Below are 576,716 nucleotides of genomic sequence, written 5' to 3'. Positions count from 1 at the left end.
GATCCTCGTGGCTCTGCATTCGACAGGGGAATCACTAATGGGCCTCACCACAGCCTGTTTCAGACCTCTCCCCATCCAATTAACTTTCAACTGGAATCTGCCAGGGGCTGGGTCCAGCCATAGCACGTCCACACGTGTCGACAGCCCCCTTCCTCTGCACAAAATCAACCGATTCACCAAATCCTTACAATCCAAAATGCCATCAGCTGCGCTCTTTAGATTCTTCACTTTTTTACTAATTATCTCCAGGCTGTATTCAAGTCACCCTGTTTTAAGGTGGAGGTGAGTGTTACGTCTCCCCAGTTTGTCAGAGCTGCAAAGTGGTCATATTGAAAATGTAGAATCAAATGTTGAAATGAACATAGATTGGAAATAGTCTATAATATAGATACTTTTTATGAGATTTCAGCATCTATCCCATTAAACTATTCCATTTGATTGGGTGTCATTACTCTGCAGTTTGTAGCACACGCAGACTGTCACTCCAGCGGTACTCAAGTCGTCAGTTGACTGGTTGCCGGTGTCCATGCTTCATAATAATACAGTAAAGTGGGATGCACCAGGGATCCAAAGACCTAGGCCCTTGTTCTCCTGCAAAGGTGCGAACATAATGGTTGGCTACAGGAAGCCAGTACCCGACTAGCTAGCTGCTTTTGTTCCAGTCAACTGGTCGGGTAATTCAAATTTTAGGAGTGGCTTGGTTTCTTGGCTTCAAAAACCTGAAAAGCAGACCTCAGGTTTTTAGAGCCTTTAGGCTAAGAGCTGAAATTTGAATATGTTGAAGTATGAAGGGGGGGCATTGTATGCCAAGGTCAGATCTTCAGATATGCAGTTTGAATTCAACATCACATTTTTTTCTGGCATGACCTGCTCCTCTGTGATGGTTGCCTTTGCAGTATGTGTTCTTTGCTTTTTGGACAAGTAGCGGAACAAGTATGATAACAGGGTTCAAATGTGACCTTTAAATTTTGTTCAAAAAAGAAAAAAAAAAAATGTTATACTTGGTCAATGAGACTATTCAGGGGAAGCTAATTCATCCACTGATTTTCAGCTAGCTGGAAAGCTAATCAGTGAATGAAAAAGTTAGCTTTGCTAATTAGCTGAAGTGTGCTTGCTACTGATGCGATTTAATGACATAATCCAAGTCACACGTGTGGTCAGTCACCATGTAAACAAAAACAGACAATCATGAGTTTGTTTGTTTTTAATAGCAACCATCTACTCAATGTATATATCAGGCCATCCCATGATTACACTTTAAATATGACAGTTAACAGGGTTTCTCAAGAAGAATGTTAAATAGGTATGGCAGTTTAATTGCACTGTGCCAGTGTTGCCGACTGAATGGTCCCCCCTAAAAATTGGTCCACCCTGCCTTCACTACGCATGCGACATTTCTGAGCGTCACCAGCAATTCACTGATTATCACCTCGTTTCTAATGCACTCCAGTCATCATCATCTATCTCAATGACAGATATCTGAAGCTTTTGTACAGCAATCATTTCCACATAAAGTCAGCATGATTTTTTTTAAAATAACGCTACAGCTGCACCTACGTCATTTCAGAGCGTCGGTAACGACTACCGATTATTGCCTTGTTTCTGCTTAAAATGGGCTAGTTTATGCTTAAAGCTTCCTTCACAATGATTTAAGGGGTTTTACTTGATCATTTGATGGTTAATAATCGCATTATTCCCTTTGATCGCTTTGGGTGTAGCAAGTCCGTCTCAGACATGCTTCTGTGGGCCAAAATGACGCATGCACAGTGAAGGCAGGGTGGACCAATTTTTAGGGGGGTACGTTCGGTCTGCGACACCGGTAATGTATTGTTGGAACATTTAGTTTATGATCTTACATTGTATACACATCCACTCCATCAATAATGCACTTTGTTTCATCACACGTTAAATGTGAGGTGTATTATCCATGCATTATCTTTGTCTGCTGTATATCCTGGGCCTTATTTAAGTGAGGAATCGGATGCATCCTGGACATGTCATCTGTCCATCACAGAGGTAATGCACACAGACAAACATATACAGCTACGGGCAAATTTAGAGTCACGTGGTTTTTGGACAGAAAGAACCCAGCACACACACACACAGGGAGGACAGCGGAAAACATCAAATCGTCTGTGGGCTTTATATTTTGCATTCCTGTGCCGTGGAAAGGAGGGTCGAACATCTGTTCAGATGGCATTATTTTAACTGTTACAGTCACAGTACAGGGTCAGTCGGTCTTCACAAGCTTAATCCATCCCAGTAGGTAGAAGTAGAAGAGTTATTTGACTAAAGATACCTAAAGCATTTGTTCAGAGGTCACTGGAATGGAGAGTGCAGTCAAGCCCATAAGTATTTGGACAGCACTCGTTTTTGAAATTTTCTCTCTGCACCACCACAGTGGAATGAGAACCATTTAGGCATTACAGCTACTTGTGAACACATTCACTCCATTTTTAGTCCATAGGTAATTGGACAAAGAATTTGAGGATGGATACGTGAATATTTCCAAGTTACTAATTAAGTCTTGAACTTCATTTCCATCAATCATCAAGATATTTAAAAAAATGTGTGTTGATCTTTGGAGTAGGAAGCTCTCAAAAACTACAAGAGGGTAGTGAGGCAAGCCACCAAGATACTCATGACAACTGAAGGAGTTCTAGGCATCTGTGAATATGACTTGAGAAACTGAGCATAGGTTTGTTACTTCAGCATTTATACATTTATTCTGACAAGAAAACATTAAATGTAGGCGCTAGTCTCCTGTGTGCCTTCCGGCAAACTTAAGCTGAAATTTCACATCATCTTGTTAAGGAAGACGTTCTCTTTCACTACACCCTGAAGTGAAATGGTAATGCAACAGACAAAGGTTGCACTATGCATGGTGTCTTCAATCACAGCCACAGAAGCCTATATCTGTCTCATTAGTATCTTGGTGGCTTCCTTCCCTCTTCTGACAGTCACTGAATATCAATCAATCAATTTTATTTATATAACGCCAAATTACAACAACCAGTTGCCCCAAGGCGCTTTATATTGTAAGACAAGGCCATACATTAATTACGTAAAAACCCCAACGGTCAAAACGACCCCCTGTGAGCAAGCACTTGGTGACAGCGGGAAGGAAAAACTCCCTTTTAACAGGAAGAAACCTCCAGCAGAACCAGGCTCAGGGAGGGGCAGTCTTCTGCTGGGACTGATTGGGGCTGAGGGAGAGAACCAGGAAAAAGACATGCTGTGGAGGGGAGCAGAGATCAATCACTAATGACTAAATGCAGAGTGGTGCATACAGAGCAAAAAGAGAAAGAAACACTCAGTGCATCATGGGAACCCCCCAGCAGTCTAAGTCTATAGCAGCATAACTAAGGGATGGTTCAGGGTCACCTGATCCAGCCCTAACTATAAGCTTTAGCAAAAAGGAAAGTTTTAAGCCTAATCTTAAAAGTAGAGAGGGTGTCTGTTTCCCTGATCTGAATTGGGAGCTGGTTCCACAGGAGAGGAGCCTGAAAGCTGAAGGCTCTGCCTCCCATTCTACTCTTACAAACCCTAGGAACTACAAGTAAGCCTGCAGTCTGAGAGCGAAGCGCTCTATTGGGGTGATATGGTACTATGAGGTCCCTAAGATAAGATGGGACCTGATTATTCAAAACCTTATAAGTAAGAAGAATAATTTTAAATTCTATTCTAGAATTAACAGGAAGCCAATGAAGAGAGGCCAATATGGGTGAGATATGCTCTCTCCTTCTAGTCCCCGTTAGTACTCTAGCTGCAGCATTTTGAATTAACTGAAGGCTTTTCAGGGAACTTTTAGGACAACCTGATAATAATGAATTACAATAGTCCAGCCTAGAGGAAATAAATGCATGAATTAGTTTTTCAGCATCACTCTGAGAAAAGACCTTTCTACTTTTAGAGATATTGCGCAAATGCAAAAAAAGCAGTCCTACATATTTGTTTAATATGCGCACTGAATGACATATCCTGATCAAAAATGACTCCAAGATTTCTCACAGTATTACTAGAGGTCAGGGTAATGCCATCCAGAGTAAGGATCTGGTTAGACACCATGTTTCTAAGATTTGTGGGGCCAAGTACAATAACTTCAATTTTATCTGAGTTTAAAAGCAGGAAATTAGAGGTCATCCATGTCTTTATGTCTGTAAGACAATCCTGCAGTTTAGCTAATTGGTGTGTGTCCTCTGGCTTCATGGATAGATAAAGCTGGGTATCATCTGCGTAATTTAAGCAATGGCGTCTAATAATACTGCCTAAGGGAAGCATGTATAAAGTGAATAAAATTGGTCCTAGCACAGAACCTTGTGGAACTCCATAATTAACCTTAGTCTGTGAAGAAGATTCCCCATTTACATGAACAAATTGTAATCTATTAGATAAATATGATTCAAACCACCGCAGCGCAGTGCCTTTAATACCTATGGCATGCTCTAATCTCTGCAATAAAATTTTATGGTCAACAGTATCAAAAGCAGCACTGAGGTCTAACAGAACAAGCATAGAGATGAGTCCACTGTCTGAGGCCATAAGAAGATCATTTGTAACCTTCACTAATGCTGTTTCTGTACTATGATGAATTCTAAAACCTGACTGAAACTCTTCAAATAGACCATTCCTCTGCAGATGATCAGTTAGCTGTTTTACAACTACCCTTTCAAGAATTTTTGAGAGAAAAGGAAGGTTGGAGATTGGCCTATAATTAGCTAAGATAGCTGGGTCAAGTGATGGCTTTTTAAGTAATGGTTTAATTACTGCCACCTTAAAAGCCTGTGGTACATAGCCAACTAATAAAGATAGATTGATCATATTTAAGATCGAAGCATTAAATAATGGTAGGGCTTCCTTCAGCAGCCTGGTAGGAATGGGGTCTAATAGACATGTTGATGGTTTGGATGAAGTAGCTAATGAAAATAACTCAGACAGAACAATCTGAGAGAGTCTAACCAAATACCGGCATCACTGAAAGCAGCCAAAGATAACGATACGTCTTTGGGATGGTTATGAGTAATTTTTTCTCTAATAGTTAAAATTTTATTAGCAAAAAAAGTCATGAAGTCATTACTAGTTAAAGTTAAAGGAATACTCGGCTCAATAGAGCTCTGACTCTTTGTCAGCCTGGCTACAGTGCTGAAAAGAAACCTGGGGTTGTTCTTATTTTCTTCAATTAGTGATGAGTAGTAAGATGTCCTAGCTTTACGGAGGGCTTTTTTTATAGAGCAACAGACTCTTTTTCCAGGCTAAGTGAAGATCTTCTAAATTAGTGAGACGCCATTTCCTCTCCAACTTACGGGTTGTGAGTTATACCACGGAGTCAGGCACTTCTGATTTAAAGCTCTCTTTTTCAGAGGAGCTACAGCATCCAAAGTTGTCTTCAATGAGGATGTAAAACTACTGACGAGATACTCTATCTCACTTACAGAGTTTAGGTAGCTACTCTGCACTGTGTTGGTATATGGCATTAGAGAACATAAAGAAGGAATCATATCCTTAAACTTAGTTACAGCGCTTTCTGAAAGAATATGCTCAGACTTATCATACAGTAACAGTGCCATACGGTATTTCTTAATTAATGGAACTGAAGTCCAGACATATTCAGTAGCATAGAAGTGTTGATGTTTTCAGCCCCTGATTTAACTTTTTTTTTTAAAAAAACCTGGCTGAAAATGTGATGGTTTGTATCAACAATAATCCTAATATTTGCTTTGTCCAATTACTTGTTCTTAACGTTGTCAAAAGTGGAGTGAGCATGCTAGGAGGAGCCAAGTGAGGGAAGCCACCAAGATACCCATAAGCACTCTATAGGTTTGTGTGGCTTGTTTCAGGTCAGTCATGATGGCGTACAGAGGCAACATGACAAAAGTTGTGATTGTCACAAATACTTCTGTATCTGACTGTAGGTGTGCCGTTTTACTTTGTGTGAATAATGGCACCCTCACACCGTAATAGCATCAAAAACAGACTGAGGGTGTTGGTTATGTTCTATCACATTTAATATGGAACACATATTAAGATATTTCAGAACCACAAATAGTACATATTCTGAAGTTCGTATTTCCACAGCAACGGCTCAGATAAATGCAGTTACTCATGATATTTGGCTCAGTATCACAGAATTCCACCTAATTCCTGTTATCTCTGATTTTCACTGGATCCAAATGTTTGCAGTCTGCTATAATCCCAGGATGTCTGAGCTTTGTGCGTGTGCTTGTGTGTTTTGCATACACGTGTGTGTGTGTGTGTGTGTTTTCCTTAATTTGCTTCGTCCTTCTGCGAGTAGAATTCGATTCAGTCTGGGTAGATGAGGAAGCCAGAGAAGGTGCTGTACTTGTTTGTGTTTCCTCCGTGAACCTTCCCTCCGTCCAGCTGCACACACACCTCATCACCAACGTCCAAATGCAGAATCACACTGTTGGAGGCGTAGTCGTAATTCTGATCAGCGTCCTGAGCGATGGCGCTGGCTCTCACCTGTCACCCACAGAGGACACACACACACTAACATTAGAATGTGCATGAAAACTGAACAGACATTTGCAAATGTCACCACCAGTTTGTAATCAGCTCCTGATACTTCAGTCTGTAAAGGATTCATCTTGTGCAAATTTTGTTTTTGTTTATATTCCTTTTACAGTTATGTATGGTTTCATGTTAAACATCTTCGGTGTGAAATTCTTATATTCCTCAGTCTTTCCAAACCCTAGACATGAACTCTGTAAAATGCACTGATTATGTCAACACAATATTGTAAAGGTATATTTTAAGTTGTTTTAGTAATGTATGTGGAACAGAGACAATGCCCTTTAGGAATCTTGATCACATCTTTCTGTTACTCGTATTACTTTGGTGTCCACAATGACAGTCAGCTACATTTGGCAGTTACATGATGTTTTGAGCAGGTCTCTGTGTGAAGAACCAGCCTCTTTCCAATTAAAGAGACATGCACAAGAACAGTCTCTTCCTTACTTGATGTTTTTATTTATTTATTTTTAAATGAGGCACCTCCTCAGTGTCTCTGTGATATTTTTGGTCACACCTTATGGTTTATTGTGCAAGATGACCTTAAATCTAAAAATCAGCATTCTCATGATGCACCTTTGTCAGCTTTAAAGCTGTCCAGCTTTTGTTTTTTTAAGATTTAAGCCACAAAAAGACTTTTCTTTGGCACCACTATACATTTATTCCTGAGCATTTAAATAAGAGTAATCAAGAGCAAATCAGAGTAAAGAAAGTCAGTGTGATGTCAGCTGGTTGCTCACTCAAACTAAATAAACCAAGATAGTGGAAAAGGCTCTGAAACAGCTTATTTCTCTATAAATCTAATATATATTTTGTAAAACGTAGCGAGAAAAAAGCTTCTAAATCTACAAGACAAACGGATGTTAGTTTGCACACCCTGGAAATGCGCATCAAGCAAGTGGGTAAGGTCATGACTCACGAATAATCTCAAAACCTTACGCATGCACACGCATGCTTCCTCCTGTAGTCCGATGACAACAAAGGACAATAAAATATTAACTATGGAATTCTTCATTAAAATGAGCTGTAAATTTTGCAATGTCTTACAAAAATTAAACTGACATTATAATGGGTATCGGTATAAACTAAATTTAGTCAGTTTTGTGAAATTTGAAAGGCCATATGGCTTCAATTTTTAGACCACAATTATTAACAGCCTTCAAGCTTCAGATGTGACATCACCACCCCGTGGAATCAAAATTCCTGCTAAATGAAAGGGTGGTGTGTGTGTGTGTGTGGGGGGGGGGGGGGGTTCTGGGACCTGTGACATCAGATGGGAACTTAAAACAGCTGTTCTGTGCCTCTCAGGGCAAAGGATGGGAATCTGATTGGCTTGTGTGGATAAGTGGACTGACTGGGAACTGTCGGGGGGAGGAACTAGTTCGACTGAGAAACAGCAACACGATTCCCACTGATTATTGACCTGTTGCTTATGATCTCTGGCCGGATCAATATGTGTGATATTGAGTGGCTCTGCCTCAGACAGACAGCTTCACATTTGGATGCTTTGTGTGAGTTTGGTCTTATTGACCTGGCAGCAGCAGATCTTTACTTGTTTGTTAACATGTTTAATTGGGTTTACTCCTTGGACACCTTTAAAAACATGCCTGAATTGAGTTACAAATCTAGAGAGTGCGAGTGTACAACTATATGAGGTGTAGCTGGAACAGAGTAAGCCACCCGTAAACCGTCCAAGAATAACCAAATTAAATGAGAGAGAGAGAAAAAACACTAAATGAAACAACTCATTAAAAAAAAACTCATTGTTTGAACATGTTCAAAATAATACATGAAGCAGTTTCTTCAGAAAACAAGTCAAAATGACTCAAAATGCCCAAAAACAGTTAATGAAACAACTGTTCCAGAAAACAATTTACAGGCTTATAACACTCAAAGCATTAACTGAAGCAATTGCATTAAAAAATGACTCACTGATTCAAAATGCTCCAATGATACAAATACTATTGAAAATGATTCAGAGTTTAGTGACACTCAATGCATTAATGGAGCAATTCATTCAGAACTCACCAATTCAAAATGCTTCAAATGATGATACACTTGTATCTGAAAATGATTCACAGTTTTATGACATTAAAAGCATTTACCGAAGAAATTCCATTTAAAAAGTGATTCAGAATGTTCCAAGCATTAACTGAAGCAATTGCATAAAAAGTCACTGTTTCAAAATGCTACAGAAAATGATTCATAGTTTCATAGCAATTTCTTTTGAAAACTCACCAATTCAAAATACTTCAAATGAGATACAACTGCTCACTCACAGTTTTGATACTCAAAGCATTTACTAAAGAAATTTTATTTAAAAAATTGCTCACTGATTTAAAATGTTCCAAATACTAAATGAAACATGTGCTTCAGAAAATGATTTACTGTTTTATAACTCATAAAGACATAAACGAAGGTATTTGGGAAATGAGTCACTGATTCAGAATGCTCTAAACAATGAAACAACTATTCCAAAAAATGATTTACTGTTTTTTAATGCACAACACATTAAATGAACCAATTGGTTCAGAAAATGATTCCATATTTCCAACACGTTCTTATTTCATGTCCAGCCTTCACACTGTGCATGTATTTTCAATGGGCTTGAAACACTGAGTAATTTTTAACAATGACCTCAGAAAAATGATTTCCTGTTTTTAACATTTATTTAATTTTGTATTTTGAATGTGCCGAATTCAAAACACTAAATGAGATAATTGGTGCAGAAAGTGATTTGATTTTTCTCAATTCTTAGAACACTGCCATGGTGACAAGTAGTGAACAGTGGGTATCAATCCAAAAAGGATTCCAGACTTCACCTCTGTAAATATTTAATGCAGAGGATGGTTTCATATGAATAATATTAAATATTATTGATATGGCAAAATAGTTTTCTGGTGTGAACAGCCTTGTTAACTAGAGTGTATCAATAAATCTGGTTTTGCGGGTGCAATCATTCGACATATGTCAGCCGTCAGCTTTGTGTCTGGCTCAGTGGAGCACTCAATCTATGTCAGCAGCCACGCACATCTCCATGACAGCCACAGAATATGATCTGCAACTCAACCACCATCATGTCATCCCCATCACTCTGGCCCTTTCTCCCCAACGAGCATGCATCAATTTGAAAACAGTCAATCTCTGAGTAACACAGCCTGATTCACTGTTACTTAAGAAAAAAAAATTCTGTCTGTACTGATACATTTTGCTTGCCTCTATACAGATTGCTGACCATCTGTCAAAGCTGATGTTTTGTTCTATTGGCAGGGTGTTGTCTGTGTGTCCCTTTAAATGAGATGCAGACCGTGGATGCTGCATCCACCCACAACAGGCTGTTGACCAGTGGTTAAACATGTCCCTGTACACACTAACACAGATTGATTAAGGGAGCAGGGAAATCAATCTCCTGGGGATTCACAGCTCAGCAACCACATGATTAAAAAAAAAAACAACTATTGTTGCAGAACAAGTCTTGTTTCATTAGATTTAAGATTGTGCAGATGATGTATTGCTTTGTCGTGTGGTTAGAGTCGTGACACACAAGTTAATTGCATGTCCTGTAGACTGACAAAAGAAACTGAATTTTGAATTTTTAAAAAAAGGATGAATTTAAAATGTGTATATATATATATATATATATATATATATATATATATATATATATATATATATACACACACAGTGAGGAAAATAAGTATTTGAAGACCCTGCAGTTTTGCAAGTTCTCCCACGTAGAAATCATGGAGGGGTCTGAAATTTTCATCTTAGGTGCATGTCCACTGTGAGAGACATAATCTAAAAAAAAAAAAAAATCCAGAAATCACAATGTATAATTTTTTTAATAATTTATTTGTATGTTACTGCTGCAAATAAGTATTTGAACGCCTACCAAACAGCACGAATTCTGGCTCACACAGACCTGTTAATTTTTCTTTAAGAAGCCCTCTTATTCTGCACTCTTTACCTGTATTAATTGCATCTGTTTGAACTTGTTACCTGTATAAAAGACACCTGTTCACACACTCAATCAATCACACTCCAACCTGTCCACCATAGCCAAGACCAAAGAGCTGTCTAAGGACACCAGGGACAAAACTGTAGACCTGCACAAGGCCGGAATGGACTACAGAACAACAGGCAAGCAGCTTGGTAGATGACAACTGTTCTGATTGTTTATTAGCAAGTGGAAGAAACACAAGATGACTGTCAGTCTCCCTCAGTCTGGGATTCCATGCAAGATCTCACTTTGTGGGGTAAGGATGATTCTGAGAAAGCTCAGAACTATACAGAGGACCTGGTCAATGACCTGAAGAGAGCTGGGACCACAGTCACAAACATTACATTATTAACAGATGATGCTGTCATGGTTTAAAATCCTGCAGGGCAGCAAGGTCCCCCTGCTCAAGCCAGCACATGTCCAGGCCCGTTTGAAGTTCACCATTGACCATCTGGATGATCCAGAGGAGGCATGGGAGAAGGTCATGTGGTCAGATGAGACCAAAATAGAGCTTTTTGGAATCAACTCCACTTACCATGTTTAGAGAATGAGGACAACCCCAAGAAAACCATCCCAACCGTGAAGCATGGGGGTGGAAACATCATACTTTGGGAGTGCTCTTCTGCAAAGGGGACAGGACGACTGCACTGTATTGAAGGGAGGATGGATGAGGTCATTTATTGTGAGATTTTGGCAAACAACCTCTTTCCCTCAGTAAGAGCATTGAAGATGGGTCATGGCTGGGTCTTCCAGCATGACAATGACCCCAAACACACAGCCAGGGCAACTAAGGAGGAGCTCCGTAAGAAGCATTTCAAGGTCCTGGAGTGGCTTGGCCAGTCTCCAAATCTGAACTCAACAGAAAATCTTTGGAGGGAGCTGAAACTCCAAACCTGAAAGATTTGGAGAAGATCTGTATGGAGGAGTGGACCAAAATCCCTGCTGCAGTGTGTGCAAACCTGGTGAAAAACTACAGGAAATGTTTGACCTCTTTAATTGCAAACAAAGGCTACTGTACCAAATATTAATATTGATTTTCACAGGTGTTCAAATACTTATTTGCAGCAGTAACATACAAATAAATGATTAAAAAATCATACATTGTGATTTCCGGATTTTTTTTTTTTTTTAAGATTATGTCTCTCACAGTGGACATGTACATAAGATGGAAATTTCAGACCCCTATACTGAACAAAAATATAAATACAACTTTTGTTTTTGCTCCCATTTTTCATGAGCTGAACTCAAAAGATCTAAAACATTTTCTATATACAGAAAAGGTCCATTTCTCTAAAATATTGTACACAAATCTGTCTAAATCTGTGTTAATGAGCACTTCTGCTTTGCTGAGATAATCCATCCCACCTCACAGGTGTGGCATATCAAGATGCTGATTAGACAGTATGATTACTGCACAGGTGTGCCTTAGGCTGGCCATAATAAAAGGCCACTCTGAAATGTGTAGTTTTGCTTCATTGGGGGGTCAGAAAACCAGTCAGTATCTGGTGTGACCACCATTTACCTCACGCAGTGCAACACATCTCCTCCGAGTTGATCAGCAGCCAGGTGCCATCGAATGTGAGCATTTGCCCAATGCAGTCAGGTCATGACCCAGATGAGGACATTAAGCATGCAGATGAGCTTCCCTGAGATGGTTTCTGACAGTTTGTGCAGAAATTCTTTGGTTCTGCAAATTGTTGCAGCAGCTGTCTGGGTGGCTGGTCTCAGATGATTTTGGAGGTGAAAATGCTGGATGTGGAGGTCCTGGGCTGGTGTGGTTACATGCAGTCTGCGGTGGTGAGTTGGGTGTACTTGCAAATTCTCTGAAGCGACTTTGGAGACGGCTTATGGTAGAGAAATGAACATTCAATTCATGAGCAACAGCTCTGGACATTCCTGCAGTCAGCATGCCAATTGCACACTCCCTCAAAACTTGTGACATCTGTGGTTTCATGCTCAGATTTGTCAGATTTTCTGCTTTTAGTTTTGGTGTCAGTAAACAATTTGGCTTTTGTAGTAGCAGGTCATGCATTACAGCTAAAATCTGCCAAATTTATTCAGTTATTTCCATGCTTGCTAAATGTGGGAAGCCCAGACATATGAAAAAGTAATGCAGAAAAATCTGAACATAGTCTGTTGGATTTTTCAGCTAAATTCATACAAATTCAACATTTTCCTCAGTCAGGCAGGTTGGGATGACATCACATCTGGGCAGGGAAAAAGTGGAATTTTGTTTAATATCTATTATTCTAATCCTAAACCTAACCCTCATTTCTGAATGCTAAATGCAAACATATGGTAAATGCACTGTATTTATATCGTGCTTTTTCATCTGAAGTAGTTGCTCAAAGCACTTTACAGTGATGCCTGACATTTACACACCGATGTCAGCGTACGTCCATGTAAGGTGCTCAACTTTGGGGTTAGGGTCCTTGCCCAAGCTTATTTAGTGGTTTTCCGGTCTTCTGGGGATTTGAACCAAAGATCCTCTGGTCTCATACCCACCACTAACTTCAAGATCATCACCTATCAAGATAGGAATAAACATAAAATATCATGCTTAGCTTTTAGTATGATACCATGTAAAATGTGTGTGAGAATGGTGAAGCCTGTACCAAGATTATTTCATATATTTGATATTTCTCTGCAAACACAGACTGTGCTGCCTGCTATGAACACTGACAGCATTGACTAAATGCATATTTTTATCATTAAAAACAATACAGTGACTCTTGTTGGGCTTTTGTGTTCTTCAACACATCCAATTAGAATAATTAAACAGCAATAATCCAGCATTTTAAACCCTCATAAGACCATTTGTCAAACAGCAGAACCAATCTATTGTCAACTGTAAAGGTTATATTGTTGCTCTGCTTGACACATGCAGTGACAGCCGATATCACATTTGCATGTGCGGCTGCTTCTGATGCCGTTATTGTGACTTGCTATTGACACCAAGCATATGTCATCCTGCTCATTATTTTGGCCAAACATTGGTAGTGAAGGACAGCATTCTTCCCCTCAGGCCTTCTCAGATTCGTACAAGAACCTTTGTAGTGCAGAATGATATTTGTGACACACAGCAGAGATAATTTTGTCGATATCTTATATATGAATTGTTGTTTTGGTTGGTGTATGGCTCCTGTGTGTGTGTGTGACAGAATAATGCGAGTCATCCATTAATGCCGAGAGCAGACAGAGGCATGAGCAAGGCGAGGTGGGATTACAGAAACCCGACAGGGGATATGGATACAGTCGGAGGACACAAAATGATCCATGTGAACCAGGCGGCACACTGAGATCATCCTGGAGAGGGAGAAGGGTTGTGAACCAGGAGGCGGTGGCCCCCTGGGGTTTGCCTGTAGCTGTCTCTGTGTCCGCCTAGCCGTTTCATTACAGGGCCTTCAATAAACACACCTGGGAGGATGGGGGTCCACAGGCGAGGGGGAAGGAGCAGGGAGGGAGGCGGTGGTGGTGGCGGAGGAGGTTGTGTTGATTTCTATGTAAGTTGGTCGACTGCATAACAGAGAAAGATAGACAAAAAGAAGCAAGTGGGAAGAGGACGCGGGGGTGGGGGGCAGTAACAAAAACAAAGGGCCAGAGGGTTGGAGAAGGAAGAGGGAGGAGGGCTATAGAGTAAGAGGCGATCAAGCGAAGCTATTTTGTTAGACCGAGGCGATGTGGGGGCATATGAAGTCGTTTTTATCCGTGGCGCTCTGCTCCACCGGTAATAAAACTGACAGGATTCATTCACTGTGATATACTGACCTCTTAGAGCGGAGACAATAGAAAAGTAGCTGTTAAACTTACCTAAGGGACCTGAGCACATGGCCGGAGGGACGGCAAGGCAGAGCTCTTGTGGAAATAGAATATTTACTGAATAGGTTTTCATCTCCTCTGGGAGTTTGCAGATTACAGCATTGTTCTATGTTATGCCCTATGACCTGTGACATCACTGCCCATGGTCACACGCCAGCTCAGATGACTTATTTTAAATAATGTGTTTTTGAAAAGCTGTCCATTGGACTTTGCAGAGAAAATTCTCCTGTGTGTCTAACGTTTTCTCAGCCATTGCTCTGAGTCTAATTATATTTCACCTGTGGCATGTCTGTGTACTGGGAAAGTTAATACAGGTAGTGGTCATTACAGCGAGTGATGACATTTTAACACCACTGTGTAAAATAACTCGACCTTTAACTGAGCTATTAAAAGAGTTGATGACAGGTGAAAAAACACAGGAGAGATTAAACGGGAGCCGAGTGGGGATTTTTGCCTTGTGTGTTAAGAATACCTGGTATAGATATACGGCGGTGCACCGTGAAAACAGGAAAAAGGATAAATACAAGAACGGCACACATACTGTCATCGTCCAATTAATGAGAAGGAGGGGAGAAGTTGTGCAGAGAAGGTTGACATATTACCAGCCTTCACAGTACAAAGCATGCCTCCTTCAACACAGTCTTAATAACAGCTGGTGTCATGCAGGAATATTAAGCAGCATATAACACATACATCCCTGACAGTGGATTGGGGAATAGAAGAGAATATTAAACAGGTTTACAACAGTAGTGAGCCAAGTTTAATCAATATTAAATTAAAAAGGCACTCGGAGTGTGAATACCTCGGCCAAAGCAGAATCATCCTGGATCTGGACTCCCTATCACTTCAGAATCGAATCGGAATCAGAATTGGAATCAGAATCTAATGCCAACTAAGTCTTCACAAGGAATTTGATCTGGTGTTGTTGGTGTCACACAATCATCTCACTCATCTTCAACTGCTTTTCCAGGTTCGGGTCACGGGGGCAACAGCTCCAGCAGGGCACCCCAGACTTCCCTTTCCTGTTTCACATTGACCACCTCTGACGGGGGGGATCCTGAGGTGTTTCCAGGCCAGTGAGGAGATATAATCTCTCCTCCTAGTTCTGGGTCTTCCCCGGGGTCTCCTCCCAGATGGACGTGCCTGGAACACCTCCCTTGGGAAGCGCCCAGGGGGCATCCTTACCAGATGCCTGAACCACCTCAGCTGGCTTCTTTCAATGTGAAGGAGCAGCGACTCTACTCCAAGCTCCCCACGGATGACCGAACTTCTCACACTGTCTATAAGGGAGACACCAGCCCTCCTCCTAAGGAAACCCATTTCGGCCGCTTGTGCCCACGATCTAGTTCTTTCGGTCATGACCCAACACTAGGTGAGAGTAGGAAAGAAGACTGACCAGTAGATTGAGAGCTTCACCTTTTGGGTCAGTTCCCTTTTCATCACAGCAGTACGGGAAAGCAAATGCAATACCGCCCCTGCTGCGCCGATTCTCCAGCCAATCTCATGCTCCATCATCCCCTCACTCGTGAACAAGACCCCGAGGCACTTGAACTCCTTCACTTGCGGCAAGGCCGTATTCCCTATCCGGAGTAGGCAATCCATCGGTTTCCTGCTGAGAACCATGGTCTCAGATTTAGAGGTGCTGATCCTCATCACAGCCGCTTCACACTCGGCTGTAAACCAATCCAGTGAGTGGTGGAGGTCACCAGCCGATGAAGCCAACAGGACATCATCTGCAAAAAGCAGTGATGAGACCCTGAGCCCACCATACTGGAATCCCTCCTCCCCCCGACTACGCCTCATTAGCCTGTCCACGAATATCACAAAAAGGATTGGTGACAAGGCGCAGCCCTGGCAGAGGCCAACCTCCACCGGAAACGAGTCCAACTTATTGCCGAGCACCAGAACACAGGGCTTGCCTTGCGAGTACAGAGATTGGATGGCCCTGAGAAGGGACCCCCTCACTTCATACTTCCTCAGCACCTCCCACAGTATCTCCCGGGGTACCTGATCATACGCCTTCTCCAAGTCCACGAAACACATGTAGACTTGGTGGGCATCCTCCCAGGCACCCTCCAGGATCCTTGTGAGAGCTGGTCAGTTGTTCCACAACCAGGACGGAACCCACATTGTTCCTCCTCAATCAGAGGTTCAACTATCGGCCGAACCCTCCTCTCCAACACCCTGGAGTAGACTTTACCAGGGAGGCTGAGTAGTGTGATGCCCTTGTAGTTGGCACACACTCTGGTCCCCCTTCTTAAATATGGGGACCACCACCCCAGTTTGCCACTCCTTAAGCACTGTCCCAGACCTCAACGCAGTGTTGAAGAGATGTCTCATCCAAGACAACCCCTCCACACACAGAGCCTTCAGCATTTCTGGATGGATCTCATGAACCCCCGGTGCCTTGCCACTGCGGAGTTGTTTAACTACCTCAGTGACTTCCACCAGGGAAATTGATTCCAGCTCTGCCTCTAATATAGAGGGGGCTCCGGTCTGATGCAGGAGGTCCTCAAAGTGTTCCTTCCAACACCAGATTACATCCTCAGTTGAGGTCAACAGAGTCCCATCCTTACTGTAGACAGCTTGGATGGTTCCCCGTTTTCCCCTCCTGAGGTGCCTCATAGTCCGCCAGAAGCATTTTGGTGCCGACCGAAAGTCCTTCTCCATGGTTGCTCCGAACTCCTCCCATACCCGCTGCTTTGCCTCCCCCACAGCAGAGGCTGCTGCCCTTCTGGCCTGTTGGTACCTTGCAACTGCCTCTGGAGTCCTCCGAGATAACATATCCCGGAAGGACTCCTTCTTCAGTCGGACGGCTTCCCTGACCACCGGTGTCCACCACAGTGCCTGAGGGTTGCCACCCCTTGAGGCACCTAAGACCTTCAGGCCACAGCTCCCTGCTGCAGCATCAGCAATGGAAGCTTTGAACATTGCCCATTCTGGTTCAGTGCCCCCAACCTCCACAGGGATGCTAGAGAAGCTCTGCCAGAGGTGTGAGTTGAAGATCTGTTGGACAGTGGGCTCCTCCAGCTATTCCCAGTTCACCCGCACTATCCGTTTGGGCTTACCAGGTCTGTCCAAAGTCCTCCCCACCCTCTGATCCAACTCACTACCAGATGGTGATCAGTTGACAGCTCTACCCCTCTCCTCACCCGAATGTCCAGAACATGTGGCCTCAAATCAGATAATATGATCACAAAATCGATCATCAATCTTTGGCCTAGGGTGCTCTGGTACCATATACAAGGTCTGTGCGCATGCGTGAGTTTTTTCACGCCTGTCGGTTGCGTCATTCGCCTGTGAGCAGGCTTTATGTGAGCAGTGGTCCACCCCCCTCGTCGGATTGCTATTGCGAGTAAAATGTCTGAACGATTTGGAGCTTTGCTGCATCAAATTTTTCCAGAAACTGTGAGAGACAGCCAGGTGGACACCATTCGGAAAATTCAGATGGCTTTCAGGGACGATTTTATGGGGATCACACAGATTAAGGAGTGTTACAGCCAGTTTAAAGACCACCCACAGCGGCTGAGAGCGCGCCGCACTCCAAATGGTGATCGAAAGGCTGAAACGACCAGATCATTTCCAAAGTGAAGGTTGTGTTGATCCGGGACGTCATCTGACTACCACAGAAATGGCAGAAGACATGGACATTAGCACTTTTTCGGCACATTCCACTGTTACAGGAGTTTTTGTCATGGAAAGAGGAGTTGCTTTGCGGCCTTGCTTTGCGCCATGCGGCTCCGTCCCGACTCGCGAATTCCTCCGCTCCTCTTTCCATGACAAAAACTCCTGTAACAGTGGAATGTGCCGTTCATTTCCAAACTGAACGCTGTGTTGATCCGTGACGTCGTCTGACTACCAGAGAAATTGCAGAAGACGTGATCAGCACTTTATCGGCACATTGAGACAGACGTGCGGAGGAATTCGCGCGTCGGGACGGAGCTGCATGGCGCAAAGCAACGCCGTGATGAAGCCTCACAGGACATGTTCTAGCATGTCCAGCTCATCCACAATTTCTCGGATAGTCACACGACTGAAAAGCCACCGAAAGCCGTCTGAAAGCCATCTGAAAGCCGTCCTGTGAGACCAACACGGAGGTGCTTTTGTCCCACGCCATTCACGGCTCTGTGGCGCATTCCACTGTTACAGGAGTTTTTGTCATGGAAAGAGGAGCGGAGGAATTCGCGAGTCGGGACGGAGCCGCATGGCGCAAAGCAACGCCGCAAAGAAACTCCTCTTTCCATGACAAAAACTCCTGTAACAGTGGAATGTGCCGAAAAAGTGCTGATGTCCACGTCTTCTGCCATTTCTGTGGTAGTCAGACGACGTCCCGGATCAACACAGCCTTCACTTTGGAAATGATCTGGTCGTTTCAGCCTGCCGATTGCCGCTCGGAGTGCGGCGCACTCTCAGATGCTGTGGGCGGTCTTTAAACCGGCTGTAACACTCCTTAATCTGTGTGATCCCCATAAAATCGTCCCTGAAAGCCATCTGAATTTTCCGAATGGTGTCCACCTGGCTGTCTCTCACAGTTTCTGGAAAAATTTGATACAGCAAAGCTCCAAATCATTCAGACATTTTACTCGCAATAAAAATCAGACGAGAGGGGTGGACCACTGCTCACACAAAGCCTGCTCACAGGCGAATGACGCAACCGACAGGTGTGAAAAAACTCACGCATGCGCATGAAGGTTCAAGCTTGGCTGATGCAATCACATGTAATGTTGTGTGGGCCGCTGAAGAGGAGGTACTGCTGGCCCACCACCACCAGATGGCGCCTGCTTGAAGTGCGGGCTTCAAGCACGAGAGGGCGTCGGAGCAACGGACAGTGACGGCTGTCACTCATCATCTGCACCAGCTGTCACTCATCTTCCACATCACCATAAAAGCCAGACTACAACTCCACCTCCCCGCCGAGAAATCAGCAACCAAGAGGTAACCGTCTCTATTGAGATTTCTCTGCTAAACTGAACTCTTCTTTGCAGCCGTTTGCCCTGTGGTGTCCTTATCAGAGCTGGAGTAAGGGCGTGACCGCGACGACTTCGCCTCACGCTCCATATCAGATAAGTGGTTACACAGGAGCTGCACGAGTGTGTGATTGGAGGTGGAGGTGCTCCCTCCTTAAAGAACATTATCTGTGAGTGGACTACTGAGTGTGCGGACTCACACTCACCTGGATTTTCTCTGTTCTCTGCCAGCAGTACCAGGGTTGACAGCCGAAGGCAGAGGCCACCTGGGGACTCGGGACTTGGCGGCTCCGGTGTTCTTCAGGCCCGTTGGTGGTGGAAGCTGTGTGGGAATCAGCTCTTCTTTCGCCAGAGGTCTTCTATCTTCGAGCCTGCCCACACGTCACCTGGTGTATAATTGGCAATCCATATTTCTGTCTGTATTCCGTTGTGTGTTTCCACAACATTAAATTGTTACTCGTTGGCTTATCCATTGTCCGTTCCTTAGCACCCCCTGTTGTGGGTCCGTGTCACGACACCTTCCCAACATGTAATTCAAATCCATATGGTTTTTGCAAAAAATAAAAAGGTCGGATAGTTTTCTAACAGACCTCGTACACTTATGAGCATCCTTATATTCGAACATGGTGTTCGTTATGGACAGTCCATGGCTAGCACAGAAGTCCAATAACAAACGACCATTCGGGTTTAGATCAGGGAGGCCATTCCTCCCAATCACACCTCTTCAGGTGTCTCTGTCATTGCCCACGTGTGCGTTGAAGTCTCCTAGCAGAACAATGGAGTCCCCCACCTGAGCCCCATACAGGACTCCATTCAGGGACTCCAAGAAGGCTGAATACTCCAAAATGCTGTTCGGTGCATACGCACAGACAACAGTCAGTGTTCCCCCGCCACCTGAAGACACAGGGAAGCGACTCTCTCGTCTACTGGAGTAAACTCCAATGTAGCGGCGCTCAGCCAGGAACTTGCGAGTATCCCCACACCCGCCTGGTGCCTCACGCCCTGGGCAACTCCAGAGAAGAATAAGGTCCCACCCTATCAAGGAGAGTGGTTCAGGAGCCGAGGCTGTGCGTGGAGGCGAGGCCCACCAGATCTAACTGATATCGCTCCATCTCCATCTCCCGCTCAAGCTCCAGCTCCTTCCCCCACAGCAAGGTGACGTTCCACACCCCCAGATCTAGCCCCTGCCGCCTGGGTCTGGTCTGTCGAGGCCTTCAACTTTCACTGCCATCCAAAGGACAGCGCACCCGACACCAGCGGTTCCCCCTGCGGGTGGTGAGCCCACAGAGTGGAGATGGAAGGTCCACATTGCTTTATTGGGCTGTGGCAAGCCCAGCCACCAGGCGCTCGCTGACGGGCCCTGCATCCAGGCCTGGCTCTAGATGAGGGCCCCGGACTTCCTGCGGGTCGGGTCACGTTTCCTCTACCTCGTTCTATCATGGTGTCTTGTGAACCATTCTTAGTCTGGCCTCTCGCCTGAGACCAATTTGCCATGGGAGACCCTACTAAGAGCACAAAGGCTCCAGACAACACAGCTCTCAGGTTCATAGCAGCACACAAACCTCTCCACCACGATAAGGTGATGGTTCCCGGAGAGGTGTTGTGTTGTTGGTGTATAAACAACAATTAAAAAAGAAAAGGAAAAAATGCTTCTCTAAGAAGTAAAAGAGTCAAATAGACAAAACTATCTTCGCTGTTAAATAACTATAACATAGTGGAATGGAGCTGTGCAAAGGCATGTGATTGGTGTGCAGATGTACAATACCTGTGAATGCAGGGATGACAAATCTGTGCCTTATGGTAGTGGGGGGGGGGAGTAAGGCAGCGTAAATGGGGGTGTCTGGCATTATCTATAAGTCTAGCTGAGGACAGAAAGAAGCAGTTTTTGTGTATTGAGGTTTTAGTCCTGATGGACCTCAGCTGTCTGCCAGAGTGGAGGGTGACAAAAAGTTTGTGTCCTGGGTGAGAGGGATCGGCCACTATCTTCCTTGCTCACCTCAGGGCCCTGGAGGTGTACACTTATAGGTAAACTCAACCCAGAATGCATTGCTTTGTCAACATGGTGTGTGTTTTGTTATTGTTGTTTTATTTGCTTGTTTTTTTCCCACCAGACAGGTGAACATCCAGTCACATTCGCACAGTGAGTAGTTTTGCTTTGCAGCACCTAAGAATTATGTTTTATTTCTACGCTTATCTACGAGAAAGCCGCAAAACTTAGTGTGACCATGCAGGTTAGAAGAAGAAACAGCATCAGGATGGTGTCTGCAGCAGATAGTTCTGGAAGTGATCTGAACAGCAACTAATGAAAGAATGAAGAAACACAAATGTGATGCTGGTATATGAAGCCGTGTGAAACCTGAAGCAGCATTGAACAGCAGGATGATATTCTATGTGGCTGGTGTGTGTGACTCTAGAAGTAAAATCAACAGGATGCAGTTGTCCTGCAATGTCTGTATTTATCATTACCTCTGCCAACGAAGTTGGAGGTGGTTATGTTTTTGCCCCTGTTTGTTTGTGAACAGCCTGGGGCCCACAATTTTTCATATATAGTTATGAATTTTTTTTTACTGAAGATTCATATCCTGATAGGCAAGAACTGTTTCAATTCAAGTCATAGGTCAAAGTCAGGAAATATCTAGGAAAATTGGAAAATCCCTATCTTTAACACTGAAAATTTAAAAAAAATCACAACTCTGTCAAAAAAGCTGAAATTTATTTTGTATTTGAGAGCGTTATGTAGGATGGCATCCTTTATCGACTGACAAAGTTTGATCTGGATCTGATCCAGATTACAGATTATCTATATATATATTTATATCTCAACCAAAAGTGCCTCAACCACTCTTTTTTTTTTTTTTGTTATGGATTTACCTACACCACCAAAATTGGATGGAGGTTCCAATTTTATGCCAGTTTGTCTATCTTCCAGGGATGGCAAATTAATAATCATCTTTATAATGTACAGCAATAAAACATACTTATCCCCCAGTCAGAACCAAGCATCTGTCCAATATGCTGTCACAGAGGAGTTTTTCTGTATCTATTGTGATAGACTTTGAGTGACAAATCAACAAATATCTCCTACTGGTTACCTGAAAAGGTGCTGCAGTGACATTACAGCATCTTAATAAAACGTTTAGGGATTTTCAACTTAAAAGCACTCAAAGTGGCCACATTAAAAAAGTTTCTCTCTGAAAAAAGATGCTCAGCGGCATACACTCCATACTTATTTAGACACATTGAAAAAAGTTGCAGGTGTACAGAAAAAAAATATTGTCACAGAGCCTTAATTAAAATCAATGTTTTTATTTATGAGAAACTGATGCCCCATCCATTTAAAAGAAGGAGGAGGGAAATGATGCAAATTCCACATCTAGATTCTGATTAGTGCAGAAATCTATCCATTCAATCTACAGCGTGACACCCTCCCCCCCCAAAAAAAACAGAACCCATAAAAATAGTAATAAATCCTACAAATTCTTGAACTTCAGTCTGTGTACAATCATTCCCCAAAGTTTCAGTTATCTCAGTCGCTTTGCATAAAAGTCATGTTCTTTCAAAATTATGCTCCAAATGGTATGATTTGTGGCAAAACAGGCCTCCAGGCAAACTATCTTGGTTGACCAAAACCTGCTGGGGAGGGTGATTGGAACAATAGTCAAATTTCTTGATATTTGCTGGACCTTTGTATAGGATTTATTACAATTTTTATGGGTTCTGTTTTTTTGGGTCACCCTGTGCTACGTTTTATGGGGAGTGAAGAAAAATTTTTGAAAATTTGATTATATTGTGAAGGATATATTGTTTTATTTGAATGTTTTAACATTAACCAATTGTGCTTCTTTCTCTATTCAGAATCAGTTTACTGTTTATTCTTTATTGAGCTAAGAATATATTGTGTTGTTTGAGTGTGTTCAAATGTTTTGAAGTGATCATTTACATTTTAATAGAGCTTGTTGCTGTAGAAAGATAATTAATCATATGCGCATAATGATTAACAAATATTAATGCTTATTAAACATGTAAACAATAGCTGTTAATCACGTGATAGCCAAATGTTTCAATATATTTTGAGTTATATGTTTGAATGCTGTTTGCTGACAGTTTTTCAGTTAGTGATTGTCGGCTAAAAACCTTATCAGAAGACTTCACAGCGCATGTGGGCAGGACCTTCAGTTGACAGTTGGTGCCTAAAACCTTATCAAAAGACTACAGAGTGCATGTGGACAGAACCATGCCACGACATGGAGGGATCAAGACCACCCAGATGAACGACACCGCCCAAGATTAGCAGAAAAACGTTGTAGTAGCTTAGGGTATAAATTTAAATGCCAGCCCACTGTTCGGGGTTCCTCTCTACTGTCAGCTTGCTGGGACACCAGATTGCTGGTTGGAAGCTCACAGCTCCTGGGACCCTCAGAACTTCTGGGTATGTTTTTGTTTATTTCACTCATTCTGTAAAACTTAAATTTTGTCAAAATTTGTGACAGTTAAATCCTGTTCAATAAATCTCTGAGTGGTGGACTACCCTCAGAGTAATTGTGTTTGAATTTAAATGACTGGTTAATACCTTCTTTCAAATCAACAGACGCGCGGGGATGAGAGGCAGGGGGAGGCGAGGTCACAGGAGACCCCTGTAATATCCCAATAATTGTCCATAAAGTGTCTAAACTCATAACGCCATGAACGTCAGTTCAGGTAAATGGACTGCATTCATATAATGCTTTTCCATCTGAATCAGACAGAAAAAAAAGCGCTTTACAAATAATGCCTCACTTTCACCCTGATCTGAGGGTGCTGCCATACAAGGTACTCACTACACATCGGGAGCAACTTGGGGATTAAGGACCTTGCCCAGGGGCCCTTAGTGATTTTCCAGTCAAGCTGGGATTTGAACCAAAGATCCTCTGGTCTCAAGCCCAACGCCTAAACACTAGACCATCACCTCCCCTGGGAGGTCTGGGAGTATGTGCTGCTGCCACACGTTGCCATATCTACCACCACAAATGCCTTCACTCCTGGATGGCAACCACCCAGACAGATGGTCGATCGATCCCCACCTCCCAGAAGTAGCCATCTATCTACCACAGCCAGGTGAAAAGCTGTTGTTTCTTTGGCCTTCTCCATGTGATGCAGTCTTCAACACTGAGGCGCCTGCATCCTGGATCATGCACAGGGAAACACCCTACATGGACAAAATATTGTAACTGACATTCCCTTATGATGTAATGATACTCCGTAAGTAATCTTTCAACTGACAGTCATTACAGCAGTACCCAAGGATCTTCAGAAAAGACCTAGTACCAAGCACATCCAGTCATTGCCTGGTTAGCATCCAAGTCTCACAAGCATACAGTAAGACAAGAAGCACCAGGACTGACTTGGACTTACGTTCTCCTGCAAAGATATCAGCATGTCCAAGGACATCTGTCTAGCGATTTCATGACCCCATAAACTCTTCCCAGATCTCATAACCTGAAACCCAGAAACATGAATTTCACTGCTGGGATAAGCAAATTTCTCTACAAGTTTGACACTTTCACCGTGTGCAGGCTGGGTTCAGGAAGATGTTAAAAGCCTGGGCCGGTATTCACAAAAAAAGTAGGTCTCAGTGTTGTCAATCTAAGAAAGACATTTCTTAGAATTTTCCCTTGGTAAGATAAAAGTTATTCACAAAGCATCTTAGGCCTTAAGAGAGCTCCTAAGGTGAATAACTGTTAAGAGGAGGGATGAGGACTGTTATGGGCCTTTCGCACTGAACACGTCGGAAGCGTCAAATGCGTCAAAAATCGGTACAAAAAGCATTATTTTCAATGAGACGCGTTGGAAACGCATCCAACGGACTGGGAAGCATTGACGGATTGGCCTGAAGTATTCCGTGTGAAAGGCCCATAAGAGTGTCTTAAACAGACAAGACGGTGGAAAGACAGAGAGGAAGGAGTGATATTCTCCGTATGTTGAATTGCAGTGATTCAGTAACACGCTACCGGCTTGATGGTTCAGGGATAATGTTTGTGGTTGACCTCAACATGAATGAGCTTACTTTTTTCCATCCAGTGTAGTAATGCAATAACGCCTGAGATGAAGGTCTTCACAACATTGTGAAACTTGGCTAAGGGAAAAATATAAATTTCATGTAAATTCTATAGCATTCATACATTTAATAATATCAAAGGAAGAGATGTCAGTAGCCATAACCTAAACACACTTGTTTGTTTATTTTAAGATTAGGCTTAAAACTTTCCTTTTTGCTAAAGCTTATAGTTAGGGCTGGATCAGATGACCCTGAACCATCCCTTAGTTATGCTGCTATAGACTTAGACTGCTGGGGGGTTCCCATGATGCACTGAGTGTTTCTTTCACTTTTTGCTCTGTATGCACCACTCTGCATTTAATCATTAGTGATTGATCTCTGCTCTCTTCCACAGCATGTTTTTTTCCTGATTCTCTCCCCTCAGCCCCAACCAGTCCCAGCAGAAGACTGCCCCTCCCTGAGCCTGGTTCTGCTGGAGGTTTCTTCCTGTTAAAAGGGAGTTTTTCCTTCCCACTGTCGCCAAGTGCTTGCTCACAGGGGGTCGTTTTGACCGTTGGGGTTTTTCCGTAATTATTGTATGGCTTTGCCTTACAATATAAAGCGCCTTGGGGCAACTGGCGCTATATAAATAAAATTGATTTGATTTGATTTGAGAAGAACTTCACTTGTGTCCTGCAATCTCCGCTCTCGCTTTGGAGTGCAGCACATACTTATCACATATTACAAAAAAAAAAAAAAAATTGCCCTATACTCATAAACCAGCCCTCATGAGATACCAGAAAAAATAGGGCTGATAAATCATGCACTTGTCCTATCAATTTTACTGCCCTGGAAACTGGGGCAGTAAAATCAGGGTGATACACAAAAAGACACTGAAAATACCAGGCTTTGTATCTCCCTGCTTTTCATCCAATGAGGAGCCCCCATTTCTCAACCCCACCAATGACACACCCCAATTTTTTGTTACCCTGGTGACAAGTGCAGGATCCTGATACAGGATCCAGATCAGTTAATTCAACCAAGATGTCTGATCAAGGTGAGAGAGTTTTAGCCTTCCTAGCACAGAGAATTCTACAGCTTGTGTCTTATACTGAAGTTGTGAGACACCAGTGAAGAGGACACTCATGACTTTATAGAGAGACATAAGAACATTCCATAATTTACATATTTACATGATTTACCTGCATTATTCGTTCTATATGGTTCATGTGTATGATTATTGTTCTTTATTTTTGTTGTAATATGTGATAAATACCTTATCACATATCTGTTTATGTATCATGCCCTGTCTCATGCCCCCTGTATGTGTATGAGCAGATCCACTGGGGCACGATACACACACGCCACTAGCGCAGAATTACCAGTATGGAGAGTAAACATATCAATAAGCTAATCAATATAATAATCGGCATGTGAATGAGGTATGTTCAAACATTTTGAAGATATGTAACAATTCATTTAATTTTGTAGAGTTTCATCATCATGACATAAAATTATTTTCACTATTACACATTTCTTAATACAGTTCAGGGTATATGATCGGTTCATTTTATTGTACATTCATAACTAGGAGTGTGGAGCACATTTGTTTTTTTTTCTCTTTCCCTTTTTGTCACAACCAATCACAACTCTTAGAGGACTGTGTCATACCTAGCAATGGGGTCAACCCCAGCTCCTGTCCACTTCTTGCTCAGAGTTGCTCTTAGACACTAATCTTTAGGATAAGTTGGGAGCTCTCTGAGAATCTTTGTGAATATGGGCCCTGGCTCTTAGTCTTGATCCAAAACTATCACAAATCCAAACACTCCAATTCCTCACTCAGCTTCCCAATAGCTGCAATTAGATTATCCATTAATTGCACAAAGATCACAATATCATACACAAATTCATTGTCTGCAAATCTTTCATCGCCAACAAAGGCACCTAAGCTACTGTTCTCCCCAACCCTACCCAACATCCAGTCCATCAAGCCATTGAACAGAGGACCCTGTGAAAACCAGCAACTTGTTTTGGGTCGCAGGATGGCCCAAAGAGTAACCAACCCAATAGAGACTTAAATGAAAATTATCCAGAATCTACATTTTGATCCAGATCTTCAGCAAATGATAATGCGTTCTCTCCCTTTAAGAAGACAGGGTGTTATAGAATGTGGTGCAAATTTTTTTGTATTTATTGCGTATTTACACAAACAGCTCAGTGGGATAAGGAACTGGGCTGCCAATATGGACTTGGGTTTCATTCCCGGTCACGCTACCTATCTGTGTCCTTCCACGAGACACTCCATCTGCACTGTCCCAGTCTATGGAGCTACATAAGGGTACTGGCCTTGGCTGAGCAAGTAACCTGTGATAGAATGGTGTCACGTCTAGGTGGAGACCTAGACTCTCATCTGTTTCACAAAACAGAAGGCGCCAAACACCAGTGAACCTCAGAGCCTACATAGGACTATTTGTAATGCATACAAACAAAACACACACAGGGATAATGCAACTGGAAATGTCTTGGAATGGGAACTAAAACTATGTCACATTTTGCTAAATTTGACTGTTTATATGAATTTTCCTCAATATTACATTGTTTCTATGAATTTTTGAATAAACTGGCAAACACACTAGCAAACAAACAATAGTGAGCAAAAGTAAAACCTCAAGAGATGATGGCGTATGATAAAGAATTTTATGTGGAGCAGTCATCTGGCCATCATGTTTCACATTTAATGCTGTGTGTTTCATAACTGTGCGAACAACAAACCTGAGTTTGTTGCTGTCTGACTTTGAGATGAGAATGGTGTGTAACCGTTCTGAAAAAAATATTCACATCACATATTGGAATTGCGCTGTGTGGGAGTCCCTTCAATCCCAAATCTTGTTCCTGTAAAGCCCTACCATCTTGCTAAGATTTGTGAAAGTTAGATTGAAGTGTGAGATGGTCGGCTTTGTGGAGTAGGGATCCAGTGAAGGTAATAGCTGTAGGATATAGGGGAATCACGTCACATGACCACACACTCTCATGTCAACATGACACAGGTCGCCTGCCCTGTTTTTCCTCAGATAAGCCCCACGACCACTACGGCATTCCAACATCAACATTGTTTCAAAAGGATGAAAAATATGAAAAACTCCCAGAAGCCTTTTAGTAGTTCCTGATTTGCACAAACTGTCAACCAGCAAATTCAATAACTGAAGAAAAATATGAAACACAAATTCAAAAACTGAGGGGAAAAGAATACATCGTGTATGGACTGCATTATGTCTGTGCACACTTACATGGACATTATACAATATCTCACGAGTTTTAATTACGCCTACTTGCGGTGGTAATGCAGGCGTGCGTGTGTGTGAGTGAGTGAGTGAGTGAGAGAGACAGAGAGAGAGAGAGAAAATGGTTATTGTGAGGAACTGGTTACAGATGTACCTGTGCTTAAAAAGTAATGAAGTCATATCACTTTTCGATTTGTCACGTTACCTTTGACCTTAGGAAACCTTGAAAGGTCAGTTTCATTTAGGATGCTTATTTTGAGGAATAGGTAAAGACACATCCACGATTACTATTAAGGCAAAGGCTATACACCCAACCGTTGGGCAGATAAATATAATGTCTTATCTTATTCGCCCAACTGTGATTGTGTATTTGACACGTTTTGTGCATCTAAACTACATTTTTTACACCACTTTTTAAGGCTCTACTGTGTCATATGTTTGACACATTTAAGAGCGCTGTCTTTAATTACTGCGAAAACACCGCAATGGATCAAAACAGACAAACTTCATAAGCATTTTGAACAGAAGCCTGTTAACGATGACGAAACAGTTTTTGAACAAAATGCTGCTTGTTGGCTGTAAGATGCTGTTAGTTTGACACAGTTCCCTGGGTGTGATGAGCCAAACAGAACCACTTTAGATCACAGCTCCTCCGCGGGCTGCAAACCCTCCCGCAGCCGGCGAAAAAATAGCCGCCTTTTTTCCCTCCTGCGTTGAAACCGGAAGTGAGATTACAAGCGCGCTCACTGGTCGGTTGTGGTTGGGCGTATATGCTCGCGTATTTACTTTATTGAACCAACGGTTGGGCGTATAGCCACTCTGTACTATTAAATACTCATGAAGTCATGCATCATTTTTTAAATTACTACCTAAAGAGACCCTTGTTATTTAATTGGTGAATTATATGTCGCATGACATTCATTAATTATTTGAGCCCACTGTATGACTGATGTCATGTATTGTGTATTTTGCTTTAATTAACCATGCATTTTTGTCCCATACCATGAAACAAGGGAGTGAAATCCTACACAGTGCTCACAGGGACAATCTTTTGCAGACATTTGCTAGATTGAAAAAGCAGGACGTGTGTCCTCACACACTACAGCTCCCGCTTTGCCCAGCAGTGTGTCGGCAGCTAGGCTGCAGGGCAGTCAGCCGCTGGGCAGGCATAGATGGCCCTGTGTACCACTGCTCTCTGCTTCCTGCTCCAAGGAAGAAATACACATCTAATTTTCAGTAAAATATCAAATGATGTGGCTCGTTAGGTGTCATATAAAAACAAACAATGAATGATTTCCAATCATGCAATGCAAAGAATATTTCCACTTGTTGAAAGATAGAACTTTGATGCACTGATAAACATTCATTTTTGTATACTATTTGTCACGTGACCTTTGGCCTTGGGCGACCTCGAAAGGTTATTTTGACAAATTGGTTGGAGATACACCTGTGGTTCCTATTAAACACTCATGAAGTCATACATCACCCTTATGTTGGTCACATGACCTTTGACCTTGGTGACCTCAAAAGGTCACATTCATTTAGAATGATTATTTTCAGTAATTAATTTCTCCAGGTAAAACTAGAGTTGCGTGAGGAAGGACATTCGGTGTAAAACCTGTGCCAAATCCCAATGTGGATCTGTACTGGATCCATTGTGGCAACCCCGCCCACAACAGCAACATCATTTTGAGGAATTGGTTACAGATACACCTGTGGTTACTATTAAATACTCGTGAAGTCATATATCACTTTTCTATTTGTCACATGGCCTTTAACTTTGAGTGACCTTGAAAGGTCAGTTTCATTTAGAATGGTTATTTTGAGGAATTAGTTACAGATATGCACCTATGGTTACTGTTAAACAATAATATGAACATATATAAACTATTAACTTTCTAGTAGCCGGTCTGCTCTGTGTCAACCTGATCCTGTCAGATCTCAGTAGCTAAGCAGGGCAGGATCTGGTTAGTACTTGGATGGGAGACCTCTTTGGAACACCAGCGGCTGTGTGTGTTTCTCCAGGTAAAACTGGAGTTGCGTCAGGAAGGGCATCCGGCGTAAAACTTGTACCAATTACCAATGCGGATCTGGCTGTATCTGCTGTGGCAACCCTGAACAAAACCAAGAGCAGCCGAATGAACAACATAAACTATTAACTTTCTATTTGTCACATGACCTTTGAACTTGGGTGACCATGAAAGGACAATCTTGTGTGCATTGCCATGTATGTTAAGCATTTAATTCCAGATACAACTATGGTTACTGTGAAGCACTAATACAAATTATTGTATGTCATTGTATCTCTTTCTCTCTGAGTGACTGTTTTAGTTTTGTATCAAATTATTTGCAAGATACAGTTTTCTATAGGCTGTGATAGATTACCATGTTAACAATCAAAATCAACTAATCCCACCCTCTGCTCAACTGCCAATAACTACTATGGCTCAAAGGAGATCTCAGTCTTAAATTACTCAGACCTAAAGTTTGTATTTGATCCAGTTAAGTATTTTTCCTGAAAATGGCCAGAAATTCCAGTTTGGAACATTGACCCCAGTTTTGGGTTACAGTTGCTCAGAGGCTCTGACTCTGACAGGCAAATTACAATGAAGTGGTTTATGCAATATTACATAAAAGAAAAAGGAAAAACAGCTACTTATTTTCATCCAGGATCTACTCATGTAAAACCTATGCATAAACAGTTTTTTATCATTCTCTGACCGTCCTTGATCACTTGTCAGGCAGAGACATGTTGAGTGGGTGTCCATTGGTCATCATGCCCAATCTCCTCCCGGCCTTCATCACTAGCCTCCCTGATGCCTCGTCTACTGGCCCACTCTCTCCATACCTCCATTAAGTCATCTGTCTTCTGCTTTATCTTCCCATCAGCTCACTTATCTTCTTTTGCTCTGTCTTTCACTGCTGTGAAGTGAATATTGCAGCATGTTCCTGTTATGTCAAATCTCTTGTATTTTATTCATTCTCAGTCCTGAATGTTTTGACAGATGCCCAAATAAAAGGGTTTTTTTTTCTCTACAGTTGTCACTTAAATATGGTATTATATGTTAAACATACACAAAATCCAAGAAATATGAAACATATATACGTAAGTTTGAGACAGTCCATTTCTACCACAAGGGGGAAGGTACAACTAACAGCACTGAAAACTGAAATTATGAAGCAAAGTCAAAATCTTTGACTTTCTAAATCAGAATTATGAGATATTAAGTTGAAAGTGGAAAGGTAGCTGGCCTAGATGACATACCAGTGGAGGAAGTGATATGTTTAGGAGAAATAGCATCAGGGTTTTTAATCATTTTGTTTATTAAAATCTCAGAAAGTGAGAAGATGCATAACATTGATCAACCACAGCATGAAGTTATGGGAAAGAGTAGTGGAAGCTAGGCTGAGCAGAGGGGAGATGCAATATGCAGAGAAAGAGCATGACAGATGCAATTTTTGGTTTGCGAGTGTTTATGGACAAGTATATTGAAGATCAGAAGGAGTTGCATTGTGTGTCTGTGAATTTAGAGAAAGCCAAGAGGTGGGGTATTGTATGAAGAAACTGAGTATGGGAGAATGGTACAGGATATGTATGGGTTTGACAGTGGTGAGATGTGTAGTAAGAAATACATGGTTCGACTAATGTTGGTGGCCATTCCCCTGCTGGTCCACACCACCAAATACTGCTCAAATTTTCATGAGAGATTTTATCTTAACCCCTTAACGCCTGAATTTATATAGCTGTATATAAAAAAATGTTTTGTGTGTGTTCTTGCCTTTAAGTAGATGGTAAATAATGTTGACATTGTTAATTTCACTTTTGCACAAAAAAATAAATAGTAATTTTGGTATTTTGGTAATAATTTATGTTATAATAATAGTAATGGTATGTTGCAAATTTGCGACAACAGGCATACTGGTCAATTTGGTATGTTGCATATTTTGTAGCATATATGCGACAATAGGCGTTAAGGGGTAAATAAAGAGAGCAGTTTGGTGACGTGAGCGCAAAGGATTCTGGGACAACTATAATACTTATTCTGTTATCAGGAAAGTTTAATGCTGGTTCTTGAGGTGAACTTCTTAAAAGCTTGTTAAAGTTATGTCAGTAAGTGATTGTGATGCCAAAATGAAGACAAGACACCATGTTCAGAACTACTTATGGACTTGTCATCACCATCTAGTGTCCTCACTGCTACATTTGCTCTTTTTATTTTATTTTACCATATTTAAGTGACATCTGTTCTCTTTTTTCATCTTACTGGTGTGATCACACACAAGCACCTCGATTTCTGTTTTCAGGAAAGTTCCTATTGCCGCTCTTCCTTTCGGTTGCAATGATACAGTGCATCCGGAAAGCATTCACAGGGTTTCACTTTTTCCACATTTTGTTATGTTGCAGCCTTATTCCAAAATGGTTGAAATTCATCTTTTTCCTCAAAATTCAACACACAATACCCCATAATGACAGAAGTATCCCTCGATGTATTCACAGCCTATGCCATGAAACTCAGAATTGAGCTCAAGTGTGTCCTGTTTGATGATCAGTGGAGTCGAGTCCTTTCTGTGTGGAGTTTGCATGTTCATCCTGTGTTTGTGTGGTTTCCTCACTGGCCCACCAAGTTTCAAGAAAAATTGTTTTAATAGTTTTGCATAATCCTGTTAACAGTCAAACATGTAAACAGCTCTGAAAATGTAACCTTCTTGGCAGATATGTTGCACAACAACATGAGCTTCACTTTGAATATTTTACAACAGTATTGTAATGCTTATCATAGCTAACATTTTACACATACAATTCAAAAAAAATATCAGCATATTAGGAAGTTATGGGATTCATTCATTCATTTTCTATACCTGTGTACTCCAATCAAGGGTCAAGGCAGAAGTTATGGAATGAAATGAAAATGCCTAATGAGTAATTATAACTTACATTGCAAATTGCACTCAGACAGCAACGTCTTCAACTTCTACAAGTTTTAGCGTTTAAGTTTGTGGATGATGTGTCACAGCAATGAATTATGGGGCTTCATTATTTCATTTCTTAAAGCATGATAAGGTGTACCCTATGCTAAAGGAGGCATTGACTTTCTAGAGCATTTAGGGGAATTGTAACAGTTCTTTCGACATTTTGGCCATGTGGTGCATTTTGTTGTAAATGATCCAGTCATCAGGTGCCTCAGTGTTGAGGGCCCCAGTGCCTGGAGAAGGCCAAAAACACACCCACATTTCACCTGGCTGTAGCAGGTAGATGGTTACTTTCAAGAGTTGGTCAACTTTAATCATAATTGCCACTGATGTACTTCATTTTATTCTATTAAGAGTCTTCTGAAGAAAAACGTTCATCCAAATCTAGTCCTAAAGTCCTGCATAACTGTTACACAATTAGTCACAATAGTTGACTACAACTAGCTAGTACCCGACTAGTCAGGAAATTTAGATAGCATGATTTTCCTGCAATTTGAAGGTAAATCATTAACAAAAGAAACTATCTGTTTTGACAGAACTGCTAAATGCATTTTTATGGCTTAAATGTTCAATTTGCATAGATAACTTAAGGTATCCATTTGTACTGTGGTTGATGCCCCCTAACTTGAACTTCACTTAAGGGCTTTAAATAAATATTAGTACCACAGACACTGTTTCCATGTACACTAGTTGACGGCTAATGGTACCTGATCAGTAGAGTATTGATTTTCATTGGTTGTCTAAACCTAGTTACATGACCACTGCATGGGTCTGTGCACTGTGTGGCACACTGACACACCCACACAGGCTGTGTAGGAGAGATAAAGAGAAGAATCCCAACTGAAGGTAGAGGGAACGTGGCAAGAAGCAGCTCCTTTTCTTTTAAAGTAACAACCGTGGAAACGGGCCATTTCTTAGAAACCTGAAAACAACGTAACTAAATAAATATGTTTTTAGGAAACCTGTGCAAGCTTGTTATCTTGCTGACAAGTGTATAATGTGGCGTCTTTAATGTTTACAAGTCCCACATGGTGTGAATAGAGTGTTGAGTGGGGAGGGGCAAATTGCAGCAATCTTCTTTTCTCACTGTCTTTCCTCTTTTTACTTGTTTACTCATAAAAAAGCCTAAAGGGCAGACACAACATTGAACACCTACGGCAATGATAAAACAGGCCATTGGATTATACAGCAACCTGTCAGACATGGTGCTGTAGTCAGTGACTGGCCTCAGGCAGAGTATCTGCCTGCCTCAGGGCTTTAGTAACTCAAACATGATCAGGCATTCTGCAGCATTTTATTTACATTTCCAACTACCTGTGTGTCTCTGTTCAGGTTGGATCCCATTAGATGTTCTGTTCAACAGAACTGTTTAGGGGGTCCACTTGACATGTCACATCGACCGAGTGGTGAAAGGAGTCCTATTGTGAATTTTATTTATTTTCTTTTTCCTTTTTGTTCTACATTTCACAGTAAAGTGTAGTTGGAGTTTCATATTTTATGGAGAGGAATGGTATACTGACCTCAACTCTGTGGATGATGCTGTGATCTTTGCGAAATCAATGGATACCCTGATTGTAGCATTTAAGCAGCTGAGTGAGGAATCGGAGTGTCTGGTTTTGCGATTGTTCAGATCAAGGCTGACACACACTTGCACTGACTTCTTGGACTCAGCCATCAGAAGTGTGTCTGTGAGTGCTGAAAGTGTCAGTCTGGAGACATTGACTTTATCAAAGCAGTGAAGTTCGTGTCTCTGGGTTCTCGGCCTTTGAGATCAAGAGATGCCAGGAAAGAGCTTATGGAGTCATGCGGTTAATGGACAGAGGCAATGTTGATACCTTTTCAGGAGAACAAAGGTCCAAGTCTTTAGGGTCCTGGTGGTTCCTGTCTTACTGTATGGTTGTGAGACTTGGACACTAACCAGGTACTAGGTCACTTCAGAGGATCCTTGGTACCACTGGAATGATTTTATGTCAATTGAACCATTACTTGGAAAAAACTAACATGAGGAATATCACTTGCATCATGAGGGAATGTCAGCTAAGACATTTTGGCCATGTGTTTCTCTGTGCATGATCCAGCACACAGGTACATCAGTGTTGAGGAACCCCAACAGCTGGTGAAGGCCAAGGAGATATTCCCATTTCACCTGTTTGTGGTAGGTAGGTGGTCACTTTTGGGAGGTGGGGATGGACCAGTTGTCTGCCTGAGTTGTTGCCATCTGGGACCCAGGGTTGTTCCATAGTGTGGTGGATGCAGCGATGCGTGGCTCCAGTACATGCTCCCAGACCTGTCCTGACTGGAGCTCCATAGTCAACATCTTCAGAGTCCTTCAATACTTTGTTTGATGCAGAAACTACCCCACCATACGCAAACTTTAGGTTTGAAATGACATTTTAGACTCTTCTGGTGTTTGTGTGGAATAATTCCTGCATAGTCTATGAGATGGATCCACTTCACTGGTGTCCGCGCCGAGACACGTCTGCATGGTCTGAGGGAAAGGGATGGGGAGATGGCCATTTCTGAAGGGAGACGGGCTGGAATAAAAACAGGGTGTGTGTTACAGACCTGAACATGGCAGAGGGAGGGGTGAGGGTGCCCCAGTGTCTGTGCTAGAGTCTTGTTCCAAATTTAATATTTGTTTTTAAAACACCTGATGATCAGTATACAACCTTACTGAACAGGTGTATAAAATGACCCTTTCGAATAAGTTGAGTGAAAAGCTAATTAATGAAGAATTAATACGCATACGGTCTTTGGAGAGGTTTGGAGAGGCCAGTATAGCTGATGTTCTGTTCTAATCTGAGATTTATAAATTATGTAGCAGCCTTAGATGACTTGAATGCCAATATAAGAAATTGGGCGGCGGCTTTAAGCACAGTCACCTCATGCATGGTCTCATGCATATACAATCAAATAATGATTAAAAATGAAGCTTTTTTTTTTTTTAAATGTTTTTTTGGTTGTTTTTTTACAACCCACCAAATGTGCTCTAGCACTTTGGTATCCTGCACGAGTCAAGAGTGAGGTCTCGAATTTGCATTTAAAAAGTCGTTGATAAATGAATAAATGCAACAAGCATCTTGAAAAATGTTTCCTGGATTTGGAGTCCTCTGATGAAATCCTTGTGATTTATCCCACCTCGTCTCTGCTCTTCCCCCCCATCAGCCCCTCTGTCTTTAATTAGTGTCTGGGGAATGAGGGAGTGGATGAGTGGACTGTCAATTTTACTTTCATTATTTATTTAGCTGAGGTGTAAACTGACTGGTCTGCCTACTGACAGCCATTTCTCCTGTGCTCTTTTGCACTCCTGTTTAGGCGATAATCAAGCTCTGTGTATGATACTTACTAATTAGACTCTTCCTTTTGGCGGCAACGTCCGCTTCCTGCCACTTGTCATTTAGCCACACTACATGTGGGAATGCAAATATATGTAGCTTCCATTTTACACTGTATAGCATGAATTCTCCTTAATGAGGGGAAAGATTGCTGTTCCCTTCCCCGGCTCTCATGTTACTGCCTCCTCAGTGGAATGTGGTCAGAATTTGAAGATCTGGACATTGAAGGTGAATATGGGTCAGTGGTAACAGAGGATGGTTAGCAGTGGGAGAATGCTCATGCGTGTGTGCATACCGGCTCATTTTCCATACTAACCTGTCCATTCTTCTTTAAGTCTGCCCACATGCTGGTCCCATCGCCACCTCTCATTAGGACATGGTAGGTGAAGAAGTAGATGCCAGGAAGAGGGCACGTGAACTTGCCTGTGGTTGGCTCATAGTAGTTACCGACATTTGTCACCACGTCGTCAAACTTGAGTATTTCACTTCCTTCGTGCTGCTTCCGCAGGCCTGCATAAAAGGCGATTTTTGGAGTATAGAGTGATGGAGTATACCCACCAGGACCCGGACCCGGGGGTCCCTGCGGTCCTGGTTTTCCTGGCTCTCCAGGGGGTCCTCGTGCCCCTGGTGGACCAGGGATTCCAGGAGGTCCACGAAGACCACTTTTACTCTTCCTCCCAGGGTTATCCGGTGGTGGTGGAGACACAGCCGTCAGCTCCTGCCCCGACTGTGAGGTGGTGTAGGGGTCACACACCATCCTGCAGCTCCCAAGCATTTCGTAATGGCTCCCTGCAGTCGTAGTAGCCCCTTTGGTGGTGTGGACCAGCAGGGGAATGGCCACCAACAATATCAGAACCATGGCCACACCTACTGCAGCACCAATGACACGTTTCCTGTGGCTGAGCCGCGAGGCGGCCAGCGTTAGGAAGTCCTCTTCCCCCTTGGCTGGAATAGTGCCGGCCAGGATGGAGGCTGTCAGAGAACCAGTGTGGTTTGAAAAGGTGAAGAAGAGCTTGACAAGTACGGAGGGTGAAGGGGCTGATCACCGTGTCAGATATGTGATGGAAGTCAAAAAGGCAGGCAGCCAGAGGTGGTGAAGGGAGGAGGCAAACAGGACGCAGCTCCAAGAGGAATGATGGCAATGTCCACGAACAAGGGCTGTTACAACCTACAATAATGAAGGCCTTCACTACTGTGATCACGGTAATCCAGGAAACAATGAAAGTGTCTCGGGTTTGAGTTGACAAATTAGAGAAAACATTATTTAACTGATGAATTAACTTTTTGCATCAAATTAATTCTCAGCACAAACAGAAACTCTGATGACAATGAGATCATTAATATTCTGTAATTGTGTCTTCTGCCAGATTCATCTCACTGAGAAAACAGTAAAATTTTGGCCCCTTTGGGGGTTTTGTTTGGAGGGGGGGGTTCAAACCACTTTACAGGTATTCAGCCAACGTATATGAAGGCTAAAAGTTAATTTCCTGTCATTTTTTGAGCCGCACTTTTATTTGGTATTTGGTTTGTAGCCTTGTCTCTTCGGCAAACCGCAAACAGCTGATCAGCTTGATTTTGGTGGATTCCTCTTCTCTCTATATCTAAATATGAGAGAGAGAGAGAGAGAGAAAAAAGAAGACAGAAAGAACTTTTATCCGAACTATTTCATCTTGAATAAAAGTCACGAAATTACAGCAATGCGAGGTTTAAATTAAGGATATAATTTGAAACTGTTGCAGTGATCAAAAGTCATCTAAATCCAATGCGCACGCGGGAGATAATGTCATGTTGATTCTGAAAGAGAAATAAGACAAAAATAAAATAAAATAAACTCACCATGCGCCCTTTATATTCCAAAAAGTATTGGCGAGATTAAAAATTCTGTCCTGATGTCTCCAGTTGTGGTCTCCTCACAGTGAACGCGCACATCGGACAGCTGAATGAGAGCTGACGGCGCGCACAGGATGCCAGCAGCAAAGTGCTGAGAGTTTCTTCATCAGCGCGTAATCCTCTCTTAGGAACAACAAAAACAACTACAACAAAACAACTTATTTAATTTGTGAAGTAATGAAGCACTTTTTGACCCAATTCCAAAGGAACAAATGAGTCACGCGCGATCATCTGTCGCTCCTGTGCGCGCACAAGCCTGTTCTCCACACCTGTTACAGCTCTCTCTCTCTCTCTCTCTCGCTCCCCCCCCCTCTCTCTCTCTCTCACACACACACACACACACACACACACACACAAATCAGCATCTCTATTGTGCTTTTCACTAATGGAAAACACTAACACGCATTATTATTAATACGTATATGTTACAGACATGAATGAGTGAAGCTCTTCAGCATATCACCATGTCACTTAGGTCCTTCAGACTATTTTTGGAGCAAATGGTTTAGGGGAGCATTAGCATGACTAAAACCTTTCAGCTTCTGCCTTTTGAAACGTTTTTGGAGTGGCTGTACGCTCAAACGTTGGTTCAGTAAAGTAAATACGCAAGCATATACACCCAACAACAACTGACCAATGAGCGTGCTTGTAAGTTCACTTCCGCTATCAACGCAGGGAAAGGGGCTGAGGGTTCGTAGCCTGCAGAGGGGCTCTGATCTAAAGCAGTTCTGTTTGGTTCATCACACCCAGGGAACTGTGTCAAACTAACATCATCTTACAGGCAACAAGCAGCAGTTTTGTCGTCGTTAACAGGCTTCCGTTCAAAATGCTTATGAAGTTTGACGTTTTTCGCAATAATTAAAGACGGCGCTGTTAAATGTGTCAAACATACACCGCTTTTCACGCTGCAATAGAGCTCTTAAAAAAGTGTAATTTTGATGCACAAAATGTGTCTAATACACGATCACGGTTGGGTGAATAAGGTAAGACATGATATTTATCTGTCCAGTGGTTGGGCGAATAGCCTTTGCGTTTTCTTTTTTTGCCTTTCAGCTTCAGGGGGGCTCACCCCACAGACCTCCCCCCAATTACAGCCCTCTTAACTCCCTGCCACTTTAAGCATTTTTTTTTTTATGTAGATGTAAATTACAGTTTTTCTCAATTGCTAATACACTAAACCCTATATTGTCTGAACCAAATGCTCAGTTGCCTGAATTCACTGATTGAATCCACTCTTTTGGCAAAACCATAAGCACTTTTCACCTGTCACATTTTCATTGGGATACACCTGTATTGCATAATGGTGAGCACAGGTGGCAAAAGTCAAACACAGTTAATGCACTGGTGTCACTGGTTGAACACAACAACTCAAAATTGATCACACTTGTGGCCAATGATGTCAGGGAACCAGGGGTGTGGCACCAAATTCTGGGCCCTAGGTACTACCCATATTGAAGACCCCCCCCCACACACACACACACTGTTATGTTCTTTTTTGTTAATGCAAACACCAAATTTCTAATGCGTAGTCAAACCAGGTCTAAATCATGTACAAGTATACCTTAGATCACATCTGGGAGTCAGAACCCTTTTTAAAGTTGGGGGAGCAATATTGAGTTGGGGGGTCTCGGGGACCAAATTGCATTCCCATCTGTTAAAATGCACAGGAATGCACCAAATTGCACCATTTTTCTAGAAAATGGTGCAATTTGGTCCCCCAGACCCCCCAACTCAATATAGCTAGCTTTCAAGCTCACCTCTCTTTTCAAAGAATTTGGTTAGCAGCTGCTTTCCCTCATTTAGTTTTCTTTCCATGTCCTTTTTTCTCTTCTTTTTTGAAATCCGGACTTTGATTTTTTAGGAAAGACATTTTATTTCAGCTTAAACATTAGGGCTGCAACTAACGATTATTGTACTAATCAGTTCATCGGTCGATTATTTTTTGATTAATCGTTTATTTATTTAACTTACATGTGAGTTTTGCCATTATTTCTTTAAGTGAGTTATTATTAAAAGGCCTTTATCACACAACATCAACGTTTGACCATGTAACAAAGTTATGATGTTATAGTCTCGTCAAAAACATACCTGGAGTAGTGTTTTGTTTTATTTTGCACATACATACATCACCGACGCACCACAAAGAGATTTCCATCAGGTTTAGATGCCTACAGAAACTATCTCAACCACTGACAACATATTACAGCAAGAGTCCACGAAAGTATTTTAAAGGCCTGACGAACGTGTAATATGTTATATTTAATAAGATATTTTCATGAAAAAAGACACAAATGTGCAGTTTACTGCATTTAATTTTTTTCTTGTGTAAAAACACAGCTTAGATGTGGTTTGACCAAAGCAAATTGTCATTAAACTTCATAAAACAGGGATGAAGTGGAGGTTTAAGATTCACTAGCTGTTCACAGGAAACAGTTATTTCTGTATTTATTTATGTTCATTGTTAGTTGGTTTAAAGTTTGTTTTCTTTTATCTGATTATTTTTGTCCATTTCTCTAAAACTGTATTGTGGCATTATTAGTTATTATTACTATTATTGTTGTTTCTATTATTATTATTGATATATAAATACAAATAAATGAATAAAATTAGAATTTGTAATACATTTGACTCTTTTACGACAACAAACGCTGAGCCATGAATTATTATACAGAAAACAAATGTGCTGACAGCTGCAACAGCTTAATGCTAACTTCAACATTGAAAACGCCATAGACATGCTAATGTGTTAGCATCGGTCTAATACATCTATCAACTGTTTCAGAAGACCATAACAGGTCAGATTAACATAAAAAGGTAAAGGTTACTCACAGACATGTACTCTTTGGGGTTTTAGTGGAGAAAAAAATAAGATTAAGCGAAATAAAACACTGACTCAACAAAGCACCAGATCGAAGCAGTGATTCGCAGATCGAAGCACTGCTTTGATCTGCAAATCACTGCTTCGATTGGTTCAAGGTTCAAAGCAAAGCCGCGCTGCAGGAACAGTTGATTTATATGGAAGAAACGAAACATTTGCGGTAAAACAAAGTTATTTAACAACTAACTGATGACTAAATTAGTTGACAACTATTTTAATAATCCGTGGACCTTCAGCGTGCACTGGGGCGGTTTGCAGCCGAGTGTGAAGCGTCTGGGATGAGAATCAGCGCCTCCAAATCCGAGGCCATGGTTCTCGACCGGAAAAAGGTGCTTTGCCCTCTTCAGGTTGGTGGAGTGTCCTTGCCTCAAGTGGAGGAGTTTAAGTATCTCGGGGTCTTGTTCACGAGTGAGGGACGGATGGAGCGTGAGATTGATAGACGAATCGGTGCAGCATCTGCAGTGATGCGGTCGCTGTATCGGACCGTCGTGGTGAAGAGAGAGCTGAGTAGGGGGGCAAAGCTCTCCATTTACCGATCGATCTACGTCCCGATCCTCACCTATGGTCATGAGATTTGGCTCATGACCAAAAGAACGAGATCGCGAGTACAAGCGGCTGAGATGAGTTTCCTCCGCAGGGTGGCTGGGCGCTCCCTTAGAGATAGGGTGAGGAACTCGGTCACTCGGGAGGAGCTCGGAGTCGAGCCGCTGCTCCTCCACATCGAAAGGAGTCAGTTGAGGTGGCTCGGGCATCTTTACCGGATGCCCCCTGGATGCCTTGCTGGAGAGGTGTTCCGGGCACGTCCCATTGGGAGGAGGCCCCGGGGAAGACCCAGGACACGCTGGAGGGACTATGTCTCTTGGCTGGCTTGGGAACGCCTTGGGGTTCCCCCGGAGGAGCTGGGGGAGGTGTGTGTGGATGTGTATGGGGGTGGGGGTGGGGGGTGGAAGGGCCCTCAGAGATCTTTCAATATTATTGTTAGAGCAGAATTATGTTTTGCAACATGTATACATTTATTCTAATTATATTCTTTTACAACATGAATTGTATGGACATTAATAACATGCAGCACAAAAATGTATTTAACGCGTTTTTTGTGCCCCCCCCCATGCTCTGTGTCCTGGGTACATAGTACCCTTTACTCCCCAGTCCGACGCCCCTGGAGGGAACATATACAGTATATATGCCAGTTCAGAGAGCACTGGTTTGTGATGCACTACAATGGATAGAAATCTGAGAGGAGGAGTTTGTGTGAGAAGTGGTCGAAGTGGTCAGCAAAGACAAAGAACAATCATATCTCACATTTTTTGTGCTCCCGTCACGAAATGAGTCAAATTTTTGTGACTGTTTTTTTTTTTAACTCACTATTACTAACCCTACTCCTACCCCCAACCCTAACCATAACCACCCGACCCCCCCACTTCACTTTTAATTTCGTGCAGCCATCACGGAATGAATAAGAATAAATTTGTGCTGCCGTGACGAAAATGTGGCGCTTTTCATGACAATATCACGAACCAATAGATTAATGTATATTTCGTGCTGCTGAATCACAACATGCCGTGAGACTGGGTTGCGTTCTTGTCCATGGTATGAGCATGATGGAGGCCAGACAAAGGATCCAACCAAGCATCAGTCGATTCACTGTGTCCACCAGAATTTAGAGAAGAGAACAGGTAATTTCCTTTTCTGACATTATAGTATGTACATGTTGACAGGAATTACTGTATGACTGTACCACAGTACACTGTTAAGTAAATACTTGTTTCAGTATGTCACTGTGTCAATGTACTGTAGTATGGTAATGGAGGGTTACTCTAACTGTTTGTAGGCCGAGTATTCATGTATATTTTTGTACTTTAATTTTACGTAGGCTTACTGTATACAAGTGCTAAATGCACAGGTTTTCTGTTTGTTTTTGTACTGTACAAGTGCTACGTGTAAATGCACAGGATTTCTGTTTTTTTGTAATTTTTTTTACTATGTACAAGTGCTAAATGCACAGGTTTTTTGTTTTACAACATGCATTTAGCCAACAATGAACAGTAAACATTTATTTCTACAGCTTCATGTCCTGAGTATTGTATTTTCTATTTTTCTATGTAGTATTTACAGACTGCTCAGTAGGATTTTTACTTTTGATGGACGATTTGACAACATAGTTTAGTTTTGAGCACAGATTGAACTGTTTTGAGGTGAAAGTTTGGTTTTGCCAGAAGATTCTAGGGTTTTGTGAATGTAGCTTGAAAACTGGGTTTTGTGTTCACAGTTTAGAGAAAAGGAGAGCAGCTTTTGAAAAATGTGTCTTAGCAAGTGAGGAAAAACTGTAATATTCAAAGTTTTCAGCTAGTTGACAGTAGGGCTGTACAATATGGACAAATTATCATATCTCAATATTGTCATATCAATATGATATATGATATGACTATGATTTCACACAAAGTGCAGCAACAGAGAAAATGAAACATTCTTAAACAAAACAGTAATATTGTAATACCACACTCATTTTGCACTCATCATAAGGTTAGGATACTGTGCCCTCCAAAAGTATTGGAACACTTGACATTTCACACATTTTAATTTGTTTATGCCATTTCAAATACAAGAAATACAAAAATATAAAGAATATAAATTTCTAAAATTATTTTGCTCAAACTCAAAGCAAATCTTTAAAACTCGATACCTTGAACTTGAATACCTGTAAATAATAATCACTTTTATTGCCAGTTTTCTTCAGACAAGTCCGGGGATGGAAACATGAACATTATTGTTTCTTTCACCAAAACATCAAATCTAGGTTTGCATCTCAGATGTACTTTCTGGCAAATTGTAGCTGAACTATCAGGTCTTCTTTTTAAGAAAATCCTCCTCCACACCACTTCATCAGGAAGGTGGATTTTATATTTTTAATTAATTTATATCAAGTTGTAGAGAATTGCTTTTAGCTTTAGTTTAAGGAAGACAACTTTAGATTTATTTATCTAAACTTGTGTCACTGGTGTGTCACTCAGACAGCAAAATTAAGACGCTAATCAACAACTGCCTGCTCGTTTAAAAATCACTAGAAAAATATATATATATCAGGCAACCCGAATTAAAAGAGAAATGCTGCTTTTAACAACCTGAACCTCATTTCTCGCATAAAATATGGTCGTCTTATATTGGTTACTCACCAATATAAGTTTGGTGTCATTATTAGTCTATGTTTCAAACAAAAAGGAGATTTTTTTAATGAAAGACGTGCAGGCGGATTGCAGCGTCGGCTCGCAGCCGCCGCGACGCTCCGTCACAGGAAAAACACCTCTGTTGGAAGCCTTGAGGACAAGTTGGAACATCTCCAGCTGATAAACAATTTCTCATATACTCACTCCACTGAAAGCCATCAAAAGCCAACTGGATTTTAACAAATGGTTATCAACACGGAGGTGTTTTTCCTGTGCCGCCGCGCCGCGTCGGCTGCGTCCCGTCCGCGCGGACCCGTCCGCACGGACCCGTCCGCACGTCTTTCATTAAAAAAATATCCTTTAACAGTGGAATATCCGGATAAAATGCTGAAACCGAATTCTTCTGAAACTTCTCTGTTCTCTCACGACGTCCTGGATTAATAGAGCCTGAAATGTGGAGGTTTTAAGCTTGAAACAGGCTGATGACGCTGCCTGAGAGCGCTGAGCGACGTCTCGCACCGTGAAAAGTCCTTAAAGCGACAGAATCACCTCAAAATCTCTCATCAGCTGTTAAAATTTTCACTGAAAACCAGCTTAATTTTTCGAACCATGTCCACTTCGATGTGTCTCACAGGTTTAGAAAAAATTTTGATCAAACAAAGCGCCAGTCTCTCAGCAACTTCTCAGACAAAGGAATTCCGACGAGGGGCTGGACGACTCCTCCCACAAGGAGTGCTCACAGGCGAATGACGTCACCGACAGGCATGGAAAAACTCACGCATGCGCACGAGGGTTCAAGCATGTCTGACGTAAAAACATATGAATGAAATCCATATAGTTTTTGAAAAAAATAAAAAGGACCTATACTTTACGGACAGCCCTCGTATATATATATATATATATATATATAGATAGATAGATAGATAGATAGATAGATAGATAGATAGATAGATAGATAGATAGATAGATAGATAGATAGATTTACTGTTCCTACATGTCTAATACTTCTGCTACTCTTTCAGTGTAACTGCCGTGAATTTTAATTCATTTATTTGCGTCTGTGTGAGCCTTAGGAGTGGTTAGCTTATCCATTATTGGTTAGTTTGTGCTTGCTTGGCTATACTCTTGAATTTCCTATTGCACAAAGTACACTACCTACTTTACACCCTCCGTAAATCCTAAGTGATGTTGGAGGATAGGGTGGCTATCTTGGAGAGCCGTGTCCGTAAGTTACAGCAGCTTCTTAGCGCAGTGGAGTTAGATGTTACGGGCACTCCAGATGAGGTTAGTGCTGGGCTGGCTAGCGAGCCCATTAGCATCAGCCTTGAAACACTGGCTGTGGAGGACAGTTTTCAGACTGTGGCTAGGCGGAGGAAGCCCTGTGGGGCTTGGTGCCCGGTTGAGGCACCAAGCCACTGCGAACTGTGAATCGGTTCTCCCCCTTGGATTTACCTGATGTGAATTCTCCGACCCCACAAGTGACTTCCACTAATATCTCCAGGCCGAAACACCGGACTTTAGTGATAGGGGATTCTATCACCCGCAATGTCAGGTTACAAGCTCTGGCTGATGTTAAATGTATTCCTGGGGCCAGAGCTCCTGACATTACATCCAATCTTAGGGTGCTGACGCTGCAGAAGGGAAGACAGATGAAGGAACATGACATGAGATATAGTCACATAGTTATTCACGTCGGCACCAATGATATCAGGATGAAGCACTCAGAGGTCACAAAAATGGACATAGAGAGGACCTGTGACCTTGCCAGAAAGATGTGTCGGCATCGATTAATAGTCATTGGTCCCCTCCCCTCCCGGGGTACTGATGAGACGTTTAGCAGGCTGACATCATTAAATAGGTGGCTGGCACAGTTTTGTTGACAGCAAGGCTTTAGCTTTATTGATAACTGGCCTTCGTTCTGGGGCCGCCGTGGCCTGCTGATGCCGGATGGCCTCCACCCTACTGGGGAAGGTGCTGCCATCTTGTCTGCAAACATAGATAGAGCGCTACAGGGAGGGTAACATTAGGAATCTACAGCAGGCCACAGAGCAGGTGATTAGAGACCCTGCAAGGCTTATGATAAATGTGGGTGTGGAATCCATTAGCTTAGCGGGGAAATTAGTGCAGAAAATCCACTATGGTGAGAGTGCAGTTCAGGGCCAGCCCTGGGTGATTTGGAGCGCTGGGCGAAAATGTAGAATGGCGCCCCCCCCCCCCTCCCCTCCCCAACACATAAACACAAACCCACAAATGTATATTTTTTCCTTATTTTGTATTGATAATAACCACACGTCACACAAAATATAAAAACTTGAATGATAAATACAGAAATAAAGTAAATAAACTAACAGTGCAAAGTAGAGTGTAGCACAATTGTTTTGGTCAAACTTAAAATGTCATGACAGATATTAAAAATTTAACAAAATAATCTAGATTTGACGTAAACTCTGGTAACAATATTCACACATAACACAAACAGTGTGCAAAAAAAGCCTCTTAACAAAATAACTTATCAACACAATGTAAACAAATACTTAAAACTGTACACGCCTGGACTTCCTTGCTGCAAAGGCATCAATAGTTGCATCAAAAGATAGCTGCCTGGACACTTCTTGATTAATACTTATAAGTTCAAGTCCATTTAGTCGCTCTTGTGACATTGTGGACCTTAAGTAGTTTTTTATAAGCTTAAGCTTAGAAAAGCTTCTCTCAGCTGATGCTACAGTGACTGCAATGGTTGCAGCTATTCTGAGTGCTACCCAGATGTTGGGATAGATCTCCTTGAGTTGTTTGTCCTCAAGGAAAACTAAAAGTTCCATGACAGTCATTTTGGGTTTTGGCCAGGTGGGAAAGGACTGCAACTCCATCACCAGTTGTTGCTCCTCTATGTCTGTCTGGTCTCCACAGGTCAGTGTATTGCACAATTCTTTGGTTTGCTTTTTTACTTCTTCTGGAGGCAGATTGGGGAAGTTGATGAGCACATGAAAGATATTGGAAACATCACTTATCATCTCTGTTCTCTCCTTCAGTGATGCAATGGTCATATCTACAAATGCATTGAAAAATGTCACTTCCATTTTTTTCATGGCATCTGTTTGGGATTCATCTGGAGCTTTGTAAGAGAATTGCCTCTTGGTAACTCAGTCTCTTTTCTTTCAATGCACCAATAACATTCATCTCACACAAATCTCTGGCACATGCTTCAGGGTGCCAGGTCATGAGCTCTTGCTCTCACAGATTCAGATGAGGAGTCAAAATAATTTGTATATTATTATATGTAACACATTGAAATGTATTTTATACATAAAAACATGGCGCAATATTATCTTTATTTTATGATTATGATTTTTTTTTTTTTTTTTTGGAAAAGGGTTGTAGTTTGGCGCCCTGCCCACTAGATGGCGCCCCGGGCGACCGCCCGGTTCACCCGTACCCTGGGCTGGGCCTGGTGCAGTTTATCTGCCAGGGACGGAAATTCAACAAGTTGAGACTGTGGCCTGCTTCCGTAGACGTGTCCATAAAAATCATAGTGGGATATGCTTTGCAAACTTAATACCCATTACTATTTTGGATGATGTTGAAATTGTGGATGGCCCAATGGTTGTTTCAGCAATAGCAAAGATTTCGTGTCTGCTACTTACAACATGCGTGGAATGTCTCAAACCTAAACCTACTTCTAGGCATCTTATATATGCTACTCTGGAACCACCCCTAAACCCAAACAGTTCAACTGTCAACCCCACTGAGGTCCTGAGACTGGGTCTCATTAACATAAGATCACTGTCCACAAAATCATTGTTGATTAATGATTTAATTATTGATCATCACTTAGATATGATTGGGTTATGTGAAACCTGGCTTAAACCTACAGCTGTCCTCCCCTTAAACAAAGCCGGCTCACCAGCATATACATTTAGTCAAGTCCCTCGTGATGCGAAACAAGGCGGGGGTGTTGCTCTTATTTATAAATCTAGGCTTAGCTTATTAGCTGTTGGGGGTCACAAGTATAACTCGTTTGAGCATCTGTTTCTCTGCTCTGCTCAGGATATTACGCATTGCCAAGGTCAGAAGAATAAAAATCAGCCATATTACTTTGTCACTGTATATAGGCCTCCTGGCCCATATTCTGAATTCTTAGATGACTTTGGTGCATTCATCTCTAACTTGTCAACTAGTGCAGATAACATTCTGATCATTGGTGACTTTAACGGTCATATAAATAAGCCTTCTGATCCCCTCTGCAAATCATTTATGAAAATTGTGGATGCATTAGGATTTCGGCAATGCATTCGGGATTTGATGCACATTAGTGGAAATACCCTGGATCTGGTTCTCGCATGTGGTATTGCTGTCACGAATATTGACATCATGCCTCTTACATCAGTGGTCTCTGATCACTCACTTATTAAGTTTACAGTTTCGCTGCCGTGTTTAGTGGACCAACAACCTTATTTATCACTGCACCGATGCATCAACTCCTCAACTAAGACTGAACTAGAAGCTGGACTGCCTGATGTCTTAGCCTCACTTCTGACAAATACCCAGTCAGTAGACAGACTTGTGGATAGTTTAAACCCAGTGCTCAAAACTACACTCGACATGATTGCACCACCTGTGTTGAAACCGCGCTCCCCAAATCACAGTCACCTTGGTTCAATGATTACCTGCGTGACCTCAAGCATAAAGCAAGAGGTCTAGAACGGAAATGGTGTCGTTCAAAATTAGAAGTATTCCACCTTGCATGGCATGATGCTATCTTAGACTATAAGCATGCATTATTGGCTACAAAGCGGACCTATTACTCTGATTTGATCAACAAAAACAAGTATAACTCAAAGTTCTTGTTCGACACGGTGGCAACACTTATTCATGGACAACCACCTGTAGCTTGCTCTCCTTTTACAGCACAAGATTTCCTGGATTACTCTGAGAAGAAAATAGATGACATTAGGTTGAACATATCCCAGCATGCCTTAACCCAGCCACTACACCCTGCTATTGAGGTGGGAGCCACTACTGAGGTATTACCTAGATTTACAGAATTTGATAGTATCTCTCTGGGCATGCTGACGAAACTCGTAATGTCAAGAAAAAGCACAACCTGTTTATTTGATCCTATACCAACAAAACTGTTTAAGGACCTGTGGCCCACTCTTGGGCCGATTGTGCTGGAAATGATTAATCTTTCTTTAACTTCTGGATCTGTTCCTAAATGTTTCAAATCTGCAGTGATTAAACCATTACTTAAGAAACCTAATCTTGGCCTTAGTTTATTGAAAAACTATTGGCCGATATCAAATCTATCATTTTGCTCTAAAATTCTGGAAAAAGTGGTGTCACGGCAGCTCGTAGACTATGTTACTGAGAGTAATCACTTTGAGCCACTGCAGTCTGCTTTTAGAAAATATCATTCCACAGAGACGGCTCTCACTAAAGTGATGAATGATCTTCTGCTTACAATGGATTCGGACACCACTACGGTTCTGTTGCTGTTAGATCTCAGTGCTGCATTTGATACAGTGGATCATCATATTCTACTTGATAGGCTGGAAAATCATTTTGGGATTACTGGGAGTGCCCTTGCATGGCTGATGTCATACTTGACCAGTCGTTCTCACCGTGTTTTGTACAGTAACACTACCTCTAACCTTAGTGACATGAAATTTGGGGTTCCACAGGGGTCTGTCTTAGGCCCCCTGCTTTTCTCCTTTTATATAGCGCCCCTTGGGCACATATTGTGGCATTTTGGGATTACCTTTCACTGCTACGCAGATGATACTCAGTTATATATGCCGATAACTGCTGGTAATCTCGTTCACATAAAATCCTTAGAAGATTGCCTTGCAGCAGTGAGAAGTTGGATGTCTAGAAACTTCCTTCTTTTAAACTCTGATAAGACTGAAATGATGGCTCTTGGTCCAGTGAGACATTGGCATCAATTTGACCAGTTAACACTCAGCCTAGGCTCGTGTGTCATACATCACACTGACAAAGTGAGGAACCTTGGGGTAATTTTTAATCCTTCGTTGTCCTTTGGCCTCCATATTAGAAACATTACTAGGACTGCTTTCTTCCACCTGCGAAATATAGCGAATATTCATCCCATCCTGTCTATGGCTGATGCTGAGACCCTGATCCATGCATTCATCTCTTCTTGATTGGACTACTGCAATGTTCTATTTTCTGGTTTACCGCAGTCTAGCATTAGGGCTCTCCAATTGGTTTAAAATGCTGCAGCCAGACTTTTGACACGAAGCAGAAAGTTTGACCACATTACACCCATTTTGGCGTCTCTTCACTGGCTTCCTGTCCCAGTGAGATCAGATTTAAGGTTCTGCTACTAACCTATAAAATTATTCATGGACTGGCACCTCCCTACCTAGCTGACCTAATTAAACCTTACGTACCGGCCTGGGCTTTACGTTCTCAGGGTGCAGGACTACTTTGTGTCCCTAGGGTGAATAAGAAGTCTGCAGGTCACAGAGCTTTCTCTTATCGTGCCCCTGTTCTGTGGAATGATCTCCCTGTGTCAATAAAACAATCAGATTCTGTGGAGACTTTCAAGTCCAGACTTAAGATGCACTTCTTTTCCCTTTCATATGGCTAGCATACTGGTACAGTTTTGTTTTACCCTTTTTACTCTTTTAATTCATGTTATTAGTAATTGGAGCGGGCCGCAGCCTCAACTTTACCTAAATTCTGGGTCTTTTAGTGAATCTTAGGGCTAGCGGCCGGCAATCACCTTAGTATTTCTTCTGTTTTTCTTGTTGATTAATGCTGGCAAATTATACAGGTTTTTTTTTTTGTCTTTCTGATGCCTGATTCTGCTTTTTCTCTGTTTAAGGTGCAGCTCCATCCAGAGATGGGAGTTGTATTTGTGTTGGCGACCCTCCTGTCCTGTGCACCAACAGCAATTCTTGTATATTCTTCCGTGAATTGTTCTGTGAATTGTTTCTGTAATTTATGTCTGTAGCATGGCCCAAGCAGAGGGTCACCCCTTTTAGTCTGGTCTGCTTGAGGTTTCTTCCTCAGAGGGAGTTTTTCCTTACCACTGTTGCTCTGGGGGTTGGTAAGGTTAGACCTTACCTGTGTGAAACGCCTTGAGGCAACTCTGTTGTGATTTGGCGCTATATAAAGGAAAATAAATTGAAATTGAAATTGACTCAAAATTTGGCACTTCATGTTTGGGACTCACTGTACCATGAGCAAACTTTGCACCGCTGCGCCAGGCTTCGCTCATATTATTATCATTATTATTGTTATTGTTATTATTATTATTATTACGACAGCATGATGACTTAGTGGTTAGCACTGTTGCCACACAGCAAGAAGGTCATGGGATTGATTCCCACCTGGGGCCATTCTGTGTGGAGTTTGCATGTTCTCCCCATGTTTGCATGGGTTCCCTCCAGGTGCTCCGGATTCCTCCCACATTTAAAGACATGCAGATTAGGTGAATTAGAAACTTTAAATAGTAAGTAAGTAAGTAAGTAAGTAAGGTTTATTTATAAAGCGCCTTTCACAGACCAGGGTCACAAAGTGCTGCACATGGCATACAAAAATAATCTAAAAATAACATACGAAAACAATAAAATACAATATTAGGCTAAAAAGCGTCTTCAGTTGCCTTCTAAAAGTATCTATACAATCCAGAGAACGAAGGGCACAGGGAAGCTCATTCCAGAGGCTAGCCGCCACCACTTTAAAAGATCTGTCCCTGCGAGTTTTAAAACGGGTCCGAGGAACCATCAACAGGTTCTGATTGGATGACCTGAGGCTCCTGGAGGAAGCATAAGGCTGGATCAGGTCCCTGATGTACTCCGGTGCCTGTCCATGCAGAGCTTTAAAAGTCAATACCAGGATTTTGTAATGAATCCTGTAGGAGACAGGCAGCCAATGCAAAGTATTAAGAATAGGAGTAATATGGTCCCTCCTGCGGGTGCGGGTAAGCAGGCGCGCAGCAGAATTTTGCACAACCTGCAGGCGGGCCAACTCCTTCTTATTCAGACAGGTGAAGAGACTGTTACAATAATCCAAATGCGATGAGATGAACACATGAACAATCATCTCAAGCTCTTTTAAAGTCACCATCTTACGGAGCTTAGAGATGTTCCGAATTTGGAAAAAACAGTTCTTAACCAGGTAATTTGTGTGCTGCTCCACAGACATCCCTCCATCCAAAATGACACCCAGATTACGCAGGCTGCTTTTGACCGTGCAGCTTAGGCTACCGAGATGCTGCTTAATTCCAGGTACAGCACTATCTGGTGCTACAATCAGAGTCTCAGTCTTATTGGAATTTAACTGCAGACTGTTCTCAGTGAGCCATTCCGTAATTTTGGCCAAACAATTTGTGAGAGAGCAGAGTTTCTGTGGCTCAGTTGTCTTAAAAGAGCAGTACAGCTGCAGATCATCGGCATACAAATGATAGGACACATCACTGAACTGCTGGATCAGCTTGCTGAGAGGAAGGAGATACAACAAGAACAAAACAGGTCCCAAGACCGATCCCTGCGGCACACCCCACAGAAGATCTGCAGATTCCGACACTGCATTGCCTACCGTCACACTAAAAGTTCTACCAGTCAGGTAAGAGGTAAACCACTCTAAAACACAACCTGACATTCCAACCAAATCCCGCAATCTGTTTATCAGAATGCCATGGTCAACGGTATCAAACGCCGAAGACAGATCAAGCAGAATCAGCACAGAACATTTGCCAGTGTCAGCTGCCATCATCATGTCACTAGACACCTTCAACAGGGCTGTTTCAGTAGAATGAAACTCACGGTACCCAGATTGAAAAGTGTCATGGATGTCGTTAGCCTGCAAAAACGATCTCAATTGAGCACAGACTACCTTTTCCAAGACTTTGGCCAAGAAAGGGGTTTTAGATATTGGCCTAAAGTTCTTGAGCTCTGTAGAATCCAATCCAGCTTTCTTTAACTGTGGTTCCACAATGGCATGTTTAAAATAACAGGGAAACACACCACTCGACAAAGATATATTAAACATTTCAGCAACGTAGGGCCCGATGGAGTCAAATACATTCACAAACAGTTTAAACGGAAGAACATCCAAAATACCAGAGGATGGCTTCACTTTATTCATGATGGTTGAGATGTACTCTACAGTAACAGGCTCAAATGAGGCCCAGCACTGAGTGGGAGGTTCCCAGTGCTGGGGACCATGGCATGGAGGCAGGTTGTCCTTTATAACTCTAACCTTATCAATAAAGAAATCCAGGAACTCCTCACAACTAGTTTTAGAGATAACAGGAGTGACGGCAGCAGGTGACACAAGAGAGCTGATTGTGTCTAAATTGTCCATAGGCATGTGTGTGTGTCCTGTACCTTGTCTCGTGCCCAGTGGCTGCTGGGATAGGCTCCAGCCCCCTTGTAACCCTCAGTTGGAGTAAGCAGGTATAGAAAATGAATGTTTACACAACAAAACAATGTACAAAAATCAAAACAAGGCAGCACAGGAAGGAACAAGACAAAAATCAGCATCCCTATTAAGCATAATCACAGTAAATGAAATAAATTCAAACCATCTGCTTATTGTAATTGCTCAAAAAAAGATGAGTTTCATCCCGGACTTAGACCCTTCAACCGGATGTCTAATTTTCAGCAGACTATTCCATAATACACTACAAGCAAATGGTCTACCATGTGACGACTTTTTCTTTACTCTAGGGACACACATCAAGCCAACACCCTAAGAACGAAGGACGTGTCGGCACATAAGGCAAAGAGGTACACAACCATTCAGTGCCTTAAATGTCAGCTCTTAAACCTTGAAATCTGTTCTTGTATGAACAAGGAGTCAGTGAAGGGAGACCAGTAACCCCCCCCCCCCCCCCCCCCCCTTACACACACACACCCACCCCAAAGGACCAGTTGCTCAGAGTCACCAGCGAATCTGGTAGAAATCCATATTATAATATGGCCCATGTTTTACACTGCCTGCCCTTCCTGACACAAATCCAGTTGCACATGGATAAATGTGTGCAGGTCCTGGTGTTCCTATAGCACTCTCCCAACCAAGTACTAACCAGAATCTACTCTGTTTAACTTCCAAGCTCTCATAGGATCAGGTGTGCACAGAGCAACAGAGGCCAACAACAGTATAATATGATGAAATTTTCTATATCTGGTCAAAATTCTAACAGCCAAATTCTAAATATTAGGAGGTAACACAGAGAACTGCACATTGCATTATTATCCTTCATCCATCCATCCATTTTCTGACCCTGCGTATTCCAGTTAAATGTCACGGGGGCCTGGAGCTTATCCCAGTGGTCACTGGGTGAGATGCTTGCCAGTGTATCACAGGGCTAACACACACACACACCTACAGTCAATTTAGAGTCACCAATTAACCTAATCTGCATGTCTTTGGATGTGGGAGGAAGCCAGAGCACCCAGAGGGAATGAGACAAACATGAGGAGAACATGCAAACTCCACACAGAAAGTACCAGGTGGGAAACAAACCTGGGATCTTCTCACTGTGAGGCGCCAGTTCCTCGTAGTCCGAGGGGGTTTCTTCTCCTTCTTCATCTTCATTTTCCTTTATGCATTTTTGAATGCTATCCAGTTGTTAAGTGTGATGTAACACATCATATGATTTTCAACTTCCGGCTCCAAACAAAAAAAGGCACGCCGTCATTAACACTGAGAACTGCACTGAGACACTCTGATCAGGCTGCACTTAAACCGTTGCACACAGACAACAGCATTAACATCGCAACATAAAACTCTTTCTATATTGTGCCTAAAACTCTCCTGGATATATTAACTGGGTTTTTAGATGTTGTTATTGTGTTTGTTTTATGTCGTTTCTCCGTTATTTTCAGTGGGAGTTGCTGTGAGCTGTGATCGCTTCCTGTTCATGTCGTTCGGGGGAAAGTGAAGTTTGCACTTTAACGTCCTGTTTGTTGTAATAAATAATTTTTTTATTAACAAACAGACAGCCCAGTCTCACTTTTTTTTTCATGCCCCCGTGACGAAATGAGTCAAATTTTCGTGACGGTGCTTTTTTTAAACTCACTGTTACTAACCCTACTCCTACCCCCAACCCTAACCTTAACCATAACCTAATCTTACGCCTTCCCCCCACCCTAACCATAACCACCTCCGACCCCCCCGCTTCACTTTTAATTTCGTGCAGCTATCACGGAATGAATTAGAATGAATTTGTGCTGCCGTGACGAAAATGAGGTGCTTTTCGTCACAATATCACGAACGAATAGAGGGTTTTCAGGACAGGATTTGCTGCAGGACAGGTGCCGTCTCCATTCTGGATTACAAGGAGGCTGGCGCGTGATAGAAAAATGGAGAGAATGTACGGTTATTACGATGCTTTAAACCCTCGAGATAAAGCTGTTTACCGTGATAGGTGTGTAGCAGTTGGTTCAGTGGATCCATAAATTATACCAGAGTGAATTTAGTGGTGATGTAACAAACTGGCCGACAGTGTCACACTGCGATATTGTGAACTTTTTGGTGTTTTCCACTTCGCCATTGTACACCATGGAGGAAACTGACCAGGTCAGCCTCACCGGCCTCCTGCAGAGCATCACAGCGGAGCTCTGAAAGTGGAGGTCAGTCTTGAAGTCCTGAGCGATTTCTTTCACCAGGCGCTGGAAGGGCAGCTTGTGGATCAGCAGCTCAGTGGATTTCTGGTAGCGGCGGAACTCTCAATGCCACGGTGCCGGGCCTGTAATGGTGAGGCTTCTTCACACCAACAGTAGCTGGAGCGCTCTGCTTGGTTCTGGCCATATTAAAGGTTTCTTCAGATCTACTGAGCCAGGTCTCTGTGTGTCGCTTAGAAAGCTCATAACACTCCGCTGCTTAATGCACAATAACTGCTGGTAGCCTGTAAAATGCGCAGCCTGCCTCATTTTTATCACCTCTGTTTGAACAACTGATGAGAGCACAAAAGTTAACCATTGTTGAAGCTTCTGCAATTATTCACCAAATTCACGTAGCGTATCACAGCAGCCACCGTGTTGTAATCCAGAATGGCCGCGGGACACAAAATGACGTGACTGATACGTCACATGAAAACCCTCTATAGATTAATGTATATTTCGTGCTGCTGAATCATGGCTTGCCACGAGACCACATTGCAAACGCACTTGTATATTTTACTTGTGCATAATAAAATATATAAAGTAAAAGAAAAAAGTTTTATTAAGTGTTCTTACCTTAGAAACAGACAAATGTGGTTAACGGAGGTGGAAGCGGAGAATGGAGGGAGGGAGGTTTGCGCACACTGTAAACATAAACTAAACTTAAACTGTAGATCCTTAAAAGGATCATACAGACGTAACTTTAATTGTAAAGTTTGGACCCAGAAACAGATTTATCACGTGATGCGTTACATCAGAGCTTAAAAACCGGATATGAGGCCAACAGGAGCATAGAATTTTCGCCCACAGTCAGGACAAGGAATGGTTGTGGGGGTCTCAGTAATAGTTTTGCTTTTCTTCTTTCCCGCTTTTCCGTTTTTGCAGCGGGCCATCCTTGACCCAAATAAATAACCATACCAAACGCCAAATGTCAGCTCTTTCCAGTTTTTGCATGATTGAAGCCATGCACACACACACGCATGCATGCATGCTCGCACACTGAGGCCACTTGACTATTATACTATAGACAGTAATAATAATAATAATAATAATAACTTATGGAACAAATATTACAATTAATTGACATCAACCTGTCCATTGAAATCTAGGCTGGGTATACTGCAGCGATGCTCCGTGTGTCTTCTTTTGCAACATTCACCTGTTGTAGAGTTCAACTCTTTGCAAACAAATGTTCAATAAAAAGCTGGCAAGCGAAAGTAAATGTTTTCATCTTTTGTGTTTCCACAGGAAGGGAGGACAGGGCAGAGTGACTAAGTAAAAAGCTGCCTTAGTGTGAAGTGTAAGCAATGGAGAGGAATGATCATTGTGTGTGTGTGTGTGTGTGTGTGTGTGTGTGTGTGTGTGTGTGTGTGTGTGTGTGTGTGAGAGAGAGAGAGAGAGAGAGAGAGAGAGAGAGAGAGAGAGAGAGAGACTTCCCACAGCTATAAAGCCTCATTAGTGAGCAACCCTGCCTCACACATTGTGCTGCTCTTTTTCCTTTCACCTAAGACCATGCACACGCACACATGCACACACAGGCATGCACAGAGATACGGTGCATTCGTAGGGTATTCACAGCGCTTCACTTTTTCTACATTTTGTTATGTTACAGCCTTATCCCAAAATGAATTTAATTTTTTTCTTCAAATTTCTACACACAACACCCCATAATAACAATGGGAAAAAGGTTTTGGGGGACTTTTGCAAAATTATTAAAAATAAACAAGTAAGAAATCAGATGTACATAAGTGTTCATCATTTCCACTGATCATCCTTGAGATGTTTCTACACCTTAATTGGAGTCCACCTGGGGTAAATTCAGGTGATTGGACATGATTTGGAAAGGCACACACCTGTATACATACAAGGTCCCACAGCTGACAGTGCATGTCAGAGCACAAACGAAGCATGAAGTCAAAGGAATTGTCTGTAGACCTCTGAGACAGGATTGTTTCGAGGCACAAATCTGAGGAAGGGTACAGAAACATTTCTGCTGCTTTGAAGGTCACAATGAGCACAGGGGCATCCATCATCTGTAAATGGAAGACGTTTGGATCCACCAGGACTCTTCCAAGAGCTGGCCACCCGTCTAAACTGAGCGATCGGGGGAGAAGGGGCTTAGTCAGGGAGGTGACCAAGAACCCGATGGTCACTCTGTCAGAGCTCCAGCATTCCTCCTGTGGAGAGAGAAGAACCTTCCAGAAGGACAACCATCTCTGCAGCCATCGACCAATCAGGCCTGTATGGTAGAGTGGCCAGATGGAAGCCACTCCTAAGTAAAAGGCACATGGCAGCCCACCTGGAAATTACCAAAAGCCACCTGAAGGAGTCTCAGATCATGAGAAACAAAATTCTCTGGTCTAATGAGAAAAACGGGCACCATCCATACAGTGGAGCATGGTGGTGGCAGCATCATGCTGTGTGTATGTTTTTCAGTGGGAGGAACTGGAAGACTAGTCAGGATTGAAGGAAAGATGAATGCAACAATGTATAAAGACATCCTGGATAGAAACCTGCTCCAGAGTGCTCTTGACCTCAGACTGGGCCGACAGTTCATCTTTCAGCAGGACAATGACCCTAGGCACACAGCCAAGATACAAAGGAGTGGCTTCAGGACAACTCTGAATGTCCTTGAGTGGCCCAACCAGAGCCCAGACCTGAATCCTATTGAACATCTCTGGAGGGTTCTGAAAATGGCTGTGCACCGATGCTCCTCATCCAACCTGATGGAGCTTGAGAGGTGCTGCAAACAGCAATGGACAAAACTGCCAAAAGATAGGTGCAAAAAGTTAGTGGCATCATAATCAAGAAGACTTGAGGCTGTAATTGCTGCCAAAGGTGTAACAACAAAGTACTGAGCAAAGGGTGTGAATACTTACGTTTTTTCAAAAAAAAAATTTCACATTGTCATTATGGGGTGTTGTGAGTAGAATTTTGAGGGGAAAAAATTAATTTATCCCATTTTGGAATAAGGCTGTAACATAAAATGTGGAAAAAGTGAAGTACTGTATCAGGATTTAGACTTTTGTATTATGTTTGTTCTGTTTTGTTCTGTTTAGTTAGGTTTGGTTGTTTTTTCTGTGTCTGATTTCTCTTGCTGGGTTTTTCCTGCTTGGGCTTTGTCTTTCCCTATCTCTCTTGTCTGCCTCCCTTGGTGCTTGGTGGTGGGCGGTGCAGACTGTTTGGGCCACACGCTGTTCTGGAGCTTTTCACACACCTGTTTCTAATCTGTAGCTCATCACCAGGGTGTATATAAGCTTCACTGGTTGCACTAGTTCCCCGCCAGATCATTGTGCCTTGTCTCTTTGCTTCCAGCTCCGTTTTTTGCTCTGTTCTCGACCCGTTTGTGTCTTGCTGTGTTTTTGACTACCTGCTCATTTTGGACCACGCCTTAGCCTTATGTTTCTGTTACTGTTGCTGATTTTAGACTCCCTAACCATGTACCTTTTTTTGCCTGTTTACACAGTAATGCCTTTTAACCGTATTCCTCTGGTGTCTGAGCTGTGCACCTGCATCCAGCCTTTCCTGACCATCGAGCCTGATATACTGTGAATACCTTCCGGATGCACATGCCAGCATGCTCAGAGAATGCTTTCATCAGTCTGTGTTTTGTTTCATTTCTGCAAAAAAATGCCAGTTTACGTGGGATGCAATATGTGTTGTACAGTTTTGGCGAGCAGCATTATGTCTCTACAACCACCTTTCATTAGTGATACATTCTGAAACATATCATATAATTATTTCCTCGGGGTGTTGTGTCATCTGGGTGACAGTCATAATGGCATATCTGCCAGTTTAAACATTAATAGCTGAAGCAGAGGAAGAGGTTACCATACACTATTGATGATTCCCTTTTTATCAGCCACCTCCTCCTCCTCCTTCTCTTCCTCCTCAGATATGATGACCACTGTCTGGCAGCGTGGGGATCGTCTGACCTGAGACCACCACTGGGGCAGACAGGGACAGTGGAGTTTTAACATGGTTTTCCAAGGACGCGTTGGATTTAGGAGGAAATTGCTGTGGAATGTTTAGGGAGCAGAGGGATGATGGCCTGCAGTCCCGCTGGGAAATGGTGGTATCAGCTGAACACCACTGAATGGCACATGAGTTAAAGGCAGCGTCAAGCTCACGAGTGCTCAGAGGACCTAAGCGCCACAGGGCAGATAATCATCGCCAATAGACACAGGCAATATGCTCTGGATTGGATTTTTAAAGCCTGTTAAAATATTACTGAGGTGATTAATATTGAAATATGTGCGTGTCTTTCAGCCATCTGTCTCACTCTCTCCCCGTTGGCTCCCTGAGTTGTTCCTTTTCGTATTCTCAACTCAAATTTCAGCTTGCTGTTGATGAAATGTGTCTTTTCTAATTTGCTCCGTCATGCTCAAACTTCTCTGTGACTCACATCCTCCGCCGTCACACAGATAGCAAAAAAGAGCCATAGGAGAATCAGCACTGGCCCGTCTTGAGTTATTAGTTTGTTTAATAATTAATTTCATACATTATGATACTCCGAGCATAAATCTTTGTCTTTTGTGCGCACGCCTGCACAATTGGAGTTGGAGCTTTTCTGTGCCTCTCTGTGTAAACAAGTGAGGAGCAGGAACTTATTTATGGCCACATTACTCATGTTGTGCTGCTTCTCTGCTGGGGCTAATTTGTCTGCATGGTTTCTTATAGACATATTAATTCTTCAATTCAGCCATCCACAGCAGCATTTAAATAACTCCACTAATTTATGAAATGGGGAGTGTAAAACAAACACTAAACCACAGATTCTTGCAGAGTATCAGCATCAAGAGATGTAGCCATATATATATACACACCCACACTCATCTTCAACTGCTTAGTCCAATCAAGGGTTGCGGGGGGCTGGAGCCTATCTCAGCAGTCACAGAGCATGAGGTGGGGTACACCCAGGGCAGGACGCCAGTCTGTCGCAGGGCCACAAACAGACAAGCAAACACATTCACACCCACTCCTATGGACAATTTAAAGATTCCAATCCACCTAACCTGCATGTCTTTGGATGTTGGAGGAAACCAGAGCACCTGGAGGAAACCCACGCAAACACAGAGAGAACATGCAAACTCCACACAGAAAAGCCATAGGCGGGAATTGAACCCATGACCTTCTCACTGTATATATATATATATATATATATATATATATATATATATATATATATATATATATATATAGTAGCTGGGGTACCCGGCATTGCCCAGGTTAACCTGTTTAAGATATAATCTACAAAATATTCCAAAGTTTATATGTTTATATTTTGTCATAATTGTAGATATCTTATAAGTATATATGTAGTCCGAATAGGCAAAGGTTTGAACTAAAAACCCAAAATAGGTGGAATCCCCAAACCAACAGCGAAAACTGAATTTTGCTGCATGCAAGAAACAACAATGAAGTTCTTCAGACTTTATATTGCAGATCAAGTATGCTCATAATCATTAATCAGAAGTGATGTTATGACCTTTATAATTGTTGATACATTGCAAATGTAGTTTATAAGAATGCTACAAAAATAAAATGGCTTTTAAGCAAATGTTAATTTTGGATTTGAGATGTTGAATATATATTTAAATGTAGCTTTTACTGACCAATAGTTCTGAAGAGCCTCTTGGTAGACAATGTTCCTTGTCCTTCTGTCAGGAAAGTGGATATACAGCTGATTGGGGTTACCAACTCTGGAGCATCTGACTACGCATCGGCACGAAGTAGCTCAGGACGCGCAGCAAAAAAAAAACACCTCCGTGTTGGAAACCATTCAGAAGATTCAGACGGCTTTCAATGGCTTTCAGTCAAGTGAGTATCCAAGAAATTGTGTAACAGCTGGACATGCCCCAACATGTCCTGTGAGACTTCCAAGATGGAGGTGTTTTCGTTCGGAGTGTTACTGTAGTAACACTCCTTATTCTCTGTAAAGCCCGTAAAATTTTCACCGAAAGCCAGATAAATTTTTCGAATGGTTTCCAGCTGCCTGTCTCTAACAGTTTCTGAAAAAAGTCTGATGGAAAAAAGCCCAAATCATTCCGCCATTTCCTCGCAATGAAACGACGACGAGAGGGGTGGAGCAGTGCTCACTCAAAGCCTACCCACAGGCGAATGACGCAACCGACAGGCGTGGAAAAACTCACGCATGCGCACAAAGGTTCAAGCTTGGCTGACATAAAAACATATGAATCAAATCCATATAGTTTTTGAAAAAATAAAAAGGTCTGTTACTTTTCTCACAGACCTCATATATATATATATATATATATATATATATATATATATATATATATATGTGTGTGTGTGTGTGTGTGTGTGTGTACTGAACAAAACAAAAAGATAAACACACTTTTATTTTTGATCCCATTTTTCATAATTTTTCTATCTACACAAAGGACCTATTTCTCTCAAATATTGTTCACAGATCTGTCTAAATCTGCACTCATCCTTTGCCAAGATCATCCATCCCACCTCACGTGTGGCATATTAAGATGCTGATTAGACAGCATGATTTTTGCACAGGTGTGCCGCTGGCCATAATAAAAGTCCACTCTGAAATGGTCATTTTTATCACACAGCACAATGTCACAGGTGTCGCAGGTTTTGAGGGAGCGTGCAATTGACAAATCATTATATTAACAATTTTTCAGCCATTTGCAATAGTACTACACATTCTGTGCAATAATACTTGTACACTTGTGTACAATATCACTTGAACACTCATGTGCAATATTTTGCAACATTCTTTCTGCTTGTATATAGTGTAATCTATTCTACTGTATATTGTTATTCCACACAGAACTTGACTTGCGTATTTTGGTAATTATTTTTCTTCTACCTTCTCTTTCTTCAGGGGAGGAGATGGTCTAGTGGTTAAGGCGATGGGCTTGAGACCAGAAGATCCTCGGTTCAAATCCCAACCTGACTGGAAAATCACTAAGGGCCCTTGGCGATAAGCCCCTATTGCTCCCGGTGTGTAGTGAGCACCTTGTATGGCAGCACCCTGACATCGGGGTGAATGTGAGGCATTATTGTAAAGTGCTTTGAATGTCTGATGTAGATGGAAAAGCACTATATAAATGCAGTCCATTTACCATTTCTACCTTATTTTTTCATACTTGCACTGTTGTTCTCTGACTGTCCCTGTGCTACTGTAACATCATAAATTTCCCCGTTGTGGGGAATTAAAGGATTATCTTATTGTATCTTATCTTATATATGTGTCTGCTGCTCATCTTTTTTGGTTGTTCCATATCTCCTCCATCAGTTTTACAAATACAGTCAGCATTTGTGGTGAGACCCGTTGCAGGTTTCAGTCATTGGGACATTTTGGTGGTGTGCCTGAAGGGACTATACTGTACACACAAGCTCAGAAGGGAGCTCCCTTGTAGTGCAACAACCTCAGCTAATTCTGCAATAAATCCTATGTGAACCCAATGTTTACATAGGATTACCCTATAGGCAAGCAGCTCAGTGAGAAGGCAACAACTGTTGGCATAGTTATTAGAAAATGGAACAAAGACAAGATGACTGTTGATCTTCCTCGGTCTGGGGCTCCATGCAAGATCTCATCTCATGAGGTATGGATGATTCTGATAAAGCCCAGAACTACACGGGAAGACCTGGTCAATAGCCTGAAACACACAGCCAGGGCAACTAAGGAGTGACTCTGTAAGAAGCAAGTTTGACCACATAACCCCTGTCCTCAGATCCCTCCACTGGCTGCCCATCAAATACAGAATAGAGTACAAACTCTGCCTCCTGACTTATCAGTGCATGCACGGAACCGCCCCTGCCTACCTCAGTGAACTCCTCATCCCACACACCACCTCAAGATCTCTCCGCTCCACCACCTCCTCACACTGCCTTCACCAACCCAGGACCAGACTCTCCACCATGGGAGACAGGGCCTTCCAGGCAGTGGCCCCTCGGCTCTGGAACTCCCTCCCAGAGACCCTGAGGGCCCCACAAAGTGTGCAGGCCTTTAAAAAAGGCCTAAAGACATTGTTATTTCAAAAGGCCTTTTAGATATCTTATCGTTTGAAATGGTTTCTACAAAATCTGTTTCTAAAATCTGTTTTAAAATCCTTGTTGTAGCACTTTGAGATTTCTTTGAGATGTAAGGTGCAATACAAATAAAATGTATTATTATTATTATTATTAAGCATTTCAAGGTCCTGGAGTGGTCTAGCCAGTCTCCAGACCTGAACCCAATAAAAAAAAATCTTTGGAGGGAGCTAAAACTCGACACTTGAAAGATCTGGAGAAGATCTGTATGGAGGAGTGGACCAAAATCCCTGCTGCAGTGTGCAAACTGGGTCAAGAACTACAGGAAACATCTGACTTCTGTAATTGCAAACAAAGGTTACCAAATATTAAGGTCTGTTTTTAATTGTATCAAATGCTTATTTCATGCAATGAAATGCAAATTAATTCTTCAAAAATCATCCAATGTGATTTTCTGAATTTTTTTTTATTATGTCTCTCACAGTTGAAGTGTATCTACAATAAAAAATACAGACCTCTCCATTCTTTGTAGGTGGGAAAACCTGCAAAATTGACAGTGGATCAAATACTTATTTGCCTCACTGTATAGGGCCACTAAGCTTTAAAGAAAAGGCATAAGTGTCTCTCCCTTGTTCACTTGCTGGTTCTTTCAAGTTGGTGTCGCTTAGGTTTTGTAAGTAACTTGAGTAGGGATGCACAGATCCTGATACCGGTACTGGGTATCAGTCCGATCCCATATTCATTTAATTGTACTTGCAATCATAAAACGTCTCCGATACTGCGACACCTGATTTCACGCACATGCTCCGTAATTTCTGGACTATAAGCCGGTACTTCTTTCATATGTTTTGAACACTGCGGCTTAAACAATGATGTGGCTAATTTATGGATTTTTACAGGCTTTCATGTAATTTACTCATAAGTCGAAATACAGCCATCAATGCTGTCCATTGATTGGCTGAAAGCCGCAGTCCATTATGTGGAGCAAATTCACACACAGAATAAATAAAAAGTCTTACCTGTTCCTGGAATTCATCATCACATGACCCGGAAGAAAAATTATCCACATACAGCCTCCTGAGTTTGGAAAACAACATCTGAAAATACTTTAATTCCTTGTTGTGGCTGAAAAAAGATCTTCTGTGACTTCGGGACTTTGCACCACAGTTCTGTCTGTCAGATCGCGGTTTCAGCAGCAGAGGTTGTCCATCAGGTTGATGAGTTTCAGCCCCTGGTGTGGCTTTGCAGGCCGATGTGAGACCGGCTTGGTCTGCTACAAGATTCAAGATTCAAACAACTTTATTGATCCCTAAAGGGCAATTCATATTCACACTCAATTACCTCAAACAAAAATACACCAATTAATCCACAATTATTACTAGTTGAACATAATAATGGCAGACATCAGAATTAAAACAACCGCACATATACATTTGATTTGTTTATGTACACTAAGCTTTGAAACAGTCTGTCATCCGAATTGAAGCAATGAGTGTGTCGGGGCTGCAGCAGCATTTCCGCCCTGTGGCCGATCTTGGGGGGAGTGGCAGAAGGGAGGCCGGGATGGGGGGTGGGTGGGAACAGAAACACAAAGGAAGGGTAGGGGTGGGGGAGCATGCGCCATGTGTGCAGATGAGTTCATATCAGTCTCTGTCTGTGTATGCATAGAGTCTGGAGAGCCTTGACGACCGCAAGGGAAGGCAAATGAAAAGGAGCCAGATGCTTCACCAAGGCCGTTGAAAATTCTTTTGGAGGAAAACAAACAGGGCATTTTAACCTTCAGTAGCTGATAAGGCTGCCATGTTTGGGTTAAGCAGTGAAGCACAGTATTCCAATATGGCCTCTCTTTAACTGTCCAAATCCAGTTGTGAATATTCACTGGTCTTCAACATCAATTCCTTTGCAAGGCAGACATTTGCTCCAATTTGCGTTTAAGTTCAAGAGTTAACGCAGTCTGAGATTGTACCGGTGCGTCTTGCCAATTTTCCGGTAGGTCAGCGCAGCACCTAATCAGCAAAAGCCCTCCTGCCATAAAAGCAATTAAGAATAAATCCTCAATGTCTTCCAAGGAGAGTGGTGCTAAGCACATGATGCGCCACTATTCCCAGGCGTCGAGAACATAGCCCGCAGGATAGGTTCCATCTGGGCACGCAGGGTCCCCCAGCCCCGATTTCCTTGTTGAGAAGATGGTGTCAATAGCGTTGAGAGACCAGCTGATCAATTCCATGGTTATGTAGCGGGATGAAAGTCCCGGGTCCCAATTGAAAAGACGTTCCCGCTAGCTTGGCTAACGGGGAGTTCCCCTTTGGATGACCTGGTAGAGGAACGGTCTTTTGGTGCGAGCCGCGTGGGTTCGATCCCCCACCGTCGTCCCGGCCACGAAGGTCCTGCTGCTTCAATCTGGCATCACGAAAAGGATGTGGATCACAGAGTATGCTAACATGCACCTGTGACTTCGGGCGAAGTCAAAAATGGTGGGGAGATGTGTAGCGGGATGAAAGTCCCGGGTCCCAATTGAAAAGACGTTCCCGCTAGCTTGGCTAACGGAGAGTTCCCCTTTGGCTGACCTGGTAGAGGAATGGTCTTTTGGTGCGAGCCGCATGGGTTCGATCCCCCACCGTCGTCCCGGCCACGAAGGTCCTGCTGCTTCACTTATTCCAAATATAGTTTGAAGAATTCACAGTCTGGTGAAGTTGGGACTATTGAAGGTTGGGGCAGAGCTAGAGAAACACAGAAAGAGAGGAGAGAGGAGGAGAGGTGACTGCCCTTGCCGGAGTCCCAAACAACATCAGGTTGAAAGTCTGTGGTGCTGCATTTGGAGCTTAATTCCTCTCCTTTACACGGGCCGCACTTTTTGCGACAGAACTTGAAAGAGTCACTGCGCGCCTCATTCATTAATGTCTCAATTACCACAGGCATCAGGCAGTTCTGTGTGCATGCGATGAAATTATTCCATGATCCACAAAGAAAAAAAAAATGTTAAAATTACTCTGTTTTGCCTCCGTGTGGTGCGGAGATGCTGCATGTGCGTGCGATGCTGTGCTCTTCCAATATTTAAATGTTCCACCTTTGGTGAAAAAAACATTTACAGTATGTGTTTGTGTATGTTACCGGTACGTATTTAATTAAAAGTAAAAAAAAATAAATAAATAAATAGTGTGGAGAGTGAAAAGCTGTTTAGCTCAGTGTCACACATTGTAGATCAAAACAGAAACAGGCTCACAGCTGATAACGCAGAGACGCTTCTTTTCATCAAAAAGAATCTGCCCCTCACATTTTCAAAAAAGGCTTTTAGTCCTCACAGACATAAGTAAAGATAGTGATGGACAATTTCAGTTCTGTTCCTGGTGTTGTATATTTTGTAGTGCTGAAGTCCACAGGTTACACTAAAGTGAGATGTCTGGCAGTGTCATGTTTGTTAAGAAACACACAATCTTAAAGGACAATTTGTTGTAGTCAAATAGTGAATTTTTATTATTTTTATTATTTTATTTTATTTAAATGAAATGTTTGTAAATAAAAACAAAGCTAATGATATTGGTAGCAGTTACAAAAAGTAAGGAACAAGTGATGAATAAAACATGTTTTCAAAGTCATCATAAAACTGTAATATCATTCGTATTGGTACTCGATATAGGCGAGTACCCAAATGTAGGTACTCGTACTTGTACTCACTCTGGAAAAAAGTGGTATCGGTGTATCCCTAGACCTTGAGTATTCATTGTCACCTCCTGTAAGCCACTGTACTTAGTTTTTGTTTATGCTTCGTGATTAGATTTCTTTGTCATGCTTGGTTTGGACTCTGTTACCCACTTTCTTTCATGTCACTTGTTTGGACTGTTTGTCATAACTGAAACGTTAAATCACCTTTGTTTTTGCAACTTACTTCCCGTTTCATCGCTGCCTGCAAATTGGGTTCATTCAGACATTGTTAAAAACACAACATGCAGGCCTGAAATGCAGAAATAAAATGAAATTGATAAACATAATCTACATGCTTATATGATGCTAGTCTGAAGAGAAACTCTGTTATGTTCAACCTACAATGCTACAAAAATTATGTGACAGAGGAAACAGCAAGTCGCTGTGTGGCATAGGAGTCTGCCTTCATGACTTCATCTGCATTGTCCCAGCCCACCCAACTGTAAATGGGTACCAGCCTTGGCTGGGAACGTAACCTGTAATGGACTGGCGTCCCATCCAGACAGAATTGTAGACTGTGATCTGCTTCATAATACAGTGAAACATAATGAGAAGCCTGAAGTGGTGTAATGCCCCAGTTAAGAATAACCCCAAATTAAATTACATTATTCAAAATCAGTGTTTCTTTCATCCTCAGACTTTTATTATCTGAGAATGTTGTCAAACAACCTTTTTTCAGAACCTGGAGACAATGAGAAAATGGAGGACAGTGTAACCTAAAGGAGTGTGGCTTCTGCCATGACTGTGTTGCTTATTGTTAGCTGTGAAGTTTGTTTTATTACGCTGCCCTGTGCATGTTCCACATATTCCACAGTTGTACTCCTGTTTTGAGCCCCATCCTGTAGGGGCACAGGGGGCCCTGTATACACCCCATCCCCCCACCACCACCATAACCATGACCACAGTGACCCACTGGCATAGCAGCCAAAAGGGATTAATCCTTGTCTTCAAACAAATCCTTCATTTTCAAAATATAGTGCAAATGCTGCAAACATACAGTATGTATAACACAAAGTCAGCCTAACACCTCCTCCTCTTGCTTTCACTTTCATTTTTGACTACCTGAAGGACAAGTGCACTACACAGTGCTTTATTCACTGTTTTGCAGTTGTGAATCTTGCGATCCATGACTCACGCGAGAGGTCATCATCATAATCGCCCATGAACTCGCTGCATCAACGACATCCACATCCTCACTAGCCATTGTTTACATGCGCCAGAACTCTTCTGGCACCGCAGTGCATTCTGGGAAGTGCAGGGAGCCATCAGGAGGATTATGGGAAACGTTAAAGTACTGAATAGGTTGTTGGTCTGAACTTACATGGGCCTCATTGGGGGGGTCATGTTGTTGCAGTCTCCACATGGTAGATGATGGAATTTAATGGCCCGGTCATACGGCACATAGTGTTAGCTGAACAAAGGAAAAAGTTGTCTTGACAACGTGTGCACACACGCACATTGCAGCCAGAGATGTTGAGAGGTTGGAGAGAGAGGGGGGGGGGGGGGGGGGGGGCTGGACAAACTTGGATGGCAATCAAACGGAATGCTGACAGTACGGGAACTACACAAACGATGAGGAACCATCAAGGCAGAAAGCAAAACAAACGAATGTCGTCGGGATTTGTTCACATTTTTCAACAGTTTGAAAAATTCTGACAAAGCAGCAGCTACAGGAACGAAGCTGGAGGACAGTTACACGATGTCTCAAAGTCAACGTAAGTCCAGATTTCTTGTTTCGTTTTGGCTTCGGTGCCCTCCGTGTGACCGGGGCTGAAGGGGGTTCATATGGAACTTGCATTGATGTGGACTATGCAGTCTAATGTAATCAACCATTCTTGGTCTCTTTGCAGCTTGAGGTCCTAGCCAATTGCCTAGTTTGCTTTACCTGTTGCAACGGCCCTGGGTTTTGCCAAAAGTCTGATTCCTTTTGCAAGTTCTGTCTAATGCTTATTTATTCATTCATTTACCCGCTTTTTCCAGTTCAATTCAATTCAATTTTATTTATATAGCGCCAAATCACAACAAACAGTTGCCCCAAGGCGCTTTATATTGTAAGGCAAGGCCATACAATAATTACGTAAAAACCCCAAAGGTCAAAACGACCCCCTGTGAGCAAGCACTTGGCGACAGTGGGAAGGAAAAACTCCCTTTTAACAGGAAGAAACCTCCAGCAGAACCAGGCTCAGGGAGGGGCAGTCTTCTGCTGGGACTGGTTGGGGCTGAGGGAGAGAACCAGGAAAAAGACATGCTGTGGAGGGGAGCAGAGATCAATCACTAATGATTAAATGCAGAGTGGTGCATACAGAGCAAAAAGAGAAAGAAACACTTCTCTGCTGGGAACCCCCCAGCAGTCTAAGTCTATAGCAGCATAACTAAGGGATGGTTCAGGGTCACCTGATCCAGCCCTAACTATAAGCTTTAGCAAAAAGGAAAGTTTTAAGCCTAATCTTAAAAGTAGAGAGGGTGTCTGTCTCCCTGATCTGAATTGGGAGCTGGTTCCACAGGAGAGGAGCCTGAAAGCTGAAGGCTCTGCCTCCTATTCTACTCTTACAAACCCTAGGAACTACAAGTAAGCCTGCAGTCTGAGAGCGAAGCGCTCTATTGGGGTGATATGGTACTATGAGGTCCCTAAGATAAGAAGGGACCTGATTATTCAAAACCTTATAAGTAAGAAGAAGAATTTTAAATTCTATTCTAGAATTAACAGGAAGCCAATGAAGAGAGGCCAATATGGGTGAGATATGCTCTCTCCTTCTAGTCCCCGTCAGTACTCTAGCTGCAGCATTTTGAATTAACTGAAGGCTTTTCAGGGAACTTTTAGGACAACCTGATAATAATGAATTACAATAGTCCAGCCTAGAGGAAATAAATGCATGAATTAGTTTTTCAGCATCACTCTGAGACAACACCTTTCTAATTTTAGAGATATTGCGTAAATGCAAAAAAGCAGTCTTACATATTTGTTTAATATGCGCTTTGAATCACATATCCTGATCAAAAATGACTCCAAGATTTCTCACAGTATTACTAGAGGTCAGGGTAATGCCATCCAGAGTAAGGATCTGGTTAGACACCATGTTTCTAAGATTTGTGGGGCCAAGTACAATAACTTCAGTTTTATCTGAGTTTAAAAGCAGGAAATTAGAGGTCATCCATGTCCTTATGTCTGTAAGACAATCCTGCAGTTTAGCTAATTGGTGTGTGTCCTCTGGCTTCATGGATAGATAAAGCTGGGTATCATCTGCGTAACAATGAAAATTTAAGCAATGCCGTCTAATAATACTGCCTAAGGGAAGCATGTATAAAGTGAATAAAATTGGTCCTAGCACAGAACCTTGTGGAACTCCATAATTAACCTTAGTCTATGAAGAAGATTCCCCATTTACATGAACAAATTGTAATCTATTAGATAAATATGATTCAAACCACCGCAGCGCAGCGCCTTTAATACCTATGGCATGCTCTAATCTCTGTAATAAAATTTTATGGTCAACAGTATCAAAAGCAGCACTGAGGTCTAACAGAACAAGCACAGAGATGAGTCCACTGTCTGAGGCCATAAGAAGATCATTTGTAACCTTCACTAATGCTGTTTCTGTACTATGATGAATTCTAAAACCTGACTGAAACTCTTCAAATAGACCATTCCTCTGCAGATGATCAGTTAGCTGTTTTACAACTACCCTTTCAAGAATTTTTGAGAGAAAAGGAAGGTTGGAGATTGGCCTATAATTAGCTAAGATAGCTGGGTCAAGTGATGGCTTTTTAAGTAATGGTTTAATTACTGCCACCTTAAAAGCCTGTGGTACATAGCCAACTAATAAAGATAGATTGATCATATTTAAGATCAAAGCATTAAATAATGGTAGGGCTTCCTTGAGCAGCCTGGTAGGAATGGGGTCCAATAGACATGTTGATGGTTTGGATGAAGTAACTAATGAAAATAACTCAGACAGAACAATCTGAGAGAAAGAGTCTAACCAAATACCGGCATCACTGAAAGCAGCCAAAGATAACGATACGTCTTTGGGATGGTTATGAGTAATTTTTTCTCTAATAGTTAAAATTTTATTAGCAAAGAAAGTCATGAAGTCATTACTAGTTAAAGTTAAAGGAATACTCGGCTCAATAGAGCTCTGACTCTTTGTCAGCCTGGCTACAGTGCTGAAAAGAAACCTGGGGTTGTTCTTATTTTCTTCAATTAGTGATGAGTAGTAAGATGTCCTAGCTTTATGGAGGGCTTTTTTTTGATAGAGCAACAGACTCTTTTTCCAGGCTAAGTGAAGATCTTCTAAATTAGTGAGACGCCATTTCCTCTCCAACCTACGGGTTATCTGCTTTAAGCTGCGAGTTTGTGAGTTATACCACGGAGTCAGGCACTTCTGATTTAATGCTCGCTTTTTCAGAGGAGCTACAGCATCCAAAGTTGTCTTCAATGAGGATGTAAAACTACTGATGAGATACTCTATCTCACTTACAGAGTTTAGGTAGCTACTCTGCACTGTGTTGGTATATGGCATTAGGGAACATAAAGAAGGAAACATATCCTTAAACCTAGTTACAGTGCTTTCTGAAAGACTTCTAGTGTAATGAAACTTATTCCCCACTGCTGGGTAGTCCATCAGAGTAAATGTAAATGTTATTAAGAAATGATCAGACAGAAGGGAGTTTTCAGGGAATACTGTTAAGTCTTCAATTTCCATACCATAAGTCAGAACAAGATCTAAGATATGATTAAAGTGGTGGGTGGACTCATTTACATTTTTAGCAAAGCCAATTGAGTCTAATAATAGATTAAATGCAGTGTTGAGGCTGTCATTCTCAGCATCTGTGTGGATGTTAAAATCGCCCACTATAATTATCTTATCTGAGCTAAGCACTAAGTCAGACAAAAGTTCTGAAAATTCACAGAGAAACTCACAGTAACGACCAGGAGGACGATAAATAACAACAAATAAAACTGGTTTTTGGTCACTTCCAATTTGGATGGACAAGACTAAGAGTCAAGCTTTCAAATGAATTAAAGCTCTGTCTGGGTTTTTGATTAATTAATAAGCTGGAATGGAAGATTGCTGCTAATCCTCCGCCTCGGCCCGTGCTACGAGCGTTCTGGCAGTTAGTGTGACTCGGGGGTGTTGACTCATTTAAACTAACATATTCATCCTGCTGTAACCAGGTTTCTGTTAGGCAGAATAAATCAATATGTTGATCAATTATTATATCATTTACTAACAGGGACTTAGAAGAGAGAGACCTAATGTTTAATAGACCACATTTAACTGTTTTAGTCTGTGGTGCAGTTGAAGGTGCTATATTATTTTTTCTTTTTGAATTTTTATGCTTAAATAGATTTTTGCTGGTTATTGGTGGTCTGGGAGCAGGCACCGTCTCTATGGGGATGGGGTAATGAGGGGATGGCAGGGGGAGAGAAGCTGCAGAAAGGTGTGTAAGACTACAACTCTGCTTCCTGGTCCCAACCCTGGATATTCACGGTTTGGAGGATTTAAGAAAATTGGCCAGATTTCTAGAAATGAGAGCTGCTCCATCCAAAGTGGGATGGATGCTGTCTCTCCTAACAAGACCAGGTTTTCCCCAGAAGCTTTGCCAATTATCTATGAAGCCCACCTCATTTTTTGGACACCACTCAGACAGCCAGCAATTCAAGGAGAACATGCGGCTAAACATGTCACTCCCGGTCCGATTGGGGAGGGGCCCAGAGAAAACTACAGAGTCCGACATTGTTTTTGCAAAGTTACACACCGATTCAATGTTAATTTTAGTGACCTCCGATTGGCGTAACCGGGTGTCATTACTGCCGACGTGAATTACAATCTTACCAAATTTACGCTTAGCCTTAGCCAGCAGTTTCAAATTTCCTTCAATGTCGCCTGCTCTGGCCCCCGGAAGACAATTGACTATGGTTGCTGGTGTCGCTAACTTCACATTTCTCAAAACAGAGTCGCCAATAACCAGAATTTGTTCCTCGGTGGGTGTGTCGCCGAGTGGGGAAAAACGGTTAGAAATGTGAAAGGGTTGGCGGTGTACACAGGGCTTCTGTTTAGGGCTACGCTTCCTCCTCACAGTCACCCAGTCGGCCTGCTTTCCCGGCTGCTCGGGATCTGCCAGAGGGAAACTAACGGCGGCTAAGCTACCTTGGTCCGCACCGACTACAGGGGCCTGGCTAGCTGTAGAATTTTCCACGGTGCGGAGCCGAGTCTCCAATTCGCCCAGCCTGGCCTCCAAAGCTACGAATAAGCTACACTTATTACAAGTACCATTACTACTAAAGGAGGCCGAGGAATAACTAAACATTTCACACCCAGAGTAGAAAAGTGCGGGAGAGACAGGAGAAGCCGCCATGCTAAACCGGCTAAGAGCTAGTAGCTGCGCTAAGCTAGCGGATTCCTAAAAACACGCAAAGTGAATAACGTGTAAATAATTTAGAGGTGATTCAGCAGAGGGAGTGCTTTAGTTAAGGCACGTGAAGATAACACTGTGAAACAAATCGTTATCTAGGTAACTAGATCAATCTAACTGCGCAGATTAAACAGCTAACAGATACAGCAAAACACTGCTGTGCTCCGGAACAGGAAGTGATACAATACCGCAGTGAGAGCCAACCACCAGTAGAGGCAAGCAAGAGCCCAGTAGAGGCCCAGTTAAAGGTCACAGGGAAGCTGGAGTCTATTCCAGTGGTCACTGGTTGAGAGGTGGGGTACACCCTGAACAGGACACCAGTCTATCACAGGGCCACATATAGACAAACACAGTCCCACCTATGTTCAATTTACAGTTTCCAATTCATCCTACATGTGTTTGGAAGTGGGAAGAAAACGGAGCATCTGGAGGGAACTCACGCAAATGCGAGGGGAACAAGCAAATTCTACACAAAAAGGACCAATAATAGTGTTTGCACACCCCAGTTTTACTTAAAAATTAATATTTCCACTTTTGCGATTAATTGTACTGCCCCACAAGTAAATATTAATGCCCCCACCGAGAAAAAAAAATCTGTGGTGCTGCCAGTGATGTGCACTTACTGTAACCATAGATTTGTAAGCAGCGTGTGCAGGTATGGATGTGTCTACATCCTGGTGTTGTGCTGTTTCATTAAGCTCTGATTATGGGGCCTGATGCAGAGTGACAGTGTGCAGAATGAGTTGCACAGCCACTTTAATTCTCTCTATTAATAATAGCCCCCTACACTGCTGTCCTGAACCGCGTTTATTAATTACAATTTGGCATCTGTCCGATACTCCACGCTCTCCTTCTCGCTTTCTTTCACCCTCCCTCCCTTTAGCTGTGCTATCCCCCTGCTGCTTCCTCTCTGCAGGGCCAGTTATCCCCCCTGCACTCCTCCCACCCCTCACCCTCAACGCCACTCGCCTTCAGCTCAGAGACATGGTCCAGCATACATAGGGACATTCTCACTCTCCTGCTCCAGCACTTCATCTGCACTCTGGGAAGATTCTGAGATGAACTAAATCTCCTCCGGCATTTTATTGGCAAAATACCATTAACAATTTAGACTGTTTTGGTAAAAAATACAATCTGAAAACAGATTTTAACAATTAATTCAATTCTATTTATTTTGTTTTATTTATATAGTACCAAATCACAGCAAGGCTGCCTCAAGGCACTTCACACGAGTAAGGTCGAACCTTACCAACCCCCATGAGCAAGCACACAGGTGACAGTGGTAAGGAAAAACTCCCTCTGGTGATAAAGAGGAAGAAACCTCAAGCAGATCAGACCCAGAGGGGTGACCCACTGCTTAGGCCATATTCTTACAGCTATAAGGGTTTTTACAGATTGTACAAGGACTTCTGTACAAACAGAAGAAACAGAAGAGCAACAAAAATAGAGTCCTTAATTGAAAATACAGTATAGTCCAACTTGGGTCTCTAATATATAGGCATCTATGTCCAACACCGGTATGGTGCAGGGCAGGACCTCCGGTCAGTGGTGCAACAGGCATGAAACCAGAGAGAAAAAGAGCAAAATTATTCGGTTGGAAATAACTGCACTTAAGGCATTAATTCACCAGCAGTAAATTGTAGGAAAATGTACATTTGGACCCCCCCCCCCAAAAAAAGAAAAACAATTTGTTTATATTTAATTGTTCACTAATGTTAATTTACTTTAAATATACATACTGTAAGTAAATTGGCAAGCTATTAGTAAAAGCATTACTGCTTTTGTGCCACAAGGGGATGCTCGGTCATAATGGGAAAAGTTAAGTTGCAGAAGGCTCGCAAGCAAAACAATGAAAAAGGATGCGCAATGTGAACGTGACCAAAAAAGATGCTTGCTTTTGTCAGTAGTCAATAAACCTGCTGAAAGACAACAAACTGCCTCTTCTTTCAAGACAAGTGTAATAAAATCAACAGGGTAGCAAAGCAGTTGCTAAGGTGGTTGCCAGCAGCTACCCTGTGCTTCACTAACAGACCCAGAATTTAGATGTATTGAGGCCGAGACCTGTTCCATTGCTAATAATATGAATTAAAAGGATAGGAATCATAGTTCCATACTGCACCGGTATACTACCCATACGAGAGGGAAAATAGATGCATCTTTAATCTGGACTTGAATGTCTCTATGGAATCTGCCTGTTTTATCTCTGCAGGGAGATCATTCCACAAGGCAGGTGCATGATAGAGAAGGCCTGCTGACCTATTTTTTAACCTGCACCCTGGGAACACAGAGCACGGGTCAGTACGTAGGGTGTAATTAAGTAAGTAGGTAGGGAGGTGCTAATCCATGAATAATTTTATAAGTTAATAGCAGAACCTTAAAATCAGATGTCACAGCTATATAGTTATGATACAATTCCCTGACATCCATGTACACTGCTTTAAAACGTTATACACATATTTTATTCATTGAAACAGCATGCAATGGACTTTTGAACACATCCTTTCTTTCCATTAATTCCCACCAATCCAGAATTTCCACGTAAACAAAATCCTGGCATTTAATCAATAAGTTAGCTGGGATATATGGAGTGTGTTATTTTATTATTAGTGGGAAAATATTCCCATAACTAAAAATCACTTTTCTCCTCATGTTGCAGTCAAATGGCCCTTGACCCCACTCAGAAAGATGATTTATGAGTCAGCTCGTCTCTCAGGTCCTGCTCTGCCTCTTCAATTTTCTTCTTACATTTATGCTCATTACACTGACAGTTTGAGAATTTTCATTTACCCTGAACTCTATATTCATCACACACCAGAGGCCAATTATCCTATGTGCTTTCTATGTTTTCTAAGTTGCACGGAAACATGTTGTGGGGTTGTGCATGGAGTAGAATTGTTTGTGTTTGCGTTGAAAGCAGGTGGAAGTACTCATTGCTGATATGAGCAGTATAAATTTCATTCCTATTTATTTCCTGTGTGAATGTTCTGTTTTAAGTTTGTCATTTAATGTCGCTTTTAGGAATATCTTCCCAAAGGGTATCAATTTAAATTTATTTTTCTGGCTAACACTGGGACATTTGCAGAAATGTTAATGCTCTTGTAAATAAATGAAATTCCAATGGAATGGAAAACATTAATCCCAAATATTGATAATTAAAATGGACTAATAATTGTTTAACTTAAAAACTTTACTGCACATTGTGTCACAAGTGTAGAATTTCAACTATCAAATGGTTAAAGTGGTGGGCTTGAGATGTCACTGGACAGAGGTGTTTAGCGAACTTGACATATCTGTAGAGTTTCCTCTTTTACTGAATGGTTGTGGCTTGGGTCATTTCAAAGGATCCTTTGGTTTCGCTGGAATGACGTGTGAAAACAAACAATTACTTTGAGAGACTCAACTTAGGTGTAACATTTTGCATTGTGAATGAATGTCAATTACATCATTTTGTACAAGTCATGCATTTTTCTGGGCAAGATCCACCACACAGGTCTCTCACTGTTAAGGACCTCGGTACCTGGAAAAGGCCAAGAAACCCACATTTCATCTGGCTGTGGCAGACAGATGGCCATGATTAAGAAATGGAGATGCCTGGATGGTTGCCTTCCAGGACTTAAGGTGGTTCCATGTTCTAGTGGATGCAGTGATGCATGAATGAGAAGTCACTATCCACACACACACACACACACACACACACACACACACACACACACACACACACACACACACACACACACACACACACACACACACACACAGAGACAGATCTGTGTGTGTGTGTGTGTGTGTGTGTGTGTGTGCCAGTGGTGACTGAATTAATCTTAAAGAAATTTGATTAAATTAACAAAAAGATTGTATTTCAACTGCATTGCTAAATCAAACAATCCATTCAATTCTCTTTTTATTCCAGAGTCATTGTTACTCTCTATGGAGGTATTGAATAACAGTGAACTCAATCAGGCAGCCTGGTGGTTAGTGATTAACACTCTTGCCTCACAGTGAATCTTGCATGCCAATGAGTAAACCCGTCGTAAACTGTGTGCACAATGACGTGCATTGACACACAGTGTTTGTGGATAGGTTGCGCAATGTTCACGGCTAGTTCATGCAAGTGGCACGAAATTTATGCGTGCCAGAAATTTTGAACATTTCAAAATCTTCTTTGCGAACTGCAACACAGCCACGCACAGTTCCCGGACAGTTTATGACAAGTTTACTCACTGGCACACTAAATTATGTGCAGGTGCAGGGATCAAATTCATGCAAGTGTCAAGGCACCTTTAGCCTTCAGTCTTTCCCTTTTTCTGAATCAAGGCTAGAGGTTGTGCTGCCTGGTGTTTGAGAGGTTTAAGGTTGATGGTTACTCTCTTGTACTCCAGTTCAGCTGCCAAGTGCCTTATCACATGATTGCGTATCCACCACTAAAACAAATAGAACAGTATGCCTCAAACATGTTGCCATACCAATGCAAAAGGACACCTGTATGTAGTATTACTGTACTGAAGACAGGTTTTGATAAAGTGTGACTATTTAACTGTGCTGAATGGGGAATATTTTGCAGCGTTCCCTTTTAAAATAAAACATTTTTTCCGCTTAAGGTTACTTTGCCTTTATCAACCTTCTTTGGCTTTCTTATTTCCTGCCGGAATCATTTGGAAACCTCTCCACAGATCTTGTGTTCATGTGTCTTTCTTAGGCTAAATTGACACTTTGGAAGTGAATCAAATTGAGTAAAATATGTGATTGTATGATGTATCAAACATAAAAGGTTGTTGTTGAATTGAATCAACTTGAATCCTCATAGCCCCGTTGTTGACTTGTGGCAGCAGTGTTCTTTTAATTACACTGACCCTCCTGCAGCAGCCCCACCCCACCCCAGACCTACTCACTGCCACTCAGAGCCTCCTCACACAGAATCAGAGTCCCTGCACTGTTTTCTTTACTCAGAACGGGTGTTTAGGGGAAACAGAGGCCATTTTCATGTGCAAATGTCAGTCAGTCCGCTCCCAGCAATCACAGGCCCGTCTTCTCCAGAGATCTGGGCTTAAGACACAGTCTGAATAATTTAGCAGCTCTGTGCCACTGTTCTTTAGGGTCGCAACTTTCTAAAGGAATGACACAAAGACGCAGGCAGACGCAGACTTCCCCTTCCGTTCACTCCCATTACCACTTATTTACAGTTCCTGAGTCTGAGCAGACAAAGCAGACGGCGCTGTATCAACTGTGTCGTAAAGCACAACACAACTAAACAGTGACATTCTCAGAGCACCCCCGAGTCAACAGTTCCATCCCCCTGTGCCTTACTGTGAAATAAACACTGGCCGGCCACACACAGGAGGTCCAGGAGTAACACACAGCAGGGAGACGTGTCACAGCAAATTTGTACCCATGTATGAAAAGTGTGGTTTCAGATCCAAAACCGGGCCAAAGCATCAATGTCAGGGGAGATTATAGTGATTCTCCAGCATGACGACGGGAAGGTACAGACATGTAGAGGACAGGGTGAAAGAAATTGATCCATCCTTCTGTACAGGCACTACATTTCTATCATTCAGAGATAGACAGCGCCTGGTTTGACAACAGCGGTCATCACTCGTCTGCAGCGAGCCTCTGACAGCAACATGACGGGGATGAATGGACGACTGTCCGTCGCCCAGCGCTACTGCTGCCAGAAAGAACACACGTCTTGTAATTTCTTTTAAACAAATCATGTCTTCTGTGTTGCCTGCTCAGTTCATGATGACTTTTTTATTGAGTAATCTAAAACTGTTGTATTTCTCAGTCTAGCTATGTTAACAGCTAATCAGTGAAGGTTAGCGGTTTAGCTTTTTAGCTAGCTTTGAAAACCATTAGAGGACCAATTAGGCTCCACAAAGTTTAGTTCTGTTAACGTGAAGTCAGCTAACATTTTTTTTTAATAAAGTTTAACTGTCAGAAACATTTGTAATCCATAAAATCATACGTTTGTTCTTGTTGGAGTGTTTCCACTTTTCCAATTAGCAAAAATTGACACTTCGCCTAAAGGCAACAGGCATCACCTTGAGGAGATATCAGTTTAACGTTATGGTAGTTCACTCCTTCCATTACTGGATTAGTGGTTGTTGAAGATAACTCTTAGATTAGCTTGTCCCACCACTGATTAGACATTCCTTTTTAAACTCTGTCATATCAACCCTGCAGAAGAACTCCAGGATTGGAATCAAAGATACAGAAACAAAGAAACCCTTTGTGCAGTACAGAAGGATATTAATGGAATTTGAAGAAACAGCAGCAAATTGTACATTAGTGATGCAGTAGAATGTTCCCATGGAGATGTCACTGGTGATATCCTATTAGTCCAGCCAGGGCGATGCAGGATTGCTAAGAAACACTTGGTGGAATGAGTGGCTTTGTGTGCTTTTTTTCTGGTCCTCACCTCTCCACAGTTTTCATGCACATCTGCAGTACAAATCCATCCAGCATTTCTGAGGAGCTAAGAGTGTCAGCGGCCATCAATTTGACCTGGGAATGTGTTACAGGGGCAGCGTGAGGGAAAGGAGCACATGAGATATCCCTCTGAATTATTGAGAGTGATTATTTGGTGACTTATGGTTGGTGGCTGTCGGAGACGATATGAGAAATTGTTCCAAGCAAGAATTACACTTTCTCATTTCTCTGCTGTCTATTTATCTACTGTCATCAATGTGACCACCTCTTTGCTAACCTACCCTCATCCCTCCACCATCTCAAAATGACTTTATTGGGGGTAGTGCAGCAGATAACAGAATATTTGCAGAGGAATCCTTCAAATCTGTTACAAGCACCAAAGTTTGACTGTGTAATACCTTTTGGTACATATTTTAGAAAAATAACGTTAGCCATTTGAATTTTCAATAGGGAGCCAATTGAAGAACTACACAGGGGTAAAAACATGTTCCAATCATATTGAAAGCTATACCATATTATGTGTCTGATCACAAAGATTCCAAAAAAGGTATAGTTTGAACTATCTGTGACTGAATGTTCTGGAGTTATGGGGTAAAAACAGCAAGCATGGCGACAAAGGTCACTTTCAGATTGTACAGGGGTCAAAAGTTAAAGTTGCTCCAATTATGGTAAAACATGATGCAAATTATTGGTTGAGTTAGTGGGATTTTGAAAAGGATAAGTTTGCACCATGTGTCATGCTTTATTGTGTTACGGGGTTACATATGTCACATGTCATAGAATCAAATGGATGTCGACATTGTTTGACCTTTACTTTGGAGACCAAACATTCAACACAGTCAGAACTATTCCATTTGTTAATCCTATTAGTTCAACCAATAATTTGCACCACATTTTACCAAAACTGGAGCAACTTTAACTTTTGACCCCTGTACAAACTGAAACTGACTTTTGTCACCATTCTTGCTGTTTTTACCCCATAACTCCAGAACATTCAGTTATAGATAGTCCAAACTATACCTTTTTGGAATCATTGTCATCGGATACATAATGTGGTATCACTTTCAATATGATTGGAGCATTTTTTAATTTTGACCCTGTGCAATTCTTCAATTGACCCCTACTTGGCCCCTATTAAAAATTCAAATAGTTTGTAACCGGATTTGAATGATTCTTACAGTTATCTGCTGTACTACATCTGCAAATGCAGCACCAGTGCTGCTCGACTTTGCGTGTGTGCCGCAAAAGTTGTGTGTCAGTGGCTCTCACACAGTAGACTTGTGGACTGCTTGAGATTTGTGGCCATATTTTCACTGCCACTCCGGATGGCATTCAGCGGACAGTCGGCTGCCATGCACTCACGTGTTGGGAGGACAAATTCAGTGACATTCCACATGAAAAGGTTGTCACTGTTTTGCATGTTTTGGGGTGATTTTGTGTCTCCTCCTACTCTCCACCAGTTGCAGCCCAGTGGGATACTACTTTTATTGTTTGTACCACTGTGCTGTCACACAGTAGGAACTACTCTGAAAATATAATGAACTGTACATCATATTGCCATATTGTCATAATTTTGATGTACAGTAGTGTTCAAAATAATAGTAGTGCTATGTGACTAAAAACATTAATCCAGGTTTTGAGTATATTTCTTATTGTTACATGGGAAACAAGGTACCAGTAGATTCAGTAGATTCTCACAAATCCAACAAGACCAAGCATTCATGATATGCACACTCTTAAGGCTATGAAATTGGGCTATTAGTAAAAAAAAAAAAAAGTAGAAAAGGGGGTGTTCACAATAATAGTAGCATCAGCTGTTGATGCTACAAACTCAAAACTATTATGTTCAAACTGCTTTTTTTTAGCAATTCTGTGACTCACTAAACTGGCATTTAGTTGTATAACCACAGTTTTTCATTTCTTCACATCTGCGAGACAATTTTGTTGGTTTGGAACCAAGATTTTGCTCAATTACTAGTGTGCTTGGGGTCATTGTCTTGTTGAAACACCCATTTCAAGGGCAGGTCCTCTTCAGCATAAGGCAACATGACCTCTTCAAGTATTTTGACATATCCAAACTGATCCATGATACCTGGTATGCGATATATAGGCACAACACCATAGTACAGGGGTAGGCAACCTGTTCCAGAAAGAGCCATGAGGGTGCAGGTTTTCTTTGCAGCCACTGACTCCACCAGGTGAGTTTACTGATTAATATCACTTTGAGCAGATGGAATCAGTTAATCAGTGAAATCACCTGGTGGAGTCAGTGGCTGCAAATAAAACCTGCACCCTCATGGCTCTTTCTGGAACAGGTTGCCTACCCCTGCCATAGTAGGAGAAACATGCCCATATCATGATGCTTGCACCACCATGCTTCACTGTCTTCACTGTGAACTGTGGCTTGAATTCAGAGTTTGGCGGTCGTCTCACAAACTGTCTGCAGCCCTTGGACCCAAAAAGAACAATTTTACTCTCATCATTCCACAAAATATTCCTCCATTTCTCTTTAGGCCAGTTGATGTGTTATTTGGCAAATTGTAACCTCTTCTGCACGTCTTTTATTTAACAGAGGGGCTTTGCGGGGGATTCTTGCAAATAAATTAGCTTCACACAGGCATCTTCTAACTATCACAGCACTTACAGTTAACTCCAGACTGTCTTTGATCATCCTGGAGCTGATCAGTGGGTGAGCCTTTGCCATTCTGGTTATTCTTCTATCCATTTTGATGGTTGTTTTCTGTTTTCTTCCACGCATCTCTGGTTTTTTGTCCATTTTAAAGCATTGGACATCATTGTAGATGAGCAGCTTATAATTTTTTGCACCTGCGTATACGTTTCCCCTCTCCAATCAACTTTTTATATGCTGTTCTTCTGAACAGTGTCTTGAACGTCCCATTTTCCTCAGGCTTTCAAAGAGAAAAGTGTGTTCAACAGGTGCTGGCTTCATCCTTAAATAGGGGACACCTGATTCACACCTGTTTGTTCCACAAAATTGACGAACTCACTGACTGAATGCCACACTACTATTATTGTGAACACCCCCTTTTCTACTTTTTTTACTAATAGCCCACTAAGAGTGTGCATATCATGAATGCTTGGTCTTGTTCGATTTGTGAGAATCTACTGAATCTACTGGTACCTTGTTTCCCATGTAACAATAAGAAATATACTCAAAACCTGGATTAATCTTTTTAGTCACATAGCACTACTATTATTCTGAACACTACTGTATTCATACAAAGTATGTTAATATGAGGAGTTCTAAAAAAAATCCTGTCTGGATAGAATTGAGCAAACTAAATATCAATAGGATAAAACAGATTCCAGTGTGATTTACAGTGTGATTGCACAGTCACTAATATTAGGACACTCCTCAGTTTTAAACTTAACCTAAACACTTCTCCATATTTCCATAATACTTAAACAGAAATTGAGGAGATCCAAAACCTCGCTATTAAATCTGTCTCTGGATGTTTATTTGCTCCAAAGTGTAATAGACTATTTATTTCTTGACCAGTTACCACAATTTTATTTTATTTTTAGAAAATGTGCTTATTACTTTTGGAGTCACCTTACGAACAAACCAACCAACACACAAACAGATGTGGGCGATAAATGACTTCTTCCAGGCTGAGCTGTCTTATTTATCACAGCTCTCACGTGCAGCGGCTTTGCTCTGTGGGTGGAGTTCATTTAACAAATGGACAAACTGATGGATGATGAGTGGACACGCTTCACTTTGAGGCTGCTGGAGCTACCAGCCTCTCTTTGAATGTCTAATCTCCTCTAAAGACTGTGAAGTTTAAGGTTCTTCCTGACTTTTCCCAGTGTGTTATCCCTTCACTTTTTGTCAGTAGCTTTGTTTTCCTTTTTATTATGCACATATCGGGAGGCCCGTTTCCTCATTTCTAATTGACATTCCCCGTTGCATAATGTTTCGAACTGACTGATCAGGTATCAGAGATGCAGTTCTTTGTGTAAATGCTGGCTGAATAATTCATACAGGACTGTCAGAGAGAGAGCGAGAGAAAGACAGAGAACGGGGCATTTTAGAAATCAGCTAAGCCCCTGACCATGAATAATTGATCTGAACTGATTAAAGTTTGCAGTGATTACCCCTCACCTTCCCAGAAGATAAAATGCCACATCTGTTTGCTGTCTCCTTACCTATTCTCCTCCTCATCTCACTCCAACATATTTCATTTAACTACATGGGATCACACACAGAGTGGTGGAATTGAAGATACTTTGCCCTTCTATTTCCTCTTTCCAACATCGGGGACATTAAAGCAGAATTTACTCCTCTTGACAAGCATTATTTACTGTACTGTGAGCAATGGGGCAGAAACTCCTTTGAAACCTGGAGTTCATCAGGGATGTGTTCTGGGCTCCTACACTGGACTGGGTGTTGAGTAGGGTTATAGTATCCAGCAGCTTTGGGGCCTTTGTTGGTGAGGAAAGGCTTACTGACCTTCACTTCACAGGTGATGCTGTGATCCTTACATAAAGATCGCAGCACTTGAGAAGCTGAGTGAGGAACCAGAACGTCTGGGTTTGTGATTGTCCTGGATCAAGACAAAGATCCAGGATTTCAATGACTTCCTGGAGTCAGCCATCAGAAGTGTATCTATACGCATGAAAATGTTGAACTTGTGGAGACATTCACTTATCTCACCAGTGACATTCATGTCTCTGGGTTCTCAGCCTTTGAGAATGACCTGGGAAGAGCTTATATGGAGTCATGAGGTCACTGGACAGAGGTTTTTGGCTATGTTCATATCTGTGCAGGAGAACCATGTTTTTAGGATCATGGTGCTTCCAGTCTTACTGTATGGTTGTGAGACTTGGATGGTAGCCAGTGACTTAAGACTTTAGTACAAGGTCCCTTCAGAGGATCCTTGGGTACTGCTGGAATGACATGTCAAATGAACAGTTTCTCAGGAAGACTCAGAGGAGGAATTTCACTTTCTTTGTGAGGGACTTCAACTACAACATTTTGCACATATGGCACATTTCTCTGTGTATGATCCAGCACACAGGTGCCTCAGCCTTGAGGATCTCAAAGGTTGGTGAATACCAAGGAGATGCCCATGTTGGACCTAGCTATGGCAGATAAATGGGAATGGTTCACTTGTGTGCTTGTGTGGTTGCCATCCAGGACTTGGTGCTGTTGTGTGGTGTGCTGGATGCAGCAACGCACGGCACAAGTGCATGCTCCCAGGCTTGACTCGATGTGCATTTTTTGACACTTGCAAAAATCAGTGAAATAAGTGTATTTTTTCAGAATGTTGATGTTCTGCAGTCAAGTATGCAAGTAGTTGAACAGCAACACTGTCAGAATCAGAATCAAATTTATTGCCAAGTAAGTTCTCACATACAAGGAATTTGATCTATTCTGGTGTCATTGGTGCATAAACAACAATAACAGAAAATACTTCTTTAAGAAGTAATAAGTGCATAAATAACAATAAAAAGAAAAGGAAAAAATACTTCTGTAAGAAGTAAAGGAGTCAAATAGACAAATGGGCAAAGCTAAGTTTGCTGTCAAATAGATATAGTGAAATGGTGGAATTGGGCTGTGCAGGCAGGCAGATGAACAGTGCAGGGATGACCAGTCTGTACTTTGTGGGAGTGGGGGGGGCATGGTAAATGGGGATGTTTGGCATTATGTATACATCTACCTGCAGACTGAAAGAAGCTATTTTTGTGTCTTGAGATTTTAGTCCTGATGGACCTCAGCCGTCTGCCACAGGGGAGGGTAACAAAAAGTTTGTGTCCTGGACGAGAGGGATCAGCCACTATCTTCCTTACTCACCTCAGGACTCTGGAGGTGTACAGGTCCTGTAGGGATGGCAGATTGCAGTCATTGCACTTGTTATCTTGATTCATTGGAGGTGATAGGGTTTGGGATAAAAATGACTAAAACATGACCACAACACATTTCTTGAAGGTATCACGAAAAAAAAGGGTGAGACTGGGCTGTGTGAACAACATGCAAACTGCACACAGAAAGGACCAGATGGGAAGCAATTCCAGGACCTACTCACTGTGAGGCAATGGTGCTAACTGTGAAACCACTGAGCTGCCACATCTAGACAAATTTAAAACTAAATGAACTCAAGTGTTATAGGTACTACTGTAGTCCACTTTTAGGTTAATGAAAGTAAAGTATTCACACAGGACATTAAATGTCTGAGCAGGATTTGAACCACAGACCCTCTGGTCATGAGCCCATTTCCCTAAGCCATAGACCATGAAGTCTAGGATTATGGCATCTGATTTATGTGTTACCTGAAGATACATGCTTTTTATAATTACAAGTATACTTGTCACTATACGCCAAGTATATTTAGATGATTCTGTATATTTGTCAGTATACAGCAAGTACACTACAATACACTAGACACATGGATGAACTTGTCTTCATCTACAAATCAGACGACAGTCGTGGAATCTTCCTTCTAAACTCTTAACCTTCAAAGTCCAACTCAGGATGGCACTTTGATCTGTGATACAGAGCTGAGGAAAGAAATGCATGACAGAGAGCGACTTGAAGGAGGAGTGAGGCAGGGAGCAGGAGGGAGAGTGACAGCTAATAGCTACAAGCCGTGACCTTTAGAACGAGCACAAGAGCATGACAGACCTGGCTCAAGGTGGCAGAGAAACCACTCCTCTGGAGGACGAAACTAAGGAAACAAAGTTTTATGTGTCTGCAGTTTAGCAGACTGGAGATTCTAATGGTGCTCAGATGATTGTTGCCACTGTCATTTTTTGTTTCTGAAGAAATGGTTAACTGTGTCCAAATGTGCTAAATAATCAACAGATCAACTTCAAAGAAGAGCAACAACCTTTTTAAACATTTAATGATATTAAGAAGGTTAATTTTCAAGTAGGGTTACGATGACTAATTAAACGCAACTCTTGTTGATAATTAATGAATAAGCTCAGATCTCCGTAAGTGGTCAAAGTGTTCACTGACTAAAAAAAAAAAAAAAACCCTGTATAACTACAAGATGAAAACACACCATTAACATGGTGAGTTTCATATCTGTGGTACGATGGATGGATACAAATGGATACATTCAATGTTCTCTGTAAGATTCTGTAGAGATTCTGTTGAGAATTGAAGCCATAAAAATACATCAGTCAACAGTTTTGTTAATGATTTACCCTTAAATTTGAGTAAAATGTTATCTATATTACCCAACCAGATACTAACTAGCAAGTCATATTCAGCTATTACAACCAGTCATCCCAACCCTACTTTAAAGCAGCTGGAGAATTGTGTACAGGCACATAGGCTATGTTTCTCAGTTGTGTTTTGAAATTTGAGAATTCAATTTTTAGCAATGCTGTAAAAAAAAAAGCCATATATAGGTGGCATTGCACATCTTATCTTTGGCTGCTTTCAGTGATGCCGGTATTTGGTTAGACTCTTTCTCTCAGATTGTTCTGTCTGAGTTATTTTCATTAGTTACTTCATCCAAACCATCAACATGTCTATTAGACCCCATTCCTACCAGGCTGCTCAAGGAAGCCCTACCATTATTTAATGCTTCAATCTTAAATATGATCAGTCTATCTTTATTAGTTGACTATGTACCACAGGCTTTTAAGGTGGCAGTAATTAAACCATTACTTAAAAAGCCATCACTTGACCCAGCTATCTTAGCTAATTATAGGCCAATCTCCAACCTTCCTTTTCTCTCAAAAATTCTTGAAAGGGCAGTTGTAAAATAGCTAACTGATCATCTGCAGAGGAATGGTCTATTTGAAGAGTTTCAGTCAGGTTTTAGAATTCATCATAGTACAGAAACAGCATTAGTGAAGGTTACAAATGATCTTCTTATGGCCTCAGACAGTGGACTCATCTCTGTGCTTGTTCTGTTAGACCTCAGTGCTGCTTTTGATACTGTTGACCATAAAATTTTATTACAGAGATTAGAGCATGCCATAGGTATTAAAAGGCACTGCGCTGCGGTGGTTTGAATCATATTTATCTAATAGATTACAATTTGTTCATGTAAATGGGGAATCGTCTTCACAGACTAAGGTTAATTATGGAGTGTGCTAGGACCAATTTTATTCACTTTATACATGCTTCCCTTAGGCAGTATTATTAGACGGCATTGCTTAAATTTTCATTGTTACGCAGATGATACCCAGCTTTATCTATCCATGAAGCCAGAGGACACACACCAATTAGCTAAACTGCAGGATTGTCTTACAGACATAAAGACATGGATGACCTCTAATTTCCTGCTTTTAAACTCAGATAAAACTGAAGTTATTGTACTTGGCCCCACAAATCTTAGAAACATGGTGTCTAACCAGATCCTTACTCTGGATGGCATTACCCTGACCTCTAGTAATACTGTGAGAAATCTTGGAGTCATTTTTGATCAGGATATGTTATTCAAAGCGCATATTAAACAAATATGTAGGACTGCTTTTTTGCATTTACGCAATATCTCTAAAATCAGAAAGGTCTTGTCTCAGAGTGATGCTGAAAAACTAATTCATGCATTTATTTCCTCTAGGCTGGACTATTGTAATTCATTATTATCAGGTTGTCCTAAAAGTTCCCTGAAAAGCCTTCAGTTAATTCAAAATGCTGCAGCTAGAGTACTAACGGGGACTAGAAGGACAGAGCATATCTCACCCATATTGGCCTCTCTTCATTGGCTTCCTGTTAATTCTAGAATAGAATTTAAAATTCTTCTTCTTACTTATAAGGTTTTGAATAATCAGGTCCCTTCTTATCTTAGGGACCTCATAGTACTATATCACCCCAATAGAGCGCTTCGCTCTCAGACTGCAGGCTTACTTGTAGTTCCTAGGGTTTGTAAGAGTAGAATGGGAGGAAGAGCCTTCAGCTTTCAGTGTCCTCTCCTGTGGAACCAGCTCCCAATTTGGATCAGGGAGACAGACACCCTCTCTACTTTTAAGATTAGGCTTAAAACTTTCCTTTTTGCTAAAGCTTATAGTTAGGGCTGGATCAGGTGACCCTGAGCCATCCCTTAGTTATGCTGCTATAGACTTAGACTGCTGGGGGGTTCCCATGATGCACTGAGTGTTTCTTTCTCTTTTTGCTCTGTATGCACCACTCTGCATTTAATCATTAGTGATTGATCTCTGCTCCCCTCCACAGCATGTCTTTTTCCTGGTTCTCTCCCTCAGCCCCAACCAGTCCCAGCAGAAGACTGCCCCTCCCTGAGCCTGGTTCTGCTGGAGGTTTCTTCCTGTTAAAAGGGAGTTTTTCCTTCCCACTGTCGCCAAGTGCTTGCTCACGGGGGGTCGTTTTGACCGTTGGGGTTTTTACGTAATTATTGTATGGCCTTGCCTTACAATATAAAGCGCCTTGGGGCAACTGTTTGTTGTGATTTGGCGCTATATAAATAAAAATTGATTGATTGATTGATCTTGAGATTGAGTTGTTTTTTTTAAATAATTTTAACTAATTGTTGGCTTGTATTTTACTATCTGTTTTGTTTTTACTGCCTGTACAGCACTTTGATTGAAAGTGCTTTATAAATAAAATTATTATTGTTATTATTATTATCTTAGGGCAAGGTTGTGTCTATAGCTTAGGCACAACCGCTATAAGTAGGGGTTGCCGGGGGCACAGTGGATCAGAAATGTTGTTTTGTGGCAGTATAAACACATTCAGCATATGTTTAGGTAATTCAATTGTGGATCATTTAATACAGCAGGTTATTGTTTATAAGGCTGTGTTATTTTTGTCTCCCCAAGTTAATGAAAAAACACGATTATAAAGATTTCTTCAAAATTATTAAATATATGCTGATGCATATGCAAACTATAATCCAGGAAACCAGCTATGTAATGTGTGAGTGACTTATATAGTGATATAAATCCTTTAGAAACTATTATAAATACTACTGTCATAATTTCTGTTCAAATGTGAAAACAGTTGTTTCTATACACAAATGATCAATTATTTCATGGAAAAATAAATGTATAAGCTTCAACAAGTAATATTTGTCATCAACATGATACTGGGGCTTAGTAAATCACTTTCTAGACTGATTCACTGTGCCCTGATTCACTGTGTCCTGGGTGAATGTGACACACGAGTCATGTTATCAAATAGCTGATAGTCTGGAGAAGACATAACACATGCTCTAGTCTTCTAACTAATAATTTTTTGGTCCACCTTTCCTCTGTTGTGAGAAATGAATACAAAGACGCTGACATCCACAAAATTGACTTTTGATAGGAAAAAACTGACTTCACTTGCCACTTAATTTTACCCTTAATGTATCCCAAAACAAAACACTAATTTATAAGGGCTATGTCTTTATGCATAAAAATATGGCATAACTGCTGCAAATATATACAGTATGTAATTTTGCAGATATAGTTACTGATTCACTGTGCCCCGTGATTCACAGTGTCCCGGTTTCCCCTACTAGTGATAAATATATTATTTCTGTGCTCAGTGGTAGAATTTCCAATTTCCAGGTGGGAGATCTGGGTTCAATTCCCAGTCAGTGCACTGACAGGTTGCTAATTTGTAGCTGTGGCCTGCCAATATGTAGACCTGGGTTTGAGCTTGTTCATGCTACATGCCCGTGTCCTTGAAGACACTTAATCTGCATCATATTAGTCCACTCACCTGTAAATGAGTACCTTGTTGGGGAAGCAACCTGCATCAGACTGGTGTCCTGTCCAGGGGGTAATTGTAGACTCTTATCCGTTTCACATTACAGAAATGGGAGGTGAGGACCAGCTTCAGGGCTTACTTCTCTTGTATTTGGTCAGGTTGAATTTTGTAAAGTCGCCACTATCCTAAGGTGTAAAGCATGTACGACAGTGAAACTTAAATGTATGAAAAAAAGACACAGCTAACATCATACAACAAATGGTTAATTCCTTCTTTTCTGTGACTATGAGGTAGGAAATATGTTCAATTCAATTTATTTATACAGCACCACATGACAACATATGTAACCCCAAGGAGCTGCATGAGTAAAGTGCAAATCCGAACCTAATAATGCAGTCTACATTAAAAAACATCTGCAAATATTTATCTAAAATGTGTGTGATGTGCATAGAGGCTATTTCAAAGAATCACATTGTTAGATTTGAGCCGTGGCAGAACAAGAGGTTTTTTGTTTGTTGCTTTTTCTTGATGGGTCTAAGTGGAGCTGTGGTTATTAAGTGATTTGTGCTAAATGCAAGTACGAAAATGTAAAGTAATTGTAAATTTTAAGTGAATACTGTGTGCTTGACTACACACACACAGTGCAACAGACACGTCAAATTTATGACATTTTCTTCTTTAAAAACCATCGTAACAATCTCTCTCTCTCTCTCTCTTTCTTCCAACAGGATAAAATAAGAGAAAAACTATCCAGAAGAAAACTCATGTTCCAGTCAGGTTGCTTTTCATTAGGTGCCATGTTTGTCTCTCCTCTTTTAATATACTCCACTTTCTCGTTTTCACCAGGTTCTGATTCCTAGATGAAGCTGTTTGACAGGGATTTCATTTCTAATCTCACTACCATACCAAAGCCGACTGAATAAGGAGCGTAATAAAAATAAATTTACCTTGAGTTATGTGAGCAGTGTGAATTCACTTAGTCGATTTATGTGCAGCACATAGACAATGTCTCCTGGGTGCTATGGAAACTGAAGGTGCTATGGGGCCGGATCAGTGACAGACTGTGACAAAGGGAGGCTGAAAACAGGATTTTGATTTCGAGCCTTTGTCTTTGTTTCGTCAAACAGCTCAAAGTTGATACATACTGTACAGCCACACAGTTAAAGACATCCTAATCAGACTGGCCACTTCCAAACACTCGTGCACTCAGAGATGCACTATGGACCCTCTGAGCTGCAGGTTTAACAGAGAGGAAGAGGAGAGGGAAAGAAGGTGGAAGACAAGGAGACTGTGTCCAGCTTAGGTCCCTGGTGGAGGTTTTCGAGTGCCTGGGTGCGCTGTCTGTCCTGTCAGCCCCGTGCAAACAGCCCATCCTAAAAAGGAAGGAGGGGAAAAAAACCCTCCCAGCTGGCATGCACGGCTGGGCCGGGCCTCACTAGCAGTCCACTTGTCTGTTCTCCCCTCCGCAGAGCCTTCACAAGAGATGGGAGGAATACTGAAGAGACCAGGCATAGATTTTCTGCTGGGGTGGACGAAGAGAGGAAAGGCTGTTTGAGGGTGGTGGGCTTGACTGCCCACATCAAACTCCCCTCCTTTTATCTCAGCCTTCTCCTGTTCTCCTCCTCTCCTTCTCATCTGCCTGGCTCTGGAGGGACCCTCTGTTTGTCAGCCAGCCAGTGGAGCGTCTCCCTGTAACCCCACCTCCTCCTGGATCTCTGTCTTTCTCCCTTTTCTTCTTTGGTCTCTCTCTGTTTATAAAATGTCTCCTCACCCTTGTTCCCTTGTCTGTTCACATTCCCTCTCTTTCTTTTTCTTTCTTTCATCAAGACTGTTGGCTGACCTTCTTGTTCCTCCTCTCGATCAGCTGAATGACGGTGTCACTTCTGTTCTGTTTGGGAAGCTAATGTTAATACACACTTTTGTTTACATTTGTTGTTATATGTACTTGTTAATACCGTTATTGTAGGTTTAACTACGCTATTGTACTTTATGCACTAGTTACCGGCTTTGTTTAACCTTGTTGTGTTATGTGCAGACGCAAGTTGAGGAGCGCGACCAGCGTCTGACTGAACCCAGCGCTAAAATAACCAGAAAGCGGTTCCAAAAACAAAACATTTATTTCCCTTCTGTGCAATAACTTGTGTACAACATAAATGTGCGGTTGTCTGGCGAGGTGAAGGACGGCGCGCTCTCCAGCGCCCAAATGGATCGAAGCCCAACGCTTCTGGACCCAGACTCACCGCCGAACACCCCCCAGGTGGACACGACAAACTGACTCTGAAGGATGGAAAAGGTGAGGTAAGTCAACAGCTACAACAAATATCCTTCAAAGGCACACACTATCAGCAACACATTCAGGTCTGAATTTAAGCTTTATGTAAATGAGCAGCTTCTCACAACAGGTGGAGGATCATCATTCCGTACGCCACGGCAGTGAGAAGCAAACTGCACAATTCTCATCAATGTTCAAATATACTGCGTAACAAAGCACCAAATTACTGTTAACACTTATTCAGACAATCATCACCTCTGATGTGTGCTGACAGCATGTGTCCCTCACCCGTCCTCCTTCACAGGCACGATGTGTCAAACCCAGGCGCGGTCCTCAGCGTCTCACAAATGAACGTCACAAGGTCGAGTTCCCGGCAATTCTGCTTGAACCACTCATGGCTTAAATGCAGAACGCCATCTCATTATGTGCTTCAGCTGAAAGTCTTTAAGTTTACACATGAGCATCATCCACAGGTGCAGCTAATAATGCTGATGAGGGTGAAGGACTCTTCTGCCAGCACCATCTCCACAGACAAAAATCAGTTTGCATACCACCTGGAGAGCAAAGAAAAGAAAACACCAAAATGTCCAGCCAAACCCCCCAACACACAACATGTTGGCTAGCAAGGTACATGAAATTAACGGTAAATTAACGGTAGCTCATCTAGCTATAGTTAGCTTACTTTTGTGATTTACATTTTTATTTTACATGGTGTAGATTTTTAATGGTTCTTCAGTTTATGGGTTCTTTAATACAACCCCAATTCCAATGAAGTTGGGACATTGTGTGAAATGTAAATAAAAACAGAATACAATGATTTGAAAATCCTCTTCAACCTATATTCAATTGAATACACCACAAAGACAAGATCTGTTCAAACTGATAAACAAGTTTATCAGTTTGTTTTTGTGCAACTATTTGCTCATTTTGAAATGGATGCCTGCAACACGTTTCAAAAAGGCTGGGGCAGTAGTATGTTTACCACTGTGTTACATCACCTTTCCTTCTAACAACACTCACTAAGGGTTTGGGAACTGAGGACACTAATTGCTGAAGCTTTGTAGGTGGAATTCTTTCCCATTCTTGCTTGATGTATGACTTGAGTTGATTTGTTCAACAGTCCAGGGGTTTCCTGTTGTGTGTTGGGGGGTTTGGCTGGACATTTTGGTGGTGTTTTCTTTTCTTTGCTCTCCAGGTGGTATGCAAACTGTTTTTTTCTGTGGAGAAGGTGCTGGCGGAAGAATCCTTCACCTTCATCAGAACTATTGGCTGCACCTGCGGAGGATGTTCACGTGCAGGCCTAATGACTTGCAGCACCTGTGGATGATGCTCACGTGCAAACTTAAAGACTTTCAGCTGAAGCAGATAATGAGATGGCGTTCTGCATTTAAGCCAAGAGTGATTCGAGCAGAATTGCCGGGAACTCGACCTTGTGACATTCGTTTGTGAGACGCTGAGGACCGCGCCAGGGTTTGACACATCGTGCCTGTGAAGGAGGACGGGTGAGGGACACATGCTGTCAGCACACATCAGAGGTGATGATCGTCTGAATAAGTGTTAACAGTAATTTGGTATTTTGTTACGCAGTATATTTGAACATTGATGAGAATTGTGAAGTTTGCTCCTCACTGTCGTGGCGTACGGATTGATGATCCTCCACCTGTTGTGAGAAGCTGCTCATTTACATAAAGTTTAAATTCAGACCTGAATGTGTTGCTGATAGTGTGTGCCTTTGAAGGATATTTATTGTAGCTCTGTTGACTTACCTCACCTTTTCCGTCCTTCACAGAGTCAGTTTGTCGTATCCACCTGGGGGGTGTTCGGCGGTGAATCTGAGTTCAGAAGCGCCGGACTTGATCCATTTGGGCGCTGGAGAGCGCGCCGTCCTTCACCTCGCCAGACAACCGAACATTTATGTTGTACACAAATTATTGCACAGGAGGGAAATAAATTTGTTTTGTTTTTGGAACCGCTTTCTGGTTATTTAGCGCTGGGCCCTTGTCAGATGCTGGTTCGGTTCTCTGACCCGCGTCAGCACATAACAGTTTCCATTGTCATATTTTGCACTTTATAATGTGGCACACATTTTCAATGGGCGACAGGTCTGGACTGCAGGCAGGCCAGTCTAGTACCCGTACTCTTTTACTACAAAGCCACGCTGTTGTAACACGTGCAGAATGTGGCTTGGGATTGTCTTGCTAAAATAAGCAGAAATGTCCCTGAAAAAGACGTTGCTTGGATGGCAGCATGTGTTGCTCCAAAACCTGGATGTACCTTTCAGTATTGATGGTGCCATTACAGATGTGTAAGTTACCCATGCCATGGGCACTAACACACCCCCATACCATCACAGATGCTGGCTTTTGAACTTTGCGCTGGTAACAATCTGGATAGTCTTTTTCCTCTTTTGTCCGGAGGACACGACGTACATGATTTCCAAAAACAGTTTGAAATGTGGACTCAACAGACCACAGCACACTTCCACTTTGTGTCTGTCCATTTCAAATGAGCATGGGCTCAGAGAAGGCGGCGGTGTTTCTGGATGTTGTTGATGTCTGGCTTTCGCTTTGCATGGTAGAGTTTTAACTTGCACTTGTAGATGTAGCGACAAACTGTGTTAACTGGCAATGGTTTTCTGAAGTGTTCCTGAGCCCATGCGGTAAGATCCTTTACACAATGATATCTGTTTTTAATGCAGTGCCGCCTGAGGGATCGACAGGTTGAAATGACCAGATCATTTCCAAACTGAACGCTGTGTTGATCCGGGGCGTCATCTGACTACTACAGAAATGGCAGAAGAGGTGGACCTACCACTTTTTCGGCACATTCCACTGTTACAGGAGTTTTTGTCATGGAAAGAGGAGCGGAGGAATTCGCCACGGAGCCGCTAATGGTGCGGGACAAAAGCACCTCCGTGTTTGTCTCACAGGACATGCCCTGACATGACCAGCTCTTGCACCATTTGGAAGATTCAGACGGCTTTCGGTGGCATTTCAGTCGTGTGACTATCCGAGAAATTGTGGACGAGTTGGACATGCCACAACATGTCCTGTGAGGCTTCATCACGGCGTTGCTTTTTGTCCCGCGCCATTAGCGGCTCCATCCCGACGCGCGAATTCCTCCACATGTCTTTTCATGACAAAAACTCCTGTAACAGTGGAATGTGCCGAAAAAGTGGTATGTCCACCTCTTCTGCCATTTCTGTAGTAGTCAGACGACGTCCCGGATCAACACAGCGTTCAGTTTGGAAATGATCTGGTCGTTTCAGCCTGTCGATCGCCGCTCGGACCTCGGCGTGCCCTCCGCCATTGTGCGCCGTCTTTAAATTGGTTGTAACACTCCTTAATCTGTGTGATCCCCATAGAATTGTCCCTGAAAGCTGTCTGAATCTTCCGAATGGTTTCCACCTGGCTGTCTCTCACAGTTTCTGGAAAAATGTGATGCAGCAAAGCTCCAAATCGTTCAGACATTTTCCTCACAATAAAAATCCGACGAGGGGGGTGGACTGCTCACTCAAAGCATGCTCACAGGCGAATGTCGCAACCGACAGGCCTGAAAAACTCACGCATGTGCACGAAGGTTCAAGCTTGGCTGATGCAAGCGCACATGATTCAAATCCATATAGTTTTTGCAAAAAATAAAAAGGTCGGATAGTTTTCTAACAAACCTCATACACAGAAGATATCAACAGATAGCATCTAAGTTTGGGGTTTCCATTAGATAGCACAGAGTATGGATTTTGTCTTCCTGGGGGTGAACTTTAGATGGATACCTAAAACATATTACATCATAGCTTCTGTTTCTAAAATAACATATCCATATTTATTGCTTAGCCCACTAGATATAATTTAATTTTCCAACAAGTCTCCAGACTAGGTATACTTATACTACAATCTTCTCCTGTATGAATATTTAGGTTTTATAAGCTAACTCCTATAATATTATGTAGTAACTATATTTCTTGTTGTTGTTTGTTACCCTGATTGTGTAAATATCACTTATATACATGATGTCCATTTTCTTGAGACGCTTAGGTTGGTAGGGAGAGTTTTTAGATATTTAGATATACTTCAGTATACACTAGTTATACCTTAGAATTGGAATGTATTATAGAAGACATACCTTACTGAATTTTTATGATCCCAGATTGCAGACTGTCACCCTGTTTCTCCATCACATGCATGACTCATTCAGTCCTGATTAGTAGTGGATTCCCCCTCTCTCGCTCTTTTTTCCTCTACGATTAGGGGCACACAGAGACAGACTCAGTCAGTCCCTGCATCCAAATACTACGAATACTCATAAGTATGTACTTAACGTTAGTTAGTACTTGCTACCAAACCGTTACTGTGTCATGCGTATGAAAAGTAAGCAAGCAAGTAGCAGGGACACAGTGAGGACATGCCACTGTTATCTCACCTGCCCTTTGACTCGGATGTTAACACATAATGCATATGAGCATACCCAAGTAAACTGCAAAAATGTCTATTTTCCACTGACAGACTTCTTTAAATGGCTCCTGATGTATTTATCAACCCTATCTCACGCCATTTCATGACGGCAATCCATCCATCCATTTCCTGAATTCACTTATTCCAGTTAAGGGTCAAGGTGGGCTGAACCTTAGCCCAGCAGTCACTGGGTGAGAGGTGGGGTACACCCTGGACATTGAATGGCCAAAGCATATAGACTGACAAACACATTCACATTCTTGCTCAAAAGTCAATTTAGTCACCAGTTCACCCATCTCACGTCTTTCGAAGTGAGGGAAAGCTGGAGTATCAATCAATCAATCAACTTTTTTCTTGTATAGCGCCAAATCACAACAAACAGTTGCCCCAAGGCGCTCCACATTGCAAGGCAAGGCCATACAATAATTATGAAACACAGTCTACGTCTAAAGCAACATAACCAAGGGATGGTCCAGGGTCACCCGATCCAGCCCTAACTATAAGCCTTAGCGAAAAGGAAAGTTTTAAGCCTAATCTTAAAAGTAGAGAGGGTATCTGTCTCCCTGATCTGAATTGGGAGCTGGTTCCACAGGAGAGGAGCCTGAAAGCTGAAGGCTCTGCCTCCCATTCTACTCTTACAAACCCTAGGAACTACAAGTAAGCCCGCAGTCTGAGAGCGAAGCGCTCTAATGGGGTAATATGGTACTATGAGGTCCCTAAGATAAGATGGGACCTGATTATTCAAAACCTTATAAGTAAGAAGAAGAATTTTAAATTCTATTCTAGCATTAACAGGAAGCCAATGAAGGGAGGCCAACACGGGTGAGATATGCTCTCTCCTGCTAGTCCCCGTCAGTACTCTAGCTGCAGCATTCTGAACCAACTGAAGGCTTTTTAGGGAACTTTTAGGACAACCTGATAATAATGAATTACAATAGTCCAGCCTAGAGGAAACAAATGCATGAATTAGTTTTTCAGCATCACTCTGAGACAAGACCTTTCTGATTTTAGAGATATTGCGTAAATGCAAAAAGGCAGTCCTACATATTTGTTTAATATGCGCTTTGAATGACATATCCTGATCAAAAATAACTCCAAGATTTCTCACAGTATTACCAGAGATCAGGGAAATGCCATCCAGAGTAACGATCTGGTTAGACACCATGCTTCTAAGATTTGTGGGGCCAAGTACAATAACTTCAGTTTTATCTGAGTTTAAAAGCAGGAAATTAGAGGTCATCCATGTCTTTATGTCTGTAAGACAATCCTGCAGTTTAGCTAGTTGGTGAGTATCCTCTGGCTTCATGGATAGATAAAGCTGGGTATCATCTGCGTAACAATGAAAATTTAAGCAATACCGTCTAATAATACTGCCCAAGGGAAGCATGTATAAAGTGAATAAAATTGGTCCTAGCACAGAACCTTGTGGAACTCCATAATTAACTTTAGTCTGTGAAGAAGATTCCCCATTTACATGAACAAACTGTAATCTATTAGACAAATATGATTCAAACCACCGCAGCGCAATGCCTTTAATACCTATGACATGCTCTAATCTCTGTAATAAAATTTTATGGTCAACAGTATCAAAAGCAGCACTGAGGTCCAACAGAACAAGCACAGAGATAAGTCCACTGTCCGAAGCCATAAGAAGATCATTTGTAACCTTCACTAATGCTGTTTCTGTACTATGATGAATTCTAAAACCTGACTGAAACTCTTCAAATAGACCATTCCTCTGCAGGTGATCAGTTAGCTGTTTTACAACTACCCTCTCAAGAATCTTTGAGAGAAAAGGAAGGTTGGAGATTGGCCTATAATTAGCTAAGATAGCTGGGTCAAGTGATGGCTTTTTAAGTAATGGTTTAATTACTGCCACCTTAAAGGCCTGTGGTACATAACCAACTAACAAAGATAGATTGATCATATTTAAGATTGAAGCATTAAATAATGGTAGGACTTCCTTGAGTAGCCTGGCAGGAATGGGGTCTAATAAGCATGTTGATGGTTTGGATGAAGTAACTAATGAAAATAACTCAGACAGAACAATCGGAGAGAAAGAGTCTAACCAAATACCGGCATCACTGAAAGCTCATGGGAGGGAGGGAACTCATGCAAACACGCGGCGAACATGCAAACTCCACACAGAATGGACCAGGGTGGAAGTGACTCTAGGATCTTCTCACTGAGGCATCAGTACCAACCAATTATCTACTGTGCTTCCTTCTATTGCACAATTGTAGTAGTATTTTTTTCTAGTTTAGTTTAGTTTCATTTAGGTTTGTTTTAATCATGGTTATCTGATTTTGGATCTTCATTGGGATGACCTATGAGAAGGACCAAGTCATACGGTGTAAAATTATTAACAGTTTATTTTTACAGAACAATTTATAGTTTTTTGTTGTTGTTGTTCAACTCGAAGCACACAGACACATGGACATGGGACTGTTCTCAGTGTACAGTGTTGTGTGTTGGGGGGTTTGGCTGGACATTGTTTGCTGTTTTTGTGTTTGTTTTCCTTCCTAGGTGGTTTGGGGCTGATCTCTGGGGAGAGTGTGCTGCAGAAGAGTCTCTCACCTCTGTCACGGTGATCTGCTGCACCTGTTGCATTCACGTGCGGCTCTCCATCAGGACGATCTACGACACCTGTGGCACTCACGTGCGGACCTAAGGACTCTCAGCTGGTGCCAATGAAGAAATGAAGAACTGCATTTAAGCCAGCAGTGATCAGGGCTGAATTGCCGGAGAATACGACCGTGTGACGACCGTTTGTGGGACGCTGAGGGCCGCTCCAGATTCTGACATCGTGCCTGTGAAGGAGGACGAGGTTGAGAGGCAAACGCTGTCAGGACACGTCAGAGGTGATTATTCTTAAGAGATCATCTGTGATTGTAATTTGGCATTTTTGCGCAGCTATATTCAAATATTGGTGAAAATTGTCTGGTTTGCTCCTCATGGCTGTGGCACGCGGATTGATGATCCTCCACTGGCTGTGAGCAGCTGCCCTTTTAAATTAAGTCCGAAGTCAGACCTGAACGTGTTGCTGATAAGTGTGCCTCTAAATAGTATTTCTTGGTAACAGTGTTGAATAACCTCACCTCTGTTCCTCCTTCGCAGAGTACAGTCCTGGGAAAAGCCACCTGGGGGGTGTCGGCGGGATTCCTGAGTCCAGAACGTTCGGGCTCTGATCCGTTGTGACGCTGAGAGAGCGCGCCGCCTCTTCACCTCACCAGATTTCTTTATTTAGTATTTTGTGTACAGCACAGGGGGAAAGAAAATAAACTTTTTTTTTTTTTTGAACTGCTTCTGGTTATTTAACGCTGGGTTCAGTCAGACGCTGGATCGGTTCTCACCAGCGTCCAAATCCATAACAGTACAGAACATAATTTCCACAACAACGCAAGATAAGATAGAGGTCCCCCTTGGCCTTCTGTGCACATTTGATCCCATCCATTCTCAGAAGTGAAACAGTTTAAGTCCTGATTAGTACTTGGCTAAGAGACCACTTGGGAACACCATCAGCTGTCAGCATGTTTCTCTAAATAGAACAGTTTCTCTACATAGAAATGCTTCCGGGATAAAAACCTATGCCAAATCCCAATACAGTGCATCTGGAAAGTATTCACAGTGCATGCTTTTTCTGCATTTTGTTATGTTACAGTCTTATTCCAAAATGGAGTAAATAAATCTTTTCCCTAAAAATTCTTCTTGCATCACCCCACAATGACAACGTGGACAAAAGTTTTTTGAAATTTTTGCAAATTTATTAAAAATTAAAAAAAAAGAAATCACATGTACATAAGTATTCACATCCTTTGCTCAATACTTTGTTGATGCACCTTTGGCAGCAATTACAACCTTGAGTCTTCTTGAATATGATGCTACAAGCTTGGTCACCTCCTTGACTAAGACCCTTCTCCCCCACTCGCTCAGTTTACACAGGTGACCAGCTCTATGAAGCATTCTGGTGGATCCAAACTTTTAATTTAAATGTGTGGATAATGAGACTTTCAAAGCAGCAGAAATGTTTCTGTACCCTTCTCCAGATTTGTGCCATGAGACAATCCTGTCTCAGAGTTCTACAGACAATTTCTTTGACTCGATGCTTGGTTTGTGCTTTGACATGGACTGTCAACTGTGGGACCTTATATGTATGTAGACAGGTGTGTACACAGTAAATTTTGCAGAGTAAAATATTCGCTGCCAGGATAACATTTGATCCCAGTCCAAATACAGCTAAATATACTCTATTATAGTGCTAAATCAATTTTACCACAGTGTAAAATCAATTCTATCATGCTGTGAATGACTCTTATTGGAGTTGAAAATGTGATTTGACAAGATGGTAGAGCTGATTTCACTCTATAATAGAATGTATTTAACTCTATTTGGACTGGGCCCAAATGTTATCCTGGCAGAGTATATTTTACTCAGCAAAATTTACTGTGTGCCTTTCCAAATCATGTCCAGTCAACTGAATTTACCCCAGGTGGACTCCAATTAAGTTGTAGAAACATCACAAGGATGAACAGTGGAAACAGAATGCACCTGAGCTCAATTTTGAGCTTCATGGCAAAGGCTGTGAATACTTATGTTCATGTGATTTCTTAGTTTTTATTATTATTATTATTATTGTTGTTATCATTATCATTATTATTAGTAGTAATAATAATAGTAGCAGCAGCAGCAGCAGCAGTAGTAGTATCATCATTTTTAATACATTTTCAAAAATCCAAAAAAATGCTCTTTGTCATTATGGGGTATTGTGTGCAGAATTTTGAGTAAAAAATGAATTTCATCCATCAGATGCACTGTATGTAATGGATTTCCTGTGGCCAACCCCAGCAATTGGGGCAGCCAGAAAAAAAGAAGATATGATGGAATTTATTAAGCCTGTGGATGTTATGCCATATATAAAATCTGCTTGGGGATCACCTTGAGGTGGAAAGAGATGCATAGCATAAGAAACATTTACCTGGTTTTACAGTCTGAATTTTATTCCTGTGATCTCCTCTAAACATGTTAAAACCTCTGTTTCCTGTTGTTTCAGCCTGTCAGTCCTCTCTGTCATCCTCCTTTTACTTCTGTTTCCCTGCGTCCGGGCTCACTTTATACGTGTGCTGGGATTATCAGGGAGAGTGTAGGGTTCTATCGATTTCTGAAGCTGTGACATGACACATTTGGTCTCAGATCACACTGTTTCCACTGGATTTAATGCAAGCAGGCTCACTCTCAAACAAAATCCCGAAGATGGGAATGAATGAGAGAAAGCACTGTTTGGTCATGAATGCAGAGGTGACTTTTCTTAGGGATATATTTATGAAAGTAGCTGCTGGACTCCAACTGAATCCTTAATGAAGCTACAAGTGTGAGTTAACAAACTGGGCATTTCTGTGTGATAAACCCTGTAATTCTGCAGGAATCTACAGCATCTTCCCACAAGAACATAATCAATCACATTAGCAACACCACTGGAATCGGTGACCACGGTGCTGCTCTGAAGAAGAGGACCAGAATCCAGCATCTTGTAGTCCCCAGTTTTTGGAAACTCAAGGAGCACCGAGCTATTTGTACCATTGTTTCCAGATCTTTATTGACCGATGCAGTCCTCATAATCAGCTGCAATAACTTCTGTGGGTGCACTGAAATTAGCCCTGACAAGAGCAGTGTCACCCCTGGGGCAGTCGCCAATCACGATGTTGCAAGAATGAATTAAAAAATAATAAGCTCTTGTCTTTAGAGGTTGAAACACTAGTTTCTATGGATGAAGAATTGTGTATACCACTGAGTGGGGACAACTGAAGTAACCATCTTACCACTCTCCTTGCACATGCATGCTGATGCAGTCAATTTGTACATGCAGGTTGTGCGGTCTGTGCACATAAATGATGTGAAAATGTTATATTTATTTTGGAGTAAGTAAGTTGCCCATAAGGCCAAGGGACACAACTCTAAGTACATTTTTTGGCTTTCAGCAAATATTATTTTCAATTAAATTTAACTTCTCAAATTAATAAACAGTCAAGACTTTGCTGCACATTTGAGTAGATTTTGTCACCATCTAGCGGGCAATGTGAGCATTTCAGGGCTTCTGATACATTTCTTACTTTAAACCCAAAATTCAGTCTAAAAATTTACAGTTGTGAAAAATGTCCACTGTTCAACCTTCTTTGAACAGTCGACTTCCTTCTTCAAAAATGTGAACTTTCTAAACTTTATAAAGAGCAGGTTCGGGTATTATAGCGTGCTTAACAGTGCGTGTCGGTGCGTGATATTTGTGATATTCGTGAAGCATGTTTTTGACTGTCAAAAAATGTTTTTCACATATGTCACGCACAGTGATGCCGGTAATGTGTTACTTAGTAATGCGTTACTGTAATCTAACCACTTTTTTTTTTAGTAACGAGTAATCTAACGCATTAATCTTTCCAAATCAGTAATCAGATTAAAGTTACTTCTCCAAGTCACTGTGCGTTACTGTTATTTTTGCATTGTGGGGCGATAGCAGCATTAAACTTGGTCCATGGGCAGGAGGTCGGGGTTCAACTTCACTGCCCACTTTAAGCGAGCTGTGAGCTTTTCATCCGTTTTCTGCAGCAGCTACGACTTGTCCTCACCTCTTAAAGCGCGGTGACAACAGCACACTTGCACTGAGCTTAAAGACATTTTTATGCTTTTTTCTGAGCTGAGCCGCTCCATATCTGCTCGCTAAAAACAGCTGATCCTCCGCGACAGGTCAACAACTAATACTATTTTCCACTCAAATGCACCTAAACTCTCTTTCTGAGGACCACATGATGTGTGGTCCTCAGAATGCAATAAAACTTTCTTACCTGTAAATCTGGTCATGTTTTCTGCATTAACAAATGCAACCATTCTTTGTGCTCAAACGCCATAGCAGGGGTGAATCCAGATGGAATGGGGGCGTGGGGCAGGGATGTGCCCCCCCCCAGCAACCCTAGATTAAAGATCCAGGTTTGAAGCCTTTTTTTACTACAACTACTAATACTACTTATAATAATAATAATTTCGACAAGTAAAATGTTTAGAGAAATTAAATGTTAGAAAAATGTCATAAAGAATTTAATAGTTACATTTATAAACAATGTAGGTTAGAAATTGCAAGTTTTACTGTTACAGTGCTGTCAACAGTTAAATATCAGGTCAAGAAGAGGTTAACAGGTAGCAGAGGGTTGTTGTCGGCAGCTGGGGAAAGTAACTAAAAAAGTAACTAGTAATCTAATTTAGTTACTTTTACAATTTTTTCAAAGTAACTGTGGCAACACTGCACCGCATTCAATGTCATTGCTGCAGTCTGCTAAAGGAGGACAGTGACGCCAAGTCGGCTGCGTCTCCTTCCAATGCTCCTCAGCGCTCTCCTGCAGGTGTTCCACCTGCTGTTGTGCTTGATGTTCGGGAGAACGAGTCTGATACAGAGGAGCGCTGCATGCAGCCAGACATCTGGCTCTCTCTGTCTCCTCCGCCTCATTTCTGTGCAACTCCATGGCACAGAGGCCAATGTTGAGGAGCAATCTGGAGCGATGTGAACTGTTCAGCAGCTGACAGTAGCATGAATATGGGGGAGGTGTATTTAGACAATTCGCCTGATTCACAATGTGACAGAACACAGCACAGGACATTATTATTGACCGTGTGTAATGGTTTGTGATAATTTGCCAGGAATAAATGCCATTAATCGTAACGCATGGTGACAGGTTGCTGCAGTTGAGGACACCTGATGCCTCTGCCCTGAATCATCACATTCATGATCAGCGGCCAAGAATGTATACTTCGTGGCATTCATGACTTGTCGTCTTTATGTGTAAACGCACCTTACCTTTCAAAACCAGGAACATAACCCTAAATATACATCTTATTATTCTGTTTCCATAAGCAGACAGACTTTATCACAACCATTGTTTGTTTGTAAAAGTGTTTCCAGAGTGGAGGGTTCCGTGTTCAAGGCACACAAAATACTATCCATTCTTCAGGTTATGTGGAGTTGTGTCAGGAAGGGCATTTGCTGTAAAACGTGTGATAAATCAACAAGCAGATACATTTCAGATCGAAAAAGAGAGAAGCCAAAGGAATGTTCTTTGCTTTTTCAACTGTTCATCATAGCAAAAACTGTACTATATATGTATGCTTGCTTAGCTGCATCATATCTGTCTTTGTATGTTCTAACAATTCTGTGTTCTGCTTGTTTTCATTTGGTAGTATGGCCAATACACATGTTCACCCCAGTAAGTCTGGTCTGCTTGATGGTGCTTCCTGTAATCAAAAGACGACTAAGGGAATTTTTCCTCAGTTTTTGCTCAGTATGAGTAAGATCTAGACCTTGTTTGTGTGTATTGCTTTGAGATGACTTTGTTGTGATTTGGCAGTGTAGAATTAAAATGAATTGAACTGTTTAAAATGTGGCAGAATTTTTAAGATATTTGAAAGTTTCTTTTCCTGTCATAAATGTTTACATACTTCGGTAATCCCTTCTATTTCCATGGAGCCCGTAATGTTGACATACTTTGCCATGACGTCACTGGGAGGCTTTCTGGAAGCACCAAAGTTGAGCTAAAGTTATATTCTAGAGGTGCTGTGGTTGTTTTTGTTTTTTGCTGGAACCCGTCATGGTTCAAGTCTCCGGTGTTTAATTTTTGTTCGCTGGGGTTCCCTTCTCTAGCATTATCTCGTCTATTATATTTTTGTGTTGGTTTGTTATTCTCTGGAGTTTCTCCTCTTTAATTATTCATCATGTTTTTTCTTTCTTTTTTTGACATCTACTCCATGTTCACTTCATGTCACTTGGACATCTGGGTTCACACACGCCATCATTTTCTCAGTGATTGTTTCACGTGCTTTATTATTTATTAATTTATTCACACAGTGGTGGTGCATATGAATGCGGCAGCTTTGCTCTCCCTGAAGTGTTTTTTGCATGGTTCATGGTTGACCAGCAACAGAGCATATAACTGGTGAGATTTGTTAAGGATTGGGAGTTCATGTGGTGAACTAGACTTCAAAATAATCAAATCATTATAGTTGAATATTTTGTTTACTTTGATGAGGGTTTTTTTTTTTTAATTGTGTCATTATTTAATATATTATGCTGTGGTCCTGCTGCAAAACAAATTTCTCCTTGTTGGACAATAAAGGTTTGAAGTTGAAGTCGAGTTACCACAGCTGCTGACTAGAGACTCACTGACAGCTCACATAACACAGACACAGTGACACGTTGGTGTGTGCGCTGAACTGACAGGGGGTGTGTCTACTGACAAGAGAGGCTGTGGAGATCTGTGGTTCTGGACGTCCCAGCTGGAGAACACGTGCAGTGTTTGGACGGACATAGACAAACTGTCCACTGTGACGTGTGTGTGTCTGCTTGCTGTCCTCACGTGGACATACATAAAAACATATACCGCTGTTGCGATGGGCTGCAGCAAGCGAGCATACGCCATGCATATAGACAGGCTACCCTAGGTGAAACAGGCCATCAGATCATAACGTAGCGAGTGATCTGAATGTCACGTCAACCACATGAGCGCTGTTCCACATGACGCGGTGTCCGTCCTACGGCGTGCTGTCCACAAGACACGTGTGTCACGCTGGACACGCCACCAGCAAATGTGGACATGATAAGAGCTCCCTGCTTCATTCATGTCATTCCATGACTGCACGTCTGTGACCATGGGTCATCTACAGAGGAACAGACAGATCATACTTGTATTGCCTGCTTGATGAGAGGGATTCAATAAAATGCTGTGTTTTTATATGGTGTGTGGGTTTATTTTTTTTTAAATACATCAATGTCCTTCTTGATTTCAGGCATTTTCCCGCACCTTTTACAGGACAGCAATGGTAGCTCAGTGGTAAAGTTTCTTGCTGGCAGTCAGAGCTTTTGTAAATTGCAGGTTCGAATCCCGTGGGTGGCATGTATTTTTTTTTTTAATCACAGCAGCTGCGTGATGTGGTTACACATACTCCAGCTGCTCGCACTGTGTTCCCGCTGTGATGGTTTTGTGCACACTCATGCATGACACCGTCGCGTGCATGGACCCAACGCAGCAGCACCTTTCATGCCTGCACATTGGCTTGATGTTTTCGTGGTTCGCTCATATGAGCTGTTCTGCCGTGATTCTCCCTGATTTGTACTTATTCGTACTATGTGTGATGGGGCCCTAACAGTCATTGAAAGACTGTTCAATAGAATTAGATCTTATTTTCCAAAGATGCTGGCCCCTTTACCTGCTGCCACAGGAGTTTGCAGTTGGTACTGTCATGGCTGTGTACTAACACCAAGATAGCACTGAACATTTTGTTGACAGCCATCAGTAAACTGCAGATGGTAGACCCTGATGCGATTTTCATTGTACCCTCCCTAAATTCTATCAGCATGTTACATGTATGACAGGTCCAAATACACTGGACTGTGTATACAGCAACATCAGGGATGGATACAAGGTCTCCATCCATCCTCACTTTGGCCAATCTAACCACCTATCCCTTTTTCTCATCACATACAAACCTCCCAGTAGGGAAGCTAAGCCTAGTGAAAGATACACAAAAATTTAGCCTGAGGACACTTCCACTCAGCTCCAGGACTGCTTCCAGCGAACTAACTGGAATCTGTTTGCTCAACAGGATGTAGCTGACTACTTATTCACTGTCCTGTTCAACATCCAGAACTGTAGTGATAATGTCACTGTTAAAGAGATCAGATGGTATCAGAAAAACAATCCATGGAAAAAGCAGCCTATGGGAGGAGGATTGAAGGATAAGAGTGGTACCCGCAATGTGTCGGGCAGGGTATTCAGCATCTCACCAACTACAAGAGCAGTAAGGAGCAAATTATCAGCACTTGTAAAGGCATGCTTGCTGACGACCTCAACCATTTCTTTGTCTGTCTTGAGGTGACTGGGGCAGAGACTAGTTCTGCACCACTCACATCCAGTAACAACCTGGCACTTACTGAGATCCCCATTTACCCCCCACCACCATAAAGTACAGATTGGTCATCCCTGCACTGAAAGGTACTGTACAATCACCTGTTTTTGCACAGCTATATTTATTTAACAGTGAATATACGAGTATAGCATATTTGACTCTTACTTCTTACAGAAGTGTTTTTTCTTCTCTTTTTCTTATTGTTTATGCACCAATAACACTAGATCAAATTCCTTGTATGTGCAAACTTCCTTGGCAATAAATGTTGGGTATTTTCTCCTCCAAACATTCTTAAAACCTTGATAAGACAAACAGAGTCAAGAAACACCAGTGAGACAGAAAGTCAAATTTATCTCGCGCGGAGTGCAGTCAGGCTGTACACCAAAGCTACACTAAAGTCTGGCCTGCGCTCCTGCTCTTTTATTTAGGACTTCCCTACATACATGGGCGGTACAGCTCCTAAGGGGAGGAGTGATAGCGCGTGAGCTGTTGCCGCAGAACCGCTGATTGCACAATACATTCAGGACTTTCAGAACCTTTTTAATCTTGGGCTCGATTAAGATGTGTTTAAGACATCTAACGATTAATCACACTTCTTCCGACACAAGGACTAATGTATCATAATCACACTGTGGTTGGAACATTCAATTCTATATTCTTTATCTCACTGCTCCGCTTATGGCTGCATTCTGCCTGGGTCATCTTCACATGTCCTGAAAAAGAGCTTAGCGTGCACACAGAGATACCACAACTTGCAGAAGCACGTCATGTCACATATCTTAAGTAACCTTCACCCATCACATCAGTACAGTACACTTTATCAGAGCAGAGAGAACTACATTCTACCAGAGCAGAGAACACAAAACATGCATGATAAAATAAAACAGTGTATCTACAGAATAACTCCAACAATAAATTCGATTCTGATTTTGTGCACACAGGAGATGTCAGGAGAGGGTTGTATGGTGTGAACCCATGGAAGCCTGCTGGCCCTGAGAGCATTCCAAGGAGGAATGTGTAGACCAGCTGGCAGAGGTATTTAGTAACATCTTTAAACTGTCTCTGTCATAATGCACTGTCCCTAAATGTTTAGAATCTGCCACTACTGTGCTTGTACTAAAGAAACCATCTATCAGCAGCCTAAACGACTATAGACATGAGGCCTTAACCTCTACTGTGATGAAGTGTTTTGAGATACATGTTCTAAAACTAATAATATCTTCTCCCCCTCCCACTTTGGACCAACAAAGAACTTGCACACAGAGACAGCATGTCAACAGAGGAACCCATCAGCGTACTGCTCCACACAGCACTGACATGGGACATCCTGGCTCATATGTGAGGATGTTGTTTGTTGATTTTAGTTGTGCATTTAACGTCACCAGCAAAATAGTGTCCAAACATCATGAACTGGGTGTCGGTCAGCTCACATACAGATGGATCGAAGAGTTTTTAACAGACTGTCCACAGTCAGTCAGGATGGGGTCCCATTACTCTCTAATATTGATCATCAGCACCGGAGCCCCACAGGGTTCTGTGCTGAGTCCTCTGCTCTAAACACTGTTGACTGTACACCAACCAACATTAGAAATGCAACATCCAGTCTGCGGATGATACATGTGTTAGGAGAGATACAAAACAATGATGAGTTGGCCTACATGGATAAAGCCCCAAAACTGACTGCATGCTGCCAGGTTAACAATTTGGTACTTGACCACTCTGAAACAAAAGAACTGAAAATCAACTTTAAGAGGTTTATAGATGAGCCTACTCCTCTGTACATCAAAGGAGACTCAACTCAACCCAAACTTTTTTCTAAAGCATGTTTAAAATGACAGCAGTCAACCAAAGTGCTGTACAAAATAGAAAAACGGGCACCACGTTACCCCAATCATAAATAAATAAATTAAAAATAACAGTAAAATTGGAACAGGCAATAAAATGAAAAAAACACAAAATAAAATAAAGAATAAAAAATAGTACAAAATAAAGAAGCAATTGCTTATTTAGAAAAGAAGTAGGTTTTTAAAGATGTTTTAAAAGTTTCACAGGTCAGGGATGATCTAATATTGTAGGAGAGACTATTCCAAAGTCTAGGGGGCAGCTGCTTCAAAGGCCCTGTCACCTCTGGTCTTTAATCTGATTTTAGGCACCTCCAACAACAGTTGGTCAGAAGACCTTAAGTCTCTGGTTGGGGTGTAATGTCAAAGAAGCTCGGAAAGGTACACGGGTCAGGACATTAAGGGCTTTAAAAACAATTTAAAGAAGTTTAAAATCAACATGGTACTGGACCAGAAGCCAGTGAAGAGAGGCCAAACCCAGCGCAATGTGGTCGTGCTTTTTCTTTCCAGAAAGAAGATGAGCAGCAGCGTTCTGAATAAGCTGAAGGTGGTTTGGAGAGGCCTAATCCAAGCTAACGTACAGAGAGTTACAATAATCTAACCTACTTGTAAGGAAAGCATGGATAACCTTCTCAAGGTCAATCCTAGAAAAATAGGGCTTGGACTTGGCTAAGAGAGAGTTGGAAGAAACTTGTTTTAACAACATCACTGATCTGCTTATCAAATTTAAAATGGCTGTCAAAAATCACTCCGAGGTTCCTCACACAGGACTGAATGTTGGATCTCAGTGGGCCAGGACATCAGCAGAGCAGGCTGTGGGAGTGTTTCCCCCAAACAGGATAATCTCCGTTTTGGATTCATTAAGATGTAATAGATTAGCACTCATCCATGATTCAACTTCGCTCAAACAATCCAATAATGGCTGCACTGGGTCACTGCCTAACAACCTTAGTGGCAGGTTGTTAGGCAGTGGTGGACATGGTCATCAACTTCATATACGTGGACACATACATCTCTCAGGACGTCTGATGGTCTATGCACACCACCTCTGTTATGGAAAAAGGCGCAGCGGTGGCTTGAATTTTGAGCGCACTGAAGACGGTGAGCCTGTCCCAGTAGCTGTTCTTGTCCTTTTACAGATGTTCTGGCAAAAGTATAAGCTGCAGTCTGTGGCTAACAAAAAAAAAAAAAAACAATGTGGAGAGTTAATAACTCTGCACAGGACTTTACTTTAAATTTGTACCTACCCACTCTCACTGATATATACAGAGCACGATACCTCTGTCATACCACAAAACAAATTCAGGACTCATCACACCTAGATAACCATCTGTTCACTCTGCTGCCCTCAGGAAAGTGCTGCAGGTCTATTATCCATGCACCATAAGAGAACTGAAGTCTCAGTAAAAAAAAAACAACACTATGACAACTGAGTGCAATCATATCATGCTGAAACCTCTGCAAAAGTTTAATACTGCAGCTAGTGTTATATATTGTACTTGATAAGCCTTTGATAAGATTTCTGGAAAAGTCTGTTTCAGAGTCGTTTTGAGAAATAAGTGATGTAAGGTCAGTATTTTTCTTTTATGACAATTACTGTCTTCTTTTTTGGTGAAAACACAAATTTCCATTTAAACTGAAATTGTTCATGTACATGACACCAAACAACTTTCACGAGGTTTCTCCAAGTGGTGTTGCTGTAGCTAGTTTTTCAAGACGGTAGACTAGCTCACGCATGCACAGCCTAGGTCCAGCACTAATCGGGTAGCTCTGCCAATCGTGTAATGGTACGAACCATTGCCTGTTTCGTTAATCTTACACATCATTTGTTCCCACATAGATAATCTTGTTGTGTGGGCTGTATTCTCTGAGTGCAGTAACTGTTCTTGATGTATCAGTGGTCAATAAAACCACCTTCTATTGCAAGCTGGTGTTGTAATCTGCTCAGGGGTCATCAATTGTGTCCTATTAGTATTAAGGGATTGGTAACAGGCTGGATGTGGCATTATTTTGCTCAAGCAATGGGTGATCCAGAGAATTTACATAGATTTCAGTGATATAAAACATTGAGGCAAAAATAGTCTTGTGTGGTCTGTTTTTTAAGGATGCACTATCTTTATGCCTGTGTTTGTGCAAATATTATCTATTTTTTTAATGCAGGTCATAAATCTGTCTCAGCTTGCTGAATCCATGTGTGATATGACCGCGTTCCTGTCTAAACCGGTGTTGCACTCAGTGCAGGCGTCACAAACATGGACGTTAATGGCTGACAGTCTATTGACTGGCCTGTCAAGCCCTGCCAAACAGACATCTTTTCCAAGACCAAAGCCTCCATCTCATCCTTTTAAACCAGTGGCAAATTTCGCTGCAGCTATTTATCCACCTCTCAATTTATGCCAGCTTTCATTTCTTGCTATTGTAGTCAGCTGTCTTTGTGCCCAGATTCTGGTCCTTTTTGCGAGATTCATGTGGATTTCTGTGACTTTATTTGAAGTTGTCCTTGAATAGCCTCTTTTTTGGATCTAAATATCTTTGGCAACACAACTAATTACAATAGGCAAAGGTTAACTGGAGATAACTGTGATTCCAGCACTCTTCCATTTCCCCCTCTACTTCAGGGGTCTTGCTTCTCTTCTGAAAGAAAATAGTTAAGCAGGAAAATGGGTGGAGGAGGAGGCAGGCTCTCTTCCAACTTTTGTGTCCATCATGTGTCGTGGCTGCTCTTGGCTTTCATGTTCTGTCTGGCTGAGTATCCTGCTCCACCAATCTCTGTTTCCTCACTTTAAATCTTTGTCCCTCAGAGGCAGGAGACGCTCTCTCCTCTGCATCATTTCAGCTCAGCTCTGCGCTCACCTTACTGACACCCGCATCTCAGCAGACACCTCGCCACTGTGCGGGCTCAGCTGGCTGATGGGCAGCTGTCCGGATGGATAACGTTGTAGAGGACATGCACTGTACTCTCTGAGTCACCATCATGGCCTGTGTTTCTAACACCGCTCGCGTCGCCACCTCCTTCATTTGCATGTTTGACCTGAAAGAATCTCACTCCTTTCTATAAGCTATCAGAGTTTTTTAAAAACCTGTCATTGCTCGTTTCCAATTGATGCAGTTGCCATTTACACACACACACACACACACACACACACACACACACACACACACACACACACACACACACACACACACACACACACACACACACACACACACACACACACACACACACACACACACACAGTAATTAAACAGCAACACTGCTTTACCCCAGGGAGCTGTGGTAGATGCTGCTCATTGACAATGTGTATGCAGAGCCATTCCCTCACCAGAAAACCTCTCACTTCTTTCACCTACTGAGTCAGCCATGTAAATAGCAATGTGTCATGTTCCAGTGCACGTGACTCTTAGTTTACATCATGCTATGCCAAAAGTACACTCATGAGTCACTGATCCTTTTGTGCCATACACATTACTTTGCTGTCAGATTACATGCCATGCAAGTAACAAAGAGTTGGACATGAAAATTCAGTAAGGTACATCTTATACGAGGTCTATTAGAAAAGTATCCTACCTTTTTATTTTTTAAAAAACTATATGGATTTGATTCATATGTTTTTACGTCAGCCAAGCTTGAACCCTCGTGTGCATGCGTGAGTTTTTTCACGCCTGTCGGTGACGTCATTCGCCTGTGAGCACGCCTTGTGGGAGGAGTGGTCCAGCCCCCTCGTCGGATTTTCATTGTCTGAGAAGTTGCTGAGAGACTGGCGCTGTGCTTCATCAAAAATTTTTCCAAAACTGTGAGGCACATCCGAGTGGATACCATTCGACAAATTAAGCTGGTTTTCTGTGAAAATTTTAACGGTTGATGAGAGATTTTGGATTGTTTCTATCACTGTAAGGACTTCCCAGGGAGCGGGACGTTGCGCAGCGCTCCGAGGCGACGTCGTCATCCTGTTTCAAGCTGAAAACCTCCAAATTTAAGCCTCTGTTGACCCAGGACGTCGTGAGAGAACAGAGAACTTTCAGAAGAGGTCGGGATCAGCAGTTTATCTGGACATTCCACTGTTAAAGGAGATTTTTTTAATGAAAGACGTGCAGACGGATTGGTGCGTCGGCTCGCAGCCGGCGCAGCGCGCCCGCCACAGGAAACACACCTCCGTGTTGATAACCATTTGTAAAATCCAGGCGGCTTTTGGTGGCTTTCAGTTGAGTGAGTATCTGAGAAATTGTTTAACAGCAGGGCATGTTCCAACTTGTCCTTAAGGCTTCCAACGGAGGTGTTTTTCCTGTGGCGGGCGCGCTGCGCCGGCTGCGAGCCGACGCACCAATCCGTCTGCACGTCTTTCATTAAAAAAATCTCCTTTAACAGTGGAATGTCCGGATAAACTGCTGATCCCAACCTCTTCTGAAAATTCTCTGTTCTCTCACGATGTCCTGGGTCAACAGAGGCTTAAATTTGGAGGTTTTCAGCTTGAAACAGGATGACGACGTCGCCTCGGAGCGCTGTGCAAAGTCCCGCTCCATGGGCAGTCCTTACAACGATAGAAACAATCCAAAATCTCTCATCAGCCGTTAAAATTTTCACCGAAAACCAGCTTAATTTGTCGAATGGTGTCCACTCGGATGTGCCTCACAGTTTTGGAAAAACTTTTGATGAAGCACAGTGCCAGTCTCTCAGCAACTTCTCAGACAAAGGAATTCCGACGAGGGGGCTGGACCACTCCTCCCACAAGGCATGCTCACAGGCGAATGATGTCACCGACAGGCGTGAAAAAACTCTCGCACGCCCACGAGGGTTCAAGCTTGGCTGATGTAATCACACATGATTCAAATCCATATGGTTTTTAAAAAAAATAATAAGGTCGGATACTTTTCTAATAGACCTCGTATATTATATTCCAATTCTAAGGTGGAACTATGCCAGTATACAAAGGTATATCTACTGTAAATATCTAAAAAGGAAGAGTAAAATAGAGTAGAAAAGAGTAGAGTAGAGCCACTTAGGTGCCTGGTCTTGAGAACCAGGGCTGGTAGGTTAAAAAGGTTTTTTATCCCATGGGAACTCTCCCTACCCACCCAAGCAGCTCAAGAAAAAGGTATATATAATATAATAAGTAATAAGACATAAGAAGGATAAGACATCACAGGAGAAGATTGTTATCAAACACAAAGGAACCAACTATTTTGTAAGCTACGATGAACGTTGCTAAGGCCGGCTAGATAAGCTAACATTAGCTGCTAGGTTTAACTAATTGTACCCCACTCCTCCAATATTTAGTTACATATAATAATATTGAAAGGGGGGGGGGACAAGAAAAAGTAAAGCATGTAGAAATGTATATGGAGACTTAAGTACATATATTTGCAGAAAAGAGAAAAACGGCGGGCGTTTTAATCACCAAATCTGCAGCTGCCGGCGTTACACGTCTTGCTGTTTCTTCTTCTGCTTATATTTCTGACACCGTGTTCAGTAGTTTCGCCCTCATGTGGGAATACATGTAATTACAGCTGATCGTCCCAGTAACCACTTAAAGTGGTAAACATTAAACTGACACACACACACACACACACACACACACATATATATATAAGGTGAATGAGGTTGAGGCAGCCTATTAGATAATTAATAGCTAAAAGGCTAAGCTATAATTGTAGCAGTATAACTGTATAAACAAAGGCTCAGATATAATATGTTATAGGTTTTATCTAAAGTTTACCCTATTTGTTAGGTTATGGTTAGCTAATCTAGGTAGAAGAAATTCCATCTTCTACATGTTTTTTGATGGAAACCCCAAACTTAGATATTATTTCTTGATGTCTATTAGAAAATCTTTTTAACTGAAGAACCAATTTTTTATACAGAAACCTTTGTTTAACTAATCTACTAGTAAGTTTATGGTGTCTAGTGGAAAAACTTTGGTAATTATCACAGATGTGACCAATTATGACTAATTGAGAGGTGTAAACACCGTATGTACATTTACTCGGTATGTTACTACTCATACAAGGAAATTTTACAATATGAAAGTTAAAATCATCCCGTTTGTGGAAAACGGCTGTTCTAAACTGTCTATCTATAATGCTCAGCTCTATATCTAAGTATGAGAGTTTTTTTTAATTGTTTTCTGTAGTCTTTTTTAGTTCTAATTCTGATGGATAAATATTTTTAATTTCATTCTCAAAATTAGGGTTATTTAAAGTAAGTAGGTCATCAGTGTAACGGAAGGTATTGTTAAAGGTTTTTGCTGACTTGCTATTAGTTTTAAGTTTATTTCATAAATTTGCATTCATAATAAAAAAGGAAAAGGTTAGCTAAAAGTGTCAATGAGCAGCATCTACCACATGCACCAGCTGTACTTGCACAATGTGCTTTTGACTGTGCATGAGAGATTATCAAGATAGGGTACAAAATCCTTTATTTTTGTTAATAAAATAATACAAAATGTCTTCTTTTTTTCAGTTGCACTTTTCTTTCAAGCTTGCTTCTTTGTAAAAAGCTGAGTCTCTCCAAAATATTTTATACAATATATGATAAAAATGGTTCATGGTCTGGTGGTCAAGGAGTTAGTGCACGTTTCCAGAGTGGAAGGTTCCTGGTTCTCAAGACCACCCCTGCCCATTCTCCATGTAATGTGGAGTTGCATAAGGAAGGACATCTGGTGTAAAACTTGTGCCAGATCACATGCAGATCCGTCTCTGATCTGACAACTCCGCGTGAAACAGGGAGAAACTGAAAGAACTTTGTACATAATAAATAGTTCAATTAACAGTCCAGAAAATTCACCAATATCATCACTATTTAACTTAAAGGGGTCATATTGGGCAAAACTACTTTTATCTACCTAATTGTAGGTGAGACGCCAGCCTACAATTTAAGGACACTGCATGTGGAAACTCTACGCTTACACTTAATCTGAGTACTTTATAGGGATGAGGAAAGACTGGTTGTCTGCCTGGATGGTTGTCATCCAGTATGCACAATGGTTCCGTGCTGTGGTGGATGCTGGTATGTCCACCATCAACACATGCTCCCAGATCTGACCTGACCTCAATGCCTATGTGATGTTTTTTAGTACAAAATAGTAGTATCAATTATTCTTATTTTGTCAGGAAATTACTATATTTTGAATGAATAAAATTATCCCCTAAGAGCAACCTGGTTAATTCCTTCTGGGTAAAGGCTGACAATGCTTGAAATGTTTTTGATGCATCAATCTGAAGGTTTATCATTGAGACTGCCTGTTTTAACTCATTATCAATCAATCAACCAATCAACTTTTTTCTTATATAGCACCAAATCACAACAAACAGTTGCCCCAAGGCGCTCCATATTGTAAGGCAAGGCCATACAATAATTATGAAAAACCCCAACGGTCAAAACGACCCCCTATGAGCAAGCACTTGGCCACAGTGGGAAGGAAAAACTCCCTTTTAACAGGAAGAAACCTCCAGCAGAACCAGGCTCAGGGAGGGGCAGTCTTCTGCTGAGACTGGTTGGGGCTGAGGGAAAGAACCAGGAAAAAGACAGGCCGAGAAGGGGGGCAGAGATCGATCACTAATGATTAAATGCAGAGTGATGCATATGGAGCAAAAAGAGAAAGAAACAGTGCATCATGGGAACCCCCCCACAGTCTACGTCTAAAGCAACATAACCAAGGGATGGTCCAGGGTTACCCGATCCAGCCCTAACTATAAGCCTTAGCGAAAAGGAAAGTTTTAAGCCTAATCTTAAAAGTAGAGAGGGTATCTGTCTCCCTGATCTGAATTGGGAGCTGGTTCCACAGGAGAGGAGCCTGAAAGCTGAAGGCTCTGCCTCCCATTCTACTCTTACAAACCCTAGGAACTACAAGTAAGCCCGCAGTCTGAGAGCGAAGCGTTCTAATGGGGTAATATGGTACTACGAGGTCCCTAAGATAAGATGGGACCTGATTATTCAAAACCTTATAAGTAAGAAGAAGAATTTTAAATTCTATTCTAGAATTAACAGGAAGCCAATGAAGAGAGGCCAACACGGGTGAGATATGCTCTCTCCTGCTAGTCCCCGTCAGTACTCTAGCTGCAGCATTCTGAACCAACTGAAGGCTTTTTAGGGAACTTTTAGGACAACCTGATAATAATGAATTACAATAGTCCAGCCTAGAGGAAATAAATGCATGAATTACTTTTTCAGCATCACTCTGAGAAAAGACCTTTCGGATTTTAGAGATATTGCGTAAATGCAAAAAGGCAGTCCTACATATTTGTTTAATATGCGCTTTGAATGACATATCCTGATCAAAAATGACTCCAAGATTTCTCACAGTATTACTAGAGATCAGGGAAATGCCATCCAGAGTAACAATCTGGTTAGACACCATGCTTCTAAGATTTGTGGGGCCAAGTACAATAACTTCAGTTTTATCTGAGTTTAAAAGCAGGAAATTAGAGGTCATCCATGTCTTTATGTCTGTAAGACAATCCTGCAGTTTAGCTAATTGGTGTGTATCCTCTGGCTTCATGGATAGATAAAGCTGGGTATCATCTGCGTAACAATGAAAATTTATGCAATACCGTCTAATAATACTGCCTAAGGGAAGCATGTATAAAGTGAATAAAATTGGTCCTAGCACAGAACCTTGTGGAACTCCATAATTAACTTTAGTCTGTGAAGAAGATTCCCCATTTACATGAACAAACTGTAATCTATTAGACAAATATGATTCAAACCACCGCAGCGCAGTGCCTTTAATACCTATGACATGCTCTAATCTCTGTAATAAAATTTTATGGTCAACAGTATCAAAAGCAGCACTGAGGTCCAACAGAACAAGCACAGAGATAAGTCCACTGTCCGAAGCCATAAGAAGATCATTTGTAACCTTCACTAATGCTGTTTCTGTACTATGATGAATTCTAAAACCTGACTGAAACTCTTCAAATAGACCATTCCTCTGCAGGTGATCAGTTAGCTGTTTTACAACTACCCTCTCAAGAATCTTTGAGAGAAAAGGAAGGTTGGAGATTGGCCTATAATTAGCTAAGATAGCTGGGTCAAGTGATGGCTTTTTAAGTAATGGTTTAATTACTGCCACCTTAAAGGCCTGTGGTACATAACCAACTAACAAAGATAGATTGATCATATTTAAGATTGAAGCATTAAATAATGGTAGGACTTCCTTGAGCAGCCTGGCAGGAATGGGGTCTAATAGACATGTTGATGGTTTGGATGAAGTAACTAATGAAAATAACTCAGACAGAACAATCGGAGAGAAAGAGTCTAACCAAATACCGGCATCACTGAAAGCAGCCAAAGATAACGATACATCTTTGGGATGGTTATGAGTAATTTTTTCTCTAATAGTCAAAATTTTGTTAGCAAAGAAAGTCATGAAGTCATTACTAGTTAAAGTTAATGGAATACTCAGCTCAATAGAGCTCTGACTCTTTGTCAGCCTGGCTACAGTGCTGAAAAGAAACCTGGGGTTGTTCTTATTTTCTTCAATTAGTGATGAGTAGAAAGATGTCCTAGCTTTACGGAGGGCTTTTTTATAGAGCAACAAACTCTTTTTCCAGGCTAAGTGAAGATCTTCTAAATTAGTGAGACGCCATTTCCTCTCCAACTTACGGGTTATCTGCTTTAAGCTACGAGTTTGTGAGTTATACCACGGAGTCAGACACTTCTGATTTAAAGCTCTCTTTTTCAGAGGAGCTACAGCATCCAAAGTTGTCTTCAATGAGGATGTAAAACTATTGACGAGATACTCTAACTCCCTTACAGAGTTTAGGTAGCTACTCTGCTCTGTGTTGGTATATGACATTAGAGAACATAAAGAAGGAATCATATCCTTAAACCTAGTTACAGCGCTTTCTGAAAGACTTCTAGTGTAATGAAACTTATTCCCCACTGCAGGGTAGTCCATCAGGGTAAATGTAAATGTTATTAAAAAATGATCAGACAGAAGGGAGTTTTCAGGGAATACTGTTAAGTCTTCTATTTCCATACCATAAGTCAGAACAAGATCTAAAATATGATTAAAGTGGTGGGTGGACTCATTTACTTTTTGAGCAAAGCCGATAGAGTCTAATAATAGATTAAATGCAGTGTTGAGGCTGTCATTCTCAGCATCTGTGTGGATGTTAAAATCGGCCACTATAATTATCTTATCTGAGCTAAGCACTAAGTCAGACAAAAGGTCTGAAAATTCACAGAGAAACTCACAGTAACGACCAGGTGGACGATAGATAATAACAAATAAAACTGGTTTTTGGGACTTCCAATTTGGATGGACAAGACTAAGAGACAAGCTTTCAAATGAATTAAAGCTCTGTCTAGGTTTTTGATTAATTAATAAGCTGGAATGGAAGATTGCTGCTAATCCTCCGCCCCGGCCCGTGCTACGAGCATTCTGACAGTTAGTGTGACTCGGGGGTGTTGACTCATTTAAACTAACATATTCATCCTGCTGTAACCAGGTTTCTGTTAGGCAGAATAAATCAATACGTTGATCAATTATTATATCATTTACCAACAGGGACTTAGAAGAGAGAGACCTAATGTTTAATAGACCACATTTAACTGTTTTAGTCTGTGGTGCAATTGAAGGTGCTATATTATTTTTTCTTTTTGAATTTTTATGCTTAAATAGATTTTTGCTGGTTATTGGTGGTCTGGGAGCAGGCACCGTCTCTACGGGGATGGAGTAATGAGGGGATGGCAGGGGGAGAGAAGCTGCAGAGAGGTGTATAAGACCACAACTCTGCCTCCTGGTCCCAACGCTGGACAGTCACAGTTTGGAGGATCCAAAAAAATTGGCCAGATTTCTAGAAATGAGAGCTGCTCCCTCTAAAGTGGGATGGATGCCGTCTCTCCTAACAAGACCAGGTTTTCCCCAGAAGCTTTGCCAATTATCAATGAAGCCCACCTCATTTTTTGGACACCACTCAGACAGCCAGCAATTCAAGGAGAACATGCGGCTAAACATGTCACTCCCGGTCTGATTGGGGAGGGGCCCAGAGAAAACAACAGAGTCCGACATTGTTTTTGCAAAGTTACACACCGATTTAATGTTAATTTTAGTGACCTCCGATTGGCGTAACCGAGTGTCATTACTGCCGACGTGAATTACAATCTTACCAAATTTACGCTTAGCCTTAGCCAGCAGTTTCAAATGTCCTTCGATGTCGCCTGCTCTGGCCCCCGGAAGACAATTGACAATGGTTGCTGGTGTCGCTAACTTCACATTTCTCAAAACAGAGTCGCCAATAACCAGAGTTTGATCCTCGGCGAGTGTATCATCGAGTGGGGAAAAACGGTTAGAGATGTGAACGGGTTGACGGTGTACACGGGGCTTCTGTTTAGGGCTACGCTTCCTCCTCACAGTCACCCAGTCAGCCTGCTTTCCCGACTGCACGGGATCTGCCAGGGGGGAACTAACGGCGGCTAAGCTACCTTGGTCCGCACCGACTACAGGGGCCTGGCTAGCTGTAGAATTTTCCACGGTGCGGAGCCGAGTCTCCAATTCGCCCAGCCTGGCCTCCAAAGCTACGAATAAGCTGCACTTATTACAAGTACCGTTACTGCTAAAGGAGGCCGAGGAATAACTAAACATTTCACACCCAGAGCAGAAAAGTACGGGAGAGACAGGAGAAGCCGCCATGCTAAACCGGCTAAGAGCTAGTAGCTGCGCTAAGCCAACGGATTCCCAAAAACACACAAAGTGAATAATGTGCAAATAATCCAGAGGTGATTCAGCAGAAGGAGTGCCCCAATCAAGGCACCAAACAGGCCATGAAGCAGCACAGGCAACGCACGACAACAGCAAACGCACGACAACGGTGCTAAAATAAAATAAAAATAAAAAAAAAATAAAAACGAAAGCGTTAGCAAGCTAGTTAGCTTGCCAACGCTAATGAAAGTTAGCTGATAAAAGTGCTCCGTCGCGATGTTTCGACCGTTAGAGGTCTTCCTTAGGCGTTGGAGCACAGTAAAAAGTTAAAAAAAAGTAAAAAGGTAAAAAAGTAAAAAAGTCTTGAAAAAGACTGTTAGTTCAAGTCCAAAGCTGCAGGTAGCAGTCTCTGTGTAAACAGTCCCAACAGAGAGCCAAAATTCTGATGCAATCTCACTCCGAAGACCAAGTCTGTATTGGAAGGGCACCAATCTACTGGAGGAATTGGCACGATCACCAATGATGATGTCTTCAACATTAGATAGCATTATCAATTGAATTTACAAAGAATACATCAGTAGAATTTTTCATTGTCTGGTGATTATTTTTCATGGTTTTTGCCAACATTTCATCGATATTTTGTTCTTTAAATCTAACTTGATATTTTTCTTCAGTAAGTCAAACTCATTGAAATAATGTTCTGGATAAACAAATCGTCTCCTCACAAGATGGATGACCCCAATTCAGACTGTTTTACTGGATATATTGATATAGTTTAAAATATTTCCAATAATAATAAAAAAAAAACACCTACCTTTGCCTTTGCCTTTGTGTCCTACCTTTGCTACCAGAAGATGAATATTACAGTACTGTGTTTTTGTGTGTTATAAAATAAATTAATTAAGCTACAAACTTTACATTTTAATTTAAAAAAAGGTATACTGAACAATAAATGGCAACACAAAGACAGCAGCCAACTTTTTTTCTTCTTCCTTCAGCTACTCCCATTAGGGGTCGGCACAGCAGATCAATCATTTCCATTTCTCCCTGTCCTCTGTATCTTCCTCTGCCACACCAACCACCTGCATGTCCTCCCTCAGCACATCCATAAACCTCCTCTTCGGCCTCTCTCTTCTCCTCCTGCCTGGTGGCTCCATCCTCAGTATCCTTCTCTCTCTATACCCTGGGTCCCTCCTCTGCACATGTGCAAACCATCTCAATCTCGCCTCTCTGACTTTGTTTCTAAAACATCCCACCTGAGTTGTCCCTCTGATATGTTCAGTCCTAATCCTGTTGATCCTCGTCACTTCCAAAGAAAATCACATCTTCATCTCTGCCACCTCCAGCTCTGCCTCCTGTCTTTTTGTTAGTGGCACCGTCTCTAAGCCTACTTGTAAGCAGCTAATATAACCTGATTTGAATGACATGTAACAAAAAAATTTAGTTTTGCAAATCGTGCCTTATGCAAAGGTGAAAAGTGGTCTTGTGTTTTACTTATTTGTGTTTATTTATAACTGTGAGCTATTTACCAGTATCTCATCATTCCTAAATGTTTGTAGGTATTCCACTGTGATTGTTTACATTCTAAAGCCCCCATCACACATAGCAAGAATGTGCCGGAGCCATGCCCGACACAGCAAATATTGCCATAATCCGACGCAGTCGGGAGGTAAAGAGGTGTGGCCGGCTCTGTCAGACTGGTGTCAGATGGCCATAAAAGGCGCTGCAGACTGCCCGATCTCCAAATTTCTGGATGGCAAACACAGACCGGAGCACTGTGTTCCTTCCTTGCACAGGACCTGTACTGGACATCAAAGAACAACCAATGTATGGAACAGGCTCACACCATATGTGTCCATCCATGCAGTCACTCACTCCCATTCAATCACTCCTTCGCTCATCCTCTTTTCCCCAGGCTCACTGACCTCACGTGCATGTTTGTCTGTAAAAGTGCTGACATGAGGAAATGACCACTCAATGTGTGTGTTTTCATATTAAGCTGCTATGTGTGCACACACACACACACGTGCGCGGCGCATGTGTGCACATGTGCTCAGCCGTCAGTGGACAGTTTTACTGACAGCTAAACTTAGCTACGTGTGCGTGCACATACACGTGCACGCACATGCAGCGAACCTTTGCTGACAGGCAAAAGGCACCTTTGCTTAAAACGTTTGCAGTGAGCTTTCCCGCTATATTCGTCGCAACAAACTTTATCCCCCCCCCAACACAACACAACTCTACATCGTAATTTCTGGTTGGATTATCCCATGGGATTTATGTTTGCCGTTGTTGTTTCCAGCATTCCACCAGAAGCTGTCAATAAAACCACCTTCTACTGCAAGCTGGTGTTGTTCTCTGCTCAGGGGTCATCAGTTGTGTCCTATCACTATTACTATGGTCCCATTCCTGGACCTGCAACATTTGCAATTAGGATCATTGAGTACAGAAAAGACAAAGTAAAGTATTGGAAAAGTAAAAGTATTGAGTATGTTGTCAGGATGTGAGTTTCTGCCTGGTTTTGTTTTCATGCTTTTGCCACGTTTGTTTCTTTTTAGGCTTATTCTCTTATTGGGGTTTTTCCTGCTTGTGTTTTACTGTCCCTGTCTCTCTTGTTTGTCCTGTTTCTTGGTGGTGGGCGTTTCCCTCTCTCTGGCCACACCCTCATTCTGGTGCATTCCACACACACCTGCTCCCAATCTGCACCTCCTCACCTGGCTGTACTTAAGATCCTCATTTTGCCCTGTTTCCTTGCCAGATTGATGTGCTCTATGCCTTCTCTCCAGCTCTGTATCTTTTGTTCTCGACCTGCTTGCCACCCGTGTTCTTCGACCCCCTGCTTGTACTGACGACCACGCACCAGCCTGTTCTTGCTTTTGTTTACCTTATTGGACTGCCTACCTGTGTACCAGACCCCGTTTTCCGCCCAAGTAAACTGCTTTTACGTACAGATCCTTGAGTTCGAGTCCTGCATTTGCATCCTGCCACAACCGTTTACCAGTCATGATAGACTCAGTACAACGAGAGTCTAATTTATTATGGTTGAAGCACAAAACAGCTGTTTTGAGCCATTTTCAGGGAAAAAGATGTTTCATTTGGGGCAAAGTGAAACTTTGGAGTCAGTGAGTAATTCAAGAACAAAACCTTAACTTCTACAACCCCTGGCAAAAATTATGGAATCACCGGCCTCGGAGGATGTTCATTCAGTTGTTTAATTCTGTAGAAAAAAAGCAGATCACAGACATGACACAAAACTAAAGTCAAATATGGAATCACTCAATTCTGAGGAAAAAATTATGGAATCACCCTGTACATTTTCATCCTCAAAACTAACACCTGCATCAAATCAGATCTGCTCGTTGACATTGACCCTATGCTATGACATTGACCCTACATGTCTTTTTGCAAGGAATGTTTTCGCAGTTTTTGCTCTATGGCAAGATGCATTATCATCTTGAAAAATGATTTCATCATCCCCAAACATCCTTTCAATTGTCCAAAATATCAATATAAACTTGTGCATTTATTGATGATGTAATGACAGCCATCTCCCCAGTGCCTTTACCTGACATGCAGCCCCATATCATCAATGACTGTGGAAATTTACATGTTCTCTTCAGGCAGTCATCTTTATAAATCTCATTGGAACGGCACCAAACAAAAGTTCCAGCATCATCACCTTGCCCAATGCAGATTTGAGATTCATCACTGAATATGACTTTCATCGAGTCATCCACAGTCCACGATTGCTTTTCCTTAGTCCATTGTAACCTTGTTTTTTTTCTGTTTAGGTGTTAATGATGGCTTTCGTTTAGCTTTTCTGTATGTAAATCCCATTTCCATTAGGCGGTTTCTTACAGTTCGGTCACAGACGCTGACTCCAGTTTCCTCCCATTCGTTCCTCATTTGTTTTGTTGTGCATTTTTCGATTTTTGAGACATATTGCTTTAAGTTTTCTGTCTTGACGCTTTGATGTCTTCCTTGGTCTACCAGTATGTTTGCCTTTAACAACCTTCTCATGTTGTTTGTATTTGGTCCAGAGTTTAGACACAGCTGACTGTGAACAACCAACATCTTTTGCAACATTGCATGATGATTTACTCTCTTTTAAGAGTTTGATAATCCTCTCCTTTGTTTCAATTGACATATCTCGTGTTGGAGCCATGATTCATGTCAGTCCACTTGGTGCAACAGCTCTCCAAGGTGTGATCACTCCTTTTTAGATACAGACTAACGAGCAGATCTGATATGATGCAGGTGTTAGTTTTGGGGATGAAAATTTACAGGGTGATTCCATAATTTTTTCCTCAGAATTGAGTGATTCCATATTTTTTTCCTCTACTTGGTCGAAAAAAGTAACCATTACTGACTGCCACAATCTTTTTTCTTGATTTCTTATAGTGTTTCTTAAAGCCAGAAAGTTGCCATTTGAAATGACTTTAGTTTTGTGTCATGTCTGTGATCTGCTTTTTTTCTACAAAATTAAACTGAATGAACATCCTCCGAGGCCAATGATTCCATAATTTTTGCCAGGGGTTGTAGATTCTTTCTGAGTGCAGCAGGGCTTGATTTCATTGAGGTCAAAGGTCAAATCTGCAGTCATTTTTTGGGGGGAGGGGGAGTTGTAGTCTCATTCAGGCAAAGAGAAACCTGGGATGACTGAGTAATTTGAGCCCGACATCTGCTCCCCAGCTCCAGTGTTTATTGAGATGTGAGCAGTGGGTGAAATTTATTGTTTTTGGTTGTTGCCATGGTAATGGTTCAGTTCCTAACAACACATTCCATTTAAACCTATATAAAAACTGCTATATTGTAAATAATGTCATGTCAAAATGAAGCCCGTATGAGCAGCAGTTGCTGAGATAAACATAACGTCCACTTACACGTGCACGCGTGAAGGGACAGACAGAATGTAGTGTGATGTAATTTTTTTGTTGTTGCTGGTCCACGGGTTGCTCAATTAATTTGCAGCAACTCAAGTGAGGCTAATTGTTAAGCCTAATATGTCACACTCAAACACTTGAGAAGTAGTGTGTGCTCGATTACCGAGGGAAAGGAAAATTCACTTGCAGGGACCCAAAAACAAGCCAGCGGCTGATGAAGACAAATGTGCAAACACATGTTGGCAGAATTGCTTTTTGGTTGAGCGTGATCTGCCGCGCTCGGGAGGGTGAAACCAAGAGTTGTGATTTATAGTTTTATGTTGGCCCTGGACCACCACTGTCTGCTGCCTCCCACTACTGTAATTACCATGTGTGTCTATTAGAACAGCCGTGCTGCCCACAGCGCATCACCCCGGGCGAGAGGAGCACACAGATCATTTTGTAGCCATAGTCTTGTTATTCAAACGGCGTTTACTGCAAAAACATGAAACCAGGAGACGCTGAATTGCAAAAAGACACTGCAGATGGGGTTTTGTGACTCAGAAGGACCTTTTTAAAAATACAAACAGAAACAAGCAAAATAATCTACAAGAATTTGTAGAATCATAAAGAATATCCCCGTGAGCCACCAGCCCTTAGTATTGATGATTCAGGGACATAGTAATTTTTACTTTTGTGTATGGATTTGATGAACTCTTGTTTTAATTATCATATTTGAAATGCACCTGATTCCAAAAGCTGAGTTTTACTGTTGTGGATTCTGTTTTGCCTTGGGCCTTATAGCATCTCCTAGTGGGCAAAGCGCTCACTTTCAGGCCCATGAAAATAAAGGCTTTGAATTATTCAGTCAATACCTTCAGGTTCATTGACAGATATTTGAGCCTGATATCTTCCCAGCCTGTTTATCATGTAGATTTCTCTGCAGCGTTGCCATTATCAATACATTTCATTAGCTGGTTCATAGAGGGAATGTGTTGGCTGCCTACAGGTTCTCTGCTCTACATTAGTATCTGTGCACACCAATTAGTTTTGTTTAGCACTAATAAGCACACTCACACAAACTAACTGGATTCAATTCCTTTCTAAAGCAAATAATTGTTGCTGCATCTATCCATCTAAAATCGAAAGGAATCACCTTTTTCTTCTGCAGGAGAGGGTTGAACAGATAATTAGACTCGGAGCTGAGCTCTGGTCAGTGTCATTTATGCTGTAATTGGCCTGAGGGTGTAAAGGGCAGCCATGCGTCACAGCACAAAGAGAACTAAGTGGCTTACAATGACAGGAGCGAGAGACTGAAATACAGACTCACACGTGTCACAACCCGAGGAGGACGTACGTGCTGTGTGCTGAAGGCTCCCACTGTTCATTTTCTGATGCTTATCCTGCAAGAGGCCAGACACTTGCACCACTGAAGCCCCCCACGGTGTAAGATGCAGCACGGCGGCTGATCAATGAATTTTGCACTTTCCTGCCAATTGAGTGATTTTCCACAAGGAGCACACAATCAACACAGCTTCCAGGATTTGTGTAAAAAAGAATGAAATTGACAAACCAACAAATTAGTCAACTTAGAGGATCAAATTTTTGTAGTTTATATAATGTCCATGCCTACTCATTTTCAGTGGTGGCGCCAGGAAATTTTTGTTGGGGGGGCTGAGGGGGAGCTGGGGTAAAAGTTGGAGGGGCTCCACAAAATGTCATCAAAATGAACCATATATAGTAAATTGCTTCATAAATACTAAGGTATATGTTTTAGTCACCCGTGCTCCTCTAAAATGTTGTATCAATGCACACACACATCACTTAGAATGACTGCAAGTTCAGTAAACTTGCACATAGGTATAAATAAAGATAAGTGAAGTTTTAAGAGTGGCCGTAATAAATATTTAGGAAACCTAAATTTTTGGAGTATGGAGTTAAATTTGTCTCATTAATACTTGCAAATGCACAGAGGGTGATTTACAAATATCCTTTGATTTGTACATGTGCTTTGTGATCCACAAACACAAATTTCTAATTTGTAACTTGTGTGTGGGTTTTTGCAAATAAATATTTATTTACAAAACTGAAAATTCTGTTTGTGAAGGGTGATTCAGCATTTGTGGATCACCAAACACACACATTCATCACTTTGCTCAGTTACGCAATATTGAGACATTCAAAGCGCAAAATTGCAGTTGAGAGCCACAATTATGTCAGTCGCTATTCACATTATTGGCAGAATTATTGGGGAGACTGAGGGGGGCTTGGCTTATTATTGGGTGAGCTTAAGCCCCCCCAAGCCCCCCCTTGGTGCCGCCACCGCTCATTTTACAAAGGTCCAAATACATAGTTGGAAAAGTGATAGTTCAAGATTTTTTTTTTTAAGAAAGAAAATATCTTTCTTATATCATTTCATGGACATGAAATGGACATGAAATGGTATAAGGAAGATATCATGGATATCATGGATCTGGGGATCATGGCTCTGCTCCACCGCAATGACAGAACCATGATACAATGGATCTGCAGCGTAAAACCACAGGATGATGTCTCCCCTTCTGTGCACCATGCAAAGCTGGGGGTCGAGGAGATTTCTGCAGCGCTACGTACCCAGCGGCTAAGATGGTATGGGCATGTGAAACGGGCGTCATCGTGCATCAACTCTGTCATGGATATGGAGATTCCGGCGTTGCCAAGAGCGTGGCAGACCTCGGAAGACATGGGCCGATTGTGTGATTGTGTCTGACATAAAAGACTGCAACCTAGCCAGCACTGACCCGCTGGACAGAGATGCCTGGAGAGCTGGTGTGAGACATAGCCACCTGCTGCCTACCCCAGAACCTGGGACACCCGCAGCAGATGACAAATAAAAATTGGATGTTATAAGAACCATCAACAAAATCTGTCAAATTATCATCAAACATCACATTTTCTTAATATTCCTGAGCTTAACAATAGAAATATACTAAAGGTTTTTTTTTTGCAAAAGCATCAATTAAACTATCTGCAATCTTTTTTAGTTGAACTTATTAAACATCACAAAAATGTGACTCTTGTTTTTTAAATGTTTTAATAATCAGTACATATTAATGTCATAGCTCAAACTATTCATATTAAATCTATTATTATCTACTCTTATACATATTATTACATTTAAATTTATATGTTTATATTTCTTAAAATCTTAATCATAAGAGTAACATCTCTTGGACAGATTCAATTATTATTTTATTCAAATTTTTTACAATTGCATACCACAAAAAACATCATGTAGCACTATTATTTGCATTGTTTTAGTTAACTCAACATCACTTACCCATTTTAAGTTAAAGGGATGAAAACTAGTATTGCCTTTATAAATAAGAGTGACTTATTTCAAACTGTATATTTCATCACATTGTTTTATGAAATAAGACATCTAATCAGTATTCATATTTATTCTACAAAACAGCCCACATCACAAAAATTCCCAATCACTCTCATTTGTGACAATGGGGTGCAAACTGGCATTTCTCAAAGAATAGACTAAAGTTTGATCCGCATCTGATCTGTATTGTGGATTTAGTGGATATTTGATTCTTTTTAACATTGAAAAGCCCTTTTGATCTATATTTTGTCCAGATATTTTCTTCTAACGGGACATTGACCTTGAAAATTTTTTCCAAGGTAAAAATTTGCAGAATTGGAAACTAGTGTTGTCTGAGGTTTAGACTGTACAAGTGCGGTGCTCTAGTTATTATTATTATAAAATATTTAAGAATCGAGTGAATGTCTGCTTTAATTCTCAAGGTAATGAAGTATATAATAAAGTAACAATATATGAATTGCTTGTCCTATGTCCTGGATGTTGAAATATTGCTAAATTTAACATATTAATGCCCACAAATTTGACTATCCTAATGGGTATGTAAGCCTATTTTTTAAAACAAGTGTGCACACTTTTATGCTTTTTTCACATTTGAACAATTTTGACCTCATTTCTATTGTAGTAAAGCCTACGCTGTGTGGTGTAAGAGTTGGTCTGCAGTTTGATTGCAGGTTTGTGGTTCAGGCTAAGCGTCTATATCCTTGGACACAACACTTCATCTACATTTTCTGAGTCCAACCAGCTGTAAATAGGTATCAGCCTTGAGTGGTTAAGTAACCTGTGATGGACTGGTGTCCCATCCAGGAGGAGTTTTGGATTCTCATCCACGTTGTGATGTGCTGGGGATAAGCAGCAGCCCTGTGAGCCTCAGGACCTGTGTAGGCCTTACTGTCTCTATACTTAACCCTCTGGAGTCCAGGGTATAATTGGACGTTTTTGACTACTTTTGGTTTTACCTTCATAATTTACTTTTGTTTTTCAGCACAACCTCACCTATGTGACTATGTGAACCTAAATTCCCATAAAAACATAATATCCAAATAGGAAAAATATTACTTTTTTACAGTGAAGATCACAAACATGTTTAACAAACCATTTTTCTAACTTAGAATGCAAATATAAATTGTACATTTCAAAAACATATGTACAAATTTGTATATAAACAAAGTTATATGCAACTATTTACATTAAAATGTAGGAAATGCTTCAGGCGTTTTTTTGTACAACTATTTATGTAACAATCCGATGCCACACAAATTATATTTGTGCCTCTCAGAAAAACAATTACAGTCCATCAAAAGGTCCTGTGTTAAATGTAACAGGCCTGGCACTTCCTCCTGTTGTACACTCGAGGCAGCACTGGGCTGTTGGAGGCTTTTTTCTTCTTCTTCTCTGAGTAACATCTGCATCCACAAGGGGTCGATGGTTTTTATCGGTGATGTCATGTGTTTCCACCAATGAAAATGTGGAAGACTTTCTCTTTTTTTGCACCACCCAAAGGTGTCAAAAGAGGCAGACAGTCGTTCACGCTTGCATAGAAGGCATCCAAATATGTGGGTCTGTGAACAGCTCCCCCCGTGACCCTTAATTAGAGTAAGCAGGTGTAGAAAATGGATGGATGGATGGAAGTTAGTTAGAATGTCAACTTTATTTCCATAAATATAGTTACATGACAATTTATATCAGTTTTCCTTCACTATGTTTGCTTCGATTCACCAACAAGGCTGCCTATTTAATCAGCCAGGAAGATTCCAGAAGATTAAAAAAAATTATGTAATTAATTGTACAGGTTTCTCAATTAATGGTTCAAGAATCACTGGAGGAGTAGAATCTTTCCTAGTGGCCTATATGCATCGTAGATTAGTCTCCCTATATCCAGGACCTTGTGAAGTGCAATATAAGAAAAATGATGAATTAATTAATGTGAATAATGAGGAGTTGAAGGTGGACAGAGTAGCTGCGGTCTCTTGCCTGCACAACTGCCACAACTGGTTTGAGCACCGGGTCATAAACAAACCACAACACATGTCCGCTTCCCAACGCATCGTCACTTTTTCTTTGCATTTTCACTTTGTTTTCTGTGTAATTTGCCCAAAAACTCAGATGAAGTGGCATGTTTCTGATAAGGACAGACGAGTGAATTGGAGATAATGAGGCTGTCTCCGAAAGTATATTTCTTTGTGTCATATGCTCTTTTATTTAACCCCTTTATTGTCCACCCTCAAACGAGACTACAGTGCCCAATTCCATTTACCGTAATTTATGGACTATAGAGTGCACCTGAATATAAGCCCCACCCACCAATTTTAAAAAGAAAAAAGAAATTGTACATAAATAGGCTGCACTTGTCTATAAACCACATGTCTCCATGTTGTAACATGAGATAGTTACACAGAAAGATATTATACAGAAAGATTTTTAAGCTTTTAATTAAATACGTACCGTAAATGCTTTTTCTGATGAGCACGTCATCCAGTGCACGCATGGTGTCGCGCGGCATCCCCACTCCACACGGAGAACTAAGTATTTTTAAGTTTTTTCTTTGTGGGAGATAATTCCATCGCATGCAGCCAGAATTGCCTGGTGTCTGTGGTAAATGAGACGTTAATGAAGTGCTGTGACTTTTTCAACTTGTGGCACAAAGACAGAAACCCTGTGGGGGGGGTGAGAAGGCTCCACTGATTGATCTGACAGAGGCGCAACTGTGGCACAAAGTGCCTGGGACATTTCTTCAGCCACGACAAGGATTTAAAGTATTTTCAGACGTTGTTTTCTGCAGGATGTGTTGATGAATCCACTAAAACTAACAGCCAAGACTTTATATTTAATGTGTGTGTCAATTTACGCCGTACGAGAATTGCAGCTTTCAGCCAATTAATGGACAGCATCAACTGACATATTTCGACTTATGAGAAATCCTATAAAAATCCATAAATTAGCTGAATCATTGTTTAAGCTGCAGTGCTGTGAAAAAAGTAGCGACTTATAGTCAGGAAATTACGGTATTTATATAGTGCCAAATCACAAAATAAGTCACCCCAAGGTGCTTCGCAATGGTAATTTTACCAACCCCCTTGAACAAGCACATAGGCAACAGTTGTTAGGAAAAACTCCCTTGAACGTCTTTGAGGAAAAAACCTCAAGCAGACCAGACTCAGAGGGGTGACCAACTGGTTTGGTCATAGTAACAGGTGAATGAAATACATCAAAGAATAGTCAAACATGCAAGCAAAATAAATGTTCCCTTAAAAAGTCTCCAAGATAGAGTCCAGTGGGTAGCGTGACTCACAGTTCATCATGAGTGCAACCGACGGCATCCTGTGACCTCAGTCCAAATACAACGTGCTAAGGCAGGGGACCATCAGGTGACAGACCAGACATCATTCAGCCGGAACAAACAACTCACAGACACCAATTCACAACAGCAAAGTAACAGAGTGACAGACAGGATGCTAATGTGATCGCTGGTATCTAATCCTTTGCTTGACTAACAGTCCCAGAATTTAGATATGTTGAGACTGAATCCTGCTCCATTATTAGTAACATTATTTAAAATGAAGGGAAATGTAGTTTGGTACAACACTAATATATTAGTTATATGAAAGGGACAACAAAAAATATCTTTAGATTTGAATGAATAGACAAAATCAATCTGTCTTATCTCAGGAGGCAGACTGTTCCAAGTGCACAATAAGAAAAAGCTCTGTGCCTTGCTGACTTCTTTTCAACCTTTGAAACACACAGTAATCCTGCATCCTGAGAATGCAGAGCACGGGCCAGTACAAAGATTGAATTAAATAAGCAAGATAGAGAGGTGCTAGTCCATTGTACATTAATAACAAAACTTTAAAGTTTGACCACATGCTGATATGAAGTCAGTGGAGCGATGCCAAAATGGGGGTAATAAGGTCAAACTTTCTTCTCCTAGTCAGAATTTTAGCAGCATCATTTAAAACCACCTGGACACCTCTGATACTGGACTGAGGTAGGCCAGAAAATAGGATGTTACAGTAATCCAATCTAGATGAGACAAAGACATTAATGTCTCTGCATCTGGTGTAGACAGAATAGGTCGAATCCTTGCAATATTACAGAGGTGATAGAACACATTCTGAGTGACTTCTTCAATGTGTAGGTCAAAGGACAGTGCAGGTTCAAAGGTCACACCATGATATGAGTCCAAAGTTAACTTTAGATGATCAAATTGATATCTGTTTCTCACAGCACTAATGCAGGAGGGACAGAGCACAATTTTATATGTCCACAAATCAGGTTCCCTCTTAGGAGACACCTCAAAAACATTCATGGCACCATAAGCAACTGTATATGTTTATATTGACTGCAAAAAATATATATAATAAGGTTGGACCTACACAGAGTTTACATCACTGAGAATCAGAATCAGAAGAAGTTTATTGCCATTGCCAGTGAACAGGATTCACAGACTAGGAATTCAGTACAATGGTGCAACATTAAGAAGAGATAAAATGCTAAGATAAAATATAACATATGTGTCAAAATAAGATAAAAGAAAAAAAGAAATATGACATATGAAAGGCTGTGTGCAACAGAAAAACAGAGAAACAGAAAAACCAGTGCAGTGGGAGGAGTGCAATTAAAAACCAAAGTACACTGTCTAAAGTGACCTGTGATAAAATGATAAAGTGACAGAGTTAAGCTTAAGGTGACTGAGTTATGAGGAGTTCATGAGTCTAACGGCAGAGGGGAAGAAACTGTTCTTATGGTGGGAAGTTCTGGTCCGGATGGACCGTAGCCTCCTGCCCGGGGGGAGTGGTTTGAACAGACCGTGTGCAGGGTGAGAAGGGTCAGCTGTGATCCGACCTGCTCGGCCCAGAGTCCTGGAGACGTGTAGGTCGTGGAGAGATGGAAGGCTACAGCCGATCACCTTCTCAGCAGAGGCCACAATGCGCTGCAGTCTGTGTCTGTCCCTGGCTGTGGCCCCGGCGTACCACACCGTGATGGAGGAGCAGAGGATGGACTCGATGATGGCCGTGTAGAACTGCACCATCAGCTGGACAGGCAGCTTGGCCTTCTTCAGCTGCTGCAGGAAGTACATCCTCTGCTGGGCCTTCTTGATGAGGGAGCTGATGGTTGACTCCCACTTGAGGTCCTGGGTGATGGTGGTACCGAGGAAGCGGTGACAGACCACAGTGGTGATGGGGCTGTTGGTGAGGGCGAGGGAGGATGGGGGGGCTGTGGCTTTCCTGAAGTCCACGATCATCTCCACTGTTTTCTGGGCGTTGAGCTGCAAGTTGTTGCTGCTGCACCAGGTCACCAGCCAGTCCACCTCCCTCCTGTAGGCAGTCTCATCCCCATCCGAAATGAGTCCGATGAGGGTGGTGTCGTCCGCAAACTTGATGAGCTTTACAGAGTCGTGGCTGGAGGTGCAGCAGTTAGTGTACAGGGAGAAGAGCAGAGGGGAAAGGACACAGCCCTGTGGAGATCCTGTGCTGAGAACCCGAGTGTTCGAGACATTTTTTCCCAGCCTCACACACTGACTCCGGTCCGTCAGGAAGTCTGTGATCCACCTGCAGGTAGAGTTGGGCATGTGGAGCAGAGAAAGCTTGTCCTGGAGCAAAGCTGGAAGGATGGTGTTGAATGCAGAGCTGAAGTCCACAAACAGGTGCTGCAGGATGGAGTGCAGGGCCAGGTTTATGGCGTCATCTACAGACCTGTTGGCTCTGTAGGCAAACTGCAGGGGGTCCAGGAGGGGGTCGGTGATGGACGTCAGGTGGGATAAAACCAGGCGTTCGAAGGTCTTCATGACTACAGATGTGAGAGCCACAGGCCTGTAGTCATTAAGTCCAGTGATGCGTGGTTTCTTGGGGACTGGAACTATGATTGAGGAAGGAGGCCTTCATTAAAACCACAAATAATTGCCACAAAGATCCACCAGAACCTTGGGATTACAATTACGGAACTGATGGAGGAGTTGGAGCCGTCAGATGGAAGCGTGACATCATTGACATTTAAGAGAGCACTGGCCATCACCATGACCTGAAATGCTGTCACCAAGGAGGAAGAAATTAATTCTAAATTTACTCCTCTCCAACTCCTTCATCAATTCTTTAGTTGTGTTCCTGATTTTCTGGTGGACCACCAGAGCAAAAGTTCATTCACTCCGGGGTAAAATAACAGAAACATTCATCAGACTTAAGGGTAACAGAATTACAATCAGAGAAATTTTTTAATTGCAAACTAAAATTTTTGGAGGTTGTCTTGCATATGACAACTTGATATTAATCAAAGCAACATAACCAGAAGTTGTCTTTGGCCTTTTTGACAGTCAGTTGTATGCCAACTTGCCATTACAAAAACAGAAAGACACTTAATGACAGCAGTCATAAACATTATGACATTGACATAATATTTATGACACATTCATGACTGTGTCATGTAACAGCTATGTCAGTGTTATGTCACTATTATGATGATACCTTCAAGTGTAGCTTATTCGTAGCTTTGGAGGCCAGGCTGGGCGAATTGGAGACTCGGCTCCGCACCGTGGAAAATTCTACAGCTAGCCAGGCCCCTGTAGTCGGTGCGGACCAAGGTAGCTTAGCCGCCATTAGTTTCCCTCTGGCAGATCCCGAGCAGCCGGGAAAGCAGGCCGACTGGGTGACTGTGAGGAGGAAACGTAGTTCTAAACAGAAGCCCCATGTACACCGCCAACCCGTTCACATTTCTAACCGTTTTTCCCCACTCGACGACACACCCGCCGAGGATCAAACTCTGGTTATTGGCGACTCTGTTTTGAGAAATGTGAAGTTAGCGACACCAGCAACCATAGTCAATTGTCTTCCGGGGGCCAGAGCAGGCGACATTGAAGGAAATTTGAAACTGCTGGCTAAGGCTAAGCGTAAATTTGGTAAGATTGTAATTCACGTCGGCAGTAACGACACCCGGTTACGCCAATTGGAGGTCACTAAAATTAACATTGAATCGGTGTGTAACTTTGCAAAAACAGTGTCGGAATCTGTCGTTTTCTCTGGGCCCCTCCCCAATCGGACCGGGAGTGACACGTTTAGCCGCATGTTCTCCTTGAATTGCTGGCTGTCTGAGTGGTGTCCAAAAAATGAGGTGGGCTTCATAGATAATTGGCAAAGCTTCTGGGGAAAACCTGGTCTTGTTAGGAGAGACGGCATCCATCCCACTTTGGATGGAGCAGCTCTCATTTCTAGAAATCTGGCCAATTTTCTTAAATCCTCCAAACCGTGACTATCCAGGGTTGGGACCAGGAAGCAGAGTTGTGGTCTTACACACCTCTCTGCAGCTTCTCTCCCCCTGCCATCCCCTCATTACCCCATCCCCGTAGAGACGGTGCCTGCGCCCAGACCACCAATAACCAGCAAAAATCTATTTAAGCATAAAAATTCAAAAAGAAAAAATAATATAGCACCTTCAACTGCACCACAGACTAAAACAGTTAAATGTGGTCTATTAAACATTAGGTCTCTCTCTTCTAAGTCCCTGTTAGTAAATGATATAATAATTGATCAACATATTGATTTATTCTGCCTTACAGAAACCTGGTTACAGCAGGATGAATATGTTAGTTTAACTGAGTCAACACCCCCGAGTCACACTAACTGCCAGAATGCTCGTAGCACGGGCCGAGGCGGAGGATTAGCAGCAATCTTCCATTCCATCTTATTAATTAATCAAAAACCCAGACAGAGCTTTAATTCATTTGAAAGCTTGACTCTTAGTCTTGTCCATCCAAATTGGAAGTCCCAAAAACCAGTTTTATTTGTTATTATCTATCGTCCACCTGGTCGTTACTGTGAGTTTCTCTATGAATTTTCAGACCTTTTGTCTGACTTAGTGCTTAGCTCAGATAAGATAATTATAGTGGGCGATTTTAACATCCACACAGATGCTGAGAATGACAGCCTCAACACTGCATTTAATCTATTATTAGACTCAATTGGCTTTGCTCAAAATGTAAATGAGTCCACCCACCACTTTAATCATATCTTAGATCTTGTTCTGACTTATGATATGGAAATTGAAGACTTAACAGTATTCCCTGAAAACTCCCTTTTGTCTGATCATTTCTTAATAACATTTACATTTACTCTGATGGACTACCCAGCAGTGGGGAATAAGTTTCATTACACTAGAAGTCTTTCAGAAAGCGCTGTAACTAGGTTTAAGGATATGATTCCTTCTTTATGTTCTCTAATGCCATATACCAACACAGTGCAGAGTAACTACCTAAACTCTGTAAGTGAGATAGAGTATCTCGTCAATAGTTTTACATCCTCATTGAAGACAACTTTGGATGCTGTAGCTCCTCTGAAAAAGCGAGCTTTAAATCAGAAGTGCCTGACTCCGTGGTATAACTCACAAACTCGCAGCTTAAAGCAGATAACCCGTAAGTTGGAGAGGAAATGGCGTCTCACTAATTTAGAAGATCTTCACTTAGCTTGGAAAAAGAGTCTGTTGCTCTATAAAAAAAAGCCCTCCGTAAAGCTAGGACATCTTTCTACTCATCACTAATTGAAGAAAATAAGAACAACCCCAGGTTTCTTTTCAGCACTGTAGCCAGGCTGACAAAGAGTCAGAGCTCTATTGAGCCGAGTATTCCTTTAACTTTAACTAGTAATGACTTCATGACTTTCTTTGCTAATAAAATTTTAACTATTAGAGAAAAAATTACTCATAACCATCCCAAAGACGTATCGTTATCTTTGGCTGCTTTCAGTGATGCCGGTATTTGGTTAGACTCTTTCTCTCCGATTGTTCTGTCTGAGTTATTTTCATTAGTTACTTCATCCAAACCATCAACATGTCTATTAGACCCCATTCCTACCAGGCTGCTCAAGGAAGCCCTACCATTATTTAATGCTTTGATCTTAAATATGATCAAGCTATCTTTATTAGTTGACTATGTACCACCGGCTTTTAAGGTGGCAGTAATTAAACCATTACTTAAAAAGCCATCACTTGACCCAGCTATCTTAGCTAATTATAGGCCAATCTCCAACCTTCCTTTTCTCTCAAAAATTCTTGAAAGGGTAGTTGTAAAACAGCTAACTGATCATCTGCAGAGGAATGGTCTATTTGAAGAGTTTCAGTCAGGTTTTAGAATTCATCATAGTACAGAAACAGCATTAGTGAAGGTTACAAATTATCTTCTTATGGCCTCAGACAGTGGACTCATCTCTGTGCTTGTTCTGTTAGACCTCAGTGCTGCTTTTGATACTGTTGACCATAAACTTTTATTACAGAGATTAGAGCATGCCATAGGTATTAAAGGCACTGCGCTGCGGTGGTTTGAATCATATTTATCTCATAGATTACAATTTGTTCATGTAAATGGGGAATCTTCTTCACAGACTAAGGTTAATTATGGAGTTCCACAAGGTTCTGTGCTAGGACCAATTTTATTCACTTTATACATGCTTCCATTAGGCAGTATTATTAGACAGCATTGCTTAAATTTTCATTGTTACGCAGATGATACCCAGCTTTATCTATCCATGAAGCCAGAGGACACACAACAGTTAGCTAAACTGCAGGATTGTCTTACAGACATAAAGACATGGATGACCTCTAATTTCCTGCTTTTAAACTCAGATAAAACTGAAGTTATTGTACTTGGCCCCACAAATCTTAGAAACATGGTGTCTAACCAGATCCTTACTCTGGATGGCATTACCCTGACCTCTAGTAATACTGTGAGAAATCTTGGAGTCATTTTTGATCAGGATATGTCATTCAAAGCGCATATTAAACAAATATGTAGGACTGCTTTTTTGCATTTACGCAATATCTCTAAAATTAGAAAGGTCTTGTCTCAGAGTGATGCTGAAAAACTAATTCATGCATTTATTTCCTCTAGGCTGGACTATTGTAATTCATTATTATCAGGTTGTCCTAAAAGTTCCCTGAAAAGCCTTCAGTTAATTCAAAATGCTGCAGCTAGAGTACTAACGGGGACTAGAAGGAGAGAGCATATCTCACCCATATTGGCCTCTCTTCATTGGCTTCCTGTTAATTCTAGAATAGAATTTAAAATTATTCTTCTTACTTATAAGGTTTTGAATAATCAGGTCCCATCTTATCTTAGGGACCTCATAGTACCATATCACCCCAATAGAGCGCTTCGCTCTCAGACTGCAGGCTTACTTGTAGTTCCTAGGGTTTGTAAGAGTAGAATGGGAGGCAGAGCCTTCAGCTTTCAGGCTCCTCTCCTGTGGAACCAGCTCCCAATTCAGATCAGGGAGACAGACACCCTCTCTACTTTTAAGATTAGGCTTAAAACTTTCCTTTTTGCTAAAGCTTATAGTTAGGGCTGGATCAGGTGACCCTGAACCATCCCTTAGTTATGCTGCTATAGACTTAGACTGCTGGGGGGTTCCCATGATGCACTGAGTGTTTCTTTCTCTTTTTGCTCTGTATGCACCACTCTGCATTTAATCATTAGTGATTGATCTCTGCTCCCCTCCACAGCATGTCTTTTTCCTGGTTCTCTCCCTCAGCCCCAACCAGTCCCAGCAGAAGACTGCCCCTCCCTGAGCCTGGTTCTGCTGGAGGTTTCTTCCTGTTAAAAGGGAGTTTTTCCTTCCCACTGTCGCCAAGTGCTTGCTCACAGGGGGTCGTTTTGACCGTTGGGGTTTTTACGTAATTATTGTATGGCCTTGCCTTACAATATAAAGCGCCTTGGGGCAACTGTTTGTTGTGATTTGGCGCTATATAAATAAAATTGATTGATTGATTGAAGGAAAGTGTTACTGAATTCTCCTTAAGACACATATGGTTTGAAAAAAATTGAATATTTGCATTTAGAGAAAATTGCATTTGAAAGGTTTTAGCCGGGGTGTATGTAAACTTAAATATGCAACTGTATGTAGGTTTTACGAAAAGGAACCAACTGACAGCCCTGCTTTTTTTTTTTTTTTGCTTTGCTTTTTTTTCAAAATTGGTGTTTAAAGGGTCACAGGAATGATTGGACTTACACCGAGGAGGTGGCTGAGCTGTTCATACTGACATCACAGCCCATTAGAGAAATAACCAATTGATCTCTGTGACCATCAGCTCAAGTGGTTCAGGTTGTATTTGTGAGCCATTGATTTTTATGGCTTATTAAAGGCATGAGTATGTTACTATACAGAAAGGTGTTCACACAGAATTACCAGCAAATAGGGATATTGATTGTGTCAAGAAGCTGGGGCTTATGTTTTAAATTCCACCAAACAGATCTGATGAGCCACATTTCCTTCATGTCATGCTCTCTTCTTTTTTAAATACAGAATAAAAAAATAAATAAATAAATTGTTGATGAATGTTGTTCAAGTGGTTGCAAGAATCTAACAAAACAACATTTATTCAGCCTGCATGTGTTTAAAAAGCTATTCTAAAATAAAATATATTCAAGTTAGCTTCTTTTTATTTATTTATTTATTTATTGGGGGAATTCCATTGTCGATACTTTAAAGGAGTCATAATGTGTAAAATCAGTTGTTATGTAGTTATACAGTTTAACATGGATGAATTTCATGCAAAACGTTCCAAAAGCCCCACAGTTCAGTATGTTTGCAGGAACTCACCTGGTGTTAGCAAAATTTTGGCCTGAAACTGCTCCTTTTCTACAGCTGTGACATACGCCACAGAAGTCAGACTCTTGCATGCTCTGTGAGACACACCCACTCAGCCACCCAAAAGAGAAACACGCTACTTGAATAAAAAATAAATAAATAAATAAAAACATACACAGTAAAATTATCAGTGTTAAATTAACACTGACAGTGAACATATGGTCCCACTCTGACCAGAGTAGGACCATCCTCAGATACTGTTAGATTTAATAATATCCTTGAGTTTTCAAAACTTTATATATATATATATATATATATATATATATATATATATATATATATATATATATATATATATATATGTATATATATATATATATATATATAGAGAGAGAGAGAGAGAGAGAGAGAGAGATTAATTAATTAATTAATTTATTTATTTAAAAGCCAAGTGGCGTGTGTGTGTGTATGTGTGTGTGTGTGGCTTCGATCAAGGAGAAACTGGGGAGAGCTGACATTTGCTGTTTGATATGTTTATGTATTTTGGGTCAAGGATGGTTGCTGTGAAAATGGAAAGTTGATAGGACAAATATTTTTGGAGAAATTACTGATTTTAGCTAAGCAGTAAACAATGAATATTGTGCTGCAATGCACCATGGGAGTTCGGGGTTTTGGGGTTTTAAATGTTGTTATTGTGGTTCATGTTACTTTGGCAGTGTTGTTAGTGTTATTGATTTATTGTGTTTTTGTAGTTCAACTGGTTTCGTCAGTTAAGTGTCATGTTGCCTTTACCACAAGTGAGTTAAGTGTCATGTTGCCGTTACCATGACTGAAAAGTGTATTGCTTTTGATGTGTTCCGTCACCGTCTCTGTGCATGTCTAAAAATAGAAGCACCTGCCTGTGGAGAATGCAGAAATTATAAAAAGCTCTCTGTGCGTGTGTGTATGTGTATAACTTCGATCATGACCAAAGTGAGGAGAGCTGACATTTGCTGTTTGGTATGTTTATGTATTTTGGGTCAAGTATGAATGCTGAGAAAACGGAACGTTAATAGAACTAATATTTTTGGAGAACTACAGATATTAGCTAACCTTGCTAATTGTATTCTGGACTAACACCCCATTCCAGCAGGGGGCGGTAAATCATCTTTATATTAAAAGCGTGTGTGCCTGTGTGATTTTATTTAGTATGTTCAATGTAAGTACACAATATAATGCCCCGGGGCTCAGTCCTTGGGCCTTTCCTGTTCTTTTATATATTAATGACATATGTTTAGTTTCCAAATTTGTGCGTTGTATTTTATTTGCTAATGACACAACTGTGTTTTGTATTGGGAATCATTTGGGACAGGTTCTGGACACGATGGAGAGGGAACTACAGAAGTTCAAGGAATGGTTTGATTCTAACAAATTGTCACTTCACTTTGGTAAAACAAAGTGTATCGTATTTGGTAATGAGCCCAGGAATTTATGGAGAAATTTATGAGTACATGATGTTGAAATTGATCTCTTCAATGAAATTAAGTTTCTTGGGGTCTTTATCGATGATAACCCAAGTTGGAAAACACATATAAATTATGATAAATGTAAAATGTCAAAGATCACTGCTATTTTGTATAAAGCACAAGACGTCCTCCCCCAACATTCATTAGTTACCTTATATCATTCATTACTTGTTCCATATCTGACCTACTGTATTGAAGTTTGGGGAACCACCAACAAAACTAATACAAATCCTATATTTCTACTTCAAAAGAATGCTATAAGAATTATTAGTAAGAAACCATATCGTGAGCCAACAAATTCATTGTTTGACCGTTTGCATATTTTGAAATTTGGGGATTTGATTGATTATATCATAATACGAATTATGTTCAAGTACAAAATAAACTTCCACCACAACATGTCCAGGACCTGTTTAAAATGAGAGACTTCAGTTATAATCTACGAGGAACATTGTCATTTCAGAAATCAAAGATTCAAACTACCGTAAAAAGTCATTGTGTTTGTGTTAAAGGTGTTAACACTTGGAATAATTGCCCGGATAACAAAAAATCGCTTGGTACTTTGGTAGGCTTTAAAAGGCTCTACAGAAACTATTTGATTGCTCGCTATAGAATGTTAAATTAGGTTTATTGATTTTGTCTTGTTTTTGGTGTACTGCTGCTTGGACGTTTGTGTTTTTGAAATTGTAGTTCAGGGATCAATTTATACTTGTGTTAGGTATATATATAATTTTATATACATGTGTACAATTTTTATTTTTGGTTAAAGGGGTAGGCGTTTATAAGCTTTTGCTTCTGCCTACACCCTTTCGGTGCATGGGTGCATTGCTGGATTATTTTTTCTCTTTCTTTGTATGTTTGGTTGTTTTGGATCTGTGTGTGTCGAATAAATTCGCTCATTCATTCATTCATAATTGTAAATATATTAAAAATACATGGATGACACAATAAAGTAAAAACACTTATTTGTAGTCCATTTAAAAATCAAATGACAAAATAGAAGTAATAATGAAATGAAATAATCATAATGATCATAATAATAATAATGATGATAATAAAAATAGTCTGTATATTATGCAAGAACCTAAACAATTTATCAGTACATTAAACAAACAAATTAACATTAAATTAAATGATATAATTAACAAGAACTAAAAGGATTGCATTCTTCTTCTAAAAACTGTTGCCATCAAAGGTTCTAAGAACATTCTGGACTCACAAACCATTCCAACTCATTATAGAAACTTTGCACAGGTATATTATATTACCAACCTTGAATATATGTGTGTGTGTGTGTGTGTGTGTGTGTGTGTGTGTGTGTGTGTGTGTGTGTGTGTGTGTGTGTGTGTGTGTGTGTGTGTGTGTGTGTGTGTGTGTGTGTGTGTGTGTGTGTGTGTGTACACTTAGGAGTTGATGTTAGCACAAATACTTTGAAATGCCACCTTTAAAATATGGAGACAGTTATGAACAAGACAATGAATCCCCACAAATCATACATTTTTCACTTCAAAATACTGCCTGGCAATGACAAACAGCCTGTAATCCAATAAAGAAAGCTATTTTAGTAGCATTTTCTTTTATCCCACACAAAAATAATATGACAGGAACATTGCAGATATTGCTTTAGGGGATGGTAAGGTTAGACCTTACTTATGTGAAGCACCTTGAGGCAGCTTTGTTGTGATTTGGCGCTATATAAACTAAATAAATTGAAATTGAGAGGTTTGAATAATGTGAGCATTTATGTCTATTATGGTCCATTTCTGAACATGTGGGTCATAGTCCATGGAAAGAGAAGCCCCTCAGCCCACAGCGAGTGTTGGTCAGCCAGAACTGTATCCATGGCTTGACTAAGTCATACAAAGTGACCTCTGCGTTTGAGGTAATGTTGTTGAGGTAGAGCTTGGGATTCACTGCATCCATGTCCACGGGGAGCTCCTTGTTGTCCTTCACAAGGTGAAAGCGGTCACTCTGTTGCGAAAGTGTAGGAACACGGACCCACAACAGGGGGCGCAAATGAACGGACAATGGAGGAAGTCAAATAACACTTTTACTGTTGTGAAATAAGCACAACAAACACAACCGATTTCAATAACAGACAATAAAGCTGAATCACAAAGGTGTCATGTGGGCAGGCTCGAAGATAGGAGACGTCTGTCCAAAGCAGAACCGGAACCACACGATTTCCTCCACCACCGAACCCCGGGAATACTGGAGCCGCCAAGTCCCGAACTCCCAGGTGGCCACTGCCTCCGCTTGTCGGATCCGGTACTGCTGGCGAGGAACAGAAACAGTCAGATGTAGGTGCGCCTGCACCCAGCAACACGTATGGTGGAAAAACCACCTCCAGCTCTCGTCAGGAAAACACTGTAGTTCAGGAATGTGAGTACTTATCCAAAATACAGTCTCCTGCTGTTCTTTTCTCTTTCTGTATGAAGGCAAAAAAGTATTTTATGGTCAAAAGATAATCTGTTTGGCTGGATACGTTACCTCCTTGGTAGAGCGATATCTCGGCAGAGAAGTGGAGATGATGTCTTGCAGATATACCGCTGCGGATCAGATGATTGGTAACAGCTGTCGTAGGTGACAGCTGTCACCCCGGCTGCTCCTCTGAGATGGCAGCGCCCTCTGGTGCCTGGAGCCCGCACTCCAGGCAGGGTGCCCTCTGGTGGTGGTGGGCCAGCAGTACCTCCTCTTCAGCAACCCACACAACAGGACCCCCCCCCTCAACGGGCGCCTCCTGGCGCCCGACCAGGCTTGTCCGGGTGGTGGCGGTAGAAATCGGCCAGGAGGGCCGGGTCCAGGATGAAACTCCTCTTCACCCAGGAGCGTTCTTCGGGGCCGTACCCCTCCCAGTCCACCAAATACTGGAAGCCCCGGCCCATCCTTCGGACATCCAAAAGCCGGCGCACAGTCCAAGCCGGCTCGCCATCGATGATCCGGGCAGGAGGTGGTGCCGGACCCAGAGTACAGAGGGGTGAGGTGTGATGAGGCTTAATCCGGGACACATGGAAAACGGGATGGATCCGCAGTGAGGCCGGAAGCTGAAGCCTCACTGCAGCTGGACTGATGACCTTGAGGATCTTAAACGGACCGATATACCGTTCCTGCAATTTAGGGGAGACCACTTGGAGGGGAATGTCCTTAGTTGACAACCACACTTCCTGCCCTGGCCGATACGTAGGGGCCGGGGTCCGCCGACGGTCTGCATGGGCCTTTGTCCTCATCTGGGCCCTCAGCAAAGCAGAACGGGCGGCACGCCACACCCGACGGCACTTCCACAGGTGGGCCTGGACCGAGGGCACACCGACCTCTCCCTCAACCACCGGAAACAAAGGAGGCTGGTACCCCAGACACACCTCGAAAGGGGAGAGGCCGGTGGCTGATGACACCTGGCTGTTATGGGCATACTCGATCCAGGCCAAATGGGTACTCCAGGCTGCCGGGTGCGCGGCCGTCATGCAACGCAGGGCCTGTTCCACCTCCTGATTGGCCCGTTCTGCTTGCCCGTTGGTCTGGGGATGATACCCGGATGAGAGACTCACCGTGGCCCCCAGTTCCCGGCAGAAGCTCCTCCAGACTTGCAAGGAGAACTGGGGACCGCGATCGGAGACAATGTCTGTGGGAATCCCATGCAGCCGGACGACGTGGTGGACCAGGAGGTCCGCTGTCTCCTGGGCCGTCGGGAGCTTCGGGAGGGCCACGAAGTGGGCCGCCTTGGAGAATCAGTCCACTATCGTGAGGATGGTGGTGTTGCCCTGGGACGGCGGGAGGCCCGTGACAAAATCCAGGCCGATGTGGGACCAGGGGCGATGAGGCACGGGCAGCGGCTGGAGCAGTCCCGAAGCCCTGCGATGATCAGCCTTGCCCCTGGCGCAGGTGGTGCAGGCCTGGATATAATCCCGGACGTCGGCCTCTAGGGACGCCCACCAGAAGCGCTGCCGGACAACTGCCACGGTTCTTCGCACCCCTGGATGACAGGAGAGCTTGGAGCCGTGACAGAAGTCCAGGACTGCAGCCCTAGCCTCTGGTGGGACGTAGAGTCTGTTCTTCGGCCAAGTTCCGGGGTCCGGGCTTCGTGCCAGGGCCTCCCGGACGGTTCTCTCTACGTCCCAGGTGAGGGTGGCCACGATAGTGGACTCCGGGATGATGGGTTCCGGTGGATCCGACAACTCCGCTTTGACTTCATCTTCATGTACCCGGGACAAGGCATCCGATCTCTGGTTTTTGGTCCCGGGACGGTAGGTGATCCGGAAGTCAAAACGGCCGAAGAACAGTGACCAGCGGGCTTGCCTGGGGTTCAGCCGCTTGGCGGTCCTGATATACTCCAGGTTCCGGTGGTCAGTGAAAACCGTGAATGGCACGGACGTTCCCTCCAACAGATGTCTCCACTCTTCAAGAGCCTCTTTCACCGCAAGGAGTTCTCGATTGCCGACGTCATAGTTCCGTTCGGCCGGGGTCAACCTGCGGGAAAAATAGGCACACGGGTGAAGGACCTTATCGGTCTTCCCGCTCTGGGAAAGCACAGCTCCTATCCCTGAGTCCGAGGCGTCCACTTCAACCACTAACTGGCGACTAGGATTGGGCTGCACCAGAACGGGTGCAGACGAGAAGCGCCGTTTCAACTCCTTGAACGCGGCATCGCAACGATCCGACCAGGTGAAGGGGACTTTTGGTGAGGTCAGGGTTGTCAGGGGGCTAACTACCTGACTGTAGCCCTTAATGAACCTCCTGTAGAAATTAGCAAAGCCGAGGAACTGTTGCAGCTTCCTACGGCTGGTGGGTTGGGGCCAGTCTCTCACCGCCGCGACCTTGGCCGGATCAGGAGCGACGGAGTTAGGGGAGATGATAAACCCCAGGAAGGACAAAGAACTGCGGTGGAACTCGCACTTCTCGCCCTTCACAAACAGCCGGTTCTCCAACAACCGCTGCAGGACCTGACGTACATGCCGGACATGGGTCTCAGGATCCGGAGAAAAGATGAGTATGTCGTCCAGATATACGAAGACGAATCAGTGCAGGAAATCCCGCAAGACATCATTAACCAATGCTTGGAACATCGCGGGGGCATTTGTAAGACCGAACGGCATGACCAGGTACTCAAAGTGACCTAAGGGGGTGTTAAATGCCGTCTTCCACTCGTCTCCCTTCCGGATCCGAACCAGGTGATACGCATTCCTAAGATCTAGCTTAGTGAACATTTGGGCTCCATGCAGGGGCGTGAACACTGAATCCAACAAGGGCAATGGGTATCGGTTACGAACCGTGATTTCGTTCAGCCCCCTGTAATCAATGCATGGACGTAGTCCGCCATCCTTTTTTCCCACAAAAAAGAAACCTGCACCCATCGGGGAAGTGGAATTCCAGATCAACCCGGCAGCTAAAGAGTCCCGGATGTAGGTCTCCATTGATTCGCGCTCAGGTCGTGAGAGGTTGTACAGCCTGCTGGACGGAAACTCAACGCCTGGAACCAAATCAATGGCACAATTGTACGGGCGGTGCGGGGGAAGGGTGAGCGCCAGATCCTTGCTGAACACGTCCACAAGGTCATGGTACTCCACCGGCACCGTCCCGAGATTGGGCGGGACTCTGACCTCCTCCTTAGCCTGGGAACCGGGAGGAACCGAGGAACCTAAGCATACCCGATGGCAGGTCTCGCTCCACTGAACCACTACCCCGGACGGCCAATCGATCCGGGGATTGTGTTTTAACATCCAGGGGAACCCGAGAATCATGCGGGAGGTGGCAGGAGTCACAAAAAACTCGATCTCTTCCCGGTGGTTCCCTGACACCACCAGAGTTACTGGAGGTGTCTTATGTGTGATTAAAGGGAGTAGGGAGCCATCTAGTGCCCGTACTTGCACAGGTGAAGTAAGTGCCACCAGAGGGAGCCCTGCCTCCCTGGCCCATTTGCTGTCTAGCAAATTCCCCTCAGAGCCCGTGTCCACCAGTGCTGGGGCCTGAAGGGTTAAATCCTCATAAAGGATTGTAACTGGGAGTCGTGTGGCAATATGGGTGTGTCCCACGTGAATGTCTCGGCCCACCCCTAGCCCAGTTTCTAGGGGCGGGTGTTGGTGTTTAACCGCTCGGGGCAGTCCCTCACCTGATGCTCTATCGAGCCACAAACAAAGCACGCTCCGCGGACCAGCCTCCTCTGTCTATCCGGGGGTCTAAATGTGGCCCTGCTCGTGTCCATAGCTTCATCAGCAGGGGGAGCTGTAACCACACGGAGCGTAGGGGCCGTGGAGCGTGGGGAGGGCAGAGCTTGGTCGGAGCTGGAAGGGAGAGGGACGGCGCGTGCCCGGCCACGCCCTTCGTCTCGTTCCCGACGGCGTTCTTCTAACCGATTGTCTAATCGTATAACGAGATCAATAAGCCCATCTAAATCCCGCGGTTCGTCCTTAGCCACCAGGTGCTCCTTTAGGACCAACAACAGTCCGTTTACGAAGGCGGCGCGGAGGGCAGTGCTATTCCAGCCGGACCTCGCAGCCGCGATGCGGAAGTCGACTGCATAAGCAGCTGCGCTCCGGCGCCCCTGTCTCATTGACAGCAGCACGGCTGAAGCGGTCTCTCCTCTATTTGGGTGATCGAACACTGTTCTGAACTCCCTCCCAAACCCATCATATGTCTGAAGGAGCCGTGAATTCTGCTCCCAGAGCGCTGTAGCCCAAGCGCGTGCCTCACCGCGAAACAGATTTATCACATAAGCTATCTTGCTGGCATCAGTCGCGTACATGACAGGACGTTGTGCGAAGACGAGCAAACACTGCATAAGGAAGTCCGCGCACGTCTCCACACAACCTCCGTACGGCTCTGGAGGGCTTATGTATGCTTCCGGGGAAGGTGGGAGGGGTCGTTGAACGACCTGTGGAACGTCACTGTTACGCACAGGGTTGACAGGAGGGAGAGCCGCAGCAGCGCCCTGAGGGCGCGCTTCCACCTGCGCGGCGAGAGCCTCCACCCTGCGGTTAAGGAGGACATTCTGCTCGGTCATTAGATCCAACCGAGCCGTGAAAGCGGTGAGGATTCGCTGCAACTCACCGATCATTCCTCCTGTGGACGCCTGTGCGCCCTGTTCTTCCATTGGCCATTCAACAGCCAGTTGACGCCCCTCGGGATCCATGACGTTGGCCGAGATATCCTGTTGGGAAAGTGTAGGAACACGGACCCACAACAGGGGGCGCAAATGAACGGACAATGGAGGAAGTCAAATAACACTTTTACTGTTGTGAAATAAGCACAACAAACACAACCGATTTCAATAACAGACAATAAAGCTAAATCACAAAGGTGTCATGTGGGCAGGCTCGAAGATAGGAGACGTCTGTCCAAAGCAGAACCGGAACCACACGATTTCCTCCGCCACCGAACCCCGGGAATACTGGAGCCGCCAAGTCCCGAACTCCCAGGTGGCCACTGCCTCCGCTTGTCGGATCCGGTACTGCTGGCGAGGAACAGAAACAGTCAGATGTAGGTGCGCCTGCACCCAGCAACACGTATGGTGGAAAAACCACCTCCACCTCTCGTCAGGAAAACACTGTAGTTCAGGAATGTGAGTACTTATCCAAAATACAGTCTCCTGCTGTTCTTTTCTCTTTCTGTATGAAGGCAAAAAAGTATTTTATGGTCAAAAGATAATCTGTTTGGCTGGATACGTTACCTCCTTGGTAGAGCGATATCTCGGCAGAGAAGTGGAGATGACGTCTTGCAGATATACCGCTGCGGATCAGATGATTGGTAACAGCTGTCGTAGGTGACAGCTGTCAGCCCGGCTGCTCCTGTGAGATGGCAGCGCCCTCTGGTGCCTGGAGCCCGCACTCCAGGCAGGGTGCCCTCTGGTGGTGGTGGGCCAGCAGTACCTCCTCTTCAGCGGCCCACACAACACACTCGATATTGGCAGGGAAAGCGAGGTATCTCGAGCTTAGCGATCCTCCAGGTAGAGACATCCTACCTTGGTGTGTTCATGCACATCAGTGGCTGCTACATATTCTTCAACTGCAGCAGTATCCCACTTGGAAATCTAGCCTCCTCTGTGTAGTCTACACCACAGAGTGTGTTTTGGGCTGGGATATTGTAAAGGATTTATTAGCAACTATTTTTCACCTACAACAAGAATACAAATGGCCAATATCTGAAATATAGCAATGATATATTTCATTATTTATGCCCTTTATTCAATTCTTTAGCTTTTGCTGAAAATGAAAATGAGTCTGTGGTGACATATGGCAGACATAACCATCATATTAAATTGTCTCCTGTGCTGAAAATATCTGCAAAAGATTTTTTAAAAAGTCCTATTTTAAGCATTATATGCAGCATTTTTGTCATTTTTCAACCGTACATGCTTTCAGAGGGTATGTACATGGGGCTTGGGTTGAGTCAATTTGTTAAGACTGTTCAAAAGGTCTGTACCCATGTAGCAGCTGCACTCTGCGTTGTGTTGTTATGACCCGCCCATTCGCTCCCCTCGAGACGCGAACTCACGAGCTCTGGCATGGGAGTCGGACTCTCTAACCAGAAGGGTAAAACCCAGGGCTCTGGCCTTGTGACCAGAGAATCCTTTTGAGCTGTTGGGAGTGAGGTTTACTAACTACATCTGCACAGCGACAGCGTGGAATGCGAGTCGCCTAGTGGGCCACTTTTGGTAAGCAGAACTGGCGCTGCGGGATGAACCGAACGCCTAACCCTAACCCTAACCCTAACTCACCCGCTGGCCTCCGTTACACTCATATTTTTAAGTGTTTGATTTTGAAAAATAGTGCCACCCCATCGTTTTACAGTGTGTTTAAGCTACAGTCTGGTGGGATCTGCTTTAATTGCCTTTACGACTTTCTGAAGACTACAGGATTACTGCACAGGTTATAAATCTATTGTTTTTTGTGTTGTTGTTTGTTTTGTTTGTTTGTTTTGTTTTATACATATATAATTTTATTTGGGGGATGTTAGCCTCTTGACCAACACTCCAGTCCAGTTGGTGGCGGTAATGCTCCATTTAAACTGGTTGCCAACCGCCATTAAACACGAAGAAGAAGAAGAAGAAGAAGAAGAAGAAGTTGCTTTAGCGCTGTTTTACTGTGTGTGTGTGTGTGTATATATATATATATATGTATATATATATATGTATATATATGTATATATATATATGTATATATGTATATATATATATGTATATATATATATGTATATATATGTATATATATATATATATATATATGTATATATATATATATATATGTATATATATATATATATATATGTATATATATATATATATATATATATATATGTATATATATATATATATATATGTATATATATATATATGTATATATATATATATATATATATATATATATATATATATATATATATATATATATATATATATGGCCTGTTGGTGGCACTATCGCTTCATGTTGTCTGTGGCTGATGCGTGACGCAAACGCGGAAGGAGGAAGCATACAAACATTAGCTCAGCTAAATACCTCTCATTGTAATTTTAATGTAGTAACAATGTGAGTTTAAAGTGAGTTTTATTTGACAGCTTTAGTATAAGGCTGTCTTTGGCCTCCGTAGTGTGTTTTGGCTGAGGTGCGCTGCAGTGAGATGATGTTTTGTCGCGGAGGAGGACGTTTGTTTGTCGCTGTGGCCGCAGTGCTTCTGTTCGATGTTATTCTGTTCGCACAGGCGAAGGTAAACTTACTCTTTCACACAGCTGCCATTAACTGGTTCCCAATCAGAGGTGATTTTTCATTTAGTGCTTTTAAGGGCTGTTTCAGACATTTTTTTCCCCCAATTATTTGTTTTATAACGAATAGCGCTAAGTCAACATACCACCTCTAATCACGAATGATGATGATGCCTCCAGATACAGAGCTGACGAAGCACTTGATGTCAGCGACGTAAACAAATCGGCGCGTATGGGGAAAACAAACTGATTTGCTGTACAGTCACTTTTTCACTAATATTTCAGCCTGTTTGGGGAAGAATCAGTGGGGATTTGGCATGTAAAGTTTTCATTAATTGATATACATATATATCGATGTACTAGAGACTCATGCTCATTCTTGGTTGCTGTGATCAGAATTTGCACTACAATCCACAAAGTATTTATTCTTCAGTGTTTTATTTATCCTCTTTGACAAATCTGTTACTTTATTCATTTCCCTTTTCATCAGATATAGTGCCACAACACAAAGTCATATTAGTCAAAGCACAACATACGTCACAATTTTATCAATATTCCATACTGAAGACTCCTTAGTTTCATTTTGCAAACTCTTCAGTATGGTGTCATGATTTCGAACATTTTCCAAATTGTCCAATTTACTCTATGAACTGAGCTCACTTTCTGCCTACCACCATGTGGTACCCAGCGTGTAAGTATGTGTGTCTGTATATATATATATAATATAGCTGATGATTGGTTTGGTCAATATGAGGTCCAGTCAGGTGCTTAGGCAAGTCAACGAAGTCATAATTTAGCTGGGCTTTTTTTTTCTTTTTTTTTTTTTTAATAATAACAAAATAAACCAACCAATCAGACAGATGGCATAAACTAAAGTGTGATGGCAAAATTGTTTTCTTGGTGACAACAGTGAGTGACAGTAGTTCACTGAATATCTGGGCTCACATTTTAAGTCTGGTTGCTTAAAAATTTCAGAGTTTTGAAGATGTTCGCTGCAAATGTATCTGCCCACCATACAGAAACATCACTGGCCACATCTATAACAGAAATGTCTCCCAGAAGGATTGGTAAGACAAACTCTTTCAGCATTTCACAAAATGTTTTTGCTCATGACTTCTTCATATAAAGCCGTGGTTATTTGTGATCTCTCATCATAGGTTGAAGGAGCTCATGGCTCAACAAAAAAGTGATTTTCTGTACAGATTGCTTAAAGGTATAGAGGGTTTTCATGTGATGTATCGGTCACGTGATTTTGCGCCCCGTGGCCATTCTGGATTACAATGCGGTGGCTGTTGTGATACGCTACGTGCATTTGGCGAACAATTGCAGAAGCTTCAACAATGGTCAACTTTTGTGCTGTCTTCGGTTGTTCAGAGGTGATTAAAAATGAGGCAGGTGCTCATTTTACAGGCTACCAGCAGTTATTGTGCATCAAGCAGTGGAGTGTTACGAGCTTTCTAAGAAACGCAGAGAGACCTGGCTCAGCAGAAGAGGCAGAGCAGGTCTGAAGGAGGCTTTAATATGGTCAGAACCAAGCAGACCGCCCGTAAAGCCAAATCCAAAGCTGCCCAGAAGGGTGCTCCGGCTACCGGCGGTGTGAAGAAGCCTCACCGTTACAGGCCCAGCACCGTGGTGCTGAGAGAGATCCGCTGCTACCAGAAATCCACAGAGTTGCTGATCTGCAAGCTGCCCTTCCAGTGCTTGGTGAGAGAAATCGCTCAGGATTTCAAGACCGACCTCCGCTTTCAGAGCTTCGCTGTGATGCTCTGCAGGAGGCCAGCGAGGCTTACCTGGTCGGCAGCTTGCTGATCAGCAGCTCGGTGGATTTCTGGTAGCGGTGTATCTCTGTCAGCGCCACGGTGCTGGGCCTGTAACGTTGAGGTTTCTAAACACTCTTGGTAGCCGGAGCGCTCTTCCAGGCAGCTGTGGTAGTGAGCTGCTTCCTCTGAGCTTTTCGTCCGGTGGATTTATGGGTGGTCTGCTTGGTTCTGGCCATATTAAGCTTACGCTGTGAAACTGTCGGACACTTCATTACATTGTCATTAAATTCACTATCCGGTACAACATACGGATCCACTGAACCAACTGCTACACATCGATCACAATAAACAGCTTTATCTTTAGGCTTTAAAGCCTTGTAATAAGCTTTCATTCTCTCCATTTCCTTTCACGCGTCAGCCGCGCAGTAATCCACGATGGAGACAGGAGCAAATCGGTCGCGTGATTGAAAACCCTCTATAGTCTCCTTTGATCTCTGTCCCCCACCCCCAATGCACTTTATTTAATGCATTGAAAGCATTTAAATTAACACAAAAATTTAAGTGAAATAATCATGTTCTTCTGACCCCATACTTTTACAACATTCAGGTACAGGCCTTGTTCCTCAGTTTGGGAAGCACTGCTTGCTTTATTTATTCATTCATTTATCCATGCATATTTTTAAAGGCTCTTTTCATGACCATATAATTCTTTTTTCATTGTAAGAAAACTATGTGTTAGGTATAACTTTATTCATGGCTTTGCTCAATTTAACTACAGGTGCATTTTAAAAACAATGTTCTGGAAAGGTGTATGATATTTTTGTTGGATATTTCAGAAAGTGAAAATATATATTTTAGACTCATTACATATAAACTATAATGTTTTAAGCTTTTTGGGGGGAGAGACAGTTACAGCCTACAGCTCAAAAAGTAAAAAGGAAAAAACCCCTAAGCCAGCATGCTGCCCATCATTGTACATTCATACAACGAAATTTGTCCTCTGCATTTAACCCATCGTAATTATACAGTAGTTAGACACAATCCAAGCATACAGAGCAGTGGGAGCCACAGTCTAGTGCCCGGAGATGAACTCCAGATGTAGAGTCACTGCCTTGGTCAGGAGCAGAGAATGGAGCAGACCCTAAATCACAATGTTGTTGATTGTGAGAGAAAACCCACACAGAGATGGGGAGAATATGCAAAGTCCACACAGAAAAGACCAAGCAGGAAGCGATCTCAGGACCTTCTTGCTTTGAGGCAACAGTGCTAACCACTAAGCTGCCATGCTTTTGCAACAAGCACAGACATGTTGTACAAGTGTCACATTCTTTATGTCAAGCCACTCCCGAACCAGAGACAATAGGCCCTTTTCCATTACACAGTTCTACCACTGCTAGTTGCAACAGTGTTACAGCGACCTTGCTTTTCGTTTGTTTCACGCAAGTTTTTTTTTACTCGCGCAAAATCACACCATGGGCCATCGATGAGTTGCAGACATTTCTTTTTGGTGGCAGAGGAGAGAATCCAGAGGGAGCTGGATGAAGCAACCTGAAATGAGAAAATATTTCAGGAGATCTCCCAGTGTTTGGCCACTCACTGCCACCACTGGACATTCCAGCAATGCAGAGAAAAGCTGAAAAAGCATAAAAGTTAGATGTGTCTTACTTGGGCTGAAGAGAAAATGAACTGGACCAGTGCTCTGTGGTCCAAAGTCCTCTTTTCAGATGAATGAAAACTTTGCATTTCATTTGGAAATCAAGGTTCCATACCCTGGAGCAGGGGTGGGCAACTTGTTCCAGAAAGGGCCAAGAGGGTGCAGGTTTTCTTTGCAGCCACTGACTCCACCAGGTGATTTCACTGGTTAATATCACTTTGAGCAGATGGAATCAGTTAATCAGTGAAATCACCTGGTGGAGTTAGTGGCTGCAAAGAAAACCTGCACCCTCTTGGCCCTTTCTGGAACAAGTTGCCCACTCCTGCCTTGGAGGAAGAATGGAGTGGCAGAGTATCCTAGTTGCTTGAAAACCGGTGTGAAGTTTCCATAGTCAGTGATGATTTGTGGTGCCTTGTCATCTGCTGGTATTGGTCCACTGTGTTTTATCAAGTCCAAAGTCATCCCATTGATCCTCCAGGAGATTTTAAAGGTTTGGAGGTTTTATTCTGGCAGGAATTGACACCTGCTCACAGTACAAAAATACTAACCGCTTTGCTGGTCATGGTATTATTGTGCTTGATTGGCCCCATAGTCAGTACTCCATGGATTCTGTATGGGGTATTGTCGAGAGGGTGATGAGAGACACCAGACTCAACAATACAGACAAGAGTGCTATTAAAGCAACCTGGGCTTCCATAACACCTCAGCAGGGGTCCATTTTTTTAATTGGTCTTAAGAAATATTCTTATATTTTGAGAAATGTGTGTATGTTTTTTGGAGCTAAAGGCCATGGTTATCAAAATAAATTAAACAAAATTGAATTAAATGAAATGCTTGAAATATTTTGTACATAAAGAGTCTATAATATGTAAAAATTTCACTGCTTTTTATTTAGACACACCTGTATATCTTTAAAGAATGATAATGAGTCACCTTGCTCATGCAGCCAGTTCTTAATGGTATTAATTAGTTACTGATAATCCTGTACTTTTCCTCACATATGTCAGCCATATCTGCTGTGAAATCGGTAAATCATTGTGTTTAGAGCAACAGCTTGCCAGTTCAATTTTCTTTTCCTTGAGTTTTTATAGTGTTACTGTGTAGAAAATAAAGCTAGAATCAGCAAAGACTCTGTGTTTTTCAGTAACTGCCTCCATGTGGTTGAGCCTATGCCGGTGCCAGGAAATGATGTGGAAGCTTACTGCCTGTTGTGTGAGTGCAAGTATGAAGAACGAAGCAGCAACACCATCAAGGTATGGCTATTTTAATACTTTTAGTCACAGATTACCTGTTCAAGGAGAAAAATTGTGTTTAGAATGTTTTATTACTACAGTAACTCCCTTCGGCTGCTCCCTTGTTTGCACTTGGGGTCGCCACAGCAAATCCAAGGTGGATGTGCATGTTGAATTGGCACAGGTTTTACGCCAGATGCCCTTCCTGACGCAGCTCCACTTCACATGGAGAAATGTGGCAGGGGTGGGATTTGAACCGGGAACCTTCTGCACTGAAACCAAGCATATCCCAAAATAGTGGAATTGCAGAGTAGTTGAAAACCACACAGCAGGTTTGTCTTAGATCAGTTGTTTGGGTGATAGGAAAAATAATTTCCAGTCACTGATAAATTTCAGTAATAATTTAACACAGATGTTCCCTGGGGGGCTTGGTGCCATTGCAGGAGGGGAACAAAATTAAATTTGTAACCCGAATGTTTAATTTTCAACAGTAACTAATACATAGGCTCAAGTAATATGCTTGCCATTGCTACTACAGTAAAATTTGTTTTGTTGCTCTTTGTCAAGTCACATCTGGGTGCATGCGCTAGTGGCATGCTTCACTACACACTTCATGGAACTGCCTTGAGTCTTGGATGGCAACCACCCACATAGATAACCGGCCCATTGTCACATCTCTAAAATAACTATCGAACTACTGAAGCTACGTGAACCGTAGGCATCCCGTTGCTGTTAATGACTGATTAAAAATTGTTCTGGTTTAATGGACAAAAGTTACCGGGATTTCAGAATTTTGGGAGTTCCATCGGGTCACACAGCAAAAAATGTTTGGGACTCACAGGTTTAATATCAGCTTAAAGGGATCATATCTTACAATTTTTAAAACAAGTTTAACATTGTTCAGAAGTTATGACAACACAGATATTAAAATTTGGAGCCAACAATACCCAATAGGTGCTGAGGTGAAGAATCTTAAAGGAAGCAAGGAACCCCATTTTCAGCTTTCAAGAAGCAATTTGTTTCTGTGCCAGTTGCTTTCAGTAGAAAGCTGCTGCTGGTCACCATGCTGCCTTTCCACAGTGAGGGAAAACATAATGGGTAAACAGTTGATCTCTGTCCCACCGATCCTTAGAGTACAAACCAGATCAGTAGGTGTCTTTTGCCAGAAGGACTGTAAATATGGACTTCTGGTACACGTCACAGACATTGTTTTACTTATTTTAATGGAGTTCCTTCTTGGTTCCACTCAGCCATTCAGTGAACAAGTTCACATCACTCTCTGTTTTCCTGGTGGTGTTCTTGTTCTTTCTATGTGCACGGCCATAGAATACTTTGAGGATGTTTAACATGAAACCTCAACCTTGTTTAAAGCTGGATGAAGCCAGTTTTGGAAAATAAGACCCCTTTAAAATGCCATTGTAGTGTTGTTTGTAACATTAAATGTTTTGTGTTCCAGGTAACGATCATCATTTACCTGTCTGTTGTGGGTGCCCTGCTGCTCTACATGTTGTTCCTGCTCCTGGTCGATCCTCTTATCCGTAAACATGATCCGTACACCCAGCCACTGCACAACGAAGAAAATTCTGAGGTAGCCATTGGCACAATCAGTGCTCAGCTCAAACTTGTATTTGTATTCACAGTCATGCCATGAAGATAAAATGTAATTGGTTTGTTTGGTCAGGAGATGCGTCCACCAGTGCACAGTAGCCAGGCCAGAGGAAACACTGTGCTGGAGCGAGTTGAAGGGGCGCAACAACGTTGGAAGAAGCAGGTTCAGGAACAACGCAAGACTGTGTTTGACCGCCATAAGATGCTTAGTTAAAGCCTACGGCTGGTCTGAAACAAAGGTTCCAGTAGTGGTGCAGCTTAGCTAAAATTTCCATAAAATGTTTCTTTTTGTGATAAAAGTATAGAATTTGGCACACATATTCTAAATGAACTAATGTTTATTTCCAGATATGGAGCAATCCTGGAGCTGGCCTCTAATGAGCTACAGGGGTCAATACACAGGGAAATACACAGGGGTCAAAATTTTAAAATGCTAATAGCATAGTTAATAGCATTTTAAAAAGGAATAGTTTGCACCATCACCACCATGCTTCGTTATCATGTTACAGGGTAACATTTGTCATACGTCATAGAATCCAATGGATGTTGACCTTGGTTGACCTTCACATTGGAGACCAAGCATTCAACACAGTCAGAACTTTTCCATTTATTAATCCTTTTATTTCAAACAATAATTTGCATCACTTTTTACCAAAATTGGAGCAACTTTAACTGTTGACCCCTGTACAAACTGAAACTGATCTTTGTCACTATTTTTGTTGTTTTTACCCCATAACTCCAGAACATTCAGTCATAGATAGTCCAAACTATACCTTTTTGGAATCATTATGTTCAGACAAACAATGTGGTATAGTTTTCAACATGATTGGAGCATTTTAAAATTTTGACCCTTGTGTAATTCTTTGACTCCTGTAGCTCATTAGAGGTCAGCTCCAGGATGGCTCCATATCTCAAAATAAACAATAGTTAATTTAGAATATGTGTGCCAAATTCCATGCTTTTATCACAAAATGAACAAATGTTTTGCTATGCCACCCCACTACAGTAGATAAGTTCACTGGGCTTCGCGCTATTACAGTGTCACCAGCTGCATGGCCACAAAACCCTTCCGTCATTGCACACTGAATATGTATTTCCTGATGTAGAAACATTTCAAGATGCCGTCTTTTAATTTACTGTAGCTAAAGGTTTGTGTAATAATAAGTGCATCCTCATAACACATGGAAACTTGCTTACTGATCATTTCATAAGGTAGCAATGTGATAGGTATGGAATGCAGCATCTAAAGGATTTCTTTTTGTTTGTATATTTAATGTAAACTATTTAATTTTAATTGAGATTTAATTATTAGCTGTCTGCTAATTTAGTAAATTCTTAAGCTTTTTGTGTAATTTAAGCTGTAACATAGGCTCAGAACGAGTAAAGCTTTCTACTTGTGAATGATCAGCAAGCTAAAAGGATTATAAGACTACTTGTGCTATTGCACATTTGCGGATTTCATACTGTACATGAAATTGTTTATATAATTAGTTTGCCTTGCATTTGTGTGCATAATCATCAAATTTAGCATGATGTGAGAAATGAAGGGATCACAAAGTTTGGATTGTTCTTTAAAATGTCCTTTTTATTGTTTTGTTTAACTGCAGTAATGGATTTTTGCTTTACTCTCCTTGTGTGAGGAAATGTGCTGCTGTGATTAAATATTGTCAAGTCAGATTTTCCAAGTGCCTGTTTCAAAAAGGAGGTTCAACAAACTGAGTCTATCTCTGAGTTGATTTACCCTGAGATGGGAAACACTTGAGTTTTCTGTTCCAGGACAGCTAATTTGAGTTAGTTTAATCAGTGTGAAGGTTCACGCTCAAGCTAACCACTGAGGCCTGATACCGCAGCATTCACTAAAAAGAAAAAAATTGTTCGCCTCACTTTCACACCACTGGCTTGCAAATCCTCATGTGAGCGTACATAGGAGCGTGTGTGTGTGTATGTGTTTTTGGGGGGGGTGCGCACGGGTGCGCACGGCTTGCAGTTGCAAAAATTTGAGAAACTACATGAAACAAAATTACTGCTTGAGTCGGTGCCTAAAAAAGTTTTATCACAGCTATAACATTATAGTTCAAAACTGTTAGAATGAACTTTATTGAAAGAAACCTGTTTCCAACCAGGTTAGGTTCACAGAATAAATTACCGTAGTAATTGACTCTGAGCTTAACGTTCCTCTCTTTCTGCAACTGACTCGTGTTGCCCCTTTCATGGGCTTAATTAACCTTTTCTGAAACAGGTCCCAGTTGGCATGTGACGTTGTCCACTAACCAGAGCATCTTTGGGTTCAATCCCTGACTGCACAGTTTCTGTACATGAGATCCACAAGAATGCAGCACAGAGGTGTGAGACAGAGGCACCTGCATGCTTTCTTGTAAAGTATCAGATTTTGTTTGTTTTTCTCATTGGAATGTGAACATTCTCTCATTCAAAGGGCCAGGTTGTGGTCTGGATATTTAATTACCTCCTCTGAGCAGATAATGTTTTCACTGGTGTTTGTTTATTTGTCTTTTCACAGGATAACTCAAAAATTGATTGTATTTTATTTAGCATATAGCAACATTTTGTTGCTATGTACCAAACATTCTTGTAAATCTCAGTTCCAGAATATATTCCGGATCACCACCAGAATTGAAATACATTATACAGTAGTGTTCAGAATAATAGTAGTGCTATGTGACTAAAAAGATTAATCCAGGTTTTGAGTATATTTCTTATTGTTACATGGGAAACAAGGTACCAGTAGATTCAGTAGATTCTCACAAATCCAACAAGACCAAGCATTCATGATATGCACACTGGTAAAGCTATGAAATTGGGCTATTAGTAAAAAAAAGTAGAGAAGGGGGTGTTCACAACAATACAACCCCTGGCAAAAATTATGGAATCACCGGCCTCGGAGGATGTTCATTCAGTTGTTTAATTTTGTAGAAAAAAAGCAGATCACAGACATGACACAAAACTAAAGTCATTTCAAATGGCGACTTTCTGGCTTTAAGAAACACTATAAGAAATCAAGAAAAAAAGATTGTGGCAGTCAGTAACGGTTACTTTTTTAGACCAAGCAGAGGAAAAAAATATGGAATCACTCAATTCTGAGGAAACAATTATGGAATCACGCTGTAAATTTTCATCCCCAAAACTAACACCTGCATCATATCAGATCTGCTCATTAGTCTGCATCTAAAAAGGAGTGAACACAGCTTGGAGAGCTGTTGCACCAAGTGGACTGACATGAATCATGGCTGCAACACGAGAGATGTCAATTGAAACAAAGGAGAGGATTATCAAACTCTTAAAAGAGAGTAAATCATGCAATGTTGCAAAAGATGTTGGTTGTTCACAGTCAGCTGTGTCTAAACTCTGGACCAAATAGAAACATGATGGGAAGGTTGTTAAAGGCAAACATACTGGTAGACCAAGGAAGACATCAAAGCGTCAAGACAGAAAACTTAAAGCAATATGTCTCAAAAATCGAAAAATGTACAACAAAACAAATGAGGAACGAATGGGAGGAAACTGGAGTCAACGTCTGTGACCAAACCGTAAGAAACCGCCTAAAGGAAATGGGATTTACATACAGAAAAGCTAAACGAAAGGCATCATTAACACCTAAACAGAAAAAAAACAAGGTTACAATGGGCTAAGGAAAAGCAATTGTGGACTGTGGATGACTGGATGAAAGTCATATTCAGTGATGAATCTCGAATCTGCATTGGGCAAGGTGATGATGCTGGAACTTTTGTTTGGTGCCTTTCCAATGAGATTTATAAAGATGACTGCCTGAAGAGAACATGTAAATTTCCACAGTCATTGATGATATGGGGCTGCATGTCAGGTAAAGGCACTGGGGAGATGGCTGTCATTACATCATCAATAAATGCACAAGATTATGTTGATATTTTGGACAATTGAAAGGATGTTTGGGGATGATGAAATCATTTTTCAAGATGATAATGCATCTTGCCATAGAGCAAAAACTGCAAACATTCCTTGCAAAAAAACACATAGGGTCAATGTCAATGAGCAGATCTGATTTGATGCAGGTGTTAATTTGGGGGATGAAAATTTACAGGGTGATTCCATAATTTTTTCCTCAGAATTGAGTGAGTCCATATTTTTTTCCTCTGCTTGGTCTAAAAAAGTAACCCTTACTGACTGCCACAATCTTTTTTTCTTGATTTCTTATAGTGTTTCTTAAAGCCAGAAAGTTGCCATTTGAAATGACTTTAGTTTTGTGTCATGTCTGTGATCTGCTTTTTTTCTACAAAATTAAACAACTGAATGAACATCCTCCGAGGCCGGTGATTCCATAATTTTTGCCAGGGGTTGTAGTAGCATCTGCTATTGACGCTACAAACTCAAAACTATTATCTTCAAACTGCTTTTTTAGCAATCCTGTGAATCACTAAACTAGTATTTAGTTGTATAACCACAGTTTTTCATGATTTCTTCACATCTGCGAGGCATTAATTTTGTTATTTTGGAACCACAATTTTGCTCGTTTACTAGTGTGCTTGGGGTCATTGTCTTGTTGAAACACCCATTTCAAGGGCATGTCCTCTTCAGCATAAGGCAACATGACCTCTTCAAATATTGTGACATATCCAAACTGATCCATGATACCTGGTATGCGATATATAGGCCCAACACCATAGTAGGAGAAACATGCCCATATCATGTTGCTTGCACCACCATGCTTCAATGTCTTCACTGTGAACTGTGACTTGAATTCAGAGTTTGGGGGTCGTCTCACAAACTGTCTGCGGCCCTTGGACAAAAAAGAACAATTTTACTCTGTCCACAAAATATTCCTCCATTTCTCTTTAGGCCAATTGTGTTCTTTGGCAAATTGTAACCTCTTCTACACGTCTTTTATTTAACAGAGGGACTTTGCGGGGGATTCTTACAAATAAATTAGCTTCACACAGGTGTCTTCTAACTGTCACAGCACTTACAGGTAACTCCAGACTGTCTTTGATCATCCTGGAGCTGATCAATGGGTGAGCCTTTGCCATTCTGGTTATTATTCTATCCATTTTGATGGTTGTTTTCCATTTTTTTTCCACGCGTCTCTGTTTTTTTTGTCCATTTTAAAGCATTGGAGGTCATTGTAGATGAACAGCCTATAATTTTTTGCACCTGCGTAAGTTTTCCCCTCTCCAAGCAACTTTTTAATCAAACTATGCTGTTCTTCTGAACAATGTCTTGAATATGCCATTTTCCTCAGGCTTTCAAAGAGAAAAGCATGTTCAACAGGTGCTGGCTTCATCTTTAAATAGGGGACACCTGATTCACACCTGTTTGTTCCACAAAATTGACAAACTCACTGACTGAATGCCACACTACTATTATTGTGAACACCCCCTTTTCTACTTTTTTTACCAATAGCCCAATTTCATAACCTTAAGAGTGTGCATATCATGAATGCTTGGTCTTGTTGGATTTGTGAGAATCTACTGAATCTACTGGTACCTTGTTTCCCATGTAACAATAAGAAATGTATTCAAAACCTGGATTCATCTTTTTAGTCACATAGCACTACTATTATTCTGAACACTACTGTATATCTGCTCACCACTTTTCTTTGAAATCCATTCATCATTACTTATTGCTTATCATGAGACAAGCAAACACCGGTTAAAATCATTACCTCCTTGGTGGCGGTAAGAACAAACCTTGAGTTATTTCCGTCTTGTGTTTGACTGCTGCTTCTGCCTGTGGGGAGGTTTTAAGTGTGACCACAGGCTCACTGTAGCTCACACATCAGCTGCTGATCTTTTTTGTCTGTATGTTTTGTCAGTGGAGTGTGTTTGTAGGTTGATTTATGTCACAGGAATCAATGTGTTTTACTGATATTTATCTCCAGCCTTAAGTGGTCTGTCCATTCAGCTTTATGTAAAATAAAAACTCTGGTTGGGTACAAACTTTGTGTTTGAGGCTGTTATTGTTTCCTGTCTGTTGTGGATACTCACTGATACCACTAGAGGATGGCAGCATATATTATGTGCTCCACTTGCTGTTACAACTGAAACTAGTACTAAACGTATGTTAGTCAGATTGGAAAGTTGTGGTAATTTTATTCCATAGAAACACATAGCTCCCCCCTTCAGATGCATGAGATGTTGAAAGTCCTCAAAAATAAGGTGTAAAGGTTTGTGCTTCTCTGGATTTCTCATATTTACTGCCATTGATCAGCTGCTGTCATCGAAACACTGTCCTCTACCTGCATAGTGTCCCACTAGGGGCAGTTATGCTTTTGTGTCTCTTTTTCACCGTTAATGCTCCTAACATGACCAGCCATCTGTAGAACGATTTCTGAAAGCTGGGTATGTTGATGAGACTCGTAGAGCTGCTTTTCTGCCACTGCATGTCCCCTCGTACAGTAGTTTTTGGGTTACCGACCGATTGTCCACTAACCCTATGTGGTGGTGTGGTGGTGTTGGTTTATTGTGATATCTTAAAAACTCAAACTTTTTTCTAATTTGTAAAGGGCATAATACCACTTGAAGGCAATTTTCTCAAATACTGTCTGATAACCTTTTCTAATCTGTCAAGGGCATAAAATGGGCCAATGATATTGTTTCCGTCTAAAAATTGTATTTGTAGATTTGTTCATTTGGAAATGGTGGCCATTTTTATGCAGAAAATAGCCATTTTGGGCAATTTTCTCAAATACTGTCTGATGTCCATTCGGCTGCTCCCGTTTTGTGTTCGGGGTCGCCACAGCGGATACAACCAGATCCGCGTTGATATTTGGCACAAGTTTTACGCCGGATGCCCTTCCTGACGCAACTCCAGTGTTCCCTGGACAAATGCACACAGCCGATGGTGTTCCAAAGAGGTCTCCCATCCAAATACTAACCAGGTCCCGCACTGCTTAGCTTCTGAGATCTGACAGGATCAGGCTCACACAGAGCAGATCCACTACCCTGATAACTTTTTCTAATTTGTTAACGGCATAATATGGGTCACTGACATATTTCATGTCAAAAAAAAATATAGTCATAGATTTGTTTGTTTGGAAATGGCAGCCATGTTTATATAAAAAACAGCCCATTTGGGTATTTGGACCCAATTTTCTCAAAAACTGTCTGATAATTTTCTTTTAATTTAACAAGTGCACAGTATTGGTCATTGGCATTGTTCCTGTTCCACAATTGTTTGTGTAGATTCGTTCATTTGGAAATTGCGGTCTTTTTATGTCAAAAATGACCATTTTGCCTTGGGCTTTAATTGAGCCGGTAACCCGCAGGGCCCTTGGCACTCTAGTTTTTTTTTTTGTTTTTTTGTGCTCTAGTCTGCACCTGCTGTCCAGCTATAGCACCCCCTTTATGCCATCTACTCCCTTCTTTGACCCCCTCAGTCCCACTCATGTTAATGACCCCAAGCATGGCATGTCTGTGCTTCACAGTCTATATTTAAACTACAGCACGGCCAACTGCGCCTCCTGCCACTCTCAGCTCCTGTTATCCTTTACTGCTTGGTGATCTCTTTCTGTCAGAGGCCCTCAGGCAGGAGGAGAGGCCTTCGGCTGTGTGTGAGGAGAGAAGAGGAGCAGGAACAGGATCAATAACGGGCCGTTTGCAACTGGAAGTTATTTTATGGCTCTGTCCGGGAACATACATTCAGAAGACACATTTTTCCAAGACTGATCTCATCTAAAGGAGACATCGAGATGGCAGCCAATGCAGATGCGGCCAAGCCGGTCATCATGAACGAAGAGGAGCTGAAGAGGAAGCAGAGGGAGAAGCTGAAGAAGCTCCAGGCCACGGGGGGTAACCCTCGACCCGCTCGCTCTCTGTTCTTCTTCACCCTCAAAAATCCCTTCAGAAAGGCCTGCATTAAGATCGTAGAGTGGAAGTATCCTTTTCGTCCTACACAAGTGTGTCACATTGAGCTTCAAATCCACAGTTTGTATTCAAGCACCTCGTGGTATTTTAAAACATGCTGAGACATCATATGGAATGTGTTTTTATTCACAGCACATAGAAACTTGACCGATCTCAGACACTGCAAATGTGTTATGTACTGTAAACACGCCGCCCTCCTACAGTCACACCACACAACATGAGTACAGTAATTCATCATATAACTGCACTGTTCATAAAAATAATCCTACCGTTGATTAAATTCTTATGGTAAAAATACAAATTGACATGAATAATACATTTGTAGCTGATGATGAATTCAGTTGAACTGACCAGGAATGAAAGTTGTTCTAATTTTTTGAACTTGCAGTACTTTAATACTCTTGGCTAAAGGATTTTGAGGTGGTAATGTTGAGACGGTGACAGTGTTCCATATTAATAAAAACCATGCAAATGTATTTTCTCTCCCAATCTTGATTAAAGTGATCTCTAAAACAAAATGTTTATGACCACGTGTTAAAGTTAAGTTTCTAATCATTTGTGTTAGACTTTTCTTAACTATTTCCATCTGTCAGATGTTCTTTAAGTTTCCTGGCTCACAGTGATTCTGTTTTTAATGTGTTAAAAGTAGGTCTAAATGCTAGCACCCAATCTGGCATCAACACCAGGCAGCTGCTGAGTGATATTATGGCTCCTAAAGAGGGATTCTGATGTCATTTTCCACTTGATACAGAAGTTATTGATCATATGTATCCATTGCTGCCAGCCCCGTCTTGATAAATGTTTGAAAAACATGTGTTAGATTGAAATCTTGTATATTATTTTACTATCAGAGCCTAGAACTTAATGTTATTTCAAAGGCACAGAAAGCCTGAACATTTATTCTGCTGTCATGTGTTTTGACCCTGTTCCTTTGCTGTGCTGCATTTAGAGATAGAGAAAAATAAGCTTTTTATCAATCCTGATAGTAGATCTAAAGTGTTTCTCTTCCTGACTAGCAGTGGCTTGTGTTTAAATACTTTGGTCATATTCTTGGACTGTGCAGCTGTCCCATTGCATCAAGGAGACATGATGCTGACCTGGCAGGGGAACTCCCCCTATGGGTGAGAATGAGCGTGCACAGCAAAAAAGACTTCTGTGCACACTCCCTTACTGGCTGTGATGTTTCAGAGAGCATTTATTAGCTCTTTGACTTACACTGTTATAACAATGAGTAACATTAAAACCTGCAGAACCTAATGGATGTAATCAAAGAGTTTCTATTTTCAAACATCCTCCACCCACAATCCTCTCTAGATGACCCTAGGAGAAGGAGGAATAAATGCATTTTTAAAATTTAAAAGGAACATGTTTTTCAAATATTAATCCATACTGGGCATGCTCATTATGAACTCATACCATGTTATGCTATGTTTTATTTACTGTTTGTACATTTATCAGCATCTCTCAAAAGGACATGAAAAGATTATGATGAAATTTGTTTGACATAGGCCTTGGGTCAAGGGGTGAATGTGGATCAACAGCTGCATCTTTCCTTTAATCTTTGAGTTTTGATGGTTGATGATGCTCTAACATCAAACCAGCAACCAAATCAGTCTTGACAGCAAGATAACTATGTATGTTTTCAGCCAACAGGATCTCAGTTCAGCAATTGAGATCAAAGTTTAAAAAATGTCATCAAAACTGAGTGATGGTGATCAAAGAAGTTATCAGGATTTAAAGTCAACAACTGTGATCAAAAGTCAGTGATCAGGATTTTTAAAAAGGAAAATGTCAACAGAGACCATGTGAACAGAGGACTGTTAGACTGTGTCAGGGTGCTGTCTGAGTGCCCTGCTCGTGTTAAATATGTTGCGATTGTTGACATTTAGGATACTTTGAGCCTTCTCTCTATGTTGTTTTTATCCTGACCTTTCTCATCCAGAACCTTTGAAATCATCATTTTACTCACCATCTTTGCAAACTGTATAGCTTTGGCCATTTTCCTGCCCATGCCTGAAGAAGACACCAACAACACCAACTTAAGTTTGGTGAGTACCAGCAAACAGTATGTAGTTCAGTGATTCTGAAAACAGGCCGATCTCCATTCCAAATGCTGCTGTGAAAAAAAAAGAAAAATCTATGGCTTAGCAGTGACTGTTATTATGTTTTTCCACTGAACCAAAATATTCTGATAATGTCATCCAAAGTGATCTGACACTGATTGTTGAGATAGACAACAGCTAAAAAAAAAAAAAAGGTATTTGAAAATTAACTAACAATAATCTGGTTATGATGATGGTCAGTGCACTCATGTCTCTTATTACATGTGCTCATGCACTGTTTATGACACCTGAGCTTACAGTGCCTCTGGAAAGTAGTCACAGTGCTTCAGATTTTCTATATTTTATTACAGTCTCATTCCAAAATGGATACAAATCTTTTTTTCCTCAAAGTTCTACACACAATATCCCATAATGACAAAAAGGTGTTTTGTTTTGTTTTTTGTTTGTTTTGTTGTTGCTGTAGTTGCTTTTGTTTGTTTGTTTAGATTTTTGCAAATTTATTAAAAATAAAAACTAAGAAATGACATATAATTGTACTTTATACTTCTATCATATCTCTATATACATTTCAGCACGCTTTAATTTTTTCTTGTTTTTTTAATATTATTACATTTATGATAAATATTGGAGGAGTGGGGTACAATTAGTTATACCTAACAGCTAACGTTAGCTTATCTAGCCGGCTGTAGCACTGTTTATCGTAGCTAACAATATAGTGAGTTAATTTCTGTTTTAATACCTATGTTAATAGACATTTTTGTCTACATTTCTTGTTATATGTATTTATTAATACTGTTATTGTAGGGTTTAACTACACTATTATACTTTATATGCAGTTACCAGTTTTGTTTATCTTGTTAGCTAGCTAAATACGGTTGGCTTATTAACGGTTAACGTTAGCTCCTCTAACTATAGTTAGCTTATTTTCGTTATTTACATAATTTTTTTACATGGTGTAGATTTTTTTTTTTTTTTTCAGTTTATGGGTTCTTCAACAGATATCAACATATAGTACTTAGTTTTAGGTTTCCATTTTATAGCATATAGATTATGTATTTGTCTTCCTATAGTAAGCTAACAGGTTTTACTTTAGACAGATACCTAACATCATAGCTTGTTTCTATAAAAATAAAATATAACCATATTTAAAGCTTAGCCTACTAGCTATAATTCAATTTTACTACTAGTCTAAGTATACGTATACTACAATCTTCTCCTGTATTAATATTTTAGTATTAATATTTAGGTTTTAGAAGCTTATTCCTAGAATATTATATAATAACCATATTTCTTGTATATGTTGTTTATTACTCTTATTATATAAATATCACATATACATGAATTCTATTTTCTTATTATATGTCTTATGATATATAATATACTATTGCAATGCACTTTATGTTGGTATCACTCAAGGCTCTCTAAACCGACTCCAACTGGTCCAGAATGCTGCTGCTCGCCTGTTGACCAATACCAGGAAGCACAGCCACATCATTCCTGTACTTTACTCCCTGCACTGGCTTCCAGTCCGTTTTAGAGTTGATTTTAAACTGTTAATGTTTGTTTTTAAAGCTGTAAATGGCATTGCACCTTCTTATTTATGTGACCTGTTAAAAACACACAACCCTGTCAGAGCACTTCGGTCTGCTGACCAAAACTTTCTTGAGGTTCCCAGGTCCAGGTCCAAACAATGGGGTGACCGTTCTTTTGCAGTAGCAGGTCCTAAGTGGTGGAATGCATTACCTCCTGAACTGAGGTCCATTAATAGCTTGCCTCTGTTTAAAGCTAAGTTAAAAACATACTTGTTCAGGGCAGCTTTTTGCACATAATTGCTTTGACACTTTTTTGTCTATTTTTAATCTATTTTGGATGCTCTTATTGTGTTTTATTGTGTTTTTCATACTTTTCTTCTTATTTTATCTCTAGCTGGTGCTATTGGAAAGCAGTTTGGTTCAGTGAAAACTGTTGTAAGGTGCTATAGAAATAAAACTTGATTGATTGATTGATTGATTGATTGATTGATTGATTGATTGATTGATTGATTGATATTATTATATGTCCATTTTCTTGAGCCACTTGGGCGAGTAGGGAGAGTTCCCATGGGATAAAAAAGCTTTTCAACCTACCATCTCTGGTTCTCAAGACCAGGCACCTAAGTGGCTCTACTTTACTCTATTCCACTCTTCCTTTTTTGCATGATTTGGAAAGGCACACACCTGTCTACATATAAGGTCCCACAGTTGACAGTGCATGCCAGAGCACGAACCAAGCATGAAGTCAAAGGAATTGTCAGTAGACCTCCAAGACAGGATTGTCTTGGGCCACAAATCCGGGTAAGAGTACAGAAACATTTCTGCTGCTTTGAAGGTCTCATTGAGCACAGTGGCCTCCATCATCTGTAAATGGAAGAAGTTTGGATTCACCAGGACTCTCCATAGAGCTGGCCATCCGTCTAAACTGAGCGATCAGGGTTCTCCCCTGATCGCTCGGGCCTTAGTCAGGGAAGTGACAAAAACCCAATGGTCACTCTGTCAGAGCTCCAGCATTCCTCTGTGGAGGAAGAAGAACCTTCCAGAAGGACAACCATCTCTGCAGTAATCCACCAATCAGGCCTATATGGTAGAGTGGCCAGACGGAAGCCACTCCTTAGTAAAAGGCACATGGCAGCCCATCTGGAGTTTGACAAAAGGTACCTGAAGGACTCTCAGACCATGAGAAAAAGTTATCTGGTCTGATGAGACAAAGATTGAACTCTGGTGTGAATACATGTTTGGAGGAAACCAGGCATCATCTCTACAGTGAAGCATGGTGGTGGCAGCATCATGCTGTGGAAATGTTTTTCAGTAGCAGGAACTGGGAGATTTGTCAGGATTGAGGGAAAGATAAATGTGGCAATGTACAGAGACACCCTGGATGAAAATCTGCTCCAGAGCGCTCTGGACCTTAGAATGGGATGACAGTTCATCTTTCAGCAGGACAATGACCCGAAGCACACAGCCAAGATATTAAAGGAGTGGTTTCAGGACAACTCTGTGAATGTCCTTGAGTGGTCCAGCCAGAGCTCAGACCTGAATCTGATTGAACATCTCTGGAGAGATCTGAAAGTTGCTGTGCACCAACACTCCCCATCCAACTTGATGGAGCTTGAGAGGTGCTGCAAAGAGGAATGAACAAAACTGCCCAAAGATAGGTGCACCAAGCTTGTGGCATCATATTCAAGAAGACTTGAGGCTGTAATTGCTGCCAAAAGTACATCAATAAAGTATTGAGCAAAGGGTGTGGATACTTATGTACATGTGATTTCTTAGTTTTTTTAATTATTTTTAATAAATTTGCCAAAGGTTAAAAAAAAAAACCTTTTTTCATGTTGTCATTATGGGGTGTTGTGAGTAGAATTTTGGGGAGAAAATGAATTTAGTCCATTTTTGGAGCAAACCTGTAACATAACAAAATGTGGAAAAAGTGAAGTGCTGTGAATAGACAAAACTGCCCAAAGATAGATGCACCAAGCTTGTGGCATCATATTCAAGAAGACATGAGGCTGCAATTGCTGTCAAAGTTACATCAACAAAGTATTGAGCAAAGGGTGTGAATACTTACGTACAAGTGATTTCAATCACTCAGTCAAAATGGAAAACTTTCACAACAAAAAAACAATAAAAAAAACAAACATTTTTTCACATTGTCATTATGAGTTGTGAGTAGAATTTTGAGGGGAAAAAATAATTTACTCCATTTTAGAATAAGGCTGTGTGAAGTCCTGTGAATACTTTCTGGATACATTGTCTCAGGGACAAGTCTGGGAATTGGTTTAATCTCTGTAAAATAAGGTTAAAAAAGTTAACGGGTAGGATCAAAATAAAGTAAGACACACTGAGACATCAATATGGCCATAATGTCTCTTCTTGTATCATATTTATTGCCCAAACAAATAACTACCATGTCTCACCTCAGTCCCTTACTCTGGCAATAAATGAACAAAGCTGAAGGGTATAAATGCAGAGCCTTGATTAGCTGATGCAGGGCAGATTTCTGATAGAATAGTGTATATATTTATTTGAAGAGTTTTGTAGAAACTGAAAGTGTGTAAATTTAAAAGACAGATTAACTTGTGGTACTGTGTCTATAGTCTAAATAAACACAATCATTAATTAAATGTGGTTAATCAATTGACTAGATAAAGAGACAGTTACTTTTTCCACACAGGGGTAGTTGGTGTTACAGGCCTTTTTACCCCTTTAATAATATGGTCATTTAAAGAAAGGAAGGGGTGGACAGACTCCTGTTTGAGTACAGATTGTCCCACATCCTTTATTTCAATCATATATCAATTACAGTGGTTGTTTCATAATGCAGTTACAGTTGTATCGGCTTCACAGGTGATGCAAGTGCTTTCAGAACCACCCATCCAATTCCTGTCTTCTTTCTATGGTGCACATTGTCTACCTCAGTATTACTGTGTGAATACAGCACTGTACACATCACAAAGAGGCAAGTGACAAACTCCCTATCCCTCAACTCTCCCCTCGCACTTAGGGATTATTGTTTACTATTTCCTTTTGAGTTCTGAAGAAGCTTCTCTCAACAACCCAATTAATTTTTTTTAAATATTTTTTTTTTTAAATCATTGCCTATAAAAGGAGGAAATACAGCAATGGAAAAAGCAAAGACAAGTTTCTACTTGTACAACATTCTTTCCTCAGTTTTCTATAGTTTTGTGGCGTGAGAGAGAAGAAAGTAAGTAAATGTCAGTCATTTGAGTGTGTCATAAACAAACACGGGGTTTGGGGTCAAAGGACATAATTGTTGTGTCAGTCAGACATTGTCCACATCTTTGGTTAACAGAGTCCAGTCAATCAGATCATTGCCAGGGCATCTGATGATTGTAATTTGTATCTTACTTGTCAAACTACAGATTAGCAGGTCTGTGTGTGTGCATTCTGCTTGCCCTGTCTGTCTTTTTTGTTTGGATTCATGTCCAGTCCTTGTCTACATATGTTTGGTCTGTTCCCCACACCCCCTTTTGCTTCTGTGTGTGTGTGTGTGTGTGTGTGTGTGTGTGTGTGTGTGTGTGTGTGTGTGTGTGTGTGTGTGTGTGTGTGTGTGTGTGTGTGTGTGTGTGTGTGTGTGTGTGTGCGCGCGCGCGCTCCGGGCCGTGTCTGTTTAGTGTGTCAATCAATCAATCAATCAATCAATTTTTTTTATATATATGTGTGAGCGGATGTCTGTTTTCCTGGTTCGTGTCCCGTGTGTGTGGTTTCTCCAGTGTCTGTCATGTGTGTCGCATTTCAGTGCGTATGTGGGCGTGTGTCCCGCTGTCAGTCTCCTTCGTGTTCCGCCTGCTGTCTGTGCGTCCTTATCACTCATCGGTTCCTGGTCCATCATGTCTCAGTGTTTTGCTTCTGTCGTGTCTCCTTTTCCCAGGACTGTCTGAGTTTTGTTCTTCAGTGTTGTTTTGTTATTCTCCACGATCGTTCACCTTCCTCAGTTCTTTATTTTGCCTCTTGCATTTGTCGCTTAGTTTGCCGTCTGCTCAGTGTTTGAGGGTTTAACATTGATCATACTGTGGTTCTGTTCCATTTTGTTTTTGCATTTTATGTTCCTTTAGTTCCTGTGGTTTTCACGTGTCCTTGTCATGTCTGGTCCATTGTAATTTTGCACCTGTTATTAATTTGTTTTACTGCTTTTAAGCCACTCCCGTTTGTCTTTATAATGCCAGTCAATTAACGTTACTTTTTGCTTGTGTCGTGGTGTTTCATCTCATGGTCTCTTTTGTATTCACTCTGTGTTGTAAGTACTCCTTTTGGTTAATCAAACACCGTGTTGTCAGCTGTCTTTCGTTTTATCTTACACATCGCACATCTCAGTTATTCTCTGCCCCGTGTTCTTGTGTTGGACTTTTTGTTGTTTGACTTTTGTTCTCACTCCCGGATTATTAAAGCACCTTGGTTTTGTATTCTTAGTTTGATGTCCTGGCTGTCTGCTTATTTGGAGTTCTAGTTGACTCAGATTCAATCTAATCATAGCATGGTCAGAGGGGAACAGAAGCGTATGGACATGTATGTGTTGACATACAGTGCATCTGCAAAGTATCCACAGCACTTCACTTTTTCCAGATTTTGTTATGATGCAGCCTTATTCCAGAATGGATGAAATAAATTTTTTTTCCTCAAAATTCTACACACAATACCCCATAATGACAATATGAAAACAGTTTATTTATTTATTTTAGCTTTTTGCTAATTTATTTAAAAATATATATTGAGTGGAATTTGGAGGGAAAAAAGAACTTACTCCATTTTGGAATAAGGATGTAACATCAAAAAGTATGGAAAATCTGAAACATTGTGAATACTTTCCGGTTGCACTGTATTTTGGTCTGATGGCCCCCGTAAGAAATATGGGGGTGTGGGTAATTCAGGATAGCAACTTAATTGGGCATCAGTATTGGGCAATTGCAATGTTAGCTAATAGCCGTAGTTTCTCTAAAGATATTAATCCGATCAATGTTCTGTTTTGCCAGTGTTCATACTTGAGCTAAAATACTGTACATAAGCATACCAAACGGCAAATGTCAGCAATCCTCAGTTTGTCCGTGATTGTAGTTATACACACATGGGCACACACATGCACTCGCACGCATGTGCACACTCACTGAGAGGTTCTTGTCTTTTCTGCATTCTGCCACAAGCAGGTGCTTCCATTTTTAGACAAAGAGATGTTGGCGGAAGACATCAAAAGCAATACACATTTCACTCATGGTACCAGCAACATGACACTTAACTAAACTGACTAAACCAATTGAACTACAAAAACACCTAAATCAAAACTATCATGATATAATATATAAGATATACCTTACTGAAATTTACACAAACCACAATAACAACATTTAAAACCCCAAAACCCCGAACTCCCATAGTGCATTGCAGCACAATGTCCAATGTTTACCGGTTAGCTAAAATTTGCTAATTTCTCAATAATTATTTGTCTTATCAACTCCATTTTCACAGCATTCATCCTTGACCCAAAAGTCATAAGCATACCAAACAGCAAATGTCAGCTCTCCCCTTTTTCTGTGTGAGCAAAGCCATACACACGCACATGCGCACACAGAGGTCACTTGGCTATTATTATATAGATACAGTGATTTTTTTTTTCCTGTCAAAGTGACTGGGATTTCAATGACTTGTTTATTTTCCAATTACTAATGACTTCCTGAACCCAGCAATTAGAAAAGTATCTGAATGTATCCAAAGTGTTGTATTACAGAGACATTCTTTTTCTTGGCACTGGTAAGTGCCATATATGTATTTGGGTCCTTGACCTTTGAGATCAGGAGATGCCTGGGAAGAGCTTAAGGAGTCATAAGGTCACCAAACACAGACGTTTGGTGATACCGATATATTTGCAGGAAAATAAAGATCCTGGCAATTCCCTTCATGGGTCTGACAATCAGTGATCAGGGGTCATGTGGATGACCTTGCAATCACAACATCGACCCATGTACAGGCAAGGTGTGTCCTGATGAAGCTTGATGAGATGGCAACATGGGCTATAATGACATTCAAACCAAGAAAATCAAGGAGCATGGTTAGTAGGAAGTGCAACATCACCGACAATTGTAATCTGCTCATACAAGGTGAGATCATCCCCTCCGTCAAGGACAATCCCATCAAGTATCTTGGAAAGTGGTGCGATGATTTACTAAAAGGGACCGCAAAAATATCCGCAACACTGGGAAGCAAGTAAACTGTTGGCTGAAGAACATCAAGAAATCTGGATTTCAGATAAAGTTTAAAGCATGGCTGTACCAACATGGCCTGCTCCCCAGACTGATGTGGATGATGACAGTGTATGAAGTCTTACTTCCAGCAGTGAAAGGAGTGGCACGTAAAATCAACACATACCTCAGAAGGTGGCTGGAAAACCCTCTGAGCTTCACATCAGTTGGGTTGTACTTCAGATCTCGGCAACAACTACCCCTCTCATCCCTGGTTGAAGAGATCTAAGTAGCAAAGTGCAGGTTGCTAAGACCTTCAAGGATTCAAGAGACAATAAGGTCAGAGAAGCTGGAATAAAATCCAGGTCAGGACAAAAGTGGGAGACCTCAGCATCATTGGCCCAGGCAGAAGGGAACCTCAAACTCAAGGTCATCATTGGAGTACCATGTATGGGAAGCCAAGGACTAGGAATGTTATGCTTCCAAAGGTCAGCCCATGTCAGCTTCCTCCTGTGGAGACCCCACTTTGTCCTGGCTCCCTGGGATCCCAGCTCAACAACTCTTGCCTTCCTCTGCTCTTCTTCTAGGTCCATTATTTCTGCTTGGACCATGGTTCTTCTATCCAAAGGGTTAGCTTTTCCCCACCTGTGGAACCAGAACATTCCCAGTCCTTTACTTCCCATGCATTGGAGTACCATGCATGGGAAGTAAAGGACTTATTAGAAAATGGAAAAGAACACAACATGACTGTCAGTCTTCCTCAGTCTGAGGCTCCACGCAGGCTCTCGCCTCGTGGGGTAAGGATGACTTTGAGAAAGGTCAACAATCAACCCACGAGGTGAGATCTTGCATGGAGCCCCAGACCGAGGAAGACTGACAGTCATCTTGTGTTCGTTTTTGTGTTCAACCTGAAGAGAGCTGGGACCACAGTCGCAAAGATTACCATTAATAATGCACTACTTCGTCATGGTAAAAAATCCTGCAGGGCACGCAACGTCACCCTGCTCATGCCAGCACATGTCTAGGCCAGTTTGAAGTTTGCCAATGACCATCTGGATGATCCAGAGGAGGCATGGGAGAAGGTCATGTGGTCAGATTATACCAAAATAGAGCTTTTTTTTTTGTATCAACTCCCCTCACCTTGTTTGGAGGAAGAAGAAGGATGAGAACAACCCCAAGAACACCGTCCCAACTGTGAAGCATGGGGGTGGAAACATCATTTTTGGGGGTGCTTTCTGCAAAGGGGACAGGACGACTGCACTGTATTGAAGGGAGGATGGATGGGGTCATGTATCGCAATATTTTGGCAAACAACCTCCTTCCCTCAGACTGAAGATGGGTTGTGGCTGGGTGTTTCAGCATGACAATGATCCGAAACACACAGCCAGGGCAACTAATGAGTGGCTCCGTAAGAAGCATTTCAAGGTCCTGGAGTGACCTAGCCAGTCTCCAGACCTGAACCCAATAGAAAATCTTTGGAGGGAGCTAAAACTCATTGTTGCCCAGTGACAGCCCCGAAACCTTAAAGATCTGGAGAAGATCTGTATGGAGGAGTGGACAAAAATTCCTGCTGCAGTGTGTACAGACTTGGTCAAAAACTACAGGAAACTTCTGACCTCTGTAATTGCATACAAAGTTTTCTGTACTAAATATTAGGCTCTGTTTTTCTATTGTATCAAATATGTATTTCATGCAATAAAATGCAAATTATTAATTTAAAAATCATACAATGTGTTTTTCTGGATTTTTTTTTTCTGTCTCTCACAGTTGAAGTATACCTGTGATAAAAATAAATAAAATAAAATACAGACCTCTCCATTCTTTGTAGGTGGGAAAAGTTTCAAAATCGACTCTATCATTACTTACAAACTCTTCACACATCAGTCAGTTAAAATGTCACTGGAACAGAATCAGATTAGAGGGGCCTCAATCAAATTCACCAATATCTGAATTTAATTCTGACCCCATTTCTTAAATATTGCTGCTTTTGGCTGACTTACCACCCGGCAAATGTTTTTGGCTTTGGCATGTCATTCCAAAGAAGTGAGGGGTGTAAAAGAATCTGAGCGGAGAGTTTCAGCTTAACCTCCGTGTTGCTGTTAGAAGTAGGTCGGCTCACACAATGGATACAGCAGAGCGCTCAGATATTACTCATGTAACTGTATTCAGCTAGTCGTACTCATGAAATATGATAGGCTGTAACTTTCATCCACTACAGACATCAACTCTGTGATGCATCTGCTGTGGAGCCCCAAGTAGAAACTTCATATTATCATTTTCCTCATTTGTAGAATAAGTAAATATGCATTTATGCACAGTGGGGAAAATAAGTATTTGATCCCTTGTCAGTTTTGCAGGTATTCCCACCTACAAAGAATGGAGAGGTCTGTAATTTTATCATCGGTACACTTCAATTGTGAGAGACTGAATCTAAAAAAAAAAAAAAAAAAATCCAGAAAATCACATTGTATGATTTTTAAATAATTGATTTGCATTTTATTGCATAAAATAAGTATTTCACCTACCAACCAGCAAGAATTCTGGCTCACACAGACCTGTTAATTTTTCTTTAAGAAGCCCTCTTATTCTGCACTCTTTACCTGTATTCATTGCACCTGTTTGAACTTGTTACCTGTATAAAAGACACCTGTTCACACAATCAATCAATCACACTCCAACCTGTCCACCATAGCCAAGACCAAAGAGCTGTCTAAGGACACCAGGGACAGAACTGTAGACCTGCACAAGGCTGGGATGGACTACAGGACAACAGGCAAGCAGCTTGGTAGAAGACAACTGTTATGATTATTTATTAGAAAGTGGAAGAAACACAAGATGACTGTCAGTCTCCCTCGGTCTGGGATTCCATGCAAGATTTCACTTTGTGGGGTAAGGATGATTCTGAGAAAGCTCAGAACTACACAATGACCTGAAGAGAGCTGGGACCACAGTCACAAAGATTACATTAGTAACACATGATGCTGTCATGGTTTAAAATCCTGCAGGGCAGCAAGGTCCCCCTGCTCAAGCCAGCACATGTCCAGGCCCGTTTGAAGTTCACCAGTGACAATGTGGATGATCCAGAGGAGGCATGGGAAAAGATCATGTGGTCAGATGAAACCAGAATAGAGCTTTTTAGAATCAACTCCACTTACCATGTTAAGAGGATGAGAACAACCCCAAGAAAACCATCCCAACCATGAAGCATGGGGGTGGAAACATCATACTCTGGGGGTGCTCTTCTGCAAAGGGGACAGGACGACTGCACCGTATTGAAGGGAGGATGGATGGGGTCATGTATTGCGAGATTTTGGCAAACAACCTCCTTCCCTCAGTAAGATGTAAGATGTTACATGACAATGACCCCAAACACACAGCCAGGGCAACTAAGGAGGGGCTCCGTAAGAAGCATTTCAAGGTCCTGGAGTGGCCTGGCCAGTCTCCAGACCTGAACTCAATAGAAAATCTTTGGAGGGAGCTGGGAACTCCAAACCTGAAAGATTTGGAGAAGATCTGTATGGAGGAGAGGACCAAAATCCCTGCTGCAGTGTGTGAAAACTTGGTCAAGAACTACAGGAAATGTTTGACCTCTGTAATGGCAGACAAATGTTTCTGTATCAGTTGTTAACCTCTGTTTTTCTAGGAGGTCAAATACTTATTTTATGCAATAAAATGCAAATTAATTATTTAAAAATCATACAATGCGATTTACTGGATTTTTTTTAGATTCTGTCTCTCACATTTGAAGTGTACCTACGATAGAAATTACAGACCTCTCCATTCTTTGTAGGTGGGAAAACCTGCAAAACTGACAGGGGGTCAAATACTTATTTTCCCCACTGTATATGTATGTTCATATTAGTTTTTCACTGTACTGATAAGTACAAATTGCAAACATTCAGAGGAGATCTATATGTGACTGTATTTACACAAATAAAAAATTTACAGACATATTCCTACGTTGTAATTTTTTAATGTAGTCATCTTTCTATATGTATAATACATACAGTGCATCCAGAATGTATTCACAGCACTTCACTTTTTCTACATTTTGTTATGTTACAGGCTTACTCCAAAAATGGAGTAAATTCATTTTTCCCCAAAAATTCTACTCACAACACCCCATAATCACAACATGAAAAAAAGTTTTTTTTTTTTGTTTTTTTTTTTACCTTTGGCAAATTTATTAAAAATAATAATAATAAAAAACTAAGAAATCATATGTACATAAGTATTCACACCCTTTGCTCAATACTTTATTAATGCACCTTTGGCAGCAATTACAATTACCTCAAGTCTTCTTGAATATGATGCCACAAGCTTGGTGCATCTATCTTTGGGCAGTTTTGTCTATTCCCCTTTGCAGAACCTCTCAAGCTCCATCAGATTCAATGGGGAGTGTTGGTGCACAGCCATTTTCAGATCTCTCCAAAGATGTTCAATTGGATTCAGGTCTGGGATCTGGCTGGGCCACTCAAGGACCATCACAGAGTTGTCCTGAAGCTACTCCTTTGATATCTTGGCTGTGTGCTTAGGGTCATTGTCCTGCTGAACGATGAACCTTCACACCAGTCTGAGGTCAAGAGCACTCTGGAGCAGGTTTTCATCCAGGATGTCTCTGCACATTGCTGTATTCATCTTTCCCTCAATCCTGACTAGTCTCTCAGATTCTGCCACTGAAAAACATCCCCATAGCATGATGCTGCCACCACCATGCTTCACTGTAGGGATTGTACCTGGCTTCCTCCAAGCATGACGCCTGGTATTCACACTAAAGAGTTCAATCTTTGTCTCATCAGACCAGAGAATTTTGTTTTCTTTCAGATCTTCTATTTAACAAAAACCTCCTTTACACCACTCCATCAGGAAGCTGTATTTTAATTAAATTTATACCAAGTTGTAGAGATTTGCTGTCAGTTTGAGTTTAAGGAAGATCATTTTAGGCATTAGAAAATGGCTGTTTTACTCACCAATATAACTAGGAGTCTGTGGTTCAGATGATGTGTTCAAATTCAAAACTGGCTCAAACATTTTTCTTCTTCTACTAAGGTGGATTAGACCTTTTTTGTGGAACACAGCACCAATTACTATGCAAGATGGACCTAGCAGTCAATATGTGTCACTGATTTCAAAATGGCTCTTTTCAACCAGACGTGTAGTGCAGTGACATGTCAATCATCCGGGTGGCACTTGGGGTGTCTAATCAGATTTCAGGAAAGTACAGTGCAACCCAGCTACACCCATACCAGGAAGTGTTCAACATTTGACATTTCCTGTTTCACTGTGGAATCAAAATTTGGCACTTCTTGTTTCAGTGTGAACTTGCCACTGAGTTCCCGCGAGATTCCACAAGATCTCGTCTGTAAACCAGGAAGTGTTTGACATTTCCTGTTTCATTGTGGACTCAAAATTTGGCACTTCCTGTTTCAGTGTGAAACACTGTTACATGAAACAGTCATGAAAGTGTCATAAACATTATGTCAGTGTCATAAACATTCATGACTTCTGTCATTCAGTTTTTATAATGAGAAGTTGACATTTTTGGGTTGTCTTGATTATAACAACTTGACTTTAAACAAAGTGACATGACCAGACGTTGTCTTTGGCCTTTTTGGTCTTCGGTTGTATCCCAACTTGTCAACTTGTCATTACAAAAACCGAATGACACTTAATGACAGCAGTCATAAACATTTATGACACTGACTTAATGTTTATGACACCTTCATACTATGTCACGTAACAGTTAAAAAAAAGTATGATGTCACTATTATGACGGTGCCTTCAAGTAAAGTGTTACCTCAAAAACATATATTGATCAGTATAATATTTGTGATTGATTAATACGAATGACTTCATAATGAAGTCACACAGAAGTCATGTGATGAAGTCATTCACAGTCAGAAACACCATTACAGACATACAGTATGTTTACTCTGTTTACTTGTACATTTATATTGTGGTGTGTAGACCACACATCAACTTTCTAATACCTTTAATTAATGTTCTCTGCAGCACATGCTTAAAACTGTCAAAGTTGCTCAGATCCATGTGTTTGACAAGAACACTCTATCGGGGAGGAGGCTGCCATAAAATTGAATTTCCTGGTTTGTGTTTTCCTGTTTTCAGGAGAGCCTAGAATACATCTTCCTGATCATCTTTACTGTAGAGTGCTTTTTGAAGATAGTGGCATATGGGTTTGTATTCCACGAAGGGGCCTATTTACGGAACTGTTGGAACATATTGGACTTTGTTATCGTCTTCATGGGGTAAGATGAGATCTGTGCTGCAGCTGAATGTTTCTACCAACCAAAGACATCGCTATGTTCAGCTTTAAGACTTGAAAATGTCCACTTTTAAATGCACATATTTTGATATAAAAAGGATAAGAGCCTACTGAGGCATTCTTGTGATTTTGACTATTTTTATGATGTATGATATATGTTGTGGGGTAATGTGCTACTTACTGCTCTACCAATTTTGCCATCAGTCTGTTCACCTTTGCCTTGGATACCGTCAATAAGATAGCAGGTGTACCAATGGAGAAAGGTGGAGGGTTTGACATGAAGGCCCTGAGAGCGTTCAGAGTTCTGCGGCCCTTACGCCTCGTGTCTGGAGTTCCTAGTAAGAACCTGAGCTTTAAACCACTAATAATGCAGACAGAATAGTTTATGCACAAAGTGTTTTAATTGTTTGGATATACTGCATATGTGGAGAAGACTTACCACCAGGAATGGGGTTATTATCATTTGATTTTACTGTTCCTGTTCAGGCTTGCAGGTGGTGATGAACTCCATCCTCAAAGCAATGCTACCCCTGCTGCACATCGCCCTGCTTGTTTTTTTACTAGTCACCATCTATGCCATCATGGGACTGGAACTCTTCAAGTGCAAAATGCATAAGACCTGCTATTATACTGGCACAAGTGTGTTTCAAAGAACCAAAAACAACTGTGCTTGAAATTGTAATTTTCATTGTTAGTTTTCTGAAGCTGCACATGAAGTTCCTTTATCTTCACCTCTTCTTCTTCTTCGTCAGATATCTTTGCCACAGCAGAAGGTGAATTGCCAGCTCCCTGTGCTCAGGCTGGTAACGGCCGCCGCTGCATCATTAACGGCTCTGAATGCCGGCCGGGCTGGGAAGGTCCAAACAATGGCATCACGCACTTTGATAACATTGGCTTTGCTATGCTCACTGTCTACCAGTGTATCACCATGGAGGGATGGACCAAAGTGCTCTATTGGGTCAGTGACTACATGCATGTCATCTTAGTTCTGTTTCAATTTCTTTATAAATTGCATGCAAGCAAAAGACCTTCTTCACATGTGCCTGCTTGAATAAGCCCAGATATGTCATGCTATGTCAATGTTCCTAATTAAATTAATATACGGTATAGAAGAATAACTGCATATTGTTATGTTAAAAGACGGCAACCTGGTCCAAGATAGGAGGTTCACTGGTCCTCACCTCTGTCATAACATAAAATTTCAGAGCTGAATATGCAGGTGTTTTTACAGAATCATTGCCTCTCGTCAAGTGCTGTTGTGTTGTGTTCTGTATTGTAAACCTGTTTGGTAGAGCAGAGGGTCACCCCTTTGAGTCTGGTCTGCTTGAGATTTCTTCCTTAATATCATCAGAGGGAGTTTTTCCTTACCACTGTCACCTGTGTGCTTGCTTTAGGGGTTGGTAAGGTTAGACCTTACTTGTGTGAAGCACCTTGAGGTGGCTTTGTTGTGATTTGGTGCTGTATAAACTAAATAAATTAAATTAAATTAATTACTGACGAAATCCTTTCCGACCCAATCACCCACTCAATCTCTCCATTATTACTGTGCATGCTCTGCTAATCATAGGGAATATGTTGTGATTTCCAGTCCCAGACCAAAAAGTGATGTTTGTGAACAGCTTTTCACAACAAACACTGTGACCTTGACAAATACAGGACAGTAATGTAGAATTTACTCACAGTTTGCATCTTACATGTAATTTCATAAATGTAACTGTGGAAAAAATTGTCTATGTATTACTTTTGTGAAAAAGGCACATTTTGATATGATGCTATGAGCAGACTTCCTGGTTTGCAAAACATTGCAGAAATCTCTGTAATTTTTTTGTTCATTGGACAATGTCAATAGAACTAATACAATCAAGATTTGTGCAGTGTGTCATCATATTGTTTTCTGGAAAAATGTTAATACAATGGTTCGAAAATTTGGTACCAATTATCCTTGGGGGACTGTGTGGACTTTCTGACTGAATCCCTATGAGCCCCCAAGAGAGGCCAAAAAAAAAGAAATGTCTTTTTTCACATTGTTGAATTTATTGAAGAAAATTTGTTGAAGAACTTTTGCACTAAACTTGCAGAAATATTTTTGGGAAGCTGCATACAGACAAGAAAAATGTAATTGTCCTTGAAGCATTCTAAGGGCCCTCAGAAGGTCTAAAATGATGATATTTTGCACATTTATGAATTTACTGTTGGGAAAACTGCCCAATAACGTCTTCTATAGTTCTGCATAGTTGGTTTTAAATCAATTTCAACTTACACAAATATTTTCATAGACCATGAATAATTCTAAAGGCCCTCCATAACTCCCCAGAGGGGTTTAAAAAAAAAAACACCATCTGCTGACTTTCTCAAAAACTATTCAAAGCCCCCCCTCACCAAAGGTTTGTACAGAGATTCCTTGGGTGACTATCTCACCATGGTAAGTTAGACTTTCCAGCTAAATCCCCATGTGTTAGCTATTTCAGGTAGATATATATAAATGACTTAAATAATGGCACTTGTTTGGTCAAAATTATTCTTTCCTTGTCCAAAGGACTTTAGGGTCTCTTATCCTTATTTTTCATTTTGTTGTCAATACCTCAACCTCTTTGAGACTCAGTAATTAATTACTTAACAGGGCCAATGTCGAGATGACCTTCACATGCGTATGACTCAGTTTTGTGTTTCAGATTAATGATGCCATCGGGAATGAATGGCCCTGGATCTACTTTGTACCACTTATTCTGGTGGGTTCCTTTTTCGTGCTCAATCTGGTTCTGGGTGTGCTCAGTGGGTAAGATGATCACATAGCTCACATCTGACATCTTCACATTAGCAAACAACGAGAAAATAACATGTTCCATGTTTCAGAGAGTTTACTAAAGAGCGAGAGAAGGCCAGGTCACGGGGAGAGTTCCAAAAGCTGCGAGAGCGTCAACAGCTGGATGAGGACCTCCATGGCTACATGGAGTGGATCACTCATGCTGAAGTGCTGGATGCTGACCGAGAGGGCAAAGGTCAGCACCCACAAAGCACCTGAACACCTATCACATGTAGATCTCTGAACTACACCTGTTATTCTTTTGTCAGGACTCCTGCCTTTGACCAGTGGAGATTCTGACACAGACAGCCTGTATGATTTGGAAGGCAAAAGTCGAATCATTTATTACTAGTGAGTCTTCAGACATTTAATTACTATTAAGAAAGTTTCTGGAAGTTATCACATATTACATCCCCAAGATGTGCTGCACAGTAAGGCAGGGCCATTTTTGTGTTTAGCCGCTTGGCCAGGCGTTGGAATCGTTTCTTCCGGATGAAGTGCCTGATTTATGTGAAAACTAATACCTTCTACTGGGTTGTCATGTTCCTCGTCTTCCTAAACACTCTGACCATAGCCACAGAGCATCACCACCAGCCTGAGCGGCTCACTTCCCTACAAGGTAAGTGATGAATAAACTTAGACAGTTTGACATTTGCCTGTCCCAGCATATGTCTGATGTCTCTCCTCTCTTGTTCCACCAGATGTTGCCAGTCGTGTGCTGCTGGTGCTGTTTGTCATAGAAATGTTTGTGAAGATGTATGCTCTGGGTCCCCGAGCATATTTTATGTCTCTGTTTAACCGTTTTGACTTCTTTGTGGTGCTCTGTGGCATCCTGGAGATGATCATGTTGTCTGCGGGAGCCGTAACTCCCCTGGGTTTCTCTGTACTCAGGTGTATTCGGCTGCTAAGGATCCTCAAAGTCACAAAGTAAGTCTACAGGCCTCTGAAGACTGCAACATACATGACCTCTGAACCAGAAATAAACAGCTGTGCTAAAAACTGCAGAGAATTTGTTATAATTTAACTCTTTTTGTCTGTTGACTGCCCCCAGATACTGGACCTCTCTCAGTAATCTCGTAGCCTCTCTCCTCAACTCTGTGCGCTCCATTGCCTCCTTGCTCCTCCTTCTCTTCCTCTTCATTGTTATCTTCTCCCTCCTGGGTATGCAAGTGTTTGGGGGGAAATTCAACTTTCCTGACCACAGACCCAGACGCAGTAACTTTGATAACTTCCCTCAGGCCCTCATCAGTGTGTTTCAAGTGAGTTACCATACTGTCCAGAGTATATGTCACAGGTTGTTGTATTTTTTTTGACAAGTTTGGGAGGTCTTGCAACTTCTACAATTCAGTTTATACTGCGGCGCACTTATATACCCAAACAATCGTGCATTTGATACACTGTAAAACTCAATAAGTTTGATGAACTCAAACTATTTGAGGAAACTGATTGCCTTAAACCATTTGAGTTTTCCAACTTAAATAAAATAATTTTCAAAAATGTAATTGTTAAAGTTTTAGGAACTTAATTTATAGTTAATTAAACTGATGTAAATACTCATATAGTTTATGTTTTTCAATAAAAAAGTGACATAAATTTCTGCCTAAAAAAAATTGCATTACATTTTGGATTACATTTTTTTGATGCATTCTTTGGTTTACTTATTGACTCTGTGTTGTGTTGTTATGAGTCTGTCCATTCGCTCCCCTCGGGATGCGAACTCATGATCTCCAGCATGGAAGTCATACTCAATAATCAGAAAGCTAAAACCCAGGACTCTGGACTTGTGACCAGAGAATTCTTTTGAGCTGTTGGGAGTGAGGTTTACTAACTACATATTCACAGTGACACCTGCTGGCCTCCATTACATAAACTCAATTAAAATGAGCAAATGGAATGCACTGGAAATTCATCACCAACACTTAAATGCCACTTAAAAGGAACTGAGTTGTTATGATAACAATTCATGTTTTAGTTTATTTAATTGAAATGAGTGACTATAACTTTTTTCAAAGTTTGAGCTACATTAACTTAATTATTGTATTAAAATGGAGTGTTCGGTTTAACAGTGTAATAATAATGATAACTTTTTTATATAGGGCTTATTATAAGAAACCCCATTAATAAAAATGCACTACAAAAGCCACAAAAAATAGAGTGGAGGCCAAGCTGTTTCTGGTCTGGAAGGTTCCCGTTCAAGGTCACCCCTGCCCATTTTCTATGTAATAAGGGGTTGCGTCAGGAAGATCATCCGGTGTAAAATTTGTGCACAATTAAACATGCAGATCCACCTTAGATCTGCTATGGCAACCCTGATTTAAACAAGGGAGAAACCACAGGGACTTACTTACTTTCAACAATGCACAAAAATCCCAGAATAAAACATGATTAAAAATAATGAAATGGATTCAAATTTTTATTGTAGTGTTTCCAAAGCTATGGGTGAGGAATTCATGTCCATCTACATCAAATAACTTCCAGTCTGTTGGCCATACACCTGTAACTTCTTCTGGGTTGTCTGAGTGTCTTGGTGGCTTTCCTCAGTCTTCAGTCTACTCCATGCAGATTTACCATAGAGTGCCATACTGTTTGTATTTCTTCATAATTGATGTAAATAAAGTCCAAGACATGTTCAGTGGCAGCTTTACCATCAGAGAGCTTCGTCCACAACAACCACAAAATACTCTAAGCTGTCATTGATGTTAAAGGGAGCAATACACACTATCAAAAACAGGGGTATGTAAAGTTTTGATCAGGGTCATTTGGGTAGTTTCTGTTGTCACTATGATTTAAAAAGGGTAAACACAATTGTTTGACAATAAATCGCTTCACCCAACCACTAACCATGAGTGAAAAAAAGGTTTGTGTTACCATTCATGTTCTCTTAAAAAGTGACCAAAAAATTAAAACTTCTGCCAGGGTATGCAAACTTTTTGAGCACACACACACACACACACACACACACACACACACACACACACACACACACACACACACACACACACACACACACACACACACACACACACACACACACACACACACACACACACACATATATATATATATATATACACACACACACAGTAGTGTTCAGAATAATAGTACTGCTATGTGACTAAAAAGATTAATCCAGGTTTTGAGTAGATTTCTTATTGTTACATGGGAAACAAGGTACCAGTAGATTCAGTAGATTCTCACAAATCCAACAAGACCAAGCATTCATGATATGCACACTCTTAAGGCTATGAAATTGGGCTGTTAGTAAAAAAAAAGTAGAAAAGGGGGTGTTCACAATAATAGTAGCATCTGCTGTTGACGCTACAAACTCAAAACTCAACTAAATGCCTCGCAGATGTGAAGAAATCATGAAAAACTGTGGTTATACAACTAAATACTAGTTTAGTGATTCACAGGATTGCTAAAAAAGCAGTTTGAACATAGTTTTGAGTTTGTAGCGTCAACAGCAGATGCTACTATTATTGTGAACACCCCCTTTTCTACTTTTTTTTTACTAACAGCCCAATTTCATAGCCTTAAGAGTGTGCATATCATGAATGCTTGGTCTTGTTGGATTTGTGAGAATCTACTGAATCTACTGGTACCTTGTTTCCCATGTAACAATAAGAAATATACTCAAAACCTGGATTAATCTTTTTAGTCACATAGCACTACTATTATTCTGAACACTACTGTATTAGCATCTCCTAGCAAATACATGGTGGTAAAATGACATCAGGTTTTGGTCAGGATTTTGTGATGTCAGTGATGATCTCACCTAAGTGTCACAAAGTGATGTAAAATCATGACATCTTAGTGGCATTATGATATGATGTCATTTGGGTGTCATTATGTAGCTCATGCTGCAACGTCTCGATGTTGCACATCCAGGATTGGTTGCCCTGTATTCTTTCAACAAATTAAATGATAGGGTATAGGGTACAGTTTGGGGAGGTGATGGTCTAGTGGTTAAGGTGTTGGGCTTGAGTCCATAAGATCATGGGTTCAAATGCCCGCCTGACTGGAAAATCACTAAGGGCCCTTGGGCAAGGCCTTTAATCCCCTATTGCTCCCAGTGTGTAGTGAGCGCCTTGTATGGCAGCACCCTGACACCGGGGTGAATGTGAGGCCTAATTGTAAAGCGATTGAGTGTCTGATGCAGATGGAAAAGTGCTATATAAATGCAGTCCATTTACCATTTATTTACAGTGCACCGTTCCTGTAGGAGAAAAAGGGGGAAAATCAATTTGCAGGAATACTGCAAATAGGTAGGCAGGTGTCTGTTATTGTAAGCCCTGCAAACACGCATTCGTATTGGTTGAGATTTAATGTTGCCACAACATCATTCTGTGGACTGCCAGCAACATTATTATTATATTGAACATCACCAAAAGTATTCATGTTAAATGTAGTTCTGAACTATTTCTACTTATTGAGAGCCAATGTGGAGCAATAGAAAACAATGGTGAATTAATGTTAACACTCTGCTTAGACTCACTGGGATTGACTCTGTATATTAGAAGGAACCTTATGTACCTTATGTTTGCACATTTGTGGCACATTAAATAGTGCCATCCAAGACCTTGTCTGGTTTTTACCATTTTTGTCATAAAAAGGTCCGTTACTTTTCTAACAGACCTCGTATGGTTTTGAGAACTACTGCTTAGGGTGGCACAGTGCATAGTTTGATAGCCATGGACACTCCAAGTGGGCCCTATGCTGCTGGCATAATGCTGGACCAATGTTCAAATGTTGCATATCAAACCCGGTGTTGCAGACCGAATGATCCCCATTAAAAATTGGTCCACGCTGCCTCCACTGCGCATGCGTCTGTTAGATAATATGTGCTAATTCTTTGTTTTATGTTAGCTATTAAGTTTTACTCTATCATCTGTCCAAGTTTCAGATACAGGGAGAGCTCCCCCTGTTGGTGAGAGCCAGTAACATTAGTAATGTGAGACTAAACCACACCGATGTTAACACCCTCAAGGTATAAAAAGTGTTGTATGACTCATTTTAGGGGCCTTTCACAAGATGGACACTGCCTGTGAGGGTCCCGGCCTGGTTTCTGACGTAACCTTGAATAAACTCAAAATGAGGAATACAATGTTTTGGTTTTTGGTAAGGGGCAGAATTTTACATAAAAAGAACCTGGTAGAAATAACATGTCATTTTGGAGCTCAGCTGCTCTTCACCCAAAGCGATCAAATGGATCAATGGGATTATTAACCATGACATGTCAAGGTAAAACCTCTTAAACCATTCTAAAGTCAGTTTTAAGCAGAAACAAGGCCATTTTAAGAAGTAACGAGGTGATACTCTGTGATGCTTTGAAATGACCAACGCACAGTGAACACATCAGCTATCAGCTCATTTAGCCACAGCGCTCTGATCGCTTCCTCTGTCTTTTATGATGAAACAATGCTGAATCTATATAGAAATGATTGTTGTACACAACCTAGAGATATCTGTCACTGAGATAGATGATGACTGGAGTGAAGTTTTACAGTTTTTTTTAAATTGCGAAAACACATTTCACAAAACTCTCCCCCATGTTCTCAAAATGCTAAACACAACACACGTTTCTAAAGCTACATACACAAAACCATATCTTCTGTTTTCTAAACACAAACTGTCACACCAAAACAGCTGCTCAAACCCTGCAAAAATGTAAACACTATATGCATCATTACACACTACACCAAAACAAAGAGAAAAGTGTGTTCAACAGGTGCTGGCTTCATCCTTAAATTGGGGACACCTGATTCACACCTGTTTGTTCCACAAAACTGACGAACTCACTGACTGAATGCCACACTACTATTATTGTGAAGAGCCCCTTTTCCACTTTTTTTTTTTTTTTTTTACTAATAGCCTAATTTCATAGCTTTAAGAGTGTGCATATCATTAATGCTTGGTCTTGTTGGATTTGTGAGAATCTACTGGTACCTTGTTTCCCATGTAACAATAAGAAATATACTCAAAACCTGGATTAATCTTTTTAGTCACATAGCACTACTATTATTCTGAACACTACTCTCTCTCTCTCTCGCTCTCTCTCTCTCTCTCTCTCTCTCTCTCTCTCTCTCTATATATATATATATATATATATATATATATGTAGTTAGTAAACCTCACTCCCAACAGCTCAAAAGGATTCTGTGGTCACACGGCCAGAGCCCTGGGTTTTAGCCTTCTGGTTAGAGAGTCCGACTCCCATGCTGGAGCTCATGAGTTCGCGTCCCGAGGGGAGCGAATGGGCGGAGTCATAACAACACAACGCACAGTGCAGCCGCTACATATATATATATATATATACACACACACACGTAGTTGTTGAATGTTGTTGCTGTTGTTGTTGTAGACAATGTTGCCACAGTTACTTTGAAAAGTTACTTTTTTAGTTACTTTATACAGTTACTTCATTAGCAGCTTTATGCAATTACTTTTTTAACAGCTGCCAACAACTTACAACTAATAAGCAATGTACAACCCCAATTCCAATGAAGTTGGGACATTGTGTAAAATGTAAATAACAGAATACAATGATTTGCAAATCCTCTTCAACCTTTATTGAATTGAATTCACCACAAAGACAAAATACTTAATGTTCAAACTGATAAACTTTATTGGTTTTTTGCAAATATTAGCTCGTTTTGAAATGCATGCCTGCAACACGTTTCAAAAAAGCTGGTACAGTGGTATGTTTACCACTGTGTTACATCACCTTTCCTTCTAACAACACTCAATAAGTGTTTGGGAACTGAGGACACTCATGATTTGGTATAAAAGGAGCATCCTGAAAAGGCTCAGCCATTCACAAGCAAAGATGGGGCGAGGATCACCACTTTGTGAACAACTGCATGAAAAAATAGTCCAACAGTTTAAGAACAATGTTTCTCAATGTTCAATTGCAAGGAAATTAGGGATTCCATCATCTACAGTCCACAATCAGAAAATTCAGAGAATCTGGAGAACTTTCTACATGTAAGCTGCAAGGTCGAACACCAACACTGAATGCCTGTGACCTTCGACCCCTCAGGTGGCACTGCATTAAAAACCAACATCATTGTGTAAAGGATCTTACCGCATGGGATCTGGAACACTTCAGAAAACCATTGTCAGTTAACACAGTTCGTCGGTACATCTACAAGTGCAAGTTAAAACTCTACCATGCAAAGCGAAAGTCATACATCAACAACATCCAGAAATGCTGCCGCCTTCTCTGGGCCCGAGCTCATTTGAAATGGACAGACACAAAGTGGAAAAGTGTGCTGTGGTCTGATGAGTCCACATTTCATATTGTTTTTGGAAATCATGGACCTCGTGTCCTCGGGACAAAAGAGGAAAAAGACCATCCAGATTGTAACGAGCACAAATTTCAATAGCCAGTATCTGTAATGGTATGGGGGGGGGTGTTAGTGCCCATAGCATGGGCAACTTACACATCTGTGATGGCACCATCAATGCTGAAAGGTACATCCAGGTTTTTGAGCAACACATGCTGCCATCCAAGCATGTCTTTTTCAGGGACGTTCCTGCTTATTTCAGCAAGACAATGCCAAGCCACATTCTGCACGTGTTACAACAGCGTGGCTTTGTAGTAAAAGAGTGCAGGTACTAGACGGGCCTGCCTGCAGTCCAGACCTGTCGCCCACTGAAAATGTGTGGTCACATTATGAAGCTCAAAATACAATAGCTGAGATCCCGGACTGTTGAACAACTGAAGTCATACATCAAGCAAGAATGGGAAAGAATTCCACCTACAAAGCTTCAACAATTAATGTCCTCAGTTCCCAAATGCTTATTGAGTGTTAGGAGGAAAGGTGATGTAACACAGTGGTAAACATTCAATAGCTGCCAACAAATTGTCTGCAGTTGCTAATGAAGTAACTGTAAAAAGCAACTAATAAAGTAACTTTTCAAAGTAACTGTGGCAACACTGGTTTTAGACATACGCTGTTACCAATGCATGAAAAAAATAAGTATTTTTTCAGCATCCATTCATGCCTGACTATTGTCTTTCATGGTCGTCTTTGTAACTGTCAGCTGTCTCTCAGGTCCTAACAGGTGAAGAATGGACTGCCATCATGAACAATGGAATCATGGCTTATGGAGGGCCTGTCATTCCTGGCATCCTGGTCAGCATTTATTTCATCGTTCTCTTCGTCTGTGGAAACTGTATCCTTTTGCCTGCACTCGCTATGCCATCCAAAGTTTAAAAAATTTTATACTTGGCATTAATACACCCGACGTTTGATGATGATGAGTGAGTTTGATGTGTGTTTGTTTTCCTGAGCTGAGTGTAACCAGATATCCTCCTCAATGTCTTCTTGGCAATCGCTGTTGACAACCTGGCCGAGGCAGAGAGTCTTACTTCAGCTCAGAAAGAAAAGGCTGAGGAGAAGTTGAGACGGAAGCTTCTGAGGTGATTAATTCTCTGTGGAATGAATGAGTGGCTTACAGCCTGCCTATCAAAGTTAATTTTCGGTACTTTTCTGCCCTTTAGATCCAAAATGCCTGACAAGACCGATGAGGAGAGGGAAAGGATCGCTAAGAAACTGGCAGAACAGAGAGCAAAAATAGAGGGCATGCCCACAACAGCTAAGGTTAGAGTTCTTTCAGATGTCACATCTGCAATCATGAATACAGTATGCATTACTTTTTTCCTTCTGTGTTTCTCAGCTCAAAATTGATGAATTTGAGTCAAACGTCAATGAAGTGAAAGACCCGTTTCCACCTGCCGATTTTCCAGGTAAACAAAAAAGAGGCTGTGCTAATTTTTTTTGTCTTCTGAACATTCGTCATCTCTCTGCATTATATTTGTGGCAAATGGCAGAAATTCATACATCATAGCAACTGTTTATCCAACCTGGTGCGGTGAGTAAGTCCTGGTTAGTACTTGTTTGGGGGCCCACCTGGGATTACCAGTAGCTGTGAGCATTTTTTTTTTTTCATATAGAACAGGAATTGCATAAGGAAAGGGCATCTAGTGCACATTTTGTGCCAGATTCTGTTGTGGATCAGCACTGGAGCCGCTGTGATGACACCAAGGGAACAGGGCCAGCTTAAAGAACAAAAACTAAATAATTATATTAATGCAAAGCCTTTCCTTTCAACTGTGATGATTACATTATACAACCCCAATTACAATGAAGTTAGGATGTTCAGTGAAATGTAAATAAAAACAGAACGCGATGATTGGCAAATCCTCTTCAACCTATATTTGTCATGCTCGGCCCCGGCTCGGGTTTTAGGTCTTAGCCCTTGGCATATTTCTTTTGTGATTTTCTGGTTTTACTTTTCATTAGTTCATACTTTATCATGTTAGTCTCAGTTTGGTTCTGTTTATTGTTTTACTTTGTTTATTATTTAGTCACTGTTTTCATTCAGCACCTCATCATTTAGTTTGCAGTCATTCAGTTATTTGTTGCTTTTCCTTGTGTTACACTTTCGTCAATGGTTCATTCTTTGCTTATCATTTATTGTGCAGTTTGTATTTGGTTCACTCTGGGTCTTTTAAGTTACTTTAGTCTTAGTTTAGTTCTGTTTATCACATTTGTTGTATAATGCTTAGTCACAGGTTTTTGTTATTTTTAATCTTCAGTATTGCTCACTGGATTATGCTCCCTTTGTCATTTTTTCCATTCTCGGTTTATCAGCTATCTTGTTTTATTAATTTCACGATTCGTAGTCACCAGTTTTGTTTTGTCTCCGTTTGCATATACTTTGTTGTGCCAGGTTGTGTTTTCATTATTTCTCATTTAGTTATCATCTGTTTATTTTTGCAGTTCTCGTGGTCACGCTCTGTCTGGTCTTGTTAATATATTATTCGGTCCTTAGATTCCATTTTAGCTCTGCTCATAGTTCTCTGTTTCCCTCACGCACGTCTGAGTATGTTCCCACTCCTTATCACTGCACCTGCCATTGTGTCTTTGTCTCACACTTTGATTCTGTCTGGTTTGTGTTTTCATTCACTCCCGCTCTTGCACCTGCTCACATGTCTTTGTCTCTTTCATCACTCCACTCTGTGCTTTCCTTCACTATCTTGCACTGTGCTCAATCTTTGTCTTCCCCGGTCACGCCCTGTTCCAGAGACTTCCACACACCTGCTTCGCACCACCCTGATTAGTTTGCTCCTTATTTAAGCCCTCACAGTTCCACAGCTCACTGCCCAATTGTTGACTTTGTTCACTTTCTCACCTTTAGTTCATGTCTTGTTTGCTTCTTAGTGTTTTGACCTTGCTTGTTTGCTCTGACCTCCGCCTTGCCTTAATCCTGAACTCAGCTTGTATTTTGACTCTGCCTCTGTTTTTGCCTGTGAAACTCCTCACGCCGTTGGTATAACCTCAGCTTGTATTTTTGATCACGTCCCAGCCTGTATACCTCTGGATACCTCTGCCTCATTATCTGATTACCCGTGTACCGACTCTACTGCCTGGTTACCAGATAAAGCCTTTTATTCATCACAACCAGCCATGTCTGAGAGTCTGCATTGGTCTCCACCTGTTTCCTGTGTCAATCCATCATGAGCCCTGACAGTATTCAATTGAATACACCACAAAGACAAGATATTTAATGTTCAAACTGATAGACTTTTTTTGTTTTTGTGCAAATATTTGCTCATTTTGAAATGATGCCTGCAACACATTTCAAAAAAGAAACAGGGGCAACAAAAGACTGGGAAAGTTGACGAATGCTCAAAGAACACTTGTTTGGAACATTCCACAGGTGAACAGGTTAATTGGAAACAGGTGAGTGTCATGATTGGGTATAAATGGAGCATCCCCAAAAGGCTTAGCTGTTCACAAGCAAAGATGTGGTGAGGATCACCACTTTGTGAACAACTGCGTGAAAAATAGTAAAACAGTTTAAGAACAATGTTTCTCAACGTTCAATTGCAAGGAAATTAGGGATTCCATCATCTACAGTCCATAATATAATCAGAAGATTCAGAGAATCTGGAGAATTTTCTACACATAAGCGACAAGGCCGAAAACCAACATTGGATGCCTGTGACCTTTGATTCCCCCAAGTGGCACTACATTAAAAAATGACATAATTGTGTAAAGGATCTTACCATGTGGGCTCAGGAACACTTCAGAAAACCATTGTCAGTTAACACAGTTTGTCGCTACATCTACAAGTGCAAGTTAAAACACTACCATGCAAAGCGAAAGCCATACATCAACAACATCCAGAAATGCCGCAGCCTTCTCTGGGCCCAAGCTCATTTGAAATGGACAGACGCAAAGTGGAAAACTGTGCTGTGGTCTGATGAGTCAACATTTCAAATTGTTTTTGGAAATCATGGACGTTGTGTCCTCCGCACAAAAGAGGGAAAGGACCATCCAGATTGTTACTAGCGCAAAGTTCAAAAGCCAGCATCTGTGATGGTATGGGGGTGTGGTAGTGTCCATGGCATGGACAATGCCAAGCCACATTCTGCATGTCTTACAACAGCGTGGCTTCGTAGTAAAAGAGTGCAGGTACTAGACTGGCCTGCCTGCAGTCCAGACCTGTCGCCCATTGAAAATGTGTGGTGCATTATGAAGCGCAAAATACGACAACGGAGACCCCAGATTGTTGAACAACTGCAGTCATACATCAAGCAAGAATGGGAAAGAATTCCACCTACAAAGCTTCAAGAATTAATGTCCTCAGTTCCCAAACACTTATTGAGTGTTGTTAGAAGGAAAGGTGATGTAACACAGTGGTAAATATACCACTGTCCCAGCTTTTTTGAAACGTGTTGCAGGCATCCATTTCAAAATGAGCAAATACGTATTTGCACAAAAACAAAAAAAAAGTCTGTGTTGTTTGAGCATTAACTATCTTGTCTATGTGGTACATTTAACTGAATATAGGTTGAAGAGGATTTGCAAATCATTGTATTCTGTTTTTATTTAGATTTTACACAACGTCCCAACTTCATTGGAACTGGGGTTGTATTTTAGTATGTATGTTTTCTTTGTTTTCTTGTTTAATTGGCTTCCTCTGGGATCCAATAATGCAATGTTTATATTTCTTTACAATTACCTGCATGATTTTGACTTTGCCAACTTGTCTTTTACTTTCATATTACAGGTGACGATGAGGAAGTGGAGCCTGAAATCCCAATCAGTCCTCGGCCTCGACCGATGGCCGATCTTCAGTTGAAGGAAGAGGCAGTTCCTCTGCCTGAGGCCAGCTCCTTTTTCATCTTTGGCCCTCAGAATAAGTAGGGACCACACATTTTTCCTGTACAACACCAGACAGGAAAATCACAGCAGTTCTGCTTCAGCATTGACTTTTATTTAATAAAAACAAACTCATTTGTGTGTGTGTGTGTGTGTGTGTGTGTGTGTGTGTGTGTGTGTGTGTGTGTGTGTGTGTGTGTGTGTGTGTGTGTGTGTGTGTGTGTGTGTGTGTCAGGTTCCGTAAGCTGTGTTACAAGATTGTGAACGCCTCATCCTTCACCAACTTAATCCTCCTGTTCATCCTGCTCTCATCCATCTCTCTGGCTGCTGAGGACCCCATTGACCCCAAGTCCTACAGAAACCAGGTGACAAAACACCACAGTGCATGTAACCCATAAATAAAGACAAGTACATCAACAACTCAACTGTTTGTTGCTTTTCTGCAGATCTTGGCCTACTCTGACATTGTCTTTACAACGGTGTTCACCATTGAGATTGTACTAAAGGTAATTATGATGACATATGAAAAGCTGAGGATTTATATTCTGATTTATAATGTGGTTCTTTCCAGGTAATAGCTACTGACATTCATGCACTGAAGTAAACAGCAAGGTGGCTTTGTCTGTATTCCTTATAGAAATTTAGGGAATAATCCTGTTGTGTCTGATGATTTGCGGATGTTTATGGTGGATTACAGTCACAATTGAGTAAAACAGATATTTGCGACCGTAATCCAGCATTAACGTCCGCAAATCATCAGATACAAGGGGGTTATTCCCATTCTAATCCAATTCCATTGTTTGCATGTTTTTTTTTTTCTGTAAGTTGCTACAGTGGGCAAAGCTGACCATAGCAACAGCGTCTTCATGCCAAACTAGAAATTCTGTGAGCAGATCCACAGAGTTCTCCATCTCATCAACTGCATTGAGTAATTCCATATCAGAATCCATATCAATACTTTTGTATGGTATCTTAAATCCACACATTTCGGTATCGTTGTTGCTCCGCCAGTTTCTCTCGCTCTCAGCTGACAGCGCCATTATTGACAGGCTTGGGGAGTAACGGAATACATGTAACGGCGTTACATAATTAGGATACAAAAAAAGGTAACTGTATTCCGCTACAGTTACAGAAAAAAAGACGTATTCAGATTACAGGTATATTTAGTAAAAATGGAGATTAGTTCACAGGATTACAATTTTAATGCATTTTATGATATTATCTGTATATAATATTTTTTTTTCTCTTTGAAACGAAAACGTCCCTTCATGGAGAGCGACATGACGTCTCCTAACCGGGCATAATATTGGTGAAGTACCCGGATGTTAATGCATTTTCAATGGAGATCCGCGACTGAACACACTCAGAAAAATGCTCACAAAATACGTGTTAAAATGCCATTTTGACCAGGATATTGAGCCAGTAAGATTAAATGACATTAAATTATGTCAGGAAAGTATTAAACATACTCTGACACACACATTCCCAAATATTAGTGTTGAAAGTTACACGGATCTGCGCTGTTCAAGCTGCTGAGTTGAGGCGTCCTGTATCAGCTGCTGTGTTCAACACAGCGCAGCTCCTAAAACTATTACAATACATTTATATACATATTATATTTTTAAACAATTATCCTTTATTGACCGAGTTTCATTCATGAAGTCAGTGGTGTGTGTACACATCTCTATGTGTGGGTGTGACTGTGAGCGGCACAGCGCGGGTCATTATAATCTCATTATTTTAAGGTGCAAATTTAAAAAAAAATCCCCAGTCTTGTCGAACAATTTTAATCACTAACGACCAGGGTTGGGAGGGTTACTTTAAAAATGTATTCTGATACAGTTACTAGTTACCTGTTGAAAAATGTAATCAGTAACGTAATCCAAGTACCATAATATTAAAGTAATGTAATTTGATTACTTTCAATTACTTCTGGATTACTCCAATATCAAATATGCTAATACAGACAAAAGAAACTAAATAGAAATAGTCTTGACTAAGCACTTTATTATTAAGCAAAAATAAAACTGTTTCTTTTACATGGCATGCTCTGTTTTACTTCACATTATGAATTAAGAGAGCCACAATATTGTTTTAAACACACCCAGTGTTCACCTGCTAAATTTTCAACAAAAAATGCCAAACAAATGAAGGATAATGAAAACTCAGGCATGTGCAGATGAATTTGTAATTAAAAGTGGCTTGCAGAACAATATACAAAACAAAAAAAGTCTGCTACTTGTTCAGTAAATTCGCACCATGTTTAACATATCAGTCCACTTATTGAACTTTCAAAATAAGAACAACAGCATAATGAAAACCATTAAGTAAATCCTGTCAGTAAGGAGGCGTGGTCGCCATTTTAATTCCGGGGAAGTTAGTGATTTGCGTGTATAGAAGTTCAAGAAACAGGTGGAATAACAGGTGTGTAACTTTGCAAAAACAATGTCGGACTCTGTAGTTTTCTCTGGGCCCCTCCCCAATCAGACCGGGAGTGACATGTTTAGCCGCATGTTCTCCTTGAATTGCTGGCTGTCTGAGTGGTGTCCAAAAAATGAGGTGGGCTTCATAGATAATTGGCAAAGCTTCTGGGGAAAACCTGGTCTTGTTAGGAGAGACGGCATCCATCCCACTTTGGATGGAGCAGCTCTCATTTCTAGAAATCTGGCTAATTTTCTTAAATCCTCCAAACCGTGACTATCCAGGGTTGGGACCAGGAAGCAGAGTTGTAGTCTTACACACCTCTCTGCAGCTTCTCTCCCCCTGTCATCCCCTCATTACCCCATCCCCGTAGAGACGGTGCCTGCTCCCAGACTACCAATAACCAGCAAAAATCTGTTTAAGCATAAAAATTCAAAAAGAAAAAATAATATAGCACCTTCTACTGCACCACAGACTAAAACAGTTAAATGTGGTCTATTAAACATTAGGTCTCTCTCTTCTAAGTCCCTGTTGGTAAATGATATAATAATTGATCAACATATTGATTTATTCTGCCTAACAGAAACCTGGTTACAGCAGGATGAATATGTTAGTTTAAATGAGTCAACACCCCCGAGTCACACTAACTGTCAGAATGCTCGTAGCACGGGCCGGGGTGGAGGATTAGCAGCAATCTTCCATTCCAGCTTATTAATTAATCAAAACCCAGACAGAGCTTTAATTCATTTGAAAGCTTGTCTCTTAGTCTTGTCCATCCAAATTGGAAGTCCCAAAAACCAGTTTTATTTGTTATTATCTATCGTCCACCTGGTCGTTACTGTGAGTTTCTCTGTGAATTTTCAGACCTTTTGTCTGACTTAGTGCTTAGCTCAGATAAGATAATTATAGTGGGCGATTTTAACATCCACACAGATGCTGAGAATGACAGCCTCAACACTGCATTTAATCTATTATTAGACTCTATTGGCTTTGCTCAAAAAGTAAATGAGTCCACCCACCACTTTAATCATATCTTAGATCTTGTTCTGACTTATGGTATGGAAATAGAAGACTTAACAGTATTCCCTGAAAACTCCCTTCTGTCTGATCATTTTTTAATAACATTTACATTTACTCTGATGGACTACCCAGCAGTAGGGAATAAGTTTCATTACACTAGAAGTCTTTCAGAAAGCGCTGTAACTAGGTTTAAGGATATGATTCCTTCTTTATGTTCTCTAATGCCATATAACAACACAGTGCAGAGTAGCTACCTAAACTCTGTAAGGGAGATAGAGTATCTCGTCAATAGTTTTACATCCTCATTGAAGACAACTTTGGATGCTGTAGCTCCTCTGAAAAAGAGAGCTTTAAATCAGAAGTGTCTGACTCCATGGTATAACTCTCAAACTCGTAGCTTAAAGCAGATAACCCGTAAGTTGGAGAGGAAATGGCGTCTCACTAATTTAGAAGATCTTCACTTAGCCTGGAAAAAGAGTCTGTTGCTCTATAAAAAAGCCCTCCGTAAAGCTAGGACATCTTTCTACTCATCACTAATTGAAGAAAATAAGAACAACCCCAGGTTTCTTTTCAGCACTGTAGCCAGGCTGACAAAGAGTCAGAGCTCTATTGAGCTGAGTATTCCATTATCTTTAACTAGTAATGAGTTCATGACTTTCTTTGCTAACAAAATTTTAACTATTAGAGAAAAAATTACTCATAACCATCCCAAAGACGTATCGTTATCTTTGGCTGCTTTCAGTGATGCCGGTATTTGGTTAGACTCTTTCTCTCCGATTGTTCTGTCTGAGTTATTTTCATTAGTTACTTCATCCAAACCATCAACATGTTTATTAGACCCCATTCCTACCAGGCTGCTCAAGGAAGCCCTACCATTATTTAATGCTTCGATCTTAAATATGATCAATCTATCTTTGTTAGTTGGCTATGTACCACAGGCTTTTAAGGTGGCAGTAATTAAACCATTACTTAAAAAGCCATCACTTGACCCAGCTATCTTAGCTAATTATAGGCCAATCTCCAACCTTCCTTTTCTCTCAAAAATTCTTGAAAGGGTAGTTGTAAAACAGCTAACTGATCATCTGCAGAGGAATGGTCTATTTGAAGAGTTTCAGTCAGGTTTTAGAATTCATCATAGTACAGAAACAGCATTAGTGAAGGTTACAAATGATCTTCTTATGGCCTCGGACAGTGGACTCATCTCTGTGCTTGTTCTGTTAGACCTCAGTGCTGCTTTTGATACTGTTGACCATAAAATTTTATTACAGAGATTAGAGCATGCCATAGGTATTAAAGGCACTGCGCTGCGGTGGTTTGAATCATATTTGTCTAATAGATTACAATTTGTTCATGTAAATGGGGAATCTTCTTCACAGACTAAAGTTAATTATGGAGTTCCACAAGGTTCTGTGCTAGGACCAATTTTATTCACTTTATATATGCTTCCCTTAGGCAGTATTATTAGACGGTATTGCTTAAATTTTCATTGTTACGCAGATGATACCCAGCTTTATCTATCCATGAAGCCAGAGGACACACACCAATTAGCTAAACTGCAGGATTGTCTTACAGACATAAAGACATGGATGACCTCTAATTTCCTGCTTTTAAACTCAGATAAAACTGAAGTTATTGTTCTTGGCCCCACAAATCTTAGAAACATGGTGTCTAACCAGATCCTTACTCTGGATGGCATTACCCTGACCTCTAGTAATACTGTGAGAAATCTTGGAGTCATTTTTGATCAGGATATGTCATTCAAAGCGCATATTAAACAAATATGTAGGACTGCTTTTTTGCATTTACGCAATATCTCTAAAATCAGAAAGGTCTTGTCTCAGAGTGATGCTGAAAAACTAATTCATGCATTTATTTCCTCTAGGCTGGACTATTGTAATTCATTATTATCAGGTTGTCCTAAAAGTTCCCTAAAAAGCCTTCAGTTAATTCAAAATGCTGCAGCTAGAGTGCTGACGGGGACTAGAAGGAGAGAGCATATCTCACCCATATTGGCCTCTCTTCATTGGCTTCCTGTTAATTCTAGAATAGAATTTAAAATTCTTCTTCTTACTTATAAGGTTTTGAATAATCAGGTCCCATCTTATCTTAGGGACCTCATAGTACCATATCACCCCAATAGAGCGCTTCGCTCTCAGACTGCAGGCTTACTTGTAGTTCCTAGGGTTTGTAAGAGTAGAATGGGAGGCAGAGCCTTCAGCTTTCAGGCTCCTCTCCTGTGGAACCAGCTCCCAATTCAGATCAGGGAGACAGACACCCTCTCTACTTTTAAGATTAGGCTTAAAACTTTCCTTTTTGCTAAAGCTTATAGTTAGGGCTGGATCAGGTGACCCTGAACCATCCCTTAGTTATGCTGCTATAGACGTAGACTGCTGGGGGGTTCCCATGATGCACTGTTTCTTTCTCTTTTTGCTCTGTATGCACCACTCTGCATTTAATCATTAGTGATCGATCTCTGCTCCCCTCCACAGCATGTCTTTTTCCTGGTTCTCTCCCTCAGCCCCAACCAGTCCCAGCAGAAGACTGCCCCTCCCTGAGCCTGGTTCTGCTGGAGGTTTCTTCCTGTTAAAAGGGAGTTTTTCCTTCCCACTGTAGCCAAGTGCTTGCTCACAGGGGGTCGTTTTGACCGTTGGGGTTTTACATCATTATTGTATGGCCTTGCCTTACAATATAAAGCGCCTTGGGGCAACTGTTTGTTGTGATTTGGCGCTATATAAAAAAAAAATTGATTGATTGATTGAATATGCCGGAAAGCTGCGCATGTTGACAAAACCACAAATGGAGGAACAAGGGAGACAATATTTCCTTCCATAAGTAAGTGGTTTTGGTTCTTCTTGTCACTTTGTCCGTGATATTTGGATGATAAACAGCTGTATGTTTCCTGCCGTACCTGTGTCGCCCGATGACACGGACCATTAACTCTTCACTTATGTCTAGTTGATATTTTCCACTGCTAGGCCAATGTCTAGTTAAAATACTTGTCGTTAGTGATTAAAATTGTTCAAGACTGGTGATTTTTTTTTATTTGCACCTTAAAATAATGAGATTATAATGACCCGCGCTGTGCCGCTCACAGTCACACCCACACATAGAGATGTGTACACACACCACTGACTTCATGAATGAAACTCAGTCAATAAAGGATAATTGTGTAAAAATATAATATGTATATAAATGTATTGTAATGGTTTTAGGAGCAGCGCTGTGTTGAACAGCAGCTGCAGCAGGACGCCTCAGATCAGCAGCTTGAACAGCGCAGATCCGTGTAACTTTCAACACTAATATTTGGGAATGTGTGTGTGTGTGTGTCAGAGTAAGTTTAATACTTTCCTGACATAATTAAATGTAATTTAATCTTACTGGCTCAATATCAGGTCAAAATGGCATTTTTTAACACGTATTTTGCGAGCATTTTTCTGAGTGTGTTCAGTCGCGGATCTCCATTGAAAATGCATTAACATCCGGGTACTTCATCAATATTTTGCCCGGTTAGGAGACGTCATGTCACTGTTCATGAAGGGATGTTTTCGAAAAAAAAAAAAAAAAAAAAATTATATACAGATAACAGGGTTCTAGCTAGGATCAAATTTTAGCGTAGTGGTAATGTCGAGGGAGTGAAGCGACGGGGGGGTGCGGAAGGAGGGCAGCTTTTGAGAAGTTAAGCTAAAAATTGGCCATTCTAGGGGTACCCAAAGGGGAAAAGCCAGGTACAACAGCCCAAGTTCCTTCATCGTGTCCATAAGGCTGGGGAAGTTTGTTGAGTGGGCAATCTCATCCTGGGTTTACCAGTACATGGCCCTCAGTGAGGCAGTTGGAGTCCGTGGACATTAAGTCAAGACTTAAAATCTATTTTTATTCTCTTTCTTATGAGTAGTTTTATTTTGTTATGTTTTATTCTTTTACTTCTGTTTTTAATTAGGTATTTGAATTTTTTTTTTTTTTTTTTAATTTTTTTTATGTTGAACTGTTCTGTGTGAGGCACCTTGAGCAGGCTTTTGTTGTAATTTGGTGCTTTATAAGCTGATTAAATTGAAATTGAACAACATTTTATTGAGTCTTAAAGTAAATAAATATGAAATTGGTTAATGGTTCCTTAAACTCTGGACATAATAAACTCTACATGGTGGATCCTTGATCTCTGGACATAAACAAATAAAATCTGTTAGTTTTCGTCAAAAGCATTTCCTTTCAGACATTATTATTGGCATGAATGTATTTCCATACATATGAGCTGAGCTCTTGCAGATGTGCTGCAGTCAGGTTTATAAAGAATGCAGGACGTCTCATTTTGGGAGGAAAAACGTTTTAGTCGATTGTAGTTTGTCTGTATTGCAACGTTTGTAACAGGTGTCATTTTATTTAAAGCGGCGATTCGTTTTGAAGTTATTAATTCCGAGCAGACTCTGTCTCAACAGAGAGCCGCGTAACGTTTAAAGCTGTTACAAAACGGAGGCCGATTCTCGTTTCTCGACTGCAACAAGACCAGAGTCCCAGTTAGTGACTTTAATCCACACAAAAGTGACTCGTGATATTTTAATGGCTTTCAGAGGGGTTAAGAAGTGGACTTACCACTTCTGAAGAGCAGCGAATCAAAGAGCCACGAGCCATTGAACCCCAAGGTGTTCCCAAGCCAGCCGAGAGCTGTAGTCCTTCCAGCGTGTCCTGGGTCTTCCCCGGGGCCTCCTCCCAATGGGACGTGCCCGGAACACCTCTCCAGCGAGGTGTCCAGGGGGCATCCGGAAAAGATGCCCAAGCCACCTCAACTGACTCCTTTCGATGTGGAGGAGCAGCGGCTCGACTCCGAGCTCCTCCCGAGTGACTGAGCTCCTCACCCTATCTCTAAGGGAGCGCCCAGCCACCCTGCGGAGGAAACTCATCTCGGCCGCTTGTACTCGCGATCTCATTCTTTCGGTCATGAGCCAAATCTCATGACCATAGGTTAGGATCGGAACGGATCTAGCAGTGGTCTAGCAGTGGAAAATATCAACTAGACATAAGTGAAGAGTTAATGGTCCGTGTCATCCGGCGACACAGGTACGGCAGGAAACATACAGCTGTTTATCATCCAAATATCACGGACAAAGTGACAAGAATAACCAAAACCACTTACTTATGGAAGGAAATATTGTCTACCTTGTTCCTCCGTTTGTGGTTTTGTCAACATGCGCAGCTTTCCGGCATATTCCACCTGTTTCTTGAACTTCTATACACGCAAATCACTAACTTGAGTTGCCCGGAATTAAAATGGCGACCACGCCTCCTTACTGACAGTATTTACTTAATGGTTTTCATTATGCATTTGTTCTTATTTTGAAAGTTCAATAAGTGGACTGATATGTTAAACATGGTGCGAATGTTATGTGAAAGACTAAGTAAGATAATTTTATGTTTACTGAACAAGTAGCAGACTTTTTTTTTTGTTTTGTATATTGTTCTGTAAGCCACTTTTAATTACAAATTCATCCGCACACACCTGAGTTTTCATTATCCTTCATTTGTTTGGCATTTGTTGTTGAAAATTTAGCAGGTGAACACTGGGTATGTTTAAAACAATATTGTGGGTGCTCTTAATTCATAATATGAAGTAAAACAGAGCATGCCATGTAAAAGAAACAGTTTTATTTTTGCTTAATAAACTGTACTGTGTGGTCAAGACTATTTCTATTTAGTTTCTTTTGTCTGTATTAGCATATTTGATATTGGAGTAATCCAGAAGTAATTTAAAGTAATCAAATTACATTAATTTTATGGTACTTGGATTACGTTACTGACTACATTTTTCAACAGGTAACTAGTAACTGTATCGGAATACATTTTTAAAGTAACCCACCCAACCCTGATTATTGACACTTGCGCAGCAATGCGGTCAGGGCGCAGAGTTATAAATGTGAAACGGTCAAATATTTTACCACCGTCGACTCGATATTTTTGAGATTTGGAGAACAAATGTAATTGGATTAGAATTGAACTTTCATGGGAAAAATAAATCAATCAATTCCTGTTATTGGCACACAGTCAGCTTTCTTCCCCATGTGATTTTATTTATTTAGAGAAAATGAAAAACTTTTGAAACAGTTATGGCTCGCATTATTCACAAATGTTTTCCCACAATATGACAATCATGTTTGTCCAAAGGACTTCACTGTGATACCACATTCAAAAGCACAAACAGTCACTGTGGTATTTATAATGATGAGACCACCACAGTTACTGCCAGTTTCATATTTGAACAGCGGCACAATATTTGTAATTTTAATTCTGTATACCACTATAATGGAGATGAATTGAAATCACCAAGATGTGCTTGCAGTGTTTTAAACTGGCTGGAGAAGTAGTGATTTGTGTTAATGTCCTTATACTTATTTTGTCCAGTTGCATATATACTCTGAAAACGGAGGATCTGTGTACAAATGGCCGTACTTCCTCAATGGATGATCCGATACTTTTGTTAAACCCCTTGAATTAAAGTAAAAAGCTGCACTACAAGAACATGTTGATGGTTTAATTTCTGCTCCACTGTGGTGGTGTACAGGAACAAACACACACACACACACACACACAAGTCACTGTCTAAATACTTATGGACCCAACTACTGACTACAGTGAAGGCTGCTGCCGCTTTCAAATTCAATGCATTGCATCCTTTCTTTTTTTTTAATTTAAGCACTCAACATTGGTTTTGTCATCTTGCTATAATTCTGACACGGTGTTTCTGACCACCAGATGACCGTGTATGGCGCATTCATGCACAAAGGCTCCTTCTGCCGTAACTCCTTTAACATCCTCGATCTGCTTGTCGTCGGTGTGTCCCTGCTTTCTATGGGAATGGAGTGAGTTAGATTTTGTGTTTTCAGTAAATTCCTGTCAATTTTGTTTTGTCCTGAAGGACAGATATGCTCATATTGTTGACATCTGTCATGTGCAGATCCAGCGCCATCTCTGTGGTGAAGATTCTCAGGGTGCTGAGGGTGCTGAGGCCTCTCAGAGCCATCAACAGAGCCAAGGGGTTAAAGGTACAGCACACACATACGTCTATGCATTAAACTATAGTATTAATCTCCCTGAGGAAATCTCCCCATTTCCACAAATCTGTTTAGAGGTGTGCTCAGTGTTGATGTCTTTATTGGCAGCATGTGGTCCAGTGTGTGTTTGTGGCCATCAAAACCATTGGAAACATTGTGTTAGTCACCATGCTGCTCACCTTCCTCTTTGCCTGCATCGGAGTCCAGCTCTTTAAGGTGGGCCTTTGAAATTTAAGCTGACGCCACGCATGGTGAAACACAGAAAATAAGTGTAGAGAGCTGACTGTGTGTTAAATGCTGCACTGATCACCCACAGGGTAAATTTTACAGCTGTACTGATCCCTCCAAAATGACTGCGGAGGAATGCCAGTAAGTCAAACGTCTTTTTACAGCTTAGATTGTTACTGATCCAAAGCTCCGTTTGAGAAATGATGATTGTCTCCCTCTGTTCTCAGGGGATTCTTCTTGAAGCACGTGGAGAATTCCCTACAGGACACCGTGGTGGCTAAGAGAGAATGGCTCAACAGTGACTTCAACTTTGACAATGTGCTCCACGGCATGCTGGCACTCTTTACTGTTTCTACTTTTGAGGGCTGGCCAAAGTAAGTACTCCATAAAATTACATAATTGATTAGAATTTTCTAAATCCTATAAACTTGATCTAGTTAGAAGATACTATGTCATATTGTGTGGATATTAGATAGCAAGTAATTTTATTGTCTGGGAGGAGAGACGGAGGCAATATATACGAGGTCTGTTAGAAAAGTATCGGACCTTTTTATTTTTTTCAAAAACTATATGGATTTGAATCACGTGCGCTTACATCAGACAAGCTTGAACCCTCGTGGGCATGCAAGAGTTTTTTCACGCCTGTCGGTTACGTCATTCGCCTGTGGGCTGGCTTTGAGTGAGGAGTGGTCCACCCCTCCCGTTGGAATCTCTTTGTCTGAGAACTTCCTGAGAGACTGATGCTTTGCTTGATCAAAATTTTTTCAAAAACTGTGAGGCACATCGAAGTGGACACCATTCGAGAAATTCAGCTGGTTTTCTGTGAAAATTTTAACGGCTGATGAGAGATTATGGACTGTTGCTGTCACTTTAAGGACTGCCCACAGAGCGGGACATCGCGACGCGCCCTGAGCCGCCGCTGTCTGCCTGTTTCGAGCTGAAAGCTTCCAAATTTAAGCCTCTGTTGACCCAGGACGTCGTGACAGAACAGAGAACTTTCAGAAGAGGTCGGGATCAGCAGTTTATCCGGACATTCCACTGTTAAAGGAGATTTTGTAATGAAAGAAAGTGCAGACGGGTCCACGCGTCGGGCCGCAGCCGGCGCCGCGCGCCGCCACAGGAAAAGCACCTCCGTTGGAAGCCTTAAGGACAAGTTGGAACATGTGCAGCTGTTAAACAATTTCTCAGATACTTACTCAGCTGAAAGCCATCAAAAGCCGCCTGGTTTTTACAAATGGTTATCAACACGGAGGTGTTTTTCCTGTGCCGCCACACCACGCCGGCTGCGTCCCGACGCGCGGACCCGTCCGCACGTTTTTCATTAATAAAATCTCCTTTAACAGTGGAATGTCCGGATAAACTGCTGATCCCGACCTCTTCTGAATTCTCTGTTCTCTCACGACGTCCTGGGTCAACAGAGGCTTAAATTTGTAAGTTTTCAGCTCGAAACAGGCTGACGATGGCACCTCAGAGCGCGTCGCGACGTCCCGCTCCGTGGGCAGTCCTTAAAGCGACAGCAACAGTCCATAATCTCTCATCAGCCGTTAAAATTTTTACAGAAAACCAGCTGAATTTCTCGAATGGTGTCCACTTCGACGTGCCTCACAGTTTTTGAAAATATTTTGATCAAGCAAAGTGCCAGTCTCTCAGGAAGTTGTTAGACAAAGGAATTCCAACGGGAGGGGTGGACCACTCCTCACTCAAAGCCAGTCCACAGGCGAATGACGTAACCGACAGGCGTGAAAAAACTCACGCATGCGCACGAGGGTTCAAGGTTGTCTGATGTAATCGCACGTGATTCAAATCCATATACTTTTTGAAAAAAAATAAAAAGGTACGTTAGTTTTATCACAGACCTCGTATAATACAAACCCAATTCCATTGAAGTTGGGACGTTGTGTAAAATGTAAATAAAAACAGAATACAATGATTTGAAAATCCTCTTCAACCTATATTCAACTGAATACACCACAAAGACAAGATATTTAATGTTCAAAGTGATAGACTTTGTTGTTTTTGTGCAAATATTTGCTCATTTTGAAATGGATACCTGCAACACATTTCAAAAAAGTTGGGACGGGGTAACAAAAGACTGGGAAAGTTGATGAACGCTCAAAGAACACCTAATTGGAAACAGGTGAGTGTCATGATTGGGTATAAAAGGAGCATCCCTAAAAGGCTCAGCCATTCACAAGCAAAGATGGGGCGAGGCTCACCACTTTGTGAACAATTGCGTGAAAAAATAGTCCAACAGTTTAAGAACAATGTTTCTCAATGTTCAATTGCAAGGAATTTAGGGATTCCATCATCTACAGTCCATAATATAATCAGAAGATTCAGAGAATCGCAAAATATGACAATGGAGACCCCAGACTGTTGAACAACTGAAGTCGTACATCAAGCAAGAATGGGAAAGAATTCCACCTACAAAGCTTCAACAATTAGTGTCCTAAGTTCTCAAATGCTTATTGAGTGTTGTTAGAAGGAAAGGTGATGTAACAGGTTGAACATTAAATATCTTGTCTTTGTGGTGTATTCAATTGAATACAGGTTGAAGAGGCTTTGCAAATCATTGTATTCTGTTTTTATTTACATTTTACACAATGTCCCAACTTAAATGGAATTGGGGTTGTAATGTAAGCTAAATTCTATTTTGCAAATGTACAGAATTCCTAATCGTATCTGTGTGAGTCTCCTTCTGTCAGTTCCTCCTCTCTCGTGTTCCCAGTCTGTTATACAGAGCCATCGATTCAGACAAAGAGGACATGGGTCCCGTTTTCAACAACCGAGTGGACGTGTCCATCTTTTTCATCATCTACATCATCCTCATCGCTTTCTTCATGATGAACATCTTTGTAGGTTTTGTCATTGTCACGTTCCAGGAGCAGGGAGAGGAGGAGTACAAGAACTGTGAGCTGGACAAGAACCAGGTACAGCGGCACTTGCAGAGGTCAGACTGGGCCCCCAGTCATTAAGAGTTTAATCAGACACATTTTCCTTCTGTATGCATGAGAGAAAAACAAATCTCAGTCCTCGTCTGCCACTTGGTGATATTGATAGTGATACTGCATTAGCCTTCTTTCTTAGTATTTTAACAGCTTCACTTCTTCTTTGCTCCACCTCAGCGTCAGTGTGTGCAGTACGCCCTGAAAGCTCGCCCTCTGAGGTGCTACATCCCCAAAAACCCTTACCAGTACAGGGTCTGGTATATCGTCACCTCCTGCTACTTTGAGTACCTCATGTTCTTCCTTATTATGCTCAACACCCTGTGTCTGGGGATGCAGGTTTGTGCATGAAGGTGTAAACACAATGGAATTACTGTATACTGAGGTAGTGTTTATGGTCAGCATTCAGTGTTTTTAAATGAGCAATTTTCACCTCATCGGTGAGTGTTTAGTCACAGAATTACTGCAGTGTTATGATATAGTATATCATTAAGCTGTAAAAATATTTGAAACAATATATGATACTAAGGTTTCTCTAAAACTCACATGAATGCTTGGTGTCAGATGTAATGATGCAGGAAACATGGCATTCATTGTAAATAACAAGGAACTCACTGGATCTCAAACTGTGCTTCAATGGAAAAAAAACTTCAGACCAGAGCAATCATTTTCACCAAGTTTCATAAAGATTTACTCCTTTAAAAAAAACACAAAAATGTCCTAAATTTGTACCATAAATTAAGTAAGGATTAAATAACTCAAAGCCGTGCATTATACGGTTTGAATGCACAACGCGGAGTCTAAAACACCATATATATATATATATATATATATATATATATATATATATATATATATATATATATATATATATATATATATATATATATATATATATATATATATATATATATATATATATATATATTAAAATACCTCTTAAAATAGGTCAAGGTTAGCCATCTTTGAACTTGTCCAAAGTCTGTGTCTCAAGAATGTTCCCTGTGAATTTGAAGACTCTGACAGTAATGGGACTGGAGTTATGCTGAGCACAGACAGACAGATGGACCGACGGACAGAGGCAAGGTCGTTGCAATACCCGATGGCCATATTTGATGGTCTTGGGTAACAAATGAGTAATAAAAACAATTTAAAAATCATTGAAAGTTAAAGAATTTTTAAAATGCATGTTTAATAGTAAATGAACTACATTTCTGTAGCACTTTTCCATCTGATGTTCAAATTGTTTGAAACAGACACACACACACACACACACACACACACACACACACACACAGATGTCAGAGTGCTGCCATACAAGGGCACCTTATATGGTGGTAATAAGATGATCACCCAACCACTCAGGTGATCGAACCTATGACCCTTTGGTTCCAAGTCTGTACGTTGACACACATGAACATGCTAATAACAACCTGTAAAATGGCAGTGGCACTTTAGGCCAATCAAGTGCTTGCTATATTATTACATTTTATTAAAATACCTGCATTTATTTCATTGTTTATTGATCCTGCATCTAATTAATATTTCTCATGTGATGAAATTACATTTTTCCTCTTTGCACAGCACTGCAACCAGTCAGACCATGTGACCAAGCTGTCAGACACTTTGAACTTAATCTTCACTGTGCTCTTCACAGTAGAGATGATTCTCAAACTCATGGCCTTCAAAGCAAAAGTAAGAACTTAAATGTCTGTGGAGATTTTCAGTCATCCAGGTCATGGTATCCAAGTAGGTTGAGCAGGAATTCCATGAATTCAAGGAACGAAATAAGTCCAGTTGATCTGACTCAAACTATCTGGATAAGAACACAAATGTATGTTGTTCACATGGTACCAAGGAGGTCCAGTGATCTGCAACACTTTCTGTGTGTGTGTGTGTGTGTGTGTGTGTGTGTGTGTGTGTGTGTGTGTGTGTGTGTGTGTGTGTGTGTGTGTGTGTGTGTGTGTGTGTGTGTGTGTGTGTGCAGGGTTACTTTGGAGACCCCTGGAACGTCTTTGATTTCATCATCGTCGTCGGCAGTGTTGTTGACGTCATCCTGAGTGAGGTTGATGTGAGTACGAGCTGCGCCTGGTTTTGTTGTTGTTGTTTTGTGTTTCTTTGTTTCTTTCTTTTGTTTAATCAGTTGCAATGAATTGTTCAGACGTAACATTCTTGGGGCAGGTTCTGTAAAATGTTCACGTCCTGATGGCGTCTCTGTGAGACATTTCCTCTCTCGGCTGGTATGACTGAATTTTTTATTTATCGGTGCTCTGAGCCGGAAGCTTTTTGTCGTGGTCCAACAGCTGTTTGGGGTCAGCAGAGGACAGGGTCAGTACTGTTGTTAACCAGTCTCACCAACACCCCCACGCCACCCCCCACCCACTTCCAACTTCTCAGCACCATGGCTGTTCATCACAAACCACCACTCTTCCCACAGTTCTCAGCCAGATTATCTTTGTATGTTGTTTGAGCACTTAAAAAAGCACAATGTCAGTTAGTATATTTTTTTTATGTGTTATCACTAAAACTCATCACCTTCTCAGCTGAAACACTGGTTTTCTTTTATTGTTGCACTGAACTGTTGTCCACACTTTCTCACCCACATGTTCAGTTTTCTCCACCTGGAGCTTCTTTCAGCTCCTTTCTGCATTTTTACTCCTTTTTTCGGATTCTTCCTGTTGTCTTTCTTCAGAATCCCTCCCCCCTCCCCTCCCCATCTCATTCCACATCTCGGCTCATGATGTGTCTGTCCTCCACAGACTGCCCTGGCATCCAGTGGAGGACTATACTGTCTCCATGGCTGTGCTGTAAATATCTGATGTGCACTGCTCTGCTGCATGAGCCTTGCTGTGTGAGCACTCCATTATGTTCTCTGCACTGGACTAAACCGTACTGAACCTTGCGTGGGTTCCCGCTGTTAAAAAAAAAAAAGAAAGAAAAAAACATTTGTCTAATCTGACAACACTGTGCAAAATTCAACTGTAGTTTCTCCTGATGTGGCCCAAACTTTACATAAACAGGACTCTGACTCAACATTTAGTGCAGAGCAATAATGAATGATTGCTGGACTGACTGAAGACTATTAATATTTTCACAGTAAAACACTGTAATTATTATTCTCATTATTATTATTATTATTGTATTGCTATTGTTTTGTCAGTTTTAGCAACTAAGACCTGACTTTTGGATGCTTTGTGACTCATCAAAGGTAGCTAAAAAATTAACTCTAAGGGTTTCTGTTACACAGAGAACAGGCCGACAACACCCTCCTACTACTAAAATACTGATTTTAATTATTATTATTAAGTAATTGTGCTCATTTCATGAAGAATGTTAAATGTCCTTGTTCAACAAAACATTGATATGGATTTCCCAAATAACACAATCCAGATTTTCTCATAAAAGAAATAAGGTCTCTTTGCTCCACTCTGAAAGATAAATGTGTGAAGCTCGACTGCTGATGATTGTAGAACTATGTTACTATAAAGTCATTTTCACATGAAGGCAGAAGCCAGTTTTCTGGCAAAGATGTCAGCTGTGGACTCTTTGTAGTTGTGTGCTGGCCGATAGCTGCACACCGGCTTCTTAACAGAGTACAACCATTTGTTTGTTGAATACGTAAAATATGACTAGTAGCACACAGCACATCTTACCGAGTTTCTCGGTATATGAATGAAGTATAGTAATATTTCATTCAAGATTGTGTAAAAACCTGAATTTGACATAAATAAATGTAAATTTTCCTTTCTGATATTCTGTGTTTAGGAACAGTGGAGTTCAAAGACAAAACTAAAGTCACTTGTGACAGATGTAATAGAAATTATTATTATTATTATTGTTTTCATTCAGGGTTTTTCTTTTAAAGTAGACATGCATTGAAATAAACGCAGTCAGATCTTTGGACCAAAAAATGACTTATATTTACACATAAGATCCTTCTGAATGTAGTAAAGTAAATCTGCAAGCCCAGATCTGTCATTCAACGGAGAAATCTTTGCTTAAAAATGACAAATTCACAGCTAATATTTGGCCCTCCGCAAAACTGTCACATCCGGGATGTTGCCGAGACGCAACAGAGAAGACCCTATCCCAGCATGCATTGCGCACACCAGCTGTAATTTGTTGATTTACGTCAGTTTGCATCTCTTACAAAAGCACCTTTTTATTGTCTAATACGGAAGGATTGACTTTTTTAAAACTTCATATTGTCTTGCGGTACGTTTGGTGAGTATACATTTCTTTTGTTTTTGCTTGAAAATTATTTTTGGGGACTTTTTCATACGCCCATTTGATTGAGTGATGTCGCATTGAAAATCTACTGTCTTTAGCCTCCGGTGTTACCGTTGTGGGGTACGGATGCGGGACCCGCAAAGGATCCAAGTAATTAAAAAGATACAAACCTCTCTCAGTGGCCACGGAGCTCTGCGGCTGCGATTACCGAGACCGTGCGGTGCTGCAGATTTTTCCGCAAGAAGTCTGTCCTTGCGGGCAGCCCGGAGCGCTCCGCATCAAAACAGCAAGCGTAGTCTCTGGACCTGTTGCCAAGTTGGCCGCACCTCCATTCAGTAGACAGGGAGGTGGTGCTGGAGTTGGCCGTGGCTCTACACAGCAGACACGGGGGCGGTGTGAGTGGCCCGCTGCGGCGTTTACCGAACCCGCAGACTCGGTAAGTGCATCGGAGGCAGTGAGAGCAAGGTGTCGGGGAAGAACGTCGCCCGTTGTCAATGTCGCCGCTGATCTGAGCATGCAGAGCTGTATCTGAGATCTGACCACATTTGTTTCAATGCAGGTCTACTTTAAGGAACAGATTTGAAAATAATTCAGATTAAACTATCAGTGCATTTCAGTTTGGTTCCTGTGGGCCACGTTTGGGAACCCCCCTTCCCCATCGCAATTGACAAGTTGTCTGCAAAGTAATAAAGTGCTTTTCAGCAGATTAAAGGGTAGGGTTTTAGAATGTTCCTTTTTGTATAAAATATAATAAATTAATTGGACATATGTAATTCACAGTAATACATCAGCATTTATTTTTGGATCATGCCCATCCTTTAAAAGGGTTTGGGCACTCCTACTATTTACCAAAGAAGGTAATTATGAAAGAGGTTATTGTGTCAACATTTGTTTTTGTCTACCTTTCACAATTTCATGCATTTAAGATTTTCTCATTAGCAACCATTTAATGACTCTGCACGTAGAAATTCTATTGCTACAATCATCAAGTCATTAAGTATTTGGACAGTGACATAGTATTTGTTATTTTGCTTCTGTGCACCACCATAATGGAGTTGAAATTGAACATTCAGATGTGCTCATAGACTTTTAGCTTTGACCTAAGGGTTGGACAAAAATAAAATATTAAATATTTAGGAATTGCAGCCATTTGTATACACAATCCCTCCATGTTTAGAGACCATGACTTTTGAGACAAACTAAGCAGACAGATGTTTGTAGGCAAGTCAAGGATGGAAACATGAATGTTTCCAAGTCACTGAATATTTTGTGGACTTGATTTACATCAGTCATTAAGAAATAAAAAAATAGTATGACACTGTCTGGTGAAGAAGTTCTCAAAAACCAAATAACTGCGTAAGAAGACTGGTGAGGGAAGCCACCAAGACACCCATGCAGTGTTGCCACAGTTAGTTTGAAAAGTTACTTTGTTAGTTACTTTTTAGTTGCTTTATACAGTTACCTTATACAGTTATTTCATTAGCAGCTTCATGCCGAGTGTGTGTGTGTGAACTTTATTAGAAGCTGACAACTTGCAACTAATAAGTAATGTAACTAATAAGGTAACTAGTAATCTAACTTGGTTACTCTTGAGATTGACTAATCAGCAAAGTAACTAATAGTTACTTTTCTGAGCACTCAGTCTTAAAATAACCAAGTTAGACTACGAGTTACTTTATTAGTTACATTCAGCAGCTGCTGACAAGTTGTCCGCAGCTGCTAATGAAGTAATTGTATGAAGTAACTGTGTAAAATATAACTGTATAAAGTAACTAATAAAGTAACTTTTCAAAGTTACTTTGGAAACATTGCACCCATGGTAACTCTAAAGGTGTTCTCGGCTTTTGTGGCTGTGACTGGGAAAACTGTGGACAGTGCAACTCTTTTCTGTTGCACCATCAGTCACAGCTCCATGATGGAGTGGACCAGGACGTTTACATACATTCATCATGTGCATGAAACCTATAGCAAATTGGGGCTGTTAATGATGTCATTGAACTGTTCTTTTGCTAGGGTGGAATGACTGTACATCATGAATGACTTAAAAAACAAAAATTGGGTGCACAAGTTTGCATATATTTTAGATCTTCTCTCATCCACATAGGGTCAAACTTATACATACAGGCTCAAATATATGCATACTTCTCACTCACTCATCACTCATCTTCAACCGCTTTTCCGGGTTCGGGTCACGGGGGCAACAGCTCCAGCAGGGGACCCCAGACTTCTCTTTCATGTGCCACATTAAGCACCTCTGACTGGGGGATCCCAAGGCCTTCCCAGGCCAGTGTGGAGATATAATCTCTCCACCTAGTCCTGGGTCTTCCCCAGGGTCTCCTCCCAGATGGACATGCCTGGAACACCTCCCTTGGGAGGCACCCAAGAGGCATCCTTACCAGATGCCCGAACCACCTCAGCTGGCTCCTTTCAACACGAAGGAGCAGCGACGCTACTCCGAGCTCCCCACCGAACTTCTCATCCTATCTCTAAGGGAGACACCAGCCACCCTCCTGAGGAAGCCCATTTCGGCCGCTTGTATCCGCGATCAAGTTCTTTCGGTCATGACCCAACATTCATGACCACAAGTGAGAGCAGGAACAAAGATTGAGCAGTAGATCGAGAGCTTCGCCTTTTGGGTCAGCTCCCTTTTCATCACAACAGTACGGTAGAGAGAATGAAAGATTCTCCGGCCAATCTCACGCTCCATCGTCCCCTCACTCGTGAACAAGACCCCGAGGTACTTGAACTCATTCCCTTTGGTAAGGCTGTATTCCCTACCCAGAGTTGGCAATCTATCGGTTTCCTGCTGAGAACCATGGCCTCAGATTTAGAGGTGTTGATCCTCATCTCAGCCGCTTCACACTCGGCTGCGAACCGATCCAGTGACTGTTGGAGGTCACAGGCCAATGAAGCCAACAGGACCACATCATCTGCAAAAAGCAGTGATGAGACCCTGAGCCCACCAAACTGGAAACCCTCCTCCTCCCGACTACGCCTCAATATCCTGTCCATGAATATCACAAACAGGATTGGTGAACAGGCGCAACCCTGGCGGCGGGCCAACCTCCACCTGAAATGAGTCCGACTTACTGCCGAGCACCCGAACACAGCTCTCGCTTTGCGAGTACAGAGATTGGATGGCCCTGAGAAGGGACCCTCTCACTCCATACTCTCGCAGCACCTCCCACAGTATCACCTAGGGTACCTGATCATACGCCTTCTCCAAGTCCAAAAAACACATGTAGACTGGATGGGCATACTCCCAGGCACCCTCCAGGATCCTTGTGAGAGTAAAGAGCTGATCAATTGTTCCACAACCAGGATGGAACCCGCATTGTTCCTCTTTAATCCGAGGTTCAACTATTGGCTGAACCCTCCTTTTCAGTACCTTGGAGTAGACTTTAAATATGGGCAGGCCGGTTTGCCACCCCAGTTTGCCACTCCTTAGGTACTGTCCCAGACCTCAATGCAATGTTGAAGAGATGTCTCATCCAAGACAATCCCTCCACACTCAGAGCCTTCAGCATTTCTGGACGGAACTCATCAACCCCCGGACCCTTGCCACTGCAGAGTTGTTTGACTACCTCACTGACTTCTACCATTGAAATTGATGAAAATCCTCCATCAGCTTCCAGCTCTGCCCCTACTATAGAGGGCGCTCCTGTCTGATGCAGAAGTTCCTCAAAGTGTTCTTTCCAGCGCCGGATTACATCCTCAGTTGAGGTTGACAGAGTCCCATCCTTACTGTAGACAGCTTGGATGGTTCCCCGTTTTCTCCTCCTGAGGTGCCTCACGGTCTGCCAGAAGCGCCTTGGTGCCGACCGAAAGTCCTTCTCCATGGTTGCTCCAAACTCCTCCCACGCCTGCTGCTTTGCCTCCCCTACAGCAGAGACTGCTGCCCTTTGGGCCCGTCAGTACCTTGCAACTGCCTCTGGAGTCCTCTGAGATAACATATCCCAGAAGGTCTCCTTCTTCCGTCGGATGGCTTCCCTGACCACTGGTGTCTACCACGTTGTTCAAGGGTTGCTGCCCCCTTGAGGTACCTAAGACCTTCAGGCCACAGCTCCCCACTGCAGCTTCAGCAATGGAATCTTTGAACATTGCCCATTCTGGTTCAATGCCCCCAACTTCCACAGGGATACTAGAGAAGCTCTGCCGGACAGTGGGCTCCTCCAGATGTTCCCAGTTCACCCGCACTATCTGTTTGGGCATACCAGGTCTGTCCAAAGTCCTCCCGCACCCTCTGGTCCAACTCACCACCAGATGGTGAACAGTTGACAGCTCTGCCCCTCTCTTCACCCGAGTGTCCAGAACATGCGGCCTCAAATCAGATGATACGATCACAAAATCGATCAGCGATCTTCGGCCTAGGGTGCTCTGGTACCATGTACACTTATGAGCATCCTTATGGTCGAACATGGTGTTCATTATTGGCAGTCCATGACCAGCACAGAAGTCCAATAACAAACGACCATTCAGGTTTAGATCAGGGAGGCCGTTCCTCCCAATCACACCTCTCCAGGTGTCTCTGTCATTGCCCACGTGTGCGTTGAAGTCCCCCATCAGAACAATGGAGTCCCCCACCAGAGCCCCTTACAGGACTCCATTCAGGGACTCCAAGAAGACCGAATACTCCAAAATTCTGTTCGGTGCATATGCACAAACAACAGTCAGTTCCCCCGCCACCTGAAAACGCAGGGAGGTGACCCTCTCGTCTACTGGAGTAAACTCCAATGTAGCGGTGCTCAGCTGGGGACTCATGAGTATCCCCACAGCCGCCCGGCGCCTCACCCCCTGGGCAACTCCAGAGAAGAATAAGGTCCAACCCCTATCAAGGAGAGTGGTTCCAGAGCCAAAGCTGTGCGTGGAGGCGAGGCCCACCAGATCTAACTGGTATCGCTCCACCTCCCGCACAAGCTCCAGTTCCTTCCCCCACAGCAAGGTGATGTTCCACACTCCTAGAGCTAGCCCTTGCCATCCAGGTCTGGTCCGTCGAGGCACTCGACTTTCACTGCCACGCAAAGGACAGCGCACCCGACACCAGTGGTTCCCCCTGCGGGTGGTGAGCCCACAGGGAGGAGATGGAAAGTCCACGTTGCTTTTTTGGGCTGTGCCCAACTGGTCTCCCTGGCAAGCCCAGCCACCAGGCGCTCACTGACGGGCCCTACATCCAGGCCTGGCTCCAGATGAGGGCCCCAGGCTTCCTCCAGGCCGGGTCACGTTTCCTCTACCTCATTTTATCATGGTGTCTTGTGAACCATTCTTAGTCTGGCCTCTCGCCTGAGACCAATTTGCCATGGGAGACCCTACCAGGAACACAAAGGATCCAGACAACACAGCTCTCAGGTTCATAGCGGCACACAAACCTCTCCACCATGATAGGGTGATGGTTCCGGGAGAGCTGTGTTGCATACTTCTACTACAATCTTTTAAAATGTGGTGCTGAAGGTTCTATAGTGTCTTTTAACATGACAAGGTCAAGCCTATTAACTACTTGTTTATGATCACGATTGGCTACATCTGGTAGTTTCTCTTTCCCAGCATATTCCCATGTTCCCAGGATGTTTGACAGCACTCACTGGACTGACTGATACTCAGAATAATTTGATAGTCCAAGAAACTCAGTGAAGTCTAAGAAGGAGAGTTGTAGATTTATACAAGTTGGGAAAGTCTCTTGGAGCCATTTCTAAACAACTCCAGATTCCAAGATCATCGGTTCAAACAATTATACGTAAGTTCAAGCTAGTCAGATGTGTCACCACTTTGCTCACCTCTGGAAGAAAACCCAAACTGTAACTCTCAGATAAAAAAAAAATACTGGTTACGATGTTCAGGAACAAACCAGGAACTACTAAGGCTCAGGTCTCCCATAAACTGGAACCTGCTGGAACACCAGCAACACTGTCCACAGGGAAGCAACTTTTATATCACCATGGACTGAGACAGGGTCCAATCAATGTGAGTGTCCAATCAGAATTGGTTCACTGTCACATGGTTTTCCAAAATCCAATCATAGGGCAGATTTACCTCATGTGATAAACCAAAGATCGTTTTTAGTAGTGAAGTGTTACTAGTTGGGCCATTTGAATAGCCATCTGGCTGCTTGCTTCAATGCGCCCTGCGCCATTATGCACAGCAATCAGTGAAAGTGAGCAGACGGAGCAGATGGAGGGCCTCTGATGACAATCTCACATGCTCAAACACAGTGTGAGTTTTAGAGATGCTCCACTCCTCAGTACCTGTGAATGTTATTGAATAAGCCTGTGGCAATCTCTCTCGCTCCAGCTTAAAGCACTGTTTACTATATCAATGGAGCGAGGGGGGACGGGCCGCTCCTCAGAGTGTAAATGGGCCAAAGTGTCAAAGCTGCTTTCAGAGCAGGACAGAACACTTCAAAACACAGTAGAAGTAGAAGTCTGTGATGTGACCTTTGTGTAATAGCAGAAAGAAATTGCTTTGAGATGAAGACAAACAAAATGCATAGACCATTTTGTATATATTGTTCAAAATGTGCATTTGTGTTTATTGTTTGAACCTTTTTGTTGTACAGTCTTTCACACAAGAGCCTAAATTACTTTAATAAAGTGTCAAAACAGTTGTTTATTATAGTTTACTGTGTGTTTTGAATAAATGTGTGTGGAAAATAATATCCGCTTTACTTTTTCCTTTCTTATTTCTGATTGTAAACCTTTTTTACACTTATAAAACACAACTATAGCATATATATTCTGAAAGTACATGTTGTCCTGATTAAAAAAGAGACATAAAACTTGATTGTGGGATGCAGGGAGAGCTGTTAACAGCAATAATAAGACATTTATGCCAGGCGAGTGAACTGTCCAAAAAATGCCCTTGGACCCCAGAGGGTTAAGCATGGTGGTGGTAGCATTATACTCTGGAGCTGTTTTGCTGACATTGATATTGGTGCATGTGGATGGAATAATGAAGAAGGAGGACTACCTCCAAATTCTTCAGTGTCACCTCAAATCAACTGCTAGACACTTTAAAGTTAGCCACAACTGGGTGTTCCAAAAGGAGAGTGACCCAAACACACATCAAAACTGGTTCTGGGTTGGCTAAAGCAGGAATCTGTCATAGCCTTACGAAAGCTCAAACCTCAACCCAACTGAAAATTTGTGGGCTATGCTGAAATGCCAGGTTTGTGCCAGGAAACATAACAATTTAAAATAAGTCTACAAATTTTTTTCAAGAAGAGAGGGCAAACATCCAGCCAGGATTGTGACAGAAGCTTGTTAATGGCGACCAAAACCATCTGGTTGAGGTGTAGCTTGCTCAGGGACGTTTAACTGTATATGAGTGGGAGTGTATGGATATAGTTGAGCCTGTATGTATACGTTTGACCCTGTGTGGACTAGAGAAGACCCAAAATACATTCAAACTTGTGCACCCAATTCTTGACCAGTTCAAGGACATCGTTAAAAGCCCAAAATTACCATGACATTCATGCCCTTCACGAGTGTATGTATACAGTACATACGTGAATACATACTGTACATATCTGTATACATACATGTATACATACTGCAGATATGTATACATATATTTGTGTGTGTGTATATATATATATATATACTCATATATACACACTGACACTGTACAGATACACACACACACACACACACACGGTGCATCCGGAAAGAAATCATAGCGCTTCACTTTTTCACATTTTGTTATGTTGCAGCCTTATTCCAAAATGGGATAAGATGGAGTAAATTCAATTTTTCCCTCAAAATTGTAGCCACAACACCCCATAATGACAACATGGAAAAAGTTTTTGTGAAATTTTTGCAAATTTATTAAAAATAAAAACTAAGACATTACGTGTAAATAAGTATTCACACCCTTTCCTCAGTACTTTGTTGATGCACCTTTGGCAGCAATTACAGCCTCAGGTCTTCTTGAATATGATGCCACACGCTTGGCGCATCAATCTTCAAACAGTTTTGCCCATTCCTCTTTGCAGCACCTCTCAAGCACCATGAGGTTGGATGGGGAGCGTCAGTGCACAGTCATTTTCAGATTTCTCCAGAGATGTTCAATCAGATTCAGGTCTGGGCTCTGGCTGCGTCACTCAAGGACATTCACAGAGTTGTCCTGATGCCACTCCTTTGATATCTTGGCTGTTGGCTGTGTGCTTAGGGTCATTGTCATGCTGAAAGATGAACCGTCGCTCCAGTCTGAGGTCAAGAGTGCTCTGGAGCAGGTTTTCATCCTGGATGTGTCTGTACATTGCTGCATTCATCTTTCCCTCGATCCTGACTAGTCTCCCAGTTTCTGCCACTGAAAAACATCCCCATAGCATGATGCTGCCACCACCATGCTTCACTGTAGGGATGGTGCCTCCAAACATGACACCTGGCCTTCACGTCAAAGAGTTCAATCTTTGTCTCATCAGACCAGAGAATTTTGTTTCTCATGGTCTGAGTCTGTCAGGTGCCTTTCGGCAAATTCCAAGCGGGCTGCCATGTGCCTTTTACTAAGGAATGGCTTCCATCTGGCCACAGGTCTGATTGGTGGATTGCTGCAGATATAGTTGTCCTCCTGCAAGGTTCTCCCCTTTCCACAGAAGAATGCTGGAGCTCTGACAGAGTGGCCATCAGGTTCTTGGTCACCTCCCTGACTAAAGCCCTTCTCCCTGATCGCTCAGTTTGGACAGATAGCCAGCTCTAGGAAGAGTTCTGGTGGATCTGAACTTCTTCCAGTTACGGATGATGGAGGCCACTGTGCTCACTGGGACCTTCCAAGCAGCAGAAATGTTTCTGTAACCTTCCCCAGATTTGTGCCTCAAGACAGTCCCATCTCGGAGGTCTACAGACAATTCATTTGACTTCATGCTTGGTTTGTGCTCTGACATGCACTGTCAGCTGTGGGACCTTATATGTAGACAGCTGTGTGTCTTTCCAAATCATGTCAAATCAACTGAATTTTCCCCAAGTGAGGGTGATCAGTGGAAACAGGATGCATCTGAGCTCAGTTTTGAGCTTCATGGCAAAGTGAATACTTATGTACACATGTGATTTCTTAGGTTTTTTTTATTTTTGATAAATTGATAAATGTTTGTCCAAGTCCCTTCAACTGCTGCCTTGTTTATGCTCGAGGTCACCACAGTAAATCCAAAGTGGATCTGCATGTCAAAGTGGCACAGGTTTTACGCCGGATGCCCTTCCTGATGCAACTCCACATTACATGGAGAAATGTGACAGGAGTGGGGTTTAAACTGGGAAACTTCCACACTAAAAAGTGCATTAACAACTTGGACACTGTAACATAACAAAATGTGGAAAAAATGAAGTGCTGTGAATATTTACCAAATGCACTATATATATATATATGTGTGTGTGTGTGTGTGTGTATGTGTGTATACATGTACACATATACATATAACTATGTATATATACAGTGAGGCAAATAAGTATTTGATCCACTGGCAATTTTGCAACTTTTCCCACCTACAAGTAATGGAGAGGTCTGTAATTTTTATTTATTTATTTATTTATTTTATTTTTTATTTTTTTCAGAAAATCACATTATATGATTTTTGAAAAATGAATTTGCATTTTATTGTATGAAATAAGTATTTGATCATCTACCAACCAGCAATAATTCTGGCACTCACAGACCTGGTAGTATTTCTTTGAGAAGCCCTCCTATTCTGCACTCTTTACCTGTATTAATTGCACCTGTTTGAACTCGTTACCTGTATAAAAGACACCTGCCCACACATTCAGTCATACTCCACCCTATCCACTATGGCCAAGACCAAGGCTGGACAAGGCTGCACACGGCTGGGATGGGCTATGGGACAATAGATAAGCAGCTTGGTGAGAAAGCAACAACTGCTGGTGTAATTATTAGAAAATGGAAGAAACACAAGATGACTGTCAGTCTTCCTTAGTCTGGGGCTCCATGCAAGATCTCGCCTCGTGGGGTAAGGATGATTCTGAGAAAGCCCAGATCTACACAGGAGGACCTGGTCAATGACCTGAAGAGAGCTGGTACCACAGTCACAAAGATTACATTAGTAACACATGATGCTGTCATGGTTTAAAATCCTGCAGGGCAGCAAGGTCCCCCTGGTCAAGACAGCACATGAACAGGCCAGTATGATGTTCACCACTGACCATCTGGATGATCCAGAGGAGGCATGGGAGAAGGGCATGTGGTCAGATGAGACCAAAATAGAGATTTTTTTTGCTGTGTTTGGAGGATGAGAACAACCCCAAGAACACTGTCCCAACTGTGAAGCATGGGGGTGTAAACATCATTTTGGGTGGTGCTTTTCTGCAAAGGGGACAGGACGACTGCAGCTTATTGAAGGGAGGATGGATGGGGTCATGTATCGTGAGATTTTGGCAAACAACCTCCTTCCCTCAGTAAGAGCATTGTAGATGGGTTGTGGCTGGGTCTTCCAGCATGACAATGACCCAAAACACACAACCAGGACAACTAAGGAGTAGCTCTGTAAGAAGCATTTCAAGGTCCTGGAGTAGCCTAGCCAGTATCCAGAACTGAACCCAATAGAAAATCTTTGGAGGGAGCTAAAACTCAAGTGTTGCCCAGTGACAGCCCCGAAACCTTAAAGATCTGGAGAAGATCTGTATGGAGGAGTGGAAAATCTTTGGAGGGAGCTGAAACTGAAAACCTGAAAGATCTGGAGAACATTTGTATGAAGGAGTGGCCCAAAAACCCTGCTGCATTGTGTGCAAACTTGGTCAAGAACTTCAGGAAACATCTGACCTCTGTAATTGCATGTTGGTGTGTACGTGTATACGTACATATATCTATGTGAAATACACACACATATATATATATATATATATATATATATGCCGCAAGTACATATGCATGTCACCATTTTTTCATTAAAAATATATTTCAAAAGGTCCTACAACAATGAAATATTCACCAGATGTTGGTAACAACTCAGGTAATCCACACATGCAAAAATAATTAGAATAGTAATAAGCACAGAAATTAAGTTATGTGTAATAAAATGGAATGACAGGGAAAAAATATTGAATACGCTGACTGAAATTTATTTAATACCTCACACAAACGCCTCTGTTGGTAATGATAGCTTCAAGATGCCTCCTGCATGGAGAAAATATTCACATACATTGCTCATTGATTTGGGCCCATTCTTCCACACAAGCAGTCCTCAAATATTGAAAGTTCCTTGGACCTCTTCATATTCTACTCGATAGGCTGGAGAATCATTTTGGGATTACTGGGAGTGCCCTTGCATGGTTGACATCATACCTGATCAGTCATTCTCACTGTGTTTTGTACAATAAACTACCTCTAACCTTAGTGACATGAAATTTGGGCTTCCACAGGGTCCGTCTTAGGCCCCCTGCTTTTCTCCCTTTATATAGCACCCCTTGGGCACATATTGTGGCGTTTTGGGATTACCTTTCACTGCTATGCTTATGATACTCAGTTATACATGTCGATAACTGCTGGTAATGTCATCCACATAAAATCCTTAGAAGATTGCCTTTCATCAGTGAGAAGCTGGATGTCTCGAAACTTTCTACTTTTCTCTGATAAACTCTGATAAGACTGAAATGATGGTTCTTGGTCCAGTGAGACATCGGCATCAATTTGACCAGCTTAGCCTATTCTCGTGTGTCATACATCACACTGAAAAAGTGAGGAACCTTGGGGTAATTTTTGATACTACGTGTCCTTTGACCTCCACATTAGAGATATTACGAGGACTGCTTTCTTCCACCTGCGAAATATCGAGAAGATTCGTCCCATCCTGTCTATGGCTGATGCTGAGACCCTGATTCATGCATTTGTCTCTTCTAGACTGGACAACTGCAATGTTCTATTTCAGGGTTTACCACAGTCCAGCATTAGGGCTCTCCAGTTGGTTCAGAATGCTGCTGCCAGACTTTTGATACAAAGTAGGAAGTTTGACCACATTAAACACATTTTGGCATCTCGTCACTGGCTTCCTGTTGCTGTGAGATCAGATTTTATGGTTCTGCTACTTGCCTATAAATTGTTCACAGAGTGGCACCTCCCTACCTAGCTGACCTAATTAAACCCTACGTACCAGCCCGGGCTCTGCATTCTCAAGGTGCAGGACTACTTTGTGTCCCTAGGGTGTATAAAAAGCATGTCTTCTGTTCATTGCCTTTCTGATGCCTGATTCTGTTTTTTTTTTTTCTGTGTTGGAGGTGCGGCTCCATTCAGGGATGGGTGTGGTGTCTGTTTCTGTGGCTCTCCTGTCCTGTGCACCAGCAACATTTCCTGTCCATTCGTTTTGTGAATTGTTTTGTAAATCCTGTCGGCAGCATGGCCCAAGCAGAGCGTCACCCCTTTGTGTCTGGTCTGCTCGAGGTTTCTTCCTCAAATCATCAGAGGGAGTTTTCCTTACCACTGTTGCCTGTGTGCTTGCTCAGGGGGGAGCGGTGTTGGTAAGGTTAGGCCTTACTTGTGTGAAGCGCCTTGAGGCAACTTTGTTGTGATTTGGTGCTATATAAATGAAAATAAATTGAAGTTGAATTGAAATGAACTCTGATCTTTAGGTCTTTCCATAGATTTTTATTGGCTGAGCTATTCTCGCATCTTTTTTTTCATTGTCTGAAACCATTTGAGATCTTCCTTGGCTGTGTTTGGAATCATTGTCTTTCTGAAAACATCCACCCTCATTTCACCTTCATCATCCTGGTAGATTTTTATCAAGAATGTCTCGATACATTTTTCCATTCATCCAACCTTTAATTATATGAGGTTTGCCAGTGCCTTATGCTTAAATACAGCTTCACACCGTGATGTTCCCACCTCCAAACCTCACTGTTGGTATGGTGTTTTTTGAGGTGACATGCAATGTCATTTATGATGTGTATTATAGTATCCAAAGAGTTTGAGTTTGGTCTCAGCTGACCAGACTATATTCTCCCAGTACTTCACAGGTTTGTTTAAATGTTGTGCAGCAAACTTTAAACGACCTTCAGAGTGTGGGTGGGTCATTGCAAAGAAAATCTACACCCTCTTGGCCCTTTCTTGAACAAGTTGGATACCCCTGTTATAGGCCATCAGTTGGGACCAGCTAATATTAATTTGCACTGACAAGGGGCAGAGTTACTTACTCTAAATTAGTTACTCTAATACTGATAGATTTCAACTGTTATTTTGGCTATCCATGCTTTTTTCGCACCGCCCTTTCTTCTGGTGTTTGATACTGTTTTACTGCATCATTTCACAATATTACACATAATGTAATTTCTGTACTTATTTGTTTTGGTTTCTTTCGACCTCACATCTGGTGAAAATTTCGTGTCAATCACACCTTTAGAACTGTATTTACTTAGGAAAATGGTGATGTGTTAAATACTTATTTTACCCGCTATACATACATGTATACATATATACACGTATATACGTGTATATATGCCTGTATGTAATAAGCACAATATGCACATGTGATATGTGTACACTCATATATACAGTATATAGTTATAAAGAGTGTACATACATGTGTGTCTATATATACTATATATATATAGTATGTGTACACTCATATGTGCAGTATATACAGTTATACACAGGTGTGGTGGGTGGGTGTGTGTGTGTTGCGCGCGTGCGTGCGTGTTATTAGGATGGGTAACGAACTTGGTATTAAACAGGCACTAGGGCTAAATTATAAAGACTGGGGGTGTTTGAAAAGCTGCACTTAATGGTACTAGCTTTTGATCACTGTAATAATAACAAAATAAATTTATCTTCCTAAGTGCAAAAGGGCTCCCCCCCCCTCTCTCTCTCTCTCTCTCCTCAACAAGTCCTCTATATGATTAGTGTTATTGTGATTTGTAAAACAATGTTGTGGAGTTTGCTACTGTTGATTATATGTGTTAAACTGTATCCAGAAATAAAGCAATGTTAATTTTGCAACTTAATTTTTTTGTTGTCATTTTTGTCTTCAAAAAGTGCAGATAAGAATACCATTAAAGGTCCAGACGGGTTAGCAGTACCGCTAAGAGTAGAAGTACCTGTAAAATGTAAACGATACCCATCCTTAGTGTGTATAATATTCAGTTATTGAAATGTTCATTTATCCATCCCCTGGTTTGTCTTAAGAAAACTGGATGTAAAAATGATATATTTTGTTTGTCCAAATACTTACAGCCTCTGAAAGGAGAGGCACTGTATACATGAACTAGCGTGTAGATTGGGTAATGTTTATGAAATGGGTAGTTGACATTTTTCAACAGTGGTAATACATTTCTAATTAGTTGGAATGGCTTGTGATCCCAGACCTTAACAGTTTTTAGAAGAACGCAACCCTTTTATTTCTTATTAATTTGTAATTTTGAATGTTAATTTACTGTCTTAATGTATTTCTACATTTTTAGGTTCTTGTTATCATATACACACTATTATTATTGTCATTATTATTAGTAGTAGTTTTAATATTAGCATTATTATTTATTTATTTATTTTATTATTACTTCTATGTTGTCATTTGATTTTTAAATGGACCACAATGGAAATAAGTGTTTTCACTACTTGTGTCATCCATGTGTTTTTAACATATTTACAATTATCCAGTTGTATGTAAAAGTTTGGGCACCCCTGCTGATTTTCATGATTTTCCTTTATAAATCATTGGCTCTTTGGATCAGCAATTTCTTTTAAATATATCATATAGACATACACAAACAGTGATATTTGAGAAGTGAAATGAAGTTTATAGGATTTGCAGAAAGTGTGCAATAATTCTTTAAACAAAATTAGGCAGGTGCATAAATTTGGGCACCCCAACAGAAAAAATACATCAATATTTAGTAGATCCTCCTTTTGCAGAAATAACAGCCTCTAAATGCTTCCCAAAGCTTCCAAGTGAGTCTGGATTCTGGTTGAAGGTATTTTGGACCATTCTTCTTTACGAAACATCTCAGGTTTGTTGGTTTCCAAGCATGGACAGCCTGCTTAAAATCACACTGCATATTTTCAATAATATTCAGGTCTGGGGACTGAGATGGCCATTCCAGAATGTTGTACTTGTTCCTCTGCATGAATGCCTTAGTAGATTTTGAGCAGTGTTTGGGGTTGTTGTCTTGTTGAAAGATCCAGCCTCAGCGAAACTTCAACTTTGTCACTGATTCATGAACATTGTTCTCAAGACTCTACTGATATTGACTGGAGCTGACCCTCAACTTTAACAAGATTCTCAGTACCTGCACTGGCCACACAGCCACACAGCATGATGGCACCACCTCCAAATTTTACTGTAGGTAGCAAGTGTTTTCTTGGAATGCTGTGTTCTTTTTCAGCCACGCATACCGCTCCTTGTTATTCCAAATAACTCAATTTAGTTTCATCAGTCCCAGCCACCTTATTCCAAAATGAAGCTGGCTTGTCCAAATGTTGCTTTAGCATACCTCAAGCAACTCTGTTTGTGGCGTGTACGCAGAAAAGGCTTCCTCTGCATTACAGCATCATACAGCATCTCTTTGTGCAAAGTGTGCTGTATAGCTGAACGATGCACAGAGACACTATCTGCAGCAAGATCATGTTGTAGGTCTTTGGAGGAGGTCTGTGGGTTGACTATGACTGTTCTCACCATCCTTCGCTTCAGCTTACCTGAGATATTTCTTGGCCTGCCACTTCGGGCCTTAACTAGTACTGTGCCTGTTGTCTTTCATTTCTCCACTATGTTCCTCACAGTGGAAACTGACAGCTGAAATCTCTGCAATAGCTTTTTGCATCCTTCCCCTAAACCATGATGTTGAGCAATCTTTGTTTTCAGGTCATTTGAGAGTTGTTTAGAGGCTCCCATGTTGCCACTCATTAGAAGAGATGCAAAGAGGGGAAACATTGCAATGACCACCTTAAATACCCTTCTCATGATTGGATTCACCTGTGTAAGGAGGTCAAAGGTCAATGAGCTTACTAAACCAATTTTGTGTTCCAGTTAGTGCTAAAGGTGCCCAATTTATGCACCTGCCTAATTTTTGTTTAATAATTATTGCACACTTTCTGTAAATACTAGAAAACTTCATTTCACTTCTCAAATATCAGTGTGTTCATCTGCTATATGATATATTTAACAGAAATTTCTGATCCAGACAGCCAATGATTTATAAACGAAAATCATGAAAATTATCAGGGGTGCCCAAACATTTGCATACAACTATTATGTACTTACATTGAACATACTAAATAAAAATCACGCACATACACATACACATACACAGACCCCACTTCGATTTTAATATACGAGGGCTGTCAATAAAGTAACGGTCCTTTTTATTTTTTTCAAAAACTATATGGATTTCATTCATATGTTTTTACGTCAGACATGCTTGAACCCTTGTGCGCATGCGTGAGTTTTTCCACGCCTGTCGGTGACGTCATTCACCTGTGAGCACTCCTTGTGGGAGGAGTCGTCCAGCCCCTCGTCGGAATTCCTTTGTCTGAGAAGTTGCTGAGAGACTGGCGCGTTGTTTGATCAAAATGTTTTCTAAACCTGTGAGCCAAATCGAAGTGGACACGGTTCGAAAAATTAAGCTGGTTTTCAGTGAAAATTTTAACGGCTGATGAGAGATTTTGAGGTGATTCTGTCGCTTTAAGGACTTTTCACGGTGCGAGACGTCGCTTAGCGCTCTCAGCCGCCGTCGTCAGCCTGTTCAAGCTGAAAACCTCCACATTTCAGGCTCTATTGATCCAGGACGTCATGAGAGAACAGAGAAGTTTCAGAAGAAGTCGGTTTCAGCATTTTATCCGGATATTCCACTGTTAAAGGAGATGTTAAAGGAAAAACACCTCTGTTGAAAGCCTTAAGGACAAGTTGGAACATGTCCTGCCTGTTAAACAATTTCTCATATACTCACTCCACTGAAAGCCATCAAAAGCCGCCTGGATTTTACAAATGGTTATCAACACGGAGGTGTTTTTCCTGTGCCGTCGCACCGCGTCGGCTGTGTCCCGACGCGCGGACCCGTCCGCACGTCTTTCATTAAAAAAATCTCCTTTAACAGTGGAATATCCGGATAAAATGCTGAAACCGACTTCTTCTGAAACTTCTCTGTTCTCTCACGACGTCCTGGATCAATAGAGCCTGAAATGTGGAGGTTTTCAGCTTGAACAGGCTGACGACGGCGGCTGAGAGCGCTGAGCGACGTCTCGCACCGTGGGAAGTCCTTAAAGCGACAGAATCACCTCAAAATCTCTCATCAGCCGTTAAAATTTTCACTGAAAACCAGCTTAATTTTTCGAACCGCGTCCACTTCGATGTGTCTCACAGGTTTAGAAAAAATTTTGATCAAACAACGCGCCAGTCTCTCAGCAACTTCTCAAAGGAATTCCGACGAGGGGCTGGACGACTCCTCCCACAAGGAGTGCTCACAGGTGAATGACGTCACCGACAGGCGTGGAAAAACTCACGCATGCGCACAAGGGTTCAAGCATGTCTGACGTAAAAACATATGAATGAAATCCATATAGTTTTTGAAAAAAATAAAAAGGACCGTTGCTTTATTGACAGACCTCGTATAGGTGAATTACTGCCCCCTGCTGGAATAGCGTGTGAGTCCAGAATTTAATGTAATGTAATGTAAATGTAAAGTCCAGAATGTCCATTGTTCACTGTTAGCTAACATCCCTAATTTCTCCAAAAATGCTAGTCCTGTCAACTCTCCGTTTTGGCAGTGTTCATCCTTGTCCCAAAATACATAAGCATACCAAACAGCAAATGTAAGCTCTCTCCAGTTTCTCCGTGATCCAAGTCATACATACACACGCACGCACACATACACAAAGGCCACTTGGCTTTTAATATACAGATGGCCATAATTATAGGATATTTTTGTTAAACCCTTTAAATTAAAGATGAAATTAATTATTAATTATTTCATTTCCTCCATTGTGGTGGTGTACAGTCAAAATTGCAAAAATTGTCACTGTCGAACTGCCTATGGACCTGGCTGTGATTTTCAGACCTCTGTGACAAACGTCTATACTTAGATGTCTGCTTTCTCTGTGACATATTCCCACTGAGTCAGTCTGCACTCTGTGTGACACACCCACAAGGTCCCCAGAATGGCCTGTTTTCACCTAAGATGTTTTAAATTCTTGAAAACCCCCTGGCCACTAATATTAACCACATTCTTAAATCTTAGCTTTATAATATTTAACATCTCATAAATGTGTCTCCTGTTACATACCTCCTGTCTGTCAGTGGTAAAATATGTTAAATGTGACTCCTGTAACTCTTGTATGTATTCCTCCACTCTGCGTAGGAGACAAATCCAATGCAAGTGATTGCGGTAAGACAAAACTGTTTTTGTTGAAGTCACTGGTTGTTGTTTTTTTTTATATTTTTACATTTTCTATTGCTCTAATCACCTTCATCTGTTTGTCTGTAGGACTCTGAAAATGCTTCTGTCTCCATCACGTTCTTCCGACTGTTCCGTATCATGCGTCTGGTCAAGCTGTTGAACCGATCAGAGGGTATCCGTAACCTACTGTGGACCTTCATTAAGTCTTTCCAGGTTTGACACACGGTAGACATCATCAGTGTGATGGCCTGTCTACTGTTCTTTCATCACTTCTCTCTCACAGCTCTTTGTTTTGTGTTTGTAGGCTCTGCCTCATGTAGCTCTTCTCATCGTGATGCTCTTCTTTATCTACGCTGTCATTGGAATGCAGGTGCAGTGTCTATTCTCTATCACACAAACACTGTTTAACATGAAGTTGTGATCACGTCTCTGGTTGTCCTTGGTGCTTAACATTGATTCTGATGGTGACTCTAAACAACCTTTAGATATTTGGAAAGATAGCTTTGGTGGATGGCACCCAAATCAACCGCAACAATAACTTCCAGACATTCCCTCAGGCTGTTCTCATGCTGTTCCGGTAAGTCTGTGACGTAGCTGGAGGTTCAGAGTTTCACAGCTGAACTCCCTGAGCTCACTGTGCCTTGTGGCGGGGGCTCATGTACACAGGTGTGCTACTGGAGAGGCTTGGGAGGAGGTCATGATGGCTTCTATGTACGGGAAGAAGTGTGACCCCAAGTCTGATTTTCTGCCAGGAGAGGAGTACACCTGTGGGTCCAACTTTGCTGTCTTCTACTTCCTCAGTTTCTACTGTCTCTGTGCCTTCCTGGTGAGCAGACTGTAAAACATCTGTAGTGTGTTTTCGATGTATTACTTCTTTCATGCAGCAGACAAATCTCAACTTGTGTTTTTAACTTACATGTAACTTGAAATGAGTTTGTTTAGCAGTTTTTTCATTTGCAAAAACCTAGGTCTCATGCCCAACAAAGCCACCACTCCTTGTTACCATATGATATTAAAAAAAATTGTTCTGCTTACAACTGGCAAAGAAAACTTAAGTGAAAATTTGTATCTGTTGTTTATTTCGACACCAGATCCTCAATCTGTTTGTAGCTGTCATCATGGACAACTTTGACTACCTGACTCGTGATTGGTCTCTGCTGGGTCCACATCATCTGGATGAGTTTAAGAAGATCTGGGCTGAATATGACCCTGAAGCCACGTGAGCCTCAACATCACACACGAACACTCACTTTATTACCTCCGCCAAAGACGTTGTTTGTTTGTTTGTGAACAGCCTGGAACCCACAATTTTCCATATATCATTATGACATTTTTTTTTTTACTGAAGATTCATATCCTGATAGGCAAGAAGTGATTCAATTTTCAAGGTCATAGGTCAAAGGGCAACGTCAGGAAAAATCTTGGAAAATGGGAAAAATCCCTATCATGATTGAGAACATGGTATCCTTGGTAAAGGATGGTATCCTTTATCACCTGACAAAGTTTGATCCAGATCTGATCCAGATTACAGATTTTGTGGCCATTTAAATTTAACTCTGAAAACTGTAATTTCTTCTGGTTCTTTATGTAATTTACTGCCCCTTACAAAGAACCACATCGATATATTCCTCATTTTGAATTTATTGAAGGTCACGTTGAAAACCAGGCCTGGGTCTTCACAGATCAATCAATCAATCAACTTTTTTCTTGTATAGCGCCAAATCACAACAAACAGTTGCCCCAAGGCGCTCCACATTGCAAGGCAAGGCCATACAATAATTATGAAACACAGTCTACGTCTAAAGCAACATAACCAAGGGATGGTCCAGGGTCACCCGATCCAGCCCTAACTATAAGCCTTAGCGAAAAGGAAAGTTTTAAGCCTAATCTTAAAAGTAGAGAGGGTATCTGTCTCCCTGATCTGAATTGGGAGCTGGTTCCACAGGAGAGGAGCCTGAAAGCTGAAGGCTCTGCCTCCCATTCTACTCTTACAAACCCTAGGAACTACAAGTAAGCCCGCAGTCTGAGAGCGAAGCGCTCTAATGGGGTAATATGGTACTATGAGGTCCCTAAGATAAGATGGGACCTGATTATTCAAAACCTTATAAGTAAGAAGAAGAATTTTAAATTCTATTCTAGCATTAACAGGAAGCCAATGAAGGGAGGCCAACACGGGTGAGATATGCTCTCTCCTGCTAGTCCCCGTCAGTACTCTAGCTGCAGCATTCTGAACCAACTGAAGGCTTTTAGGGAACTTTTAGGACAACCTGATAATAATGAATTACAATAGTCCAGCCTAGAGGAAACAAGATGGCATCCATCTTGTGAAAGACCACGCACATAACTTGCACAACACTTTTATACAATGTGGGAGTTACAGTGGGTGTGGTTTAGTCTATCCAGGGTTTTCATGTATCCCATAATCCCTTGCGTGCCAGAGAGTCGCTGCAGTCAAAACAACATAGAGAATCCACATGGTGACAATTGTAAATGAATATTATACTACAAAAATGTATTATGGTTTTTGTCATGTTAATAAGAGACTGCTGCATGATACCCTGAAAACCTGCTAAAACAATTAGAACAAATAATCCGTGTCTGCTACGTTTAATCTGCGTGGAATTTAATGAACACAAACCGAATTTCAGACATATTTTATATATCAGTCTGGAACAAAGAGGACAAACAGTGTTTTAAAGAACAATAATCAAGACATTAAAGAGCAAACTTCACTTTCCCTCAGAACAACATGATCAGGAAGTGAGTGTAGCTCACAACAGCTCTCGTTGAAAATAATGGAGAGACAGCCTGTGATTCTCGCATGTTTACATAAAACAAATGCAATAACAACGTCTATAAACCCCGAAAATATATTCATGAGAGTTTTAGGCACAATATAAAAATATTTTTTTGTTGTGATGTTAATGCTGTTGTCCGTGTGCAGCGGTTAAAGTGCAGCCTGATCAGAGCGTCTCAGTGCAGTTCTCAATGTTACTGAGATCTCGCAGCGCGGCGAACTCTCCGAGGTTTTGCAGGATTTGAAACCTGAAAAGGGTGGATATGTTACTGGCTCTCACAGATGGGGGAGCGCTCCCTGTATTTGAAACTTGCACATGCGTGATGGAAGTGAAACTTAACTCTGATGTTTGAACTTTAAACCAGATCTCAGAGACTTCCAATCAAATAACAAAGTCAAATACTTGATCACTCACATAAAATAAGGAATCAGCACTGATATTATCTAACAAAACCCCATTTAATGTATAGTTTACATTATATCTTAATCAAACATGCCCCAATCACTCTCATATTTGAAAGTGAGGTGCAGACTGGCACTCACTATCACCTGACAAAGATTAACCCGGATCTGATCTGGATTGTGAATTTTGTGGACATTTGAATTTAATATTGAAAAGCCTATTTGATGTACATTTTGCATTGAAAAGCCCTTTTGATCTATATTTTTGTATTATATTTTAGCTTATGAAAAGCCACTTCTAACAGGACTTTGACCTTGAAAACTTTTTCCAAGGTACAAATTTGTGGAATTGGAAATTAGTGTTGGTGGAGATTTGCACTCTATGAGCATGGTGCTCTAGTTATGTGTGTTAGTAAGCTCAGTTACTAACTACAAAACATAAAGAATCAATCACGTTCTCAAGTCTGTCAGCTTTGTTAGCATTTAATTTTTTATTTTATTTATTTATTCGTAAAAGGGGGAGAATCAAACATCTGGATGTGGTGACGCTGCTGCGACGCATCCAGCCTCCGTTGGGTTTTGGGAAGTTCTGTCCTCATCGTGCTGCGTGCAAGGTAGGCTAGTTCTGAGAATTAATATTGATGTCTTCAGATGGGTGGGTAGATCATGGGCTTTGTTTTGTATATCTGTTTAACCAGATATGTAAATACATGCATGGCTACACTAGTAATATTGATTTTTTATCATCTCATCTGTCTGTATTATGCAATTATGATAATAAAGTGAAATCATTTGGAGTAATGCTGTATCAAATTATTCTTAGATGTAAACAGAACACAGTGCTCAGCACTGACCGATAGGGTCAAATGTCCACATAGTCTGGAGCCAATGATTCTTAGTACTGTACATAAATATTATTTTTCAACTTAATGTTCAGCACATATTATAATGTGTAATGACTATTACACTGGGATCCAATTATATATTGCTATATTATGTGGCAAAGTACAGTGCAATAAAAAAACCCTCAAGCATTTTAAAAACTAATAATGTAAAGGAACAAAAAATTCATAAACAGCTTCTGAATTAATTTACAATAAAGAGTGTGAAGCATTAAAAACTAAGCTCAGTTTGATGCATTACTATTTTTACCTTTTAAAATTGAATTATTTTGGATGAACAATGACATGAAATCATGAAACATGAAATCAAATCATGATTGTCGTGTGTGTGTGTGTGTGTGCGTGCGTGCATGTGTGTGTGTGTAATCATGCATTAGGATTTTTAAACACATACAGAAACACTGGGGTCCTTAAGACTTTTTGCACAATGCCATATATTGTTATATTCTTTTACTTTAAACGTTGACAGTTATAACCAGTTACATGTTTAGTTGGTTTTTTTATGTTAGATTACATGGGAAGCAGATTGCTTAGTGGTTAGCACTGTTTGCAAATTAAACACACACACAGTAATTCTTACATGTACTTTGACTTCTGTTTCATTCCACACAATTTGAACTCAAAGATATTACATGTTGTCAGGTGGTCAACTATTTAATTAAACAGTGAAATGATGTTATTTCAAACAAGAGTGATGTCAACAGGCGATTGCAATAATGATATGGTACAAATGTTGAGTCTTGCGAAGCAAAGATAGGCAGAGGATCTCAGTTTGTCGAGAAAATTTAAATGTTTAAAATAATGTGCTTAAAGTAAGATTTGAAAAGAAAGCATATTTCTCCCTCCATAGTGCATAATATCATTAAACTATTCAAGGAATATTCGATTTAAAGAATCAGAAGGAACTTCACTGTGTAAAGAGGAGAGGAGTGCCGATCCCTTGGATGACAACTGCATCAAGAACCATCATTCATCAATAAGCTGACATAACCACATGTGCAAGGTATTACTTTGAGAACTGTTTCAGGCACTACAATACATAGTTACATTCATGAATGCCTCTTAAACACTTCAGTGTGCAAAAAAAGAAGCCTTATGTTACCAAGACCAAAGACAAAAAGGACCGTCCAAACCGTTATCAGCAGAAGTTCCAAAAGTCAGGGTGTGCCATGATATAGGATTGTGACCATCCCTTGGTTATGCTGCTTTAGACGTAGACTGTGGGGGGATTCCCATGATGCACTGTTTCTTTCTCTTTTTGCTCCGTATGCATCACTCTGCATTTAATCATTAGTGATCGATCTCTGCCCCCCTTCACAGCATGTCGTTTTCCTGGTTCTTTCCCTCAGCCCCAACCAGTCTCAGCAGAAGACTGCCCCTCCCTGAGCCTGGTTCTGCTGGAGGTTTCTTCCTGTTAAAAGGGAGTTTTTCCTTCCCACTGTAGCCAAGTGCTTGCTCATAGGGGGTCGTTTTGACCGTTGGCGTTTTTTCATAATTATTGTATGGCCTTGCCTTACAATATAGAGCGCCTTGGGGCAACTGTTTTGTTTGATTTGGCGCTATATAAGAAAAAAGTTGATTGATTGATTGATTGTCAGTGCTCTTGGCAAGGTAATTTACACTTCTACAGTGGCTGTGTCAATGCAGAAACGTACAGGTAGATATTAGAGCAACATATGCTGCCTTCGAGATGGCATCTTTCCCAAGGATGTAACAAGACAATGCAAAAAATGTTACAAGACAATGCAAAACACATTCTGTGCACATTACAAAGGCAGGGCTGCAGAAGAGTATGGATGACGGGACTGTCTACAGTATGGCCTGTCCCCATAAAAAAATGTGTGGGATAATTTTTAAAGACAAAAAAAAAAAATTCAACAAGGATGATCGGTTGTACTGTTGCACACCTTAAGATGTGTTGCAGAATGAATGGGACATAAACACTTGAAGCTCTTCTATCACTTGGCCTCCTTAATTTCCAAAACCTCTTTTAAATGTTAGAAGGAATGGCAACATCGCAAAGTGGTAAATGCTTTAGCATCCCAATTTCTTTTTTAACGTGCTGCATGCCGTAAATGCATAAATGGAGGTATATTTAAAAAATTAAATGAAGCTGACCACACAAAACATGAAATGTCTTAAGTTCATACGGTCCGCAATCAAACAGAGATCAAACTAAGTGGAAGAATCACTGCAAGGTTTTTAATATATTTGAATTTTCTCTACCATCTCAACTTTTTCTGTTTTGGAGTTGTAAACGATAATGAAGTATTATTTTGTAAAACGTTTTATTGATGTATTTCTATCCTGATTGTGCAGCGTTTGGTCGGCATGAACATGCCACTGAACGGTGATGGCACTGTCACCTTCAACGCCACACTGTTTGCCCTGGTCAGGACCGCACTCAAGATCAAAACAGAAGGTACGTGTCACACCATTAACAGCCTCGTGCTATTAAGTATCATACTTCAAATAAGTGCTCACTCCAGCCTAAAGTACTTCTCCACACTTTGTCTTATCAGGTAACTTTGAGCAGGCCAATGAAGAGCTGAGAGCCATAAAGCAAATATGGAAACGCACCAGCATGAAACTGCTCGACCAGGTCATCCCCCCGATAGGAGGCGAGTCTTTTCACACAAACTCAAGTCAATTTTCAAGATGACACTGCAGCGTTTCTCAGACAGCACTCTCACTTATCTGCTTGCAGATGATGAGGTGACTGTGGGGAAATTCTATGCCACCTTCCTGCTGCAGGATCATTTCCGTAAGTTCTTGAAATGCCAGGAGGAATACTATGGTTACGGCCCACGAAGAAGAGCGCTTCAGGTCCAGAGATCCAGGTGAGGAGCCAAATGTGAAGCAAATCAGTGTTGCTTTACTGATATGGAGTTTTGCCAGTTGAACATCAACCATTAGACAGACAGATGGACATTGTACCTACAAATCTTATTTATGGTAGTCATTCATGCATTTTCCCAGCAGTTGTTCATGGTAGTTTTTTACAGTAGTAGTGTTTGCAACTATACCAGTATGTATGTGTTGTTTATTTTGTGCTCTGTTTCTGTACACTGTGGCTCTGCGACGTGTAGGCAGGTCTAAGGAGCATAGAGGAAGAGGCGGCTCCAGAGATGCACAGGGCCATTCAGGAGATCTTCAAAATGAGGAGGAGATGGACAGAGGTCAAGGTTAGCCATCTTTGAACTTGTCCAAAGTCTGTGTCTCAAGAATGTTCCCTGTGAATTTGAAGACTCTGACAGTAATGGGACTGGAGTTATGCTGAGCACAGACAGACAGATGGACCGACGGACAGAGGCAAGGTCGTTGCAATACCCGATGGCCATATTTGATGGTCTTGGGTAACAAATGAGTAATAAAAACAATTTAAAAATCATTGAAAGTTAAAGAATTTTTAAAATGCATGTTTAATAGTAAATGAACTACATTTCTGTAGCACTTTTCCATCTGATGTTCAAATTGTTTGAAACAGACACACACACACACACACACACACACAGATGTCAGAGTGCTGCCATACAAGGGCACCTTATATGGTGGTAATAAGATGATCACCCAACCACTCAGGTGATCGAACCTATGACCCTTTGGTTCCAAGTCTGTACGTTGACACACATGAACATGCTAATAACAACCTGTAAAATGGCAGTGGCACTTTAGGCCAATCAAGTGCTTGCTATATTATTACATTTTATTAAAATACCTGCATTTATTTCATTGTTTATTGATCCTGCATCTAATTAATATTTCTCATGTGATGAAATTACATTTTTCCTCTTTGCACAGCACTGCAACCAGTCAGACCATGTGACCAAGCTGTCAGACACTTTGAACTTAATCTTCACTGTGCTCTTCACAGTAGAGATGATTCTCAAACTCATGGCCTTCAAAGCAAAAGTAAGAACTTAAATGTCTGTGGAGATTTTCAGTCATCCAGGTCATGGTATCCAAGTAGGTTGCAGGAATTCCATGAATTCAAGGAACGAAATAAGTCCAGTTGATCTGACTCAAACTATCTGGATAAGAACACAAATGTATGTTGTTCACATGGTACCAAGGAGGTCCAGTGATCTGCAACACTTTCTGTGTGTGTGTGTGGTGTGTGTGTGTGTGTTTGTGTGTGTGTGTGTGTGTGGGTGTGTGTGTGTGTGTGTGTGTGTGTGTGTGTGTGTGCAGGGTTACTTTGGAGACCCCTGGAACGTCTTTGATTTCATCATCGTCGTCGGCAGTGTGTTGACGTCATCCTGAGTGAGGTTGATGTGAGTACGAGCTGCGCCTGGTTTTGTTGTTGTTGTTTTGTGTTTCTTTGTTTCTTTCTTTTTTAATCAGTTGCAATGAATTGTTCAGACGTAACATTCTTGGGGCAGGTTCTGTAAAATGTTCACGTCCTGATGGCGTCTCTGTGAGACATTTCCTCTCTCGGCTGGTATGACTGAATTTTTTATTTATCGGTGCTCTGAGCCGGCAGCTTTTTGTCGTGGTCCAACAGCTGTTTGGGGTCAGCAGAGGACAGGGTCAGTACTGTTGTTAACCAGTCTCACCAACACCCCCACGCCACCCCCACCCACTTCCAACTTCTCAGCACCATGGCTGTTCATCACAAACCACCACTCTTCCCACAGTTCTCAGCCAGATTATCTTTGTATGTTGTTTGAGCACTTAAAAAAGCACAATGTCAGTTAGTATATTTTTTTTGTGTTATCACTAAAACTCATCACCTTCTCAGCTGAAACACTGGTTTTCTTTTATTGTTGCACTGAACTGTTGTCCACACTTTCTCACCCACATGTTCAGTTTTCTCCACCTGGAGCTTCTTTCAGCTCCTTTCTGCATTTTTACTCCTTTTTTCGGATTCTTCCTGTTGTCTTTCTTCAGAATCCCTCCCCCCTCCCCTCCCCATCTCATTCCACATCTCGGCTCATGATGTGTCTGTCCTCCACAGACTGCCCTGGCATCCAGTGGAGGACTATACTGTCTCCATGGCTGTGCTGTAAATATCTGATGTGCACTGCTCTGCTGCATGAGCCTTGCTGTGTGAGCACTCCATTATGTTCTCTGCACTGGACTAAACCGTACTGAACCTTGCGTGGGTTCCCGCTGTTAAAAAAAAAAAGAAAGAAAAAAACATTTGTCTAATCTGACAACACTGTGCAAAATTCAACTGTAGTTTCTCCTGATGTGGCCCAAACTTTACATAAACAGGACTCTGACTCAACATTTAGTGCAGAGCAATAATGAATGATTGCTGGACTGACTGAAGACTATTAATATTTTCACAGTAAAACACTGTAATTATTATTCTCATTATTATTATTATTATTGTATTGCTATTGTTTTGTCAGTTTTAGCAACTAAGACCTGACTTTTGGATGCTTTGTGACTCATCAAAGGTAGCTAAAAAATTAACTCTAAGGGTTTCTGTTACACAGAGAACAGGCCGACAACACCCTCCTACTACTAAAATACTGATTTTATTATTATTATTAAGTAATTGTGCTCATTTCATGAAGAATGTTAAATGTCCTTGTTCAACAAAACATTGATATGGATTTCCCAAATAACACAATCCATTTTCTCATAAAAGAAATAAGGTCTCTTTGCTCCACTCTGAAAGATAAATGTGTGAAGCTCGACTGCTGATGATTGTAGAACTATGTTACTATAAAGTCATTTTCACATGAAGGCAGAAGCCAGTTTTCTGGCAAAGATGTCAGCTGTGGACTCTTTGTAGTTTGTGCTGGCCGATAGCTGCACACCGGCTTCTTAACAGAGTACAACCATTTGTTTGTTGAATACGTAAAATATGACTAGTAGCACACAGCACATCTTACCGAGTTTCTCGGTATATGAATGAAGTATAGTAATATTTCATTCAAGATTGTGTAAAAACCTGAATTTGACATAAATAAATGTAAATTTTCCTTTCTGATATTCTGTGTTTAGGAACAGTGGAGTTCAAAGACAAAACTAAAGTCACTTGTGACAGATGTAATAGAAATTATTATTATTATTGTTTTCATTCAGGGTTTTTTTTTAAAGTAGACATGCATTGAAATAAACGCAGTCAGATCTTTGGACCAAAAAATGACTTATATTTACACATAAGATCCTTCTGAATGTAGTAAAGTAAATCTGCAAGCCCAGATCTGTCATTCAACGGAGAAATCTTTGCTTAAAAATGACAAATTCACAGCTAATATTTGGCCCTCCGCAAAACTGTCACATCCGGGATGTTGCCGAGACGCAACAGAGAAGACCCTATCCCAGCATGCATTGCGCACACCAGCTGTAATTTGTTGATTTACGTCAGTTTGCATCTCTTACAAAAGCACCTTTTTATTGTCTAATACGGAAGGATTGACTTTTTTAAAACTTCATATTGTCTTGCGGTACGTTTGGTGAGTATACATTTCTTTTGTTTTTGCTTGAAAATTATTTTTGGGGACTTTTTCATACGCCCATTTGATTGAGTGATGTCGCATTGAAAATCTACTGTCTTTAGCCTCCGTGTTACCGTTGTGGGGTACGGATGCGGGACCCGCAAAGGATCCAAGTAATTAAAAAGATACAAACCTCTCTCAGTGGCCACGGAGCTCTGCGGCTGCGATTACCGAGACCGTGCGGTGCTGCAGATTTTTCCGCAAGAAGTCTGTCCTTGCGGGCAGCCCGGAGCGCTCCGCATCAAAACAGCAAGCGTAGTCTCTGGACCTGTTGCCAAGTTGGCCGCACCTCCATTCAGTAGACAGGGAGGTGGTGCTGGAGTTGGCCGTGGCTCTACACAGCAGACACGGGGGCGGTGTGAGTGGCCCGCTGCGGCGTTTACCGAACCCGCAGACTCGGTAAGTGCATCGGAGGCAGTGAGAGCAAGGTGTCGGGGAAGAACGTCGCCCGTTGTCAATGTCGCCGCTGATCTGAGCATGCAGAGCTGTATCTGAGATCTGACCACATTTGTTTCAATGCAGGTCTACTTTAAGGAACAGATTTGAAAATAATTCAGATTAAACTATCAGTGCATTTCAGTTTGGTTCCTGTGGGCCACGTTTGGGAACCCCCCTTCCCCATCGCAATTGACAAGTTGTCTGCAAAGTAATAAAGTGCTTTTCAGCAGATTAAAGGGTAGGGTTTTAGAATGTTCCTTTTTGTATAAAATATAATAAATTAATTGGACATATGTAATTCACAGTAATACATCAGCATTTATTTTTGGATCATGCCCATCCTTTAAAAGGGTTTGGGCACTCCTACTATTTACCAAAGAAGGTAATTATGAAAGAGGTTATTGTGTCAACATTTGTTTTTGTCTACCTTTCACAATTTCATGCATTTAAGATTTTCTCATTAGCAACCATTTAATGACTCTGCACGTAGAAATTCTATTGCTACAATCATCAAGTCATTAAGTATTTGGACAGTGACATAGTATTTGTTATTTTGCTTCTGTGCACCACCATAATGGAGTTGAAATTGAACATTCAGATGTGCTCATAGACTTTTAGCTTTGACCTAAGGGTTGGACAAAAATAAAATATTAAATATTTAGGAATTGCAGCCATTTGTATACACAATCCCTCCATGTTTAGAGACCATGACTTTTGAGACAAACTAAGCAGACAGATGTTTGTAGGCAAGTCAAGGATGGAAACATGAATGTTTCCAAGTCACTGAATATTTTGTGGACTTGATTTACATCAGTCATTAAGAAATAAAAAAATAGTATGACACTGTCTGGTGAAGAAGTTCTCAAAAACCAAATAACTGCGTAAGAAGACTGGTGAGGGAAGCCACCAAGACACCCATGCAGTGTTGCCACAGTTAGTTTGAAAAGTTACTTTGTTAGTTACTTTTTAGTTGCTTTATACAGTTACCTTATACAGTTATTTCATTAGCAGCTTCATGCCGAGTGTGTGTGTGTGAACTTTATTAGAAGCTGACAACTTGCAACTAATAAGTAATGTAACTAATAAGGTAACTAGTAATCTAACTTGGTTACTCTTGAGATTGACTAATCAGCAAAGTAACTAATAGTTACTTTTCTGAGCACTCAGTCTTAAAATAACCAAGTTAGACTACGAGTTACTTTATTAGTTACATTCAGCAGCTGCTGACAAGTTGTCCGCAGCTGCTAATGAAGTAATTGTATGAAGTAACTGTGTAAAATATAACTGTATAAAGTAACTAATAAAGTAACTTTTCAAAGTTACTTTGGAAACATTGCACCCATGGTAACTCTAAAGGTGTTCTCGGCTTTTGTGGCTGTGACTGGGAAAACTGTGGACAGTGCAACTCTTTTCTGTTGCACCATCAGTCACAGCTCCATGATGGAGTGGACCAGGACGTTTACATACATTCATCATGTGCATGAAACCTATAGCAAATTGGGGCTGTTAATGATGTCATTGAACTGTTCTTTTGCTAGGGTGGAATGACTGTACATCATGAATGACTTAAAAAACAAAATTGGGTGCACAAGTTTGCATATATTTTAGATCTTCTCTCATCCACATAGGGTCAAACTTATACATACAGGCTCAATATATGCATACTTCTCACTCACTCCACTCATCTTCAACCGCTTTTCCGGGTTCGGGTCACGGGGGCAACAGCTCCAGCAGGGGACCCCAGACTTCTCTTTCATGTGCCACATTAAGCACCTCTGACTGGGGGATCCCAAGGCCTTCCCAGGCCAGTGTGGAGATATAATCTCTCCACCTAGTCCTGGGTCTTCCCCAGGGTCTCCTCCCAGATGGACATGCCTGGAACACCTCCCTTGGGAGGCACCCAAGAGGCATCCTTACCAGATGCCCGAACCACCTCAGCTGGCTCCTTTCAACACGAAGGCAGCGACGCTACTCCGAGCTCCCCCCGAACTTCTCATCCTATCTCTAAGGGAGACACCAGCCACCCTCCTGAGGAAGCCCATTTCGGCCGCTTGTATCCGCGATCAAGTTCTTTCGGTCATGACCCAACATTCATGACCACAAGTGAGAGCAGGAACAAAGATTGAGCAGTAGATCGAGAGCTTCGCCTTTTGGGTCAGCTCCCTTTTCATCACAACAGTACGGTAGAGAGAATGAAAGATTCTCCGGCCAATCTCACGCTCCATCGTCCCCTCACTCGTGAACAAGACCCCGAGGTACTTGAACTCATTCCCTTTGGTAAGGCTGTATTCCCTACCCAGAGTTGGCAATCTATCGGTTTCCTGCTGAGAACCATGGCCTCAGATTTAGAGGTGTTGATCCTCATCTCAGCCGCTTCACACTCGGCTGCGAACCGATCCAGTGACTGTTGGAGGTCACAGGCCAATGAAGCCAACAGGACCACATCATCTGCAAAAAGCAGTGATGAGACCCTGAGCCCACCAAACTGGAAACCCTCCTCCTCCCGACTACGCCTCAATATCCTGTCCATGAATATCACAAACAGGATTGGTGAACAGGCGCAACCCTGGCGGCGGGCCAACCTCCACCTGAAATGAGTCCGACTTACTGCCGAGCACCCGAACACAGCTCTCGCTTTGCGAGTACAGAGATTGGATGGCCCTGAGAAGGGACCCCTCACTCCATACTCTCGCAGCACCTCCCACAGTATCACCTAGGGTACCTGATCATACGCCTTCTCCAAGTCCAAAAAACACATGTAGACTGGATGGGCATACTCCCAGGCACCCTCCAGGATCCTTGTGAGAGTAAAGAGCTGATCAATTGTTCCACAACCAGGATGGAACCCGCATTGTTCCTCTTTAATCCGAGGTTCAACTATTGGCTGAACCCTCCTTTTCAGTACCTTGGAGTAGACTTTAAATATGGGCAGGCCGGTTTGCCACCCCAGTTTGCCACTCCTTAGGTACTGTCCCAGACCTCAATGCAATGTTGAAGAGATGTCTCATCCAAGACAATCCCTCCACACTCAGAGCCTTCAGCATTTCTGGACGGAACTCATCAACCCCCGGACCCTTGCCACTGCAGAGTTGTTTGACTACCTCACTGACTTCTACCATTGAAATTGATGAAATCCTCCATCAGCTTCCAGCTCTGCCCCTACTATAGAGGGCGCTCCTGTCTGATGCAGAAGTTCCTCAAAGTGTTCTTTCCAGCGCCGGATTACATCCTCAGTTGAGGTTGACAGAGTCCATCCTTACTGTAGACAGCTTGGATGGTTCCCCTTTTCTCCTCCTGAGGTGCCTCACGGTCTGCCAGAAGCGCCTTGGTGCCGACCGAAAGTCCTTCTCCATGGTTGCTCCAAACTCCTCCCACGCCTGCTGCTTTGCCTCCCCTACAGCAGAGACTGCTGCCCTTTGGGCCCGTCAGTACCTTGCAACTGCCTCTGGAGTCCTCTGAGATAACATATCCCAGAAGGTCTCCTTCTTCCGTCGGATGGCTTCCCTGACCACTGGTGTCTACCACGTTGTTCAAGGGTTGCTGCCCCCTTGAGGTACCTAAGACCTTCAGGCCACAGCTCCCCACTGCAGCTTCAGCAATGGAATCTTTGAACATTGCCCATTCTGGTTCAATGCCCCCAACTTCCACAGGGATACTAGAGAAGCTCTGCCGGACAGTGGGCTCCTCCAGATGTTCCCAGTTCACCCGCACTATCTGTTTGGGCATACCAGGTCTGTCCAAAGTCCTCCCGCACCCTCTGGTCCAACTCACCACCAGATGGTGAACAGTTGACAGCTCTGCCCCTCTCTTCACCCGAGTGTCCAGAACATGCGGCCTCAAATCAGATGATACGATCACAAAATCGATCAGCGATCTTCGGCCTAGGGCTCTGGTACCATGTACACTTATGAGCATCCTTATGGTCGAACATGGTGTTCATTATTGGCAGTCCATGACCAGCACAGAAGTCCAATAACAAACGACCATTCAGGTTTAGATTCAGGGAGGCCGTTCCTCCCAATCACACCTCTCAGGTGTCTCTGTCATTGCCCACGTGTGCGTTGAAGTCCCCCATCAGAACAATGGAGTCCCCCACCAGAGCCCCTTACAGGACTCCATTCAGGGACTCCAAGAGACCGAATACTCCAAAATTCTGTTCGGTGCATATGCACAAACAACAGGTCAGTTCCCCCCGCCACCTGAAAACGCAGGGAGGTGACCCTCTCGTCTACTGGAGTAAACTCCAATGTAGCGGTGCTCAGCTGGGGACTCCATGAGTATCCCCACAGCCGCCCGGCGCCTCACCCCCCTGCGGCAACTCCAGAGAAGAATAAGGTCCAACCCCTATCAAGGAGAGTGGTTCCAGAGCCAAAGCTGTGCGTGGAGGCGAGGCCCACCAGATCTAACTGGTATCGCTCCACCTCCCGCACAAGCTCCAGTTCCTTCCCCCACAGCAAGGTGATGTTCCACACTCCTAGAGCTAGCCCTTGCCATCCAGGTCTGGTCCGTCGAGGCACTCGACTTTCACTGCCACGCAAAGGACAGCGCACACCGACACCAGTGGTTCCCCCTGCGGGTGGTGAGCCCACAGGGAGAGAGTGGAAAGTCCACGTTGCTTTTTGGGCTGTGCCCAACTGGTCTCCCTGGCAAGACCCAGCCACCAGGCGCTCACTGACGGGCCCTACATCCAGGCCTGGCTCCAGATGAGGGCCCCAGGCTTCCTCCAGGCCGGGTCACGTTTCCTCTACCATCATTTTATCATGGTGTCTGTGAACCATTCTTAGTCTGGCCTCTCGCCTGAGACCAATTTGCCATGGGAGACCCTACCAGGAACACAAAGGATCCAGACAACACAGCTCTCAGGTTCATAGCGCACACAAACCTCTCCACCATGATAGGGTGATGGTTCCGGGAGAGCTGTGGTTGCATACTTCTACTACAACTCTTTTAAAATGTGGTGCTGAAGGTTCTATAGTGTCTTTTAACATGACAAGGTCAAGCCTATTAACTACTTGTTTATGATCACGATTGGCTACATCTGGTAGTTTCATCTTTCCCAGCATATTCCCATGTTCCCAGGATGTTTGACAGCACTCACTGGACTGACTGATACTCAGAATAATTTGATAGTCCAAGAAACTCAGTGAAGTCTAAGAAGGAGAGTTGTAGATTTATACAAGTTGGGAAAAGTCTCTTGAGCCATTTCTAAACAACTCCAGATTCCAAGATCATCGGTTCAAACAATTATACGTAAGTTCAAGCTAGTCAGATGTGTCACCACTTTGCTCACCTCTGGAAGAAAACCCAAACTGTAACTCTCAGATAAAAAAAAAATACTGGTTACGATGTTCAGGAACAAACCAGGAACTACTAAGGCTCAGGTCTCCCATAACTGGAACCTGCTGGAACACCAGCAACACTGTCCACAGGGAAGCAACTTTTATATCACCATGGACTGAGACAGGGTCCAATCAATGTGAGTGTCCATCAGATTGGTTCACTGTCACATGGTTTTCCAAAATCCAATCATAGGGCAGATTTACCTCATGTGATAAACCAAGATCGTTTTTAGTAGTGAAGTGTTACTAGTTGGGCCATTTGAATAGCCATCTGGCTGCTTGCTTCAATGCGCCCTGCGCCATTATGCACAGCAATCAGTGAAAGTGAGCAGACGGAGCAGATGGAGGGCCTCTGATGACAATCTCACATGCTCAAACACAGTGTGAGTTTTAGAGATGCTCCACTCCTCAGTACCTGTGAATGTTATTGAATAAGCCTGTGGCAATCTCTCTCGCTCCAGCTTAAAGCACTGTTTACTATATCAATGGAGCGAGGGGGGACGGGCCGCTCCTCAGAGTGTAAATGGCCAAAGTGTCAAAGCTGCTTTCAGAGCAGGACAGAACACTTCAAAACACAGTAGAAGTAGAAGTCTGTGATGTGACCTTTGTGTAATAGCAGAAAGAAATTGCTTTGAGATGAAGACAAACAAAATGCATAGACCATTTGTATATATTGTCAAAATGTGCATTTGTGTTATTGTTTGAACCTTTTTGTTGTACAGTCTTTCACACAAGAGCCTAAATTACTTTAATAAAGTGTCAAAACAGTTGTTTATTATAGTTTACTGTGTGTTTTGAATAAATGTGTGTGGAAAATAATATCCGCTTTACTTTTTCCTTTCTTATTTCTGATTGTAAACCTTTTTTACACTTATAAAACACAACTATAGCATATATATTCTGAAAGTACATGTTGTCCTGATTAAAAAAGAGACATAAAACTTGATTGTGGGATGCAGGGAGAGCTGTTAACAGCAATAATAAGACATTTATGCCAGGCGAGTGAACTGTCCAAAAAATGCCCTTGGACCCCAGAGGGTTAAGCATGGTGGTGGTAGCATTATACTCTGGAGCTGTTTTGCTGACATTGATATTGGTGCATGTGGATGGAATAATGAAGAAGGAGGACTACCTCCAAATTCTTCAGTGTCACCTCAAATCAACTGCTAGACACTTTAAAGTTAGCCACAACTGGGTGTTCCAAAAGGAGAGTGACCCAAACACACATCAAAACTGGTTCTGGGTTGGCTAAAGCAGGAATCTGTCATAGCCTTACGAAAGCTCAAACCTCAACCCAACTGAAAATTTGTGGGCTATGCTGAAATGCCAGGTTTGTGCCAGGAAACATAACAATTTAAAATAAGTCTACAAATTTTTTTCAAGAAGAGAGGGCAAACATCCAGCCAGGATTGTGACAGAAGCTTGTTAATGGCGACCAAAACCATCTGGTTGAGGTGTAGCTTGCTCAGGGACGTTTAAACTGTATATGAGTGGGAGTGTATGGATATAGTTTGAGCCTGTATGTATACGTTTGACCCTGTGTGGACTAGAGAAGACCCAAAATACATTCAAACTTGTGCACCCAATTCTTGACCAGTTCAAGGACATCGTTAAAAGCCCAAAATTACCATGACATTCATGCCCTTCACGAGTGTATGTATACAGTACATACGTGAATACATACTGTACATATCTGTATACATACATGTATACATACTGCAGATATGTATACATATATTTGTGTGTGTGTATATATATATATATATATACTCATATATACACACTGACACTGTACAGATACACACACACACACACACACGGTGCATCCGGAAAGAAATCATAGCGCTTCACTTTTTCACATTTTGTTATGTTGCAGCCTTATTCCAAAATGGGATAAGATGGAGTAAATTCAATTTTTCCCTCAAAATTGTAGCCACAACACCCCATAATGACAACATGGAAAAAGTTTTTGTGAAATTTTTGCAAATTTATTAAAAATAAAAACTAAGACATTACGTGTAAATAAGTATTCACACCCTTTCCTCAGTACTTTGTTGATGCACCTTTGGCAGCAATTACAGCCTCAGGTCTTCTTGAATATGATGCCACACGCTTGGCGCATCAATCTTCAAAACAGTTTTGCCCATTCCTCTTTGCAGCACCTCTCAAGCACCATGAGGTTGGATGGGGAGCGTCAGTGCACAGTCATTTTCAGATTTCTCCAGAGATGTTCAATCAGATTCAGGTCTGGGCTCTGGCTGCGTCACTCAAGGACATTCACAGAGTTGTCCTGATGCCACTCCTTTGATATCTTGGCTGTTGGCTGTGTGCTTAGGGTCATTGTCATGCTGAAAGATGAACCGTCGCTCCAGTCTGAGGTCAAGAGTGCTCTGGAGCAGGTTTTCATCCTGGATGTGTCTGTACATTGCTGCATTCATCTTTCCCTCGATCCTGACTAGTCTCCCAGTTTCTGCCACTGAAAAACATCCCCATAGCATGATGCTGCCACCACCATGCTTCACTGTAGGGATGGTGCCTCCAAACATGACACCTGGCCTTCACGTCAAAGAGTTCAATCTTTGTCTCATCAGACCAGAGAATTTTGTTTCTCATGGTCTGAGTCTGTCAGGTGCTTTTCGGCAAATTCCAAGCGGGCTGCCATGTGCCTTTTACTAAGGAATGGCTTCCATCTGGCCGCAGGTCTGATTGGTGGATTGCTGCAGATATAGTTGTCCTCCTGCAAGGTTCTCCCCTTTCCACAGAAGAATGCTGGAGCTCTGACAGAGTGGCCATCAGGTTCTTGGTCACCTCCCTGACTAAAGCCCTTCTCCCTGATCGCTCAGTTTGGACAGATAGCCAGCTCTAGGAAGAGTTCTGGTGGATCTGAACTTCTTCCAGTTACGGATGATGGAGGCCACTGTGCTCACTGGGACCTTCCAAGCAGCAGAAATGTTTCTGTAACCTTCCCCAGATTTGTGCCTCAAGACAGTCCCATCTCGGAGGTCTACAGACAATTCATTTGACTTCATGCTTGGTTTGTGCTCTGACATGCACTGTCAGCTGTGGGACCTTATATGTAGACAGCTGTGTGTCTTTCCAAATCATGTCAAATCAACTGAATTTTCCCCAAGTGAGGGTGATCAGTGGAAACAGGATGCATCTGAGCTCAGTTTTGAGCTTCATGGCAAAGTGAATACTTATGTACACATGTGATTTCTTAGGTTTTTTTTATTTTTGATAAATTTGATAAATGTTTGTCCAAGTCCCTTCAACTGCTGCCTTGTTTATGCTCGAGGTCACCACAGTAAATCCAAAGTGGATCTGCATGTCAAAGTGGCACAGGTTTTACGCCGGATGCCCTTCCTGATGCAACTCCACATTACATGGAGAAATGTGACAGGAGTGGGGTTTAAACTGGGAAACTTCCACACTAAAAAGTGCATTAACAACTTGGACACTGTAACATAACAAAATGTGGAAAAAATGAAGTGCTGTGAATATTTACCAAATGCACTATATATATATATATGTGTGTGTGTGTGTGTGTGTATGTGTGTATACATGTACACATATACATATAACTATGTATATATACAGTGAGGCAAATAAGTATTTGATCCACTGGCAATTTTGCAACTTTTCCCACCTACAAGTAATGGAGAGGTCTGTAATTTTTATTTATTTATTTATTTATTTTATTTTTTATTTTTTTCAGAAAATCACATTATATGATTTTTTGAAAAATGAATTTGCATTTTATTGTATGAAATAAGTATTTGATCATCTACCAACCAGCAATAATTCTGGCACTCACAGACCTGGTAGTATTTCTTTGAGAAGCCCTCCTATTCTGCACTCTTTACCTGTATTAATTGCACCTGTTTGAACTCGTTACCTGTATAAAAGACACCTGCCCACACATTCAGTCATACTCCACCCTATCCACTATGGCCAAGACCAAGGCTGGACAAGGCTGCACACGGCTGGGATGGGCTATGGGACAATAGATAAGCAGCTTGGTGAGAAAGCAACAACTGCTGGTGTAATTATTAGAAAATGGAAGAAACACAAGATGACTGTCAGTCTTCCTTAGTCTGGGGCTCCATGCAAGATCTCGCCTCGTGGGGTAAGGATGATTCTGAGAAAGCCCAGATCTACACAGGAGGACCTGGTCAATGACCTGAAGAGAGCTGGTACCACAGTCACAAAGATTACATTAGTAACACATGATGCTGTCATGGTTTAAAATCCTGCAGGGCAGCAAGGTCCCCCTGGTCAAGACAGCACATGAACAGGCCAGTATGATGTTCACCACTGACCATCTGGATGATCCAGAGGAGGCATGGGAGAAGGGCATGTGGTCAGATGAGACCAAAATAGAGATTTTTTTTGCTGTGTTTGGAGGATGAGAACAACCCCAAGAACACTGTCCCAACTGTGAAGCATGGGGGTGTAAACATCATTTTTGGGTGGTGCTTTTCTGCAAAGGGGACAGGACGACTGCAGCTTATTGAAGGGAGGATGGATGGGGTCATGTATCGTGAGATTTTGGCAAACAACCTCCTTCCCTCAGTAAGAGCATTGTAGATGGGTTGTGGCTGGGTCTTCCAGCATGACAATGACCCAAAACACACAACCAGGACAACTAAGGAGTAGCTCTGTAAGAAGCATTTCAAGGTCCTGGAGTAGCCTAGCCAGTATCCAGAACTGAACCCAATAGAAAATCTTTGGAGGGAGCTAAAACTCAGTGTTGCCCAGTGACAGCCCCGAAACCTTAAAGATCTGGAGAAGATCTGTATGGAGGAGTGGAAAATCTTTGGAGGGAGCTGAAACTGAAAACCTGAAAGATCTGGAGAACATTTGTATGAAGGAGTGGCCCAAAAACCCTGCTGCATTGTGTGCAAACTTGGTCAAGAACTTCAGGAAACATCTGACCTCTGTAATTGCATGTTGGTGTGTACGTGTATACGTACATATATCTATGTGAAATACACACACATATATATATATATATATATATATATATGCCGCAGTACATATGCATGTCACCATTTTTTCATTAAAAATATATTTCAAAAGGTCCTACAACAATGAAATATTCACCAGATGTTGGTAACAACTCAGGTAATCCACACATGCAAAAATAATTAGAATAGTAATAAGCACAGAAATTAAGTTATGTGTAATAAAATGGAATGACAGGGAAAAAATATTGAATACGCTGACTGAAATTTATTTAATACCTCACACAAACGCCTCTGTTGGTAATGATAGCTTCAAGATGCCTCCTGCATGGAGAAAATATTCACATACATTGCTCATTGATTTGGGCCCATTCTTCCACACAAGCAGTCCTCAAATATTGAAAGTTCCTTGGACCTCTTCATATTCTACTCGATAGGCTGGAGAATCATTTTGGGATTACTGGGAGTGCCCTTGCATGGTTGACATCATACCTGATCAGTCATTCTCACTGTGTTTTGTACAATAAAACTACCTCTAACCTTAGTGACATGAAATTTGGGCTTCCACAGGGTCCGTCTTAGGCCCCCTGCTTTTCTCCCTTTATATAGCACCCCTTGGGCACATATTGTGGCGTTTGGGATTACCTTTCACTGCTATGCTTATGATACTCAGTTATACATGTCGATAACTGCTGGTAATGTCATCCACATAAAATCCTTAGAAGATTGCCTTTCATCAGTGAGAAGCTGGATGTCTCGAAACTTTCTACTTTTCTCTGATAAACTCTGATAAGACTGAAATGATGGTTCTTGGTCCAGTGAGACATCGGCATCAATTTGACCAGCTTAGCCTATTCTCGTGTGTCATACATCACACTGAAAAAGTGAGGAACCTTGGGGTAATTTTTGATACTACGTTGTCCTTTGACCTCCACATTAGAGATATTACGAGGACTGCTTTCTTCCACCTGCGAAATATCGAGAAGATTCGTCCCATCCTGTCTATGGCTGATGCTGAGACCCTGATTCATGCATTTGTCTCTTCTAGACTGGACAACTGCAATGTTCTATTTCAGGGTTTACCACAGTCCAGCATTAGGGCTCTCCAGTTGGTTCAGAATGCTGCTGCCAGACTTTTGATACAAAGTAGGAAGTTTGACCACATTAAACACATTTTGGCATCTCGTCACTGGCTTCCTGTTGCTGTGAGATCAGATTTTATGGTTCTGCTACTTGCCTATAAAATTGTTCACAGAGTGGCACCTCCCTACCTAGCTGACCTAATTAAACCCTACGTACCAGCCCGGGCTCTGCATTCTCAAGGTGCAGGACTACTTTGTGTCCCTAGGGTGTATAAAAAGCATGTCTTCTGTTCATTGCCTTTCTGATGCCTGATTCTGTTTTTTTTTTTCTGTGTTGGAGGTGCGGCTCCATTCAGGGATGGGTGTGGTGTCTGTTTCTGTGGCTCTCCTGTCCTGTGCACCAGCAACATTTCCTGTCCATTCGTTTTGTGAATTGTTTTGTAAATCCTGTCGGCAGCATGGCCCAAGCAGAGCGTCACCCCTTTGTGTCTGGTCTGCTCGAGGTTTCTTCCTCAAATCATCAGAGGGAGTTTTTCCTTACCACTGTTGCCTGTGTGCTTGCTCAGGGGGGAGCGGTGTTGGTAAGGTTAGGCCTTACTTGTGTGAAGCGCCTTGAGGCAACTTTGTTGTGATTTGGTGCTATATAAATGAAAATAAATTGAAGTTGAATTGAAATGAACTCTGATCTTTAGGTCTTTCCATAGATTTTTATTGGCTGAGCTATTCTCGCATCTTTTTTTTCATTGTCTGAAACCATTTGAGATCTTCCTTGGCTGTGTTTGGAATCATTGTCTTTCTGAAACATCCACCCTCATTTCACCTTCATCATCCTGGTAGATTTTTATCAAGAATGTCTCGATACATTTTTCCATTCATCCAACCTTTAATTATATGAGGTTTGCCAGTGCCTTATGCTTAAATACAGCTTCACACCGTGATGTTCCCACCTCCAAACCTCACTGTTGGTATGGTGTTTTTTGAGGTGACATGCAATGTCATTTATGATGTGTATTATAGTATCCAAAGAGTTTGAGTTTGGTCTCAGCTGACCAGACTATATTCTCCCAGTACTTCACAGGTTTGTTAAATGTTGTGCAGCAAACTTTAAACGACCTTCAGAGTGTGGGTGGGTCATTGCAAAGAAAATCTACACCCTCTTGGCCCTTTCTTGAACAAGTTGGATACCCCTGTTATAGGCCATCAGTTGGGACCAGCTAATATTAATTTGCACTGACAAGGGGCAGAGTTACTTACTCTAAATTAGTTACTCTAATTACTGATAGATTTCAACTGTTATTTTGGCTATCCATGCTTTTTTCGCACCGCCCTTTCTTCTGGTGTTTGATACTGTTTTACTGCATCATTTCACAATATTACACATAATGTAATTTCTGTACTTATTTGTTTTGGTTTCTTTCGACTCACATCTGGTGAAAATTTCGTGTCAATCACACCTTTAGAACTGTATTTACTTAGGAAAATGGTGATGTGTTAAATACTTATTTTACCCGCTATACATACATGTATACATATATACACGTATATACGTGTATATATGCCTGTATGTAATAAGCACATATATGCACATGTGATATGTGTACACTCATATATACAGTATATAGTTATAAAGAGTGTACATACATGTGTGTCTATATATATATATATATATATATAGTATGTGTACACTCATATGTGCAGTATATACAGTTATACACAGTGTGTGTGGGTGTGTGTGTGTGTGTGCGCGCGTGCGTGCGTGTGTATTAGGGATGGGTAACGAAATCTGGTATTAAACAGGCACTAGGGCTAAATTATTAAAGACTGGGGTGTTGAAAAGCTGCACTTAATGGTACTGCTTTTGATACTGTAATAATAACAAAAATAAATTTATTCTTCCTAAGTGCAAAAGGGCTCCCCCCCCCTCTCTCTCTCTCTCTCTCTCTCAAAAGTCCTCCTATATGATTAGTGTTATTGTGATTTGTTAAAAACAATGTTGTTGGAGTTTGCTACTGTTGATTATATGTGTTAAACTGTATCCAGAAAATAAAGCAATGTTAATTTTGCACTTAATTTTTTTGTTGTCATTTTTGTCTTCAAAAAGTGCAGATAAGAATACCATTAAAGGTCCAGACGGGTTAGCAGTACCGCTAAGAGTAGAAGTACCTGTAAAATGTAAACGATACCCATCCTTAGTGTGTATAATATTCAGTTATTGAAATGTTCATTTATCCATCCCCTGGTTTGTCTTAAGAAAACTGGATGTAAAAATGATATATTTTGTTTGTCCAAATACTTACAGCCTCTGAAAGGAGAGGCACTGTATACATGAACTAGCGTGTAGATTGGGTAATGTTTATGAAATGGGTAGTTGACATTTTTCAACAGTGGTAATACATTTCTAATTAGTTGGAATGGCTTGTGATCCCAGACCTTAACAGTTTTTAGAAGAACGCAACCCTTTTATTTCTTATTAATTTTGTAATTTTTGAATGTTAATTTACTGTCTTAATGTATTTCTACATTTTTTAGGTTCTTGTTATCATATACACACTATTATTATTGTCATTATTATTAGTAGTAGTTTTAATATTAGCATTATTATTTATTTATTTATTTTATTATTACTTCTATGTTGTCATTTGATTTTTAAATGGACCACAATGGAAATAAGTGTTTTCACTACTTGTGTCATCCATGTGTTTTTAACATATTTACAATTATCCAGTTGTATGTAAAAGTTTGGGCACCCCTGCTGATTTTCATGATTTTCCTTTATAAATCATTGGCTCTTTGGATCAGCAATTTCTTTTAAATATATCATATAGACATACACAAACAGTGATATTTGAGAAGTGAAATGAAGTTTATAGGATTTGCAGAAAGTGTGCAATAATTCTTTAAACAAAATTAGGCAGGTGCATAAATTTGGGCACCCCAACAGAAAAAATACATCAATATTTAGTAGATCCTCCTTTTGCAGAAATAACAGCCTCTAAATGCTTCCCAAAGCTTCCAAGTGAGTCTGGATTCTGGTTGAAGGTATTTTGGACCATTCTTCTTTACGAAACATCTCAGGTTTGTTGGTTTCCAAGCATGGACAGCCTGCTTAAAATCACACTGCATATTTTCAATAATATTCAGGTCTGGGGACTGAGATGGCCATTCCAGAATGTTGTACTTGTTCCTCTGCATGAATGCCTTAGTAGATTTTGAGCAGTGTTTGGGGTTGTTGTCTTGTTGAAAGATCCAGCCTCAGCGAAACTTCAACTTTGTCACTGATTCATGAACATTGTTCTCAAGACTCTACTGATATTGACTGGAGCTGACCCTCAACTTTAACAAGATTCTCAGTACCTGCACTGGCCACACAGCCACACAGCATGATGGCACCACCTCCAAATTTTACTGTAGGTAGCAAGTGTTTTTCTTGGAATGCTGTGTTCTTTTTCAGCCACGCATACCGCTCCTTGTTATGTCCAAATAACTCAATTTTAGTTTCATCAGTCCACAGCACCTTATTCCAAAATGAAGCTGGCTTGTCCAAATGTGCTTTAGCATACCTCAAGCAACTCTGTTTGTGGCGTGTACGCAGAAAAGGCTTCCTCTGCATTACAGCATCATACAGCATCTCTTTGTGCAAAGTGTGCTGTATAGCTGAACGATGCACAGAGACACTATCTGCAGCAAGATCATGTTGTAGGTCTTTGGAGGAGGTCTGTGGGTTGACTATGACTGTTCCTCACCATCCTTCGCTCAGCTTACCTGAGATATTTCTTGGCCTGCCACTTCGGGCCTTAACTAGTACTGTGCCTGTTGTCTTTCATTTCTCCACTATGTTCCTCACAGTGGAAACTGACAGCTGAAATCTCTGCAATAGCTTTTTGCATCCTTCCCCTAAACATGATGTTTGAGCAATCTTTGTTTTCAGGTCATTTGAGAGTTGTTTAGAGGCTCCCATGTTGCCACTCATTAGAAGAGATGCAAAGAGGGGAAACATTTGCAAATGACCACCTTAAATACCCTTTCTCATGATTGGATTCACCTGTGTAAGGAGGTCAAAGGTCAATGAGCTTACTAAACCAATTTTGTGTTCCAGTTAGTGCTAAAGGTGCCCAAATTTATGCACCTGCCTAATTTTGTTTAAATAATTATTGCACACTTTCTGTAAATACTAGAAACTTCATTTCACTTCTCAAATATCAGTGTGTTCATCTGCTATATGATATATTTAACAGAAATTTCTGATCCAGACAGCCAATGATTTATAAACGAAAATCATGAAAATTATCAGGGGTGCCCAAACATTTGCATACAACTATTATGTACTTACATTGAACATACTAAATAAAAATCACGCACATACACATACACATACACAGACCCCACTTCGATTTAATATACGAGGGGCTGTCAATAAAGTAACGGGTCCTTTTGTATTTTTTTTCAAAAACTATATGGATTTCATCATATGTTTTATTACGTCAGACCATGCTTGAACCCTTGTGCGCATAGCGTAGTTTTTCCACGCCTGTCGGTGACGTCATTCACCTGTGAGCACTCCTTGTGGGAGGAGTCGTCCAGGCCCCTCGTCGGAATTCCTTTGTCTGAGAGTTGCTGAGAGACTGGCGCGTTGTTTGATCAAAATGTTTCTAAACCTGTGAGCCAAATCGAGTGGCACGGTTCGAAAAATTAAGCTGGTTTTCAGTGAAAATTTTAACGGCTGATGAGAGATTTTGAGGTGATTCTGTCGCTTTAAGGACTTTTCACGGTGCGAGACGGTCGCTTAGCGCTCTCAGCCGCCGTCGTCAGCCTGTTCAAGCTGAAAACCTCCACATTTCAGGCTCTATTGATCCAGGACGTCATGAAGAACAGAGAAGTTTCAGAAGAAGTCGGTTTCAGCATTTTATCCGGATATTCCACTGTTAAAGGAGATGTTAAAGGAAAAACACCTCTGTTGAAAGCCTTAAGGACAAGTTGGAACATGTCCTGCCTGTTTAAACAATTTCTCATATACTCACTCCCCTGAAAGCCATCAAAAGCCGCCTGGATTTTACAAATGGTTATCAACACGGAGGTGTTTTTTCCTGTGCCGTCGCACCGCGTCGGCTGTGTCCCGACGCGCGGACCCGTCCGCACGTCTTTCATTAAAAAATCTCCTTTAACAGTGGAATATCCGGATAAAATGCTGAAACCGACTTCTTCTGAAACTTCTCTGTTCTCTCACGACGTCCTGGATCAATAGAGCCTGAAATGTGGAGGTTTTCAGCTTGAACAGGCTGACGACGGCGGCTGAGAGCGCTGATGCGACGTCTCGCACCGTGGGAAGTCCTTAAAGCGACAGAATCACCCTCAAAATCTCTCATCAGCCGTTAAAATTTTCAACTGAAAACCAGCTTAATTTTTCGAACCGCGTCCACTTCGATGTGTCTCACAGGTTTATAGAAAAAATTTTGATCAAACAACGCGCCAGTCTCTCAGCAACTTCTCAAAGGAATTCCGACGAGGGGCTGGACGACTCCTCCCACAGGAGTGCTCACAGGTGAATGACGTCACCGACAGGCGTGGAAAAACTCACGCATGCGCACAAGGGTTCAAGCATGTCTGACGTAAAAACATATGAATGAAATCCATATAGTTTTTGAAAAAAATAAAAAGGACCGTTGCTTTATTGACAGACCTCGTATAGGTGAATTACTGCCCCCTGCTGGAATAGCGTGTGAGTCCAGAATTTAATGTAATGTAATGTAAATGTAAAGTCCAGAATGTCCATTGTTCACTGTTAGCTAACATCCCTAATTTCTCCAAAAATGCTAGTCCTGTCAACTCTCCGTTTTGGCAGTGTTCATCCTTGTCCCAAAATACATAAGCATACCAACAGCAAATGTAAGCTCTCTCCAGTTTCTCCGTGATCCAAGTCATACATACACACGCACGCACACATACACAAAGGCCACTTGGCTTTTAATATACAGATGGCCATAATTATAGGATATTTTTGTTAAACCCTTTAAATTAAAGATGAAATTAATTATTAATTATTTCATTTCCTCCATTGTGGTGGTGTACAGTCAAAATTGCAAAAATTGTCACTGTCGAACTGCCTATGGACCTGGCTGTGATTTTTCAGACCTCTGTGACAAACGTCTATACTTAGATGTCTGCTTTCTCTGTGACATATTCCCACTGAGTCAGTCTGCACTCTGTGTGACACACCCACAAGGTCCCCAGAATGGCCTGTTTTCACCTAAGATGTTTTAAATTCTTGAAAACCCCCTGGCCACTAATATTAACCACATTCTTAAATCTTAGCTTTATAATATTTAACATCTCATAAATGGTTCTCCTGTTACATACTCCTGTCTGTCAGTGGTAAAATATGTTAAATGTGACTCCTGTAACTCTTGTATGTATTCCTCCACTCTGCGTAGGAGACAAATCCAATGCAAGTGATTGCGGTAAGACAAAACTGTTTTTGTTGAAGTCACTGGTTGTTGTTTTTTTTTATATTTTTACATTTTCTATTGCTCTAATCACCTTCATCTGTTTGTCTGTAGGACTCTGAAAATGCTTCTGTCTCCATCACGTTCTTCCGACTGTTCCGTATCATGCGTCTGGTCAGCTGTTGAACCGATCAGAGGGTATCCGTAACCTACTGTGGACCTTCATTAAGTCTTTCCAGGTTTGACACACGGTAGACATCATCAGTGTGATGGCCTGTCTACTGTTCTTTCATCACTTCTCTCTCACAGCTCTTTGTTTTGTGTTTGTAGGCTCTGCCTCATGTAGGCTCTTCTCATCGTGATGCTCTTCTTTATCTACGCTGTCATTGGAATGCAGGTGCGAGTGTCTATTCTCTATCACACAAACACTGTTAACATGAAGTTGTGATCACGTCTCTGGTTGTCCTTGGTGCTTAACATTGATTCTGATGGTGACTCTAAACAACCTTTAGATATTTGGAAAGATAGCTTTGGTGGATGGCACCCAAATCAACCGCAACAATAACTTCCAGACATTCCCTCAGGCTGTTCTCATGCTGTTCCGGTAAGTCTGTGACGTAGCTGGAGGTTCAGAGTTTCACAGCTGAACTCCTGAGCTCACTGTGCCTTGTGGCGGGGGCTCATGTACACAGGTGTGCTACTGGAGAGGCTTGGGAGGAGGTCATGATGGCTTCTATGTACGGGAAGAAGTGTGACCCAAGTCTGATTTTCTGCCAGGAGAGGAGTACACCTGTGGGTCCAACTTTGCTGTCTTCTACTTCCTCAGTTTCTACTGTCTCTGTGCCTTCCTGGTGAGCAGACTGTAAAACATCTGTAGTGTGTTTCGATGTATTACTTCTTTCATGCAGCAGACAAATCTCAACTTGTGTTTTTAACTTACATGTAACTTGAAATGAGTTGTTTAGCAGTTTTTTCATTTGCAAAAACCTAGGTCTCATGCCCAACAAAGCCACCACTCCTTGTTACCATATGATATTAAAAAAATTGTTCTGCTTACAACTGGCAAAGAAAACTTAAGTGGAAAATTTGTATCTGTTGTTTATTTCGACACCAGATCCTCAATCTGTTGTAGCTGTCATCATGGACAACTTTGACTACCTGACTCGTGATTGGTCTCTGCTGGGTCCACATCATCTGGATGAGTTTAAGAAGATCTGGGCTGAATATGACCCTGAAGCCACGTGAGCCTCAACATCACACACGAACACTCACTTTATTACCTCCGCCAAGACGTTGTTTGTTTGTTTGTGAACAGCCTGGAACCCACATTTTCCATATATCATTATGACATTTTTTTTTTTACTGAAGATTCATATCCTGATAGGCAAGAAGTGATTCAATTTTCAAGGTCATAGGTCAAAGGGCAACGTCAGGAAAAATCTTGGAAAATGGGAAAAATCCCTATCATGATTGAGAACATGGTATCCTTGGTAAAGGATGGTATCCTTTATCACCTGACAAAGTTTGATCCAGATCTGATCCAGATTACAGATTTTGTGGCCATTTAAATTTAACTCTGAAAACTGTAATTTCTTCTGGTTCTTTATGTAATTTACTGCCCCTTACAAAGAACCACATCGATATATTCCTCATTTTGAATTATTGAAGGTCACGTTGAAAACCAGGCCTGGGTCTTCACAGATCAATCAATCAATCAACTTTTTTCTTGTATAGCGCCAAATCACAACAAACAGTTGCCCCAAGGCGCTCCACATTGCAAGGCAAGGCCATACAATAATTATGAAACACAGTCTACCGTCTAAAGCAAACATACCAGGGATGGTCCAGGGTCACCCGATCCAGCCCTAACTATAAGCCTTAGCGAAAAGGAAAGTTTTAAGCCTAATCTTAAAAGTAGAGAGGGTATCTGTCTCCCTGATCTGAATTGGGAGCTGGTTCCACAGGAGAGGAGCCTGAAAGCTGAAGGCTCTGCCTCCCATTCTACTCTTACAAACCATAGGAACTACAAGTAAGCCCGCAGTCTGAGAGCGAAGCGCTCTAATGGGGTAATATGGTACTATGAGGTCCCTAAGATAAGATGGGACCGATTATTCAAAACCTTATAAGTAAGAAGAAGAATTTTAAATTCTATTCTAGCATTAACAGGAAGCCAATGAAGGGAGGCCAACACGGGTGAGATATGCTCTCTCCTGCTAGTCCCCGTCAGTACTCTAGCTGCAGCATTCTGAACCAACTGAAGGCTTTTTAGGGAACTTTTAGGACAACCTGATAATAATGAATTACAATAGTCCAGCCTAGAGGAAACAAGATGGCATCCATCTTGTGAAAGACCACGCACATAACTTGCACAACACTTTTATACAATGTGGGAGTTACAGTGGGTGGGTTTAGTCTATCCAGGGTTTTCATGTATCCCATAATCCCTTGCGTGCCAGAGAGTCGCTGCAGTCAAAACAACATAGAGATCCACATGGTGACAATTGTAAATGAATATTATACTACAAAACATGTATTATGGTTTTTGTCATGTTAATAAGAGACTGCTGCATGATACCCTGAAAACCTGCTAAAACAATTAGAACAAATAATCCGTGTCTGCTACGTTTAATCTGCGTGGAATTTAATGAACACAAACCGAATTTCAGACATATTTTATATATCAGTCTGGAACAAAGAGGACAAACAGTGTTTTAAAGAACAATAATCAAGACATTAAAGAGCAAACTTCACTTTCCCTCAGAACAACATGATCAGGAAGTGAGTGTAGCTCACAACAGCTCTCGTTGAAAATAATGGAGAGACAGCCTGTGATTCTCGCATGTTTACATAAACAAATGCAATAACAACGTCTATAAACCCCGAAAATATATTCATGAGAGTTTTAGGCACAATATAAAAATATTTTTTGTTGTGATGTTAATGCTGTTGTCCGTGTGCAGCGGTTAAAGTGCAGCCTGATCAGAGCGTCTCAGTGCAGTTCTCAATGTTACTGAGATCTCGCAGCGCGGCGAACTCTCCGAGGTTTTGCAGGATTTGAAACCTGAAAAGGGTGGATATGTTACTGGCTCTCACAGATGGGGAGCGCTCCCTGTATTTGAAACTTGCACATGCGTGATGGAAGTGAAACTTAACTCTGATGTTTGAACTTTAAACCAGATCTCAGAGACTTCCAATCAAATAACAAAGTCAAATACTTGATCACTCACATAAAATAAGGAATCAGCACTGATATTATCTAACAAAACCCCATTTAATGTATAGTTTTACATTATATCTTAATCAAACATGCCCCAATCACTCTCATATTTGAAAGTGAGGTGCAGACTGGCACTCACTATCACCTGACAAAGATTAACCCGGATCTGATCTGGATTGTGAATTTTGTGGACATTTGAATTTAATATTGAAAAGCCTATTTGATGTACATTTTGCATTGAAAAGCCCTTTTGATCTATATTTTTGTATTATATTTTAGCTTATGAAAAGCCACTTCTAACAGGACTTTGACCTTGAAAACTTTTTCCAAGGTACAAATTTGTGGAATTGGAAATTAGTGTTGGTGGAGATTTGCACTCTATGAGCATGGTGCTCTAGTTATGTGTGTTAGTAAGCTCAGTTACTAACTACAAAACATAAAGAATCAATCACGTTCTCAAGTCTGTCAGCTTTGTTAGCATTTAATTTTTTATTTTATTTATTTATTCGTAAAAGGGGGAGAATCAAACATCTGGATGTGGTGACGCTGCTGCGACGCATCCAGCCTCCGTTGGGTTTTGGGAAGTTCTGTCCTCATCGTGCTGCGTGCAAGGTAGGCTAGTTCTGAGAATTAATATTGATGTCTTCAGATGGGTGGGTAGATCATGGGCTTTGTTTTGTATATCTGTTTAACCAGATATGTAAATACATGCATGGCTACACTAGTAATATTGATTTTTTATCATCTCATCTGTCTGTATTATGCAATTATGATAATAAAGTGAAATCATTTGGAGTAATGCTGTATCAAATTATTTCTTAGATGTAAACAGAACACAGTGCTCAGCACTGACCGATAGGGTCAAATGTCACATAGTCTGGAGCCAATGATTCTTTAGTACTGTACATAAATATTATTTTTCAACTTAATGTTCAGCACATATTATAATGTGTAATGACTATTACACTGGGATCCAATTATATATTGCTATATTATGTGGCAAAGTACAGTGCAATAAAAAAACCCTCAAGCATTTTAAAAACTAATAATGTAAAGGAACAAAAAATTCATAAACAGCTTCTGAATTAATTTACAATAAAGAGTGTGAAGCATTAAAAACTAAGCTCAGTTTGATGCATTACTATTTTTACCTTTTAAAATTGAATTATTTTGGATGAACAATGACATGAAATCATGAAACATGAAATCAAATCATGATTGTCGTGTGTGTGTGTGTGTGTGCGTGCGTGCATGTGTGTGTGTGTAATCATGCATTAGGATTTTTAAACACATACAGAAACACTGGGGTCCTTAAGACTTTTGCACAATGCCATATATTGTTATATTCTTTTACTTTAAACGTTGACAGTTATAACCAGTTACATGTTTAGTTGTTTTTTTATGTTAGATTACATGGGAAGCAAGATTGCTTAGTGGTTAGCACTGTTTGCAAATTAAACACACACACAGTAATTCTTACATGTACTTTGACTTCTGTTTCATTCCACACAATTTGAACTCAAAGATATTACATGTTTTCAGTGGTCAACTATTTAATTAAACAGTGAAATGATGTTATTTCAAACAAGTGATGTCAACAGGCGATTGCAATAATGATATGGTACAAATGTTGAGTCTTTGAGAAGCAAAGATAGGCAGAGGATCTCATGTTTGTCGAGAAATTTAAATGTTAAAATAATGTTGCTTAAAGTAAGATTGAAAAAGAAATGCATATTTCTCCCTCCATAGTGCATAATATCATTAAACTATTCAAGGAAATTATTCGATTTAAAGAATCAGAAGGAACTTCACTGTGTAAAAGGAGAGAGTGCCGATCCCTTGGATGACACTGCATCAAGAACCATCATTCATCAATAGCTGACATAACCACATGTGCAAGGTATTACTTTGAGAAACTGTTTTCAGGCACTACAATACATAGTTACATTCATGAATGCCTCTTAAAACTTCAGTGTGCAAAAAAGAAGCCTTATGTTACCAAGACCAAAGACAAAAAGGACCGTCCAAACCGTTATCAGCAGAAGTTCCAAAAGTCAGGGTGTGCCATGATATAGGATTGTGACCATCCCTTGGTTATGCTGCTTTAGACGTAGACTGTGGGGGGGTTCCCATGATGCACTGTTTCTTTCTCTTTTTGCTCCGTATGCATCACTCTGCATTTAATCATTAGTGATCGATCTCTGCCCCCCTTCACAGCATGTCTTTTTCCTGGTTCTTTCCCTCAGCCCCAACCAGTCTCAGCAGAAGACTGCCCCTCCCTGAGCCTGGTTCTGCTGGAGGTTTCTTCCTGTTAAAAGGGAGTTTTTCCTTCCCACTGTAGCCAAGTGCTTGCTCATAGGGGGTCGTTTTGACCGTTGGGGTTTTTCATAATTATTGTATGGCCTTGCCTTACAATATAGAGCGCCTTGGGGCAACTGTTTGTTGTGATTTGGCGCTATATAAGAAAAAAGTTGATTGATTGATTGATTGTCAGTGCTCTTGGCAAAGGTAATTTACACTTCTACAGTGGCTGTGTCAATGCAGAAACGTACAGTGAGATATTAGAGCAACATATGCTGCCTTCGAGATGGCATCTTTCCCAAGGATGTAACAAGACAATGCAAAAATGTTACAAGACAATGCAAAAACACATTCTGTGCACATTACAAAGGCATGGCTGCAGAAGAGTATGGATACTGGACTGTCTACAGTATGGCCTGTCCCCAATAAAAAAATGTGTGGATAATTTTTAAAGACAAAAAAAAAAAATTCAACAAGGATGACTCTGTTGTACTGTTGCACACCTTAAGATGTGTTTGCAGAATGAATGGGACATAACACTTGAAGCTCTTCATCACTTGGCATCCTTAATTTCCAAAACCTCTTTTAAATGTTAGAAGGAATGGCAACATCGCAAAGTGGTAAATGCTTTAGCATCCCAATTTCTATTTTTTAACGTGCTGCATGCCGTAAATGCATAAATGGAGGTATATTTAAAAAATTAAATGAAGCTGACCACACAAAACATGAAATGTCTTAAGTTCATACGGTCCGCAATCAAACAGAGATCAAACTAAGTGGAAGAATCACTGCAAGGTTTTTAATATATTTGAATTTTCTCTACCATCTCAACTTTTTCTGTTTTGGAGTTGTAAACGATAATGAAGTATTATTTTGTAAACACGTTTTATTGATGTATTTCTATCCTGATTGTGCAGCGTTTGGTCGGCATGAACATGCCACTGAACGGTGATGGCACTGTCACCTTCAACGCCACACTGTTTGCCCTGGTCAGGACCGCACTCAAGATCAAAACAGAAGGTACGTGTCACACCATTAACAGCCTCGTGCTATTAAGTATCATACTTCAAATAAGTGCTCACTCCAGCCTAAAGTACTTCTCCACACTTTGTCTTATCAGGTAACTTTGAGCAGGCCAATGAAGAGCTGAGAGCCATCATAAAGCAAATATGGAAACGCACCAGCATGAAACTGCTCGACCAGGTCATCCCCCCGATAGGAGGCGAGTCTTTTCACACAAACTCAAGTCAATTTTCAAGATGACACTGCAGCGTTTCTCAGACAGCACTCTCACTTATCTGCTTGCAGATGATGAGGTGACTGTGGGGAAATTCTATGCCACCTTCCTGCTGCAGGATCATTTCCGTAAGTTCTTGAAATGCCAGGAGGAATACTATGGTTACCGGCCCACGAAGAAGAGCGCTTCAGGTCCAGAGATCCAGGTGAGGAGCCAAATGTGAAGCAAATCAGTGTTGCTTTACTGATATGGAGTTTTGCCAGTTGAACATCAACCATTAGACAGACAGATGGACATTGTACCTTACAAATCTTTATTTATGGTAGTCATTCATGCATTTTCCCAGCAGTTGTTCATGGTAGTTTTTTTACAGTAGTAGTGTTTTGCAACTATACCAGTTACTGTATGTGTCTTGTTTATTTTGTGCTCTGTTTCTGTACACTGTGGCTCTGCGACGTGTAGGCAGGTCTAAGGAGCATAGAGGAAGAGGCGGCTCCAGAGATGCACAGGGCCATTTCAGGAGATCTTCAAAATGAGGAGGAGATGGACAGAGCTATGGACGAGGCTGGAGAAGAAGGCATTTACCGAGTGAGAAACACTGATGAGAAACAGATCTATCACTCTGATTTCATTTTTTTAAATAAATTTATGACAACAGATCATGTTTGCACGCTCGTTTCTCTCACTTGCTCTCCACAGCGTACACACGGCCTTTTTGGGAACCAGGTAGAACCATTCTCGCCTGAGCCTGCCAATGTTCACTCCACTCAGATAACGAGCCAGCGGCCACTGAAGTTCTCAGAGAATCAGCCCGAGTCACCGCCAGATTCAGCTGGCTTCATGCCTGCTGCTGACTTTTTCACTACACCTCCTCCAAAGAGTAACACCAACAACAACGCCTACGCAGAGTGAGCATCCGCCACAGTCCTTTACTCACCAACACGAGTATCAGTGAAGATTCTGAACTATGAAAGAATGACTTTATTGATTTTATTTTTAGATTTACTTTTGAAAGAGAAGGCAGTCCCAGCGAGTTTTACTGTCCTAGTGAAGAGGGCGAGCCAGGTATGTTGGATGAGGGCTGACTCAAATACAGGGAAAGCCATCACACATATTTGACAGATAAATACCCAAACAAGTTCACGCACATCCTCTGTGTGGTCACATATTGTGATGTCTTCAGCTGGTGTATAATAGAATCCATTATCAAATCTTTTTCCACCCACTGTTGGCATCACTGGTATGAAGATTGGAACAAATATTACAGAACAGCAGTAAATGTTTAAAGGTGTCCTAACTTATTTTTTCTACCACTAGATGGCACACCACCTCTATTTTCAGGATCAAAGCGATGCATCTCAGCCACTCAACCATCCACATTCCTTATATATCAGAAGGAATGGCAGTTGGAGTTGATTTTATTAGGTCTAATGACTGTGGGAAAAGCCAGGAGTTGTTCATTCTAGTCCAGCAACATTCTTGGTCAGAGGCAATGATTATTTATTTATTTTTAAATAACATATTTCTGGAAAATTGCAGACACCGTCTTGGAAAAAAAAATCAACTGCTATGCAGCAATGATGGCTGCTCACTTTATTAACATACGAAGGGGCAACTGTTTCACAGGGTGGGACTCACATGCACTCCCAGAAATCTCACACACTAAAAATGTGCGCACAGCTCGGCTGGGCTGCTTCTCTGCACAGGACAACTGTGTTACCATTTAGTGGTCATTAAGTTACTAAATCTTTACATACTTTGTGGCTTCTATATTAATATGTAGTTTCATTTAGGACACATTTAAAATCTGACAAATATTAAGAATCCCATGGTTTTAAACAAAAAGTGATAATTTTCTTGATTCCCCCTCCTTACTTAGGTAGTAATAGGAGGTCTTGGAACTTTACAGTGAAAACTGACACAACTCAGGTAATTTTACTGAAAGCTCACATCCTGATCCCATGTAAGCTCTCTGTTGTGTTTGATGCAGATAATGTATACAGAGCCATCTTCTATTTACAGTTTCCTTATGCCCCCGACTACAAGGATAGCCAGAGTCGCCGCTCCCACACTGCAGCTGACCAGCTGATCCAGGAAGTAAGTTAGGATCTGAGATTCTGCATTTTCAATCAGCCAATCGCCACCTGTTAGCCAGCCATGTGGACCAGTATTGGTCTGTCATAGGTTAGCTAATGAGCAACATTCCCACATAGTAGAGCAGATAACTGTAATAATTGTTCATTTCTGGAAACAAGCACCAAAATTGGCACACATACTTCTTAAACATTCCTCTTACTCAACTGAGTATCCACTTGAATTTTCAATAGGCGGCCAGGTAGGGGTCAATGGAAAAATTACACAGGGGTCAAAATTTACAAATCTTCCAATCATATTGAAAGCTATACCACATTATTTCTGTGAACATAAATATTCCAAAAAAAGTAGTTTGTATTATCTATGACTGAATGTTATGGAGTAAAAACATTAAGAATGGTGATAAAGATCAGTTTCAATTTGTACAGGGGTCAGAAGTTAAAGTTGCCCCAATTTTGGTAAAATGTGGTGCAAATTATTGAACAATGTCGATATCCATTGGATTCTATGACATGTGACATATGATACCCTGTAACATGATAGCTAAGCATAACACATGGTGCAAAGTATTCTTTTAGAACCCTATCAACTCAACCAATAAGTTGCATCACTTTTTTACAATATTTGGAGCAACTTTAACTTGTGACCAATATACAAACTAAAGCTGACCTTTGTTACCTATTGCTGTTTTTACCTCATAACTCCATAACATTCAGTCATAGATAGTCCAAACTATACATGAAACATTTTTAAATTGTGACCCCTGTATAATTCTTGACCCCTACCTGGCCGCCTATTGAAAATTCAAGTGGATACTCAGTTTTTTCAAAGGAGTAATGTTTAAGGAGTATTTGTGCCGACTTTGGCGCTTGTATCACCATTTGAAGGATTCCTCTGTAAATATTCTGTTATCTGCTGCACTAACAGGTTCCAAAACAGATCAAACCTACTTTTGCATTTATGTTTATTTCAAATTTAAATGAGGTTTAGATCTTCAGCAGTGGTTCAGGGAAACCCTTGTTGTGTGCCATTGTTTCATGCATTTCAAGCCAATATAAGTAACAATGATTCAATGAGAAACATAGTAGGAACGTATATTGCATCTCTTAATCCACATCCAGTTCAAGTTCTAATGAACCTGCAACCCAAGGCCAAAATTGATTAAAATCCCATTGTCTTATTGAAATACCTTCTTTATTGACGAAGTGTCTTAAAGTTACCCTTGTTGCTGTATCTGAATCCAGGCCAGGCCTAAGCACCTTCTCACCAAGCATTGTGAACATCAAATCATTAATTTCTGAGTAATCTGCTACAAAACTGATTGCAGGTGAAATCAACCATATCCCATAACATTAATAATGAGCCGTTTTAGGGTTGGCCATTACCAGTTTGATGACATTTAAATGTTTACGTTAATCATAGTCTTATGCTTGTTTCTCTCTTCCAGGCTTTAGTAAAAGGGGGTCTGGTATCCCTGGCCAGAGACCCAGGCTTTGTGTCTGTGACTAAGAAGGAGATGGCTGACGCCATGCAAATCCCTATAACTGAGATGGAGAGCACCGCTCAGGGCGTTCTCAACAACCGCTCCAGCAGCATGGCCTCAGCAAAAAAGAGACAACCCATCCCTGTCCCTGCTCCATCCTCTGATCCTGTCACACAGGCTGAGCCAGCTGTGAGGAGAAAGAGACGTCCCATCCCCATGATTCCCTCTGCTCCCGTGCATTATGCAGAGGCTCCTGCTGAGGGCGACACCAGTGTTTAGAGGATCTGATGCTATCATGCTACTTGTTGGTGGCTCCACCTCTTCAAATCTGTATCCATCAGCCTGACTTACAAACCCAACAGGCTCTACTTAGATATATTGTGAAATGTGGTTTGTATCTATGGAAGCCTAACCACAAAAAAATATATATCTGTTAACTGAGGAAAAGCATGTCTTCACATTTATAAGACAAATAAAACCAGAATGATGCACTTCTTTCTTTGAACATCCCGAGGTGATCCATTCCACAGACATATTAACAAGGAGTGAGCTGAACATTAGTAAAGCCTTGCTCGTGAAGGTTGGACAGTGACTTTTGACTAAAATGTCTGAAAAGAACTTTGAACAGGAGACAGGCAGATTTTAATGGTTGTAGTTCACTGACGATGGGAAAATGAGGCCAGATTGCTGCAGCCTTGTCTGAGTTTCTCTGCGCTCAGGCCAAGTGAATGTGTTGTTCACATGGTTGTAACGACCCCTGGGGCTGAGTGTTTTTTTTTTTGTTTGTTTGTTTGTTTTTTTAGAGTGGGTCTTCTGATCACTTGGCATCAGTTCTTTTACAAAGGTTTGAGTTTTATGCTGCTCACCACGTCTCCTGTATGTGGTTTGTGTCAGCAGATTTCTTAGAAGACACTTTACACCAAGGTGTCAGCAGCACACCTGGAGTGTGGTGGATTTACTGGAAACAGCCCAGTGAGGCTTAACTCAAAGCTGCATAGGCATAAAAACTGCACTTTTATTCTTGCCTTAATGCAAACAATTATAAATCATCTAAATGTTTTTTTTTTTTTTTTTTTACTTCTCCACTAGTGTTTTGTTGTTATATTTTTTGTGTGAGGGTTTTAGAAGACAGTTTGGGTGTACTCCTTAGCTCATTTTATTGAAACTGTGTCTCATTTTATCCATGTCATCTTCGTAAAAATAAATTATTGGACAGTTTTCTGTTTCATTTTGTTCTTGTAAAAGCCACAGACAGACAAGAGACATCACAGGCTGTGATGGAGCAATAAACCCTTGGAAAAGGTGTGTTTCATAAAATCACATTTAACGACTGAACTCCCTGCAGAGCATGCAGACAGAGCTTTGATCAAAGTGGATTCTTGGACGCCGGCCTGGTCGATGTTACGATGCGAAAACTGAGAGCCTCTATAAATAGTTTGTCCTAGCAAAGCACAAGCTCTGCTTATGGAATGAAAATACTGCATTAAAAAGCAAGGTGCACTACAGGCTCAAGGACACAAGAGCAACAAACTAAATGAACCAGAAAACTAAAATAAAGCTTAAATCATTCGTTATTTATTGAAGCAATCAACAGATATAACTGAATATTCTCAGTTTTTAATTTTCCTAAAGCTGAACATGTTAATAAAGAAATATAAAGAGACAGTCATATAGCTTTTCCAAATCCGTATTTTTCTGTTCCAATCACTATGAAGTCAGCTTCGCTAAACATGATTTATTTCTGCCCGGCCAGCTGTAGCTCACAATCACAGACAGGAATGTGTCTACCATACAGCTGCCATCATTAAGACCAGCACATATCAAAATGCAAACATTTTATCATACACACAACAGAGGACAGGTGAGAGCTTTAAGCACACAACTGTAAAGAGGGCTGTGACCAATACAAGAGTCTCAAAACAAAACAGTCACATTTTATCAAGTGATTAAAAAGAGCTGCTTTAAATACATGTACATGGTTGCTGCTGCATGAAGAACAGCCATGAGGTACCAGCTCCCCCCAAAGTTACACATTAAAAAAAAACAACTTCCCAAGTCACTGCTCTAAAATATCAAAAACAAGAAATATAGTTAAAAATAACTATCATAACTACCATGTGGGACCCAGCTGACACGTTCTGTCTACACACAAGTAATTTGGAGAGAAGAGCAAAGGGAACATCCAACTTGCCAAGATGCCTGTGCTGGTTATTCGTTGGGATTTGGGTTGGCATCAGGATACTGAGAGAGGTCAAAGGTTAACACTTTGCTGATAACACAGTCCCCTTGCTGTGGATGATAAGAAAAACAAGAAATTATTTTTGCAATCATACTTATATATATATAAAAATAAAAATAAATTGTTTCTTTGACAAGCACTTCAGACCAAGTATTCTACAAACTGTTTTCTGATTATGGAAAATAAATACACTCAACCTGAAATACAGTTGTGTTCAAAACAAGTGCAGTGTGTTTAAAAAAGTGAGTAAAGCTCAAAATCCTAATCCCTACCACCCACCTCATTTTGGCTTGTGAGTATCTCACAAATAAAAAGTGAAATTTCCCATCAAAGAGATATACAGGCTTAGAAGGGGTTAAAACAGCTTTTCTTTCCATATACGCAAATGCACTGGGAACAAAGCACACACTCATCTTCAACCGTTTAGCCGGGATCAGATCGTGGGGGCAACAGCTCCAGCAAGGGACCCCAAACTTCCCTTTCCTGGGCCACATCAACCACCTCTGACGGGAATACCAAAGCGTTCCCAGGCCAGTTGGAGATATAATCTCTCCACCTAGTCCTGGGTCTTCCCCGGGGTCTCCACCCAGATGGGCATGCCTGGACCCGATGCCAGAACCACCTCAGCTGGCTCCTTTCAACACAAAGGAGCAGCGGCTCTACTCCAAGCTCCTCATGGATGGCCAAGCTTCTCACCCTACCTCTAAGGGAGACACCAGCGAACCTCCTAAGGAAGCCCATTTCAGCCAGTTGTACCCGCAATCTAGTTCTTTCAGTCATGACCCAACCCTCATGACCATAGGTGAGAGAAGGAACGAAGACTGACAAGGAGATCGAGAGCTTTGCCTTTTGGATCAGCTCCCTTTTCGTCACAACAGTATGGTAGATCGAATGCAATACAACCCCGGCTGCACTGATTCTCCAGCCAATCTCACGCTCCATCGTCCCCTCACTCGTGAACAAAACCCTAAGGTACTTGAACTCCTTCACTTGGGGCAAGACCTCATTCCCTACCCGGAGTAGGCAATCCATCGGTTTCCTGCTGAGAACCATGGCCTCAGATTTAGAGGTGCTGATCCACATCGCAGCCGCTTCACACTCTGCTGCGAACCAATCCAGTGAGTGCTGGAGGTCACAGGCCAATGATGCTAACAGGACCACATCTTCTGCAAAAAGCAGTGACGAGAACCTGAGCCCAACAAACTGGAAACCCCCCTACCCCCTGCGACTACACCGCTATATCCTGTCCAGAATGGCAAAGACTCTGCCAATGATCAGCTCCAGAGTGATCAATATAGGTCTAAAGTTACCAGAGTACTGTAACAATTAGAACACACCTATGTGAAGCCAAGCTACAGTCAAGAAGCCCCCGCAAAGTCCCATTGTTGAAAAAAAAAAAATAACATGCTAAAGAGGTTACAATTTGCCAAACAACACATTAACTGCTGGAGAGGAAATACCCTTGAAGTGGTTGTTTCAACAAGACAACAACCCCAAACACACCAGCAAGGGAACAGCATCTCGGTTCCAGACCAATCAGATTAATGTTATGGAGTGGCCAGCCCAATCCCTGAACCTTAATCCAATACAAAATTTGTGGGGTGACTGTTTCTGAGGCAAAAGCAAGAAATGCAGAGGAAGTGCGGAATGTAGTCCAATCGCCCGGGGCTGGAATACCTGTTCACAGGTACCACAAGTTCGTCAACTCCATGCAACATGTGTTTTATTTTTAGTGAACTCTGTTTAAAATCCCAACATTTTGTCTGCACGCCTGATACTTTGAGATGTGGGTGTAGCATCACTACAGTCTTGACTGTTTTTGATCTAAATTTTTTTTTCACCCTCCATAAATGCACTTTGTTAAAATAACCCCGAGTCCTGCCACTGCACAACAGCAGGGCTTTAGCCACACTCAGTAGAATGACCTATTGTTTCATAAGGACAATAATATTAAGAACACACCTCTGGATAAACACCAATGAGAGAATCTGCCTTGGTGTAGAACTCTTCCTTCAGAGAAATGACAATAGCCTGGAAGTTCTCCACCGACTGGTCCTTTATGTAGTTGGCCACCTTCAGGTTGCAGAGAGGAATTATGAGTTCTGTTTACTTAATTTAATGATCAGCATTAACAAAAAGCTCTGCTCATATCACAAGTATTGTTCTTTAAAAAAGTAAGGTCTGAAGCTAATGTGATTAACAAACCTTCCCAATGTTAGTGTTATCAAGAGCAGCATCAATCTCATCCAGGACAAAGAAGGGGGCGGGTTTATAACTGCAGAGAATCACAGAGATGCTGTTCAATAATACTGGAAATGTATCATTATCAGATGTGAGGCTCTTTATCAAATGTTTAGTCCTGCTGTGTTTCACCTGTGAATGGCAAAGAGCAGAGCAAGAGCAGCTACAGTCTTCTCTCCTCCAGACAGATTATCCATGGGTCTGAAACGCTTCCCTGGAGCCACACAGTTATAGTTGATACCATCAAGGTATGGTTCCTCTGGGTTTTCCGGACCCAGAAAAGCCTACAGAAAACACACCATGATTTTAAAAGGATTTCTTCTTTTTCACACAACATGAATATAAACTATTTAAATAAATTATTTCTAGTACGTCCTCCTGTGACTTATGCATTACTCATCAGCGTAAAATGAATAGACTAGAAACTGCTGCATGGAACTGAATGACTGTTTAGGTTGATAGACAGTAAAATGATTTATTTTAAGCAGAAACCTGAGCGCTGCTGTTCCGTGAGAGTGCTTTGTAGATCTCATCAATGTTTGTGGCCACAGAGTCAAAGCAGGTATTGAAGCGGTCAAATCTTTCTTTCTTGATTTGCTCAAAGGCTTGTTTGGCCTTCTTGGCTCTTTTACGGGCAGCTTCAAACTCTGCAACAGAAATAGAACAGAAACATGAAATCACAGTGATTAAGGGATAAAGAAATGTCCCGTTAGTTTGCATTTTTTCCACAATTTTTCTTGCTGTCTCTTACCGTCACTTGTCTCTTGGAACTTATCCCTGACACTCTCAAGCTTCTCCATGGCCTTCATGTTGGGTGCACTGATCCTTTGTAGGATGCTCTGCTGTTCATTCAGACGCTGCTGCAGTGTGTTTGTCTCTGCTTTTATCTCTTCCTCTGACAGGGCATCCTGTTCAATGGAAAGGGGATTTATGTACTTAAACAACAGTCTTTACAGTATATCATAAGCATCAATACGGACAACCTTCACATTAATCTATATAAACTGGACAAATTTATTTTCTGGTTTATTACACTCTAGTAGGGATAATAAAGCCTTTTTCATGCTGAGGGTCCATTTGTCATTTGAAGATTTTATTGTACTGTGGGCTCTCATCTGTTATAAAACACCTTAGTTACTACTTTTGACAACTTAAAAAAAGGAACAAAAGCAATGATATCACTGTCAGATGGAATAAAAAACACATGACTGAATAATGATAAATGTTGTTGTATGTAAATGTAATGTGATTATAAAATAAAATTTAAAACCCATGGGATTTGTGTTGATGGGCTACCTTCAGGTCCTCAGACAGGTTGCTGTAGTCTATCTCGATGAGAGCTTCTTTAGCCAGAACACTGCTGGAGGTCCTCTGACTGCTTGACTCATCTGTCTGGGAGCTCCCCTGGAACACATAAATACAAGAAAGAAATGTTTTCATCTATAGCAGGTCTGCTCCCACACAGACACATGGGGTCTTTTTCCATCACCGCAGTATCACTTTTTTTGGTGCTCCAAAATTGAACTTATGGTTTGCCACTGGCAAAAGGTCCAGTTCTAATTTAGTTTCAATTATAATTTCAGTCTCTGGTTCCTGGTTCAACATATAGTACTGGGCAGAACAAACTGCCCTGCTGATTAGCTGCAAATAGTTGTCTAACCTTTAAGTGGTGGTCATTGCTGTTGTATTTCCACATTATAAAGACAGACAAGTCAAGTAGTGGAGTCTGTGGCTTCAATAAAAACCTGGATCCTTTCAGGCCTTTCTGGAACCAGGTTGAGAATGCAAGTAAAGCTTAAACAATTAATGATTAAAATCTTTGACAATTATTTTTCTGTTAATTGTTTCAGCTCTGGGCAGCACGGTGGTTTAGTGGTTAGCACTGTTGCCTCACAGCGAGGAGGTCATGGGTTCAATTCCTGCCTGTGGCCTTTCTGTGTGGGGTTTGTATGTTCTCCCCGTGTTTGCGTGGGTTTCCTCCGGTTTCCTCACACATCAAAAGACATGCGGGTTAGGTGGATTGGAATCTTTAATTTGTCCATAGGTGTGCGAGTGGGTGTGAATGTGTTTGTTTGTGGCCCTGTGACAGACTGGCGTCCTGTCCTGTGTGTCCTGTCCTTGACTGCTGGGATAGGCTCCAGCCCCCTGCGACCCTTGTTTGGACTAAGCAGTTGAAGATGAGTGTGTGTGTTTCAGCTCTACTTTAATAATCACCAGAGCAAACTGTTTATGTTTTCTCACTGGGTCCATATAGAGCAGGTGACGAATGATGATGTTCACAAACTGTCCAATGAAACAGTCAGTACATGTGGCTTTGTATGTCCAAAACTTGGTTCATTTGGAAAGACGAATCAGTACAAGTGTGAAATCACCCGGTGTCTGTATGTGCATGTGTATATATATCCACACACACCTCTCCCTGGCTGATATCATCCATTGTTCCAGATCTAAGAGGCAACCTGATATCCTGCATTTTGCAGGCTTGCAACAAGTTGTGACGATCGCTGCGTTTCTGCTCCAGTTTAGTCTCAATGGCTGTCACTTCCTTCTGGAGTTGAGTTAACTCCCTGAACATATGAAAAAGTTAAAAGAAACCAATTACATGTAAATATTTACATAACATTACAAAATATAATCTAAGTGTGTGTGTGTTTGCACTCACTTGTTGGCTCCACCCAGTTTTTTGCGAATCTCCTCCATTTCATGGTTTTTATCATTGACCTCAGATTTTTTGGTAAGGTGCTGATTTTTCAGGTCCTGCAGCTGGGCCATTGTCTCATCAATGATCTTCATGTGCCTGTGTTCCTCCTAAACACGATGTTTAAGAATTTGGAACTGAGGAAATGACTTATGAAATTGTAAAGACCACAAATGTGCATTCTTACAGAGTTCAGATTGAGTTTTCATATCTTAACCTTTTTAAGTCGCTCGATTTCAGCCTCATCCTTTTTGACTGTCTGCTCCCACATCATGACCTTTTCTTGGTCCTCCTTTAGCTGGTTCTTCTCATAGTCTACCTGGATACCCAGACGGGTCTTCTGGGTCTCAAACTCAAGACTGAAACAAAAAGGAATGTGGTTAGCAAAATTACTGAGAAAGGTCAAAAACAAATATCTCACAATGTGGAGAGAATTGAAATACTGTACTATTACTACACTCACCGCTTCTTTGCAATTTCATTCTGCCTCTTCACCTTCTCCTCTTCAAACTCTCTGATGTTCCTCACTCCAATCTCTTTACAGAATTCCACAAACACTTCATCTTCCACCTGGAAAAGGAAAATTATTCATTACAGTTTTTAAAGCAGAACATCAGAACCATATAAACCTGCTTTTAAACAGACATCACTTTGTGTCAGTCTCACCAGGTTCATGCGGTCCCTCAGGTCAGTGATCTCTCTCTCACGGGACTGGATGATTCTCTTGATGTCATTGATGCGAGGGCCAAAGTTTGCTAGTTCACTCTCCAGTTTAGACTTTTCCTGTATGTTGAAAATTAAACAAGTTTTAAGTCAATGGACATTCTAGCAGACACCAACAGGAAGCAAAAAACACATTGTACCTGCATGTTGAGTGATAGGTGGCGGGTTTTTGTCTGTTCCAGGTCGCTCTGTGAGTACTTTAGTCTCATCTGCAAACCGTGGGCTTGTGACTGCACTTGACGAAGCTCTGCTTCCTTCCTCTTGGCCTTCATTTGCTCCTACAAATTTAATAAATCAACAGGACAAATGTTATAACATTTTCTCCAAAGGTTGTAATTTGTGAACAAGTATGCATTTGAAATGTTGCTTCTATGAAATCTGTGCTCAAATGCAGAGCATCGCACTGAAGTATTTTCTAATCTACATCAAAGATTTAAACTGGTGATGATCATTAAACAAGTCACAATCTCAATCTTCTATGTTGTTCCTATGACTGCAACTCAATCTACATATTCATTCCAAAATAAAGAAAAAAGAAAGAAACAAACATGCAATATTTTTAAAATGATAAGTCTAAGGGATTTTTTTAATTGGTTTAACTGCATCTGGATGAGAAGTTGCAAAAATACAGTTACAGAGCATCACAGGGTGCATATATCACTCAACACCGCAATGTCTTATTATTCCATGTACTTTCAACATCTTTATTTCTTCTGAGAAAAATTAAGCTATAGTTGACTTGTTTACAGGCTGACCATTCTTTCTTCATACTGAAAGCTCCTTGAAAAATCTATGAGCTCTCCCTCAATTTGGAAGAAAATGAGCAATCCTGCTGAGTAACAGAGACAGGATCAAAAGCATAATTTCCTTGAAGAAATGGACATTATCAAACATACTTTGAGCTCATCTGTAAGTTTCTCCTTCTTCTCCTTAAGCTTATCCACTGCTTTCTCATCCCAGCGCCTGGCCTTGGCTTTCAAATCACTGGCTCCTCCAGATATCACTCCAGACTTTTGGAACAAAGTACCATCCAGGGCTACAGTCTGGACACAGGAAGAAGAAAAATAGTCAAGTTAAACATGTCACAAATATTACACCCGAGGAGCAGATGTGCTTCAATTACAATGATTCAATCAACAGACTCTAAACAGAATTTATATAAAATATAATAGAAAATATTGACCTAATATGTGACTCCACAGTAATTAATGCTTATTATGTTATATTAATCACCTTGTGTCTGTATGGCCCTCCAAAAGCAATCCTCCTTGCATCCTCCACATTTTCACAGACCAAGGCATTGCCACATGCATACTGGAGAGCCTTCTTGATGTGGGGGGGCTCATAGCGAATCACATCAATCACCAGCTTAGCTCCCCGCAATTCTCTCAGTTTCTCATCTGTTGGTTTCACCTGTAACAAAGCAAAAGTAAAGAGGACACCTTAAGACAGGGTCATTTTACAGTGCATCTGGAAAGTATTCACAGCGCTTCACGTTTTCCACATTTTATGTTACAGCCTTATTCCAAAATGGATTAAATTCATTTTTCCCCTCAAAATTCTACAGACAATACCCCATAATAATGTAAAAAAGTTTTTGTTTTTTTTTCAAATTTATTAAAAATAAATCAACTAAGAAACCACATGTACATAAGTATTCACAGCCTTTGCCATGAAGCTTAAAACTGAGCTCAGGTGCATCCTGTTTCCACTGATTATCCTTGAGATGTTTCTACAGCTTAATTGGAGTCTACCTGGGGAAAATTCAGTTGATTGGACATGACTTGGAAAGACATACACTTGTCTACATATAAGGTCCCACAGTTGACAGTGCATGTCAGAGCACAAACCAAGCATGAAGTCAAATGAATTGTCTGTACACCTCCAAGCCAGGCTTGTGTTGAGGCACAAATCTGGGGAAGGTTAAACATTTCTGCTGCTTTGAAGGTCCCACTGAGCACAGTGGCCTCCAGCGTCCATAAATGGAAGATGTTCGGATCCACCAGGACTCTTCATACAGCTGACCGCCCGTCTACACTGAGATTGAGGGAGAAAGGCCTTAATCAGGGAGGTGACCAAGAACCCGATGGGCACTCTGTCAGAGCTCCAACATTCCTCTGTGGAGAGAGGAGAACCTTCCAGAATGGCAGCCATTGATGCAGCAATCCACCAATCAGGCCTGTATGATAGAGAGGCCAGACAGAAGCCACTCCTTAGTAAAAGGCACATGGCAGCCCACCTGGAGTTTGACAAAAGGCACCTGAAGGACTCTCAGACCATGAGAAACAAAATTCTCTGGTCTGATGAGACAAAGATTGAACTCTTTGGCAGGAATGCCAGGTGTCATGTTTGGAGGAAACCAGGCACAATCCCTACAGTGAAGCACGGTGGTGGCAGCATCATGCTGTGGGGATGTTTGTCAGTGGCAGGAACTGGGAGACTAGTCAGGATTGAGGGAAAGATGAATACAGCAATGTACAGAGACATCCTGGATGAAAACCTGCTCCAGAGCACTCTTGACCTCAGACTGAGGCGAGTTTTCATCTTTCCGGTGTGTAGCGAGCGCCTTGTATGGCAGCACCCCCACATCGGGGTGAATGTGAGGCATTATTTGTAAAGCGCTTTGAGCGTCTGATGCAGATGGAAAAGCGCTATATAAATGCAATCCATTTACCATTCAACTCAACAATGACCTTAAGTACACAGCCAAGATATCAAAGGAGTGGCTTCACGACAACTCTGTGAATGTCCTTGAGTGGCCCAGCCAGAGCCCAGACCTGAATCCAGTTGAACATCTCTGGAAAGATCTGAAAATGGCTGTGCACCGATGCTCCCCATCCAACCTGATGGAGCCTGAGAGGTACTGCAAAGAGGAATGGGCAAAACTGCCCAAAGATAGGTGCACCAAGCTTGTGGCATCATATTCAAGAAGACCTGAGGCTGTAATTGATACCAAAGGTGCACTGAGCAAATGGTGTGAATACTTATGGACATGTGATTTCTTAGTTTTTTTTTTATTTTAAATAATTTGCAAAAATTTCACAAAAACTTTTTTTCATGTTGTCATTATGGGTTGCTGTGAATAGAAGTTTGAGGGAAAAATGAATTTACTCCATTGTGAAATAATGCTGTAACAACAAAATGTAGAAAAACTGAAGTGCTGTGAATACTTTCCAGTACTATAAATTCATATAAATTATTGTAATACACAATTTTCAAGAAAATTTGACTGTCATTTGAAAAAAGAAAAAAGCCTACACACAGCTTGTAAAATGCGTACAAATAGTGTCTGTCTGACCAACAACAAATTACCATAGATAATAAAATACTTCATACTGTTATCACAAATGCTTAAGTGACTTTTTTTCTGTCCAGCAAATGGGGCTACATTGGTCTTAGACATTTTTTAACATTATACCTACAGTAGTGTTCAGAATAATAGTAGTGCTATGTGACTAAAAACATTAATCCAGGTTTTGAGTATATTTCTTATTGTTACATGGGAAACAAGGTACCAGTAGATTCTCACAAATCCAACAAGACCAAGCATTCATGATATGCACACTCTTAAGGCTATGAAATTGGGCTATTAGTAAAAAAAAAAAAAAAAAAAAGGAAAAATGGGGGTGTTCACAATAATAGTAGTGTGGCATTCAGTCAGTGAGTTCGTCAATTTTGTGGAAAAAACAGGTGTGAATCAGGTGTCCCCTATTTAAGGATGAAGCCAGCACCTGTTGAACATGCTTTTCTCTTTGAAAGCCTGAGGAAAATGAGACGTTCAAGACATTGTTCAGAAGAACAGCGTAGTTTGGTTAAAACGTTGATTGGAGGGGAAAACTTATACGCAGGTGCAAAAAATTATAGGCTGTTCATCTACAATGATCTCCAATGCTTTAAAATGGACAAAAAAAGCAAGCAAACAAACAAACAAAAAAAAAAAACCAGACACGCGTGGAAGAAAATGGAAAACAACCATCAAAATGGATAGAAGAATAACCAGAATGGCAAAGGCTCACCCATTGATCAGCTCCAGGATGATCAAAGACAGTCTGGAGTTACCTGTAAGTGCTGTGACAGTTAGAAGACGCCTGTGTGAAGCTAATTTATTTGCAAGAATCCCCCGCAAAGTCCCTCTGTTAAATAAAAGACGTGCAGAAGAGGTTACAATTTGCCAAAGAACACATCAACTGGCCTAAAGAGAAATGGAGGAATATTTTGTGGACTGATGAGAGTAAAATTGTTCTGTTTGGGTCCAAGGGTTGCAGACAGTTTGAGACGACCCCCAAACTCTGAATTCAAGCCACAGTTCACAGTGAAAACAGTGAAGCATGGTGGTGCAAGCATCATGATATGGTCATGTTTCTCCTATTATGGTGTTGGGCCTATATATCGCATACCAGGTATCATGGATCAGTTTGGATATGTCAAAATACTTGAAGAGGTCATGTTGCCTTATGCTGAAGAGGACATGCCCTTGAAATGGGTGTTCCAACAAGACAATGACCCCAAGCACACTAGTAAACAAGCAAAATCTTGGTTCCAAACCAACAACATTGCCTCGCAGATGTGAAGAAATCATGAAAAACTGTGGTTATACAACTAAATACTAGTTTAGTGAGTCACAAGATTGCTAAAAAAGCAGTTTGAACATAATAGTTTTGAGTTTGTAGCGTCAACAGTAGATGCTACTATTATTGTGAACACCCCCTTTTCTACTTTTTTCACTAATAGCCCAATTTCATAGCCTTAAGAGTGTGCATATCATGAATGCTTGGTCTTGTTGTATTTGTAAGAATCTACTGAATCTACTGGTACCTTGTTTCCCATGTAACAATAAGAAATATACTCAAAACCTGGATTAATCTTTTTAGTCACATAGCACTACTATTATTCTGAACAGTACTGTATATTTTCCTAATATTTCCCAATATTCCTAATAGGTTTGTAGTTATTAAAAAGATAATTGTTTGTGAACCTCTAAGTAGTCGAGAGGAAGGAATGTCTCTGGCTCTCCTCGCTGCTCTTTGATGTACTGAATACAGTCTCTACCAGTCTTCTCAGAGTCAACAATAATGGCATCCATGTTCTTCCCCAAAACTTTGGTCACAGCAATCTGATACTTCTTTTGGGTGGGTTGGCACAAGTCGATCAGACGACCATACTGGAAAATTAAAGCACACAGTAAAAGTTCAATTTATGCTGCGCAAACATTCTCAACTAAATCCACTTACCAGAACACAAAAGACTCTAGTATTGCAACCATAAAACCATGACATAATGTTCAAACTATCACAGTTTCCTCACCACAGAGCCAGGATAGAGTCTTTTGATGCTCTCCATGATCTCAGCTTTACGCTGCTGACGACTGTTCTCCTGCCTGTCAATCCTGGCATCTCCCAACTGCTCCATTACCTACAGCAAATGGCAAAGGTGAATTAATTGTTAATAGACAGATGGTTGACTTGAAATCCTTTCTATGATCCTTTAACATAAGGTATTATTAGGCTTGATACTCAAATGACTAGGATTTATTACATCAATACTTGTCATTTGCTCCCTGGTAATTATCATAGACTGTATATACACTGGACAAAGTTTGCGTGACATCACCCATTAGTTGTCTATAGAGACCTGGAACAGACAAAATGAAGCCTGTGTCTGGGCTATGGTGTGGTTCGTGTCATTTTCACAGGAGCTGAATGATGAACTCATTAATGCATAAAGGGGTGGCGCGTGGGTAGCTTTGTGTGTGAGGAAAGACACCTGAACCCATCTTAGAGTCCGAGCCACCTTACCTCAGTTCTGGTGTTTACCAAGTCATATTTTTGTGGACTGTGCTGTGGTTCTCCTAATGGTTTACTTTGTTGTGGATATTAAGATTAATGAGCTGTGTAGTTTCTCAATAATCATGCATTAAGTAGACTTAACAGATTAAGCTACTGACAACTGCTAAAAGTACTAACACCGTTGGAATGCAGCATTAAATCCAACGAGTTTCAGTGCGAATACTGCAAGAGACATCAAAGCAGAACAAGCTGTATTATTACAGGTGTTTGTAATAAAACACTCCAAACAAACACCATCTACACTACCAGCCGCATTGAGCAGACAGAGCTGTTGTTAAGACGCACTGTTCAGCTGCTGTCACTCAAAGCAACCACACCCCCAAATTTACAGAACTTTGTGGCTTAAAACATCTTAAAAGTTAGAAGAATTTAGAAACAAAAATCATTCCTAGTACATTTGTCAAAGAGGAGGAAACTATCTACAGAAACCAAAACTGTTTTTGTACCAAATAAACATGTTTATTTCTGCTCTAAAGTTGGACATTTTAACACGGAATTCTATGGGAAAGTGCTCTGTTTTGTGAGTCACCCTGTATTTTAACATTAAATGAATGAATGAATCATTAAACATGTCCATGAAGTCAAAGTTCAGTCAAAAAGACACGTCTACAGGTAGAAGCCCCACAACTATTGTATTGTATTGTAGGAGGGTCCCAGGGGCATCCCCCAAGACCCTCCTTCAACAATAACAGCTTCAACAATTAGTGCCCTCAGTTCCCAAATGCTTGAGTGTTGTTAGAAGGTGATGTAACACAGTGGTAAACATACCACTGTCCCAGCTTTTTTAAAACGTGTTGCAGGCATTCATTTCAAAATGAGCAAATATTTGCACAAAAACAATAAAGTTTATCAGTTTGAACATTAAATATCTTGTCTTTGTTGTGTATTTAATTCAATATAGGTTGAAAAGGATTTGCAAATCATTGTATTCTGTTTTATTTACATTTTACATATCGTCCCAACTTCATTGAAATTGGGGTTGTAGCTTTGTGCTACGTTTGTGCTGTTAAACCTTTTGAGTAACTCAAGAATACATTTTCTGGCACGTGATGTCACTCTGCCCCCCCCCACAAAACCATCCAAATCTCTCCAAGCTGGTCTCTATCATTTGTGCTACATTTGTGCTAGTTTGTGCTGTTAAAACAGAGTGTGGGAACTTCACGCAGGTAAAAAAAAAAAAAATTCTGGTGAGAACCCTGCTGTTCATTGCTTATTTTGCCAGAACCAAAGGAATAGTCAGTCGGTTCTCATAGGTCTTGTTTGCAGCCGGTCTGCTCTGTGTCAGCCTGATCCCGTCAGATTTCAGAAGCTAAGCAGTGCAGCATCTGCTTAGTACTTGGATGGGAGACCTCTTCGGAACACCAGCAGCTGTGTGTGTTTCTCCAGGTAAAACTGGAGTTGCGTCAGGAAGGGCATCCAGCATAAAAACCTGTGCCAAACACCAAAGCAGATCTGGCTGTATCCGCTGTGGCGACCCTGAACAATACGGGAGCAGCCGAATGGACAACAACAACTCATGGGTCTTGCTTGAATTTTACATGGAAAGGACAATGTATTTCAGTGATCTCCTGGTCCACTGGATGGTCTTTAATGATCAGGACAGCATAATAACCTCATCTGAACAGCTTACAGTGTTAGTACCTGGTTTAGCTCCATGTTTATCTCATCAATCCTCCTCTTAGCCAGCTCCACTTCTTCAGTCAACTCCTCCTCCATGCGCTTCTGTTCATCTAGAGATTGTCTGAGAAATAAGAAGTGAAAAATCAGTGAATAAGCCAGTTCAAAATATAACACTGATCTACAGAAATCTTGACAGTTCAGTGTAGGACCCTTACCTGCTGGTGGCAATGTAATCCTCTAATTTTTCAATACGTTTCTGGTTTTCCTCAATTTCACGAATCTTCTGTTTAATTTTAGCCTAGAGCAAAAAAACAAAACATATATATGTGTGTGTGGTTGTTTCCATCAAAATTAACCTATTTAGTATAACATCTACAAGCTTCTTCAATATTCTGGTGTCTAATCTATGATACCTCTGTCTCCACTTTCTTTCTTTCCTCCAAGTCAAGGCGGTCTTGGTCTGCCTTTTGATCACGATTAAACTTCTCCAGCTCCTGGGCCAAGGTGGCAGCACGTTTACTGGCCTCCTCCTTCAGACGATGATACTGTTTGACCTGGAGAAGACCACATACAACTGGAGTAATGATGCAGCTCATTTTGTAACATCTGCCTAATGTATAAATGACTCCCTGCAGGACAGCATAAAAAAACATACCCACTGCCCAAACAGAACTTAGTTCCCATTACTGTAGGTTTTGTTTGCAGTGGAATGACCAAACAGCTAAATAAATTATTTTGTCAACTTTTTTTTGGTAAGGTCATTCTTTAAATATGTACAACATCTAAACACCTGGTTTTCCTCCAAGGTGAGGTCCTGGCCCTGGCTCTGGGCTTCCTCCTCCATGCGATCCTCAAAATCTTGCTTGGCCATCTCCACTGCTCTCATCTCCTTGTCCAGCTCATCCATGTCTGCCTTGCGCTTCTTGTACATCTTCTGAGCATTTTGCAAAGACTTTCGTGCTGCTTCAAGCTTCTTGATCTTATGGGAGGTGTTTTCTTTGGCCTTAATGTACTGTGGCCGCTTTTGGTTCAATTCAGAGTCCTTCTCTCTGTGTGTGGAGACAAATGAGAATAAAGTTTTTAAATTGCATAGGATCTAATTAATCAGAAACCTGCATCAAAAACAATAAGTACATGCGTTATTTTGTCATCGTGACTCACTTGATCTCTTTCTCAATAGTCTGCTGCTCCCTCATCAGCCTACCCAGCTCCTTCTTCTTGTCCTTCAGCTCCTCCTCAACGTGATCCATTTTCTTACGGTCCTTCTCAATCTCTTTGTTCCTCTGACCCAATTCTTTGTTCAGTTTCTCAATCTCTGTCTCATTGTGGTACAGCTTGAAGAGCTGCAACTGAACACTGGCCCTTGCTACTTCATCCTTCAGACGCTGGTAACGCTCAGCCTAGAAAAATGATGCGGCAAGACATCCAGATGAGTACATAAATTATGTATATTATTACATTATTATATTTTTACTGACATGTCAAATTTCTTTTGCACAACACAAATTTTTTTAAAGCCAATGGACTAAAGATACCATGGCATTTTTTCCCCAAATCCAAGCTAGATACACACAAGCTATATATAGCTACAGATGTGTGTATTTTAAAATAAAGAACAAACCTCCTCTTTCTCTTGCTTGGCTTCCTTGCGCTCAGCAGCAATGTTTTTTTTGCGGTGGTAATTGAACTGGGTGTCTTCTTCTGCTTTCACCATTTCTTTCTTCCTCCGATCATACTCTTGGGCAAGCTCTCCAGAACGAGAAATTTCTTCAAACAGAGCTGTGCGTTCCTTGGGATTCTTCATTGCAATCGACTCGACAGCTCCCTAAGGAGAGACCAAGAACACACCCATTTTGCAACACAAAACAAATCTTCATTTCTGTCATATGACTAAATCAGAATCCTTGCACACTGAAAGCATTTGTGTAATTTTCAGTCTATATATATAACACACCAGCACAAAACCTTTTACTGAGGTAGTCTGAAGCACACTGCCTTGTGCAACGTCTAATTACTTGATACAGTGATATGGTGTAACTTTATTATGAAAAAAGTAGCGAAAGACATTTTCATCAATTTTTATTCACTCTTTATTTCAGCCTCACCTGAAAAACCAGGAAGTTCCTGGCCTTGATGAGAATACCCAGTTTCTCCAGCTCTTCACTGTATTCAGGCAGGCCTACCACCTTGTTGTTGATACGGTATTCAGAGGAAGCACCTGTTGAAGCCAACCCAGAACAGACAATGACAAAGGACGGCAGCAAAAATGTTTCATCAAACTTGTTTAAAGAGAAACAATTTTCTCATGTAAAAACACGCGCTGCCAATAGATTACATTTTTTTCATTTGCGATTAATTGCATGATTATCTATTCATAACTTGTGGTTAATCACAAATTAATGAAACATTTTCTTATCTTCTTATCTTCAAATGTAAATAAAAGATTGGGTTGAAAAGCAATCATTCATTTTTCAGGTGTAAACCATCTAGTCTGTTTTTTATTGCAACATACAGTAGAGGTTAATTTATATGAAGGTGCAATTTTCTGTCAGGTAGTGACGAGTGTCAACGCTCTACTCATACCAATAATAACTCTTGTGAAGGAGCGTTCTTCTCCATTATCCTCCTGATACACCATGCTGACAAAGGCCCTATTAGCTGCTGGCTTCCCCACAGGAGCTCCATGGATCAGATCTTTCAGAGTTTTCACACGTAGGTTACTGGTCTTCTCTGCCAGCACGAAGCTGATGGCATCCATAAGGTTGGACTTTCCTGCAGCAACAACATATAGACTATAAATAAACGGACACAAACCTAGTGAAGATATATATATATATATATATATATATATATATATATATACACACACTCAACAAAAATATAAACGCAACACTTTTGGTTTTGCTCCCATTTTGTATGAGATGAACTCAAAGATCTAAAACTTTTTCCACATACACAATATCACCATTTCCCTCAAATATTGTTCCCAAACCAGTCTAAATCTGTGATAGTGAGCACTTCTCCTTTGCTGAGATAATCCATCCCACCTCACAGGTGTGCCATATCAAGATGCTGATTAGACACCATGATTAGTGCACAGGTGTGCCTTAGACTGTCCACAATAAAAGGCCACTCTGAAAGGTGCAGTTTTATCACACAGCACAATGCCACAGATGTCGCAAGATTTGAGGGAGCGTGCAATTGGCATGCTGACAGCAGGAATGTCAACCAGCGCTGTTGCTCGTGTATTGAATGTTCATGTCTCTACCATAAGCCGTCTCCAAAGGCGTTTCAGAGAATTTGGCAGTACATCCAACCAGCCTCACAACCGCAGACCACGTGTAACCACACCAGCCCAGGACCTCCACATCCAGCATGTTCACCTCCAAGATCGTCTGAGACCAGCCACTCGGACAGCTGCTGGAACAATCGTTTGCATAACCAAAGAATTTCTGAACAAACTGTCAGAAACCATCTCAGGGAAGCTCATCTGCATGCTCGTCGTCCTCATCGGGGTCTCGACCTGGCTCCAGTTCGTCGTCATAACCGACTTGAGTGGGCAAATGCTCACATTCGCTGGCATTTGGCACATTGGAGAGGTGTTCTCTTCACGGATGATGCGAAGGAGATGTGTTGCACTGCATGAGGCAAATGGTGGTCACACCAGATACTGACTGGTATCCCCCCCCCCCAATAAAACAAAACTGCACCTTTCAGAGTGGCCTTTTATTGTGGGCAGTCTAAGGCACACCTGTGCACTAATCATGGTGTCTAATCAGCATCTTGGTATGGCACACCTGTGAGGTGGGATGGATTATCTCAGCAAAAGAGAAGTGCTCACTATCACAGATTTAGACTGGTTTGTGAACAATGTTTGAGGGAAATGGTGATATTGTGTATGTGGAAAAAGTTTTAGATCTTTGAGTTCATCTCATACAAAATGGGAGCAAAACCAAAAGTGTTGCGTTTATATTTTTGAGTGTATATATATATATATATATATATATATATATATGCACGCACTCGCGCGCACACACACATACACACAGAAATACATAGGTGCTGACACAAATTTACATGATACATGTTGGCCAAAAATGCTCACACTCAATTTTCCTCAAGTGATCGCTTAACGATAGATGAGGTCGCATTTCTATATAAGGAGTTCAACTCCATCCATTCATTAGTTGGGATTCTGGAGTTCTGTTGGACCTGTCCAACAAAAGTTTAATTCCTGTATGTATGTTTGGCCCTCCTTCCTCCTTTATGCAAACTTTGTATGGGAACAAAGAAGGGACAGGCCATATCATATTGATATACTGGTAGAAAGTCTCCCTATTCCGCAATACAAATTCATGACGTGGCATCATACGAGCTGTATGTGGGAAGCTCTTGCATAAGAATTGCGGAAGGCAGCGTTCAAAGCATGCGAGGAAGAAACGCTAAGTTGCCCATATGCCACACAATGATACAGTGTCATACTGTTGTACCATAAATGCATCAACAGAGGCAGAAGAATTTTGAAAACCACAGAATAATGCGTCAACGTACACTCTTTTGTGCTCCGCAGCTGAGGAGGTGGAAGCACAGCAGGTCAGTCCAGTTTTGCAGACCAAACGGTTCCCCCCTAAAAATTGCTCCGCCCTGCCTTCACTGCGCATGCATCCTTTGGGACCACAGCAGCACGTCTGAGACAGACTCTCTACACCCAAAGCAATCAAACGGAATAATGTGATTATTAACCATCAGATGACAAGGTCTTAAATCATTTTAAAGTCAGTTTTAAGCAGAAACGAGGTGAAAATCACCTCATTTTGCTACTGACGCACCGAAATGACGTAGGCGCAGCTGCACGTCAGACGTCTGCCGTGCTGCTGGTGCGCTCTGATCAGACCCCCGTCTTTTATTACAAAATAATGCTGAATTTATGTGAAAATTATTGTTGTACAAAAGCTTCAGATATCTGTCACTGAGACAGATGATGACTGGAGTGAAGCTTTAAGCAGAAACTAGATGATAATCGGTGGATCACAGCTGACGCTTAGAAATGTCGATGCTGACGCTCCAAAATGATACACGCGCAGTGAAGGCAGGGCAGACCAATTTTTAGGGGGAGCCATTCGGTCAGTGACACCAGTCTGTGCTCCACGCAGATCTCCAGAATTCACAGCGCTCTAAACGCTTCTTTGTCTACTGAGCTACAATTTACTTGGACAATGCAATTAATTAGTTTCTATATTTGATTAAAATTGCTTGTTTGCTGTGCTCGAGTTAAGTGTACACTGCACACCAAATTAAGAGTGACAGAGTGAGAGACATTACTGTGTGTTTATACAGATAATAAACAAAAATATTATTTATTGGACACAGAATAGATTTTATTTACTCAGAAATGAATGTCTTGGCTGTATGTGCTGAGAAAATTCATTTATTTAACTTAAGAACAATAATTAGTTAAACTGAATGATTGCGTGGTATGTGCACACATGGCACACCAAGATCTCGAGTTTTATGTTTTTGTATGTTTTTCTCTTCATGGATCGTCCCTTGAACCACTCCTAGCCCCAGTGCTTCTTAGATTTATGCATAACAGACCATACAGCTGGTTGCACCACACACATCCTTTCAAGATGCTTCATATGGAGAACCCTGATTTGTGGATCCTGGAGATTCCAGGAACCTTGGCTTCGTTGTTTTGATTCCCCCCACTCCCAATTAAATGTCTAAGTCCACTGGCTCTAAAGGAAGGCACTTAAACAGAAACAAATGTGTTAACTTATCCCAAATTAAGGCAGTTATTCAAATGCTTTAAAAGAAGGCCGCATCTATGGGTCCGGTACTGGTCAAGTAGGAGCTCTGCTATTGACAAGGGAACATTTCCGTGACTCTAGTGGATTTATTATTGGTCTGGAAAATGATTTCCATACCCATACCGATAACACCGTACCTACCAGCAATGCAATTGGCTTGTATGAAGCCAAATGACATAATGCACTCATCAAATGTTGCTCACTTATGGACAGGTACGGGAGAGCACATTATTGCCCATATTGACACGGAAATCCTCTTGCTGTATTCATGCTCTGAAGGTACGGGAAAATATGCTGTATCTTTAAGTAGCGGACTACAGCTGCAGCTCACGGGCTGGAGGGAGAGAGAGAGTGGTGGAAGTGCAGCGCAACGTCGGCGGAAGGCAGGCTAACTAGCTGTGAGCTAAGCTAAGAAGCAACTTAAAGTGGGCAACTCGGAGCGAAAACAGTTTTCAACGGGCAAGAGTAAAGGGAGTTTACAAAACAAATTTATTAACTACTAATAAGGTCCATTTCTGCGTATTTGAGCTCCATCTTGGCTGTTTCCAGTAGGTTTCGCCCTTGCACTCTCTGTGCATACACCTCGATGCTTCTAGTGTTACGCTTGTATAGTTGCACATGATTTTTCTCCTGATACACCCCGATCACAGCTTCCAATTCACTTACTTCACCTTCGCTTCTAAACAAGGTGGTAACATGACTGTGCATGTGCAAATATTCCCGTAGCCTTTCGCAGAAGTGGTATTGATACAGTACTTTATCAATAACTACCCTTCCTATTGGGCTGGTACCGTCCCTATAGACACTCCATTACAAGAAATTTCATCAAGAGAAATGATGTGCAGGTGGTATCAATGTTACACACTTGGTGGACTTGATGGAAGAGGTGAATATTTGCTTTTGTTTAAAAATATTTTGTGATTTAGAGTATGGTCCTTGAATATTTTTAGATTTATATCATGGTACCAATTTCTTTTTCCTTCATGTTTATTATTTTATTTAGTATTACTTAGCTGCTTGCTAAGTAATCGTTATGGTCTCGACACAGACCACAGAGACATGTAACTCTTTGAAACAGACACGTACAGTCTGAACTCTTCATCCATAGCCTGTTAGCATGCATTCTGAATTAGCTGCAAGTTAGTTAACTTACCAGATCCATTGGGTCCGATAATTGCGGTGAATTTATGAAAAGGTCCAATGATCTGTCTTCCTTTATATGACTTGAAGTTTTCTATCTCTATCAATTTTAAATAGCCCATTTTGTGCAACTGTATGGAAATAAACTGCAGTGATTATTAGCTAGCAAGCTAAATGTTAGCTAAGAGATGCTAACAACCGATGTTTACCTAACAAGCTGTCTTAAAGACGAAACGAGCGCATTTATGAAAGAATCTCTCTGACTATTGTATTGCCGGAGCATGCACACATCAAATTATGATTCGCATGTCAAAAGGTTACTCTTAACCTGTCAGCCAAATATGCAGTTTTGATAATGCGCCATTTTACAATCCGACGGAAGACGCTTCAGCCCGCGATTCACGCAAATCACGTAAATGCTCGCGAGGTTTAGTCGGAACGGTTTTGTTACATCCCTCCCACAATCTATAAACGCTGTATAATATAACAATAATAATAATATTATTAATAATGAAAAACTTACCTATTAAGAAATTAAATGCCTGTTGTGAAATAGCTGACATACTAGTGTTGTAGCTGGTTGTATGACGTATCCAGGTAAATTGGGGTGTTACCATGGTTACAAGGAGCCTTCAAACACAAGAGCGTTGAAACCCGAAAAAAAGATTTCTGAAAGCTTTCTGAAATTTTTGCTATTATATCGGAAATGGATTTATTCGAAAGTTCATTGAGGACATCTGTAGTCTGTGGTGGAGGAAGGGCACGTTAAGGTTAGTAATCCTTTTATTTGCTTTACTGACAATTTTCCAGCAGTGGCCGGCACCTTTTGAAGCCAGCCAAATACTATACCTGTTGACCCAAACTAGGTGATTCACACTGTGTTCGTGTGTTTTTGTGTAAACTATGAGCCCGTTCATGTCAATGCATTGTTCTCTGCCTGGAATAATTTGCTCACGTCTATACATTTAGAAGTAGACTCTCTGTTGTCCATCCAGTCCTGTTCCTGTCCACCAGGGGCAGTTCTTGCATATTTTAAAATGGGGCACAACAGTGGCAAACACCTACAGACCCTTCCCATATGACATTGTAGTCAAAGGCCATAGTCATGAGGAAAAAAGGCTGATTGTTAGTCAGGAGCTTTTGTTTTTTTGTTTGTTCATTCATTCATTCATTCGCTGACGCTTATCCAGTCCGTCTGCAGCCTTTGGCCCTTGCCATAGCTGTGGACTATCTACAACCAATCAATGAATCGTTTACAGTTACTGGGTGGGAATAATGCTGTTGAATTGCTTTGACTGGTTGGCTCGCTGCTGCATGAGTGCCTCCCACACGCAGCAGGCTAACCCCACCTCCTGTAGAGAACAAGAGCCTGAGGGACATAAGCAGCACGTCTCGCTGAAATGTTGGTAACTTAAGGTCCTGTCACACCTTGACGATTTAGCCTGTGTGTGCTGACCGTATTAAAAACGCTGGCACATGCTGTCGTACGTATAATAAATTAATGCAGCTGTCACACCTTGATGATTATCCACCGTATGCTGATAGCCCCGTTTCAACCCGGTGGTTCGGGTCGGTACTGCACCGTCAGAAACAGAGTAATTTAACATGATTTTATTTATTTTTTATTTACTTTTTTTTATCTTGGTGGACCATTTTCATTATGTACAGAACGCTGATGAGTGGACTGGCTGTGGGATATGCTGCCGTGAATGAATGGAGGGCTGTCTCTTTAAATGTTGAATTCCTGATCAACGGATCTGATCAGGTCTGATCATCCGCTGATCAGGTCATCACAGACCTCAATAATGAAACGCTGTGATCAAGGGCGTAGGTTTGGTCTCAGCTTTGGTAGGGACAATACCACCCCCGGCCCCCCTGCCCACCACCACCACCCCCTAACCCACTCATACCATTAGACGCACAAGTACAGCATAATACATAACATATGACGACATAATGCTGAATAATTTAACACTTTATTTACAATATTAAGTGTGTAGGCAAACAAACAAATAGCTTAAATAACAAAATTGCACCCAAAATCACGAATCTATTCTATAGGCCTACACCTGAGAGAACAAGACAACAACAAAAAATATACTTGTGGAGCTAAAAAAAAAAAAAAAAAAAAAAGTTTTTGCAACCAAGATGTATAATCTATTCTCTTCATCAATAATGCAGTTGTAGGTATCTGGCAACCTAATTTGCCAAAAAAAAAAAAAAAAAAAAGGGATTTCCAATAACGTACGGTGTATTACGGTAAACGTAAGCCTGTGATGTCATAACGCAGAGGAAAAACACGGAAGTTTCACACTAGTGCGCCGCTGATTCTCATTACCGTAAGTTCTCATGTAAGCCCTCACTCTGAAAAATTTCAACACTGACAGCAAGCCAAGAACCCGTGCTTTCCAACAGTATGCTATATGTTGCATATATTATGGTAAAGTGCGTTCGGTGACTTTTGAAACGAGGGAAAAGTATGAAAAAGAGCGCAAAACTGACAGAAAAGTACAGAGACAGACAGCAAACATAAATGTAGTAATTTTTGAGGAAAAGGCAGGGTGTTAGTGTCATTTGTGAAGATGTGTTTGTGTGGGTGTGCAGTTTATTTTAAGTGTGGCGCACAGCATTGTTCGCAAGCCCCGCCCTTCTTGTTTTTCTGCACCGGAGCAGTGTTGCCAGATATGAAATATGAAACTATCGTACCAAAACCGCGAAATTATCGTACACAAACAAAACGCATACAACGTAGCTATTTTTGCGTTTTGTTTTTTTTTTTAATTTACAAAGAATTTTGTCACATTTTTAAACAGTAATTATAGTAATGGGGAAACTATGGCACAGAAAGAACACAAATGCACAAGCAAATGCACTACCAGACTAGAAAGATTTTTTTTTTCTGTGAAGGGACACAAACGTGTCAATTACCAGACTAGAAAGAGTCGAATTCAACCTTGAGGTCGCTGTCGTCATCCGATGCCATGGCCACTTGTGCAGATTTTGTTGAACACAGAAAAAATGTTGACACCTCCATAAGGAACTTGAACCTTTTTTTTTTATTTTTCTTGTATATCTCTTTGCTCTTGTATTTTGTTCGTTTGTTATTGCATTTGTTGAAATAAAGTTTCGAAAAAAAAAAAAGATGTTAGCTGGGGAATCTTCCTGTCACGGCAGAGGTTGGATGGGAACTTGTATAGAGAGGGGGCGGGCTTTCAAATGACTTTGTCCCGGTCGCCCAAAGCCAGCAGCAGCCCTGTGTGTGGTGTGTCTTTGATGCCGCCTGAGTGCAACGCCTGCAAAATGATTCTTGGGTGTCAGAGAGAGATGCGTGTTTGGGCAACCAACTGAAATTATCGTACATATTGGATTTTTTCCCATTATTGATCGTACAGAGGGCAAAACTATCGTACAAATACGATAATTATCGTACATCTGGCAACACTGCACCGGAGCCACCCATCCTCTGTGCTCCGGGACCTCCCACTTTACAAATTAAGCACTGCCTGCCACGAGATGCGCTTTGTTTACATCCATGTGAGAAGAACGTGAGCCAATGAAATTGCAACATGGTAACCCTGTCACTCTGGCACATCGAAAACACAAAACGTGACGACTAAAATTATAGTATCGAGTTCGCAAAAAAATTGTGAATGATTTTGATATATAAAAAAAATGCTAAATATTGGTAGGGACTATTTTGCCATCCCAAAATATTGGTTGTGACTTGTCCCTGTAGTCCATATGCAAACCTACGCCCCTGGCTGTGATGATTTAAATTTTTAAAGCACCAGTCGATCGCGATCAGGTGTGATCAGAATGACGTGCTGTGGGATCTGTCTGTGTGATCTGTCGGTGTGATGATCATTGACAGCCACAGCATTTTAAATGTTTAAACAGCGCATTAATCAGGCGTGATCACCCTGATCGATTGATCAGGTCATCTGATGATCACACCACAGCGATGGCGCTTTAAAAGTTTAAATCATCACAGCGCTTCTGTGTGTTCAGAGCGCAGCACCGGCATGAGAAACGCACCTGGAGCAGGAAAAACCACAGAGGGACTTGTTTTAAGATGCTACATTTCCAGCCACAAATTAAAGTATTTTCCAAGGTCATTTTCAAAAATCAGGAGCGTTATGCAGATTCATGTCCATCTGTGATGGTGAATTGGACTGAAATGAACAGGTCAGATAATCTGTGTGTGAATGAAACAGTCGATCTGCATGAGGACCGCAGATTTCAGCCAATCAGTGACCAGCATTAATGGACGGATTTAGACTTATGAGTAAATTATAAGAAAAGTGTGCCAACAATCACATAATTTACCTACAACTTTTGTCCCACACGTCCCGGATGTATGAGTCACACGCTGGCACTCGAAAATTTTCAGGAAGAATTTTTTTGAGAAGCTCAGCTTATCAGGACGTACATCAGCGAGCTTTGGCGTGTTTCAATGTGCGCTTAACTTATAAAAAGCTTATCCTTAACTTATTGGACTTATGTCAGCATTTTTTAATTCAGTTGACATACGCTGGCTAAATCGTCAAAGTGTGAGAGGACCTTTATGAAAACACACATGTAAAGGGCAACATGATGACACCAGCTAAATGGTCATGTTCATCTTTATATGTCGAAAAATGTCTGAAGTAATTATTACAATAGGCCTACTTATGATAAACTGTGGGTCTCGATGCCCTATGGACTCTTTATGATACAGACTTTATGTTGAGAAAGTGAATGCACGGACCCACGTTAGGGGGCGTAAATGAGCGGTCAATAGGATACGAATAAATTACAATTTATTATGCAAGGTGCAAACAAGGTTTCAAATATGCAAAGTCCAATTCAGTAACCAATGGTGACACGTGGGCAGGCCCGAGGGTAGGAGACGCCTATCCAGAGAAGAGCCGGGACCCACGTAGTTCCTCCGTCAGCCGGAGGTCTGCAACACACCAGAACCGCCAAGTCCTGGTACCCCAGGTGGCCACCGCTCGAGGCTGTCGGACCGGTACTGCTGGCAGGAGCAAAAACAGATTAGGTGGGTGTGTGAACACCCAGCAAATATGGGTAGGATGCTCCTGGTAGAACTCCGCCAGGAGGGCGGGATCCAGTATGAAGCTCCTCTTCATCCAGCAGCGTTCCTCTGGGCCATACCCCTCCCAGTCTATCAGATATTGATACCCCCGGCCCCTCCGACAGACATCCAGGAGTTTCTTCACCATCCAGGCCGGTTCTCCGTCGATGATCCGAGCAGGAGGTGACGCCGGTCCAGGGGAGCAGAGGTCCGATGTGTGATATGGCTTGATTCTGGAAACATGAAAAACCGGTTGGATCCGCAGTGAGGCCGGGAGTAGAAGCTTCACTGCGGCTGGGCTGATCACTTTGATGATCTTGTAAGGTCTGATGAAACGGTCGGTCAGTTTTGGGGAGTCCGTTTGCAGAGGAATGTTCTTCGTGGATAGCCAAACCTCCTGCCCGGGCTGGTAAGCTGGGGCCGAGGCTCGTCAGCGGTCCGCATGGTCCTTAGCCTGCGTCCGGGCCTTCAGGAGAGCAGAACAGGCTTTCTTCCACACCCGACGGCATCTTCTGAGGTGGGCCTGGACCGAGGGCACCTCGACCTCCCCCTCGACGGCCGGAAACAACGGGGGTTGATACCCCAAGCAGACCTCAAACGGGGAGAGGCCGGTAGAGGACGACACTTGGCTGTTGTGTGCGTACTCGATCCAGGCCAGGTGTTGACTCCAAGCCGTTGGGTGTGCAGCTGTGACGCATCTTAAGGCTTGCTCCAGGTCCTGGTTAGCCCGCTCTGCTTGACCGTTTGTTTGTGGGTGGTACCCGGATGACAGGCTCACCGTGGCCCCCAGCTCCTTACAAAAGCTCCTCCAGACCTTCGAGGAGAACTGAGGACCATGGTCTGACACAATGTCCGTGGGGATACCATGCAGATGCACGACGTGGTAGACCAAGAGGTCTGCAGTCTCCTGGGTAGTCGGGAGCTTCGGGAGGGCCACGAAGTGGGCCGCCTTTGAGAACCAGTCCACTATCGTCAAAACGACCATCTTCCCCTGGGACGCAGGGAGACCCGTGACAAAATCCAGTCCAATGTGGGACCAGGGGTGACGAGGCACAGGCAATGGCTGGAGGAGCCCCTTCTCCGGCTGGTGTACTGCCTTGCCCCTGTCGCAGGTGGTATAAGCTCGGATGTAGTCCCGTGTGTCCGCTTCTACTGACGGCCACCAGAACCGCTGCCGGACCACTGCCACGGTCCTTCGCACCCCCGGATGGCAGGAGAGCTTGGAACCGTGACAGAAGTCCAATACGGCAGTCCGTGCATCTGGTGGCATGTACAGCCGGTTCGATGGTCTACCTCCCGGATCCGGGTGTCGGGTCAGGGCCTCCCTGATGACTCCCTCCACGTCCCATGTGAGGGTACCGATGATAGTGGACTCCGGCAAGATGGTATCCGGTGGGTCCAACAGCCTGGTTTTGGTTTCCTCTTCATGCACCCGGGACAGTGCTTCGGACCGGATGTTCTTAGTCCCGGGGAGATAGGTGATCTTGAAGTTGAACCTACCAAAAAACAATGACCACCAGGCCTGCCTGGGGTTCAGCCGCTTAGCGGTCTGGATGTATTCCAGGTTCCGGTGGTCAGTAAGAACCACGAACAGGACCACAGCTCCCTCCAACAGATGTCTCCACTCCTCAAGGGCCTCTTTCACAGCCAGGAGTTCCCGATTGCCAATGTCATAGTTCCGTTTAGCGGGGGTTAACCTGCAGGAGAACTAAGCACAGGGGTGGAGAACACTATCGGACTCCCTGCTCTGGGACAACACGGCTCCTATCCCTGAGTCAGAGGCATCCACTTCAACGATAAACTGGTGGCTAGGATCGGGCTGCACCAGAACTGGTGCAGTCGAAAACCAGTGTTTCAACTCCCTAAACGCGGCTTCGCACTGATCCGACCAGGTGAAGGGGACTTTGGTGGAGGTCAGGGCTGTAAGGGGGCTAACTACCTGACTGTAGCCCTTAATAAACCTCCTGTAAAAATTGGCGAACCCTAGGAACTGTTGAAGCTTCCTACGATTTACCGGTTGGGGCCAATCTCTCACTGCAGCTACCTTAGCCGGATCGGGTGCGACGGAGTTGGAGGAGATAATGAACCCCAAGAAGGACAGAGAGGTGCAATGGAACTCGTACTTCTCGGCCTTCACAAACAGCCGGTTCTCCAATAACCGCTGAAGGACCTGACGGACATGCCTAACATGAGTCTCAGAGTCCTGGGAGAAGATGAGGATATCATCTAGGTATACAAAGACGAATCGGTGCAGGAAATCCCGCAGAACGTCGTTAACCAAAGCCTGGAACGTCGCGGGGGCGTTGGTGAGGCCGAACGGCATGACCAGGTACTCAAAGTGCCCTAAGGGGGTGTTAAATGCTGTCTTCCATTCGTCTCCCTTCCTTATCCGAACTAGATGGTAGGCATTCCTAAGATCCAACTTTGTGAATATTTTGGCTCCATGTAGGAGGTGCGTGAACACTGAATCTAAGAGAGGTAATGGGTATCGGTTGCGAACCGTAATCTCATTCAGCCCTCTATAATCAATGCATGGACGGAGACCGCCGTCCTTCTTGCCCACAAAAAAGAAACCCGCACCTAACGGGGATGAAGAATTTCGGATTAGCCCGGCAGCTAAAGAGTCCCGGATGTAGGTCTCCATTGATTCACGCTCAGGACGTGAGAGGTTGTACAGCCTGCTGGACGGATACTCAGCACCTGGAATCAAATCAATGGCACAATCATACGGTCAATGTGGGGGCAGGGTGAGGGCCAGATCCTTGCTGAAAACGTCAGCAAGGTCATGATACTCAGCCGGCACCTCCGTAAGATTGGGGGGAACTCTGACCTCCTCTTTTACTTCATCGCCAGGTGGCACCGAGGATCTTAAACACTTCCGGTGGCAGGTTTCGCTCCATTGAGCCACAACCCCAGACGCCCAATCGATCCGGGGATTGTGTTTTATCATCCATGGGTAGCCCAAAATAACCCTGGAGGTAGAAGGTGTTACATAGAACACAATCTCCTCCCTGTGATTACCAGAGACGACCAAGGTTAAAGGCCGTGTCTGATGTGTGATTTCTGGTAGTAGGGTGCCATCTAGTGCCCACACCCTCAATGGCGAGGGAAACGCCACCAGAGGGAGCCCTACGGCCTTAGCCCACCTACTATCCAGTAGGTTCCCTTCCGATCCTGTGTCAATCAGTGCTGGAGCGGTAAGGGTTAAATCCCCACAGAGGATTGTGACTGGGAGTCGTGCGCATTTTCGTGGAACGCCCGTGTGGTTAGTATGGCTCACCCTTAGCCCAGTCTCTAAGGGTGAGCGTTGGAGTTTAACCGTTTGGGGCAGTTCTTCTGCACATGCTCACTCGAGCCGCAGTAAAAACACTCTCCATGGGCCAGCCTCCTGAACGACCGCTGGATTTATTCTGTTTGGCGGCAGATCTACTGGAGGAGGAGTGGCTGCAGCCGCGCCTGACACGTTCGTGTCTACCTGCGCGGTGAGAGCCTCCATCCTATGGCTGAGGTTAGCATTCTGCTCGGTTAATAAGTCCATACGAGCAGCAAGGTTAGACAAAATGTGCTGCAGCTCACCCAGCGATCCTCCCGGTAGATTCTGCACACCTTGCACTTCCATCGATCGGTCATCAGGTGGTAAACGCCCCTCGGAGTCCATGACGTGGCCGAGTTATCCTGTTGAGAAAGTGAATGCACGGACCCACGTTAGGGGGCATAAATGAGCGGTCAGTGCATTTATTATGCACCTTGCATAATAAATTACAATTTATTATGCAATTATTATGCAATTACAATTTATTATGCAAGGTGCAAACAAGGTTTCAAATAAGCAAAGTCCAATTCAGTAACCAATGGTGACACGTGGGCAGGCCCGAGGGTAGGAGACGCCTATCCAGAGAAGAGCCGGGACCCACGTAGTTCCTCCGCCAGCCGGAGGTCTGCAACACACCAGAACCGCCAAGTCCTGGTACCCCAGGTGGCCACCGCTCGAGGCTGTCGGACCGGTACTGCTGGCAGGAGCAAAAACAGATTAGGTGGGTGTGTACACTCAGCAAACAGTCAGCAAAACACAGTAATCCTCCTGTAGGAAAAATCCAGAAACTCCCAGAGAGCAGAGGAAAACTGAGAGCGTGCAGTACCAGTAGTATACTTAGAAATGTGGAAGGTGAGGAGTGGAAACGCCAGCTCCTCCAAACTTCCACAAACCCAGCTCCAAGCTGAAAATATACACAGGTCATGACTGCAAAGACTTCAGTAACAATAAATGTGCGAACGGCACAAAAAAGGCTGAGTAGGTTTACCTGTAGGGTAAGCTGATAACTAGGCAGAGTTATGGTGTCTCTCCCAGGCTATTATGGTGTGGTGATGATGATGATAAACAGTTGATGACAGCCTAGCGGTGCGCACCTGGTGGTGCCAAAAGAGGCCAACAGGCCAGTGCGCCCACTTCAGGGCAAAAAGGTGCCCGCATGGCAGGGCGCCATCTGGTGGTGGGCCAGCAGTACCTCCTCTTCAGCAGCCCACACAACACTTTATTTTTTATTCTTAAAACTTACTTGTGTGAAGTGCCTTGAGGCAACTTTGTTGTGATTTGGTGCTATATGAATGAAATTGAATTGAAATTGAAATTCACCAACAATACTGATTAATTACGTTGAGTCTTTTTATTTTAGTCATTATTTTATTTGCATTACTGCACCTCCCCATGTAAAACTAATCCCAACCAAATAGGGCTTAAGATGTTTCTAGATGACATTGTGAAGTGTAGTGAGAGTAGGGCACAGGTTGAGGTGAGTCTGGAGAGGTGGAGGCAAGAGGCACACATTGGGAATGAAATTATTATTATTATTATAGCACTGATAAGCACTGCTTCTGCCTACGCCTTTTGGGCACTATGTACATTGTTTTATTTTTCTTTTCTCTTTTTCTTTTCTTTAACCACTTTGTCCATGGGTTTTGTTTGTTTGTGTATGAGGTATTTTTGTTAAGCATACATGTGCCTAATAAATTCAATTCAATTCAAAGCACAGGAATGGCTTGGAGGTCGTGATGGTGAGAAAAAGATAGGAGGTGGATCTGGAGGTGGCAGAGGTGAAGATGCTGTGATTTTAATTGGGAGTAATGAGGATGGACAGGATTAGGAATAAGCATTTCAGAGAGAGTGTAACTCATACGGCTTGGAGACAAAGTCAAAGAAGTGAGATTGAGATGATTTGAACGTAGAGAGGAGGGATGCAGGGTATATACGAGGAAGGATGCTGAAGATGGACCCACCAGGCAGGAGGAGAAGAGTATGGTCAAAGAGGATGTTTATGAATGTACAGAGGGAGGACATGAAGGTGGCTAGCGGGACAGAAGAAAGATGCAGAGGACAGGGTGAGATGAAAGGGAGCAGCAGAAAGAAAAAGCAAAAACTTTATTTTCCAGTTATTACAACAGTACAACTAATGGTTGGATAATACTGAACTGGCACCATTATAACATAAACATTATCATTTAAGTTTTATCCTTTATGTTTTCATCTTACCATGTAAGGTAATCTGTTTTTAATACAAGCATTACCTGTCGTAAAAAAGTTAAGTAAACCTGTTTGTTTGTTTTCAGGATCGGATACGAGAAATAATTAGTGTTACAATGATGTGTTCTGTCCCTCCAGAATTGCTACGAGTGGTGAAAATGTATAAAATGAATTTGCCTGTGGATGACGACATAGATAAGGCTGTGGAGAGGCGACGATCTGCAGAGGCTGCACGCAAGGCCCGGGTTTTCAACACCAGGCTCCGTGTGATAGGCCTCGATGTGGATGCCCTCAACCAACAGATCACAGAGAAAAAGCATCAGCAAGAAGTAGAGAGATTGCAGAACAAAGCTGCTGGTAATTTGTGTTCAGAATGAGAGCAGTGAAGCATGGAAATCAGACTAGTTTTATTACTAACACATGGTACAACTTGGCTTGCAGTTCATTATGACTTAATATGAATGTTTCCCAGTGAAACTATCCTGACTTATAGCATTTGGCTTTTATCCTCACTAAACAATCAGCCAATTATCAAGATAATTAATAGCTTTTCTGACAATTGGGTGGTCGAATAATCAGCACTGCTTTTATTCATATCTTGAAGAATGGAGGTCAGTTTGTGATGGCTGCTTCCAGATTCACCTTCACTTAAATTTATATAAAGCAAAACTCAAGTTTTGGACTTTGAGAATTGCTGACATGTAGATTTATTACCATTATAACCCAGATGAACGGATGAAGAGCTATGGTGAACAGCTGTTGCAGCAAGACAGAGATGAAAAAGAGAAGCGGGCCTCTCTGCACACAGAACTCACCCAGTATTGGGCCACTCAGCAGTGTGTGAAAGACTCTCCAGATGCTGATTTCAAGTTTAACCTGAAGGGGGCATACAAGCCCACCATTCCAGAAAGTTCTTTGGGCCCTGCCAGTATGCAAATCTTCAAGGTAGGGAAAATGCTTTATCTCAAGAACAGTGGAACAAAATCCTTAGAATGAGGTAATAAATAATCTCATTACACCTTCAGCACTGCTTTCTTTCTGTGTTTACAGGGAGAGGGTATCGGAGAGGAGCAAAAGCGGAAAGCGCAAATGCAAATGACAGAAAGAGATCTCCGAGCACAGAAAGAAGACTATGAGAGAAGGTGCATGGCAGAAAAGCACAAAGGTGAAAACATAATACAAATAGAACCACTCACTGATGAGCTAATATCATCTCCATAAATTACACACGTTTCATGCTTTCCTGCGAAGTCACATAGTCCTACACAGTGCGTTTACTGCCAGGTCCCATTGACAGAGAGCCTCATAGGAGAGAGAGCCATGTGTGAGTGTCATTGGAGTCAAACCAAAGGTGTGATAAATATATGCCAGAGATTTGTTATAAACAAAGGTTGATTGATAAATGCTGCTGCATGCAAGAATTTGAAGATTTCCAGTGATTAAAATAAAAATTGTGTATTTAAAACAGTTACGAGAGAAACAGTATTTCACTTCCCAGATTGCTGTAGAATGCAGGAATAAAGCTATAGTTTCAGTTTTAAATATTCTGGGGGGACATGGCCCAGACTCCTTAGTAAGGGCATGCTTTTGGAACACCCAACCAAGTCACAACCCCCCACCCTTCACCTGAAGCTAGAGCCACCCCTGCACATGTTAACACACAGGAGAGGTTCTGAAATGCTTGTTTGTCTCACAGAGATGCTTGTGAGCAAAGAGCTAATGCGTCAGGACCTGAAGGCACTTCAGCTTGATAAACTAGAGGAGTGTAAGAGAGCCGCTCGCATCGCACTTGACAACTTCAATCAAGCTCTGGTACAGCACAAAAACACACAAACACACTTGTCTACATGTGACCAGCAGATACAGCTGCAGGAATCGATGATTTGAGCTGTAGCATAATGTTCTCAGTTGGGATTTTGAAATTAAAATCACTAAATAATGATAAGTGATGCATGCACACGCACACACTTGCTGAAGCAAGACAGCCAACATATTAGTTGGGACCAGGAAACATTGGATGGTAAAACTGCTTTGATGTATGCGTAGTCCCGGTATACGGTGTGCTTCTATTCAGCGCTCTCTAATTTGCCCGAATGCACTCTGTTGAATCTTCCTTTGGGAGTCATCATTATAAATCTTTCATGTCTTATTTTTCATGACATTACTGTGTGCGGTTTCTCCAGCAACCACTCACATTCACGATGCGCAAGCAAATACAGCCAATTGAGTATGTCCCAGCAAGATATTAAGCACATGGTTGATTGACTCCAGCCACATTTAACATTGGGGTTTATTAGCCTCTTGTTGTCATCAAGGGATTGATCAATCATCTTCCTGTAAATCAGAGGTTAGGCCTCAAAGTGTCCTGTTCCTTCACAGGCTGCACAGCAGGCAGAGAACCTGAAGGACAACCACAGGCGAGAGCAAATGGAGGACCATGCAGACATTTGGCACACTCTGACATCTGACATGATGACAGAAGGTGCAGTGGTGGCAAGAACAAAGGTGGGAGGAGGGAGGTCAGCCAGGGTTCTGACAGACAGGTGGAAGGGGATGAGCCCAGAGGAGCTGAGTGCAATCCACAGGGAAAGAGAAGCACAGTGTGTGGAGAGACAGGTACCAAAATCACCTGAAAGACAACTCCCAAACCCACAGCACACTTACTCATGGCTAGTGGTTAAGCAATTAAGACCTTCCAATTGTCTTTTTGATTCTGTTCCCGCACGATTTTTAAAAAGTGTTATTTCTGTCCTTGGGCCATATATTTTAAATGTTATGAATGTTTCTCTTTTATCTGGTTGTGTTCCAGGAGTTTTAAAACATGCTGTAGTTCAGCCTCTCCTCAAAAAGCCCACCTTGGATCCTAATATTCTTGTCAATTATAGGCCCGTTTCAAAGTTGCCATTTTTAGCTAAAATCCTTGAGAAAATTGTCTATGATCAGTTTCAGTCTCATTTGGATTCTAATGGCATTTTTGAAAAATTCCAGTCTGGCTTCAAATCACTGCGTAGTACTGAAACAGCACTGTTGAAGGTTTTTAATGATCTCCTTTTAATTGTTGACTCTGGTTGCTCTGGGATTTTAGTTTTGTTGGATTTGACTGCAGCCTTTGACACGGTTGATCACTGTATTTTACTGTCCCATCTGGAGTATTATGCACGTTTTAAAGGCACAGCACTGGAGTGGTTTAGATCTTATCTTAGAGACCGTAGTTTCTCTGTGCACCTTGGACCACACCAGTCCAGCTCAGCACCTTTAAATTATGGTGTTCTACAAGGCTCTGTTTTGGGTCCTGCTCTTTTTTCACTGTATATGCTGCCACTTGGCACCATATTCAGAAAATACAACTTGGCCTTCCATTTTTATGCTGATGACCTGCAAATCTATCTGCCACTTAAGCTCCCATCAAATTCTCTTACTATTTTAGTAAATTGTCTGCAGGAAGTGAAAACTTGGTTGGCTCAAAACTTTCTAATTCTCAATGAGAATAAAACTGAAATAGTTAGTTTTGGCCCTGCATGGTCATCTGGTTCATGTGATGTGCTTGGTCCTTTGTCTTCCTGTGTGCATGATTCTGTCAGAAATTTGGGGGTCATTTTTGACAGCTCCTGCAAAATGGACAAGCAAATTAATTCTGTGGTAAAGGCCAGTTTCTACCAACTTAGAATTTTGAGAAAAGTGAAGGCTTACCTCCCAGCGTGTGATTTTGAGCGAGTTATTCACTTGTTTATAACATCTCGTTTAGATTATTGTAACTCACTCTACTGTGGACTGGACCAGTCGTCTCTAAAGCATCTGCAGCAGGTTCAGAACGCTGCTGCACGACTGCTCACGGGGATGAGGAAACGAGAGCACATCACCCCTGTGTTGGCCTCGCTCCACTGGCTCCCAGTCACATTCAGGATTGATTTTAAGATCCTGCTGCTTGTGTTCAAGTGTTTAAATGGTTTGGCTCCCGAATACCTCTCTGATCTTTTGACTCCTTATGTTCCGGTCAGATCAGTGAGGTCAGAAAGCCAGCTTTTATTAAATGTGCCCAGATCTCGATTAAAAACTTGAGGTGATCGGGCTTTTTCGGTGGCTGCGCCTAAACTCTGGAACAGTTTGCCTTTGCATATCAGAGCTGCTCCATCTCTTGAGTCTTTTAAATCTGTTCTTAAGACTCATTTTTATGCTTTGGCTTTTAATACAATTTAAGCTGTGTGTCTGGTTTTATGTTTTTGTATATTTTGGAATTTTAATGCTCTGTTTTGGTGGTATGGTTTTTGATATTGTTTTTACTGTGAAGCACTTTGGGCAGCTGCTGTTGTTGTAAATGTGCTATATAAATAAAATTGACATTGACATTGACATTGACATGGCTGTGCAAGACCTTAAGAAGAATTTAGAAGTAGAAATGATTATCATGATATTTCGCTGTAGTATTTCAAAAGGAATCTATTATTTCTTGGCATCTTTAGAAGCAGCGTGATGCCGAAAAGGTTCTGGATGCAGCTTGGCACCTCCAGCAACTGAGGTTTTCCAGAGAAGCAGAGGAGGAGGAGAAGAAACAAGCAGGACTGAGGGCAGAGATGAGGATTCAAATGGACCAGTACAATATGCATCTGGCCAAAGAGCAGCAGATAAAGTGAGCACAGCTTTCACAGCAGTCAGTTTATATGACATATTATTGAATTTACTCTGCAGCTGAGTCCATATACTGGAGACAATTGCAGTACTTACTATGTTTCTGTATCTCTGTCTGCCAGACAGGAATACCTGAACAAGAAGGTGTACACCAACAAACCCACTAAGGACTACTTTCTTCAATTTAACACCAGCTCCCGCTGATAACGCACCACATGGCACAGTATTGTTTTTAACAGTGAAATGTTTTGGCACATTTCTGATTTTTTTCCTACTCCTGTTTTTTTTTTTTTTTTTTTTTTTGCATATTTGTCAAACGTAATTGCCTCAGATGCTCATACAAAATGTAACAGGATAAAAACAACTCGAATCAACATATAATACAGCTGATTGATGTTGTGTTACCATTGCAGGCCCCATGTCTACCAATAAAATGCTTCCTTTCTTGAAATCACAAATCATTAGAATTGGCCAAGGCATTTGTTTGGGAAAGGTGAGCTGAGCCTTTATGTTTCTCATAGCAGTGGTTTTCATCTGGCTATACTCTCCCTTTGGTGTCATTGTCTGTCCCTTGGATAGTTGTTCCCTACAGCAGGATGGGTGCAGACAGTCCTTTGGGAAAAGACAGCCAGAGTTTGTTTCCATGGCAGGATGTGGGTCTGACTTGAATATTACATCCTTCTGGTAATGGAGGGGTTGATGTGCCTCTTGTGCTGGAGGATTTACAGTGCATTCAAAAATTATTCACAGCACTTCACTTTTCCCGCATATTGTTATGTTACAGTCTTATTCCAAAATGGATTAAATTTTTTGTTCTCAAAATTCTACACACAATACCCCATAATGACAATGTGATGAAAGGTTCTTTGAGATTTTTGAAAATGTATTAAAAATAAATAAACTAAGAAACCACATGTACGTTAGTATTCACAGCCTTTGCCATGGACCTCAAAATTGAGCTCAGGTGCGTCCTTTTTCCATTGATCATCCTTGGGATGTTTCTGTGGTTTAATTCAATTCAATTTTATTTATATAGCGCGAAATCACAACAAACAGTTGCCCCAAGGCGCTTTATATTGTAAGGCAAGGCCATACAATAATTACGTAAAAACCCCAACGGTCAAAACGACCCCCTGTGAGCAAGCACTTGGCGACAGTGGGAAGGAAAAACTCCCTTTTAACAGGAAGAAACCTCCAGCAGAACCAGGCTCAGGGAGGGGCAGTCTTCTGCTGGGACTGGTTGGGGCTGAGGGAGAGAACCAGGAAAAAGACATGCTGTGGAGGGGAGCAGAGATCAATCACTAATGATTAAATGCAGAGTGGTGCATACAAAGCAAAAAGAGAAAGAAACACTCAGTGCATTATGGGAACCCCCCAGCAGTCTAAGTCTATAGCAGCATAACTAAGGGATGGTTCAGGGTCACCTGATCCAGCCCTAACTATAAGCTTTAGCAAAAAGGAAAGTTTTAAGCCTAATCTTAAAAGTAGAGAGGGTGTCTGTCTCCCTGATCCGAATTGGGAGCTGGTTCCACAGGAGAGGAGCCTGAAAGCTGAAGGCTCTGCCTCCCATTCTACTCTTACAAACCCTAGGAACTACAAGTAAGCCTGCAGTCTGAGAGCGAAGCGCTCTATTGGGGTGATATGGTACTATGAGGTCCCTAAGATAAGAAGGGACCTGATTATTCAAAACCTTATAAGTAAGAAGAAGAATTTTAAATTCTATTCTAGAATTAACAGGAAGCCAATGAAGAAAGGCCAATATGGGTGAGATATGCTCTCTCCTTCTAGTCCCCGTCAGTACTCTAGCTGCAGCATTTTGAATTAACTGAAGGCTTTTCAGGGAACTTTAGGACAACCTGATAATAATGAATTACAATAGTCCAGCCTAGAGGAAATAAATGCATGAATTAGTTTTTCAGCATCACTCTGAGACAAGACCTTTCTAATTTTAGAGATATTGCGTAAATGCAAAAAAGCAGTCTTACATATTTGTTTAATATGCGCTTTGAATGACATATCCTGATCAAAAATGACTCCAAGATTTCTCACAGTATTACTAGAGGTCAGGGTAATGCCATCCAGAGTAAGGATCTGGGTAGACACCATGTTTCTAAGATTTGTGGGGCCAAGTACAATAACTTCAGTTTTATCTGAGTTTAAAAGCAGGAAATTAGAGGTCATCCATGTCCTTATGTCTGTAAGACAATCCTGCAGTTTAGCTAATTGGTGTGTGTCCTCTGGCTTCATGGATAGATAAAGCTGGGTATCATCTGCATAACAATGAAAATTTAAGCAATGCCGTCTAATAATACTGCCTAAGGGAAGCATGTATAAAGTGAATAAAATTGGTCCTAGCACAGAACCTTGTGGAACTCCATAATTAACCTTAGTCTGTGAAGAAGATTCCCCATTTACATGAACAAATTGTAATCTATTAGATAAATATGATTCAAACCACCGCAGCGCAGTGCCTTTAATACCTATGGCATGCTCTAATCTCTGTAATAAAATTTTATGGTCAACAGTATCAAAAGCAGCACTGAGGTCTAATAGAACAAGCACAGAGATGAGTCCACTGTCTGAGGCCATAAGAAGATCATTTGTAACCTTCACTAATGCTGTTTCTGTACTATGATGAATTCTAAAACCTGACTGAAACTCTTCAAATAGACCATTCCTCTGCAGATGATCAGTTAGCTGTTTTACAACTACCCTTTCAAGAATTTTTGAGAGAAAAGGAAGGTTGGAGATTGACCTATAATTAGCTAAGATAGCTGGGTCAAGTGATGGCTTTTTAAGTAATGGTTTAATTACTGCCACCTTAAAAGCCTGTGGTACATAGTCAACTAATAAAGATAGATTGATCATATTTAAGATCGAAGCATTAAATAATGGTAGGGCTTCCTTGAGCAGCCTGGTAGGAATTGGAGTCCACCTGGGGACAATTCAGTTGATTGGACATGATTTGGAAAGGCACACACCTGTCTACATACGAGATCTATTAGAAAAGAAACCGACCTTATTATTTTTTTTCAAAAACCATATGGATTTGAATCACGTGTGATTGCATCAGACAAGCTTGAACCCTCGTGCGCATGCGTGAGTTTTTCCACGCCTGTCGGTTGCGTCATTCACCTGTGAGCAGGCTTTGAGTGAGGAGTGGTCCACCCCCTCGGCGGATTTTCATTGTCAGGAAATGGTGGAATGATTTGGGCTTTTTCTCCATCAGAATTTTTTCAGAAACTGTTAGAGACTGGCAGCTGGAAACCATTCGAAAAATTTATCTGGCTTTCGGTGAAAATTTTACGGGCTTCACAGAGAATAAGGACTGTTACTACAGCTTTAAGGACGGCTTTAAGGACGCTCGGCGTTCCGCGCTCTGTGCCGCCATCGAGAGCCACAAACTACCGGATCATTTCTAAACGGATGGCTCTGTGGAGCCGGGACCGTCGTGTGCACTTTCTCTGGTTATCACAAGAGCTGGACATCAACCATTTTCCGGCAGATTTCACTTTTAACAAGAGATTTTGTCATGGAAAGCCTAGCGGAGGCTTCGTGCGTCACGACCGATTTGCTGATGGAGCGAGACAAAGGAATACCTCCGTTTTGGTCTCACAGGACGGCTTTGAGATGGCGTTCAGACAGCTGTCGGTGGATTTTCCATCGAGTGATTATCCGAGAAATTGTGGATGTGCCTGGACATGCCAGAACATGTCCCGTGAGGCTTCATCACGGCGTTGCTGTGCGCCATGCGGCACTGCCGCAATGCACGAAGCCTCCGCTCCTCTTTCCATGACAAAAACTCCTGTAACAGTGGAATGTGCCGTTCATTTCCAAACTGGACGCTGTGTTTTTTTAGGAATTGTGAAAAGACGTGGACATCAGCACTTTTTCAGCACAGAGGAATTCCGCGTGTCGCGGCGGTGCCGCATGGCGCAAAGCAACGCCGTGATGAAGCCTCATGGGACATGTTCTGGCATGTCCAGGCACATCCACAATTTCTCGGATAATCACTCGATGGAAAAACCACTGACAGCTGTCTGAATGCCATCTCAAAGCCGTCCTGTGAGACCAAAACGGAGGTGTTCCTTTGTCTCGCTCCATCAGCAAATCGGTCGTGACGCGCGAAGCCTCTGCTCGGCTTTCCATGACAAAATCTCTTGTTAAAAGTGAAATCTGCCGGAAAATGGCTGATGTCCAGCTCTTGTGATAACCAGAGAAAGTGCACACGACGGTCTCGGATCCACAGAGCCATCCGTTTAGAAATGATCCGGTAGTTTGTGGCTCTCGATGGCGGCACGGAGCGTGGCGCGCCGAGTGTCCTTAAAGCCGTCCTTAAAGCTGTAGTAACAGTCCTTATTCTCTGTGAAGCCCGTAAAATTTTCACCGAAAGCCAGATAAATTTTTCGAATGGTTTCCAGCTGCCAGTCTCTAACAGTTTCTGAAAAAATTCTGATGGAAAAAAAGCCCAAATCATTCCGCCATTTCCTGACAATGAAAATCCGCCGAGGGGGCTGGACCACTCCTCACTCAAAGCCTGCTCACAGGCGAATGACGCAACTGACAGGCGTGGAAAAACTCATGCATGCGCACGAGGGTTCAAGCTTGTCTGACGCAATCACACATGATTCAAATCCATATGGTTTTTGAAAAAAATAAAAAGGTTGGTTTCTTTTCTAATAGACCTCGTATAAGGTCCCACAGTTGACAGTCCATGTCAGAGCACAAACCAAGCATGAAGTCAAAGGAATTGTCTGTAGACCTTAAGACTGGATTGTCTTGAGGCACAAATCTGGGGAAGGGTACAGAAACATTTCTGCTACTTTGAAGGTCCCAATGAGCACAGTGTACTCCAGCATCCATAAATGGAAGAAGTTTGGATCCACCCGGACTCTTCATAGAGCTGGCTGCCCATCTGAACTAAATGATTGGGAGAGAAGGGTGTCAGTTGGAGGTGGCCAAGAACCCAATGGTCACTCTGTCAGAGGTCCAGCATTCCTCTGTGGAGAGAAGAGAACCTTTCAGAAGGGCAACCATCTCTGCAGCAATCCACCAATCAGGCCTGTATGATAGAGTGGCCATACGGAAGCCACTCCTGAGTAGAAGGCACATGGCAGCCCACCTGGACTTTGGCAAAAAGCACCTGAAGGACTCTGAGACCATGAGAAACAAAATTATGTGGTTTGATGAGACAAATATTGAACTCTTTGGTGTGAATGCCAGGCATTATGTTTGGAGAAACCAGGCACCATCCCTACACTGAAGCACAGTGGTGGCAGCATCATGCTAGGGGATGTTTTCAGTGGCAGGAACAGGGAGATTAGTTAGGATTGAGGAAAAGATGAATGCAGCAATGTACAGAGACATCCTGGATGAAAACCTGCTCCAGAGCGCTCTTGACCTCGGACTGGGGCGATGGTTCATTTTTCAGCAGGACAATGACCCTAAGCAGACATCCAAGATATCAAAGGAGTGGCTTCAGAACAACTCTGTGAATGTCCTTGAGTGGCCCAGCCAGAGCCCAGACCTGAATCCAATTGAACATGTCTGCAGAGATCTGAAAGTGGCTGTGCACCAACACTCCTCATCCAACCTGATGGAACTGCAAAGAGGAATGGAGAAAACTGCCAAAACATAGGTGCACCAAGCTTGTGACATCATATTCAAGAAAACTATAGACTGTAATTGCTGACAAAGGTGCATCAACAAAGTATTACGCAAAGGGTGTGAATACTTACGTACACGCGATTTCTTAGTATTTTTATTTTTTATTAAATTTGCAAAAATTTTGTAAAAAAATTTATGTTGTCAATATGGGTTGTTGTGTGCAGAATTGTGGGTGAAAAAATTAATTTACTCCATTTTGGTATAAGGCTGTAGCATAAAGGTGGAAAAAGTGAAGCTCTGTGAATAATTTTTAGATGCACTGTATTTCAGGAACTGCAGGGACAAATGTGGGAATTGGTTTAATCTCCGTAAAAGGAAAAAGGTTGACGGGTAGGATCAAAAACAAAGTAAGACGGAGACATCAAAATTGCAATATTGTCTCTTCTTGTATCAGATTTATTGACCAAACAAATAGTAATTACCATGTCTCACCTCAGTCCCTTACTCTGGCAATAACTGAACAAAGTTGAAGGGTATAAATGCAGAGCCTTGATTAACTGATGCAGGGTAGATTTCTGATAGAATAATGTATATATTTATTTGAAGAGTTTTGGAGAAACTGAAAATGTGTAAAATTAAAAGACAGATTAACTTGTGGTACTGTGTCTATAGTCTAAATAAACACAATCATTAATTAAATGTGGTTAATCAATTGACTAGATAAGGAAACAGTTACTTTTTTCCACACAGGGGTAGTTGGTGTTACAGGCCTTTTTACCCATTTAATAATATGGTCATTTAAAACTGCCTTAAATTTCATAATGCTATCTGAGACATTGAATTATGACAAAAAACAAGGAAGGGACATGGCGGGGTGGGGGTTGAGTCATTGATTGCATCACTAAGACACTGTAGAAGGACAGACTTCTGTTTGAGTACAGATTGTTCCACATCCTTTATTTCAATCATATATCAATTACAGTGGTTGTTTCATAATGCAGTTACAGTTGTATCGGCTTCACAGGTGATGCAAGTGCTTTCAGAACCACCCATCCAATTCCTGTCTTCTTTCTATGGTGCACATTGTCTACCTCAGTATTACTGTGTGAATACAGCACTGTACACATCACAAAGAGGCAAGTGACAAACTCCCTATCCCTCAACTCTCCCCTCGCACTTATGGATTATTGTTTATAATTTGCTTTTGAGTTCTGAAGAAGCTTCTCTCAACAACCCAATTGAATTTTTAAAATATTTTTTAAATCATTGCCTATAAAAAGGGAAAACGCAGCAATGGAAAAAGCAAACACAAGCATTGCAATTTTTCTCCTCAATACATAATAAGCAGAGAGAGCGGCAGTGTTTTTGTGTGTGTGTGTGTGTGTGTGTGTGTGTGTGTGTGTGTGTGTGTGTGTGTGTGTGTGTGTGTGTGTGTGTGTGTGTGTGTGTGTGTGTGTGTGTGTGTGTGTGTGTGTGTGTGTGTGTGTGTGTGTGTGTGTGTGTGTGTACAATCACTCCCCATTCAAAGCTAACATTTACTGACAAACACAGATGTTTAGCAGCAGATAGTCAAGACAGATTATTGGTATACTTTGTGTGATTCATCGCTTATGTATGAAAATAGATTTTCTTTATTTGTCCTGAGTGTGTCTGTACAACCAAAAGGGCACCTGCACACACTTCATCAGTGCCACTAGCCTATGGAGACATCTTGTATTGTTCGCCTCTGGGAGTAATGGTCATGTTTGGCCAGTGGACAGCTTTTGTTTGAGCTATGGGGAGCAGAAACAGCAACATTACATATATAGGGTGTCCCAAAAAAATATACAACATTTAAAACACTCGGTTTGACCCTTAAATGCTACAAACTTAATCACTTATGTTTCTTTTTTACTTGCAGAGACCCTGAAGTTTATGTTGATGCCAAGCATCGATGCATTGAAGGAAAACATCTGCCGAGAAATCCAAAACATTCCTCAGGACACTTTCCCCAAAGCGTTTGCAGGCCGGAATTGGCCAATGCGGGGCCTACATTGAACATGTTGTCTAAGAGACTGAAAAAAATGCAGGGCCAATATTGACATTGGTATGAAAACGTCAACCTTTCAGCTTTCTATCCAGCCATAAATTTATTTCCTAGACATATGCTTTGACCATTTTCTTTGCTGATAAAATGTTGCATATTTTTTGGGGACACCCGATAGTTAATTCCTGCCTGTCCTAACTGCAGTTAACAAAAACTCCACAGATATTCACTGCACTGCATTAATAGATCCTTATGAGCACAAATGCAATCCTATCTTTTGCTGTTATGTCCAAGGTATTTTTCAGTTTGTTTTTTTTAATGCTGAAATGCTTGGAAACATTAATGAACATTTTCGATTTTTCCCTTTGTCTATAAACTTTTTTTTTTTTTTTTTTGCTAAAACAGCCAAATCTCACTGCAGTAATTCATCAAAAACTGAAAAGCAGAGCAGTAGAACAACAACAAAAAAAGTAACTGCTTGCAACATCTGCAAAATCTGCACATTTTAACAATTATAAATACCAGACATGGTTGGGATCTTCAAAACAATCAATAAGGGTTGTATTTACATTCAGTGATTTAAAAACAAAAGCTGTCTTCTCAGAAACAATCCAAAGCCCATCTTTCCATCTCTTCAGTGCCTTGTATCTCAGGTTTCTTTTTAACAGCATGTGTAAATGCCCAGCTCTAAAAATAATACATTCTGTGTTTGATGTAACTGTTTGCCTTTATTATACACCAACTGCCAATCATTTTGCCTGTTTGTAATATCAGCTTGCATTGATGTGGGTCTGAAAATAAAACAGCACAGAGGACATGCCCACAAGACTGACCTCCCCAACCATTACTATACATAAATACTGCTCCTCACACAGTTATATGAGATGGACAGGTATGGAAAGATTGTTAATTAGAGACAACAGTGGATTTAATACAGTGTAGAAAGAGACAAAAACAGATCTAGAAAGCTACACATAGGTTTCAGCACAAAAAATGAAAGTATTATTAATAATGATGTTACACTTCTGATGGGAAGGCGAAGGAGTAATGACATTAATCTGGTGTTCTATGCAGACCCAGCAGGCACAGGAACCTATAAGGAGCATGTACATATCTATAATACTGTATTATGGCTAATAGATGTAGATGTCGCTATATACAACAGACACTACTCAGCATTTTCACAGCAAGCTCCCCTTAAGCACCCCAGATTATTTATAATAAGAAAGTTGGCTTCACCTGGTTTTGACAAGAACATCTTGGTCCATGAAATATTGAAAAACAGACCCTTTAACCTACTTGTTAGAGAAATGATATCAAAAAGTGTGTACGGTGGCCCATAAGGGCCACAACACTTCCAAACTAAAGCAACAGTAGGAACTACAGAAAACATTTACAAATACAGAAAACATCTGCAGCAATTCAACACCAGATAGTTGCATCAAAAAACATCTTGTAAATTAATAAACACTTGTAAACACAGAGAATACAAACATAACCTACAGGACATGTAACGATTTGAATTGATAACATGTCTGTTGCAAATTCATACAGCCAACCCACAGAAACACTGCAAAGTTCCACAACACAAGGTGAGTGGGTGGTGGATTGAGCTAAATAGAAAACAATCCATCTTAAATCTGATGTGCGCCATTCAGATTCAGGAAAACCGTATTCGGCTTGAGTGGGATTCAGGCTGGATTGCCAACTCCACTCTGAATGAGGTCAAAGAGTGCAGCATCACAAGGCATCAAATGATCCTTCAAAGTTCTCTAGGCAGAAACGTCTGTTTGTATTGTGAGTACATCTATTGTGCCTTTCCTAATTCCACTGTGTTGTGAAGCTTTGCAAAGTGGTTTTGTTTTTGGGTGCATTGTGTGAATTTGCAGCAGTTATCAAGAAGAGAAGTTATCAAATTAAATCTTTGCATATACACTCAAAAAACTGATGCACTGTTTAAACTCAATTCAAATATGAATATGAGGATTTTCCATCTAATAAATATATGTAGTCCCAAATAAATTGTTACATTATCTTGCATGGATGTGTTTTATTTGAGTTGGGGCTACATATATTTATTAGATGGAAATCCTGCACATAATTGAATGGAGTTCATCCAATGAGCCATTTTTTGAGTGTACTAAAGGATATATTTGTGTTCTGTGTTTGAAAGCATTTTTTCTATTTGCAAAAAGGTGTGCACCTGTCTGTTGTTAATTTTATGCAAATAGTTTTTGCATTTGTATGGCTTTTCTGCTTTCACTGGTGTGGTCTCAATCTGGAAGTGTTGTGGTCTCTGGCAGCTACTGTTAAAAAAAAACACAAACAAATACAAAAGATAGAAACTAAAGTCTGTGTTCAAATGAATTTGTTGAAATTTAAAAAATGTATGCAGCATTAGCTATAGAAAATAATATGCAACATAATACATAACATAACACATCAGACTTTACAGCAGTGCCTGCTGTTTGTTTCCCACGAGGTCCGGCCATCATTTTTCTCTTTCAATGTACTCTGCAGCTTGACAAGAGCATGTACGCATGATCCCCCTGAAACGTCTACCTGTACAACATTCTTTCTTTCTGTAGTTGTTTTGTGGAGAGCGAGAGAGAGAGAGAGAGAGAGAGAGAGAGAGAGAGAGAGAAAAGTAAGTAAATGTCAGTCATTTGAGTGTGTCATAAACTACACTGGGTTTGAGGACAAAGGACATCATTAACTTGTGTCAGTCAGACATTGTCCACTAGATTGGACACTCCTTTGGTCAACAGAGTCCAGTCAATCAGATGACTGTCAGGGCATCTGAATAGTCAATACATTGATTGTATCTTACTCATCAAACTACAGATTAGCAGGTCAGAGGTGAAAAGGAGAGTATGGGCACATATGTGTTGACATATTTTGGTCTGATGACCCCCATAAGAAATATGGGGGGTTAATCCAGGATGGTGACTGAGTTGGGCAGGCCGTTGTTGTCTAAGGAGATAGTGGCGGGGTTGAGCAGGGGGCTCTCTGGTAGGCCGTGGAGTGGCGCTGGATCCTCACTGGGCTGACTGAACTGACTGACCAGCGGCTCATCCATGTTCAACTTGTTTGTGGCACCACTGTCGTGGTAGTCAAGGTTGTCCACACTGCACAACTTGCTGTCTTCACACAGCGATGGCTGGCTGGCTGTGCGTTTCTCCTCATTATCACTACGAGAGAAGGCGGAGAATTTGGAAGTGGGCAGAAGAGAGCCGAAATGAGGTTACAAGGAAGAATTAGTATAATATGGAATGCATCTGAATCCACCAAGCAGCTGCTTGAAAAATTGCAGACAAAACAGATAAAAAAAAAATGATGGTTTTTGAGTACTGTAAATAGACTGGATTGAAAAATCATTGGCATGGAATGAAAAATAAGAGGGTTTATGAGTGCAAAACACATCACAGCATACCTTTCTAGAGATCTGCATAGCAGGGGCAGGCATTGAGGAGGGGAAATGACAATACAAGGAACAGCAGGGGTTAGGAAAAACCAAACAATGCTTGGGGAATCACGCCTGTGCTTAGGAGTTAGTCTGCATAATCTAGAGAATCATAATATCACAAAGAAATTATGTGCATTCCAATGACAAACCTGTACTCTCCAAAAGTCTCATCCTTCATAGGGCGGGCTTCTGAGTCCATGGGGCCTTCCTCTTTATCTTTCACTGTGAAGGAGAGATGATTGGATTTCATTATCGCTCCTTTAATCAGTGCACTGTGATCTCTAAGCACTGCTTCAGACATCATTAATGGCATTGTGACAGGTGAGACAGCAAGTGAGACTGTTATCAGTTTATAAAAACGTGTAGGTACAGACCACCTGCTCACAATCTGTTTGTCTGCTCTGACTTTATTTCTCATCTGACTTTCACCTTACTGACAGACACTACAAATGTATTCAAATGTTCACTACTGAAGTATTCCTCTACATTTTGATGCCAGTGTTTTATTTTTTTGTTTGTGTTTTTTAATGAATGAATGGAATTAGATAAGATCGTTTAATTCACTGCAGCTACAGCAGGCTGGTTTCAGTGAGGTTTGTGATGATTTTCAATGTAATTGTCAGAACATTCTCAAGGGCCTTTCACGCAAGCGCAAACGTGGCACTTAACTCTAAAACCCCGTTATTTTCAATGAGAAGTGTCGCACAAACACGCAAAAACTGATCTTGCGTGATGGTGTTTGATATTAAACTCACCGCGGTCAAAGTTCAACTCAGTCAAATTTTCACCACTTTACATTGATATGTAGCTTCGCGCTTCCCATAGAAACAAGATATCATGGCAAAAAAACGTAAGAAAGCATGCAGAGGCGCATCATACTGTCGATAGTTAAAAAATTTAAAAAATCAAAGTCATTTAAAGTTGAGACTGTTCTTGTAAGAGCAGTAATAAAAAATACTATTGTGTAGATTTATCCATCCATCCATCCATCCATTTTCTTCCGCTTTATCCGGAGTCGGGTCGCGGGGGCAGCAGTTCAAGCAAAGCCACCCAGACCTCCTCCAGCTCCTCCGGGGGAACCCCAAGGCGTTCCCAAGCCAGCCGAGAGATGTAGTCCCTCCAGCGTGTCCTGGGTCTTCTCCGGGGCCTCCTCCCAGTGGGACGTGCCCGGAACACCTCTCCAGCGAGGCGTCCAGGGGCGATCTCGTTCTTTCGGTCATGAGCCAAATCCCATGACCATAGGTGAGGATTGGAATGTATATCGATTGGTAAATCGAGAGCTTTGCCCCCCACTCAGCTCTCTCTTCACCACGACGGTCCGATACAGCGACCGCATCACTGCAGGTGCTGCACCGATCCATCTATCGATCTCACGCTCCATCCGTCCCTCACTCGTGAATAAGACCCCGAGACACTTAAACTCCGCCACTTGAGGCAAGGACACTCCACCGACCTGAAGAGGGCAAAGCACCTTTTTCCGGTCGAGAACCGTGGCCTCGGATTTGGAGGTGGTGATTTTCATCCCGGCGCTTCACACTCGGCTGCAAACCACCCCAGTGCACGCTGAAGGTCCTGATTTGACGAAGCCAACAGAACCACATCGTCCGCAAACAGCAGAGACGAGATTCTGTGGTTCCCAAACCAGACCCCCTCTACACCCTGGCTGCGCCTAGAAATTCTGTCCATAAAAATAATGAACAGAACTGGTGACAAAGGGCAGCCCTGGCGGAGGCCAACGTGCACTGGAAACAGGTTTGATTGTAGATTTATTTGGTAAAAATAAATAAAAACAGATCAAAGAATTTACAAAAATAAAAACAGTTCGACTGAGTGATTGATTCACCATACTGCAGCTAAATGCTAACATTAGCTGATAAAATGTCAGCATTCATTGATGCACTAACATCATGTTTTAGGTTCAGATTACTCACACACATTTTCAGAAGCTCCATTGCTCAAACTGGGTGTGTGTATATGTCCAAAAGTGAAGAATTTCAGACTAATTGTATCCGCTCAAATTCAACGGCTGCTGTCTGTCTCTTTCTGCTGTGCTGCCATGGGTCACTGGGCAGGTCGTGCTTCAGCTCCGCTCAACCTCACTCTGAATGGTCGCTGAAAAAAGCTCCTTTCAGCAGGGTGATGTCAGTCACTCATTCTTTTGCTTTTCACTGCTAATGTTGTTCTGCTAATCTTATTCAGCCTCAAGAACACAAACAGAACTCCAGCCATTTTCCACGTCCACAGCACAGCACATGCAATCTGAAAGGCCCTGCACCTGCAGACGCAGCAACTTGAGAGCACCACACCTTTACTTGTGGATCCAAGAGATCCTTGGATGTTATTGGATCCAAATTTTGACTGAAGAGTCAAGAACCATTTTACTTAAACTAAGAAATAGGGCATATTCATACAACTGATAGTCATGAAAAGCAGTGAAAGCATTAGGCCATTTCTGGGAATAATTGCAGAGGCTCTGGATAAAGGTGCGGCCCAAAATCTTTTAAAAGTAATTCTTCTCATTGCAAGATACATACTCCCTTTTAAGATGAGCTGGTTTTCTGAAAACAAGGTGAAAATATTAGATCCAATCTGCAATGAAAAACATTATATTTAGTTGTGCCTCTACGAAAAGGAGCCTGAACATTTTAAGATACCATTCTTATGCGTTGCCAGCCAGCCACAACCTAATTTAAGCATGATCAGGTTTTAAAGCAGGACCCACTAAGGACCACCCGCTGAGCAAAGAATTGATGATTATTGTAATTTATTATCCCCGGCAACTGTGATTTTGTGTGTGTGTGTGTGTGTGTGTGTGTGTGTGTGTGTGTGTGTGTGTGTGTGTGTGTGTGTGTGTGTGTGTGTGTGTGTGTGTGTGTTTTATATAACTGAGTGTCAGATCATTGGGTTTTTGCCCCTGTCAAGTGCCCGTAGAGCACCACGCAAGACCCTTTAGTCTTTCCTTGCAAATGGTTTGCCCACATGGAGGCGACACCATGTCGGAGCTCGACTGAACCCCACAGCAGTTGACCCAGAGCCTAGGCCCTCATCTGCTAAAGCTCCCCCCCCCCCTCCCCCAAGCCTGGCTCCAGGAGAAAGCCCTGTTTTCCATAATCCCTAATAAGGGTGTAGTGACTTTCTCCTTGTCTGTTTCCTCACTTGGGACCAATTTGCCAAGGGCTGCCCTACCAGGAGCTAATACTCTGGGCAACACAGCTCCCAGAAACACTGGAGTACACAAACCCCTCCACCAAGATAAGGTAGTAATCCAGGGAGAGGATGTTGTTGGGCTGTCTTGGCAAACAGGGGTGTTGGTCCCCATCTTTTTGAAAAAGGGGACTAGGGAGTGTGTTCCAGTTATAGTGGAATCACACTTCTCAGCCTCCCTGGGAAAGCCTTTGCCAAGGTATTAGAGAAGTCACTTAGACCATTAGTCGAACCTCAGATTAAGGAAGAGCAGCAAGTGTGTCGTCCTGATCTTTGGACTAACAACATCTATGACACATTTCAATCCAGGTACTGTGAGTTTCATTCCACTGAAACGGCCCTGTTGAAGGTGTCTAGTGACATTATGATGGCCACTGATAGCGGTAAATGTTCTGTGCTGGTTTTGTTGGATCTGTCATCTGCATTTGATACCGTTGACCGTGGCATTTTAATAGACTGCGGGATATGGTTGGCATGTTGGGTCCTGTATTAGAGTGGTTTAGCTCTTACTTGGTTGGTAGAACTTTTAGTGTTTCTGTCAAAAATGTGATGTCTGAATCTGCTGATCTTTTGTGGGGTGTGCCGCAGGGCTTAATCCTGGGTCCGATTTTGTTCCTGCTGTATATCCTTCCTCTTGGTAAGTTGATCCAGCAGTTCGGTGTTGTGTCCTACCATCTGTATGCTGATGACTTGCAGCTCTACTGTTCTTTTAAGACAACTGAAGCCCACAGATTTTGTTCTCTCATTAGCTGTCTCACTAAAATTACAGAATGGCTTACTGAAAACAGCCGACAGTTGAATTCTAATAAGACTGAGACATTGATTGTAACTCCAGATAGAGCTATGTCTGTCGTTAAGCATCACCTTGGTAATTTGAGCGGCTCTGTCAAAGGCAGCCTACGTAACCTGGGTGTCATTTTGGATGGAGGGATGTCTTTGGAACATCACACTAGGCAGCTCGTTAACAGTTTTTTCCAAATTTGTAACATTTCTAAATTACGCAAAATGGTGGCTTTTAATGAGCTAGAGATGACTGTACATGCATTCATTTCTTCGTGACTGGATTATTGTAACAGTCTTTTCACATACCTCAATAAGAAAGAGCTGGCCCACCTACAGGTAGTGCAAAACTCTGCTGCACGACTTCTTACCTGCACCCACAGGAGAATGCATATTACTCCTGTCCTCAAGTCTCTACATTGGCTCCCTGTTTTTTATAGGATATATTACAAAATCCTAGTGCTGACCTTTAGAGCACTACATAGGCAGGCACCGGAATACATTAAGGACCTGATCCAGCCTTATGTTTCCAGCAGGAGCTTGAGGTCTTCCAATCAGAACCTGCTGACGGTTCCCCGTATTTGTTTCAAAACTCGAGGGGACAGATCCTTTAAAGCTGTGGCACCTCGCCTCTGGAATGAGCTTCCCTGTTCCCTTCACTCACTGGATTCTGTGGATGCTTTTAGACAGCAACTAAAGACACATTTTTTCAAACTGGCATTTTAGTTTCAATTATTTTACTGTTTTATATTTGTATGTGTTGTTTTTTATTGTCTGTTTATATCATGTGAAGCACTTTGTGACCTTGGTCTGTGAAAACTGCTATATAAATAAAGCTTACTTACTTACTTACTTACTTATCATGGAAGGGTGGACCAGCTCTTCACCCTTGCAAGAATATTAGAAGGGGCTCTGCATTATGACCAACCAGTCTACATGTCCTTTGCGTATTTGGGAAAGGCATACGATTGGGTCACTTAAGGTGTCCTGGTGGGGGTTGTTACTCTGGGAATATGGAGTACTGAAGCCGCTGCAACACACAATCCTGTCTGTGTTCATGGCCAGGATTTCAAGGCACAGCCAGTAGTCAGGAACTAGAAGGTGTCCAGCTTGTTGACATCAGAAGGTGCTGATGTCATTTTGAAGATGACGTTTTTCTGTTGGCTTGATCAGACAAAGGCCTCCGATGTGCACTGTGCAGGTTTGTGGTTGAGTGTGAAGTGATTGGGATGTGGATTAGCGCCTCCAAATCTGAGTCCACGGTCCTCTTCTATGTCAAAAAAGGATGGGTTGTCCCCTCTGGGTCATTGGAGAGTTATTGCCCCAAGTGCAGGAGCTCAAGTATTTCTGCGGTTGTTCTGGGTTGTTCACAAGTGGGGGTAAGATGGATCAAGGGCTGTGTCTGACGTTCAGCAGATGCTGTAACTGACCATCGTGTTGATGACAGAGCTGAGCCAGAAGGTGATAATCTTGATTTACCAGTCTATTATTCTTCCTATCTATGATCATAAACTTTGGACAAAGCCAGAAAGAACAAGGTTGCGGACACAAGCGGTGGAAATGAAATTGGCAGAATTGTCAATATTCAGTTTACCCAAATCGCAGCATGGTAGTGAGTGTAGTCAGCAACACAGCTGGTTATTTTTATTTCCAAATACAATATCAAGATACAAAAGACATATTTGAGTGAATATCTCCTAATTTATCTATGAAAGTGATCATGCTAACACTAAGCCACCTGAAAGCCATGAAACAAATGATGGCTGATGGGATGTTTGGTGACATTTGGCCATGTGGCATGTTTCTCTATACATGCAGCGCACACGTGCCTGAATGTTGAGGACCCCCAGTAGCTAGGAGAAGGTCAAGGGAAGCCCAGAGATGTGGGGATGGACCAGTTGTCTGCCTGGGTGGTTACCATTCAGGACCCAAGGCATTTTCTTGGTGTCATGGATGCAGTAAGGCATGGCACCAGTGTTGTGTGGGCCGCTGAAGAGGAGGTACTGCTGGCCCACCACCACCAGAGGGCGCCCTGTCTGGAGTGCGGGCTCCAGGCACCAGAGGGCGCTGCCGCCTCACAGGAGCAGCCGGGGTGACAGCTGTCATTTATCACCTACAACAGCTGTCACCAATCATCTGATCAGCAGTGGTATATCAGCAGGACGACATCTCCACCTCTTTGCCGAGATATCGCTCTACCTAGAAGGTACCATACTCAGCTGACTGTGTTGTCTTTTTGACAGTAACCCTTTATTACTTTTGTGCGTTAAATAGCAGACATTCTTCCAACGAGAGGTGGAGGTGGTTTTCCCGCCATACGGATTGCTGGGTGCAAACGCACCCACATTTAACTGTTTTTGCTCCTCGCCAGCAGTACCAGATCCGACACGCGGAGGCAGTGGCCACCTGGGAGTTCGGGACTTGGCGGCTCCGGTATTCCCGGGGTTCGGTGGCGGAGGAAATCGTGTGGTTCCGGTTCTGCTTTGGACAGACGTCTCTTATCTTCGAGCCTGCCCACGTGACACATTCTTGTGAATTGACTTCTTTGTCTATTGTTGTGATCCGTTGTGTTTGTTGTGCTTATTCACAACAGTAAAGTGTTGTTATTTGACTTCCTCCATTGTCCGTTCATTTGCGCCCCCTGTTGTGGGTCCGTGTTCCTACACTTTCACAACAGGATATCTCGGCCAACGTCATGGACCCCGAGGGGCGTCAACCGGCTGTTGAACGGCCAATGGAAGAGCAGGGCGCACAGGCGTCTGCAGGAGGAATGATCGGTGAGTTGCAGCGAATCCTCACCGCTTTTACGGCTCGGCTGGATCTAATGACCGAGCAGAACGTCCTCCTTAACCGCAGGGTGGAGGCTCTCGCCGCGCAGGTGGAAGCGCGCCCTCAGGGCGCTGCTGCGGCTCCCCCTCCTGTCGATCCTGTGCGCAACAGTGACGTTCCACAGGTCGTTCAACGACCCCTCCCACCTTCCCCTGAAGCATACATAAGCCCTCCAGAGCCGTACGGGGGTTGTGTGGAGACATGCGCGGACTTTCTTATGCAGTGTTCGCTCGTCTTCGCACAACGTCCCGTCATGTATGCGACTGATGCTAGTAAGATAGCTTATGTAATTAATCTGCTTCGCGGCGAGGCACGCGCTTGGGCTACAGCGCTCTGGGAGCAAAATTCACGGCTCCTTCTGACATATGATGGGTTTGTGAGGGAGTTCAGCACAGTGTTCGATCACCCAAATAGAGGAGAGACCGCTTCAGCCGTGCTGCTGTCAATGAGACAGGGGCGCCGGAGCGCAGCTGCTTATGCAGTCGAATTCCGCATCGCGGCTGCGAGGTCCGGCTGGAATAGCACTGCCCTCCGTGCCGCCTTCGTAAACGGACTGTCGTTGGTCCTGAAGGAGCACCTGGTGGCCAAGGACGAACCGCGGGATTTAGATGGGCTTATTGATCTCGTTATACGATTAGACAATCGGTTAGAAGAACGCCGTCGGGAACGAGACGAAGGGCGTGGCCGGGCACGCGCCGTCCCTCTCCCTTCCGGTTCCGACCGAGTTCCGCCCTCCCCACGCTCCACAGCCTCTACGCTCCGTGTGGTTACAGCTCCCCCTGCTGATGAAGCTATGGACACGAGCAGGGCCACATTTAGGCCACCAGATAGACAGAGGAGGCTGGTCCGCGGAGCGTGCTTTGTTTGTGGCTCAATAGAGCATCAAGTGAGGGACTGCCCCGAGCGGTTAAACACCAACGCCCGCCCCTAGAAACTGGGTTAGGGGTGGGCCAAAACATTCACGTGGGACATACCCATATTGCCACACGACTCCCAGTGACAATCCTTTATGAGGATTTAACCCTGAAGGCCCCAGCACTGGTGGACACGGGCTCTGAAGGGAATCTGCTAGACAGCAGATGGGCCAGGGAGGCAGGGCTCCCTCTGGTGGCGCTTACCTCGCCTGTGCAGGTGCGGGCACTAGATGGCTCCCTACTCCCTCTAATCACACATAAGACACCACCAGTAACTCTGGTGGTGTCAGGAAACCACCGGGAGGAGATCGAGTTTTTTGTGACTCCTGCCACCTCCCGTGTGATTCTCGGGTTCCCTTGGATGTTAAAACACAATCCCCGGATCGATTGGCCGTCCGGGGTAGTGATTCAGTGGAGCGAGACCTGCCATCGGGTATGTTTAGGTTCCTCGGTTCCTCCCGGTTCCCAGGCTAAGGAGGAGGTCAGAGTCCCGCCCAATCTTGGGACGGTGCCGGTGGAGTACCATGACCTTGTGGATGTGTTCAGTAAGGATCTGGCGCTCACCCTTCCCCCCCACCGTCCGTACGATTGTGCCATTGATTTGGTTCCAGGCGTTGAGTTCCCGTCCAGCAGGCTGTACAACCTCTCACGACCTGAGCGCGAATCAATGGAGACCTACATCCGGGACTCTTTAGCCGCCGGGTTGATCTGGAATTCCACCTCCCCGATGGGTGCAGGTTTCTTTTTTGTGGGTAAAAAAGACGGCAGACTTTGTCCATGCATTGATTATAGGGGGCTGAACGAAATCACGGTTCGTAATCGATACCCGTTGCCCTTGTTGGATTCAGTGTTCACGCCCCTGCATGGAGCCCAGATATTCACTAAGCTAGATCTTAGAAATGCGTATCACCTGGTTCGGATCCGGAAGGGAGACGAGTGGAAGACGGCATTTAACACCCCCTTAGGTCACTTTGACTACCTGGTCATGCCGTTCGGCCTCACAAACGCCCCCGCGACGTTCCAAGCATTAGTTAATGATGTCTTGCGGGATTTCCTGCACCGATTCGTCTTCGTATATCTAGACGATATACTCATCTTTTCTCCGGATCCTGAGACTCATGTCCGGCATGTACGTCAGGTCCTGCAGCGGTTGTTGGAGAACCGGCTGTTTGTGAAGGGCGAGAAGTGTGAGTTTCACCGCACCTCTTTGTCCTTCCTGGGGTTTATCATCTCCCCCAACTCCGTCGCTCCTGATCCGGCCAAGGTTGCGGCGGTGAGAGACTGGCCCCAACCCACCAGCCGTAGGAAGCTGCAACAGTTCCTCGGCTTTGCGAATTTCTACAGGAGGTTCATTAAGGGCTACAGTCAGGTAGTTAGCCCCCTGACAGCCCTGACCTCTCCAAAAGTTCCCTTCACCTGGTCGGATCGGTGCGATGCCGCGTTCAAGGAGTTGAAATGGCGCTTCTCGTCTGCACCTGTTCTGGTGCAGCCCGATCCTAGTCGCCAGTTTGTGGTTGAAGTGGACGCCTCGGACTAAGGGATAGGAGCCGTGCTATCTCAGAGCGGAAAGGCCGATAAGGTCCTTCACCCGTGTGCCTATTTTTCCCGCAGGTTGACCCCGGCCGAATGGAACTATGACGTCGGCAATCGAGAACTCCTTGCGGTGAAAGAGGCTCTTGAAGAGTGGAGACATCTGTTGGAGGGAACGTCCGTGCCATTCACGGTTTTCACTGACCACCGGAACCTGGAGTATATCAGGACCGCCAAGCGGCTGAACCCCAGGCAAGCCCGCTGGTCACTGTTCTTCGGCCGTTTTGACTTCCGGATCACCTACCGTCCCGGGACCAAAAACCAGAGATCGGATGCCTTGTCCTGGGTGCATGAAGACGAAGTCAAAACGGAGTTGTCGGATCCACCGGAACCTATCATCCCGGAGTCCGCTATCGTGGCCACCCTCACCTGGCACGTAGAGAAAACCGTCCAGGAGGCCCTGGCACGGAGCCCGGATCCCGGAACTGGGCCGAAGAACAGACTTTATGTCCCACCAGAGGCCAGGGCTGCAGTCCTGGACTTCTGTCACGGCTCCAAGTTCTCCTGTCATCCAGGGGTGCGTAGGACCGTGGCAGTTGTCCGGCAGCGCTTCTGGTGGGCATCCCTGGAGGCCGACGTCCGGGATTATATCCAGGCCTGCACCACCTACGCCAGGGGCAAGGCTGACCACCGCAGGGCATCGGGACTGCTCCAGCCGCTGTCTGTGCCTCATCGCCCCTGGTCCCACATCGGCCTGGATTTTGTCACGGGCCTCCCGCCGTCCCAGGGCAATACCACCATCCTCACGATAGTGGACCGATTCTCCAAGGCGGCCCACTTCGTGGCCCTCCCGAAGCTCCCGACTGCCCAGGAGACAGCGGACCTCCTGGTCCACCACGTCGTCCGGCTGCATGGGATTCCAACAGACATTGTCTCCGATCGCGGTCCCCAGTTCTCCTCGCAAGTCTGGAGAAGCTTCTGCCGGGAACTGGGGGCCACGGTGAGTCTCTCGTCCGGGTATCATCCTCAGACCAATGGGCAAGCAGAACGGGTAAATCAGGAGGTGGAACAGGCCTTGCGCTGCGTGACGGCCGCGCACCCGGCGGCCTGGAGTACCCATTTGGCCTGGATCGAGTATGCCCATAACAGCCAGGTGTCTTCAGCCACCGGCCTCTCCCTTTTGAGGTGTGTCTGGGGTATCAGCCCCCATTGTTTCCGGTGGTTGAGGGAGAGGTCGGTGCGCCCTCGGTCCAGGCCCACCTGCGGAAGTGCCGTCGGGTGTGGCGCGCCGCCCGTTCTGCTTTGCTAAAGGCCCGGATGAGGGCAAAAGCCCATGCAGACCGTCGGCGGACCCCGGCCCCTGCGTATCGGCCAGGGCAGGAGGTGTGGTTGTCCACAAAGGACATTCCCCTGAAAGTGGACTCCCCCAAACTACAGGACCGTTACATCGGCCCCTTCAAAATCCTTAAGGTCATCAGTCCAGCCGCAGTGAGGCTTCAGCTTCCGGCCTCACTGCGGATCTATCCTGTTTTCCATGTTTCCCGGATAAAGCCGCATCACACCTCACCCCTCTGTGCTCCGGGTCCGGCGCCGCCTCCTGCCCGGATCATCGATGGCGAGCCGGCTTGGACTGTGCGCCGGCTCTTGGATGTCTGTAGGATGGGCCGGGGCTTCCAGTATTTGGTGGACTGGGAGGGGTACGGACCCGAAGAACGCTCCTGGTGAAGAGGAGCTTCATCCTGGACCCGGCCCTCCTGGCCGATTTCTACCGCCGCCACCCGGACAAGTCTGGTCGGGCGCCAGGAGGCGCCCGTTGAGGGGGGGGTCCTGTTGTGTGGGCCGCTGAAGAGGAGGTACTGCTGGCCCACCACCACCAGAGGGCGCCCTGTCTGGAGTGCGGGCTCCAGGCACCAGAGGGCGCTGCCGCCTCACAGGAGCAGCCGGGGTGACAGCTGTCACTTATCACCTACAACAGCTGTCACCAATCATCTGATCAGCAGTGGTATATCAGCAGGACGACATCTCCACCTCTTTGCCGAGATATCGCTCTACCTAGAAGGTACCGTACTCAGCTGACTGTGTTGTCTTTTTGACAGTAACCCTTTATTACTTTTGTGCGTTAAATAGCAGACATTCTTCCAACGAGAGGTGGAGGTGGTTTTCCCGCCATACGGATTGCTGGGTGCAAACGCACCCACATTTAACTGTTTTTGTTCCTCGCCAGCAGTACCAGATCCGACACGCGGAGGCAGTGGCCACCTGGGAGTTCGGGACTTGGCGGCTCCGGTATTCCCGGGGTTCGGTGGCGGAGGAAATCGTGTGGTTCCGGTTCTGCTTTGGACAGACGTCTCTTATCTTCGAGCCTGCCCACGTGACACATTCTTGTGAATTGACTTCTTGTCTATTGTTGTGATCCGTTGTGTTTGTTGTGCTTATTCACAACAGTAAAGTGTTGTTATTTGACTTCCTCCATTGTCCGTTCATTTTCGCCCCCTGTTGTGGGTCCGTGTTCCTACACTTTCACTTGATGTTGGTGCATCAGTGTGTGCTTTTGTTGTGATTTGTTAACCCCAGCAGGTGTAGTTTTTTAAATTTATCTATTATTTATTTTTTGTGGTGGTACTTTCTTGTCTCACATATAGGCCAGTAGAGTTAATAATGTCAGTTCAGTCTTCAAGCTTTTTAAATCAACGGTATACAGTTTTAACATTAATGCCCTCCCACATGTATTATGGTGTGCTGTATATTTACCTGAATACTTTCCCCCTTTGCTCCTCTTGATAAAGCACAGAATGAGTAATAACAGCAGCAGCAGCACAATGGCGCTCACGAGTCCAATGAACCAGCCCTGTGTGGCAAAGCTCTGCTGCATTTCCTTCACTTCTTCAGAGAGCAAAACAGAGGGAGGTAGGAAGAAGAGAGAGTAAGGGTTTGGCGAGTGAGAAAGAGTGGAAACGTACAGGAGTGGAAATTCTAAAAAGAGGATGAAAGGGGAAGAAATTAGACAAAGAGGGACAGAATCTAGAGCAGGAGAGAGGCAGTGCATTCAGCATTCTGACAGGGTAGCATTTCACAAGGGAACCAAAGGATGCTGCACAATACTGTAACCAAACACAAGTAAGGATCATTTATATGGCTAACCAAGCTGTCTTTCTTGTCTTTGAAAGTACTTCAGAGAAAAAAAAGCCCTGCAAGTTGCTCTGTGGGATCAAGCTTTATTTTTAGAAGTGGGGAGCTTAGAGGACATGCAGAGAAGAAAAAAAGATGGAAAAAGGGGATGAATGAAGGGTGGAATACTTATTCTACCTGTTCCTTCTGTCTCAATGTCTTTCTCCCAGAAACTGGTGTTGGTGTAGGTGAATCGTATGTGGTAAAAAGAGCCAGGGTTCAGGGCCTGGAGCTGGTAGAAAGACTGTGAAGAGTTCACCTTCTCTGTCTTCCATTTTCTCCCATCTGCAACACAGATATAATACAATACAGGATGAAAACAGGTTTACAGTCCATTAATCAGGATTGCATCAGTTTTCATAGCGTTACACATTTAATAAACAAGTATTACTGTTGTTGTTTGTCTTTCAGCGGCCCCTGTTGTGTCTGCATTCGACTGCCTGTTTGTGCCTTGGTTCATGGTTTTGTTCTGTCCTATTCTGTGTTTTCACTTATATGGTTATGTCTGTCTTTTCATTTGTCTATATGATCTGCTCCCTGCCTGTGCCCCATTGTTAATGTCATTGTGTTCTGTCCATGTCTCTTTCTTTTGTCATTTGTCTCCTTGGTGTCTCATGTGGCTTTCCCCCGTTCAGACTTTATCCATTTTTGAGTTCCACATTAGTTTTCTGCTTTTTCTTGATGGATTTAGTTTGTCATTGTTTAGTTCTTGTTGTAGTTTGTGTACTGCTTGTTTCCTTATTTTGCTCTTATTCTTCATGTTTGTTTTCTACTGTTTCTCTATGGATTTGTTCTGTGAGTTTTCTAGTCTAAGCTCCTCTGTTTTACACTGTGTTCTCTTGGTAGTGCCATGTTTTTTGCTTTTATTTCTTGATTCAGCTTTAGGTATGGTTTAGTTTTTGTTTGTCATATATCTTTGCCTCTTTAATTATGCGCAGGCTGTTTCTCAGCTTTTTTTTTCCCACCGTTGCATCTTGTTCTCTTTGAGTCTATGTTTATTTTTTGTATTTTGTGGTTTTGGATCTGTCTTTTGGTCTTGTGATTTTTCTACTAGGTTATGGTCATGTTTTGTTTCACCTCCACTTTAGATGTCTCTTTTTGTTGTGAGTTGTTAGCTGACCTTTGACCTTGCCACACCTGTCTTCCATTTTGTTCATTAATTTGACCTAGTATTTAAGTAACACCTGGTTCTCTGTTCATTTGTTGTTTCCTTGCATTTGACCAGAGAGACCTTCGGCCTCTGCTTTTGAGAACTCCTGCGGGCTGTATGGTCACCCCGCTGACTCTGTCATGAACTCTGGGGGACTGTGCGGCTGATCTCATGCCTCCGCCAAAAACCTCTGCCGGCCAAATGGCTGCTCTCCTTTCTTCACTGGGTACTCCTGCCGGCCTCATGGTCAAATATCTTCCAGTTGTCATCTCAGATCATGCTGCAGATCATGCTCCTTTGGCTCTTGTTATTGCCTTATCTCCTCACCATACATCTTGGCTTCCTTGGAGGTTAAACCCCTTGCTACTCGCTGACTTTACCGTCTGTGAGTATATTTCATCTTCTATCGATAACTTTTTAATTACTAATAAATCTGATGCCATCTTGAATACTTTATTACAACACCAATTCCAATGAAGTTGAGACATTGTGTAAAATGTAAATAAAAACAGAATACAGTTATTTGCAAATCCTCTTCAACCTATATTCAACTGAATACACCACAAAGACAAGATATTTAATGTTCAAACTGATAAACTTTATTGTTTTTGTGCAAATATTTGCTCATTTTGAAATGGGTGCCTGCAACACAGTTCAGAAAAGCTGGGACAGTGGTATGTTTACCACTGTGTTACATCACCAATGCTCAAGAACACCTGTTTGGAACATTCCACAGGTGAACAGGTTAATTGGAATATAAAGGAGCATCCCCAAAGGCTCAGCCGTTCACAAGCAAAGATAGGGCGAGGAGCACCACTTTGTGAACAACTGCGTGAAAAAACTGTCCAACAGTTAAGAACAATGTTTCTCAACATTCAATTGCAAGGAATTAGGGATTCTATCATCTACAGTTGATAATATAATCAGAAGATTCAGAGAATCTGGAAAACTTCTACACGGAAGCAGCAAGCTGAAAACCAACATTGAATGCCTGTGACCTTCGATCCCTCAGGCGGCACTGCATTAAAAACCGACATCATTGTGTCAAGGATCTGACCGCGTTGGCTCAGGAACACTTTAGAAAATCATTGTCAGTTAACACAGTTCGTCACTACATCTATAAGTGCAAGTTAAAACTCTACCATGCAAAGCGAAAGCCATACATCAACATCCAGAAACGCTGACACTTTCTCTGGGCCTGAGCTCATTTGAAATGGACAGACGCAAAGTGGAAAAGTGTGCTGTGGTCTGATGAGTCCACATTTCAAATTGTTTTTGGAAATCATGTATGTCATGTCCTCTGTTAGTACCCATGGCATGGGCAACTTACACATCTGTGATGGCACCATCAATGCTGAAAGGTACATCCAAGTTTTGGAGCAACACATGCTGCCATCTAAGCAATGTCTTTTTCAGGGACGTCCCTGCTTATTTCAGCAAGACAATGCCAAGCCACATTCTGCATGTGTTACAACAGCGTGGCTTCGTAGTAAAAGAGTGCGGGTACTAGACTGGCCTGCCTGCAGTCCAGACCTGTCGCCCATTGAAAATGTGGTGCATTATCAAATCAAATCAATTTTATTTATATAGCGCCAAATCACAACAAACAGTTGCCCCAAGGGGCTTTATATTGTAAGGCAAAGCCATACAATAATTACGGAAAAACCCCAACGGTCAAAACGACCCCCTGTGAGCAAGCACTTGGCGACAGTGGGAAGGAAAAACTCCCTTTTAACAGGAAGAAACCTCCAGCAGAACCAGGCTCAGGGAGGGGCAGTCTTCTGCTGGGACTGGTTGGGCTGAGGGAGAGAACCAGGAAAAAGACATGCTGTGGAGGGGAACAGAGATCAATCACTAATGATTAAATGCAGAGTGGTGCATACAGAGCAAAAAGAGAAAGAAACACTCAGTGCATCATGGGAACCCCCAGCAGTCTAAGTCTATAGCAGCATAACTAAGGGATGGTTCAGGGTCACCTGATCCAGCCCTAACTATAAGCTTTAGCAAAAAGGAAAGTTTTAAGCCTAATCTTAAAAGTAGAGAGGGTGTCTGTCTCCCTGATCCGAATTGGGAGCTGGTTCCAGAGGAGAGGAGCCTGAAAGCTGAAGGCTCTGCCTCCCATTCTACTCTTACAAACCCTAGGAACTACAAGTAAGCCTGCAGTCTGAGAGCGAAGCACTCTATTGGGGTGATAGGGTAATATGAGGTCCCTAAGATAAGATGGGACCTGATTATTCAAAACCTTATAAGTAAGAAGAAGAATTGAAGTGCAAAATATGACAATGGAGACCCCGGACTGTTGAACAACTGAAGACGTACATCAAGCAAGAATGGGAAAGAATTCCACCTACAAAGCTTTAACAGTTAGTGTCCTCAGTTCCCAAATGCTTATTGAGTGTTGTTAGAAGGAAAGGTGATGTAACACAGTGGTAAACATACCACTCTCCCAGCTTTTTTTAAATGTGTTGCAGGTATCCATTTCAAAGTGAGCAAATATTTGCACAAAAATAGTAAAGTTTATCAGTTTGAACATTAAATATCTTGTCTTTGTGATTTATTCAACTGAATATAGTTTGAAGAGGATTTGCAAATCATTGTATTCTGTTTTTATTTACATTTTACACAACATCCCAACTTCATTGGAATTGGGGTTGTACTCCTCTCCCAGCCTTTATTATTTTCGTCTCTCCCTGTGTCCCTGTTTCAGTACACAGATAATCCTGTTGTTCTTGCCTCTCTTAAAATATAATATCAACTTCAACTTAACTTCAAATGTGTTTCTGCTTCTGCTCTTGGCCCTTTATGTAATAATCCCCTCTTTTCTCCTTCCTTCTTAGACGCTGCATTTAATTTATAGGGTAAGAAGGGCATTAAAAGTTTCCGTGATCTTTTTAAGGATAATACTTTAATTTTACTGATATGGCTTCCATATATGGCCTGCCCTCGTCTCATTTATTTATTCAAATTAGACATTGTGCATCTACTATTTGTATGGAGTTCCTTACTCAGCCCCCTAAACATCCTTGGGAGGACCGTTTTGAACTTATGCCCCATAAGAAAGCTCTTATATCGCAGATATATAATCTTGTTCTTTCAATAGACACTCGTCCAGTCAATAAAATCATCTGTAATTGGGAATAAGCGTTGAGTCTGGAGTTGGGGAAGGCTTCTGGGATAAGGCTGTAGAAAGAATTTGTACATCATCATCTTGTGGAAGACTTTCCCTAATTCAATTTAAAGTAGTACATGGGCTCCATTTATCAAAGTACAAATGATCCAGAATTTATCCCAATGTTCCTGAACTGTGTGTAACTCTTATCCCTGTGATTTAAGTCACATGTTTTTTACCTTGCCCCAAACCTCAACCATAATGGACGTTCTTGGAGTCAGGCTGGAGCTTTGTCTGCTGATCACTGTTTATGGAGTTCCTTTAGTCCCCACTGTGTCCCTTAATAACTCAATGGTGGCTGTAATTGCCTTTACCTCATTGCTAGCATGAAGCAGAATACTATTTTCCTGGAAAACTCCACGTCCCCATCGATTTCTTTATGGTTGAAAGAGATTGTGATTTTGTTTTTGTTTTTGGTTTTTTTTTTGTTGTTGTTGTTTGTTTTGTTTTTTGAAAACATCAAGTTTTAGAGTCAGAGGGAGGGCTGATAGGTTTCAAAAACTGTGGCAACCTTATATCGATTATCTTGGATCGTTGCAAACATTTGGACCTGATTGAACTGATTGTTGTGTGTGTTTGTTATTTATTATTCTTTTGTGGGGCCTATGGTTGGTATGTTGGAACTGGATGGTCATGAATGTTTGGATTGTAGCACATATTTGATTTTACTTTAATTGTGCTTATACTTTTGAAAATGATGTGCTAGTGTTCTGTCTCTTGTTGAAAAAAGATAGATAAATGTTTTTTTAAAAAAGAAACACTATGGGTTGTCTCTTAGGATTCTTTACTTGTAAGCAGCTCTTTCATCATTTCTCCTGCAGCTGTTGAACAAACATCTTCAGGTTTGTATGAGGAAAACTTAATTTGTTTTCATTGTGTTTGTTAACATGGAGTAACTGGTTTATGCAAGACGATTTAGTTTCTTAGTTCTTAATGTTGCTGTGTGTGTGGAACAAAAATACCACATTTTAGTGTTTGTTTTTTCGTTAACAGAAAATAAAGGTAATCATATTAAAAAAAAAAAAAAAAAACGAGTCAGGGCTGGCATTTCAGGCCTAGAGTTTGTTGGTGGGGTATTTTACATGCACAGGCATAGAACTACAGGATTTTGGAAATGATTAATGTGAAACTCCATCCATTTCTATCTGAAAGAATTAGCTAATGAGATTGTCACAATATACTCAATGTACTATGTGTGGCTTATGTACATGTGTTGATTTTACCTACCATTCTTGTTTAAGATAGTGGATCTGGAAGTTTATGTTTCTATGTCTCTTCTTGGGGACCCAGCTGAAGTTAACAAACCTCTCTCCCACAGAGAGCTGTGTTAGTGGGAGGGGCTAAAGACAACAATTCAGTTCAGGAATCATGTCAATACTGTGATGGTAAGAAGCACAGTATAAAGGCATACCTCCATCCAGTGTGGTGGCACCCGCCTTCATTATGGGTTCTCCATCCCTGCAGCTGTGCGCCCCCTCAAGTAGAAGCGTAGTGGCTATGTTTGTCTAGGCCCTCAGGTGAGGTGGGTGACATTTGGGTCGTCTATGGCTCCACCTGCATGGGGCTGTCGTCAGTCTCCACAACTGACCAGAGCAGCAGCCACAAAAAACATTCTTCAATGCGTGATCTGCACACATGGCTATGACTACTGATGACACCAGGTTTAAGATATTTTCTGGTGACTGATTGTGCTGGGAAATGGATTATGTGGGATAACATAAAAATAGACATAGGCAAGTTGATCGATAAGAAGGTAATGTAAATTGTGCTCACATCTGTTGGTACTGCAGCAAATATCCAATGAGGACTCCATTGGGATGGATGGGTAGTGTCCAGTGGAGGGTCATTTCTGTCTCCGATTGACTATTCAGCATCAAGGAGGTTGGAGGACCAGGAACTAAAAACAACATAAGCATGTGATTAAGAAAAAAAAACACTTAGGGTCAGCAGGCATTACCTCACTATTTTGATCTGCTCTCACCCATTTTCCCAACACGTTAACTGCTCAATACTATTGAATCCTGTATCAAGTTCAACCTCTCTCTCTCTCTCTCTCTAGATATCAGTGTCCCTTAATCTATTGCAACCGTCGGTCTCTCTCAGCAGTACCTCCATCCACTTCTGTCTTTCCTTTCACCTTTCATCCATGTTTCACGTCTCTGGTGTTGCTGTTTTGACTCTTGAGATTCTGATTCTGCCTATTATTATTACGTACCGTCTCCTCGTGCTGTTTTTCTTCTACATGGTAATTATTCCTCGTGCTCTGTCGTGCTTCACCTCAATGCAATGTTTGCTTCATGAAATTCTCTTCCGTGTTATTCTCTCTTCTTTTACTTTGACATTTGCTTTCTGTGTGTTTTCAGTGGCATCATTTCCTGTTCATAGGCTTCTGAGTTCACTTGTGTTCAGATTTCCTTGCTAATTGTTTCTTGCGGCTATTTCTTGTTTTTGCTCTTCAGTTATTGACTCATGCTGCCATCCTGTCTTCCTCAAGTTCAGCCTGCTGACTTATGGAGTCTCTCCATGGTGTGACTGCGTCCTGTGTTACGACCCCCTGCTTGACTTACTGTTTTACCTGTTTGATTAGTACCTCATGGACACTGTTGTACCACAGACTGATTTACTGGTGTACTCTGATTGCCTAACTCAATGTTTAACCCATCTGTGTGTTTCTGCCTGGAGCCACTTGCTGTACAGGCTGTATCCTGAACTCTGATACAGTTGCAGCTAAGAATAAAGCCCGTTCTTCTTGTACTCGTGTGGCGTTCTCTGCTTTAGGTAACTTTGGTTGTGTTCACAGTACTACTCTTTCCCTCCTCTCTTTCTTACCTCCCTCATCAGTCTTGAAGGATAACATCTCAGATGGGGGTCCTTCTCCTTTGCCGTTAAACACAGTGACCGTTAGGGTTGTAGTGGGAGTATGGTCTAAGATCACTGATCACCTTCTTCTCTTCATTGGCCCCAGTCTCTACAACCATAGTGGTCACTGGTTCCCTGGCCCTTCGGCGTCGGTGGTGCCCCTGGAGCCGGTCCTTGTCAGGTGGATCTGGAGCCACAAAATTAGAGCGATAACAAATGAGGAGCTGATGGCTTAGAGTTGAGTTTATTTCAAATGAATGATTGTACAAATATTTCTTCATCAGCTGCTGTCACAGCAGGGCGAAAGCTAAAGAGATGAGCTCCATCTGTGGTATGCATGCAACCGTGCACACATATCCATGGCTATTGCCGCACCATTACGTCACACCAAATTGATGCAGACTCAAGCTATATGGGATATAAGTTCCTCTACATCAGGGTAGGCAACCTGTTCCAGAAAGAGCCATGAGGGTGCAGGTTTTCTTTGCAGCCACTGACTCCACCAGGTGATTTCACTGATTAACTGATTCCATCTGCTCAAAGTGATATTAAGTCAGTAAATCACCTGGTGGAGTCAGTGGCTGCAAGAAAACCTGCACCCTCATGGCTCTTTCTGGAACAGGTTGCCTACCCCTGCTCTACATGGATATAAGTGCCATTTTACAGGCAGGCAGTTTTAAACTACAACATCTATGACATATTTGTTTTTCAACAAGCGCTCTAAAGATAGGACGGATGAACAGTCCAACTAGGCAAACAAACAGACATTTCATGTGCAATTTTTGCACATGAAATCATTTATTAAAAGTGCCTCTTTTTTTGTCTGGTCCAGTTTTTGCCCAGGGTCACCACAGTGGATCAAGTATGGATTCACATGCTTATTTGTCACATGTTTTGCACCAGATTCCTCTCCAAGTGTCAGCTGTTCGTGGAGAATAAGGCATCAAACTGGGGACCTTCTCTTTGGGAGTCGAACATGCTAACCACTTACACCATCGTGCTGGCCATATTTAAATGTGTCGAATTAAAGTTATTTGATCTTGTGTCAATTTTTAAACTGACACAGAATCAAATAACTTCTATGAGAGACTTAACTTTTTTATTAGACGCTCAAATCTTTGTTAGCTATAGTACAGGTGATAATGTATTTGTGCCTTGTAAAAACAGTTGCATAAATTTGCAATAATTATTTTGTGTTTTTTGTGATGGTCTAGTGGTTAAAGCGTTGGGCTTCAGACCAGAGGATCCTCGGTTCAAAATCCAGCCTGACCGGAAAATCACTAAGGGCCTTTGGGCAAGGTCCATAATCCCGAAGTTGCTCCCAGTGTATAGTGAGCGCTTTGCATGGCAGTACCCTTACATTGTTGTGTTTGTGTCAATGAGTGAATGTGAGGTGTAATTGTAAGCGCTTTGAGGGTCTGATGCAGATTGGAAAGTGCTATATAAATGCAATCCATTTAACACTGTGACAACCTGCCTAATATTGTGTAGGTCCCCTTTTGGCAACACAACAGCCCTGAGCCCTCGAAATATGGACTCCACTAGATCTCTGAAGGTGTGCTTTGGTATCTGGCACCAAGATGTTAACAGCAGGTCCTTTAAATCCTGTAAGTTGCGAGGTGGGACCTCCATGGATGGGGCTTTTTTGTCCAGCACATCTCATGTGGCCCTGTCGGCGGTTCAGTGCTTTTCCTTCCTTGTGCCATTTTTGGCCGGGACTGACCACCACAGACTGAAAATATCCCACAAGTGCTGCAGTTTTGGAGATGCTTTGGTGCAGTCGTCCAGCCGTCATGATTTGAACTTTGTCAAATTATGATGTAGTCCTGTTATCATCTGAGAGGAATTTCAGTATTTGAATGCTTAAAGTATCGTACTACTGTAAAAAGTAAAAAGTCATTGTGTATCTGTTAAAGGGGTTAAAATCTGGAATGACTGCCCTGATAGTATTAAATTATCTGGTACTTTGGCTGGCCTGAAAAGATCTTATAAAAATAACAAGATTGCTTATTATAGTACAATAAATTAGGTAAATTGTTTTTGTTTCTGTTCTTCTGTTTAATATATGCATCATACTGCTAATTGTTCTGCTATGTCCAGATGTATTGATTAATCTACAAACCTTTTTGCTTGTCTTGTCCTAGGGTGGTCCATAAAAATGGTCAAAAATTTTTTTTCAAAAAAGTTCAAGTCTCACCCTCTAAATTTGTTGTACCTAACATAAAAACACATCATGTACAATTTCATAAAACTCTAATAGTTTTTACTGGTAGCACACAGCCCTTAAAGATTTTGCTGGCAATAACTTTGTCATATAGTATGGTCATTTCCAGATATTTCCAAATTATTTCTGTCAGTTTAATATTGATATGTCAGGACAGAAATTATGGCAATACATTGGAAAATCAAATCTTTTCATATCCCATAAAATAGTTAACACTAAAACATGAATTGTGAGATGCAGTTCTTCTCGTACATGTATCATGCTCCTACAATACCTACATACTGGGGTAGCGAAGATTTTGTAACAATCAAACATTGCATTTTCATTTTATTGATAAATTTAAATAAGTCTATGCTTTATATATTTCCACATATATTTTGATCTAGCTCCAAACAATAATATTCTTTATGCCTTGCAGTACTTAATATTGAAAAATGTATGAATCAGCACAAGAACCAATTATACAGCTGTGTAACATAAGAGAACATCCTTACAGAAACCTGGTTACAGCAGGATGAATATGTTAGTTTAAATGAGTCAACACCCCCGAGTCACACTAACTGTCAGAATGCTCGTAGCACGGGCCAAGGCGGAGGATTAGCAGCAATCTTCCATTACAGCTTATTAATTAATCAAAAACCCAGACAGAGCTTTAATTCATTTGAAAGCTTGACTCTTAGTCTTGTCCATCCAAATTGGAAGTCCCAAAAGCCAGTTTTATTTGTTATTATCTATCGTCCACCTGGTCGTTACTGTGAGTTTCTCTGTGAATTTTCAGACCTTTTGTCTGACTTAGTGCTTAGCTCAGATAAGATAATTATAGTGGGCGATTTTAACATCCACACAGATGCTGAGAATGACAGCCTCAACACTGCATTTAATCTATTATTAGACTCTATTGGCTTTGCTCAAAAAGTAAATGAGTCCACCCACCACTTTAATCATATCTTAGATCTTGTTCTGACTTATGGTATGGAAATAGAAGACTTAACAGTATTCCCTGAAAACTCCCTTCTGTCTGATCATTTCTTAATAACATTTACATTTACTCTGATGGACTACCCAGCAGTGGGGAATAAGTTTCATTACACTAGAAGTCTTTCAGAAAGCGCTGTAACTAGGTTTAAGGATATGATTCCTTCTTTATGTTCTCTAATGCCATATACCAACACAGTGCAGAGTAGCTACCTAAACTCTGTAAGTGAGATAGAGTATCTCATCAATAGTTTTACATCCTCATTGAAGACAACTTTGGATGCTGTAGCTCCTCTAAAAAAGAAAGCTTTAAATCAGAAGTGCCTGACTCCGTGGTATAACTCACAAACTCGTAGCTTAAAGCAGATAACCCGTAAGTTGGAGAGGAAATGGCGTCTCACTAATTTAGAAGATCTTCACTTAGCCTGGAAAAAGAATCTGTTGCTCTATAAAAAAGCCCTCCGTAAAGCTAGGACATCTTTCTACTCATCACTAATTGAAGAAAATAAGAACAACCCCAGGTTTCTTTTCAGCACTGTAGCCAGGCTGACAAAGAGTCAGAGCTCTATTGAGCTGAGTATTCCATTAACTTTAACTAGTAATGACTTCATGACTTTCTTTGCTAACAAAATTTTAACTATTAGAGAAAAAATTACTCATAACCATCCCAAAGACGTATCGTTATCTTTGGCTGCTTTCAGTGATGCCGGTATTTGGTTAGACTCTTTCTCTCCGATTGTTCTGAGTTATTTTCATTAGTTACTTCATCCAAACCATCAACATGTTTATTAGACCCCATTCCTACCAGGCTGCTCAAGGAAGCCCTACCATTATTTAATGCTTCGATCTTAAATATGATCAATCTATCTTTGTTAGTTGGCTATGTACCACAGGCTTTTAAGGTGGCAGTAATTAAACCATTACTTAAAAAGCCATCACTTGACCCAGCTATCTTAGCTAATTATAGGCCAATCTCCAACCTTCCTTTTCTCTCAAAAATTCTTGAAAGGGTAGTTGTAAAACAGCTAACTGATCATCTGCAGAGGAATGGTCTATTTGAAGAGTTTCAGTCAGGTTTTAGAATTCATCATAGTACAGAAACAGCATTAGTGAAGGTTACAAATGATCATCTTATGGCCTCGGACAGTGGACTCATCTCTGTGCTTGTTCTGTTAGACCTCAGTGCTGCTTTTGATACTGTTGACCATAAAATTTTATTACAGAGATTAGAGCATGCCATAGGTATTAAAGGCACTGTGCTGTGGTGGTTTGAATCATATTTGTCTAATAGATTACAATTTGTTCATGTAAATGGGGAATCTTCTTCACAGACTAAAGTTAATTATGGAGTTCCACAAGGTTCTGTGCTAGGACCAATTTTATTCACTTTATACATGCTTCCCTTAGGCAGTATTATTAGACGGTATTGCTTAAATTTTCATTGTTACGCAGATGATACCCAGCTTTATCTATCCATGAAGCCAGAGGACACACACCAATTAGCTAAACTGCAGGATTGTCTTACAGACATAAAGACATGGATGACCTCTAATTTCCTGCTTTTAAACTCAGATAAAACTGAAGTTATTGTACTTGGCCCCACAAATCTTAGAAACATGGTGTCTAACCAGATCCTTACTCTGGATGGCATTACCCTGACCTCTAGTAATACTGTGAGAAATCTTGGAGTCATTTTTGATCAGGATATGTCATTCAAAGCGCATATTAAACAAATATGTAGGACTGCTTTTTTGCATTTACGCAATATCTCTAAAATCAGAAAGGTCTTGTCTCAGAGTGATGCTGAAAAACTAATTCATGCATTTATTTCCTCTAGGCTGGACTATTGTAATTCATTATTATCAGGTTGTCCTAAAAGTTCCCTAAAAAGCCTTCAGTTAATTCAAAATGCTGCAGCTAGAGTACTGACGGGGACTAGAAGGAGAGAGCATATCTCACCCATATTGGCCTCTCTTCATTGGCTTCCTGTTAATTCTAGAATAGAATTTAAAATTCTTCTTCTTACTTATAAGGTTTTGAATAATCAGGTCCCATCTTATCTTAGGGACCTCGTAGTACCATATCACCCCAATAGAGCGCTTCGCTCTCAGACTGCAGGCTTACTTGTAGTTCCTAGGGTTTGTAAGAGTAGAATGGGAGGCAGAGCCTTCAGCTTTCAGGCTCCTCTCCTGTGGAACCAGCTCCCAATTCAGATCAGGGAGACAGACACCCTCTCTACTTTTAAGATTAGGCTTAAAACTTTCCTTTTTGCTAAAGTTTATAGTTAGGGCTGGATCAGGTGACCCTGAACCATCCCTTAGTTATGCTGCTATAGACGTAGACTGCTGGGGGGTTCCCATGATGCACTGTTTCTTTTTCTTTTTGCTCTGCATGCACCACTCTGCATTTAATCATTAGTGATCGATCTCTGCTCCCCTCCACAGCATGTCTTTTTCCTGGTTCTCTCCCTCAGCCCCAACCAGTCCCAGCAGAAGACTGCCCCTCCCTGAGCCTGGTTCTGCTGGAGGTTTCTTCCTGTTAAAAGGGAGTTTTTCCTTCCCACTGTAGCCAAGTGCTTGCTCACAGGGGGTCGTTTTGACCGTTGGGGTTTTACATAATTATTGTATGGCCTTGCCTTACAATATAAAGCGCCTTGGGGCAACTGGTTGTTGTGATTTGGCGCTATATAAAAAAATTGATTGATTGATTGATTGAAGTTGCTTGCATCATGACCAAGACTTGCTGCCGTTTCAGTCAGAATATACAACCCCTGGCAAAAATTATGGAATCACCGGCCTCAGAGGATGTTCATTCAGTTGTTTAATTTTGTAGAAAAAAAGCAGATGACAGACATGACACAAAACTAAAGTCATTTCAAATGGCAACTTTCTGGCTTTAAGAAACACTATAAGAAATCAAGAAAAAAAGATTGTGGCAGTCAGTAACGGTTACTTTTTTAGACCAAGCAGAGGAAAAAAATATGGAATCACTCAATTCTGAGGAAAAAATTATGGACTCACCCTGTAAATTTTCATCCCCAAAACTAACACCTGCATCATATCAGATCTGCTCGTTAGTCTGCATCTAAAAAGCAGTGATCACACCTTGGATGCTGTTGCACCAAGTGGACTGACATGAATTGTTAAAGGCAAACATACTGGTAGACCAAGGAAGACATCAAGGCGTCAAGACAGAAAACTTAAAGCAATATGTCTCAAAAATCGAAAAATGTACAACAAAACAAATGAGGAACGAATGGGAGGAAACTGGAGTCAACGTCTGTGACCGAACTGTAAGAAACCGCCTAAAGGAAATGGGATTTACATACAGAAAAGCTAAACGAAAGGCATCATTAACACCTAAACAGAAAAAAACAAGGTTACAATGGGCTAAGGAGAAGCAATTGTGGATGTGGATGAAAGTCATATTCAGTGATGAATCTCGAATCTGCATTGGGCAAGGTGATGATGCTGGAACTTTTGTTTGGTGCCTTTCCAATGAGATTTATAAAGATGACTGCCTGAAGAGAACATGTAAATTTCCACAGTCATTGATGATATGGGGCTGCATGTCAGGTAAAGGCACTGGGGAGATGGCTGTCATTACATCATCAATAAATGCACAAGTCTATGTTGATATTTTGGACAATTGAAAGGATGTTTGGGGATGATGAAATCATTTTTCAAGATGATAATGCATCTTGCCATAGAGCAAAAACTTCAAAAACATTCCTTGCAAAAAGACACATAGGGTCAATGTCAATGAGCAGATCTGATTTGATGCAGGTGTTAATTTGGGGGATGAAAATTTACAGGGTGATTCCATAATTTTTTCCTCAGAATTGAGTGATTCCATATTTTTTTCCTCTGCTTCGTCTAAAAAAGTAACCGTTACTGACTGCCACAATTTTTTTTCTTGATTTCTTATAGTGTTTCTTAAAGCCAGAAAGTTGCCATTTGAAATGACTTTAGTTTTGTGTCATGTCTGTGATCTGCTTTTTTTCTACAAAATTAAACAACTGAATGAACATCCTCCGAGGCCGGTGATTCCATAATTTTTGCCAGGGGTTGTAGGTGGCACTTCTGTCTGTTGTTTTGGTCCTATCCAATGCTGCTGCAAGTCCTGGTGTTACAACAGCTTTAATTTTACTGGCTTTTTATGGCACTGGCATAACAAATTCTTCATTTGGACTTTCTGTGTTCTCTTCACTCTGGCTGGAGACAGTGTCAGGTAGTGAGACATTAGATGGTCCAGGCTCCTCCAGTTTCTCTTTGTATTTTGCTTCTGCAGCTTTCCTTTTTTCTGCTCTTTGTTCTTTGGCAGTTTGTATTTTATCTATGCCTGTCATGCATCCCCTTCTACCTTTCTCTCGCTGAGCAAGTAGGAACTGTCTGTCATCTTCAAACTTTATCATTGTTAGGACATCCTGATGTGCCACAAGTCCTCCAAAGATTCACAAAACACTGTTTCATCTTTCTTCTGCTTGTCTGTATTGCGATTCTTGGTCTTTTTCAATGTTTTCCATTTTCCGAACACCTTTTCTAACTTTGTGATCAGATGCTGCTTTGCCCTCAGTGGGATTCTAGCTCTCTCCCAAAAAGGAATTGCCATGTCTATAGAGGTCACAGCAGCATCATGGACAGTTTTCTTCAAATCAGTGTGTTTGAAGAAAAATACCTTGAGTATTTGCCCATTTGAGGGCAATTTGTTTCCCTTTATTTCAGTCGGTGGAACCAATAAGGTATACAAATGTTCTACTTCTAGTAGCTGACATGTTTTACTTAAGTTTCCAGTTAATGGTTAAGCATGTTAAGTCAGCAAGTGTCTCTTTTTACATTTATCTCATGTTAGATTCACCATCACCAAAGATCTGAAAGAAAAGAAGCTGTGAATTGAAGCAAAATTTTCAGCTTGTAGCCTAAAATAACATTTTTGAAAGTATGTTGTTTGTGAGAAATATTTAAACCCAGGTATAGTTTTAAATTGAATATAAAATTATACTTTAGTTACACTCAGGTGGTTAACGTCTATCCTCTTTATAAGTGATGTGATTAGATACTGGATAATGGATAACCTATTGCACGGGCACTCGGGCAGCGATAACTGATATATTTACAACCTTCAGCTATGATGTGCTACCTCTAAATATTAATGTATGACAAATATTTGGCAGGCTTTCTTTTTCCCAAAGCATCATAAAATGAAGGGGTGAGAGTAATGAATTTCCAACTTTTATTTTTTTGAACCACCCTAGTCTTGTCCTTTTCTTTTTTCTTTTTTTTTTTTTTTTGTAGTTGCTGTTATGAGTGCATATATATGTATGTATATATGGCAATTCATGATAGGTGGGGGCGTTTACAAGCCTTTGCTTCAGCCCACACCCTTTTGGCTGCACACAACAAGGAAATTGTTTTTTTAAATTTAAATAAGTCTATGCTTTATATATTTCCACATATATTTTGATCTAGCTCCAAACAATAATATTCTTTATGCCTTGCAGTACTTAATATTGAAAAATGTATGAATCAGCACAAGAACCAATTATACAGCTGTGTAACATAAGAGAACATCCTTACAGAAACCTGGTTACAGCAGGATGAATATGTTAGTTTAAATGAGTCAACACCCCCGAGTCACACTAACTGTCAGAATGCTCGTAGCACGGGCCAAGGCGGAGGATTAGCAGCAATCTTCCATTACAGCTTATTAATTAATCAAAAACCCAGACAGAGCTTTAATTCATTTGAAAGCTTGACTCTTAGTCTTGTCCATCCAAATTGGAAGTCCCAAAAACCAGTTTTATTTGTTATTATCTATCGTCCACCTGGTCGTTACTGTGAGTTTCTCTGTGAATTTTCAGACCTTTTGTCTGACTTAGTGCTTAGCTCAGATAAGATAATTATAGTGGGCGATTTTAACATCCACACAGATGCTGAGAATGACAGCCTCAACACTGCATTTAATCTATTATTAGACTCTATTGGCTTTGCTCAAAAAGTAAATGAGTCCACCCACCACTTTAATCATATCTTAGATCTTGTTCTGACTTATGGTATGGAAATAGAAGACTTAACAGTATTCCCTGAAAACTCCCTTCTGTCTGATCATTTCTTAATAACATTTACATTTACTCTGATGGACTACCCAGCAGTGGGGAATAAGTTTCATTACACTAGAAGTCTTTCAGAAAGCGCTGTAACTAGGTTTAAGGATATGATTCCTTCTTTATGTTCTCTAATGCCATATACCAACACAGTGCAGAGTAGCTACCTAAACTCTGTAAGTGAGATAGAGTATCTCATCAATAGTTTTACATCCTCATTGAAGACAACTTTGGATGCTGTAGCTCCTCTAAAAAAGAAAGCTTTAAATCAGAAGTGCCTGACTCCGTGGTATAACTCACAAACTCGTAGCTTAAAGCAGATAACCCGTAAGTTGGAGAGGAAATGGCGTCTCACTAATTTAGAAGATCTTCACTTAGCCTGGAAAAAGAATCTGTTGCTCTATAAAAAAGCCCTCCGTAAAGCTAGGACATCTTTCTACTCATCACTAATTGAAGAAAATAAGAACAACCCCAGGTTTCTTTTCAGCACTGTAGCCAGGCTGACAAAGAGTCAGAGCTCTATTGAGCTGAGTATTCCATTAACTTTAACTAGTAATGACTTCATGACTTTCTTTGCTAACAAAATTTTAACTATTAGAGAAAAAATTACTCATAACCATCCCAAAGACGTATCGTTATCTTTGGCTGCTTTCAGTGATGCCGGTATTTGGTTAGACTCTTTCTCTCCGATTGTTCTGAGTTATTTTCATTAGTTACTTCATCCAAACCATCAACATGTTTATTAGACCCCATTCCTACCAGGCTGCTCAAGGAAGCCCTACCATTATTTAATGCTTCGATCTTAAATATGATCAATCTATCTTTGTTACTTGGCTATGTACCACAGGCTTTTAAGGTGGCAGTAATTAAACCATTACTTAAAAAGCCATCACTTGACCCAGCTATCTTAGCTAATTATAGGCCAATCTCCAACCTTCCTTTTCTCTCAAAAATTCTTGAAAGGGTAGTTGTAAAACAGCTAACTGATCATCTGCAGAGGAATGGTCTATTTGAAGAGTTTCAGTCAGGTTTTAGAATTCATCATAGTACAGAAACAGCATTAGTGAAGGTTACAAATGATCATCTTATGGCCTCGGACAGTGGACTCATCTCTGTGCTTGTTCTGTTAGACCTCAGTGCTGCTTTTGATACTGTTGACCATAAAATTTTATTACAGAGATTAGAGCATGCCATAGGTATTAAAGGCACTGCGCTGTGGTGGTTTGAATCATATTTGTCTAATAGATTACAATTTGTTCATGTAAATGGGGAATCTTCTTCACAGACTAAAGTTAATTATGGAGTTCCACAAGGTTCTGTGCTAGGACCAATTTTATTCACTTTATACATGCTTCCCTTAGGCAGTATTATTAGACGGTATTGCTTAAATTTTCATTGTTACGCAGATGATACCCAGCTTTATCTATCCATGAAGCCAGAGGACACACACCAATTAGCTAAACTGCAGGATTGTCTTACAGACATAAAGACATGGATGACCTCTAATTTCCTGCTTTTAAACTCAGATAAAACTGAAGTTATTGTACTTGGCCCCACAAATCTTAGAAACATGGTGTCTAACCAGATCCTTACTCTGGATGGCATTACCCTGACCTCTAGTAATACTGTGAGAAATCTTGGAGTCATTTTTGATCAGGATATGTCATTCAAAGCGCATATTAAACAAATATGTAGGACTGCTTTTTTGCATTTACGCAATATCTCTAAAATCAGAAAGGTCTTGTCTCAGAGTGATGCTGAAAAACTAATTCATGCATTTATTTCCTCTAGGCTGGACTATTGTAATTCATTATTATCAGGTTGTCCTAAAAGTTCCCTAAAAAGCCTTCAGTTAATTCAAAATGCTGCAGCTAGAGTACTGACGGGGACTAGAAGGAGAGAGCACATAGTAGCTGACATGTTTTACTTAAGTTTCCAGTTAATGGTTAAGCATGTTAAGTCAGCAAGTGTCTCTTTTTACATTTATCTCATGTTAGATTCACCATCACCAAAGATCTGAAAGAAAAGAAGCTGTGAATTGAAGCAAAATTTTCAGCTTGTAGCCTAAAATAACATTTTTGAAAGTATGTTGTTTGTGAGAAATATTTAAACCCAGGTATAGTTTTAAATTGAATATAAAATTATACTTTAGTTACACTCAGGTGGTTAACGTCTATCCTCTTTATAAGTGATGTGATTAGATACTGGATAATGGATAACCTATTGCACGGGCACTCGGGCAGCGATAACTGATATATTTACAACCTTCAGCTATGATGTGCTACCTCTAAATATTAATGTATGACAAATATTTGGCAGGCTTTCTTTTTCCCAAAGCATCATAAAATGAAGGGGTGAGAGTAATGAATTTCCAACTTTTATTTTTTTGAACCACCCTAGTCTTGTCCTTTTCTTTTTTCTTTTTTTTTTTTTTGTAGTTGCTGTTATGAGTGCATATATACGTATGTATATATGGCAATTCATGATAGGTGGGGGCGTTTACAAGCCTTTGCTTCAGCCCACACCCTTTTGGCTGCACACAACAAGGAAATTGTTTTTTTGAAATTGTTTGAGGTTTTGTTTGCTTTTGTTTTTCTTTGTTTGCTCTTGTGAGAGTTCTTTAAGTTTTTCTGTGTGTGTGTGTGTGTGTGTGTGTGTGTGTGTGTGTGTGTGTGTGTGTGTGTGTGTGTGTGTGTGTGTGTGTGTGTGTGTGTGTGTGTGTGTGTGTGTGTGTGTGTGTGTGTGTGTGTGTGTGCCAAATAAAAATTCAATTCAAATTCAATTCAAAATTTTATACACCCCCATTTTTCCCCACTTTCTACACCTCAACTTTGAGGACAAAATGTTAACTTGCTGCCTAATATATCCTACAGACAGATGCCCTTGTACAGAGTAAATCAATGTTATTCACGTCAGTCGTGACAGTGTTATGGCTAATCTGGGTATAATTATGTAGGTGACGTTGTAGAAATATGTTTGGTCTCTAACAGTTCTGTAACTTATTTAATTCCAAATTAAATTAACTGTGATTCAATTCATACAATAATAAAACACGAAAACAGAGCATCGTGAATATTATCATAGGGATGATAAAAAGGCTTTCATCTTCACAGCTCTCAAACTAAACAGGACTTTGAATTTTTTGCCAAGATAGGATCTGTCTGACTGTTGTAAACCCACCACGTGTTATTCATGAGGAGCTGAATATGTGAGGACAAACAACAGAGGAGATACAAAATGACTACCTTGTATCCCAGCAGGTGTCCATTGACGGTATCTTTGTCTATCTTTGCCCAGGTCACCCTGATGGAAGTGCTATTCAGGAGCACAACGCCCACATTTATAGGAGCCCCCGTCGGAACTGACAGACAATAAAGGACAGAAGCATCACACGTAAAGAAAGAATACCAAGACAATTGTCACAGTATTTTTTATCAAAAGCAAAGCCTATTGCTGAGCTTAGCAGCAACTTCATGTATTTTACAATTCTCTCCTGAGTAGCCAATGACAGGGTCTGGCTCAGGCCCCTCCCCTTGTTGATTGATAGCCTGGACTTTGATCTCAAAGGAAGAGAAGCTGCCAACGTCAGTGACCATGTAAGGTGGCGCAGTTGTGTAGTTGGTGTGCCAGTTCGGCCCGCTGCCCACCACTCGTCTCCACAGCACCCGGTATTTGAAATCAGGTCCATTGAAGTTACGTTTGTCAATTTCCTGTTGTAACAGAAACAGCAGCCACTAAAGCAGAAGCTCTATATCTAAAATATTCAGTTTCAGCTACTCATACATTCAGGTACACTTGATACCTTCCAAATGATGGTCAGGGTGTCTGGGTCTGTGGACTCACTACGAACATCCTCAGGGTTACTGTCTGGAGCTATAATTTAAAAAACATCAACAGGTGTTTGTTGAAAATGTTCAAAATTGGATCATGTTCCTCTAACATGTGGAAAAGCAAACTTAGAAGCAAACCTTCGGCCGGTGTGTTGTGAACCTCAGAGGGTCTGCTGAAGTCACTCTTGCCAACATCATTGATGGCAGTGACACGGAAACGGTATGACATGTAGGGCCACAGAGACAGGCTGACGCTCCTCATGTTTCCTCTTACTCTCTTCAGTGCTTCCCAGCCCCTCTCCTTTGAATTTTGGTCCTCAAACTCAACTACATATTCTGCGGCAAAATGGAACCATAAATACTAAAGTGAGACATGAGACACTTTCAGCTTTACAAATTGCTGCTACAGATCAAATAAGCCGTCCACACTATGACACCTGAGCATTCCATTTTTCCACAGCATGATAAATGAAGTTATTTGTGTTCGGAACTTGACACATTGAAAAGTTTTATGTTTGTACGAGTGTCCATATAAGTCATAATTAGTCCATTCTTATACTCTTGCATACATAATTTAATATACATATAATCTTCATTTTAGATACATGTAGATATGCTTACACACTCATATATATTTTCCTGGATTTATTCCCACACAGTTGCGGGTGCAGGTTTACATGCACCTTGCTAAAACCTTTCAAACTCAATTTTTCCTCTACTGCAGGTATTATGTTTTATCAAACAAGATACAAAACCTTCTGGAGGTGTATAGGAATCACCCTATACATCTATTCTTCTGTCCACGAGTCTCATAAGTGGAAGATCTTTTAAACCAGATGGTGGAATTCAATTAAACGGCACAATGGAAGCACATCATGTGAAGATGTACATTGCTAAAATAATTCTGGTCCGACACCTTCAAGGAGAGATGATTGCACTTTTTTGTGAACATATACAGCATATTTACCAAATACATGTATAAAAACACCTCATAATTACAGATGTTGACTACTTTGCTCATTCCGGATATTTAGTTACAAAAGATTTATTATTAATTATGTATAATACAAGCAAGCATCTAGTGTGGAAGAGTGGGGATATCATTTTGTGAGCTTGATCACAGATCTTAGTTTAAAACTGAGTTACAGGTTACATTTATTTCAGTTTCCTTCACTATAATTGTGGAAAATTGAAGTTTTTATCCAAAGGTTATACAAAGATATATTCACATTTATATGGAAAGTTGAGAGAAGAGAATATATATATATATATATATATATATATATATATATATATATATATATATATATATACACACACACACACACACACAAGGTCTGTTAGAAAAGTATCCGACCTTTTTATTTTTTCAAAAACCTGATGGATTTGAATCATGTGTGCTTGCATGAGCCAACCTTGAACCTTCGTGTGCATGCGTGAATTTTTTCACACCTGTCGATTGCGTCATTTGCTTGTAAGCAGCCTTTGTGTGAGGATGGGTGTAGTATCTCGTCTGATTTTCTTTGCAAGGAAATGGCGGAATGACTGGAGCAGTGCGACTGCATCAAATTTTGCCAGAAACTGGGCGACAGCCAGGTGGAAACCATTCGGATTATTCAGACGGCTTTCGGTGACGATCCTATGGGCATCACACAGATTAAGGAGTGGTACAACCGGTTTAAAGACGTCCGCACAACGGTGGAGAGCGAGCCGCGCTCCGGTCGGCCATCAACATGCTGAAATGACCAGATCATTTCCAAAGTGAACGCTGTGGTGATGTGGGAATGTCGTGTGACTATCTGAGAAATTGCCGAAGAGATGGGCATCACCATTTTTTCGGCACATTCCACTGTGACAGAAGATTTGGCCATGAAAAGAGTTGCAGCAAAATTCATGCCAATGGCTTCGGCACGAAGCTGATGGCAGAGCAAAAGCGCCTTCGTGTTGAAGTCTCACAGGACATGCTGGACTCCGAAAAATGATGCTCACCTCTTCCACCATTCGGAAGATTCAGACGGCTTTCGGTGGCTTTTCAGTCGTGTGACTATCCAAGAAATTGTGGAAGAGGTGGGCATGTCACAGCATGTCCTGTGAGACTTCAACACGAAGGTGCTTTTGCTCTCCCTCTCATTTAGTTAGCATATTTGTTATTATGTTTTTTTATGATTGTTATTATGCTTTTTATTTCTATAATATTTTTTATTTCTTTTATTCTTTTAATTGTGTTTTTAATTGTACTTTTTAATCTTTTAATTAATTTTAATTTGTTTTGGGGTTGTTTTATGTGACGCGCCTTGGGGCGACGCTGTCATGAGTTGTCGCTCTACAAATTGAATAAATTGAACTGAAAATTGTCGATGAACCTTCATGATATGACTAAAAAATGTGTAGCATGAAACATGATAGGGCAGTGTGGTGGACTAACAGCAGTCTTGCCACAGTTACTTTGAAAAAGTAATCCAATTACTGATTACTGAATACTCCTTGAAAAAGTAACTTAGTTACTTTACTGATTACTCAGTTTTAAAAATAACTGAGTTAGATTACTAGTTACTTTCAGCAGCTGCCAACAACATCCTCCTCCCACCTCAACATGAAAATGATAACCCATTTTGCCAGTACTCACTTTATAGTCACCCTTTCCTGACTTCAGTGAACATAAGTACTTGTTTTATAAAAAAAATAAAATAAATGTAACTATTCAGTTCTTTCTAACATTTTTCTAACATTTAAATTATTTTATTATTATTATTATTATTATTATTATTATTATTATTATTATTATTATTATTATTATTATAAACAGTATTAGTAGTAGCAGTAAAAAAAATAAAAAAGACTTCAAAAGTGGACCTTTAATCTCGGGGTGTTGTGGGGGGGGGGGGGGGCTGCGTCCCTGCCCCGCTCCACTCCCCCTTTTTCTGTCTGGATTCGCCCCTGCTTTGGCGTTTGAGCACAAAGAAAGGATCTTGTTTATTTATGCAGAAAACAACCAGATTGACAGACAAGAAAGCTTTATCAGCATTTTTTACATCATGTTGTCCTCAGAAAGAGAATTTAGGTGCATTTGAGTGGAAAAAAGTGGTATTTGTTAAGGTGTTGTGGATCAGCTGTTTTTAGCAAGGACACAGTGCAGTTCAGAGTTTTAAATAAAGGGAAAATAAAGCGTTAAAATGTCTTTGTAAAGCTCAGTGCAGGTGTGCTGTCATCACCGTGCTTTGAGAGATGATGACTGTTTTTTTTTTTTTATTATTTGGAGCTGGTACAGGAAACCATTGGATGAAAGCTCATAGCTTGCTGAAAGTGGGCAGCTCAGTTGAACCACGACCCCCTGCCCCCAGGCCAAGTTTAATGCTGCGATCGGCCCACATTGCAAAAATAATAGTACCACACAGTGACGTGGAGAAGTAACTTTAATCTGATTACTGATTTGGAAATATTAACGCGTTAGATTACTCGTAACTGAAAAAAAGCGATCAGATTAGAGTAATGCGTTATTAAGTAATGCGTTACTGGCATCACTGACTAACGATGAGTGCATTTGCATCGAAAATAGAAGGTTCCAGAGTCAAGACAATCTGGGCCCATTCTCCATGTCATGTGGAGTTTCATCAAGAAGCCATCCAGGAAAAAACATTTGCCAGATAACATGCAGATCTGTATCGGATCTGTTGTGGGAACCCCAAGCAAAAAGGCAGAAGCTGAAGAATTTACTAAAACTCAACAGAGTTTTGACTGAGAGTTGATGTTGTTTGCCTTTTGACTTCCCCCAGAATTGCTTGTGGGTCATCACAGAGGAGCCATTACAGAACCTCAGTGGCATCTGACCCACGTTTCACACTGGATGTACTTCCCGATGCAACTCCAGTTTTACCTGGAGAAATGAGCACAGCCCCTGGTCTTCGAAGAGGTCTCCCATCCATCTACTAACCAGGACCTACACTGCTTAGGTTCTGAGATCTGACAGGATCAGGCTTACACAGAGCTCTACGTATATAAATGTATTCAATATGTCTATAAAATGGGAAGGGGTGTCCACATTTGTTTAGAATTATAATTGTGTGTCTTTGTCAATACTAAACCGAGCACAGGGCTGTTGTGGTCATCCCCGGGAGTCCAGCTGAGGGTAACGGTACGCTGCTTGGAGTTAGTGAGCTGAAGTTGCTTAGGGGGTTCCGGACGATCTGAGGAAAACAACAAATTACTAAAACAACCATGCATATTTTTGTTATGGATATTAAATTATGTGCATAAATTTAGAACATTGCATTGATACACGACCAACTTAAAAAAAGATGCGTAATACGTTTTGCAGAGTCAAACTAACTCTGCAGTGAATATACATGAAAAGCTGAGATGCAAAACATTATCAGTCCAATACCACAGATTTTAGTTGATGCCAACATGAACATATACTGCTTTGGTCACTATCATTGTGCAAAATTTTAGAGAATTTGAATTTGAGCACATTATTTTCACTTTATTTATGTAAATCTGCACAATTTCTAATGTATTTTGCAGTGAATTCACATTTTCATTTGCACTTTTCCCCATTTTAAAAAAATGGACTAAGCATTTTGCATCTAAACTCTTCACAAGGTCCCACTCCAACTAGCATTAAATCATGTCCACCGTAGTGGTAAATAAAGTCTATCATAATAACGGTGCAACACTATTATATACTGTAGCTGATATAACACTGAGATAGAGTGTTTGGAGTGGCATCACGTGTACTCAGTGCAGAGTCAATGTTACGAGGTCTGTTAGAAAAGTAACGGACCTTTTCATTTTTTGCAAAAACTATATGGATTTGAATCATGTGTGATTGCATCAGCCAAGCTTGAACCTTCGTGTGCATGCGTGAGTTTTTCATGCCTGTCAGTTGCGTCATTCGCCTGTGAGCACGCCTTGTGGGAGGAGTGGTCCAGCCCCCTCGTCGGATTTTCATTGTCAGGAAATTGGCTGATTGACTGCCGCTTTGCTTCATCAAAATTTTTTTAGAAAGTGTGAGAGACAGCCAGGTGGAAACCATTTGGAAAATTCAGATGGCTTTTGGTGAAGCTCTTATGGGGATAACACAGATTAAGGACAATTACAACTGGATTAAAGACGGCCCACAGCGGCGGATGGCTCGCCGCACACCGAGCGGTGATCAACAGGCTCAAACGACCAGATCATTTCCAAAGTGAACGCTTTGTTGATCCAGGACGTCGTCTGACTACCAGAGAAATGGCAAGACAGCTGGACATAGCACTTTTTTGGCACATTCCACTGTTACAGGAGTTTTTGTAATGGAAAGAGGAGCGGAGAAATTCGCCACGGAGCCGCTCATGGCGAGGGACGAAAGCACCTCCGTGTTGGTCTCACAGGACAAGCCTTAACATGCCCAGCTCTTGCACCATTCGGAAAATTCAGTCGGCTTTCAGTGGCTTTTCAGTCGTGTGACTATCCGAGAAATTGTGGACAAGCTGGACATGCCACAACATGTCCTGTGAGGCTTCATCACGGCGTTGCTTTTTGTTCTGTGCCCTGCGCCTCCGTCCCGACGCATGAATTTCTCCACTCCTCTTTCCATTACAAAAACTCCTGTAACAGTGGAATGTGCCGAAAAAGTGCTATGTCCAGCAGTCTTGCCATTTCTATGGTAGTCAGACGACATCCCGGATCAACAAAGCATTCACTTTGGAAATGTGAAAAAACTCACGCATGCGCACGAAGGTTCAAGCTTGGCTGATGCAATCACACGATTCAAATCCATATAGTTTTTGCAAAAAATAAAAAGGTCCGTTACTTTTCTAACAGACCTCGTATTCTGCAAAATTTACTCTTTAATTTTGAAATCAAATCTAGAATACATCAATTTTCTTTTTGTCATATACAATATATTGCAATCACAGTTTGCAGACTGTTCTTACCAACTAACGTAAGAGTGCCACTTGCATTATCCATATCTAGCCTCGTGATGACCTCACAGGTGTACACGCCTTCATCACTTGGTTCCACATTAGTGACAATCAGGTCTGGTCCTTCATATGTATATCTGAGAGAATACAGTTGTCATTACCCTCAAGTTTAGCACTTACCTGATTATGATTTACCCACTTATTTACCACTGTCAGCATAGTCACTTTACCATCATATATGACAATCCATTAGTTATTTATGGCATCATCGCTACTGTCAGTTATCTAACCAGAAAAACTTAAACGGTGACTAAGCACCATTTAACTGGGCTAGATTTTTTTTAAAAGACTTAAACTGGTGTCACAAAATCTTCTAGTGCTATGATATGGTATAACCTGTATAAATATGAATAAAACATGTATTAAACATTTATTAAAACATCCACGGTATTGAAGCTAGATGATGATGTGCTCGACTAGCGAGCCGGATAATATGGCTGTTACTCAATAACCAGAGGGACAGATTGCCCCCTGGACTCTAGCTCTGGGACTTTCTATGTCCACATACAGTTTTGTTTGCATGTTTGACAATTCTTTGGTGTATTTTGTTCACCTGATTGTTGATCACCCTTCTGAGTCCGGTCTGCTTGAGGTTTCTTCCTCAAACATGCCAGATGGAGTTTTTCATTACTACTGTGATCTACGTGTTTTGATCGGTGTTGGGGGATAAGGTTAAACCTTACACCTGTGAAACACCTTGGGGCAACTTATGTTGTGATTTATGACAATATAAATGAAGTGATTTGAAATTTATTTGAACTGATTAATAAATTAACAATTACCTGATGTAAAGGTATTCATATCCAGTATTGACTTACAGCCAAATGCAAACAAATATATAAATATATTGTTCAATTTTTGAATAGTTTGTACAATGAGATGGCAGAAGAGCCAGTGTAGTGGTTTGACCATGTTAGTACCACACAAACGTTTTTGGCACCCACGAAAGGGAGGTTTGTGGTCCCCTGCTATTGCCCACATGACATGATCCATAAACAGTTGAGTTGAAGATGTATGTATGTATGTATGTATGTATGTATGGCTTTTTTGGCGAAACAGCGGGAAACAGTTGGAAATTAGTGCACAAAATTAGCACACGAAACATCGCACCGACGGGCAAGCATGCACAAACCCGGTGCGAGATTTCATGCACGCGCCGTTGTCCGTCGAGCGTGAACAGTGCCAGGTGCAGCACATGGCGCTGCTTATGTTGAAGAAATAAAAACCAGCTAGTACGTGTGGAACCACATCGCGCCGCTTATGTGGAATAAATAAAAAAATAAAAAGCAGCCAGCCATTATTTTAGAAACTTTTAGGTGTCCAATATGTGTACAGTACTGTATCTAGATAGTTGGCTACATTATTTTTCATAGTTTTAGACACATCAATATTTTTTCATGTAGTTAGCGAGCGAGTGAGCACATTGCGAGGCTCATGTGGCCACAACTCAACAATAAATTAATTACATGAAGGGAGTTCATTTTTATGATGCAGTATTGTCTTGCAAAAAATACTCATATGCTTTTCTTGTTTTGATTTGTTTTTCTTATATTGATGTGTTTTTTTAAAAACACAATTTGGTGATGAAGAATATTACTAAACTAAGTAAAGTGGTGTGAGATGTTTAATAATTTCCAGCTTGACTGCAGCTTTGTTCTTGGTTGTCAGGCTGCAGCCTGACAGAACAGGAGCATATATGACACAGAAGTCAGGCAGGTGCACACATCAACCTTATTGCTTGTGTGGAAGTGAGGGGAAACCATAGCATCCCTGCGGTTAGCTACACCTCCCTCAGGGAATGACCAGAATCTCATCTTACTTGTCTTCACTGTCAGACTGAAAGAGCTTCTGACCACTCTTCCTCCACTGAATGAGTGCAGGACTGAGTCTGGAGTCAACCAAGGCCTGGCAGGTGAAGATTGCTGTGTTTCCAGACTGCACCTTCAGAGCCTGTGGCGGTGACACGATCACTGTCCTGTCTGGAGATGAAAGGAAGGACACGAACTGTGATGAGACATGCAGCATGAGGTGCAAATACAGCTGGTGCACAGGGATGCTGTGTGTGTGTGTGTGTGTGTGTGTGTGTGTGTGTGTGTGTGTGTGTGTGTGTGTGTGTGTGTGTGTGTGTGTGTGTGTGTGTGTGTGTGTGTGTGTGTGTGTGTGTGTGTGTGTGTGTGTGTGTGTGTGTGTGTGTGTCACACTCACTGAGCACTTCCAGTTCTGCTCTGACTGACAGGTTGGTGTTGTGCACAGAGCAGGTGTATAGGTCCTCGTCGTCACGAGTGACATTAGAGATCTCAAGCCCACCATTGGTGAGCTGGTTAATCCTGGAATCTGCCAGAAGGTAAGAAGTACTCCCACTCTCCCTGGAAAAGAGATAGAGTTGTGGTCAGACATTTACGTATATGCGCCCAGCGTAGACATGTCATGTTATGTTTCAACATCTGACTTTGTGAATAGATTTTGCCTTTTTTCACAACTACCAAACATAAAATGGAATAAAGCAACAAAACAGGATGATTCCTTTATTTGATAGCTAACTTAATATTTTCTCTCAATCAACCCTTTAGGTATTTATTTATTTATTATATTTTTGTGTCTTATTATTATTACTATTAATTTCATATTATATGTTTATTATGTTACAAGTAATTGTGGGGCTTCATTGTATCCTTTCAATAAGGGTGGTTTGTGTACCCTACCCTAAAAGAGACGCTGAAGCACCTTTCCTAATCATTTAGACAATTTTAATAGCTCTTATCACAGCTGACATGTAGATACGTGAAGGACATTTCACTAAATTAGGAACTTTCCTAATTAAATTAGATGAACTAAAATATGTAAAGTTGAGGGTACTGACTGGGCACTGACTGGCATACAATCAATGCTCAATCAGTACCCTCTACTGTTTTCAGACAACCCAAACAAAATTCATCCTTGTGTACCAGAACAGTTCAACAAAATAACTGAAAGCCCAATATTGTCATGACATTCATTCAAGCCTGCCCCCAAAATAAAACTTTTCAACCACCACAGTCACATCATTCTGTATTTCAAATGCTACTTTAACAAATCCAGTACCCAGAATACATTAAATGATTAAATAAAATGTGCTGGGATGCCTGCCACACTGAGAAGAAAAAAAACCCTGTCACAGTCCAGATGTAACAGTATTTGGCTGTTAATTTATGCATATGAAGCTCTACTGTACATAAGCAATATTAGTAAGTCTCTATCATTTGTTAAAATTAAATCAGACAACTGAATAGAATAGAATAGAATGTTTATTTGTGCAATGGTAAGAATATTTGCATACACCTCGTTGAATGGTATGTTCCATCTTTCAACAAATAAAAATATTCTTTCCACCGCACTAATGGAAAACCTCCATTTCTTGTTTTATATGACATTTATGTAAAATTAGACTGGTGTTTCTTCTCAGAGCAGAAAGTGGACAGCAGCTAAGCACAGAGCTGTCTGTGTCCACCCAGGAGTTGACTCCACCCCGTAGGCAAGTCGCCAATACACTGTGGATCTTAGCCATATGGAAACACGTCTGCCTTCCCCAATCCAGCAAAAAGTGCTTCTATAATCACAAAAGATGTCCTCATGAACACTGCGACTGCTGGATTTAGTTTCCTGGTATCATGGAAGAGTTTTTATGAAAAGCTAATTGAGGCGTTCAATAGAGACAAAAATGCATGGTAAATAGAACTAAAATGCATGCTACATGATGTCACTCATACAATGGGACAAATTATGATAGTCATGTGACATACAATCCACCAATCAAATGATAAGCATCTATTTAGGTGTCCTATAGAATAGAATAGAATAGAATGGTCAACGATCACTCACCATATGACTTTAGGTTTGGGAGAGCCAAAGGTCTCACACTCCATTAATACCTTCTGGCCCTCTGTAACTGTGTAAGAAATCCTATCTTCAGTAAGGATCTGTGGTGGTAGCTCTGAAATAACACACACAGAGAAATGAAACTCACCCCTGTGAAACTCAAAGCATTTTCAGAAGGCTATACACAGATCAAACACTCACCAGTGACGTAGACATTGGTGTTGGTGAGGATGGTTCCATGCTTGTTGGAAGCCCGGCACTGGTAGATGGCAGTGTCTTCAAAATTAACATCCTTCAGGATCAGAGATCCACTTGTCATTAGAGTGTGAATGGGGTCCTGGTCACTTGCTGTTAAAAGAATGCACTCATTCATTCAGTTAGTATGAACGTGTTGAAATACAGTAGGTGCTTGTTGTTTGGCTTGTGTACAAACTTGAGAGAGGGTTTCCGTTCATGGTCCAGGTGATGGTTGGAGAGGGGCTGCCATCAGCCCGGCAGTCCAGTCTAACTGTCTCTCCCGGGGCGTATAACTGACTGATGGGTTCTTTGGTCCAGTAAGGAGCCGCTACACCGGATAAAACATAAAATAAAATCATGTGAACAACACTGCAAAGAAGTCTTCTTACTGGATGGTGCAGAGACACTGGTTCATGCTTTTGTTTCATCTAGAATGGATTGCTAGAATATCTTCTTTTCTTAGTATTGACTTGGTTCAAAATGCTGCTGCCAGAGTGCTAACTTGGAAATGAAAATTTGATCATATTACTCTGATTTTAGCCTCATTTCTTCGGCTTCCTTTCCATGTGAGGTCAAATTTTAAGGTTCTGTTGTTAAAATACAAGATGTCCTAAATGGATGAGTGCCCTCTTATCAAATCAAATCAATTTTATTTATATAGCGCCAAATCACAACAAACAGTTGCCCCAAGGCGCTTTATATTGTAAGGCAAGGCCATACAATAATTACGGAAAAACCCCAACGGTCAAAACGACCCCCTGTGAGCAAGCACTTGGCGACAGTGGGAAGGAAAAACTCCCTTTTAACAAGAAGAAACCTCCAGCAGAACCAGGCTCAGGGAGGGGCAGTCTTCTGCTGGGACTGGTTGGGGCTGAGGGAGAGAATCAGGAAAAGACATGCTGTGGAGGGGAGCAGAGATCAATCACTAATGATTAAATGCAGAGTGGTGCATACAGAGCAAAAAGAGAAAGAAACACACAGTGCATCATGGGAACCCCCCAGCAGTCTAAGTCTATAGCAGCATAACTAAGGGATGGTTCAGGGTCACCTGATCCAGCCCTAACTATAAGCTTTAGCAAAAAGGAAAGTTTTAAGCCTAATCTTAAAAGTAGAGAGGGTGTCTGTCTCCCTGATCCGAATTGGGAGCTGGTTCCAGAGAAGAGGAGCCTGAAAGCTGAAGGCTCTGCCTCCCATTCTACTCTTAAAAACCCTAGGAACTACAAGTAAGCCTGCAGTCTGAGAGCGAAGCGCTCTATTGGGGTGATATGGTACTATGAGGTCCCTAAGATAAGATGGGACCTGATTATTCAAAACCTTATAAGTAAGAAGAAGAATTTTAAATTCTATTCTATAATTAACAGGAAGCCAATGAAGAGAAGCCAATATGGGTGAGATATGCTCTCTCCTTCTAGTCCCCGTTAGTACTCTAGCTGCAGCATTTTGAATTAACTGAAGGCTTTTCAGGGAACCTTTAGGACAACCTGATAATAATGAATTACAATAGTCCAACCTAGAGGAAATAAATGCATGAATTAGTTTTTCAGCATCACTCTGAGACAAGACCTTTCTAATTTTAGAGATATTGCGCAAATGCAAAATGTCTCTCATCTGATTGATCATATAAAACTGTATGTACCAGGTGATGTGCTGCATTATCAAAATGCAGTATTGCTGTGTTTTGCAAAGGTAAAGAAGAAATCAGCGGGATTTAGAGCTTTTTTTTTTATTTTTCACCTTGTATCTTGGATAGTTTGCCTGATGTGATGAGAATCTTTAGAGTCATTCTGCTGAGTTATTTAAATCCAAAATAAAACTCATCTGTTTTCTTTCACTTCCAATGAACTTTTAAAACCCAAATCAGAAAGAGTTGGAATGGTATGGTAAATGCAAAAACACAAAACAACAAAAAAGAAAATAAAATTTACAGTTACTTTTCATCTGTTTCATTACATACAGTATAGTGGCAGCACAGTGGATTAGTGGTTAGCACTGTTGTCTCACAGCAAGAAGGTCATGGGTTCGATTCCCACTTGTGGCTTTTCTGTGTGGAGTTTGCATGTTCTCCCCATAAATTTCCTCCCACATTTAAAGACATGCAGGTTAGGTGAATTGGAAACTTTATAATTGCCCAGGTCTCCTTTGCAAAAGAGATCTCATTCTTAATGGGACTAACCTGGTTAAATAAAGGTTAAATATACCAAATATATTTTGTTTGGTTAACTTCATTTCATTTGTCCTTTGACCATCAACTTCTCTGGGTAGGAGCATCACACAGTGAAAACATGTGTCAGTATTCCAGGAAATGGACATTGTGTGCCCCAGACCAACTACAACCCCTGGCAAAAATTATGGAATCACCGGCCTCGGAGGATGTTCATTCAGTTGTTTAAATTTGTAGAAAAAAAGCAGATCACAGACATGACACAAAACTAAAGTCATTTCAAATGGCAACTTTCTGGCTTTAAGAAACACTATAAGAAATCAGGAAATAATTGTGGCAGTCAGTAACGGTTACTTTTTTAGACCAAGCAGAGGGAAAAAAATATGGACTCACTCAATTCTGAGGAATAAATTATGGAATCACCCTGTAAATTTTCATCCCCAAAATGAACACCTGCATCAAATCAGATCTGCTCGTTAGTCTGCATCTAAAAAGGAGTGATCACACCTTGGAGAGCTGTTGCACCAAGTGGACTGACATGAATCATGGCTCCAACACGAGAGATGTCAATTGAAACAAAGGAGAGGATTATCAAACTCTTAAAAGAGGGTAAATCATCACGCAATGTTGCAAAAGATGTTGGTTGTTCACAGTCAGCTGTGTCTAAACTCTGGACCAAATACAAACAACATGGGAAGGTTGTTAAAGGCAAACATACTGGTAGACCAAGGAAGACATCAAAGCGTCAAGACAGAAAACTTAAAGCAATATGTCTCAAAAATCGAAAATGCACAACAAAACAAATGAGGAATGAATGGAAGGAAACTGGAGTCAATGTCTGTGACTGAACTGTAAGAAACCGCCTAAAGGAAATGGGATTTACATACAGAAAAGCTAAACAAAAGCCATCATTAACACCTAAACAGAAAAAAACAAGGTTACAATGGGCTAAGGAAAAGCAATCGTGGACTGTGGATTATTGGGGAAAGTGTAGTGACACGGACCCACAACAGGGGGCACAAATGAACGGTCAATAGATGAGCCAAAGGTAACAATTTAATGTTGTGAATGTGCACAACGATTATACAGGCAATCACAGAATCTGAGTCAATACACCAAGGTGATGTGTGGGCAGGCTCGAGGATAGAAGACGTCTGTCCTGAGAAGAGCCGGAATCACACGATTTCCACCGCCACAGAACCCGGAGAATACTGGAGCCGCCAAGTCCCGAATTCCCAGGTCATCACCTTCCCCGACTGTCAGATCTGGTACTGCTGGCAAGGAGCACAAACAGTGAGATGTGGGTGTGTGCACACCCAGTAACAAAAACAGTCAGAAGGTGGAAAGTCACCTCCACCTCTAATCACACACTCGTGCAGCTCCTGTCTAACCACTTATCTGGTTTGGGTGTGAAGCGAAGCGTCGCTGTTCACACCAAACGCCAATCCACAGATAATGAAACGCCACAGGAATACGGCTGCAAAGAAGTTCAGGTTATTATTCAATGATTTAGGTCAGCAGAGAAAAGTACCTTCACAGGTAGATGATATCTCAGCAGCGAGGTGGAGATGACATCCGGCTTTTATGGAGTGATGAAATGAAGATGGGTGACAGCTGTCATGAGTTGATGTGTGACAGCTGTCACTCCCGGTTGTGTCCGTGGCGGCAGCGCCCTCTCATGCCTGAAGCCCGCACTTCAGGCAGGGCGCCCTCTGGTGGTGGGCCAGCAGTACCTCCTCTTCTGGCGGCCCACACAACAGGACCCCCCCCTCAACGGGCGCCTCCTGGCGCCCGACCAGGCTTGTCCGGGTGACGTCGGTAGAAGTCGGCCAGGAGGTCCGGGTCCAGGATGAAGCTCCTCTTCACCCAGGAGCATTCTTCAGGTCCATACCCCTCCCAGTCCACCAAATACTGAAACCCCCGGCCCTTCCGATGGACATCCAGGAGCCTGTGAACCGTCCATGCAAGCTCCCCATCGTTGATCCGGGCAGGAGGCGGCGCCAGTCCAGGAGTGCAGAGGGTTGAGGTGTGGTATGGCTTGATGCGGGAGACATGAAAGACCGGGTGGATCCGCAGTGAAGCTACAGCTGCCGGCTTCACTGCGGCCAGGCTGAGCACTTTAAGGATCCTAAACGGCCCGATGTATCGTTCCTTCAACTTTGGGGAGTCCACTTGTAAGGGGATGTCCTTCGTTGAAAGCCATAGCTCCTGCCCGGGCTGGTAAGCAGGGGCCGGGGAACGCCAGCGGTCTGCATGGGCCTTAGCCCTCGTCCGGGCCTTCAACAAGGCAGAACGGGCGGTGCGCCACACCCGAAGGCATCTTCGCAGGTGGGCCTGGACCGAGGGCACACCGACTTCTCCCTCCACCACGGGGAACAATGAGGGCTGGTACCCCAGACACACCTCAAACGGGGAGAGGCCGGTGGCAGAGGACACCTGGCTGTTATGGGCGTACTCGATTCAGGCCAGATGGTGACTCCAGGCCGACAGGTGCGTGGATGTAACACAGCGGAGGGCCTGTTCAAGTTCTTGGTTGGCCCGCTCTGCCTGTCCATTCGTCTGAGGGTGATACCCGGACGAGAGGCTCACATTGGCCCCCAGTTCTCTGCAGAAACTCCTCCAAACCTGTGGAGGAGAACTGAGGACCACGGTCCGAGACAATGTCAGTTGTATCCCATGCAGACGTACGACGTGGTGGACCAGAAGGTATGCTGTCTCCTGGGCCGTAGGGAGCTTCGGGAGGGCACAAAGTGGGCCGCCTTGGAGAAACGGTCCACTTATCGTGAAGATGGTCGTCATGCCCTGGGACGGCGGGAGGCCCGTGACAAAGTCCAGGCCAATGTGAGACCAGGGGCGACGAGGCACTGGAAGAGGTTGCAGAAGTCCTTGTGTCTTGGAGTGGTCTGCCTTGCCCCTGGCACAGGTGGTGCAGGCCTGGACATACTCCCGGACGTCGGCCTCCATAGACGCCCACCAGAAGCGCTGCCGGACAACTGCCACGGTCCTACACACCCCTGGATGACAGGAGAGCTTGGAACCATGACAGAAGTCCAAGACTGCAGCTCTGGCCTCTGGTGGGATGTATAAATGGTTCTTTGGTCCAGTTCCGGGGTCCGGGCTCCGTGCCAGGGCCTCCCGGATGGTCTTCTCCACGTCCCAGGTGAGGGTGGCCATGATAGTGGACTCCGGAATGATGGGCTCCGGTGGATCCGACAGCTCAGTCTTGACCTCATCTTCATGCACCCGGGACAAGGCATGCGATCTCTGGTTCTTGGTCCCGGGGCGGTAGGTGATTCGTAAGTCAAAACGCCCGAAGAACAGTGACCAGCGGGCTTGCCTGGGGTTCAGCCGCTTGGCGGGTCCTGATATACTCAGGTTCGATGGTCAGTGAAAACCGTGAACGGCACAGACGCTCCCTCCAACAGGTGTCTCCACTCCTCAAGAGCCTCTTTCACCGCAAGGAGTTCTCGATTGCCGACGTCATAGTTCCATTCAGCTGGGGTCAACCTGCGAGAAAAGTAGGCACACGGGTGAAGCACCTATCGGTCTCTCCGCTCTGGGATAGCACGGCTCCTATCCCTGAGTCCGAGGCGTCCATCTTCAACCACGAACTGGCAGCTAGGGTCGGGCTGCACCAGAACTGGTGCAGACGAGAACCGGCGTTTCAACTCCTTGAACGCGGGCTTCGCACCGATCCGACCAGGTGAAGGGGACTTTTGGAAGAGGTCAGGGCTGTCAGGGGGCTAACTACCTGACTGTAGCCCTTAATGAACCTCCTGTAGAATTTGCAAAGCCGAGGAACTGTTGCAGTTCCTACGGCTTGTTGGTTGGGGCCAATCTCTCACCGCCGCAACCTTGGCTGGATCAGAGGCGATGGAGTTGGAGGAGATGATGAACCCCAGGAAGGACAAAGAGGTGCGGTGAAACTCACACTTCTCACCCTTCACAAACAGCGGTTCTCCAACAACCACTGCAGGAGCCCTACCTCCCTTGCCCATCTGCTATCCAGCAGATTCCCTTCTGACCCCGTGTCCATCAGTGCTGGGGCTTGAAGGGTTAAATCCCCGCTCAGGATTGTAACTGGGAGTCGTGTTGTGTATGACCCACGTGAATGTTTTGACCCCCCCTCAGCCCAGTCTCTAAGGGCGGGCGTTTGTGTTTTGACCGTTTGGGGCAGACTCTCTGCTGATGCTCACTCGAGCCGCAGACAAAGCACTCCCCGCGGACCAGCCTCCTCTGTCTGAATGTGGCCCTGCTCGTGTCCCTAGCATCGTCAGCAGGGGGAGCTGTAGCCACACGGAGCGCTGTGGCTGTGGAGCGTGGGGAAGACGGCTCTCTTTCGGACCCGGGAGGAAGAGGGACGGCTTGTGCCTGACCACACCCTTCGCCTCGCTCCCGTCGGCGTTCTTCTAACCGATTGTCCAATCATATAACCAAATCGATAAGCTCAGCCAAATTCCGCGGTTCCTCCTTAGCCACCAGGTGCTCCTTCAGGACCGACGACAGTTTATGAAGGCGGTGCGGAGCGCAGTCATATTCCAGCCGGATCTCACAGCCATGATGCGGAAGTCGACTGCATATTCGGCTGCGCTCCGGCGCCCCTGTCTCATTGACAGCAGCACGGTAGACGCAGTTTCGCCTCTGTTAGGGTGATCAAAAACAGTCCTGAGCTCCCTCACAAACCCAGTATAAGAGGCAAGGAGCCGTGAACTTTGTTCCCAAAGCGCTGTAGCCCAAGCGCGTGCCTCACCTCGAAGCAAATTAACCACGTAAGCCACCATACTGGCGTCAGACGCGTACATCACGGGACGCTGTGCAAAGACGAGCGAACACAAGAAAGTCCGCGCACGTCTCCACACAACCTCCGTACGGCTCTGGGGGAATTATGTATGCTTCAGGGGATGGTGGGGGGGGTCGTTGAATGACCAGTGGAATGTCTGTATTCGGCACCGGGTCGGCAGGAGGAGGAGCTGCAGCAGCGCCCTGAGCGCGCGCTTCCACCTGCGCAGTGAGAGTCTCCATCCTGCGATTAAGGATGATGTTTTGCTCGGTCATCAGGTCCATCCGAGCGGTAAAGGCGGTGAGGATATGCTGCAACTCACCAATCACACCTCCAGCCGACGCCTGTGCACCCTGCTCTTCCATTGGTTGTCCAACAGATGGTTGACGCCCCTCGGGATCCATGACGTTGGCCGAGATATCCTCTTGGAGAAAGTGTAGTGACACGGACCCACAACAGGGGGCGCAAATGAATGGTCAATAGATGTGTGACAGCTGTCACTCCCGGTTGTGTCCATGGGGGCAGCGCCCTCTCGTGCCTGAAGCCCGCACTTCAGGCAGGGCGCCCTCTGGTGGTGGGCCAGCAGTACCTCCTCTTCTGGCGGCCCACACAACAGTGGATGACTGGATGAAAGTCATATTCAGTGATGAATCTCGAATCTGCATTGGGCAAGTTGATGATGCTGGAACTTTTGTTTGGTGCCATTCCAATGAGATTTATAAAGATGACTGCCTGAAGAGAACATGTAAATTTCCACAGTCATTGATGATATGGGGCTGCATGTCAGGTAAAGGCACTGGGGAGATGGCTGTCATTACATCATCAATAAATGCACAAGTTTACGTTGATATTTTGGACACTTTTCTTATCCCATCAATTGAAAGGATGTTTGGGGATGATGAAATCATTTTTCAAGATGATAATGCATCTTGCCATAGAGCAAAAACTGTGAAAACATTCCTAGCAAAAAGACACATAGGGTCAATGTCATGGCCTGCAAATAGTCCGGATCTTAATCCAATTGAAAATCTTTGGTGGAAGTTGAAGAAAATGGTCCATGACAAGGCTCCAACCTGCAAAGCTGATCTGGCAACAGCAATCAGAGAAAGTTGGAGCCAGATGATGAAGAGTACTGTTTGTCACTCATTAAGTCCATGCCTCAGAGACTGCAAGCTGTATAAAAGCCAGAGGTGGTGCAACAAAATACTAGTGATGTGTTGGAGCGTTCTTTTGTTTTTTCATGATTCCATATTTTTTCCTCAGAATTGAGTGATTCCATATTTTTTCCTTCTACTTGGTCTAAAAAAGTAACCGTTACTGACTGCCACAATTTTTCCTGATTTCTTATAGTGTTTCTTAAAGCCAGAAAGCTGCCATTTGAAATGACTTTAGTTTTGTGTCATGTCTGTGATCTGCTTTTTTTCTACAAAATTAAACAACTGAATGAACATCCTCCGAGGCCGGTGATTCCATAATTTTTGCCAGGGGTTGTATGTAAAGGACCATTCAGACTGTTATCAGCAATAGTCCAAAGCCAGGGTCTGTCATAGTATGGTGTTGTGTCACTGCCCTTAACAAAGGTCACTTACACTTCTGCGATGGCAGTAAAACTACATTGAGATTTTAGATCAACATATGATGCTTTCAAGACTACATCTTTTCCAAGGAGTTTCATCCATTTTTCAGAAAGACAATGCAAAACCATTTTTGCACACTTTACAAAGCCATGGCTGTGGAATAAGTGGATAAGGGTACTGAAGTGGATTGCCTGGAGTCCAGACCTATCAACAAAAGAGACTGTGTGGAAATTTTTTTAAACAAAAAAGAAAAGAAAAAAAATGCAACAATGACAACCCTGTATTGTTTCACACCTTTAAAAATGTGGTTGGAGGAAGAATGGGACAAATAACGACACATTTCATGGCTTGGTATTCTCAATGACAAAACATCTTTTAAGTGTTGTGAGAAGGAATGGCAATATTACAAAGTGGTGAATGCTTTAGTGTCCCAACTTTTTTGGAACATGTTGCAGACTTTAAATGTAGGAATGGATGTATATATTAACAATTAAATTAAGGTAACCAGAACTAAAAACCACATGAAATATCTTGGGTTCATACTCTCTGCAAAGAAATAAAAGTCAAAGTAAATGTAAGAATCACTGCATTTTTGTTTTTGTTGTTTGTTTTATTTGCATTTTCCATGCCATTCCAACTTTGTTAATATGGCCACAGCAGATGGTCACCTCTCTGAATCTGGTCTGCTTGGAATCGTGGTCCTCATTTGTGTATAGTGCTTTGAGGTGGCATATGTTGTAATTTGGTACTGTATAAATAAATTGAACTGAACTGTATTTGCAGGTTGTTTAAAATCTAACTGTAGAAAAAGTTTGTCAGAGGTTCAAAAAGTTTTAATCGTTGGACCACTGCTTTGATTTTCACTGATACATGCTGCTGCTCAGAAACGTCAAGAAGAATCTGTTCTCTGACCATTCATATATACATGCAGTGATATGTAATTTTACATTTTTCTCTCCACTGGAGATTAAAGTCTGATAACAAATGATTTAATGAGGACCCAAAAACAGAGGAAAGATGCCTTTCTGTGTCCAGAGTCACCATATGTCCAAAATCTAGTCCCAAATTTTGGTGTTATCCTTGATGCATATATTAATTTATAAATTCATATTAATAACATCGCTAACAAGGTTTTATTATCATTTAAAGGGCACAGTCCACAGTCAGATCATTTATTTCACATGACAACTCAGAGAAACTGGTTCAGGCTTTCATTTGTAACCGATTAGTGCGTGACATACCCTCCACAGACACGATGTAAGTGTGCATAACTTTGCCCTGTGAATTCTCAGCTATGCACTGGTACTCGCCGCCATCGCTCTCTGAGATATTTGTGAATCGCAAGCGACGGTCAAACATTTCTTTGCTGGTCCGTGATTCAGACAATTCGCCATCCTTCCTCAGCCATGACACTGTGGGAGTAGGACTGAAGAGGAAGCATGTGAGAAAGTGAAATTAATTTAAAAAATGAACACAAAAGGTGTGGAGACAGTGAGGAGAAGCAGAAGCAGACAATAGTAAGAGAATAGTAAGATGCCTGGAAGACTGATGAAAGAAGCAGCTCAGGTTTTCTGACTGAAGGGGGCAGAAACACACATACACACTTACAGGCCTTGGACGATGCACTCTATGTCCAGGGTTTGGCCTCTGAGGGTATGATAAGTGCTGTGTGATCCAGTAGGCCTCATCATCTGGGGCCTCCTGTTCCACAGAACTGAGTTAGCTGAAGACACAGAGCGGGCACAGGAAGAGACAGCTTGATGCATATGCATGACAAAACATTTCATACTGCTACTGATACAGCAGCCACTTTAGACCAACACACACATGTAATCTATCCAATCGTGTGGCGACGACTTGATCTTATCATCATACAGATTTTCTCTTCACACAGAGGTGTTGTGTTAACATGTCCTCATCTTCCTGACCTCTGTTTGGGCCACAGATGGTGCCACCATGCCTCAGTGTGAGCTGCATCTTATTATTGCCAGGCTGAGGAGGAGATATGCCCCCCACCTTTCCACTGGCTCTGGGACTGACTGCAGAAAGTGGTTATTGCTTTGGTCAGCAGAACACATTCCACACCACATGGACATAAGTGGATTTTAACAAACATCAGTTGTTTTCATATATATATATATATATATATATATATATATATATATATATATATATATATATATATATATATATATATATATATATATATATATATATATATATATATATATATATATATATATATATATATATATATATCAAACTGCAGCTGAAATTTCTGTGTACTATGTTGAGTATATTCCAAATATATTGACCACAAATTTAAAAATGTGAATACAGACAACCATAGACTAATGATGAAGTCAGACATCAAGCCCAGTTCAGCTGATATCAGTTGAATAAACTCCACTTCAGTTGAATGTAGTTTATCTCATGCCAGACTCACAGGGGTTAACAAGAAGAGTGATGGGCTCCTTGGCCAGAATGGTACGTGTTGCTAAATACTGCACATTGCAAGTGTAGTCTTCCCTACTGTCTTCTGTCGTCAAATGGGCAAAGTACAAATTGCCATCCTTCCCCACTGTCACCCGCTCGCTTAGCTGGATATGGTGTAGTTCTGAGAAGACATTGAGACAGGATGAGAGAAACAGAAAGAAAATCATTAGAGACAAAATTAGACACCAAATGTAATTCCAGAGACACAGTGGATGCGATGAGCATGCGGATGCCACTGACACAGAAATGGAGAAATTATGATAATGAGGAGTCAAAGTTGAGTGGAAAATTAGACCACGTTAAAAAAAAACAGCTAAGATGAACAAGCATTCAAGGAAAAATATGCAGGGTTACTGATGAGACAGGAAGAGTGGACTACAAAGAGATGGACAGATATAATGTACTCACTCCAGTCCATCCAGTGAATGATGGGCTCCATAGAGCTCGGCGGCGGGTTACACTTCAGAACAACGCTGTTTCCCTCCTCTTCCTTCAATTGGACCTTTTTTTCCTTCTGCTGAGTAGGAAGGACTAAAGAGAGGCCACAAAAGAAAAATCATACATGTAATCATACATACATACACACATAATGAAAAAAGAGGCTACCACATCACAATTCAAAATAAACTCATTTTCCTCTCTTGGGGAACTTCAAGGATTTGAAGAAACGCATATTTAGAAGTCACCAGGTTGCCTTTTGTCTCCCAGAAGACAAATAAATGTAAGGCTACCCCTCCCCTGTGCACACTGTTGATAACCCACAGGAGCCACTGAGGAGTACTTCACATGACATCAACTCAGGAGCGTTTCTGGGGAAACAGTTGTCAGGGAAACTGAAGGAAGGAGGTCACCCAGGAGAGAGCCAGTTACACAGGTGGATGGATAAAAGAAGGTGCTCTTTACTTTTGTGTGCACACACATAAGTCTGATAAGGTGCTGATGATCATGTAATTGCATGTAATGATGTTCTGGATGACATCTCTCTGAGGTCTGTCAGGAGCAGGGCAATAAAGTTCCGCGACTGCTCATCAACAAGTCAGCTCACTCCTCTGAATTTTGAAGGAACTTATTCAATTACTAACACCAAAACTGTCATCTTTTGAAAAAATGCTGAAATGCAGTGATTCGAACTGTAACAGCAAATGTTTGGATTTCTTTGGCACTGGCATGGAAAAGTTTGTTGCAGGAATGCATGACACCATTTCAGGATCAAACACCTTACCTGACTGACAAATTTGAGAGAAATTCAAATGGTTAGTCTTTGATAACTTTAAGATTTACTACTGCCAAGACTGTTTATGTCTAGGTAATCAGACTTCCAAGTTGCTTAATAATATGCTAAAACTACTTAGTCCTTATGGATCAATAACTCAAGAGGTCTGCAGAGGGAACTACAAAGCATCTTCATACAGAAAAAATGGGTAAAGAGCTTTTACTGTTCACATGGCCAAGATCTTTAACTCTTGATCCAATGAACTTGATCTAATGTATCACAGTAAGTACTATGCCAATACCAATACCAATACCACTGGGCAATGAGGCCCATTGGTATTGGTGCTTATACCACTTATTCCACAGTAGAAAGCAATCTATGACTAATCCTGGAGGACAGGCCAGTCCAACACAGGCCATTTCTCCAGCTGAGGCTGGTATCCATTTACTGCTGGATGGACTGACACAATGCAGATGAACTGTGTCTGTCTTGACTGGGAATCAAACCCAGTCTAGATATTGGCAGTGCAACTCCTTATCCCACTGAGCTACCAGCTCTACATGAGTAAAGGATAAATGAAATAAAATTTCAAAGTATGTGTTTTCTCTCACAAAGGCTAATGGAGTTATTGCAAATCAAAAATAAATAAATCACTTTGCATGTGTATGTTTAATTTATGAACCATCAGGAGAATTTCCCCAGTTTGTCTACCTGCTCCATGGCTACTGTAATTAAAAGCTGATTAAACTGTTATCTGTGTTGTTTTTACCATCAATGTTGAGTATGGCCTCATTGGACACGGCTGTTCCCAGCTCGTTGAATGCATAGCAGACATATTTGCCTTGGTACTGCTTCAGGTTGTCCATGGTGATACTGAGTGTATAGAATACAAACGAACCAGAGCTCTCAGTAACCTTCAGCTCTGGATCAGTGCCTGGGTCGAACTCCTCTCCATCCTTCGTCCATCGGAAACTTGAAGACAGACAGAACTGAGCATGATTGATGGCATGATTACACCACAGAAATATCAGTGATTTGTCTTTGAAATCAGTTTTAAAACACACATGAGCTGTCCTTACATCTTACTGAAGCTGAAGACACGAATGAAAACTGCTGCAGAATTTGAATAAGACGCCCTGCTGGGACTCATAAACCTATGCTGCGTAATTGCGATATTCATCTTTTCCTCTGCAATTGGAGCAGTTTTACACTTCAGAGGGGCTAAGACACAGACTGCTCGAGGGCTTAATGACATTTATCCCTTGCTGAAATGAAAACTCTGACTGGGAAAATCTGTGCTTTCATGCAATGCTAATATGGAGATGTCAGCTGAACAAGGAGAAGGAAGGATATAGATTTCATCTATGTAAATGGATAAAGTGTCTGCACACCTCCATGATGCTTCAACATCTTTAGAGTTTGATGAGACATGATTTCTGTTTTTGTGTGAGTGTATAAATATGTGTTCACTAACATGGGTGGAGGGTTGCCAGTGGCTTCACAGCTCATGACGAGGTCTTCAACGCTGAACACAGTGACGCTCTCTGGCTGCGTGGTGATCATTGGAGGCCTCTTGACTGCAGTGACCAAAGGCACAAACACACAGTTAGTGCTGATACAACACCAATCATGCTGTACAGAGGCACACATGAGGCTGCTTTCTTCATGTAGTGTACTATAATGTCAGTGCACTTCAGATACAGCAATATATAAGCAAAGGTAACAAATGCAGACAATCTACATGGTCTCCATGTAACCATGTTTGTATGTGTGCCAGCAAAATATCTCAAGAACGCCAAAATCCAATTTGGATCAAGCTGACAGATCCATTGTATGTAAGTGTTTAAAAGCTAATGTAACATTTTCTCAGATTTTTCTTTTAAATGTTAGCATGGGTGCTGTGCTCTCTGAGCACTTTGATATAGTTTTGATGTCTGTAACATCATAATGAAGTTATATTAAAAATGACCAAAATGAGCTTATGGTGCATGTGTTAATTTAAGGATATTTACATACAAATTGAGTAAATGATGGAGGAATTACAGCACTTTTTGCATAATATTGCCCTATTTTTAATGGTTCAAAAGTAATTGGACAAACTAACACTCGTAAATTAGACTGAAAATGTGTAGAACCCAGAAACATAATCACTCATAATGTTTCTTGGGCAGTGATACAGCTGTCTCCAGTTTTGTTTGTTTTGGGGGTATTTTGCCTTTATCAAGTGAAAGGTCAACCCAATCTCTCACCATTTCGTGATGGCATCACGAAATGTAAATTAATCTATAGGTTCAAGATATGTCACGAAATGTGCCAAATTTTCATGAAAGGAACACAAATTCATTTCATGACGGTATCACATAATGCCTGGTGAATCGGGTGGGGGGGGGGGGGGTCTGTGGGGGTTATGGCTAGGGTTAGGGGAAGGGAGATGGTTAGGTTATGGGTAGGGTTAGGGGAGGTAGTAGGGTTAAAAATAGTAAAACTAGAGCACCGTGCTCATAGAGCACAAACCTCCACCAACACTAGTTTTCAATTCCACAAATTTTTACATTGGAAAAAATTTCAAGGTCAAAATCCTGTTAGAAATGGCTTTTCATAAGCTAAAATATAATACAAAATATAGATCAAAAGGGCTTTTTAATGTTAAAATCAATTCGCTATACGCAATACGGATCAGATGCAGATCAAACTTAGTCTATTCATTGAGAGTGCCAGTTTGCACTTCATTGTCACAAATGAGAGTGACTCAGGCAGTTTTGATTGAGATATAATGCAAAATGTACATCAAATAGTCTTTTCAATATTAAATTCAAATGTCCACAAAATCCACAATCCAGATCAGATCCGGATTAAACTTTGTCAGGTGATAGTGAGTGCCAGTCTGCACCTCACTTTCAAATATGAGAGTGATTGGGGCACGTTTGATTAAGATATAATGTAAAATATACATTAAATGGAGTTTTCAATCTTAAATTTAAATAGCCACAAAATCTGCAATCTGGATCAGGTCTGAATCAATCTTTGTCAGTCAGTAAAGGATACCACCCTACAAAACGCTGTCAATAATGAAACAAATTTGATCTTAGTTGACAGAGTTATGAATTTTTGAATATTCCTTCAATGTTAAAGGACAGGGATTTTTCCAATTTTCCAAGATTTTTCCTGACTCACACCTTTGACCTATGACCTTGAAAACTGAATCAGTTCTTGCCTATCAGGATATGAATCTTGAGTAAAAATTTCATAACGTTATATGTCAAATTAGGCTCCAGGCTGTTCACAACAAACAGACAAACAGAAACAAATAGGGGTGAAAACATAACCTTCTCGAGGTTGGAGGAGGTTATATTTTCGCATCACGAAATTGTGTCTAATTTCATGACGGGAGCATTAAAAAAGTGTGAGAATGTGCTGCAACGGTCAGTTGGAGTCAGGTCAGGTGACTGACTTGGCCATTGCAGTATATTAATTTCTGCACTATTCTTACTGTCCATCTGCACTGTTTTGAAGAATTTGGATGATTGTGAGGCGATAATATAATTGTGAAAACTTCAGAATTCATCCAGATCCATGTCATAACAGTACATTGTCTCTCACAGTTGAACTGTACCTGTGATTAAAATTACAGACCTCTCTATTCTTTGTAGGTGGGAAAATTTGTGGATCAATTACTTATTTGGCTCACTATAGTATAGACTTACATTCACACATACTTGCACTGCATGCTGCTATAACAACACGTACATACATACGCTACCAGGCAAAGGTTTGGACACTCTTTCCCATTCAGTTGAATGGGAAAGAGTGACCAAATTTTTAGTATATATGCATTATATTTGAATGTCAACTGATGGAAAAGTACAGAATAATCAGGGCACTGCTCATTTTCATAGCTTAACAATTCCTGATATTCTGGCAATATCACTTAAAAAGCCTCTGAAGAGAAAGAGATGAAATGTAGGCTGAGCAAAAGAAAAATATATGTAACAGTAAGAAATGGGCTAAGATGAGAGGAAACTGACATGCACGGCATACTTTAAGAGAAAGAAGGTTCATGTAAAAGAAATATTTGGAGCAAAGCTCCCTGAGAGACAGAGACAGATGAAGAAAGGAGCCTGTGAGACAAATGAAGCAGGGACCACCAGAAGTGATTTCAGTTGTCTGTGACTGTGATTGTTGTATATATATATATATATATATATATACACACTCAACAAAAATATAAACGCAACACTTTTGGTTTTGCTCCCATTTTGTATGAGATTAACTCAACGATCTAAAACTTTTTCCACATACACAATATCACCATTTCCCTCAAATACTGTGCACAAACCAGTCTAAATCTGTGATATTGAGCACTTCTCCTTTGCTGAGATAATCCATCCCACCTCACAGGTGTGCCATACCAAGATGCTGATTAGACACCATGATTAGTGCACAGGTGTGCCTTAGACTGCCCACAATAAAAGGCCACTCTGAAAGGTGCAGTTTTGTTTTATTGGGGGGGGGATACCAGTCAGTATCTGGTGTGACCACCATTTGCCTCATGCAGTGCAACACATCTCCTTCGCATCATCCGTGAAGAGAACACCTCTCCAACGTGCCAAACGGCAGCAAATGTGAGCATTTGCCCACTCAAATCGGTTACAACGACGAACTGGAGTCAGGTCAAGACCCCGATGAGGACGACGAGCATGCAGATGAGCTTCCCTGAGACAGTTTCTGACAGTTTGTGCAGAAATTCTTTGGTTATGCAAACCGATTGTTCCAGCAGCTGTCCGAGTGGCTGGTCTCAGACGATCTTGGAGGTGAACATGCTGGATGTGGAGGTCCTGGGCTGGTGTGGTTACACGTGGTCTGCGGTTGTGAGGCTGGTTGGATGTACTGCCAAATTCTCTGAAACGCCTTTGGAGACGGCTTATGGTAGAGAAATGAACATTCAATACACGAGCAACAGTTCTGGTTGACATTCCTGCTGTCAGCATGCCAATTGCACGCTCCCTCAAATCTTGCGACATCTGTGGCATTGTGCTGTGTGATAAAACTGCACCTTTCAGAGTGGCCTTTTATTGTGGGCAGTCTAAGGCACACCTGTGCACTAATCATGGTGTCTAATCAGCATCTTGGTATGGCACACCTGTGAGGTGGGATGGATTATCTCAGCAAAGGAGAAGTGCTCAATATCACAGATTTAGACTGGTTTGTGCACACACACACACGAGGCCTATTAGATAATAAACCGACCCTTTTATTTTTTTAACTATATGGGTTTGAATGACATGCGATTACACCAATCATGCTTGAACCCTCGTGCGCATGCGTGAGTTTTTTAACGCGTGTCGGTGACGTCATTTCCCTGTGGGCAGGCCTTGAGTGAGATGTGGTCCCGCCCTCTCGGCTGAATTCCTTTGTTTCACACGCTGCTCGATACGGCGTGCGTTGCTTTATCAAAATTTTTTCTGGACCTGTGAGGAATATCCGAGTGGACACTATTCGAGAAATTAAGCTGGTTTTCTGTGAAAAGTTTAACGGCTGATGAGAGATTATGGGGTGTTTCTGTCGCTGTAAGGACTTCCCACGGAGCGGGACGTCGTGCAGCGCTTCCAGGCACCGTCGTCGGCCTGTTTCGACCTGAAAACATCCTAATTTAAGGCTTAATTCACCCAGGACGTCGTGAGAGAACAGAGAAGATTCAGAAGAGGCCGGCATGAGGACTTTATGCGGACATTCCACTGTTTAAGGACATTTTTTAATGAAAGACGTGCGCGCAAATTCGCCGAGTCATTTCCGTGACGACTCGGCAAATCTGTGTGCGCCGCGACAGGAAAAACACCTCCGTGTTGAAAACCATTTGTAAAATTCAGGCGGCTTTCAACAAGTGAGTAACTGAGAAATTGTTTAACAGCTTGGGCATGTTCCAACTTGCCCGTTAAGGTTTCCAACAGAGGTGTTTTTCCTGTCACGACCCCCCGCGGTCGGGTCTGGCCCGACATGCGACTCTGCCCGCACGTTCTTTCATTACAAAATATCCGTTAACAATGGAATGTCTGAATAAACTCCTCATGCCGACTTCTTCTGAAAGTTCTCTGTTCTCTGACGACTTACTGGGTCAACAGAGCCTGAAATGTGGACGTTTTCAACTTGAAACGGCGAGACGCTGCCGCCTCGAAGCGCAGATCGCCGTCAGGCACCGTGGGCCATCCTTAAAGCGACACTACCAGACCAAAATCTTTCATCAGCCGTTAAAATTTTTACCGAAAACCAGCTGAATTTATCGAATGGTGTCCACTCAGCTGTGCCTTACAGTTTTGAAAAAATTTTGATCAAACAAAGCAGCAGTCTCTGAGCCATTCCTAAACAATGAAAAAATCGATGAGAGGGTGGGCGACTCCTCACTCAAAGACTGCCCACAGGCGAATGACGTAACCGACAGGCGTGAAAAAACTCTAGCATGCCCACGAGGGTTCAAGCATGTCTGATGTAATTACACGTGATTCAAATCCATATGGTTTTTGAAAAAAATAATAAGGTCGGATACTTTTCTAATAGACCTTGTATATATATATATATATATATATATATATATATATATATATATATATATATATCATCATCATCATCATCAAACTTTATTTCAGACACAAGGTCCATAGTAACACAAAAGAACATACAAAAAAAAACAAAACAACAACAATAAAAAGACCAATTTCATCCATGGCCATATAAACTGATACGCCAATGTTTCCACAGCCTAGAAGAAAACCTGACCGAGCTCTGTACAGGACTGGTCAGGATATGAATGATACTGTTTACACAATCTGTAAATCTGCACATACATCTGTACATGAAGTTTCTGAGCACAGCAGCACAAGTTGGAACACTAACATTTACAAACATCTGACTGGCACTACTCCATCTCGGCACCTTAAGCAGTATTCTCATGCCATCATTGTATTGCAACCTGAAGTTTGTGCATACTGCTGAAATGCCGCCACAAATGGGCAGTGTACATTGAAGTGCAATATGCTTTAAAGAGTGAAATTTTAACAGATACAGAGCACATAGAGAACTTACGAGCAAGCATATTTGCTTGTGCATATTGAATACACCGCTGCCTGTACATATCTCTATCATCAGACAGGTCAGCACTTATGTAATGTCCCAAGTATTTTACTTCATCACACACTTGGAGAATGCTGCCTGACAGAAAGAAAGCAGGAAAACACGATTTCGAGTCCTCCTTACTTCTGACAATCATGATGTTGCTCTTTTTTGCATTATATTTAATGTCAAAATCCACCCATACTGTGAGCAAACCTTCAACAACTGCTGCAGCCCAGCACTACACGGGGAGAAAATTACAAGATCATCAGCGTACATTAGGTGGTTTATGGTTGTATGGCCAACCCCACAGCCCGTCCTACACTGATTCAGCAGATTAGATAGATCATCCATATACACATTAAAAAGGCAAGGTGAAAGAATACTACCTTGTCTTACCCCATTCCTCACATGAAAGGGGGAAGATACATAATTTCCCCATTTCACATATATAGACTGGTGAGCATACCAATACACTAAAATTCTCAATAAATACTTCGGAACTCCTCTATTATACAATTTATAAAACAATTTATCATGATATATATATATATTTTTTTTTTTCACTTTCTCCTGCTCTTCTTTGACAGTCATTTCAAGGTTAGTCATCAACTACTAAACCAATGTTCAGCTTGTTTCTAACTACCTACCCACTCATATTAAAATAATCAAATATGGCAGTTAGTTAATTAATTATAAACAGAGAATATATGACTTAAGCCTAGATTTAATGCTGAATGTTAGCTGGCCGGCTGTCACAGAGGAAGGGAGAAAGATAAGATGTCAGGTCTGTGAACATGCCCTGGTGCTGTACACCACTGCACCTATTTCACTATGGACCCACCTTGGTTCCTGAACAGCAGCTACTCAGGCAGACAATGAGTCCACACCCACCTGTGGAAATTAGCCATCTATCTCCCACAGTCAGGTGATACGGCAACATCAGCCTCTCCAGTAGCTTGTCTAATGTGTAAGCTGCTGGATGCCTTGAATTTCCCTCTGGGATCAATAAAGTATCTATCTATCTATCTATCTATCTATCTATCTATCTATGTTGTGTGGGCCGCCAGAAGAGGAGGTACTGCTGGCCCACCACCAGAGGGCGCCCTGCCTGAAGTGCGGGCTTCAGGCACGAGAGGGCGCTGCCGCCTACAGGAACAGCCGAGGTGACAGCTGTCACTCATCAACTATGACAGCTGTCACCGATCATCTGCATCTCACCTGGGATAAAAGCAGGATGACACCTCAACCACATCGCCGAGATATCAACTTCTGTGAGAGGTAACTTTCTCTGCCAGCATTCAGTGTTTCAAGAGCTCTTGTGTTGCAGCTGTCAACCAGAGGACCGGCGTGGGTCGCGACTGTTTCGTCCTTCGTCTCGTCAGATAAGTGGTTAAACAGACGCTGCACGAGTGTGTGTTAAAGGTGGAGGTGGAATTCCCACCATTATTGTTACGGGGTGTACACACACCCACACTTGACTGTCTTTGTTCTCCGCCAGCAGTACCAGATCCGACACGCTGAGACGGTGGCCACCTGGGGACTTCGGGACTTGGCGGCTCCAGTATCCTTCGGGTTCGGTGGTGGTGGAAATCGTGTGGTTCTGGTTAATCTCCAGACGGGCGTCTCCTATCGTCGAGCCTGCCCACACGACACCTTCATTAATTGACTTGTATTAATTCTGTAATCTGCTGTGTGTGGTTGTGACATTCACAACAGTAAAGTGTTCTAATTTAACTCCCTCTATTGTCCGTTCATTTACGCCCCCTGTTGTGGGTCCGTGTCACTACACTTTCCCAACAGGATATCTCGGCCAGCGTCATGGACTCCGAGGGGTGTCACCCAGCTGTTGAACGACCAATGGGACAGCAGGGAGCGCAGGCGTCTGCAGGAGGCATGATTGGTGAGCTGCAACACATTCTCACCGCCTTTACGGCTCGGTTGGATCAAATGACCGAGCAAAACATCCTCCTGAACCGCAGGGTGGAGGCTCTCTCCGCGCAGGTGGCGGCGAGCGCTCAGGGCGCTGCTGCAGCTCCTCCTCCTGCCGACCCTGTGCAGGATATGAATGTTCCAGTGGTGGTTCAACAACCCCTCCCACCATCCCCTGAAGCATACATAAGCCCTCCTGAGCCGTACGGAGGTTGTGTGGAGACGTGCGCGGACTTTCTCATGCAGTGTTCGCTCGTCTTCGCACAACGTCCCGTCATGTACGCGTCAGATGCTAGTAAAGTAGCTTATGTGATTAATCTGCTTCGGGGAGAGGCACGCGCTTGGGCTACGGCGCTTTGGGAGCAAAATTCACGGCTCCTTCACATGTACACTGGGTTTGTGAGGGAGTTCAGAACAGTGTTTGATCGCCCTAACAGAGGAGAGACCGCTTCAACAATGCTGCTGTCAATGCGACAGGGGCGCCGGTGCGCAGCCGAATATGCAGTCGACTTCCGCATCGCGGCTGCGAGGTCCGGCTGGAATAACATTGCGCTCCGCGCCGCCTTCATAAACAGACTGTCATCAGTCCTGAAGGAGCATCTGGTAGCTAAGGAAGAACCGCGGGATTTAGATGGGCTTATCGATCTCGTTATACAGTTAGACAATCGGTTGGAGGAGCGCCGTCGGGAGCGAGGCGAAGGACGTGGCTGGATACGCGCCGTCCCTCTCCCTTCCGGGTTCGAAAAGGGGCCGCCCTCCCCACGCTCCACAGCCGCAGCGCTCCGTGGGGCAACAGCTCCCCCTGCTGACGTTGTTAGGGAAACGCACAGGGCCAAAATAAGGAGGCTGGTCCGCGGGGAGTGTTTTCTCTGCAGCTCAAAGGAGCACATACAGAAAAACTGCCCCAAACGGCCTCAACGACAACAACCGCCCTTAGAGACTGGGCTAAGGGGGGGTCATAACATTCACGTGGGACACACACAGATTGCCACACGACTCCCAGTTACAATCCTGAGCGGGGATTTAACCCTTCAAGCCCCAGCACTGGTGGACACGGGGTCAGAAGGGAATTTGCTAGACAGCAGATGGGCAAGGGAGGTAGGGCTCCCTCTGGTGGCGCTTCCTTCGCCATTGCAGGTGCGGGCACTAGATGGCACCCTCCTCCCTTTAATCACACACAAGACACAACCAGTAACTCTGGTGGTGTCTGGAAACCATCGGGAGGAGATTTTCTGGGGGAGTTTTTTGTAACTCCTTCTACCTCCCGCGTGATTTTGGGCATCCCATGGATGTTGAAGCACAATCCCCGGATTGATTGGCCGTCTGGGGTGGTGGTTCAGTGGAGCGAAACCTGCCATCGGGTGTGTTTAGGATCCTCGGTTCCTCCCGGTTTACGTGCTAAGGAGGAGGTCAAAGTCCCTCCCAATCTGACGGCAGTGCTGGTTGAGTACCACGATCTTGCTGACATCTTCAGCAAGGATCTGGCACTCACCCTTCCCCCGCACCATCCGTACGATTGTGCCATTGATTTGGTTCCAGGCGCTGAGTTCCCGTCCAGCAGGCTGTACAACCTCTCACGACCTGAGCGCGAATCAATGGAGACCTACATCCGGGACTCATTAGCTGCCGGGCTGATCCGGAACTCCACCTCCCCGATGGGTGCAGGTTTCTTTTTTGTGGGCAAGAAAGATGGCGGACTCCGTCCATGCATTGATTACAGGGGGCTGAATGAGATTACGGTTCGCAACCGATACCCGTTGCCATTGTTGGATTCCGTGTTCACCCCCCTGCATGGAGCCAAAAACTTTACTAAGCTGGATCTTAGAAATGCGCATCACCTGGTTCGGATCCGGAAGGGAGACGAATGGAAGACGGCATTTAACACCCCGTTAGGTCACTTTGAGTACCTGGTCATGCCGTTCGGCCTCACCAACGCCCCCGCGACGTTCCAAACCTTGGTTAACGACGTCTTGTGGGACTTCCTGCACCGATTCGTCTTCGTATATCTGGACGATATTCTCATCTTTTCTCCGGATCCTGAGACCCATGTCCAGCATGTACGTCAGGTCCTGCAGCGGTTGTTAGAGAACCGACTGTTTGTGAAGGGCGAGAAGTGCGAGTTTCACCGCACCTCTTTGTCCTTCCTGGGGTTTATCATCTCCTCCAACTCCGTCGCCCCGGATCCGGCCAAGGTCGCAGCGGTGAGAGACTGGCCCCAACCTACGAGCCGTAGGAAGCTGCAACAGTTCCTCGGCTTCGCAAATTTTTACAGTAGGTTCATTAAGGGGTATAGTCAGGTAGTTAGCCCCCTGACAGCCCTGACCTCACCAAAAGTTCCCTTCACCTGGTCAGATCGGTGCGATGCCGCGTTCAGGGAGTTGAAACAGCGCTTCTCGACTGCACCCGTCTTGGTGCAGCCCGATCCTAGTCGCCAGTTTGTGGTTGAAGTGGACGCCTCTGACTCAGGGATAGGAGCCGTGCTATCCCAGAGCGGAGAGACCGATAAGGTTCTTCACCCGTGTGCCTATTTCTCCCGCAGGTTGACCCCAGCAGAGCGGAACTGTGAAGTGGGCAATCGAGAGCTCCTTGCGGTGAAAGAGGCTCTTGAGGAGTGGAGACACCTGCTGGAGGGAGCATCAGTGCCTTTTGACGGTTTTTACTGACCACCGGAACCTGGAGTATATCAGGACCGCCAAGCGACTGAACCCCAGGCAAGCCCGCTGGTCACTGTTTTTCGGCCGTTTTGACTTCCGGATCACTTACCGCCCCGGGACCAAAAACCAGAGGTCGGATGCCCTGTCCCAGGGGCACGAACATGAAGTCAAGACCGAGCTGTCGGATCCACCGGAACCCATCTTATCGGAGTCCACTATCGTGGCTACCCTTACCTGGGACGTGGAGAAGACCGTCCGGGAGGCCCTGGCATGGAGCCCGGATCCTGGAACAGGACCGAGAAACAGACTATACGTCCCACCAGAAGCCAGAGCTGCCGTCCTGGACTTCTGTCATGGGTCCAAGCTCTCCTGCCACCCAGGGGTGCGTAGGACCGTGGCAGTGGTCCGGCAGTGCTTCTGGTGGGCGTCTCTGGAGGCTGACGTCCGGGCTTATATCCAGGCCTGCACCACCTGCGCCAGGGGCAAGGCGGACCACCAGAAGGCACAGGGACTCCTGCAGCCACTTCCTGTGCCTCATCGCCCCTGGTCCCACATCGGTCTGGATTTCGTCACGGGCCTCCCGCCGTCCCGGGGGCACACCACCATCCTCACGATAGTGGACCGGTTCTCCAAGGCGGCCCACTTCGTGGCCCTCCCGAAGCTCCCATCGGCCCAGGAGACGGCGGATCTCCTGGTCCACCATGTCGTCCGGCTGCATGGGATACCAACAGACATCGTTTCGGATCGCGGTCCCCAGTTCTCCTCGCAGGTGTGGAGGAGTTTCTGCCGGGAACTGGGGGCCACCGTGAGCCTCTCGTCTGGGTATCACCCTCAGACTAACGGACAGGCTGAACGGGCCAATCAAGAGTTGGAGCAGGCGCTGCGTTGTACAACATCCGCACACCCGACGGCTTGGAGTGAACACCTGGCCTGGATCGAGTACGCGCATAACAGCCAAGTGTCCTCTGCCACCGGCCTCTCCCCGTTTGAGGTGTGTCTGGGGTACCACCCCCTTTGTTTCCTGTGGTGGAGGGAGAGGTCGGTGTGCCCTCGGTCCAGGCACACCTGCGGAGATGCCGTCGGGTGTGGCGCACCGCCCGTTCGGCCTTGTTGAGGGCCCGGACGAGGGCAAAAGCCCATGCAGACCGTCGACGGTCCCCGGCCCCCGCATACCAGCCCGGGCAGGGGGTATGGCTTTCTACCAAGGACATACCTCGTATCATGCCTGTATCATCGCTGGGGAGCCGGCTTGGACAGTATGCCGGCTCTTGGATGTCCGTCGAATGGGCCGGGGCTTTCAATATTTGGTGGACTGGGAAGGGTATGGACCCGAAGAACGCTCCTGGGTGAAGAGGAGCTTCACCCAGATTTTTACCGACGCCACCCGGACAAGCCTGGTCGGGCGCCAGGAGGCGCCCGTTGAGGGGGGGGTCCTGTTGTGTGGGCCGCCAGAAGAGGAGGTACTGCTGGCCCACCACCAGAGGGCGCCCTGCCTGAAGTGCGGGCTTCAGGCACGAGAGGGCGCTGCCGCCTACAGGAACAGCCGAGGTGACAGCTGTCACTCATCAACTATGACAGCTGTCACCGATCATCTGCATCTCACCCGGGATAAAAGCAGGATGACACCTCCACCACATCGCCGAGATATCGACTTCTGTGAGAGGTAATATTCTCTGCCAGCATTCAGTGTTTCAAGAGCTCTTGTGTTGCAGCTGTCAACCAGAGGACCGGCGTGGGTCGCGACTGTTTCGTCCTTCGTCTCGTCAGATAAGTGGTTAAACAGACGCTGCACGAGTGTGTGTTAAAGGTGGAGGTGGAATTCCCACCATTATTGTTACGGGGTGTACACACACCCACACTTGACTGTCTTTGTTCTCCGCCAGCAGTACCAGATCCGACACGCTGAGACGGTGGCCACCTGGGGACTTCGGGACTTGGCGGCTCCAGTATCCTTCGGGTTTGGTGGCGGTGGAAATCGTGTGGTTCCGGTTCATCTTCAGATGGGCGTCTCCTATCGTCGAGCCTGCCCACACGACACCTTCATTAATTGACTTGTATTCATTCTGTAATCTGCTGTGTGTGGTTGTGACATTCACAACAGTAAAGTGTTCTAATTTAACTCCCTCTATTGTCCGTTCATTTACGCCCCCTGTTGTGGGTCCGTGTCACTACACTTTCCCAACAATCTATCTATCTATCTATCTATCTATCTATCTATCTATCTATCTATCTATCTATCTATCTATCTATCTATCTATCTATCTATCTATCTATCTATCTATCTATCTATCTATCTATCTATCTATCTATCTATCTATCTATCTATCTATCTATCTATCTATCTATCTATCTATCTATCCATCCATCCACCTGGTTTTTCCAGTTCTTGGGGTCCTCAACACTAAAGTACATGTATGCTAGATCCCACTCAGAGAAATGTGTCACATGGCCAAAATGTCGTAGGTGACATTCCCTTACAATGCAAGTGATATGCCTCCTTAGTTTCTCTACGAAACAAGGTCATTCCAACGGTACCCAAGGATTGTCTGAAGAGACCCAGTACTAAAGATATGTAGTCATCAAATTATGTCAATGGTTAGCATCTGTTTCACAACTGTACACTAAGACAGGACCATGAAGTTCCAAAAAATTAGACAGTGCACTGTTTTAGTGTTCTATAAGTTAATAACAACACTTTGCTGTTGTTAATGACCTAGTTGATGTTATTGTTGTCATTACTACTGCTACTACTAGTAGTACTCCTATTACTAAACTCTAATCGAAACCACAATTTTTCTGGGCAGACCCATAAAAATATAATTGAATTTTTTATCATTATTATTCATTTATTTTTTGCATGATAGTAATAAAGGATTATTATAATAAAGGATCAGACCGATGTCCTAAAAAATGCCAAGGTCTGATATTCCTGTACAGAGCAAGTGAGGTTAATAATTTGTTTATTATATGGCTGTTAGGAGCTGTGTTTTCATCTTGTTGGTCTTCATTTTGCATGTCCACTTCAAGCTCATTTGCTGTTAATTCCTCCAATTCAAACTCGTCAGTGTAATAAAATTCGCTCTGAGAATGGCCCTCTTCATCACTCAGAATTTCTTTATTTGCTTTTTGTTTTGCTTTATTTCACGCCATCAAAACTGTAAACAAATTGCAAATCTAATATGTGATCTGGATTGATTGTCATGGTAACCATCTGATATGGGAAAATGTCAGACCTGAAATCAGCCAATCAGAGTGCGCGTACTGTCGTAGTCATATAATAGAACTGATCTAAAAGTTGGGTCTAAACTGTAAAAGATTCCATTAAATTTAGAGATAAGAATAAAGATGTACAATTCCTCATCATGCACAAATATACTCTCAAAAAATGAAAGGGACAGTTTTTAATCAGGGTGTAGCATCGAGTCAGTTCAACTTCCGGGATATTGTTTTGCTCAGTTAGGTAGCTGGGGTGGAGAGTGGGGTGGGGGGTTGCTAATCAGTTTCAGCTACTTTGGTTTGAATAAAGTTAACAACAGGTGCGCTATAGGCAACAATGAGACAACCCCAAAAACAGGAAGGGTTTTACAGGTGGATGCAACTGACATTTCTTCCCTCCTCATCATCTCTGACTGATTTTTCACTAGTTTTGCAATTGGCTAGGGTCAGTGTCACTACTGGTAGCATGGTGTAGTACTTGAACAATACAGAGGTTGCAAAGGTAGACCTACTCCACTTGGATGGCACATCAATACAGTAGTGTTCAGAATAATAGTAGTGCTATGTGACTAAAAAGATTAATCCAGGTTTTGAGTATATTTCTTATTGTTACATGGGAAACAAGGTACCAGTAGATTCAGTAGATTCTCACAAATCCAACAAGACCAAGCATTCATGATATGCACACTCTTAAGGCTATGAAATTGGTTTATTAGTGGTGTATTAGTGTTCACAATAATAGTAGTGTGGCATTCAGTCAGTGAGTTTGTCAATTTTGTGGAATAAAACAGGTGTGAATCAGGTGTCCCCTACTTAAGGATGAAGCCAGCACCTGTTGAACACGCTTTTCTCTTTGAAAGCCTGAGGAAAATGGAACGTTCAAGACATTGTTCAGAAGAACAGTGTAGTTTGATTAAAAAGTTGATTGGAGAGGGGAAAACTTATACACAGGTGCAAAAAATTATAGGCTGTTCATCTACAATGATCTCCAATGCTTTAAAATGGACAAAAAAAAACAAACAAAAAAAAAAAACAGACGCGTAGAATAAAACGGAAAACACCCATCAAAATGAATAGAAGAATAACCAAAATGGCAAAGGCTCACCCATTGATCAGCTCCAGGATGATCAAAGACAGTCTGGAGTTACCTGTAAGTGCTGTGACAGTTAGTAGACGCCTGTGTGAAGCTAATTTATGTGCAAGAATCCCCCGCAAAGTCCCTCTGTTAAATAAAAGACGTGCAGAAGAGGTTACAATTTGCCAAAGAACACATCAACTGGCCTAAAGAGAAATGGAGGAATATTTTGTGGACTGATGAGAGTAAAAATGTTCTTTTTTGGGTCCAAGGGCCACAGACAGTTTGTGAGATGACCCCCAAACTCTTAATTCAAGCCACAGTTCACAGTGAAGACAGTGAAGCATGGTGGTGCAAGCATCATGATATGGGCATGTTTCTCCTACTATGGTGTTGGGCCTATATATCGCATACCAGGTATCATGGATCAGTTTGGATATGTCAAAATACTTGAAGAGGTCATGTGCCTTATGCTGAAGAGGACATGCCCTTGAAATGGGTGTTTCAACAAGACAATGACCCCAAGCACACTAGTAAATGAGCAAAATCTTGGTTCCAAACCAACAAAATTAATGTTTTGGAGTGGCCTGCCCATTCCCTGGACCTAAATCCAATTGAGAACTTGTGGGGTGACATCAAAAAAGCTGTTTCTGAAGCAAAACCAAGAAATGTGAATGAATTGGGGAATGTTGTTAAAGAATCTTGGAGTGGAATAACAGCTGAAAGGTGCCACAAGTTGGTTGACTCCATGCCTCGCAGATGTGAAGAAATCATGAAAAACTGTGGTTATACAACTAAATACTAGTTTAGTGATTCACAGGATTGCTAAAAAAGCAGTTTGAACATAATAGTTTTGAGTTTGTAGCGTCAACAGCAGATGCTACTATTATTGTGAACACCCCCTTTTCTACTTTTTTTTTACTAATAGCCCAATTTCATAGCCTTAAGAGTGTGCATATCATGAATGCTTGGTCTTGCTGGATTTGTGAGAATCTGTTGAATCTACTGGTACCTTGTTTCCCATGTAACAATAAGAAATATACTCAAAACCTGGATTAATCTTTTTACTCACATAGCACTACTATTATTCTGAACACTACTGTATGTGGCATTAACAGAAGGTTTGTTATATCTCCCAACACAGTCTCAAGAGCATGGGGGAGATTCCAGAAGACAGGCAGCTACTCTAGGAGTTGGCACTGTGCTTTTCGCAGATGAGACCAGGTTCAGCCTGAGCACATGTGACAGGCGTGAAAGGGTCTGGAGATGCCGTGGAGAACATTATGTTGCCAGCAACATCATTCAGCATGTTTAGTTTGGTGGTGGGTCGGTGATGGTCTGGAAAGGCATATCCCTGGAATGACGCACAGACCTCTACATGCGAGACAAAGGCACCCTGACTGCTATTAGGTATTTGGATAAAATCCTTGGACCCATGGTCAGACGCTGCGCTGATGCAGTGGGTGCTGGGTTCCTCCTGGTGCACAACAACATGTGGTGGAAGTATGCACTCAGTTCCTGGAGGATGAAGGAATTGATACTATTGACAGGCCCCCACGCTCGCCTGATCTAAATCCAATAGAACACCTCTGGGACATTATGTTTTGGTCCATCCAGTGCTGCCAGGTTGCACCTCAGACTGTCCAGGAGCTAAGTGATGCCCTGGTCCAAATCTGGGAGGAGATCCCCCAGGATACCATAAGTGGTCTCATTAGAAGCATGTCCCGACACTGTCAGTCATGCATACAAGCACATCAATCAATCAATCAATCAATCAATTTTATTTATATAGCGCCAAATCACAACAAACAGTTGCCCCAAGGCGCTTTATATTGTAAGGCAAGGCCATACAATAATTACGTTAAAAAAAAACCCCAACGGTCAAACGACCCCCTGTGAGCAAGCACTGGCGACAGTGGGAAGGAAAAAACTCCTTTAACAGGAAGAAACCTCCAGCAGAACAGGCTCAGGGAGGGGCCAGTCTTCTGCTGGACTGGTTGGGGCTGAGGGAGAGGAGCCAGGAAAAAGACATGCTGTGGAGGGGAGAGAGATCAATCACTAATGATTAATGCAGAGTGGTGCATACAGAGCAAAAAGAGAAAGAACACTCAGTGCATCATGGGAACCCCCCAGCAGTCAAAGTCTATAGCAGCATAACTAAGGGATGGTTCGGGTCACCTGATCCAGCCCTAACTATAAGCTTTAGCAAAAGGAAAGTTTAAGCCTAATCTTAAAAGTAGAGAGGGTGTCTGTCCTCACCTGATCCGAATTGGGAGCTGGTTCCACAGGAGAGGAGCCTGAAAGCTGAAGGCTCTGCCTCCCATTCTACTCTTACAAACCCTAGGAACTACAAGTAAGCCTGCAGTCTGAGAGCGAAGCGCTCTATTCGGGTGATATGGTACTATGAGGTCCCTAAGATAAGATGGGACCTGATTATTCAAAACCTTATAAGTAAGAAGAAGAATTTTAAATTCTATTCTAGAATTAACAGGAAGCCAATGAAGAGAGGCCAATATGGGTGAGATAGCTGCAGCATTTTGAATTAACTGAAGGCTTTTCAGGGAACTTTTAGGACAACCTGATAATAATGAATTACAATAGTCCAGCCTAGAGGAAATAAATGCATGAATTAGTTTTTCAGCATCACTCTGAGACAAGACCTTTCTAATTTTAGAGATATTGCGTAAATGCAAAAAAAGCAGTCCTACATATTTGTTTAATATGCGCATTGAATGACATATCCTGATCAAAAATGACTCCAAGATTTCTCACAGTATTACTAGAGGTCAGGGTAATGCCATCCAGAGTAAGGATCTGGTTAGACACCATGTTTCTAAGATTTGTGGGGCCAAGTACAATAACTTCAGTTTTATCTGAGTTTAAAAGCAGGAAATTAGAGGTCATCCATGTCTTTATGTCTGTAAGACAATCCTGCAGTTTAGCTAATTGGTGTGTGTCCTCTGGCTTCATGGATCGATAAAGCTGGGTATCATCTGCGTAACAATGAAAATTTAAGCAATGCCGTCTAATAATACTGCCTAAGGGAAGCATGTATAAAGTGAATAAAATTGGTCCTAGCACAAAACCTTGTGGAACTCCATAATTAACCTTAGTCTGTGAAGAAGATTCCCCATTTACATGAACAAATTGTAATCTATTAGATAAATATGATTCAAACCACCGCAGCGCAGTGCCTTTAATACCTATGGCATGCTCTAATCTCTGTAATAAAATTTTATGGTCAACAGTATCAAAAGCAGCACTGAGGTCTAACAGAACAAGCACAGAGATGAGTCCACTGTCTGAGGCCATAAGAAGATCATTTGTAACCTTCACTAATGCTGTTTCTGTACTATGATGAATTCTAAAACCTGACTGAAACTCTTCAAATAGACCATTCCTCTGCAGATGATCAATTAGCTGTTTTACAACTACCCTTTCAAGACTTTTTGAGAGAAAAGGAAGGTTGGAGATTGGCCTATAATTAGCTAAGATAGCTGGGTCAAGTGATGGCTTTTTAAGTAATGGTTTAATTACTGCCACCTTAAAAGCCTGTGGTACATAGCCAACTAATAAAGATAGATTGATCATTAAATAATGGTAGGGCCTTGAGCAGCCTGGTAGGAATGGGGTCTAATAGACATGTTGATGGTTTGGATGAAGTAACTAATGAAAATAACTCAGACAGAACAATCGGAGAGAAAGAGTCTAACCAAATACCGGCATCACTGAAAGCAGCCAAAGATAACAATACGTCTTTGGGATGGTTATGAGTAATTTTTTCTCTAATAGTTAAAATTTTTAGCAAAGAAAGTCATGAAGTCATTACTAGTTAAAGTTAAAGGAATACTCGGCTCAATAGAGCTCTGACTCTGTCAGCCTGGCTACAGTGCTGAAAGAAACCTGGGGTTGTTCTTATTTTCTCAATTAGTGATGAGTAGTAAGATGTCCTAGCTTTACGGAGGGCTTTTTTATAGAGCAACAGACTCTTTTTACAGGCTAAGTGAAGATCTTCTAAATTAGTGAGACGCCATTTCCTCTCCAACTTACGGGTTATCTGCTTTAAGCTGCGAGTTTGTGAGTTATACCACAGAGTCAGGCACTTCTGATTTAAAGCTCTCTTTTTCAGAGGAGCTACAGCATCCAAAGTTGTCTTCAATGAGGATGTAAAACTATTGACGAGATACTCTATCTCACTTACAGAGTTTAGGTAGCTACTCTGCACTGTGTTGGTATATGACATTAGAACATAAGAAGGAATCATATCCCATATCCACATGAGGGCCAATCAAACTACTGAGCACCATTTGTAGATGCTGCAATGAAATTCCTTTAATTACTTTAAGCGGTTTATATAAACACACAAGAAAAGCTATTGTGACATTTTAATCATGAAACAGTCTTCAGAAAATCTGTTGAAAAGAGTTCTCTTAACATTACAAGATGTGGCGCTTTGCTCCACAAAGTAGGTATGCACTCTAACGAGCACTCTTAGTTACATTTAGCCTTTCAACACTTCTTTTCTTCTCCTTCTCCACCTGTGGTGTAATAGAGATCACAGCCAGGTAGCTTTTAGTAGAAGACTTCATTTGAAGGAAAAGAGATGTTGCTGGAATCAGAGAAAAATTGACATTATGTAGATAAATGAATAAAGGATGATACGCACAGATGAAAATCAGAGGATAGAGATGAAGAGCTGAGCAGACAGCAGAAATGGCTGGGAAGGCAGTATGGGGAGAATCAATAGAGAACAGGTGAAAGCACAGTAGGGAGATGGGGGGGGGCACAAATAGGGCTGGCTTTGCAGAAATCTGGAGAATGAATGAGTAGGAGAGTACAGGAATTTAATGAAAGATTTCCCACTGAAAGAGGAAATAAGCTCATTTCCTCAGCTGATCAAATTGAAGTTTGGGCTGCAGGTGGTGTAACATCATTGGCAGAGGAGGAGGAGAGATGCTGGTGCTTAGCACTTGATCTCCTCTTTACTCCTCTCTGTCTTTAATGTGACAGCCCAGATATCTCTGTACAGACAGCAGCTCCTCACAATGGAGCTCCTACAGAGAGGAGCTCACCTCCTGGGAGTCAAAGGGACCAAACAGACTCACGTACACAAAAAGGTAGGCTCACGCACAAAGAGCATCACAACACTCATGCATGTTCCCAACAGATATGCCAAAATAGGCACAGAGAAGCCAAAATACGAGCACAGACACAAACACGTCGGATCATGTCAGAGTCACTAAAGTGCAACGCAGTACAAAATGTTTTTTCCTGTGCAGCAGGAAAAATAAAGTCTCTATAGCATAATGAAAGTGTTTACAATGAGGTTTGCCAGCGCCCGCATTAAGGCTGATAGACATCAATAAAGTTAAAAGCACTTACAATCACTTATGTGGTCTGTTAGTCCAGAGTGATGCCCGGCGAAAAAGCAGTAAGGAAAGGAAACAAATTTTAGTTCATTTTAGAAGAAGATAGAAAACAGACCGTTAGACATGATTCAAAGATACATAAGTGTTCAACAGTTATGACATGTGAACAATAAAGCTGTGTAATGTCACCTGTAATGGATTGTACCTTTTAACCCCTACATCCTGATGCTATCAGCTTTAATGATCCTGATCACTGACTGACACGACAAAGGTTCGCTAATTGAAAGTTAAGAGAAAGCTCGACCTTTACGTCTTTAACCCGGCTCTCCTTCCTCCTTTGTTCACTCACCCTCTCACCTCTGTTGTCACCTTGTTCCTTAGGGAATTGGACTGGGAGATTTACCGTGTCACATCAGCATTTATTGTGCGCTGATGCCTGAGTGATTACTTGTTTTGTAATGCGTGTGGGTGGTGAAGGATCATGACTCATTTCAAGTAGGCCTTGATTTAAAAGTAAACAGAAGAGCGGCAGTGGAAACAATATTCGCTCTGTTGGAGCTCTGTGAGCAGACCAGCAGCAGCTGCAGATCAGTTTCCTGCATGACCACAGTGTCATCTGTATTTGTAATGCATGCATATTGCATTGGGAAGAAATTTTAAAAAAGCGGTGGGGGGGAGCTGGATTTTGGTTGATGAATTTAGTCCCAAAGAGATTCAGGTTTGCACCAAGCAAACCAAATAATGAGACTAATCAATGCTCTGTGAGCTGATCAATTACAAAGTAATTAAACATATCACAGCCCAGACTGCATGGGAGCTAATGAAAGAAGTCTCAGGCAGCGTAGAATGTCATAGAGAAAAAAACAATTCAAACCTTCTTATTGGGGGTTACTGAAAGATATGTTCACATGGCTCATTTGTACTAATTAATCCTGATGAAAGATCATCATTAGCGAGCTTTCTTGAATCAACACTGCAATTACCACAACAAATAGATTACTGAACCTCGCATTTGACTTCGGTTGCTATGAGTCTTTCATTATGTACTTACAGTTAGTGGGGATGTTTAAGGCTGCATGGCCGGGCTGACCAGCAAAGGATAGGAGGAGGAGGAAGCGGGAGGTGCCTTGCCCCCTGCTGCCAACCTGCTGTCTCTGCGTGTGAGGCATTGCTCACTGTCCCATCAAAGTCCCACCTGCTTGCACACAGGTACGGTCAAATGCACACTGAGGGCGAAGCCTCTCCTCTTTTTTTTTTCTCTCTTCCTTTTCGTCAGGTCCACACCCTTCTGCTGGTTTCCTCTCTGAAAGATAAATGAGAGGGAGAGATTAGGGAGGTAGAGGGGGGAGGGACCATGTGTCAGAATGGGGAAAAAAAATGACCCTGAGCCATGTGGTCAGACCTGTGAGGTTCACACGCCAACACAGATGCCCACAGAAAAACACCATTTGCACACCATAACTAAAACCACATACTCACAATCACGTTTCAGATTTTCCACATTTAGATATGTCCATCCATCCATCCATCCATCCATCCATCCATCCATCCATCCATTTTCTATACCCGCTTATTCCAATTAACAGTTACAGGGGGGCTGGAGCCTATCCCAGCAGCCATAGGGTGTGATCACGGGACACCCTGGATGGGACGCCAGTCTATCAATGATATTTAGATTTATAACTACAGCAAAAATATATTAAATGTGTATTTTGCTGTTTTTCATGACATTCAATTTGAAAACTGTAATCTTTCCAAGGTAAAATTTTAATGTAAGAAAAGGTACTGTTTCCTACTTGACTTTAAAAAGTATTCTTGCATACATATACATAAATGTTAACCTACATCATTAATTATTTATTTCAAGAAATGCTAAATATTTGTCTGAAAAAAGAGTTAAACAGTAATCTAAATATTTAGCTAATTATTTAGACACGTGTAGTTGCATGTTTAACAAAATAGTTAAACATTTAGCTAAATGTTTAAATGTATAAGTGTTTAACTATGTATTATGTTATTTACTTAAATATTTAATTATTTTCTTCATATTTTAGCATATCCTAAATTGTTACGCTGAGTGTCCCCATGTTCCTGTCAGCTTCCAGGTGGGCTCCAGATACAAATCAGGAAGCAAACACCATCTAAAGCTGGAAAAAGGGGCGGAGCTGAAGCTGGCAGGTAATATTTTGCGGCCTGCTTGCCACACTGCCTCAGTAAACTTCAGACTTCAGACAACTTTATTGATCCCAAAAAAGGGCAATTACATTTACACTCCAATTACCTCAGACAAGATACAGCAATTAATCCACAATTATTACTTGTTTACCATAATAATGGCACACATCAAAATTAAAGACAACACATATACATTTGACATTGTTTGTGCACTGAACTTGAAGTAGTCCATCTTCCGAATTGAGGCAAAGTGGGTGAAGGCCGCAGCAGGAGGGGCCCCGCCGCCCAGCCTGGGGGTTGAAGGCTGCAGCAGTAAAAAAAAAAAAACGCGCTGCCTTCTAGGTGGCAAGGAGGAAGCCAGGGTGGGGGAGTGGAGAGACATGGGGGTAATAGGGATGGAGGGAGGGAGACATGCGTCGATTTCTGTCCGTGTGTGTGTAAAGTCTAACAGTTTCTGTCCGTGTGTGTGTATAAAGTCTGATGTTGCTAGGCAACAGCAGGCTGGGGGGGATGAGAAGGGGGGGGGGGGCAAATTCCTTCACCAAGGCTGTAGATCCTTCTGGGGGAAGAGCAGGGAATTTGGCATTCAGGAGCCAATAAGGCTGCCATGTTGATGTTTGGCAGAGAGATACAGAATTCTATTTACTGCACCCCTGACCGTCGAGAGTCCAAATTTATGAAGAATATTCTCTTGTCCTCAGCAGTACAATTCCTTTGCAATGCAGTGATTTGTTCCAAGATTGAATCCATTTTGCGTTTGAGTTCAAGAGTTCACGCAGTCTGAGATTACACAGCATTGCCCAACTCATTAATTATGACGGATTGATGAGGGGACAAAATTCTGGAAGCAGCCGTCTTGCTAATATTCCTGTGGGTCAGGGCAGCGCACAAACCAATCAGCGCCACCATAAAGCAAATACGAATGAATCCTCAACGTCTTCCACAGAGCGTGGAGCCACATGTCACACTCCATTCTCTCAGCCGTCGAGAGCAAAGCCCGCTGGGTAGGTTCCATCCGGGCACGCAGGGTCCCCAAACCCTGATCTCCTTGTCGAAAACAAATGGTGTCAATGGCGTTGAGAGACCAGCTGATCAATTCCATAGTTAATACAAATCATAATTTGAAGAATTCACAGTCTGGTGAAGTTGGGACTTTGAAGGTCGGAGCAGAGATAGACAGCAGAAAGGAGGAGAGGAGAGGGAGGATGTGACCGTCCTTTGCTGGAGTCCAAGCTGTAAATCTGGGAAGCTGTAAAAATTTTATATCTCCATCACACCAGAGGCTGAATGAGTCCGAATCCCGTCCAGATGAAAATTTGACCCACATTCCAGGAGGTGTCGAGGTGCATTTGCGGCTGTCGGACAGCATTCTGAGTGCAGTCTACACAGTCAGGCACAGTCATGCGGCCGCCTCGAATGTTTTGCACATGTTCAAAACATTTGTAGTGCAGTCGAAGTGGAAATATTATTGCACTGCAGTCGAAGTGCCGTCTGACCACAGTCTGACTGCATTCTAAACAACTGGACTGCATGAAATGGCATTTGTGACATTTTGATGGCATTTGGGGGGACGGTCGACATGTTTCCTCCTCCGCCACGGCCCGATGTCCTGAGTGCGCCTGAATGCATCCTGAGTTGCCTCAAGTGCTGCTGCTGGATTATGTCCTGCTGAATTGCAATCGGACCGCAATCTTATGGCTTGTAAGTGCATTCTTAATGTTCTTACTGCAAACTGGCAGCTGTCCAGGTACTATTACGTCTTCCACCTACATTTTGGACTGCATTCAGAGGCTCTTGTGCATGGCCACATGTACGAATCAGTCAGGGCAGGTTGGAACGAGTCTGGGTATTCGGATGGCTATCATACGCAATTCTTATTCCTTCCTAGATGTAGCACAGATCCTGTTTGTTTGTTTTTTGTTTGTTTTTTACATTCTGCCTGATTCGGCTTGGCTCATGCTCATTCTTACTAATGTTACGGGGATCTTGGGAACAGACTGGGTACAGATCTGCATTAGTGTTTGGTACAAATTTATGCCGTCAGCTGTGCAGCAGGGTTTCCAGAAATGTTGCAGATGGCCTGGTTAAGTTGCACGAGCCTGTCAATGACCTGGTTGGGCTTCCGATGATTTTCTATCAGCGTCAGCATTTTGAACCGTCCCCAAATTTTGCTCCAATCATACCTGATGAATGTAACATATTTAGAAACAAAGTATACATCAAATAATTTAAAAAATCATTTCACACATACGCACACAACACACACACACACACACACACACAAAGGCAAAAGAACAATCGGGTGAAGACTAATGGGTCACAAGGCCCTACCAACGAAGTGTCCCTTATTTATTTTTCAGGGAGTTGGCGACCCTACTCCAGATAGTGGGTGGCACACTGCAGGATGGCCTTGTATGTTTGCAGGTGGATTGTGCGGAGTTGGTGATTATCACGCGAGGTTGCCAGTTTTGCAATTTTTTCTATTGGGAACCCAACCGGCAGCCCTAACGGGACGTATGTGACTAGGGGTTTGAGTCTGATATTTTGTTTCAGTTAAACATTTCAGTCGACGTATCTCAATATTTAGATAAATATTTTGTTTAACTTTTAGCTAAATATTTTGATTCATCACCCTAAATATGTATGTAGCTAAATATTTAGTTATAAATGTTTGGTTCATTTAGCTATGGCTGCAATAATTATTTTTCAATCCAAGTTTATTTTAAATGGCTTCTCATACATTAAAAATTCCAACCTGAACGATTATGGTTTTCAACAAAAATGTCATGAAGAAATGAGCTAAAACCATGTCATTATTGCAAAATATGGAATAACTGAATTAATATAAACATGCATTCATTTGCAATCAACCCCCACACAATCACAATTACAAAAATATTTCTAGAAAGAATTCATTCATTCATCATCAATAATAAATTAGCTGATAATGATTAATTAATTCATCAGCAATAGCGTCATCGTAATTATTATGAAAATTTTCCATTCACTAAATTACAGGCAGCACATATTATGGAAGGGACACGCCATCAGGACAGATGGACAGAATACCGAAACAAGACGCTGAACAGAGCTCATCAGTCAAAGAGACAAATCTAGCTTGATGGTGCATCACGAATCATAGACAAACTGTTAAAAATGAGGCTGAGCGGTCGGGGCTGCCCTGAATGACGTGCACAGTTCATAATTACTTGCATGATAGTGTTGTGATAAGTATGAAATGAAGATGCTATTGGTCATGGTGAGTGAGGAAATCCACCCCTGCTAGGAGTCTGTGTGTTCTCCATCTGTACCTTGGAGCCGGTCTTCCACCATGGCACCACGTGGCGCAGCCTGCCACACTGTTTACACGACTCAGTATCGCACACAAAGAGCTGTTACAGCACACCATGACTGAGACGTGCATGAAAGACAAAGGAAAATGGAGATAACAGAGAGAAGACGTTTGGCATCAGCTGTAAGAGTTTTGGCTCTGTTCACCGTTGTAGGGTTTTCCCCCCTCCCACTGAAAATCAGAGCAACGTGTGACCTTGGAGACCGGGGGAAGGTTAGGTAGGAAGTGTTATTGACGGGGTGACTCCAGAAATTTAGAGATGTGGGCTGAGTGCTATTAAAGTGGAACCCAAGATTGTGCACACTGTTATTATTTTTTAGCAAGATTAACCGCAAAAGTTGGTTAAATGGTTAATTATGACCTGAAATAGAAATTCTGAGTGGACTGGATGAATTGGCACATTGAGGAAATTTATAATCCTTTTTTATTCTAATATTGTTTTTTTTGTTCAAGTGCCAAGAGCAAAGGACACATGTTGGTCAAACAGCTGTTAGTGAAGTAGAAGTCACCCTGCCCTGATCTTTATAAAATTCAAAAACAGTGTGGTCCCAGTTCATTCACTCATGTAACTTTTATTGTACCAATTTAGCTCTAATTTGTTCATGATCAGATGAGGATCAGGATGGACATCCAATAATTAAATGAATAAATAAAATTTAAAAACTACTTTACATTCAACAGTTTATCCACACTGCAACCAAATGAGAAATATTAAGTAATAAAAACAGACATGGAAAATAATACTAAGAATCTAATTAGCTTGACCTCCTGCTCCTCCATCTCCTGGAGGTGATGATGCCTTTGTGCAATGTGTCAATTTCATTTATTGGATTAGTGTACAGGAACAAATGTATAATTTTAGGGTTTACAAATGTTTTTGATGGCTAAAAATATAACTGAGCTGATGTAAAGGTAACAGAACTAAATTTAATGGAAGCTAATTTCCACAATCAGCACTGCACCTAGTGGTCAAAACTTCACACATTCTTTTGAAATTTTGGTTTCTCAGAATGCAAAAGATGGAGAACCATAGCCTACATTTCCTGGGTCAGGCTCAAAACTGTTGTGTGGGCCGCTGAAGAGGAGGTACTGCTGGCCCACCACCACCAGATGGCGCCCTGCTTGGAGTGCGGGCTTCAAGCACAAGAGGGCGCCGGAGCCACTGGGAGTGACAGCTGTCACTCATCCTCAGCACCAGCTGTCACTCATTCATCTCATCACCATCACCATAAAGGCCGGACGGCAACTCCACCTCCTCGCCGAGAGATCTTCTACTACTAGAGGTAATCTTCTCTGCTGTGATTACTGATTATCTAATATTGTTCTGTGTGCAGTCGCGTGCCCGTGAAGACCCAGAAGAGGGACAAACGGGAGCTGCACGAGTAAAGACGTACCTGGAGGTGGAGGTTATCCCTCCCGGAGGAATTAATTGTAAAGGTTGCTGGGTGTGAGGACTCACACTCACCACCTTCTGTTTTTGTCTGCCAGCAGTACCAGGGCCGACAACGGAGGACAGAGACCACCTGGGGACTCAGGGCTTGGCGGCTTCGGTGTTCTTCAGGCCGTTGGTGGTGGAAGCGGTGTGGGCCCCGGCTCTTCGTTCATCCGAGGTCTCCTATCTTCAAGCCTGCCCACAGTCCTCCTGTGTACAATTGGCATCATTATTCTTGTTTGTATTCCGTTGTGTTCTTTCACAACATTAAATTGTTACTCCTTTTCTTATCCATTGTCCGTTCATGTGCGCCCCCTCTTTGTGGGTCCGTGTTACGACACCTTCCCAACAAAAACTTCTCAATCACCCCTCGTATATACTAGATGATCCTGGTTACCAGCAGATTCATCGCCTCCTCCCTCCACTTAATGAATGGAAGTCTGCTGAAGACAAATAGTCTGATGACAATGTGCCTGAACCAACCGGACCACAAACTAAGCAGCCATCTTGTACTTATCTACACGTGTACACCAGGAAGTGGTTAACACATGCACGTGTGCCAGTATCGAAATTCCAGGCACACATGCAGATGACTGAGTGCACGAAATATACAAAAGAATAGAGTAATGCCTCATCCACACTGAAAGGGGTTTAGGTGTATCCACATGGGTTTTGTATCGTACTGGCATTTCGTCCACATGGAAACAGTGCTTTCGGTGGCCGACACTTGACACTTTTTGAAAACAGGTCCCAGAGTGGATAAATCTGAAGACACCACCTTTGCCTCTTCATGCGGACAAGCAATACAGAACTTTTCTGAAACAATGATGTCATTTCCCCACCTCTCTAAGGTCAGTCACTCATAATGTATGACATGTTGTTGATAACAGTTTGATTTAACATACTTTTTTGTCTTGGTGGATCCTTAATGGGATTTTTTTCATTGCAAGCAGAGACATAAGCACAGTGACGCAAAAAAAATAATTGCAGAAAGGACTTTTACCTTTTAAAATACTGTATTGAGCAGAAGGTGTTAATACTTATGTAGGTGTGACTTCTGTTTTTTTTTTTTAAATAAATTTGCAAAAATCTCAACAAAACCTTTTTTCATGTTGTCGGGGTGTTGTGAGTAGAATGTTGAGGAAAAAAAATGAATTTACTCCATTTTGGACTAAGGCTGTAAGATAAAATGTGGAAAAACTGAAGCACTGTCTATACTTTCCGGATGCACTGTAGCTGTATGTTGCCAGATTTCCCCCGAAAAACAAGAAAACCATGCCTGGCAAAACAGGATGTTCTAAAACCATTTATGATGATATTGATCAGGATCTTAAGCATACTCAATATAAGTGTTGAAACTAGCCTTGATTGCTGATAGTGCTGCTTATAATAATGAAAATTAATCTATGTGGGTCACTTTGGATAAATCTTTCATAGACAGCCCCATCAATGTGTACATGTTGTGTTTCATTAATGGCAAAACGGAGATATTTCTAGACACAACAACATCAACAAAAAAATGTTGTTGCTGTAATCATTCTATTAAATTCTATAACACAAAATCACTAAATACATTTGATTTATCCTTTGAAAAATGAAACAGTTAAAGATTATAAAGCAAAAGAGTGGCAATGTCACTTATATGGATTGTACTGTATAAATGGTACTATAGTGAACAAGCAGAGTGCACGGTAGTGCACGGAAGACGCCTGTAGCACCACTCCCCATCACTGCTCCATCTCAGAATGTGTAAAAAGTATGGATTCATCCAACCCAAAACAAAGCCTTTTTACACCAAATTAAAGACTAAATAAGTGTTCATTCCTTAATAAGGCTGTTTAAAGTAACATCATTAGGATTAAAAGAGCCAGTACACTTTTCAAAAGCAGGGAGGGGGATGGAAGACTTTAGGGAAGAACGAGGGGAAAAGTGGGACTGGAGAAAGATGGGGGACTTGGACGATAAAAGCAGTGATGGAGATCAGGCGGAAAGCAAAGGAGTGGGGAGAGAGGTAGTGGTCTGTGCGGAAGGATGTGAAGGGAGGGTGCAGAGGGAGGAGACCAAGGAGCAGCAGGGACAACAAAGGCTGACAGCTTTGACGCTAATCACCCAACACATTTGCACACTTGCATGCACATGTGCAAGCTCTTCCATAACTGGCCTATCATTTGTTCACTCTTGATTTGTTCTTCCAATTTTTCTCACTCTCTCTCCAGTGATTCTCTGGAGACATGCAGAAACTGGCCCTCCAAAATGCCATTAGAGGCAGATGGAACGAGGTTTTAGCACCAGCGTTCTCGTGACCTGAGGTGGGAGCTCAAGTGCTGTCTCCAATGTGTGTGTGTGTGTGTGGGGGGGGGGGGTAGCAAACCATGTGGCACTTGTCACTTTACCAAGGAAGCGTGGCATGTGCATGAGCAAGAATACTGAAGAGAGCGGTGAATGAACAGCGCCTACAACAAAAGCTTCTAACACATGGACAGGCAGGCTGACAGACAGACAGACAGACAGACGCCTGACAGAAGAGATCAGACAGACGCTCCAACAGGTTCCACTCAGGAGTTCGACCTCACCAAAAAATATTCAGTTGCTGCTGATGAGGAGCAGTAAAGGGGAACACTATAATGGGACACTGCGAGTGAGAGAGGCTGCATGTAATGAAGCTAAACATGCTGACAGCAGACACACAAACACACACACACACACACACTATGAAGCGGTGGGCACACTGCGCTGCATGAAGCCTCGTGGCTTCTCCATTATCACAGACATGCTGAAGTTGAAACAGATGCCTGATTTCCCTTCAGCTTGTCTGCTGTGCAGCTGTCGGGGTACCAATCCCAGCACTGTTACCTGCTTCATTGGACAAGGTCAAAGGTCAGGACTGGAGTGGCTGCTGCAGCTGCATGGAGATGGTACATCACAGTATTTGAGTGCTTCAAAACTATTATCACCACTATAGGATATCAGAAGGTCTCAACAGAAGTCATCCAATCAAGTTGTAGCTTTTGATGTTGTTGCAGCACCAATAAGCTGCAAATCAAACAAGTCAAAGCGTCTCCATGTTACTTTCAACTTGTTTCCTAAATTAGGAGGTTGTGTTTTTGTCGCCTTCTGTTTCCTGTCTGTCTTTGTATTTGATAGGATATCTCACGCACAGATTTGAATTTTCTTGGACTTTAGACCTCACTCACAACCCGCTGTACGTGCTTCCACAGGCAGTCAACAGGGAACATATGACAAACCCATGCTTGCATATGTGCAGCCCCATAAAAGGTTCGCAGACTGCCCGTGGACACTCTTTGGCCTGCACATGCAAATTGCAATTTCATTTATTTGAAAGGGACCATGTGCAATTAAAACATAAATGTTACCATTTGATGCATTGCACCAGAGTTAGCCTTAGGCTAATTTACATCTGCAAATTCTACGGGTCTTGCAAAAAAAAACAAAAATGTATACAGCATGTATGGCACCTGTACTCTCATTGTACTAGTAAAGCAAGTCAGGAGCACAGCTAGTAGGGGCTCTTGTTGGGAAAGTGTAGTGACACGGACCCACACAGGGGGCGCAAATGAACGGTCAATAGATGAGCCAAAATATAACAATTTAATGTTGTGAATGTGCACAACGAACATACAGACAATCTCAGAATATCACAACAGTCAATACACAAAGGTGGACGTGTGGGCAGGCTCGAGGATAGAAGACGTCTGTCCTGAGGAGAGCCGGAACCACACGATTTCCGCCGCCCCAGAACCTGGTGAATACTGGAGCCGCCAAGTCCCGAATTCCCAGGTGATCACCGTCCCCGACTGTCGGATCTGGTACTGCTGGCGAAGAACAAAGACAGTCAAGTGTGGGTGTGTGTACACCCAGTAACAATAACGGTGGGAATGCCACCTCCACCTCACACTCAGCGCGTTGCAGCGGTCTCAGCTGAAAAGGAGCGCCGTCTTGCACAGCCTCCTCAAAACAACCGGTTCTCCTGCAAACACTCACAATAAACAGATTTACAAAAGGCTGAGGATATTACCTCCAATGAAGTATGATATTCTCGGCAACGAGGTGGAGTGACGTCTGGTCTTTATGGAGTGAGATGATGTTGAGTAGATGGGTGACAGCTGTCAAGAGGTAATGAGCAACAGCTGTCCACCCCCGGCTGTGTCCATGGCGGCAGCGCCCTCTCGTGCCTGAAGCCCGCACTTCAGGCAGAGCGCCCACTGGTGGTGGGCCAGCAGTACCTCCTCTCTTCGGCGGCCCACACACAGCAGGACCCCCCCCCCTCAACGGAGCCTCCTGGCGCCCGACCCGGCTTGTCGGGGTGTCGACGGTAGAAGTCAGCCAGGAGGGCCGGATCCAGGATGAAGCTCCTCTCACCCAGGAGCGTTCTTCGGGCCCATACCCCTCCCAGCCCACCAAGTACTGAAACCCCCGACCCATCCGACGGACGTCCAGGAGCCGGCGCACCGTCCAAGCCGGCCACCCCGTCGACGAATCCGAGCAGGAGGGGGCGCCGGTTCCGGGAGCACAGAGGGGTGAGTGTGATGATGGTTTGATACGTGACACGTGGAAACCGCAGTGAAGCTCCAACTCCCCGGCTTCACTGCGGCAGGACTGAGGACTTTGAGGATCTGAAGGGGCCAATGTACCCTGTCCTGAAGTTTCGGGGAGTCCACCTGGAGGGCGGGATGTCCTTCGTGGAAAGCACACCTCCTGCCGGGCTGGTAAGCAGGGGCCGGAGGATCGCCGGCGGTCTGCCATGGGTCTTCGCCCCTTGTCCTGAGCCTTCACAAGGCAGAGCGGGCAGAGTGCCCACCCCCCGACGCACTTCCACAGGTGGGCCTGGACCGAGGGCACACCGAACCTCTCCCTCCACCACGGGAAACAACGGGGGCTGCTACCCCAAACACAACCTCAAATGGGGAGAGGCCGGTGGCCGAAGACACCTGGCTGTTATGCGCATACTCGATCCAGGCCAGATGGTTACTCTAGGCCGTCGGGTGCGCGGATGTGACGCAGCGGAGGGTCTGTTCCAGTTCCTGATTGACCCGCTCTGCCTGTCCGTTCGTCTGTGGGATGGTACCACGGACGAAGGGCTCACGGGTGGCCCCCATTCCCTGCAGAAAGCTCCTCCAGACGTGTGAGGAGAACTGGGGACCACGATCTGAGACGATGTCGGAGGGTATCCCATGCAGACGGACAACGTGGTGGACGCAGGAGGTCTGCTGTCTCCTGGGCTGTTGGGAGCTTCGGAGGGCACGAAGTGGGCCGCCTTGGGAGAAACGGTCCACTATCGTGAAGATGGTGGTGTTGCCCTGGGACGCGCGGGAGGCCCGTGACGAAATCCAGGCCGATGTGGGACCAGGGGCGATGAGGCAACCGGCAGCGGCTGGAGGAGTCCTTGGGCCTTCGTGTGTACTGCCTTGCCCTTGCACAGGGGTGCAGGCCTGGATATATTGCCCGGACGTCTGCCTCCATAGACGCCCACCAGAAGCGCTGCCGGTACAACTGCCACGGTCCCTTCGCCCCCTGGATGACAGGAGAAGCTTGGAACCGTGACAGAAGTCCAAGGACGCAGCTCTGGCCTCTGTTGGGACGATACAGATGGTTCTTCGGACCTGTTCTTGGGTCCGGGCTCGTGCCAGGGCCTCCCGGACAGGGGGGGGGGTCTTCCTCCACGTCCAAGGTGAGAGGTGGCCACGATAGTGGACTCAGGCAGGATTGGGCTCCCGGTGGATACCGACAGTGCAGTTTTGAGTCCTCCTCATTCGTGTACCCGGGACAAGGCATCCGGACCTCCTGGTTCGTGGTCTCCGGGGCGATAGGTGATCCGGAGAGTCAAAACGCCGCGAAGAACAGTGACTCAGGCGTGCTTGCCTGGGGCTTGCAGCGCGCATTGGTAGGGCCTGATATAGCTCCAGGGGATGCCGATTGTGCAGTGAAAACCGTGAACGGCACAGACGCTCCTGCCAACAGGTGTCTCCACTCCTCAAGAGCCTCTTCACCGCAAGGAGTTCTCGATTGCCGACGTCATAGTTCCGTTCAGCTGGGGTCAACCTGCGTGAAAAGTAGGCACATGGGTGAAGAACCTATCGGTATCTCTCCGCTCTGGACAGCACGGCTCCTATCCCTGAGTCAGAGGCGTCCACTTCAACCATGAACTGGCGGCTAGGGGTCGGGCCTGCCAACCAAACTGGCGCAGGTAGAGACCGTCGTTCAACTCCTTGAACCCGGACTCTTCGCACCGATCCGACCAGGGTGAAGGGGACTTTTGGAGAGGTCAGGGCTGTCAGGGGGCTAACTACCTGACTGTAGCCTTAATGAACCTCCTATAGAAATTAGCGAAACACCGAGGGGAACTGTTGCAGCTTCCGTACGGCTTGTTTGGTTGGGGCAAGTCTCTCACCGCCGCAACCTTGGCCGGATCGGGGGCGACGGAGTTGGGAGGAGAGTCATAAACCCCAGGAAGACAAGACGTGCGGTGAAACTCGCACTTCTCGCCCTTCACAAACAGTCGGTTCTCTAACAACCGCTGCAGGACCTGACGTACATGCTGGACATGGGTCTCAGGATCCGGAGAAAAGATGAGAATATCGTCCAGATATACGAAGACGAATCGGTGCAGGAAGTCCCGCAAGATGTCGTTAACCAAGGCTTGGAACGTCGCGGGGGCGTTGGTGAGGCCGAACGGCATGACCAGGTACTCAAAGTGACCTAACGGGGTGTTAAATGCCGTCTTCCATTCGTCTCCCTTCCGGATCCGAACCAGGTGATACGCATTTCTAAGATCCAGCTTAGTAAAGATTTTGGCTCCATGCAGGGGGGTGAACACGGAATCTAACAATGGCAACGGGTATCGGTTGCGAACCGTAATCTCATTCAGCCCCCTGTAATCAATGCATGGACGGAGTCCGCCATCTTTCTTGCCCACAAAAAAGAATCCTGCCCCCATCGGGGAGGTGGAGTTCCGGATCAGCCCGGCAGCTAATGAGTCCAGGATGTTAAGGTCTCCATTGATTCGCGCTCAGGTCGTGCGAGGTTGTACAGCCTGCTGGATGGGAACTCAGCGCCTGGAACCAAATCAATGGCACAATCGTACGGACGGTGCGGCTCGGGAAAGGGTGAGTGCCAGATCCTTGCTGAAGATGTCAGCAAGATCATGGTACTCAACCGGCACTGCGGTCAGATTGGGAGGGACTTTGGACCTCCTCCTTAGCCTGGAACCGGGATGAACCGAGGATCCTAAACACCCCCGAGGGCAGGTTTCGCTCCACTGAACCACCACCCCAGACGGCCAATCAATCCGGGGATTGTGCTTCAACACCTGGGATGCCCAAAATCACGGCGGGAGGTTGAAGGAGTTACAAAAAACTCAATCTCCTCCCGATGGTTTCCAGAACACCACCAGAGTTACTGGTTGTGTCTTGTGTGTGAGGTAAGGGAGGAGGGTGCCATCTAGTGCCGCACCTGCAATGGCGAAGGAAGCGCCACCAGAGGGAGCCCTACCTCCCTTGCCCATCTGCTGTCTAGCAGATTCCCTTCTGACCCCGTGTCCCCCAGTGCTCGGGCTTGAAGGGTTAAATCCCCGCTCAGGCTTGTGACTGGGAGTCGTGTGGCAATTTGTGTGTGTCTTACTTGAATGTTTTGACCCCCCCTTAGCCCAGTCTCTAAGGGCGAGTGTTGTCGTTTTGGCCGTTTGGGGAAGTTTCTCTGTGTGTGCTCAGTTGCTGCAGAGAAAACACTCTCCACGGATCAGCCTCCCCATTTTGGCTCTGTGCATTTCCCTAACAACGTCAGCAGGGGGAGCTGTTGCCCCCAAAGCACTGCGGCTGTGGAGCGTGGGGAGGGCGGCCCCTTTTCGAACCCGGAAGGGAGAGGGGCGGCGCGTATCCGGTCATGTCCTTCGCCTCGCTCCCGACGGCGTTCCTCCAACCGATTGTCTAACCATATAACGAGATCGATAAGCCCATCTAAATCCCGCGGTTCCTCCTTAGCTACCAGCTGCTCCTTCAGAACCAACGACAGTCCGTTTATGAAGGCAGCACGGAGCGCAACGTTATTCCAGCCGGACCTCGCAGCCGCGATGCGGAAGTTGACTGCATAAGCGGCTGCGCTCTCGCGTCCCTGTCTCATTGACAGCAGCACTGTTGAAGCGGTCTCTCCTCTGTTAGGGTGATCAAACACTGTTCTGAACTCCCCCACAAACCCAGTGTATGCTGATAGCAACCGTGAGTTCTGTTCCCAGAGCGCCGTAGCCCAGGCGCGTGCTTTACCCCGAAGCAGAGCAATCACATAAGCTATTTTACTAGCATCTGACGCGTACATGACGGGACGTTGTGCGAAGAAGGGAATGCAGAAAGTCCGCGCACGTCTTCGCACAACGTCCGTACGGCTCAGGAGGGCTTATGTATGCTTCAGGGGATGGTGGGAGGGGTTGTTGAACCACCACTGGAACATTTATATCCTGCACAGGGTCGGCAGGAGGACGAGCTGCAGCAGCGCCCTGAGCGCTCGCCGCCATCTGTGCGGAGAGAGCCTCCACCCTGCGGTTCAGGAGGATGTTTTGCTCAGTCATTTGATCCAACCGAGCCGTAAAGGCGGTGAGAATGTGCTGCAGCTCACCAATCACATCTCCTGCAGACGCCTGCGCTCCCTGCTCTCCCATTGGTCGTTCAACAGCCGGGTGACGCCCCTCGGAGTCCATGACGCTGGCCGAGATACCCTGTTGGGAAAGTGTAGTGACACGGACCCACAACAGGGGGCGCAAATGAACGGTCAATAGATGAGCCAAAATATAACAATTTAATGTTGTGAATGTGCACAACGAACATAGAGACAATCTCAGAATATCACAACAGTCAATACACAAAGGTGACGTGTGGGCAGGCTCGAGGATAGAAGACGTCTGTCCTGAGGAGAGCTGGAACCACACGATTTCCGCCGCCCCAGAACCTGGTGAATACTGGAGCCGCCAAGTCCCGAATTCCCAGGTGATCACCGTCCCCGACTGTCGGATCTGGTACTGCTGGCGAAGAACAAAGACAGTCAAGTGTGGGTGTGTGTACACCCAGTAACAATAACGGTGGGAATGCCACCTCCACCTCACACTCAGCGCGTTGCAGCGGTCTGAAAAGGAGCGCCATCTTGCACAGCCTCCTCAAAAACGACCGGTTCTCCTGCAAACACTCACAATAAACAGATTTACAAAAGGCTGAGGATATACCTCCAATGAAGTATGATATCTCAGCAACGAGGTGGAGATGACGTCTGGTCTTTATGGAGTGAGATGATGTTGAGTAGATGGGTCAGCTGTCAAGAGGTAATGAGCGACAGCTGTCACCCCCGGCTGTGTCCATGGCGGCAGCGCCCTCTCGTGCCTGAAGCCCGCACTTCAGGCAGAGTGCCCACTGGTGGTGGGCCAGCAGTACCTCCTCTTCTGGCGGCCCACACACAACAGCTCTCTGATGACAGTAAGACGTGTCAGTGACACACGGTCATTCTACTGATGATGTGCTTCAGAACTCCTACACAACTACTCCACACTTGCTATTTGTGCATCTTGCAATACAGAAGTCCATCTCACTTTCCATCCCTATGTGTGCCATGCAGGGTTGGGTAGGATTACTTTGAAAGAATACATGTGGATTACATGTATGTATGTACATACATTTGGATTACTTGTAATCTGATTACTTTTGGATTACATTTCAAAGTAATCCTACCCAACCCTGGTGCCATGCATGCAGCACACGCAACACAAATAGCAAGACTCCAGGTATATATACTGGAGAGATCGTGTAGCATTGGAGAATGGAAGAAGAGGGTGGCGCTGGCATTATATTCCATAGTACACACCAGAACCCTTGCCCCCACCCAGCCCAACCTATATAGACAGCAGGGCACACGTTACATCTTGGTGCTATGTTAATTCCCCATTACCTAAACACATTATGCGCCACTTAACAACAAATAAAATTTATTGTCACAGAAACATACAAAAAAGGACTTTGGATAGAGTATCAAGGCAATCAATTAAGCACAGGCAATAAACAAGTGAATGCAACTGCAAATAAAATTCATCCGACCACTCAATGTCAGGGCAGGCGGGAGCCCATCACCAGGAGTGGCTGGACCCGCAATGCAAACTCCCAGACAAGGCTTATGTGTTGGAGAAAACATGGTCTTTATTCCAGGTTTGGTTTCGGTACACATGTAGTTAGTCAGCACACAGCAGAAGTACAAACAGGATTAGGCAGAGACCCAGTCATGAACAAGGAGGGATCAGAGCAGGGACCGCCGCGACGCGCGGAATTCCTCCGCACGTCTGTCTCCATGTGCTGAAAAAGTGCTGATGTCCACGTCTTTTCACAATTCCTGTGCTAGTCAGATGACGTCCCGGATAAAACACAGCGTCCAGTTTGGAAATGAACGGCCCATTCCACTGTTACAGGAGTTTTTGTCATGGAAAGAGGAGCGGAGGCTTCACGCGTCGCGGTGGTGCCGCATGGTGCACAGCAACGCCGTGATGAAGCCTCACGGGACATGTTCTGGCATGTCCAGGCACATCCACAATTTCTCGGATAATCACTCGATGGAAAAACCACCGACAGCTGTCTGAACGCCATCTCAAAGCCGTCCTGTGAGACCAAAACGGAGGTGTTCCTTTGTCTCGCTCCATCAGCAAATCGGTCGTGACACGCGAAGCCTCTGCTCGGCTTTCCCTGACAAAATCTCTTGTTAAAAGTGAAATCTCCTGGAAAATGGTTGATGTCCAGCTCTTGTGATAACCAAAGAAAGTGCACACGACGGTCCCGGCTCCACAGAGCCATCCATTTAGAAATGATCCGGTGGTTTGTGGCTCTCGATGGCGGCACGGAGCGCGGCACGGAGCGCGGCGCGCCGAGCGTCCTTGAAGCCGTCCTTAAAGCTGTAGTAACAGTCCTTATTCTCTGTGAAGCCCGTAAAATTTTCACCGAAAGCCAGATAAATGTTTCTAATGGTTTCCAGCTGCCAGTCTCTAACAGTTTCTGAAAAGATTCTGATGGGAAAAAAAGGCCAAATCATTCCGCCATTTCCTGACAATGAAAATCCGCCAGGGGGTGGACCACTCCTCACTCAAAGCCTGCTCAAAGGTGAATGACGCAACCGACAGGCGTGGAAAAACTCACGCATGCGCACGAGGGTTCAAGCTTGTCTGACGCAATCTCATGTGATTCAAATCCATATAGTTTTTGAAAAAATAAAAAGGTCGGTTTCTTTTCTAATAGACCTCATATACAGATGAAAGCTAAATGATAAACAATGAAAACACAAACCGGCTGAACAGAACTGGACAATGGCTAAAGTATGAAACGTAAAAAAGTGATAAGAAAACATAACAGAATAACTCATGATGAAAATAACTAATAAATCAAAGCCGAAGCAGACGGGAAACCACCAAAAGGGGAAAAACAAAGGTTCAGCGCCCTGACCCGGCCAAATACCTGGCACTCAATCACTGTTGCAAAAAGTAAACATTGGATAGGCTGGTGACGCACGGGTTTTTTGTTTGTTTGTTTGTTTGTTTAAGAGCAGATGTGATCTGACGTGACCTGTGGTGATGAGTGCCAGAGTGCTGTGCTGTAATGCAGCAAATTCCCACAGTGGGTGTTTTCACTCTTTCAGCACCTTGGACAGCAGCGCAGCCTTGAGGCTCATATAAAAATAATGCATTACATCCACACAATCTATTTTTTTATTGTTGTAATATTGAATGAATTTCACAAATAATGCTGTGAAAAAAAATTTACACACAGTGCAAAAAGGATAATGGCCTGATGGTGGTAATGGCTATCACCATAGTGCTGCAATTTCTGAGAGCATTGGACCTCCACAGGCAGATGATAGAAGTAGAGAAGAGGCACAAAGCGATATTGGCTGTGCTAATACAGGAACACCGATGTCGGAACACGAGGCGGCAGAAGCGGTGGTGGTCCCCCTTTTGTACGCAGTCCTGGCTTGTGCCACACGATAGTCAGGAGTGATTGGCACGTGGTAACCACCTGCGTCGCAGGGGGTGGGCCATACTCACACACTGATCATGTGCAGGACTGGAATTTGGTTTCAGTTTAACCCTCAGGGGTCAGTGACTTGCCGGGGAGTCTATATCAATGGGTTTGTTTGTTTGTTTGTTTTTTCAGTTTCTGAATTACTGAGGGTTAAAGGCACTGTGGGACTTGACAGAGGTATGTGGTCCCTGTGTGCCATTTTTTTTTTTTTTTTTTTTTTTCCTGTGAGGAATTGTGCTTGCAAAAACTGAAATAAATGAAAGGTTGTGTATTACTGTATGTGGCTCATATACTTGCTGTTTTGTGTTGTCCATGCCCCTTTCATCATTTAGATAGGAAGTTGTGCCCTTCCCTTCACTGCAAATTGTACTAATTAGCATTAATTAAACATGTTTTGTGTTACCAAAGACATTACGATTATTAATAGGCCGTCTTATCTGTGGAGGTGGGGGCAGCTCCCACAAGAACAAACCGCTTGAGTAAAACAGCGTTCTGAGTTTCCGCACATTCTGATCTCTGTCGTGCCAACCGCCCACCGACATGAGACACTTTTACCGTTTGTTTTCATCTGTGCTTCATTGGTGTGAACGAAGTTGCTCTCGGGGATCCATTCAAATATCAGTTGTGTGAGACGTCTGCTGCTGAACTGGATTCCGCCGTGTGTGTTTACACGTGTCTGTCTACGCCTCGTGTCCTGTCATTCCTTGTGTTTAAATATTAACTACCTCTAGCTGTGAATATGTGCAAGGGGAAGACATGGGACAGAAGGGCGGGAGAGAAATAAATGAAAACGTGCTCCCTGTACCCCTCCTCTTCCCAGGGTTTGTCTGTCTGGTGGAACATCAGACTGAAAAGAGGCAGACAGAAGGAGTAATTTACTCATAGACAAAAAGATTAGTCGATAAGACAAATGGACCGCTACAGTTAGCCCTCACAGAAGAGGAAGGAAGGTAGGAGATTATAAGGGTCAGTGAGTAGAAGTGAGGAGGGGGCTCTGAAGAACAAGGTGATGTGAAGGGGGGCTGTTGTTGATCAGGTCCCCTCCAGAGTGAATTATTCATAGCAATCCCCTTCCTGTCAACACAATTTGCCCTAAATTCACCTAAATTCATAATTCATACTCTCCCCTCATTTAGTTTGGTCCCAGTCTGATGCCGTCCATCCATACCTCCACGCGGCTGTCTGACTCTCTCCTTCTCTCCCACCCTCATTCTTCTCCCTGGCAGGATCATACTTAATGTATGAGCGTGTTGCAGTGAGACAATTCTCAGACCAGCTTTGTCACCACAGTAGGGAAATACCACAAATCACCTGAAATAAGACCGGCTTCTGCTTGGGTCCTGCAATTCACTTCATAACACACACACACACGCACACACACACACACACACACACACACACACACACACACACACATCGTTTCATCATTTCACGGAGGTGAACATTGCATTTCGTGTGCGTCTCTCTTCCATTTTGCTACATTGCACATAATAGAAGTGTCCAAGAATGATGAGTGCCCATTTTCCTGTCACCTTTTCATCAGTCTTCTCTTTCTGTCTTGGTCGCTGACACTAAAAGGTTTTTTTTTTTTTTTGTTTCCTTGTGATTACACTCCACAATTCAAATTCCCTGCACCTCTCAGCCTCTTGGAGTTTTTGCATAGTCGCCTTTTCTCTCCTCAGTTTAATAAACTGCAGCAGTGGCACTCTGCCTTGGGCTGTCTACAACAACACTGATTGATTATGTATTTGTAACTGTAATAGGAATGGGGCTTTACAGCACGACGTGTAACTAATATCTTTGTTTAAAAGGCCATAATAAAACTGACCATCCACGGTCAGCTCCAAATGGAAATGTACCAGAGGAGGAAAAAAAGCAGCTGCAGTGCTGCAGCTTATCTCAAATCAGAGAACAGACAGCACATTTATCAATACCACTATTAGCATAAGTGCTGCCGTTTGATACTTCCTCACTCGTAGTACTGTCTAATGCAGGATACAGCATGCACGCTATCATTTCCTCATTTTCCAAAGCTGCCACCTCCATGGAGGAGCCCAGCCCAACCCAACCTATGCCTTCTGTCAGGGGTCAGGGGTTAAAGTGTCACAAAGCTGGAGAAAATAAAGGTTGTCAGAGGAGCGGCAAGGGTAACCGCCCACTCTCGCTCTCCAGGTTGCCATGACAACAGTCTCGACACAGCATCCCCCTTTGTACATACAGATTCAGTTCCTCGCCCTGACAGGATTGCACTTATTCATTTACTTATGCACACGCACGTACACACACTCATCTGCTGTTGCACTGTGATAGGCTGTTGCACACGTACACAGACTGATGTCTAATGATTTCACACACAGGCAGTTTAATGTTCTTGACATTATTTTAGAATATGATGAATACACTCACCAGCCGTTTTATTAGGTACACCTGTTCAATTGCTTGTAAACATAAATAGCTAATCGGCCAATCACGTGGCAGCAAATCAATGCATTTAGGTGTCTAGATGTGGTGAAGATGACTTGCTGAAGTTCAAAGAGAGCATCAGAATGGGGAAGAAAGGGGATTTCAGTGACTGAATATGGCATAGTTGTTGGTGCCTGATGGGCTGGTCTGAGTATTTCATAAACTGCTGATCAACTTGGGATGTCATCTCTTGTGTTTACAGAGAATTGTCCGAAAATGAAAAGATATCCAGCGAATGGCAGTCGTGTGGACGAAAATGCCTTGGAGAAAGGGCAGACTAGTTCAATGGGTGAGTGCGTGATGCTATCATGTCAATATGGACAAATGTCTCCAACACCTTGTTGAATCTATGCCACAAAGAATAGGGCAGCGCAGTCTCACTTGAGGGCGGGCGCTAAAGGGGTAAAATATGACACATATGACGTAATTTCTCTACTTCTGGGGACAGAAACACGGCACTTTCTCTGAGATTTTGGGCAAATTACACACAAACAAAGTGAAAATGCAAAGAAAAAGTGACAATGCAGTGGGAAAGTGGACAAGTGTTGTGGTTTGTTTATGTCTCATGTTTTTTTTTTCATGCTCCCGTGATGAAATGAGTCAAATTTCCTTTGTCGGAAAAGGGAGGACTGTCCCCTCTGGGTCGGTGAGAGTTCCTGCACCAAGTGGAGGAGTTTAAGTATCTCGGGGTCTTGTTCATAACTGAGGGTAAGTTGGAGCGTGAGATTGATAAATGGATTGGGGCAGTATCTGATGTTTTACGGATGTTGTACAGGACCATCAAGGTGAAGAAGGAGCAGAGCCAGAAGGCGAAACTCAATTTAAAAGTCAATATATGCTCCTATCCTCACCTATGGTCATGAACCTTAGGTAATGACCGAAAGAATAACGTTGTGGATACAAGCAACAGCAATTAGATTCCTCCATCGGGTACCTGAGTTTACACTCCTGGACAGGGTGAGAAAGTCAACAATCCGGGAGGGACTCGGAGTAGATCTGCTGCTTCTTTGCATCAAAAGGAGCCAGTTCAGGTGGTTTTGATATCTGATGAGGATGACCCCCAGTCATCTCCCTCAGGAGGTGTTCTAGGCACGCCCAACTCGGAGGCAGCCCTGGGGAAGTCCCAGGACATGCTGGAAGGATTACATTTCCCAGCTGCCATGGGAATGCATCGGGATCCAACAAGAAGAGTTAGAAGACATGGCCAAAGATAGAGAAGTGTGGGATGAGCTGCTTGGTCTGCTGCCACCGCGACCCAGATCTGGATAAGTGATAGCAAATGAATGAATGAAAGGAATGAAAAATGACAAAGATTATACAAGAAACAGCAAAAACCCTCAGTCACTATTCCTATTATCAATATATTATCACTTTTGAATTTATAGAATTCTCATCAGTTTAAATGTACACTTTTTAGCAGTGTTAAAATCTTAACTCTTTAATAGTATTAACTTTCAGATACTTACAGTTTCACTTTATGAAAGTGTATTTTCAACATTATAAAGAAACTTTGACATTGTTAAAATGTAAAAGTATAATTGTCTTCTTCTTTTTCTTTTGGCTGTTCCCGTTAGGGGTCGCCACAGCAGATCAATCGTTCCATCTGTCCTCTGCATCTTCCTCTGTCACACCAACCACCTGCATGTCCTCCCTCACCACATCCATAAACCTCCTCTTTGGCCTCCATCCTCATGTGACTCCATCCTCAGCATCCTTCTCCCTATATACCCTGGGTCCCTCCTCTGCACATGTCTAAACCATCTCAATCTCTCCTCTCTGACTTTGTCTCCAAACAGTCTCACCTGAGCTGTCCCTGCGATAGGTTCATTCCTAATTCTGTCCATTCTTGTCACTTCCAAATCGCAACATCTTCAGCTCTGCCACTTCCAGCTCTGCCTCCTGTCTTTTGTTAGAGCCACCATCTCTAAGCTGTACAACATAGCTGGTCTCACTACTGTCTTGTAGACTTTCCACTTCATCACTCTTGCAGATATTCTTCTATCACAAATCACTCCTGCCACCCACTCCACCCTATCTGCACTCTCTTCTTCACCTCTCTACCACACTCTCCATTACTTTGGACAGTTGACCCCAAGTATATAAATTCATCTACTTTCACTGCCTCTACTCCTTGTAACTGCACTATTCCACTGGGCTCTCTCTCATTCACACACATGTACTCAGTCTTGCTCCTACTGACTTTCATTCCCCTTCTCTCCACAGCATATCTCCACCTTTCCAGGCTAGACTCAACCTGTGCTCTACTCTCACTGCAGATCACAATGTCATCTGCAATCATAGTCATTGGAGACTCCTGTCTGATCTCATCAGTCAACCTGTCCATCACCACTGCAAATAAGAAAGGACTCAGAGCTCATCCTTGGTGTAATCCCACCTCCACCTTGAATGATTCTGTCATTCCTGTCACTCCCTGTTACGCTGTCCTTGTACATGTCCTGCACTACCCTCACATACTTCTCTGCCGCTCCAGACTTACTCATGCAATGCCACAATTCTTCTCTTGGCATCCTGTCATAAGCTTTCTCTAAATCCACAAACACACAGTGTAACTCCTTCTGGTCTTCTCTATACTTCATCAGTATTCTCAGAGCAAACATTGCATCATAGTGCTCTTTCTCAACATGAAACCATGTTGCTGCTCACAGATCTTCACCTGTTTTCTAAGCCTATGTTGGGGATTTTCCCACTGGCTGATCCCCTCCCCTCCCTACTCCCAGTTCGCTCCCAGTGGGGAGCAAACTCAGAAGATTCAAAGACTGACAGGACTCCTGGTGCACAACAACATGTGGTGGAAGTATGCACTCAGTTCCTGGAGGATGAAGGAATTGATACTATTGACAGGCCCCCGCTCGCCTGATCTAAATCCAATAGAACACCTCTGGGACATTATGTTTTGGTCCATCCAGTGCTGCCAGGTTGCACCTCAGACTGTCCAGGAGCTAAGTGATGCCCTGGTCCAAATCTGGGAGGAGATCCCCCAGGATACCATAAGTGGTCTCATTAGAAGCATGTCCCGACACTGTCAGTCATGCATACAAGCACATCAATCAATCAATCAATCAATCAATTTTATTTATATAGCGCCAAATCACAACAAACAGTTGCCCCAAGGCGCTTTATATTGTAAGGCAAGGCCATACAATAATCACGTTAAAAAAAAAACCCCAACGGTCAAAACGACCCCCTGTGAGCAAGCACTTGGCGACAGTGGGAAGGAAAAACCCTTTTAACAGGAAGAAACCTCCAGCAGAACCAGGCTCAGGGGGGGGCAGTCTTCTGCTGGGACTGGTTGGGGCTGAGGGAGAGAGCCAGGAAAAAGACATGCTGTGGAGGGGAGCAGAGATCAATCACTAATGATTAAATGCAGAGTGGTGCATACAGAGCAAAAAGAGAAAGAAACACTCAGTGCATCATGGGAACCCCCCAGCAGTCAAAGTCTATAGCAGCATAACTAAGGGATGGTTCAGGGTCACCTGATCCAGCCCTAACTATAAGCTTTAGCAAAAAGGAAAGTTTTAAGCCTAATCTTAAAAGTAGAGAGGTGTCTGTCTCCCTGATCCGAATTGGGAGCTGGTTCCACAGGAGAGGAGCCTGAAAGCTGAAGGCTCTGCCTCCCATTCTACTCTTACAAACCCTAGGAACTACAAGTAAGCCTGCAGTCTGAGAGCGAAGCGCTCTATTCGGGTGATATGGTACTATGAGGTCCCTAAGATAAGATGGGACCTGATTATTCAAACCTTATAAGAAGAAGAATTTTAAATTCTATTCTAGAATTAACAGGAAGCCAATGAAGAGAGGCCAATATGGGTGAGATAGCTGCAGCATTTTGAATTAACTGAAGGCTTTTCAGGGAACTTTTAGGACAACCTGATAATAATGAATTACAATAGTCCAGCCTAGAGGAAATAATGCATGAATTAGTTTTTCAGCATCACTCTGAGACAAGACCTTTCTAATTTTAGAGATATTGCGTAAATGCAAAAAAAGCAGTCCTACATATTTGTTTAATATGCGCATTGAATGACATATCCTGATCAAAAATGACTCCAAGATTTCTCACAGTATTACTAGAGGTCAGGGTAATGCCATCCAGAGTAAGGATCTGGTTAGACACCATGTTTCTAAGATTTGTGGGGCCAAGTACAATAACTTCAGTTTTATCTGAGTTTAAAAGCAGGAAATTAGAGGTCATCCATGTCTTTATGTCTGTAAGACAATCCTGCAGTTTAGCTAATTGGTGTGTGTCCTCTGGCTTCATGGATCGATAAAGCTGGGTATCATCTGCGTAACAATGAAAATTTAAGCAATGCCGTCTAATAATACTGCCTAAGGGAAGCATGTATAAAGTGAATAAAATTGGTCCTAGCACAAAACCTTGTGGAACTCCATAATTAACCTTAGTCTGTGAAGAAGATTCCCCATTTACATGAACAAATTGTAATCTATTAGATAAATATGATTCAAACCACCGCAGCGCAGTGCCTTTAATACCTATGGCATGCTCTAATCTCTGTAATAAAATTTTATGGTCAACAGTATCAAAAGCAGCACTGAGGTCTAACAGAACAAGCACAGAGATGAGTCCACTGTCTGAGGCCATAAGAAGATCATTTGTAACCTTCACTAATGCTGTTTCTGTACTATGATGAATTCTAAAACCTGACTGAAACTCTTCAAATAGACCATTCCTCTGCAGATGATCAATTAGCTGTTTTACAACTACCCTTTCAAGACTTTTTGAGAGAAAAGGAAGGTTGGAGATTGGCCTATAATTAGCTAAGATAGCTGGGTCAAGTGATGGCTTTTTAAGTAATGGTTTAATTACTGCCACCTTAAAAGCCTGTGGTACATAGCCAACTAATAAAGATAGATTGATCATTAAATAATGGTAGGGCTTCCTTGAGCAGCCTGGTAGGAATGGGGTCTAATAGACATGTTGATGGTTTGGATGAAGTAACTAATGAAAATAACTCAGACAGAACAATCGGAGAGAAAGAGTCTAACCAAATACCGGCATCACTGAAAGCAGCCAAAGATAACAATACGTCTTTGGGATGGTTATGAGTAATTTTTTCTCTAATAGTTAAAATTTTATTAGCAAAGAAAGTCATGAAGTCATTACTAGTTAAAGTTAAAGGAATACTCGGCTCAGAGCTCTGACTCTGTCAGCCTGGCTACAGTGCTGAAAAGAAACCTGGGGTTGTTCTTATTTTCTTCAATTAGTGATGAGTAGTAAGATGTCCTAGCTTTACGGAGGGCTTTTTTATAGAGCAACAGACTCTTTTTACAGGCTAAGTGAAGATCTTCTAAATTAGTGAGACGCCATTTCCTCTCCAACTTACGGGTTATCTGCTTTAAGCTGCGAGTTTGTGAGTTATACCACAGAGTCAGGCACTTCTGATTTAAAGCTCTCTTTTTCAGAGGAGCTACAGCATCCAAAGTTGTCTTCAATGAGGATGTAAAACTATTGACGAGATACTCTATCTCACTTACAGAGTTTAGGTAGCTACTCTGCACTGTGTTGGTATATGACATTAGAGAACATAAAGAAGGAATCATATCCCATATCCACATGAGGGCCAATCAAACTACTGAGCACCATTTGTAGATGCTGCAATGAAATTCCTTTAATTACTTTAAGCGGTTTATATAAACACACAAGAAAAGCTATTGTGACATTTTAATCATGAAACAGTCTTCAGAAAATCTGTTGAAAAGAGTTCTCTTAACATTACAAGATGTGGCGCTTTGCTCCACAAAGTAGGTATGCACTCTAACGAGCACTCTTTTAGTTACATTTAGCCTTTCAACACTTCTTTTCTTCTCCTTCTCCACCTGTGGTGTAATAGAGATCACAGCCAGGTAGCTTTTAGTAGAAGACTTCATTTGAAGGAAAAGAGATGTTGCTGGAATCAGAGAAAAATTGACATTATGTAGATAAATGAATAAAGGATGATACGCACAGATGAAAATCAGAGGATAGAGATGAAGAGCTGAGCAGACAGCAGAAATGGCTGGGAAGGCAGTATGGGGAGAATCAATAGAGAACAGGTGAAAGCACAGTAGGGAGATGGGGGGGGGCACAAATAGGGCTGGCTTTGCAGAAATCTGGAGAATGAATGAGTAGGAGAGTACAGGAATTTAATGAAAGATTTCCCACTGAAAGAGGAAATAAGCTCATTTCCTCAGCTGATCAAATTGAAGTTTGGGCTGCAGGTGGTGTAACATCATGGCAGAGGAGGAGGAGAGATGCTGGTGCTTAGCACTTGATCTCCTCTTTACTCCTCTCTGTCTTTAATGTGACAGCCCAGATATCTCTGTACAGACAGCAGCTCCTCACAATGGAGCTCCTACAGAGAGGAGCTCACCTCCTGGGAGTCAAAGGGACCAAACAGACTCACGTACACAAAAAGGTAGGCTCACGCACAAAGAGCATCACAACACTCATGCATGTTCCCAACAGATATGCCAAAATAGGCACAGAGAAGCCAAAATACGAGCACAGACACAAACACATCGGATCATGTCAGAGTCACTAAAGTGCAACGCAGTACAAAATGTTTTTTCCTGTGCAGCAGGAAAAATAAAGTCTCTATAGCATAATGAAAGTGTTTACAATGAGGTTTGCCAGCGCCCGCATTAAGGCTGATAGACATCAATAAAGTTAAAAGCACTTACAATCACTTATGTGGTCTGTTAGTCCAGAGTGATGCCCGCGAAAAAGCAGTAAGGAAAGGAAACAAATTTTAGTTCATTTTAGAAGAAGATAGAAAACAGACCGTTAGACATGATTCAAAGATACATAAGTGTTCAACAGTTATGACATGTGAACAATAAAGCTGTGTAATGTCACCTGTAATGGATTGTACCTTTTAACCCCTACATCCTGATGCTATCAGCTTTAATGATCCTGATCACTGACTGACACGACAAAGGTTCGCTAATTGAAAGTTAAGAGAAAGCTCGACCTTTACGTCTTTAACCCGGCTCTCCTTCCTCCTTTGTTCACTCACCCTCTCACCTCTGTTGTCACCTTGTTCCTTAGGGAATTGGACTGGGAGATTTACCGTGTCACATCAGCATTTATTGTGTGCGCTGATGCCTGAGTGATTACTTGTTTTGTAATGCGTGTGGGTGGTGAAGGATCATGACTCATTTCAAGTAGGCCTTGATTTAAAAGTAAACAGAAGAGCGGCAGTGGAAACAATATTCGCTCTGTTGGAGCTCTGTGAGCAGACCAGCAGCAGCTGCAGATCAGTTTCCTGCATGACCACAGTGTCATCTGTATTTGTAATGCATGCATATTGCATTGGGAAGAAATTTTAAAAAAGCGGTGGGGGGGAGCTGGATTTTGGTTGATGAATTTAGTCCCAAAGAGATTCAGGTTTGCACCAAGCAAACCAAATCAATACTGAGACTAATCAATGCTCTGTGAGCTGATCAATTACAAAGTAATTAAACATATCACAGCCCAGACTGCATGGGAGCTAATGAAAGAAGTCTCAGGCAGCGTAGAATGTCATAGAGAAAAAACACAATTCAAACCTTCTTATTGGGGGTTACTGAAAGAATATGTTCACATGGCTCATTTGTACTAATTAATCCTGATGAAAGATCATCATTAGCGAGCTTTCTTGAATCAACACTGCAATTACCACAACAAATAGATTACTGAACCTCGCATTTGACTTCGGTTGCTATGAGTCTTTCATTATGTACTTACAGTTAGTGGGGATGTTTAAGGCTGCATGGCCGGGCTGACCAGCAAAGGATAGGAGGAGGAGGAGGAAGCGGGAGGTGCCTTGCCCCCTGCTGCCAACCTGCTGTCTCTGCGTGTGAGGCATTGCTCACTGTCCCATCAAAGTCCCACCTGCTTGCACACAGGTACGGTCAAATGCACACTGAGGGCGAAGCCTCTCCTCTTTTTTTTTTTCTCTCTTCCTTTTCGTCAGGTCCACACCCTTCTGCTGGTTTCCTCTCTGAAAGATAAATGAGGGGAGAGATTAGGGAGGTAGAGGGGGGAGGGACCATGTGTCAGAATGGGGAAAAAAAATGACCCTGAGCCATGTGGTCAGACCTGTGAGGTTCACACGCCAACACAGATGCCCACAGAAAAACACCATTTGCACACCATAACTAAAACCACATACTCACAATCACGTTTCAGATTTTCCACATTTAGATATGTCCATCCATCCATCCATCCATCCATCCATCCATCCATCCATTTTCTATACCCGCTTATTCCAATTAACAGTTACAGGGGGGCTGGAGCCTATCCCAGCAGCCATAGGGTGTGATCACGGGACACCCTGGATGGGACGCCAGTCTATCAATGATATTTAGATTTATAACTACAGCAAAAATATATTAAATGTGTATTTTGCTGTTTTTCATGACATTCAATTTGAAAACTGTAATCTTTCCAAGGTAAAATTTTAATGTAAGAAAAGGTACTGTTTCCTACTTGACTTTAAAAAGTATTCTTGCATACATATACATAAATGTTAACCTACATCATTAATTATTTATTTCAAGAAATGCTAAATATGTCTGAAAAAAGAGTTAAACAGTAATCTAAATATTTAGCTAATTATTTAGACACGTGTAGTTGCATGTTTAACAAAATAGTTAAACATTTAGCTAAATGTTTAAATGTATAAGTGTTTAACTATGTATTATGTTATTATACTTAAATATTTAATTATTTTCTTCATATTTTAGCATATCCTAAATTGTTACGCTGAGTGTCCCCATGTTCCTGTCAGCTTCCAGGTGGGCTCCAGATACAAATCAGGAAGCAAACACCATCTAAAGCTGGAAAAAGGGGCGGAGCTGAAGCTGGCAGGTAATATTTTGCGGCCTGCTTGCCACACTGCCTCAGTAAACTTCAGACTTCAGACAACTTTATTGATCCCAAAAAAGGGCAATTACATTTACACTCCAATTACCTCAGACAAGATACAGCAATTAATCCACAATTATTACTTGTTTACCATAATAATGGCACACATCAAAATTAAAGACAACACATATACATTTGACATTGTTTATGTGCACTGAACTTGAAGTAGTCCATCTTCCGAATTGAGGCAAAGTGGGTGAAGGCCGCAGCAGGAGGGGCCCGCGCCGCCCAGCCTGGGGGTTGAAGGCTGCAGCAGTAAAAAAAAAAAAAAACGCGCTGCCTTCTAGGTGGCAAGGAGGAAGCCAGGGTGGGGGGAGTGGAGAGACATGGGGGGTAATAGGGATGGAGGGAGGGAGACATGCGTCGATTTCTGTCCGTGTGTGTGTAAAGTCTAACAGTTTCTGTCCGTGTGTGTGTATAAAGTCTGATGTTGCTAGGCAACAGCAGGCTGGGGGGATGAGAAGGGGGGGGGCAATTCCTTCACCAAGGCTGTAGATCCTTCTGGGGGAAGAGCAGGGAATTTGGCATTCAGGAGCCAATAAGGCTGCCATGTTGATGTTTGGCAGAGAGATACAGAATTCTATTTACTGCACCCCTGACCGTCGAGAGTCCAAATTTATGAAGAATATCTCTGTCCTCAGCAGTACAATTCCTTTGCAATGCAGTGATTTGTTCCAAGATTGAATCCATTTTGCGTTTGAGTTCAAGAGTTCACGCAGTCTGAGATTACACAGCATTGCCCAACTCATTAATTATGACGGATTGATGAGGGGACAAAATTCTGGAAGCAGCCGTCTTGCTAATATTCCTGTGGGTCAGGGCAGCGCACAAACCAATCAGCGCCACCATAAAGCAATACGAATGAATCCTCAACGTCTTCCACAGAGCGTGGAGCCACATGTCACACTCCATTCTCTCAGCCGTCGAGAGCAAAGCCCGCTGGGTAGGTTCCATCCGGGCACGCAGGGTCCCCAAACCCTGATCTCCTTGTCGAAAACAAATGGTGTCAATGGCGTTGAGAGACCAGCTGATCAATTCCATAGTTAATCCAAATCATAATTTGAAGAATTCACAGTCTGGTGAAGCTGGGACTTTGAAGGTCGGAGCAGAGATAGACAGCAGAAAGGAGGAGAGAGAGGGGAGAATGTGACCGTCTTTGCTGGAGTCCAAGCTGTAAATCTGGGAAAGCTGTAAAAATTTTATATCTCCATCACACCAGAGGCTGAATGAGTCCGAATCCCGTCCAGATGAAAATTTGACCCACATTCAGGAGGTGTCGAGGTGCATTTGCGGCTGTCGGACAGCATTCTGAGTGCAGTCTACACAGTCAGGCACAGTCATGCGGCCGCCTCGAATGTTTTGCACATGTTCAAAACATTTGTAGTGCAGTCGAAGTGGAAATATTATTGCACTGCAGTCGAAGTGCCGTCTGACCACAGTCTGACTGCATTCTAAACAACTGGACTGCATGAAAATGGCATTTGTGACATTTTGATGGCATTTGGGGGGACGTTCGACATGTTTCCGCCACGGCCCGATGTCCTGAGTGCGCCTGAATGCATCCTGAGTGCCTCAAGTGCTGCTGGATTATGTCCTGCTGAATTGCAATCGGACCGCAATCTTATGGCTTGTAAGTGCATTCTTAATGTTCTTACTGCAAACTGGCAGCTGTCCAGGTACTATTACTGTCTTCCACCTACATTTGGACTGCATTCAGAGGCTCTTGTGCATGGCACATGTACGAATCAGTCAGGGCAGGTTGGAACGCAGTCTGGGTATTCGGATGGCTATCATCTGCAATTCTTATTCCTTCCTAGATGTAGCACAGATCCTGTTTGTTTGTTTTTTGTTTTGTTTTTTTACATTCTGCCTGATTCGGCTTGGCTCATGCTCATTCGTACTAATTGTTACGGGGATCTTGGGAACAGACTGGGTACAGATCTGCATTAGTGTTTGGTACAAATTTAATGCCGTCAGCTTGCAGCAGGGTTCCAGAAATGTTGCAGATGGCCTGGTTAAGTTGCACGAGCCTGTCAATGACCTGGTTGGGCTTCCGATGATTTCTATCAGCGTCAGCATTTTGAACAGTCCAAAATTTTGCTCCCAATCATCCTGATGAATGTAACATATTTAGAAACAAAAGTATACATCAAATAATTTAAAAATCATTTCACACATACGCACACACACACACACACACACACACACACACAAAAGGCAAAAGACAATCGGGTGAAGACTAATGGGTCACAAGGCCCTACCAACGAAGTGTCCCTTATTTATTTTTCAGGGAGTTGGCGACCCTACTCCAGATAGTGGGTGGCACACTGCAGGATGGCCTTGTATGTTTGCAGGTGGATTGTGGCGGAGTTGGTGATTATCACGCGAGGTTGCCATTTTGCAATTTTTTTCTATTGGGAACCCAACCGCAGCCTAACGGGACGTATGTGGACTAGGGGTTTGAGTCTGATATTTTGTTTCAGTTAAACATTTCAGTCGACGTATCTCAATATTTAGATAAATATTTTGTTTAACTTTTAGCTAAATATTTTGATTCATCACCCTAAATATGTATGTAGCTAAATATTTAGTTATAAATGTTTGGTTCATTTAGCTATGGCTGCAATAATTATTTTTCAATCCAAGTTTATTTTAAATGGCTTCTCATACATTAAAAATTCCAACCTGAACGATTATGGTTTTCAACAAAAATGTCATGAAGAAATGAGCTAAAACCATGTCATTATTGCAAAATATGGAATAACTGAATTAATATAAACATGCATTCATTTGCAATCAACCCCCACACAATCACAATTACAAAAATATTTCTAGAAAGAAATTCATTCATTCATCATCAATAATAAATTAGCTGATAATGATTAATTAATTCATCAGCAATAGCGTCATCGTAATTATTATGAAAATTTTCCATTCACTAAATTACAGGCAGCACATATTATGGAAGGACACGCCATCAGGACAGATGGACAGAATACCGAAACAAGACGCTGAACAGAGCTCATCAGTCAAAGAGACAAATCTAGCTTGATGGTGCATCACGAATCATAGACAAACTGTTAAAAATGAGGCTGAGCGGTCGGGGCTGCCCTGAATGACGTGCACAGTTCATAATTACTTGCATGATAGTGTTGTGATAAGTATGAAATGAAGATGCTATTGGTCATGGTGAGTGAGGAAATCCACCCCTGCTAGGAGTCTGTGTGTTCTCCATCTGTACCTTGGAGCCGGTCTTCCACCATGGCACCACGTGGCGCAGCCTGCCACACTGTTTACACGACTCAGTATCGCACACAAAGAGCTGTTACAGCACACCATGACTGAGACGTGCATGAAAGACAAAGGAAAATGGAGATAACAGAGAGAAGACGTTTGGCATCAGCTGTAAGAGTTTTGGCTCTGTTCACCGTTGTAGGGTTTTCCCCCCTCCCACTGAAAATCAGAGCAACGTGTGACCTTGGAGACGGGGGAAGGTTAGGTAGGAAGTGTTATTGACGGGGTGACTCCAGAAATTTAGAGATGTGGGCTGAGTGCTATTAAAGTGGAACCCAAGATTGTGCACACTGTTATTATTTTTTAGCAAGATTAACCGCAAAAGTTGGTTAAATGGTTAATTATGACCTGAAATAGAAATTCTGAGTGGACTGGATGAATTGGCACATTGAGGAAATTTATAATCCTTTTTATTCTAATATTGTTTTTTTGTTCAAGTGCCAAGAGCAAAGGACACATGTTGGTCAAACAGCTGTTAGTGAAGTAGAAGTCACCCTGCCCTGATCTTTATAAAATTCAAAAACAGTGTGGTCCCAGTTCATTCACTCATGTAACTTTTATTGTACCAATTTAGCTCTAATTTGTTCATGATCAGATGATCAGGATGGACATCAATAATTAAATGAATAAATAAAATTTAAAAACTACTTTACATTCAACAGTTTATCCACACTGCAACCAAATGAGAAATATTAAGTAATAAAAACAGACATGGAAAATAATACTAAGAATCTAATTAGCTTGACCTCCTGCTCCTCCATCTCCTGGAGGTGATGATTGATGCCTTTGTGCAATGTGTCAATTTCATTTATTGGATTAGTGTACAGGAACAAATGTATAATTTTAGGGTTTACAAATGTTTTTGATGGCTAAAAATATAACTGAGCTGATGTAAAGGTAACAGAACTAAATTTAATGGAAGCTAATTTCCACAATCAGCACTGCACCTAGTGGTCAAAACTTCACACATTCTTTTGAAATTTTGGTTTCTCAGAATGCAAAAGATGGAGAACCATAGCCTACATTCCTGGGTCAGGCTCAAAACTGTTGTGTGGGCCGCTGAAGAGGAGGTACTGCTGGCCCACCACCACCAGATGGCGCCCTGCTTGGAGTGCGGGCTTCAAGCACAAGAGGGCGCCGGAGCCACTGGGAGTGACAGCTGTCACTCATCCTCAGCACCAGCTGTCACTCATTCATCTCATCACCATCACCATAAAGGCCGGACGGCAACTCCACCTCCTCGCCGAGAGATCTTCTACTACTAGAGGTAATCTTCTCTGCTGTGATTACTGATTATCTAATATTGTTCTGTGTGCAGTCGCGTGCCCGTGAAGACCCAGAAGAGGGACAAACGGGAGCTGCACGAGTAAAGACGTACCTGGAGGTGGAGGTTATCCCTCCCGGAGGAATTAATTGTAAAGGTTGCTGGGTGTGAGGACTCACACTCACCACCTTCTGTTTCTTGTCTGCCAGCAGTACCAGGGCCGACAACGGAGGACAGAGACCACCTGGGGACTCAGGGCTTGGCGGCTTCGGTGTTCTTCAGGCCGTTGGTGGTGGAAGCGGTGTGGGCCCCGGCTCTTCGTTCATCCGAGGTCTCCTATCTTCAAGCCTGCCCACAGTCCTCCTGTGTACAATTGGCATCATTATTCTTGTTTGTATTCCGTTGTGTTCTTTCACAACATTAAATTGTTACTCCTTTTCTTATCCATTGTCCGTTCATGTGCGCCCCCTCTTTGTGGGTCCGTGTTACGACACCTTCCCAACAAAAACTTCTCAATCACCCCTCGTATATACTAGATGATCCTGGTTACCAGCAGATTCATCGCCTCCTCCCTCCACTTAATGAATGGAAGTCTGCTGAAGACAAATAGTCTGATGACAATGTGCCTGAACCAACCGGACCACAAACTAAGCAGCCATCTTGTACTTATCTACACGTGTACACCAGGAAGTGGTTAACACATGCACGTGTGCCAGTATCGAAATTCCAGGCACACATGCAGATGACTGAGTGCACGAAATATACAAAAGAATAGAGTAATGCCTCATCCACACTGAAAGGGGTTTAGGTGTATCCACATGGGTTTTGTATCGTACTGGCATTTCGTCCACATGGAAACAGTGCTTTCGGTGGCCGACACTTGACACTTTTTGAAAACAGGTCCCAGAGTGGATAAATCTGAAGACACCACCTTTGCCTCTTCATGCGGACAAGCAATACAGAACTTTTCTGAAACAATGATGTCATTTCCCCACCTCTCTAAGGTCAGTCACTCATAATGTATGACATGTTGTTGATAACAGTTTGATTTAACATACTTTTTTGTCTTGGTGGATCCTTAATGGGATTTATTTTCATTGCAAGCAGAGACATAAGCACAGTGACGCAAAAAAAAATAATTGCAGAAAGGACTTTTACCTTTTAAAATACTGTATTGAGCAGAAGGTGTTAATACTTATGTAGGTGTGACTTCTGTTTTTTTTTTAAATAAATTTGCAAAAATCTCAACAAAACCTTTTTTCATGTTGTCGGGGTGTTGTGAGTAGAATGTTGAGGAAAAAAAATGAATTTACTCCATTTTGGACTAAGGCTGTAAGATAAAATGTGGAAAAACTGAAGCACTGTCTATACTTTCCGGATGCACTGTAGCTGTATGTTGCCAGATTTCCCCCGAAAAACAAGAAACCATGCCTGGCAAAACAAGGATGTTCTAAAACCATTTAATGATGAATATTGATCAGATCTTAAGCATACTCAATATAAGTGTTGAAACTAGCCTTGATTGACTGATAGTGCTGCTTATAATAATGAAAATTAATCTATGTGGGTCACTTTGGATAAATCTTTCATAGACGCCCCATCAATGTGTACATGTTGTGTTTCATTAATGGCAAAACGGATATTTCTAGACACAACAACATCAACAAAAAATGTTGTTGCTGTAATCATTCTATTAAATTCTATAACACAAAATCACTAAATACATTTGATTTATCCTTTGAAAAATGAAACAGTTAAAGATTATAAAGCAAAAGAGTGGCATGTCACTTATATGGATTGTACTGTATAAATGGTACTATAGTGAACAAGCAGAGTGCACGGTAGTGCACGGGAAGACCCTGTAGCACCACTCCCCATCACTGCTCCATCTCAGAATGTGTAAAAGTATGGATTCATCCAACCCAAAACAAAGCCTTTTTACACAAATTAAAGACTAAATAAGTGTTCATTCCTTAATAAGGCTGTTTAAAGTAACATCATTAGGATTAAAAGAGCCAGTACACTTTTCAAAAGCAGGGAGGGGGATGGAAGACTTTAGGGAAGAACGAGGGGAAAAGTGGGACTGGAGAAAGATGGGGGACTTGGACGATAAAAGCAGTGATGGAGATCAGGCGGAAAGCAAAGGAGTGGGGAGAGAGGTAGTGGTCTGTGCGGAAGGATGTGGAAGGGAGGGTGCAGAGGGAGGAGACCAAGGAGCAGCAGGGACAACAAAGGCTGACAGCTTTGACGCTAATCCACCCAACACATTTGCACACTTGCATGCACATGTGCAAGCTCTTCCAATAACTGGCCTATCATTTGTTCACTCTTGATTTGTTCTTCCAATTTTTCTCACTCTCTCTCCAGTGATTCTCTGGAGACATGCAGAACTGGCCCTCCCAAAATGCCATTAGAGGCAGATGAACGAGGTTTTAGCACCAGCGTTCTCGTGACCTGAGGTGGGAGCTCAAGTGCTGTCTCCAATGTGTGTGTGTGTGGGGGGGGGGGGGGTAGCAAACCATGTGGCACTTGTCACTTTACCAAGGAAGCGTGGCATGTGCATGAGCAAGAATACTGAAGAGAGCGGTGAATGACAGCGCCTAAACAAAAAGCTTCTAACACATGGACAGGCAGGCTGACAGACAGACAGACAGACAGACGCCTGACAGAAGAGATCAGACAGACGCTCCAACAGGTTCCACTCAGGAGTTCGACCTCACCAAAAAATATTCAGTTGCTGCTGATGAGGAGCAGTAAAGGGGAACACTATAATGGGACACTGCGAGTGAGAGAGGCTGCATGTAATGAAGCTAAACATGCTGACAGCAGACACACAAACACACACACACACACACACACTATGAAGCGGTGGGCACACTGCGCTGCATGAAGCCTCGTGGCTTCTCCATTATCACAGACATGCTGAAGTTGAAACAGATGCCTGATTTCCCTTCAGCTTGTCTGCTGTGCAGCTGTCGGGTACCAATCCCAGCACTGTTACCTGCTTCATTGGACAAGGTCAAAGGTCAGGACTGGAGTGGCTGCTGCAGCTGCATGGAGATGGTACATCACAGTATTTGAGTGCTTCAAAACTATTATCACCACTATAGGATATCAGAAGGTCTCAACAGAAGTCATCCAATCAAGTTGTAGCTCTTGATGTTGTTGCAGCACCAATAAGCTGCAAATCAAACAAGTCAAAGCGTCTCCATGTTACTTTCAACTTGTTTCCTAAATTAGGAGGTTGTGTTTTTGTCGCCTTCTGTTTCCTGTCTGTCTTTGTATTTGATAGGATATCTCACGCACAGATTTGAATTTTCTTGGACTTTAGACCTCACTCACAACCCGCTGTACGTGCTTCCACAGGCAGTCAACAGGGAACATATGACAAACCCATGCTTGCATATGTGCAGCCCCATAAAAGGTCGCAGACTGCCCGTGGACACTCTTTGGCCTGCACATGCAAATTGCAATTTCAATTTATTTGAAAGGGACCATGTGCAATTAAAACATAAATGTTACCATTTGATGCATTGCACCAGAGTTAGCCTTAGGCTAATTTACATCTGCAAATTCTACGGGTCTTGCAAAAAAACAAAAATGTATACAGCATGTATGGCACCTGTACTCTCATTGTACTAGTAAAGCAAGTCAGGAGCACAGCTAGTAGGGGCTCTTGTTGGGAAAGTGTAGTGACACGGACCCACAACAGGGGGCGCAAATGAACGGTCAATAGATGAGCCAAAATATAACAATTTAATGTTGTGAATGTGCACAACGAACATACAGACAATCTCAGAATATCACAACAGTCAATACACAAAGGTGACGTGTGGGCAGGCTCGAGGATAGAAGACGTCTGTCCTGAGGAGAGCCGGAACCACACGATTTCCGCCGCCCCAGAACCTGGTGAATACTGGAGCCGCCAAGTCCCGAATTCCCAGGTGATCACCGTCCCCGACTGTCGGATCTGGTACTGCTGGCGAAGAACAAAGACAGTCAAGTGTGGGTGTGTGTACACCCAGTAACAATAACGGTGGGAATGCCACCTCCACCTCACACTCAGCGCGTTGCAGCGGTCTCAGCTGAAAAGGAGCGCCGTCTTGCACAGCCTCCTCAAAAACAACCGGTTCTCCTGCAAACACTCACAATAAACAGATTACAAAAGGCTGAGGATATTACCTCCAATGAAGTATGATATCTCGGCAACGAGGTGGAGATGACGTCTGGTCTTTATGGAGTGAGATGATGTTGAGTAGATGGGTGACAGCTGTCAAGAGGTAATGAGCAACAGCTGTCACCCCCGGCTGTGTCCATGGCGGCAGCGCCCTCTCGTGCCTGAAGCCCGCACTTCAGGCAGAGCGCCCACTGGTGGTGGGCCAGCAGTACCTCCTCTTCTGGCGGCCCACACACAGCAGGACCCCCCCCCCTCAACGGACGCCTCCTGGCGCCCGACCCGGCTTGTCGGGGTGTCGACGGTAGAAGTCAGCCAGGAGGGCCGGATCCAGGATGAAGCTCCTCTTCACCCAGGAGCGTTCTTCGGGCCCATACCCCTCCCAGTCCACCAAGTACTGGAACCCCCGACCCATCCGACGGACGTCCAGGAGCCGGCGCACCGTCCAAGCCGGCCCCCCGTCGACGATCCGAGCAGGAGGGGGCGCCGGTCCGGGAGCACAGAGGGGTGAGGTGTGATGAGGTTTGATACGTGACACGTGGAAACCGCAGTGAAGCTCCAACTCCCGGCTTCACTGCGGCAGGACTGAGGACTTTGAGGATCTTGAAGGGGCCAATGTACCTGTCCTGAAGTTTCGGGGAGTCCACCTGGAGGGGGATGTCCTTCGTGGAAAGCCACACCTCCTGCCCGGGCTGGTAAGCAGGGGCCGGGGATCGCCGGCGGTCTGCATGGGTCTTCGCCCTTGTCCGGGCCTTCAACAAGGCAGAGCGGGCAGAGTGCCACACCCGACGGCACTTCCACAGGTGGGCCTGGACCGAGGGCACACCGACCTCTCCCTCCACCACGGGAAACAACGGGGGCTGATACCCCAAACACACCTCAAATGGGGAGAGGCCGGTGGCCGAAGACACCTGGCTGTTATGCGCATACTCGATCCAGGCCAGATGGTTACTCCAGGCCGTCGGGTGCGCGGATGTGACGCAGCGGAGGGTCTGTTCCAGTTCCTGATTGACCCGCTCTGCCTGTCCGTTCGTCTGTGGATGGTACCCGGACGAGAGGCTCACGGTGGCCCCCAGTTCCCTGCAGAGCTCCTCCAGACGTGTGAGGAGAACTGGGGACCACGATCTGAGACGATGTCGGAGGGTATCCCATGCAGACGGACAACGTGGTGGACCAGGAGGTCTGCTGTCTCCTGGGCTGTTGGGAGCTTCGGGAGGGCCACGAAGTGGGCCGCCTTGGAGAAACGGTCCACTATCGTGAAGATGGTGGTGTTGCCCTGGGACGGCGGGAGGCCCGTGACGAAATCCAGGCCGATGTGGGACCAGGGGCGATGAGGCACCGGCAGCGGCCTGGAGGAGTCCTTGGGCCTTCGTGTGTACTGCCTTGCCCCTGGCACAGGTGGTGCAGGCCTGGATATATTCCCGGACGTCTGCCTCCATAGACGCCCACCAGAAGCGCTGCCGGACAACTGCCACGGTCCTTCGCACCCCTGGATGACAGGAGAGCTTGGAACCGTGACAGAAGTCCAAGACTGCAGCTCTGGCCTCTGGTGGGACGTACAGATGGTTCTTCGGACCTGTTCTTGGGTCCGGGCTCTGTGCCAGGGCCTCCCGGACGGTCTTCTCCACGTCCCAGGTGAGGGTGGCCACGATAGTGGACTCAGGCAGGATGGGCTCCGGTGGATCCGACAGTGCAGTTTTTGACCTCCTCTCGTGTACCGGGACAAGGCATCCGACTCTGGTTCTTGGTCCCGGGGCGATAGGTGATCCGGAAGTCAAAACGCCGAAGAACAGTGACCAGCGGCTTGCCTGGGGCTCAGCCGCTTGGTAGGCCTGATATACTCCAGGTTCCGATGGTCAGTGAAAACCGTGAACGGCACAGACGCTCCCTCCAACAGGTGTCTCCACTCCTCAAGAGCCTCTTTCACCGCAAGGAGTTCTCGATTGCCGACGTCATAGTTCCGTTCAGCTGGGGTCAACCTGCGTGAAAAGTAGGCACATGGGTGAAGACCTTATCGGTCTCTCCGCTCTGGGACAGCACGGCTCCTATCCCACTGAGTCAGAGGCGTCCACTTCAACCATGAACTGGCGGCTAGGGTCGGGCTGCACCAAAACTGGCGCAGTAGAGAACCGTCGTTTCAACTCCTTGAACGCGGCTTCGCACGATCCGACCAGGTGAAGGGGACTTTTGGAGAGGTCAGGGCTGTCAGGGGCTAACTACCTGACTGTAGCCCTTAATGAACCTCCTAATAGAAATTAGCGAAACCGAGGAACTGTTGCAGCTTCCTACGCTTGTTGGTTGGGCCAATCTCTCACCGCCGCAACCTTGGCCGGATCAGGGGCGACGGAGTTGGAGGAGAGTATAAACCCCAGGAAGGACAAAGACGTGCGGTGAAACTCGCACTTCTCGCCCTTCACAAACAGTCGGTTCTCTAACAACCGCTGCAGGACCTGACGTACATGCTGGACATGGGTCTCAGGATCCGGAGAAAAGATGAGAATATCGTCCAGATATACGAAGACGAATCGGTGCAGGAAGTCCCGCAAGATGTCGTTAACCAAGGCTTGGAACGTCGCGGGGGCGTTGGTGAGGCCGAACGGCATGACCAGGTACTCAAAGTGACCTAACGGGGTGTTAAATGCCGTCTTCCATTCGTCTCCCTTCCGGATCCGAATCAGGTGATACGCATTTCTAAGATCCAGCTTAGTAAAGATTTTGGCTCCATGCAGGGGGGTGAACACGGAATCTAACAATGGCAACGGGTATCGGTTGCGAACCGTAATCTCATTCAGCCCCCTGTAATCAATGCATGGACGGAGTCCGCCATCTTTCTTGCCCACAAAAAAGAATCCTGCCCCCATCGGGGAGGTGGAGTTCCGGATCAGCCCGGCAGCTAATGAGTCCCGGATGTAGGTCTCCATTGATTCGCGCTCAGGTCGTGAGAGGTTGTACAGCCTGCTGGATGGGAACTCAGCGCCTGGAACCAAATCAATGGCACAATCGTACGGACGGTGCGGGGGAAGGGTGAGTGCCAGATCCTTGCTGAAGATGTCAGCAAGATCATGGTACTCAACCGGCACTGCTGTCAGATTGGGAGGGACTTTGACCTCCTCCTTAGCCTGGGAACCGGGAGGAACCGAGGATCCTAAACACCCCCGATGGCAGGTTTCGCTCCACTGAACCACCACCCCAGACGGCCAATCAATCCGGGGATTGTGCTTCAACATCCATGGGATGCCCAAAATCACGCGGGAGGTTGAAGGAGTTACAAAAAACTCAATCTCCTCCCGATGGTTTCCAGACACCACCAGAGTTACTGGTTGTGTCTTGTGTGTGAGTAAAGGGAGGAGGGTGCCATCTAGTGCCCGCACCTGCAATGGCGAAGGAAGCGCCACCAGAGGGAGCCCTACCTCCCTTGCCCATCTGCTGTCTAGCAGATTCCCTTCTGACCCCGTGTCCACCAGTGCTCGGGCTTGAAGGGTTAAATCCCCGCTCAGGATTGTGACTGGGAGTCGTGTGGCAATTTGTGTGTGTCTTACTTGAATGTTTTGACCCCCCCTTAGCCCAGTCTCTAAGGGCGAGTGTTGTCGTTTTGGCCGTTTGGGGAAGTTTCTCTGTGTGTGCTCAGTTGAGCTGCAGAGAAAACACTCTCCACGGATCAGCCTCCCCATTTTGGCTCTGTGCATTTCCCTAACAACGTCAGCAGGGGGAGCTGTTGCCCCACAAAGCACTGCGGCTGTGGAGCGTGGGGAGGGCGGCCCCTTTTCGAACCCGGAAGGGAGAGGGGCGGCGCGTATCCGGTCATGTCCTTCGCCTCGCTCCCGACGGCGTTCCTCCAACCGATTGTCTAACCATATAACGAGATCGATAAGCCCATCTAAATCCCGCGGTTCCTCCTTAGCTACCAGCTGCTCCTTCAGAACCAACGACAGTCCGTTTATGAAGGCAGCACGGAGCGCAACGTTATTCCAGCCGGACCTCGCAGCCGCGATGCGGAAGTTGACTGCATAAGCGGCTGCGCTCTCGCGTCCCTGTCTCATTGACAGCAGCACTGTTGAAGCGGTCTCTCCTCTGTTAGGGTGATCAAACACTGTTCTGAACTCCCCCACAAACCCAGTGTATGCTGATAACAACCGTGAGTTCTGTTCCCAGAGCGCCGTAGCCCAGGCGCGTGCCTTACCCCGAAGCAGAGCAATCACATAAGCTATTTTACTAGCATCTGACGCGTACATGACGGGACGTTGTGCGAAGACGAGGGAACACTGCATAAGAAAGTCCGCGCACGTCTCCGCACAACATCCGTACGGCTCAGGAGGGCTTATGTATGCTTCAGGGGATGGTGGGAGGGGTTGTTGAACCACCACTGGAACATTTATATCCTGCACAGGGTCGGCAGGAGGACGAGCTGCAGCAGCGCCCTGAGCGCTCGCCGCCATCTGTGCGGAGAGAGCCTCCACCCTGCGGTTCAGGAGGATGTTTTGCTCAGTCATTTGATCCAACCGAGCCGTAAAGGCGGTGAGAATGTGCTGCAGCTCACCAATCACGTCTCCTGCAGACGCCTGCGCTCCCTGCTCTCCCATTGGTCGTTCAACAGCCGGGTGACGCCCCTCGGAGTCCATGACGCTGGCCGAGATATCCTGTTGGGAAAGTATAGTGACACGGACCCACAACAGGGGGCGCAAATGAACGGTCAATAGATGAGCCAAAATATAACAATTTAATGTTGTGAATGTGCACAACGAACATACAGACAATCTCAGAATATCACAACAGTCAATACACAAAGGTGACGTGTGGGCAGGCTCGAGGATAGAAGACGTCTGTCCTGAGGAGAGCTGGAACCACACGATTTCCGCCGCCCCAGAACCTGGTGAATACTGGAGCCGCCAAGTCCCGAATTCCCAGGTGATCACCGTCCCCGACTGTCGGATCTGGTACTGCTGGCGAAGAACAAAGACAGTCAAGTGTGGGTGTGTGTACACCCAGTAACAACAACGGTGGGAATGCCACCTCCACCTCACACTCAGCGCGTTGCAGCGGTCTCAGCTGAAAAGGAGCGCCATCTTGCACAGCCTCCTCAAAAACGACCGGTTCTCCTGCAAACACTCACAATAAACAGATTTACAAAAGGCTGAGGATATTACCTCCAATGAAGTATGATATCTCAGCAACGAGGTGGAGATGACGTCTGGTCTTTATGGAGTGAGATGATGTTGAGTAGATGGGTCAGCTGTCAAGAGGTAATGAGCGACAGCTGTCACCCCCGGCTGTGTCCATGGCGGCAGCGCCCTCTCGTGCCTGAAGCCCGCACTTCAGGCAGAGCGCCCACTGGTGGTGGGCCAGCAGTACCTCCTCTTCTGGCGGCCCACACACAACAGCTCTCTGATGACAGTAAGACGTGTCAGTGACACACGGTCATTCTACTGATGATGTGCTTCAGAACTCCTACACAACTACTCCACACTTGCTATTTGTGCATCTTGCAATACAGAAGTCCATCTCACTTTCCATCCCTATGTGTGCCATGCAGGGTTGGGTAGGATTACTTTGAAAGAATACATGTGGATTACATGTATGTATGTACATACATTTGGATTACTTGTAATCTGATTACTTTTGGATTACATTTCAAAGTAATCCTACCCAACCCTGGTGCCATGCATGCAGCACACGCAACACAAATAGCAAGACTCCAGGTATATATACTGGAGAGATCGTGTAGCATTGGAGAATGGAAGAAGAGGGTGGCGCTGGCATTATATTCCATAGTACACACCAGAACCCTTGCCCCCACCCAGCCCAACCTATATAGACAGCAGGGCACACGTTACATCTTGGTGCTATGTTAATTCCCCATTACCTAAACACATTATGCGCCACTTAACAACAAATAAAATTTATTGTCACAGAAACATACAAAAAAGGACTTTGGATAGAGTATCAAGGCAATCAATTAAGCACAGGCAATAAACAAGTGAATGCAACTGCAAATAAAATTCATCCGACCACTCAATGTCAGGGCAGGCGGGAGCCCATCACCAGGAGTGGCTGGACCCGCAATGCAAACTCCCAGACAAGGCTTATGTGTTGGAGAAAACATGGTCTTTATTCCAGGTTTGGTTTCGGTACACATGTAGTTAGTCAGCACAGCAGAAGTACAAACAGGATTAGGCAGAGACCCAGTCATGAACAAGGAGGGATCAGAGCAGGGACCGCCGCGACGCGCGGAATTCCTCCGCACGTCTGTCTCCATGTGCTGAAAAAGTGCTGATGTCCACGTCTTTTCACAATTCCTGTGCTAGTCAGATGACGTCCCGGATAAAACACAGCGTCCAGTTTGGAAATGAACGGCCCATTCCACTGTTACAGGAGTTTTTGTCATGGAAAGAGGAGCGGAGGCTTCACGCGTCGCGGTGGTGCCGCATGGTGCACAGCAACGCCGTGATGAAGCCTCACGGGACATGTTCTGGCATGTCCAGGCACATCCACAATTTCTCGGATAATCACTCGATGGAAAACCACCGACAGCTGTCTGAACGCCATCTCAAAGCCGTCCTGTGAGACCAAAACGGAGGTGTTCCTTTGTCTCGCTCCATCAGCAAATCGGTCGTGACACGCGAAGCCTCTGCTCGGCTTTCCCTGACAAAATCTCTTGTTAAAAGTGAAATCTCCTGGAAAATGGTTGATGTCCAGCTCTTGTGATAACCAAAGAAAGTGCACACGACGGTCCCGGCTCCACAGAGCCATCCATTTAGAAATGATCCGGTGGTTTGTGGCTCTCGATGGCGGCACGGAGCGCGGCACGGAGCGCGGCGCGCCGAGCGTCCTTGAAGCCGTCCTTAAAGCTGTAGTAACAGTCCTTATTCTCTGTGAAGCCCGTAAAATTTTCACCGAAAGCCAGATAAATGTTTCTAATGGTTTCCAGCTGCCAGTCTCTAACAGTTTCTGAAAAGATTCTGATGGGAAAAAAAGGCCAAATCATTCCGCCATTTCCTGACAATGAAAATCCGCCGAGGGGGTGGACCACTCCTCACTCAAAGCCTGCTCAAAGGTGAATGACGCAACCGACAGGCGTGGAAAAACTCACGCATGCGCACGAGGGTTCAAGCTTGTCTGACGCAATCTCATGTGATTCAAATCCATATAGTTTTTGAAAAAATAAAAAGGTCGGTTTCTTTTCTAATAGACCTCATATACAGATGAAAGCTAAATGATAAACAATGAAAACACAAACCGGCTGAACAGAACTGGACAATGGCTAAAGTATGAAACGTAAAAAAGTGATAAGAAAAACATAACAGAATAACTCATGATGAAAATAATTACTAATAAATCAAAGCCGAAGCAGACGGGAAACCACCAAAAGGGGAAAAACAAAGGTTCAGCGCCCTGACCCGGCCAAATACCTGGCACTCAATCACTGTTGCAAAAAGTAAACATTGGATAGGCTGGTGACGCACGGGTTTGTTTGTTTGTTTGTTTGTTTGTTTAAGAGCAGATGTGATCTGACGTGACCTGTGGTGATGAGTGCCAGAGTGCTGTGCTGTAATGCAGCAAATTCCCACAGTGGGTGTTTTCACTCTTTCAGCACCTTGGACAGCAGCGCAGCCTTGAGGCTCATATAAAAATAATGCATTACATCCACACAATCTATTTTTTATTGTTGTAATATTGAATGAATTTCACAAATAATGCTGTGAAAAAAAATTTACACACAGTGCAAAAGGATAATGGCCTGATGGTGGTAATGGCTATCACCATAGTGCTGCAATTTCTGAGAGCATTGGACCTCCACAGGCAGATGATAGAAGTAGAGAAGAGGCACAAAGCGATATTGGCTGTGCTAATACAGGAACACCGATGTCGGAACACGAGGCGGCAGAAGCGGTGGTGGTCCCCCTTTTGTACGCAGTCCTGGCTTGTGCCACACGATAGTCAGGAGTGATTGGCACGTGGTAACCACCTGCGTCGCAGGGGGTGGGCCATACTCACACACTGATCATGTGCAGGACTGGAATTTGGTTTCAGTTTAACCCTCAGGGGTCAGTGACTTGCCGGGGAGTCTATATCAATGGGTTTGTTTGTTTGTTTGTTTTTTTCAGTTTCTGAATTACTGAGGGTTAAAGGCACTGTGGGACTTGACAGAGGTATGTGGTCCCTGTGTGCCATTTTTTTTTTTTTTTTTTTTTTTTCCTGTGAGGAATTGTGCTTGCAAAAACTGAAATAAATGAAAGGTTGTGTATTACTGTATGTGGCTCATATACTTGCTGTTTTGTGTTGTCCATGCCCCTTTCATCATTTAGATAGGAAGTTGTGCCCTTCCCTTCACTGCAAATTGTACTAATTAGCATTAATTAAACATGTTTTGTGTTACCAAAGACATTACGATTATTAATAGGCCGTCTTATCTGTGGAGGTGGGGGCAGCTCCCACAAGAACAAACCGCTTGAGTAAAACAGCGTTCTGAGTTTCCGCACATTCTGATCTCTGTCGTGCCAACCGCCCACCGACATGAGACACTTTTACCGTTTGTTTTCATCTGTGCTTCATTGGTGTGAACGAAGTTGCTCTCGGGGATCCATTCAAATATCAGTTGTGTGAGACGTCTGCTGCTGAACTGGATTCCGCCGTGTGTGTTTACACGTGTCTGTCTACGCCTCGTGTCCTGTCATTCCTTGTGTTTAAATATTAACTACCTCTAGCTGTGAATATGTGCAAGGGGAAGACATGGGACAGAAGGGCGGGAGAGAAATAAATGAAAACGTGCTCCCTGTACCCCTCCTCTTCCCTCAGGGTTTGTCTGTCTGGTGGAACATCAGACTGAAAAGAGGCAGACAGAAGGAAGGAGTAATTTACTCATAGACAAAAAGATTAGTCGATAAGACAAATGGACCGCTACAGTTAGCCCTCACAGAAGAGGAAGGAAGGTAGGAGATTATAAGGGTCAGTGAGTAGAAGTGAGGAGGGGGCTCTGAAGAACAAGGTGATGTGAAGGGGGGGCTGTTGTTGATCAGGTCCCCTCCAGAGTGAATTATTCATAGCAATCCCCTTCCTGTCGACACAATTTGCCCTAAATTCACCTAAATTCATAATTCATACTCTCCCCTCATTTAGTTTGGTCCCAGTCTGATGCCGTCCATCCATACCTCCACACGGCTGTCTGACTCTCTCCTTCTCTCCCACCCTCATTCTTCTCCCTGGCAGGATCATACTTAATGTATGAGCGTGTTGCAGTGAGACAATTCTCAGACCAGCTTTGTCACCACAGTAGGGAAATACCACAAATCACCTGAAATAAGACCGGCTTCTGCTTGGGTCCTGCAATTCACTTCATAACACACACACACGCACACACTCACACACACACACACACACACACACACACATCGTTTCATCATTTCACGGAGGTGAACATTGCATTTCGTGTGCGTCTCTCTTCCATTTTGCTACATTGCACATAATAAGAAGTGTCCAAGAATGATGAGTGCCCATTTTCCTGTCACCTTTTCATCAGTCTTCTCTTTCTGTCTTGGTCGCTGACACTAAAAGGTTTTTTTTTTTTTTTGTATTTCCTTGTGATTACACTCCACAATTCAAATTCCCTGCACCTCTCAGCCTCTTGGAGTTTTTGCATAGTCGCCTTTTCTCTCCATCAGTTTAATAAACTGCAGCAGTGGCACTCTGCCTTGGGCTGTCTACAACAACACTGATTGATTATGTATTTGTAACTGTAATAGGAATGGGGCTTTACAGCACGACGTGTAACTAATATCTTTGTTTAAAAGGCCATAATAAAACTGACCATCCACGGTCAGCTCCAAATGGAAATGTACCAGAGGAGGAAAAGAAAGCAGCTGCAGTGCTGCAGCTTATCTCAAATCAGAGAACACAGACAGCACATTTATCAATACCACTATTAGCATAAGTGCTGCCGTTTGATACTTCCTCACTCGTAGTACTGTCTAATGCAGGATACAGCATGCACGCTATCATTTCCTCATTTTCCAAAGCTGCCACCTCCATGGAGGAGCCCAGCCCAACCCAACCTATGCCTTCTGTCAGGGGTCAGGGGTTAAAGTGTCACAAAGCTGGAGAAAATAAAGGTTGTCAGAGGAGCGGCAAGGGTAACCGCCCACTCTCGCTCTCCAGGTTGCCATGACAACAGTCTCGACACAGCATCCCCCTTTGTACATACAGATTCAGTTCCTCGCCCTGACAGGATTGCACTTATTCATTTACTTATGCACACGCACGTACACACACTCATCTGCTGTTGCACTGTGATAGGCTGTTGCACACGTACACAGACTGATGTCTAATGATTTCACACACAGGCAGTTTAATGTTCTTGACATTATTTTAGAATATGATGAATACACTCACCAGCCGTTTTATTAGGTACACCTGTTCAATTGCTTGTAAACATAAATAGCTAATCGGCCAATCACGTGGCAGCAAATCAATGCATTTAGGTGTCTAGATGTGGTGAAGATGACTTGCTGAAGTTCAAAGAGAGCATCAGAATGGGGAAGAAAGGGGATTTCAGTGACTGAATATGGCATAGTTGTTGGTGCCTGATGGGCTGGTCTGAGTATTTCATAAACTGCTGATCAACTTGGGATGTCATCTCTTGTGTTTACAGAGAATTGTCCGAAAATGAAAAGATATCCAGCGAATGGCAGTCGTGTGGACGAAAATGCCTTGGAGAAAGGGCAGACTAGTTCAATGGGTGAGTGCGTGATGCTATCATGTCAATATGGACAAATGTCTCCAACACCTTGTTGAATCTATGCCACAAAGAATAGGGCAGCGCAGTCTCACTTGAGGGCGGGCGCTAAAGGGGTAAAATATGACACATATGACGTAATTTCTCTACTTCTGGGGACAGAAACACGGCACTTTCTCTGAGATTTTGGGCAAATTACACACAAACAAAGTGAAAATGCAAAGAAAAAGTGACAATGCAGTGGGAAAGTGGACAAGTGTTGTGGTTTGTTTATGTCTCATGTTTTTTTTTTTCATGCTCCCGTGATGAAATGAGTCAAATTTCCTTTGTCGGAAAAGGGAGGACTGTCCCCTCTGGGTCGGTGAGAGTTCCTGCACCAAGTGGAGGAGTTTAAGTATCTCGGGGTCTTGTTCATAACTGAGGGTAAGTTGGAGCGTGAGATTGATAAATGGATTGGGGCAGTATCTGATGTTTTACGGATGTTGTACAGGACCATCAAGGTGAAGAAGGAGCAGAGCCAGAAGGCGAAACTCAATTTAAAAGTCAATATATGCTCCTATCCTCACCTATGGTCATGAACCTTAGGTAATGACCGAAAGAATAACGTTGTGGATACAAGCAACAGCAATTAGATTCCTCCATCGGGTACCTGAGTTTACACTCCTGGACAGGGTGAGAAAGTCAACAATCCGGGAGGGACTCGGAGTAGATCTGCTGCTTCTTTGCATCAAAAGGAGCCAGTTCAGGTGGTTTTGATATCTGATGAGGATCACCCCCAGTCATCTCCCTCAGGAGGTGTTCTAGGCACGCCCAACTCGGAGGCAGCCCTGGGGAAGTCCCAGGACATGCTGGAAGGATTACATTTCCCAGCTGCCATGGGAATGCATCGGGATCCAACAAGAAGAGTTAGAAGACATGGCCAAAGATAGAGAAGTGTGGGATGAGCTGCTTGGTCTGCTGCCACCGCGACCCAGATCTGGATAAGTGATAGCAAATGAATGAATGAAAGGAATGAAAAATGACAAAGATTATACAAGAAACAGCAAAAACCCTCAGTCACTATTCCTATTATCAATATATTATCACTTTTGAATTTATAGAATTCTCATCAGTTTAAATGTACACTTTTTAGCAGTGTTAAAATCTTAACTCTTTAATAGTATTAACTTTCAGATACTTACAGTTTCACTTTATGAAAGTGTATTTTCAACATTATAAAGAGAACTTTGACATTGTTAAAATGTAAAAGTATAATTGTCTTCTTCTTTTTCTTTTGGCTGTTCCCGTTAGGGGTCGCCACAGCAGATCAATCGTTCCATCTGTCCTCTGCATCTTCCTCTGTCACACCAACCACCTGCATGTCCTCCCTCACCACATCCATAAACCTCCTCTTTGGCCTCCATCCTCAGCATGTGACTCCATCCTCAGCATCCTTCTCCCTATATACCCTGGGTCCCTCCTCTGCACATGTCTAAACCATCTCAATCTCTCCTCTCTGACTTTGTCTCCAAACAGTCTCACCTGAGCTGTCCCTGCGATAGGTTCATTCCTAATTCTGTCCATTCTTGTCACTTCCAAATCGCAACATCTTCAGCTCTGCCACTTCCAGCTCTGCCTCCTGTCTTTTTGTTAGAGCCACCATCTCTAAGCTGTACAACATAGCTGGTCTCACTACTGTCTTGTAGACTTTCCACTTCATCACTCTTGCAGATATTCTTCTATCACAAATCACTCCTGCCACCCACTCCACCCTATCTGCACTCTCTTCTTCACCTCTCTACCACACTCTCCATTACTTTGGACAGTTGACCCCAAGTATATAAATTCATCTACTTTCACTGCCTCTACTCCTTGTAACTGCACTATTCCACTGGGCTCTCTCTCATTCACACACATGTACTCAGTCTTGCTCCTACTGACTTTCATTCCCCTTCTCTCCACAGCATATCTCCACCTTTCCAGGCTAGACTCAACCTGTGCTCTACTCTCACTGCAGATCACAATGTCATCTGCAATCATAGTCATTGGAGACTCCTGTCTGATCTCATCAGTCAACCTGTCCATCACCACTGCAAATAAGAAAGGACTCAGAGCTCATCCTTGGTGTAATCCCACCTCCACCTTGAATGATTCTGTCATTCCTGTCACTCCCGCTGTTACGCTGTCCTTGTACATGTCCTGCACTACCCTCACATACTTCTCTGCCGCTCCAGACTTACTCATGCAATGCCACAATTCTTCTCTTGGCATCCTGTCATAAGCTTTCTCTAAATCCACAAACACACAGTGTAACTCCTTCTGGTCTTCTCTATACTTCATCAGTATTCTCAGAGCAAACATTGCATCATAGTGCTCTTTCTCAACATGAAACCATGTTGCTGCTCACAGATCTTCACCTGTTTTCTAAGCCTATGTTGGGGATTTTCCCACTGGCTGATCCCCTCCCCTCCCAGTACTCCCAGTTCGCTCCCAGTGGGGAGCAAACTCAGAAGATTCAAAGACTGACAGGAAACGGACTTCAAATTCAGATGTCGTATTAAAGATGATGCCTTCAATGAATGGAGAGTTGCTACAACAGCTAGCAAGCCACCCTCCCACAGCGCTCTACCTATATCTCCCACCTGTTCTTGACCCAGACCCAGATGGGCGGGCCATTGCCCTGCGCATGGATCACTAGAGCTATGTGATTGGTTGAAAAATGGTGTATTTGACATTTATTTGCGGGTGACCTGCTTGCGTTTTTTTTTTTTTTTTTATCTGAAACGGTATGTGTAAAAGCAAAACTGTGCTCTGTCTGTGTGCCGTGATGCATCATGGTGTCCGTTGCCCCAGAGGAAATATGAAGTTATCAAATAGACCACAGACATGGCCAGGAGACATACTGTCCAACAATTAGCTTCTACAACTCTTTTCCATAACTTCATGCTGTGATTGATCTTCATGCCTCTGTAGTTACTGCAGCTCTGCACATCATCCTTGTTCTTAAAAAATAGGAACCAGCAAACTTCATCTCCACTCCTTAGGCATCCTCTCACTTTCCAAGATTTTATTAAACAATCTGGTTCGAAACTCCACTGCCATCTCTCCAAGACATTTCCATGCCTCCACCGGAATGTCATCTGGACCAACTGCCTTCCCACTCTTCATCCTTTTCATAGCTGCCCTCACGTCATTCTTACTTATCCCTTGTACTTCTTGATTTACTCTCTCTACATCATCCAGCCTTTTCCCTCTCATTTTCTTCTTTCTTCAGCTCCTCAAAATATTCCCTCCACCTTTTCAACACAATCTCCTCGATTGTCAGCACATTAGTATCTGCATCTTTTACCACCCTAACCTGCTGCACATCCTTTCCAGCTCTGTCCCTTTGTGTAACCAATTGATACAAGTCCTTTTCTCCTTCCTTACTATTCAACTTCTTGTATGGCTTTTCCTTAGCTTTTGCCATGTCATCCAGCCATTTCACATAAATTTGTTGAACTTATTGGGGAGGTGATGGTCTAGTGGTTAAGGTGTTGGGCTTGAGTCCAGAAGATCATGGGTTCAAATCCCCGCCTGACTGGAAACTTACTAAGGGCCCTTGAGCAAGGTCTTTAATCCCCTATTGCTCCCGGTGTGTAGTCAGCGCCTTGTATGGCAGCACCCTGACATTGGGGTGAATGTTTGAGCATCTGATGCAGATGGAAATGTGCTATATAAATGCAGTCCATTTTACCATTGTAAAAAAACAAACAAAAGATTGTTCACTGTTAACCATTTCTGCACTCTGGCAGAATAATTTCCTTCAGAATAAATAAAGTTGATCTTATCTTATATCTACCCATCACTTCATCACCTCTGTTCCCTTCACCAACATCCCAATTGAAGCCCGCTCTTATCACCACTCTTTCATTCTTGGGCACACTCTCCACCACCTCATCTAACTCACTCCAGAAATCTTCTTTCACTTTCATCTCACAACCTACCTGTGGGGCATATGCACTGATGACATTCATCATCACACTTTCAATTTCCAACTTCACACTCATCACTCACTCATCAGTCACTCGCTTAACCTCCAACACACTCAACATACTCTTCCTTTAAAATGACCCCAACACCATTTCTCTTCCTATCCTCACCATGATACAACTTGAACCCACCTCTGATGCTCCTGCTCTTACTTCCCTTCCACTTGGTCTCTTGCACACACAATATGTCTACCTTTCTCCTCTCCATCATATCAGCCAGCTCTCTCCATTTCCCAGTCATACTGCCAACATTCAAAGTCCCGACTCTCACTTCCACCCTTCTAGTTTTCCTCTTCTCCCGCTATCTGTAGACATGTTTTTCTCATCCTCTTCTTCTTCTTCTTCTTCTTCTCCCAGCAGTAGCCCAATTTCCGCCGGCACCCTGTTGGGCAGCAGCACTGGTGGTGGTCATTGTTAACCTGGGCCTTAACAATCCAGCATGAAAATTTTGACGCTTTTTACATTGGCTGCCCTTCTTGACGCAACTCTGCTCATTCATCCGGGCTTGGAACCACCACTTAGAATGTACTGGCTGCACACCCCATGTGGCTGAGTACTTTGACACTGTGAAAATGTAAAAGTATAACTGTATGGAGGAATATTACAGGCAAAAACCTCAGCATGAGTTTGAACCCACAATATTCTTATAAGACACTATCACAGCACTACTACAGAAAACCCCTAGCATATGTCACAATAACTCCTTTATCCTAATTTCTCAATTAACCCAAGGAAAGGGTTAAAATTAAACCTTATGAGTAGAGTCCAACCAATACGGATTTTTGAGAGCCAATACTGATACAGATATTACAGAGTGTTGTTAGATAATATCTGTGCTAATTCTTTGTTTTATGTTAGCTATTAAGTATTTGTGTTATTTGTTTGGAAGTTCTGAAAAATATGTTAAGTTTTACTCTATCATCTGTCCACATTTCAGACACAGGGAGATCTCCCCCTGTTGGTGAGAGACAGTAACATTAGAAATGTGAGACTAAACCACACCTATGCTAACACCCACAAGGTATAAAAAGTGTTGTATGACTCATTTTAGGGGCCTTTCACAAGATGGACACTGTCTTTGAGGTTCCCAGGCCTGGTTTCTAACCTGACCTTGAATAAACTCCATCCATCCATCCATTTTCTTCCACTTTATCCGGAGTCGGGTCGCGGAGGCAGCAGCTCAAGCAAAGCCGCCCATACCTCCCGATCCATACACACCTCCCCCAGCTCCTCCGGGGGAACCCCAAGGCGTTCCTAAGACAGCCGAGAGATGTAGTCCCTCCAGCGTGTCCTGGGCCTTCTCCGGGGCCTCCTCCCGGGCCTCCTCCCAATGGGACGTGCCCGGAACACCTCTCCAGCGAGGCGTCCAGGGGGCATCTGGAAAAGATGCCCAAGCCACCTCAACTGACTCCTTTCGATGTGGAGGAGCAGCGGCTCGACTCCGAGCTCCTCCCGAGTGACCGAGCTCCTCACCCTATCTCTAAGGGAGCGCCCAGCCACCCTGCAGAGGAAACTCATCTCGGCCGCTTGTACTCGCAATCTCATTCTTTCAGTCATGAGCCAAATCTTATGACCATAGGTGAGGATCGGAACGTAGATCGATCAGTAAATCGAGAGCTCTGCCCCCCTACTCAGCTCTCTCTTCACCACGACGGTCCGATACAGCGACCGCATCACTGCAGATGCTGCACCGATCCGTCTATCGATCTCACGCTCCATCCGTCCCTCACTCGTGAACAAGACCCCGAGATACTTAAACTTCTCCACTTGAGGCAAGGACACTCCACCAACCTGAAGAGGGCAAAACACCTTTTTCCGGTTGAGAACCATGGCCTCGGATTTGGAGGTGCTGATTTTCATCCCGGACACTTCACACTCGGCTGCAAACTGCCCCAGTGCAAGCTGAAGGTCGTGATTTGACGAAGCCATCAGAACCATATCGTCCGCAAACAGCAGAGACGAGATTCTGTGGTTCCCAAACCAGACCCCCTCTACACCCTGGCTGCGCCTAGAAATTCTGTCCATAAAAATAATGAACAGAACCGGTGACAAAGGGCAGCCCTGGCGCAGGCCAACGTGCACTGGAAACAGGTTTGACTTACTACCGGCAATGCGAACCAAGCTCCTGCTGCGGTTGTACAGGGACCGGATAGCCCTTAGCAAAGGACCCCGTACTCCCGGGCACCCCCCACAGGGTGCCCCAAGGGACACGGTCGAACGCCTTCTCCAGATCCACAAAACACATGTGGACTGGTTGGGCGAACTCCCATGAACCCTCGAGCACCCAATGGAGCGTGTAGAGCTGTTCCAGTGTGTCGCGACCAGGATGAAAACCACACTGAATAAACTCAAAATGAGGAATACAATGGTTTGGTTTTTGGTAAGGGGCAGAATTTTACATAAAAAGAACCAGGTAGAAATAACAGTGTGAACACCCTAAGTGAGTTTAGCCTGGTAGCTTAGCTGGTGTGGACTCAAATATAGCGAAGTGTTCACATTTTTTTCCATCACACAACTGAGCCACCCACACTCCAGCTTTTTATCCATTTGTGGGTTTGTCATGACATTCGCAGAATGAGTTAAAACCAACTGTGACATTTCACTTTATCACTCCAGTTTTGCAGGAGCCTTTTGATACTCAAACCACCACCACAAAAAATAAAGAAAACAATTTATAATAGTATGTAAAGATTTTGAGGTTAGTTTTTCTTGTTTTGGTGATGATCTGAATGCAGAATAACATTTTCTCTCATGTTTAAGATTTTTTCCAACAAGAAAATTAATTTGACAGGTAATTTAAAAAAAATTTGTTAGCATTTTCTTACCACGACCAATTGCAGAGTGTAATTTGGTCATGAACTCACATCTTGAAACAGGCTATTCTCTCACTCTAAATTCACTTTTTGTAACGTTTTTCTCCAGCTGAAGTGTTACACACATTCTAAGGTCACTGAGGTTATAATGTGATGTTGTGCAATAAAATAAACTTTACAAATGGACTGCATTTATATAGCCCTTTTCCATCTGCATCAGACACTCAAAGCACTTTACAGTGATGCCTCACATTCACCCATTCACACAGACACACTCACACAACGATGTCAGGGTGTTGCCATGTAAGGTGCTCACTACACACCGGGAGCAACCTTGCCAAAAGGCCCTTAGTGATTTTCCAGTCAGGCTGGGTTTTGAACTGAGAATCCTCTGGTCTGAAGTCCAACACTTAACCACTAAACCATCACCTCCCTTACAATGTTCCCTTACTTTACAATTCTAGATCATCTTCAGACAGACGTAAGAAACAAAGTCAAAAGAAGCTCTGTCTCCCTCACTTGCTCTTTCTCTCTCTCCCTCTCCTTCACTCACCCTTGTACACACGTAAAAACACACAATCATTCCTCCTACTGTCTGACAAGACTGCAAAAGATTCTATAGCGTGATTTATTTATTTATGTTTTTCCCCTTAAGACACAATGGGAAAGGTCGAATGAAAGAAGTGGTGAATAATTTAAGGACAAGGGGAGTGGGCTCATTAAGACATCCACGAAGGCTTGAGAAGGGAAGTGGACAGAGGAAGGAAAAGTGACAAAGAAAGAAAGGCAGCCAGCGATAAAACAGGGTGTCCCAACAAAACTCTGAAAAGATCACGGTTTTTAAAAAAGGAGGATGAAAGGAACAAGAAATGAAAGATGGGACCTAAAATGTGAGTAGTGAAAGTAAAAGCTTTGTAACGATCAAAAGCAAAAGTGTTCATCAAATTTAAAAGTGTATCAGATTCTGTGGGTGGGTGTGTGTTGTGTGCACATGTCATGTGTGTATATCGGTGGTAGGATCAGGCTGCGTGTCAGCGGGTCAGCTAATCGCCCTTGTCAGTTAATGGAGCCTGCAGAAACGCTGCCTCCAGCTCACTCTGCTTCTAGCATGTTAGCTGCTGCTCACTTCGGGCCGCCACTGATAAGCTAATTCACTTACGGCCTCAGCGTCAGTCCGTTAGTCACAGGAAACATATAGATGTGTGGTAGCAGCAAACAAAAAGAAAAAGAGATGATCTGGGTGTTTGGGTCGATAAAAGCATGACATAAGTCTAAGTGGCTCCATTGTGCGGTCGGTGCTGTCACACTGTGTCTTTCCCCTGTGCTCATCATTCAACTTTAATCTAATTATTACAAAAGTAAATGGATTGCAGACTCATGACTCTGCTGATTACTTTCCAACTTCTTTAGGTTGACTGTGGTAGCCCTATTCTGAGAATCACAAAAGCTCAGTTAGCATAAAGCTGGAAACGTTCTTACGTGTCATATCTAAATTGTAGCCCACATGCCAGCGGTAGCAACAAAGGTTTTTTTTTTTTAACTCAGAAAGTAAACATATTTTCGCCAAACCTGGTGAAAATATTTCTTTGGTAGGTGTCTCCAGAGAATTAATTTTTAATCAGACCAGTCAAAGGTCAAAGTTGTCAAAAACCCTACAGAGGTGATCCAAACATCATACTGATCAGTGACATAATGGGCATTCATACACTGTAATGAAATGTCATCACTATAGTCCAAAAAACAGATACATGTGTCCGCACAAGCTATAAATCACCCCTCTGGTGCCTTTCAATTAATCTGCATTATTATAAATTGTTAAATACTTGCAGTGGATGTCTCTTGTTTTTAAAATTGAGAATTATTAACACGGAAGTCCAAATGAAAATAGTAAAACATCTCTTTTAAAAAATCTGTACACAGACCCACATTTGACTGATGATGACTAAGTTACAGTAACAACACAACGTCTGTGAATGCCTCACGTCAAACACAATGGAAGTCTTTGAATGCTGCAAACGGATATGCACACACAGACTCACAGATATAATACCCTCTTCCCACTGTCAGTAGGAAGATGTGGCTCATAAATACAGAGTCCAGCCAGCCTGACTTGCAGTTATCAAGTTATTGAGGCCATGTCTTACCATTTTATACCACAACATACTATATTATACACAGAAGCCACTTGGCTTTTAATATATCGATGGCTGCTGGAATGGGCTCCAGCACCCCACAACCCTTAACTGGACTAAGCGGTAGAAGATGAATGAATGAATGAATGTTAGATCTGACACAAAAGTCTAAAATGAACCATTTCAGCCTCAAATGTTCCTTAATCTGAGTGAGTTTGTAGATGCAGTGGAATTGTGCAGCTTTCAGTGTATTTTACATAAAACTCAAAGCATTAATAACTCTTTAGAAAAATGTTAAAATGATTTTGCACATTTTGACCCATTTAAATACTAACTGAAAAGGGTATCGGACAATATTAGTCCATCTTTTTTGGGGGGGGGGGGGGGGGGGGGGCTGAATGATAATGCATATATTCTGTATGCATGTTTGAACACTCACAAACATAAACTGTGCTCTGCTGCACTTTTGCTTGTGGGTGTCATTTGCGTCATTAGCAGTAGCATCCGTCATTCTGTGCCCGCAGAACAAAGCCTGCTAATTACAGACACACCCAAGGTGTCATGCACAAGATATGTGAGATATGAGATATGTGTGTTGTCCTCAAACACATATGTACGTGGTACATTTTTATACACACATTGTGTTGTCTTTGCTGTAAATTTGGAACAATCAGTGGAGTGGGCTCTCTGCAGGAAAGGGACTTATTGTCCATGCAAGATTAATTGTGTTAGCCTGAGTAAAGCACAGCAATCATGGCTTTATGAAATTATATGGAATAGCCATTAGGAGTGACCTTCTCCCTGCTTCCTTCTGCTTTGTCCTGCGCTTCCTCCTGAGCTAATAGATTTGCTGATGATTTTTTCCCCTTTACTTTGATGTGACCTTCACTCCCACTTTCATTCATATTTTTATCCACCTTTGTGATGAAATAAGAGCTCAGTGACAGCCGTTAGAAGACATGCATGTATGCAGCCGTGCCTCTTTCAGAGAGAAAACTTTGGTAGAAAAGGACAGAACCAAATAAAAGTATGTCAGCATTAACCCTGAAACCCCATGTGCCAACTAAATGCTGTTTCAGAGCCGGCTGCAACAACACACACGGGGGAGGAGAGGAGGAAGCCACTGAAGCAGAAGCATGAAAATCCATGCTACGGCAGAAAGCATACGTGATTTTTACACAGACACATTGTTATTCAAGTCAGCTGTGGATGCACTATAAAGCAGAAGACAACGAGGCTGTGAAAAGCCTGTGAGAGAAGAGAGAAGCTGCTGAAGATATCTGATGTGCCTTACGTGCAAATGGGAGCATATGTGCACGCTTGTCCGTTGCATGAAGTGAAGAGTGCAGGTGGGAGGTGTGTGTTGAATGTTGCAGGACGCGGTACTACGCAGTCAGTCACAGACAGGAGGAGGAGGTGGAGAAGGAGTAGGACGGAGTGGTCCCTGGGGTCAGGTGATAAGTGGCCTATGTAGCACTGGAGTATACAACTGGCAGCACACACATGCTCGCCACTGCAGAGAGAATCTGCATGCCACACCCTGAGGAGATAGGACAGTGTGTGTGTGTGTGTGTGTGTGTGTGTGTGTGTGTGTGTGTGTGTGTGTGTGTGTGTGTGTGTGTGTGTGTGTGTGTGTGTGTGTGTGTGTGTGTGTGTGTGTGTGTGTGTGTGTTTGTGTGAGATGATTGACCTATGACCTCCACCACAACAGGGTAGCCACTTGAAATACTAATGTAAGTGCAACGTGGGGAAAAACACTCTAAACTGCAAAAAACAAAAATCAAGAATTCACCAAGATCACCTCAACCTTGTCAGAGAGAGTTTAAAGTTTAATGTAATTTCCAGCTAATGCAGATCCTCAAAGTGCTTTACAGTGATGTCTCACATTCACACACTGAAGATGGCAGCATGCTGTCATACAAGGCTCTCGAATGGAAACCACAAGCAACTTGTGGAATACAGACTTTGCTCATGGGCACCTTAGTGATTTGCCTGTCTGATGGGAAACTGAACGAAGGATCATTTAATCACAAGCCCATTGCTCTAACCTCCAGGTCACCACTTCCACATGAACCCTAACAAGTGCTCCTTCAGCCTCCCAGGCTGGACGTGGGTGTGCTGCGGTCTGTGTTTGATTGACAGCGGAGGCTCAGACATACAAATTTATAACAGAGATGAAAAAAGAGTTTTGTTTGACAAACCACCTCTAAATCTTAATTGCTGGGTTTCCATTACAGATTTGTGCAAAACAAGCAATATTTTCAGAATGTCGACAAAACACTACAATGAAGTGACGGTGTTTCAACCGAGGGATGGAATGTAACTGCTGGGTTTTGTTCTCTCCCAGTAACTGTCATCCCAGCAGGCCCTCAGGAGAACTATCATTCCAGTAATCAAGGTGACACAAGGCTACATCTTGCTAAATATTGTCTTTTTGTTGGTGTTATTTTTTTTTAATTCAGTATTGCCATAATGCTGTCTCTTTATAACGTATAACAAGCGCTCAATCTCTTGCTCCGTTCACATGTACCACTCCATGTATTTCAGAATGTCATGTGATCTGTATAATAGCGGAAAACGTGCTTCCATCGCAGTTTTGTGAAGACTGCTTTTTTGAATTGCCTGAAAAACCACCTCGTGTGAATGTAAGTTTTTTTTTTAATATCTGAAAAGGTTTTTTTAATATGCTTCCAATAATCATATTTTCTATTCACTACTTCAAATTGTGTAATTTGAGGGTGATGGAAACCTGCCTACTGATCCTAACCCTGGTAAGAGGTACAATTTAGTGACATTTGGAGACACATGGATTGACCTACAGTTCTGTGTTTAGCTGTCCTCAAGTGTGCCTAAAGGACAAGTTCACCGTTTTACAAACTTAGTCAAAATAAAACAATGACAGCAATTGAAAAAGTACTTTTGTTGTGCCTATATAGTGTCCCATAGACATGTCTGCCACCTGCTGAGTGGTTGGTGGACGTTAGATGAAGAAGAGGCCAGATGATGCCGGCATTTATCCCTGGATTCTGTAGAAGCTAGGTGTGGTGAGACTATGCAGAATAAGCAGAATTCCTTATCCCCCTGAGCTACCTGCTCAGCTGTGGTTCAACTTACACGCAATTTGTCTGCCACCTGCAAAATATTGGACATGTCATGTGCTCATCGGTGTGCTGCGCTCTTCACGTCTGAGTCAGCCAACACTTTAAAATGTCAGCCGTAGGGAGAAATGTGATATCCATTATGTCGGCGCTCTGATCGCTTCCTCCATCTTTTATTATGAAATAATGCTAAATTGATGTGTAAATGATTGTTGTACAAAAGCTTAAGATATCTGCAGTGGCAGGCACAGTTCCAATAATCCATTAACCGATAATTATCAAAGATAATGTTTTCATTATCCCTCCGTGAAGCTAGGACATCTTTCTACTCATCACTAATTGAAGAAAATAAGAACAACCCCAGGTTTCTTTTCAGCACTGTAGCCAGGCTGACAAAGAGTCAGAGCTCTATTGAGCTGAGTATTCCATTAACTTTAACTAGTGATGACTTCATGACTTTCTTTGCTAACAAAATTTTGACTATTAGAGAAAAAATTACTCATAACCATCCCAAAGATGTATCGTTATCTTTGGCTGCTTTCAGTGATGCCGGTATTTGGTTAGACTCTTTCTCTCCGATTGTTCTGTCTGAGTTATTTTCATTAGTTACTTCATCCAAACCATCAACATGCTTATTAGACCCCATTCCTGCCAGGCTGCTCAAGGAAGTCCTACCATTATTTAATGCTTCAATCTTAAATATGATCAATCTATCTTTGTTAGTTGGTTATGTACCACAGGCCTTTAAGGTGGCAGTAATTAAACAATTACTTAAAAAGCCATCACTTGACCCAGCTATCTTAGCTAATTATAGGCCAATCTCCAACCTTCCTTTTGTCTCAAAGATTCTTGAGAGGGTAGTTGTAAAACAGCTAACTGATCACCTGCAGAGGAATGGTCTATTTGAAGAGTTTCAGTCAGGTTTTAGAATTCATCATAGTACAGAAACAGCATTAGTGAAGGTTACAAATGATCTTCTTATGGCTTCAGACAGTGGACTTATCTCTGTGCTTGTTCTGTTGGACCTCAGTGCTGCCTTTGATACTGTTGACCATAAAATTTTATTACAGAGATTAGAGCATGTCATAGGTATTAAAGGCACTGCGCTGCGGTGGTTTGAATCATATTTGTCTAATAGATTACAGTTTGTTCATGTAAATGGGGAATCTTCTTCACAGACTAAAGTTAATTATGGAGTTCAACAAGGTTCTGTGCTAGGACCAATTTTATTCACTTTATACATGCTTCCCTTGGGCAGTATTATTAGACGGTATTGCTTAAATTTTCATTGTTACGCAGATGATACCCAGCTTTATCTATCCATGAAGCCAGAGGATACACACCAATTAGCTAAACTGCAGGATTGTCTTACAGACATAAAGACATGGATGACCTCTAATTTCCTGCTTTTAAACTCAGATAAAACTGAAGTTATTGTACTTGGCCCCACAAATCTTGGAAGCATGGTGTCTAACCAGATCGTTACTCTGGATGGCATTTCCCTGATCTCTGGTAATACTGTGAGAAATCTTGGAGTTATTTTTGATCAGGATATGTCATTCAAAGCGCATATTAAACAAATATGTAGGACTGCCTTTTTTCATTTACGCAATATCTCTAAAATCAGAAAGGTCTTGTCTCAGAGTGATGCTGAAAAACTAATTCATGCATTTATTTCCTCTAGGCTGGACTATTGTAATTCATTATTATCAGGTTGTCCTAAAAGTTCCCTAAAAAGCCTTCAGTTGGTTCAGAATGCTGCAGCTAGAGTACTGACGGGGACTAGCAGGAGAGAGCATATCTCACCCGTGTTGGCCTCTCTTCATTGGCTTCCTGTTAATTCTAGAATAGAATTTAAAATTCTTCTTCTTACTTATAAGGTTTTGAATAATCAGGTCCCATCTTATCTTAGGGACCTCGTAGTACCATATTACCCCATTAGAGCGCTTCGCTCTCAGACTGCGGGCTTACTTGTAGTTCCTAGGGTTTGTAAGAGTAGAATGGGAGGCAGAGCCTTCAGCTTTCAGGCTCCTCTCCTGTGGAACCAGCTCCCAATTCAGATCAGGGAGACAGATACCTTCTCTACTTTTAAGATTAGGCTTAAAACTTTCCTTTTCGCTAAGGCTTATAGTTAGGGCTGGATCGGGTGACCCTGGACCATCCCTTGGTTATGTTGCTTTAGACGTAGACTGTGGGGGGGTTCCCATGATGCACTGTTTCTTTCTTTTTTTGCTCCGTATGCATCACTCTGCATTTAATCATTAGTGATCGATCTCTGCCCCCCTTCTCGGCATGTCTTTTTCCTGGTTCTTTCCCTCAGCCCCAACCAGTCTCAGCAGAAGACTGCCCCTCCCTGAGCCTGGTTCTCCTGGAGCTTTCTTCCTGTTAAAAGGGAGTTTTTCCTTCCCACTGTGGCCAAGTGCTTGCTCATAGGGGGTCGTTTTGACCGTTGGGGTTTTTCATGGTTATTGTATGGCCTTGCCTTGCAATATGGAGCGCCTTGGGGCAACTGTTTGTTGTGATTTGGCGCTATATAAGAAAAAAGTTGATATAAGTTGATTGATTATCGTATTATCTTTTTAGATAACATTAAAAACCATTATCGGACTAATTATCTTGCGAAAAATTTTTGTCCCATAATTTTTAGAACGATAATGTGATCAATTAAGCTGAACAGCTACAAATATTTAGAAAACTTAAAATCAGTTGAGCATCTACCTGTTAAATGTTTCGTAGGTGATGTGTAGTTCTACCCTCTGCAAAACAGAGAAGAGCTGCTTTAAGAAGAAACCGCTCTATCCTCTGCAGGCAAAGGAAAACTGCCCCCCCCAAAAAAACTATTTTTTTTAACCCCATACTGATACGTGGGCAATATCACCCAAGTCATCCAGAGGCATACATTTTTAACTTATGGTTCAACTTTTAACCAAACTAATTTCGGACAAGTTATTTAAATTAATGTCATGTCTGAAGCTTTATAAAGCGAAAATATCAGATATATGTTTTAGTTTTAAAGTAATGCACTAATTTTTAAGGTTTTAGTGTGGATATATGCTGTGCCCAGCAGTACATTATGGGTAGGATAGGGTAATCTCAGTACGTTCACGACATGAGAAATGCATTTCAGAAACTCTGATCAGGCTCTACGGACAGCAGCATTAAACTCTAGTGCCTAAAACTCTCATGAATATATTCTCTGAGTTTATAGACGTTGTTATTGTGTCTGAGTTTATTAAATTCCATGCATCTTAAATGTAGCAGACACGGATTATCTGGAATTTTGTTTTGGCAAGTTTTCAAGGTCTCGACTGCCATCTAATGGCCAGTAGTGTTCATTCGCCCTATTAATGTATCCCATAATCCCTTGCGTGCCAGAGAGTTGCTGCAGTCAAACAATATAGAGAATCAACACGATGACAGTTGTAAATGAATATTATACTACAAAAATGTATTTTTTATGCTTTTCGTCACGTTAATAAGAGACTGCTGCATGATACCCTGAAAACTTGCTAAAACAATTATAACAAATAATCCGTGTCTGTTACGTTTAATCTGCGTGGAATTTCATAACCGCAAACCGAATTTCAGACATATTATATACAGTAGTGTTTAGAATAATAGTAGTGCTATGTGACTAAAAAGATTAATCCAGGTTTTGAGTATATTTCTTATTGTTACATGGGAAACAAGGTACCAGTAGATTCAGTAGATTCTCACAAATTCAACAAGACCAAGCATTCATGATATGCACACTCTTAAGGCTATGAAATTGGGCTATTACTAAAAAAAAAAGTAGAAAAGGGGGTGTTCACAATAATAGCAGTGTGGCATTCAGTCAGTGAGTTCGTGAATTTTGTGGAACAAACAGGTGTGAATCAGGTGTCCCCTATTTAAGGATGAAGCCAGCACCTGTTGAACATGCTTTTCTCTTTGAAAGCCTGAGGAAAATGGGACGTTCAAGACATTGTTCAGAAGAACAGCGTAGTTTGATTAAAAAGTTGATTGGAGAGGGGAAACTTATATACAGGTGCAAAAAATTATAGGCTGTTCATCTACAATGATCTCCAATGCTTTAAAATGGACACAAAAAAACAGATGTGTGAAAGAAAACAGAAAACAGCCATCAAAGGCCATTCTGGTTATTCATTTTTGGTTATTCATATTTCATTGATCAGCTCCAGGATGATCAAAGACAGTCTGGAGTTACCTGTAAGTGTTGTGACAGTTAGAAGACGCCTGTGTGAAGCTAATTTATTTGCAAGAATCCCCCGCAAAGTCCTTCTGTTAAATAAAAGACATGTGCAGAAGAGGTTACAATTTGCCAAAGAACAAATCAACTGCCCTAAAGAGAAATGGAGGAATATTTTGTTGACTGATGAGAGTAAAATTGTTCTTTTTGGGTCCAAGGGCCGCAGACAGTTTGTGAGACGACCCCCAAACTCTGAATTCATGCCACAGTTCACAGTGAAGACAGTGAAGCATGGTGGTGCAAGCATCATGATATGGGCATGTTTCTCCTACTATGGTGTTGGGCCTATATATCGCATACCAGGTATCATGGATCCGTTTGGATATGTCAAAATACTTGAAGAGGTCATGTTGCCTTATGCTGAAGAGGACATGCCCTTGAAATGGGTGTTTCAACAAGACAATGACCCCAAGCACACTAGAAAACAAGCAAAATCTTGGTTCCAAACAAACAAAATTAATGCCTCTCAGATGTGAAGAAATCATGAAAAACTGTGGTTATACAACTAAACACTAGTTCAGTGATTCACGGGATTGCTAAAAAAGCAGTTTGAACATACTAGTTTTGAGTTTGTAGCGTCAACAGCAGATGCTACTATTATTGTGAACACCCCCTTTTCTACTTTTCTTTACTGGCAAAAATTATGGAATTACCGGCCTCTGAGGATGTTCATTCAGTTCTTTAATTTTGTAGAAAAAAAGCAGATCACAGACATGACACAAAACTAAAGTCATTTCAAATGGTAACTTTCTGGCTTTAAGAAACACTATAAGAAATCAGGAAAAAAAAAATTGTGGCAGTCAGTAACGGTTACTTTTTTAGACCAAGCAGAGGGAAAAAATTATGGAATCACTCAATTCTGTGGAAAAAATTATGGAATCATGAAAAACAAAAGAAAGCTCCAACACATCACTAGTATTTTGTTGCACCACCTCTGGCTTTTATAACAGCTTGCAGTCTCTGAGGCATGGACTTAATGAGTGACAAACAGTACTCTTCATCAATCTGGCTCCAACTTTCTCTGATTGCTGTTGCCAGATCAGCTTTGCAGGTTGGAGCCTTGTCATGGACCACTTTCTTCAACTTCCACCAAAGATTTTCAATTGGATTAAGATCCGGACTATTTGCAGGCCATGACATTGACCCTATGTGTCTTTTTGCAAGGAATGTTTTCACAGTTTTTGCTCTATGGCAAGATGCATTATCATCTTGAAAAATGATTTCATCATCCCCAAACATCCTTTCAATTGATGGGATAAGAAAAGTGTCCAAAATATCAACATAAACTTGTGCATTTATTGATGATGTAATGACAGCCATCTCCCCAGTGCCTTTACCTGACATGCAGCCCCATATCATCAATGACTGTGGAAATTTACATGTTCTCTTCAGGCAGTCATCTTTATAAATCTCATTGGAACAACACCAAACAAAAGTCCCAGCATCATCACCTTGCCCAATGCAGATTCGAGATTCATCACTGAATATGACTTTCATCCACAGTCCATGATTGCTTTTCCTTAGCCCATTGTAACCTTGTTTTTTTCTGTTTAGGTGTTAATGATGGTTTTCGTTTAGCTTTTCTGTATGTAAATCCCATTTCCTTTAGGCGGTTTCTTACAGTTCGGTCACAGACGTTGACTCCAGTTTCCTCCCATTCCTTCCTCATTTGTTTTGTTGTGCATTTTCGATTTTTGAGACATATTGCTTTAAGTTTTCTGTCTTGACGCTTTGATGTCTTCCTTGGTCTACCAGTATGTTTGCCTTTAACAACCTTCCCATGTTGTTTGTATTTGGTCCAGAGTTTAGACACAGCTGACTGTGAACAACCAACATCTTTTGCAACATTGTGTGATGATTTACCCTCTTTTAAGAGTTTGATAATCCTCTCCTTTGTTTCAATTGACATCTCTCATGTTGGAGCCATGATTCATGTCAGTCCACTTGGTGCAACAGCTCTCCAAGGTGTGATCACTCCTTTTTAGATGCAGACTAACAAGCAGATCTGATTTGATGCAGGTGTTAGTTTTGGGGATGAAAATTTACAGGGTGATTCCATAATTTATTCCTCAGAATTGAGTGAGTCCATATTTTTTTCCCTCTGCTTGGTCTAAAAAAGTAACTGTTACTGACTGCCACAATTATTTTTCCTGATTTCTTATAGTGTTTCTTAAAGCCAGAAAGTTGCCATTTGAAATGACTTTAGTTTTGTGTCATGTCTGTGATCTGCTTTTTTCTACAAAATTAAACAACTGAATGAACATCCTCCGAGGCCGGTGATTCCATAATTATTGCCAGGGGTTGTAATAGCCCAATTTCATAGCCTTAAGAGTGTGCATATCATGAAAGAACAATCATCAAGATGTTAAAGAGCAAACCTCACTTTCCCCCAGAACGACATGATCAGGAAGCGAGCGTAGCTCACAGCAGCTCCCACTGAAAATAATGGAGAGACAACCTGTGATTCTCGCATGTTTACATAAAATAAATGCAATAACAACATCTATAAACCCAGAGAATATACGTATTCACGAGAGTTTTAGGCACAATCTAAAAATAGTTTTATGTTGCAATGTTAATGGTGTTGTCGGTGTGCAGCGGTTAAAGCGCAGCATGATCAGAGCGTGTCAGTGCAGTTCTCAATGTTACTGAGATCTCACAGCGCGGCGACCTTTTCAAAGTTTTGCGGGATTTGAAACATCAATAGGGCGAATAGCCAACACTTATGTGTCAAGACAATATTGAGTGCACGTTTTACAATATAACAAAACATGTGTACAATATAATAAAACGTGCGCACAATATAATAAAATGAGCACACATTCTTTCCACATGCAAAACATTTGGCAATGACACTTCCAGGACTCCATAAAAATGCCTGTTTTTACAAATAAAAAAATGGAATATTTTACAAAAGCACATTTATCTGTAAACGCCAACACACAACACACGTCACATTAACGTGTTGGTTTACATAATGAATGACTCAACCAATCAGTGTTTAGCAGAAGAGGCACTTTTTACCCAGAATCCTTTGCGATCTGTCTGTGTTTTTTACAAAATTTCAGAATTAGTGCATTATTCAACATTAAAATATATATGTTATATTTTAACTTTGTACAAATGACAGATTTGACATTAATGGAGTTATTCTATCAGTATTCATTTTATTTATACACCAAACCATAAGTCAGCATGGCTTTATTTTCCAAGACCTCCGCCTGACCGGAGCGTTGTGATTGGGTAAAGAGTTGGGCTTTGTTGCTGCTCTCAGCTTGCTGCTGTGCTGGAAGCCATGTAGTAAACAAGAGCTTCCAGCAGGGGGCAAGATGTTCAAAGACAGAAGTGCTGGCTCATTGTTTGGGTCTGTTGTTGCTTTTGATACTACCAGAAGCGATTGTAGTGTTAAAACTCAAATTCAGTTTGTTAGTAGTTGCAAATGTACCAGAGATAATACTGGATTTTATCAGTTATCTGTAACTTCTGATACATTTTTGGGTGGTTTATTGTTTTATCTTTAGCAAAGATAACGTTTCAGTTATCTGATTATCTGTTATCGAAGTTAATTTTTTGGTTATCTGTGCCCACCACTGGATATCTGTCGCTGAGATAGATGATGAATGGAGTGCAATTTTAAGCAGAAACGAGGTGATAATCGGTGAACCGTGGCTAATGACGCAGGTGCAGTGAAGGCAGGGTGGACCGATTTTTAGGGGGGACCGTTCGGTCTGTGACACCGGCTGACACCAAAAACAAAAACAACAAACAAGAGTGCTCTGAGAGCTCAATATCTCCCGCTGGCAAATACTGCTTTGGTACAAGTGCTTGCTACATTCTGATAACATTTCAAGGTATGTGATAGCTGATTTCAGAATTGTTCCCCAATCACTCTCATATTTGAAAGTGAGGTGCAGATTGGCACTCACTATTGCCTGACAAAGTTTGATCTGGATCTGATCCTGATTGTGGATTTTGTGGAGATTTGAATTTAATATTGAAAAACCCATTTGATGTACATTTTACATTATATCTCAAACACAAGTGACTCAATCACTATCATTTATGACAACGAGATGCAAACTGGCACAATCAATGAATAGATTGATTCGCATCTGATCCGTATTGCGGATTTAGCAGATATTTGATTCTTTATAACATTGAAAAGCCCTTTTGATCTGTATTTTCTATTATTTTTAGCTTATGAAAAGCCACTTCTAACAGGACTTTGACCTTGAAATTTTTTTCCAAAGTAAAAATTTGTGGAACTGGAAACTAGTGCTGGTGGAGGTTTGCGCCCTACGAGTGCAGTGCTCTAGTTTTCTGTGTGTTTTGCTTCCTTGCACATGGCTTAGCGTTAAAATGTGAAACGTGTCAAAGTCTCCTTAGGTTGGATGTAATCCTGGAAATTGTTTTCTACCACTTCAGGGAAATGAGCTGCTGACATGCCAGGGTCAACATAGTGCTTTGATAACACATTTGCATGAAAAGGCACCAGTGAGCCAACAACTGTAGAGGTGTTTTGTCCCAGAGCTGAATCGTGGGCTTGTGGAAACATGCAATAATCATACATTTAATTACAGAAAGAACAACAATGAAAATGTAGATAACACATGAGCACTCCTTTACATATACATGCTTCAATATCAGAGCTATTCTTTGAAATAAATAAGAATTTTAACAACAGAAATTAACAAAACATTTCAACATTAGCACCATGTTGCTGATTTTATGTCCAGTTAACGATAGAGGTAGCCTGTGGCAAAAAAAAAAAAAAAAGCCTCTTTTGAACAACTGTCAAGGAAATGTAACATACCAAGCTCACATTTTTATAGATATATGCAGATTAGGCATTACATTAAAGGGGATGTCCCACAATTTCCCAATAAGGCCTCTAATAAAATAATCAATACCATCATGACGTCCAACCCAACAGATAAGGGGGCAGTTTAATCTATTTTAGAGCTCATTTATACCATCTTTCTTTGTCTGGTATTAAGAAGATATGGGAGCAAGATTTTCAAATAACAATAGAGATGGGGATTTGGGATAAGATTTTGGATAAGGTTCACTCTTTCTCCATGTGCACCAGACACTCTCTGCTCCAGTTTAAAGTGGCACATAGGGAATACTTCTCCAATTCGAGGTTAGCAAACATCTATCCACATGTTAACTCAACATATGACTAGGGTTGGGTATCGAGAACTGTTTTTTTTTCAGGTATCATTAAGAAATGATTCGATCAACCGATATCAATAGTCTTTTTGCTTAACGATTTCGTTATCGGCCCTTCAGAGCAGTTGTTGTTTTTGAGGGTGTTTCTCGGGAAAATGATCATTTATCTACATTGATTACAGACCCTGCATTCACTGCTCTTCAGAAGTGGCAAGTCTGCTTCTTAACCCCTCTCAAAGCCATTAAAATATGTCAATCATGAGTCACTTTTGTGTGGATTAAAGTCACTAACTGGGACTCTTGTCTTGTTGCAGTCAAGAAACGAGAATTGTCCTCCGTTCTGTTAGCATAGCTCCAAACGCTGCGCAGCTCTCTGCCAAGACAGATTCCGGTCAGAATTAATAACTTCAAAACGAATTGCCACTTTAAATAAAATGACACCTGTTTCCAAATGCTGTAATACACACAATAAACTACAATCCACTTTTCCTCCCAAAAAGAGATGCCCTGCAGTCTTTATGAATTACATCCTGACGTGCAGCACAGTCAGCTGCAAGAGCTCAGCTCAGATGTCTGGAAAGACATTCATGCCAGTAATGTCTGAAAAGAAATGGTTTTGAGAAAATTACAGATTTTGTTTATTTCTGTTTATGTCCAGAGATCAAGGATCCACCATGTAGAGTTTATTTATGTCCAGAGTTTAAGGATACAGTGACCAATTTCATATTTATTTACTTTTAGACTCAATAAAATGTTGTTGACATAGAAAATCTGTAAAACCTACTTTTAGTACACAGAAAGTTCACAAGCAGTATTGATACGGAATCGGATCGATAAGCGGAATCGATAATGGTATCAATATTGATAAAACCTTATCAATACCCATCCCTACATATGACAGATGTAAGCTTGCAAATGCAACACTATTCCACATGTCTTGGCTCTGTCCCAATCTGGAGGGGTACTGGGAGAAGATCTTCAATACTCTCTTTACAGTATTGGCACATAAAACTAATCCAAGCCCATTAATGGCACCGTTTGGAATTACACCTGAGAGGGTGCAGTTACCTGTAGGGGGTCAAACAGTGGTGGCCTTTTAATGTGGTGCCTGATACACTTGAGGTGGAATGATTCTGCCCCACCCATATGGGAGGTGCTGAAGATCAGATACACACTAAGGCGTTCTGGGCAGAACTTTATTAAAGTGTCTCTGGGTGTGGGAGGAAACCGGAGCACCAAGAGGAAACCCACGCAAACACAGGGAGAACATGCAAACTCCACACAAAAAGTCCACAGGCGGGAATTGAACCCATGAGCTTCTCAATGTGAGACAACAGTGCTAACCACTAATCCACCATGCTGCCGTATAATTATAACTGTGAAATTTAATTTTAAAAATTAACTTTGAAAGAAGAAATTAACTATGGAGGTGGATGAGCTATACAGTAGTTTTTCAAAATAGCTCACAGGAAGTGGTGATGTACCTCAGCTCAATATTTATCAGCTTCTTGGCAATTCCATTAACTTTGTTAAAAGTTGCCAGAGAAGCACTTCCCCTTAAGTGCTGTTCATCTAATCAAATACAAGACCTTGTTGGGATAATGGAGGATACGCAACTCCTGAATAACTGTCTATGGAGTAGAGAAAAGTATATTTTACATCATTTTCTGTATTTCAGCTCTTTTGAAAAGATCTAATCTGTCTGTAACAAGAAACAAATGGTCAAAGCCTCATAAACTGAGGATTATTTATCTGTTTAAAAAAATGTAATCCACCTTCCATTTCTGTTGTATTCTTCAGTGCACAACTAAAGCCACATTTTATAATGTACACTCTCATCTCTTGAGGGGCAGCCAATCTGCTCTGTGTCAGCCTGATCCCGTCATATCTCAGAAGCTAAGCAGTGTGGGGCCTGGTTAGTACTTGGATGGGAGACCTCTTTGGAACACCAGCGGCTGTGTGTTTCTCCAGGTTACACTGGAGTTGCATCAGGAAGGGCGTCCGGCGTAAAACTTGTGCCAAATGCCAATGCGGATCTGGCTGTACCCGCTGTAATGACATCGAACAAAAATGGGAGCTGCCGAATGAACAACAACAACTCTCATCTCTTGAGGGATAACAACATGAACTAGGATTTTTACTTATTTGCTTAATTTCTGGAGCCGACCAGTCAAAGGTCAAGGCTGTCTGAAAAACTCATTTCATTTTTCCACTCAAAGAGACAAGTGAGGGAAGAAGGAAACAAGTGAAGGAAGCTCTCAAGACGCACATGACTTATAGGGGTGAATCCACCCACAATGTTTGGCTATATAACTGTAATTAGGACACACTTCACAGCCAGTGTTGGGCAAGTTACTTCCAAAATGAAACACATTGTAGGTTATTAGTTAGTGTAGGTTACTAGTTAGTTTCTGTGTAGGCTCTCAGTTGTCCAGGTGGTTTCCATAGTAGAGAAGCTTGAATCTTCGACTGGACTGGGTTGCTTGACGTGAGGACGTTTCGCTTCAAATCACAGAAGCTTCCTCAGCTACAATTCTTGCTCTGGTAGTCTGACTTCTGTCTTGACTCTTGTAGAGAAGACTAAACCAGAAGCCAACAAAAGATGGAGTTTTTTAACTTAACCAGACCCCACCTACCAAGAGGCTGACTGCTATAGGCTAGTGACTAAACAATAGCTCTAATTAGCACCTATTGTGCTCTAGTTAGCACTCTCCTAATGACAGGACGGAAGCCTCCCCTGATGGCTCCCTTGACGACTCTCTCCTGATAACGTGAATGACTCATTACCATGAACAAAAGACTGAAACTGCTTTGACCTGAGTACCCCATTGTAAACAGGGGACAAAGCATGTCTGAGACCCGCTCCGCGGTTAAGGCTGGGTTTCAACTGTTTTACAAAGAATGCTTCCTTGACACCTCTCTCAAACCATTTCTTCTTTCTGGCTAAGATTTTAAATTTTAAGAATTTTAGCTGAGGAAGCTTCTGTGATTTGAAGCGAAATGTCCTCACGTCAAGCAACCCAGTCCAGTCGAAGATTCAAGTTATTAGTGTTATTTCAAAGTAATACATTACAATATTACTGTGTCTAAATTATAACATGATCCTGCATTACTTTTGAGTTATTCTCACCAGATTATCTGCAGAAGTAGGACTTGGCATTCTAAAATGCTAAAATGTAGTTTACTGTAGCTCATTATACATCTGGTGGAGGTGTGTTGTAGCATAATGACTGTAGGCCCTTAAAGCTACTAACAACAATATAATTAATGTAACTGGCGCACAATAAAGACTAAAGGTGCAATACATTTTTAAACACAGCCCTGTGTGATGATCTCTGCAGCAAACACTGGCTGCTCACTTCACCTCACAGACAAACTAATCAAAAAATCAGACTGATTCTTATTGGATTCAATTAGAGTTTTGATCTGTTCATCAACACAGTGGATTTATCAGTGAAATTAATGCAGAAAAGCTGCATTTCACAGCCCCACACAAGGCTGTTTTCAGGTTAAAAGTGTGCTGTAACGCCCATTACTGAAATATGTAATGAGCATAATATTACTGAAAATGTATTAGTAATGATTTGCATTATGTATTACAGCAAAAAGTAACACATTAACGTAATTGTTGCATTACTTTTGCAATGTGTTACTCCCAACGCTGTTCGCAACGCAAAACATCCCCAGTGTATTGGGAATCCTACATGTGTCAGGGCAGTTGTTTTGTCTTCCAGACACACTAACGACATGCCTGCATTGTTTCATCATGGCTGTGTCCATAATTTGCCAACATATATTTTTTTGCCAGTTTAGGCTTCTGTTGGTGTGAATGGAGAGACTGTTCATAGTGCTGCTGCATCACAAGTCATACAGCTTCATGGTGGAGTGGAAGTGAGAAGAATTTTCTTAAAAAAGAAGAGATGAAATTTCCACTGTTAGGCACATACTGTGTAATATTCCCAGCCCAGTCTCATGTTTTTTCGTGGCTCTGTCATGAAAAGCACCTGATTTTTGTGACATGTATTTTTTATTTTACTATTCATAATTTTTCCCTTCTAACTCTAGCCATAACCATAGCGTTAGTGTCTACCCTCCCCTAACCCTAACCATAAACCCCCCCGTCCCTCCACATTTCATGCCCCCATCACAAATTTGTTCCCCGTCACGAAAGGTGCCCCATTTTCATACCCCCAGCACAAGCCCATAGATTAATTTACTTATCCAACGCAGTCTCACGAACGTCCGAATCAGAATCACCTTTATTGTCATTGCACAGCGATCAACACAACAAAATTTGCTTGTGCATCCTCAAAAACAATGACCACCCTCAAACACAGTCACCCATACACATACTTCAATAAATATTGAAAAAAAAACATCAGGAGATTGGGGGGGCAAGCTCAGAGACAACTCGTATTGCACTAATCCCACATTGTCATTATCCCATATTACACTCATCCCATGCTGCACGTCCCATATTGCACGTATCCCTCTAAAACATCAATTAACAGTAAAAATACCCAACTTAATAAAACCCCTTAAATAGCATAAAAACAGTAATAAATATACCTAAAATTAAAAAATAATTAAAACAATTATTGCACATGTCCGTTCTTATTTTAATTAGAATAATGCAATTGTTTCAACTGAAGCTTGGGCGTGTCTGTTCAGTTTTGTAACAGCTCAAAGAAAGAAGCTGTTTTCCAGTCTTGTGGTGTGGGCTTTAAAGGCCCGATAACGCCTGCTGGATGGAAGCAAAGAAAAAAGGTGATGTCCTGTGAGTGATTTTCCGTGAGACTGCGTTGGATATTCCAGCCTAGATTAGAACTGTTTTCTTGTATGACACTTCTTCTCTGTTCCACTCCAACTGGTGATGTAGCAGACAAAAGGTGCACAATGCAGAGTATCACCAAACACGGCCACAGAAGCCTGTAACAGATTTGTCATTGGTGTCTTGGTGGCTTCCCTCACCAGAACTCCTTACACATTCATCCAGGTTTGGAGAACTGCCCCATCCAGACAAATTTATCATAGAGTGCTGTACTGTTTGTATTTCTTAATGATTAATGTAAATAAAGTCCAAAACATTCAGTGACGTTTGTACCCATCCACTAATCTGTCTAAAACTAATCTGTCTGAAACAGGCCGTAAAAGCAACGATGTAGTTGCGTTATACTAACATGGGCGATACCTTTTCATTCCATTTCTTAGAATTTGATATTTTTATTGATGTCACATTGTAGTTTTGTTTTTACTGTCAATTTAAATGGCATGGTATCAAAAATCCAAACATACTGAAGCCTGAATTCTTTTGCTTAAAGACGATGTTATAATCAAATTAATGTGTAAATGTGTAAAAACCTAAACTATGATAAACCTCTTCACAGCAGCTTTGCGCTTGCTGGTCTACAGCATAACCATCCCCTACTTCCTCAAGATATTAATTCACCAGCACTACACTTGACCACACCTCATTTTTAGTCCAACATAAGCATGGGCATGCAAATAATCCCAATGCTATTTGCTATTTACACAACGTGGGCGCTGGGCGTGAAAATTAAAATGGCCTCAATTGTACATTACTAATTATCCTTGCGCACCAATTATGTTCCCACCACACTCCATCACACAGCCTCCGTTCCTCTGTTGCACCTCCTCGCCATGCCACACAGGACTGCCTCAGGAAATTATGCTGTCTCCATCATCATGCAGGAAACCTAAGAGATTATGAACAGTCACGTACCACAGTCGCTTAAAGCTGCACACCGGCTGAGTGCTGGTTTGGGTAAATGTCTGGCGGGATGAGTCAGTTGAAGGGGATTTGCCATTCAAATAGGGCTGATCAAGGATAAAAGACAGTATAGAGACTCGAGGAAGAGTTTTGCATGGTGATATGGACACTAGGTTCAATAAGAGGTCTGGACCTGTTTGTGCACACATAGGTACATAGGAGGCGATAGGTCACTGTATCTGTGCGTGTGTGTGTGTGTGTGTGTGTGTGTGGTGCCGAGGCTAGGTGTCAATTCCCATTCCTCCCGTTGATTTTCTCACTCTTTTATCACCATGACAACCTTCTGACTCCAGCTCAGCCCCACACAGCACATACTGCCCCCCCCCCCCCCCCATGATGCTCTGCCTCCGTCTAACCCTCACCACACCCTGTAATCTGTCTGCACTTTTTTCCATCTTCTATCTCCTCCATATCATTCTCATGCTCTTTCTTCAGCTCGGCTGTTTTTTGAGCTTTTGTTTCCTGGCTGTTATCTTTACCTGAAGTAGCTCTTATTGTTTGCACCGCCTGTGCTCTCTTTCACTTTTATTCTTCCTTCTTTTTTTGCCAGTCTCACCCTGTTCCTGTGTGATTTCCCCCTCACTTCTTCCCACTCTTCCTTCTCTGTCACAAAAACTGATCAGATGCGGTCTTCCGGCCGTCCTGCTCTCCATCTTCATTACCTCCTCACAACCACCACCAACCAACACAATGCAATTACAGGTAACATCAACTCTCATCAAGCCTGTGAGAGACAGTCGAGTCTAAAGGGAAATCTGCAGACGGCGTCAGCATCGACCCAAAGCAGCTGACTAACTCCCATCACATCTGTTATATCGCCATCATCTGTAAAACATTTCTGCTCTGTTACTAAATCCAATCATTACCAATGGAGTCCATGGCAGAGAGCTGTTTGAGGTGGTGCGCCTTGTGCTCTCTAACAGAGGAGAGCCAGCCTCCATCAAAGGCTGCGGTGTTATCAGAGGTGTACAGCCCCGTCGCCGCGCGCATGACCCACCATCTCTACAAATCCCCCTCCCCACATCCCTGCACGGCTCCAGCCCCTCCACACACCAATGTGCAATAGAGCAAAGAGATCAAGGACATGACATTTTGCAGAACATGCAGCAATTTTCAGCGCTGCGCAATATGAAAGGGCATAAAGCGACAACCTGTTCCATTCTGTCTGTGTGCACGTCTCTATGTCATTTCCCATGAGAAAGGGGAAAAATGAGTGACAAGTGTATCTGGGTTTTTTATTATTATTATCTACAGTATTCCAGGAGGAGTCTTGCTCTCTCCTGCTGCATCATCTATTTTCTTCTTCATCGTGTGATGAGGGTGCCGCTGTGGCCGCAGCTCCTATAATCTCTCTTCTCCCTTTCCCTCCCGTTTTGCCTCACTTATGAAAGCTGACAGAAAATATTTGGCTTCACCTCGTGTTAGAAGCAGAGATATGGGGGGGGGGGGGGGGGGGGGGGGGTCACTGGGAGGTAGAGGAACATGTGATGACCTTTCCCTACAGCCGGTTTACCAGCTGATGAGCTTTGTAGGGAATCCTGCCGACAAGGTTTCACAGTCAACGCTGATACTTGAGGTAGACTGCTCATACACACAGTCAACTATCTGAACATCATAACTCTGCAAGTTTGGAACCCAGGCTCTCTCAGTCTTCCAGCAGGTGAGGGTTGGGCTTGTCACAGTGAAAAACACCTGGTGTCAAGTGAGATAAATCATCAATGCGAAACAAATCAGCAGCGTGGTGGAGTTCTTGTTTTGCAGCACAGAATATACCAGCCTCGTGCCAAAAGCAGAAAATACAGGTTTGAAAAATAAGTTCCAAGCTTAAGCTTTCACTCTGCATAGCATGAGGCTGACTTTGGCTTTCTTAGTCATGAGCTTCTTGTTCAAAGCTTCCGTTCTAAATTTAAAGTGTCATTTCAGTGCATTTGTCAGTCATGTTTAAAATGTTTCCTGGAAAAAGTGGGTCACTGCTAATTTAAGGCTGGACCATGTATGAACCTGATAACATTTAAATATCTTGAAAACCAATCAGGTTCCGTTGTTTTCAAGTAAACGTTTAGGTGTCTCGTTCAATGCACATCATGGTTGAGGCATCACATGAATAACAAGGCGATCAGAGATAGCAGACTTCACCCCATTCACACAGCTAGTGGAAATGTAATAATTAACAAGACCATTTTTATCAAATAATTTGTGAAAATAATAATAAGAAAAAAATTGTTTCGATAAAAAAAGTCACAACACTTCCAATGGACACCCCCACCCCACAGGAACTTCTCACTAGCTTTAGGGTCCACTAGTCCTAATCCTAGTACAGGTAAACTCCGCTAACTGTGTCCGGCCTAAGGCACACCTGTGCAATAATCATGCTGTCTAATCAGCAACTTGATATGCCACACCTGTGAGGTGGGATGGATTATCTCAGCAAAGGAGAAGTGCTCAGTAACACAGATTTAGACAGATTTGTGAACAATATTTGAGAGAAATACGTCTTTTGTGTACACAGAAAATGTTTTAGATCTTTGAGTTCAGCTCATGAAAAATGGGAGCAACAACAAAAGTGTTGCTTTTATATTTTTGTTGTGTATGTATTTGTATATTATTATTTTTTAAGAAGCATATTTGAAAACATAGGTCAAATTTATTTTTTTTTTAATTTTAGAAAAAAAAAGACTTTTTTTCACACTTGGGTGAATGAGGGACAGAGCTGTCAACTGATCACCATCTGGTGGTGAGTTGGATCAGAGGGTCGGGAGGACTTTGGACATACCTGGTAAGCTCAAATGGACAGTGCAGGTGAACTGGGAATGTCTGGAGGAGCCCACTGTCCGACAGATCTTAAACTCACCCCTCCAGCGGAGCTTTTCTGCCATCCCTGTAGAGGTTGGGGGCATTGAATCAGAATATGCAATGTTCAAAGCTTCCATTGCACAATCTGCAGTTGCGAGATGTGGCCTGAAGGTCTTAGGTGCCTCAAGGGTCAGCAACCCGTAAACACTGTGGTGAACACCAGTGGTCAGGGAAGCTGTCTAACTGAAGAAGGAGTACTTCCAGGATATGTCATCTTGGAGGACTCCGGAGGCAAGGTACTGACAAGCCCGAGGGGTGGCAGCCTCTGCTGTGAGGGAGGCAAAGCAGTGTGGGAGGAGTTCAGAGTAACCATCAACTGAGGAGGTAATCGGGTGCTGGAAAAACACTTTGAGGAATTCCTGCATCAGACTGGGGCGCCCTCTGGGGTAGAGGCAGAGCTGGAAGCTGATGGAGTATCATCATCAGTTTCCCTGGTGGAAGACACTGGTCAAGCAACTCTACAGTGGCAAAGCCCTGAGGGCTGCTGAGAGGTGGGGGTACGTGATGGTCTGGGGGAGGTGAAGGTCTAGTGGTTAAAGCATTGGGCTTGAGACCAGAAGATCCTCGGTTTCAAATCCCAGCCTGACTAGAAAATCACTAAGGGCCCTTGGGCAAGGTCCTTAATCCCCTATTGCTCCCGGTGTGTAGTGAGCGCCTTGTATGGCAGCACTCTCACATTGGGGTGAATGTGAGGCATTATTTGTAAAGTGCTTTGGACCGTCTGATGCAGATGGAAAAGCGCTATATAAATGGAGTCCATTTACCATTTATCCACCCAGAAATGCTGAAGACTGTGGGTGTGGAAGGACTTCTTGGATGAGATGCCTCTTTAACATTGCTTGGAGGTCTGGGACAGTGTCTAAGTAGTGGCAAATTGGTGTGGTGGTCCCTATATTTAAACAAGAGGATCAGAGAGTGTGCAACAATTATAGGGGCATCACACTACTCAGCCTCCCTGGTAAAGTCTACTCCAGGGTGCTGGAAAGGAGGGTTCGGCCGATAGTCAGACCTCAGACTGAAGAGGAACAATGCAAGTTCCATCCTGGCCGTGGAACAACCGACCAGCTCTTCACTCTCACAAGAATCCTGGAGGGAGCCTGGGAGTATGCCTATCCAGTCTACAAGTGTTTTGTGGACTTGGAGAAGGTGTATGATCGAGTACCCAGGGAGATATTGTGAGAGGTGCAGCGGAAGTATGGAGTGAGGGGGTCCCTTCTCAGGGCCATGTAATCTCTGTACTCACAAAGTGAGAGCTGTGTTTGGGTTCTTGGCAGTAAGTCGGACTTGTTTCCGGTGGGGGTTGGCCTCCACCAGGGCTGCACCTTGCAGAGGTGTCAAGTAACGAAGTACAAATACTTCGTTACTGTACTTAAGTACACTTTTTAGGTATCTATACTTTACTCCATTACTTATTTTTCTGCCTACTTCTGACGTCTACTCATTACATTTTCACACAAGTATCTGTACTTTCTATTCCTTACATTTTTAAAAGCCTCGTTACTCTTGGCTTCAGTTTAATGTTTATATATACACTCAACAAAAATATAAACGCAACACTTTTGGTTTTGCTCCCATTTTGTATGAGATGAACTCAAAGATCTAAAACTTTTTCCACATACACAATATCACCATTTCCCTCAAATATTGTTCATAAACCAGTCTAAATCTGTGATAGTGAGCACTTCTCCTTTGCTGAGACAATCCATCCCACCTCACAGGTGTGCCATATCAAGATGCTGATTAGACACCATGATTAGTGCACAGGTGTGCCTTAGACTGCCCACAATAAAAGGCCACTCTGAAAGGTGCAGTTTTATCACACAGCACAATGCCACAGATGTCGCAAGATTTGAGGGAGCGTGCAATTGGCATGCTGACAGCAGGAATGTCAAACAGAGCTGTTGTTCGTGTATTGAATGTTCATTTCTCTACCATAAGCCATCTCCAAAGGCGTTTCAGACAATTTGGCAGTACATCCAACCAGCCTCACAACTGCAGACCACATGTAACCACACCAGCCCAGGACCTCCACATCCAGCATGTTCACCTCCAAGATCGTCTGAGACCAGCCACTCGGACAGCTGCTGAAACAATCGGTTTGCATAACCAAAGAATTTCTGCACAAACTGTCAAAAACTGTCTCAGGGAAGCTCATCTGCATGCTCGTCGTCCTCATCGGGGTCTCGACCTGACTCCAGTTCGTCGTCGTAACCGACTTGAGTGGGCAAATGCTCACATTTGCTGGCGTTTGGCGCGTTGGAGAGGTGTTCTCTTCACGGATGAATCCCGGTTCACGCTGTCCAGGGCAGATGGCAGACAGCATGTGTGGCGTCGTGTGGGTGAGCGGTTTTCTGATGTCAATGTTGTGGATCGAGTGGCCCATGGTGGTGGTGGGGTTATGGTATGGGCAGGGGTCTATTATGGACGAAGAACACAGGTGCATTTTATTGATGGCATTTTGAATGCACAGAGATACCATGACAAGATCCTGAGGCCCATTGTTGTGCCATACATCCAAGAACATCACCTCATGTTGCAGCAGGATAATGCACGGCCCCATGTTGCAAGGATCTGTACACAATTCTTGGAAGCTGAAAATGTCCCAGTTCTTGCATGGCCGGCATACTCACCGGACATGTCACCCATTGAGCATGTTTGGGATGCTCTGGAACAGCGTATACGACAGCGTGTACCAGTTCCTGCCAATATCCAGCAACTTCGCACAGCCATTGAAGAGGAGTGGACCAACATTCCACAGGCCACAATTCACAACCTGATCAACTCTATGCGAAGGAGATGTGTTGCACTGCATGAGGCAAATGGTGGTCACACCAGATACTGACTGGTATCCCCCCCAATAAAACAAAACTGCACCTTTCATAGTGGTCTTTTATTGTGGGCAGTCTAAGGCACACCTGTGCAGTAATCATGGTGTCTAATCAGCATTATTTAGATTTTTTATGTTAAACCAACCTGTTATGGTCTTTTGAAACAGTTGATAGATGTATTTTATAACTTAAAAACGGGAGCAATGCTAACGCGTTAGCATGTTTATGGCATTTTCAATGTTAAAAGTTAGCATTAAGCAGTTGCAGCTGTCATCACGTTCGGGTGCATTTGTTTTCAAATTGTAATATTTCTTAAATTTATTTTTGTTTATATATTAATAATCTAATGATTATTATATACAATTTTAGAGAAAGAGGCAAAAAGAACCTGAATAGAAACACAACAGAAAATATAAAAGCAACTAACAATGAACATACATAAGTGTTTCCTGTGAACACCTAGTGACTCTTACACCTCCACTTCATCCCTGTCTTATTTAATGACAGTTTGTTTCGGTCAAACCATATTTTCAATGTGTTAATTTCTTCAGTGATTTACTCCAGAACTTTCTGCCAAACTAGAAAACTGCTGCATCCTACTAAGAGCAGAATACTACTGGAATGAATCTGAATAAGGAAAGTTGTGTTTTTTTTTTTTTTGTTTTTTTCTCACTAAATGGATGCTGCACTCACTGCAGTTTATTGTCTAGAATAGTCCCAGATTGCATTTCAGAGCTTCTAGAATTGAAACATTTTCGTGCAGGTGGTGTTGGGGGGTAATTTTGGGTTTGGGGTCTTGGGCCACATGTAGAACGAATCAGTTTTTAAATTAAGCTTTCAATTCATATAGTGGCATCTACCTTTTTTTTTTTTTTTTTTTTTTTTTAAAGGTTACTTTATACTTTTATACTTTAAGTAGGTTTTGGAGCACATACTTTTTCACTTTTACTTGAGTAAAGAGGTCAAGTTGATACTTCAACTTTTACCAGAATGTTTTTAAACTGCAGTATCTGTACTTCTACTTAAGTAACAAATGTGTGTACTTTTGACACCACTGGCACCTTGTCACCAATCTTGTTTTGATATTCATGGACAGGATATCGAAGCGTAGTTGGGGGAGGAGGGTCTTCAGTTTGGTGAGCTTAGGGTCTCATCACTGCTTTTTGCAGATGATGTCGTCCTGTTGATTTCATCTGTCTGTGACCTCCAACACTCACTGGGTCTGTTCACAGCCGAGTGTGAAGCAGCTGGGATGAGGATCAGGACCTCTACATATGAGGCCATGGTTCTCAGCAGGAAACCAATGGACTGCCAACTCTGGTTAGGGAATGAGGTCTTGCCCCAAGTGAAGGAGTTCAAGTACCTCAGGGTCTTGTTCATGAGTGCGTGGAGAATGGAGTGTGAGATTGGCTGGAGATTCAGTGCAATAGGGATGTATTGCATTCGCTCTGCTCTGTTGTAACAAAAAGGGAGCTGAGCCTAAAGGAAAAGCTCTCAGTTTACTGGTCAGTCATCCGTCCTACTGTCACCTATGGTCATGAGAAGTTGGGTCATGACCGAAAGAACTAGATCGTGGGAACAAGCAGCCAAAATGGGCTTCCTCAGGAGGGTGGCTGGTGTCTCGCTTAAAGATAGTGAGAAGCCCGGTCATTCATGAAGAGCTTGGAGAAGAGCCGCTGCTCCTTCACACTGAAAGGAGCCAGCTGAGGTGGTTCAGGTAAGGATGCTCCCCCGGGCGTCTATCTAGGGAGGTGTTTCAGACATGTCCAGCTGGGAAGAGACCCTGGGGAAGACCCAGGATGAGGTGGAGAGATTATATCTCCACACTGGCCTGGGAACGCCTCTGGATCCCCCAGTCAGAGGTGGTTAATGTGGCCCAGAAAAGGGAAACTTGGGGTCCCCTGCTTAACAGGTCTGATCTTGTCTGTGCATGACCTTGAGAGTTTTTACAGCACAGCTGCAGGGATTAAAGTTGTTTTTTAACAATAGGGCACCACAGTCTCATTTGAGGGCAGGCATATATGACATATAAGACGTAGTTTCTCTACTTCCGGGGGGGAAAATGGCATTTTCTGAGTTTTTGGGCAAATTTCATGTAAACAAAGTGAAAATGCAAAGAAAAAGTGACGATGCGGTGGAAAATGGACATGTGTTGCGGTTTCTTTATGACCCAGAGCACAAAAATGCGGTTTTGTGTTATAAATCAATATATATGGTTTAGTAACGTAATACCTTGATACAGCAGCCACCATACCTCTGCTGAGCCACCTAACGTCTGTGTGCAGCAGATGTGTGTCTCCTCCAGCTGTGAACAAAATAAATGCATCCTCAGACTCCTGGCCTGAACAGAACACTGCAGTCTTGTTCGCCACGTTCATCAGTCTTCATATTTATGGACCATGAATCATTGTGCTGCTCGCTGACTTTTCAATTCCTGGACTTTTCAACCGAGCAGAGGGGATTTATTCTGGTTAGCATTAGAAGTTAGCATCGTATTCCTTGTGAATCTGTTGTGTGGGCCGCTGAAGAGGAGGTACTGCTGGCCCACCACCACCAGATGGCGCCCTGCTTGGAGTGCGGGCTTCAAGCACGAGAGGGCGCCGGAACCAGTGGAGGGACAGCTGTCACATCATCACCACCAGCTGTCACTCATCTACGTCAACCACCATAAAAGCCGGACTGCAACTCCACCTCCCCGCTGAGAAATCATCTACCATACAGGTAACTTCTCTGCTGAATCTAAAGACCCTGTGTAATAGTCTGATCTCATTTGCAGCCGTTTTCCTGTGACAGTGTCCTTATCTGCGGTATTGGCGTACTCACACTCATCAAACTGTTTCTGTTCTCTGCCAGCAGTACCGGGTCTGACTGCTGAAGACAGTGGCCACCTGGGGCGCAGGGCTTGGCAGCTCCGGTGTTCTTCAGATCCGTTGGTGGTGGAAGCTGTGTGAGTTCCAGCTCTTCTATCACCAGACATCTTCTATCTTCGAGCCTGCCACACGCCACCTTGTGTATGATTGACATTCCGCACTATTGTCATTGTCTGTACTTCGTTGTGCGCTTCACAACATTAAATTGTTACTTTTTGGCTTATCCATTGTCCGTTCATTAACGCCCCCTGTTGTGGGTCCGTGTCACGACACCTTCCCAACAGAATCGTCTGAAATGCCGCTCCAAATTCCCTTTCTTCAGTAAAGCCACATTTGCATTGCAGATAAGACAGATGGATTTGCTATTCGCATAAATGAAAAAATAATACAAGATCAAAATTACAATTTTTATTATCCACCATAGAAGAAGAGCTGTTCTACTCTGGCGTTTAACAGCAGCCAGCATCCTTGTTGGTGCATTGCTGCCACCTGCTGCATCAATCTGTTATAGCAGCACTAAATCTTCTCGAGTCCAGGGACATATTTTTATTTTCATGCGATCTGCTGGAACTCAGCCCGCGATCAATTGACTGGTTGGGCACGGCAGCATCAGACCATCTAGCATGCTGTAGTATCCTGACGTGTTTCACTGCCTGCTCTGGGAATTCCATGCAGTCACGCATCTGTCCTTTTCATCCTCTGCTGCCACGCACGGAGTAGAGCACCATATTGCCACTACGGACCTGCCTGTGTACTCCTGGGCAAGGCGTCTCGACCCAGCCAAGCTCATCATTGCCAAAGATGACTTCGACAACATGGGACACCTTGACATTATCCGTCATTCCAACAGCCATGGGCGTCGCCCATTCACTTGGTTCACAAGCCCTGCAGCAGATCGCGCCTTGTGGTGATTACTGCCGATTTAAATATGCTACGACATCAGGCTATACAGTACCACACATCCAGGATTTATGGATATTGCCATCTTCTCAAAGGTGGATCTTGTCTGTGGATACCACCAAGTGCCTGTCCATCCACCGGATGTCCCCAAAACAGTGGTGATCACCACTTTTGGACTGTCTGAGTTCCTGAGAATGCTGTTTGGCTTTAAGAATGCCGCCTAGTCCATCCAGAGCCTTATGGACTCTGTGCTACCTGACTTGCATTTTCTGTTTGTATACCTGCTGGATGACACCCTCATGGCCGGTTCCTCCTAAATGAGGCACTTGTCCCACCTGTGAATACTGTTTGAATGCCTCAGCCTGCATGAGCTGCTCATCAACCCAGCTAAGTGCCAGTTTGGTTTGACCACCATTGACTTCATGGGACACAGAGTCATAAAGGACGGGACTGTGCCACTCCCGTCTAAGGTGGACAAGGTCTTAACCTTTCCACGGACAGTCACGGTGCGAGTTCTGCAGGATTTTGGGAATGGTGAACTTTTACCACTACCTCATTCCCAAAGCCGACGCAGTTATGAGCCCCCTCTACGAGGCCCTGAAAGGGAAAGCACCCAAGCACCTGGTGGAATGATCTGCTGAGAGAGATACAGCATTCACAGATGCCAAAGCTGCCTTAGCGTCGTGACAATGCTGGCTCATCCATCGCTGCAGCCTCCCATAGCCATCACCATGGAAATGTGATGTCGCATATGATCGTCTCCACTTTCAGATGTATCAAAGGTGAAATGACCGTGGAAATGTGCAGTGCATCATGCAAAAATCCTGGCTGGCGTATGCACATTTCTAAAGCTATTGTTCCACTGCTGACACGTACAGGTGATGCTGGGAACTGTTAATAGTGTGAAAAACTGAAGTTGTCAGAGTGACATGCACACAGTTATGAGCAATTCACACACCCACGTGTTTGCAATTATATGGGTGGACAAAAAAGCGTGCACAAAGTAATGCATAAAATGGCACTAACAAGTGGCTGCATTAGCGTTGTTAGAAAACCTTGCAAATGGTGCAATCTGACGTGAGCGTGTATTCAGAGAACGTGAGGGTTTTCTTGCAAATGACGATAATTGGTTCATAAGCCGATTTTGATTACCAAGGCCACTGTGACTGGAGTTGCGTGCAGAAATGCAGCCGGCCAAGAGAGCAATACGGTGAGAACCCAGGGGTTGTCTGTGCCCACACAGGTGCTGACCACATTGGGCTTCCTGGCATCAGAGGATTTCCATTGGGAGCAGGCCGATCGGTCAGGAGTGTGCCAGTCAACCTTGCGCCGAGCCATGCCAGCTGTGTGGAATGGAATCATCTAAATGTCATCCAGGTACATCACATTCCAACATTAAAGCGCAATTTGCAGCGAGAGCTGGTTTCCCTAATGTAATCAGAGCAATTGACTGCACACATATTGCTATAAAAGCGCATCACATAATGAATTTGTTTTTGTTAATAGGAAACAATTTCATTCCATCAGTGGTGAAATCATACGTGATGCACTGGTTTGATGTGGGAACAGGCTAGGGGCTGGCACGACGCATGATGGATGGCTGTGTGGGTAAATATGTTTATTTGTGTAAATTTTCCAAATGAAGACCAGTGCAGGGACATTTGGGCATGTGCACAATCAAATATGTTTTTTGTTATTATTAATGTGTTTTCTTTTTCCTGATGGTGAAACTACAGCTGCAGACTTTTAACACACCCCCAATTGTCTCCCTGTGTTCAGTTTTCTCAATAAATGTCTGTGTAAAGTTGTGAATGTCACACATGGTCAGCTGGTGCACCTAATTTAAATTGTCCTATTTGAGTTTTTTGTTAGTGTTAGGTCTGGGTGCCGAATAAATTCATTCCTTCATTCATTCCATTTTTTTAACTTCCATGTGTGCGCTGCTCTGAGTTCACGGCAGCCTCATACACACATGCTCCCAATCACATTTTTCCCGTTTCATATTTATTCCTTGTGACGTCCAAAATGAACTATCACTATCACTGCTTGTCTTCACGTCATTTCCAGTCATCTATAGCGCACACTCTGTATAAATTCTTTTCTGTGTTCATGTTTACTGATCTGATGGAGTGGGGATTCCCAGCTCCCAGACCCAATTTATGTGAATTTGCATATTTAAATAGGGCATGGAAAGGGAGGAGCTTGGTGCATGTGTGCTCAATTCTATGTTGATTGGGATGCACAAACGGAACATGCTTGGATCCATGCGTACGCACACTTTGATACATCTGAATTTTTTTGTGCTTCCGCAAGTTTTGGGGTTTTGGTGTACACCATGTTTCAGTAGGAAATCCACTCAGGGGCCTTATCTACAAAGCGTACGCACAAAAACATGCCGTACGTCCATGTCCACGCTAACATTCAGATGTATCAAAAGTGAAATTACTGGAAATGTGCAGTGCGCCACAAAAAAAATCTTGGCTGGAGTAGAAGTTTCTTCAGCTATTGGTCCACTGCCGACACGTAGAAGTGATGCTGGGACACTGTTAATAGTGTGAAAACAACATGTCATCAGAGTGATGTGCACATCAGAAACACACTTATGAGCAGTGATGCCAGTAACGCGTTACTCAGTAACGCGTTACTCTTTTTTAGTAACGAGTAATCTAACGCGTTAATCTTTCCAAATCAGTAATCAGATTAAAGTTACTTCTCCAAGTCACTGTGCGTTACTATTATTTTTCCATTATGGGGCGATAGCAGCATTAAACTTGATCTGTGGGCAGGGGGTCGGGGTTCGACTGAACTACACACTTTAAACGAGCTGTGAGCTTTTCATCCGTGTTTTTCTGCTACAGCTATGACTTGTCCTCACCTCTTAAAGCACAGTGACAACAGCACACCTGCACTGAGCTTTACAAAGACATTTTTATGCTTTTTTTTCTCCGAGCCGCTCCGTATCTGCTCGTTAAAAACAGCTGATCCTCCGCGACGCGTCAACAACTAACACTATTTTCCACTCAAATGCACCTAAACTCTCTTTCTGAGGACCACATGATGTGAAAACGCAATAAAACTTTCTTACCTGTAAATCTGGTCATGTTTTCTGCATAAATAAATGTTATCCATTCTTTGTGCTCAAACGCCAAAGCAGGGGCGAATCCAGATGGAATGGGGGCGTGGGGCAAGGGTGTGCCCCCCCACAACACCCCTAGATTAAAGGTCCAGTTTTGAAGCCTTTTTTTACTACAACTACTAATACTACTAAAAATAATAATAATTTCAACAAGTAAAATGTTTAGAGAGAATTTAAATGTTAGAAAAATGTTAGAATGAATTTAATAGTTACATTTATAAACAATGTAGGTTAGAAATTGCAAGTTTTACTGTTACAGTGCTGTCAACAGTTAAATATGAGAGGTCTTTATTTTACTTTTTATAAAACAAGTATTTATTTTCATTGAAGTCAAGAAAGGGTGACTATAAAGCGAGTTTTGGCAAAACAAGTATCATTGTCATGTTGAGGTGGCAGAGGGTTGTTGTCGGCAGCTGGGGAAAGTAACTAAAAAAGTAACTAGTAATCTAACTTAGTTACTTTTCCAATTGAGTAATCAGTAAAGTAACTAAGTTACTTTTTCAAGGAGGAATCAGTAATCAGTAATTGGATTACTTTTTCAAAGTAACTGTGGCAACACTGCTGATTAGCTACGCGTTTCTCGCTAACTTGGTTGGCTATCCCACTTGTCACTCCAAGCAGCACACTTCCCACAGTAGCCGCGACCACCCATCGACCCCCGTCCACCCCGCCCCTATCTCTCTCTCTTGAGCTAGACTTCGTGATATTTGGTAATGGATATTATATATTATATATCTTGTTTCCCAAGAAACAAGATATTCGTTCATTCTTCACAGTCAGGAATGTAAGTGCAGGGTCTCTGTCAAGCTTTAAAAACTAAGCAAAATCCCTTTCATGAATGGAAACCCTTCTTAAAAGCATTAGGCTTCTTCTGTTCTTTAAGCACTAGGCAGGTTTTAGCAACATGGCAGGACGCATCGTTAGAGCTAGGCTACTGCACAGTTGCAGGGAACTTATTAAAAGACTGCGCGGGCGGATTCAATAACAGACATGTTTCAAGTACACACATATATGTCAGAAGGTGGGGGGGACATACCATATTCTGTCCCCCTGGTTGAAAAGGTGGGGGGGACATGTCCCCCCTATCCCCCACCAAATTGCGACCATGTAAAGCTCACACTCTGTTAAATTCCTTTTCTTACCATGATCATTCCGGACAGGGAGGGGAATCCCCAGGTCCCAGGGCCTATTTAAAGGAATTTGCATGTTTGAATATGGTGTGGGCAGGGAGGAGTTTGGTACTTCTGCATGTGTGCTCAATTCCACGTTCAGTGAGACCTACAAAACGAACGTGCTTGGATCCATGCATAAGCACACTTTGATACATCTGAATTTTTTTGTGTTCACGCCAGTTTCAGCGTTTTGGCGTGCACCATATTTCAGTAATGAATTCTCACAAGTCTTTGTACATGAGGCCCCAGGTCAGAGGTGAACCTGGGATCTTCTCACTATGAGTCAACAGCTTGCATGGGGTAAGCTCCAATGGCACTTGAAGTTTTTCTTTGACTGGCCACTTGAGGTTGGCTTCAAAAGTGAGCAAATGACAACTGTTTCAGCATTTCAGTTAATTGAATAATTATAAATAAAAAAATTAATGAATTTATGTGCCTCCAGAAGAAGATAATAAATATTCACATAACAAGCAGTAACTAGAAGTGACAAAAATGAAAATGGAATCAATAACATATTTAGAATAAATTTGTCGTAAGGGTCACAGCTGGACAATAAAATTCGAGCGTTGTCTGTCAGACCATCAGACACATGACTTTTCAGATGTGACCAGACACTGGAGGTATATTTAGGATCAAAAATGTATCGTAGAAAATTAATGTCACGTTTACAACAAATAGAGTAGACACAGGACAAAAGTCCCTTCTGACTAGATATGTTCAAATCACAATAAGACAAATTCAGTAAATGCAAATAAAATGACCTCGCACGTGAGGTTGACATAAAAATTGAGCTAAACAGATCTAGGTTAGAAATATCAATCGAATTCTCTAACCGTGATATACCCATTGCATTAAGAACGGGGGTTGCTCTACAGAATTTATGTACACTAAGCATTGCCTTAACTAACTTTCCTTGGAGTTTCTCAGCATCACCCAGAGACCTTTTGCTCACATCAGCCGTATTCATTCCATATAACAGCACAGGCCTGATAGCGGCATTCCATACATATGATGCACATATGATGCTTGATATCTGTCACACAATTGTTGAGACCTGCACCCTGTAAACTGTAAAACAATTTACGACACGCATTGATACGCTGTGTAACGTGCGTTCGGATCAGTGTGAGACAATGAAATAGCCAGATACTGTATCACATCACAATGATTAAGACTAGTGCCTTCAAGATTCCACTCAGGCTTCTGTACAAAATGGCATTCACCCAAAACAGTTTTGGCTGAGTTGAAAGATAAGCCATGACTTGACACATAATCATTAGCGCAACCAGTTAGTGTTTGAAGGCCCGACACAGTGAGACTGCACACCAGCAGGTCGTCGGCATAACAAAACATGCTGTATGATTCACCACCAGTGCGTATTCCTCCTACAGTAATTTCAATTTCAATTTATTTTCATTTATATAGCGCCAAATCACAACAGAGTTGCCTCAAGGCGCTTCACACAAGTAAGGTCTAACCTTACTAACCCCCAGAGCAACAGTGGTAAGGAAAAACTCCCTCTTGAGAAAGAAACCTGAAGCAGACCAGACTCAAAGGGGTGACCCTCTGCTTGGGCCATGCTACAGACATAAATTACAGAACAATTCACAAAACTAATATACAGGAAATGCTGTTGGTGCACAGGATAGGAGGGTCTCCATTACAAATGCAACTCCCATCTCTGGATAGAGCTGTACCTTAAACAGAGAGAGAGAAAAAAAAAAAACAGAATCAGGCATCAGAAAGATAAGAAATACTGTACAATTTGCCAGCATGAATAAACAAGAAAAACAGAAGAAATACTAAGGTGATCGCCGGCAAAACTATATCAGTATGCTAGCCATACAAAGGGGAAAATAAGTGCGTCTTAAGTCTGGACTTGAAAAGCTCCACAGAATCTGACTGTTTAATTGACGCAGGGAGATCATTCCACAGAACAGGGGCTTAAAATCTGGTCTCACAGGGACAGGAAGCCAGTGAAGGGATGCCAAAATGGGTATAATGTGGTCAAACTTTCTGCTTTGTGTCAAAAGTCTGACAGCAGCATTTTGAACCAATTGGAGAGCCCTAATGCTAGACTGCAGTAAACCAGAAAATAGAAAATTGCAGTAGTCCAATCTAGAAGAGATAAACGCATGGACCAGGGTTTCAGCATCAGCCATAGACAGGATGGGACGAATCTTCGCTATATTTCGCAGGTGGAAGAAAGCAGTCCTTGTAATATTTCTAATGTGGAGGTCAAAGGACAATGTAGGATCAAAAATTACCCCAAGGTTCCTCACTTTGTCAGTGTGATGTATGACACACGAGCCTAGGCTGAGCGTTAACTGGTCAAATTGATGCCGATGTCTCACTGGACCAAGAACCATCATTTCAGTCTTATCAGAGTTTAAAAGTAGGAAGTTTCTAGACATCCAACTTCTCACTGATGCAAGGCAATCTTCTAAGGATTTTATGTAAACAAGATTACCAGCAGTTATCGGCATGTATAACTGAGTATCATTTGCATAGCAGTGAGAGGTAATCCCAAAACACTGCAATATGTGCCCAAGGGGTGCTATATAAAGGGAGAAAACAGGGGGCCTAAGACGGACCCCTGTGGAACCCCGAATTTCATGTCACTAAGGTTAGAGGTGGTGTTACTGTACAAAACACAGTGAGAACGACTGGTCAAGTATGACGTCAGCCATGCAAGGGCACTCCCAGTATGCAGCACTGAGATCTAACAGCACCAGAACCGTAGTGGTGTCCGAATCCATTGTAAGCAGAAGATCATTCACCACTTTAGTGAGAGCCGTCTCTGTGGAATGATATTTTCTAAAAACAGACTGCAGTGGCTCAAAGAGATTATTCTCAGTAAGATAGTCCATGAGCTGCCGTGACACCACTTTTTCCAGAATTTTAGTGCAAAATGATAGATTTGATATCGGCCGATAGTTTTTCAATACACTAGGGTTAAGATTAGGTTTCTTAAGTAATGGTTTAATCACTGCAGATTTGAAACATTCAGGAACAGATCCAGAAGTTAAAGAAAGATTAATGATTTCCAGCAGAGTCAGCCCAAGAGTGGGCCACAGGTCCTTAAACAGTTTTGTTGGTATAGGATCAAATAAAGAGGTTGTGCTTTTTGTTGATACTATGAGTTTTGTCAGCATGCCGAGTGAGATACTATCAAATTCTGTAAATCTAGGTAACACCTCAGTAATGGCGCCCATCTCAATAGCAGGGTGTAGTGGCTGGGTTAAGGCATGCTGGGATATGTTTAACATAATGTCTTCTATTTTCTTCTCAAAGTAATCCAGGAAATCTTGTGCTGTAAAAGGAGAGCGAACTACAGGTGGTTGTCCATGAATAAGTGTTACCACCGTGTCGAACAAGAACTGTTGAGTTATGTTTGTTTTTGTTGATCAAATCAGAGTAATAGGTACGCTTTGTAGCCAATAATGCATGCTTATAGTCTAAGATAGCATCATGCCACACAAGGTGCAATACTTGTAATTTTGAACATGCCATTTCCATTCTTGACCTCTTGCCTTATGCTTGAGGTCACGCAGGTAATCATTGAACCAAGGTGACTGTGATTTGGGGAGCGCGGTTTTAACACAGGTGGCGCAGTCATGTCGAGTGTAGTTTTGAGCACTGAGTTTAAACTATCCACAAGTCTGTCTACTGATTGGGTATTTTCCAAATGTGAAGCTAAGACATCAGGTACTGTAGCTTCGAGTTCAGTCTTAGTTGAGGAGTTGAGGCATCGCTGTAGTGATATATAAGGTTGTTGTTCCATTAAACATCGCAGCAAAACTGTAAACTTAATAAGTGAGTGATCAGAGACCACTGACGTAAGAGGCATGATGTCAATATTCGTGACAGTAATACCACGTACGAGAACCAGATCCAGGATATTTCCACTAATGTGCGTCGAGTCCCGAATGCATTGCCAAAATCCTAATGCATCCACAATTTCCATAAATGATTTGTAGAGGGGATCAGAAGGCTTATTTATATGAACGTTAAAGTCACCAATGATCAGAATGTTATCTGCACTAGTTGACAAGTTAGAGATGAACGCACCAAATTCATCTAAGAATTCAGAATATGGGCCAGGAGGCCTTATATACAGTGACAAAGTAATACAGCTGATTTTTATTCTTCTGACCTTGGCAATGCATAATATCCTGAGCAGAGCAGAGAATCAGTTGCTCAAACGAGTTATATTTGTGACCCCCAACAGACCACTCTGAAAGGTGCAGTTTTGTTTTATTGGGGGGGGGATATCAGTCAGTATCTGGTGTGACCACCATTTGCCTCATGCAGTGCAAGACATCTCCTTCGCATAGAGTTGATCAGGTTGTCAATTGTGGCCTGTGGAATGTTGGTCCACGCTGTCGTATACGCCGGTCCAGAGCATCCCAAACATGCTCAATGGGTGACATGTCCAGTGAATATGCCGGCCATGCAAGAACTGGGACATTTTCAGCTTCCAAGAATTGTGTACAGATCCTTGCAACATGGGGCCGTGCATTATCCTGCTGCAACATGAGGTGATGTTCTTGGATGGCACAACAATGGGCTTCAGGATCTCGTCACGGTATCTCTGTGCATTCAAAATGCCATCAATAAAATGCACCTGTGTTCTTCGTCCATAACAGACGCCTGCCCATACCATAACCCCACCGCCACCATGGGCCATTCGATCTACAACATTGACATCAGAAAACCGCTTACCCACACGACGCCACACACGCTGTCTGCCATCTGCCCTGAACAGTGTGAAACGGGATTCATCCGTGAAGAGAACACCTCTCCAACTTGCCAAACGCCAGCAAATGTGAGCATTTGCCCACTCAAGTCGGTTACGACGACGAACTGGAGTCAGGTCGAGACCCCGATGAGGACAACAAGCATGCAGATAAGCTTCCCTGAGACGGTTTCTGACCGTTTGTGCAGAAATTCCTTGGTTATGCAAACCGATTGTTTCAGCAGCTGTCCGAGCGGCTGGTCTCAGACGATCTTGGAGGTGAACATGCTGGATGTGGAGGTCCTGGGCTGGTGTGGTTACACGTGGTCTGCGGTTGTGAGGCTGGTTGGATGTACTGCCAAATTCTCTGAAACGCCTTTGGAGACGGCTTATGGTAGAGAAATGAACATTCAATACACGAGCAACAGCTCTGGTTAACATTCCTACTGTCAGCATGCCAATTGCACGCTCCCTCAAATCTTGCGACATCTGTGGCATTGTGCTGTGTGATAAAACTGCACCTTTCAGAGTGGCCTTTTATTGTGGGCAGTCTAAGGCACACCTGTGCACTAATCAAGGTGTCTAATCAGCATCTTGATATGGCACACCTGTGAGGTGGGATGGATTATCTCAGCAAAGGAGAAGTGCTCACTATCACAGATTTAGACTGGTTTGTGAACAATATTGAGGGAAATGGTGATATTGTGTATGTGGAAAAAGTTATAGATCTTTGAGTTCATCTCATACAAAATGGGAGCAAAACCAAAAGTGTTGCATTTATATTTTTGTTGAGTGTATAAGATGCCTAGAAGTAGGTTTAGTTTTGAGACATTCCATGTGTGTTGTAGGTAGCAGACACGAAATCTTTGCTATTGCTGGAATAACCATTGGGCCATCCTCAGTTTCAACATCATCCAATATAGTAATGGGTATTATGTTTGCAAAGCATATCCCTCTATGATTTTTATGGACACGTCTACAGAAGCAGGCCACAGTCTCAACTTGTTGAATTTCCTTCCCTGGCAGATAAACTGCACTATCACCATAGTGGATTTTCTGCACTAATTTCCCCGGTAAGCTAATGGATTCCACACCCACATTTGTCGTTAGCCTTGCAGGGTCTCTAAACACCTGCTCTGTGGCCTGCTGTAAATTCCTAATGTTATCCTCCATGTAGAGCTCTATCTATGTTTGCAGATAAGATGGTGGCACCTTCCCCAGTAGGGTGGAGGCCGTCCGGCATCAGCAAGCGACGGTGGCCCCAAAACAAAGGCCAGTTATCAATAAAGCTAAAGCCTTGTTGTCTACAAAATTGCAACAGCCACCTATTTAACGATGTCAGCCTGCTAAATGCCTCATCAGTACCCCGGGCGGGGAGGGGACCAGAGACTATTAATCGATGCCGACACATCTTTCTGGCAAAGCCACAAGTCCTCTCTATGTCCAATTTTGTGACCTCTGAGTGCTTCATCCTGACATCATTGGTGCCAATGTGAATAACTATGTGACTATATCTCATGTTATGTTCCTTAGTCTGTCTTCCCTTCTGCAGCGTCAGAACTCTAAAATAAGATGCAATGTCACGAGCTCTGGTCCCAGGAATACATTTAATGTCAGCCGGCGTCTGTAACCTGACTTTGTGGGTGATAGAATCCCCTATCACTAAAGTCCAGTGTTTCGGCCTGGACAATACAAGACAATCTAGCCACGAGGTCTTTATAAAAGCAGTTAAACAAATGCCTCGTACCTCTCTCCATACTGGTCCCGATAAGTGCTCACTCCACTTAACCTATACGCTAATTGACTTATACCTGTCATGCCCCACCCAGTTCCAGGCTTCAGTCCTTATTTCCCCTCTTTATTTGGTTCTGCTCCTTTTGCCCCAGCCTTGTTTTATTAATTGCCTTTTTCATCATGTGTTTATTCTTTGTTCTATTTTGCTTTGGCACGTTCTTCTTTGTTACTTTTATACTTCAGCCATGTTCCAGTTCCGTTCTAGTTTAGGTCTATCAGTCTGTGTTTTCGTTGGTTTATCATTTAGTTATTGTTTGCCTATTTTTTGCTGTACTCATTTCTGTTATGTAGTACTGTTATGCCAGGTTTTGTTATCACTTAGTTTCTATTTTTCTTGTAGTTTTGTCTGTCTGTTCTGGCTTAGTTTAGTCAGTATTTAATTTCCTATTATTCTGTTTATCATCTTCTGGTTTGCTTTTAAGTCCTGTTCGAGTTTAGATTCCTGTTCATGTTTTTTCTTGTATGATCTTTAGTTGTCTTGTTGGTAATCTCTTCACTGCTCACCTGCACCTGTCTGTCTCATCCTGTCCTCGTCTGCTCTGTGTCTGCACTCTTCTCAGTTCTCACATGTTCACACCCAGCTTCATTGTTATCACTGTCTTCTTCTGATCACGGCACTCTCTGCACCTGCACTTTCTCATCACTGTTGGCCACGCCCCATTTGTCTGTCATTTCCTTGCCCATTTGTCACCGCCTTTCTGCATCTCTTTTGCCGCTTAGTTTACACCTGACCACGCCCCCTTCCAGGCCCATCCTCCACCACATGCACCTCATTATCTTATTACCTGTTCCTATTTAAACTGCTTCAGTTCACTTCCTCCCTGCTCGTTTGTTGATTCATTCACTTACCAGCACTTTGTCTCAGTCCTGTTTTGCCAAGCCGTGTTTTTTGATTCTGCTCTGTGTACAGGATCCTGCTATTTGCCTCAGCCCTGATAACTTTGTTTGCTCGTGTACTGACCCTGCTTGTTTTTGACCACGTCCTCAGTCTTATCCCTGCCTGGTACTTTTGCTCCATGGACTGCCTTCCTGTTACTGAACCCAGGTCCGAATTAAACCATCCTTAAATCATACGTCCTGTTGTGAGCCTGCATTTGTGTCCAGCCTCTGTCTGTGCTTCGCCTCCGCTCAGTCCTGTCAATACCAAGATACCATCATAGCCCAGCAGCAATCTGGAATGACACCCATGGGCCTTGCGAAATAATAATATATAATTTCTTAGTTAAAGACATTTTAAGCCATAAATCTGTGCATAATTAGGGGTGTGGTTGCTCTGAGTGACAGCTGCTGAGCCCAGTGCCTCAGACTCATATCAGTCACTCAGAGGCTGCCGCTAGCTGCTGAGGATGGCTGTGTCTGTCATTTTGAGAGTTTTATTACAAATACCAGGGATAATATGACTTGTTGCATGGTGAAATGTAACTCAGCCACATGGGGTATGCAGCCAGTACATTCTGAGTGCCGGTCCCAAGCCCGGATAAATGAGGAGGGTTGCGTCAGGAAGGGCATCCGGCGTAAAACAAGCCAACCCAACTATGCAGACTCAGAATCGAATTCCCATACTGGATCGGTCGCGGCCCGGGTTAACAACGTCCGCCACCGGTGCTATTGCCCAACAGGGTGCCGGTGGAAATTGGGCTACTGCTGGGTGAAGACGACGAAGAAGAGGAGGAAAACATTGACACGAACAGTGGGAGAAGAAGTAAACTAGAAGGGTGGAAATGAGAGTGGGGACTTTGAATGTTGGTAGTATGACTGGTAAAGGGAGAGAGCTGGCTGATAGGGAAGGGAAGTAAGAGCAGGAGCATTGGCGGTGGGTACAAGTTGTTGTACCATGGTGAGGACAGGAAGAGAAATGGTGTTGGGGTCATTTTAAAGGAAGAGTTTGTTAAAAGTGTGTTGGAGGTTAAGCGAGTGTCTGACAGGGTGATGAGTGTGAAGTTGGAAATTGAAGGGGTGATGATGAATATCATCAGTGCATATGCCCCACAGGTAGGTTGTGAAATGAAGGAGAAAGAAGATTTCTGGAGTGTGTTAGATGAGGTGGTGGAGAGTGTGCCCAAGCATGAAAGAGTGGTGATAGGAGCAGACGTCAATGGGCATGTTGGTGAAGGGAACAGAGGTGATGAGGAAGTAATGGGTAGATATGGTATCAAGGATAGGAATGGGGAAGGACAGATGGTAGTTGATTTTGCAAAAAGGATGGAAATGGCTATGGTGAATACCTACTTTAAGAAAAGGGAGGAGCACAGGGTGACATATAAGAGTGGAGGAAGGTGCACACAGGTGGACTACATTCTTTATAGGAGATGCAAGCTAAAAGAAATCACAGACTGTAAGGTGGTAGCAGGAGAGAGTGTCGCTAGACAGCATAGGATGGTTGTTTGTAGGATGACTTTAGAGGTAAAGAAGAAGAAGAGAGTGAGAGCTCAACAAAGGATCAGATGGTGGAAGCAGAAGGAGGAAGACTGTTGTGTGAAATTTAGCGAGCAGGTGAGAGAAGCACTGGTTGGAGGGGAAGCAGTTTTGGACAACTGGAAAAGTACTGCAGATGTGGTGAGGGAGACAGCTAGGGCAGTACTGGGTATGACATCTGGACAGTGGAAGGAAGACAAGGAGACTTGGTGGTGGAATAAAGAGGTCCAGGAAAGCATAAGGAGAAAGAGGTTGGCGAAAAAGTTTTGGGATAGTCGGAGAGAAAAGAAAGTCGGAAAGAAAGTAGACAGGAGTACAAGGAGATGCGGCGTAAGGCGAGAAGAGAAGTGGCAAAAGCAAAGGAAAAGGCATATTGCGAGCTGTACAAGAAGTTGAATAGTAAGGAAGGAGAAAAGGACTTGTACCGATTGGCCAGACAAAGGGACAGAGCTGGAAAGGATGTGCAGCAGGTTAGGGTGGTAAAAGATGCACATGGTAATGTGCTGACAAGTGAGGAGTGTGTGCTGAGAAGGTGGAGGGAATATTTTGAAGAGTTGATGAATAAAGAAAATGAGCGAGAGAAAAGGCTGGATGATGTGGTGAGAGTAAATCAGGAAGTACAAGAGATTAGCAAGGAAGAAGTGAGGGCTGCTATGAAGAGGATGAAGAGTGGAAAGGCAATTGGTCCAGATGACATTCCAATGGAGGCATGGAAATGTCTAGGAGAAATGGCAGTAGAGTTTCTAACCAGATTGTTTAATAAAATCTTGGAAAGTGAGAGGATGCCTGAGGAGTGGAGACGAAGTGTGCTGGTTCCTATTTTCAAGAACAAGGGTGATGTGCAGAGCTGCAGTAACTACAGAGGCATAAAGCTGATCAGCCACAGCATGAAGTTATGGGAAAGAGTAGTAGAAGCTAGGCTTAGAAAACAGGTGAAGATCTGTGAGCAGCAATATGGTTTCATGCCGAGAAAGAGCACTACAGATGCAATGGTTGCTCTGAGAATACTGTTGGAAAAGTACAGAGAAGGACAGAAAGAGTTACATTGTGTGTTTGTGGACTTGGAAAAAGCTTATGATAGGGTGCCAAGAGAAGAGTTGTGGCATTGTATGAGGAAGTCTGGAGTGGCAGAGAAGTATGTTAGGGTAGTGCAGGACATGTACAAGAACAGTGTGACAGCGGTGAGATGCGCAGTCGGAATGACAGACTCATTCAAGGTGGAGGTGGGATTACACCAAGGATCAGCTCTGAGTCCTTTCTTGTTTGCAGTGGTGATGGACAGGTTGACAGATGAGATCAGACAGGAGTCCCCATGGACCATGATGTTTGCAGATGACATTGTGATCTGTAGTGAGAGTAGAGAGCAAGTTGAGTCTAGTCTGGAGAAGTGGAGATATGCTTTGGAGAGAAGGGGAATGAAAGTCAGTAGAAGCAAGACTAAGTACATGTGTGTGAATGAGAGGGAGCTCAGTGGAATAGTGCAGTTACAAGGAGTAGAAGTGGTGAAAGTAGATGAGTTTAAATATTTGTGGTCAGCTGTTCAAAGTAATGGAGAGTGTGGTAGAGAGGTGAAGAAGAGTGTGCAGGCAGGGTGGAGTGGGTGGAGAAAGGTGGCAGGAGTGATTTGTGACCGAAGAATATCAGCAAGAGTGAAGGGGAAAGTTTACAAAACAGTAGTGAGACCAGCTATGTTGTATGGTTTAGAGACAGTGGCACTAACAAAAAGACAGGAGGCAGAGCTGGAGGTGGCAGAGATGTTGAGATTCTCTTTGGGAGTGACAAGAATGGACAAGATTAGGAATGAACATATCAGAGGGACAGCTCAGGTGGGACGGTTTGGAGACAAAGTCAGAGAGGCGAGATTGAGATGGTTTGGACATGTGCAGAGGAGGGACCCAGGGTATATAAGGAGAAGGATGCTGAGGATGGAGCCACCAGGCAGGCGGAGAAGAGGGAGACCAAAGAGGAGGTTCATGGATGTGCTGAGAGAGGACATGCAGGTGGTTGGTGTGACAGAGGAAGATACAGAGGACAGGGTGAGATGGAAACGATTGATCTGCTGTGGCGACCCCTAACGGGAACAGCCGAAAGACAAAAAAGAAGAAGAAGCATGGTGAAATGTCCTCATGTATCATCTAAGACAGCCCTGCTGCAATATTTATGCTGAGTGAAATTCATGTCTTATTTAATGATATACGAGGTCTATTAGAAAAGTATCCGACCTTATTATTTTTTTCAAAAACCATATGGATTTGAATCACGTGTTATTACGTCAGACATGCTTGAACCCTCGTGGGCATGCAAGAGTTTTTTCACGCCTGTTGGTTACGTCATTCGCCTGTGGGCAGTCTTTGAGTGAGGAGTGGCCCACCCTCTCGTCGATTTTTTCATTGTTTAGGAATGGCTCAGAGACTGCTGCTTTGTTTGATCAAAATTTTTTCTAAACTGTAAGGCACAACTGAGTGGACACCATTCGATAAATTCAGCTGGTTTTGGTAAAAATTTTAACGGCTGATGAGAGATTTCGGTCTAGTAGTGTCGCCGTAAGGACAGCCCACGGCGCCTGACGGCGATCTGCGCTTCGAGGCGGCAGCGTCTCGCCATTTCAAGTTGAAAACTTCCACATTTCAGGCTCTGTTGACCCAGTAAGTCGTCAGAGAACAGAGAACTTTCAGAAGAAGTCGGCATGAGGAGTTTATTCGGACATTCCATTGTTAACGGACATTTTGTAATGAAAGAACGTGTGGGCAGAGTCGCATGTCGGGCCGGACCCGACAGCGGGGGGTCGCGACAGGAAAAACACCTCTGTTGGAAACCTTAACGGGCAAGTTGGAACATGCCCAAGCTGTTAAACAGTTTCTCAGTTACTCACTTGTTGAAAGCCATCAAAAGCCGCCTGAATTTTACAAATGGTTTTCAACACGGAGGTGTTTTTCCTGTCGCGGCGCACACAGATTCGCCGAGTCGTTTCCGTGACGACGAATTTGCGCGCACATCTTTCATTAAAAAATGTCCTTAAACAGTGGAATGTCCGCATAAAGTCCTCATGCCGGCCTCTTCTGAATCTTCTCTGTTCTCTCACGATGTCCTGGGTGAATTAAGCCTTAAATTAGGATGTTTTCAGGTCGAAACAGGCCGACGACGGCGCCTGGAAGCGCTGCGCGACGTCCCGCTCCGTGGGAAGTCCTTACACCGACAGACACACCCCATAATCTCTCATCAGCCGTTAAACTTTTCACCGAAAACCAGCTTAATTTCTCGGATAGTGTCCACTCGGATAATCCTCACAGGTCCAGAAAAAATTTTGATAAAGCAATGCGCGCCGTATTGAGCAGCGTGTGAAACAAAGGAATTCAGCCAAGAGGGCGGGACCACATCTCACTCAAGGCCTGCCCACAGGGAAATGACGTCACCGACACGTGTGAAAAAACTCATGCATGCGCACGAGGGTTCAAGCCTGATTGGTGTAATCGTACGTCATTCAAATCGATATAGTTAAAAACAGAAATAAAAGTGTCGGTTTCTTATCTAATAGACCTCGTATGATAGCAGCTATTGTTTACTTGAGCTGTTAGGTCCTGCTAATGCATGATTACTGAGAAAATAAATTCTCATAACTGTTTTGGCACTCTGGCAAAATAACTTCCTTTGGGATTAATAAATGTTCTTTCTTTTTCTTATGCCTACACTAAAGCAAATTGTTATGAGAACCAACACACAGACCCCAAAAATATGATTCATTAAACATCTGAATCGAGGTTAGCTTAGCTGGTGTGACAATATTTTATCTTGTATTATATTGAGCACTGTAACTTCTTCAACTTAAAGTGGTATATAAATTGTAGTTGTTGTATCAAGCCGGACAGCACGGTGACTCAGTCATTAGCACCGTTGCCTCACAGTGAGAAGGTTCTGGGATCGCTTCCCCCCTTGTCTTTTCTCTCTGGAGTTTGCATGTTCTCCCCATATTTCTGAAGGTTCCCTTCGAATGCATTGGCTTCAAAACACTTCCAAAGAGATGCAGGTTAGGTGAATTGTAAAGTTTAAATTGAGTGTAGGCATGAAGGTGTTTGTTTATCTATATGTGGCCTTGCCCTGGACTGATGTCCTGTCCAGGGTATACCCCATCTCTCGCCCAGGCTGAAATAGGCTCCAGCTCCCCCGTGAGCCTGGGTATAGCTTGACGGATGGAACATCATATTGGAATGAGGCATGTCGGTATGTTTTCAGCCCATTTACAACCCCAATTCCAATGAAATTGGGACGTTGTGTAAAATGTAAAATAAAACCAAATACAATGATATGGAAATCCTCTTCAACCTATATTCAATTGAATACACCACAAAGACAAGATATTTAATGTTCAGACTGATAAACTTTATTGTTTTTGTGCAAATATTTGCTCATTTTTGAAATGGATGCCTGCAACATGTTTCAAAAAAGCTGGGACAGTGGTATGTTTACCACTGTGTTACATCACCTTTCCTTCTAACAACACTCAGTAAGCATTTGGGAATTGTGAGTGTCATGACTGCGTATAAAAAGAGCATCCCCAAAAAGGCTCAGCCATTCACAAGCAAAGATGGGGCGAGGCTCACCACTTTGTGAACAACTGCGTGGAAAAATAGTTTAAGAACAATGTTTCTCAATGTTCAATTGCAAGGAATTTAGGGATTCCATCACCTACAGTACATAATATAATCAGAAGATTCAGAGAATCTGAAGAACTTTCTACACGTAAGCAGATCTTCAATCCCCAGGCGGCACTGCATTAAAAATCGACATTATTGTGTAAAGGATCTTACCACGTGGACTCAGGAACAATTCAGAAAACCATTGTCAGTTAACACAGTTCGTCGCTACATCTACAAGTGCAAGTTAAAACTCTACCATGCAAAGTGAAAGCCATACATCAACAACATCCAGAAACGCCGCCACCTTCTCTGGGCCCGAGCTCATTTGAAACAGACAGATGTAAAGTGGAAAAATGTGCTGTGGTCGGATGAGTCCACATTTCGAATTGTTTTTGGGAATCATGGACATCGTGTCCTCTGGACAAAAGAGGAAAAAGATCATCCAGATTGTTACCAGCACAAAGTTCAAAAGCCTGTGATGGTATGAGGGTGTGTTAGTGCCCATGACATGGGCAACTTACACATCTGTGATGGCACCATCAATGCTGAAAGGTACATCCAGGTTTTGGAGCAACACATGCTGCCATCCAAGCATGTCTTTTTCAGGGACGTCCCTGCTTATTTCAGCAAGACAATGCCAAGCCACATTCTGCACGTGTTACAACAGCGTGGCTTCATAGTAAAAGAGTGCAGCTACTAGACGGGCCTGCCTGCTTTCCAGACTTGTCGCCCAATGAAAAAGTGTGGTGCATTAGGAAGCACAAAATACGACAACGGAGACTCCGGACTGTTGAACAACTGAAGTCTTACATCAAGCAAGAATGGGAAACAATTCCACCTACAAAGCTTCAACAATTAGTGTCCTCAGTTCCCAAAAGAGAAGGAATGGTGATGTAACACAGTGGTAAACATACCACTGTCCCAGCTTTTTTGAAATGTGTTGCAGGCATCCATTTCAAAATGAGCAAATATTTGCACAAAAACAATAAAGTTTATCAGTTTGAACATTAAATATCTGTCTTTGTGGTGTATTCAAATAAGAATAGGATTTGCAAATCATTGTATTCTGTTTTTAGTTATATTTTACACAATGTCCCATACTTTTATTTTCTCATAAAGGGAAAAAAAAAAAAAAATTCATTGGAAGTGGGGGTTGTTATGTCAAAATTGGCATCCTGAGAAAAATAGTCTGAAGTGAAAATTAGCCGTCAAATGAAAATCATTGCTGTTGTGCTGTTTCGAAAACCCCCATCCATCCCTCAAGGAACAAAGGCAAATTTAATGAGAAAATGTAGTTCCTCATTCTAGCAGTAAAAGACCTTCAAGATACTGGAGCTGTGACTCATTCCTGAACAGAAAGATGAATGTCTCATGTGGTTTAGCTTCTCTGTGATAATAAATAATGCTCTATGAGTACTTTCCTGTTATTCATGCTGATAGGATAAACAAGCTTTTCCTGCAAATCTGAAAGCGGTGGGCGTACGCGAACAAGTTGAAGGACCACAACATGGGGAAAAACATCACGTGTGATGAATGCCTGGCTGGTAAGAGCCCTGCTGTCACTAACACTTAGTGCTGGCTTGTTGTTCTTTCCTGCACCACAGGCTGGTCAAAAACACTGTTCACCACACAGTCATAAATAAAACAGACTGTCTGAACCAATGGATGGAGGACAGGAATGGAGAACTGGAAGGACAGTCACAAAGGGGGGAGGGAGGGAAAGAAAAGCCAAAGCTTGAGCGTTACGAGGAGGTATAAAGATGGAAGATATACAGCACCTGATGACAATGATGGTATGCTGACATAAGCCTGTCAGTCTGTAAGCATTTCCACTGTTTGTGTTTCGGACTGTGATCCTCTTGTGTAATTAATGTCACAGTTACTCCACACACTTTTTTTTTTAGATCTGATTCCCCGGAGCAAGATCATCCTTTAATAGTGCAATCATCTTTATTAAATTGTTCCCAATCATAGAAGTCCTTCCTGCTTCCCCTGCCCCACCCCGCTGTCTAAGGCCTGGAGGGTGAGCACTTTGCTTATTGGTGTAATTATCTCGTTAGGCTTGCTAACAATGTCCAGACCCCCGTCTACTGCTCTCTCTGTTCCACCTTTATCTAAATGTTACTTGTTTTCTGCTCCTCGTCTCTCTTTATCTCGTTTCTTCCTCCCCCTGTGTGACATCTGCACCCTTGAATATTTTTTCGAGTTTCCTTCTTGTTGCGCCTGTTTTTTCTCTCAGGGGATTAGGCCTTTTATCTTCTCCTTGTGTTAACTACCAGCCTCGCCCCTTATTGTCTCCTGCTACATGGGTAAACCCAGTGGAATTCAGGTTAAACAAAAAAAAAAAAATCAGTAGATGGATTTGCACCCTGCAAGTTTGTCCACAAAGACTCCGCTCAGCTCGCTTGTTCCTGCTGTGCAGCAGAGTTGGCTGATGTACACAGACACTTTTATTACTAAATATAGTCTCATTATCGGAGCTTGAGCCCTGTTTGAGGCTCTCTGCTGCTCTATGCCCAAATACCCCTGATCAGTTCAAACAGCAAACTCAAACAACACCAACCTGATTTAAAAACAGCAAGTCTGCATAACAAGCATGTACTCTCAGGCAGCGTGCTTCTCAGGTAGATAGAGTGTCAAGCCAACAAGTGTGACCTCCTTTACTCTGAACATGAACAAATGAGGATGGATAATAAAAAGGGGTGTAGCCCCAACTAGTAAAGTGCATTCATGCAAGATTATTTAATTTGATTTAGCTGGGACTACATATATTTATTAGATGGAAATCCTGCCCATAATTCAATTGAGTTCATCTAATGAGTCATTTGTTTGAGTGCAGTTGCAAATTGTGAATCATCCGCAAACCATTAATTGCAAAACGCAAATACTGAAAAAAATTTTTATATATATATATATATATATATATATATATCAGTTTAAGTAGTTTATGGATTTCATATACGGATCAGTTACTGCAGGAAGTGATATTCATGTTTTGCGAGACCCACGTTCACGTTTTGGTTGATTTTTTTTTTTTTTTAGTGCTCATATTTTGTAATTAATGGTTTGTGGATAATTCACAATTTGCAGCTGATTCACTTTTGGGGGGTTAACAGCATCATAAAAGATTAATATGACAGAATAAAAGGGGTGCCCAAGTTCGGTCCTCGAGATCTACCTTCCTGACACTCTTAGTTGTCTCCCTCCTCCAACACACCTGATTCCAATGAAAGACCTGTTCGCAGGCTTTTAATGAGCTTTTCACTGGATTCAGGTGTGTTGGAGCAGGGAGACAATTAAGAGTGTCAGGAAGGAGAGATCTCGATGACCGAACTTGGGCACCCCTGAACTCTTAACTCATTACTGATAGCAGCTCTAAGACAAAAAATATATATATTAGAAAGCAGGGTGAACTGGTGTAGTAGAATATAACTATTAATGTTACATTAAATTTGTTCAATAAAGCTGTGGACCTGAGGCCAGAGGTTCAAATCCCTCTCAGATCAGAAGCTCATGAAGGACTCTTAGGCAAGATCGTTACACCCCAAGTTACTCCTAGTGTCCGTTTGGTCACCTCACATTGCAGCATACTGACATCTGTGTGCGAGTGTGTGCATGAAAGGCTGAATGTGAAGCATCTTTCTACATCTGTTTCAGATGGGAAAATGCAATAGCAATGCAGTCCATTTAAAAATGACCATTCCTTGGCTTGCAAAAAGCCTCAGCCTCTACCCTGTAAATTATGATGAAAGAATGGATAAATAAGTGAGTCCACCCCTCCAGTTTAACATAACTCAAAAATAATCTTGCAACAAACCAAATTAAGAGGGAATACAATGAAGACAAACATGAAAATACAGTGAAATTTGAGGCAACTTTGTTTTGCCTATGTAACGTATAGAGGGATCTGCTACCTGCTGGATGTTAGTAGATGCGGTATTGATGATGAATTAGCAGCAGATGGGTTGTCAGTGAGGCAGACATTTCTGCACAAAAATGCACTAAATCAGAGAACTTTAGATTCTGATAGATTCTGCAAGATCATAATATTACTCACAAAGTGAAGGTCAGCCACCGACGTTGACAAACCCACCCAACACTCAGTCCATGTCCACGTGTTCAACTACACTGAACAGTGTTGTTTTCAACTTGTAGTTCTGTCGTTGTTTGTTTGCTTTTGTTTTTAATTAAAGTCAATTTGGAGTTTCTTTGCTTAGATTTGACTGTATTAATTTATCACCAGGGGCAGCACAGTGGTTTAGTGGTTAGCACTGTTGCCTCACAGCGAGAAGGCCGTGGGTTCAATTCCCGTGGCCTTTCTGTGTGGAGTTTGCATGTTCTCCCTGTGTTTGCGTGGGTTTCCTCCTGGTGCTCCGGTTTCCTCCCACATCCAAAGACATGCGGGTTAGGTGGATTGGAATCTTTAAAAATTGTCCGTAGGTGTGTGTGTGTGGGTGTGTCTGTGTTTGTTTGTCTGTTTGTGGCCCTGCGACAGACTGGCGTCCTGTCCTGGGTGTATCCCGCCTCGCGCTCTATGGCTGCTGGGATAGGCTCCAGCCCCCCCGACCCTTAATTGGACTAAGCGGTAGAAGGTGAATGAATGAATGAATTTATCACCAAGGTTTGTTTTACCCAACTATTCAACAAATGATTTTAATTTGTTTTTCAATCCCTAAGGCTAGCTATCAGGTCTGGGATGATACACTTATGTCCATATACAATATGCATCTTGATACTTGGGTGCCAACTAGATATATACATGTCACAATTGCTAAGAAATTCTACAAACACTGCAATTCGATATTAGAATATACGAGGTCTATTAGAAAAGAAACCGACCTTTTTATTTTTTTCAAAAACTATATGGATTTGAATCACGTGCGATTACATCAGACAAGCTTGAACCCTCGTGCGCATGCGTGAGTTTTTTCATGCCTGTCGGTTGCGTCATTCGCCTGTGGGCAGGCTTTGAGTGAGCACTGGTCCACCCCTCCCATCGGAATTCCTTTGTCTGAGAACTTCCTGAGAGACTGGCGCTTTGCTTAATCAAAATTTTTTTCAGAAACTGTAAGGCACATCCAAGTGGACACCATTCGAGAAATTCAGACGGTTTTTGGTGAAAATTTTAACGGCTGATGAGAGATTAAGGAGTGTTACTATCGCTTTAAGGACAGCCACAAAACACCTCCGTTGGAAGTCTCACAGGACAAGTTTGAACATGCCCAGCTGTTAAACAATTTCTCGGATACTCACTCGACTGAAAGCCATCGAAAACCGCCTGAATCTTACGAATGGTTATCAACATGGAAGTGTTTTTCTGTGGCGCCGTGCAATGAGCGGCTGCGTGCCGACGCACGAATCTGTCCGCACGTCTTTCATTACAAAATCTCCTTTAACAGTGGAATGTCCAGATAAACTGCTGATCCCGACCTCTTCTGAAACTTCTCTGCTCTCTCACGACGTCCTGGGTCAACAGAGGCTTAAATTATGGAAGTTTTCAGCTCGAAACAGGCTGATGACGGCGGCTCGGGGCGCGGGCCGCTGTCCGGCACCGTGGGCTGTCCTTAAAGCGATAGTAACACTCCTTAATCTCTCATTAGCCATTAAAATTTTCACTGAAAACCGTCCGAATTTCTCGAATGGTGTCCACTTGGATGTGCCTTACAGTTTCTGAAAAAAATTTGATCAAGCAAAGCGCCAGTCTCTCAGGAAGAAGTCAGACAAAGGAATTCCGACAGGAGGGGTGGACCAGTGGTCACTCAAAGCCTGCCCACAGGCAAATGACGCAACTGACAGGCGTGAAAAAACTTACGCATGTGCACAAGTGTTCAAGCTTGTCTGACACAATCACACGTGATTAAAATCCATATAGTTTTTGAAAAAAATTAAAAAGGTCGGATACTTTTCTAACAGACCTCGTATTGTGATTTTTTTTTTCATTTTTTGTAACACCAGACCATGTGACAAAGTTGAGTAATGCAGTTCTAGAGACTGTACATAATAAATAATATTTGCAAAATCAATGTACAGTCACTTTTTTCAGGAGCATCATGCTGCAGGAATCAATGGATACCCTGATTGTAGCACCTCACAAATTGAGTGAGGATTGGAATCTCTTTGGCTGAGTTTGTGCTCAACGCATGAGTGCCTGGTGCATCTCAGCACTTTCACATACAACTAGAGTTCACTCATTTTCACACATTTTTTTTCCTCAAAGTACCTACTAGATCAGTGGTTGACTTCTTGGAGGTGAAGCCAGCCTGCTCTGGGCCCTGAGTGGCAACATACCTCTAAATGTGAGATTATTTAATCGTTAAGTGGTTAATTGATCTTTCTGTTGTGTGTTGGGGGGGGGGGCATGGCTGGCTGTTTTGGTGTTCTTTTCTTTTCTTTGCTCTCCAGGTGGCATGAGGGCTGATTTGTCTGTGAAGAAAGTGCTGGCTGAAGAGTCCTCACCCTTATTAGCGTCATGTGGAACACCTGTGGCAGGGGCTCACGTGCGGCCTTGAAGACTTGCAGCTGAAGCAGATAATTGGATGGCGTTCTGCATATAAGTCATGTGTGATTTGAGCAGAACTGCCGGGAACTTGACCTTGTGACGTTCGTTTGTGAGACGCTGAGGACCGCGCCTGGGTTTGACATATCGAGCCCGTGAAGCAGGGAAGGGTGAGGACACATGCTGTCAGCACACGCTAAAGGTAATTAAGTGATTAAGTAATTGTTGATAGTATCTTGGTGTTTTGTTACACAGTAAACTGAGATTGTGAAGAGAATTGTGCAGCTTGCTTCTCACTGCGGTGGCTTGTTGGATAAGTGATCCTCCACTTGTTGTGAGAGGCTGCTCATTTGTATAAAGTTAAAGAGAAACATTGACCTGAGTGTGTTGCTGATAGCGTGTGTTATGCGAAAGATAGAGTTATATCTGCTGACTCACCTCACCTTCTCTTTGCTCCACAGAGAATCGGTTCGTCGTGTCCACCTGGGGGGTGTTTGGCGGTGGTAGTGAGTCCAGGAGCGCCGGGCTTTAATCCTTGCGGGCGCTGGAGAACGTGCCACTTATCACTCCACCAGAGGGACGCTTTTTATGTTTTACATTTGTAAGCACAGGTGAAAAATAAATTGTTTCTGTTGGGAACCGCCTTCTGGTTATTTTTACCGCTGGGTTCTGTCAGACGCAGGTCCGCTCCTCAACCCGCGTCGACACATAACAGTAGTTCCCGGCCATTCCATAATGGACCCAGCGGCAGAGGCGGTTCCTTTTGCCGAAAAGGTGCAAGAACACTTGGAGAAAATATGGGAGCAATTACAGCATCTCGCAAATCGAATTGAACAAACAGACGCCCGTGGTACGGAGCTTGCAGCGCAAGCCGTTCCGCTTCCTGCAGCTCCAGCTGTGGCATCATCGATACCGGGGCAGATAACTCCGTCACCCAGGGATTCGGTGTTCGAACCGGTTTATTTGTCATCCGGAGCCTTATGCGGGAGACGCCGAAGCTTGTGCTTCGTTTCTGATGCAATGTTCTCTGGTCTTTACTCAGCGACTGGCTTCCTTCTCTTCCGATGGAAGTCGTGTTTCCTATGTAACAAATCTGCTCCGAGGCGACGCCTTAGCTTGGGTCACTGCGTTGTGGAGTAACAACTCGCCATTGTTAGGGTCCTTTGAGGATTTCTCCCGGGAGTTCCGATTGGGTTTTGACCATGCGGTGAAAACGAATACCGGTGCTCAACGGTTGCTGTATCTCAGGCAGGGGAGGCGGAGTGCGGCGGAGTATTCCGTGGACTTTCGGATTTTTTCTGCTCAATCCGGTTGGAATGCCATAGCTTTACGGGGCGTGTTTGTAGACGGGTTAAATGAGGCACTAAAAGACGAGCTGGCGGTCCGTGATGAGCCAAACGATTTAGATGAGCTAATATCGTTGGTGATTCGTCTGGATGATCGGATGAGGGAGCGTGGACGCGAGAGAGGACGCCCATCAGAGCGGGTTTTTTTTTGTCTCGGGGCTTTCCCCGACACAGGTCTGGGCCGCCTCTTCTTCGCCCCACTGAGGCTCCTCCGACGGGACCTCCAGCTCCTCCTGTTGACGAGCCCATGCAGCTCGGACGAGTAGAGATGTCTGTATTGCCCCGACGCGTAAGCGTCAAGAGAAATAACGGCGACGTAACTCCAAGTGTTCTGGGACAGGCAAAATAACACATAAAAAAAAAAAAAAAAAAATTCCAGCACGAATAAATGTTTTGTTTTCTTTGATTAGGGGTTTATAAGTGTTTGGGGAGTTAGGGGCGTATCTGGTGGAGTGATTGATGGGCTCACTTAATTGTCAATTTTGTATGTGGTTTTAGGTATTTTCTGTTTGGGTTGTTGGGTCGTTTTATTTTGTTGTTTTTATTTCTCTACATCCCTAACCCCAACCTCACTTGCCCCAAGACCGTTTGTCTTGTGGGTTGTGGGGTGGTGCAGGTTGGTCACGCTGAGCATTCTCAGAAGACCTCTGCATCTGGGGGGGGGGTGTTAGATGCGTTTCTTTGGTTTGGTTAGGGCCCGGTTCCACTCCAGCCTCGGTGAGCCTTTGTACCGTTCGTCATTGGCATTGCCGGGGTGTGGTGCAGCGGAGACTTACCTCAGTCGGAGGGGTGGGCCGATCTGTTGCCGTTTGCCATTTCGGTAGTTCCACCCCTCCCGAGAGGCTGGGGTATGGTCGAGTTGTGGCACTGGACGCATTTCCAGTTCTCTGCTGCGCCTTGGGGTTGGAGCTGGGTTAGTTTTTTCCTGTTCCCTTCTCCGGCTTACTATTTTGAGCCGTTTGCCAAGATTGAGCCGCCGGGGGGGCTCTGGGAGGGACCTGGGGTCTTTCGGGGTGCTGGGGAGGGTAACGGGATTTATGGTCGTTTATATCCCCCCGGGGTTGTTTTTGGTTGTCCTCCGGGGGTTGATTTTTGATTTCGTTTTGTTTTCCTTCCGGGTTCCACCTCCGGGGTTGATGGGACGTTCCTCTGGGGGGGAGTTGGCTTGGGACCAACCAGCCATGTGTGACCGAGTCTGGGATTCCGGGGTTGTGGAGTGGGTACCCCCTGGGGTTGATGGTACGGTCCCCTGGGGGGGGCGCCGTGTTACTCCATGTACACCTGGGGACCTTTGTTGGGCTTATGGTTTTGGCTGTTCCTCCTGGAACTGGCCATGTGGGCCTTCTGGGGGGGGTTGGGCTGCAGGTCATTCTGGGGGGGTTGTTTGTTATTTTTCTTTTATGCATTTACGTTTGTATTGTGTTTGTGGGACTGTGTTGGGGTTTTGCGTTTGGGAGTTTTCTTTTCTTCCCGGGGTTTGATGGGACGGTCCCCTGGGGAGGTTGTTGGGTAGGTTTTTGTGTTTTTGTTTGTTTTTTCCTGTGTGAGTGACCTTGTTTCTGGGGGATGTTTTAGGGGCTTTTGTTGATGCCAGCCGGCCGTCCTGCTGCGGTGCCTGTCCTGCTTTCTGACGTGGACCCTGGAGGGAGGTGCTGTTCTCGGGCCTGGTTGGTTCGGTCGCCGGGGGGCTTCCCGTTGATGGGGGGGGGTACTGTTGTGTGTTGGGCGGGGGCGTGGCTGGCTGTTTTGGTGTTCTTTTCTTTTCTTTGCTCTCCAGGTGGCATGAGGGCTGATTTGTCTGTGGAGAAAGTGCTGGCTGAAGAGTCCTCACTCTTATTAGCGTCATGTGGAACACCTGTGGCAGGGGCTCACGTGCGGCCTTGAAGACTTGCAGCTGAAGCAGATAATTGGATGGCATTCTGCATATAAGTCATGTGTGATTTGAGCAGAACTGCCGGGAACTCGACCTTGTGACGTTCGTTTGTGAGACGCTGAGGACCGCGCCTGGGTTTGACATATCGAGCCCGTGAAGCAGGGAAGGGTGAGGACACATGCTATCAGCACATGCTAAAGGTAATTAAGTGATTAAGTAATTGTTGATAGTATCTTGGTGTTTTGTTACACAGTAAACTGAGATTGTGAAGAGAATTGTGCAGCTTGCTTCTCACTGCGGTGGCTTGTTGGATAAGTGATCCTCCACTTGTTGTGAGAGGCTGCTCATTTGTATAAAGTTAAAGAGAAACATTGACCTGAGTGTGTTGCTGATAGCGTGTGTTATGCGAAAGATAGAGTTATATCTGCTGACTCACCTCACCTTCTCTTTGCTCCACAGAGAATCGGTTTGTCGTGTCCACCTGGGGGGTGTTTGGCGGTGGTAGTGAGTCCAGGAGCGCCGGGCTTTAATCCTTGCGGGTGCTGGAGAACGTGCCACTTATCACTCCACCAGAGGGACACTTTTTATGTTTTACATTTGTAAGCACAGGTGAAAAATAAATTGTTTCTGTTGGTAACCGCCTTCTGGTTATTTTTACCGCTGGGTTCTGTCAGACGCAGGTCCGCTCCTCAACCCGCGTCGACACATAACACTTTCTACAGTATACTCCTCTACTATTGATTGAAAATGCAGTCACTGATTAGTTCCTTGGCAACAGTTTATATCTTTTTTCTTTCAGTTGCTCTGGGTCACCACGGAATGTAGAATGGGATTTGTCACACTTTACACTAGGTGAATATACTGATGTAACTCCAAGTTCTACATGGATAAACAGCTCCTGATGTTCCAACGTGGTTGGTGTTGATTAGTACCATCCAATTACTAATCAACACCTACTCTGCTTGGCTTCTGACATCTGAAGGGACCAATAAACCATCCATCCATTTTCTATACCTGCTTACTCCAATTAAGGGTCATGGGGAGGCTGGAGCCTATCCCAGCAGTCATAGGGCATGAGACGTGGTACACCCTGGACAGGATGCTAGTCTGTCACAGGGCCACATATAGACAAACAAACACTTTCACACTTGCATGCGCACCTATAGACAATTTAAAGTTTCCAGTCTATCTAACCTGCATGTCTTTGGATGTGGGAGGAAGCTGGAGCACCCTGAGAGATCCCACACAAACACGGGGAGAACACGCAAAATCCACACAGAAAGGCCACAAGTGGGAATTGATTCAACAACCTTCTTGCTGTGAGGCTCAAAGCAGCACCACATTGATAAATTGAAAAACATTTAACATTTCTTTGTTAAAGCAGATCACAGGTTGGCAATTCTATGGTAACGGAATTACAACAGCAGCAAAATCTGGACATATGGCATCTAACCATGACAGATTAGCTCAGATTGTAATTCCGTTGCCGTAGAATTGCCCAGGTAGGTGAGTGGATAAGGAGCTGGCCTACCAATATGTAGACCTGGATTCAAATTCTGCTTGTGCTACTTGTCTGTCTTTGGACAAGATACTTTTAGTACCAGCTTTGGCTCGGGAAGTACAAACTAATCTCATAGCAAATTCATGATGGTGTCATGAAAAGTGATTTAATCTATCATTTTGTGATACCATCACGAAATGGAGTAGATTTTTGTGATGGTGTCATGAAATTTGGGGTGACACAGGTTGGGAGGAGTTGGGGTTATGGTTAAGTTTAAGGTTAAAATTAGTATTCTAAGGGTGACCGTAGCTGGGCTCTGAAGTAGCTGTGTCTGACTGGTGTCCGGGTGGAGTTGTAGACTCTCATCAGCTTGACCCTACAGAATCCACAGATAAGCATCAGCATCAAAGGGCCTCAAGCCTATATAGGACTTACTCCTTCTTCTAATATGTTAAAGCAAGGTTACTTAAAAATGGTAAATGGACTGCATTTATATAGCACCTTTCCATCTGCATGAGATGCTCAAAGCGCTTTACAATTATACCTCACATTCACCCATACACACTCACACACCAATGTCAGGGTGCTGCCATGCACGGTGCTCACTACACACTAGGAGCAAGATGGGGATTAAGAACCTTGCCCAAGGGCTCTCAGTGATTTTCTGGTCAGGCTGGGGTTTGAACAGAGGATCCTCTGGTCTCAAGACCAAAACTTAACCACAAGACCATCACCTCCCCAAATAAAAACATTTGGATATTCAAATTCCCATAAAATCATGCAACACAAACTGTACAAAGAATTCTGAGGTAGCAAGTTGCTTTCTGAAAATTGCTAAAACAGGTAACCTTCTCCAAGTCCCATTGGGTATCATTGATGGTTCTTTGCATTTTCACATTTTCTTCTTCTTTGTACTTGAACCTCTGTTACTTGCCGCTCCTAATAAGTTTTCCATCTTTGCATTGCCTTCTTTACAGTCCTCCTTCTTTGTCTCCATGCATCTCGTCTGACGTTACACAGTTTTAACCTTTCACAGCGATCGTCTTCTTTTCTCCAGTCAAACCCTGAAAGCGTGAGGTGGGTGTAGCATGTAAAAGGATGGCACAGCAGGTGAGATTAAATTAGGCCAGTGTATGGGGATTAGAACCCACTCCAAACCTGATCCACTCCCATTTCCTGTAATCCAACTGTAATGAATACATCATGGCTGACACAGCAGATAAAGGAAACTACAGTTGTGGCACCGCCAGCAAACACAGGCAGTCTGTTTACCGATGATACCTGCACAGTACTTGAGGATTCAGTGTCAGCAAATGTGCGTATTGACGCTCATATTTCGCGGCCCACTCATTTCAGTTATGGCTAATTTGAACACTGTGTGCTGCAAGTGTCCAACTGTGAGAAAATTGTCTGTGCCGGCCGTTCAATATCCATCATTCACCCTCGATTCAGCAGTCTTACTCTAACGCCTCAGTCAGACCAATCCACAGTCTGTGAAAGTACCAGGTATGTCCAGTTTAGCAGTTTAATGACTGCAAGTTCAATAAATCAGTCTGTGACTCAAGTGAGACTGGAGTACCAGCAGGAGACAGTCAGAGGTAGTTTAAGATACACTGGGTGGGTTTTCTACACAGCTGTAGGAGTGTCAGACAGGCCCATTTGTGCTATATAAATTAAATAATTAAATATCATTACACACCTGTCAGCGAGCTAAGGTAGGTCATCAGGTGTTTACAAAACAGATACCAATACGAGCAAAGTTAGGCCCATTAAGATGGCCACGCGGATCTCAAAACACTGTTTATTCTTATCAAATCCATCAGCTATGCAACTCAAATTTCATGTTCAACCAAATGCCTTTTTCAACAAATTGTTGTAAAGAAAATACACAAGTGTCAATGGGGCAACTGTGATATAAAGCTCTAAATAAACTCAAACTGTTTTTCTGCAAACCTTAAAATTGTGTAAAGTAGTTATTAACATTGGTAGCATGGTGGATTAGTGGTTAGCACTGTTGCCTCACCACAAGAAGGTCATAGGATCGATTCCCGCCTGTGGTCTTTCTGTGTGGAGTTTGTGTGTTCTCCCCGTGTTTGTGTGGGTTTCCTCCGGGTGCTCCGGCTTCCTCCCATATCCAAAGACGTAGAGGTTAGGTGGATTGGAAACTTTAAATTGTCCGTAGGTGTGTGTGCGTGTATGAATGTGTTTGTTTGTCTCCATGTGACCCTGTGACAGACTGGTGTCCTGTCCGGGATGTAGCCCGCCTCACGCCCCATGACTGCTGGGATAGGCTCCAGCCCCCCTGTGGCCTTTAAGTGGTTGGGGAGGAGTGAGTTATTAACATCCTCTAGCATTTTTTTTTTATCTTTTCTTACAACACATATTGTTTTTGGTTAATATTTTTATAGTGACAATCAATTTTAAGTTACATGTACATAATCTGAAATAGATGTATGGTACTATATTGAAGTACTGTCTTGTGACTAAAACATTGACACTGATGATGATGATGGTAATGTTGAATGGGGTCATGAACACATAAAAATTTCTGGATCACTGTGAAAAATACAAAGACATTATGAATACAATATCACCAAAGACTAGAGTCTACTCAGTAAAAGTTCACTGGCTCATAGGGGACACATTAAGAGAGAACTTTGGTCGAGAATGAAATAAAATTCTCTGTGGAGATGAACACCCCTGAGTTACTTGTGAGTATCCCAGTAACATTTCTTACAATGTGAACCTTAACTTAGCAAGAAGACATCAGGCTTGAACTCACGTCATCGTAATATATTGTGACGTTACGTAAATAAAACAACTAAAGGTAAATTAGTCAAGATAGTACATGTACAATAAAGTTATGTCAGTGTGTAAGCACCAGTCATCAATGTTCGATGTAGGCCCAACCTATAAACTGTAGGACTACCAGTCTGTAGGACCGACGCTCTGTAGGATAATTGATCTGTCCCCAGTACAGCACAATCGTGCCTAAGAAGCACTTCCAATGCCTAAAATCCAATGTGTCTTTTTTCACAAAACCGATGGCGCGGAACATTTTGGGAAGTTGCAAAACTGACGACAGCTGTCTTTTTTCTATACTATGGTTGTGACAGCCTGAATGCTTTGTGGTGTGTTACTGTGATCGACAGTTTTGGACAAGGTCAGTTTTTTCCAAAGAAGATTGTTGTGTGGGCCGCTGAAGAGGAGGTACTGCTGGCCCACCACCACCAGAGGGCGCCCTGTCTGGAGTGCGGGCTCCAGGCACCAGAGGGCGCTGCCGCCTCACAGGAGCAGCCAGGGTGACAGCTGTCACTTATCGCCTACGACAGCTGTCACCAATCATCTGATCAGCAGGGGTATATCAGCAGGACGACATCTCCACCTCTTTGCCGAGATATCGCTCTACCTAGAAGGTACCGTACTCAGCCGACTGTGTTCTTTGACATTAACCCTTTGTTACTTTTGTGCGTTAAATAGCAGACATTCTTCCAACGAGAGGTGGAGGTGGTTTTCCCGCCATACGGGTTGCTGGGTGCAAACGCACCCACATTTAACTGTTTTTGTTCCTCGCCAGCAGTACCAGATCCGACACGCAGAGGCAGTGGCCACCTGGGAGTTCGGGACTTGGCGGCTCCAGTATTCCCGGGGTTCGGTGGCGGAGGAAATCGTGTGGTTCCGGTTCTGCTTTGGACAGACGTCTCTTATCTTCGAGCCTGCCCACGTGACACATTTTTGTGAATTGACTTCTTTGTCTATTGTTGTAATCCGTTGTGTTTGTTGTGCTTATTCACAACAGTAAAGTGTTGTTATTTGACTTCCTCCATTGTCCGTTCATTTGCGCCCCCTGTTGTGGGTCCGTGTTCCTACACTTTCACAACAGGATATCTCGGCCAACAACATGGACCCCGAGGGGCGTCAACCGGCTGTTGAACGGCCAATGGAAGAGCAGGGCGCACAGTCGTCTGCAGGAGGAATGATCGGTGAGTTGCAGCGAATCCTCACTGCTTTTACGGCTCGTTTGGATCTAATGACCGAGCAGAATGTCCTCCTTAACCACAGGGTGGAGGCTCTCGCCGCGCAGGTGGAAGCGCGCCCTCAGGGCGCTGCTGCGGCTCCCCCTCCTGTCGATCCTGTGCGCAACAGTGACGTTCCACAGGTCGTTCAATGACCCCTCCCACCTTCCCCTGAAGCATACATAAGCCCTCCAGAGCCGTACGGGGGTTGTGTGGAGACATGCGCGGACTTTCTTATGCAGTGTTCGCTCGTCTTCGCACAACGTCCCGTCATGTACGCGACTGATGCTAGTAAGATAGCTTATGTGATTAATCTGCTTCGCGGCAAGGCACGCGCTTGGGCTACAGCGCTCTGGGAGCAAAATTCACGGCTCCTTCTGACATATGATGGGTTTGTGAGGGAGTTCAGAACAGTGTTCGATCACCCAAATAGAGGAGAGACCGCTTCAGCCATGCTGCTGTCAATGAGACAGGGGCGCCGGAGCGCAGCTGCTTATGCAGTCGACTTCCGCATCGCGGCTGCGAGGTCCGGCTGGAATAGCACTGCCCTCCGTGCCGCCTTCGTAAACGGACTGTCGTTGGTCCTGAAGGAGCACCTGGTGGCCAAGGACGAACCGCGGGATTTAGACGGGCTTATTGATCTCGTTATACGATTAGACAATCGGTTAGAAGAACGCCCTGATTTAACCCTGAAGGCCCCAGCACTGGTGGACACGGGCTCTGAAGGGAATCTGCTAGACAGGCAGGGCTCCCTCTGGTGGCGCTTACCTCGCCTGTGCAGGTGCGGGCACTAGATGGCTCCCTACTCCCTCTAATCACACATAAGACACCACCAGTAACTCTGGTGGTGTCAGGAAACCACCGGGAGGAGATCGAGTTTTTTGTGACTCCTGCCACCTCCCGTGTGATTCTCGGGTTCCCGTGGATGTTAAAACACAATCCCCGGATCGATTGGCCGTCCGGTGTAGTGGTTCAGTGGAGCGAGACCTGCCATCAAGTATGTTTAGGTTCCTCGGTTCCTCCCGGTTCCCAGGCTAAGGAGGAGGTCAGAGTCCCGCCCAATCTTGGGACGGTGCCGGTGGAGTACCATGACCTTGTGGATGTGTTCAGTAAGGATCTGGCGCTCACCCTTCCCCCCCACCGTCCGTACGACTGTGCCATTGATTTGGTTCCAGGCGTTGAGTTCCCGTCCAGCAGGCTGTACAACCTCTCACGACCTGAGCGCGAATCAATGGAGACCTACATCCGGGACTCTTTAGCCGCCGGGTTGATCCGGAATTCCACCTCCCCGATGGGTGCAGGTTTCTTTTTTGTGGGTAAAAAAGACGGCGGACTTCGTCCATGCATTGATTATAGGGGGCTGAACGAAATCACGGTTCGTAATCGATACCCGTTGCCCTTGTTGGATTCAGTGTTCACGCCCCTGCATGGAGCCCAGATATTCACTAAGCTAGATCTTAGAAATGCGTATCACCTGGTTCGGATCCGGAAGGGAGACGAGTGGAAGACGGCATTTAACACCCCCTTAGGTCACTTTGAGTACCTGGTCATGCCGTTCGGCCTCACAAACGCTCCCGCGACGTTCCAAGCATTAGTTAATGATGTCTTGCGGGATTTCCTGCACCGATTCATCTTCGTATATCTAGACGATATACTCATCTTTTCTCCGGATCCTGAGACTCATGTCCGGCATGTACGTCAGGTCCTGCAGCGGTTGTTGGAGAACCGGCTGTTTGTGAAGGGCGAGAAGTGTGAGTTTCACCGCACCTCTTTGTCCTTCCTGGGGTTTATCATCTCCCCCAACTCCGTCGCTCCTGATCCGGCCAAGGTTGCGGCGGTGAGAGACTGGCCCCAACCCACCAGCCGTAGGAAGCTGCAACAGTTCCTCGGCTTTGCGAATTTCTACAGGAGGTTTATTAAGGGCTACAGTCAGGTAGTTAGCCCCCTGACAGCCCTGACCTCACCAAACGTTCCCTTCACCTGGTCGGATCGGTGCGATGCCGCGTTCAAGGAGTTGAAACGGCGCTTCTCGTCTGCACCTGTTCTGGTGCAGCCCGATCCTAGTCGCCAGTTTGTGGTTGAGGTGGACGCCTCGGACTCAGGGATAGGAGCCGTGCTATCCCAGAGCGGAAAGGCCGATAAGGTCCTTCACCCGTGTGCCTATTTTTCCCGCAGGTTGACCCCGGCCGAACGGAACTATGACGTCGGCAATCGAGAACTCCTTGCGGTGAAAGAGGCTCTTGAAGAGTGGAGACATCTGTTGGAGGGAACGTCCGTGCCATTCACGGTTTTCACTGACCACCGGAACCTGGAGTATATCAGGACCGCCAAGCGGCTGAACCCCAGGCAAGCCCGCTGGTCACTGTTCTTCGGCCGTTTTGACTTCCGGATCACCTACCGTCCCGGGACCAAAAACCAGAGATCGGACGCCTTGTCCCGGGTACATGAAGACGAAGTCAAAACGGAGTTGTCGGATCCACCGGAACCTATCATCCCGGAGTCCGCTATCGTGGCCACCCTCACCTGGGACGTAGAGAAAACCGTCCGGGAGGCCCTGGCACGGAGCCCGGATCCCGGAACTGGGCCGAAGAACAAACTTTACGTCCCACCAGAGGCCAGGGCTGCAGTCCTGGACTTCTGTCACGGCTCCAAGTTCTCCTGTCATCCAGGGGTGCGTAGGACCGTGGCAGTTGTCCGGCAGCGCTTCTGGTGGGCGTCCCTGGAGGCCGACATCCGGGATTATATCCAGGCCTGCACCACCTGCGCCAGGGGCAAGGCTGACCACCGCAGGGCATCGGGACTGCTCCGCTGCCTGTGCCTCATCGCCCCTGGTCCCACATCGGCCTGGATTTTGTCACGGGCCTCCCGCCGTCCCAGGGCAACACCACCATCCTCACGATAGTGGACCGATTCTCCAAGGCGGCCCACTTCGTGGCCCTCCCGAAGCTCCCGACTGCCCAGGAGACAGCGGACCTCCAGGTCCACCACGTCGTCCGGCTGCATGGGATTCCAACAGACATCGTCTCCGATCGCGGTCCCCAGTTCTCCTCGCAAGTCTGGAGGAGCTTCTGCCGGGAACTGGGGGCCACGGTGAGTCTCTCGTCCGGGTATCATCCTCAGACCAACGGGCAAGCAGAACGGGTCAATCAGGAGGTGGAACAGGCCCTGCGCTGCGTGACGGCCGCGCACCCGGCGGCCTGGAGTACCCATTTGGCCTGGATCGAGTATGCCCATAACAGCCAGGTGTCTTCAGCCACCGGCCTCTCCCCTTTTGAGGTGTGTCTGGGGTATCAGCCCCCGTTGTTTCCGGTGGTTGAGGGAGAGGTCGGTGTGCCCTCGGTCCAGGCCCACCTGCGGAAGTGCCGTCGGGTGTGGCGCGCCGCCCGTTCTGCTTTGCTAAAGGCCCGGACGAGGGCAAAAGCCCATGCAGACCGTCGGCGGACCCTGGCCCCTGTGTATCGGCCAGGGCAGGAGGTGTGGTTGTCCACAAAGGACATTCCCCTGAAAGTGGACTCCCCCAAACTACAGGACCGTTACATCGGTCCCTTCAAAATCCTTAAGGTCATCAGTTCAGCCGCAGTGAGGCTTCAGCTTCCGGCCTCACTGCGGATCCATCCTGTTTTCCATGTGTCCCGGATAAAGCCGCATCACACCTCACCCCTCTGTGCTCCGGGTCCGGCGCCGCCTCCTGCCCGGATCATCGATGGCGAGCCGGCTTGGACTGTGCGCCGGCTCTTGGATGTCTGTAGGATGGGCCGGGGCTTCCAGTATTTGGTGGACTGGGAGGGGTACGGACCCGAAGAACGCTCCTGGGTGAAGAGGAGCTTCATCCTGGACCCGGCCCTCCTGGCCGATTTCTACCGCCGCCACCCGGACAAGCCTGGTCGGGCGCCAGGAGGCGCCCGTTGAGGGGGGGGTCCTGTTGTGTGGGCCGCTGAAGAGGAGGTACTGCTGGCCCACCACCACCAGAGGGCGCCCTGTCTGGAGTGCGGGCTCCAGGCACCACAGGGCGCTGCCGCCTCACAGGAGCAGCCGGGGTGACAGCTGTCACTTATCGCCTACGACAGCTGTCACCAATCATCTGATCAGCAGGGGTATATCAGCAGGACGACATCTCCACCTCTTTGCCGAGATATCGCTCTACCTAGAAGGTACCGTACTCAGCCGACTGTGTTCTTTGACATTAACCCTTTGTTACTTTTGTGCGTTAAATAGCAGACATTCTTCCAATGAGAGGTGGAGGTGGTTTTCCCGCCATACGGATTGCTGGGTGCAAACGCACCCACATTTAACTGTTTTTGTTCCTCGCCAGCAGTACCAGATCCAACACGCGGAGGCAGAGGCCACCTGGGAGTTCGGGACTTGGCGGCTCCAGTATTCCCGGGGTTCGGTGGCGGAGGAAATCGCGTGGTTCCGGTTCTGCTTTGGACAGACGTCTCTTATCTTCGAGCCTGCCCACGTGACACATTTTTGTGAATTGACTTCTTTGTCTATTGTTGTGATCCGTTGTGTTTGTTGTGCTTATTCACAACAGTAAAGTGTTGTTATTTGACTTCCTCCATTGTCCGTTCATTTGCGCCCCCTGTTGTGGGTCCGTGTTCCTACACTTTCACAACAAAGATGTTAGCATGTTGTCATGGAAGGTTCTCAACTGCACAGTGTGAGCAACATAGTGATTTTTCAGTCTGATACAGTAATGAACAAACAGAGTGTCCTCTGGTCACAGGCCCGCCTATTTCACATTAGTCTTTGTGATTCATCTTCAACAACAATACAGGAAATCTGTGTAGTGCCAAGATGTTGTTAAGAAAAAGTAGCAAAGCGACGCAGTGCAGCTGTTCTGCTCTTTTTGGTATTCTGTTGTTTTGGCTCTGAGAGTTCCACTGTGAAAAAATCAGAAAACAGCAGTTCATTGACATTCTCTAACTGTAGACCAAAAAAAGTTTAAAAAAAAAAGAGAAAAAAAGACAAAATAAACTGCGGTTCAGGATGAATGTTACACTGAGAACATAGAGGAGCACTGTCAAGGAGAAACTGACAAGAAAAGTACTGAACACAAGTCAAGAAGAAAAATCCAACAGGATTGTAAAACCCTGTCAGAGCAGCATGATGCAACTTAAAGCAAAGCAGCAAGGCTCAAGTAAAAGTGTGAGAATCACAAAGCTTCCCCTAAAAGCATGAAAAATCCCAGCATCCACTGAGAAACCTCCAAAAGTATCTATTTTGAAAAGACTCGAATCACAAAATGATGCCTGTGCTCAATTTGCTATGCTAATGCTACATCAAAAAGTTCTTGGTGATCCTGCTAACAAGGAGGGTTTTTGGGGGAAGTAAACGCTGGAGCAAATTCAAAATCACAAACGGTAGAAAGGGACAACAAACCATCTATAAAACAACCTAGCATATATACAAATTTTAGCAAGCTAACTCTTTACCCATGTCTTGCAATTATGATGCATGCAGAAGGTATTCACAGCACCTCACTTTTTCCACATTTTGTTATGCCTTATACCAAAATGGAGCAAATTCATTTTTTTTCCTCAAAGGTCTGCTCACAGAACCCCATAATAACAACATTAAAAAAGCTTTGTTTTCTTTTTTCAATCCAATCCAATCTAACTTGATTTATAGAGCACTTTAAAAGAACAACAAAGTTAAAGTGCTTTCCAACTAAGACATTAATAAAATACAACACAGATAAAAACAAAAAATAAGTTTAAAAAAAGTGACCAACATGACTAACACTGACTAGAACAATTTTGAAATGCCTTAGAGAAAAGATGTGTTTTTAAGCGAGACTTAAAAACCTCTAAAGAAGGAGCCAGCCTGTCATCCAAAGGCAACACATTCCATAGTTTGGGGGCCACCACAGCAAAAGCTCGGTCACCCCAGTGTTTCAGTCTCGACTTGGGAACATCAAGAAGAACTCCCCCCACCACCACCACCACCACTAAAAAAACATCAAGATCTTTTTTTTTTTTTTTTGTGGTCTGTGTGTGTGTGGGGGGGGGGGGGGGTGTTACAAAAAAATAAATAAATCTCATGTACATAAATATTCACACTCGTTGCTCAATACTTTGATTAGGCACTTTTGGCAGCAATTAAGCCACAAGTCAGCAGAAATGTAATCCTGTCTCAGAAAGACAATTCCTTTGACTTCATGCTTGGTTTGTGCTCTGACATGCACTATCAACTGTGAGACCTTATGCGTATATGTAGACAGGTGTGTGTCTTTCCAAATCATGTCCAATCAACTGAATTTACACCAGGTGGACTCCAATTAAGCTGTACAAACATCTCAAGGATGATTAGTGGAAACAGGATGCACCTGAGCTCAATTTTGAGATTCATGGCAAAGGCTGTGAATACTTATGTACATGTGATTTTTTTTTATTATCATTATTATTTTTTTTTTTTTAGTTAAAAAAAAACTTTTTTACATTGTCATTGTGGGGTATTGTGTGTTGAATGTTGAGGGGAAAAAAATGAATTTCATCCATTTTGGAATAAGGCTATAACATAACAAAATGTGGAAAAAGTGAAGTGCCGTGAATACTTTCTGGATGACGTATATATATATATATATATATATATATATATATATATATATATATATATATATATATAGATATATATATATATAAACTCTTTAAACCTCCTCACTAAACAATTGCTGATAGGAAACAATATATTTCAAATATTTCAAAATAAAATATAGACAATTTGATTAACGTCATCTCAAACTGTGAAACGATAGATTCTTCTACCTGAAGGAAAACCTACATACACAGATGTGTAATGGAAGACTAATTTTTATTTATGTACTTATTTGTTTTTATTTCCAATATCCAGTCCATTAATTTTGGCCAATTTTGGATGTGATACTGATCCAAAACATTGGCTCTGTGCACCCCTAATTTTGCTGTAAACACTTCTTTAATTTGGCTCTTGGGTGGACACTCGATCTGTCAAACCTCAAACATGCATGCGCATAAGCGTCCATCAAGAATCTGCACATGCCTGATATGTGTGATTGTCACATGGCTGGTCTAACTGGAAGCTGGAAAAGCAAATGACAGAGGCTCGATTCAGCCTAATTATAGTCTCTGATGTGAACAATCAAGCTTTTTGATTGCACTGACATTTGGCCATGATATTGACGCAGTGAAGGGGAATCCCCCATGTCGCTCAGACAAAAGACGTTTTTATTAGCTGAAAAAGAACTGAAACACTATAAAGGAGGCAAAGAGAAGCTCATACATAGACTTCACATCTCAGTGTTTCACCACCTATTTGAAAACCTTTTTTTAATGAATCTGCACACAAAACGGAGCTAACAACAACAAAAAGATGAATTTTTGAGAATTTTTCCCATCTTAAAATTTATTTTTCTGCAGCTTTTTTCCTCCACATTTGATTTACTGGATTTTCAGCATTTATTTTTCCTCATGAATTCCAGTAATAACACTACTGGATGCCATTCATAATTCAAATGCCAATCTCTTATTTGCTACAAAACAGGATTGTATTTTTTTCTTCCTTCTCTTACACTACAGTAATAAGGTAACTCACTCCGCCTAATTAAATTTGTGTCCACCACTATTCGTGTCCTCGTCTCTATCACAGGTTCACTTGTATGATTGTGTTGGATTTATGAGTCTTTGTCTGAGAGCCTCTTTCTGGGAAGGCCAATATGGGCTTTGGTCATTATTGTGATTGAGATCTGGGTGTGGTTTCTGTCCAGCAACTTCATGAATACTGATATGACACGTGAAACCGAAGAACTGCATTAAAATTACAGCAGGAGGAAGAGAGAGTAAAGGAAGAGTGGACAGCTGAAAGCTTTGTTCGGGGCGTATATCTAACAAGAGAGAACATGAGGTTTAAGTGATGACCGGAACAACATGGCGGTTCCAAGAAATGGCTCCAACAGTCATCCTCCACTTTGTCTTTTCTTCCACATCATCATGCTGCCTTTTAAATCGGGTTCTCCCCTCGCCATCTCACCTCGGCACAGTTTCATTCTTTGCTTTTGCTGGCCTCTTATGTTACCCCCCCCCCCCCCATATAATCATTTACCCGTCACTGGCCTGTCAATCTATCTGACCCCTAGCTCTCTGATCATCACAATGTATTCTGCACCAAACCCCGACAGAGCCTCGGCACAATCCTTCCACTTGACACCCAGCAGGCCGGATCCCGACTGCACAGGGGAAATCAAACAGCCCCCGAGCTGCAGCCGGGGAACGGCAACTGATTGACTGCAGCCGTCTTGACAGCATCCTAAAAGTGCACGCACACTTTGGGCGCATGCAAGCAAATAAACGTTCGCAAATACTCACACCTCAAGGGAGTTTTCTCACAAGCCTTTGAATGTGCACTTGTGAGTTTATAACTTTACAAGCTTTATTCTCAAAGGAGGATTAAAAGGAAAGCAGAGATGAAACAGTCATTGTTGACACTTCAGTCTGAGAAACAGTTTGTTCTTTAACCCTTGTTTTATCCCGTCTCTGCTTTCACAGCTGAATCTCTATGAGGCAGCGAGCGCTGCCTTTGATCAGTAGCGAATGCTTAAGTAATCAGGCCAGGGAGACAACATTAAGGAATCTGTAATTTGGTGCAGTGCAACAGGATCTCAGCAGTGTTTGTGTTTACAGAGCGTTACTAAAGTATGTACTGAAATTGTGCATCTACAGATATGTTTGTCTGGCGAGCGGGATGGCGGGCAGCAGTGCCCGGAGGCTATAAAAGGTGGCTGGAGTGTGAAAGGCTGGTGCAGCACTGCTCTTCTCTGCACATTCTGGATCTACTGTACCTAAAAGAATCATTGAGAGCAGATTGCACCGATCCTCCTACACAGCACCAACTCTCCACTGCAGCTGGAGGGTGATAACACCATTTGGAAACCAGCCAATCTCCACCATTATCTTCACATAAACATAATACAACAATACCAGAAACATATCACCATGCTGCAGGATATTTTTCTTTTTTTTTTTCTTTTTTTTTGCTTTTCACTTTTATGGTTCCTTCTTGATCTTTGCTTTATCTCAGGCCCTGACTTATGACCCCGTCTTGACTGTATAGTGCCAGTGCATTTGGTAATGCATGCAACTACACAACACTATTTACAAGAGGTGAAATCTGGGTGTAAACTAGGGCACTGTGCACAGAGGAACTATATTTAATTGCTTAATTAGTCATGGGTGGGTTGTGGGCATAACAGGACATAAATCTATCAAATTGTCATTGGTCATTCCTTTAAGATGTGTGCCAACATCAGACACACTGCTATACAGCTGGTGAACTCAGAAGTGAGGGGTTTTCTGGCCAGGACCACCAGGGGTCTATAAGGCAAAGCTGTTTCAGATAGCCTTTGAGTGAGATTTCACACATAAAAGCCTGAATGAATGAAACAAAACAAGGACGACAACAGTTGCCATGCCGAGACACCAACAGCAGTTATGAGGGATGACTGAGACGTTTTGAGTCTGACACAGAAAAAGTAGGAAGTGGTTCTCTATCGTTTGCATTGTGAAAAAATAACATTTTCGTGAGAATGTGTGAAGTTTTGACTAACTGGGTGCAAAGTTGAAAAACATAGGTTACTCAGAATGCAAAACATAGAACGAGAGAGAAAGAGAACGAAAGAGAGAACGACACCGTACTTTTTATGGGTCAAGCTCAAAACTTCTCAATCGCCCCTAATATAATGGTACTGTGTGTGTGTGTGTGTGTGTGTGTGTGTGTGTGTGTGTGTGTGTGTGTGTGTGTGTGTCATGAACCCACTTGTGTGACCCCATCTGTATATTGTGCCCTAGATTTAGATATCAGGGCCCGTATGCACGAAGCAGCCTAAGGCTAAAAATAGCTCCTAGTGACGTTATTCTAAGAAAAATCTTAGAAATCCTTGAATTCTTAGACATTTCTTAGAATTCTCCCTTGGTAAGATGAAAGCTGTCCACAAAGCACCTTAGGCATTCTGAGACGCTCCTAAGGTGCCAAACTGGTAAGAGTAGGGGAGAGGACCTTTTGGAAGCCTAAGAGTGTCTTAAGCAGAGAAGATGGCAGAAAAGACAAAGGAAGCAGAGATATTCTCTGTATGTAGGATTATAGTAAGTCAGTAACACACTACCCGCTTGATCTACGTAATTATTTTATTTTAACTTACTGTCTTAATGTATTTATAAATTGTTTAGTTCATGTTATCATATACACACTATTATTATTATTATTCTTATTATTATTATCTGCATTATTAATATTGTTATTTTCTTTTATTATTTCTTCTATTTTGTCATTTGATTTTTAAATGAACCACGATGGAAATAAGTGTTTTCACTTTATTGTGTCATGAATGTATTTTTAACATATTTATAATTATATTATGTACTCATAATGAACGTACACACACACACACGCAAGCATGCTTTTAATATATAGATAACTGGCATGTGAATGGGGTACATTCAAACATTTTCAAGCTGTGTAACAATTCTTTTACTTTTGATGGGTTTCATCATCATAACAAAGTTATCATCACGATTCCACATCTTAATATAGTTCAGGTTATTTGAATGGTTGATTTTACTGTCCATTCGTAACTAGCAGGGTGGAGCCCATTTGTTTGTTTTTTTATTTCTCCTCCCCTTTCCATGACCAAGTCACAGCTCATAGAGGACTGTGTCATGCCTAGGAACAGGATCAACCCCGTCTCCTCACAAAGATAGGAGTTTCTGTCCACTCCTTGCTCAGACACCTGCTGGATCACACTTAGGCTAAGATTCCTTGGCAGGAAATTTTAGGCTAATTTTGATCTCTTTCAGAGGGCTTTGAGCTGCTTTGTGGATACAGGCCTAGATTTTTGTTGGTCTGTCGGGCAGAGTCCACCTTCATTCCTTTACTATCTTTAGTCTTTATCTTTTTGCTGGATTCTTAACAGCGTTACTCAAAAATTTATAAACCATTTGCCAAACTTTGTGAAATCTCAAGCCTGTTCTGGAATAGAAACCAGCAAATGCCGAAGTGGTTCCATATACAGTAGTGTTCAGAATAATATTAGTGCTATGTGACTAAAAAGATTAATCCAGGTTTTGAGTATATTTCCTATTGTTACATGCAAAACAAGGTACCAGTAGATTCAGTAGATTCTCACAAATCCAACAAGACCAAGCATTCATGATATGCACACTCTTAAGGCTATGAAATTGGGCTATTAGTAAAAAAAAAGTACAAAAGGGGGTGTTCACAATAAGTTGTGTGGCATTCAGTCAGTGAGTTCGTCAATTTTGTGGAACAAACAGGTGTGAATCAGGTGTCCCCTATTTAAGGATGAAGCCAGCACCTGTTGAACATGCTTTTCTCTTTGAAAGCCTGAGGAAAATGGGACGTTCAGAAGAACAGCGTAGTTTGATTAAAAAGTTGATTGGAGAGGGGAAAACCTATACGCAGGTGCAAAAAATTATAGGCTGTTCATCTACAATGAACTCCTTTAAAATGGACCAAATGCTTTAAAATGGACCAAAAAAACCAGAGACGCGTGGAAGAAAATGGAAAACAACCATCAAAATGGATAGAAGAATAACCATATTGGCAAAGGCTCACCCATTGATCAGCTCCAGGATGATCAAAGACAGTCTGGAGTTACCTGTAAGTGCTGTGACAGTTAGAAGACACCTGTGTGAAGCTAATTGATTTGCAAGAATCCCCCGCAAAGTCCCTCTGTTAAATAAAAGACGTGCAGAAGAGGTTACAATTTGCCAAAGAACACATCAACTGGCCTAAAGAGAAATGGAGGAATATTTTGTGGACTGATGAGAGTAAAATTGTTCTTTTTGTGTCCAAGGGCTGCAGACAGTTTGTGAGACGACCCCCAAACTCTGAATTCAAGCCACAGTTCACAGTGAAGACAGTGAAGCATGGTGGTGCAAGCATCATGATATGGTCATGTTTCTCCTATTATGGTGTTGGGCCTATATATCGCCTACCAGGTATCATGGATCAGTTTGGATATGTCAAAATACTTGAAGAGGTCATGTTGCCTTATGCTGAAGAGGACATGCCCTTGAAATGGGTGTTTCAACAAGACAATGACCCCAAGCACACTAGTAAACAAGCAAAATCTTGGTTCCAAACCAACAAAATCAATGCCTCGCAGATGTGAAGAAATCATGAAAAAGTGTGGTTATACAACTAAATACTAGTTTAGTGATTCACAGGATTGCTAAAAAAGCAGTTTGAACATAATAGTTTTGCGTTTGTAGCGTCAACAGCAGATGCTACTATTATTGTGAACACCCCCTTTTCTACGTTTTTCACTAATAGCCCAATTTCATAGCCTTAAGAGTGTGCATATCATGAATGCTTGGTCTTGTTGGATTTGTGAGAATCTACTGAATCTACTGGTACCTTGTTTCCCATGTAACAATAAGAAATATACTCAAAACCTGGATTAATCTTTTTAGTCACATAGCAATACTATTATTCTGAACACTACTGTATATGTGTGTGTGTGTGTGTGTGTGTGTGTGTGTGTGTGTGTGTGTGTGTGTGTGTGTGTGTGTGTGTGTGTGTGTGTGTGTGTGTGTGTGTGTGTGTGTGTGTGTGTGTGTGTGTGTGTGTGTGTGTTCTTAATAAAGCTAATGCTAATCTAATACTTCCTGAATAAGCTTCACAGTAAACATTTCATGGTTATAGAGATTTAATATGAATCCACTAACATTAGCGAGCTATTAAACATTGATTTGGTTAGATTTTGTCCAAATGTTTGTGCCAAATTGCTCAATGTTTGATGAAAGTTTTGGCAAATGCCTCCAACATCCCTTGCTTTTTTTTTTTCCTTTTTGAATCCTTGGGTACCACTGCAATGACTCTGTATCAAATAAGTGGTTGCTTATGGAGATTTAATATCCCTTGGATTGTGAGGGAGCATCAGTTTTGACATTTTGGCCATGAGGCACATTTCAACCCCATCTCACAGCAGTTCGTGGTGGCATTACAAAAAGTACATTAATCTATGGGTTTGTGATGGAGGCATGAAAATGGGGCGCTTTTAGTGAAGGGCCACAATTTCAAATCGTGACAGGGCACAAAATGTGGGGTGATGGGGGGAGTCTGGGGGTTATGGTTATGTTTAGGGGAGGGGATACACTTATGCTACGGTTATGTTTAGAGTTAAGCAAAGGGGGAGGATTATAATTAGCAAAATGAAGTGTGCCACAAAAAAGGCGCGCTTTTTGTGACAGGGCACAAAAAAGAAAACACGAGACTTGAGCGCATAGGTGCCTGAGTGTTGCAGACTTCACTTGGCTGCACCGGACAGATGTTTGCTTTTGAGAGGTGGGGATGGACCAGCTGTCTGCCTGGGTGGTTGCCATCCAGGACTCCAGGCAGTTCCATGAAACATGGCCCCAGCGCATGCTCCTAGACATGACTTTCACTGCAGATCCATTTTTGTGCTTCACGTCCTTAAACTTCCTCATCTCTTTGACAACTCAATTAGCCAGCTTAAGTCAGTGGGGACATTGCGTTCTGTGTCACACACGGTATATGCTCAACCACGACCGGTTCCAGCAACAACATCCTGCGTGCACTGTGGAGCTCTGCCTGCCTGTTACACAGAACACTGAATTAAACAGTATGATAATGTGACCAGCAGCAGCTCTCTGGAGCATTTCTGCCACAGAGTGCACACACACACACAACCTCTGCAACAGAAGCTGTATTGCTGATCTATTGTGCACCTGTTCAGCGTGGTGTGTTTATGGATGTCGTACAGACGGGAGTAAGTTATTGTCAGGCGCGGCGCCTTTGCTCCCCTTCAGTCCCCAGACTGGGTTCATCTGGGACAACTGCAAGCTACCGAAGCACAAACAAACACACACACACACACACACACACACGATATGAAGAGATATGCAAAAAATCTATTTATGCTCACCACCAAACAAGACGTGCACAAACAACCTGCAGACAGAATCACTCTCAAATTTCAGCAGCTGCTTGTGGTTGTTGCACTTTAAATTGTCAGTAACAGAAGCAGTGGAATGATGTCTCTTTCCTGCTTTTGGGTACCAACAGATGTTCAACAGCCTGCAAAGGGTGACAGCAGGCAGCTGTGTGGCACTCAGCCAGGTGAGCGCCTCTTCACACACGCTTCCTCAGGCTGTCGTGAGCAGTGCCCCACCCTGATTTTCACTCCCTCACTCTGTCTCCTGTTGATATCTCTTTCTTTCTTTCTTTCTTTCTTCCCGCCAGCATCCACAGTTAAGGTCAGCAGGTCTGCGTTTGAGCATCACTGCTGTGTTCATCATGCAGGTGAGGTTCAACCTCCTCGTCAGTGAGCAACATGAGCTGGGGGAGGGGAACGTGGAGAGAAAATTAATATTCATATTAAGGGAGCAAAGCAGATGGAGCCATAAATAATAATGCTAATAAGCATTTGCATATAAAATGACCCATAGTTTGCAGAAAATGTAATTTATGCCTAACAAAGCAACAGATTGGTGAAACTGGGATAAAGCAACAGTTCAAAACATAATGTCATGACAAAATATACACCAACACTCATAAAATGTAAAACTCACATGCCAAAACCTTAAAAACTGCAACAGTTTACATATGTATATAACATCGTAATAAACATTCAAGAGCGTGTGATACACGAGAGAGCAAACTGTTGCATCGGATCCACTTTGTATTCACTCAGCCACACAGAAACTAAAAAAAGAAGAACTCCAACAATAACATGAACCAACAGGTTTTGCATCACACCTCAACCTTTAGTTCCCAAAATAATGAAGAAGAAAAAAAATGCCCTTTTTCACAATGTACTGCAATGAAAAAAGCTGTCATGCTTTGATATTCAAGTAGTAATTTCATTTAACTAAATGCAGCTGAAGCAGTTGTGGAGTTTTATTGCACACCTGACGGAGACGTTAACTGGAGAATGTTTCCTGTGTGAAGGTGTTAAATGGACTGTGATATCACAGCGGCTGCATCACCTCAACCTAATTAATACTCCCACCGGCACTCCCTCTCAACTGCAAACTCTCCATCTTTCCACAAAAAAGGGGAAAAAACAGCAGCTCCTCTTGCTTACCTCCACAGGGATGCTCCTCTCCTCTGGTGTCTCCTTGCTTCCTTTCTTCCTCCCCTTTCTTCCTTATCTTGGTGTGTCTTCCTCTTCCCTGTCAAACTGATTGTGCCCCTCGCCTCTCTGCTGATGCTGCAGTGATAGAAAAAAACACACTACACACCCTCTCCTGCCCGCTCTCTCCCTCCCTGACTCTCATTGGTTGCCTGTTAGAGGTGACATCACCCTTCTTCTCTACTTCCCTCCCTCACTCTCTGTGGATTCTGCCCATTCCTGTATTGCATCCCCCTCTCGTCTTCTATCCACCGTCCTCTCCCTCTCTTCTTGCTCCCCCGGTTTGGATCAGTGTGTCCGTGTTGCAGCTGCTTTTATAACCGCTCTCATAGTCTATAAAGCAGAACAATGCACACTGTGAATTAGCACGAAGCCCATCGCCTGTGGCCCTTCTGCATTTTCCTCCAGCTTCCAGGAGCCAATAGGTTAAATAACGAGTATATGAGGTTTTCTGTGCTTCATAAGCTCTTTTAATTAATTCCGACATTGACTGGGCTTCAGTTCATTACACTGTAATCAAAGGCTTGACTGGGATGAATGTTACATAATGCCGGTGAATATAAATGTGTCAAGAATTAATGCCTTCTCTTATCTGTGTTTGAGGGGTTCTATGCACGGGATTTCTGGGTAATCAGCAGTTGTTTGGCCATTTGTTGATGTAAGGATAACACCACTGTTAAAAGGTAGCACGCCATAGGCTTCATGTAGTAACAGCATGTAACCATGAAGGCTTTGATGCCAACAGGTTAGCTAAATTTTGTCAGCAAAAGATGGCATTGAGGATGGACTGGTTACCAGTTGCATGGTATACACCATGCAACTACAGGAGGTGATGGCCTCATGGTTAAGCATTGGGCTTCAGACCAGAGGCTCATCTGTTCAAGCCCCAGCCTGACTGGAAAATCACCAACGTCCTTTGGGCAACGTCCTTAATCCCAAAGTTGCTCCTGGTGTGTAGTGAGCGCCTTGCATGGCAGCACCCTGACATCAGTGTGTGAGTGTGTCTGTGTGAATGTGAGGCATAACTGTAAAGCACTTTGAGAGTCTGATGCAGATGGAAAAGTGCTATATAAATGCAGTTGATTTATAACATGGTTTGATAATGTAACGATTCCAAAACCACTGCAGTTTCCTGTTTGACTGTAAAACAAAATTGGCATTGCACCACATGGTTCAGTCAGTGAGCTTTCCATAGCTAAAAACCTGTGCACCATGATTGAAAGAATGTAGTAATAGCTCAGCTATTTTAAAAAAATGACAACCAGAGCTTGGAGGAAGAAAACCACCTAATGTGCAAAGCGTATTTTCGAAGAGTGACAGAAAGTCACTTCATCAAGACCTTGGGAGCTGCATATGTGACAATTATTCTGTAGCCTCCAAATGAAGCAAGCTAAGAACAAGTTTCTGCCCCCCCGTTACTCACTGTGGTCAAAATTCAAAGGAAAACTCCACAAATTAGTTATTTAACCAAAAGTGTTACACTTCTGAATCATGTCATACTTGTCTAACTTATTGTCTAGCAAGTGAACTTTTTAAACACACAACAGCTAAAGTTATGTTGACAGTGGAAGTATAACACGTGGGATAATCATGAGTCAATGATAGATAGCTTTGGCCTAACAACACATCAGCTTGGTATGATGGTAGATTCTTAACGCACGAACAATTCAAATCAAATCAAATAAATTTTATTTATATAGCGCCAAATCACAACAAACAGTTGCCCCAAGGCGCTTTATATTGTAAGGCAAAGCCATACAATAATTACGGAAAAACCCCAACGGTCAAAACGACCCCCTGTGAGCAAGCACTTGGCGACAGTGGGAAGGAAAAACTCCCTTTTAACAGGAAGAAACCTCCAGCAGAACCAGGCTCAGGGAGGGGCAGTCTTCTGCTGGGACTGGTTGGGGCTGAGGGAGAGAATCAGGAAAAAGACATGCTGTGGAGGGGAGCAGAGATCAATCACTAAAGATTAAATGCAGAGTGGTGCATACAGAGCAAAAAGATAAAGAAACACTCAGTGCATCATGGGAACCCCCCAGCAGTCTACGTCTATAGCAGCATAACTAAGGGATGGTTCAGGGTCACCTGATCCAGCCCTAACTATAAGCTTTAGCAAAAAGGAAAGTTTTAAGCCTAATCTTAAAAGTAGAGAGGGTGTCCTGTCTCCCTGATCCGAATTGGGAGCTGGTTCCACAGGAGAGGAGCCTGAAAGCTGAAGGCTCTGCCTCCCATTCTACTCTTACAAACCCAAGGAACTACAAGTAAGCCTGCAGTCTGAGAGCAAAGCGCTCTATTGGGGTGATATGGTACTATGAGGTCCCTAAGATAAGATGGGACCTGATTATTCAAAACCTTATAAGTAAGAAGAAGAATTTTAAATTCTATTCTAGAATTAACAGGAAGCCAATGAAGAGAGGCCAATATGGGTGAGATATGCTCTCTCCTTCTAGTCCCTGTCAGCACTCTAGCTGCAGCATTTTGAATTAACTGAAGGCTTTTCAGGGAACTTTTAGGACAACCTGATAATAATGAATTACAATAGTGCAGCCTAGAGGAAATAATGCATGAATTAGTTTTTCAGCATCACTCTGAGACAAGACCTTTCTAATTTTAGAGATATTGCGTAAATGCAAAAAAAGCAGTCCTACATATTTGCTTAATATGCGCATTGAAGGACATATCCTGATCAAAAATGACTCCAAGATTTCTCACAGTATTACTAGAGGTCAGGGTAATGCCATCCAGAGTAAGGATCTGGTTAGACACCATGTTTCTAAGATTTGTGGGGCCAAGTACAATAGCTTCAGTTTTATCTGAGTTTAAAAGCAGGAAATTAGAGGTCATCCATGTCTTTATGTCTGTAAGACAATCCTGCAGTTTAGCTAATTGGTGTGTGTCCTCTGGCTTCATGGATAGATAAAGCTGGGTATCATCTGCGTAACAATGAAAATTTAAGCAATGCTGTCTAATAATACTGCCTAAGGGAAGCATGTATAAAGTGAATAAAATTGGTCCTAGCACAGAACCTTGTGGAACTCCATAATTAACCTAGTCTGTGAAGAAGATCCCCATTTACATGAACAAATTGTAATCTATTAGATAAATATGATTCAAACCACCGCAGCGCAGTGCCTTTAATACCTATGGCATGCTCTAATCTCTGTAATAAAATTTTATGGTCAACAGTATCAAAAGCAGCACTGAGGTCTAACAGAATAAGCACAGAGATGAGTCCACTGTCTGAGGCCATAAGAAGATCATTTGTAACCTTCACTAATGCTGTTTCTGTACTATGATGAATTCTAAACCCTGACTGAAACTCTTCAAATAGACCATTCCTCTGCAGATGATCAGTTAGCTGTTTTACAACTACCCTTTCAAGAATTTTTGAGAGAAAAGGAAGGTTGGAGATTGGCCTATAATTAGCTAAGATAGCTGGTCAAGTGATGGCTTTTTAAGTAATGGTTTAATTACTGCCAACCTTAAAAGCCTGTGGTACATAGCCAACTAATAAAGATAGATTGATCATATTTAAGATTGAAGCATTAATTAATGGTAGGGCTTCATTGAGCAGCCTGGTAGGAACGGGGTCTAATAGACATGTTGATGGTTTGGAGGAAGTAACTAATGAAAATAACTCAGACAGAACAATCGGAGAGAAAGAGTCTAACCAAATACCGGCATCACTGAAAGCAGCCAAAGAGAACGATATGTCTTTGGATGGTTATGAGTAATTTTTTCTCTAATAGTTAAAATTTATTAGCAAAGAAAGTCATGAAGTCATTACTAGTTTAAAGTTAAAGGAATACTGAGCTCAATAGAGCTCTGACTCTTTGTCAGCCTGGCTACAGTGCTGAAAAGAAACCTGGGGTTGTTCTTATTTCTTCAATAAGTGATGAGTAGTAAGATGTCCTAGCTTTACGGAGGGCATTTTTATAGAGCAACAGACTCTTTTTCCAGGCTAAGTGAAGATCTTCTAAATTAGTGAGACGCCATTTCCTCTCCAACTTACGGGTTATCTGCTTTAAGCTGCGAGTTTATGAGTTATACCACGGAGTCAGGCACTTCTGATTAAGGCTCTCTTTTTCAGAGGAGCTACAGCATCCAAAGTTGTCCTCAATGAGGATATAAAACTATTGACGAGATAATCTATCTCACTCACAGAGTTTAGGTAGCTACTCTGCCACTGTGTGTGTATATGGCATTGGAGAACATAAAGAAGGAATCATATCCTTAAACCTAGTTACAGCGCTTTCTGAAAGACTTCTACTGTAATGAAACCTATTCCCCACTGCTGGGTAGTCCATCAGAGTAAATGTAAATGTTATTAAGAAATGATCAGACAGAAGGGGGTTTTCAGGGAATACTGTTAAGTCTTCAATTTCCATACCATAAGTCAGAAACAAGATCTAAGGTATGATTAAAGTGGTGGGTGGACTCATTTACATTTTGAGCAAAGCCAATCGAGTCTAACAATAGATTAATGCAGCGTTGAGGCTGTCATTCTCAGCATCTGTGTGGACGTTAAAATCGCCCCCACTATAATTATCTTATCTGAGCTAAGCACTAAGTCAGACAAAAGCTCCGAAAATTCACAGAGAAACTCACAGTAACGACCAGGTGGACGATAGATAACAACAAATAAACTGGGCTTTTGGACTTCCAATTTGGATGGACAAGACTAAGAGTCATGCTTTCAAATGAATTAAAGCTCTGTCTGGGTTTTTGATTAATTAATAAGCTGGAGTGGAAGATTGCTGCTAATCCTCCGCCTCGGCCCGTGCTACGAGCGTTCTGGCAGTTAGTGTGACTCGGGGGGTGTTGACTCATTTAAACTAACATATTCATCCTGCTGTAACCAGGTTTCTGTAAGGCAGAATAAATCAATATGTTGATCAATTATTATATCATTTACCAACAGGGACTTAGAAGAGAGAGACCTAATATTTAATAAACCACATTTAACTGTTTTAGTCTGTGGTGCAGTTGAAGGTGCTATATTATTTTCTTTTGAATTTTTATGCTTAAATAGATTTTTGCTGGTTATTGGTGGGCTGGGAGCAGCACCGTCTCTACGGGGATGGGGTAATGAGGGATGGCAGGGGGAGAGAAGCTGCAGAGAGGTGTGTAAGACTACAACCTCTGCTTCCTGGTCCCAACCCTGGATAGTCACAGTTTGGAGGATTTAAGAAAATTGGCCAGATTTCTAGAAATGAGAGCTGCTCCATCCAAAGTGGGATGGATGCCGTCTCTCCTAACAAGACCAGGTTTTCCCCAGAAGCTTTGCCAATTATCTATGAAGCCCACCTCATTTTTTGGACACCACTCAGACAGACAGCAATTCAGGGAAACATGCAGCTAAACATGGTCACTCCCGGTCCGATTGGGGAGGGGCCCAAGAAAACTACAGAGACCGACATTGTTTTTGTAAAGTTACACACCGATTCAATATTAATTTTAGTGACCTCCGACTGGCGTAACCGGGTGTCATTACTGCCGACGTGAATTACAATCTTACCAAATTTACGCTTAGCCTTAGCCAGCAGTTTCAAATTTCCTTCAATGTCGCCTGCTCTGGCCCCCGGAAGACATTTGACTATTGGTTGCTGGTGTCGCTAACTTCACATTTCTCAAAACAGAGTCACCAATAACCACAGTTTGTTCCTCGGGCGGTGTGTCGCCGAGTGGGGAAAAATGGTTAGAGATGTGAACGGGTTGGCGGTGTACACGGGGCTTCTGTTTAGGGACTATGTTTCCTCCTCACAGTCACCCAGCCGGCCTGCTTTCCCAGCTGCTCGGGATCTGCTGGAGGGGAACTATATGGCGGCTAAGCTACCTTGGTCCGCACCGACTACAGGGGCCTGGCTAGCTGTAGGATTTTCCAAGGTGCGGAGCCGAGTCTCCAATTCGCCCAGCCTGGCCTCCAAAGCTATGAATAAGCTACACAAATATGTAGGATCTTTGCATCACTACTACGAAACAAACAATAGATACAATGATAAATGTTAAAGCATAAATGGACTGCATTTATATAGGGATTGTCCATCTGCATCAGACGGCTCAAAGCGCTTTACAATAATGCCTCACATTTACGCCAATGTGGGGGTGCTGCCATGCAAGGTGCTCACTACAACCTGGGAGCAATAGCAGATTAAACACCTTGCCCAAGGGTCCTTAGTGATTTTCCAGTCATGCTGGGATTTGAACTGAGGATCTTCTGGTCTCAAGTCCAACACCTTAACCACTAGATCATCACCTAGCATGTCTGCAATATGTCTCTGTTTCAGTTATTTGACTTGCTAACTGTCAGATGGAGAGTATCTTGGTAGAAGAGAAGCTGCAGTACTCTAAACACTGTCCTTTTCAACATATTCTGATACATCATTCGAAGCTCTTTACAAGATGAAGCAAGCTTTGCAGAAAACGTATTTTACTGCTTTTCAATATGAAAACACAACATTTTATATTGATACATTTCTGTTGCCAGTATTTTGAGGTTTATTTTAATAGACTTATCTGGATTATTTTTATTTGATCTATCTTGCCAATCTAATAATAACTAACTATTTTTGTTAATTTCTTGAACATTCTTGACAGACATAAAATATTTGCATCCACTCTCATGGAATGATCAGTCTAACCAAGACTGTGAGAACCTCTAATTGAAACTATGGCTATAAAAATAAATAAATAAGACCAGAAGTAGTAAGCACTCTTGTTGCAGAGCTCAGATGGAGTGTGACAACAGTTTGGCCAAAAGGTCGATCATATGAACATCAGTTGAAGATCATCTTTGGGGATCAGAATCATGACGTGAAAAACAATCCTCTCACATATTTAGGTTGAACTCGTGATCACGATTCGTGTTGCAAGCAGTTAATTAGATAAAGATTATGTCACTTCAGCTCAAGACTAAAGGTCCAACTCACAAACCTCTGCATCGCCTTTTCAGTGATTTTACTCTGAAAGTTTTAGGCAGAGGTGGTGATTTGTATCTCTCCTGTACTGATACGTCTGTCAGAATGCTGTCTGTCATTTACAAAGTAAGTTACTCCTCTGTGATGCGTAGTGCAAGTAGTCAGAGGTCAGAGAATCAGAGTTGAAGACACAGAAATAAAAGCGTACAATACATTGCATGTCAAAATGCAATCAGAAAGGGTGTTTGATGTATTTGACCTCTGTGATCTGCAGAAAAACTGATGAATTAACATAAATTTGATTAAAGAGAACCAATCTTTTAAACACCAAACACCATGCACACAGTTTATGTGCTTTGATCCAACCCAGTACGCAGGCAGAGTTGAAACTCTGATCTGGCTTATGGAATCACAACCAATCACACTTTTGCTCAGTTCGTATGAACTCTGTACCTTTGGACAGTGCCCATGTCCATTTATTGACTTGTTTGATTTGTCAACAACCCCAGTACAATGAAGTTGGGACATTGTGTGAAATGTAGGTAAAAACAGAATACAATGATTTACAAATCCTCTTCAACTTATATTCAATTGAATACACCACAAAGACAAGATATTTAATGTTCAAACTGATAAACTTTATTGTTTTGTGCAAATATTTGCGCATTTTGAAATGGATTCCTGCAAAAAGTTTCAAAAAAGCTGGGACAGTGGTATGTTTACCACTGTGTTACATCACCTTTCCTTCTAACAACACTCATTAAGCATTTGGGAACTGAGAACAGTAATTGTGAGTCATGATTTGGTATAAAAGGAGCATCCCCAAAAGGCTCAGCCATTCACAAACAAAGATAGGGCAAGGATCACCACTTTGTGAACAACTGCGTGAAAAAATAGTCCAACAGTTTAAGAACAATGTTTCTCAACGTTCAATTGCAAGGAATTTAGGGATTCCATCATCTACAGTCCATAATATAATCAGAAGATTCAGAGAATCTGGAGAACTTTCTACACGTAAGCGGCACGGCCGAAAACCAACATTGAATGCCCGTGACCTTCGATCACTCTGGTGGCACTGCATTAAAAACTTACATCATTGAGTAAAGGATCTTAGAGCGTGGGCTCAGGAACACTTCAAAAAACCATTGTCAGTTAACACAGTTCGTCCCTACATCTACAAGTGCAAGTTAAAACACTACCATGCAAAGCGAAACACCAGAAACACCGCTGCCTTCTCTGAGCCCAAGCTCATTTGAAATGGACAGACACAAAGTGGAAAAGTGTGCTGTGGTCTGATGAGTCAACATTTCAAATTGTTTTTGGAAATCATGGATGTCATGTCTTCTGGACAAAAGTGGAAAAAGACCATCCAGATTGTTACCAGCGCAAAGTTCAAAAGGCAGGATCTGTGATGTATAGGGGTGTGTTAGTGCCCATGACATGGGCAACTTGATGGCACCATCAATGCTGAAAGGTACATCCAAATTTTGGAGCAACACATGCTGCCATCCAAGCAACGTCTTTTTCAGGGACGTCCCTGCTTATTTCAGCAAGACAATGCCAAGCCACATTCTGCACGTGTTACAACAGCGTGGCTTCATAGTAAAAGAGTGCGGGTACTAGACTGGCCTGCCTGCAGACCTGTCGGCCACTGAATGTGTGGCGCATTATGAAGCACAAAATACAACAACGGGGACCCCGGACTGTTGAACAACTGAAGTCGTACATCAAGCAAGAATGGGAAAGAATCCCACCTACAAAGCTTCAACAATTAGTGTCCTCAGATCCCAAACGCTTATTGAGTGTTATTAGAAGGAAAGGTGATGTAACACAGCGGTAAACATACTGCTGTCCCAGCTTTTTTGAAAAATGTTGCAAGCATCCATTTCAAAATGAGCAAATATTTGCACAAAAACATTAAAGTTTATCAGTTTGAACATTAAATATCTTGTCTTTGTGGTGTATTCAACTGAATATAGGTTGAAGAGGATTTGCAAATCATTGTATTCTGTTTTTATTTACATTTTACACAACGTCCCAACTTCATTGGAATTGGGGTTGTAAAAAAAAACAAAACAGCTGATATGTCAAATTAATTTCTAACTCTGCTCCCAGTGATCAGGTGTTGAAGATCTGTTTTGAGAGAGAAAGACGCACATACTGATAAAACCCTCATCTTTTACACACTTTAATCTCTTTACATCTTAATTATGGTGGCTGTGTGTGTGTGTGAGGTTCTTGGTCTCATCGCCACCACAACTCATCCAGAAGATTTCTTTTTAAGAACATGGATTATAGTAACAGATTGAATCTCACACCTCCTCAGTCTCTGTTCCACCACTAATTCCTTTAGATTTTCTGACCAATTACCCCGTCCTGTTTCATGCTCAGAGTTGAAACACAAAGCTTAATGAGCACTTTCACTTGCAGCCCTCAGATTGTGGACACTTAACAGTCTATCTAGTAGTTACACTTTCAAATCCTGTGATATGATTGATCTCTCTACTACTGCTTTATGTCAATCAAACGTGTATCATTACAGGAATATGTATGTTATGCTTTTAGTAAATATTAAACTTCCTCTTGTATTTCTAACAAAATATTTTTCATGTCCTTCACAGTAAAATGAACTCACTTTTGTTGCCTGTACTCTTCGTTGTAGTATGGTCAGTGACACACACACACACACACTCCAAAATGCATAAATAGCAATAATACAGGTGCAATGTTTTTCTGCTCTCGAAATCAGGGAAAAGAAACAAGGAAAAGAACAGCCGACTTGAGAAATACACTAACATGAGGACATATTTAGATACGTTCCTAAAAATAAAGCACATCCAGGTAACTAGGGCAACTTTGTAGCCAGTCAGAAACCCCGATTCTCACTGAGCAGCTGTAGTTTTTCTTTGTGCCTTTCCATCCTGAGGGTGCCCATCTGTCGTGGGTACCCCAGGATCTGCCAGGCACACAGACAAAGGGAAGGCCAATGTGAAACATGATTGATTACCCCAGTTTACATAGGTGTAGACCTCCATCATCCCCAGAGAAGGGTACAGGACTGAGGTATCAAAGGTCGAAGGGGCGCAGCTGGATGGATGCCAGGAGATGCACAAAACTTGGTTGAGAGGTCACAGTGGGACAGTAGATTGGAAAGAAAATTAAGAAGACTTTGGTTGTGGGCCTTTTATTTTGGGCAAGTGAAATAAGTGGCAAATTCCTTGTGGAAACACAGGGACAGATCTTCGATATGCCATCGCTGGCAGCAGAGGTGGATTGTGTTGCAGCTCAAAGGTCATTTTGCAAAGAGAAATCTATACTTTATCAATGGGAAGCTAAATACAGAGAGTCCATCTGATTCTCTGTCTGAGTCATGCCACTTGAAGTAAACATATGAAAGACAACACACTAATATTAGTTGCAGCTGGAGGAAAGTGTGGAGACACAGGTGCTGTTACCCATCAATAGGCATCATGGATCTCATCTTCCACTTGGTGCAAGGTGTTAATACTGTAGAACTGATGCAGATGATGGTTTTCATGCCCACGTTGGATGTAATGCTCCAACAAATTAGGCATGGTCATGGGCAGCGCTCATGTGTTGCTATTACAAGGCAGCAGAAAGCGGTGATGGGCAGAGCTAACCAAAAAGTTAGCGTCCATAACCATTAATCCACTAACTGAAAAGTTAACTTTTATAATGCTAAACCAATAAAAAAAAAATAACGGAGGTTACTGCTAACTTTTAGTATTGACTCGGCCACATCGGATTACACTGTCAGCTACTGATAAGCCGGCCGGGGCTGCTGGATAAATTCCCAGGATCACAAACACAAAACAAACGCACAAAAAATAAATAAATGAAAAATACGAGGTCTGTTAGAAAAGTATCCGACCTTTTTATTTTTTTCAAAAACCATATGGATTTGAATCACGTGTGATTGCGTCAGCCAAGCTTGAACCTTCGTGCGCATGCGTGAGTTTTTTCACGCCTGTCGGTTGCGTCATTCGCCTGTGAGCAGACTTTGTGTGAGCAGTGGTCCACCCCTCTTGTCGGATTTTTATTGCGAATAAATGTCTGAAGGATTTGGAGCTTTGCTGCATCAATTTTTTTCCAGAAACTGTGAGAGACCTCCAGGTGGACACCATTCGGAAAATTCAGATGGCTTTCAGGGACGATTTTATGGGGATTACACAGATTAAGGAGTGCTCCAGCCGGTTTAAAGACCGCTCACAGCTGCTGAGAGCGCGCCGCGCTCCGAGCGCCGATCGACAGGCTGAATCAACCAGCTCATTTTCAACGTGAAGGCTTTGTTGATCCAGAACGTTGTCTGACTTACACAAAAATGGTAGGAGACGTGGACATCAGTACTTTTTCGGCACATTCCACTGTTACAGGAGTTTTTTTCATGGAAAGAGAAGCGGAGGGATGCGCCACGGAACCGCTCATGGCGCGGCACAAACCCACCTCCGTGTTGGTCTCACAGGACGGCTTTGAGATGGCTTTCAGACTGCTTTCTGTGGTTTTTTCAGTCGTGTGACTAACGAAGAAATTGTGGATGAGTCTGGACATGCCAGAACATGTCCTATGAGGCTTCATCACGGTGTTGCTTTGCGCCATACGGCACCCGCCGCGACGCGCGGAATTCCTCCGCTCCTCTTTCCATGACAAAAACTCCTGTAACAGTGGAATGTGCCGTTCATTTCCAAACTGGACGCTGTGTTTTATCTGGGACATCGTCTGAGTAGCACAGGAATTGCGGAAGCCGTGGACATCAGCACTTTTTCGGCACATTGAGACAGACGTGTGGAGGAATTCCGCGCGTCGCGGCAGTGCCGCATGGCGCAAAGCAACCAATGGTAAATATAGGCCACATGTATCTGGGAAGACCTGCTGGTCAAGACTTCACTCATTCTCAGTCTTCTCACCCTTCTTAAAGCTTTATGGTCTTTTTTCTTCGACTCTGCTGTGAGTGAGTCAGCTGGCAAACCATCAGGAGACAGAAAATTAATGAACGACTTAATGTCAGAACTTGCAGAAAAAGAGATACCGTCAGCAAAAACCTGCAAGGGAGAATTCTATCAGCTTAAAAAGCAGGGAGATTAAGACAATATAGTAAAAGGCTCAAGTGTGTGTGTGTGTGTGTGTGTGTGTGTGTGTGTGTGTGTGTGTGTGTGTGTGTGTGTGGTGTGTGTGTGTGTGTGTGTGTGTGTGTGTGTGTGTGTGTGTGTGTAGACAGTGAGAGGGACCTAATGAAATGGAGAGCACAACACACTAAAGATGGAGGAGGAAAGATTGTCATGGAGGTGCTGGTTTTGTGCAACTTTAAATTGATAAATCTGCTTTTTTGTGCAGCTGTCACAAAGTGTGAAAACATTCACAGTTCAACAGCATGTTCCAAATTTTATCTTTACGATGTTGGCAAGTAAATGCCCTTATCGATGCTGAAAACAGCCGCCAACATCAAAAAGTCTCGTCCATATAGTGTTTTATTTTTCCTGAATGCCAGCATCTTTTTTCCACTTACTCCAAATGACAACGAAATCTTATTTCACGAGGTCCCAGGTACTTTTCCTTGTTGATCAAAGCAATCTGGCTTCACACTAAAGAAGTCAACTATCAAACACATCCTAGCTTTGCAAGCACTCATGTAATACAGGTACAGTGAATTCTGGCATTCATCAGGGAAGAGTTCTGGCTCCCACAGTGTTCAGGGCTTGCACAGATGTAGTGTCAACAAGAGAAGGTTTACCGACTTTGATTTTGCAGATGATGCTGTGGAATCAATGGATTGCCCTGACTGCAGCAATTGAGAAGCTGGATGCTAGTCTGTGTTTGCGACTATCCTGAATCAAGATTAGAATCCGGGCTTTCAGTGACTTACTAGATTGGCTCACCAGTAGTATATCTGTGTGTGGTGAAAGTGTCAAACCCATTAACAGATAACTTATTCGCAGCAGTGACAAAGAGCTGATGAAGTCCTGAGGTTGCTGGACCAAGGTGTCTGACAATGTCAATATTTTTGTAGAAGAACAAAAGGTCCAAGTCTTTAGGGTCTTGGTTTGTGTTGTCTTACTGTATAGTTGTGAGACTTGTATGTTATCCAGTGACATAAAAAGAAGACTGGATGTCTTTGGTACTAGGTCTCTTTGGACAATTCTTGGGTAAGGCTGGAATAATTTTGGAGGGAACATTAACTATGAACCTCTGGCCATATGTTTCTATGTGTGTGAGATCCAGCATGAAGGTGTCTCAGTACAGAGGACCCTGGAGAGTGGAAAAGGCCAAGCAGACACCCACACTTCATCTAGCTGTAGCAGACACACAGCTACATGAGCGGTGGGGATGGACCAGTCATCTGCCCGGGTGGTTTCTATCCAGGACGTGGTCTGGTTCTGTGGTGCTGGATGCTGTGACATTGGCACATGCCTCTATAGTGTATTTTGGTGTACAATTTGGAAAATTAATTTTCACCAAGACTAAGATCTATACTATCTTATTGAAAAAGTTGATAACATCACCAATTTAAGAATCTTTGAGAGGCACTTGTGATCTTTTATAAAATCATTTGAAAATAAAGAGCAGTTGATAAAGAAAATATTTTTTAGCCATGGTCTGAGTCGTGAACTGAGGCATAAAGTAAAACAGGGTTACAAGAACACAATGTGCTGAGAAGCTGGAGAGATGCTTGGTGCCAAAAGCATTACAGACAGAAAAATAGAACATGAGCAGAGAACTAGAAAGAAGGAAGGACCTGTGACAGTTTTACTGAAAACAGTAACCAGGGGCAAAAGAGGCAAAGACATCAGGTGTAGTTATCACAATCCCATTCATAAGCAGCTTGACCTGCCTGCATGGATGTTGATATGGTTGCTGACAAGAGGTCCATTGATCCAGTTAAAGTAATTAAACGGCCAGAAGGTCAGCCAGCAATTTCTGAACTGCTGTTAGCGAATCCTTAATTGCAACTAGATGACCGATTTAGTTGGTTTCCTTGCTTAAAATGACCTAGCTGTACGATATGACGGCACTTTGCTCACAAGACATCTCATTAAGTATGCTGATGGCATGTAAATAGCAGAGTGGTAACCCTCAGACAAATGTGCAGAGGTCAGCCAAAGGTGAGGACAGCAAAGTCATGTTTACAGTGCATCCAAAAAGTATTCATAGATCTTCACTTTTTCTACATTTTATGTTACAGCCTTATTCCAAATGGATGAAATTCATTTAGACCCTCAAAATTCTGCACACCATAATGACAGTGTGAAAAAGTTTGAGATTTTTGCAAATTTATCAAAAATTATAAGGAAAAAAAACAGAGAAATCAATCAATCAATCAATTTTTTATATAGCGCCAAATCACAACAAACAGTTGCCCCAAGGCGCTTTATATTGTAAGGCAAGGCCATACAATAATTATGTAAAACCCCAACGGTCAAAAGGACCCCCTGTGAGCAAGCACTTGGCTACAGTGGGAAGGAAAAACTCCCTTTTAACAGGAAGAAACCTCCAGCAGAACCAGGCTCAGGGAGGGGCAGTCTTCTGCTGGGACTGGTTGGGGCTGAGGGAGAGAACCAGGAAAAAGACATGCTGTGGAGGGGAGCAGAGATCGATCACTAATGATTAAATGCAGAGTGGTGCATACAGAGCAAAAAGAGAAAGAAACAGTGCATCATGGGAACCCCCCCAGCAGTCTACGTCTATAGCAGCATAACTAAGGGATGGTTCAGGGTCACCTGATCCAGCCCTAACTATAGCTGGTTCCACAGAGAGGAGCCTGAAAGCTGAAGGCTCTGCCTCCCATTCTACTCTTACAAACCCTAGGAACTACAAGTAAGCCTGCAGTCTGAGAGCGAAGCGCTCTATTGGGGTGATATGGTCCCTAAGATAAGATGGGACCTGATTATTCAAAACCTTATAAGTAAGAAGAAGAATTTTAAATTCTATTCTAGAATTAACAGGAAGCCAATGAAGAGAGGCCAATATGGGTGAGATATGCTCTCTCCTTCTAGTCCCCGTCAGTACTCTAGCTGCAGCATTTTGAATTAACTGAAGGCTTTTTAGGGAATTTTAGGACAACCTGATAATAATGAATTACAATAGTCCAGCCTAGAGGAAATAAATGCATGAATTAGTTTTTCAGCATCACTCTGAGACAAGACCTTTCTGATTTTAGAGATATTGCGTAAATGCAAAAAAGCAGTCCTACATATGGGAAGTAAACGCTGGAGCAAATTCAAAATCACAAACGGTAGAAAGGGACAACAAACCATCTATAAAACAACCTAGCATATATACAAATTTTAGCAAGCTAACTCTTTACCCATGTCTTGCAAGTATGATGCATGCAGAAGGTATTCACAGCACCTCACTTTTTCCACATTTTGTTATGCCTTATACCAAAATGGAGCAAATTCATTTTTTTTCCTCAAAGGTCTGCTCACAGAACCCCATAATAACAACATTAAAAAAGCTTTGTTTTCTTTTTTCAATCCAATCCAATCTAACTTGATTTATAGAGCACTTTAAAAGAACAACAAAGTTAAAGTGCTTTCCAACTAAGACATTAATAAAATACAACACAGATAAAAACAAAAATAAGTTTAAAAAAAGTGACCAACATGACTAACACTGACTAGAACAATTTTGAAATGCCTTAGAGAAAAGATGTTTTTAAGCGAGACTTAAAAACCTCTAAAGAAGGAGCCAGCCTGTCATCCAAAGGCAACACATTCCATAGTTTGGGGGCCACCACAGCAAAAGCTCGGTCACCCCAGTGTTTCAGTCTCGACTTGGGAACATCAAGAAGAACTCCCCCCACCACCACCACCACCACTAAAAAAACATCAAGATCTTTTTTTTTTTTTTTTGTGGTCTGTGTGTGTGTGTGGGGGGGGTGTTACAAAAAAATAAATAAATCTCATGTACATAAATATTCACACTCGTTGCTCAATACTTTGATTAGGCACTTTTGGCAGCAATTAAGCCACAAGTCAGCAGAAATGTAATCCTGTCTCAGAAAGACAATTCCTTTGACTTCATGCTTGGTTTGTGCTCTGACATGCACTATCAACTGTGAGACCTTATGCGTATATGTAGACAGGTGTGTGTCTTTCCAAATCATGTCCAATCAACTGAATTTACACCAGGTGGACTCCAATTAAGCTGTACAAACATCTCAAGGATGATTAGTGGAAACAGGATGCACCTGAGCTCAATTTTGAGATTCATGGCAAAGGCTGTGAATACTTATGTACATGTGATTTTTTTTTATTATCATTATTATTTTTTTTTTTTTTAGTTAAAAAAAACTTTTTTACATTGTCATTGTGGGGTATTGTGTGTTGAATGTTGAGGGGAAAAAAATGAATTTCATCCATTTTGGAATAAGGCTATAACATAACAAAATGTGGAAAAAGTGAAGTGCCGTGAATACTTTCTGGATGACGCATATATATATATATATATATATATATATATATATATATATATATATATATATAGATATATATATATATATAAACTCTTTAAACCTCCTCACTAAACAATTGCTGATAGGAAACAATATATTTCAAATATTTCAAAATAAAATATAGACAATTTGATTAACGTCATCTCAAACTGTGAAACGATAGATTCTTCTACCTGAAGGAAAACCTACATACACAGATGTGTAATGGAAGACTAATTTTTATTTATGTACTTATTTGTTTTTATTTCCAATATCCAGTCCATTAATTTTGGCCAATTTTGGATGTGATACTGATCCAAAACATTGGCTCTGTGCACCCTAATTTTGCTGTAAACACTTCTTTAATTTGGCTCTTGGGTGGACACTCGATCTGTCAAACCTCAAACATGCATGCGCATAAGCGTCCATCAAGAATCTGCACATGCCTGATATGTGTGATTGTCACATGGCTGGTCTAACTGGAAGCTGGAAAAGCAAATGACAGAGGCTCGATTCAGCCTAATTATAGTCTCTGATGTGAACAATCAAGCTTTTTGATTGCACTGACATTTGGCCATGATATTGACGCAGTGAAGGGGAATCCCCCATGTCGCTCAGACAAAAGACGTTTTTATTAGCTGAAAAAGAACTGAAACACTATAAAGGAGGCAAAGAGAAGCTCATACATAGACTTCACATCTCAGTGTTTCACCACCTATTTGAAAACCTTTTTTAATGAATCTGCACACAAAACGGAGCTAACAACAACAAAAAGATGAATTTTTGAGAATTTTTCCCATCTTAAAATTTATTTTTCTGCAGCTTTTTTCCTCCACATTTGATTTACTGGATTTTCAGCATTTATTTTTCCTCATGAATTCCAGTAATAACACTACTGGATGCCATTCATAATTCAAATGCCAATCTCTTATTTGCTACAAAACAGGATTGTATTTTTTTCTTCCTTCTCTACACTACAGTAATAAGGTAACTCACTCCGCCTAATTAAATTTGTGTCCACCACTATTCGTGTCCTCGTCTCTATCACAGGTTCACTTGTATGATTGTGTTGGATTTATGAGTCTTTGTCTGAGAGCCTCTTTCTGGGAAGGCCAATATGGGCTTTGGTCATTATTGTGATTGAGATCTGGGTGTGGTTTCTGTCCAGCAACTTCATGAATACTGATATGACACGTGAAACCGAAGAACTGCATTAAAATTACAGCAGGAGGAAGAGAGAGTAAAGGAAGAGTGGACAGCTGAAAGCTTTGTTCGGGGCGTATATCTAACAAGAGAGAACATGAGGTTTAAGTGATGACCGGAACAACATGGCGGTTCCAAGAAATGGCTCCAACAGTCATCCTCCACTTTGTCTTTTCTTCCACATCATCATGCTGCCTTTTAAATCGGGTTCTCCCCTCGCCATCTCACCTCGGCACAGTTTCATTCTTTGCTTTTGCTGGCCTCTTATGTTACCCCCCCCCCCCCCATATAATCATTTACCCGTCACTGGCCTGTCAATCTATCTGACCCCTAGCTCTCTGATCATCACAATGTATTCTGCACCAAACCCCGACAGAGCCTCGGCACAATCCTTCCACTTGACACCCAGCAGGCCGGATCCCGACTGCACAGGGGAAATCAAACAGCCCCCGAGCTGCAGCCGGGGAACGGCAACTGATTGACTGCAGCCGTCTTGACAGCATCCTAAAAGTGCACGCACACTTTGGGCGCATGCAAGCAAATAAACGTTCGCAAATACTCACACCTCAAGGGAGTTTTCTCACAAGCCTTTGAATGTGCACTTGTGAGTTTATAACTTTACAAGCTTTATTCTCAAAGGAGGATTAAAAGGAAAGCAGAGATGAAACAGTCATTGTTGACACTTCAGTCTGAGAAACAGTTTGTTCTTTAACCCTTGTTTTATCCCGTCTCTGCTTTCAGCTGAATCTCTATGAGGCAGCGAGCGCTGCCTTTGATCAGTAGCGAATGCTTAAGTAATCAGGCCAGGGAGACAACATTAAGGAATCTGTAATTTGGTGCAGTGCAACAGGATCTCAGCAGTGTTTGTGTTTACAGAGCGTTACTAAAGTATGTACTGAAATTGTGCATCTACAGATGTTTGTCTGGCGAGCGGGATGGCGGGCAGCAGTGCCCGGAGGCTATAAAAGGTGGCTGGAGTGTGAAAGGCTGGTGCAGCACTGCTCTTCTCTGCACATTCTGGATCTACTGTACCTAAAAGATCATTGAGAGCAGATGCCCGATCCTCCTACACAGCACCAACTCTCCAATGCAGATGGAGGGTGATAACACCATTTGGAAACCAGCCAATCTCAACATTATCTTCACATAAAACTATAAACAATACCAGAAACATATACCATGCTGCAGGATATTTTCTTTTTTTTTTTTTTCTTTTTTTTGCTTTTCACTCTTTATGGTTCCTTCTTGATCTTTGCTTTATCTCAGGCCCTGACTTAGACCCCGTCTTGACTGTTATCGTGCCAGTGCATTTGGTAATGCATGCAACTACACAACACTATTTACACGAGGTGAAATCTGGGTGGTAAACTAGGGCACTGTGCACAGAGGAACTATATTTAATTGCTTAATTAGTCATGGGTGGGTTGTGGGCATAAACAGGACATAAATCTATCAAATTGTCATTGGTCATTCCTTTAAGATGTGTGCCAACATCAGACACACTGCTATACAGCTGGTGAACTCAGAAGTGAGGGGGTTTTCTGGCCAGGACCACAGGGGTCTATAAGGCAAAGCTGTTTCAGATAGCCTTTGAGTGAGATTTCACACATTAAAAGCCTGAATGAATGAAACAAAACAAGGACGACAACAGTTGCCATGCCGAGACACCAACAGCAGTTATGAGGGATGACTGAGACGTTTTGAGTCTGACACAGAAAAAGTAGGAAGTGGTTCTCTATCGTTTGCATTGTGAAAAAATAACATTTTCGTGAGGAATGTGTGAAGTTTTGACTAACTGGGTGCAAAGTTGAAACAACATAGGTTACTCAGAATGCAAACATAGAACGAGAGAGAAGAGAACGAAAGAGGAGAACGACACCGTACTTTTTATGGGTCAAGCTCAAAACTTCTCAATCGCCCCTAATATAATGGTACTGTGTGTGTGTGTGTGTGTGTGTGTGTGTGTGTGTGTGTGTGTGTGTGTGTGTGTCATGAACCCACTTGTGTGACCCCATCTGTATATTGTGCCCTAGATTTAGATATCAGGGCCCGTATGCACGAAGCAGCCTAAGGCTAAAAATAGCTCCTAGTGACGTTATTCTAAGAAAAATCTTAGAAATCCTTGAATTCTTAGACATTTCTTAGAATTCTCCCTTGGTAAGATGAAAGCTGTCCACAAAGCACCTTAGGCATTCTGAGACGCTCCTAAGGTGCCAAACTGGTAAGAGTAGGGGAGAGGACCTTTTGGAAGCCTAAGAGTGTCTTAAGCAGAGAAGATGGCAGAAAAGACAAAGGAAGCAGAGATATTCTCTGTATGTAGGATTATAGTAAGTCAGTAACACACTACCCGCTTGATCTACGTAATTATTTTATTTAACTTACTGTCTTAATGTATTTATAAATTGTTTAGTTCATGTTATCATATACACACTATTATTATTATTATTCTTATTATTATTATCTGCATTATTAATATTGTTATTTTCTTTTATTATTTCTTCTATTTTGTCATTTGATTTTTAAATGAACCACGATGGAAATAAGTGTTTTCACTTTATTGTGTCATGAATGTATTTTTAACATATTTATAATTATATTATGTACTCATAATGAACGTACACACACACACACGCAAGCATGCTTTTAATATATAGATAACTGGCATGTGAATGGGGTACATTCAAACATTTTCAAGCTGTGTAACAATTCTTTTACTTTTGATGGGTTTCATCATCATAACAAAGTTATCATCACGATTCCACATCTTAATATAGTTCAGGTTATTTGAATGGTTGATTTTACTGTCCATTCGTAACTAGCAGGGTGGAGCCCATTTGTTTGTTTTTTATTTCTCCTCCCCTTTCCATGACCAAGTCACAGCTCATAGAGGACTGTGTCATGCCTAGGAACAGGATCAACCCCGTCTCCTCACAAAGATAGGAGTTTCTGTCCACTCCTTGCTCAGACACCTGCTGGATCACACTTAGGCTAAGATTCCTTGGCAGGAAATTTTAGGCTAATTTTGATCTCTTTCAGAGGGCTTTGAGCTGCTTTGTGGATACAGGCCTAGATTTTTGTTGGTCTGTCGGGCAGAGTCCACCTTCATTCCTTTACTATCTTTAGTCTTTATCTTTTTGCTGGATTCTTAACAGCGTTACTCAAAAATTTATAAACCATTTGCCAAACTTTGTGAAATCTCAAGCCTGTTCTGGAATAGAAACCAGCAAATGCCGAAGTGGTTCCATATACAGTAGTGTTCAGAATAATATTAGTGCTATGTGACTAAAAAGATTAATCCAGGTTTGAGTATATTTCCTATTGTTACATGCAAAACAAGGTACCAGTAGATTCAGTAGATTCTCACAAATCCAACAAGACCAAGCATTCATGATATGCACACTCTTAAGGCTATGAAATTGGGCCTATTAGTAAAAAAAAAGTACAAAAGGGGGTGTTCACAATAAGTTGTGTGGCATTCAGTCAGTGAGTTCGTCAATTTTGTGGAACAAACAGGTGTGAATCAGGTGTCCCCTATTTAAGGATGAAGCCAGCACCTGTTGAACATGCTTTTCTCTTTGAAAGCCTGAGGAAAATGGGACGTTCAGAAGAACAGCGTAGTTGATTAAAAAGTTGATGGAGAGGGGAAAACCTATACGCAGGTGCAAAAAATTATAGGCTGTTCATCTACAATGAACTCCTTTAAAATGGACCAAATGCTTTAAAATGGACCAAAAAACCAGAGACGCGTGGAAGAAAATGGAAAACAACCATCAAATGGATAGAAGAATAACCATATTGGCAAAGGCTCACCCATTGATCAGCTCCAGGATGATCAAAGACCGTCTGGAGTTACCTGTAAGTGCTTGTGACAGTTAGAAGACACCTGTGTGAAGCTAATTGATTTGCAAGAATCCCCCGCAAAGTCCCTCTGTTAAATAAAAGACGTGCAGAAGAGGTTACAATTTGCCAAAGAACACATCAACTGGCCTAAAGAGAAATGGAGGAATATTTTGTGGACTGATGAGAGTAAAATTGTTCTTTTTGTGTCCAAGGGCTGCAGACAGTTTGTGAGACGACCCCCAAACTCTGAATTCAAGCCACAGTTCACAGTGAAGACAGTGAAGCATGGTGGTGCAAGCATCATGATATGGTCATGTTTCTCCTATTATGGTGTTGGGCCTATATATCGCCTACCAGGTATCATGGATCAGTTTGGATATGTCAAAATACTTGAAGAGGTCATGTTGCCTTATGCTGAAGAGGACATGCCCTTGAAATGGGTGTTTCAACAAGACAATGACCCCAAGCACACTAGTAAACAAGCAAAATCTTGGTTCCAAACCAACAAAATCAATGCCTCGCAGATGTGAAGAAATCATGAAAAAGTGTGGTTATACAACTAAATACTAGTTTAGTGATTCACAGGATTGCTAAAAAAGCAGTTTGAACATAATAGTTTTGCGTTTGTAGCGTCAACAGCAGATGCTACTATTATTGTGAACACCCCCTTTCTACGTTTTTCACTAATAGCCCAATTCATAGCCTTAAGAGTGTGCATATCATGAATGCTTGGTCTTGTTGGATTTGTGAGAATCTACTGAATCTACTGGTACCTTGTTTCCCATGTAACAATAAGAAATATACTCAAAACCTGGATTAATCTTTTTAGTCACATAGCAATACTATTATTCTGAACACTACTGTATATGTGTGTGTGTGTGTGTGTGTGTGTGTGTTGTGTGTGTGTGTGTGTGTGTGTGTGTGTGTGTGTGTGTGTGGTGTGTGTGTGTGTGTGTGTGTGTGTGTGTGTGTGTGTGTGTGTGTGTGTGTGTTCTTAATAAAGCTAATGCTAATCTAATACTTCCTGAATAAGCTTCACAGTAAACATTTCATGGTTATAGAGATTTAATATGAATCCACTAACATTAGCGAGCTATTAAACATTGATTTGGTTAGATTTTGTCCAAATGTTTGTGCCAAATTGCTCAATGTTTGATGAAAGTTTTGGCAAATGCCTCCAACATCCCTTGCTTTTTTTTTTTTCCTTTTTGAATCCTTGGGTACCACTGCAATGACTCTGTATCAAATAAGTGGTTGCTTATGGAGATTTAATATCCCTTGGATTGTGAGGGAGCATCAGTTTTGACATTTTGGCCATGAGGCACATTTCAACCCCATCTCACAGCAGTTCGTGGTGGCATTACAAAAAGTACATTAATCTATGGGTTTGTGATGGAGGCATGAAAATGGGGCGCTTTTAGTGAAGGGCCACAATTTCAAATCGTGACAGGGCACAAAATGTGGGGTGATGGGGGGAGTCTGGGGGTTATGGTTATGTTTAGGGGAGGGGATACACTTATGCTACGGTTATGTTTAGAGTTAAGCAAAGGGGGAGGATTATAATTAGCAAAATGAAGTGTGCCACAAAAAAGGCGCGCTTTTTGTGACAGGGCACAAAAAAGAAAACACGAGACTTGAGCGCATAGGTGCCTGAGTGTTGCAGACTTCACTTGGCTGCACCGGACAGATGTTTGCTTTTGAGAGGTGGGGATGGACCAGCTGTCTGCCTGGGTGGTTGCCATCCAGGACTCCAGGCAGTTCCATGAAACATGGCCCCAGCGCATGCTCCTAGACATGACTTTCACTGCAGATCCATTTTTGTGCTTCACGTCCTTAAACTTCCTCATCTCTTTGACAACTCAATTAGCCAGCTTAAGTCAGTGGGGACATTGCGTTCTGTGTCACACACGGTATATGCTCAACCACGACCGGTTCCAGCAACAACATCCTGCGTGCACTGTGGAGCTCTGCCTGCCTGTTACACAGAACACTGAATTAAACAGTATGATAATGTGACCAGCAGCAGCTCTCTGGAGCATTTCTGCCACAGAGTGCACACACACACACAACCTCTGCAACAGAAGCTGTATTGCTGATCTATTGTGCACCTGTTCAGCGTGGTGTGTTTATGGATGTCGTACAGACGGGAGTAAGTTATTGTCAGGCGCGGCGCCTTTGCTCCCCTTCAGTCCCCAGACTGGGTTCATCTGGGACAACTGCAAGCTACCGAAGCACAAACAAACACACACACACACACACACACACGATATGAAGAGATATGCAAAAAATCTATTTATGCTCACCACCAACAAGACGTGCACAAACAACCTGCAGACAGAATCACTCTCAAATTTCAGCAGCTGCTTGTGGTTGTTGCACTTTAAATTGTCAGTAACAGAAGCAGTGGAATGATGTCTCTTTCCTGCTTTTGGGTACCAACAGATGTTCAACAGCCTGCAAAGGGTGACAGCAGGCAGCTGTGTGGCACTCAGCCAGGTGAGCGCCTCTTCACACACGCTTCCTCAGGCTGTCGTGAGCAGTGCCCCACCCTGATTTTCACTCCCTCACTCTGTCTCCTGTTGATATCTCTTTCTTTCTTTCTTTCTTTCTTCCCGCCAGCATCCACAGTTAAGGTCAGCAGGTCTGCGTTTGAGCATCACTGCTGTGTTCATCATGCAGGTGAGGTTCAACCTCCTCGTCAGTGAGCAACATGAGCTGGGGGAGGGGAACGTGGAGAGAAAATTAATATTCATATTAAGGGAGCAAAGCAGATGGAGCCATAAATAATAATGCTAATAAGCATTTGCATATAAAATGACCCATAGTTTGCAGAAAATGTAATTTATGCCTAACAAAGCAACAGATTGGTGAAACTGGGATAAGCAACAGTTCAAAACATAATGTCATGACAAAATATACACCAACACTCATAAAATGTAAAACTCACATGCCAAAACCTTAAAAACTGCAACAGTTTACATATGTATATAACATCGTAATAAACATTCAAGAGCGTGTGATACACGAGAGAGCAAACTGTTGCATCGGATCCACTTTGTATTCACTCAGCCACACAGAAACTAAAAAAAGAAGAACTCCAACAATAACATGAACCAACAGGTTTTGCATCACACCTCAACCTTTAGTTCCCAAAATAATGAAGAAGAAAAAAAATGCCCTTTTTCACAATGTACTGCAATGAAAAAAGCTGTCATGCTTTGATATTCAAGTAGTAATTTCATTTAACTAAATGCAGCTGAAGCAGTTGTGGAGTTTTATTGCACACCTGACGGAGACGTTAACTGGAGAATGTTTCCTGTGTGAAGGTGTTAAATGGACTGTGATATCACAGCGGCTGCATCACCTCAACCTAATTAATACTCCCACCGGCACTCCCTCTCAACTGCAAACTCTCCATCTTTCCACAAAAAGGGGAAAAACAGCAGCTCCTCTTGCTTACCTCCACAGGGATGCTCCTCTCCTCTGGTGTCTCCTTGCTTCCTTTCTTCCTCCCCTTTCTTCCTTATCTTGGTGTGTCTTCCTCTTCCCTGTCAAACTGATTGTGCCCCTCGCCTCTCTGCTGATGCTGCAGTGATAGAAAAAAACACACTACACACCCTCTCCTGCCCGCTCTCTCCCTCCCTGACTCTCATTGGTTGCCTGTTAGAGGTGACATCACCCTTCTTCTCTACTTCCCTCCCTCACTCTCTGTGGATTCTGCCCATTCCTGTATTGCATCCCCCTCTCGTCTTCTATCCACCGTCCTCTCCCTCTCTTCTTGCTCCCCCGGTTGGATCAGTGTGTCCGTGTTGCAGCTGCTTTTATAACCGCTCTCATAGTCTATAAAGCAGAACAATGCACACTGTGAATTAGCACGAAGCCCATCGCCTGTGGCCCTTCTGCATTTTCCTCCAGCTTCCAGGAGCCAATAGGTTAAATAACGAGTATATGAGGTTTTCTGTGCTTCATAAGCTCTTTTAATTAATTCCGACATTGACTGGGCTTCAGTTCATTACACTGTAATCAAAGGCTTGACTGGGATGAATGTTACATAATGCCGGTGAATATAAATGTGTCAAGAATTAATGCCTTCTCTTATCTGTGTTTGAGGGGTTCTATGCACGGGATTTCTGGGTAATCAGCAGTTGTTTGGCCATTTGTTGATGTAAGGATAACACCACTGTTAAAAGGTAGCACGCCATAGGCTTCATGTAGTAACAGCATGTAACCATGAAGGCTTTGATGCCAACAGGTTAGCTAAATTTTGTCAGCAAAAGATGGCATTGAGGATGGACTGGTTACCAGTTGCATGGTATACACCATGCAACTACAGGAGGTGATGGCCTCATGGTTAAGCATTGGGCTTCAGACCAGAGGCTCATCTGTTCAAGCCCAGCCTGACTGGAAAATCACCAACGTCCTTTGGGCAACGTCCTTAATCCCAAAGTTGCTCCTGGTGTGTAGTGAGCGCCTTGCATGGCAGCACCCTGACATCAGTGTGTGAGTGTGTCTGTGTGAATGTGAGGCATAACTGTAAAGCACTTTGAGAGTCTGATGCAGATGGAAAAGTGCTATATAAATGCAGTTGATTTATAACATGGTTTGATAATGTAACGATTCCAAAACCACTGCAGTTTCCTGTTTGACTGTAAAACAAAATTGGCATTGCACCACATGGTTCAGTCAGTGAGCTTTCCATAGCTAAAACCTGTGCACCATGATTGAAAGAATGTAGTAATAGCTCAGCTATTTTAAAAAAATGACAACCAGAGCTTGGAGGAAGAAAACCACCTAATGTGCAAAGCGTATTTTCGAAGAGTGACAGAAAGTCACTTCATCAAGACCTTGGGAGCTGCATATGTGACAATTATTCTGTAGCCTCCAAATGAAGCAAGCTAAGAACAAGTTTCTGCCCCCCCGTTACTCACTGTGGTCAAAATTCAAAGGAAAACTCCACAAATTAGTTATTTAACCAAAAGTGTTACACTTCTGAATCATGTCATACTTGTCTAACTTATTGTCTAGCAAGTGAACTTTTTAAACACACAACAGCTAAAGTTATGTTGACAGTGGAAGTATAACACGTGGGATAATCATGAGTCAATGATAGATAGCTTTGGCCTAACAACACATCAGCTTGGTATGATGGTAGATTCTTAACGCACGAACAATTCAAATCAAATCAAATAAATTTTATTTATATAGCGCCAAATCACAACAAACAGTTGCCCCAAGGCGCTTTATATTGTAAGGCAAAGCCATACAATAATTACGGAAAAACCCCAACGGTCAAAACGACCCCCTGTGAGCAAGCACTTGGCGACAGTGGGAAGGAAAAACTCCCTTTTAACAGGAAGAAACCTCCAGCAGAACCAGGCTCAGGGAGGGGCAGTCTTCTGCTGGGACTGGTTGGGGCTGAGGGAGAGAATCAGGAAAAAGACATGCTGTGGAGGGGAGCAGAGATCAATCACTAAAGATTAAATGCAGAGTGGTGCATACAGAGCAAAAAGATAAAGAAACACTCAGTGCATCATGGGAACCCCCCAGCAGTCTACGTCTATAGCAGCATAACTAAGGGATGGTTCAGGGTCACCTGATCCAGCCCTAACTATAAGCTTTAGCAAAAAGGAAAGTTTTAAGCCTAATCTTAAAAGTAGAGAGGGTGTCTGTCTCCCTGATCCGAATTGGGAGCTGGTTCCACAGGAGAGGAGCCTGAAAGCTGAAGGCTCTGCCTCCCATTCTACTCTTACAAACCCAAGGAACTACAAGTAAGCCTGCAGTCTGAGAGCAAAGCGCTCTATTGGGGTGATATGGTACTATGAGGTCCCTAAGATAAGATGGGACCTGATTATTCAAAACCTTATAAGTAAGAAGAAGAATTTTAAATTCTATTCTAGAATTAACAGGAAGCCAATGAAGAGAGGCCAATATGGGTGAGATATGCTCTCTCCTTCTAGTCCCTGTCAGCACTCTAGCTGCAGCATTTTGAATTAACTGAAGGCTTTTCAGGGAACTTTTAGGACAACCTGATAATAATGAATTACAATAGTGCAGCCTAGAGGAAATAAATGCATGAATTAGTTTTTCAGCATCACTCTGAGACAAGACCTTTCTAATTTTAGAGATATTGCGTAAATGCAAAAAAAGCAGTCCTACATATTTGCTTAATATGCGCATTGAAGGACATATCCTGATCAAAAATGACTCCAAGATTTCTCACAGTATTACTAGAGGTCAGGGTAATGCCATCCAGAGTAAGGATCTGGTTAGACACCATGTTTCTAAGATTTGTGGGGCCAAGTACAATAGCTTCAGTTTTATCTGAGTTTAAAAGCAGGAAATTAGAGGTCATCCATGTCTTTATGTCTGTAAGACAATCCTGCAGTTTAGCTAATTGGTGTGTGTCCTCTGGCTTCATGGATAGATAAAGCTGGGTATCATCTGCGTAACAATGAAAATTTAAGCAATGCTGTCTAATAATACTGCCTAAGGGAAGCATGTATAAAGTGAATAAAATTGGTCCTAGCACAGAACCTTGTGGAACTCCATAATTAACCTTAGTCTGTGAAGAAGATTCCCCATTTACATGAACAAATTGTAATCTATTAGATAAATATGATTCAAACCACCGCAGCGCAGTGCCTTTAATACCTATGGCATGCTCTAATCTCTGTAATAAAATTTTATGGTCAACAGTATCAAAGCAGCACTGAGGTCTAACAGAATAAGCACAGAGATGAGTCCACTGTCTGAGGCCATAAGAAGATCATTTGTAACCTTCACTAATGCTGTTTCTGTACTATGATGAATTCTAAACCCTGACTGAAACTCTTCAAATAGACCATTCCTCTGCAGATGATCAGTTAGCTGTTTTACAACTACCCTTTCAAGAATTTTTGAGAGAAAAGGAAGGTTGGAGATTGGCCTATAATTAGCTAAGATAGCTGGGTCAAGTGATGGCTTTTTAAGTAATGGTTTAATTACTGCCACCTTAAAAGCCTGTGGTACATAGCCAACTAATAAAGATAGATTGATCATATTTAAGATTGAAGCATTAATTAATGGTAGGGCTTCATTGAGCAGCCTGGTAGGAACGGGGTCTAATAGACATGTTGATGGTTTGGAGGAAGTAACTAATGAAAATAACTCAGACAGAACAATCGGAGAGAAAGAGTCTAACCAAATACCGGCATCACTGAAAGCAGCCAAAGAGAACGATATGTCTTTGGGATGGTTATGAGTAATTTTTTCTCTAATAGTTAAAATTTTATTAGCAAAGAAAGTCATGAAGTCATTACTAGTTAAAGTTAAAGGAATACTGAGCTCAATAGAGCTCTGACTCTTTGTCAGCCTGGCTACAGTGCTGAAAAGAAACCTGGGGTTGTTCTTATTTTCTTCAATAAGTGATGAGTAGTAAGATGTCCTAGCTTTACGGAGGGCATTTTTATAGAGCAACAGACTCTTTTTCCAGGCTAAGTGAAGATCTTCTAAATTAGTGAGACGCCATTTCCTCTCCAACTTACGGGTTATCTGCTTTAAGCTGCGAGTTTATGAGTTATACCACGGAGTCAGGCACTTCTGATTTAAGGCTCTCTTTTTCAGAGGAGCTACAGCATCCAAAGTTGTCCTCAATGAGGATATAAAACTATTGACGAGATAATCTATCTCACTCACAGAGTTTAGGTAGCTACTCTGCACTGTGTGTGTATATGGCATTGGAGAACATAAAGAAGGAATCATATCCTTAAACCTAGTTACAGCGCTTTCTGAAAGACTTCTACTGTAATGAAACCTATTCCCCACTGCTGGGTAGTCCATCAGAGTAAATGTAAATGTTATTAAGAAATGATCAGACAGAAGGGGGTTTTCAGGGAATACTGTTAAGTCTTCAATTTCCATACCATAAGTCAGAACAAGATCTAAGGTATGATTAAAGTGGTGGGTGGACTCATTTACATTTTGAGCAAAGCCAATCGAGTCTAACAATAGATTAAATGCAGCGTTGAGGCTGTCATTCTCAGCATCTGTGTGGACGTTAAAATCGCCCACTATAATTATCTTATCTGAGCTAAGCACTAAGTCAGACAAAAGCTCCGAAAATTCACAGAGAAACTCACAGTAACGACCAGGTGGACGATAGATAACAACAAATAAAACTGGCTTTTGGGACTTCCAATTTGGATGGACAAGACTAAGAGTCATGCTTTCAAATGAATTAAAGCTCTGTCTGGGTTTTTGATTAATTAATAAGCTGGAGTGGAAGATTGCTGCTAATCCTCCGCCTCGGCCCGTGCTACGAGCGTTCTGGCAGTTAGTGTGACTCGGGGGTGTTGACTCATTTAAACTAACATATTCATCCTGCTGTAACCAGGTTTCTGTAAGGCAGAATAAATCAATATGTTGATCAATTATTATATCATTTACCAACAGGGACTTAGAAGAGAGAGACCTAATATTTAATAAACCACATTTAACTGTTTTAGTCTGTGGTGCAGTTGAAGGTGCTATATTATTTTTCTTTTTGAATTTTTATGCTTAAATAGATTTTTGCTGGTTATTGGTGGTCTGGGAGCAGGCACCGTCTCTACGGGGATGGGGTAATGAGGGGATGGCAGGGGGAGAGAAGCTGCAGAGAGGTGTGTAAGACTACAACTCTGCTTCCTGGTCCCAACCCTGGATAGTCACAGTTTGGAGGATTTAAGAAAATTGGCCAGATTTCTAGAAATGAGAGCTGCTCCATCCAAAGTGGGATGGATGCCGTCTCTCCTAACAAGACCAGGTTTTCCCCAGAAGCTTTGCCAATTATCTATGAAGCCCACCTCATTTTTTGGACACCACTCAGACAGACAGCAATTCAGGGAGAACATGCAGCTAAACATGTCACTCCCGGTCCGATTGGGGAGGGGCCCAGAGAAAACTACAGAGACCGACATTGTTTTTGTAAAGTTACACACCGATTCAATATTAATTTTAGTGACCTCCGACTGGCGTAACCGGGTGTCATTACTGCCGACGTGAATTACAATCTTACCAAATTTACGCTTAGCCTTAGCCAGCAGTTTCAAATTTCCTTCAATGTCGCCTGCTCTGGCCCCCGGAAGACATTTGACTATGGTTGCTGGTGTCGCTAACTTCACATTTCTCAAAACAGAGTCACCAATAACCACAGTTTGTTCCTCGGCGGGTGTGTCGCCGAGTGGGGAAAAATGGTTAGAGATGTGAACGGGTTGGCGGTGTACACGGGGCTTCTGTTTAGGACTATGTTTCCTCCTCACAGTCACCCAGCCGGCCTGCTTTCCCAGCTGCTCGGGATCTGCTGGAGGGGAACTAATGGCGGCTAAGCTACCTTGGTCCGCACCGACTACAGGGGCCTGGCTAGCTGTAGGATTTTCCAAGGTGCGGAGCCGAGTCTCCAATTCGCCCAGCCTGGCCTCCAAAGCTATGAATAAGCTACACAAATATGTAGGATCTTTGCATCACTACTACGAAACAAACAATAGATACAATGATAAATGTTAAAGCATAAATGGACTGCATTTATATAGGGATTGTCCATCTGCATCAGACGCTCAAAGCGCTTTACAAATAATGCCTCACATTTACGCCAATGTGGGGGTGCTGCCATGCAAGGTGCTCACTACACACTGGGAGCAATAGCAGATTAAACACCTTGCCCAAGGGTCCTTAGTGATTTTCCAGTCATGCTGGGATTTGAACTGAGGATCTTCTGGTCTCAAGTCCAACACCTTAACCACTAGATCATCACCTAGCATGTCTGCAATATGTCTCTGTTTCAGTTATTTGACTTGCTAACTGTCAGATGGAGAGTATCTTGGTAGAAGAGAAGCTGCAGTACTCTAACACTGTCCTTTTCAACATATTCTGATACATCATTCGACTCTTTACAAGATGAAGCAAGCTTTTGCAGAAAAACGTATTTTACTGCTTTTCAAATATGAAAACACAACATTTTATATTGATACATTTCATGTTGCCAGTATTTTGAGGTTTATTTTAATAGACTTATCTGGATTATTTTTTATTTGATCTATCTTTGCCAATCTAATAAATAAATAACTATTTTTGTTAATTTCTTGAACATTCTTGACAGACAATAAAATATTTGCATCCACTCTCATGGAATGATCAGTCTAACCAAGACTGTGAGAACCTCTAATTGAAACTATGGCTATAAAAAATAAATAAATAAGACAGAAGTAGTAAGCACTCTTGTTGCAGAGCTCAGATGATGGGTGACCAGTTTGGCCAAAAGGTCGATCATATGAACATCAGTTGAAGATCATCTTTGGGGATAGAATCATGACGTGAAAAACAATCCTCCTCACATATTTAGTTGAACTCGTGATCACGATTAGTTGTGCAAGCAGTTACTTAGATACAGATTATGTCACTTCAGCTCAAGACTAAAGGTCCAACTCACAAACCTCTGCATCGCCTTTTCAGTGATTTTACTCTGAAAGTTTTAGGCAGAGGTGGTGATTTGTATCTCTCCTGTACTGATACGTCTGTCAGAATGCTGTCTGTCATTTACAAAGTAAGTTACTCCTCTGTGATGCGTAGTGCAAGTAGTCAGAGGTCAGAGAATCAGAGTTGAAGACACAGAAATAAAAGCGTACAATACATTGCATGTCAAAATGCAATCAGAAAGGGTGTTTGATGTATTTGACCTCTGTGATCTGCAGAAAAACTGATGAATTAACATAAATTTGATTAAAGAGAACCAATCTTTTAAACACCAAACACCATGCACACAGTTTATGTGCTTTGATCCAACCCAGTACGCAGGCAGAGTTGAAACTCTGATCTGGCTTATGGAATCACAACCAATCACACTTTTGCTCAGTTCGTATGAACTCTGTACCTTTGGACAGTGCCCATGTCCATTTATTGACTTGTTTGATTTGTCAACAACCCCAGTACAATGAAGTTGGGACATTGTGTGAAATGTAGGTAAAAACAGAATACAATGATTTACAAATCCTCTTCAACTTATATTCAATTGAATACACCACAAAGACAAGATATTTAATGTTCAAACTGATAAACTTTATTGTTTTGTGCAAATATTTGCGCATTTTGAAATGGATTCCTGCAAAAAGTTTCAAAAAAGCTGGGACAGTGGTATGTTTACCACTGTGTTACATCACCTTTCCTTCTAACAACACTCATTAAGCATTTGGGAACTGAGAACAGTAATTGTGAGTCATGATTTGGTATAAAAGGAGCATCCCCAAAAGGCTCAGCCATTCACAAACAAAGATAGGGCAAGGATCACCACTTTGTGAACAACTGCGTGAAAAAATAGTCCAACAGTTTAAGAACAATGTTTCTCAACGTTCAATTGCAAGGAATTTAGGGATTCCATCATCTACAGTCCATAATATAATCAGAAGATTCAGAGAATCTGGAGAACTTTCTACACGTAAGTGGCACGGCCGAAAACCAACATTGAATGCCCGTGACCTTCGATCACTCTGGTGGCACTGCATTAAAAACTTACATCATTGAGTAAAGGATCTTAGAGCGTGGGCTCAGGAACACTTCAAAAAACCATTGTCAGTTAACACAGTTCGTCCCTACATCTACAAGTGCAAGTTAAAACACTACCATGCAAAGCGAAACACCAGAAACACCGCTGCCTTCTCTGAGCCCAAGCTCATTTGAAATGGACAGACACAAAGTGGAAAAGTGTGCTGTGGTCTGATGAGTCAACATTTCAAATTGTTTTTGGAAATCATGGATGTCATGTCTTCTGGACAAAAGTGGAAAAAGACCATCCAGATTGTTACCAGCGCAAAGTTCAAAAGGCAGGATCTGTGATGTATAGGGGTGTGTTAGTGCCCATGACATGGGCAACTTGATGGCACCATCAATGCTGAAAGGTACATCCAAATTTTGGAGCAACACATGCTGCCATCCAAGCAACGTCTTTTTCAGGGACGTCCCTGCTTATTTCAGCAAGACAATGCCAAGCCACATTCTGCACGTGTTACAACAGCGTGGCTTCATAGTAAAAGAGTGCGGGTACTAGACTGGCCTGCCTGCAGACCTGTCGGCCACTGAATGTGTGGCGCATTATGAAGCACAAAATACAACAACGGGGACCCCGGACTGTTGAACAACTGAAGTCGTACATCAAGCAAGAATGGGAAAGAATCCCACCTACAAAGCTTCAACAATTAGTGTCCTCAGATCCCAAACGCTTATTGAGTGTTATTAGAAGGAAAGGTGATGTAACACAGCGGTAAACATACTGCTGTCCCAGCTTTTTTGAAAAATGTTGCAAGCATCCATTTCAAAATGAGCAAATATTTGCACAAAAACATTAAAGTTTATCAGTTTGAACATTAAATATCTTGTCTTTGTGGTGTATTCAACTGAATATAGGTTGAAGAGGATTTGCAAATCATTGTATTCTGTTTTTATTTACATTTTACACAACGTCCCAACTTCATTGGAATTGGGGTTGTAAAAAAAAACAAAACAGCTGATATGTCAAATTAATTTCTAACTCTGCTCCCAGTGATCAGGTGTTGAAGATCTGTTTTGAGAGAGAAAGACGCACATACTGATAAAACCCTCATCTTTTACACACTTTAATCTCTTTACATCTTAATTATGGTGGCTGTGTGTGTGTGTGAGGTTCTTGGTCTCATCGCCACCACAACTCATCCAGAAGATTTCTTTTTAAGAACATGGATTATAGTAACAGATTGAATCTCACACCTCCTCAGTCTCTGTTCCACCACTAATTCCTTTAGATTTTCTGACCAATTACCCCGTCCTGTTTCATGCTCAGAGTTGAAACACAAAGCTTAATGAGCACTTTCACTTGCAGCCCTCAGATTGTGGACACTTAACAGTCTATCTAGTAGTTACACTTTCAAATCCTGTGATATGATTGATCTCTCTACTACTGCTTTATGTCAATCAAACGTGTATCATTACAGGAATATGTATGTTATGCTTTTAGTAAATATTAAACTTCCTCTTGTATTTCTAACAAAATATTTTTCATGTCCTTCACAGTAAAATGAACTCACTTTTTGTTGCCTGTACTCTTCGTTGTAGTATGGTCAGTGACACACACACACACACACTCCAAAAATGCATAAATAGCAATAATACAGGTGCAATGTTTTTCTGCTCTCGAAATCAGGGAAAAGAAACAAGGAAAAGAACAGCCGACTTGAGAAATACACTAACATGAGGACATATTTAGATACGTTCCTAAAAATAAAGCACATCCAGGTAACTAGGGCAACTTTGTAGCCAGTCAGAAACCCCGATTCTCACTGAGCAGCTGTAGTTTTTCTTTGTGCCTTTCCATCCTGAGGGTGCCCATCTGTCGTGGGTACCCCAGGATCTGCCAGGCACACAGACAAAGGGAAGGCCAATGTGAAACATGATTGATTACCCCAGTTTACATAGGTGTAGACCTCCATCATCCCCAGAGAAGGGTACAGGACTGAGGTATCAAAGGTCGAAGGGGCGCAGCTGGATGGATGCCAGGAGATGCACAAAACTTGGTTGAGAGGTCACAGTGGGACAGTAGATTGGAAAGAAAATTAAGAAGACTTTGGTTGTGGGCCTTTTTATTTTGGGCAAGTGAAATAAGTGGCAAATTCCTTGTGGAAACACAGGGACAGATCTTCGATATGCCATCGCTGGCAGCAGAGGTGGATTGTGTTGCAGCTCAAAGGTCATTTTGCAAAGAGAAATCTATACTTTATCAATGGGAAGCTAAATACAGAGAGTCCATCTGATTCTCTGTCTGAGTCATGCCACTTGAAGTAAACATATGAAAGACAACACACTAATATTTAGTTGCAGCTGGAGGAAAGTGTGGAGACACAGGTGCTGTTACCCATCAATAGGCATCATGGATCTCATCTTCCACTTGGTGCAAGGTGTTAATACTGTAGAACTGATGCAGATGATGGTTTTCATGCCCACGTTGGATGTAATGCTCCAACAAATTAGGCATGGTCATGGGCAGCGCTCATGTGTTGCTATTACAAGGCAGCAGAAAGCGGTGATGGGCAGAGCTAACCAAAAAGTTAGCGTCCATAACCATTAATCCACTAACTGAAAAGTTAACTTTTATAATGCTAAACCAATAAAAAAAAAATAACGGAGGTTACTGCTAACTTTTAGTATTGACTCGGCCACATCGGATTACACTGTCAGCTACTGATAAGCCGGCCGGGGCTGCTGGATAAATTCCCAGGATCACAAACACAAAACAAACGCACAAAAAATAAATAAATGAAAAATACGAGGTCTGTTAGAAAAGTATCCGACCTTTTTATTTTTTTCAAAAACCATATGGATTTGAATCACGTGTGATTGCGTCAGCCAAGCTTGAACCTTCGTGCGCATGCGTGAGTTTTTTCACGCCTGTCGGTTGCGTCATTCGCCTGTGAGCAGACTTTGTGTGAGCAGTGGTCCACCCCTCTTGTCGGATTTTTATTGCGAATAAATGTCTGAAGGATTTGGAGCTTTGCTGCATCAATTTTTTTCCAGAAACTGTGAGAGACCTCCAGGTGGACACCATTCGGAAAATTCAGATGGCTTTCAGGGACGATTTTATGGGGATTACACAGATTAAGGAGTGCTCCAGCCGGTTTAAAGACCGCTCACAGCTGCTGAGAGCGCGCCGCGCTCCGAGCGCCGATCGACAGGCTGAATCAACCAGCTCATTTTCAACGTGAAGGCTTTGTTGATCCAGAACGTTGTCTGACTTACACAAAAATGGTAGGAGACGTGGACATCAGTACTTTTTCGGCACATTCCACTGTTACAGGAGTTTTTTTCATGGAAAGAGAAGCGGAGGGATGCGCCACGGAACCGCTCATGGCGCGGCACAAACCCACCTCCGTGTTGGTCTCACAGGACGGCTTTGAGATGGCTTTCAGACTGCTTTCTGTGGTTTTTCAGTCGTGTGACTAACGAAGAAATTGTGGATGAGTCTGGACATGCCAGAACATGTCCTATGAGGCTTCATCACGGTGTTGCTTTGCGCCATACGGCACCGCCGCGACGCGCGGAATTCCTCCGCTCCTCTTTCCATGACAAAAACTCCTGTAACAGTGGAATGTGCCGTTCATTTCCAAACTGGACGCTGTGTTTTATCTGGGACATCGTCTGAGTAGCACAGGAATTGCGGAAGACGTGGACATCAGCACTTTTTCGGCACATTGAGACAGACGTGTGGAGGAATTCCGCGCGTCGCGGCAGTGCCGCATGGCGCAAAGCAACCAATGGTAAATATAGGCCACATGTATCTGGGAAGACCTGCTGGTCAAGACTTCACTCATTCTCAGTCTTCTCACCCTTCTTAAAGCTTTATGGTCTTTTTTCTTCGACTCTGCTGTGAGTGAGTCAGCTGGCAAACCATCAGGAGACAGAAAATTAATGAACGACTTAATGTCAGAACTTGCAGAAAAAGAGATACCGTCAGCAAAAACCTGCAAGGGAGAATTCTATCAGCTTAAAAAGCAGGGAGATTAAGACAATATAGTAAAAGGCTCAAGTGTGTGTGTGTGTGTGTGTGTGTGTGTGTGTGTGTGTGTGTGTGTGTGTGTGTGTGTGTGTGTGTGTGTGTGTGTGTGTGTGTGTGTGTGTGTGTGTGTGTGTGTGTGTAGACAGTGAGAGGGACCTAATGAAATGGAGAGCACAACACACTAAAGATGGAGGAGGAAAGATTGTCATGGAGGTGCTGGTTTTGTGCAACTTTAAATTGATAAATCTGCTTTTTTGTGCAGCTGTACACAAAGTGTGAAAACATTCACAGTTCAACAGCATGTTCCAAATTTTATCTTTACGATGTTTGGCAAGTAAATGCCCTTATCGATGCTGAAACAGCCGCCAACATCAAAAAGTCTCGTCCATATAGTGTTTTATTTTTCCTGAATGCCAGCATCTTTTTTCCACTTACTCCAAATGACAACGAAATCTTATTTCACGAGGTCCCAGGTACTTTTCCTTGTTGATCAAAGCAATCTGGCTTCACACTAAAGAAGTCAACTATCAAACACATCCTAGCTTTGCAAGCACTCATGTAATACAGGTACAGTGAATTCTGGCATTCATCAGGGAAGAGTTCTGGCTCCCACAGTGTTCAGGGCTTGCACAGATGTAGTGTCAACAAGAGAAGGTTTACCGACTTTGATTTTGCAGATGATGCTGTGGAATCAATGGATGCCCTGACTGCAGCAATTGAGAAGCTGGATGCTAGTCTGTGTTTGCGACTATCCTGAATCAAGATTAAGATCCGGGCTTTCAGTGACTTACTAGATTGGCTCACCAGGAGTATATCTGTGTGTGGTGAAAGTGTCAAACCCATTAACAGATTAACTTATCTCAGCAGTGACAAAGAGCTGATGAAGTCCTGAGGTTGCTGGACCAAGGTGTCTGACAATGTCAATATTTTTGTAGAAGAACAAAAGGTCCAAGTCTTTAGGGTCTTGGTTTGTGTTGTCTTACTGTATAGTTGTGAGACTTGTATGTTATCCAGTGACATAAAAAGAAGACTGGATGTCTTTGGTACTAGGTCTCTTTGGACAATTCTTGGGTAAGGCTGGAATAATTTTGGAGGGAACATTAACTATGAACCTCTGGCCATATGTTTCTATGTGTGTGAGATCCAGCATGAAGGTGTCTCAGTACAGAGGACCCTGGAGAGTGGAAAAGGCCAAGCAGACACCCACACTTCATCTAGCTGTAGCAGACACACAGCTACATGAGCGGTGGGGATGGACCAGTCATCTGCCCGGGTGGTTTCTATCCAGGACGTGGTCTGGTTCTGTGGCATGCTGGATGCTGTGACATTGGCACATGCCTCTATAGTGTATTTTGGTGTACAATTTGGAAAATTAATTTTCACCAAGACTAAGATCTATACTATCTTATTGAAAAAGTTGATAACATCACCAATTTAAGAATCTTTGAGAGGCACTTGTGATCTTTTATAAAATCATTTGAAAATAAAGAGCAGTTGATAAAGAAAAATATTTTTTAGCCATGGTCTGAGTCGTGAACTGAGGCATAAAGTAAAACAGGGTTACAAGAACACAATGTGCTGAGAAGCTGGAGAGATGCTTGGTGCCAAAAGCATTACAGACAGAAAAATAGAACATGAGCAGAGAACTAGAAAGAAGGAAGGACCTGTGACAGTTTTACTGAAAACAGTAACCAGGGGCAAAAGAGGCAAAGACATCAGGTGTAGTTATCACAATCCCATTCATAAGCAGCTTGACCTGCCTGCATGGATGTTGATATGGTTGCTGACAAGAGGTCCATTGATCCAGTTAAAGTAATTAAACGGCCAGAAGGTCAGCCAGCAATTTCTGAACTGCTGTTAGCGAATCCTTAATTGCAACTAGATGACCGATTTAGTTGGTTTCCTTGCTTAAAATGACCTAGCTGTACGATATGACGGCACTTTGCTCACAAGACATCTCATTAAGTATGCTGATGGCATGTAAATAGCAGAGTGGTAACCCTCAGACAAATGTGCAGAGGTCAGCCAAAGGTGAGGACAGCAAAGTCATGTTTACAGTGCATCCAAAAAGTATTCATAGATCTTCACTTTTTCTACATTTTATGTTACAGCCTTATTCCAAAATGGATGAAATTCATTTAGACCCTCAAAATTCTGCACACCATAATGACAGTGTGAAAAAGTTTGAGATTTTTGCAAATTTATCAAAAATTATAAGGAAAAAAAACAGAGAAATCAATCAATCAATCAATTTTTTTATATAGCGCCAAATCACAACAAACAGTTGCCCCAAGGCGCTTTATATTGTAAGGCAAGGCCATACAATAATTATGTAAAACCCCAACGGTCAAAAGGACCCCCTGTGAGCAAGCACTTGGCTACAGTGGGAAGGAAAAACTCCCTTTTAACAGGAAGAAACCTCCAGCAGAACCAGGCTCAGGGAGGGGCAGTCTTCTGCTGGGACTGGTTGGGGCTGAGGGAGAGAACCAGGAAAAAGACATGCTGTGGAGGGGAGCAGAGATCGATCACTAATGATTAAATGCAGAGTGGTGCATACAGAGCAAAAAGAGAAAGAAACAGTGCATCATGGGAACCCCCCCAGCAGTCTACGTCTATAGCAGCATAACTAAGGGATGGTTCAGGGTCACCTGATCCAGCCCTAACTATAGCTGGTTCCACAGGAGAGGAGCCTGAAAGCTGAAGGCTCTGCCTCCCATTCTACTCTTACAAACCCTAGGAACTACAAGTAAGCCTGCAGTCTGAGAGCGAAGCGCTCTATTGGGGTGATATGGTCCCTAAGATAAGATGGGACCTGATTATTCAAAACCTTATAAGTAAGAAGAAGAATTTTAAATTCTATTCTAGAATTAACAGGAAGCCAATGAAGAGAGGCCAATATGGGTGAGATATGCTCTCTCCTTCTAGTCCCCGTCAGTACTCTAGCTGCAGCATTTTGAATTAACTGAAGGCTTTTTAGGGAATTTTTAGGACAACCTGATAATAATGAATTACAATAGTCCAGCCTAGAGGAAATAAATGCATGAATTAGTTTTTCAGCATCACTCTGAGACAAGACCTTTCTGATTTTAGAGATATTGCGTAAATGCAAAAAAGCAGTCCTACATATTTGTTTAATATGCGCTTTGAATGACATATCCTGATCAAAAATGACTCCAAGATTTCTCACAGTATTACTAGAGGTCAGGGTAATGCCATCCAGAGTAAGGATCTGGTTAGACACCATGTTTCTAAGATTTGTGGGGCCAAGTACAATAACTTCAGTTTTATCTGAGTTTAAAAGCAGGAAATTAGAGGTCATCCATGTCTTTATGTCTGTAAGACAATCCTGCAGTTTAGCTAATTGGTGTGTGTCCTCTGGCTTCATGGATAGATAAAGCTGGGTATCATCTGCGTAACAATGAAAATTTAAGCAATACCGTCTAATAATACTGCCTAAGGGAAGCATGTATAAAGTGAATAAAATTGGTCCTAGCACAGAACCTTGTGGAACTCCATAATTAACTTTAGTCTGTGAAGAAGATTCCCCATTTACATGAACAAATTGTAATCTATTAGACAAATATGATTCAAACCACCGCAGCGCAGTGCCTTTAATACCTATGGCATGCTCTAATCTCTGTAATAAAATTTTATGGTCAACAGTATCAAAAGCAGCACTGAGGTCTAACAGAACAAGCAAAGAGATGAGTCCACTGTCCGAGGCCATAAGAAGATCATTTGTAACCTTCACTAATGCTGTTTCTGTACTATGATGAATTCTAAAACCTGACTGAAACTCTTCAAATAGACCATTCCTCTGCAGATGATCAGTTAGCTGTTTTACAACTACCCTTTCAAGAATTTTTGAGAGAAAAGGAAGGTTGGAGATTGGCCTATAATTAGCTAAGATAGCTGGGTCAAGTGATGGCTTTTTAAGTAATGGTTTAATTACTGCCACCTTAAAAGCCTGTGGTACATAGCCAACTAACAAAGATAGATTGATCATATTTAAGATCGAAGCATTAAATAATGGTAGGGCTTCCTTGAGCAGCCTGGTAGGAATGGGGTCTAATAAACATGTTGATGGTTTGGATGAAGTAACTAATGAAAATAACTCAGAACAATCGGAGAGAAAGAGTCTAACCAAATACCGGCATCACTGAAAGCAGCCAAAGATAACGATACGTCTTTGGGATGGTTATGAGTAATTTTTTCTCTAATAGTTAAAATTTTGTTAGCAAAGAAAGTCATGAAGTCATTACTAATTAAAGTTAATGGAATACTCAGCTCAATAGGGCTCTGACTCTTTGTCAGCCTGGCTACAGTGCTGAAAAGAAACCTGGGGTTGTTCTTATTTTCTTCAATTAGTGATGAGTAGAAAGATGTCCTAGCTTTACGGAGGGCTTTTTTATAGAGCAACAGACTCTTTTTCCAGGCTAAGTGAAGATCTTCTAAATTAGTGAGACGCCATTTCCTCTCCAACTTACGGGTTATCTGCTTTAAGCTACGAGTTTGTGAGTTATACCACGGAGTCAGGCACTTCTGATTTAAAGCTCTCTTTTTTAGAGGAGCTACAGCATCCAAAGTTGTCTTCAATGAGGATGTAAAACTATTGATGAGATACTCTATCTCACTTACAGAGTTTAGGTAGCTACTCTGCACTGTGTTGGTATATGGCATTAGAGAACATAAAGAAGGAATCATATCCTTAAACCTAGTTACAGCGCTTTCTGAAAGACTTCTAGTGTAATGAAACTTATTCCCCACTGCTGGGTAGTCCATCAGAGTAAATGTAAATGTTATTAAGAAATGATCAGACAGAAGGGAGTTTTCAGGGAATACTGTTAAGTCTTCTATTTCCATACCATAAGTCAGAACAAGATCTAAGATATGATTAAAGTGGTGGGTGGACTCATTTACTTTTTGAGCAAAGCCAATAGAGTCTAATAATAGATTAAATGCAGTGTTGAGGCTGTCATTCTCAGCATCTGTGTGGATGTTAAAATCGCCCACTATAATTATCTGAGCTAAGCACTAAGTCAGACAAAAGGTCTGAAAATTCACAGAGAAACTCACAGTAATGACCAGGTGGACGATAGACAATAACAAATAAAACTGGTTTTTGGGACTTCCAATTTGGATGGACAAGACTAAGAGTCAAGCTTTCAAATGAATTAAAGCTCTGTCTGGGTTTTTGATTAATTAATAAGCTGGAATGGAAGATTGCTGCTAATCCTCCGCCCCGGCCCGTGCTACGAGCATTCTGACCGTTAGTGTGACTCGGGGGTGTTGACTCATTTAAACTAACATATTCATCCTGCTGTAACCAGGTTTCTGTAAGGCAGAATAAATCAATATGTTGATCAATTATTATATCATTTACCAACAGGGACTTAGAAGAGAGAGACCTAATGTTTAATAAACCACATTTAACTGTTTTAGTCTGTGGTGCAGTTGAAGGTGCTATATTATTTTTTCTTTTTGAATTTTTATGCTTAAATAGATTTTTGCTGGTTATTGGTAGTCTGGAAGCAGGCACCGTCTCTACGGGGATGGGGTAATGAGGGGATGGCAGGGGGAGAGAAGCTGCAGAGAGGTGTGTAAGACTACAACTCTGCTTCCTGGTCCCA

The 576,716-nt window shown here is 42.6% G+C and overlaps 6 protein-coding genes and 4 long non-coding RNA genes across 10 annotated transcripts; 6 read left to right on the top strand and 4 right to left on the bottom strand.

Moving 5' to 3' along the window:
- Window positions 1-6,227: 6,227 nt before the first annotated feature.
- c1ql4a (complement component 1, q subcomponent-like 4) lies at window positions 6,228-38,006 on the bottom strand. The gene is made up of 2 exons (XM_034172379.1): window positions 37,231-38,006; window positions 6,228-6,480 (listed from the first exon to the last, which is right to left on the bottom strand). Exons 1-2 carry the CDS (start codon window positions 37,771-37,773, stop codon window positions 6,301-6,303), a joined length of 723 nt encoding a protein of 240 aa, XP_034028270.1. The 5' UTR covers window positions 37,774-38,006; the 3' UTR covers window positions 6,228-6,300.
- Window positions 37,859-38,225, top strand: LOC117512353. The gene is made up of 2 exons (XR_004561283.1): window positions 37,859-37,972; window positions 38,005-38,225. It is a non-coding gene; the product is annotated as an uncharacterized LOC117512353 (long non-coding RNA).
- A 42,276-nt stretch (window positions 38,226-80,501) lies between these two features.
- On the top strand, window positions 80,502-94,427 carry LOC117511644. The gene is made up of 3 exons (XR_004561015.1): window positions 80,502-80,580; window positions 92,174-92,184; window positions 94,416-94,427. It is a non-coding gene; the product is annotated as an uncharacterized LOC117511644 (long non-coding RNA).
- Window positions 94,428-136,994: 42,567 nt separating this feature from the next.
- LOC117511643 lies at window positions 136,995-152,796 on the top strand. The gene is made up of 3 exons (XR_004561014.1): window positions 136,995-137,007; window positions 141,668-141,670; window positions 152,726-152,796. It is a non-coding gene; the product is annotated as an uncharacterized LOC117511643 (long non-coding RNA).
- A 788-nt stretch (window positions 152,797-153,584) lies between these two features.
- On the top strand, window positions 153,585-161,734 carry tmem9 (transmembrane protein 9). The gene is made up of 6 exons (XM_034172376.1): window positions 153,585-153,808; window positions 154,779-154,870; window positions 158,362-158,470; window positions 159,906-160,037; window positions 160,131-160,300; window positions 161,061-161,734. Exons 1-5 carry the CDS (start codon window positions 153,722-153,724, stop codon window positions 160,269-160,271), a joined length of 561 nt encoding a protein of 186 aa, XP_034028267.1. The 5' UTR covers window positions 153,585-153,721; the 3' UTR covers window positions 160,272-160,300; window positions 161,061-161,734.
- A 5,752-nt stretch (window positions 161,735-167,486) lies between these two features.
- LOC117512349 (dihydropyridine-sensitive L-type skeletal muscle calcium channel subunit alpha-1-like) lies at window positions 167,487-275,053 on the top strand. The gene is made up of 45 exons (XM_034172377.1): window positions 167,487-167,920; window positions 169,853-169,958; window positions 183,823-183,962; window positions 184,184-184,317; window positions 184,466-184,618; window positions 184,732-184,937; window positions 186,652-186,755; window positions 186,833-186,978; window positions 187,052-187,133; window positions 187,241-187,401; window positions 187,484-187,709; window positions 187,834-188,041; window positions 194,840-194,960; window positions 195,093-195,207; window positions 195,289-195,388; window positions 195,465-195,534; window positions 198,867-198,999; window positions 199,194-199,323; window positions 199,405-199,464; window positions 209,141-209,247; window positions 209,343-209,430; window positions 209,548-209,655; window positions 209,756-209,808; window positions 209,895-210,041; window positions 212,396-212,597; window positions 212,793-212,951; window positions 214,197-214,307; window positions 214,600-214,683; window positions 215,372-215,419; window positions 235,118-235,144; window positions 235,244-235,369; window positions 235,461-235,526; window positions 235,642-235,733; window positions 235,823-235,982; window positions 236,248-236,375; window positions 238,873-238,969; window positions 241,577-241,679; window positions 270,614-270,715; window positions 270,802-270,935; window positions 271,193-271,318; window positions 271,430-271,638; window positions 271,731-271,795; window positions 272,610-272,659; window positions 272,753-272,827; window positions 274,272-275,053. The coding sequence occupies exons 1-45, from the start codon at window positions 167,736-167,738 to the stop codon at window positions 274,584-274,586; spliced, it is 5,562 nt and encodes a 1,853-aa protein (XP_034028268.1). The 5' UTR covers window positions 167,487-167,735; the 3' UTR covers window positions 274,587-275,053.
- Window positions 275,054-275,904: 851 nt separating this feature from the next.
- On the bottom strand, window positions 275,905-297,010 carry smc1a (structural maintenance of chromosomes 1A). The gene is made up of 26 exons (XM_034172373.1): window positions 296,638-297,010; window positions 292,258-292,446; window positions 291,780-291,892; window positions 291,296-291,499; window positions 290,836-291,074; window positions 290,465-290,723; window positions 290,088-290,228; window positions 289,890-289,972; window positions 289,696-289,795; window positions 287,513-287,620; window positions 287,184-287,369; window positions 283,442-283,621; window positions 283,105-283,251; window positions 282,349-282,486; window positions 282,152-282,268; window positions 281,949-282,055; window positions 281,703-281,844; window positions 281,450-281,595; window positions 281,201-281,354; window positions 280,084-280,191; window positions 279,539-279,695; window positions 279,280-279,434; window positions 278,920-279,071; window positions 278,752-278,821; window positions 278,509-278,619; window positions 275,905-276,596 (listed from the first exon to the last, which is right to left on the bottom strand). The coding sequence occupies exons 1-26, from the start codon at window positions 296,744-296,746 to the stop codon at window positions 276,516-276,518; spliced, it is 3,696 nt and encodes a 1,231-aa protein (XP_034028264.1). The 5' UTR covers window positions 296,747-297,010; the 3' UTR covers window positions 275,905-276,515.
- A 288-nt stretch (window positions 297,011-297,298) lies between these two features.
- Window positions 297,299-312,303, top strand: ribc1 (RIB43A domain with coiled-coils 1). The gene is made up of 8 exons (XM_034172374.1): window positions 297,299-297,394; window positions 307,355-307,573; window positions 307,944-308,161; window positions 308,267-308,381; window positions 308,913-309,028; window positions 309,596-309,832; window positions 311,677-311,843; window positions 311,965-312,303. Exons 2-8 carry the CDS (start codon window positions 307,375-307,377, stop codon window positions 312,044-312,046), a joined length of 1,134 nt encoding a protein of 377 aa, XP_034028265.1. The 5' UTR covers window positions 297,299-297,394; window positions 307,355-307,374; the 3' UTR covers window positions 312,047-312,303.
- A 6,975-nt stretch (window positions 312,304-319,278) lies between these two features.
- LOC117512351 lies at window positions 319,279-321,062 on the bottom strand. Its single transcript, XR_004561282.1, has 3 exons — window positions 320,955-321,062; window positions 319,552-319,558; window positions 319,279-319,290 (listed from the first exon to the last, which is right to left on the bottom strand). It is a non-coding gene; the product is annotated as an uncharacterized LOC117512351 (long non-coding RNA).
- Window positions 321,063-321,658: 596 nt separating this feature from the next.
- l1cama (L1 cell adhesion molecule, paralog a) lies at window positions 321,659-419,526 on the bottom strand. The gene is given in 36 exon segments (XM_034172378.1): window positions 321,659-322,666; window positions 322,909-322,920; window positions 323,091-323,163; window positions 334,950-335,081; window positions 335,505-335,653; window positions 340,916-341,011; window positions 341,013-341,025; window positions 341,097-341,144; window positions 341,147-341,173; window positions 341,176-341,201; window positions 341,203-341,233; window positions 341,236-341,268; window positions 341,460-341,582; window positions 342,515-342,593; window positions 342,595-342,707; window positions 342,710-342,731; window positions 355,092-355,207; window positions 355,331-355,556; window positions 355,649-355,719; window positions 355,815-356,012; window positions 359,759-359,860; window positions 361,592-361,716; window positions 363,459-363,618; window positions 363,845-364,005; window positions 365,498-365,609; window positions 365,696-365,842; window positions 365,928-366,059; window positions 375,491-375,675; window positions 375,858-375,972; window positions 376,696-376,866; window positions 377,154-377,276; window positions 378,728-378,930; window positions 379,433-379,535; window positions 399,322-399,336; window positions 400,360-400,611; window positions 419,486-419,526. Coding segments are annotated over 35 exon segments (3,819 nt in total). The 5' UTR covers window positions 400,478-400,611; window positions 419,486-419,526; the 3' UTR covers window positions 321,659-322,407.
- Between the last annotated feature and the right edge of the window lie 157,190 nt (window positions 419,527-576,716).

Source organism: Thalassophryne amazonica, chromosome 6 (genome assembly GCF_902500255.1).
Source record: "Thalassophryne amazonica chromosome 6, fThaAma1.1, whole genome shotgun sequence".
Classification (NCBI taxonomy): domain Eukaryota; kingdom Metazoa; phylum Chordata; class Actinopteri; order Batrachoidiformes; family Batrachoididae; genus Thalassophryne; species Thalassophryne amazonica.
The sequence above is the reverse complement of the archived record's forward strand: the minus strand, read 5'-3'. Positions and strand labels throughout refer to the sequence as shown.

Coding starts and splice junctions, on each gene's coding strand:
- c1ql4a (XM_034172379.1), bottom strand. CDS start 37,773: ATGGTTCTGATATTGTTGGTGGCCATTCCCCTGCTGGTCCACACCACC. Junction 6,481..37,230: donor ACTTAAAGAAGAATGGACAG/GTTAGTATGGAA, acceptor TGTGGGTGACAG/GTGAGAGCCAGCGCCATCGC.
- tmem9 (XM_034172376.1), top strand. CDS start 153,722: ATGATGTTTTGTCGCGGAGGAGGACGTTTGTTTGTCGCTGTGGCCGCA. Junction 153,809..154,778: donor TTCTGTTCGCACAGGCGAAG/GTAAACTTACTC, acceptor TAAAAATTTCAG/AGTTTTGAAGATGTTCGCTG. Junction 158,471..159,905: donor GAAGCAGCAACACCATCAAG/GTATGGCTATTT, acceptor TTTGTGTTCCAG/GTAACGATCATCATTTACCT.
- LOC117512349 (XM_034172377.1), top strand. CDS start 167,736: ATGGCAGCCAATGCAGATGCGGCCAAGCCGGTCATCATGAACGAAGAG. Junction 194,961..195,092: donor TCTCTTCGTCTGTGGAAACT/GTATCCTTTTGC, acceptor GAGTGTAACCAG/ATATCCTCCTCAATGTCTTC. Junction 209,809..209,894: donor ATGACTGCGGAGGAATGCCA/GTAAGTCAAACG, acceptor CTCTGTTCTCAG/GGGATTCTTCTTGAAGCACG.
- smc1a (XM_034172373.1), bottom strand. CDS start 296,746: ATGGGCTATTTAAAATTGATAGAGATAGAAAACTTCAAGTCATATAAA. Junction 291,893..292,257: donor CTTCACAAGAGTTATTATTG/GTATGAGTAGAG, acceptor TGGCTTCAACAG/GTGCTTCCTCTGAATACCGT. Junction 281,596..281,702: donor AAATCGAGCGACTTAAAAAG/GTTAAGATATGA, acceptor CATCGTGTTTAG/GAGGAACACAGGCACATGAA.
- ribc1 (XM_034172374.1), top strand. CDS start 307,375: ATGTATAAAATGAATTTGCCTGTGGATGACGACATAGATAAGGCTGTG. Junction 308,162..308,266: donor CCAGTATGCAAATCTTCAAG/GTAGGGAAAATG, acceptor CTGTGTTTACAG/GGAGAGGGTATCGGAGAGGA. Junction 309,029..309,595: donor ACAACTTCAATCAAGCTCTG/GTACAGCACAAA, acceptor GTTCCTTCACAG/GCTGCACAGCAGGCAGAGAA.